The 493,148-nt window shown below is 37.2% G+C and overlaps 2 protein-coding genes across 16 annotated transcripts; both read right to left on the bottom strand.

The window, feature by feature from the left end:
• Positions 1-8,472: 8,472 nt before the first annotated feature.
• ARL6 (ARF like GTPase 6) lies at positions 8,473-25,749 on the bottom strand. 7 transcript variants are annotated; one of them, XM_085526592.1, is made up of 9 exons: positions 25,674-25,749; positions 23,396-23,546; positions 20,983-21,044; positions 18,989-19,057; positions 16,581-16,675; positions 12,939-13,068; positions 11,703-11,758; positions 11,574-11,586; positions 8,473-9,153 (listed from the first exon to the last, which is right to left on the bottom strand). In XM_085526592.1, the coding sequence occupies exons 2-9, from the start codon at positions 23,516-23,518 to the stop codon at positions 9,117-9,119; spliced, it is 585 nt and encodes a 194-aa protein (XP_085382718.1). In that variant the 5' UTR covers positions 23,519-23,546; positions 25,674-25,749; the 3' UTR covers positions 8,473-9,116. The 7 variants fall into 7 exon arrangements, with proteins under 7 accessions (XP_085382718.1, XP_015734403.1, XP_085382728.1 ...); XM_015878917.3 differs by lacking the exon at positions 11,574-11,586; XM_085526602.1 differs by lacking the exon at positions 12,939-13,068.
• Positions 25,750-32,995: 7,246 nt separating this feature from the next.
• On the bottom strand, positions 32,996-471,239 carry LOC107321707 (ephrin type-A receptor 6). 9 transcript variants are annotated; one of them, XM_015878874.3, is made up of 19 exons: positions 470,505-471,239; positions 436,451-436,515; positions 360,100-360,763; positions 247,879-248,034; positions 240,226-240,561; positions 167,463-167,587; positions 143,134-143,181; positions 142,547-142,709; positions 133,359-133,467; positions 129,987-130,057; positions 126,657-126,782; positions 122,974-123,159; positions 99,004-99,126; positions 87,142-87,203; positions 75,134-75,343; positions 49,053-49,202; positions 41,455-41,648; positions 39,606-39,755; positions 32,996-36,289 (listed from the first exon to the last, which is right to left on the bottom strand). In XM_015878874.3, exons 1-19 carry the CDS (start codon positions 470,605-470,607, stop codon positions 36,175-36,177), a joined length of 3,156 nt encoding a protein of 1,051 aa, XP_015734360.2. In that variant the 5' UTR covers positions 470,608-471,239; the 3' UTR covers positions 32,996-36,174. The 9 variants fall into 9 exon arrangements, 7 of the variants coding, with proteins under 7 accessions (XP_015734360.2, XP_015734379.2, XP_015734370.2 ...); XM_015878893.3 differs by lacking the exon at positions 99,004-99,126; XM_015878884.3 differs by lacking the exon at positions 143,134-143,181.
• Positions 471,240-493,148: the final 21,909 nt, after the last annotated feature.

The following is a 493,148-nucleotide window of genomic DNA, read 5'->3' as shown; positions in this document are numbered from 1 at the left end:
ACTGCATCAAAGCAAGGTGTACAGCACTGCGGCCATGTAATGCCCACCTCTCTCGGCCACATGAAGGTGGCTAACATAGAGGAAGGGTGTTCTCTTGCCTGTTGAAGGGATTTTTTATTCAGTGACATCTTCATTTAATGGCTGGACTCCATGACTTTATGGGTCTTTTTCAACCAGAAGGAATCTCTGATGATTTCTCTCCCACTATGAGGCCTGTGTCCTTCCTCAAGTTAACATCAAACTATTCCTACCACTAGGGACAACCTCGCCCTTATAACAGCTCAGAGACGAACAGAAATATTGGTTTTACAGATAGAAGGGTGGCAAATCTTAACAACTCACTGTCTGCAAATCACTTGTAAAACCAACTGACCTCAACATCAGAATTTTCAATACAGAGCCATGCTTCCCTCCTGCTCATCTTTGTGACTGCCTCCCTGCCTTTTCATGCACTGCTTTTTGCATCAGTGGCTAAGACAAGGGGCAAATAATTTTCTATGCATCGCTCCAAAGCCAGTACAAGCCTATGAAATGTGTCATGACAGAAAATTATAGAGAAAAACCCACCACATTCTGAGAGTACTTACACACAGCTGCCCGGTCTTGGGAAAACAGCAATCAGGGCCACAACCATAAAAATGTAAGAGGCTCTTATGGAACCTTAGAGAGGATATACTCCCTTTACACTCAGAAGTAATCAAAGACCCAAAATTGAACTAAAAGAGAGGCAATTTACTAAAAGCAATTAAGTGGAACTGCACAAACAGGCTGCAGTGGGGCTTCAGCTCACAGTGACTCTGCTACTTGGGATTCTTCCTCACCATGGATGTCTCACATCTTCCTCACCTATTCCCTCAGTAAGACTTAATCCTTAGCTGTAGTAAACCTGAATACAGTAATTAGCACTTACAAAGCATCCGGTATCTTCAAATAATTTCAGCATTAATTGATCCTCACAACCACCTCAGGATGTAGTTAAGCACAGCAGGACACATGGTTTGCACACACCCAGAAGCAGCCAAAGCACTTAGCAGCACCCATACTATGTTGGTGGAAGGAAACTGCTCTCCTGCTCTGCAGCACTCACGTGCAGGTAATGCTGCATTGCCCAGGCAAGGAACCACTAAAACACAGTTGAAACATGGGTGCAGAGAAGAAGCAGCCCAGCTGAGGCTGTCTGGCTCTATCTGTCTGATAGAATGAAGTGAAAACTAAGGGAAAGATGTAGTCTGAACATCACTGAGCCATACATTTTCCCTGCAAGCACATTTTAGCACAACATATCAAATGAAAGAAAAAAGAAACAAAGTGTTTTAGTTCATCTTGGCAGCTACTTCTTATTAGTGGGCAACCCCATTTTCCAGGTTCTTAGAAAAAAATCTGTGTTGGACAAATTGCAATAATGAGCTCTTCCTGTACTTTTTTTTCCCTTTCTGGTTATAATATATTGTGGCAAGGCTTCTAATAGGTAGCATGACACCTATTATATTACACTAATAATAAATTAATACAGAGAGTGGAGTCACAGCATGTAATATTTCCTTGCAATTTCAGAAGATGCTAGGCTGAACAAAGTAGTAACACAAAGCATGTTAGCAAGCATTTATAGGCTATATTGCCTGTCTAGCTATGACCTTTCATTGCAAAGCACACACTCGCTGTCCAGCTTCCAGCAGTCTGGATCCTTTAACTACAAACACACTGTTCCTCCATTTGATTTGCTGAAAATTGTTTGAAAGAGCGACATATGGGCAGCTGCTATTGCTGAATCGCCTCGGTGTCTGCAGAAGACAGCTGGAAATGGCTCATGGTATTAACTGTAGTTACTGAAAGCTGTAACTGTACTCTTCATTACTTTGGAGAATGCCTGCACACCGTGCCACTTATGGCCAAAGTTTAACATGCTAATTCAAATTCTTCAACCAGCTTTTCAGAAGCCTTCTTCTGTTTGTTCTCCGTACAATCCTTTGTGAAGTTTACATGTACTATGCAGCAGAAGAACTAAAATGGAAAATTAATTGTAAAGATCAAAACAAAAATTAACCAAGACCTACAGAAGCTCTTTTAGAGTAAACTTTCACTGTGCCTGGGCTCCTCTGCCCAAGGAGGTTGTGGATGCCCCATCCCAGGCTGGATGTGGCTCTGGGCAGCGTGGTCTGCTGGTTGGTGACCCTGCACATAGCAGGGGGGTTGAAACAGGATGATCATTGTAGTCTTTCTTAACCCAGGCCATTCTATGAAGCAAAAAGGATTAAATAACCTTGTATTTCATTGAATCTCTTTCAACCGAACTCCACTAGAAGATAACCAAAGTCATTTTCTGTCAATTCCAACAGAACTTAGAACTTTCGTCTAATTAACACAGCTCATCTGGAAGGGTTTCCAGACATTCAAGAAATGTCTCAAGAAATGAATTTGAGAAATAACCACGCTTCCTCCTACTGGTTGGAAGGAGAATTTAACTAACTAGAAATGCATACATCTCTACTGCCATATTTAAGGATGTATTAAAATCATAACAAGGTTATGTCTGATGTTTCTGTTCCATACCCAAGCAAAATAACACATTCATTAAAAAGATGAGAACGGCAAGAGAGAAGAAGCTGAGATTATGTAATAAAACTGTCACTTCTAAAATCAACAGTTCTAACTTTGTTACTGGTTTACTTAACTAGCACAACAGAGAGGTAAGCCCTCTGGTTCTGACCAAGGACATTACAGATACATCACGGGATTCCCTGCAAAACAGTTTCCAAAATAAGTTTCATAAATTTTGTCATAAGAGCTTCACTTTCAGTCCTTTGAATTATGCAACTTCCTCCCTAAAGACAGGAATCTTTGAGGCAGAAAAGTATTAACTATCTGCAAAACAACCCACTATATACATTTACACAGGCTGGAATGAAGCTCAACTGTTACCTGTTTATACACAGTCAAAGATTTTTGGAGTGTGATAAATAATATTTGATTATTCTTTCTTCCAGTAGCTATTTATTTGTTTACAATTCCTTGTGCTGACCTAAGTCTCAGCAAATCTGATTCAAATCAAAGTGAAAGACCTGTACACGGGCTGCTATCATTAAGTCAGTCCCGAAGTGGCTGTTATGAAGTTGTTTTAGGCTTTGTTCTTATTTTTTAATGATATTGATTACTGAAATACTAAAGCTGAAATGTCAATTGCAATATGCAGTAATACTGTCTAATCACTAGATTGAATTAATTTTCAGATCTATTGAACCTCCTTTGAAACTGCTTCCAAAAATGTTTTGAGCATTTACTCTTAATTACCAACAGAAGACCTCAGAAACAGGTAAAAAATTACACATGGGTTCTAGGCATCTCAGAACAGAGTTCCCCTCTGAAACAGAACTACTCTAAGAATATAAATTATTCCTTCACAAAAGAAGATAAAAATTATTACAAAGGAAAAATATCATCTTTACCAGCAGGAATATGCTATCCTGGATAATAAACCCTATATGCATCCTTGGTCCACTCAACCAAGAACCAAGAAATCAGCCAGCATAATCACGTCATATACAATGATGTCAAACTGGGACCAAGCTGCTTTCATGTAATCCATTTATATTACAGTTAATGATGAATAAGAAATGATGAAAACAATATACACTTAACGGTTTATTCCATCCACCTGTTGCTTGTTACATCCTTATTTAGACATTTTTGTTCCTGCTTGGCTTATGCTAATATGTTATAATCTTATTCACAAGCATTTAAAGAGATTTCCTTACATAGTGAGTACTTAGAAACAAAAGCATTGCTAAGCTTTCTTAGTGACATCATTCAATGTGTGTTATGACCAATTCAGACAATGCTGGAAAAGCTAAAAACTCCTGACAGCCACTAATAATTCTTCTTACTCATGACTGCACATTTTTCACAACTCATGTTATGTCATTTCCTCTAAAATGGAAGCATTATACACCACTTAGCTTATCCAGTGGCTGTATTCTTCATACTTGGAATGAATTTTCCCAGTTCTGACTGTACCATACTACAAGCTATTGCATTATTCTCTATAATACATACATACATATATATACATACACACATACATTTCACTAGAATTATTATGGGGGTAACATGGCCTCTGCAGAACTCTGGCTGAGCTCTATTCTTTTATGTGATTTCAGCTCCAAGCTTTAAACAGCTTTAAAACCTTCCTTTATCTTTTGAGTCCAGGTAGATGTACCCATACTAGTGCTTTAGTTCAGATCACTGAAGATACTCTGAAGGCTGTCCCCACTAACAGTGCTTTTGTTTACAATGCAACATAGGCTCGGACTACATAATCAATCATTTTTAAAATTAAACTAAACTGTAAAACAGACTTTATTTTATCTGAGCCAGTAACTCAGAGGCACTCATTCTGAAGGGCCAGAAAAGAGCCAGGCTTGAAGAAATCTTAGAGAGGAATGGATTGTGCACATCAGGTCTTCAGCACCAACTATCCTGGTCTGCAAAACCAGTTTTGTAATAGGGCCATTCTCTTTACTGAAGAGCTTGTACTGCCAAGTATCCACTTCAATTAACATGGCTGCTTCACTGAGCCTCAAGAGGCCTGGGTTTCATAAATATTCTTTAGCATTAGCTCGACTACTCCAGCCCACACAAGCTCCTTCCACATGCCCAAGTTTCCTCCATCCTTTTCTTACTACCTTTTCATCCCTTTAATGAGAACAGAGAGGCAACTCTTCAGAGATCTCCATTTGGTCCAAAAAACATCTTGCCAAATCTACAGTTTAGTTGCTATCTCCAAAGGTATTTTTTAAAAACACTGCCTAATATGAAGTTTCTAAGTTTCATTTACTAAATGAGTTCACCTGATTTTCAAAGGTGTCCACTGCATCACAGAGAAATTACACTCTCTTGTGAGTTGATATCCAAGTAATATGATTGCAGTATAGCTTCTTCTTCTAAGTATTTTGTAGAATGTAAGATCATTTAATGGTTCAAAAATGTTAACAATCTTTCATTTTAAAGATAATTTTGAAAGAGGGTAGTAGGAGTGAGTTTCATGCAATCATTCGGAAGCGGAAGAAGTAAACACAGCAGATAGAGAGATCCTGACATCCACTGGAACAGAACATCTTAGTACCGTACTCTTGAAAACAAGCAGAACTGCATGTGGATAGAAATATCTGGCCAATTAAGCATCAATCCAACCGACTGAACATTAGTAAATTAATTATAGAATGCTTGTTCACATCAACACAGTTGCTTTCATGATGTAACTTACTGCTACAGAGCCTCAGAACTGAAATATGGTTATGGAATATAACTAAAAGCACTTGGCACTTTTACTTGTTAAAAGACTGCACTGTAAATCCCTAATTCTGATTAAACAGTACCCAGTACATTGCCTTGGCACAGTAACAGCACATTTTACAACTTAGGCAGTCAAGCATAGACTGTACAGCAGCGATAATAAAAGGTCAGGACATACCAAAGTGTATGGGAAACTGTTGATCACAGCCTGAACCTCTGATTAACCATCTGAGGCAAGTGACGAGTCAGCTGTGGGAGCACAGGTGAAAGTAATTCAGCTCTGCTCCCAGAAGGGGTGGAGCCCCTTGACTCCGCCTCTCCTAGATCCTATTTAAAGGCTGACCACCACTAAGGTAGCATCTCTCTCTGGAGATTGCTCCTGTGTGGAGTTTTGTGGTGGATATCTTGACTGAAAGCCTCAGCACTGGTGAGTCAAGTCTTTTCTTAGATACCCTCTGGCTATCTATTTACTCTGTAATTACAACTATACACCAAAGTAACCTTCCAAAACAATTTTTCCCTGACCTTTCCAAAAGAGAACAGTTGAAGTCTTTTCTCAGTAATTTCCTCTCTTGCTTTTCCATTCCAATCTCCTGTGATCTTCTCTCATTATGTATTTTGTTTCTCAAAAGAAACAACAGGGAAGGAGCTGCAGAGTGTCTCTAGCATAGTACTTGAATAACTTAAGAAAAAAAGAAAACAAGGCAAGTCCTCTGACAAAGTCAGAAGGAGCACAATGGAAAGTTTAGGAGCACAATTTATAAGGATTTTTGTGCAACAGAAATGAGGTAAGCCAGAGAGATTTAAAGAAACAAATGGCAAATGATAAGGAGAGCTATCTGTTGGAAGTTCTATTTTTTTGATCCAACTTTACATAAGTTATCTGTAAGACAAATATATTGAATCAGCATTATTATGACTTACTGTTAATAAAAAGTTATTTCATAGTTACAGCTTCAAAGCTATGACCTGTTTTCTGAGAGCAACAGTAAGGCATTTGGACAGCTGTTTTAAGGAAGCACTGAAATACAATGCTACTGTTCCTTGTATTATCACACCAGAATACCTTTCTGTAGACAACCAAGTGACACCACTGTTTGGCTATGTCTAATCTTTCGTAGCAAACTATCTTTCTCATTAGTACATAAAAAACAAGGTGCCTATAATTACAGTTTGCAAGAATAAAAGATGGATCCATTACATTTACAACCTAACCTTAGAAATTCACTTTTTCAGCAGAAAAATTGTCCAGGAGTCATCAGACCATGCTGAACCTCAGTAAACCTTCATGTAGCTACAGGTTTAAACACACAAAATTCCCAGGGACTCGTGTCCCGAGTACCAGAGGCAAAGCTAGAAAGAACTCAGATCCACACATTACCTTTATTATCCCTTGCTTGTAAAGAGGAGATAAGAGGCAGTGCTTTGCATGTATAAGTGACTTCTTCGTATTTCAATTAAATATGTTATACAGTCCTATAGGTGATCAGGCATGTTTTTAAGAAAATTCATAAATATGTAGCAAAGAAGCAACCACGCATCACACTGTGTGGGTTGTCAAGATCAAAGTGTCTCACAGAGTCTTTCTGTCACTTTATTACCTTTCAGCTGTGTGTTTAACCTGTCATGTATGGTAACACTGAGGAAAAAATGCAGTTTTATATTCCTTACAATGATCATAAATGCTCTAGGAGACACATGATGGCTGAATCAATAATGGAAAAAGGAAACACTGGAATATCCTCATCCACACTTCTTCAAAGAAATCTCTATTCAACACAAAGATCTCTGAGGTGCCAAAAATAAAAAAAAAAAAAAAGGAAGGAGGAACAGTAATCATCATAGCCAACATAACTGCTGTTTTCAAAGAGCTTACTAATTGCATTGGAAAGCAAAAAGCAGAAGGTAATAAGGTACTTCCCTCAGATTTGTGGGTGAAAGAACAAAGCACTAAGTTCAAACAGCTTCCCATGAAAATAAAGGCAATCCATAAGAAAAACACAGTACTTCGTGTGGTCCAGCATAAACAAGAAGTCATCAGGCAAGCCATTAAGATCCATGTTGCAGTAACACTTTTATTCAATATAAGTTGAAATGGAGATAGGTTTTACTTAAGAATTTAAATCTTGCCTTAGTAAGGGGAAAAAAAATAATGCCATCTTAAAATAAATATCTCATTTAAATAAGTCATCTCAGTGAACCAGAATAATTACAAAATATTTACACCATGAAAAAATGCTCCAAATACTGTTACCATAATATCCAATGCAAAGTAAACCAGAAGTTATTTGCCACAAAATTCTGAGTTAATAAAGTTATATGTAGCTTTTCCTCTTCCATATTTAATTATATACCTTTTAGATGCAGAGTTGACAGAAAGCCAAAAGTAGCAGAGAAACGGGCTTCAAGAGCAAATATTTTCATGACAAACAACTGTCAGAAAAATAGTATCCTGTAGGAAAGGCTCTTTTACAGTAAGAATTCCCTTGAGCAAAGCAGATGACTTAGAATTAGCCATTTAATAAAGCTCAAAATACATTTGCTCCAAATATTCTTCTATTAACTAAGTGAGCTATTATAGGCATTGCTTACAGAACATTTTTGTGTTTTACATGTTAACGTAGGGAAAAAGATTTTGCAAAACCTCCATACTGCATCTTCCACACAAATCAGCTGTTAGTGGGAGCAAAATACAGTGAAGAATCACCTTCATCACTCCCAGTGCAAGTCTTCCTGTTAATCAGCCATGGGAAGAGGCATTAAAAAGGGAAGAGGTGGTATGACAGTGCTTAGCGCTGTCTTGATTTGTTACCCAGAGTGCATCTTTGAAGTTGGAAAGTTTATTAAAGTCATTCTTGAAAGTAAAGTAGTTTTTATGCGCAAGACAAGTATAATACATATTAAATTCTAGTGATCTAGTAGACTGGTGCTCCTTAGCTATATTTCCAAAATATAATTTTCATATAATTCCATAAATGCCTGGAACTGCAGTCTAGCTTATCAGAAAGTTGAACTATATGCAATTTAAAGAAAAGATTAAGAGGTAACTGTTTTATTATAAAATCCAATTTGCATTTAAAAAAAATGGACGAAAACTCCAAATGAGATTAACTGAAAATCTCTATCATGTAGAGGCCATCAATGAACACATTTCTGTTTAAAGAAAACAAAAAACATGACACGTTGTATATCTGAAGTTTTATTGATGGGAATGCAAACGTAACTGTGACAGAGCACAAAAAATGTTTGTAACATCTAATAATGTGAAATTCTTTAAAACATCTGCAGTCATTTGTAAAAGCTGCAATTAACATTTTAACCGATGTTAACCTCAAAATATTCTTCCAGTAGTCTATTGCAGATGGTTACTTGAAAAAAAAAATCCCAGTGTCAAAACTTACAGTTAAAAAACCCTATTGTAGGAACTCTATTTTAGGTATTTCATAGAGTTTCATTTCAGAAAGTGCTGACTACTCTTCCTCAGGAATATAAATACTCCCATTTGTTCAAAAGTTGTTTTCCTCCAAGAAGTGGTGTACAGCCCCATGGCTTATTATCACCAAAAACTCAAATGAATGCAGATGCTTATTACTTACATGTTTTTGGTTTAAAATACACTCCCCAGTCACACAGTTCAATTTAATTCATGGATGTGCATTCCTGAGATAGAGATAACATAGTATTTATTTTTCTGGAAGAGATACTAAAAGGAAACAAATCATAACAGAATATTTAGCTGAAGTGTTCCATTTTCTTTAGGCTTTTCTTCCTTTCAAAGAACTTTTCACCTGCTAATGAAGTTTGGAAGAAAGAACGCCATACATCTTTTATTTATCTCTCATGTCTTCATTGCTTGCATCTGATCTGTCAAGAAAAAGATAAATCTACTATTAACTACAAGTAAGCTGAATTAATATTCCATTTCACTTTTTGAATACATAAACCCAGTATGTCCATTTTACAGAACACCACCAGTATGTCTTTGGTGTAGTTAAAATGGAGGAAACAATGAAGTTTGTGTTGTTTTTAGCTTGCTCTGTTATCCACTACTGATATTCCTCTGTAGCAAAGCAGTTTTCCCCAAATACAGGTTACCATAGAGGAATAATCTTCCACGTAATTCATCTTTTAACATTTACAAGCTGCAACTCTGAGACTGAAGTCTGAAAACAATGAAAAACACATTTCAATTCTTTGTGCGTATGTCAGTTTCCACATAACTAAACTAGAACTAAGTCCCTAAAAGCCATGAACACCAAAGTTTGTTTTTGCATAATTCACATGGAAACATCCTTGCTCTCAGTAACCATGCTTCTCTACACAGAGAGCCTGATTGCCACTTCCAAATTTACTTCAAACGTTCTCTTCGTTAGCATAAATGTATTGCATTCCCATTATAAAATGTTGTTGTCAGCACAGTTTAATTACAAGCAGTACTAGGGAATGAGAGCTATGTTTAGACCAGCGTGAGACAGGCTAGTTTTACCTTACTGATGATATGGTGTTGCAATAAAAATCCCCATTGTAAAACATGGAAATGAGCAACATCAGCATTTGCTTAGGGGGGAAAAAAAAAGAGCAAGACCTGTCCCTTCTGAAATCAGCAAACCTATGAAGAGCTGCAAAAAAACTATAAATGGGTCTGGAGAAAGGAACTGAGAAAAGTATTGTTGCTAACAAAACGTACTGTATATTTTCATTAAATAGGTGTCTGTTCCTTCACTTAAGTTTATGACACCCAAAAAATCCAGGACTTAAGTTTTTCCTCTTCAGTGCTCCAGGAATGGGTAGGAGAATTATAGTAGAAACTGATTCTTGGAATTGAAGTTTATTCTTCATCCAATGAAGGTATAACCACCAAGCTGTTCAGACTTAGGAACAATCCACTTCAAAAATCAATCCCACTTAAGCTTTTAGGTAGGACTGAGATGGGAGCTAGTGGTTATTCTTTTAGGTAAAATCTGTGCCAGAAGAATTTCAGCTCAGAAAATTAGTAAGTTCTGCTATTCGTGAGAAATGAATAGCCACAAAGAGCTTTATTAATAAGCAACAGTACAATTACCTACTTGCAGAGCTTAGAAATCTACACATACAACTTAAAAGGACCTCAAATGCTTGTGTAAATATTCTGTGGCAATATATTTAAGTAGCTTGATGCAATGTACAAAATTACCAGCTCCAAATTTGGACTGAATCTTAGAATTTCAATCAAAGACAAGCAGAGGACCAGGAATCAACAAGAAGAGACCACAAAATGAGAACTATGCCTACAAGTAGGAAATACTTGATTTGGAATCTATTCTCTGTGATATAAAGCAACAGTGAAGGAGGTTCTATAGTAAGATGTTGCTTATTCACTACAAAATTCTTTTTAATGTTAGAGGATGCAAACTTTCCCTCAGCTAGGCAACAAATCTCTTTGGGGACATGATTTCCAGATAGCATCCCTTCCTTTGAAAAGATTATCAAACGTTTTTATTCCTTAAAAATATAATAGAAATTTTCATTTTAACTGTATCCATGAACAAGTGGGGACAATCAGGTACAATGCTAGATATTTAGTTACACCCTTTAAGGAAATTAATGGCACTGATTCTGGTACATTGCTGACATCTAGTGGCTACCACAGCACAGAACACTTATCCAGGCAAACCATCTCACACATTTTCTTCTCAGATTATACTACACTACCTAATGCATGTACAGTATAAGCGACATACATTAGATAGGGGGAGCTAAAATTAGAACAATACCACACATCACCGTTCTATACATTTAACTGTACACGGGAGGACAAGAGACCAGATCCTTACCAATACGCAACATAAGGAGATACAGAGCAAACAAACCAGGTTCGCAATTGAGAGTGCATATGTAAAATATTGTCTATGCCAGACCCCTTATTTTCTATGTAATTATGAGTCTACCTACACTAGAATCCTTATAACCTGAGCTGGTTAAAGAACTGAAGTTGAACGATTGAAAGCAGTGTACTTATTTTTCTAGGCTGCTTATTCACTGTTTCCAAATACACAACTATAAGATACGGAAAACAGGGACAGGAAAGTAAGAATAAATTGAAGTATAAACTGAGTTACTGCTATACGAATAGAAGTTCAAGAGCACCAGGAATCATTATTTCTACAAGAAATTGTTCTGCTCTGTCTGTAAGAGTATACATAACATTTCATAGTGTATTTTTGGCAGAGGATCTGATACGATCTTTGCATGTGTATTAAGGGTATAAATGAGAGGTAAGTATGAGATAGAGCATCAGTACTCACTGTGTGATTTGATCTGACAGCAGAATTGGACAGAAAGAAAACAAAGGAAATAAAGAAAAAACTTAAAAATAAAATATCAGAGTTTAACTGAATGAAAATAGAGCAGTAATTATGTATAGAACAGTATACCTTGAAGCCAGTCCACACCTTCCTGTAAGCCGTCTCCTTTAAGAGCATCACTGGCACTGAAAGAAACAAACCAAACAGTGAAAATATTGCAATAATACCAGTTTCATCACTAAACCTGTAGTCTTCAGAATTGCCAAGCAGCATAAACTACACTTCAGTTTTCTTCACCTGGAGAAGACTGCTTCTCATGTTATGCATTCCCAAGGTAGGAACACCATTTTAAGATGTGGCCTATTTTATTTTGAGAAACTACTCTAGTTTCAGGCTGAGGAATCATTCCTAGAACATGAGGGCCTCTGGAAAAGCACCTACACAAGGGAGAGCCACAGTATTCTGCTGCAGATACACTTAAGCAACACCCTCTGCAGGCAATACTGTTAGAAGATACATCAGTGCTACTTTAGACAGTAAATGAAGTAGCTCTGACCCTCTTCCCATGCAATTTCTATACACTGTGAAGCTGTCAGACTATTATACACCCTAGAACTGTCTATATATAAAGTCAAGCTGCCATGAGAACAGTGAGAATCTAAAAGAGTGCAACAGCCTAAGGCTCCTTATTCCGCAACTTAAGAAATTTAGCACAGTAGCAAATCTCTGCTGTTATTGTGGTTATCTATAAAATTATTTTTCAAGTAGCTTGAGAATCCATCAATGTAAAGCTGGGACCATAATAAAACACCCAGAGAAATAAAATTTAATAGTAAAGGGCGTAAATGAACATTTTATTTCTAAGCATCACTTAGCTGCTGATTTTACTTTTAATTCATAATACCTGAGAACTTCAGTAAAACAAAAATCTAATGCCTATAAAGCAATTAAGAAACACTTCTTTTTTTCCCTCTCCCCTCCTGTGTGAATACAATTTTTTTTTTTTTTTTCCTATAGGAAATCTTTATATCCTCCCAGAAAGGAGAGACAACAGTTCTACTTTCCAGCAAAAACAGTTGCAGCTACTCTTCTGATAAGGGCATTTTGAGCTTGGTTAAGTTTTCTGTTTCAATATTTGGCTAACAGATCTCTTGCGAAAATTTTCAAGTCATGGTCTACATGAAAGCATTGTGTGTTTAAAATAAATTTCACAGCGAGTATTGTAATGTTTCTACTCCTTCCACATATAGCAGCACAGCATTTTATCTGGCTTATTTAGTTTGTATTACATAATGAGTGGCATGAGAGTGCTAGAATATGAATGTACAAATTAACACCAAAAAAAGAGGAAGAAAGAAAATTTACCAGATATGCCAAGGCTTGTCTTTGATGTTTTCTAATGATAATAACTGAGATACTTTCACAGATGATATTGCATCCCTGAGGTCCATCTTGTTAGCAAAGAAAAGAATAGGCATTCGACGGTGCTTAATATCTAGGAGTGAGTAGAAGCAGAACTACTATGATAATATGCAACACTATCTCTGCAAGCATGAAACTGCAAATAATAAAAGATACTTTGCTCACCTGTAAATGCAACTCTTTGAAGATTGTATCCTACCAAGATGCTTGCTGTTGCATCACTTGGCCTCTGATGCATGCTTCAAGAATGCCCACAAACTTTCTGGGAAGCTTTGGGATCTTCCACCCACCTGTCCCCCTACCTTATATAAAGCTGTATCTATAATTTGCTGGTGAAGAAGAGCAGGATTTCAAACAGCTCCCTAAAAATACTACACATCTCTGCTTAGTGAAGACTGGATATGTAAAACGGATGTTTAAAAAATGATTCGCATTCATTCATATCATCCCAAAAGCAGAATCATACAATTAGTCTGTGTTATCTTATAACATCTTGGAGAGCATCCTTGGCTTTCTTTAAAAAAATCATGAAGCAGGAAAAAAATATGCATGTCCAGACACCTCTTATCCTACTTTCACATGAACTAAGGCTTCACTTCCAGAAGCTTGCCTCAGTCAGCAATGGGAACCACAGAGCAAACCAATGACCTTGGTACGATGCCAATCTCTAGCATACTCGTGCATGCAAAAGCATAAGCCTCTCTGATTACCACAAAAGGTAAAAGAGCCATCACAAGGAAATGAAGTATACATATGTCAGGTTAAAGAGAACAAAATAGAAAATAAATAAATAAATAAATAAATTACTTCTATCATTGCTAAGAATTTTTCACATTATTAATAAATAAATCAACCAAGGATTATCAATCCAGCAGGGTTATCAAAAATGTAGTTAAGTCAATGAATTCTTGATAGGAAAAGATCTTTAAAAAAAAACCAAAAAAACAACACTATTTCTTAGAACAGTATAAGGAAAAGGATGCTTCACACAGGAAACAAGTGAAGGATTTATTTGGAGCTTTAAATGTAAGTGAGCTGACCTCGTGAGGGAAGATGGCAGACACCTACCCCCATTCCCTAGGTATCTGCTAAATAAACTGATAGCCACAGGTATTTACATTTTTCCTGCCTTATTACATTATTTCCAACTATGCCATGTTCTCGCCTCCTTCCTCTCCTCCAACTTTTGCTATTAATGGAAAGCTAACATTTTCTTGTTGCAAACAGTTATGAGCTAACACATTAAGAAAACTCAAACACCACAAATGTGTGATGGGCAACTTTGAAATAACATGAAATTTCTATACATTCAATATTCTTTATAAAGAAGCATGTGTTGGAGGACAAGTGACCCAAGAGTCAACATCTAAACAGGTAATCTAAAGACTGTGACTCTGCAAAATGCTCAAATTTGATAAACAAAATAATATAACAGTGGTCATTAAACAAGATGTTATGTGTTTGTGGACAGTACCCTCTACAAGTAAAAAAGAAATGGTTCTGATCCATGAAACAGTCCCAGGTAGTACAACTTCTAACATCGTTAACACTTCACATTACACATTCCCTTTCACTTGACCGCTTCAGACTAAACCCGGCAAAAAGAGATGGAACTTCCTACTACACTAAAGGACTGCCTAAAATTTTCAGGGATTGGAATCTACACAAGGTTGTTAACCAGCATGCATTTAAACCTTAAAAAAAACCAAAAACATGTACATTTATTTGAACCAAGGTTTGCAGAGGCTGAAGCAAAGAAGAGCAATAAGTAAGGTATGCAGAGGAAGAATAGAACAAATGGCTTTAAACTGGAAGAGGGTAGATTTAGACTATATATTAGGAAGATCTTTACTGTGAGGGTGGTGAGACACTGGAACAGGTTGCCCAGAGAAGTTGCAAATGCCCCCTCCCTGGAAGCATCCAGGCTGGATGTGGCTTTGAGTAACCTGGTCTAGTGGGAGGCATCCCTATCTACGGTAGGGGGAGTGAAATGAGATCATCTTAAAGGCCCCTTCCAACACTTCCATTCTATGATTACTGTAGTAAAACAGCTGTAGGTTGATTCAGTTAGAATCCACTTTTACCAAACTTTACATGCTTTGCTTCTCTGAAGGTCTATTAAAATCCAAAACAATAAAACAAGAACACTACTACTGCACTTGACCTAAGCTGCTCCTAGGCAAAAACACAGAACTGTCTGTTCTAGGTTCCAGGGAATATTCTAGGTAGCCACAGCCATGACCTTTCAAAACTAGATGACACAAAATTTATCAAAAACTGAACAGTTCTGGCATGCGAGATCAGGGTTAGAAACATGCTAATTCGTAAACAAAACACCTAAGCTTGCATCTCCCCAGCCTTAATATTTTCACAACACACTATAGCAGTCTTGACCTCTCATCCTTGGTTTTCCATGGTTTCCATTTTATCTACAGAATCACCTTTTTACCAATGTGGTTAATACCTGCTTTGTTACAAAATTCCTTAATCCATAGGTAATCCACCTTCAGCCCTTGGTTCACCTCTACCCTCCCCCTGAACTCTGCAAGGCTGCCATTTCTGTGTGTGCATTTGAAGTAACCCATACTTCTGAATGTGAAACAAATTGAGCTCAGACAGTTCACACACAGTTAGCTACCACATCTTTGCTGATCCATTCATGTATCAGATGCAGTCTGCGTGGAAAAAAACTGTAACAATACAATTGTTCCTACCACATATCACTATCCCTGGTTAGAAATACAGAAGCCAGCTTCTCCTTTCTTAGTGTCAGCAAAGTAAATCCACAAGTTAAGGCTCTACTAGCTAAATAGACATGAAAATACAGTACAATTTCACTTTACATTTCCCACATGTAGTTTTACATTCTAGCTGCTTGAAGCAACTACCTATTATCACAAAACCCAGATAAAATTGCATATTGCTTAGAAATACATAAGTTTGATTCCATGTATGGAAAAGTGAATAATGGAAGAATTGACCTCAAAACTTAAAAGAATACAGACTTGGAGTAAACAAACAAACCCTTAAAAACAAGTTCCTTATCGTGAATCCTCACATATCTTCTTCTATCCAATTTGTCCTTTTATAAGCAACTGAAAATGTCTAGTACAATTATATATGTGATAGCCAGAAACGAGGATAATTAAAATAAAATTAAAAAAAAAACACAATGAGATTTAAAAATGGAAAGTTACATTAAAGGAATTGGCCATCTTCACAGAAAAAAATCAGAAAAGCAAATTTTTGTGCGTGTATGTTGGTCACTACATACAGACAGCATTCTAGCTTCCAAGAGTTCAAAATCTGTTCTTCATCAAACCAGTTCTGTTTTTGTTATGTACAGATTAACAAGAGATGAGTCCAACTCAATGTACCCAACTTAGGTATGACCAGTTTGTAATAGTAAGTATACAAGAAAAAAGAAAAAAACAACCCAAAACTTACCCATGATTATCATTCTCATTTCAGTATTCATGTACACATAAAATATTTGTAATATATTCAGAACGTGTCAGGTAAGAAGGGCTGTTCTTACTGCAATGTAACAAATATGGAGACAGAAGGGGAAAGAGGTCTCCTCACCTGGATGGTTCAGAAGAGCGTCAAGTTCTTCTTTGGCCACAACCATTCTTAATTTGTCACTGCTATCAATGACAAAAATAATGGCTTGGCCTTCTCTGCATAACATAAAAAGAGCAAAGAGGCAAATTATAGGTTCTCTTAGACTGCGATTAAGGCTTCAGAAGAAATACCAGAAAAGGCAAACAAACCCAAGTTTTTCCTCTCATTTTCTCATTACCATTAACATTTGATTCCAGCCCTATTTCTGAAATTCAACCTTTTGATAACTTGCATAAATTCTTCTGAGACATGAGATTGTTAGCTGTGTGGCTTGTGCAGGGTTCAGGCTACAGAACAGCAGCTTTGGAAATACTGATTTCACCACCATCAAGGTGAAAAATGAACTCTGAAAATGTAATCAAAACTGCTACACTCAAGAAGGATTTTCACTAAAAACCTTTTGTTTCCTACACTAAAAGAAGTCTGTTTAAAGAATAAACAACATAAAAGTGAGCATTCACCAAAGATAAAATGCACGTCCGTGTGTTTAACAACTAAGGCACATTTGGATTATTTAACTTCTACAACAGTCTGCATTAATATTGTTTTGCTTTTGAACAAGAAGTGAACATTCTCAACTATTTCAAATCATTAAGACAACTTGCTGGCAATGTGACTATAGACAAAACATACCCATGTGCTATTCAACTCATGATTTCAGCATTTTACCGATATTGTATGACATTGTTTTTCATTTACTGAGACTTCAAAGCAAAAGAAAGATCCAACAATTCAGTGAGTTCATCATCATAGTATCACAGTCTTGTGCAGGTTGGGAGGGACCTTAGAGATCATCGAGTCCAACCCCCGGGATTCGAGCCTCTGTGTAGCCAAGCGGCACTTCTACCACTTGCGCCACAGGGGGGATTCGAACCTGGGCCTACCGGTGTTGCAACATGGCATTCCTACCACTGCGCCACCCGGGCACACTAAGAGTTGCTACAGGAGACTCGCAAAAAATATTTGTAATTTCAATTTTAATGCAATACTTATTTCTCTTTTGTTTTCCTGGCATTTTAGGAGTCTAATTTAAGTCTAAGGGCATCACAGAAATCCAAAATTTCTGGGAAAAACAATTAATTCATGAACAACAATGAAAAATCTCTTGCCCGTGCAAATTTCTGAATTGCTAATGCATTTTTTTTTTTTCTTTGCGTGAAAAGGAGACGAAACATTAATCCTTAATTAAAGAATACCTCAAGTTCTATCAAACTAAACATTATAATCTCCAGAACTGAAAATACAACCAGTATGCATGACTTAATAATGTTCACCTCATGGAAGTCAGCAGCAGATATCACAGAACACTGAAACAACAGAAATGAACCTTCACATTTCTAAACTAAAAAAAAACAAAAACAAGAAACAGAAAAGACAACAGTGTCTTTTACCAATACGGCAATTCTCTGAGTACTGCATCAAGCTCCCAAGCCCCTAATATGAGACATAGACATCACGAGAAGATTTTGAGGGGAGGCCTTACAGTGACCTGCCAGTACTTAAAGGAGGCCTACAGGAAAGATGAGGAGAAAATCTTTACAAGGGTATGTGGTGGTAGGATAACGGATGACAGTTTTAAACCAGAACACTAGTTAAACTGGACTTAGATCAGATATTATGAAGATATTCTTCACTATGAGAGTGGTGAATCGCTTCAACAGGCTGTCCTGAGAAGTTGTGGATGCCCTATCCCTGGATGTGTTCAAGGATGGGGCTTTCTTTGGGAAGCCTGATCTGGCAGTAAATATTCCCACCCACGGCAGGAGGGTTGGAACAAAAAGACTAAGGTCCCTTCCAAACCAATCCATTCCATGAATATCAGTCCACAAATAACATACCATTGTATAACGTATGGCAAGTACCCTGCTTAATAGATAACATGTATTTTGGTGAAGTAAGAAAGAATACTTGGTTTATATGTACTACCTCATTCTCTGAGGCTCCTAAGATTAAAAAAAAAAACCAACAACACAATCACTATCACCAAAAACACCATCAGCCAATGTTTTTTGAGCCTTAAAGTCTCTTACCCACAGAGGAACACAAAAGCAAAAAAAACCTAATTTACCTTGGTGCTTTGTTACAGGACTGAAATTGTACAGAAGAAAGAGCAATCTCATCTATAGCATTATCTCCTAATCTCTGTGGTAATGAGAAGTTCCCATGAGTGCATTAGTTAACAACGTACAAAAGACCCCAGTTTTGTGGGTTTTTTTAGGAATTGCTTTTATCTACAACAACCTCCTGCCAAACCCCATAAGTCTTCTCTGAATTATTTCTGAACACTAAATGTAATTAGACTTCTGTCTAAACAATGTACATGCCAGCTAATATGAACTGTAAGGTTTTAAAACAAATAATAGACTTACTTGTAGTAATGCTCCCAGAGGTTTCTGTATCTGCCTTGGCCTGACATATCAAATACTGTGAAAGACAAACTGCAAAGGAAAGAAGAAAGGCAGACACAAAGAACAAAATCAAGCCATTTTCTTTGCTGCTCTGACAAAAATAAAATAAACAATTAAAAATCCCAACCATCTGCAAAAGATTCAAAACTGTACTTGTCTTCGATCTACCCTACTTAGCTATGTGGTATTACCATATTTCACAACAGAAAATGTGTTTATTACCTGTTTAAAAAGCAAAATCGTTTATGGAAAGTTGCACTGAATACAAAATAAGCTCTCATTCAGCCTTTCCTTTTACCACATTACTACTGACCATTGTTTATAATACTGAGTAAATAAAATTCATAGAATCTGTGAATCTTTAAGGTTGTAAGAGACCATGAAGATCATCCAATCCAACCATCAGCCCATCACCACCATGCCCACTAACCATTTCTCTCCGTGCCACATCTACATGGTTCTTCAACACACTCTACCACCTCCTCGGGCAGCCTGTTCCAATACCTCACCACTCTTTCTGAGATGAATTTTTTTCCTAATATCCATCCAACCCGGATCTCCCTTGGCACAGCATATGGCTGTTACCTCTCGTCCTATTGCTGTTATCTGGGAGAAAAGGTGAACCCCCACCTTGGCACAACTTCCTTTCAGGCAGTTGTAGAGGTCCCCCCTGAGCCTCCTCTTCTTCAGACTGAACAACCCCAGCTCCCTCAGCTGCTCCTCATAAGACTTGTATTCTAGACCCCTCACCAGCTTTGTTGCCCTTCTCTGGGCCTCGACATCTTTATTGGAGCGAAGTGTCCAAAACAGAACACAGTACTTGAGGTATGGCCTCACCAGAGCCAAATAATGACTATTTCTGTGGAAACAGTCCTGCTGGCTATTTCTGTAGAAGCCAGGATGTCACTGGCCTTCTTGGCTACACCACTGGCTCATGTTCAGCTGGCTGTCAACTAACACTCCCAGAACCTTTCCTGACATGCTGCTTTCCAGCCACTCTGCCCTAAGCCTGCAGCCTTGCATGGGGTTGTTATGGCCATAGTGCAGCACCTGCCACCTGGTCTTGTAGAACCTCATACAATTGGTTTCACTCTATTAATTCAGCTGATCCAGATAATTTCCTCCTAATTCGGCTTTAGAAGGAGATGAGGTCTGCAAAATTACAGATTATTTCTCCTATTACAGGACCAGACAGGGAAAGTAATATAGAGGTTAAGATTTAAACTCACACACAGCCAAACCCAAAGCCTGTCTTATGTGCTTTACTGAGAAAGAACCCAGCTGTGAGTCTCCTGTAGAAACAGGAAACCCATCAATCCCACACGTCAGGTCAAAGAAGAAATAACTTTCTTGCAGACTGACGGCACCAGTTAAAAAAATAGCGTGAAGGTTACAATATAATAAAATCATATCTAACGTTACCTCCTTGAAATATCTTTGTCTCGCCAAATCACTTTCGCAAATCCTGACTTTCCTAATAGCTTGGCCTTCAACTCAGTCAGTACCTTCTTCCTTTCCTGACCTTTGCCCCTGCCATCTTTACATTGCTACGGCTGTGACCACCATTTTTCATTTAATGAGATTAGTCTGCAAGCTCTTCAGAGCCTCTTCAGTGAGAACACTTAATGGAATACAAGTTACCATCTAAGCAACTGCCTCTCTTGAAGATTGTAAGAGTGCTCCACTCTCAAACTCTTGAGAGAAATCAAATGCTTACATACACTGCTTGTTTATATTCACTATTTTTACAGCAGCAGAAAATATAGAATATATTCTATCACTGCCAGTGCTGAATTGTGGTTATGACTTCTGGATACTACAACATGACAGCACACTGCAGTGTTTTGTCACACCATCACCAATTACATTCAATTACATCATATTGACAGAGTGATGCAAGTCCAACTAATGTGTATAATTACAGTTAAAAGGGAGAAAATTAAAGGATCCATTACCTGGATGTCTTGAATTTCTCTATACTGAATCCTATAGTTGGAACAATGTCCTGAGTTTGAGCCTTGAAAGGAAAAGTATAGATTTTAGAATCAGGTTAGGAAACATGTAAATATTGATTTCTACTGGAAACATCAATACATCACGCATCTGTTTTTCCCAATACAGAATATACAATGCTAACCACAACATTTTTATAAATCCAGATACCGTATATTCAAGGATTTACCTTTGCTTGCAAAAGGAGTGGATGCAACTGGACAAAGGCTTTGCAGAAGGAAGACGTTTTTACCTTAGAAGTGAGATCACACTCTTTTATGTTACGCTGTGTATGTACGTTTGGACATTAACATATCTTTATTTCTTTAATAAATGGAAGATAACAGTGTAAAGACTGCAACTGAGGTCAAAACTCAAAATACTTGGTTAACACGAACAAGTCTGCACAATACCCCATGTCTACTTGATAAATGAGGGTACACTTCTATCAAAATACCAGATGAGCAGTACTCAGTGTGTAGCACTAGACCGGAGGGGTTGGTTTGACACTGATAAGAATTCAGCAGGCATTACACTACTGCCCAATTGTAGTTCTGCTCAAACTACCAGATCACTGAAAGAAATCATCATTTGTCACAGAGGAATGGGGAAAATGTAAAGCATTATCAGTTGATCTGACTGGCAACCAGGTTCACCGCTGAGCTACCAAAGTTAATTTATCAGCTGAGTTGGTACAACAGAATAGCTCCTTCAAGAAGCAGTAATATTGAGCAGGAAGAAAGATCACATTTAGATTACAGAAAGATCCTTATGTTATAGAACTGAGAAAGCAATGCACAATCCTTTCACAAACCTCCTAGAGCCCCTTATTAAAAACAGTTGACTCCTCACATACAAGGGAAACAGCTTAGTTTATTCATCTACCTGCAGCTTTATTATGACAGAGGTATTTCACCATCACGAACAGATAAGCTGACAGTTCCTTTCAACAAGAGAAAAATCTGTTACAGAAATAACACCTCTAGTATTTCAAATGTATTTACTGGGCTCAGCAGAAACAACTGCAGACAGGCAGAGAAACACTTCTAATTGCCAGACAATATAAAGATTGCTCCTACAGCAAGGTAGCAGCCGTTCTTAAGAAGTGTGCTGATCCAGAGCTCAAAATCATCAGTCATCTGAACTTCCTAAAACCAATCTCATAAATTCTGATCCAATAATGTCTCTTGAGAATTTGCCCCGTCCTGTAACGAGAGGACTTCTACAAGTTGTATGCAAAGCCACCTTCCTAAAGCATCTCATTAGATGAAAACATTCAGAAACAAATTCCCACTACATGACTTACAGTAAAGCAAAGAAGAAATAAGTTCTATTTACTTGAGTATTCCCTCAGACCCTTCTCTTATACTGACTGCTGAAATAAATCTTGAAGTCAGTTCTCTAGTCTGGTTAGGAAATCTTCAGCACTTAATACATGACATAAAATCCTGCTAAAATGAAGATCTCAAAAAATGATGTACAAAAATGATATAAACTGTAGCAGTTCCCTCAAACAATTAGCAACAGCCAGTAAGCAGTTTCATAGTCCGAAGAGTAGCAGACTCTTTATGAAGTTACATATTTAAACAAGGCCCAAGGTATTCTTCAAGAGAAGTTCCATGGAAGTTAAAAAATAAAAGCCGTGTAAAGCAATAAAAATAAAAATAAAATAAAATAGAATTCACAGCATCCCAAACTCCCATAGCCAGGATACACGAACCTCCACCTCTGAGCACGCCCATCAATACCGATCTATTTCTCTACCATAAACACATCTGAAACCAAGGGAAATCTCCTTTAAATTTTGCCCACGATGCTGGACACACCAACTGGCCCAGCAAAAGCTTTTCACTGGATGAACTGCAAGTATTGATGTTATTTGTTTTGGAAGCTACTTTGCTTCAAACATGCTGAAATCACCTGCTAGTGTTCATCTTCCCACTATTTATTATTCCATTATTTGTCATATATTTATTATTTCTCAAAAACACATTAAATGAAACATGATAAATGCAAGCAACTACAAGTCGTGAAGCAACTGTTTTAATCCACATTTGGCAAATCAATCCTAAGTGAAGTTCTCTAACATTGAAGTGACTTAAGAAAGGTGTTTCAGATCCTCAGTAATCACAAACCTTTTTTTACTGATGGGTTTCTGACCATTAACAATGTTGGTTCCTTGGTAAACATTTTCATAACATGCATGTGGTTGCTTACACTTAGTTTTAGTTAGTTTGGAACTCTTAAGATATGATTGTTACACAGTACTAAATCAAAGCAACACTTTGCACGTTTTTCACAATCACATTCAGTATAACAGCTCGCATCATCAGCTCCTCAGTAAAACATTAACAGTAAACAAAACAGCCTACTTACATTTGAAGGCTTAAGTTTATTGATGATGGTTGTTTTGCCGCTGTTGTCCAAACCAAGGCACAAAACATGAACCTCCTTTTTCTTCAGCCCAAGCCACCCTGCTAGCTTGTCAAACAGTCCCATAGTTCTGGGTCAAACACACACGGATCACCTGTTGTTCAGAAAATACAAGGAGGGAATAGCTGTTGGAAAAGGGCAACGCAGACAGCAGCACTGGCACAGCAAGTGGGCATGTGGTTAAGAAGCCCTTAAACTTTTCAAAGGACAGCAGGAATAAGACTCTGCACAAACACCGTCGCAGCAGGTTCCCTCGCTATGCTAAGCAAATGGAGCATAAGCTGATTACAGCCAAGAAGCCCTTGCACGAACGAGATTGGCTGCTTATAGCTCTGTCTATGTAAAGGAGCCGTCCTCAATTCACTGGACAACAACTCTGTGGTGGTTCCAAGCAGCCCCAGTAAGGGCATCACTCCAACACCTCCTTACCTGCCACTCAACCCACAGAAAGGGAGTAAAGCACATTTTACTTCAAACTGCCCATAGTCCCTCAGTCATCGCAACTTACACAACAAAGTAAAACAATATTTACCTTCCTCAGCACCTGCTAATGTGAGCTGCTGAACCTGGAAGCAAACTGAGCATACTGCCAGTTCAATTCAAACTCTAATTGTAATGGGCTTTGCAGACATTAGCACGTGTCAACTGAGATCCCATGCGCCACAAATAGAAACCCTGATTATATCAGGTTCAGCACACAGCAAGCCAGACAATGCAGCATTCATTTGTGTGCCACCTGGAAGCCAAAGCCCAGCTCCTGCCAACAACACTGTCCTAAGTCAGCGGGCAGCTGCACTCCCAGGAGCTTCCATCACACCTCCCACAGGGTGCCCGGCTGTGCACACTTTGCTAAGAGGATAAGCCTCGTCTACCCCGCATCAAATCCTCCGAGAACAACTTCCCCTATGAGCTGCAATCAAACAACCGTGACACATTCGCTAACAAGGCATTTAATTAATACCAGAGGAAACTGGTATGGCAGTAACCTAGAGCAGCTTTGTGCGCAACAGATTTAACAATCCTGACATTACCTACAGCTATTCCCTCAAAGAAAAAAAGTAATCAGGAGTTTTCTTCTAACTCCACTTACTTTATGCCTAACTCCTTATTTTATCATGCACTGGAAGCAGATTAAAGCTTCCTGTTTATTATCAAGTAAACTTCACAAACCCCTGCTCCAGAACACATTACTCTCTAGTCCAACCAGGAGTCTCATTTATAAACTCTAAAGGTGAGGTCTGCAGAATAAAACCACACGGTTTCCTATAGGAAACATTCCCCAACAGTTTTACATTTTTGAGCTGACTCGCTACAGGCTGTAATGCAGAGATCAGCCCAGTGTTAATCACGGGGTAAAGCAGCAGCTCTCCAAAACACATCACCTTAAGCGTAGAAGGTCCAGTAAAGTATTTAAGTACAAAGCTCTGCTAACTAACCACAACCTGAAGACTGCAGAACAGTGTGGAAGATGTTGAAGGACTAATGTAAGAGGAATTACCTATATGTTTTTCATTGCTAAATATTTCTGTCTGTTCAAAACTTGCTGTCAGTCCCATTGAGACAAGATAACTCAGGAGTACCTCACACCTCTGAGGCCTGGGAGGGCAACAGATATTGGAGCTGGAAAGGAGAGAAGCTCATAGGCACTTTTAGAACAAAAAAAGGAGAGAATGCAAGAACTCAAAACACACTTCTATGGCTTACAGCCTGCAAGGCTGCATACTGCATCAGATACACCCTAAAATTAGTTAAGTCAGCGTGCAGCCCAGGAACTTCTCAAACTCCAGTAACCTTCTCTACCTGAAAACCTAAGTCCGTCCGAGGCATCAGCGACAGTCACAAGGCACTCAGTGCAGCAACGGCTACACGGCTCTGGAGAGATGCTGTGCTACAGCCACCTCCCCCCGCACACAGCACTTACACATCACGACGGCACAGCCAGTGCTACAATCGTGGGCTGCGCTCTGGAGCTCCCTACATGGAGAGCCCAGAGTGACCAGCACTCAGCGCCGGAGCCGAGAAGCCGCTGCCAGGCCCGCAGCTCAACACAGCTTTCGGTCTGAGACTCACACAGCAACAGGCAGCGAGTGCAAACCGCTGCGCCTCCAGGGCAGCCCTGAAGCAGGAGATCCGAGCTCCCTGCCCACGTTTCCTTGCAGAAAACTGACCCATCCGACCCGACGGAACACACAACCCCCAAGCCCCCATCCGCAACACACACCTCGGCCTACGAAATGTCGGCCGGGCTGAGCCCCGCCGCCGCCTGAGCCGTTGCCGTGGCAGCCAACGCCGCTTCCGGGGAACTCCTGCCGTTAGCGCCGACTCAACGCCTCAGAGCTCGGCCCCTGTGGGCGGTGCCTCGAGGTGCTTTCGGTTTTGCAGGGCTACGTTGGGCAGATATGGGATCGGGTTGTATGTGTGCTATGCAGGTTTAAGGTGGCTTAAAAAACGTGGTAGATTGAAGCTGAATTGCAGTCTTTTTCCCGTCACGTACCTGCGTTTAAATGCCACAGCTGACGGGGTGTCCAATCTATTATTTCTGTGCTGCCAGATCTAAAACATCTCTTTGAGTTTGTATTTTACTTTTAAACAGAAGCCATGAGTGAAGGGTGGACAGCACCTGCTTCCCAAAGTATCTGGGCTGTTCCTTGGTTTGAAAAGGCAGTTTTCCTTCAGAGGGGGGTTGTTTGGAGCTCTTAAGGTGTATAGTTATCACAGAATCGTAGGGGTTGGAAGGTACCTCTAGAGATGATCGAGTCCAACCCCCCTGCCAAAGCAGGCTCCCTACACCATGTCACACAGGTAGGCGTCCAGGTGGGTCTTGAATATCTCCAGAGAAGGAGACTCCACCACCTCCCTGGGCAGCCTGTTCCTTTCCCTAACATCATTAACTGTATGTGCATTTGGAAAAAGTGGACATGAGAGCACAAGTGCTCAGTGGTAAGCACAGGAGAGGTCACTATAATTAAGCATTCTTTTGCTGCAGAAAAAAACACAACACCCTGAAGCATCTCAAGTGTTAGAACATATTGCTGGTCCATCTTTATTAGTACACCACCCTGTGTTAAGCAGCAGTTTTGTTTTTTTTTTCCCTTTTTTTTTTCTTTTGCATGATCATGTATGACAGGCTTCACTGTGTATCATTATATTAGTAACCAAAGGCAAAACAAACACCATTAACTCAAAAATAACCACCAGTACCGTAACTTTTATTTGCTAATAAATATCTTAATAAACAGGCTTACCCCATCTGTAAGACCTGATAATGCCTCTTAGGAAATCATAGAAAAATAAAATACAATAATAATCAGTAACTTGTACTTTGTACAAAAATCTTATTATGTTGCTCAGCAGGTAGCTTTGCCAAACCCCATATTCGTTCTGCAAAGAGATGGCATATGTAATGCAATTCACCTTAAAAACACTCTAATGTTGAGAGCTGAGCATTCTATAACACTATTAACTCGTAGGCATGCCAGCACATGAGAATTTACATGGAACATCGTATTTTAATAGGAGTAGAATTAAAAAATGATAACGCCACTTTTTAGAAAATAACAACTTCACTTCTAATGTAAGTTCCCCTTGGGTCTGCGAAATCAGTATCTTAAGGTTTTTATTTCATGGCTATTCCTGCAATATTGTTATAAACTGGTTAAGAGATGGAAAGAAAACTGTGGTTGGAGCACGTGTGGGAGATAAACTGCATGAAAAAAGGCTGTTCTGAACAGCGGGGCAGTCACAGCTCCAGCTATGGAATGTTCAGTCTCTCAGAATTAGTAGACCTCACCTGCTGTGTGCATTGTGACACAGGTTCAGTCTGATGAATGAAGACACAACTCAGAGGCACAGTGCCAAGGCTGCTCTTCTGTGAGATGGATGGTGAAAGTTCAGTTACAGGTAGTCATCATTATGTGAATATATCTTGGTGAGAAGAAAAAATAGCAGCTGAAAGTCAACTGTGATCTGGGGTCTTTAAAGAAAGAGTGGTTACCAGAGTACTGATAAGAGGTCTGGGCTGAGGCCATGGTTTGTCTGTAAAATGGGTTGCAAGTATGGATTATACTGTTAATTTTGAAGCTATCTACCTCTAAAGTTTTGACATGGCTGCTTAAATATACAACGTGTCTGTCATCAAATAGTTATTCATATATACAAATACATTGATACATTTTATGGCTATGCTAGAACAGCAGACTATGAGAAGCAGTCATATTCAATTGTGTACAATCTAATTTCACAGAAGAGATCAAAACTTCTTTAATTGATATATGTTTAAAACCAACACAGAGAAATTGAAGATATCCTGAGGAAACGTACTGACCACATTGTGTCCCAAGAGAAAACAAAAGCTAATTTTTGGAAGATAAACAAATATTTTTCTCATGACGAGAAAGTGAAAACAATTGACACCGACTTGATAGATGAAGTTTGATTTGCTAGAAAGTAAACAATTGCCTTTCAGTAAATATGGTTTCCTGTCTTCATTTTAAGCCTTTTTTTTCCCCTTGTTAAACTGCAGAAGCAATCCTGAGGAGTGCAGAGTATCTGCTGTTGTTACTGAAGTCTACAGGAGTTGTACCGCACCAAATAAGAGCAAGCCTCTTTTGTTACTCTTTGGGTTTTCCATCACAACTTCACCATGGATGATGTAACTGATAACATAAGGGAATTTTGACAATGGAACCATAGCTCTAGGTAAGAATAACATATATTGAAATACTGTCTGAGTTCAATTCCTTCACCAGATAACCAAGAAACAACTTTCTCTGCTCCTATCCGAAATAGCTTTCTTCCTCATGGCGAAAAGTCAGAATAAATTGTTGATACATGACATTAAAAATACATATGACCAATTGAAACCGAACGATTTCTTGGGGAGAGGCTGATACAGAATCATGGCTGCAAGTTTTAAAATGTTTGTGTTCATGTGTTGGGTATTTTAGAGAAGCATGGTTTTCTTGAACTATGGAATTAATGAAAGAGTCTAGTAAGTAGTGTAACTAGGATGGTATTATTTATTTTATTTGCTGCTGTGCTATTAATTAACTGGCAAATCTCAAACCTTACACTGTATTGCACTAGGAGTATGAGACAGAGTTTGTTCAAAGTGAAAAACAGAGAGAACTGCTGTTATGAAGGAGATCATATTGTATAATGCTGTGTGTTAAAGAAGAAAAGAGAGACAAATCCTACAGATAAATGTTGCATTCTTTGTTGATGGGGAAGGTTGTTTTATCCTGGATTTAAATCCAGGACATCGGGAAAATATCTAAGAAATAAAACCATTTCTATTACATACTGTAGAAATTCTGTTAGATTAATAGGTTTGTTTTCTTGAGCCAAAACTCAGTGATGGTAACCCACTGCATATAAAACAACAGTGCAACAACTGTGTTTTGTGCCTTGCTTGTGCCACACTGAAGGTAACCATTATCTTTTTTGACACATTCTTGAGGTAGAAGCATTGTCTTCTATGATCAGTGCACTCTCTTTCCCATTATTAAAGTAGAACATCCATTCCATACAACTCCTGGGAAACCCCTGGTCCCAAACCTTGTTTCAATCCATTGATAGTTACTTACGGATTTAAATGATTTTGGATAATGCCTCAAATGATCAAGCTAATCTCAGCCTGGAACCCTCAAGAAAGAAATGAAAACTCTCATAAAGTAATTTTTAGTAATACATTTGAATGACAAGACAGCATGCATACTAATAAATGCTGGTTCTCCAACAGCAAACCAACTGTGACAGTAGTAAAATGCAGAAAGGGAGAATTTATTAGGAAAGCTGAACGCTACAACTGTTCAGTAGGATGATAGGGCTTCATCCTACTGCACTGAAGTCAGTATCAGACTCTTAAGCCACAACCAAACAGTGCCTGTTGATATCGAAACTTATTCCTCACACAATCACGTAATTGTTGCTGGAATTAATAATAATAATAAAAAAATATTAAAATCCTTCAACAGAATGTGAAAATAGTAGGTGATTAAGAGTTGAACCCTCCCAAGACAAAAATGAAATTGCAAAGTTGGCATTCAGTAACTAAAAGAATCTGTAGATTTGAAACACTGGCTGCATTTTTTGCCTTTTTCATCTAATCTTATATGGTGCTTAGTGAGTTGTAAGAATCAAACCATTCAGCTTGCTAAAAGAAATTCTTGCTTTGCTTCTCCTCTTTTTTTTTTTCTTTTTTTTTTTTTTCTTCTCATTATCACATGGAACTCAGTCTGGATGAAACTGAAAATGTGGTGTGTAAGCCACTCTTGACTAGTCAGCTCTCCTTTTTACTGTTCGTTTAGGTTCCTCTCAAAAAAGCCAATATGCAACAAGAAGAGAAATTAGTCCTTCAGTTATATGTCTAGAAAATAAAACTGTGTCTACTGGAAGTTCTGATCTAAATTATGACAACTGTACCTTTTTTCTTTGTCAATGGCTGGGCCCTGGAAAACCAGCAAATAGATTTTCTTTTCTATCACTGCTCTAGGGGACACTCAGAGAATTATACTGTGCTGATACTATAAAGATATTCCCCTCAATGATTCAGTGGGCAGTTTTTCACAATCAGAAATAAATAATTGGATTCCAATGCAGACGTTCCCTGATTTTGGTTTTGCAGATCCTAGCAGTAAGGTTACCCTCCAAACAAGGCTCCAGCCATCACAAAGTTCACAATAAAGACAGGTAGATTTCTTTGAGATTTTGAGTTATCATTCCCAGGGCTTTGCCTAATCTATGTGCTGCTTAGTAGTTCTTCACTGAGTTGTCAATACTGAGAAGTATCAGTATTTATGAAATTGTAATCAGCTTGCGTCTTAGAGATGAATATTCTCCAAAACTTGTATGAAACAGGAGGTTTTCTCATAATAACAATGAATGTGGTGGACACTCAAGGGAACCATATGTTGAACTGAATTTACTGAACTGAATTCTGCCTTACAAATATACTGTAAGGGTTTGGATTTGCAAGCATTTAGTGCCTAACTCTACTCATGTAAATAGTTCCATTTCTAGCCAGCCTCTTTGTCTGAATTAAGCCACAAAAGCACTGAACTGTTTGCATATTCAGATGTTTCTGAACATGGTACAGTACATACATTATTTCTGGGACATACGTATAGTTACCAAATAGTCAAGTACTTGGATATTTAGACATAGTTGAAAATGTGGGACATGAACAAAGCAGAACAGGTGAAAGCTTGAAATGCTTTTGAGAGTGATCTTATTAATATGCTTTTCCACATCTTCAGTGCCATGACTTAGCCTTATTAATTTCAGTTTAATTAGACAGGTATGAAAAATCAGATAATATATTAACCCTTTGCGGAACAGAGATGTACTTGTGAAATCTCCTGTGTGAAAGTAAGAAATACTGATGTAGAATATTCGAAGAAACGTGCACACAAACAGATTTCACCATGTGGAGTGATGTTGTTTCACATTTAAATATGGAAATTTATTTTAACCTACTCGTTTTTTAGCCTTCTGTTCTTACATTCATCATTTTTTGTTTTTCCCTTCTAAAATATAACGTACCTTTTTATAATATATACTGGCAAATCATTACTCACATTCCCTTGAATTTGTCCCACATTTTAACCTCGAAAGAGTCTATAAATGACAACTTAAAAGAAAATCATATATATACTGTTCATCTTTGGTGACTCCAGCAGAGGTACTCAAACTTTTTATAGCATGGAATACATCAAACTAAAAAAGCTATTTTTTTTTCCTTTTTTCTTTTTCTTTTTCTTTTTCTTTTTCTTTTTCTTTTTCTTTTTCTTTTTCTTTTTCTTTTTATATTTTGTCTGCCTGTGAAGGGAGGAAGAGAGAGGCTGTCATCCATTTCTAGACAACAAGCCAAGGAAGCTTGGGAAGCTTAAAATTTTAAGGGCCAGTGGAGAAGATCAACCCCATTACCATTATGGAGAACCAGATAATTAATTTATGTATGCTTGAAAAATCTCAGGCATTATGATATACATCGTATTTACAATTCTTTATATACACATCCATATATTTCTTATATCTATTCTGTACTCAGTATCTCCTAGTCCATAATCTGAGGATCTATGTACAACCATAGCATTCACAGATGAGCAGTGCACAGTATATGATGGGAGAAGATCTTTGTGGACTCTAAAAACATGGAACTGTTTTTGTGCCGTTTCTTTTGTTTTTGTTAGAACTCCTTGGCGCAATACGGACAGCTTTTTTTTTTCTCTCACCTTATTCTAATCCTTTGAGATTTTTCCCGTCTCTTTTCAGTCCTGATTCATTGGTCTCTGAGAGATTTCAAGATCACTGCAGTACTTGGAGTTATCCCAACCTAACAGCTCTCTCTCTTACTCTTAAAAAATAAAATAAAATAGTACTGTTAATAAAGAAAAAAAATATTATCTTTGCAATTTACTCAGGAAAGATCAATTACAATTAGGGAGCAAGGGCATTCCTAAAGAAATCTGTTTAACAGAATACAGTACTCTTCAACCATGCACAAATGCCATGATAAATGAAGTATCTCAATTTTTAATACTTTTCCTAGGAGATGCAATAGACCAAAACCTTTTTATTAATACTATTTTGTTTCTATAAAAGATGTATTAGACTAGATTAGAAGTGAGCCCTCCTTCCCAATCTGTGCAGTATATATGCCAAGATAGACTGAGCCTGTGAAGGGGTAGTTACAGGCATTGTGTGTTCACAGGAGAAATTCTCAGCTGCCAGGATGAGTCTTGCAGAACCATTCATTCAATCAACTGAGTTACAATAACTGAAAACATGCTTGAATTTGCAATGCTGCTACCTGAAGTGCAGTAACTGGCCTTCAGTGCATGTTAAACGACATTATACACTTCCTTATTTTGGTGGCTGACATAGTTCCACAGGGTCATTCTCACATGGGAATTGCTGTGGTAAATACCCTCTTACTAGGTACCTCCACAGTCTCAGCTGTTCCACATAATCTCTACTGCACCTGAATAAAGGGCATCTTCTTGATATTTATGACCCATGTTTGAACTCTCTATGAATCTGTATTGAAGAAGAACTTCATGGAGCTGAGGATTAGGCTCAGTATATCTATAAACATGGAAAATTGATAGTGAGTCTTACAAGTCTTAAAGTGGTACAGTATAAATCCTGTGTCAGAAGAAACCATCTTCTATCTGGGGGAAAAATTTCCCCCAAATAGGTCTCAGGGTTCTGGGTTTCCATCACATGGGGATGGCTTGAGTTTCCATGTTAAACTGATGACTGCCCCGCTTGGTTGCATGAACATTTAAACTGCTTGTCAGTCAACTTGGGAAGCACTGTGGTCAGCATAAGATGGACAACTAGGTAGTACACTTGTTGACCAAGAGATGCTAACCCAATTTTCTTGCCCAGCAAAGGCCCTCACTAAAGCTATCTTCTGAAGACTTAACTTGTGCAAAGGCAGTGATAACAGTACAGATGGATTTGTTCTAGATGCATGACTGCCAGGTCTCTTAGAAAAGCCTGCACATGAATATGACTTGTAAATAACAAGCTTGGAACTGTTTCCTTATGTCCATATTTTAATCATTTTTTTAGGGGGCTTGCATATCATGCGGTCTTTATTTCATCAGCTTCTGGTGAGTTCTTTTAGTCATTAAACACTGTGCAATGTTTTTAGATTTACTTGAATATGTTAAATTTAATCAGTAACTGCACACTATGATATGCAGGTTAACTAAACGAAGTAATTTTCACCTGAAGAAAGTATTCCCTGCAATAAGTAAAGTTAGCTGAATTTCACATTTATACTTGTGCCTTGCAAAAAACACCATGTTTGTTTGTTCTTGTTTTTAAATGAACAAAAAGATAAACAGCCATAAATAACACTAGCACTTTCCTTTGTGTTGAATAAAATGGAAGAGTAGGGTTAGAAACATAATAAGAGCAAATCCAATGTTTCCAAAATGGAATTAAAGTAAATTTGATCAGAACAACTATTATAAAAGTGTCACATTGCACCACCAAAACAAAAAACTCAAACCATATAAACCCAAAAAAGCCTGGATTTATAATGTTTTTAATAAATATTCTCACTTAAATCCCTTCTTCTTTTCTTTCTGGTTACCCAAATTCTTATTCATATAAAAAATAGATCTGATTACTACATGTTTTTCTACTGTTTTTATATATTATTTGAAAATACATTTTCAGTAGTGTGATAAATTTGGAAATTAATTTCCATGAAATATATCCAGGTTGTGTGCATGTAACACACTGCTTTGTGTGCACACTACCAAGAATGAATAAACGTGCAAAGCAGAATTTAAAAGTGAACACTTACGGCCTGGTCTAGTTATGAGACATTTTGAAACTCCATTAACAAATAAAAGACTCATATCTCCTCAGTAATAAATTTAAACGTGAGAGGCTCCTTTCACAGATATCACATTGATGGCCATAAAAGCAATGACTGGCATAATAGAAAATGAAATAATAAAGGAAAATCAGGTCTTGAATTACTCTGTGATGTTGGTTTATTTTAAAGGTTTCAGGTAAGTATGATTTTATTTCTCTAGGGGAACTCTTCCAAAAAAAAAAGAAAACAAAAAACCAACCTCTAAAAACTCAGATTTGGAACTGGGGGAGAACTGATCTGATCAAACTGAGGTTAGTGGGACTACCTACGCTGATAAAATTATCTTTGTAGCTAAGAAACAAGACTGGCACTGCCCTTCTTTAAGCATGCTTATCAATTTGATATCTCAAAAAACTGGTGAATCCTTATCTTCTGAAAACTCTTCATTTAAATCTGTTGTTTTGCTTTTTAACAGAAGAAAGAAAATTTTCTGCAGTTCACTACTGGTATTCCATTTAAACTAATGAAGTTATTCCAACATAAGGTAACAACAGTGAATCAGGCCTAGCATGTCTTACTCTGTGAACCATTTGGAAGCCTAATCTTTTCTGACTTGCTTTCTGCTTTTTCTTCTTTGCCACCAGTATACGACGGTAGCCTTTTTGAGAGTCAGGAAATACAATTTGATTTACAAGCTGTAAATAAAGCACTAAATATCATTATGATTACATAACGTAGTTAATTCATTTTGATATACACATATATTATAGTAATTACCCAAACGCACAATTTAACTGAAGATTAGTAATGTTTAAGTATATCGAACTGCCATGTAACTTAAGAATGTCCTCCAAACTATGTATAAATTAACAAAAGCATCTGCACCCAGTTTACATGTGACATGCATGTAGATCTGCGTGAGACTTCTCCAGCTCACAGACACGTGCTTGTGTCCCTGTTCCTAGCAGCACATGTCTCATGCAATAGTTTGGAAATGTAGCCCAGCACATCTGTGTAAGCTGTCTGAATAAAACATGAAAGCTGTAAATCTTACAGAGGTACAAATATTATGTTAGGCCTTTGCAGCCATTTTTCTTGCATGTAAATATGGCTATTGAAGAGTTCTAAAAGTAATGATCTTTGATGTTGTTTAGGAATTTGTACTAAATGAAGATCTGGCCCCCACAGAAACCAGAACTCCATTTCAGCAGAGTCTGCTTTTCACTTCTAAAAGCAGTCAGAAGTAGACTCAAGGCAACATATTATTACACTGCTGTCCTATGTCTCCTTTTCTGCCTATGCACAATAAAACTGAACACCACAGAGTGTAACTTCCAGCATTAGTGTGTGGCTATACCACTACCTTCAATTAGATGATGCTACGGCTGATCTGCTCCAGCACCGCACTGATGGTTGGCCCTCTAAGTCTACTACCACTGGTGAAAATGACACTTAGTTCAAGCTGTGGAGGCCTACATTTTTGGAACAGAAAACTTTCTGAAGTCTATGTGACCACAGTATAGCTGACAACCATGTTTTACATGTAGTTATGGAAACATTACAATCAGCTTTCTGGTGACAGTTTGCCACGGAGTAGAGGCAAATGCTGACTATTCAAAAAGAAAGACAAAAAAAGAAAGAAAAATATCTAGTGCTGAATAAATATTCTGACCTTGTCTAAAATTTAAAGCATAAAAAGTGTCGAGTGCTAAAGTAATTCAGAATCAAAGACCTGAAGATTACAGCCAGATTTCTCTCACTGTCCTCCCAATTCCAATACAATGAAAACTCACTACATAAAATCACCTGTCATTTTTGCAAACAATGCTCCCATTTTGAGGCACCGGCTTACCAGCATTTAAACTATTATAAAGTAATATAACTATAGGACCCATACATTTTAATTTAATTAGAAGATAAAATAAATATTTATGTGAAACTTCTTGATTGCACATTTGGTATTGGAAAGTTACATGGTCACAGAACATGAAAGAAGTCAAATACGTTTTGATCTACCAGCAAACTCTAAATACATCGATAAAGAAGCCACACCAGGCCAAATGGAATACTACTTTCAAGTAAGTTTGTGAAAGTTTCCCAAATACTGTTATACAAAGTTACACATCCATGCTGAGTTGCTGAGTTATTATCCATCAATGTGTAGCAAGTCTCGTAGTAGGTCAGGATTTAATTGGCAGATAACTGACGGAGGAACTATGCAGTGTGATTAAAAATTCCAGTTTGGAAGCATTAACATAGAAGTACTTTTGGAGTCTAACCAGAAGACTGCAGTTCTTGAAGTCGAGAAGAGCAGAAGGGAAGAATGAGAATATATTCCGTTTTAGAAATGCTGAGGCACAAAACACAGTTGATTCTAGTACTTTCATACATGAAATCCTTTCTCCTGTATGTGCATCATGTGTAACCGCAAAGTCTGTAAACTGCTGACTATTCGTCTCTGGTGTCCAATGAGTACAACTCCAATTCTTCTAATGTCACTGCAAGATAAAAAGTTTCATCATGGATGCAAGTATAGTAAGAACTCTATCACACAAAAGCATGTAAATATACGTTGAATTGCTCTGCTTAAGGACAGTTTACTTTCACAAGTGGAACATTATAACATACATTAGAACATACATTAACAGCAAATGTTTCTCACTCATACTTGCACAGGATCAAGGCTGCTATACTCTTAAAGTCCTGAGGTTGAAGGAACTGAAGCTGTGCTTCTGATTATTTGGGGAATGGTGGTGTTTGGCAGTTCTCTAAACACCACTAACTGCAATTCACTGAGAAAGATCAAAGAGGTGGCGAAGGCAGGAAACTTTGGTATCATCTTGTCAATTGTACAGACCCCACAATGGGACATGGTATTGACACTGTATGTCTAGACAGCCTTAAAAATTGTTTTAAGATATAGGTGGCAAAGGAGCCCATAGCTGGAGGCATGACCCTCTTGAGCTTCTAATTTGCAGGTGAAGATACCTCACTCCATATCCAGCAGATGAAGAGCAACTAGATAGCAGCAACTGCTGCTAGGATTAACATTCTCCTGGGGAATAATACACAACACTTAAGATCAGCAGGGACTATGTAAAAGATACTGAACATCTTGGAAACTAAAAAGAAGCAGCTAGAAGAATAAACTTTTACAGGTGGAGTAGTGATAGAAATGCAGGAACAGTGCACAGCACGTATCAAGTACAGACAGATTGATACAACTAAGAAGCCAATAGCCCAAGAAAGGTTACATGAAGAAAAAGAATCTTTCAGAAAGCTGAAGTTATCTGAGGAAAGGAAAAGAAAGTAGAAAGGATGATAACCTTAGGAAGATCATCTGTAAGAACGCTGTAAGGCAGACAAACCCACTTGAGGAACAATCAGCCAAAGCCCCTTAATAATAGAGCTTGTAATAAACCCTTTTCTGTTGGGTTTTTTTTTTGGTAAGCTCACAGGATACAAGAAGCCAGCCAGCGCATCTGTAGAGTCTAATTTTGATTGGTATATAAAAGAGCACTGAGAGACTGATCGCTGTAGGAATGCTAAACCAATTATTAGAGTTGACATTCACTGCAGATGATACCGAGTGACTCACAGGCCAGAACTCTTATGGGGAATTGTCAGGGGAGCCATCTGAAGTTGAAGTGACCGCAAGAGAAGCTACAGGACAAACTGAAAAAAGCCAAACAAACAGCAATACATCTCCAGGACAAGAAAGTATTTAATCAAAGCTTTTAAAAGAGATCGAGGATGAAATAGTGACAGCAATGTGAGAAAGGGATGTATCAGCTCTGTTGCACTTAAAATTTTCTTGGTGACTGAGACATGGAGAGTGGTGTCAAAATTATTTTGGAGACAAAGTTTCCAGAAGACGTCTGGGAAATGCAGACCTGTGGGCCTAAAATCACTGCAAGGCATGGTAGAAAATACAATAAAGAATAAAATTATTGAATGCCTGGATAAATGATCTACTTCAGAAGCAGCACTATGGCTTCTGCAGAGAGAAGTCTTGTTTTATAAAGTTGTTTCCTATCGAGGAATCACCAAGCACACATGGTGAAGTCACCACGTGCTTGGATGAAGATGACCCATTTGACACTCTCTACTTGGACTTCCAAAAGACTTTAGAGAAGGCATGTAAGGAAAATGAACTGTTATAAGAAGCTCTTTCCATAACGAAATAATCAGGTAGAAGACAGGAGGTTAGGAGTAGGTTGTCAGATTTTACAATGGGGTCATCAATGGAAATCTGCAGGGACCAATGCTAGGATAATGATGAACATTACTGTTCAACAAGTTGGTAAATGGTCAGGAAAAACAGATGAGCAAAGAGGTGAAAGTGTCAGATAGTGAGACTGAATTATTCAGGTACCAAGGGAAAGGGCCAGCTGTAAAGAGCTCTATAAGGGTCTTATAAGACTATGCCATAAAAAAGTAGGTGAAATTAAGTAAATATAAAATGGTACATATGGGAGAAAACCAGTTCTAGCTTCACGTGTAAAATTCCTGAATATATACTGACCATTAGTACTAATAGTACAGATAACCTTAGCATCAGAAATCAGTTGAAGCCGATATTTGCATATTCACCAGCATCGGGACTATCATCCATGGGAGTGCCTAAGGAAATCTTAGTTCTTGTATGTGAATCTGAGTCTCATCATAAGTATTTAGAAGGTGTTTCAGTTTCTTCTCTTTACTAAGAAACCTCAATATTCTTGTAAATGGCTGCAGTCATTGACATTTTTGCTTTCACTTTGATATTTAGAGTTGATACATACCAAAGAATCCCATGATCCGGTGCCAGGGGATATTTCCCTATTTAAGGTGGATAATGCCATACTAGATGGACTTTTTTTTTTCCCATTGGTGGCCAGACAATGGTATTGAGTGCACTCCCACCAAGCTGAGTGGTGCTGTTGTTACACTGGAGAGAAGGGAAGCCATCCAGACAGACCTGGACAGGCTGGAGAAGTGGGCCCGTGAGAACCTATTGAGATTCAACAAGGCCAGGTGCAAGGTGCTGCACTTGGGCCGGGGCAATCCCAGGTATTTATACAGGCTAGGAGAAGAACCCCTTGAGAGCAGCCCTGCGGAGAAGGACTTGAGGGTCCTGGTAGACAAGAAACTAACTTTCACTTAACACTTTCAGACAGAGTTTGGATTTTGGATGGTGCTGTGTGGGGCCAGGAATTGGACTCAGTGGTCATAGAATCATAGTCTCGTTCGGGTTGGCATTCCTACCACTGCGCCACCGGGGCACACACCGGGTCCTTGTGTTCTTTTCCAAATCAGGATATTATGTGACTCTATGATTGAGTAGATGATTAGGAATGAATGGGAATGGAATCAAGAGCAAAAGAGGTACTATCAGTATGCTACCATACTAACCCATTGTTTCTCCAAACCCTTATGTTCTACAGTGTTTTCAGTGCAAAAATGGAGTGAAACTGAGGATGGCTGAAGAAAGGCAGCAAGGTATGGAACAACTTCCACCTGAAGAATCGCTTCGACTTGATGATACTCATGGCAAAATAAAATTCTACCACTGATTTCAGCAGCCTGAATAAAAACTGATATCCCAACATTTAAGGACACTCACTGCCTGAGCTTTACTAGTGTGTGGTATGGTTACAAATGAAACTATCACTCCTAAGTTTCCTGATTGCTACTTTCTCCTGCATTATTTTGGTAAAAACTGTATTAATCTTCTATTAGCTTAGATAGGAAAAGCACACATCACAGTCAATCACTGCAGTATGCAAACAAATTCAGATTAGCCACTACAGAAATAATAGATTGCATACTTACTCAATACTCATTCTTGAAACCATATCCAGAGTTGTGAAACCTGCTGCCATGAAGTTACTTTTATATTGACCCATTTTTATGGAGTCCAGCCAGTCACTAACTGAAACAAACAAAGGAAATTCTGGAACTTCACCAGGTGAATCTGGCATTCTGAAGAAATAAAAAGCAAAGGTCATCTGAGCAGTATAAAATGATGCTTGATTCATTCTGGGAGACATTATTTTTAATAAAAGGCAGAAGGAATGAATGGGGACCCTGAAATATAAAGGTCAGGTCTTAGCTGAGGTTCTCTTTAACCCATTGTCTAAAGCTTATGAATTATATTCATCTACAAATTCGTACTTCTTAAACAACATATTTTTAAAAAGCAATGCAACTCAACAACAAACAGGAACAGGCTACTCCTGGTGTTCCTACTGTGACCGCGCAGAGTCCATTTGAGGATCTTTCATGTTTCAGGGTGATAATTGTTTGTACATACAGCAGTCAAATTAGAGAGCATACAAAATCTAACCTGAGATTCCATTTAAAAATAACAACATACTACAAGATAATTGTTCTGAGAAGTAATATCAATAGCTCCTTTTTGCTATGCCATTATGCAGTGGGAACACTTGATTATAGCAGCTAGAAATCGAAACCTACAAAAGCAAGAACATTTTGTACCTTTTCTTTTTATACAGAATTATACAGAATAGTAAATAAAAACAAATAATTTAGTTTCATTTCTATTTCATTTCTTTTCCCTAATATTGTGCCACTGAAATGGAAATAAAAAAAAATAAAACAATAAGGGACATATATTTCCAGTCTTCCATTGTCTACCATGCTGATGAGGTCTCACAGCTTGCAGAGACTTCATATTTTGTGTAGAGAAAATGTAAGGAATAGGATGCAGAAAGAACATACAGCTGTGTATAAAAGCTTTATGACAGCCTTTAAAAAGAAGATAGAAATTATTTTAAAGAGTTTTTTTTTCAGCAAAAGCCGGCTAATGTTGTCAGATGGGATATAGCTTGCTTACAACACACCTTGGTACATTAAGATGCTGAGTTTCAAGCATATGTATTTGAATACATTAAACACGTGTATTTTCATTTATATAATCAGAATTATAGAGAGATACACAAACATATACATAAAGCAAGAGACTACTAAATCTAGCACATGGATGGTGAGGCCTACAAGGCACAGTAGTTTGTGGTGGATAAAACAGCTGTAGCCTACTTTAGGCTTTCCTCATAAACACACCCTTCAGCCTTTCAACACAGCAAGATCCTTAATCTTTTCCCTGTTGCTTATCCAAGCCGTATCAAGAACTTTTTATCCTCTTGAGGTTCTTAGCAAGACCAGGCTGGGTAATGAGAATCCATTACAAGCCAGGGGATCTCTAAGAAAGTGTCTTCATAATAAGGTGAATTTCAACTAATGAAGACAGTGAGGACAGCTGTGGCTTCACCGACTTCAGCTGCTACACATACACAGCTTAGATCACTCACCACATGGAAACTGACAACGTGTTTGACTACAGCTTCATGTCTCTTGTGGCTGCATATATTTCTGTAATATCATTAACTAATAAAACTTTGGACAATACTATCAAGAATTTGATAGTGCAATATATTAGTTGGGCACCAGTGCCATTCTTCTGCAGATAATACAGATTATTATTATAATACAAAAACCTTTTGCAACAGTGTATGAGTAAAACAAACCTCCAAAGGAGGTCAAAAGTACCCCCATATCACGACATGTTTAGCAGATTGTCACTCTCCTCCACTCCCACCTGAAACCACCTGATGACAGCCACTATAGAATATGCAAAAGAGGGTATTAAAAAGGGTCTTACACAAGTACGTCCTCCACTAAGGTATGAAGGGTGCTTGGATTGCGGATCAGTTTGTCCAGGAAGCTGACAATATCACTAAATTTTGGGCGGTGGTTCCTCTCTTTTTGCCAGCAGTGAAGCATGAGCTGGTGAAGAGAAGCTGGGCAGCCCATGGGAGCTGGTAGCCTGTAACCTTCTTCAATAGACAGTATGACCTGAAGCAATACAATACATATGATTACTGAGCATTAAACATTAAAAGGACAGTGTAAAACTGAACATTAGAAACCAGTGATAACAATGATACAGACACTTTCACTCCATGCACTGCCAGAACTTCACTCAGAAAAACAGGATTCTCAGTGAGACTGATATTCTCCACAGATGGACTCAAGGGGAACATCAACCACAAAAGTGCACCCCACGATGTATGGTGTACATGAAGCATTTTGTTGGCATATGAAACAGTGGGCTTTTCTTTAGGCTCTCTGAGCATCCAAGAAAGAGGGAGGAAAGATTAAGTGCATTTTCTTCTTCCACCTGCAGGTTGATGTGACAGAGAATGCATTCATAGAGCCACAAACTAACTCTTCATCTCCACTGCATAGTGGGGCAATCTACTATTTGTATCCTGACAACAAATTAATTTCTGGCAGTGTTGCAATACAACACAATACAACACTAGAAATGTAGACTGGAGCACCTGGCTAATCTACTTAACATAAGATTCTGCTCATCTTTGGAATTCAACTAATTCAGTCAATGTCCCACACAGAATTTCAGCAAAGCACACCATTATTTTGTGCAGCTTTTCTCAAAACAAAGTAACAAACAAAAAAACCAACCAAAACAGCAACCATCCAACCAAAAAACTAAATAAAAACCCCAAACCAAATCAAACCCTGAATATTCAAGTTGCTAGTGATAAAATATATGTATATGTATTTTGTTACCGTATATACTCCAAAGTGAATAAAACTCTGAGATACAGCAGATATGAAAGAACATGTCTTTGCTCATGATTAGGAAAGAAACAGATTTATGTCATACATAAAGCACATGCATGAAAAATTACATTTGATCAAAGGCTTGTTTTCAGTTATGTTGGTAATAAATAACATTGTGTGACAGGACAGTAGCAGTATGATATCAAGCAGCAAAACAAAGTAAGGCCCCTGAAAACCTGGCAGGATTAATTCTGTGTAAGTTTTAAAAAGCAAGAGGAAACATTATTAGGTTCTGAAATGAATGATGGCAGCCGTGGGGATGTTGACAGAAATGACAGTCTTGCCTTCCTGTTTGTAAAAGAATGGAAAAATTATATGCATTTGATCAAAAACAAAGTGAAGAAAAAAGCAACCCAACCCCATACACGTTACCCTTCCACATAAGAATCCAGCTAATGCTAAACATTCTCTAAAATACAAATGATTCAATGCAATATTTATAATAATACAGTGCACTTATGAGAAACATACCTACTGCATTTATACCTTCAATGCTTTAAAGAGACATTTATCACTTTCACACAGATGTATGTACGTGCTGCAGCCATATTCATGCAGCTGGAAGGGGGTACATTAAGCTACTTACAGCAAATCAGTGTTTTATAGCACTAGCTGTAGCTTCAATATATTCAGTCTCATTATCCCAGAATATATCCTTGTTCTTTTTGAATTCTAAATTAATGTTCTTGGCTCTATTTAGCAATGCCTAGTGCTTATGCTGAAAACATTATGCAAATAAATAACAGTAATGAAGCCACATTAGGACCTCAGCTCCCCTTTATGCTATGGCAGAGAAAGGTACATGAATTCTGTAACTGTACACAGCGGGGTGCTCGTATTTTGCAAAATGAGGTGACTTGATCCTACAGTATACAGCCCCATGTGCATGGGCAGAAACTTGTACACATGATAAATGTGTCTCAACACCATAGAAAAATGGGTTTCTATGGGGTAAGCTTCAAAGCCATCAGTGTCAGTGCTAGGAATGGAATTTGCCCCAGAGATCTCTGCATTCTGTGCACCTGTGAGTGCTGACAGATTGCATGCACACAGATGGGACTTGCCATGCACAAACAGAGGTGATATCTAGCAGTAAATTATAGGGCTATATGGCGATGCTTCCACCTGCCTTCCTGGATACTTCTTTATTTCCCCAGGATTTGCTTCAACACTCCAAAATTTGGGTTCCCAAAATGGATGCTCTTGGAAAATCCCCACCAGATTGCTGGAGAAATGTTTCCTCAAAGCCCTCCTACCACTGAACGTGCTCCCAGATCGCTTCTGTTACAGACTCAGGATGGGTGAAATTCAGTCCCACATGCACAAAACGTTATTTGCAAAACTGTCAGAAACGCAGTATCTCAGGCAGACTGCCAGAAGTGGCATCATAAAACCCAGGTGCTTATTACATTATGGGGTATACAGCATAGGTGATACTTGTCATTGCTGCAGGAAATGCAGATATCATAGTCCTTATGTTTAATTCTACTCATTGCAATTGATGCATTTCTGAAATGTCTTCTGTTTTTAAGGCAGAAGAATAGATTCTCTGCTTCTCCTGTTCATATGGCATTTGTTTGACACGACTATGAAGAGTGGCAGAGGAATTTCTTCTGAAATAAATTATTCATGAGGAAAGCAAATGCAACCACAGTTCTGCCGACATTATATTTTCTCTGACACACTCTATTTCACGGTATCTTTGAAAAAAGCAGGTACAGCCCATTTTGTTTCCTCTCCTGTTCAAAAGGAACATTTTTATATAAAGGGAAATGCCAGCTGTTACTAGAATAATTATAACTTCTCATTAATACAAGCATATTTTAAAAATAATCTACAAATATTGCCTTATTAGTATCCCAGTGAGGCAAGTATTATTTTTAGAGCCAAGGAAGTAGAGTGGATGTGGAGAGAGGTGTTGAACACTGCAGTGGGAGTCAGGTGTCAGAGGAAGAACTGGAACTGTTTAATTCAGTACTCTCTATACTCTGCTACTTGCACAGCTCCTATTTCTGAACAGAGGAATTAGATACCCAAAAACATGAGAGGAGAAGTATGACATTTTTGTGCATAACATATGATTGTCAAGATTATATATTTTAATATCCTTTAAAAGGTATTTTTCCTCGCCAGCTTGAAGGTTGAAGAAGCCCCACATGACAGGGGCTCAGTGTCTGTACCTACAAGAAGGATACAGCAAAAGCTCTAGCGGTCAATGCTAAGCCTCTCCATTGTTGGCAAACCAACGTCCCATTAATTTCAGCCAGAAAGTAGAAGAACATCAGCTTTGTTTTAGTACATACCAAGCCTAACATAAAGGCTTTTGGTGAATGTGTGTTGGGCATGAAGAGAAGTAAAACATTCCATACTGCAATTGGTTTCTTTTCAGTGATGAGCATGCTTAAAACTCACAAGAACGTCTTGTGGGTCAGCACTGAGGTGAGAAAAACAAACAGGGTGTGTTTATACATGTAGATCTTTTTTGTCAGGTGAGGATATAAACTCTAAGGGAAAGGGAGCTTTTTTAAAGTTAACATAACTTATTATGTATGTGCTCTTTAATGCTTAGGCTTTTAGGTTTATAAAGGGGAACAGTCTTTTTATATACACCAATGACATTAACCATCAGAGTTTGTTAAACACGTTTTATCATTTTTTGTTTGATGCTGGAATCAGCTGTGAAGGTCAAACTCAATTTAATACAAAAGTGGTCTGAAAAATGCCTACGGACTTCTACGCAAAACTGCATTCTTAAGTTTCAAATTAATTTCCAATTGGAAAAAAAAAAAATGGCATGTGAAAATAAAGCTAATAAAGCCATAATCATTACGATAGTTTCATTATTATCAGTAATAAAGTCTTTGCTTTTGAAAGTTAACTGGCAGGCTTTCTAATGGCACAGAGACAGAAGGAGGCCCTGGGGGACACTGCCCCTCTGTCCCTCTGACATCTGAAAAATCTGCCGGAGAGAGAGGCAGCTGCTTGTGCCTCATGGTACTAAGCCAATCCCAGGTGCTGCCAAGTGTATTGAAATCTGTGGATTCAGGGAAATACTTTAAGGTAAGTTATTATTACTATTGCAAGAAACTACCATTAACTGTAAGGGCTTTTATTCTGTTTGGTACAGTAGTTTTCTTGCCTATTGATTGCAATCCATTGAATATTCTTCATTTTTTATTTATTTTTTTCTTTTTTTTTTTGAATGCCATAGTTCTGCAACATGCAATAATTTATACAGAGGCCTCTAACAGGTGTCCCAGTAGACTTTACTCACAGCTGTTCTACAAACCAAGAGCATGGAATATAAATCTTCCATTCCTCACACAAGCATTATCAAGGCAGGCTCTCAGCACAATCTGTTCATCAGTACACTAGTTTCCTTGGAAAGTTCAATATCTTAGCTAATGTTTATTAATTAAGCAATAAGACATGACAGACTGTGCAGCAGCCCTAATTAATAGACATCTCTGGTGCCTGCCACCTACCTAAGAAGTGCATTAATCAGTACCAACACAGGTCTGAAGTGACTTACCACAATAATAAAATGGTTATTTACTTAAACAAGAACATTTCTCAAAGTTAATAACATTTCGAGCCTCTACATTATACTGTGTACAGTATTAAAAAATGTATGAGAGACATTTTCAAACTCTGTTGCCTAAAGTTCAGCTTCTAAATCCCTGCTTAGGAATATAAATAGAGGATGCAAAGGTGTTGAGCCTCACCGCCTTGCAGCAACCTGATGGGTACTTGTGAACTACTGCAGTCTCTGAAAATCAGCTTGGGCTCTTTTAGGTGACAGCTATCAGCTTTATACTTCTCTTTGCTACCTGTGCTTTCATTTTTGTGATGGAAGGGCTACACAAGAGTCCCTTGGCAGAAGCAGTTTGGCCCCTCTCTACTCATCTGCTCATTTCCCCTCTAAAAGGGGAAATATAGGTTAGATGTTAGGAAGTTCTTTACTCAGAGGGCAGTGCAGCACTGACACAGGCTGCCAAGAGAAGCTGTGGATGCCCCATCCCAGGAGGCACTCAAGGCTGGGTTGACTGGGCTGTGGGTAGCCTGAGCTAGATGGGATGCTGGGTGAACTTTAAGGTCTCTTGCAACCCAAGCCATTCTACGACTCCTTGTGATTCTATGATCTGATGGAAGGTGTACACACGTGGCAAGGAGGTGCAGCATCACACAACACTGAGAGACCTGCTGCGGCTGTTTCTCCCTTTGGGTAGGGATGGGCATATAATTTGACATCATGTTATGCATATGAGAAACGTGTATTTAACTAGCAGCTGCTGCCACTTAAAACACGACTTAGCTGTAGTCCAAAAAGTGAACTCATTTCCCAAATTTGTTTAGTGAGAAAAGCAATTTACAAGGCAGCATGAGAAAAAATAGCTGAGACCTGAGGATTTTGTAGTGTGAAAACTTCTGGTGCTCTACAAAATCCTGCCCAATTCAATAAATAAAGAAGATTTTTATCAAAACACAGTTCTCAGAAAATAAAGTCTTGTACTCTTAGTGTTGCCAGGTATTTTGCAGAACGTTGACGATATGTATGCAAGCCCATACCAACAATTGTTTGTATAATAAATCTTACACAAATCTATTTAACGCATGCCTTTTCCTGTTACTTTTCCTGCCATCTATACAGTATCAGTAACCTTTGGGAAAGTCCTATTATTTCTTCAAAATAAGCTCATACGGATTCAGGAAAACTTACTGTACTGAAGCATATCCCCCCCATCCAGTGAAATAAGCTTTACAATATATCTAATAACCTGAAATTTCCCAATGGCACTTAGAGTCACTAAATGTATTTAGTGAGTCACAGGTACTTGCTGTTAACATTTCAGCATCCAAAGCCTGTGGGCAGGGCTCCAGAGTTAAGGAGCCTTTTTCACTGTGCATGGGTGAACAGCAGGGAGAGCTCTCAGGAGTCTGCACTGTTAGCATAAGCAGCATCCATAGGGTCCACATCATTATTCTGTGCTAACAGATATTTTGGATGTATGAGTGATTAAATGTTGTTATCCTCCTTCTGTAGCAGAGTATTTAATATGCTCTAAATAGATGGGTCACTAATGAATCATCGTGGTTGGCACAGTCTTGAATAAATTGCAGGTTCTGAAAGAAGGAAGAGAACAGGCCTGAGGCCTGATTTAAAGACAGGGAAAGATGAGTAAAAGAATTTGTGTTGTGTATGACTCTAACCTGGCCACTTGAGTTCTTTGTAAGTGCCCTACAAATCATTTGAAACCTTCTCCAAGGAGGTCAATAGCAGGGCCATATGGACTTGGGAAAATTTCCCTCTCCCACTCTTTTCATATCCAGTTGGGAAGAGTTGGGATATTGTCATGGTTTTGTAATTTTTGCTATTGGTATCTCACATCATGACATCACGTGGAGCACAGAGAAGAACTAAATGTCCCAGAGGACCTCATGGTCAGAGAAGGAAATACATCACGGAAGTGATGCTGGCTCTCTCTCTCTCTCACACTGCCTGGCAGCGGGTGTGGGTGTGCTTCCAAGCTGTGCGCCTACCATTGCAAAGTAGGCTTCTCGGTCTTTGGAAAGCTCTCTCTCTCTGATTTTACTTGATTTATTAGCCTCAATTTCATTTAGATTGTATTATATTGTGTTATCTTGCATTCCAATATCATAGTAAAATAAGATTTTCCTCCATAGATCGTTGCTGCTGCTCTGTTTCCTTGAGCCCATCTCCCTACCCCTTCCCCCTTTTCCCTTCCTGTTTTTGAGGTCAGGGGACCCATGGGCCTACTGCCCCCCCCCCCTTGTCATGGACATAGATCAATCTAGATAACTCCATGATGGGTAGTTACTGCATCAGGTAACAAAATCACTAATAATTTAAACTGTGGTGGATAAAAAGGCATTCTTCCTTTTCAACATTTACTAGAATAAGTGTTCAGTGTTATTAAAGTAAACATGTTTTAATTGGGAAAGTTCATTTAGCTGTGAGTTTTGCAAACATTTCAGAGGAAGGTATTACTTTGTTAAGAGAAAGGACTGTTGGCCTTTGAACAGTCTTTAAGGACTTATAATACATTTAATTATTTAAATTCTTAAAACTTTATAATGCATTTAATTTATAAAATGGAGAATTTGCAAATACATTTTTTCATGGCAGCTTAACCTTTACTTCTTCAGCATTTATCCATGAGCGCCTACTGAAGGTTACCATCAGAGTGTAATGGAGATAATGGGCCAAATTTATCATCAGAATAGTTCCGGTATTCCCTCAAATTTTGATTTATAGCTTAGCTGAGAACTGCATCAAATTGCATATCTGATGCAGATTCACAGGGGTTTGGATGAAAGCCATATGTATCTTGCATCAGAATCTGGCAAGCTGCCTATGACTCTGTAATATGTCTTTAATCCTTTGGATGAAACTCATCAAGGTATTAGTAATAGTGGGTCAAGTCCTCAGGTTTTATAAATTAACTATTCCATTGATGGAGTTAGTTATACTGATTTAAATAAATCCAGGTTCCAGCCTAGAAAGTGAATGAGAAAGCAAAGGAAGGCAGAGAGAGACAATATTCAAGGAGCATTTCAGCAACGTTCAGATTAGTCCTGTACAGTACTCACATCCTGATTGGACATCTCCCAGTATGGTCTCTCACCATAGGACATCACTTCCCACATTACAATCCCATAGCTCCACGCATCGCTTGCTGAAGAGAACTTGCGGTAAGCTATAGCTTCAGGAGCAGTCCACCTAATGGGAATTTTTCCACCCTGGAAAATATGATGACCACATATGAATATGACTAAACTATTGAATAGCACAATTTTTGAAGGAAATAAAAAGAGAAAAAAAGACGTATCCTGGATGCAGAGTTCCTACTGGCTTTTGTCAATTTGCCATGTTAATTTGCTGCAGGGGGTAAGGAAGAAATAGGCCTTTTTCAGAATTTGATAGAAATTTGGTTTCCTCTGTTGTCTAATTCACCAAAACCAGCACCTCTTGAAAGAAAAGTCTCTGTTCAAAGAATAAAAAGGATTTTAGATGATTCATGCTTGTTCAGAGCCATATAATTAGTCAGAACCTGCCTTTTGATTGAAAACCCCCCAAATTGTGATTTCACTGATGTATAATCTCTTTTCTAACATGAAACAGAAACATTTATTACAAAACAGAACACCCAAAACACTTTATAAAATTGTAGAACTAAAAAGGAAACCATGATCTCATTTTATTTTTTAATGACTTCATTTAATTTTTGTTTGGGCTGTTTAAATATCTACATATGCAGCAAACCAAATATGTTTCTAATAGGCATTTCCTTAGAGTAAATAGTCTTCTTCTGCAGTTTTCAACATAAAATTGAAGTGCTTCCACAAAAATAGGAGTAAGAACTCAATCAACAAACCTGACTCACTCTTTTGGGAACCGCCATGTGCAGAGTTTTTCCTCTGACATTATTAATTTAGATCCCTAAATCTGTTCTAGGCTCCCAAAACATGATTATATATTAATACTATTTCTCATTTTCACAGCATTGTTTCTTCTCCACTCAAAAGTATGTTTTTATTATCATTGTCTGCATAACTCTTCTAATCAGTTGTTCCAATTGAGTGAGCAGTGTGCAGAAGGCGCCACTAGATGGTAGGAGGCAGCCAGTGGAGCTGAGTTGCTTTCAAGCAGCAGTGATAGATTCTGCTCAGCGTTACGATGCCATTTCTGACAGAAACAATAGAAGAAATGAACTAGAACATCGGTTTGGCAGCCAAAGAAAAGCCACAGTTAAAAACAAGTATGCAAATCTTGGTTAATTTGCTTTGAATACACAAAAAATGAGTTGTCTTGGAACTCTTGAGGCCTGACTCTACACTGACTCAGAGGACGCTTGTTCTATTAGAAAGTGTTCAGAACCAAACCTTGATGGCTGTGGTGATGTGCCTGTGAGCTAAATTCTTGTTGCTGAGTGTCACTGTCAGATGAAAGATGTGCAGTTATCATTTATGGGGTATGACAGTTGTGAGGGTAGTCAAGACCTCCACTGTATGAGGTTGTAAGGTTTCTCCTGGTTGACAACGGTGTCAAACTGCCTACTGATTTTAACAGCAGTAAGATAAAGGAAATAGTTTTGTATTTTTGCCCAAGATCCACCACTGCTCTTTTTACTTTCCATACTCAAACAATTGGGTGGTCGGGACAGATGCGTGAGGTGCAAAGACCTTTGTGCCACCTCTGTTTCTACCTCAGAGTGGGCCCTGCCCATAATCACAAGAGACAATGTTCTGAAAGCCCTACATGGCCATCTTCATCATATCATCCTCATCGTGTCATATTAATCCTGGCTGCCAAATGATACAGGACAGTAATGTGAGGTTATTCTCTGAACCCAAGCTCAGCACACAGCCTCCATTGCTGCCTTTTGCTTTATGCCCATTCAAGAGTCTTTCTGGAGTGCCACAGCAGCATTTGAGGGAGGATGCAAAAGGAAAATCTCATGTTTTCTTTCCTCATCACAGTCTCAGGAGATGTAATACTAGTTTAAATGACTATGTTATTGCCAGACTTTCACACTGATTATCATGACAAATTTACAACAAGCCTACATTTCTACTTTGTGGAGTTTTATTAATCCTTCACCAACATCTGAACTGCTACATTTAGGAAAAACATAAATCTACTCATGCAAATAAAAAGCTTTTGGATGTTAACAAATTTTAATACTTATAAAGTCATACAGATAACAGGATAAGAATTATATTTTTTAAGTTCCTCTCTCCCCCCAACCCCCCCTCCCCCCCTCCCCCCCAACGAATCTGATTACATATTCCCAAATTACACTCAAAAAAAGCAGTCATTGCTGTATTCCTGAGCAGCATTTGCAGCTCAGTCTGACACTGCTGGCTAAATATCAATGAGTTTTAAAGAATCTGACTAGACACTGCAACTAGTTTCATCATGCAGCTTTACTGACTGATCCCTTTTGGACTGAAACAGAAGTGGCTCATTGAGTGTGAAAATGAGAATGGAGAACAGAACCTTAACAAAATTCACAGCAGTTCATTTTCAAGGGCATAAGATGTGCTCAGTGTTGCAATGTAAAAGAAGTCTTTTGTGCTACTCCTAATGACAAAAGGAAGCAAAACCTCTTAGATTTTTACAGTGGATTCATCTTATATACGAAGACATTATATTCATAAAAATGCAAATTTTAACACTTAATTATGTTCGTAGTATATCTATTTTATGTGAAAAAAAGTTTTATTTATTTGTGAGGCACTCAAAATGCGGAGATTGCAATACAATGACTTTAAGAGATATATAACTGAACAGTAGTAAAAGCTGCTCATCAGTAATAAAAGGACGCTTTAGGTTTAGAGTAGCTGAAAATATAATTCCTGCACCTGGTTAGAAAAAAGCATTGTTACTGATAATGAACATTTTGTTTTATATGTTAACCTAAAGAGGAATGTAATAAATACCATTTACAAAATGTCTTTCTCTCAATTTAAGATAATTTATAGATTGTCTACATTTTGTTTCTGTAGTGATGCAACATGTATCAGAAACGTATCAGAAGGCCCTTGTGCATACTCCTTATGCTTTTTATAGCAAAGGTAGAAAGGGGCAAAGTACTGTTAGGGCCCATGCTATATTTCTGCCTTATCTCATACATGAATAATGACATCAGTGGCCAGCTAATTTTATTTTCACATAATAAAGGAACACTAAACTCCAATTATTAGAATTTAGCCTTCTTATCTGTATGCTGTCTGCTCAATGCTGCCTAGCTTCTGATTTTTTCTTGATTGCATTTAATAAGTAATTTTACTATGCAACGTCAAGAAACCCCTTGGAATAAGAGCATTAGGCTGACACTGCTTTGTGAGTGGAACTGTGTAGAGATTGGCTCTTGGAATGGAATTTGCCCCTCGCCCACCCACACCTACACACACACTTTCCCTGCAGAGCTGGCAACAGCACTGTTCACCGTATGTTCAGCAACATAATTGAAATTACATGCTATGGAATGCCTTTCTTTGCCTACAGCCATGCATGGGAGAGACAAACCTTTTCAACATGCTGTCTCTTTTTCAAGCTTACATTAAGAAAGTGTTTATGATCTGCACTGTGAAAAGACCCCAGAGAGTAACTGACACTGACACTGCGTACTGCCCAGCAGGCAACCAAATCTATTCCTTACTCTGCATTTTTGCTGTCTCCAATTTGATATTTTTATTTTTTATGGTTGACATCTTAAGGAAAAAAAAAAAAAAAACAACAAAAAACAAGAGGCACAAACAGTTTCTTTAAATATTTCAAAATGTTTTAACACTTGAGCAGAACAACATAAGCAGCAGCTACAGCCCATTATTCCACCAAGATGAAGGTCAAGGTACATCAGCTCAAAATCCTTGATGTGAAAAGTGACACAAAGGGCACAGAAGGAAAGAAGGAAGTCTGTTAGATGCTCAGAACTCTCAGCATGCCCTGCTAGCTAATTAAAGTCAGAAGCCACTCTCAGTACACTGAAACTTTCAATGCACTGAAAACCTTAGGTACAAAACTGGAGCTAAGATTTATGAGCTCTCAATGGATGTGCAAAGATGAGTTAGCTGTCAGTATCAAACACAATGCGTCAGGCCCGTGATGTCCTCAGAGCTAACAGTGATGTGAAACAGTACCTATTTCTGTCAAAAAAATCTGTTCCTTGTTTTCCCTGAACAACAGGCCATGCAGAGGGGCTGTCACAGAGCTGATGGAGGTTTTGTGAAATGCTGAGGTGCAAACCCATCAGTTCCAGATCCACAGACACCTAGAACTGTCTCTCTGCAGGACAAGAGGCACTGAACTATGTGCAACATTAGCCTAATCCAGCACAACAATTCCTATCTGTCACTTACTATTTCTTTATGTATGATGTTGCTGAATCATGCAATAATTGTCCATGACAAAAGTGCGTTGTCTTTTTCTCCACCCAACAATACATAAACGGAGACAAAAGTAACAATAGATTAGTTTTAAATATTGGTCAGCCTTCTGTATAAAAGCCACAGCCCATTTTACTAGAGCAATGCTTTTATTTGAACTTACAAATAAAGTTTTTTCATGTACAAAGTTACAAATAGTCAGAATTCACCACTGTCAAATCATAATTTAGAACTCTGCAATATTACCAACATTATTCTCTGAAGACTACTGGAATATCAGAGAAAGTTCACATCAGGACAGTGAAACAGTTCTGAAAGGGCATTTCAGAATTTGCCTTTGTTATGCCACAACCCAGACAGTTCTGCCAGCCTTTCATTTTCTGAACTGAAATGAACAAAACCCCTGATTTTCACAAAGACAGCATTTTCTTTTCATCTCTGGGGAAAAAAAAAATATTTTTCCTTCCAAATATCCTGATTAAAAATGGGAACATTAATTACACGGAACATAATTTTTTTCCCCCTAAGTTAGCTATCAGATTTTTCATAGAATCACAGAATCACTCAGGTAGGAAAAGACCTTGAAGATCATCGAGTCCAACCACAACCTGACCATAGTACCCTAACTACCAACCCTCTGCTAAATCATGTCCCTGTAGCACTGGCAGTAGTTCCTTCCAAAAAGAACCCTTACCTGTTCTGTAGCACTAATCTTCACTTGGGTTGGAAGATAGGTCTGATAAAAATGCATAGCTTTGATGCTCAAAATCCACATAAGTGAAACAGTTGTGAATATTCTGGACCACTTAGAACTCACCTGCAATCATGTTTTCCAGACAGTTCAATTTAAAGAATTTTACATAATGACAAAAGTACAGTAAGGGACCAAACGTAAGTGGTTGATACTATTGGATCTTGTTTGTGTGAGTTACAGGATTATATAATTTTTTTATTATTAGCCATGATATCTTTATCCATAGGATGCTCATTAAAAGATAAAATGGTTTTTACCCATTTACTTTAAGAATGAACATTCTCTAGTACTCAATTTAAGTAGTTCACTACAGAGTAAGGCCACTCCCTAATGAAAGCAGAGCCAGAAGTGGCTATGATGAAGCCTGGGCAGTGTCCTCATGGACAGAGTGCATCCATGGTGCCTGGCAGCATGAACAGAGCAGGGTGGTGATGGCAGTGGGTGCTACTGGCAGTTTCGTGAGTTGAAGACTAACTAGGAACACAATGTTAATTCAGCAAATCTGAATACCTCCAGTTCTACCAGCCCGGGGGCTGGCCAGCTAAAATGGAAGCCTGGGCCCATGGGCAACACTGGGGAGGCCTGATGGTGTTTTCAGAACCCTGTTATAAACCAGGAAACTGTACCCAAATATATGAACACAAGTACTCTGCAAACCTCTTTGAGATGGGTTTTTTTGAAAGGTAATACTGAGTCTGGTGGGGCCAGAGGAACTCTAAAAGTTATAGGAGGTGGGCCTTGGCATTTCCCTAGCACTAAAAATACCTCAGTGAAATGTACAGTATCGGGTGCTTGGCCATCAATAACAGAAATTATTTCTTTTTCTAAAATTAAATATCATAGCCATACTCCTCTACAAATCCAGTTTAGAAACCATAGCGCTACTTGATGGCAAAGATAGGAAAAAGGTCACTTTTCTTGAAACTAATATTTCTGACTAAGATCTATCTCCTTTTGAGAGCATCAATTTCAAGCTACCTGCCAGCTGTGTCAGCACAGCTCGCATTACAGCCGTAACCAATTTCTTGAAAGTTACTCCTACAGAGTCCTTCAATCTGAACACCCAGAGCCTATTCACTTTGATTACATGAGTAGTCCTGAAATAAATGGAAAAGGTGAAGAGGATTTGTACTGAGATGCTTATTTGAAAGATGCCTTACGTTGCACAACTCAGTAACAAAGAAGCCTGCCACAAGGTCCATTTTCACAGCAGAACTGAGTTACTGAATACAAACATTTCTCTAAAAATAAGGAAGTTAAACAGAAAAAAAAAACCAAACCAAAACATGAAAACCACCTTCAAACAAAACCCAAAAATATTCCTAGACACTATGCTTTTTTAAAGGCATCAGTCAAAATTTGCCTCTGAAATGATGCCCCTGACTTCTCCAGGGCTCCATGAAGTGTTTATTATTGGATCAAAAGTAACTCTTACTATGAGCTGCTTGAACAGTTTGTGTGATTAATTAACACTAATGATTTCACAGCTAGTGATGTCAGCTAGATATTCATGTTGATATACACAACAGACAGTTCCCATGTTTCAATAATCTAGTGGCCTCTCCCTGTGCTGTCATAATGACCAGATCAGACTTGACTGCCTTGTTCCTGAACCCCCGCCATACTTCCCCCCATGCTATGCAATTAGAAGCAGCCAATAAAAAAGAAGAAAGTTGAAACTTGAAAATAGAGAATAAAATGGATCTAAATGCAAAATGAACACCATATAGGCTGCAGTACTGTCTCCAGGATATGTTTTCATATTCAATTAACAAAAACCAAGTATGCTTTCTTCAAAGAGAGGCTGCAGAATTTTTGAGATATTGTATGAGAGAGAGCCTATGAACCCAGATATTTAGTTCACATATGGCTTGCTGTGGGGTACATAGGATTTTATTTAATAAGGGCTTCTTGAAAACTTAGTGCTAGAAATACATCAGAAACATCACAGAAAGCAGGCTTTTCTTTTGAGAGTTGCAGTGTCATATGCAGCTGATGATGATCAGAATTAGTATGAAGCTAAGCTACCCCACAAGTATCATTGCTTTAGTCCTCATCCCACCCCAGCTGGGCCAGGAAGCACAGAGAAGAATTAGCATCTTAGTAACTCATGAATTAAACCTTCTGCTCACATTCTTGTGAGGTCACTTCTCAGTTTATACTGAAGGACTTTGCTGCTTCTTTTAAGTTTCAGTCAATTCACAGATTAGTAGTTGGTTTAAAGATAAAAAACAAACAGTCAGATGGAAAAGGTCAGGTTTTAGAGTGGCATCCCCCAGGAAGCCATTCTAAAGTCCAGCTGGCAGCGCACATATAAAGAACTTGCAAAAAAGACTAGATAGTGAACAGGTAAAACTGTGCTAACAACACAAAGTTATTGATGGTGCATAGTTGTAATTACAGAGTAAGCAACCAGAGAGTATCTAAGAAAAGACTCACCAGTACCGAGGCTTTCAGTCAAGATGGAGGCTTGCCAACATTGAGGCTCACCACAAGAACTCCACAAAGACACAATCACCAGAAAGAGAAGCTACCTTAGTGGTGGTCAGCCCTTAAATGGGATCTAGGAGAGGTGGAGTTGATCTCCATCCCCTTCCGGGAGCATAGCTGAATTACCTTCACCTGTGCTTCCACAGGTGACTTGTTGCTTGCCTCAAATGGTTAATCAGAGCTTCAGGCTGTGAAAGGCTAGCAAGCTGGGCAAATTTGGGGATAATAGGGAGACCATATGAGGAAATGGAAAGGGCTTATGAGTAGTTTGATATTGTACAAGGGTGCGGGGACATCGGAGGGATCTAAGCTTCAGCAGTGAAGTCAAACTGCTGGAGCACACCAAGGAAATGCAAGTTCCATGAAGATACCATTTGAAGACTCTGAGATGATCAGAAATTATACTGCTGAAGTCGCAGAAGATAGCCTGAGAACTAAGATAACTGCAGCGTGAAAACGGGATTACTCATCACTGATCAATTAGGTTGGAAGAAATCCTTAAAGACTATCTAGTCCAACCTTCCCTATGTATATAATGAAACTCATTTAGAATGGAAGGCTTCATTAACTTGATGCTCATTGAATATTTTTTCCCTATCTTTTGACCAAAGAATCCTGTAGTGGAAGCTACAACACAGTGCTAAATCATAACTACACAAATATAGATGAAACATACCAGCAAAGAATTACTAAGAAATGAACATGAGAGGATATTTTTCAGTCTCAAGGACTGCTTCACAACAAAGATCTCTGATATTTCTGTTTAGTCTAGTGACAGACTGGTACTGTCTATAGCTCAATACAGCATGTCAGCATGCAAATTGCTAAATAACATGATAACCACCTGTTTGATAAACAATACAGCACAAAAATATGGTTTAAACTCCCTGCAAATATCCACATTGAACTAAATCTCTATCAAATGAGTAAAGGGCACTGAATGTCAAGTTGGTTTCTATTTCATTATCTTCACTAGCTTACCAGGACAAAACATTGATTGGGGCTTACATGGAAGCTTCAGTCATATTAATGGTGTTGTTAATATAATATACAATGGCTATACTAGTGTGATGTTGGTTTACAGGTACTGATATTCTGCCCCTGACCTCTGCAATAGCAACATTTCTTAGTATTTTACTTCTTAGATATGTTTTATAGTTATTTTCTACATCTTGATGTATTTTAATTTAGGCTGTACATGAATTGTGGGACTAGGATAACTTTTGTCCAATAAGTCAGTTGAATTAACTCACTGTATTCCCCAGATGGCATAAAGTTTTGAGTAATACACAATTAGATTATCTTTTTCAGATGATGCATCATACTAAATCATCATCTGACTGATTATAATATAATGGGAATAACATATTAACATAATTTATCATCCCTGTACCTTGCTCAGGGGATATTTTACTTTATCATATAATATATTAGTTGTCACTTCCACGATATATTACAGTAAGACATCATCAGAAAGAAACATTTTGATGAAGTAGTGCTTAAAAGTAGAGATTATTATCTAGGGATAAACAGCCTTCAGGGGTACATTGTTTAACAGATGATTGGAATACAAAGGTAAGAAGATACATGGCATAATGAGAGATGCAATTATTCTCTGACATCAGAGTTGCCACTGCTGCTAAACCAGTTATGGTTTATATAAATTGCTGTACACCCTCTAAACAATGGCAAATTTGCTTTTCCTTAATAAGTTCACCTAAAAGCTTCATCAAATTAGATGAAACTTATTTTGACCTTTAAGACTATCTTTGCTGATCAATATAACAACAATCCAAAAAACCCAGCCCAAAACCACAACTGCATTTCACTGAGAAATCTACCTAGTTCAGAATAATGCAAAATAAGCTGGGTTTCCCCTCCTCTCTAAATTTATGAACTTTAATTTAGCAGAGGTAGATTAGCAAACAAGAAAACGTTTTTATCCACCAGTTCACAGAGAAACGATCACTCAAATATTTTTTAACATTTGAGTTTCATGCAAATTAATTGCATGCATCTGTCCAACATACGTCAAAGTTGGTTTAGCTCCTGCCTTAAGACACAAACGTATGGCAGTGATGCATTCACATGGCCATACTGCATAATCACAGAATCATATAATGTACAGGTGCGACTTCTGCAGGAAGTCTCTTGCGCTACAAAAAAAAGCACACCCTCTGTTCTCTTCCCCCCCCCCCCCCAAAAATATATTTAATATATGCACAAAAAGAAAATGGATTTCCAAAGCTCTTTGGGAGAGCAGCAAAACAATGCACATTCCAACAGGCAGCTCTCAGCACAGCTCTGTCTGCAGCAGCATTAAAAGTACTTGCAGGTGAACTCTTCCAGGTAATAGCACTGGGAAAAGGAGTAAATAACAGACACAGCAGAAACTGATGATGTTCTAAGAAGAAACATTTTTCTCTTTTGACTGAAAATGGCAACTCTTTGGTTTACAGATTTGCTCCCCTTGATTTCTGGATTATGACCTTGTACTATTAAGAAAATTAAGGGAAACTAATTTTGGTAACAATGAATGGAGAAATTGTAGAATACTAATACATGATTCCCAGTTCTTATTTTCAAGATCTTGCATAAAATGTAAGTCTACTTTAAAGCCAGAAATGTATATAACTTCAAGATCTGCAATGCCAATCAAAATACCAACTACTTCCATGCTCAAGACAAAGTGGAGTATATGCTCTAGAACTTGCAGCTCTTCACTGCTTGTTTCATTGTTGACTAGAATATTTCTAGATTAAACAGGTTATTTTCATCTGTAGTTTCTAAAAACCCACAGGGCTCCTTTAGTTCTAAAGGAAGAGCTGAAGAAAGAACTTGAATTTTGCAAAGAAAGGTTATCATTATGCCTGGTAAAAACAGCGATATGAAGCTAATGCTGATGAAAACCTTTACAGGTATATTCAGTGTCCAGTGATTCAATTATATCAAAAACAGCACCAAAAAGAAGCCATCATTGCTTGTCAGTGGTTTCCAGAATGGTGCTTGATTTATTTCAGGCATGAGAGTTCACTAATTACAACTTCAAGAGCATGTGCTGGGAAATTGCTCTAGATGAGCCATCTATCCTCTTTAACAATTTTCCACACCTTCTGGCATACTCTGTGAAACTTCTCCCATGGCATTAATATCTTTATGACATGCACTCTTATGCTTAATGAAAGGTAGATTAAGCTGTGTTTTTGGCATAACTCAGCCTCCAAATAAAAAGCAATGCAACCACCCCCTACCCTCAACCTATAATGTAAAAAACAGTTCTGAAGAAAAGTCAGGCTTTGATTCAGTTTTGTTCCTAGGATGAGATGTAACACTGAAAAAGGAAGCTCTTCATTGCTCTTTCTGTCTTGCATCCCATAGAATGTGCACATTCCCACCCATGCATTCAGCCTTTAGCTCATCTCTTAAATTGAATCCATTTACTTGAGCTGTGCAGAGGACCATCACATTTCAGTGCCTGGATTAAGTGCTTTTAACTTCACATCCAGTCCTCTGTTTTGCACTGATATGCTGTAAGTGATCCTCAGCTAGGAAACTTTTGCTGCTTCTGAAATACAAGTGGGTGCTAGACATCTTTGGCTTACAAATGAATCTGCTATAGCTTCTGCTGATCTATCTCAGCTGAAAAAAGTATGCTTAGGATTCAACCTAGCTTCTTTATCTCTTGTTCTATGGTTTCAGGCATTATTCTTAGTGGTAGTATTCCACCCATTTCTTACTCTTTTTGCTAAGCAAGGTAGTAGAAAAGTTTTACCTACATTTTTCTAATCTCCAGTTGGTTCTGTACAGAGCTTTTGCTTTCAGTGTGTTTCTTACAGAAAGCCAGCATCCCATCATGTTATGTTTGTGCATGCCACTTCCTTCCCACCGCACGTCTGTCTTTCCACCATCCTCACTTTGTGCTTACAGATCTCATTCAATTACTGCAACTGTGTTTGCTGCAGCACATGAACAGATTTTAATGCAAAAAGCCTCACACTTTTCAACACTAATTCAACTGTTTACACTGGAGATCCAGTTGTGGGCTAGTTTTCTCACCACACACATATTGGCCTCTTCTCTCGTGTAATCAGTAATAGAACTAGAGGGAATGGTTTTAAGCTGTGCCAGGGGATATTCAGGCTGGACATTAGGAAGTATTACTTCTCAGAAAGGGTAGTCAGGCACTGGAATGCACTGCCCAGGGAGGTGGTGGAGTCACTGACCATGGGAGTGTTCAAGAAACGTTTGGATGTTGTGTTGATGAATATGATTTAGCTGGGAAGTATTGGTAATGGTTGGACTAGATTATATTCTAGGTCTTTTCCAACCTTGATAATTCTGTGATTCTGTGACTCTGTGATATGAATTGGGGTCCCTTGCTTTCCCCAAACTTTTCTTTTTCTTTTTCTGAAGCTTTAGTTTTCCCCTTCAGGTTCCCTTTGTGTTGCTGAAGTGATCACAATCACATTTGTCTAAATAAAGGTATTTATGGCATACTTTTGGTCTTTCCAGACCTCCGTCTGAAATTCATTGAAAGGATGGAACTTGGATAAACAAAAAAAAAACCAACCAACCAAAAAAAAAAAAAAAAAACAAACAAAAAACAAATCCAACAATGAAATGGTAAACGTAGTCTTCAGTTTCTCATATCTACACAGAAGTAATGGAAACAGGATTTTCCATGTGTATTGCTTTTTGCAACATACACCAACAGTGTGATCATGGACAAAAGCCATGATATCTTATTGCACATTTTGTATTTTTAAAGTGTTTCAAAATATAACAGTTGCAAAAAGATTTTGGCAATAGGATATGGGACAAAAAATGTGTATTAGAAATGAATGTGAGGATATTTAAGGGTTAAAAAACTCAGAGCTGAAACTACCTTGTTTAGATTCAGGGTAATCACAGCAAATGTACCATGCACAACCCTTAATCAGAAAAACAAGCTTGTTTTTGTATTGTTCCTCAATTGTCTTCGCAATTATGCGCAAGCCTATAAAGCCTTTGTTTGAGGTACACTGACCAATAATGATTTTTCCAAGCGCTGTAACCAAATTAGGAGAAGTTGTTTTTCACACTTTCTATTTCATAAGTATTCCCCAAAACAAGAGGCCGTTTTGCTGAAATTTGTTCAACATTAAAAGGGTGCCATAACACTGCTTTGTCATTTTGCTCTTCAGAGTACTTCACGGTTCCTAACTAATTACTCTCATAGCAGTCCTTTGAAGAAGCTACCCTCCATTTAACAGCAGGAGGAACAGAGATAGAGGTCAAGAATTGTCAAATATGCTGAATACCTGCAACTCGCACTGGCAATAACTGGATTTCTGGATGCTCACTATTACTGAAAAGAGGCTGTAAATGACATTTTTTTCCTTTGTCTAAAATGACAATTATTTGGCAAAAAAATAAAACCTCTGAGACAAAGCCCCGGCTTATGCAGCTGGTTTCCTGGGCTGCGCCTTCATCTCACAGCAGAAAGAGCTTTACAGTGGACTTTGTATTTATAAAAATAGAAGAACAAATTAACAGTCAACTGCTATGAATATTTATATAGACCCCTTTTTCCTTTGCAGTCCGTTCACTTAAGCAAAAGTCAACACACAGGTTTGTAAGAATGAAATAATTATAGAGAAAAATGAAAACTATTCTCACAGTACACACCTCACTCGGAAAGGATGAAATGGGGGTGTTATCTCTAACAACTCCTTGAAGCAATCTTTATAATACCTACCAGACCTAGCATTACATCCCACCTACAAGTGAGGAAATGTTGCTGAAGTTATTAACCACCAGTAACACATATAAATCTCTAGACTTAAAAAAAATACTCGCACTTGCTTTGAGATTAAATCAAACCTTTTCCTCAGTGCAACACTGTGATGCACCTCTCAAAGTAAAGCTGTGTTGATATCTTATCTCTGATCTTTGTAAACACTACAAAAACAGCAGAAAGATGTCTAACCTCCAAGAACACACAGTCTGTTCAACTTCATTTTGCCTGTTTAGCTTAAAAGATCAGAGAGCAAGATAATAACTTCTCTCTTTTGGCATTTTATCTGCATGCTAACTTCCAGAAGGAAAATTGAGTTTCGTACTTATTGCTTTGCATTTTATTATTATTTTTAATTTAGTACCTCTAATCATTACTTTGATTGAACACACTTCACCACTCCTGCAAGAAAAAAGCGTTGGCTTCACTGTGTTGCTCTGGGACTTGTCATCAAGCCAAATTCACAGATGTTCCAATGAACACACAGCGTTTGGTCCATTTCAAGTATAAACATCACAGTTTACTTTATCTACAGTGTCATGATCTTGTACAAGCAATCAGTAAGATCTGTTAACACCTTTCACCTGCTCTGTCTATAGCTCTATACTTTTGATAAAGTTATGCAAAGCAGGAAGGAAAGAGGAAAAGCAAGATTGGAGAATAAGCCCATGAGATGATGGTGACGGCTTATGTGTGAATAACCTTCTGAAACCTCATGAAGCAATGCTGGTCAACAGTCAGCTGAACATGAGCCAGAGACACATCCAGGTGGCCAATAAGGCCAATGGCATCCTGGCTTGTATCAGAAATAATGTGGCAAGAATAACCAGGGAAGTGGTAATGTAAGGTTGCAGTCAAAAATTAATACAAGAAAGAGATAGCTCAATGATACTAATAAGAAATGGTCTAAGAAGGTTTCTTGATGTTCCCAGATGCTCTGAAGGATTGCCTGTTGATTCCTTCCCATTTCAGTAGGATTCAATTGTTCCTTGTCTTTCTGCTTGCTCCCTTCTTCTCTGCCCTTATGACTGACCAAAGTAGAGAATGTCCAACGTACTTATGTCTGGTCAAGAAAGAAGGAAGATGAGAGAAGAGAGAATCCCAAAAATCTAATTTATTTTGTTAAAAATAAATTCTGAAGAGGACAAATGTCTTGTGAGAGCATAGATCTTAGTTCTTGAGCTATCTTAATCGTACAGGCACTCAATGACACAACCAGTGGAAAGAACTGGAGCTGTTTATTCCAGTTACCTATGCATTTTCAGTTATTGTATTTATGGTACATTTGCTAGTTTTGTGCTTTAGAATTACTGATCTGTATTATCTTCACAACAGCCTAGTACACTTTTATACTATTACCAGTTATTTCTAATATCTGGTAGCATTTCTAGAGCACAGTGCAGTTCTTGCACAAAATATAGAGTTGGAAAACTGCTTTTATGAGGTTAGGAAGATTTCTGCTTATCTGAACAGGAAATATGAAATATTTCCCTTTTAATTCTTCTGGTTGCCAAGTACTTGGAGGTTACCTGTCCAGCTATGTCAAGTGGGAATGTACCAAATGAATGAGGCATAGAAATAGGTATAACAAGTGTTTAAGTCAGTGTGCCTTAACTGCGAGAACACAGCAGAATTACTACTTTTGGATGTAACCAGCAATGTTATACCACAGCTTGTTACTGTGATCATTATGTATAAAAAAAAAGAAAAAAAAAACAAAAAAAACCCAAACAACAATATAAATTTTGAGCTCAAACTGCACTGATGACAGAAACTGGCCTATTTGGACACTCTCACTTTTGCTTAATGCAATTTCTAATGAATTAAAGGAAACTATTGAAGAAACCAGCCACTCAGAAAATGCATGCATTGAGGAAAAGGAGAACAATGCGTGTCTGATTTGCATACCAAGTCAAGAATAGAAAGTTATAGAGACACTCTAGCAAACAAGACTGAGAAACGAAGGTAGCAAAACTTCACTTCCAGACTCTGAAAGGTTACAAGCCAGATGAATCTATCACATGTTACTAATAGCTATTGATTCTTTGATTGAATGAATCAAAATTGTAGTTTAAAGACTTTCCAAAGAGAATCTCTCCCATAGGTGACTTGCAGCAGATGTGATGCTGCAGTTCATCCAGCCACAGGGTGATTCCTCTTGTGATAGGCTTCACAGAAAAAAAACCCCAACAAAACGCAACATCCAAAAGTCTTGGTAAAACCAAGTAGGCCAGCATATGATATTTCCTTTTCATTAAAAAAAAGTTAGTCAACACAAATTAACAAGGTCAGGCTTTCTGAACTACTGGGAATATCTTTCCACACATAATCAGCATATGAACATTTGATAAGTGTCCTGAGTAAACCCCAGTCCAGCACAGGAGCTGCTTACTTTTAAAACACAACTGAATTATTTGTATTCCTGTGGTAAAGTCCTATACCTACAAGAAAAATAATTAGGCAGACAGCTATTCCTGAAAAAGTTATGTAAAATATTCAAGCAAGGGACAGAAGACAGAATTCAACTTTATATAAGGACATCTCAAAGATGTACTTGCATTTATTATTTAGCAGCTAGAATTAATTATTCCTGTTAGATTCAAGGTTGAAGGGTATCTATTCAGGTTGGGAAATTTTATGATGTTAATGATATCTTTAAGAATTTACTGAGAAATTAAATGGTCAGTTCAGAGCAATGTGCCTTAATTAAGTTCATTAACCACAATATACAAATGCAATAACAATGATTGGGCAATATTCATTTACTGACACACAACTTAAAAAGGACTGGGCTGCTGGATGCCACAGTTCTATGGAAGAAAATGAATGTAAACAGAGAAAGTCAGCCTAAGGGTTTAATCAATAGCACTACTTCTCTAAGCTTGGGAGGATGCCTACATTATTTTAAAACAGCCTCTCCATTTTAAAATAAATTAAGACATTGCTAAAGAGGCTGAAATATGAGAAATAGTTCAGTGTAGTGGCTGAGTTGCAGAGTTTGGGCACAGAAGTATCAGAGATCAGATGACTGATGATTGAATATGAATGAAAAGCAAAGAAATATCTCTTAATTGCAACCATACTGTTACTGGCTTCCTCACTTCAGATAAATGGATGCAGTACATTTTCCTCAGGCTACATCTGACTGTTTACCATATATACTTCTGTGCTGTTATTGAGTGCTACAGAGGGAGAAAGGGTCTACTTGATACTTAGGATAATTGCTCATATTGAATACCAGCTTACCCACAATTAGAACTATTTATTTCAGCAGAAACTCTGCAGATTTGGGAGCTATTCATCCTCGATAAGAAAAGTTCTAAAGAAATGAGAAATGCATTACGAGATTTTGCCTTAAGATTTTTTTAAAGTAAAGAGTAGAGTGATTGCATGTTTATTCAAAAGGGTTTTCAATAAAAACTCAGGTGCTGATCTTCAAGAGGGAATTTAAAGGAAAAGCAGAGTGCCTGGTTGGAAAAAAATGTGATAGTTCCAGTGACGTTTGCTATAAATGAAGATACAATGAAAAGGGAGAAGAGAAGGCGAAATGACAGTAATACACTGAGAATAAAAACAGAGGTAGTTTCAGTAAAAATATAAGCAGTTTGTGGTGCCGTGTTATGGGAGAGGACTGTACTCATCTCAAAGTGCACTACAACTCAGTTTGTTTAGAAAAAATATTAAAAAAAAAACAAGGCAATAAGCAAAACCATATTCACAGAATCATAGAGTGGTTTGGGTTGGAAAGGACCTTTAAAGATCATCAACTCCAACCCCTATAACAGTAAGATGTAAACCAGTTCTGTATGGTTTCATGTTTTCATATGCCCTTCTTTATTTCCAAGTACGGCACATTTCTTGAACACGTTCAATTGGCCTCATACTGTAATGCCTTCTTCAAAAATGGAAAAATATTTATATATATATATCAGGTGGAACTAAATTTTCTTCACCTCATTGAATGGCTTTCTGTATTCAAACTGTGAACCTAAAACCTCCTAAGGCATAATGAGTGACATGAATCTGTGAAACATTTTACAGGATAAAAAAAAAAAGAAGACTTCTTAAGAGAAAAAGTTCTTCTCTCCCACCCACTCAAAAAACCCACGGCAAATCTAGAGTCCTAGAGTAGAAGGAAGAGGAGAAAGGAATCCAAAATAAGTATAAAAAACAGATCTCTTTTTGTGCAGCAATGTATAGAATTAATGCACAGAGATCTTGCAATTATTTTAAATAACAAATGCATAGGACTTTCGATTTTCTTCCACCTCTCTCTTTTTCAAACTCTCACAGGCTAAATGTGGAGACAAGATTCTGCCACCTTTTTAATCAAATATGATACAGCCACAGTGGGGCAGTCAAGGACAACACATGCGATGCATTTCTCAAATGCTTCCAAAGTGCAAAGAACAGATCAAATATTTTAGATACTAAGGGCAAAATCCCACAGTGCTTCATCAGGCAAAACTCTTGTTAAAGCCAATGGGAGTTTTGCCTGAATAAGTACTGAGCAAAGACTATACTGTTTGACCTAGATTTATCAGAGTCGTACAAATCTAGGTCTAATGCATTTTTTCCCCTCCACCATAACAACCCACTGTGCTGCAGTATTCTTGTGGCACTCTGCTCAAAGGAAAATGCAACAACAGTAAGCTAAAAATCAACTCCCATGAATATAATGAAGGAACTCACGGCATGGCAGGGAACTGACAGGTTGAAAACCTGCCAAAGAGAGCAACACTTAAAAAAAAATATATATATAATTTTAAATTTTGGGAAGCCTGCTAAGTACAAGAAAGTGAGAAAGTACAGTTCCCAAGGGCTTCTGTGTAGTTGAAAATAATTTGGCTTTCCTATGTGTAAGCAAACCAATTCATAAGCAAATAGGCAACAGTGAATAATTTCTTTCTGTAGTTATTCTTCTGACTTAAGATAGACTGCAAATTCTATGAGTACAGCGGAAATTCCTCTATTTCACTGGGGATTAATTTAGGTGAATAACTAGGTCAGTCTTATTTCCAAGTTAACATTTTTTATCACAAAACTATGAAAGCAGACTAAGTTAAACGTGTATACCTTGTCTCAGAAACTTCCTTCCATAATTGCAGAATCCTATTTACATCAAATTTGATATTATGTTCATGAGGTTATGCAGAACTGCATGAAGTATCAGAAATAGTACCAACTATCTGGCTTCCTTGTTTTAGATGAAGTGAACATCAAAGCACTGACACAAATGACAGCAGAATCAGAGATTTTACCTGAAGAGCGATGGGGAAGAGGTAGAACAGAAGTACTCCCAATCACAATACAGAAGTCAAAATCACTCCAAGCTAAAAGCCTTCTGTTCCATATTTAGCTGGATCTCTCCCTTGCAAGATTCTTTTATTTTAAGAGCAGTAGTTAAACAGTGCAAAATTTCTTTTTTTTTTTTCTTTTTTTTTTTCTTCTTAAATCTGAGATCTCTTTCATAACCAAAACCCAGAGCTACTTTGCATCATTACCCAGAGAAGCAAATGGCTGCAGTATTGAGTCAGACAGTAGCTTGAAAACGTCTTCGTGAAATGAAACTGAAGATTTTTAAAAGGAGGTCCTTGAAGGTAAAAAACTTTCAGCTTCTTTCAAGGGTTTGTATAAAACCTTGCAGTCTTAGAAAGTAAATGCTAGAACCCACAATTAGTGGGTTCAGTCAGCTCCTTGTTCCACCAGCAGTATCACAAACTTTGGTCCCTTTTGCAAGCATCTCTTAAATTTTCATATGAGAAATGAGTACCATAGGGAAGAGAACATATAACTGATTACCTTTGATGAACACAGCTGCAGAGAAGGTAGCTCATATTCCAGAAGACCACAGCTCAGAAAGCTACTACACTTCCAGTTTTCCAGAATGTTCTGTATCCAAACCTATTCTACTCCTCTGTTTTAATAAAACTGTAGAAATTGGACTTCAGCATTTGTGCATTTCCTAGAAAAGCCTTTGCTGAAGAAAGTCAAAACAGAAATAATACCAACTCTCCTTGCTTTCAAAATTACATTTTCTTTCCTCCTTTGTATTCCTGTAAGAGCTTTGAAACCTCAATTTCTTAACTGGTTCCTTTTGGTGACATTATTAGTGTTACACTATTCCTCAACAAACAAACTCACAATGAAACAAATAAGCACTACCACCCCAATACCCACAGACCTTCTAATGGAAAAGGAACAAGAGGACTCTATGTTCCCTAGATCTGTGTCATCAATACGGGACGTCAGAAATCTATGCTAAAAAAATAGTGTTAAGCCCTTGCAAAATTATCAGAGTCTCTGGTCTCTACAGTACCATTTAATTACACATGAAATAAGTATATAATCTCTGAAATTTTATTGCCTCTTCCTAATGCGATAATTAAAGGTCACTAGAAATGCAGGATTTGCCAGTCACATACAAATACAGCGTAGAATAATCTCTTAGGAACAGACTAAAAACAGCAAAAAACAGGAAAGACCGAAGTCTCTGTGTTTTGGGTTTTGGCACATAGGAATCCCCAGTTGAAAAAGAAAAAAAAACAAAACACACAAAACAATGAAAAAAGACTACATCATGGTCTAGCAGTACTATTTTTGGTCTCCTTAAGCATCACAATTGTTTGTTCTTCAGTTGACAGGGTGTGCTCAGTGCAACGCAATGGAATCAGAAAAAATACAGGACAGAATTAAGACAGAAACACAGATGATCTCTTATAGCATCTGAAGTCACAATAAGAGACTGCTCTCAAGCTTTCTTCCCTGTGAGCTCTGAAACATGCAATTGTTTCAAGCCAGTGTTCATTCACTTAATTAGCAATAAAATAAGAACTTTGGTTTTATGTTAGTATGCCTGCACTTCCAACATCAAGTGTTGATATTACAGTTCTAAGTGAATGTAGTATTGCTGAAACTGCAATGTTCAGCATTTCTACATTAATTTCTTAAATTATAGTTTGGAAAAGGCAATTCTGTTAAATAAATTAAAATTAAACAATTATAATTTTGCATGCAAAGGCTCATACGCATGCTAAAACAATACTCTTTGAAGTCAAGATTAATATTCTGGTAACTGTTAGTTAAAAATATATCTGTCAGCAGTAAACTATTATGATTGCTCATAGCATAGGTATATAGCGCATGTTGCATGTTATGTATTACTGCACTTCTGGCATGGCTGCCAGATACAAACAAGGCAAGCAGAATGAATGAATAGTTCTCCATGGTCCAAATCAGAGGTCAATAGCTTAGAAGCCCTGGACAATTCCTTTCTGAAAAGACTATCTGTAGCTTTTTGAGATTCGTAGTCTTAAATACTATTTCAGAAATCACTTTCAGGTGCACTGACTTTCCTTACTCAAATATTTAAGATTTGCTTAGAGATGTGGCATCGCCCAGCTCCATGGGCTTAACTGTAAATTTTGCATCTTAAACAGAAGGCAGTCTTACTGCTTAGGACTGTGAGATAACACTGGAAAAAGTGAGCTCGTTTTTGACAAGTTAAACAGCCACTAGTAAGGAACATACATTCTCCCTGAATAGTCTTCTAAGCATTCTACCAGTTAATTATACAACACCAGCCCCATTGATGTTAAAACTATTCAGTGCTATGACACAGTTGATGAATAAATCCTGCACTTTAGGCTAGAGGAAAAGTAAAATATAATTTTCTTCTTCAGCAATGAAAAGTATTATTTAAGTGTTACAGGGAAGCTGACTCAGTCTCTTCCTTTCCCTAAGTACTGATCAGCGTACGAGGTCACCAGAGGCAATGGCAGTTATAGTTCTAAAAACATAAGAATTTGTGTTACATTTACAAATTCCAAAGTAAAAGTTCTCTGGAGAAAAAGAGCACTTTGCAGCTTTATGCAAAGATTTACTCAAGACTATTCTTTTGAAGGAGGGAAACTCCACAGGCTCCCCACCTGATCCTTTTTTCTTTCTACACAGGAATGTCTTTATATTCCCACCTCTTTTACATTCCCTACCACTGGTGGATGGACTGTGCTGTAAACAGTGATGCAGAAGGAAGATTTACAGTATAATCTGTCCATTACAGCCTCTTCCTTTTTGCACAAATAACATACTGTAGAAACAAGTACTCTCCAAACCCACTAAGTAAACCAGTACCTCCTGGCAATGAGACCTGCATTTCCCAAACAAGAGACAACTGTATATTATTCAGTTAAGCTAATACATTTTAATTAAAAACATCAATTGTAGCACTGTACGCTGAGATCAGGTGACAAAACATGAATTATTATTTCTTTTTTGCCTGGTATTTTCCATTTGCTTTTACCATTGTTTGCTTTAGATTATAACCAAACTACAGTAAAATGTCAGATGCATTTTTATAGGTTACTATTTGACTAGTTCACGATCTTCTGTTTTATTAGCTGGTATTTAAGCTGATCATCTGTGTCCACTGAGGCATCCTGTCCTTCTGATCTTTTTCTTTAAACAAAAGTTATTGTACCAGTCATTTTTTTTCTATAGAAGTTACTTTCGTTAATTTTTGTCACCGTTTTCACTGTTAGCTGGGCCAGGATGATTTATTTTGCATTTAAGTGATACTTAGAATTTCACTGCACGAATCCTTCACAGTCCCGTCTGTACATGTTAGAGCATATCTTTAAGAAAAATGCCATCCTGATTCAAAGACTTTTACAAAACAAAAATCCCCTCCATGGCCATGAATGGGTTCTTTTTACTGGTTAGAGTTACTTTCACTGTTTGAATCAAGAGCTGCAATAGTGAATCAAACATAGAGTGCTCTAATTCTGCAGCCTGCTACAGAGAAAGCTTGAAAATAATACATACCCTGCTAGTTTGTTACTTGTTTTCTTCCTACAGATGACAGAACATTCCGAGTTGGAAGGGATCCCTTTTTACTACCAAGATATTAGGATGCATTTATGCTGAGTTCATGAACAGTGATTTTGAGCATGGAAAAATGAAACACAAAGCTTCGAATTGTATTAATCTGCTTCATGCACATATGGAGTTCCTAAATTTATAGAATGGTTTGAGTAGGAAGAGACCTTAAAGCACATCTAGTCCCAGTCCCCCTGCAATGGGCTCGATGCCACTCATCTGATCAGGATGCTTGGGGCCCCATCCAACCTGGCCTTGAACACTTTCAGAGATGGGGTGAAAAACTGAGGTAGTTGGGTGAAGGAAGATCAGGGACGCTCTTTTATATATAATAGCTGTTATATCATGTTTTACAATTAAATTCAACAACATGATTTAAAGACCTTTCTGAATTAGGCTCCTTTTGACTCTTAGCACCTAAATGCAAACTTTTGTGCTCTCCTTCAATCCCATACATTTGTAGATCAAGTGACAACTATTAAAGAGAATACGCACAGAAGTAACAAATCAGACAAAACTAGGAGAGATAATGTAGACTTCTATCTATTTCTTTCTTGTCTAAGAGAGCTTCCTCTAAGGGTCTGTTGTTGTGATCTGTGGTACATTCTGTTGGCAGTCCTGCATTGAACCCTCCTGAAAGCTGATAATAAAACCAGAAAACCTCTAAGATGAACCTGTGATCAAAGCTGGAAAAAAGCTGAACAGAAAATCTAAGACAGTAGATGTATTAGAAGTACTTATGTTTTGAGAAAGACATTCTCATCTTCAGGGGTTTCTGTAAATACCAAGTAAGCAAACCAACAAGTGCCATTCTTTGTACTAGAAGAGTAAATGAGAGACTTTGAAACATGGAGCTACGCATCAAGAGTAGTTGCACTTTCTTTTGTGACAGCTCAAATAACATTAAGTCTTTAGGCTACTTCTTCATCCTTCAGTTATCTGTCATTGAATGTAACCTGTACATGTGTTATGTTTGACTAGTCTAACACAACAAAAGGCAGATTTTCTACATTGCACATGTGGGTCTCCACCTCCACTTATCATCTGAGTGGGGAAGAGATCTAGCAGCTCATGGGAAGGCAATTAAGCTGACTACCACTTGACAGAAATCTCATCCCATGCTTCAACTAGTTGTTACATCTCCCATGCCCTGGAGCAGACCGAGCACATCAGCGTAACTCTTACTAACTTGCTTCTCTCTACCTCTCACACATACTTGAAGAAACGACTACTTGAAAATGTTTGCTTTATATGTTAGCACCAAAGTCATGCTACAGTCTTTTCTGATGCTGTTAAAGTTAGAAACCAGAATCATGGTGTCTGGAAATGTCTATTGGCTGCCAGCAGCTGGATTCCTGCACAGGAGCTCAGTAACCCTGGTAAAGAAATTGGTATCGTCTTGCCTCATCAAAAGACAACCCCTTCAGGATCCCATCGAATTTTATACCTCTGATTTGGCAAGACCTTTTGACAGTCCCTCTGTCTTGTTTTTCTGAACAGCTGCCAATAAACTGTACTTCATTGTCCACAGCTAATTATTTGTCATGGTTTTGTAAAACAAGACATTCTTAAAGTAAATGACTATGTAATATGCTTGCCATAGGAATGAGACCATTCAGAAACAATTACTTCACACCCCCAAATCAATCTAAGGAATCTGAAATCTTCCTGGATGTGGTATTTTAGCCAACTGGCTTGAGAAGAATTAAACCCACACATTTCAAGTCACCCTGTAAACAGCATCCAATAATTTAACTCTCTAGTAAGTATTATGGAGAGAACATGTTTTACATATTAAGGCAAAATTCAGAAATACACCTGATGATAAAAGCCTACAATTATAATTCTTTGTGAGTCATTCAGTTCAGTTTTTAAGCAGACTTTTATCCAACTGCGGAATACCCAAATGCAGAATATCGAGGTGTCACATGAACAGATACCAGTTTAGCCCTTTGTGCAGGAGTGACACAGATCTTCATCTATTTATACGTATGTACATATTTTGCTATACACAAGTTTTCCTGGAGACCCACTGCTTTTTTTCTTAGTATTGTGAGCCCTAAATACATTTCAAATTCAAAAGAATTCACATCATATAAAATAATGTACCTAAAAGAGGGAGGGATGCAAGAGCCTGGATGTCCACTGTATTGACAGGAACGCTTTTTAAATACTAGAAATGTCTTTTCATGAGCTGCTGTTGCTTTGGAAACCAACACTAAATATGAAAATTTAGTCTCTATAGGGCAAAAGCCCACCATACTTTTTAGTACATCTCATAAATTCCCTTATGCCTTCCTATCAGATCTTAAAAACAAAGACTGGAAGTTGGGTATTACTAACTCTTAATTCATACTTCCTATTCAGAAATTATACTTCATTGAAAATCCTCTAGGTAAGAGGGTCATTTTGCTTAGTTTTGTGAGAAGGCAACTTTACCATAGAGCATGACAGCTTTATAAAATCTGATTTGTTTTTTACTTCAGTGAATTTATCAGAACACATTTATTTTAGCCTTAAACAAAGAGACACTGCAATGCCATTACTATAGTGATACTGAATGCAACAAATAAAACAGTACTTACTACAATTGCAGTTAAATTAGATGAGTTTCTCATTTTGGCCTAAATCACTTTTCAAAATGAAAGTACTTATGGAGAAATTACTTAATGCTAGTTTACTATCTCTACTAGCATTCTGTCATGTTGCCCTATCACAGAAACATATGTAGGTCTCTCTGAAAGTAATACCTCCTATTTATTTTCATGTAAGCTATACCAGATAAAAAGAGCATGGTTTGATAGAACAAATTCTCAGCTACAAAACACTCTTTTTCAACATAGTCACCATCACTAGCTATGCATTTTTCACCGTAATGAACAAGGGCTTATATGTTGTACTAGCCAAAATCTGCCCCAGCAGAGGTGACCCACTGCCTCTGATGCCACTGCCTAAATGCACCACCCACTGCCTCACTGTGCTCACATTCACTGTTTGGTCTCCATAAATGTTCATCAAGTGCAGATGAACATCAGTGGGTGCCATTTTTTTCTGAATGGAGAAATTCAGTGACACACCTTTGCTTCTGTCAGGGTGACCCTCTGCTGCCATCTGTTGCATGGCAAAAGAATGTAACCAAATTTTGGTGGGAAGGTCCAACCTCTACTGCCATACCACCAACATCTGCTTCTTACACTGTGGGTTAGCATCATAAAATAGGAGGCATTACTTCTGGAGCAGCCTTGTACAAATTCGTGCACTTAGCTCTGAAATAATTTTAGTTTCACTGATAGAAATTTAAGTTACTTGAAATCAGTTTACTGAGATCCTTAATGTTGTGATAATCTCAAGAGGAATGTTGAATATTTTGCTGTGATGAAAAAGTGCTGCATTTGAGCTTGAAATTTTCCTGGCATCAGAGTGATCCTTTCCCTACCTACTCCATACTGCAGATGGAGTTTAATTTTTCTTTTAAGTCAAATTTGAACAAGCTCCTCCAGATTTTACTTCACTGAAGAAAAAAATCCAATCAATCAACCAACAAACCCACAAATATTCACTGTTATAAAAACAAGTTTCCTTGTACTGCATGATGAATTCTTTAGTATTAATGACACGAGACTTAAACCCTGACAAAAAGGAACCTACTTACTGCAATAGAAGGTAAGTTCAATTATAATAAAATTAAAATTTGAGATGCAAGACTTCCATCAGATGAAGCAGAGAGAGGTCCTCCTCCCCTTTTACATGTGCATATCTTTGTAACTGAAGATAAATGAACAAAGTCAGACAGTTCAACCCATTATTCCTAGGGCATAGACAAGTCTGAAACAAGAGGGGCACAAGGCAACAGGCTGTTCAAAATAGATAAGATGAACTTACACTTGTTGTGTAAGCAGCTTCAGGATCATCCTCCAACACCCGCGACAAACCAAAGTCGGAGACTTTACACATGAGGTTGCTGTTGACCAAAATGTTACGGGCTGCCAGATCCCGGTGTACATAGCCCATGTCTGAGAGGTACTTCATGCCAGATGCAATTCCCCGCAGCATGCCCACCAGCTGGATGACTGTGAAGTGGCCATCGTGTTTCTGCAAGTAAAGATGCAGGTTCAAGGAACACATCTAATTTTCATGAATTTTGTACTAGCGACATTAGACAGAGATTGTATTTAAGATGTATTTGTAGCCCTGCCAGACAACCCAACCAATGCTGACATGTTTTTTCACTTAACTTTCTCAGCAGCACAAGCCACCCCATCTCTCCTTGTGCAGTTCATCCCCTCCCCTCCTTTCTTTTTTTTAACATTTCCACACTCTGCATTATCATTCCAATGACCATGTCTAATGTACTTTACCCTCAGTTACTATGAATGCTTTCCCGTATTTCTCAAAGCAAGAATGAAAATGTACAGAAAAATCTGTTCTGCACATAATGCCATACAACCTCTACACACTATGGAAAAAGAAGGTGGGGCTGTAATGTACAGAATAATTAGTGGTTTCTCCAGTCTTCCTAGCTGACTGAGAAGTTACTTAAGCCCAGACCCATTGAAGTATTAGACTCTTTAATTCCTGGTGTTGAACTTCAAAATATGAATTATGTCACTAATTGAACTCGTCTATGTGGTCTGTCTTGGTGGGCCTTACTTTTCCATCTCCAAACTGAAAATGAATGCTTCTGTACCTCCTAAATCAGAAGTCTGCTCTATCTGTCCTATATAAGGCAGACTGCTGACAGCGCTATTTTTGTGACCTCAGCTAACAGACATTTAGCTTCTCATGGATTATTCAGTAAGCCAAGCTTTTATGTTAGCAAGAAGAGCCAAACAAAAACAAATGACTCTTCCTGCAAGAAAGTTAACTTTCCATTTTCTCTTTTAACACTTTAAGCATTAGGCTACATACAATTAGCACTCAGGACATTTCTATTGCTTAATATGTCTAGGTAAAATAAATTTGCAGGGAAGAACTTTAATTTAAAGCCCAGTAAACGTATTAGATTTGAGAAAGCAATAAACTGAACTGCACAAATATGCTCATCCCTGAGCAGTAAATTATTTTGGAATATCTACTAGGAATCAGTGGGTTTGGGCTTCCACCAAGCTAGTCAGGGACAGAAATGTTTAAAGAAAAAATGAATGATTACTCAGCTTTACTTAGCGTAAACAGTGTAAAATTAATGTAACAAACAAACACACACACACACACACAAAACCCCACTATTAAAAAAACCCAGTAAAAATGTCTGATGTTAATTTTTCCTTATATTAATAATCCATCTATCTCAGGATTTAGCAACACCCAATGAAGATCTACCTGAAATATATATTATACTCAACTAAATAATTTATACATTCCTGAAGAAAAGATTAAAAAGAATAGTGCACATAGCAGGCTACTAAATTGAAAAAGCTGCTTGCCTATAAAGATTTTTGAAGAAGTAGTTCTTAAATATCACTGCTGTTGGATTAAACTCCACTGGATACAGAGAGACAAACTTTGCAAACAAAAGAGGTAGAGATGATGTGGATGATACAGTTTGTAGAACACCCTGAAACTCAATTTCTTTCATAAAATCAATTGGAAGAAAAGATCAAATGCAGTAGTACACGACATCCTAGATTAGAGAAAACATCCAGCAGGTAACAACTAACAACACTGCATCCAGCTGCAACAAAACAAGACAAAAGTACTGAAAAAGCAGTAAATTTAAGATATGCACAGCTGCATTTCAAAGTTGCTATTCTGAGCTAATATATCAGTATGCCAAAGTTCAGACACTAATGCTCCTTGCCAGCTGGAATACCTCACAGTCTCATGCTACCCTGAACACTTGTTATTTAATGAGCCATTTATGAACAACACAGTGATCTCACAGCCTTCTCCAAGCAAAGCACACTTACTGACATAATAAATAAAGCAAAATAAATGCTACTTATGACAAACTCAGCATCTTTTCCCCTTAAACGTTCTCATCATTCTTACTGATGTTAGTGCTTTGAAACACTGTAAACTCAAGTACTGTCCAAACATGAGCTGATTGTTCTAATGATATAACACCTGTAAACCCTACCCTGCTTTGTTGTCTCCACCAAAGCCACTAGTAATTAGCTAGCTCGGCAGACAACATTCAGCTGAGTCAAGACACAAGCATGACAATGATACATTTTACATAAGAGAATCCCTTGCTACAGGTCTCTTAGATTTTCCTTCCACAGGCCCCTACCAAAAGAGTATTGAACCTTTTAGGGTCCCAAGACATGTCAGTGTCAGATAATTTAAATAAAAGTTGCCATTACAGATTAAGCAAGGAAAGACAAAATACAAGATTCTTAAAAGACTTTAAGCCTGTTCAAATAAAATAAAGACATGAACCCTATCTGATATTGCATCTATTGAATCCACGCTGGATTTGATTTTTGCTTTTTATTTCATAATACAAACTCTTCAACTCGCTAAAATTTATTGAGCTGGGTTGCATTTCATTCTCTTTGCACTTATTCTGTATGAATAACTCTTATTTATTTGTTTATTTTTAGCTTACAGTAGAAACAGGATTTGGAACAAGGCAGCCAGGGCTTGCTTTTGCAAAACAAACATCTCCCTAACAAACCACCAAACAAAACCAACCCTCCCCCTTTGCGACCTCTAGATCCTACCTTTCCTTATCATCATTCACAGTTCTTTCAGCCTCACAGTCATCTGCAACACTTCCCTTAACCTTTTGTCCCTTTAAATCACACGCATTCATTCCTTTCTTTTTTAATTTGTTCCCTTTCAAATCTAGGCCACGCTTGACTGATTTTTTTCATAAAACATAACCTTTTTTCTGCTCCTTCCAAATTTTCCTTACAAGTACAGCAGAAATGTTTTTCGCAATTCTCTCTCTCCTTTTACATTTCTTTGAGCTTCTGCCTTGACATTAAAAGTTCAGGCTTCTTATCTTCACCTTTAAAGAAATGACAGACCTGCTAACGGACCAGTTACAATTTTATTACATTCTCTTCCTTTCTCCAAACATTTATTTTTTTTTTTCTGAATCTTCACTCACATCTGTTCCTCTCTGTCACTTCTCATTCTTGGTTTTACATTGTTTAATACCACCCTCATATCTGGAAAAACTGCATTCTTATTGTTGTGAATCTCTCTGTAATCACTTCTTCAGCATTGGTTTCCTTGCCAGATGTATTCCCTTACCATCTACAAGCTGTTATCTTCAAATATATCAAAATATTTGTCTGATTTAACGTGACCAGGACAGAGGCCCGGGCCACATCTAACCCTTGGGAAATTCAACTAGGCTGGTGAATGCTATGTACAAATCTGGACTCATATCTTCAGAATTTGTAAATTCCCACGTACACTTGTAAGTCAAATCAATCCTTTAGCAACTTCCCATTATCTCGTTTCATTTGCTTGTCCTGTAGGGACACAAAATGCTCATCTAAATGATATGGCAGCTGTTATCTGGGGCTTTATTCTGATTCCCGTGACTTATATTTGAAATACGCTTTTGACAGGATTCCCATTGGGGTGTTAAAGGTATTAATCAATACTGGCAGCAATTCAGACCCCCGTGGACTTACCACATTTATCCTATCATCCCATCAAATTTTAATCAGGCTTTAATGGCTTTGCTAAATAAACTTTTATTATCAGCTGAATATAAATGCAATATCTGTGTGATTCTCATTGCATTTATGCAGGTCTATGAAAAATGATGTTTTCTGCTGTTGCAGTTTGCCTTCAAAAACCTTACATGTGAGAAGTATTCTCATTATATTACAGAACCTTCAATAGCACTGATGTATAATGAGGCAGTAAAGGGAGTTGGTTATTGTGGGGAAAGCAGGAAGGTATTTTAAGTTTCTATAATTGTTTTTCTCTTTGTATTTCCAACTCCAGTCTACACAATTTCGGCGCTTTTCTACAAGACCACAGATTTTTTCTTATTCAGAAGGCTTTTTCTGTTTTTATACTTGAATAACTTTTTGGCAGAGTGGTGAGTAAAGCTTACTGCATTGTTTGTGGACTATTACAGAATCAAAGAATTATCAAGGTTGGAAAAGACCTAGAAGATCATCTAGTCCAACCATTACCAATACTTCCAGGCTAAATCATATTCCTCAGCACCACATCCAAGCATTTCTTGAACACTCCCATGTTCGGTGACTCCACCACCTCCCTGGGCAGTGCATTCCAATGCCTGACTACTATTGTTTCTGGAGTAGATAAATCTACATCAGAATCCACTTCTAGACACAAAGTAAGATCTCAAGACTTTTATGATCATACATTCTGAGAAGTGCAGATTATTTAGAACTTGCTGTTGAAGGAGAATGGCACTGAGAATTGCGTTTCTAGGTCCAACTTGGATTCATAGAATCATAGAATTAACCAGGTTGGAACAGACCTTGAAGATCATCAAGTCCAACCGCAGCCTAACCATAGTACCCTGATTATCTTCACCACTGATGGTTGCTATGGGTCACTATATGAAAGATCTAGTTTATACTAGTTATTTATTACTGTTTGACAGTGCAAAGTAAACGGTACCTTTTTAATGGGAAAAATCTTCCTACCTTCAATTTGAAACTTGGTACTAACAGGAAGTGTAATTCATGCTTTATACTACCGTGTGGATTGCAATCAGATTGGAACTGAATTAGATCAACAACCAATTTAATCTTGAACGAATAGCTACTAGGATTCCATGCAAATATTTACAAATAATTTCATGATCCATGTAAGACTGAATATATATGGCTGAAATTAATTTAGTTTATTTTAAATGGTACTGAAGATCCTACTCCACAAGAATCTAACTACCTCACAGAGTACTAAAAATATAGAATCATAAGATTAGGTAGGAAGGAACCTTAAAAGCCCACCCAGGTCAAATCCCCTGCTATGGGCAGGGTTGCCACCCACCAGCTCAGGCTGCCCTGGGCCCCATCCAACCTGACCTCAAATGCCTCCAGGGACATCCACAGCTTCTCTGGGCAGCCTGTGTCAGTGTTTTACTGTCCTCTGAGTAAGGAATTTCCTTCTAACATCTAACACAATTCTCCCCTCTTGTAGTTTAAAGCTGTTCTCCCTTGTCCTATCATTTTCAGACCATCTAAACAGTCAGGCACAGAGGTGAGGCTCACCAGCCTCTACTTCCCTGGTTCTTCCTTTCTTAAAAATGGGACCAAAGCTTCCCTTTTATCCATTCACTGAGGACAATTAATAATTATTCTGCCATCAGAAAGCACTATAGATGCATATCTTCCTCCCATTAGTGGGAAATTTATTATTATTAAAAAAAACCAAAACAAAACAAAACACACTGCAAGACTTGGCTGTTCTGAAGCTTAGTTTAGGATGCTAACACTCAAATTTGGTCAGACCAGTGACAGTGGCCTTGTAGCCTGTTACCTTGCCTTCCTTTCCCATCCGATAGCCAGAAAGGGCTGTCCTGTCATAACCACCTGTCCCTGCCGACTTGAGTGCACTGGAGCACCACTGTTAGAGCTGAAAGGGAATCTGAATGGGATCTAGGTCACCTCCTTGCCCTGTGTCATTCACACAGAATCACAGATTCCTGGGATGCTTTTCTAATCTGCACTTAAAGACAGTTAGGACCAATATTTCTTATTCCACCCACTCCGTAATAGGACCATCTTAAGTTAGATCCCTACATTTTACTAGCATAGAGAACAGACTTCAATCCTTTTCACAACTGCTTTATAAATACGTGATATCTCTCTTGCCTTTCCTTTGGCTTAAAACCAAGTTCAGAGCACAGACTTGTTTTCCTCAGTATCTATCCCTTTTTAATTTATTTTTATTTTGTTGTGTACTCTGCCCAGAGAATTCATACAGTTCCTGAAGGATCTGAAGGGTTATGGCCCAAGGGGGATGTAGTACCTTGAGCCCTCTCTACAGTCAAGTGAAGAGGGAGGGCCACCTCACACACCCTGCAGGGGATGCTTCTGTTTCTTGACTGCATTGTGATATCCCTGACTTAATGCAACGTTTGGATTCATTCTTAGCAGTAATACTCTGTTCCCTACTCTGTACTTGATCATTCCAGTCTCAGTGGAGTATCTTGACCTTGTCCTCGCTTATTTCCAATTAGTTTCTAAAATCAAGTAGTTAATAAACTATGCCTTAAACTTGTTGTAATGATTTTAAACTCTGCCATTCTCTTCCTGTCTGACTGCCTTCCCATCAGCTGTGCACTGTCTGAAAACTTTTTAAATTTAATCCCAGTTTCAGGATCCAGAAACTCATTGAAAGTATGTGGAAATAGACTACAGAATAATAATTCCTCATATAACTTTCCATCTGAAACCCATCATCTCTGTACTGTACTGCATCCACAGATAGAAATTTTGTCTAGACCACGTTTCTCTAGCAACTCAGAAGGACTCACAAGATAGAATTTTAAAGCCTTAATAACGGCAAGATTTTTGATATTGACCGCTTTTCCTATATCCACAGAGCCTGTACCCCATTACAAAGGGGAAACAGACTGTTTGAAATAATTAGTTCTTGGTAAATCCATGTTGGCTCATACTTATCACACTGTTATCTTTAAGGTGCTTATAAATACTTTATTGATAATTTGTTCTAAAAATGTTAGAGCAGTTTGACATTAAGCTGACTGTCCTGTAATTTCTTGGCTTCTCTTTTCCCTTCTTTTTAATACACAGCCGATACAGGCCCTGTTATAATCCCCTAGTTTCTTCTGTATTTTCCACAAATTCTCTAAGAAACAGCACACTGAAACTTCTGTATTCCACCAATTTCTTTTGGCTTCATATACACGACTTGTAATAAATTCATTGCTACTCAGTAGGAAGAATATCCATGGGGTTTAAAAAAATACAGTATTTGTAAATGAACTTGTTACAGCAGTATCAGAAATACTGCTTTTTTTTTGCCTCTCTTTAACAGGACGAAACAGTGGTTGAGAATATTAACTCTCTAGCATCACTGACTACTTCTTAGATCATGTACATATTCACTGCTTCCCATTTCACCATTATCACAGTCACACAAACTCACTTTCTAATTGCTCTTTTTTTTTGCTTTATTAATTATTATTATTATTATTATTATTATTATTATTAGCATATCAGCAGTCTCCAGTGCAGGCTTTCTTCTTCCCAGAGTAATTTTTGAAAGCAAAATAAATGAAAATGCTGCCTTTACCCCAGCAGGAAAGAAACATGTCTCCAGTAAATAAAAGTGCACGTGGATGTTGTGTGTGAAAGCAAAATAGGGAGCGTTAGTTATGAGCTGTGACGTTGTTATCTCTCTGGATATAGATAAATAAAAAGAGAACCACTAAACTTAGAAATAGTCATCTGACCTTTGTTCCTCAAAGCTGACTCTGCCTAGTGAGGCCACGTTAGATGGATTTAAAACACATACCGTACAGCATTGTTTTATAGCACTTTCTACCAAGCTTCATTTTCTCCTTTCTCCCTTAGCTTCACTAAGGAAAGGAGTCTGCTGCTAAACTCTAGTTAGAAAAGGGTGGGCCTGATAGCAAAGCTGCTCTGAGAATAGCTTCATAACGATTACTGCATAAAAGAGCAATATATTATAATATTATCTCCTTCTAGTAACATAATTTTTCACGTTTTTACACTAATCTTAGCCACTGCTAGACATGCCTCAAGGGATTAAAATTTGGTGATGAATTTCTGGGTCTCATTTGCTGTACAGTCTGCTGCTATTAACGTTTTCAAATAGTTAAGCACTTCCTATTTTTGAATGGAAACTTTCTTTAGAAGAAGAAAATATATGTTACAGATTTTAACGTACGATGCATGCCTGTAAATAAATTTAGGCTTTTAAAGAGTATTTTCATTTTCTTAAGTGAAAGGAAATGTGCCAGTTTTCAAATAGGAAGAGGAACATTACTATTGCAAATAGTAATGGAGAAGGCAGGAAAACCCTGTGATTACTCAATGTAAATGAACCTTTTCTGCCTACAACTCAGAGATTCAGAAAACTGGCCAAGAGCGGAGCGTTGTTCTTCGAAACCTAAACATTCATGCCTTTGGGGAGCAGCTAAGGGAAAATGCTGCACAATCTCTAGAGCTTCTTAATCCCCATATTCACTTCTCCAAGTGAAAACGTGGGGAGGGATGAAGAGAATGAATGCCCAAGAAGGGCAGTGAGGCACTGGCACAGCTGCTCAGAGAAGCTGTGGTGCCCCATCCCTGGAGGTGCTCAAGGCTGGGTTGGATGAGCCCTGGGCAGCTGAGTTGGTGGGGGGTAGCCCTGCCCATGGCAGGGGGTTGGGGCTGGGTGGGCTTTGAGTTTCCTTCCCACCTGAGCCATTGTATGATTCCATGATTCTATTATTCTATAAAAGCACACTGCTTATTAAAAAGGTTCTGAAATCTTAAGGCTTTTAGTTATTTATTTATGCACTTCTTGACTGTCTTTTCTGTCATTTTTATACACTGCATCAACAAGAATGAGAAAACTTGTCTGACTACAAATATCCTATCTAACTACCAAGTACATCTTTCTATGAGTTCTGATACCTCTGCCCTCTTAAGTTTCCACAAGTTTCTTATTTTCCTCAGGTGCTTGGAGGATAAGTGATTGCTAAGAACTCTATTATGCAGGTGGGTGACAGAAACATAAAGACATTTGTTCTAGCCAAAGTATAGTGTATGTGAAGTTGGTAACAGAAGAGGAAATTGCTGAAATTTCAGACCATTTTTTGCCACACACAGAATATTTGTACCTGACAATGGGATGATTAACTTCTGATACACAGAAGAGTATCTTACATGAGAAAAAAAAAATGATACTGAGGTTCATCTTACAATAATGAGTTTTTATATAACTGCAAAAATATCTCTTTTTTTTTTTGAGGGAAATTAGGTGCCATGCGTCTCCAGCAATTTAGGATGTCTGGCGGTGCACAATCTGCTGTAGTTAACTGCCATCATCTTACAGAATTGGTTCTAAGGAGCTGATGTCTTCCCACAATGAAAATATCAACAGCATCTTTGTATTGCAAATGCATGCCAACTTTTTTTACCCCAAAGCTCAAAGTTAACAGCTTAGAATATGGGATATTCTGTAGAGTGAGGAAGGCATAATTTAGCTGAGCTTGCAGTTTAACTCATACTAAGATCAGCAGTCAAGGCAGTAGTTTTGGAGAGTTGGCCACATAAACAAACCAAAGCACAGCACTAAAAAAGCTGAAAGATGGGTGTACCCTGGCCTACTATTCTGGGAATCTAATTTCATAGTTTCATAGTTTCGTGCGGGTTGGAAGGGACCTTAGAGATCATCGAGTCCAGCCCCCAGGATTCGAGCCTCTGTGTAGCAGAGCGGCACTTCTACCACTTGCGCCACAGGGGGGATTCGAACTCCGGGCCCCAGTGTTGCAAGGCGGCGTCTTTAACCACTGCGCCACCGGGGCACACTAGTGCCCCACATTTAATTTCTCATCTCTGCCATACATTTCCTGCAGAATACTGTGAGGATCACTTAACATTTTGGTGCATTATTTCCTTACGTGTAAAGCAAGGAAATGAGGACTATAAAGAACTTAGGTTTAAGGTCCAAGGGGACTTCTACTTAAGAGCTTAGGATTCCTGGCACAACTTGTTTGCCAAATCTCTTCTGCAATGAGTCTTCTGGACTGCATTCACACTGCTCACCACATCACAGGGTTTCCCTTTAAGAAACTGTAATCGATCCATTTTTGCTTGCTTTTGGAGAATGACAAGTTGGAGGGCTGTGCTGGTTAATGTCTGCAGGTTGAGGAATGGAGTAAGTCTTTTTTAGAGCAAGAAATTATTTTTTTCCACACTGTCTCTCTGTAAAAAGACTTTGCACTATAACAAGTAATTATTTTAAACAATAAGGAAGATAGATAATATCATAAGCCTTTCCAAATCTCAGAACTTAAAAACCGTTACACTCACCTAGTATCTTTCACTAGGATTGTTAAGGATAAAACCTCTCCACTTATTTCTATTTTCACAAAAGCTTTTAAAAGTGTAGACTTAGGTCTGCAGGAAACAACTGTTGTTAATGAATCAGCTGGGTTTTCTTCTTAAAGAGGTTACTTTGAAGCCACTTGCACTGCTAATTATTAACAGAAACACTGATGATATATCTACAGTGCTTTGGGACACTGAATATTATCTAAAAAGGTTTTAAAAAGGATTTTAGCAGAATAAACCATACCAGAAGTGTGAATTAAAACCATACAATAATACACATGGAAACCAGCTGTAGAAATGATTAGCTCACTTTTCCCCCCAGCAGTTTTGCCTGCAATCTCTTAGGCAATGTGAGAATTGCTTCACAACATCATAATTTTGCTAATGTCAGTTGATATTAAAGTAAATCTTCCTGGGTCACCACTATAACGCCACAGAACACGGAAGCCCCAGGTCCTCAAATGAGAAGCAGTCTGTCTGCAGGAGGCAGACAGATCATGAGATGAGTCAGAAAGGCAACGGGATTGATTTTTTAAACCAAATCAGTTTCTAGATGATGCTGACGATACTACACTGCATCCAGAAAATAACTTCATTTTGACAGACTGTCAAAATCTCACCAGAAACTGTTGTTGGTACGTTTCTGGTAACAAACTAAATGTCTGTCAGATGTCTTGACAGTGGAAAACAAAATGTTCTTCAGGATAGTAGGTGAAGTGGACAGCAAGGGATGCTAAGAGTGAAAAATACAATGGAATAACCAAAAGCAAAAGGAATGGAAAAACAATGTCTAGCAGTATCTGAAATAATGGGTCTGATGTGCTTTCAAAATAGTATCCTCTGTTCCAGATGCTGTTCTTTTCTTGTGGCTAGCACTTTTCCTAAACTGCTGTCAAATAAGTGCTCCCTGCAGGACCTTCTCTCACTTCTTTGTATCAGTTTTCTTTCAAAGGTGTCGGTATTCTTTCCCTCCTGCTTATTCACTCTTTTCCCTTATCAGTTCCTTCTTCCTGCTACCATAGCATTGTTCATTATCATCATCTAGATTTCTCTTTGTTGAACACCTCTGCTTGGCATTTTGGGACACCCTTTCAAACATGTTCACAAAACCACAGTCCTCATCTATCCCTAGTCCTTGTCTGCACTCCCATCTTGCAAGATGGAAGTGGCAAGGCACTAGGTTGGTAAGGACTGACATTTACTTTCTAATACAAATTTGAAATACTCGCCAGTCAAACCACTTAGAGAGGTTATGTCATTAGGCCTCCAGAGCATTTCCAGTAGTTGACTGATCAAGGAGAATATTTTATGGTAAATTTAGGTTAGGGGGTCATCCCTTCCTACTTTTCTAAGAAAAGATAAATACAAATGTAACAACATATTTTCATGCTTTCTATAGCTCTTCTTTAATGTTTGTGGAGTGACCTTTTGGGGTTAATTAGTACTTCAATACTTCACCCATGAACTGTTTTCTAATTCGATTTGTTAAATGCAAGTAACCATAAATAATTACAAATCAATTACCAAGTCTATTCTACACTTCACCAACCAAAAGAATCAAAGCAAAGTGTGTTTGAAGGTGATTGAGCAAAGTGAACAGCTTCCACAAGCCCAGGTATTTGTACTTCAATTTATAATTTCCTTCACAAAAACACTAATCAAAATACATTTTGCTAAATATGGGAGCTACTCCTGTAAAAGAAATCAATTATATTCTTACATTTAAATCTTTTTTTTCCAGCTATGTTCTAATGTATCATCGTACCTTTAGAAATGTACCCTGGGGAAAATGCTTCTGTTCTTCACTAAAATTCCATGAATAACATTATGTAGGAGTTAATTTATGATAAATGATTTAAAATCTTAACCTAGGATGACTTCTTATTCAAATGCCATTGCAAAATGGTACCTCACCCGCAGAAAGGAGTCAAGGGATCCATTCTCCATGTATTCAACTACAATCATAACTGGTCTGCCTGCAAAACAGCAAAGAAACAGATTAGGATTACAGACATATTATGGTTTTTTTTTTAATATTTCCAGCTGTTATGCACAGATGAGTTACATTATTTAAATATGTTACCCATTTTCAAAATCCTCATTTATATTACAAACACAATTACTTGTGTTATTCTCTAAGAATTATTATTATTTTTGATTAATAATAGTGAATTAGCAGACTGTGTATCATTTGGTCTGGTGCATTCGCATGTTAAAGAGAACAAAAAATGTTTCTGTTACTTCCAAACAAGATGCTGTATGTCTCACTAAGAACAGCTCTATCTAACTTTAATATACTCTGGATATAAATGCATCCTTCAACAATACTTTGGAATACATTTGAGGCGAGGAAAAAGAAGCATAAGCTATCTCCAAGAAATTGCATACTCAGTGCCATGATTTTCATTCTCAAAGAAAAATACCTTAGCAATTCAGGGGCATACAGATAGACATAAAAATAGAGCTAATGCAGAAAAGCCCTCCTAGATTTGGTGTGTATACACGCACATATGAGGGTATGCTTCCTTAATCCAGTAAAATTCTGAGTTCATATGTTCTTGTATACACATTATGATACCCAAGTACAAGTTTTGCTTAACCAGAATAGCTTTCCTATTTGGTTCCAGGATGACATCATATCCAAATTCAGCCTTCTTTAAAACTGAATTACAAGTTACTTTAATTTCTTAAGAACACACACAAATACAAAGATGATCTTTTAACCTTGACACTTTACTAAATACTGCTTCACTGTTTCTATCCAAGACTAAGCCACCACTCTGAAGCTGCCTAATAGAAGTTCAACAGGCATAACCAGGCGGCACTGTGAGGTCTTTTTTAGAACTGTTAGTATTGCACATGAGCTGTTCTACTCTATGCAATGTATGTTAATAAGATAGGGAAGGAAGTAGTAACTCTGTCTCAAATTGGCAGACTTTTCCTGACAATGCCTGTCCCTTTTGGGGTTAATGTGAAATTAGTGCCACTCGAAGTGGTGAAGACACAAGTTCCCCCTTTCCACTTCGTGTTAATTTCAGCTGTTCCAGTGTTTTTCAAAACCAAAAGAAACCTCTTTCAGGACTTTCCCCCACCTTTGAAATTACCACTATGTTTTATTTGGACAAGGTGATGACAAACAAACACAATATTCAAGGCGAGAAAGTACAGAATGACATTACAAAGATTCCAGTGCAATTTTCCATTGCTGTAAATGCCAGCATTCTCTTCACTTTGATTAATAGTGGAGGTGTTAATTAAACTGTCTACAATATACAATAAGGCACAGCTAGTTATCTTTCCTATGCTGTTACAGCTCACCTTGTATTTAAAAAATGGAATAAGCAGTTTCTCTATTCACAGAATCACAGAACTGTAGGGGTTGGAAAGGACCTCTGGAGATCATCCAGTCTAACCCACTGCTAAAGCCTTGAGGCTCCTTTCCCCAAGCGTCAACACTGAATTCCACATGCACTGATGATGCTTGTGGATGTGGCTTATTTATGTCTTTCTGGAACCCCTCACAATATTTCATTCCTGCTAATAAAACTTGGTGTTCTCATTTTATTCACTCACATGCTTAGGTCTTCATTGAATAAAGCAGTGCTTAATAATGTTCAGACAGTAGACATGTTTGAGTGTGTGTGCGGAAGTTCTTAGCTGCATTCTTGATCTTTATCAACCGCCTTTCTGAAACTGAAGAATTACCAAATTATCTTTTTTTTAAAAAAAAATATTCTAAATTATTATTTTTAAATTATCTCATCTGAAAGTGTACATCTACTACCTATTCAGTTCATTTATTTTCATCTGCATCTGTTGACTACACTCTGGTTTTGTGCTTTTAAGCTTGTAGAGATCAGAGCATTTTAAAAATTAATGCTTTCTTCATTTTGCTTACGCTGACTAGTAGTATAGCCTACTCTTTCTGGTTTCAAGCACATGAATGATCCAGATTCCCGTACATTTACAATTTGCTTATTGTCAAGGGATTGAAATCTCCATATGAAAAGAATATTCTATAGTCTAGAGAAAAACAAATGGCAGCCTAATGCGAGAAGATCTTATATGCGGAACTTGCCTTTACATGCAAGTTTTCTCAAGCAAGTAGTAACTTAAGTGTTACAAACTGCAGCATCTTGCAATAAATAGGGGTGTAAAGCTGCCTTTCAGATGCTATATTTGTTCAGGCTTCACTTAATCAGAAATTTCTCTTTTTGGGTAAATCAACAAATACAACATTTTAATGAAAAATTTACATTTGAAGGGAATGACAAATGGAGCTATTGAACTTGGAAACAATGCTCCTAGCTTTCTGTTAGTAATTCCTTGGCACCCTACACTTGAGAGAAGTTATTTTGTAATTTTCCCTAGGGGCTCATTGGCTCTCATTAGACCTTTTTATGCACACAAGATGCATAACTTCTAATATAAATTATTCTCATACTTGTTTTGCAAAATCAATTTTTAATTCTTCTATGTTGTCTCACAAAGACGCCTCTCCTCCTCCCCAAAATAAAACCCCCAAACCACTCAAGAAACTGCCCTTCATTTTGCTCAGACCAACAGTATACACTTCAAGGCTGAAAGAAATATGAAATGTATAAAATATATATATGCACTTATCTGGAGATTATAAAAAAAGATGTCAGTTTTTTTTCTGAACTACTTTCTGAAATACTACTAAATGGCAATGATTCATTTCAAGAACACAAACACAACATCAGCTCTTTCATATGATATCACAGGAATGGTACGATTTGGCAAATGCCAATATAAATTGCATTTTGTCTTCAAGCTAAGATTCTGTATTGGAAGATAAAAATATCAAACAAAGATACTGTATTGGAAGATCTGCATATTATTAAGCATTCAGTGATGCTGATGACCAATAAATCTAGTCACAGAGGTGCGGGTTAACTTCCCACATGCTGAATTTGAATCCTTTTCCACACTACCTGAATCTCAGACTCAGTGGGAGATTCTGTAGACTTTCACGAAAGCAAAAATTGAAACTATCCCTTGATTGCTTTGAGCAAAAGTCTTAAGTCTGGATCCTAATACTTACTACTAAATCTTTTAACACACCAGTATTTGATAAAAGCTATTGTAATTTGGCTGCAGTATTCAACAAAGATATTTACGTGCCTGTAGATGAACTCTGACAGTATACAGTCCACACAATAACACTTACAGACAGTGCGATATTTATCTTTGGAGTATATGTAGATCAAAACTGTTTCAGCTAGTGTTCTGATTCCTTAAATATATGGTAATATAAAACTTCTATATAGCAGATTCTAGTGGATACATTTATCATCAAAACGGTAATACATAGGCTATTTTCACAGTAAACAATTCTTTTTTCTACAGGTTTGCAATTTCTATACAAAGATTTCCAAATATTTTACAAATACAATGACATCAAGTGTCAGAAAATGTAAGCTAAGGTACAACCTGATTTCAAAGGGGCAGAAAAACAGGTACAGAAAATCAAGTGGCCTTCTCCATCCATAAAGCACGGTTCCCTCTGTCAGGCTGCATTTGGTTACCAACACACAATGCTGTACTTTGTTCCAGCTTGTGGAACAAAGTGCCTTGTAGAGGCACTTCAGTGACTGCACCATGCACTTGTGCGAACAGGCTCTCCCATTCACAGATGAAGGAAGGGGACTAGTAATCAGCATTGGAGAAGGTGGCTGAGGTGTGAGGACATACAGCACTGGTAAATCCAAGGAGAGAACACTGGATATCTCTATCCGGAGACAGAGCCACTGGTCTCAAGGGCAGGCTCAGTGTACAGATGGCACTGAACTCTGCGAAAAACAGAGATCCTGATATGAACAGCCACTGGAGTCTATCAGTTCCAGATCTGGGAAGCAAACTGAAAACACAGCTCTACTTCTGGTGACCTAAACATGATAAAGCACAATCTGGGATGCCTTATCTTTAGCAAGTCAGGGTGGTGACCAGCACAGGACTACCATAAAATGAAGTCCCCAGTTAGTTGATGTTAGTTTCATGTTTTAGCAGCAAAGTGCAGATGTTATCCTTTAATACTTAGGTATAATCTGAGTACTGAAAAGATTAAGGTCTGTGCTGAATCTTGTACAACACAGAATACTGCTTTTGGTTTAAAATGTAGCACAAGAATGACTCAGAAAAATAATACCAGCAAACTATCCAGCAAAAAAAAACCAAACCAAAACAACAAAACAAAACCAACCAAAACTAACAAAAAGAAGAATGAGAAGAAGATGATATAAATATCACTTAGATTATGAAAATCTATGTTGTTTTCATGATAATGAGAAAGATGAATTCTTCATCGTCAGAACAAGGACTGGAATCAATGTTGATAGGATGGGGTAGAGAAGTCTGAGAGAGAAAAGATATCTGAGTATTTTATCATGGGGTCATTCAATTCTGGAAGGCACTGAATTATTTTCCTATATTTATCATTGCTTTCACAGATTAAACATAGACAACCTTACTTGAAGGAACAGGTTGAAATTCAAACAGAAGTGGAAGGCAGTACAAGATGATGGGAGTTGGGGAAGCTCTCTAGTTTAAAGAGCTGACTAACTCAGGTGAGTGTTTTTACATAGAAATAAGCATGGGCACTAGACAGTACCTGAATAAGAACCAGGTTCATTTTACAGCCAAGGTCTATATAAAAGAGGGCATGGAATAAGGACACTGAAAATGATGCCAGTTTTTTTTTTTTTTTTTTTCCGCCCCCCCAGAATAAAAGTTGAGCACCTGGGAGTTAAAAGCTGCAGATGCTGCCAAAAGAGAGCGTTCAACTCCATTGACTGGGGGAACAAAATATAAGATGGTTTGAAAGCAGATTCAAGGATCAAGTCAGCAAAACAAGTCACTCATGAAGCAGTTTCAGATACCCAGAAGTACCTGAGTGGGAACTAGTGAAAAGATTCTTCAAGTATGCATACTATGTATTAAATACACCAATATGAAACTACAACCCCTATTTATATATGGCATATTGACAGCATACCCACTTTAACTATTTCTGTAATTCCTGCATAACTCTGTTTCTGTCTCTCTCATCCCCCCTACCAGACACCTGCCTGGGCTACTGGCAAAAGCAGCATCCTCTGCTTGCACAGTGCAAAAGGAGCAACAATGACAGACCTGTCAGACTCCCTGCATCTTGGGAAGCTGGATTGAACATATGAGAGCAGTATCAGTGCTTTACATGGTCCAGAAAAAAGAACATGGATTCCATTACTCAAAACTTTGATGAATTTGCAGGAGGTTCTGGGGTTATCAGTGATTTTGATGCAAACATCACCTGGTGACAGGCGGCTGACTGGTTCTGACAAAGTATTCATTTTTCCCTGAGAAACTTTGCCATTAGAATTCTCCCACATGGCTCTACTGTAAGGCCAAGGAAACAAAAACAGCATAAATTACAAACATCCTGTATTGGTGTCATGTTGCCTCAGAATTCACATTTCAGTTTTGTGTTTTTCCATTGATCAATCTGCTTGATGTTACCTTTTTTATAAGAAGAAAAGGAAAAAAGGAAGCTGTGCAATACAGAATGATCTGAAATAGCAACTGCATTTAAAATTCACAGTGCATATGTTTTTAATTCTCTTCTTTTTTTCCACAGGATTTTGATAGCATGTAATCTATTTGAGTGGTAGAGTGATGAATAAGAAGAATCTGAAGTGACATACCAATGACAGAATATTCAGCTTGTTGCCTCCTGCTATCATTTTGAATAATGCAGCAAAGTCCACTTTAACTAATGTCTTATGTAAGATCAATCCACCAAAAAGAACACAGTTAGTACACACTCATTTCTACAGTCTTCACTTTTAACTATATCTTTTGTTTCCAGTATGGAAATAGAACTTTTAACATAAATATAATCATCATAGAATAAGAATGGCCTGGGTTGAAAAGGACCACAATGTCCAACCAGTTTCAACCCCACTGCTATGTGCAGGGTCACCAACCACTAGACCAGGCTGCCCAGAGCGACATAAAGCCAGTTTTGAATGCCTTTATAAAGAGGATAATTATTCTTCCATTTAAAGAGCAAAATCTTTGTATTTGCTCTCTAGTTCTTCCAAGAAAATACTGTGCCATCATTTCTGCATGTCAAAATTCATGCATCCATTGTATCATCACAATTTGAAAATACTGTCCTTTGAGCTGTATTTCCTTTAATTTTATTATTGTGTATATGATATATAATGTGTAAAATATAATGTATATGTAATATATTTTCATATTTTATATTTTACACTCACTACAGAAAAACCCACTGGTGTGGTTGTTTACACTCACTACCTGAAGTGCTACAAACAATTCTTCCAGCTCTCACACAACAACAGGAGAATGTGCTGTGGACAAAAGAAGTTTTAGCAGCCTCCATCTTTGGCAGCCCCTGATTCCTCCTAATTCACTCCTCTTGTGTACCTACAGAAGAGATACTGGAAAGTTTTGAGGAAAGAAAGTGGAACTGTAAAAAGAAAGCAGCCGCATTGTTTCCATTATTTGTTTTCTTGTCCTTGTCTTCCTGTGAGAGAAACAGGGAATGCAGCAGATGGTAAAAACAGAACAAATAGTAGTATTTCATAAGTTGGAGATAGGTATGTAATGGAGAAATAGTGGTTAAGGAAATAACTGGATCAAAGTTTGATTTTTTTTTTTTTTGTTTTCCTGCATTTATACTTTGCAGCTGGCTCCACAAAGCCATACATTTAAAGAACAGCTCTAAAAGATTCCACATGAACTACTGAAGTATATACGAGCACCTTACTGAAGAGTCTTACACTATTTTTCAAAACCTTCATATACCCTTGAACCATTTGACATCTCCAGGTTTTTTAAGGACCACTTTATACTGACTTAGAAGAGGTTTCAGTAATATTGTCCTGACCTTCTTCTAGGACTAAAACACTTGGACCTGCTTATGATGATGTCTGGGCATGAAATGAGCTATTTAGCAAGAGTGAAGAACAGAGACTTCCTTTTTCATGTCCTACACTCAGAACTTAATCCCTGTTCCACAGTTCAAGTTAAATGCCAATAAACCAAAACATTATCTATCTACTTATGTTACTCACTGATCATCCATATTTTGGCTGTGAAGTAATTTTTGCTTGCCTAATGGAAAAGTCCACATACATCCTCATCTTGAGCATCTGTACTCAGAAAATGCATGCCATTATGTATAGGGTTTATAGGCTAGTCATGCCAGTGAAACAGCACTGATGCTGGAAAGAAAAAACTAGAAGAGCCATTTGGCTCAGATATTCTAGAGAATGCAATAAAAGAATCAATTTGTTAGTCAGCAAGAAAGCTTTAGCAATTTTTGTTCAACAAAAAATACAGCCACTTTTAGGTACTGGAATCCAGAGTAGGGAAAAATGCATTAACTGAAAAAAATAAAATAAAATTAATGGTTACTTTTCTCATTATTGGAGTACCATAAAATTATAGTTGAGTTTCAATATGCATAATTGCTCCTTGATGGTTCTTGTTGAGCAATTTTGTTCAATAACGGTCTGTCAATACAACTTGCTTTCAATTGTCACCTTCTATAATATCAGGAATAATGGGCTCACTCAGGTGCACTTGGAAATTGTAGGAAAATATTAATTTTAGGGGAAAGAAAACTGATAATCACTTGCTTTAGTATTCTACAGTTGTCTGAGGTTTTTGAGAAGCTCCATATAAAAAAACTTGAATATTACCACATACGTGTTTCACTGATGTAGTCTGAATACTGAATGTTACAGAGGGAGGTGGGGAGATTTGCTTAACAGGGACTCTTCCATAGTTACTCATAGCCTGACACTTATTTATAGTTGTTCTTGTTAACAACAACAACAAGAACCCAATAGAGCTTGAAAGAAACAACAGTAAAGATATTACATTTCCCTCCCTCTTTCCAATCAAGCAGGTTTACAATCTCTCAAACACCTTTCAATGACAGCAGCAAACCATAACATCTAACATATCTAACTTCTGCCAGGTAATATGGGCATACATTCACATTACAAACTTTATGCATGACTGAAATCAAGAACTACAAATACAAAGCTGAAAAAGGAAACAGAGTTCTCCCAAAACGGAGCAAACACAACTAGTTTGGGAAGGCAAGAACTGGAAAAAATAGAAGCAGTTCTGCAATTTAGCTATCTATATGCCTCTGTAAATATGAAGAAAGGGGTAAGCTTCTTTGTTCAGGCCAACATATGTTGGATGAGGACTGCAAATTGTTACATACTTTAAAATTTCTACTCAATTTTTGCAAGGATATAAAATATATGTTACATAAATATCAAATATAAATAGTACTGCATTCATATATTCATGACTAGGTTTAATAAAAAACAAACACATATACATTTGCAGCAGTTGTTTTATGAAGAAAGATGAAGCCCCAACCCTGCAACACAAATTCATCTTTAGCTTTAAGTTGGCTATGTGCATATACCCTTTACATATATGAACCTCTGCACAATGTAAAACCGAACCCCAGATGAACATTGGCTGTCAATGCAATAGTACAAATCAACCCACCTCCTCCTCCCCTTGCCTTAAATGGAAAAAGGAAAAAGGAAAGCAAGTGCTACTCTGCTCTGCCAACACATTTTCCAGGTGCTTCTTTGGGACGCTTCTCTGTTTAGTTTTGTATTTAACTTCAACAACATATCTAGGGAATTCTGTAGAAAAATTACTTTAAATGCCTATATTTTTTTCTTTAGTAAGAATCTTTTTTTTTTTTTTTTTTTTTTTTTTTTTTTTTTCTTTTCCCCGACTATTTTGGAGTAAATCTAGCACTTAGTCTGAGTTAAAGGTTTTAGTAAATAAAGCCATCTCATTATCTTTGTTACCCATGACCCTTATAGCAGAATAATGCAGGCATTTTAAGCTTTCCACATGCTTAATTCACTGAAAGCTTACGCAAATGCTATGTGTGAAGCAATTAGGGTATAATGCAGCAAAGTTATTAAATGTTAAGTACTTTTGTTAGGCTTATGACAGGTACTGTCCAGTTTGAGCACAACAATCTGAGATAATGGAGGTGAGGTCACAGCACTACCAAAGGCAGCAGTCAAGCACGCTTCCCTCTAGTACAACAAAAAACTAGCAATTCTCTCACTTTTAGCGAGAGAGGGAAAATGTTGGGGATGGGAAGCATCAAGACTACAACAGACAGATGATTCTGCCCACATATTGCTGAGCAAAGAGCCAGAAACTGCCATGACAGCATGGATTTTAGTCCTTAAAACCTAATGGATGGAGTTCATAGAATCATAGCGTACGGTTGAAATAATACAAGTGTATAGTTGTAAATACAGAGTAAATGGATAGCCAGAGAGCATCTAACAGAAGACTCACCAGTGCTGAGGCCTTCAGTCAAGATGGATGCTCACCAATGTTGAGGCTCACCACAGGAACTCCACGAAAGAGCAATCTCCAGACAGAGATGCTACCTTAGTGGTGGTCAGCCCTTAAATGAGATCTAGGAGAGGTGGAGTCAAGCTTCACCCCTCCAGGAGCACAGCTGAATTACCTTCACCTGTGCTCCTGCAGCTGACTAAGATGGTCAATCAGAGTTTCAGGCTGCAATTAACAGTTTCCCTTACACAGAGAATGGTTTGGGTTGGGTGGAACCATAACGATCATTTAGTTCCAAACCCCTTGCTGCAGGCAGTGTTGCCCTGGATATCTGTTTCTTGGTAATGCGGTATTCAGTAAAAAGTTCAGGTACTGAGTGCAATGTTTTTCGACAAGAAGGGACAAAGGGTACATTCCTTCTCTTTTTGTGCTCAAGTGAATATGATTCAAGGATGAACTTTTTCACTGAATCATAAAGATTAAAAGATTCAGTTCTGAGTCTTTCACATCTCAGATCAGTTCTCCTTTGAACAAGAGATTTTTTTTTCCTTAAAAAAAAAATACAACAAATGTATTGGATTTTGGTTCACATGTATAGCAAAGCTGATTTTAGTAATTTAGAAAGTCAGTGTGCACTGAAAATGGCATCTTCTGGTCATCGCTGAAACAAAGAGACAATTCAGAACTAAGATTAAGCTTAACTGTACCACAGGAGAGGAACAAATGAAGAGTTAAAGAGAAGCACTATGAATAAGAGTGTTAGGATACGTACGTTAACAGCAATTTCTGACTTTTAATTTAAAGTTTCTTGCCACTCGCCCACACCTACAATCTCAAACACATATCTTCCATTGGATTTCTCTGAGTTCCTTATTGGCTTTCAACTACCTGATATTCTTTGTTTTGCAAAAGATGGGCAGCATCTGTTTCTATGGGGTTGGTTCTGGGCTCTTTTTTGTTAGTGACATGACCAAACAACATTTATTTTCATTACTACCTAACACTACAACACTAGCTAAGTTTCTTTTTTTTCCTGCTTTGAATATTTCATCAGATTGAATTCTTAGTAAAAGACGCTTAATAGCAAGAGATTATGAAAAGCTTTTACTAAGTAATCACACTAAAAGTAATGACTTAAGTCCAAAACATGGACAAGAAAGACTTGTAGGCAGCTAATCAAGAAGACAATTTATTAATGCAGCCAAGGCATATTTCATCTAATAGAATCAGTGATATGGTACACTTAACATAATATTCAAAACAGAATTCAGGGGTGGGAGGGTGCTGCGAGTATTTCTTCTTCCACATTGCTGTTTGGTGTCAGATACGATTCTCACTGTGATGCTGACTGCCCAAAATTGCCCAACAATTATTGAAAAATGAAATATCCTTAGGAAAAAAAATTAGAAAAGCATTTTAGAGAATGTTGACAAAAGAAACCCAAAGAGTCAATGAAAAGACATGAAAGTTGCTCAGAAGCTTCTATCCAAAGAAAAAAAGCAAAGAAATAGTAGCACCTCAAAAACAAACAACACAACTCCACACCAAGTAACTCATACTGATGAGGCTTGTAACTATCACATTATTAGCTTTGGTGACAGATAGTTTTTAATGGCTTCACAGAAGAATGAAGAAAAAAAAAAAAAAAATCTTCCTGGGAATGCTTCTAGCCAATCTACCTGACACTGTGCTCTTATTCTTAGCCTAAATTCAACCATAAGCCAATCCTCCAAGTCCTCTGTGCCACCACAGACCCACAGTGCTGCTGGAGACCTAGCAAGTGACAGTGCAGAGTACTGTGCTGACAACAGGGACCACGGGATTTTCTCATTTACTGTAAATGAGAATTAAAATAGTTCAAATTATTACAAAAGTTATTTTTAAAAAATTAAGTCAATTTTCATGAGATAGAAGTCACTACTGTGGAAGCATACAACAGATTCAAACACCACTACAACGCTTAATTAAATCTTGCTTTTCCCATTTTTATTTTACTTCCGTGTTTTAGCAAGGAAATGCAAGTTTTTAGAGAAAACTCATAGATTCACATGAAGATGGGATTTTACGGAGGCATTTTTAAAGTGTTGTTTCCCTGGTGTACCCAGGTATACTTCATGAAGCATTTGATTAAGGTTTACCAGGCTTTCTTCTGCAGTATTTATTTTGACTACTTGCCCTCATGCTTTTTCCTATGCACTGACTCAAGGAAATAGCCAGTCCTTGAAGAGTAACTTCTCTTTCCCATTTCCTTCCAGTTTGACTTTTTATCGGAAGGGACATCTGATCTTCGTGTGTAAACAGTATCAAATTCTGTTTCCCTGAGAGCTGTGGAGAGATGGTTCAGAGGGTGAAGAGAAAAACCAACGTGGGGAAAAAGGCTGGAATACCTACCAGAGGAAATGCTGGGGGGTAAAGATCCACCCCCTGAGACTGGATGTGAGGTCAGGATGCTATTTAAAAATCCCGCCCTCAGGAATCTTGAAAGAGACTTCACCCCAATGGTCGGAAAGGATCCTTTCAAAGAGATAAAAATGATCATTAATCAAGTGACTTGTTCTTTGGCTGATAAAAGAAGCTGTCTTTTTAAGGAAAAAAACACAACCAAAAACAACCAACAAAAAACCAACTCGGCAAAATTAACAGTGGTTTCACTGGAACAGATCTGACAAAATGAAATTAAATGTTTTTGATTGCTTTTTATCCAAGCCATACAATACACAGCTGTAACCAGAAGGAAGTTGTTTTCTGCATACTTTGCAAATGAAGCATCCCAGCATTTCTAGGAGGAATGGAAAAAAAAAAAAAGATTTTAAATAATAAAAAAAACCCTCTTGGATATTCATAATGTATTCCCAATGGCCTTAATGTAATGGCAATTTACAGTTTTGTATGCAAATCAAAGACAGACTAATAGAGATGAAGGTGTATCAGTAGAGCTGAGTTTTATGGCAGTACTTCGAAGATAAGCCACATGAAAGCACTCATGTCAGGCTAGGGCAATAGGGGAACCAGAATTAATGTTAGGACAGTGAACAGAGCTAAGCCAGAGTTTCTATCAGATCTCCAAACACCTGCCAATATACAGATGCCAGCAAAAACCAGAATGCTTTGCTACTATCAGAAGCTTTGCACGTTTCACCCTTCCAATTGAAAAAGTCCATGCTTTCATTGCTTAAGTGCATAGATTCATCTCAGATTATTTCATCTATCCATTTTAAATTGTGATATATCTAAGATAGCACTGATAAACAAGTGTTCTATCATTCAATCAATTTTTCCAGCTTCCAGCATAAGCACAGAGATTGAGAGACATCACTACATCTGGCTCATGTCAGCGCTCAGTGAGTGCCAGCATTGAAGCTGCTGCATCTTGCAGAAAAATACAGTCAAGATTTCCCAAACTAAAATAAATTTAAGCTGACAATCAGAATAATTTGTTTGTTTTTGCAAGCACATCAAGCATGGATCTATTCAATAATTAAGGCAGTGATAAGTTTGTTTTCATCCCCTTACAGTATTTCACAGCTGATTCTGCAGAGATAGAAAGCATCCCTCTTAAAATTCATGTAACTGTGTGTTTGTTTGCTTTTTAAACTAATACAAACAAGTGAGGATTATTTAGGTTTAAAATGTATATATGCATTTTCTGAGCTTAAAGTCTAAGTGAGCTTTGAATTCTGACTTTCTAGCAAGAGACCTATTATATCTTCTCAATATATTCTATGCTTGCCATTTAAATGTGTCAGACCAACCATAGTCTGGAAAAAAAAAAAAAAATCCTTTAATTAGTGTTCCAAGCACAACATTTGCATATCTGATAGGCAAAGATACATAACAAAAGCATTCACTCAGGCTATCCCAGAAAAGCCTACATTCGGCAGTCTAGTCAAACTATTTCTAAACTCCGTGGCTTTAGTCTTAAAATGTTTTCAGAAGTGACCATATGTAAAGTCCAGAATGCAGTGCATAGAAATTCAATTTTTAACAACAAAAATTGTTCCATAATCTCACATATAAACGTTACAGCTAAATGAACATATGAAGACTTCCTAAATAAAACTTTGCTCCTTTTTTTCTTTTTTAACATGAATTATACCAACCATAAAGTACTCTCATGAGTGAATCATGTGCCATATATACATATATATAAATTAAAAATATATATATATATATAAATTGTATATATATAAAAGTTAAAAAAATATATAAAAGATATATATATCTTCAGAAAAGCCTAACAGGTTGAGGTTCACCACTGATACTTTCCTTCACTTAAATTGAGCTACATGGAAAATAACTCAAGTTGCATACCATCATTGCCATAAGTTACTTTGTTATAGAATGTAACAAATACAAAAAAAAAAAAAAGTATACTTGATTTATTGTGCATATTTGGGAATAAGGAACAAATGAATTTTGGAGCAAATCAATCTGAATACTAAGAGAGGAGAAGGGCTAAAATTACTGAGGTATTTAATTGTTTGACACTTGAAGGAATATATACCAATAATACTTTTCTTCACTTACTAAAAAAGGTACAGTTCAGTTCCTTAAGCATAGATGCTTTATGTCATTTGAGATGTTGCAGAAAATCTCAGACAGTCATATTTGAGCGGTAGAAGTGGTAGACACAACAAGATCTGCAGGAGATCTGCACTCTTTGAAAGTGACAGTAAGAGGCAAAGCAGCAGTTGGGTACATTAGCGGAAGCATTCAATTGCGTTTTAGACAACTGAATCCCAGACACATACTCTGCTGTCACCTCAAAAATGTCTCCTATTAAGCAGAACGTGTATTTACAATAACAAGGTCTTGTCTCCTCCAGAGGTCCACAAATAAGTTCTGAAAAGGACCAGGTTGATAACAATCAGCTTTGACCAGTATCCAGCAACATAGAAATCCAAAGGGCATAGTGAAATTTGGTTCATTCCATGGCATGTGTGATCCTAGACAGAAACACAACATATGTCCCAGAATGAACATATGTTGTGTGGTTGGTATGAATATCACCTACACACTGTGATAAGGGTTTGAGACTATTGCACATCTATAGACCTGAAAGTTGTTTATCGTTGCAGGAAGTGAGGAAAGAAAGTTAATTTTCATAGCTCCCATCAATCACCATCAAAAAGACAGAGGTCTATTAAAAGCTTTGGATATTTGCAATAGATAGAAGTGTTTCACAGTTTTTTTTATTTGTTTGCATAAACAATCAGACAATTCTGAAAAGAATAACTGCAACAAAGAATTGTGTTTGTATAGTTAGAATAATACAAGCATACAGTTGCAATTACAGAGTAAATGGATAGCCAGAGGGTATCTAAGAAAAGACTTACCAACACTGAGGCTTTCAGTTGAGATGGATGCTCACCAATGTTGAGGCTTGACACAAGAACTCCATGAAAGAGCAATCTCCAGAAAGAGATGCTACCTTACTGGTGGTCAGCCCTTAAATGGGATCTAGGAGAGATGGAGTCAAGCTCCACCTCTTCCAGGAGCACAGCTGAATTACCTTCTCCTGTGCCCCCACAGCTGACTAGTTGCTTGCCTCAGATGTTTAATCAGAGTTTCAGGCTGTGATCAACAGTTTCCCTTACAGTGTTCATGACAGAAAGGGAGAAAGCTCTCTGCTAATGCAACAGAGGAAGAAGGCAGGCGGGAATATTACATTAAGCAGAAAACATCAGCTCTATAGAAATATATAATTTCTGTGTGGAAATCAATGAAAAGAAATGCTTTTCCTTCTATCTGAATATGTAATTTTTCTTACTGGGTAATGAGATCATAGTACTTCCTCTTTTTCCAAATTGGAATTGTGCTTAGCTGAACAAGAAATAAACGAAAAATGTGCTGCATCCTGCTGCTTCACACAAATGGCAAAAGTAATATTCATTTTTTTAGAGGTATATGCTTGATACAGGAATATAGCTATGGATATAGGCAAGTAGATACAGAAATCTTGATGCTTATTTAAAGAAAAATCCCTTTAAAGCAACATATTGGGCACTTTCAAAATAGCAGGATATTACTTTAGCTTGAGAAACACAATTCTGCCAGCATATATCATGCAGAGACAAGGTTGGTATAACTGTTCTCTTGTTTAGTACAAAAATTATCACCATTTTTGCAGTGGGTGGAATTATGCTAATGGAAAGAGCTCTTAGTATCTGGTCCTAAACAGGGAAAAGGAATATTTATGCATATTAGTCCACAGTTCCTGAGTGCATCGAAATACCTCTGTTCTTTAGAAACTTGCGGGCATGATTTTATTATGGGGGCAAATAAAACAAAACAAACCCCTTCTCCCACTCCATAGTTATCCACTGCGAACATTATGCCGCTGAAACATGTGAAACTACATTAGTTACAGATATTAGTTGGAAAAATGCACTGAAAGAGTAAAAATATATGTCAGTACTCTGAATAGCTGGCAGTTTGTGGAGCACACACCATTTACTGAGTTCTGTGTCACCACTTTATAGCTCAGAGTCAATTCTTCTCTTTAACAATTATTACAGCTAAGTGCTAAGTGCTTGTGCTGAGAAGCAATGGGGGAGCACTGAATCAATTAGCCTGCCTTTGTTGTTCCAGGGGGAATATCAGCCCACAAATGATAGAATTTGATAGGGAAGTCACTTGTACAGCATCCTACACTGGCATGGTTTTAGCAGCGTATTATCCACATAGAACAGAAGAGTAAGAAAAGATAGATGGGTAAGGAAATGCACATGCTTAGTTTAGTTCCAGAGCACATAACATTAATTCACACTCATTTATTAACACTTGCATAGCAATAATACGGCCTGCCAGGAGGAATAGCCACTTCTCCCTGCAGCAAAGGCAGATCCCATTACCTAGGTCTAGCAACAACATGATTTTGCTGCAAAACCCTACATCATTTTTCACAGAAACTAAACACAGTTTTATTCTGATAATGGCAGCACATACCCACTCACACCTACTGACCTGAGCACAAATATAGCCATCAGTTTTGCTCCCACACGTGCTACAAAACCAGTGCAGCACCAGTACGTCTGAATGGCCTGCAGCCCAGCTTTCCTCCTCCTCAGCTGCTGCTTCTTTAACCCGGTACCAGAGCACTTTGGCCAACATCCTGGCAGCCTCTGGGTTGATTTGTTATATTTTCCTGTAGTGACTGTATCTGTATAAACTTAGTGCAGTTTATAGAGGTTTGCTTTTAGAAAGGAGAACAGTTCTAAAGTCTCGGCATTGTGTCTAACAACTTGACTGAAGTAGCCTATTAGAAAACCTCACGAAGATGCAAGAATGGCGTTAAATGCTGTAATATATCATTCAAGGAAAGGAAGCAACATAAAAGCCCCAAGTGGTCATCAAACTAGATCATGAATTTATTTAATAACAAAAAGCTTATTTTCCCTTTATTTTTGGAATACTTGATTTTTCTCATTACGGTATTTAGCAAATACATATGCAAACAAAACAGGTCTCTTTTCACCATGCTCCTGGCATAGGCTGCCCAGGGAGGTGGTGCAGTCACCATCCCTGCAGGCATTCAATAAATGTTTAGATATGGTACTAAGGAACCTGGTTTAGTGGGCAAATATTGTTAGTATGTGGATGGTTGGACTGGATGATCTTGGAGGTCTTTTCCAACCTTGGTGATTCTATGATTCTTCAACTAATTCAAAAGGAGCAATTTGGCAATGTAATGTAATAAAATGGAAGGATATTTTTTAGAGAGGTCACAATTACCGTCAGTTATTTCTGTTTACTAGTAACATAAAAAGGAGATCTTAGCTTGTTATCTTTTCCCACAGATTTTGTTTAAAATTTTAAAAAAGGAAAAATATACAGCTAGCGCATTTAATGTAAAAAATGATGTTTACTTCTATATAGTAAATTGCCTTGATGCTTTTTGTACAGGGGTTGTAAAATATAGCTAAGATAAATTGTTAAGAGCTCTGCATATGAATGCTTGAGGAAGTGAGCTGAAAGGCTATAATGAGCTTATGTGTTCAGCTTGACAGGAAGCAACAGAATGACTTCAGGACATTTTTACTCATAACTGCACTTTTATTAAGATGGTAGTGTAACATTTAGTCATGACATACTGGAGAATGGAAAGCAGAAAGAGTTTTCTTGCTTTTGAACAGGGGAATTATCCAGTGTAATCGCTCAATGTCTAGGCCAAGGCTGGCTTACGGTATGAACACCTTCCATTCTCAGCTATAACCTACTTTTTATTCTTTTTAGTGTTTCATAATGGAAGCCAGGTTTGAGCATCTTTCCAAAACGATCTGCGATACATACATTATGGAAAGTACTGAAAACCTACAGTCTGTTCTCCCATGTGATCTTACAGATTTACCCTTTATCCACCAAGAATTGCACATTACATTATAGTTTTTCTTTTCAATGCAGGACATATGGAAGGTTTTATAACATTTTGAAATTATGATGTCAGATTTTCTAGCACACTCAAAATGCTGACTTTGAATGGGGGGGAGGGAGGCAAGAGGGAAAAAAAAATAAAGATCAGAAGCAGGACTAAAATTTATCCATAATGTATTTTTTTAATCCTATTTTCATTCATACAGAAAGTGCAGGTCTACAAAAATTAGCTGAAGTATTTTTTGAATGCATTTATCTGGAGACTTAGAATACAGCGGTAAGTAAGTATTATAGTAAAAGGGGCATAGTACATGGTGGTGTGCCCTAATTTTTACCCACATAACTACCATGTCTCAGGCAAATCTGAAATTTAAGATCACAAAACTATACTATGGTAAAATACTGTGAAACCACAACAGTTAACAGAAATGAGTGTGCTTACCCATACTGAAATCACAGAATGAGAGAACTGCAGAATGGTTGAGGTTGGAAGGGAGCTCTGGGGGTAATCTGGTTCCACAAAGTTACAGGGATAATTCCATTACCTTGCAAATAACACAGTGAAAACATTCTAAGGCTAAATTCTGATCTCAGGTACCTAAGCTAGTACAAACAAACCCTGCATAAAATGTATGCTGCTGTGCAGAGGGAAATTCGCACTCTCATATTCAGCAATAAATTTTCAGAGGATGGCCTAATTTTATTTCCTCAGATTCTACTAGAAGTGAATTATATCAAATCAGATCCTTCACAAATAATTTTGTTATTCCCGAATGCACTTCCAAGAACTCTTTGTAGATCTTTAACAACCTACATCTGGGCAACATCTAAGGCAGCCTGAGCTTTTAACCTCGCTGTAGTAAAATACAGAACTTGGAATATTAACGCAAACTAGAAAGTACTAGAAGAATTAAAAATCCTGGATACACAGCCAATGTAAAACTTCATTTACCAGGCAGACTTTGAATAATGAAGAAGTTATAAATATGTATTCCCTGAAACATTTCCAAGGGAAAAACTGCAATTGAAATTATATCGTTTACAAGAATTACTTATGAAAACTAGAAGCTTATTCTGAGCATTGGTGAGCCAGTTGGTTAGCTTAAATGAAAATATGATTTATGAAAATCTCTCTAAGAAATTTAACAAGTGACATAATTTAATTCTCTTGGATCATCTTAAAAATGGACCAAGAGCTGCTCAAAATTTCACGTTTTCGCTGTATCTTAGTGAGACTGAATATTTACTAAGATAGATACAATGCATTTGAAAATTGTATTTTGAAACAAAAGCTACTCCCTGCCCCCAGGCCCGTTATATTCCATAAAAAAAGCTTCTCCACAAGAAAGCTCTTTTCCCAAAACCAGCTGAAGAGTAACATGGTACTGGACAACATCCCATGCAGAACTGCCCTTTTTCAGTCAGCTGCCATTATTTCAAATGGGACTGACACTGTATGTAGCCTACAATTAGGTGACTATACTCAGAAGGGCAGCAGACTTCCAAAGTTTTAAACAAGCCTACAATGACAAATTGCTCTTAAAGAGAGCTACTATATCATCAGAACAACAGGATGTATTATCCCCTTGTGGCAAAATGTTGTAAGCAAAATGGCTGAGGCACAAATGTGCCCTAAGAGCAACAGAAAATAACACATGTTTAAAGAAGACAAAAAATAGGGAGCAGATTGCACATTTGCTGCCAAACTGGTCTCACTTACAAACAAATAATGGCAAAACATCCTAGAAACTCGCAAAAAACTCTTAAAAAGCTTTGAATCAGGAACACTCATTAGAAAAAATAGGAGAAAATGTAGTAGGAATTGTGCCTAGCTGTGACAAACACCCGTATACAGATAGATTGGCCAGTTATGGCTTGTTTGGTACAGCTTTAGTAATTTCAGCAAAAATGCAGGGAAATACAAAGTAGACGTACTTACTTATGATATTGACAACTAAAAAAAAAAAAAAAAAAAAGAAGATTGGAAAACCTAAAATTGTTTCCATAGCATTTGATTATTTCAGGATAGTGGTATGAGTCCAAAGGGAATGAGAACCTGAGAATTTTAGTATTCAGCTGCAACTTGCTTCTAAGATTTTTTTTTAACCCTTGTTTAGTCATCACATGTAGTATTTTAAATAAGAATGGAAATTTCCATCAAAAAACAGACTTAAGGTTTATCTACCCAGGTAATCAACACTGATGTACCTGGCATGTAAGTTACGCAACCTATGAAGCCCTTTTTCATTTCCTGCCTTCTTCAGTGGGCTGATGGAAACATACTGTTGGCTCTGACCAAATGTGGGGTCAGAGACATTGCCCTGATACGAGTTCTGCTGAGGTTCTGATGGCTCAGTGGGAATGTTATACACACCCAGAGGTTTGTCCACTATAGAATCCAACCAATATCCTTACAAAGAGCAGGGAAATTTTCAGGTGACCAAACTCAACAACATAATCTGAAGAAGGGTTTGTTTGCCTGGAAACATTTATGTTTTCTTCTCCAGTAACAACTAATAATAATAATAGCAAAGGACTCAGTTTCTACAAAAGCTGCTTTGCTTATTTTCATCCTAAAATTTCTGAAAGATTGCACAATGACTAATTTAGGTGTCTGGAAAATGCCTTTCCATGCTTTGCTGGGCTTATATCTCAGTCTGATTTTAATTCTGATTTTTCTTAATGTTACTTATCTGGAATAGCAAATCATTCACGTTTTGGTATCATTTCTGAAAGAAGACCACTTTGACCTAGTACTTGTTGGAAAATATTTTAAAAGGCTCAATCTTCTACATCAGTTCCATGCATCTCTGCTGCAGACTCAATTTTATGAGATCTCTCTGGAAATGAGCAAAATGCACAGATGACAAACATCTTGCAGGGCAAAGATGCTGATCAGGTCTCCAGTCCTCACAAGGTTGACCTTTCTCTTATTTCTTGATTGGCAGCTTGAAAGTAATTGGAAATAACGTGCTTCTCTTATGGGATAAAACAATCTATCTTTAAATTGTCTATTTAATAAATATTTATAGTCAGTGCTTAAAGTGAAAAGAGCTTTCGTACAATCCTGAACAAGAGCACTGAAACCCTTACGTATCTATAGATATGTACAGACTCAGAACGCTGTCCTACACACTGCATGCTGTGCATACGGATTTCACAGCCATGCATGTATCACCAAATTAGCTGGAAGCAGAATACTTCAGAACTGTATTTTTCAAGAAGTAGAAAACATAGCCTGCAATTTCAGCCCAAACCTTTGTGAATCATTTTGTATGTAACATTCTGTATTTTGATTTTCAGTCATCTTTTACAACACTGTTTCCATGACTTCAGAAAAAAAAAAAAAAGATCCTCAGTAAAATCTGGGGGTTCCTATGCTATGGAATTCTCCAGCCTTCAAGACAGGAACCTCCTGTGGGATATGTTGAGGAGATCTCATAAATAGGATGGTTAAAAAGTTTTAGATTTTCACTTCTTTTTAATGGCATTTCCATGAAAAGAAAGACTATAGAGGTTATTATTTTTAGCTTAATGCAGTGAGTTTTAATGCAATGAATAAAATAGCTTCTCATGCATAATATGTGAGGATAGATACATTGATTCAACTTTCTGAACATTCTGCAATTAAAATTCTGATTATCTACTTTTTTGCTTTTCTAGGCTGTAAGTGTGAACAAGGAGTAGGAGAAAAACACTCTTCACTTTTAAAAAGCAATTGGGGATGCGCTGCTTTCAGTTATGAAATAACACTTGGGGCTGAATTTCCAAAGAATCAACTGACAAAAAAAAAAGTATAAATTTTCTGTTACAAAAACACAGATTATAAAATTAACGTGATGAAAATCATGTCAATTTACAATGCCATTCACTATTCATAATCACACGATTCCGTAATTCATATTTCACTAATACTAATTAAGTACCACAGTTTGATTTTTTTTCTTTACATCACAAACACTGACTTATTTAAACCAGTGACACCAAGATGTTCATTGTTGTTAGGGAACTCTTGGTCTAGAAGCGTACTATATACTATTATAAGTACAACATTTACAAACCTATATGCTACATTAAAAAAATCTCAGAAAAACCTTCCAAGGCTGAAAGAAGTTATCCCAGCACATGCCTGATAAACTGTAACAGAAGCCAGGCTGCTTCTCTCTCTGTCTGATGGACTTTGGCATATGCACAGGCAGTTCTGGTTGCCTTTTTGGAAAATGTTAGTCACCAAAGATAATTTGTGCTTGTTGATGATCTCTTTGTGGATATCACGTATTCAGAAAATAACTCAATCTCAGTGCTCACTTGGTGTAGAAGGATGAATGCCGTTAAGTAGAACCTCTGTAATCTAGTCTATTTTGTGCTAGTTTTGGCAACAGTGATTCTGGCAGGATGAACTCTGGGCAGTCAGCATTTAAATAGGCAAAAAGGTCATATTCTTCCTTACTTCTAAAGACATTCACTGCAAGTTGAATGTAAACTGTAAACGTTATCTAAAAATGCAAAAAACAATGTTTGGATGTTAAAGAATGTACTCACCTACAATTGAGAGAATAAAGCAGAAAAAGGAAAAAGTGGAGACTCTTTTCCAAAGTGGGCAAGTTATTCTAGGAAGAATAATAAGTTTCTGTTGTTTCAGGAAGAAGGGAAGTCAATTATGTGAATTCTAGCAACTGCACGGCAGTTTGTTTCAGATTCCTACTCCGTTATCAGCTTAACTTACTTACTTTCAAATTTTATTTGGTAGAAATTACCTTGTTAAAGTTTAGTAGAAAAATGACAGTATCTACCAGCTGATGTAGTCATGAATCAATTTGGGAATGTCAGAATATATTTCCATTTTAAAATGTGTTTGCAGGATTGCTATTATTGTTTTGTGCTTATATTAAGAGAACATACTAAAACTGAATATTCTGCAAACTCACAGCAACTAATTATGGTGTTTAAAAAATATGAGTTGTTTTCCACATGGCATCTCTCTTTCATTTAAGTCCCTCCTCAACAATCTTATCTCCCACTTGTGATTTATAAACAGTGACAAGACTGTATCTATCTGTGAAGAACTGTAAAGTTTAAGAAGCAGTATTTCATGCAAACTGCATTTCCAACCCGAACATCAAGAATCTGGAATGGATCCCAGGCAGTTTGCATCTAAATTATTTATTCATCTGGAACCTGAATCGCATACGTGTTAAGAATCAGAAAGATAATGATTCAGAAATGGATACAGCAAGATTCACTGCAAAGGAAAGGAATTTGGGGGTCAGGAATATACAAAGAACATAGTGATGGGCTGAGTGAATAGATTCTGAATAAGAAGCTTGCAGATTAACATTCTATTAAAATGATGGTATTATTTGTGGAGATGTTGTTAATGGTGCTAGAAGAATCATGAATGCAAAAAGCAATGTATCTGCTTTGGCTAGAGCTGCAAAGCTGAGCAACATGAGGAAGTAAAACATGGATGTGTTCTTCACTGCAAACCTCTGTCATTAAAGTTTTGCTTGCTCTCCAGAGCACAACACAGACAACACATGACAGATCTCAGCAGCATATAAATCAAATGAGTCTGAACAGATTTTCATTGCATAACACGACTGTTCCACTTCTAAATCTCAAAGATTTCCTGCTAATTACTGAAAACTGCCACTTTGAGCAGTTTTTAGCTCTGTACACTGCAAAATTAATTGGCGCTTGGGAAGCATGTCTCAACTGGAGATAGACAGATATTCCACGCAAGTGCTTAGATTGTTGTGTTTGGATGTGTCTGGTTTAAGATACATAGACAGATCTACCTACCAGATCTCTAGTTTGCTATAAGCTGGTATTTCTCAAGAATTTCATCTTCTATTCTGGCTCCTTACTGCATCAGTTTAAGTACAACTTAATAGATGTTTATAGCAATCCTTGCATTAGAAACGCGATCATACTGTAAATAACCAATTTATTTTCCTCAGGTTTATGTTAAATTTAATGTCAGGTGTTTTATATGAGACTATCTATCTATATTTTATTTCTCCTTCTTCATATGAAACTGCTATTAAAGATCTTTCACTCTTGTTCCCTTCCATTAGAAATATGGACACGAGTCTTTAAGCCATTGTAAAGACTACAACACAAATTGAGCCACAGGTTTACGTGACAAAATGTGCCTGAGACCTGGACATCCTCTATCATAGCTACCAGTTCTCTAGATATGATACTGTCTCTATTTTAGCGTGATGAGATCACTAGGCTCTTTCTTACTCTAGTTCAGGTAAATGTAAGGACCTTATATTTGTGTGCCCGGGTGGCACAGTGGTAGGAATGCCGCGTTGCAACACTGGAGGGCCCGGGTTCAAATACCCCCTGTGGCGCAAGTGGTAGAAGTGCTGCTTGGCTACACAGAGGCTCGAATCCCAGGGGTTGGATTTGATGATATCTAAGGTCCCTTCCAACCTGCATGAGACTATTACCTATTATTACCTTGTCCTTATTCAGTAGCCTGTCCTGCATAACTGATCACTTATGTTGTTCATGCATGTCTTGTCTCATCACAGTTTGGACAAAGTCAATTTATAGGTCCAAGCAACAAACGAACAATTGTATCATTCCATTCCTTATTCATGTACTCACAAATGGATGTAATTTTTAAAGATATGTGAACCATAGAAGGGGTACAGCTTTTCTGAAAGAGTGCTAAAGGCTCAAACAAACATTAATTCAGTCAATCTGTACAGTGATGTATAGTGACAATAATGCAAAGACAGTACAAGAGAGGTGGTAATAAGTATCCAAAACATTATTTAAAGACTCACCAAATAGAAGCCTTCGGTCTGCTGGAAAACGCTGAAGCAATCTCCACCAAGGAGCAATCTCAAAGAGATGCTACTTCAGTGGTGGTCAGCCCTTAAATGAGGTCTAGAGGAGGTGGAGTCAGGCTCCAGCCCATCCGGGAGCACAGCTGAATTACTCTCACCTGTGCTCCCACAGCTGACCCAACACTTGCCCCAGCTGATTAATCAGAGGTTCAGGCTGTGATTACCAATTTCCCATACACAATCCAAGCTCAAGCGTACAAAATGACCTACTGAACTTTGTGTATTAGGTGAATTATGGAATATTTCCAAAATGTGTCCTTTTGTTTCTTCCGTGAAGGCTTTAACTCAGACAGCTGATGACAAGAACATAGCGGCATAACATGGTTGAAAGTACAAAGACCGATCCCAGAATGACCATAAAGATTGTCAGCCTTTGCCATATGAGGAAGAAAAGATAAATTTGGTCTGCTTTCAGCCGTGACAAAGGTATTTACATCATTTTTTTAAAGTCACTTAAGCATCTCAATTTAAAAAAGAATAAACTAGTTGCCACCTTGTACCTATTCACTTTAAGAAGACTTACAAGGTATAAGTATATGCATACTTCTACAGCATGCAGAAATACTACAATACATATCCATCCTTTGATACCTAAATACTCCTTACAACATTCACTACATTTGAAAGCTCCACCATAAAAAAGTTAGAGCCTTATTAAATTATTTACTTGTAATCATGGCTTCAACAACCTTCTGTATTCTGTATTGAATTTCCAAGCAGGTATCTTGCAAGTGTCTTGCAAGTCCTACAGTATTCTCTCTACACATTTAAGGCTGTGTGCTTACCCAAAGAATCAAAGAAAAGTAAACTGAGATGGTGAAGAACTCTTCAGTACTAGGAAAACTCTGGAATAAGATAATACACTGAGAATAATATATCAAATCAAAAGCAGCAGGGTTATATTATTAGTTCTATACACTCAAATAAGTCTGAATTTAGCAAAGACAATGAGAGAGGTAACTGTATCTATTTTAAACAGTAACAATATGGACCTAACAATTACCATGACTATGTCTTTCATCTTTCATTTTTCATCTTGTCACTTCAAGGGAAAGCCGTCCTCTTGGCTATTAGACATGATCTAGATCCAGCACTCCCCATTGAACAGAGACATCAAATTATCTCTACTATTTTGATATCTAATCTAGATTTCTGCCATAAAAATTCAGTCATAGTGTAAGGATCTTAACATAAAAGATCATGGAACAACATGATGACAAAACTTGCTATGATAAAATTTATACCCTGAACCAAACACATTTCTTAGCTTATTTCACAAAAATGCAGAAATATATTTCCCTTTGACAGTCTATCTGGTAGAAAATCTTGTCTTACATCACTGCAGTCTGCAACAGCTTTATTGTGACTTCCATTCTTCAACTGACAGCTGTAAACTAAGAGACTAGTGGTAGAACAAAAGAATAGAAGCATAGTCTGATGCATCAACGCATTAGTCCTGACTACATTACACCATGGGCACATTACAGCATTTAACATACAAGTTAAACATTCTATACAGTATTGTATTTAGAATATCTTCTTCTTCCCTGGTACTCTGCTCAAGTTCCCCCAGACAGTATACCATAGCTTTATATAAGGACTACCATATTTGAATTTCTGATGATAAAATCAGTCTTACTATTTAAATTAGGCAGGCACATAGTAGATAGATATTCTTCTACAATTATGTGTTTAATTTAACAATCTTATGCTACACTGTAGTAGGAAAATTCTGATCCATATTTCTGTGTCAAGAAGAAAGAAGTAGGGATGAGGTCAGAAAAACTGAGGCTCAACTTGAACTAAACTTGGCAAGGAGTGCCAAGAAGAATAAGAAAGGCTTATACAGATACCTCAACCAGAAAACGAAAATCCAAGAGGGTGTACCCCCCTAATGAGTGACACAGGTATGTTGGTAACAACACACAGGAGAACACTGAGATACTCAACAACTTTTATGCCCTGGCCTTCTCTGATAACTGCATCATGCAGCTATCTGCATGCTATCTGGACTTCACTAATGCCTCTGACACGGTACCTCACAACATCTCTCTCTCCAAACTGGAAAGATATACATTTAATGGATGGACTGTTCAACAGATGAAGAACTGACTACAGCATTGAGTCCAGAGAGCGGTGGTCAATGGCTCAGTGTATGGATGGAGATGTGTGACAAGTGGTGTCCTGCTGGGGTTGGTATTGGGATCAATACAACATGTTCAACAATGACACTGACAGTAGGGTTGAGTGAACTATCAGCAAGTTTGTGGATCACACCAAGCCATGGAGTGCAGTCAACATGCTTAAGGGATGGAATGCCATTCAGAGGAACCTAGACAGGCTTGGCCAGATGTCCAGAGATAAGTGGAAGGTCTTGTACCTTGGTCAAGGTAACCCTCACTACCAATACAAGCTGGGGGATGAAAGGACTGATCACAGCCCTACCAAAAAGGACTTGGGGGTACTTGTGGATGGGAAGCTGGACACGAGCCAACAATGTGCCCTCACAGCCCAGAAAGTCAACCATATTCTGGGCTGCATTAAAAGAACTGTGGCCAACAGATTAAGGGAGGTGATCCTGCCCCTCTACTCTGTGCTGGTGAGGTCTCACCTGGAGTGCTTCATCTAGATGTGGAGTCTTTGGTACAGTAGAGATGTAGACCTGTTGGAGCACATCCAGAGAAGGGTCACAAAATGATCCAAGAAATGGAACACCCGTCCTACGAGGACAGGCTGAGAGAGCTGGGGCTGTTCAGCCTGGAGAAGATAAGGCTCCAAGATGACATGATAGTGGTCTTTGAGTATCTAAAGGAGAGCTACAGGAAAGAAGGGGACAACCTTTTTACCAGGCTCTGTGGTGCTAGGACAAGGATAAATGATTACAAACTTAAACAGGGTAGATTTAGATTAGCTATAAGAGAAAAATCTTTTACAGTGAAGGTAGTAAGGAACAGGCTACACAGAGATGTGGTAGAAGCCTTGTTTTTGGAGACATTCAAGGCCGAGCTACAACAGACTCTGAGCAACTTGATCCAGCTGTGGATGTTCCTGTTCATTGCAGGGCAGTTGAAATAGATGACCTTTAATGATTCCTTTCAACACCAAGAATCTGTTGATTTTATAACTTATTTTAAGTGTTTGTAGTGACAAGGGGAAATGGCTGTAAACTAGATATGTTAAATTAGATATTAGGAAGAAATTCTTTACTACAAAGGTGTTGAGACACTGGAACAGGTTGCTCAGAGAAGTTGTGGATGCCCCCTCCCTGGAAGCATTCAAGGTTAGCCTGGATGTGGCTTTGAGCAACCTGGTCTAGTGGAAGGCGTCCCTGCCTATAGCAGTGGGTTGGAACTAGATGATCCCTTCCAACCCGAATCATTCTTTGATTCCATGATTCTCTGAAAATAAAATTATTTTTTCTTGGCAGTGAATAGCACAGAGGTTCTAATGTTGATTTGGTTTTGATTGCTACAGTCTGCACTAATTTAACTGCCTTATCATCCACACTCTGTAGTTAATGTGCCCCAAATTAAAATCAACTACTAAATTCCAAGTGTTTCTACAGTAATTCATTGTTTTGCTATTTTCTGATTTTCTCAGTATTCTCTCCAATCATTCCACTTAGTCTGTTCAGTCTCTCTTGGCAATTCAAGAACATTATCCATTTTGTTATTTAGTATTCTTACCGATCGTGCCTGATTTTACACAGTTTGCAGCCTCACAGTCAACAGCTCCATTCTGGAACACAGACCTATTGTATAGCCTTAACACTGACAGGTTTTTATTATGCTACACAGTGTAAGACAGTGCTTGAATTTGCACATAGAAAAACATCAGTGAACAATTAACAAGAGCTTAAACAAAACTATACAGAAAATAGCTGAAAAATGAGACAAAACCCAGAATGTTTCAGGACACTCCTGAAGTCTTTAAGAAAAATACCTTTTAGGCTGCGATAATGAGAATGTAGTCTCTGAGGCTGGCATCTCCACTTAATATATGTATAGTGAGGTGGAGACCACTTTTCATTTCCTGGTTGATAGACAAAGGAAGGAGGAAAAAACATATCCATCTTTTAAAACTAGCTAAAAGCTCAGTGTGTGCTTCTTTGTCACTGGTTTTAAAACCAATGTAGCTCCAATTATTTCAGCAGTATCAGTTTAGATTCAGTAGAGCATGAAAGAGCTCTACTGAGCTCTTGACTCTGAGACAAGGGAGAAACTGCTGCCTGCTTTTCTGTCCCTTTCAAAAAACACATGATTGAGCAGGGCAGAAGATTTTGCAATTGTAACTTCCAACTTGCTGGCACCTTCAAGGAAGCTGTATTTGAGAGGAATTTTTATCAGCATTCAGAGGTATTGGTTGTATTTGCAAAGCTGAAGTTGTAAGAAATAAGGGTTTTTGTAGGTCAATTTTAATCAGACACTGCAAATAATATAGGTATATGTCTTTGAAGTGTTTTAGAATTTCTGTTTTTCTAATCAAGTAGACCTGGTAACAACTGAATTAAGTATCCTCCACTTGCATACAGCTAAGCTATGACTATCTCTGAAGGATAGAACAAAGTCCTGTCTGCATTCTTTAGACAGAATGAACTGAAAAGATGAAACAGATCATACCTACAACATTTGCATGTGGTAATAACAATTTGATTTCTAACTTATTGCATTACTGTTGGTCTGCATAAGTTTTCATAATAAGACAGCTGTAAGAGTTTTAAGTTTCAAGACTTACACCAGTCTCAATTTTACTTGATCAAGTGATGCCTCATGAAGTTTATGACAACGCAATGCTTTAAAAAGGAGATACGGAAGACTCAGTCAGACTAACTTTACTTCTAAGAACTGAAAATAAATAAATAAATAATCAAAATGATTGCAAATACTTGGAAAGTGACAATGTAGTAAATAACAACCTGCATGCATTTGTCAAGAACAAACACCACACCAGCATAATTTCTGCTTGTATCAAATAGGTCTCTCAGATAAAAGAGTTTCAGTAATGTCATGAATGCATATCCCAGATCGATCATAGTTGGGACAGAGTATTTTGATTTCCTCTTTTGATTAAATGACTGCACAGATAGGTTAACAGCTGGGAAGCTGCTCTCAGTTTACTATCACCCTGAAAAGATACAAACAGCATGGCCCAGGACTTTCATTGCTATTCTGTTTTTCCCTTAATGACTTGTGATGCTGGAACTGAACCTATGTTTTAAATTCTGAGAAAGACAGTGAAATGTAAGGAGCTTTTGGAGATTAGGCTCAAAATGCATTGTGACTTGCTAGACCAGGCAAAGCAAATTCTGTAAAGATAAAGCAGATCAATGCAGACGGCATTAAATGACTAGAGAAGTATATCTGAGAGGGTAACAATAAATCAAAATAAAACCCCAAAATCGTTTATACTGAATATCCCAAATACTTAAACTTGAGTTACACATTTAATTATTTCCTGCTTCCTTAAGCTTGCAGAAGGTTAAGGATCACCAAAATCACAATGTTAATCATGTACACTGATGATTGTGCGATTCCTTAAACAGACAAAAAAAATCTGGCCATTTCTTATCTGCAAGACTTTTTCTTTTTAAGCATGTTGGTCAGAATGATTTCTATAACCTCTTTTTCTGCTAGAACAACATATCACATCAAAACCTCTAAATATCCTTGAAAGACAGGTACTACATGACTGAACATACACATATGAAAGTAAAAGGTCCCGAAGAAAGTAAAATCTTGTTTCTCAGACATAACCTATAAAAGTAGAATTGTGAAAGTTTAATTGTGTTAGATACCATATCACGGCCAGATTAAGCTGCTACTAACAACATGTTAGCTGTGTGACCATTTGGCAACATGCTTTTTCTTCATTGCTTATCATCCTGTGAAAGACTTAACAGCAGAATTGTCAGCTATAATATAAAGCTTGCTTGCTGCAAAAGAGAAAAGTAGAACACAGAAAAGCGGCTGATTTCTACTACAGGAAATCATAACGACCCTGTAATTCCTGTGAAAAAATTCTCAGACTGCAATAAGAAAAGTTTAATTTTCCATAGAATTAAGGGCTAATTTCCCATAAGTATGCACTAAGAGGATCAAGTACTGCATATTCTTGGTAGCAACCTTCATCAGATGGTCTAATATTCAACACTCTATTCTGGATTATATTTTAATAAATTGATGTGGTAAGTATGGTTAATAGTGATGGTGGTGGTTATGGCTTTTGTGTTTATTCACCGGCCATAGAGGTACTGAACTCAGTAATGTGCTGTATTAATTATCTATGGAACAGGAGAGAAAGAAAAATAAGGGCAATGAGTCAAATTTAAATATGCAGCTCCACTTGCAGAATGATTTACAACACAACTGAAATTCTGCTGTTTTGAGCATCACTGTGGGCACAGATATGATATGCTTGATCAGACAACTGTAAGTATAATGCCATACAAAGCTCACTGGCTAATATTATACAGTTACGCTCTCACTATCACTCTGCATGGTCCACATGCACAATGGAAGATATTCAGGGGTGAATAAAGCCTTGACATCCTGCTGGGCTTATTTGTTGTACAAGGCAAGTGCAAGTGCCTGCCAGTGCAAGACCTGGTTCCAAGGATCTAAAGCTGTTTTGACCTCCAACACATACATCCATGCATGGAGATGCCAGTGATGCCTCAGTGATGTACCAAGAATAGTAACAGTGGCAAATGTCAACATCTGAAATAGCTTACATTGTAGTTTAATAACCAAAGCAATAATGTCAATGTGGAACTTTCTAACATTGAATATTTTCTGCTCATTCTGAAGTTCAGACTTTACACAAGTGAATGATATTCACTTGAATAATCTTGATCAAACTTTTCAAGCTAACATGATACAGCCAACTTCAAATAATCTCAACTTAAAGGTTAAATTCTCAACAAACTGAACACAGTAATGCTTCCTGGATGTACAAATTCATGACCAGTGGAAGAAGGTTACAAACACTGTCATGAATTTTCCTCAATCCTTTTGCACAGTAGTCAAATGTACAATGCTTTGTATAATAAACACATGCACTACAAAATATGTCATCTTTCAAAATGAATTTTAAGTTCTACTTAAGAGTCTCAGACAGCGAATAGACTGGAGAAAGGAGTAACATTAGATTTATCACACTAAGGGAAAAAAAAGACTAAAAAGTTGTTTAAAAGATTCCTTGATTTCTCTTGCTCTTTTAAAATATGAAGAACAGGTCAGATATGAAGAGTTACAAACTGCAGTGAAATAGGATCATGCTGCACTTTGCCTTTCTCGCCGTCAAGAACAAGGTACATTGACCTCAAGACCCTTCTCCCACTAAACACATTATACACAATAATTTAAAAAGAAGCTCTATGATTATGACTTTGAATTTAATCTGTCAGATGACCAACTTAAGATTTCAGAACTGCAACAGCAATCACAATTTAAACATCACTGAAGCAAGACAGTCAGAAGATAACTAAGGAGATGAAGATACCCTTCCAAAGCCAGACTCAATATTATGGGGATGTGAGCTTACTCAGAACCAAGAATCTAGGTGATATCTCCAGTCCTCCTCCTTTTGTGAAAGGCTAATTTTGAGAACTCTTCTGAAGAATAATAATATACATAATGATATCAGAGAAAATTAGTGCCTTAGAAAGATTCTGCTTGTCAATGCAATGAGTATAAGTTCTTCATTATGTAAAGTTTGAAAACCAAAGCAATTACTTAGAAATGAATTTTAACAAATGCGAGTTATTTGGGGCAAAATCTGGGGTGGAGAGGATAATGATTACAATAAAGAACTTGCTTGAATTTATACTTCGTTCTGACACAGAATTACACAGTACTGACAAGGCCATGCTGTGAACTATTATGTAGGATAAAATCAAGGTCAACTCTCCACAGATTCCTGTTTGGCTGGCTCTATCTGCTATGAAAGTGCAGCAGTATTGGACAGTGATGCGCAGCTTGGTGGAACATACCATGGTTCTCTCGAGAAGAGTTCCTAGAATTATCAGTGCACTGATATGATTTGAAAGGGAAACATGAATGCTTTTGTAATGTTCACAAGCATCTCCAATCAATCTGTGAGGCAATTAGTGGCCTTTTTTTGGCAAACCATGAAAAGAGCAGAGTTGGTAAAACAAAGTAAAGAGGAATAAAGATTTCTTTGTGGTTTCTTATTAGTAAAAACAAGTGAAATACATGATCCAGATTCTGTACTACAGAGTATTTGCCTTGGCCTGGCAAATTGTCCTTGAAATTAACTCTATTAGCCAAGAGCTTGCACTACAGCAATGTTTCTCTGCAATTAGGGATCTCAGTCAGGACAAATGAAATTAGAAATGAGGATTAAAATTCTGTTGAAGATCTACTTCTGAGAAAGCTTAGTTTAGCATTCTTCACTGTATACAGTACATATTCCATAGCAATTTTGGAAACGGTATCTTTTAAAAGTTCACATTTGCTGAGCTGGTAGCGCTGGAGAAGAGATCATGTTTGCGATGAACAGACAAATTCGTTATTGCCCTAGTCAATAGCTATTGATTTGGTAGAGCATTTCTGTTTATCACAATCAAATCCTTTTCCTTTTTGTTCAATAGTCAATGACACTGTAATGGAAGGTACTGCTTACAAACTGATGCAATATATATTAGCAGCAGCTAGAAGTTAATGACTAACAGTTATTAAGAGGAAAGCATGTGCTAAGAACAGCATTACACTTCTATTAATCAAAGTTACTGCATCCAATATGACTTTATAGGTTAGTGGAACTGTAATGCACATCACTTAAAGAGTTTTTGCTATTATTAATCTAAGTTTTAACACAAAACAACTTTTAATCATGCTGTTGTTGCATAAATAATTTGGCTAGGACAAGGTTCTGTCTGACTTTTACAGCATCCCTTTTAGTCACTGGAAACTTCTGTCCCTAGTTTGCTTTTACAGTCTTACATTCAACATTTAGGGAGATACTTCTTTGCTCCCAGCTAAGGAAATGTTATTCTCTAAATACCAGAAGTAGAGCAGTGTAAAAGCAAAAGAGAAGCATACTATAGTGCACATGCCCACTGCACAGCTTGCCTCCTAACTTGTCCTCTGCAGCAAAGCAGTACTGTACAACTCAGTACTTCACAACTTTATATAATTTGCACTTTCCAGCTCTTAGGGTGAAATTTGATAACTCGTGTATTCTTTTCACTCTATAATTATTGCTGATTAATTGTTCATTTAATCCTGCTCTACCTAAACCACATTTGTTTTCAAAGTTTTTCTTTTATAGCTGAGAGGGGTACAAATATTATAGTTCAGTAAGATTACAACAGTTACATCTATAAGTGTTATGTTACACCTAAGCAAACATTCTCAAAAAAATAATAGAGAATGCTGACCCCTGAGAGAAAGGCACAACTACTAATGACGACTTCTTGACTTAAGGTTGTCTATAACCATTTTTCCTGTGGAAAAGGAACAAACAGGCTAACACTGGAGCATTGATTTATCTGTTTGTTTCTGTTGTCTTAATGTAATTTGCATTTCTCTCTGGACTGATGATAAAGCATTACAGAAAGAAAATTTATAATTGTGGCAGAGATTAAACAACCATGCCATTGCCAAGTACATTATTCTGTAGTCTGTGTGCACCGACTAATTGCATTTAAACAATGTTCATAAATTAAGGCCTTTAGAATTTTTCAGAGATGAGATACATTTCTGCATTCACCATACAGATTCTGATCATACGTGTGAAACTAGTGATGGTGAAATTCTAATTGATGCTGTATTTCTCATTATGAATCAAGGAGCTAAATTCAGTTCATCTCCTATATATTTGCGCATCTCAACAAAGACATCCAATGCTGCTCAGTCAGCATTAACTCGTGTTCTTGTTTGCTGTCAGCAGAACAGCTACTGACAGGAGAGCAATGGAAACTAAGCCATATCTTTCCAGAAGCGAGCAATGTAATGGATTCCGTTAGTCTAATAACCACGCATTCCTAAACAATAATGAATTTATTCTTGCAATACTGTGTGAAGAACAAATTGATCTTCTTCATCTTAATTTAGAACCAGAGAGAGACGGATTTTCACAAGGTCATCCCTTAAATCTACTGAATTTCCATTCCAGTGACATGAGTTCAGGAGGTACAATTTCCTTTGTGCTTCACTATGCTGTGTTATTCAAACATAAGTTTAGATACTGTAACAAGGTGAAAATAAGAAATATTTGTATTCATAGTATCTACTGCGAATGTAAGAGGGCATCATTGTCTTACACAAAAACTTCCTCTTGCAAGTTCTGCAATGTTTTAAAAGAGAAATACAAGAAAGCATTTCAAATCAGTGAACAATATAGCTGGGTTAAGGCAATGATTAATTACAAGAAGAAAATAACTTCTGAGCTTTAGCATAAAATACAACAAAAAGTCATCATTAAATAAATTACTTGCATGTTAATAAGACTTTCACATAATACTTAAGTTATGCTTTTCAGTATTTCATAAAAAAATTAAAACCCAGATAGAAATGCTAGGCATCAGAGAAAAGAGATTGTTAGCCTCTTGGCAACTGCAGTGTAAGACATTTTCTTAGATCATTCGGGAATTTTAGTAAATCATTTGAAAGTGTGCACTAAGTTTAAAATAGTTTACATGTTTATTTCTTTAAAATAGAGATTTGATCTCCTGTGGGACCAAAGTCAGCAAAACTCAACTGAATAAATTTGAGTGTTTGTGGGAAAGGAAAAATACAGCTGTTAGCCATCTTACAAACACTGCAGGCTGAACTGACCTCATTGTCAACTCAGTTACATCTATGGTTTTCTCTACTGAATTCCATTTGTCCATAGGCAAACTCTGCAATGATGTTTCATATAAAACTGGAGGATTTTTAGTTAAAAAAAAAATCAAACCAAGCCAAAACAAATAACACATTTCTAATTGAAAACAGATAGGCTGTGTATTTCTCACTGTGCTTTCAAACTATGAAGTACTTGACGTCCTAGAATTTCCATATTTTCTCAATACCGCAACCTGTATCAAATGTAGAATTCTTAATATTGATACTAAAAGACACAGAATAGAAAAAACAAGGAAAAGTTATTAATAATAACTTACTTTTTGTAACAACTCCTTCAAGACGAATTATATTTGGGTGATCAAACTGACCCATTATACTAGCTTCTCTCAGGAAATCTCTTCTTTGCCTGTCCATATAACCGCCTTTTAGAGTTTTAATTGCAACAGGTATCTCTCTTTTTCCTGGTGTCTTCAGGCGTCCGCTGCATACTTCCCCAAATTCACCTTAAGTAGAAAAAACATTAGATCATTCACAGTGCCTAAGGAACAGTTTGCAGCAATGAGCATAAGCAACTTATTTTTCAAATTAACCTTCATTAGTCGCCTTAAAAATTGTCCTTTTTAATAGCTCCATGTTATCTGTAGTGATCAGTAAAACCAGAACATGAAAATACTCAAGACTTGCACAGCCCATAGAACTAGACAGTATTCTTATCAGTGAAAAATAATGGATAGCATATTCAAGTTCATGAGCGACAACACTCATTGCTACCACTACCTCGAGATCGGGGGGACTGCAGCAGCCAAATCATCTGTCCTATACTGCATAGTTTGACCTGCTTAACTGACACTTTGAATCTGAACTTTGATATCGAAGTCTTTGTTGTCTACGTGAGCATGCTATGAGGAAGTAACATAATGAAGCTTAGATTTTAATTCTAATGATGGCAGAATACCTTTCTGTAGTTACTTGAGAGGGATATGGCATTAATACATACATGAATAGAAATGCCATAAGAATATCAGAATATCTGTCTGTCTTTCAATTTAGAAAGCATTTAAAAGTGTACTTACTGCTATTATGCCCAGAATATCACTTCACACGATTTATTTAAATGGCTTTATTGCTTACATGAAACTAATCACATGTCATCGTTTGGACAGTCAAAGGACAATAGTTTGAGCAAATCAGGACTCTTGTGCAGTGAGAGGAACCCCCAAGCCTGCTTCAGTTGATGCTGTGTGTAAGAAAGGGCCTTTGAAGAAAGCACATCTTCTTTTATTCCCTTTGCACATGTACTAGTTAAGTTTGTATGGAAGTCACAACTTTACTTTGATCTTGGAGCTACTAAGAACTTATTTAAATCCCATACCAAATATTCTCTGGATGTCTGCAGGTCAGGTTTCAATCCGATATTTTGCAAAATAAAAGTTTCTAGTTCTTAAATGGAAAAAGTTTTGGTTTCAAAAAGTTGCAGAAATTCATAAGGAAAATTGTTAATAAAAATAAGCAGATCAAACAGTGCTTCATTAACTTAATTATTAATTTAAAGGGTTTTATCACTAATGATTCATTTAGCAAAATATTTTAGTTTTTGTTTCACTAATCTGAAAATTATAAAAATATTTTAGAAGTAACTCTGCTGGGATGAGAAGCCTATTTTACATACGGTTACAAAGTTTGGTGCAGAATCAGAGAAGGCATAAAGGAAGCTTCCTGACTGCTATGAATTACAACAGAATGCTATGTCCCCTAGCAGTTATTCATGAACTCAGTGAGAATTTGTAGTGCCTCAGAAACAATACTTAATCTGTATCTTGTCTGCATGAAACTGGGTTTAACTTTCATTTGAAATAGTTTGCAAGTCCTACTAGGCAAATACCTTTGAAGATGGCAGATTATCCAGTAATTTTATAAGATTAATAATATAAAAAGAAAATATGTCAACGCAGACAAAAATTCACTCCTGGACATACAAGAAGAGGGAGAGAGAAGCTGAATAAGGAATTTTCATAAATGAGTTAAGATGAGAATAAGGACACAATTTTCATCTGAGCGAAAATCAATAAGCCCAACCCTCCTCTGTCATATTCTTTGAAATCAGCAGCCATTTCAATGCTGAAGGTACTTCAATATGCTTTGTAATCAATACCTATAGTATGTCTGAAGGTAGAATTAAAAGAAATCAAACAGAATGTTTTCTGCAAAAGTCAGCCCTCTAAGGGATCTCTCAAGCTAATAACTCACATGGTGTACTGTGCCAGCTACACATTATCTTACTTAAGCAATCATGTATACTCTGTAGTACTTTTGCTATATGGAATTCAGGGTGAAACAAATTTTTCTCTCTTACTTTCAAGTCAATACGTTCTCTTCACTGCTTGTTAACAGACCAGATTTTATGTCTATTATTTGTGTTTATTTTCATGACATTTCCTACAGCACAAAACACCTTTAGAAGCTTGTAACAAGTGTAGCAATGTGTCACTACATGAGGGATCTCAACTGAAAAATACCTCTCTTAAGTGACTAAGGTATATGAAGCCATGATAAAAAAAGAAGAGTCATAGTGCATTATGTATTTTGATTATAATTTTCCTGACAATACCAGTTAACAGTCCTCTGGCAGGCTCACTGTGAATAAATTACAGAATTACAGTCTTTACAAAACTTGGTCATTCCTAACCATGTCCTAGTGATGGTTCATTAATTGTAGACATGCATAGGGTTAATCAGAGCTGGAACTAGAGCTCAGAATTTTAGTCTGTTGCTGTGCACATCAAAATCAGTGATACAGATCCTTAGCTCTTCCACCTTCCCTTCCTGTTGTGGCTCAGTATAGATTGATGTTTCTCAGCCACTGACAGTGAGCAGGAAACAACACTGGGGATATAAGCATGACAAAGAACTCCAGATTCTCCCTGTCAATCTCTTTTGTTTTGATTTGTTCTAACAGTGAGAAATGGTGGTGGACATTTTAAATAACAACCTGTTAGTCAAAAGGCACACATTGAGATATACTAGTTTTATAACCTCTTGAGATTCTACCTGAGTCTATACTCTCTAGGTCTTCAATAAGCAACAGAGATAAACAGACAGTAAACAATCTCAGCACTTGGTCAATATTGACATGCCATAAGTCCTAGAGTTTTAGAACACAAGTTAAAAGAAATGAAATGATTTTGCAAGACTGTGCTCTTTAAGAGTTTTTCTTCTCTGTATGGAAATCTAGTATCTGTGTCAAACATTCCATTAGGGAGAAAGGAGAACCCAGTGGGCCTATTACACAGCAAATTCAAATCAAGTAAGAATTACTACATTTTCATATTGCATAAAACTCAATCATGTAACACTATAGAGACAGAACAACAAAGGGTCAGAAGGAGTGTAACAGCTCTTAGAAGATAGCTACATTAGGTGCTTTCAAGAAGCCCAAAACAACTGACTACTGAACTCAGAATATATATGGATAACATTTGGTTACACGCGTCTTCTTAGTGCTTCTTTTCTAAACAGAAAAGCATAGTAGTACTTACGTACTTTTTTTTACTTTATTTAAAGATAAATATTTTATCTTTCACGTTGGGTTTCCATTCTCACAGTCTCACAGTCTCGTGCAGGTTGGAAGGGACCTTAGAGATCATCGAGTCCAACCCCCGGGATTCGAGCCTCCTGTGTAGCAGAGTGGCACTTCTACCACTTGCACCACAGGGGGGAATTCGAACCCGGATTCTGCTTGGAAAGTCTGTCTGTACCAAAACTCTACAAGCTTGTTGAAATATCTGAGCTGTGTGGGAAAATAGGCACACAGAGATCCTTAGCAGCAGCAATGCAGGAAAACTGCTGATATAACTTCAGATCTGAGGCTGAGCAATGCTTGAGAGTAAACTGGTCTATTAGTGAAGTATGCCCACATACTACACTTGACTACTTGCATAATCATGGTATCTTCAGAAAAACAGTCCTTTCATGCATAGCTTTTGAGTGTATATGATTTTACCTGCCCCAATAACTCTCTCAATGCGAATTCTTGAAGGATCTATCTCCTTTGCAAATTCATGGACAGCAAGAGATGGGTCTTCATATGTATCTGGATCAATGTATGTTTTGATTCCTGGGAAATGTACTGCAAAACAGATAAAATGCTAAGAGTCAACAATTCTTTGATACTCGCATACTATAACAATATATTTTACTCTTAAAAAAATAAATTATTAATATCTATCATTTTTAAATTGTCAGAATCTAACAAAGGATGACTCCAAAACCCGCTACTGATTTCACAAACTGTAGAATACACAAGAGTTATTCCCATTTGCTGGAAGACTGTAAGTTCTACATCTTCAAAGACTAAGAACAGACTTACTTATTTCTATTTATCCTGATTTATCCTTCAAGTGTTTTTTTTTTTTTTTTTTTTCCCCAAGTGATTCTTGGAAGACATAGTTTATCCTTCTGAGTTAGGGGACAAACATCTGCCAACTTGACATAATGAAAAGCATTCAAAATTAGTGCCTGAAAATGTGAGTAACATTCAGCTGGACTCCATTGTAGTGCCCTGATATATTCTAGGTGAGTGAAAGCATGGAATTGTCTTCAGGACTGTTGCAATGCATTGTTCTATCATTCTTCATCTCAGCTTTCAGTGGTATTGGATAATCAGTGTTAGAGTAAAATCCAGAGACAATATAGGTATTAGGTTCTCTGAATGTTCTGAATGCCATACATCATTGTTTGCTTGTTACTGTCATGTTTGCTGGTTACACAGGTACCACAGGAACAAAAAGTCAAAGGCCTTTAGAAAACTCTATTTTTGGATTTCAACTGATAAGATAATGTTAAACTGGTGCAATTTTGTCTCTGCTGCCACTGAACAAAAGCACCTCCCAAGAAAAAAAAGTTCAATAATAGCCCTGTTTTGAGGAAAATACTATTTTAGGTAAGACAAAGTGAATTTTTCTTTATCCTTCTTTTCATTTTTAATTGTAAATATTCCCTTTCAAATTGACATTTAATATCTTTGTCTGAATAAACTCTTTGTTGTCTTTGCACTTAGCTCACATCCTGAAGGAATTTTTCAAGTACAGTTGGTAAACTGTTAAACTATAACCTTAGAGAATGCAGACAACTGCTTACTTGGAAGGGTATCTACAGAGACACCAAGCGAAGGCTCAAAGATATGGGGAAAAGCAGATCCTCAAGACTGATAGTGATTATAGCCAAGTAGCTTAGATTACTGTTTGTTACTCCTTGGATAATTCAGACTCTCTGTTCTTTACTTGGAAAACACAGATTGCTAATTTACTTCTGTCTTTTACTGGTCGACAGATAAACATTCCTTTTGTCAAACTGGACTAGTCTTTGAGATCCTCTCCTCTCAGAATGGCTCCTGGAGGACTGTGCTGCTTTGTTCTATGCTGACCAGTTTGCACAACCAACGAGCCTGGTGTGAGACGAGAACAAAAATACCCAGATCTATTAACAAAGCTTTAATAATTTCTGTCTGCTTCCTAGGAGATGGCTGCAGCAACAGTGGGTTAGTGCCAGATTGCTTTGGCAGGTTCCAGCAACCCATCATTTTCTGGCATGTCTAATATCCCTTGTGCTCCTGAGTGTAGCATGTCCAAGAACTTTTGTTGTTTCTTTTGGACTATCTGGATGGGAAATTTTTTAGGCTCCTGCCATGTGGTGATTAAGTTCTGGAAAACTTTCAATTCATTAACAGACATTGATGTAGATGGTGCATCAACTTCACAGGTTATTGCAGCTGGGTCCAGAGAACCTCTTGAAAAAGAATTAAGTACTTGGTAATCTTTTTCCTCTTATCACTCAGTAGATGAGTCCAAAGCACTTCATTATCTGATGAGCATAAATGCATTAGGTGACACCTAGTTTAGGGCATACAAATGTGAATGGGCTTCAATTAAATCACCTGTGATACTCATTTGAGCCAATGCTGATAAGAGGACACATACCACATTCAATGGTGAAGCACACCAGACATCATGGGATTTCAGCTGAATCATGGACACTTTTCTAACTCCCTTCAAAGAGCACATTTCCTGAAATCTTCCACTAAGTCACAAAGAACTCCCAAGGGAGAGAGGATGGATAAACACATGGTGGTTCTCCTCTGTGCACAACAGAGCAGACAAAGCATGGATATGACTAAGCTGGTAGTAGGAACAGGCAATTTTAACCAGTGTAAGTTTTACAGCAGAATTTCTTTTAAAAAGCTTCTGCCCGTTTAGGAGAGGTCATACTTATACTGATCCAAGTAGAAACTGTAAAGCTGCCTAAATTGTTTCAGGTTAAGATGCTGGATACCAAATCAATAAATAGCCTGCAGTCAGTCAAGAATTGCTACTAGCATGAAAACGGCACTTCTGGTGGAAGCACTAATTGCCCCCATTGTAAAAGAAGGAACACTGTTGGCTACACAGTTTTAGCTACTGGAGTAACTTACAATAGTTCCTTTTTGTCCTTTATTCTATGGAGCATATGATCTGATGCTTTGATAACTGCAAAGAAATGAGAGGCCTCGTAGGAAGAAATTTTGTGTCAATATGAAATAAGGTCATCATTTGTCCTGGCATGAAAGACACTGAGTGAGGCTTTTCTCAAATTCAGTCATGGCCTCCAGAGGGATATATCAAATTTCGCAGCAAGAAGGTTTTTGCTTGCTGCTCCTTCTGATCAGATTTGGAGACAAATGACAAACAAATCTAAGAAGTATCTTTCATAGTACAATGTGCCCTTTCTCAATATAGAAGGATTAATAAAAGTATAATGCCCTTTCTACAAGCTAACTTTTTTTTTTTTTTTTAAAATCAACTCCAGCATAAAACAATGTGACTATTAAATTAAACTAAGTAGTATTAAATTAAACTAAACTAAGCTAAATAAATTAACACTCTGCCCATGAGAGTTTTTCTTTCACAGTACTGATCAGTAAGAAAGAAAGTGAGAGATGTGGCTGGAAAAGTAGATCCCAATAAACACTAATAGGGAGCTAGATACAAATAAGGGACATGGTCACTAGGAATAGAATTTTGAGACAGATAATCATCATAGCCCTGTCCAGTGGTGAATCCACAGAAATTCACCTGGAAAACTGATAAATTTAATTAATAGAACATAAAATATTCCTTCTGTGAATTCAGCGTGAACTGCTCTAGAGAACTTACTAACATGAACAGCCTTGATGGTGCAGACAACAAGGAACTATGCAAATGGCCAGATTAAAATATCAAGGGCAAAAGAAATCCATGAATGCTTTTCATTTAAAATATAATACATATTTTATGTAATACAGTGTTAAACTACTTACAATTTCCATTTTGCAAATGAGCCCTTCTTTTCTCTTCAGATTTCATTTTGGCCTTTATGTACCACTGGCATCTTTTAAGAAAAGCAAGTGAGGTTTTAATTAAAATGAATGTAATGCATAAAATAAATGTACGCTAACTTTTCTCTGCAGTTTTATGAAAGCCAAAGTCTTTGCTTTCTGAATCCACAGAAATTTAGTTTTTACACAAAGAGAGAAACAAACCTGAAGAACTACAAGCAGACTGATTATCAGTGAAAATTAATCACAGGTGGATGATTAGTAGTGAAAAAGTCTACCAAAGTTTGATGCAATACTTCTGTGCTTGAAAGAATGTTGATACTTTTGTATTATTTTTCTGCTCTCTTGTTTGCATGCATTGATTCACACAAACCAAATCTTATCCTAATACCTTTTACACCCAGTGGGTCAAAAAAGCTTACAATTTTTTCATAAGACAGGTTCTTTGACTTCAGCAGGGTTCACAAGAAAATAATTGTTTTGTATCCATTATGACCAGTACTTTTTTCCTCTGTGTAGCTCTGTTCAGCCTGTCAAACACAGACTGGCTTTTCTGTGTTCATAATTAACCTTATAAAATAAACTACAATTATATATAGTGTTCTAGTAAAATAGTAACCACGGAGATAGGACAAATAAGCAAACACATTCACCACATATCAATGGTTCATTCAAAGTACTGAATAAGACTAGGATCACTCACAAATGCATTAGTTGCTGTAGAGATGATGATGAACACTTGAAGGGTAGAAACTTCTAAAGCTATCATACCTGGCAATGAGTTGTTTTCACAATTACACATGTATCCTAATTTATGGAAACAGTAACCACAGTATTTTCAGCTTCTGTGAAAATCCCTGCATTGTACAAGAGTCACTGAGACCATTACTTTCCAATTACCAAGAACAATGAACACAAAGTGTTAAACTTGGAATGTCTGCCCAGAGGAACATTCAAAGAAATAGCTCTCTAAACCCTTAAAATTCTCCCTAGTGCCCAAAGCCCCAAAATTTGACTACAAATGCCAGTGAGAACCAGCAGTGGCCTCTTCCAGCTCCAGCTCCCCATTTCCTACTGCTTTTAGCTAGAAAATCACTTGAAACGAATAATTTGTGTAATGATAAGAATCACAGAGCTTTACAACTGTGTTTTCCAGAATTTAGGCCAGACCCCAGTCTCACTGCCTTCTCCCTTCAAGTCACTATTGCTTTAATTTTTTTACCTGTAATGGAGAGCCATGTTTCTTGCTTGCTCTTGGTGGATAATCACTCAGTGGAGTGCAGAGGCAGGTGCTCATTTAACCCAGCCTCTCCACTATGAATAGATTCATCAGCAGCCTTGTGACTCAATAGCTCATCAAATTGCTAATTCTAAACAGCAAAGCAGAGCACATCTGTAGGGTACCCATCCAATTCTTCATGCTGAAATTTGCCTCCAGTCCTACAGCAAATAGTTTATTTATTCAAAATTGTCTTACTCTGTCTTCTATGTAGTACATTCTTATCATTGCATTTAAGCAGTACCCCAAAACGAAAAAAAACGAATTCACGTCTTGCATAACTAAAATAGTTTGATTGAGGAAGATGTTAGAAAGCTAAGAGAATCCCTGATATCTTTAACATTAGCAAACAAAAACAATAAACCCAGAAAGATACTCATTTCTATTTTTTTTTTCTTTTTTAAATTTCCAAATTTACTGAGTGTTTTATCAAGGAGAAGTTCGGCTTAGGATTTTAGGAGTTGCTCTCAAGGATTCCTGAGAATCATTTTCTCTGCAAGTCTGTCTTTGTCTGAATAACAATTTTCTCTGAAAGAAACTAATGTTTGTCAGTGTTTCTAGTAATTGTACAAATATTTTATAATCTTCCAAGACTGAGATTACAATGCATTCCAATGTGAGCAGCCTCAGTGAAATCAAATGTTAGACTTAACCAGAATTATTATTATTCACATAATGCCTGCACTGATACATCACTTTCTTTCCTAATCAGAGGCAAGGGTATACAAACAAAACAGAAAAATATTTACAAATCTGAATGCACAGAACTGTCTATTAATATCAACTGAATCTGTAATAACCATTAGCACATTCAGAGAAGTAACTTTAACATCTTTCCTCCAAAGAACAGACTATAAAACAGGTCCAAGAATGGTGCAAAACCCCATGCAAACCCCAACTTTATCTGTCCCAAACCTGAGTAAGAGGAAAACTCCATGGAGAATCCCCCTCACATGGATGCTCTTCCTTCTGTTTTATGCATACAAAGAAAGGAGAGGCATAAAGAGTATGAATGGCGCAAAGTGCACACAGTTCCTCCTACAGAACTTACTGCAGGAGATATGAACCCAAATCCCTCTGCTTGGCCCCGTATCTCTAGAGAATATTAGGAATTTCTGAGGCTTTTTTGACCCAAGGTGGTGCTGTGGTGCCGCTAATGTCTTACAGAGGGGGTGGGGACATACTGTCTCTATCCTTTTAAATTCTTCTTTGCTTCCTGGTAGAAAGGAACAAAATCCTAGTCAAACACACACACACAAAAACAGATGCTCTGTGACACATGTGAACTTGATCTCCAGCAAGGACTGGGATTCTGATCACTACCTGCATTTTTAGCAAGTCCATTAAGAATTTGTGCATTCCCTTGAACTTTGAGTGTGTATTTGAGCAGAGCATCCAGTCACTCAAACAAAAATGCTTCCCAAACCAATTAGCATGGAGTCTTTATTTGATCCTGACCAACATACCAACTGAGGAAAGACAGAAAATTAGCACTGTACTAAAAGGAAGGAAATGGACTTGTAAGTATAAAAATTATCAACATTATAAAAAAATAATTGTCCAAGTCCTTCAGGAAGATAAATCATCCCAATATCCTAGAGTAAGGTTTTCCTCAGTTTAATTTCATTTCATAATTCCTCTAATAAATAATTTTCTCTTAATAAATGCACAAGTGTATGTATCACACACAGATATGTAAGATATTTTTGCCTAGATACTTAATGTAGCAAAAAGAAACAAAAACTGTCCACCCAGTGTCTTTACCAAACTATATTGCCAGCCCCAAGACATCAGAAATCCTAAGGTTACATTCTCCAAAGCTTTGCAATTTACAGTTAAGAAATTTCCTAATTAACACTGTGTTTTGTGTTCTTTGTCTTCTAATGTCAGAGATTTTCAGTTGCATTGTATTTTAAATTTTGGTCTCCTCCTGCCCATATAATCGGGAAAGATGATCAGAAACTTACTTAAAAAAAAAAACACACTGAAAATAAGTGGCTTAGCTACTCTTTACAAATTCTTAGGCTTGGATAACACAGACCCCGAGCAAACGAGAACAGCATAGCTTTAATTACCTCCCAGTGATCAGGAAGAACAAAGTGAGGATGACCAGGAGAGTGAATCCACCAACAGCAGCAGTGGCAATCACGAGAATCTGTCCCTGCTCTGCAGCCATATCAGAAGCTGAAAGAGAAGAAGCACAAAGAAAGAGGTTAAAGTTCCAGCACCTGGGGTTCATTAAGAATGGGTGACAACATTTAACTAGCCAAAAGTTGAAATTACTCTGTAGTAATTTTCTTGGTGCTTAGACCAGACGTTATGTGAGAATGTATCTGTGAAGCGAAAAACCTTTAGCTGTGTACCAGCTATGAATAAGTGAGGAATACTTTTATAGGTTTCTAAAATGAGGAACCAGCACCATCAGGCATTTGCAGATTACCAAGACCTGAGTACGACTGGATTTTGGACATAAAACTAGAACAAACGTATTGCTTTTTTCTCTTAACCTTGCATGTTATTAAAAAAACATCCGTGCATCTAACTATCCAAAATGAAGTCAGCAACAGTGTTATGTATATAGGAAATATTAAACTGGGTTCAGTAGAATCCTAAGCAGAAAAAGCATATGTAACATGTAGCCTGACACACTCTTCTGTGTTTCTAGTATTTAGCTTTATTGCTACAGACTTATAGTTCTATCTTTAATATTCTTTGAGGATTGGCATCAATTCAGTAGATTAAAAAGATTATTTTATGCTTCATGTTTTTCTCTCTGTTATTTCTTGAAGGACATTTAGCAGGTAAAACAGATCACTTGAAATTGTCTGTAGAGGCTTGAGCTTTTCATTATATTTATAATATTAAATATTTACTTTGATGAAGTACCTGCTCATGGTCAGGCTGGTTCTCATAGTGCAAGTAATATTCAATAAGAGAACCACATCTCTTGTTTTTTGACTTCAGAGCTTTTCTTTTTAAAGTAGACAAGTTACATTTTTATTTTTTTTTCATTGTATGACATTCACCTAATGCTTCCTTTCTTTTTTCTCTAAAAAACACAATATTGTTCTACAAAAATACATATTTCACAGGATCACAGTATCACAGTTACCTATGAGAACAGCAGAAAAAGTAGAAAAGAAAATAAATTTCAGATTTACTAATAAAACAACTTTGACTTTGTAAACTTGCCAACAAAATCTTCAGTTTTCTTTGGGCATCAGATGATTACAGCTCCTAGACTGCTGCAAAAAGAAAGTTCAGCAGGTGGTGTTCACTCACTTTCCAGTTGATGAAGCCCAACACTATGCACACACCACTGCCTAAAGCCTCATAAAAAGCCAGTTTCAGGAAAAGCAATTGTCTTCTAAATAATATTTGTGAATGGTTTAGAAACTAGCATTGTAAACTGGCTTTGTAGTAAGAGTGAAACAAATAAAAGCAATAGTAATTCACGTCTAGTTTTCAGCAAAACCAACTTGTTCAATTTCTGACATTAGATTTTTGCCCATATAATTTAATGGAGATATGCAGAGGCAGTAAATGATAAGGCATTCAGTATCTGTGGTCATAAACTCTCCTTAGACAAGTTAAATGCACATATCTTCCAATAAATGATGTATCAAAACCCTTTACAAAATACTCACTAATTAGCTCATCTCCAAAACAGAATCTAGTGATACCGCAGGAATGGATTGTAGCTGTGCATTATCTTATGCTCCACACTGTCAGGTTTAGTTAAAAAGAATTCAACATATAATATACTGCCACACAAATAAACATGCAAATAGAATAGGCTGTCCATCTCAAGCACCATATATCATTTCAGACTAGCAAAGGTTATGCTAAATGTTATAAAGACTGACAGGTTCAGACTGAAGTTGTAACAGGTAAGGGAGGTTTTCAATGACAATATCTTGTCCAGTTTCCATTTCTACAATGGAAGTGAGAGAAAAAACTACAAGCAAAATATATACACACACACAGTTAATAGGAAAAGGAGTGCAAAAATAGTGACTTCAGCAAGAGATACTTTCATATAAATTAGTAATGTGTTAGGAAACTCAGGGCCTTCGAGATAATTTGAGTTCAGGGTAGAAATGTAGGAACTGATCCTATTGTCTAAAAAGGCCCTGTGCTAGATACTGAAATGAAAAATGCTGTTGTCCCTGGTTGATCCTGCTGGATGAACCTGCTTGGAGTTTTAGTTAAAATTGACTACAAGCTATCAGTTTCATAATGTACACACTTTCTATCAGGAACCACAGTCAAGTTCATGAATGGGAAAAAGTTCTCCACTCAGTTCTTTTTGTGTCTATCCGATACACTTTTAAGTTGAGACTGTATAGTTTCAAAAACATTCATTCTGTTTCTAGCATGTGTATTTCACTGTGTTGGCAGAGATGCCAGAGTCCACATGATTATAAAGAACCTTTCAAACCTGAAACTTCTCGATGACCTTAATTTACTTGTCAGATAAAAAATGTCAAATGACAGACAAGTATAATTGGAAAATGTGGATTTGTTAAAAACTGTCAAAGAAGCAGGTAAGGTAAAATGATTGAAATACTTATTTTTGCTTCTAGAAATCAGTGAAGGCACAGTGCAGTGAACAAGAGATGGATAACTACAAAGGCACATGTACATGCATACAGCATCCTTGCACACAGGTTCCACAAAACACTCCCCAGGCAAGGAGAATACATTAATAGTAGAAACTCAATAATGACAATTTTTGAACAATTTTTGCTGTCCTAAACAAAATTCTGCATGTCCTTTGATCTTTCTTTCTCATTTTTCAGTTTCTCTAATAATTAAGGTAACATCCAAGTTGCAAATAATACAGGTTTTAGCAGGAATTGTTTTTGTTGTGTCTGTTCTTTACTCTTTTTTTGGTCACTTTCTGTTTTTTTATGTCATTTTTTTCTCTCTCTCAGCTGTGCACGTTTTTAAATGTCCCCATGTTTCCCCTTAAGAATATTCTTGTTTACACAACAGAAAAACTAAATTTAAGAGACACTGGTGACTGTAAAGTCAAGCAAGTTTCCGCAACTAATTTTATCTTTTTGTGCGTACATGCTATAGTGCTGCATTAAATCATAGGATCACACAATCATTTTCCCAGAATATAATTCATTAGGCATCAGAGCTAATGTTTGTGCAACTAAAATCATTTTGTTTTCTTTACACTTTGCTGTACGTTATCTCAGTCAACACCTGCTGGCTGCACACACGGATTCTTAGTTCCATGATTGCTGGAATGAACACAGCCGTATGATCTATGGGGACATACTCTACTTGACAGTTGTCATGAACAGGCAAGGAGCTGAAAAAGCTCACATGGAACAGGAATGCAAGACCCACCAGCAGATCCAATGGGAAAATGACTGCCAACTGACTGCCCTCTTCCTTATTCTCCTGTTCCCATTTGTGATATTACACATGTCTGCAGTGACATTCCTGCTGCAGCGTAAGCTGGGAGGTTGGTTCTGTCCGTCTCCAGCAGCTCACAGCAATCCTGGAAAGAAAAAGGTTAGCATTTGCTAACCTTGGTTGGTGTTCCAAGATGCAAAAGGTGGATTGGTCTCCTAGGCTTCTGTTTCAGAGATGTCTCATGAGGGAGCTTAGTACCTATCTAAGTGGCTGTAATATCTGGCATTTTGTTTCATTCCTTCTGCCCATCTGCTTCTGGTGGGCATTTTGACATCGCTCAACAATGTGTCCAGTTTCCTTACTCAAGAAGAAAATTCCTTCTGAGATCAGTTCTGACCCCACCAACCACTCTTTATATTCAAGCTCTGTCCCAATTACAACTTCTCACTGGGTTCTTCACCTGAACTTGTAGAGGAGGACCTGCACTTCCCCTTCTCTCTGAGATGACAGGAAATATCTGAGACTTTTTCACTTGGAAGACAGTGAGAAACTGCAAAAAATTTAACTCATAGCATGAGATGATAAGAGAGAATCTTCCAGTTCTGTTTTCCACTTTTCTTTGAGCAGATGTCTTCAAAATCTTTTAGAAGGTTGCATATTCAGTATAAAAGGTCTGGACTCCCTAATGATAGCTCTCTTCTGTCTCTCAGCTACGTGCTTTAGTTACTTCAGTTTGACATCTATCAGGCAGCAGACCTTCGCAGCGTGAGGGATAAAGTAGTGACAGAAAGACAGGTAGATAGAGATTAGCGAGTAGCTGTGAGATAGATAAGTATGGATGGTGAGAACTGGAGCTCTAGTAGACAGTAACTGACTGTCAGATGGATTTACAAGGCACTGTAAGAGCTAAAGAACAATAGGAAAGAAAAATGTCTAACAAGGGTTACCTTTACCTTTTCAGAAGTGCTGCAGTTCCTGGAAGCTGATGGTCTCCAGTCTCAGAGGGGATGTGGGAAAAGGAGCAGGCAATGGAACGGCAATCTTAAAAAGGGCTTTTAAAAGTGAAATGAAATACTATTACCAGCATAAGTTTGTATTAATTCTTTGCATGTATTGACTTGAAAAGCTTCTTTACAAAGTGTTGCCAATAATATTAACTTCCTGACCAGTAGGTGAATGGAATGCCTGTGATAAAAACTTAAGATCTGAGCATGGAATTGCTCTTGTTTAGGAAATTAAGACAAAAAGTAAAGACTCCAGAACTTCTGGAACCAGAGAGGATAAGCTAGTATTAGAGGACCAAATGGTTGAAAATATAAAACACGGTAAGGAAACATTTCAAGATTAAAATGAGGTACCCTGAACGCTAGCCACTATTGAATGAACACCAGGACTAAGCAGACATGGGGTTGGATACAGCAAGGCAGTTTTTAAACAGAGATAAGTGCAGTCTCATTTGTTTTACTGGTTTCATTTGGAAATTGGAATTACTATTGTGAAAACACTAAACATTCTGCCAAAACAAAACAAAAACTGAGTTTTACACTGGCAACTATTTCTAAAAATCCTAGAGACAGATTGTCTAAAATGGCATGAATCAGGGCAAGCGCTTGAAACAATATTGGACAGACTTCTGTCAGAAACAATGATCAAGACTCTACTCTGGAGTTCTGGAAGAATGGATCTCAAAGTCTCACTCACATCTGACTACAAATCCAAAATATCCTGATTTGAGGTTGAAAAATTACAGTGGATTTTATGGATGTGGGAATAGAAGAAAGAATGTGAAGATTAACAGATACAGTAGTATAAGAAAATCACCATTTGTGATTATGTTAAAGAAACTGAAGTTGCTCTTTCCACAAAACCAGAGTTTTTTGGACCAATTAATTTATTACAGTCCTCATATCCAGATATTCTATTATTACTTTTTTTTTTTCTTTTAAAATTATTAATCTAAGTTATTTGAGCCATCTAAATGTTTACATTGCTTCTGGATTAAAAAATAAATAAATCACAGTGTGGTTACTTTTGCCACACTCTGTTCAGCTAAAGCAGCAGCCCTCACTTTACACAGGCAAGTCTGCCCCCTAGATCTCTTCTGGGACAAGCCAAGTTCTCTGTCACATACAAATTTCTTTCCTGATGATGGGAGGACTGGCATGGAAACCACCCTGAGATTTAGAACAAACCTTGCAAAAGAAGAGAGTCACAGCATGGAAATACTTCACTACCTAACAGCAGAAAATTGTTCAGTCCCTTACACTCTCCTGTGGGCACCTTCATTCCTCCAGAAAGAGAAAAAAAAGAAAGCTTTAAATCATTACATTAAAAACAAACAAACAAACAAAAAAAATCAACCAATCAAAAAACCCCACCCTGCTTAAAAAGGGCAACTGCTAAAAATGGCAATCAGGAACACGGCCACAAGCTGTAGTTACTATGCTTTGCAAAGGGGGTATGTGGAAATCTCCCAGCAGCAGCCTCTTAGTTATAATAGTGGAAGAAATACTTCACAGCATCCATTCAACCATCCCTACTTCCTTGAAAAGACATTTTTTTTCTGACTTTTCTGGATAATTACATTTTTCTGTGTGAAGCAAAAAAGTTACTCTGTGTGAGCACAAAAGTGTCTCTGCAGCTGGGAGAGGAGTTCTTTCTCCATTATCATGCTCTCCAAGCAATGACTGCCAGTTTGTTGGTCAGGAGGTTGGAGGGCTTCCTAAAAATCTAACCAGCACTACATGACTGCCTTTTCATGGCTGCTACAGAGCTGGACTTCTGGCATCACACACCACCTTTAATAATTATACTAAAACTCCCTGGTTTTCATAGTAATGAAGTACCTTATTTTATCCTAGAGAGCTGAAGCAGCATAGATAGTGTTTCAGCCAGTAAACTGGAGAAGGCACGATAGCACCATCCTGCCCAAGACATTGACAGACACATGACACAACTGAAGACTCAACAGTTGTTGCACTACTTTAAAGAAAAGCCTACAAGAGTGTCCACAGAAATATTGCTTTGCTAATCAGCTTTGTAAGACAATGCTCTATTTGAACAGCAAGTGTTTGGATCTATAAATGAAACTAATCCAGAAGGAAGTAAGTGGTGGTATGACTGTTTATTGTATCATAAACAGGTTTCCTTTTCGTGCTCAGTCCAATATTAGGTTCAATTTTGATGCTATAGTTTAGAAAGGATGGTAAATCTTGGAGAGATACAAATTCTATGTTTGGACAAACTGACTTTTAGAGGGACAGAACACACACTGTACTTATGGGAAAGACGAGAGTATCCTTAAAAAGGCCTATTCACATTTAGATGAGAAAGACATGTTTTTATAATATTAGACTTTTTGATTTGTCAGAAGAGGATCATGAAATCCAAGCTATAAAAACAAAATCAGGTCATGAATGCAGGACAAATTTTAAATTATAAGGGCTAAATGATAGAACCACCTGCCTCTAAATATGCTAAGCTACCCATTTGGAAGTCTTCAAGTCCAGACTGTTTATTGGAGATGTTACATTTCAACCTGCTTTCATAAGCTGACTGGAAAAGCTTTGGTTACAGAGGTTCTCTTGATGTTATGAAAGGAGTTCAAATGAATAACCATAATAATCTGATACTGCATTAGAGCTTACAATAGGTCTGCTTCCAAAATACTGCTTTAAGAAAGTAAGATATTTTGAGAGTATAAAGGTATAATTTGACTGGTCATTGAGCACTGCTTCCATTTGAAATAAGCAATATTTACCACCATGAACTCTTCTTATTATTTTTTTACCTTTAAATTTAAAGTAATACTTACAGTCTTAACAGGCCTTTGAACGACCCTTTCAATTAAACTGAGGTATTCATCTAGCACCATTTCAAACTGAGCTATAGAATTTCCCTCTACCCCAGCTCTGTTGATCATAAACAAAGCCTACATTTGCTCTGCTCACATTTCCTTTCAATCACACATTCATTTTGTTTTGTAACAAATTAAATGCTTTTAATAAGGAATAAGCCTAAGCAATAAATGTTGGTAAACAGCAAATATAAGGTATACGTTTTTACTATCAATATTCGCAGTAAATGCTTATAAGTTATGAAGGCATTCAATGTTTAAGTAGAAATCTGAAATGTATTTTTTACAATACAGACCTTTTTCTATAGAAAACTTGTCTGTCTTCCTATTGTGTGGGAGCACATCTAAAATCAGACAATGTATCATTTATGATATCATGTTATCATGCAAAATCCAATGTTTCTTCAAAATGAGATTAAAATTAAAAAATACGTTGACACATAAAGTAATCAACCATTTCTTTTTTTTTTTTTAAAAAAAAGCACAGAATAGCAGAATAGCTCATATTAATATTGGTGTGGCAAAAGTATTTTGCAGAGAGAGAAAACTATACTTTTTTTTTTTTTTTCTGAGAAAAATTCATAATAGCATTGTGTAAACTACTTTAATCTATGACATATTCTTCTGCCTCAAAATGACGGACAGAACCATGTGGCCCAACTTGTCATCCTCTGCATCCAGTGTGCTTGGAACAAAACACAACCTTCTAAATGACCTTTTATGCTTTTCTCAGCACCATCTTTAGTCCTTTTTGTCCTTTCTCTCATGATTTTAGAGTTGAAGGAGCTTCAATACAAGCCCCTGGGCTCTATGACATTATGGAAGACTATAGGGAATCAAACTTCTTCAGACATCTGATACTCGCAAGGTAAATTAAGAACACTGTAACATCTACAATGATAACACTGGCTTAGCTGGATCCAAGTATTTCTACCAATAGTGCTCATGACAGAAATCAGGCAATAGTCTTCCTAATTTAGATGAGTAACTCCCATTTGTCCACATATAACATTGGCTCATGGAGGTTTAAATACCATTTACTTCTCATAACAGTTACAACCCATTGCGCCTAAAGGCTAGTATTTTTTGCATCATGAGATGCAAACAGATACTATTAGTATTCTTTAAAGTACCCAAGTGCTTAATTCCTTATCAATCCAACTGGCTTAACAACTTAAAAAAAAAAATTAAAAGTCCAATTAGGCATTAAGTACTTGGAAATCTGTCCCTAACTTCTATTTCAAAAGTGTTTTTAGAAGCAATGAAAATGGAACACAAACCCATGGGTGCTCTTGAAAATACTTGTATAGTTTTGGGTCTGTACTTTAGCCTAAGTAACTTGAATTCCAGAACTCTAATGAAAAACACAGTATACATAATTGGTTAATTAAAGCAATTTCATTAATGAGTGTTTTAGTGCTGTATCTACCACACTCATTTTATCTCAAATGCTTGTAAATATCGTGTTCATGGTCTCTTCGAAGGTGCAAGTCAATATGTAACATACAAAATTGTTCAGAGTAAGAGCCTTTTTTCATATTCTTCAAGAACTTGTGGGATTTTTGCTTCTCACTGACAAATTAAGTAAACTTATAGGTTGAAATACATATGAAGTTTTTCTTTTTGTCTTATTCTGAGAGAATTAAAAACTACAGAGAAATGACTCCATTAGTGTGTTCTAAGAACCTGCTGGTCTTCAGTAACATGGAAACCTCACACAGGATAATTCCAGAGGTTAAAAGGATGGCCTTCTTTAAATGAAGAATGGATCTATGGCAAACCAGGGGATCTTACAGAAGCAAACATTCATTCAGCTGCAGTTGTGGGCAAAACAAACATCTTTGTTTGTTACTTGAGAAAAATAAATAAATCCAAAAGTGTGAGGCTAGGGCTTAGTTTTTGTAATACAGCAGTGGTCACTCTGTGATAAATATATGGAATGGATTCAGCCATTTAAACTCTCAGTGTCTGACTATTCTGGAATTAAATGCTACTTCTATTGTATTTGATGTTTTTCCTTTCAGTAAAACTTACTTTCATCTCCAGTTTCAAATTCAAACTTCTGGCTATAGCCGCTGTATCCTGCTGCCGTCCTGACTCTGATATGAAATATATACTTGGTGGCTGGCTTGAGACCTGTGATGATAACACTTGGAGCCTTGGACCTTGTGGAGGAATAGCTGAGCTGCTCATGCTCCTGAGGGACAAAAGAGGGGAGAAATGATATCAAGTTGAGTTGTACAAACTTAAAAATGATACAGCAAAACTGAAGCTCCAAATTCTTCTTATGAATGTAAAATGTGTTTATAAAAGAAGGTGCAGGTATGGATTTCAGTACTTTGATTTTTGTGCTACAGTCACAATGTATGATATGGCCTTGACTTAGATATCATTTTTTCCTGTCCTTAGTCTTGCATATAGACACATCACATCTCTATGACTTAGGTTAGTAATTACACCGTAGTCAAAACAATATGGAATTAGTACAAGACTACATTCACAGAAAATGACAGCTAGAATGGCAGCTAACTATTTTTGCATGATAGACATACTAGGAGGTCAGTAAGCACTAGTAAGCTTTAAAGTAAAGATGTGGGAGTATTCAAATACCCGCTACTCACTTCTACCCGCAGGTAGTGCCAAAATGCCGGCGCTATCCGTGGGTAGACCTGTGGGTAAAAGAAAATAAAAATTAACCTTTTCTTTAAAGTCTGTAAACTTTCAGCACGGCTCAGCTGAATCACTGATGTTGAACTTTATTTCTCTTTCCAGGTTGCAGTAAAGTAACTGTACATGAAATTCACTTTTATACTCTGTTAGGAGAGACACTGTGAAATTCTCCATCTAATTTCCTACCAGTTGATTTTGGGCATCTGCTGAGAATTCCTGATTCTCACATAGCCAGGGAACTGCCACTGCTGACCAGCTGCTGTAACACAGAGATCAGCCACACTGCTCACTGCACAAAAAGGAGGTGCTGGACACATTGTTGATGATACATTTAAAGGAGAAATGTCTTAAGAGAGAGTCTATTTCCTGTCATTAGTTACAGGCACACGATAAATCTGTAAGCTGTAATATTCTCTACGGTGCCTTAAGGCTATCTTTCCTGTCTTATGGTAGGAGTCATACACAAACTGATAACATGAACACAACTGTCCTTGGCATATGCTTAATAACCCAACTGTAGTACCCATAGGGCACCATATAAATTTATTATAACATGCAGTATTATTGGAGTACGTATATTATTCAAAGGATGCTTCCAGCCTATTCAGAAGGAAACAAACTTGTTCACAGAAGATATCTAGCAAGGAAAGAATAGTTATCAATTAGATTGTTGAACTTCAAGCCTGTTCTGAACATATGTTTTTGTTTTTTTGCATAAAACAAACAATCACAATGAGTCAATTGGAGCCACAGCATAACAAAGCTACATCAGCATAGGGCAAGAGGTACATCAGTATTCCTCCAGTAGACATACAAGGAGATGGATAAGAAGATCAAATTAAAAACCAATCAAATGCACAAACACAACTTAGCAGTTCTGTTAAGGAGAAGGAAGGTATACAGTAATTACTAATATTTAAAATAATCATATTTAATGCTTAATTAAAGTGGTCGAAATAATCTGAGAAACTAGAATAAAAGGGAGTGTTGATTTGTTCCAAAGTCTATCAACAAATTTTGAAATCTCAAAAAATTTATATTTAAATTGAAATGTTAGGGCATTATGTAAGTAATCTTATGAATGGCAATTACAATTAACATACAAATAAATTTAATAACTGGTTTCAGCAACAGACTTCCCCAATTAACTGAAATGATATAAATTCAATTTGAGCAAGTTAGTGGTCTTTAAGCTTTCATTTTCTGAGAAATTTCAGAAAAAATCCATTTTATTCTGACAGAAAATTAAGTTGTTAAGGTGAGGGATTTCTATTCCACTGCCTCGTTACGTGTACAATTTCCATCAACTTTCACGTGTAGAACTGTAATGTAACAAACAGGACTCGACGAAATGGCCACAAGTTGTACCAGAGGAGATTTATATTAATAAGAAAAAACTTGTTCTCTCAGAGTGGTCAGGCACTGGAATGGCTACCCAGGGAAGTGGTGGAGTTGCCATCCCTGGCAGTGTTCAAGAAGCATCTGGATGAGGAACTAAGAGATCTGGGTTTAGTGGCTTGACGTAGCAGTGGTAATGGGAGGACGGTTGGTCTAGAGGATCTTGTAGGTCCTTTCCAGCCTTGTGATTCTATGATACTTGCCCAAAAGCTCTATGTAAGAAAGAAGATTTTTGCACAGATTTCAAGAAAATACCACTCAGAAGTGAACAAATGCCCTATCAACACATTTGAGCTCTCCTTTTTCTTCTTTTTGGTTTGTTTGTTTTTCAAATGTTTCGTAAACTTATTGTATTCTCTGCTTCTTAATTTCAGCAGTAGAAAGAACATTTTACCTTAAAAAAGATAGATGTTAAGTCTCAAAATAAACTTAGATTAAGTCTGCAAGGATTTGGAACTGATTTTAAGAGACTCCAAAATGCATCCAATACCAAACAATATTTTAAATAGTATGACATTAGAAACAATGGATTTATCCAATGCTAAAATGAGAAGTACGTGAAAGAAAAAAACCACAGTGTGTTAAGTAGTTATTAGTACCCCGATTTGTAAGCATGATTCCACGTTACAAGCCCTTCAACTTCCATTCTTTCCTTTCCACCACTTCTTATATCATTCATCATATGGCCCAAAAAACAATGTTTAGAGATATGGGTATATGATTTGTTATAGCAAGTGAAATGGGAGAAAGCAAACCTTGCCACCTTAGTGTATTTGTGGAAAAAAAAGTTTCAGAAACACGTACACAAAGAGAAATTTGCTCTTATTAAAGACAGAAAGATTAATAGATGGAAACTTCGCATCATTTTACACAAAGAAATCAAGCATTTTGACCTACATTCATATAAGATGATTCTCCAAAGAGTGGATGATTGAACTCTCCAAAGAAAGGAGAGTGTATTTTCCAACTCTGATGTTTTTATCTCTCAAAGAAATTACTTTGAAGTACTATCTAATAACACAATGTAGGTAAAGACAGTTTGTTCCTACTTCATAACAAAATTTAGTGACAGACAAAAAACACTTCCATGGTATTTGTCTGGATAACATTATTTCTGTCTATTTTAGGTTTATTTTAGAGTTTTTCATTTTTGTGTAAGGTTATTTCAGTGAAACAAGATGAGATAGAAAAAAATAATAAGAATGCAACATAAAATAACAGCAATACTACTGTTCATGAAAAACTACTCAGTTTAGATGTTGTAAGTACTAAATCATACTTCAACATGAGCTGTGGAAAATGGAGTACTAAGAACAAAATTAACTACTGAGAGTAGTGTATAGAGATTCATTGTACTCAACTAACTAGCAGTCATTTATGCCAATGACAGATTTGTCTGTTTGTAATTGAAAGGAGGCTGTGGCCTTCTTCTAAAATGAGGTTTACAGAATGAAGTCACAAGAACCCCATATATATTTGGAACTAGCCAAATGACCTTAAGACATTGCTGATAGTACACTGGACATTATCTAACATTCTGTAGAGAAGAAAGGTGGATGAATTTATTAACCACGAGATGTTTTGGCCAGGACAATGTGGATTATTATTTTGCATCAGTCACAAATAGATGAAGTAAAAATATACCTGAGATATCAACAATACCTGCTACATTTTTGTGTGTGTGTGTGTGTGTTTGGGGGTGGGGGCACATTCACCCCTTTCTTTCAATGCAGTTATTGGTATTTAGAAGTTTAAGTTTACCAGAAGAACATTTTACTTACTGGAAAAGATAATAAAATGCTCCATTATCATAACATGATCAGTAAGAATACACAGGACTTTTGCTTCTTAAAAGAAACATTAGGTAGTGGACAAGGAGTGACCTAGCAAAATTTATACTCATGTTAATTCACTATTTCAGTTTGACCCATTGAAATAACAGTACTATCAACTTTGTTTTTCAGTCATTTAGAAAATTTTAGCTTCCATCACTTGCTGAAAATAATACTGTCTAATACATTATTATGTAATTCTACCTACAATTTGTGACAGATCTACAGCTGGACATGTGGAGACAGAAGTTATCAAGGATCAAGGATTACTTTACGACTATTCCCTTCTCACGACAATGACAAAATCTGTAGCCTACCTTGAAAGCCAGAGCTTTCCACACAGAGAGATTTAGGAGTAGACAGAAAGGACTCAGAAAAGAATCACTCAATTCCATTGTGCAGAGAAGTATGAGATGCTATGTCTTATTCACGTAACCAGTAATACGCACTTACTCTAGTAAGTGTTCTTGGTTCTTAAACTGAATTTTAAACCGACAGAGTTGCATGTACTTCCCAGACATCAGTGCATACGTTTACCAGAGCCTGATTTTATGCTGGGGCAAAATGTAGACATTTATCAGCCATACTGTCATGCACTCCATTTTCCACAGAAGGGAATCATAGTTTCCTAGTCTGGGAGACACAGTGTTCTCTGTTACAGATAGACAGTAAAAGGAATAGGATCAATGGAAATGTAAAGGACTGCACCTGTTCTATATTTACTGATAACTGCAGAGGAACTGTATAAAATCTGCAGAATGGAAGAGTTCACTGACATAGTTGTATTTCCCACTGAACACAGGCAGGGAGCAAACCTTTGGCCATTATATATAGCTCAGGGTTCATATAAAAAGAGAAGAAAAAGAAATGTGCTCATTCTTCATATTAGCATCAAAGCAACATTGTGATCTTTAGATGGCGTAAGGCTCACAATAAGTAGTTATGAGAACACAGGGGCTGAAGTTACAAACATAAGTTAAACTGATCTATTAAAATATATCCATACAATTAGTAGTCAGAATCTGATAATAATCTTCCATAAATTACTGTACATCAATCTTGAAAAAAATGTGTAATTAGAACAAATATAACGCACACAAGTGATGCCAATATTATCACACAATGTATTCTAAGACTACCTGTATAAGTTAAAAATAGAAATTCTAATTTTTCTACATATTTCTCTTCTATTTCTAAAGAAACTGCATTTTTCTTCTTGTTTGTGCAGTTCTTATCAATGGGTTCCACTCTCATTCTGAGTGAGTGTTCATAAAGCCATGACAGTTCAGTCTGTGCATGAATGAAAGCACTTTACAGAATCAAATACTTTTCTGTAGTAACCACTGCACAAGTATCTGAACCCTACCTACTTGAAATTTATACTTGTCTTTATAATCAAGACATATTTTCATATCAAAATAAAATGACAGACTGACTGGAAGTTACAGTGGTACTAATGGCCTAAGATTAGGGAAACTGATTTAATGGTGTTGCAAAGTTAGAGCTTAAAAAAAAATAATGAAAAATTCCTGCTTTTGCAGTGCATCAGAATAGCTGAATCTGTCAACATGTGCTCTAATAAACACTTTGACTGTATAATATCATCAGATTAAATTATAGTTCTTCATTACTTGTGACTGAAGGGAACCACCTTATTAATGAATGTTATAACAATCCATCACCCAGATGCTATACTATCATGACATTAGTATTCTTTTCATAAGCTCAAAAAAAAAAAGTGAATTCTCTCTGATGGCACTTAAAACTTACAGATAGATAAACCTCCACTTATAACCCCCTGTGAAAAGACTGCTCTTTCATTTCTCCCCATCTCATTTCAAAGGAAAAAGCTTAGAAATGAAGACTACAAAATAAAAGCTGAAATGCTGAAATTTGCTTATTGTGCTCAACAAACCTTTAACCAACAGTAAAATGCTGATGAAAATTCAGGCACTTTCAGTCATACAAGATTTGACACCAGTAATATTAGACCAGGGATGAGAGCCATGGCTCTCATTAAAATAATATCAGTACTTATTCTAAAAAGATAATCAAATATAATTTCCTATCCTTAAATACATATAGTCAGATCTCCAGGAATTACCAATCTCATGCAGTTTACTTTGCGCCTAGCTAACTTTATGAATGACAATCAAGGCATCCAGTTCATTAAATGCAATGAGTAACCAAGAAGCCTCTTAAACCAACATTGGGGAAAGTGTTTTTAAAGGCGTCTGCTAGCTGAAACCATATTTTTTTGTGTATCTACAACTACCAAATGCATGTGTGCTGAAAACATCCAAGGAGACAAGTTTTTCTATCAAATGTTTACAAAAAGAGAAAAACTATTTGGCTTACATCCACTGTCCTCCAACATGAAGATTCTCTACTTACATCATAGAATCCTGATCATCCTTTTTGGAGAACTATTATCTAACAAGAGGAAATACTAATAGAGATTCAATCTTTATGCCAAAGAGAACTGGTCTTTCTCCTGTGCATTAAAGCACGTCAAAGCTGAGTAAGTACCACATTAAAGCAAGGAAGATTCAGAGTTCTGTGATTCAGACATTATCAATGTTTAAATAAAAGCTTGAATAATAAAAAAGAATCTTTTATGAGAACATTTGTTCACATTTTCCCACTTTTCTTGATACATCACTTTGAAGGATATACACAATGTGACCCACAGAGGAAGCATCATTATTTTAAAGGAACGGCCATAATTCTGGAGGCCAGGAACTTTTATTAATTGTAGCTCTGGGCCATCATGAAAGGAAATGTCGAGATGTCCTACCCCTTCTTTAGTTTTCCCTTGGAAAAGCCATGATAGCACTTAATTTCCTCCAGGGTCAACTGAACTTTAAAGTTGCAATATACATTAGAATGAAACAGTAGGTAATTACTAGGTATAGTCAATCTATGATTAATCAGTTCAAAGAGAATCTGTTACAGTCAAATAACAGTGAGCTATGGAATTGGTTACATCTCTTTGTGTTTTCACAGAAAAATACAGCACTCATCATTTTAACTTATGAAAATTGCCTCTGATATATGCTGCCTGCCCTTGTTTCTCAATGAGCTTGTCCCCAGTAGTGTCAAAAAAGCATGTTTTTTCTTTTCAATTATTCCTATAACATGATTTCAAAATTCTTATTGCCCCTAATCATAAGTCATGTCTCATAACTCTTAGTTGGCTGTAGTTGAGGAGCAATCACATTGAAATCAGGAAAATTAACTATGCCTTAGAAACTCAGAATTTGTCTTTGAAAGTTCATCTTTACAATATTGTGCATGGTTTTATCCATTGATGATAGCTTTCTGGTTCAGGTATTGGACAGACCGACCAGAGGTGAAGCGTTGCTGGACATGCTGCTCACCAACGCTGAGGAGATCAAACGCGTCAAGGTTGGAGGCTGCCTGGGCTCCAGCGACCATGCCCTGGTTGAGTTTGTGATCTCAAGCCATGTGTGCCTGGCAAAGAGCAGGACAAGGACGCTGAACTTTAGAAGAGCAGACTTCAAGCTACTCAATGGATTGCTGACCAAGATTCCCTGGCGTGCTGTCCTCAAAGACAAGGATGTTGAGGAGAGCTGGCTGCTCTTCAAGGATGCCCTCCTGGAAGCACAAGAGGTCTCAACAGAGACCTCAACAGGCTGGAAAGCTGGGCTCGGGTGAACCTACTGAGGTTCAACACGGCAAAGTGCAAGGTTTTGCACTTGGGCCGGAAGAACCCAAGGCACCTGTACAGGCTGGGAGGAGTGGTCCTTGAGAGCAGCTCGGCAGAGAAGGACCTGAGGGTCCTGATAGACGAAAGAATCAACATGAGCCAGCAGTGCGCTCTGGCAGCCTGGAAAGCAAATGGGATACTGGGCTCCATCAGGAGAGGGGTGGTCAGCAGGGATAGGGAGGTGATTGTTCCTCTCTACTCAGCTCTTGTGAGACCCCATCTGGAGTACTGTGTCCAGGTGTGGAGCCCTCAGTACAAAAAAGACATGGAGACTTTGGAAAGGGTCCAGAGGAGGGCCACGAAAATGATCAGGGGGCTGGAGCACCTCCCCTATGAGGACAGGCTGTGGGAGTTGGGTTTGTTCAGCCTAGAGAAGAGAAGGTTGCGGGGTGACCTCATTGCAGCCTTTCAATACCTGAAGGGAACTTACTCCCAGGAGGGGAGTAAACTCTTCGAAAGGGCTGACAATAGCAGGAAAGAGGGAAATGGTTTTAAGTTGAAAGAGGGAAGATTTAGGTTGGATGTTAGGGGGAAGTTCTTCACTAGGAGAGTGGTTAGGCCCTGGAACAGGCTGCCCAGGGAGGTTGTGGATGCCCCGTCCTTGGAGGTGTTCAAGACCAGGTTGGATGGGGCCCTGGGCAACCTGATCTAGTAAATGTGTATGTTTGGTGGCCCTACTAGGCATGGGGGTTGGAACTACATGATCCTTGAGGTCCCTTCCAACCTGGGTGATTCTGTGATTCTGTTTTCAGTTATAAGACTATTTTGACCTATAGCATACCTGTTAAGATGAACATCAACAGCAATTTTTGAAAGTTATTAGGGAAGAGACTCAAAGGTTTAAAAATGTGCTTCTAACATTAATTACTGTCTGATTACAGCACGATCAGCAGGATTAGGTCAAGCCTCATAGAATCATAGAATCACAGAATAGTTTGGGTTGATAGGGACCTTTAATATCACCTAGTTCCAACATCCCTACTATAAGCAGGGATACCTCCCTCTAGACCAGGTTGCTCAAAGCCTCATCCAAAATAACCTTGAATGTCTCCAGGAAGGGTGCATTCACAGCCTTACTAGGCAACCTGTTCCCATGTACCACCACCCTCAGTGGTGAAATACTGTGATCAGAAAAATCACAATAGAAGGAATAAGAATAAAATTACAATAATAAGAATATGAAAAGTAACAATAATAGGAATAACAGTGAAAGATACCATAAATCTTCTTAATAAAATCCTTTCTGGAAATGTTGTACCTTATGGTTCCAGCTGCATAGAAAATTAGGATAAATTTTATAAAGTGATTATAAAGTTCCAAGAATCAGTCTGAATTCAGAAGGTCAGGAACAAGAAAAGGAGAATCATAAAGAAGGGCAAAAAGGATGATCCTGAGAACTACTGTCTTATCAGGCTAACCTCTGTGCTGGGAGAGGTAATGGAGCAGATCCTCCTGGAAGCTATGCTAAGGCACATGGAAGAGATGGAGGCGATATGGAGGAACAAGCATGGCTTCACCAAGGGCAAATCCTGCTTGACCAACCTAGCAACCTTTTATGATAGTGTCACTGCATCAATGGACAAGGGAAGAACCACTGAAGTCAGCTATCTGGACTTCAGTAAGGCCTTTCATGTGGTATCTCACAACATTCTTATTTCCAAATTGGAAAGATATACATTTGATCAACGAAGGTGGACTATTGAATGGATGAAGAAATGGCTTCTGGATCAAGTCCTGATAGCAGTTTTTGAATATCTAAAGGGGGAGCTACAGGAAAGAAGGGGACAAACTCTTTAGGAGAGTCTGTGGTGATAGAACAAGGGTAAATGGCTTCAAGCTTAAAGAGGGTAGATTCAGTTGCAAGGGAGTTGGACTAGATGACCTTTAAAGGTCCCTTTCAACTCTAAGAGTGCTATGACTCTATGATTCTAAGAGTAAAACTGACAGGAAAAGGTGGGGACAAACAGAAAATTACAGATGACTGCAGTATTTGCTTCAGAGAGGGAACCTGCAGAATTTTCAGGCATCTGCCTTCATTTTCTTCCTTCCATTCTCAACCTCCCTTATCATTAATCTGAGATGTAACAGTCCAGAGAGCTGAAATACTAAAGAGTGCTTTACCTGTTTGGCCTTTCAATATTTTATATTCTGATTGCCTGTCAGTCAGCTCAGCTTTCTCTATACATAAAGTGAAGCTGTCAACAAGAAAAGGAGAAGAGTAGATAACCAATCATAAAGAGAATGTACAAGTTAGAATACAACCAAACCTCATTTTAATAGCTTATATACCAGGAAAGGCAGGAATGAGTTGATGTGAAGTAGACTATGAAAAAGAGCAAGTTAAATGAGGAGAGATGAGGAAAGAGTGAGTCTATAACAGTGTTAACACTCCCACCAGAACAGTAAGGTGAGAGGTGGGGGGAGCAAAGCTGGTTGGTTAACATGGAGGGACATGCAGGAAAAGCAGATGGGAAGGAAGCAGATAGGACACTGCTGATCATACTGACACAGAGATTAAATTGAGAGGAATAAAACATGTCTGTGCCTTAAGTTGATGGCTGAACAGAGTGCAGTCAGAATACAATACAGACAGCTGAGGTAGATAACTTGAATTGTTGGATAAGCTCAGGTATTAAATTCCATCTTTCCAGTACTTACAAGCTACTCGGACAACATTTATTTTCTAATAAAAAATGTTTACCAGTGAAAATTTTTACACCACTGTCTCCAGGAGTATTTCTAACTTAAACATATAAAAAATTTCAACCTCTCCAGCTGTTCCTGAAGACCTTTTACTCATCTCTCATTCAAATTTTCTTACTACTTCAGCTCCCAAAGATAGGAGCTACTTTGGATTGTTCTGTATATTATTCAGGTTTGCAAGACTTCACATGAAAATCTTAACTGTTTTGTGTAGCGTGTATGTTTATACAGGTGCCCATAGGAAACCAAACAAACAATCTTAAAAACCTTTTGGAGCAAGAAGTCTTTGCAACTCCTTTTTAAGCAGATTTCATCCCTTAAGGGTGAGAGGACAAGGAGGGTGAAAAGGCTGATTTAAAGATTGGTTCATGTCTAAGATGAACCATACACATAAATAAAATAATTTGTTCCTAGTACAGCAGATGAATGTACACTTTCCTTGTGCCCTTTACAATCAAATACATTCCTACCTAGGCTGTAGAGCTGCCTCTCCTACAGCCTCCTGCCTCCCCCCCTCAGCGTGCCTCGCCCTGCTGCTGACATGGCCACATCACAACCTGTCAACCTGTATGCCATTCTTCCAGAGTTACACCATGAGATCCAGCAGTTAAATCACTTTCTATGTAGTTCAACATACATTATGAAGGACACAGCAAGCAGTCTTATATGTTAGCAGTGTAAAGTTGTAATTAAAGAGTAAATAGATAGCCAGAAGGTACCTAAGAAAAGACTCACCAGTGCTAAGGCTCTCAGTTGAGGCTCACCACAAAAACTTCACACAGGAGCAGTCTCCAGAAAGAGAGGCTGCCTAGGTCAGCCTTTAAATAGGATCTAGGAGAGGTGGAGTCAAGCTCCACCCCTTCTGGGAGCACAGCTGAATTACCTTCACTTGTGCTCCCACAGCTGACTTGTTGCTTGTCTCAGATGGTTAATCAGAGGTTCAGGCTGTGATTAACAGTTTACCTTACATAGGAGAAATTATTATTTTGCACTTTGAAAGCAAATTCTGATTTTATTTTCTATCATATACATTTCTATTTCCAATTTAACCAGCTTAGCTTAAAGAAATGCATTTTCAGTTATTAAAAACCTTAACTTCTTCTTCTGAAAAAAAAAAAAAAAGGAAATTTAGAAGCATGTGACAGTATTTTTTTTAAAAAGAACAGTCTCATCCACAAAACAATTGTTATTGTGATAGCATAATAAGCTAGACCTTTAGGCAATATATGGAAGAATAACATATCGTTCTAGCAAGGTCACTACAAACGGAACATGTATCAACCAGCTCAGTTCCTACAGTAACATAACTGTTTTTATAAGCAGCAGGTGAATTCCTGGAAAAGATTCTAAAGCTATTAACAGCTCAGTAAGGAGTACATAATAATAAGTTGTTAACTCAGCCTCCCTGGCAAGAACATTAAGAAAGGGCACTTTGAAAGTATTAATGCTAATATATGTGTATGTATAAGTAGCATTATATATATTTTTATATGTATATATATTTGTATATATAACTTTTCTTTATGTCAACAAAATAAAAGTTATTGTAGTGGAGTACCAAAAAACTACATAGGAATTAATAAATAACATACCCTTTCTACAATTTTGAGTTGGCTAATGAAATCATGCTTTAAAATGAAAGGCTTGTCTCATCTCCATTTTTGACTCTATCAAAAAGAATGTAACACAACTCTTATTCAGTATAAAAGGCCTATAATAAGGCTTATAGTAATATTAAACATGGAAAATTTGGTTTATTGCATTAAAATAGAATAGCTGTTCTTAAAACACCTTCCCTTCCTTTTTCCTTGTGTGTTTTCCTCTCTTCTATTAGCATAACTGCTTTGGGGACATAATAACGTGAAACAAAAGAGTTTGCCTACATTATGCAGTCAGTGGTTTTATTTCTATTCTTGTGTGTAAAAAAAATTAAAAGTGGAATCTATTCTTCTGAATGATTACTGTGTGTTTGATATGCAGTCTTAGAAGAAAAAAGAAAAAGGAGGAAAAGAAAGAACATTCTCTATTACCCTAGAAAGGAATACATGTATATTCACCTCTATTTGTTCAAATATATCCTAAACGTATCCTGTATATCCAAATATATCTAAATATATCCTGTATTAAGGAGTGCAGAAAAAGTGTAAGTGAAATAATATTTTGTACTGGCACATTCCTTCATTTAGACAAAGTTATAACCTTGCTCATGTCTCAAAGTACATATATTCCTGATTTATTCTGTGAACTCATCTTTATGGTTGGGAAGGAGTAATCCTTGAAAAGAGCTTATGTATTATTAAAACACTGAGCAAGCTACTGTTTTTAAAACAGTTTGGGCTCACAGATGAAGGCTTTTGGGAACTAAATACTTTTTTTATGAAACTGTAAAGGAAATACCTGACAGGTTTTAGAGTAATGATTATGTGGACATTGTATTTAACTTGCAAATAAGGAAATTATTCTTGCATAGATGGTCAGTTAGCAGCCATACTAGTTACGCACTGATCCAGAATGCTGCTCGTGAAATTCACTGTTATTTTTCTGGAAATATGTCAAACTTTCAAAATTAAAGTCTAACACTTGACTGCATGTTATGGTACCTGAGAGAGTTAAAAGTTTCATTAGATTCAGATGTTACTAAAACTTAGTGGTCTCTATACTCGAATGTGACTACAATAAAAATATTTTAAGTTTAGAGTGCATTCTCTTATTTGCCAATTCAAGATTAAGCAAAGTTAACATTTCCTTCTGTGCAATTATATACTGACTCTGAAAAGACAGCATTTCTTTTTTACTGTGCACTCATCAAGATCATATCTGGTTTGATCTCAGGAGTGAGCTGAACTTTAATGCCTTGTAAAATATGACGTTCTTCTGATTTTTCAGCTCACCGAATCACACGCTCATACTTAATAGTAGATTCCCGTGGCTTACATTACCTTTCTTGCTGTGTCAATAAATTATAAATATAATTTTTTTGAAGTTAAATTGCTCAATAGCTAGAAAAAAATAAAGATATTTTCTTAGAAATTAACCCAACTACTGGTGGATTTAGCTTCCTTCAATTTCTCTGAGGTATGGAACTAGCTGTGTGATGTTAAGTTCGTAGTCCTATAAATAGTTTGCATTCCCATGCATACATCTTTTGAAAGATTTCTTTGAAAACAAGTCATTCAAAACCATTAATGCACTTCTACATTTGTGCAGCTCTTCTTGCAGTTTCTACAATATGGATTGTGCACACAGTTCTCCTTGGGGGAAAGCGTATTTTCTACAGACAAGTAAACAAGATCAGCAGAGAATGAATTATGGTTTTGTTTGTTTGTTTGTTTTTTAATCAAATCCACTAGAGCCACCTAAACAGCACTGTGTTTCTCAGCAAGATTTATTTTTTTATTCAGCAAGAATGACCACAGTAACAGTTCCAAAGGCCCCTTTATTATAAAATACAAAAGCTTAGAAATTAGCTCTATACAGCTGAAGAAAGCTATTAGAAGACAGGCCAAACCAGGTGTCTCATGAAGCTGATCTAGCACCGAACTTCCTTGATAAACTCTTTATTACATGCAGTTGATATTTAGAAGTAAGATCTCTATTTCTCCTAATAGTAATTATATCAGTGTCATTAATAATGGCTGCTGTAAGGTCTTTAAGTTCTTTTCCACAGGCAAAAACTGTATCTGGTCAGTCTCATAATCATTCACTCTCATTTTCAACATTTCAGAGACCTATTTTCTTCTCTTTTTTAGAATTTCAGCCTTTCACAGTCCTTCCCTTGGGAAACTAGATTAATAACAGCAGAATAGCAAAACTGAGAAGCTTGTTTAACATCACTTACGATGCTAAAATAAGCTAGGAGATTTCATTTTAATGATTATCTCCCAAAGTGCATCTGTAGTGATTATTTTTTAAAAACATTTCCCAGACATGGTTCATTTCCCAGGAGCTCTGGATGGCCAGGAAAGCTGTAAGTGCTCTGTGGAGCCATGAGCTTGAAGTGACATGCCAATATGCTCCTGTTGCATTGGTCAAACACCAGTGTTTGTGTTCAGTGCAGCTGGCCAAAAGATCTTACACATTCAAACCTCTCAGTGCTCTTATTATATAAGAACATGCTGTATTTCTTCTAGTCATGACTGAAACACTTCATTCATTTGTAGGCAGCAGATTATTTATTTCTAGGAAGTAGATTTCTACTTATGCCACAATCAATTCATTAAAAAAAAAAGTGGTAAGCATGAGGCTAAGGATTGTCCTTTTCCTCCAAGGGCACCAAACATGCTATGGTACATCTAGAAAGAGCAGAAGAATATACCTGGAGAAGGAAGCAGCGCATGCTAGCTATCCAGCCTCAGCAACACCAGCTGATATGTGCCTGCTCCTGAAGAATGCAACACACCAGCAGCTCTATTCAGCTTCATGTGGATTGGAGCTGGTGCATATATTACTATTCATGATTTAAAAATCCAAGATAAAGTCAACATCTGATCCAAGGAAGAAATAGCTGGCATGTGAAGGAAATAAAGAAGTTGCACCATAGTTGCATCTGATCAGTTACGATCCTTCTAACTCTGTTAAACACTACTGAAATTAGTAACTAATGATCTGGAAAGACCGGAGTGATTGATTAACACAGAGGTCAAGAGTCAACAAATCTGACACATCTCACAGTCCTCACAGAAAGGCACAGGTCTAAAGTAGAGAAGAAGCTAATTTTGATTTAATTTCCGAAAATGCCACACAGAAATTCAGGGGACTGTCTTATCTACATGACGTAAATTCTTATCATAACTGTCTGTGTTTTGACCAACAAATATACATGGCTCTTCTTCCTTGACACTAAGATTCAGGTTGATACTTGAGTAGGACTGAGTATTTTGGCAGAGAGAAAAAAGGTGAGAAAAGCAACAATATGTGCATATTGCCTGAGAAGAGATGAATTCATCTTTACAAAAACAGATGATGAAACGCTTTCTTCACTAAACTCACACAGCAACATCTGTTGTCCTAAAAAGTGATGAGTCACACACCCTAAACTGGCAATTCATGTGGGAAAAAAGGCTGGAATGAAACATTCTGAGCACACAGGCAAAAGCCAACATGATGTGTCTCCAGGGCTCCAAGCAGCATGCTGCTGCTGCGCTAGTTTTCAGCGTGGAACTGAGCATAACATTAGATGCTCTATTCCTCAGAAAATGTGGGAAAAATAGCAATAATATCAGTTCATATCTTTGTACGTGCACCTAGTGACAAATCTTTTTTTGCTGTCAAAGTACATTGTATGTAATATATTGTACATACACACTTCCATGACTTTGAAATAATATAGAGTGTGTGTATCTACACAGAGAGATTTGCTTTGAACTACAGAATAGTATTGTAGGCATACAATTCAGCAAGAGAAAATTACTTTCTTGTTTTACATTTTCCTCATTAATCTCACTAAGAATAATTCTGTCATTCAAAATTTGTTACACACTGATGTTCTTAAATCTTCATGTTACTCCTATCAAGGCATTTTCCACAAACTCTCCTATGTATTTTCCTACCCAAAACGCTTCATTTTAATTCATGCTAATGAATATTCAAAGAAATAGCAGTGTTTGTTTTATATTAGAGTTTAAGAAAGAGCATCACTCCCCATGTTAAGATAATTCAGCTGTAAACTGATAGAAAAATTAACAAGGTCATACAGCTTTCTAATTCTTTAAATCTGGTGCTTTCATCTATCTATCTGCTTAATCAGTGTTTCATCTCTTTTTAGAATCTCATTGGGAAACTAATTTCCCCTTTACCTCTACTGCCTGGCTATTTTCTCTCTTTTACTTATTAATTCAACTCCAATTAATACTGGAGTGGAGGAGCAGTCATATCTGACATCCCACATATCTTGCCCACTTGGGGTCATTTAGAGGTGCATTAAAATTTTTATGTGAAAACTACCTGTAAGCTGCAAACTGAATCTGCTAGATATGAAGTATTTTGTCAAAGGGATTTGACTCTGGTGCAAATTTCATCAAAGGACATGGAAGTGAAATATCAACCAGTCTTTCCTCATCCTGCTCTAGAAGATAGGCTGTTTCAAGATATCATTGCAATGCCTTGGGATATTGCTAGGGTGCATTCTATAAAATCTCCTCCCTATAGACCAGATTTGTCTGCTACTTATATATTATCTTGTAGCAGAAAACATACAGCTGGTGTATTTGGGCCATGTGGGAGAACTTAATACAGTTACTGATATGTATACAGCTTGGTATGCTTAACACTGCTCTCAGGGAGTGCTAATTATTGATAATTAACTTCGAGGGTTTGGGTGGGAGGAGAGGAAAAATTATTTCCCAGTTTAACTACACCGCCTCAAATGCAGCTGGTATAGTTTATATCCACTGTGTACCCTGCTTTATTTCCCATGAGAGAATTCCTAGAGAAGGACTAAGCTTCATTACGGAGCTGTGACAAGGTCATATCCTTTATCTGATTTTAGAATTCAGTCTTTTTGTATGTGAATAAATTAGGAAACCCAGGAATCTTTAAAAAAATTAAAAGCTTTAGTCAGAGTCTGAGACAGTTTTAAAGGGTGAAGGAAAAAATTGACTTCTATTAGCAATAAAACTGAGGTTATATTGAAATTTGGAGTTTGGCTTCTGAAGAGAAAGCCAATAATGCCTATGAAAGAATTTTTTTTCTCTAAAAGTACTTTGCTATTTGTGGAAGATATTAAAGGACTGTAAAATAGAATGAATAGACAACAGACGGTAGAATACAGTAGAGATCCTTTATCAGTGGAGATAACTTGCAAATGTTTAGTATATATGAAGACTACAAAGAAGATCTATGAAGAAATGCTTTTCAGAGTACATCTTAGATCTGTAAGGTCAAACGCTTAATGTGCTGCAATAGGGACTCACTTGTTGTCTAGTGCGATAAAAGTTGCAAACAGCAAATTCTTCAGAATGATTCAAAATCTACAAGAAATAAGACATCTCAACTACCAAGACTCAACATACATGATTAGTTCAGGATCATAATACTCTGATTATAGCACACAAAATATTTATGCAATTGAAAACTTTCTGTCTTCACTACAACAGGAACCCAGAGCATCTTAGACTGACTATATTCACTGCACTTTTGACTGAAAAGCTGCAGAAAAGAGTGAACCTATGTAAGCCAACTACACAAATATACACGAGCACATTCCTAAATAAGAAATAAAGAATAATAATCCATAGGACACATACAGTACTGGATTACAACTGATGTTTCTTTTCCAAAATTTTCTCAAGATTTTCATTTTTAGAGACTGATAGAAAGGCAAACAATATTTTGTTAAAATTATGGGTCCGCACATTTTTCAGTAATTCACTGAAGAAATGAAGGTCATGTGGAAAAAAGTGCATTAAAGCAGTCAAATTACTCAGCCACTTCATTATATTTTTTTAAAATTTATGTATGGCTTCCATATTTGCAGTATATTAATAGCCTCATATAACTTTCCTTCTCTACTTCTCAATTACATGGTACTGTTTTTCTCAGAATACACGAGTCTGTTTTTCAGAGAGATTATGGGTTTGATTTTTCTATGGTTCCCTGTGTGCAACTGTTTGCTTGAGACTAAAAATACATTTGTCACGCATACCTTGCACAGGCTAGCCTTTTTCCCTTGTTCTGCTCTGTATGGGAACTGCTGAATCACAGCCTAAACCTCCAACAAACCACCTGAGGAGAGCAGTAAGTCAGGCCTGAAAGCACAGGTGAAAGCAATTCTGTGCTATCAGGAGTGGAGCTTGGCTCCACCTTTCCTAGATCCCATTTAAGAGCTGACTACCACTCTGGAAGGATCTCTTTTGGAGATATAACATCTTCTTAGCCTAACTCTTCTGTATATTTCCTAATTGTACTATCAGTGTATTCATTAATTACACATGCTCATTCTGGGTATGTATGGAAGAATGCTCCTGTGTCTTTTGGGTTCACCATCACTAATTTATGCTACTCATAAAATTACTGGAAATAGCCTCATTCTGTGGTGAGTTCACTGTCTTTTGTTACAGGAGGAGGCAGGGTTCTTGCACCTCGTGACTTCCTGTTTCAGTTCTGGTAAGTATTCTGCTCGACATGGTTGCTCCCTGGCGGAAGGTTGCTGCCAGAAATACTGAGGAGGCCAAGACAAGGGTCCCAAGCTCTCAGAAATGGGAGGCAGCAACCAAGAAGAATGCAGAGACCCAGACTGAGGTCCTGCATATGCCTTATAGGAAGGCTGCTGCCAAAAAGTCTGAGGAGACTCAGACTGAGCCCCCAACCTGAGATGCTGGTGTGCAGGTTTCTGGCTGTTGCAGTGCTGGGGGAGGGAGGCAGTGATTGTGTTTGCTGCAACCAGGTTAACTACTTGCTCAGCCTCGTAGTTGACCTGAAGGAGGAAGTGGAGAGGCTGAGTACTATAAAAGAGTGTGAGAGGGAGATTGACTGGTGGTGTCAGTCCCTCTCAGCCTCAGGTTCTGAGCATACAGCCGAGGCTCCTAATGGAGCATGTCAGCCCCTGCCACCTCACAAACAGGTGGTAAAGGGGAACCAGCAAGCTGACAGCACTGCAGTGAGCCCCCTGTCCTCTCTTCCCCCCAGCAGCAGTTTGAGAAGGGAGGAGGAGTGGAAACAGGTACCTGCTCAGCGGAGGGGGCATCCCCCATCCCGACCATCCCCAGCTCCCCAGGTGCCTCTGCGAAACAGGTTTGAGGCCCTAGAACTTGAGGGGGGGGGACTAGTGAGAGTGTGGAGACAGGTTCACCCATGAGGTTTCCTCAGGCGAAGTGGTCGCCCCCAAGCCTCAAGACTGCTTCTACCCATAGGACAGAAGGGTGATTGTCGTAGGTGACTCCCTTCTGCAAGGAACAAAAAGCCCTATATGCCGTCCCGACCATACCCGCAGAGAGGTGTGCTGCCTTCCTGGGGCACGAGTCAGGGACATTTCAAAGATAATTCCTAGGTTGATTCAGCCTTCAGATTACTACCCACTTTTAATAATTCAGGCTGGCGGCGAGGAAGTTGATAAGGAAAGCCTGAGGTCTATCATGAAAGACTTCAGGGGAATGGGGCGAATACTTGAAGGAGCTGGGGTGCAGGTGGTCTTTTCTTCTACGCCTGTGGTGTCAGGAAAAGGTATAGGGAGGATCCGAAAAACCCAACTCTTAAATAGATGGCTTAAGAGCTGGTGCAGACACAAGAATTTTGGCTTTTTTGACCATGGGGCAATCTACACTGCACCTGGCATAATAGCTGCTGATGCAAGCAGCCTGTCCCTGAGGGGTAAGAGGGTATTAGCTGAAGAATTAGCGGGACTCACTGACAGGTCTTTAAACTAGGAACGAAGGGGGAAGGGGACAAAATAAGGGCTACTGGGGTTGAACGGGTCATTCGAGGAATTGTACCAAACTCCGTGGGCAATGACAGCAGAGTGCAAAGGGAGGGGGTAGGACAGGGGGATACTGGGGATGGTGCTGTTCTAGTGGATCCTGGATCCCTTATAAAGGTGGCGAGATGGACAGCCCGGCTGAAGTGCCTTTATACTAATGCACGCAGCCTGAGTAACAAGCAGGAAGAAGTGGAAACTGTGATGCACTCTGAAAGTTATGACATTGTTGCTATCACAGAAACGTGGTGGGATGATTCCCACAATTGGGATACTGCCATCAACGGCTATAGACTTTAGGAGAGATAGGTGAGGTAGGAAGGGTGGGGGAGTTGCTCTCTATGTCAGAGATTGGATAAACTGTGAGGAGCTCCCTATGAGAAACAGTCAGGAACAGGTTGAGAGCCTGTGGGTTAGGATTAGAGATGGGACTAATAATGGTTAGCTGGTATTAGGGGTATACTACAGGCCACCTGATCAAGGGGAGGCTGTTGACGAGGCTTTCTTGCTCCAGATGCGTGAGGCGTCTGGCTCACGTGCTCTTGTCCTGGTGGGGGACTTCAACCATCCGGACATTTGTTGGAAAAAACACACAGCGAGCTGCAAGAGCTCCAGAAGGCTCTTGGAATACATTGATGATAGCTTTCTGGTTCAGGTATTGGACAGACCGACTAGAGGTGAAGCGTTGCTGGACATGCTGCTCACCAATGCTGAGGAGATCATCAAAGGCATCAAGGTTGGAGGCTGCCTGGGCTCCAGCAACCATGCCCTGGTTGAGTTTGTGATCTCAAGCCATGTGGGCCTGACAAAGAGCAGGACCAGGATGCTCAACTTTAGAAAAGCAGACTTCAAGCTACTCAATGGAATGCTGGCCAAGATCACCTGGCGCACTGCCCTCAAAGACAAGGATGTTGAGGAGAGCTGGCTGCTCTTCAAGGATGCCCTCCTGGAAGCACAAGAGGTCTCCATTCCTCTGAATAAAAAAGTGGGCAGGCGAGGTAGAAAACTGGCATGGCTCAGCAAGGACCTGCTGAGAGAACTGAGGGTGAAGAAAGGGGTGTACAAGCTCTGGAAACAAGGCTGTGTCACCTGGGAAGAATACAGGGATGCCATCCAGACTTGCAGACATGGGATCAGGAAAGCCAATGCACAAGCAGAACTGAACTTGACAAGGGACGTGAAAAACAATAAGAAAACCTTCTACAGGTACATTGGCCAGAAGAGACAGGTCAAAACGGGCGTACCTTCTTTGGTAGGTTTAAAAGGAGAACTTGCTTCAACAGATGAAGAGAAAGCTGAGGTGCTGAATGAGTTCTTCACCTTGGTCTTCACTGGTAGCCAGGATTCTAATCTTTTTCATGTCCCTAAGCCCTGCACCCCCATACCTCTATGTGGGAACCAAGGAGGTAAATCCCTCCCCACTGTAAGGGTAGAGCAAGTCCGAGAGTGCCTCCTTAGACTGAATGAGTACAAGTCTATGGGGCCAGATGGCGTGCATCCCAGGGTCCTGAAGGAGCTGGCTGAGGTGGTTGCCGAGCCGCTCTCTATCATATTTGAGAAGTCGTGGCTGTCAGGTGAGGTCCCGGATGATTGGAGGAAGGGTCACGTCACTCCCATTTACAAGAAGGGGAGCAGGGAGGACCTGGGGAACTACAGGCCGGTGAGTCTCACCTCCGTGCCTGGGAAGATTATGGAACAGATCCTCCTGGACAACATGCTTGATCACATAAAGAACAAGCACGTGATCCAAGACAGCCAGCACAGCTTCACCAAGGGAAGGTCATGCTTAACTAATCTTGTGGCCTTCTATGATGGAGTGACGGCGTTGGTGGATGAAGGGAAGGCGACCAATGTCATTTACCTGGACCTGAGCAAGGCCTCTGACATGGTCCCCCATCACATCCTCATCTCCAAATTGGAGGGAAGTGGATTTGATGGGTGGACAACTAGATAGATAAGCAATTGGCTGAAAGGCCACAGACAGAGGGTGGTGGTCAATGGCTCTATGTCCAGGTAGAGGCCAGTAACGAGCAGTGTCCCTCAAGGGTCTGTCTTGGGACCAGTGCTCTTTAACATCTTTATTAATGACATCGATGAGGGAATTGAGTGCACCCTCAGCAAGTTTGCTGACAACACCAAGCTGAGTGGTGCAGTCGATACGGTGGAGGGAACGGATGCCATTCAGAGGGACCTCGACAGGCTGGAAAGCTGGGCTCGGGTGAACCTAATGAAGTTCAACACGGCAAAGTGCAAGGTTTTGCACTTGGGCCGGAAGAACCCAAGGCACCTGTACAGGCTGCGGGGAGTGGTCCTTGAGAGCAGCTCGGCAGAGAAGGACCTGGGGGAGACCATGGAGAAGAGAAGATTGTGGGGTGACCTCATTGCAGCCTTTCAGTACCTGAAGGGAACTTACTCCCAGGAGGGGAGTAAACTCTTCGAAAGGACTGACAATAGCAGGACAGAGGGAAATGGTTTTAAGTTGAAAGAGGGAAGATTTAGGTTGGGTGTTAGGGGGAAGTTCTTTACTAGGAGAGTGGTTAGGCCCTGAAACAGGCTGCCCAGGGAGGTTGTGGATGCCCCGTCCTTGGAGGTGTTCAAGACCAGGTTGGACGGGGCCCTGGGCAACCTGATCTAGTAAAGGCATATGTTTGGTGGCCCTGCCAGGCAGGGGGGTTGGAACTACATGATCCTTGAGGTCCCTTCCAACCTGGGTCATTCTGTGATTCTGTGTTACATGGCTCCTGGATTTCTGAAAGCTGACATATCTTTCATGAAACCCTGGGGGCACATGACCAGAAGTCACTTTCGCTTATGAGCTGTAGAATTCCCTCTGGTTGTAACTAGAAGACAGCATGATGCCCTAAAGTCCCTAGTGTCTTCTTGATAATTTTGCAAATATCACTCAGGAATCTTATAGATATTTGTGCTTATAAAACTTAATCTTGCAGAGTTCCTTAAAGTTAAGAAACTGGTGCAATCTGTTGAGATTTTAATATTGTTTATATTTTATGAAAATATTCAATTTCTTATGTTGTAGGAACAACACCTCTTTTAGTTTTGGATACAGGCGACAGGTAAAAAGGGATATGGACGGGACTACAAAATCTGTTCCTTTTTACTAACTCATGTATTTAACAGCACCTAAGGCAAATTGATACTGTGTTTTGCATTTGTAATATCTCCTTAAGACATTAAGAACATTTCTGGACTTTTCATACTTATATTGTTATTGAGCTTCAGCTGCATTTTTTTTTTTTAACTCTCCAAGAGAGGGATATCTTTATGTTAGATTCCTCTCATTTATCACATTTCTTGTAGTTCTGCAGCATCATCCCTATTTTGTCCCTAGTCCTGATAAAACAAATACTGATATTTTCCTTTTCTGGGGTCACTGGGAAGCCTGAAAGGTGACACTTGCTGTACACACACCTGACATACACAGACTGTGCTATTTTGTATATAGAGTTTTGAGGTGAAGAAAGAATTTGTTAAAGCCCATGTGATTATTTTCTGGCTTGGAGGTAGACACTGTCCATCTATTCTTTTTTTCAGTATACTAATCTTCTTCACATCTGGCCACTATACTTACCAGGTAGTGTAATTGTAATCTATGCTTTGTCAGCAATATTTAAATATAAACAAAGTGGATCAAAGTTGTATAAAATCACATTTTGTAACTTGACACTGCAAATCAGCAGAGTATTTTGCAGGACTAGATTATTCAACTCTCTGCTCTTGAACCTGGTCTTGCAAATCAGTCACATAGCTATTTCTCAGCTCAAATAAGTGACCTGCTTACTGTGGGAGCTGAATTGTGTATCTCATTCTACCTATTACATAGCCTTGACAGAGGAAAGCACACCTGATCTAACTTCCTAATAAAAGGTGTACTCAAGAGCTGTATATGCAGGCCAGTTAGTGACTTAACGAGAAAATAATTCTTGTACAAGAGTACTGGAAAATGCCAGTGGTGCATTTATCTCCCCACACCTAAGGGCAAAGAAAATAGTTTAAAAAAAAATTAAAAAAAATACTCCATAGGCTTTAAAAAAGATCATTTTCTGTTCTTTTAGCTGTAGAAACAGACTAAAGTGGTGTAAAGTACATATTTTCATTCACTTGATTGTTACTGTAATATTGATAAAAAGTGGTCAGTGCAAGTCACAGTGTGGTTTACTATGGTAATGGATCAAAACTTGAAAGAGCTCCACTAGTGCATGAAAATAAGTTTATCTTGCTTTGGCTACCAAATATTCTATGCAATTGCTCTGTTTCCTCTCTCTAGCTATACTATTTAAAGTGTTGAATTTTTTTCAAGTTTACTCTTTTTTTTTTTTTTCCTGTACCATTAAAGCTGCATAATCTCAATAGAGAAGGGCAGCCAAGGAAGGAAATTCTGATATTTACGGAGCCTAAAATCATTAAATCTGTTGTTCATGTCTTGGCTTACGTTACTGCTCATTGCGATCTTCTCACTTATCCATTAGCTCCATTGTGACTTTCAGATGTGAACAGAGAATCAGCAAGAACGGCAGTGCTTGTTACTGCTTAAGTTACTGCTTAAGACACAGACACTAAGATTTTCCTTCCTATATCTCTAGGAATAAAGTCACTGATTAACATTACATTTTATGCTTGTGCAAGGTCCTGTAGCCAAGTGGAAATGATGAAATGTGTTTTCTGCTTTGGGAGAAGCAGGCTTCAGATTGTGCTTTCCTAAGACATGCTGTATCTTTTCTTGTAATGCATGTGACTATCCAGTTTGATGTGAAACCACACAACTTTGTCAAAACACCAGAAATCTGATAAAATGCATTGCAGTTTCTATCTCTTGTAACCCCCCTAAACAAGGCTGATGCAATCCATCATTAAATCAAATTTTCACATTCACTTCCACCATATTGTTTCAGTGTCATTCCAACATAAAGTTCAAATACCAAAATATGTTTGAGTCTCTGATCTGTTATGTTCATAATTGTTGCTGCTATGAGTGTATCCACTACCTGCTTGTTCTACTTGGTTCTGACATGAAACAAGACAGTCATTAACAAGTCAGAAGTACAGCAACAAAAACTTAATACAAAACGTCTACTTAAAAAGCATCGTATGTGGCATCAAGTGAAAAGTTTTAACTATTTTTTAAATATAAAAAAGTATGAAACATATTAGTCTTTAGGATCTGAGTTTGGGTGATGCTGTGAGACCTACTTTCTCATAGTACTTGATCTCGTAGTCCAGAATGGCTCCATGGGGAAAGTCCGGCTCTTGCCAGGAGAGGGCAATGCTGTTTTGGGAAGCCCAGTCCTTCCTTACCATACCTATCAAGGAGGGTGCTGAAAGGGAAAAGGATAACTACGGGTTAAAGACAAAGTACACTGTTTATCCTTTTAACTTACTGTCTTAGGATACCAACCTGAGGTAACTTTGAGTGACCTCCAGGCAGAAAAGCATGCCAGATGGCAATTCTCAGGAAACCACATAACCTGGAATTAATGTTTCAAGTGCACACCAGTAACTCCTTTATTAAAGTGCAGACCAGCTTCTGAGAAATGGCTATATACAAAAATTCTCACCCAGAAAAAAGTGCCCAAGTCAGTCTCCGCTACTGTCTGTGCATGAACAGGATGTGCTGCTCACTCTGAGGACATGATATCCAGAGCACTGCTGTGTTTCAGAGACAGTAAATTCTAAACTCAGGTTACCCTATGATAAGCATCATAGTTTAGCCAGAGTAGAACAAACATTTGGCCTGCTGCTTGGGGTAAAACAATGTTACACAACCTAAAACAGCATAACATACTCCATTTCTGCCACCTGGGCTGGCAGAAGCAAGAGAATTCCAGTCCAACAGGGCAGTGGTTGTATGTATTCAACAGCTGGTTTGTTAGGGGAGGGCAGTGGCAGGGTTAGGGCAAGCCATAAAAACAGAGGTGCCCCAATTTACCTGCAGAAACTGATGCCACAGGGCTGCACCTGTGTGGTGAGCAGGAACTGCTTCCAGTGGCTTTCGAAAGGGGCTAAACATGGGCGGATGAATCCAAGATCTCACTGTGGGTTTAACTGATTTGGGGAGTTGGATTTACTGCCCTTTTGGAAAAGAAGGACATAGAAGGACATTCTATGCAACAATGTCAAATGGGCCAAAATTCAATTACAAGAAACCTGATATGCTTATTTTATTATGCTGGTCAAGTAAGTAAGTCTAATACTCTCCAGATGCTAAAGCTGCTTTAAAAGTATTGACACAAATCTTTCCTAAATGTAACAACAAAACCAGTCACATCTTTCAACAGTCTGGAAGAAAAGAGGAAAAGCTTCCTGAGACTGCCTCATATATTAAAAAAAAAAAAAAAAAAAAGGTTCCTTCCTTTACACCTTTCCCTACTTGTCAATACAATAACATATACCACTTTATTACACACTCTTCCCTATTCCCTTCTATTATGAATCATACTTAACCTCTAAGTTTCTATAGAGCTGCCTCTCAAAATAACATAGTTTTATGACTTCTGTTTCTATCTTTTGAATAAAAGAGTCTCCCTAGTAAAAATAAATAGGAATATGCTTCTAGTCACAAAATTCCTCACCTTTGTTTACTTCCCTGTAAACATTTCAGAAAGTTTAAGAAATGAAATCAGTAAATAAACTCTAGAAACAAACACTAAAGAAAACAACAGCTTGTCTTTCCTTTGAAAGAAGGGAAGTTCTGCATACACAGACACACATATAACAATCTCAGTTTCTCTGTGTCAGCAAGACAGAAAATAAACCTCTAACCACCTACAGTCCTCCCTGTGGATAACTATTCTGTGGTACAACAGACCAGTCCCTGTGATGGGATAAAAAGCTAACAGCCCAACAGAAAATAACCAGAGGAAGAAAAAACTACCAGAAGTCATATGAAGTGGACAGAACAGAGCTCACATGGGAAACATTCCCTCATCCATACTTACACCATTTTAACCATAGGTCTGATGCAAGGAAAAGAGAAAAAAAGAATCCTGTCTTGCTGAATAAAGGATTAGTCTACTTTTCAGGAAGACCTCAAACTTAACTTAAGCATCACATAACTGAGCATAGCAAAATAAACAAACAAAACACATTTGGGCCAAAATGTTACCCCTGGGTATGTATAAGTACTCCCTCAATTAAAATGAATTTTTTATTCTTGAAAGTTGAGGGTGAAGCTGTGTTCTAGTAATATTACTATAGGGTAAAATCAGCTACTCCAAGTAGGGAACAAAGACAGAGTTACTGAAAGTAAAACACAAGGCCGCAAAAATGGATTTGTATTTGTGAAACACTAATCACAGGCCTATGAAGACAGCTTCTCTCATATGTATTTGTTTACTACTTGTAGTTTTGAGTTATTCACTGGCATGAAGCAGGTGAGGGGTCTGGAGCACAGACCTTATGAGGAGCGGCTGGAGAAGCTAGGATTGTTCAGTCCGGAAAAGAGAAGGCTCAGGGGAATCCTTATTGCTCTCTATAACTACCTGAAAGGTGGTTGTAGTGAGCTGGAGGTCAGCCTCTTCTCTTGTGTAACTGGTGACAGGATGAGAGGGAATGGCTGTGTCATGGGAGGTTCAGGCTGGACATTAGGAAATACTAATTCTCTGAAAGAGTGGTCAGGCAGTGCAATGGGCTGCCCAGGGAGGTGATTGTGTCACCGGCCCTGGAGGCATTCAAGGAATGTTTGGACATTGGGCTGAGGGATGCAGTTTAGTGAGAACTATTAGTGATACATGGATGGTTGGACTGGATGATCTTGTAGGTCTTTTCCAACCTTGCTGATTCTGTGATTTACAGGTGGGGGCTAAGGGAGCTCTGCAGATTAGTCTGATCCACCCTGTGTGCGCCTGTTCATACCTGAGGTACGAACAGTATGAAAATGCTGAGGCATTTTCACTAGAAGAATGTGGCTTCACCTCTCTGCAGTGTGCGCTCATTAATCTAATAGCCAAATCCTTGCAAAATGATTGAGCATGACTGTAGAAAACACTCCGATCCTTCTAGGCTTTTTAAAATATAGATTACTGGTATTATACTTCTTCAAATTATGACCTAGCATTGGTAAACTTTCCATATGAACCACATGTGGTGCATTCCTCTTCAGGTTCCGATTTCCAAATTTCTACAACAATTTCAGTGTATATTCTGTCTGAGTTCACTGCAGTAATTTTTCCATTTGAGGAAGCAGCCAATGCTTTCTCCCTGGGCAACAACTCCAGAGCAAAATAATGGAAGATAATTACTTCAGCCCACTTGTAAAACAGCTGTGCTTGACCTGCACTTGAAACTGAAGGTCCCATGTTCACATCATACATGTACCACAGAACCAGCACTGAATCCTATAAATCAAAATGTGAAGGTGTGTGTGTGTGTGTGTAAGGCTCTGGATATTGTGTATTCATGATGTTTTTATAAAAGCAGCAACAACAACAAAACCTATGCACCACACATAATACAGTAAAACAAAAACAAAAGCCTAAAGAGTAAACATTAACCATTTCTTATCATTCAGAAGGATACTATTTGTAAATAGAATTTACCTGTTGAAAAGATGAAATAATTACTTAAAGAAATGGCTACTAGTCAGAAACTTACTGTACAAAGAGACTAAATAAGACTAAGTAATAAAAAGTTGCAGCTAGCCAAGTTTCTATTTTTGCAGTTACTGTCATTTTAAAAACAATGCTTTCACTGGAAAAAAATCAGCTTCCTATAAGATTTGATCAGTAGAACAGAAATTATTTAGACCCTAAAGATGTTATCCATTCATCCTTAGAGCTCCCTTTAATTGGAAATTTGTAAGACGGGTGAATCCTATTTGCTTGTATATTAAGACTGCTAAAACGTTCCTATGATGACTCAATGGGAAGTTCTTTCAGTTTCTCCAAATCCAGTAACTGCAGGAGAGCTCTAATTTGGTTATCCACTGAAACCATTTAAGGGGAAAAAAACAAAGCTTGAAACCCAGCATGACTTTTAATCACTTTAATGGCAGCATCTTCTTGACACTGGTACTAGGATGAGGGATGGTTTCTGGCTCCTGATCTCAGTGTTGATCTCAGTTTTGTACTGAGGATTCTTTGCACCATCTGCTCTCTATGTTTTCTTCTACACTGTTATAAAATTCTTGAATTACAATGAGTTATCTACAGTGCTGTCAGCTCCTGTTAATTTAGTCTGATAACTTTCTTTGTCTTTTCAAATTTGAATTGAATAATGAATGCTCATTCCTCAATTCAGAGTGAGATTTTATTCTAAATGTCATTGGTTTCTTTTTTTAACTGAATGTCTTTCCTCATACACTATATAGAACGCAGAAAATGCATATTTTAAACGATTGTTAAAATCCAGTGTCAAACTTATACAAACTTTCTCTTCCTCTGAGACTGACTTCCATTATCTGTAGTCTCCGATTTCAAAACAGGTGATTTATAGGACTTCTGAAGCTTTTCCCCCATAGCTTATTTTGTAATTTTCCAGTTTCTTGTTTCATATTGTTAAAAGCCAACAAAGAATCTCCAACATTTCTCCCAAGTTTTCCAGACTAAACAACATGGATATGTTGCCCGCTGAGTATGAAGAATCTTCAAACATAGCAGCAGCTGATGACAAACACTTGATGCCTGTTTCTGGTCCACTCTATCCCTCTAGTATTGTATTTCAAAGCAGAACAGGCCCTGCTAGAAATCCATGAAGTTTCTTGTTAAAAAAAACTACCAAGTGCCAAACAAGATAAGCTACACGATTGTTGTCCCCTTTCCTTCTTTCCCTTCTGTTTTGGCCAAAGTCTATGAAGTGCCAGCAGTCATTTGGACACCACCCTCATTAGAAGGCTGTGGACCTCCATGTATAAAATACTGCCAGTGGGGATGATATGGTTTAATTTAGATGCACATTTCTATACCATCACCAGTATGAATCTGAACTGCAATAGTTACATGCTGTTTTTCTCAAGAGCTCTGCCAGCTTCAAGACATAGGAAAGACCATCCTCACCCAAATATGGGGCTTTATTAATATTTTTGGAGTAAGGCTTTTCCAACAAAGGAGAGAATCCAGCCTGCTCCCTTCCTCTTTCTCTCCTACCTCAGCCACTCTCCAAATTAAATAGAGGGAAAACACTAAGGACCACTCAGCAGATTGCTTCTCGCTGAACTCATTAATCAAGAGCGTTTTATTTCCTATGGTACAGTTAGAAGACGAAACATGCTTCAACACCTTGCAAAGACCCTGCGTCCCTTTTTGTTTCATTAAGAAAAGGACTGTTGCAAGCAAAAGAAATAGCAATATAATGGGGAGTAATACAAGCTGACTTCAGTTTCATGTCTTTTTTCGTCAGAATACAAAATAAGATAGATTTACTGTTTTTAAAAAGAAAGACACATTTACAAGCTTATGTCACATGTCAGTTGTATGAATTAATCTAGGTAGGAAACTATGTGTGCAAAAATGAGAGCTATGGTTACCTAATTATCTAATAACATTTTACAGAAATTTTAGTAAATTAATGAAACAGAGTATGGAATAAGTACATTAACTTTCCAGTGATTCCTGCTTTTGCTTAACTATAATACTAGAAAGTTCTTTTGTAAACTACTGATACTAGATTTTAAAGCAAAATGTGGTCTAGATTTGTGTTTCTCATTATAAATACAGCTATAGTTTATAAAGGTGTCATTTTTTTAATAAAACCACATGTATACAGTGTTTAGAACTGTTTATACTGATGTACCAAGGTTTTTTTCATACAGCATTCTCCCAGCCTAGATTCTGTAATTGCATTAGAATTTCTATACTATTTGACACCAAGCATTATTTTAAATAATACACAGCAATAAATGAAGTCTGAGTTTTTATTCATGATCCACACTTAAAAGCACTTTTCCAGACTTCAGAGAACCTGTTATTTCAGTGTACTGTAGGAAAAAAAAAATATTGATTTTACTTCTAATTCTAGAAAGTCTGTAAGGTAGGTAATAAGCAATAACAAGATGTTTTCTTAGAGGTGACATTTTACTCCAGTAACAGAACTGGAAGTGATGAAATAACATTTCCTGATCAATGATAATGTCTTCAGTATTATTGGCATTTGAGCTACTTAAGAAGGAAGGATTTACCAGAGAAGCTAAGAGGTCAAAACTCTTCAGCCTTCATTAGTAATACCATGTGTGAAAAGTATTCTTGGTCAACAGACAAAGATACAGTTGTGCTGCCTATCATCTCCAGCAGCCTTTGTTCCTATGTTTATTAGATCCCCAGCAAAGATACATTTTTTTCTTTCTTTTATGTTTACTTGCTAATCCTGTATGGTGAGAATAAATTAAAGATGGTAATGGTATAAGAAAGGTGGTGATAAATATCCAAAGGTACAGGAAAAACTTACCCACAGAGAAGCCTTCAAAATGCTGGGAAACACTGAGGCAATCTCCACCAAGGAGCAATCTCCAAGAGATGCTGCCTTAGTGGTGGTCAGCCCTTAAATGAGGTCTAGAGGAGGTGGAGTCAAGCTCCACCCCTTCCAGGAGCACAGCGGAATTACTCTCACCTGTGCTCCCACAGCTGACCCAACACTTGCCTCAGATGGTTAATCAGAGGTTCAGGCTGTGATTACCAATTTCCCATACAATCCTTCTGTCTTTGTAGGACAAGGGAAGAAACACTATTTCACGTGTACTGAATGTGATGGGAATTCAGGAGATTTTACATTTGTATTCTTTTCTGGCCATGCTCTGGAGATTTTCTTTAATATTTGTGACTGAGCTATCATAACCTGAAATGTAAGTGTTATTACCTCCCAATATTTCCGGTACGTAAGCACTTCCATGATTAGAAATGTGTACATGAGGGGTTGTATATAAACCTAAGAATATATAAAATAAACATAAGTTCACACAGAAAAGAAATATGAACATAAACTTCTGGTAAAAAATTAAACTTCTAACAGAGATGTGTCTGTACATAGCTGAAACATCTTTGGGTGTATGCTTAGTTCAGTACGAATTATTTTTCTTATCATGTAAGGCTGCTTCCAGTTAGTATAGGGACTAGATAAGATACTTGATTCTTCACATAATAGAGTCTCTTATCTTCCTAATCATTTCAGTGCTAATTTACAGTCATAATGGTCAGAAGGCTTATTATTACTGGTTCTAACCTTGGAGTTCAAAGTTGAATATGTACTTCTCCTGACAATGCATTAGAGCTAGAAAATTAACAACTCTGGGTGTAAAATAATGTTTTTACTTTATACACTTTCACTAGCTCCCTAAAGGCTTGTATTCAAAAGACAGCATACTAGTACACTTCCTTTGAAGCACTCCATTTATTGAAGAATATGCCTCCAGCAAGCAATAATTACAATCTTTCCCTCCATTTTAAATTCTTTCCCCTTGCAGATTTTCTTTCCTTGCTCAGAAATGGTGGATAGAAATCAAGTGAACTTAATCCCATTAGTAAAAAACAGATTCTGCTACAGTGTTCTGTGCTAAAGGTCACGATAGATGCAACCTCAAAATCTCCTCCAGGCTAAATGCAGCTCCAACAGCATATTTTATCTACAACATTCTAAAATGCAATTCTTTTTTCCTTGCTGCTTAATTTCTTTCCCATCTATTGTTGGACTTATGTATGAAGACAATTATTATTCACCCATGTAATTTTGCAACACTACTGATTTTCTTTCGCTTGCAGAATGCGCTGCTGTTCATTATTTCACAAGCCTGAGACAGAAGCATTGCTAGATCTTTACTTCTAACAGGATTTATTCAGTCCCTGTTTCTTCAAAATGGATTATATTAAAAGATATTCAAAATAAATTCTATAAAATATAGTCTTTTCGCCTGCCAGTCTGCGTGAGCGTTTTGTTTCTCTACCTCAAAGTTGTAAGTATAGTGAGGTACACTGCATGATAACCAATACCGTGAACAATTTGAAGTACCTTAATAATGTGTTTTTGTAAATCACAACAGTTACAATAATCACACAAACCTTTTCCATAAATGTATGTTTTAAGGAGCTGTTTTATTTATGCTCCGTATTTCTGAAGCAAGTGGAATAAATTCATTTCAGAACAGCTTGGTGAAAACTTTCAGGAATTACAGACAAACCAAACAAGTCTGTAAAACTGAAAAGGGCCACGTGTCATATGCATGGAAAGCACTATTTTGGCTGTTTTAGCAAAGATCTCACATAGATCAACTGCATAGCAGTAGCTTACACCCAGGGAGCCTTCACAGAAAGGTAAATCTTCTGCAACGTACTGTGGGGAAAAATAACCAGTGGGAACTGTAGGAGCAGCCCTGATGTGTGACAGTGCTGATGCGGGGAGGGTGGAGCTGGGGGAGGACAGCAGCCAAATGCCCTGTGTGTATCTAACCTGTCCTTTGGGAGCGGGGTCACCCAGGAGTGGACGAAGGCCCATCTGAAGGTGCTAACAGCCCATTCAGCCTAGATATGATACCAAGGCTACTTCCCTGAGGAAGAGGAGATGGGTATTGGTTGTAGGTGATTTCTCTCTACAGGGAACTGAGCATCCAATATGCAGAGAAGACCTTCTTAGAGATGTCTGCTGTTTCCCTGGTGCACAGGTGAGAGATGTCGCTGTGAAACTACCTAGCTTGGTATGGCCAAGAGACCACAAGCCCCTACTGCTTTTCCATGCAGGAGGAGATGAAGAATCTATGTGTGGGTCAAGGGCTATTGGGTCCTTGGGATGACAGCTAAAGGAACTGAACGTACAGACCATCTTCTCTGCCTCCTGTATTAGGTAAGGACATAGAAAGAAACCAAAGGATCATATCTTTAAATACCTGGCTTTGTGGCTGGTTACGGATGAACTGGCTTGTCACTCCAGAGTGACAGCTGGAGAGTAAAATTAGGAAGCTAAACTTTAAGAAAGATAACTTTCAGCTCCTCAAGAGTTAGTCAACAAAGCACCCTGGGAAACTGTTCTCGTGGGCAAGGGTGAGCAGCAGAGCTGGCAGATCTTTAAGGAAGCTTTCTTCAGGGTGCAAGAGCTCTCCATCTCCGCATGTAGCAAGTCAGGAAAGAAAGGCAAGAGACCAGTGTGGCTGAACTGGGATCTGCTGGTCAAACTGAGGAACAAGAAGAAAATGCACAAGCAGTGGAAACAGGGACAAGTAGGGTGGGGGTCAGGAAAGCCAAGGCCCAGCTTGAACTGAAGTTGGCTAAGAATGCCAAAAAGAAGAAAGGCTTCTACAGGTACCTCAGCCAGAAAAGGAACATCCAGTCCCATGAGTGTTGAGTGAGTGCTCAACTTCTCCTGACCCAGACAGTGCCATTAAATGTTGTATACCATTTCAAATTGGTGTGCTTGCTTCTGAGGAATCATGCCCGACATGTAGGATCCCTCCCAGAAACAACACCAGGGTGACTTAAAGCATTTCCTTTCTAGAAACCCTGTCCTAGAAGAGAAGGAGGTGAGAGAAATTGGTTTATCAGCAGAATCACGTTGCAACTATAACGATGTTAATCAGCATGAAAAAAGATGTGTTGTGGCTAATGTGTTACGTGAGTTATAAGCATCATGCCAGCTCTGCTAGGTACCCTGTGATATGGTGACAACCTGTGGTGACACATTTCTCTGAAGAACCTTGTTTTCAGCCTCCTAAATAACCTGGGAATTGGTATAAATGTATTGGAAATAAAACTTGAGGTTAAGAAGGTGTCACTTCTTGCAGCAAGGTGTCATTATGGCAACAGAAGTTTAAGTAAGTCTCATTCAGCAACAACCCCTCCAGGGTCAACTGGAACCAAATTGCTACACAGAACTTCCTGCTGCTAAATTGATCACAGAAGTTTGAAAATGAAATAAGCAGAAAATGAAATAAGCAGGTTAAAAAGCACTAGGAAATCTGCCATCTTTTCTCTCCATTAATTGCTAGTCATCCTGGGATGTAGAAGATCAGTCTAAAATATACATTTGAGAAAATCTTTCCTGCTCTTGTTTATATCAAAATATGAGTCTATATGAGATTGTGGGTCATTTTCTGTCTAACAGTACTTTATAGGTCAGAAAGAGGTTTTTCTTTTAGCAAGAAAATCATGAATATTTTATTTGAACATCTTATCTGAACCTCCTGTAAAAGCTGTTTGTTGGTATGTGCAGAGAATGACATAGCTCCTGTACTTTAATATTCTCATGTAATATATGTAAGTGCATGCAGACATCTGATACTTAGAATGTACATCTTCAATCAATTTTTTTCACAAATGTTGATTTCAATACAGCATTTAAGTATCATTGTTGTAAAATAAATATGCCCTCATAAATGAATTCTCCCACTGATGTTACAAAAAAAGTTACATTATATATGTAAATGTTAAAAAGATTCCAAAGGTATGTTGTTAACTGCTCTTTACAGAAAATCATTACGCAATGATAAGGGCTATTTTTAACTCTGCCTTTAAATGCAGTTTTATTTAAAGAGTCACGTATCTCTTCAATGTTTAGCATGTAAACCCGAAAAGCACGTCCTTTTAAGCTCTGGCATACAGACTCAGATGACTGTCAATGAGAAGCACATCCAGAAGGCTGGAATGTTACTCGTTTGTACTTGATGCTGTCCAATGGTCAGTTTACAGTCAAGTAGGGTGCAATTCATTTTACTTGATGTAAGTAATATAAAAGCTGTGCTTTTACTCTGGCAAGTTGTCATGTGTCCCTCTGTAGCTAGAGCGATACAGGCATTTCAGATTGAGGGCAGTTTCTCATAGCTCTCATTCTCAGACACCATCTGAGGAGAGCACAGACTGCACACTAGAACTGCCTTTGTAAAGGTTGAACTTCAAGGTAGCTGCCAGTAGAGGAAAGCTATCCCCACAGTTTCAGCTGTCTGATATATGCATCACTACAAGTAGCACTGAAGCTTTGGACAAAATCAGCCATGGCTGTTATTTAAAGCTGATCTCTAGAGTGATGCAATAGTTATTTTAGATATGTCAATATCCTAAACAAAATGCTTTTTCAGTTGGGTAGAGCTATAGATCCACTGTGAGCTTAAGAGTTCACTAAAACACCATCAAAACAAAGAAGCCTAGAAATGAGATTACACAATGGACAGTAAAAAATCTTTCAGCGAAAGTTCTATGGAATCCTGGGAAACTATACAATAGCTTTTCAAAAGAGAAGCTTCTTCACCTATTGTCTGCTAGTTTGCCAGGATCTTTATACTTACTGCTTATATCCATGCTCACATACTGATAGACAATCACCTACTGACAGATCTAAGTGACAAGGAAACCTAGGTACGCATACTTTCAGATCAGTGCATCACTAATTTTCATGAGCCTGACCTTTATTTTCAAGAAATTAATTATCTGATCACTGCTCTCTTAACAAGAATCTATGAATCAGCACGGTTCTTCCATTTTGCTCTTTTGGTAGTTCTATTATATTTTTTTTTCCTCCCTGTGTTCATCAGCCTTGGTGTTCTATTTTGTGCTGAACTGTGTTCTTATAGATTTTTTCCAAGTCTACTATTCATCTCCCATCTTTTTGCCAAAACAGCTCTATGGAGCTGTCTTCTATAGAAAGGGAAAGTAGGAGGATCTGTGGAGGGAAGCCGAGCATTACAGTCCTTACTTTCTCTACTTCTTGCCCAAGAGACAATGTCTAGCTCACCTGCTGACACACAGACAGTTTACACTGGTATTTTTTAGAGGGTACCATAAAAACCTATGTATGTCCTCTCAGAAGTTAGGAAGTTGAGAGACATTCAGACAGGAAATAGAGAAAACATATCTTATTATGTAACATGCTACCAAACACTGACAGAAGCTAGAAAAGTACACGAAGGGAAGTATTGTCTGATTTTCTTTCCATCAGTGTACCTCCCTGCCTACTGTCAGAGACAAAATAAAGGGCCAGATTAACTGATTAGAGAAACTTCTGCCTATCTCAGTAAGGAATGTTTGTTGCATAATTCTATCCTATAAATTGTTTCCTGCATCGTGTTTTATATCCTTCTTATGTTGCAGCACTCAAATCCACACCCAGTGCAGGAGGTAACACTGCACAACGCAGAGCAGAGGAGGACAACCCCTCCCCCCTGACCCAGTGGCAGTGCTGGACCTGATGCACCCCAGGGTATGGTTGGCCCTTTGGGCTGCCAGAGCATGCTGCTGGCTTACATTCAATTTAAAGCAGACTCCCAGCATTACACTGCTTTATTTGCATCTCCGTTCGTACTTACCTAGAGGGTCTTAATCCTACCAACACCAACTGCTAGCTCTGTACAGTCCAGCCCCTCCCCCACACATAATGTCACCACTCTCAGCATCTCCTGCCCTGTCTTTGCACTAGTTCTTTGTTTACTGTTTGAAAAATAGTTGTTAGTAAAATGTGTTCTTGAAAAAAAGTTTAAAAATAACAGATAAATTATACAGTGTAACTTCATTACATCTTTCTAATAATATTCTGCTAGCACAGAAACCTTCTGTTACAATACACCTATGGAAATGAATTAATAACAAATGGACCATTTACCTATTGCAGCTGCTTACCCCAAGATATACTTGTTATCATTTTCAGGAACTTACATCAGTAGTATTAATTTGCCAAGACATCATGCTATCTGTGTGTTAAATCAGAATTTTCTATGCTTCACTAATGATCGCGATCAGAGTCTATTAGTAGTGTTGATTTAGCATCTCACACCATGGGTGGCCAGACAGGCTGTTATTGGGTTTGTAACTGCTCATGTAATGCAAGCTGATCTTCCCTTGAAATGTCTTTCCACTTTGAATGAATGCATGAAGAGCTGGGGAAGAAAATCTGTTGGATAGCTAAACCAACAAGAGAGGATTTGGTTGCCCTAAGAATGAACTCCTCTACTCACAACTTTGAGTTTGCTGGTGTTTCATTATCAGTCTTCTCTTGTTAGTCAGTTCTCATCATGCTTACACCAGGGGATTCAGATCACTTAAAATAATTTCAGTAACATTAAGTTACTTCTGGCATCAAAAAGGACTCCTAAAGTTAAGAGCACTTTAAGGAGGTATAAACACTGCTGAGAAATAAGGCCTCCAGATGGAGAAGAAGAGCACTCAATGTAGATGTCAAAAATTAATGAGCACCCCAAATGTTCTTTTGTGCCCCACTGAGCAATTGAGGCTCACAAACACACCTCCATCAGCTATTTTGTCTTTCATTGCAGCTTGTCTAGACACAGACAATTTTTATTTCCTCCAACAACAAAAAATCCTGCACCATTAACTTCTCAAGTATTCAAACAAATAATCTGCAGAAGCCTACTGAAGAAAGTTAGTAGCTAAATTCCTTGTGAAGATTATAAAATGATCCATCTTAAAAGTATTATGATTTCAGTGTGTGTTGTCCATGCCCTTGCATCTCTTCTCTGTGTCTGGACTTGGAAGACAGAGCTGAAACACAGGGTGCCTCCTGGTTTTTCCTGCAGAGATCAGAATAAGGGAGGCAAATGTTACTCTTCTCCCATCTAGGATTTGCTTATTGCTGTGTGCTTTCTCAAACATACTCTCTGTCTTTAGTAATGCACTAGAAGCATCTTATATGCTGCATGGTGAGCAAAGATACAAGTAAGATTAGCAAGGAAGACAGAGCTGTTGAGAGGTTCCAGAGGAGGGCCACAAAGATGATCAGAGGGCTGGAGTACCTCCCCTACAAAGACAGGCTGAGGGAGCTGGGCTTGTTCAGCCTGGAAGAGAGAAGGCCGCGACCTCGCTGCAGCCTATCAGCACCTAAAGGGAGCCTATAAATAGGAAGGGAGTCAACTCTTCAAAAGGATGGATAACAGCAGTACAAGGGGAAATGATATTAAGTTGAAGGAGGGAAGATTTAGATTGGATGTCAGGGGGAAGTTCTTTAGTATGAGAGTGGTGAGGTGCTGGAACAGGCTGCCCAGAGAGGTTGTGAAAGCCCTGTCCCTGGAGGTGTTCAAGGCCAGGCTGAATGGGACCCTGGGCAGCCTGGTCTAGTATTATGGTATGGAGGTTGGTGTCCCTGCCTGTGGCACAGGGGTTGGAGATTCATCATCGTTGAGGTCCCTTCCAACATAGGCCATTCTACGATTCTATGGTCCTAATTCCTCTCTCCAGCTCAATAAGCACAACAGGACACTGAAAGGAATTTATCCGTGATGTGTGTAACTGTATATTTAAAAGGTACTATCTAACTCTATATTCATGCATGCATTTTATCTTTAAGCTATGTCTTCTTCAAAAGCATATCCACACTCAAAGAAACGCACTGGCATAAAAGCTAATGAATTTTGCTCATAAAAATATGCAAATATGGAATGACTTCTAAAATACCAAATTATCTGTCTTCAGTCAGTATAAACTTTTCATATTTAATCCACCTTCACAAAACCACCTTACAGCTTTACTTTTTTTAAGATAAAAATCACAGTAGTCCCATGGTGGTCAGTTTGACATCTACATGTAAAATCTTTAAAAAAGATGCATTAAACATTTCATAATGTGATCTTTTGTATCAAATCTTGCCATCAGCTATTGGAGAATATTCTGTTACATATATCCCTGTTTACTTCCGTTTAAAACTGGTAGAAAAGTGTGCTCACTGGTATCTGGTACTACAGATTCCAAGATAACAATAGTCACGATTACCTGACATTTTTGTAAGCAGGCAATCCTGAATACAAAACTGCAATAGAATAACGAATATGACACATTCATTGGCAACCTCAAGTAATTTAAAGTAGAGAATCTTATGACAAGGAAGACAACAGCTGATACAGTTCAAAGCTTACACAGCTTGATGAAATAATTTAACTTTTATATTCTTAAGAATGATTTGTATGTAGTATTCATGATAACCATTTGTAAACATATTTGTTTTGATAAATATATAATTGAAACATTCAGCTTTCATAATTCCAGTTCAAGTGCCACAGAAGCACTGTTCTCAGTGTCTGAAACATTCATATTCCACACAATCAATTCAAATGCTTAAAGAGGACTTATATGTGTGCTGTCAGCAAGCTCTCAACACTTGTTTTGTCATGCTGAGCACAGTGGGACTGTTTCTGTCTCCCTAATCCCCCAGCTGACTTCCAGACCTGCAGGACAGCAGGGTGCACCCCCAGGGCTCCAGTCTCACAGATTCACACAATCCTGCCTCTGCTGATAGGCAGTCTAGCAAACAAGCAGGGCTTTAGTTGTAGTTAACCCTAACTGCTATAACTGCCCAGCCCTGGGGGTGACCCAGAATTGGGGATATCCCTGCTTGGAGTACCTTTGACCCAAGTTCTAATCATCATTCCTTGCTTTGGCTCTGATGTTCTCATCTTTTCTCCCTGCAGATACGTAAGCGCTGCTATTGAGTTGATTCGTGTTTGGGTTACTGTTCCCAGACACCTGGGATCTACCAAGCATGAATAAATAATGTTTTTTACAAAGGTAAGGCATGGTTCATAAACTACTGGAGTCATCTAAAAGAGTCAATAAGCATGTAGTTTAGGGCGATGTATTTACTCATATAATCATAAAGTCATTAAGGTTGGAAAAGACCTCTAAGATCATCTAGTTCAACTGTCCACCTACTATTGATACTGCCCACTAGACTATGTCCCTAAGTACTACACTGACCCTTTTCTTAACACCTCAAGGTATTGTAATTCCACCTCCCTGGGCATCCAATGCCTCACCACTCTTTCTGGGGAGGAATTCTTTCTAATATCCAACCTGGACTTCCCCTGGCTCAACTTGAGGACATTCCCTCTTATCCTCACTGTTACCCAGGAGAAGAGGTCAAACGTCAACCCCCACCTAATCACTACCTCTTTTCAGGCAGCTGTAGAGAGCAATAAGGTCTCCCCTGAGCCTCCTCTTCTCCAGAATGAACAATCCCAGTTCCCTCAGCTGCTCCTCTATAGACCTGCACTCCAGACCTTTCACCAGCTTAGTAGAACTTCTCTGGACACACTCCAGGGCTCTCATGATCCAGAGGCTCTCAAAAGAAGATAGGTCTTTGTATGGATAGATTATGATAGAAAACAATGGGTAAGAATAAATGGCCTTTTTTGTTTAGAGTGGGAAAAGTTTGCCAGCCTAGAGCAGTATGTTTGGCTTACTCTTTGTGGTTCAAGATGTTCATAAATCATGAAAGTCTTCTAAACTAATCAGAGTATTAAGAAAGAATGTGAAAAACTACTAAAATACATCATGAGAATGACTTACTGGATGGTGAAATGGCATATGAAATCTGAAACACTAATGCACAAGGGAAAAGAAACCCTAATTCCATAAGTAAAATAAGCTCTGAACTGACCATTCCTACCCAGGAGCAAGATTTTCAAGTTGCAAGAAACAGATGTTGGAAAATGCCAGCTCTGTGCTCACCTGTGATGAAAAGATTTAATGGAATGCTAGGGATTACAAAGAAAAGAAAAGAGAAGAAAACAGAACTTTATACTTCCGTAGTGAAAGTCTTTAAACCTATGTTGAATGTAATTGTGTTACTGTGTAATTTTTGTTACCTCATCTCAAAAATGATACAACAGACCAGGACAGGGTTCAGAAAATAGCTACAATAGTTATCACATCAAAGATGTGGAGAAAATTACACACATATGACTCCAGAAAAAAAAAAAAAAATAGGTCTTGTGAATTTAAAAAGGAGGAAACAACAACAGAAGGTTAAATCATGAATGACATGGAGAATGTAAGGAGTGATTGAACACTGCTTCTTTCAGCACATAAAACAACATCAAATGAAGTTGAAAGGAAGTGATTTTCAATAAAGTATGAAATTAAGCTGCAGAATTCCTAAACAATAACTGTTACATGTTCCTTTTTAACATGTATTTAATAATAAAGTATTAAGTTGCTACTGGGCAAGGAAGTCCTAAAGGTACAACTTTTCAGAGACTTCGTGAATAGTCAGGGAGTGGCTCTTGCAAACTTTTTCTTTGCCTTACACGTCTCTAATCTTGCAGTTTTGTTGCTTTTCTCAGAGACAGAATATGAGGCCAGATGGATCAACAGTGTGATCTGGGACAGACGTTCTTGTGTATAATCAACAGGAATGGAAAATGAATGAATGTGGATGAGAGGGTTACTGCATAGCTTGTTTTTCTACTTGATAGCTTGATGGAGAATCTTATTCTGCTTTTGTTTTTTTTCAATAATGTGTGTCCAGAGTGGTGGTGGTGACAGGTCTAACGTTTTTACTGCATCTACTGCATATGCATGGAGAAACTGCTTGCATCTTTCATACTGTAAAATATGTAGAGTAGTATGTAGTACAGTATAAGGCATGATCTGTGGGACTACTGGCATATCTCAGATGCATTAGATTCATTTAGTGTGGAGTATGCTGGCATAATGAGTGAGCTAGTTTATTGTAAACCATGCATGGAGCCTCCACAGTGAGATGTGGAATATAATTACATATATAATTACACAGATCCAAAGTACATGCTGAAATTGATATACTGCTGAATTGATTTTTATTATTATCTTTAATAATTCTCCCAGTGGCTGAGATATTATATTATTTAAAGGATAGACTCGACATGACTTATTTGGATAAGGAACTCAGCATTGTTGTAGGTATCATCACTGTCAAACAGGAAGCATTTCATTGAATAAAGATGCGACCGAGTTTAAAAACTCATGTGAAAAGATTTATTACTTAATAAAGTTTGCACAGCACATTTAGTCTGGATGGGAATCATAAACCCTAGAATGTTCACTGCTTATATCCTGCACTACATAAAATAAGGACAATTTATTCTCCTTCCACAGGTCAAAGCATAATAAGCACATTTTTACTACTAGTCAAACAGAAAATGTGTAGAGAATGAAACTGCCCTATCTGTGTTCTGGCAGCAAAGTGTTGGAAGCATCTTGCAACTGAATAAGAGACATGAGCTTAAGCTCTGTCCTCCTCCTGCATGGAAAGCCGCCCATGATCATTTTTTGCTGCAGGTAGGTAAGCATCTGCAGGCTTAGAGACAGAGGTGGCATGCCAGGCTGTCAGCCACGATGCTGGTTGGTGTGTCACAGGCAGTGATGGCCATTTTTAGGCTTTACGCACACTCATCCAATGGGTCACCTACATAGGAACTGACTTTTTGCCTAAATTGTCTAGAAAGCAAGGTTTTGTACTGATTGCTTTTAGTCTGCCTGGCATGTTTACAGAATGATGCATAAGGACAGCTTCTTGGTGACTTTACAACACACTACATGTTCTGTCTTCACATCCACACATAACTAATTTGCAAACTGTTTTTATAATGGAGAGATGATTGTTATCATGCAAACAAAAAAAACAAAAAACTATTAGTACTTTCAAAACAAGATTACACTACTGTCCTGCAATGGAAAAGGAAGAGAGGCATTTTTTGCAAATTTAAACTGACTTCTCTTTTCCTATTTCAAAAATAACTGTATGAATACAGAGATATACCAGGCAGCTTCGGTCAGGTTTTACCAATTTACTTGTTTAGACAGAGAACATGCAAGGTCTCAAGGTGAAGTCCAGTGTGCACTTGTCTGTACGCATTATTTAAGAGGTGTGAAGCAACCATGATGATACCAGAAAAAAAGAACACGAAGTGAAAAACAGGTTTTTAAAACTACAGCTCTTTAGAGAGAACATTTCTGTTCTTCAAGGATGCGATTCCTCTCCTGTATATAACCAGAATACATCTCAGTTACTTTCTATCTTATAAAGTCCCTCAAGAAATTAGTATTTTCCCATCCAGTGAAAATTTCAGTAATAAACTAAGTTTGTTTTCTTTTGTTTCAATTGCAATTATCCATTGCAATTTTTGGTTAAAAACATTACACAAAACAGTCATATAACTTAGCCCATAACTTTAAACGTTTAGTTTCGGAATGCCTCTGGTCTTTCATACAAGTGTTAATTCACATGACTTATGATTCTGTTCCATTCTAAATGTCAGATTTCCTAGCTCTCACATGCACTAATAATCTCCTCCTCTATTTTCAAAGGAAACAGCTAATTCTGGACATTAGGCAATTATAATGTGAGACACTAACTCATGGAGACAAAATAACATGGAGATAGATATGAAAAAATTGCAACATTTAGGATAGCAAAACTTTAATTTTCCAACTTTTGATTCTCAAATGGAAAGCAAAAGCTTTCCAAGGGAAACTGATATTGGATAGAAATCAATTAACAGTAACTATAGTTATAATGTAAAATCTTTAACCATCTTGGCCGATTCACAGAAGTAAATACACAGCTTTTTTCTGTTTTGCTCCTGTAAGATATACTTCTTAAAGACAAAAGATTTCAATGTTAGTGGACATGTGGGTTCATCCTAGAGCACGCAAGGTTTTTTTTCCTCAGTATTTATAAGACACGAGCAGAATACGGTTTCAAAAGAATTAAAAAACAAAGAAGCAAAGAAACACACACACACACACACACAAAAGAAAGCAAAAAACCCCTTCTGATCAAAATGATTTCCCAAGATCCTACAGAACTCACATGCCTCAATGAGCAGGGATAGCTGATTACTGCAAGCCTGCTGAATTCAAATTAATTTCAGAACTCCATGTGTTAGCTTCATCACACGCATTACAGATGAGAAATACAATGAGAGAGAGGAATTTTCAAAATCAGACGATGACTAAGAATCTTATCCCTGAGACAGAATAAATCTAATGTGATGCTGTTTATGACGGGCTGAAAGAAAGCTTTTAAGAGATGACAGTAGGAAAAACTGGTATTGTGCATTTGAACTCTTTGTCAATGTGATCATAAAGATTAAACTGTTACAGGGCCTGAGTTTCAGATCTAATGCATTTGGAAACACTGATATAAAGTAAAGTCAAGATAAATAGTGGAGATAATGCTAGCAGCCAATATGAGTACATTGAACTCCTCAATTATGTTTCATTATTTATGATTTAGCTTGAAAAGCATGGCAAGGAGGACAGAATCCCTTTCTCAAAGGTTTGTATCCAAGAGATAAGGAAAAGAAATGAACAGATTCCTGAGAGAGGGCATAAATTGCATTTCCCTTTCACTCCTAGCAAGATATCCCAACTTTTGGACTACATGAGATTATAAAAATTGCTTGAAATGATCTGAGATAATTTATATCCTAAATAATGTATAAACAGTACTGGTAATTGTTGGGATTATTTTGGATTAACTCTGTTTCTGAATCATTACTCTAACAAGAATCGTCATGACATTGGACTTTCTGCAAATTAGAGTGAAGCTGCCTTTCAGATAGATTGGTTTGGGTTCAGAAGTTTACAAAGCAGGCGTAGAGCCTTATAACTGAAGGAACAATCTATTGCAACAGATTTAATGTAAATTAATAACAATTTTAAAATTTATGCATTTGCATTAGGAAGTATTACTTTTCAGAAAGGGTAGTCAGGCACTGGAATGCACTGCCCAGGGAGGTGGTGGAGTCACCGACCGTGGGAGTGTTCAAGAAATGTTTGGATGTTGTGTTGATGAATATGATTTAGCTGGGAAGTATTGGTAATGGTTGGACTAGATGATCTTCTAGGTCATTTCCAACCTTGATAATTCTGTGATTCTGTGACCCCGCATCCTGGATTTCCAAGTGTATTAAGTTCTCACAGCATCCAGATGGAGTTACAGCTGCCCAGCTTTGTTGCAGTCCAGGTCACTGGCACTAATTTAGAACAATGACAGGAGACTCTGTATGTTTACAGTGACTACACTCTAAGGGTAAGTTTTCACTGAAGCTACCCACAGAAAAAATAATAATAATAATTTAATCTTTAAATTTCTAGAGCATCTTATTAAATTCTACGGAGATTCCAAGAATGCTGTTACTAATGTGGGAAATTTAGTTTCCACAGCCATTTTTTTTTCTGAAAGATGATGATGTCAAATACATCCTCCTAGAGTACCTGAAATATTCATGTTTTTATCTCAAAATTAAGAAAATAATATAAATACTTAGAAATTAGTTTTATGCTTTGACTAAATATGAAAGTAAAAAAAAATAAATTCCTGCAAAATAGTAATTTCAAAGACATAAAAGCACATTAAAATGTAGAAAAAAGGGCAGTTATTTAAAGGACCTTTAAACACAGTTAATCAGTTCTTCACAGTACATTGCAATTAGCAGAAATATTTTACTCAGTTACATTTGTTTACCATATCCAAAATAATATGATACAAAATAAAACTGCTACATTGATACTATGCAGAATTCGTCCCTAATGCAACCATAGTCAGCTACTATGCATTTAAATACTTTCTAAGACAGATTTTGGGCAGAAAACCACAACCAAATTGAAGATGAATTGTAATAAATACTTCAGTGGAGGCAATTCACACTGCTCTTTTATTTGCCTCTACAAAATGCTGAGACTGACCCTAAACTAAATACTTAAAAAATATGAAGAATAACTTCGTAATCACCAACATCCATGTCTTTCACATCTGCTCAGTGACAGTTCCAAAATCAGTACGTTTTCCTTATCTAAAGCTAATGGTCTAAAACTCCAAATTTCTCGGTAAATGCTGCACCAATTATGATCTGTTTTTCTCCTTTTATTTTGCTTACCATTTTAAATAGGAGTACAGCTTTCTAAACTAAGCTGTTAATTGCTCCATTGTGTGGATGTATTACCTATTCTCCTTTGCTATCAAAACCCAGACCTTGCAAGAATGCAGGTAGGTGAATTTTACAGTTTTCAAAGCATGGCTGTAGCAAGGACAGGGAGTGTGAGACAGGATCAAGAGGACATGGATTCTTGGTCCTCTACTGTGGACAAATCACTGTTGGTAATATGATGCGAGCTGACAGTAAGCTGGGAAGTGCCTCCAGGAAGAACAAACAGCACCTCAGCCAACAAAGTGTCTTTCTGCATTTATGCGTAGCAGCACCAGCAAACTTTCTCCAGGTAATTCTGCGGCGTGAAACACCATTCCTCATAGATCCTCAAGAAGGAGGGTATTGTCCACTTTTGCTTTGAGAGGATTTAAGCTTTGTTTTTTTTTTTTTGGTTTTTTTTTTTTTTTTTTTCTCATGTGTGCCACATTATAAATGTGCATAACCAAAAGGCTCTGGATTTATTAGAACCCATCTGAAAATCTGTCCAAAATACTCTTTTTTTGATATCATTATTCTGACAAAACAGTTATTTTTTATTCATGCTACGCTGTAAAGGATTTTAAATTGCTGAGGATGGGGAAGTGGGGAGGGGCAGTTTGTTCTTCACGCCACCAACCAGGTGGCCTCTTTAGCAGCAAGTTGGCTCAAGCACACATTCCCGTCCTAAATTGTTGCGTCTGTGCTTCTGTGGCATGCTAAGCAAATCCTGCCATCATCTTCCAGCTCTATCAGCTAGCACCTTTCAATCAACAAATTGCACCTTGGCATGAGCAGTAGATTTAACATGGACTTCTGCCACCTTCCCAATCCCAGGCTAAATTGCTATGAACATATGCAGAGTGTGTTTTGTTCATTTTTAGAGCTTTATGATGGCATATTTAATTGTACTGGAAGTGCAATTGATAGAAAGAGAGTTACAGATTGAACAGGCAATGCAGCAGATGTACAAGGTCATTCAACAAGGACTGCTCATTACTTCAAATTACCACCCTTGAGGAGAAACCGTAGTATATGCCAGGATGGAGCTCGTGCTCTGACACCTCATCTTTCAGTTTCATCCCAAAGGCCATCTTTGTTTTCCTATCGATAACATTTCCCAATTACAGCGTGTTACCTTAAATTACAATGGCTCGGTGATTTCTAATATATTTCACGTATGTGAAGTTTGCTACTATTGATGCTATTCATTTTAAGAAAGATGATTCCAAGAAATTGTATTCAGTGTGTTTGTCTGCTTGCAGACGTGTGTTTCTGATCCATTTAACAGCAAGAAAAGATAAATACCCTATTTAATTTTAAACCACATTATTGCTATTTACATTTATCTTTTACTTTCATAACTCACTGAATTACAGACTGACAAAATTTGTCAGAAAAGAACTTAACTTGCTCAGCAGTTTTTAGGGTTTCAAAACTTTGGCATTTTTGCTGCTTCTTATTCATGAACAAAGACAGGTATTACCTCGATAAATTCTTCTGCAAATCAGCAGGATTTTACACAAAACAATTCTTAACTGTTTTTCAACAACTGCCACTTTCCAAAGAGCAGCAGTCTCATCATCCTTCATACTTTCCAAGTGATTCCTCAGTGAGTTGGAAGGAAGCACTGCCCTCCCCACACTGGCGGGACATCCATCTAGGTGGAGTCAATGAGGCATTATTTAAAGAAAGCTCTTTCTAGGAATAATTCAAATTATATTTAGCAGAAAGTCAAACTTCCTATTAAAGTAATAAATAGTTATGTTCCTCTATATCAACCATTTCACTCACTAATATGTGGAAAAAAAGTACTGTATCTGACTTTTGTGATGGGAGGGAGATTACTGTCAGTTTTACTTCCTGAATATCTAGACATCTGGGTTTACTGACCAGTGGCAGCAAAGCCATCTCACAGAGCATATCCTCACAGTCACTTGAGGGATTTAGTCCTGATTTTCCTCTAAATACTTATGTTTCTAGGTTAAACAAAAAGATGCCTTAAATTCCAGGTGATTGTTGCTTTTCTGGCACTTTCGAACCCCCCTTCAAAATCCATCTTTCTTCTAAAGAGGACCTTTAAAGAAAAGCCATTTTTCAACCTGCTGTCACTGGCATTTCACACTGTTGTCTTCTGCAGAGCAAGGTTTTTTGTTTAAGAAATGTATGCTGCGATTGTGTCTGTCATGGAATTAAGAAACTTTCTACTGATTATTTCTGAAGCCCCAGCAGAGATGTCTCCAAGGCAGAATGCAAAAAGTCTTTCACCTTTCTCAGAAGAACTACACATTAAACAGAAAATTTTAAAAGCAAAAGAGAAAGGTGAAAGCCCAGGCTGTAACTTAAGATTTATACCTAACTACTTGCATCGACTGAGATGAATCTCAGTAAGTAGATAAGTCAGGGTCCTCAACCTTGTATTACCGTGCTAAAATTTAGTGTAGCGATTTTGACAAAGGAATACAGTAAATGCCATATTTACTTATAGGAAAATGATGGTTCTTGTTCATATTCCCTTTAATCCACAGTCTTAGAACAGCTGATCTAACAAATGAAAAAGAGAGCAGAAGCAACGTTTCACTTGCAAACATTATTTTCTGCAGAAAAATGTCAAGCTTCTTGTCAAGAATAATTCAAGATAACTGATTCAAGTTGCTGTATTTTGAAATGTTGTCTAATTGCTTCCAAAATGCTCATTAGTTGTTCTGAAACCTATGAAGAAATATAGGGTTGTTTTTTTTTTTTGTTTTTTTGTTTTTTTGTCTTAAAATGCAAAAGTGTAGGAAAATGATTGACCAGGTATATTTAATAATATAACTGATAAGACTTATCTTACATGGTTGCTGAATACCCAGCCATTACGAAGAGTAGAGTACATTTTTCTTACTTATTTTCTTGTTTTCTAGTTTCTTCGAGATCTGGTATCAGATACAAGTATTTGTCAGCAGTCGCCTATAAATCTCATGATATGAATTGTTTCTTACAACTTAAAGGGCTGACATAACAAGATCATTTAACAAACTATTTTTATTGCTGCACTGTGCACATCACTGTGCTGACTCACTTTTACTGTGTTCAGGTACTACGTGGCCTTCAAGAGTATCCATCAGTCAGCAGATAAGCTCAATTAAGGCTTTGTTATTTTTTTTACATGGCACACAATGCTTACTTCTGGAAAACATGGCTGGAACAACTGATAAGAGCCCAATCCACAGCTGGACACATCCAACCTTATTTTGTTTTTCTTCTCTCACTCTTTGTCACTGTTTATCTTTGTTTTGCATTATTATGTTTTGTAATGATCAAATACAGTTCCTAATCTTAACATGATTTTCTGCAAAATGTTAGAGTGCCAAAGTAATTCCTTTTTTTGTTCATTTTCCCCATATATCTGACTGAAGAACTACTCAAAAGACATCCTATCCTGTGTACCTCACTGTAGTGCCATGCCTTTTGGTTTGCTAGATGCATTGTGCTGAAGGTAGTATTGGCTGTACTGGAATACTGCAAGAAGAAACCACGTGCTTGAAAGAAAAACTTTTGGAATATATGAGCATTGCTAGGGATCCTTCAAAAGCAAGCTTTCAAATAATTTATTTAGACACAAAAACTCTTGTTGTGTTCTACTTTTTTAGGAGATGTTCCCTGTGGAACATCCTTTGTTGAGAGAAAGTAATGAAACTGCTGCAAACATAAAAATTATCATAGAGGTTGGTGGTGTCATTTCATTTCTTGATAAATAGCTAGACGCTCTGATTAGGTGCTATTAGAAAAGTAGCATTTCTGACATAAGTGCTGTGGATGAGGACAAAACATTTTCTGAAATAGTCCATTTACATTGGAGTCAAATTATACTGATCAGCCACAGCCAGTACTGAAAGCACTGCTGCTTGCACCATTTTCCAGACTAACTTGTGTTCGTTTTCAAATTATACTCTCTGTGATATTACAAAAGCACTACAGTCACTAAAACAATTTTTACAGAGCACACTTTCTTGGCAAGTGAGTAAATCAGACATTATTTGTACCTGTCATCGATCAGATTCCAGTGCTCTTGTATTTCCAGTTTGCTATGCCAACTCCAAGTTATGAAGAAACCAATACTTTATGAAAGCATAAATCGTATTCAAAGTTTCATTTTGAATGGACCACTTGCTGGACCCTCATCCAAAATTCAAGAATGTAGAACCAGGGAATATTTTTCCAAGTTTTGCAAAGAAACTTCTACTACTGCAATGGTATTACTACCATTTGGTTACTCTTGAAGAAAAAAATATTAAAAATTGGTTATAAATTGTATGCAGGTTATTCATCTGGCTACAACACAAAATACTGCAAATATTAATGGAACAACGTGACAGCAAATTCTGTATGGATAATCATTAAATAAATGTATATTTGGCTTGATAAAACATGATGCAACTATGACTCCAATTAATGTATTTTGACAAAGACTAAAGAAACTCATCCCTGTATACCTACGAAACCTCAAGGAAAGAAAAGGAATAATCTCATCAAAGGAATTAATGTTAGGTGTTCTGGAACCAGCAGTTCATAAAATCTTGTATTTCAAATTTAGATTAACTTCTTTTACTGAATATTAAATTCATATTTGCTTAGGGGCATCACTTTAATGTCATGAGAATGTTAGTAGGAGTTAATAGAAGAAATTTTGAATCACCAACACTGAAGAAAATTGAATTCTAGCAAGTGCATTGAATAATAATATGATGATGAGGACTCAGGAACTGGTCAAGTCTTTATGCAGCAACCACCATGCCAGATAATGCTAGATGTATAATAGAAAAGGAACAGAGCAGCCTTTCAAAAAATTAATTAATCAACCTTCAGTCCACTGCGGTAATACCTTCTTTGAAATGCATTTCAGAGGGTTCTTTTGACAACTTCTCCTGTATAAATCACCACCTTAATTGCAGTTTTTGTACAGCAAAGGTAAACCACAAGTACCTTTTATTTCCAGACATTTCCCATACCTTGTTTATGATTTCACCTACATACTTTCAACCAAAGCACTTAAACCACTTAAATCTTCTGCCTGGCAGTGGATCACAGCTGCTACCATCCCGCTAGATAATATGAACTCACAACAATTCAAGATAAAGTGAGATGGCAACAAGCAGTCTCCCTGGGATGTCCTGCAAGCCAGATGTCTTCAAATTCTGATTCTGTGTTAAAATGAAATTTAAAGCTGTAGGGAGCTTCTGTAATTTTCCTAGTTGGCTCTCTGCTCTCTGATGCATGGTGACACCTTAGCTCTCTTAGGGCACACGATCTGGTGTGTAGCTCTGAGGGTTTCTTGGGAGACTGATGTAATAAACAAGCATTTTAAGTTTTATTTTCAGCAGTCATTCAGCACTTCAAACGTCTGTTGGAGCACCCCTTAGAAGGACGCTGAAGGCTGCTTCAAGTTTCAGAAGCTCTTTGGCTTTCGGTTAGATGACACAGCCAGACAATGAATAGAAATGAAGTTGCACTAGAAGGTTGCACCAGCTCTCTAATAAGTTCATGGTGCTGCTGACATCCTCCTATTCAGCTCAGACATCCGACTTCCACTTGAGATCCTATTCCTCCTGTGTCCCACACATTTGTTGACTATAATTCTAATTATTAGGTGCTGTACAATTGTTGAGAAATTCTATCTGCTATTTTTGTAATATATACTGCACCCATTAGTGCGGTCTGTGCTTGCTTCCCATTGCTTTTCCATCACATACTGTGAAGCTGCATAAAGGCTTTTATCCCTAGAGAGCTTTTTTTCATGAAACGTGCTGAGATGTTGGAAATCTATTCAAAACACTGCTGCTATCTTTGACTTTGATACAATTAGCTACCCAGTAACAAAGCACGCTGGAATGCACTATGAAAGAAATAAAAAATACACTTGAGTCAATACCGAGTTGATTCAGTGCTGATGTGTTTAGCCAACTGTCTCAAAAAAAGATAAGTAGCAAACCATTTCGAAGATAATTCTTTCCAAACAATAAAAAAAACTACCTTAAACTTGACATTTCCAAAGTGATGAATCTTGGATTAAATCATGTGAAATGTCAAAATGAAGAGAAAAAGAAAAATCAATAGCTGTGCAGATGAAGCAATGTGAGGTCAACTGCTTTGCATCACCAGTGCCAGACCACCCGTGCCTTTTTAATAGCAGCATATTTTTAAATGCACAATATCTACAAGACACCAGAGATTAATTTTTAAGACTCAATTTCTTCTGGAAAACAAAATTAAGTGTTTTGTTTTTAGAGACTGAGGCAGAGGCATAATAAAATGGTGTGTTTCCAAAAAGGTTCTTACTGAATCCTTGAGATTAGCTCACCTACTTTACCCTCAGCATTTCACATTACATATTTTTTCTATGAATTTTACATATTTTTCCTGATGGGTGACTGAAAGTTTCATTCAGAGAAGAAACAAAGGGCTTAGAAAATGTTCCTGAAATGCATCCTGAGCTTGCAAACTTTACTGTGGCAAAACCAGGATTTTCATGTCACAGCCATAGGTGTGGTGTAAGCACAGTGGAGAACAGTACAGGGGCTCTTCTGCCATCACCTGGGCACCTCTCAACAGAGCACATGCCTCTCATTCCCAGGCTATGGACGTTGACGCTGTGGACATCCAAGCCGACTGTCCTGGGCCTATAATGGAGATGTCCAAGTGCAGACAATATGAATATTCCCAATATTGTACTTTAGTGTCCATGGTAAAGAAGTAGATGTGAGGCATTTAGTTTTCTTTAATGTATTAAAAAAAAAATAAAATCTAACTTCATTTTTAAAGGTGTGCACTGGTTATTTTTGACAGGTCTGAGTCTCAGTGCAGTGATCTGCAGTGAGATGAAAAGGTACTATGCATAGGCAGCTTTCATGGCATTGCAGTGGGGTTTCATAGGCCAAAACACCACAAATCTGATGATCGTATCATCAGAAAAATTGTATTGCTTATACACTGCAAAAGATGGCTGAGAAGCTGAGTTAGCTGGTAATACCCTTGGAATAGCCCTTGGATTAGGAGTTGCTGAATACAGCAATTTAAGTACTGGAAAAGAATCACCAAGTTGCAAAAAATCTTCATTTTTCCAGAGCAGGGGACCGTAACGATTTTCCAGTTCCCCGCAATCATTGTTTTTAGTCAGGTTTAAGAGGCTTCTCAATGAAAATGCAGCCCAGATATGGAATATTAGCATAACTTTTAAATGCATTGTTATTTACATTTGAGGTACAAACAGAAGTGGAGAGGAGATGGATAATTTGTGGATAATTCCTTAGGGGGGTATGAGCAGAGTGAGAGGCCTTTTCTTCATTTTTATCTGATCAGTGGGACAGAATGTTTACTTGGAGAGAAAGAGAAAACAATAAAAGAAAATTCAGAGTGAAGAGGATGTTTGAAATGATATCAGGGATTGCACTCATAATATTGTAAACTAGATATCAACTCCTAAAGCTAAACTTTTCTCACTCTAAAGATAAATGTCATTAATCCACAATACCATCCCTAAATCTCCTAAGAGTTTCTGCATAAAAGATAATAAAAGATAATTCTTTACAAAAAGCTTTACAACTTTTTAGATGGAGACAGGAATGGAAACTACAGTATTTTATAAAATACAGTCAGCATGAGTAAAAGAAAACTGTCTGTGGAGTTTTTAAGTTTTTCTACAATAGTCATTACTGATATTTTTTTATGCTGTTTACAGAGGGAAAAAACCCTCAGTTGGAAGGATATGAGTGCACTATATCAAAAATAGCTTTCATTTTAAGACTCTTTTACGGTTAGAAAAAAAATCAACCAGCTTTTGAAATGAGATTTTTCACTCAACCACGCACTGTAGAGCATTTAACATAATTATGGTGTTGAACCACAGCAGACTGTGTCAGTTCTCTCTGTAATTACTGAGCAGACAAGGGCATTACGAAGTATGACTGAAGGATTGTTGTTTCCCAAATCTGGCAGGAATCTTTTTGAACTGCAAGTCATCAATAAACATAAAATATTTATCATCTTCCATGAGCTGGTGGTTAAATGGCTTCTTAAAATCTCCTGGATTTTGTCAAGCAGTATATCCAGAAACGCACCTTTGAAAAAAAGGGGAAAAACAGCTCCAGTTTCTCTTTCATTAGTTATAAAATAGAGATGCAAATATGAACTATTTTATTCCAAAAAGTTTAGATTAGGGAATGTGGCTCTGATGTATGATGTCTATGTGACAGAAAACTGCAGACAGTGCAGTGCAGAAGATAATGTGTAATTTAGCTCAGCACTCACACCAACACTGGTGACCAGAAATCACAAAGTGACTAAGGAGGGGAAATGCTGCTTCTGAACATTATTTCTGAGAATCTTAAAAGTCATTTCATGCTTGCATGGAATTTTTATTTTATTTTTTTTGCTCGTAAACAAGAAATTCTTTCCACCAACCAAATTCTGACAAGAACACTATGGGAAACACAGTGTAGTCAAAGAAAATTTTGTAAATCAAGGGAAGGGCTCTCAGTCTTGCCAGTGACGTTCTTGGGCCATGTGACAGAGCTCCCTCTTTGGAAAAACAACCACTGCATCTCTTCCACAACAGGAAATGTATAAAACCATTCTGGCAAAGTTTTACTGCTGTTTGATATTACAGAGCATCCCTTAGGTAGTCCCTATTCACTTTTTCATCAAATAAGAACTTGGTACTTAATTACAGCTGATGACAAACCATGTAAGAGAGAGACGTGAAAAATCAAAACATCAAAACAACTGCATGGTCCTATGGGTGAACTCAAAAGCAATCCTGGAAAAGTAATGTTTTCAACAGTCCCAGCTATAAATTACTTTTGCTTACAGTCTCTTCCTTTCTACATAAAAGATACAAAAGTACATAAGGGTTTTATAATTACTGCGGCAAGTTTTTTATTTCAGGTCTGCAGCTCAGAAAACTTAACTTTCCCTGTCTAAACTCATTTAAACAAAGATCTGAAAGTTAAAAAAAAAAAAAAAAGAAAAAAGAAATAATAAAAAAAAAAAGAAAGAAAGAATTATTGTTGCAAAGGATTATTCATTTCTTTTTTTATTTATAGACGTGTGTCTTTTGGGATCCTGCCATTCCTGTAGTATGAGTATGTACCAGGTGTTTGTGAAAAAAGATGCTGCCTCTTCATCAGTTTAATTAAAGCAATAGATTTTATCGTATATTTTTGCATTTCATCAGTATTTTGTAAAATCAAACTGTAAATGCTATTATTTTTTTTTTCAGTATTAAGATGTATCTTGCAAAGGCTTGATACATCTCCATAAACTGAAGAACACTTGTTTATCAATTTATGCCTGTTTAAAGAATTTATTGTTAGCTTAGGACTGCAGAAAAAGGAGAGCTCCATGACCTTTCATATATATGCTTGTGAGCATTTCCTTAAAGGCCTTTGAGCTGCTAGTCATTCCCAGTCAAACTAGACATGGAATTGGAGAAGAACTCATTTTGGAAGGGACTTCCAGTAATGGTCTGAACTTCTGCTCAAAACAGGACCCAGCTAGGTTGAGGTTTCCAAGGTTTTACTCAATAAAGAATTGAATATCTCCAAAGATTTAACAGGAATCTTCAAGGTGTCAGATTTCCAGACCTACTAAGTAGTAGATAGCTTCTATTAATATCCTTCACTGAACAAAATGCTGGACTATCTACTCAAGAGCGCCTGAGACTTTAAACCAGAGCACATGTGGTTTCACTGAGCTCATTGCTTGCAGTATGAGGTGTTCTGCCTTCAAAACAAAGCTTCTCAAAATACTGATGAAGATTTCTAAAAATCTTTCTATCTATATTGCAGTCAATGATAATAATACATTAGCACCATTGCATCAGTTTAATCCTGAACTCTAAGTTATGTTACCTTAATACGTAAACAATATGTAAACCGATCATTAATTAAAGTAAGATATAGATTTTACCTGGAAAATACATGTAATGAACCTATGTTTTTCATCACATATAAAGGTAAAGCAAATAGCTATGTAGTTCAAAATATGAGGATTGGTTCTTGCAAATCTCCTGGAACTGTACTCTTTACCCATGACTTTTCTATTCTATTTCTCAGGGTAAATGAAACTATTTAACTAACTGGCATTCTCAGAGATCTCAGTCTCAGTAAAAAAACAAATATATTCAAGGACCATTTCTCCTGAGATCTGCCACCCAAGAACTTACTGCTCCATCTTAAAGTTTGTGAAGACCCTGAGAGCCCAAATGAATAAGGGAGTTAAGCATTTCAAATGTTTTCTAACAAAAGGTCAATTAATAGTTCAGCAACTTTACAAAAACCAAACCCAACCCTTTTAGATGGCACCGGTAGTATTTAAGTAAAACTGTGGGCACTGATGAAGGTAGTTTATTTCCACTGCCTTTGATCTCCAGAACTTTTGGCTGTTTTCTCATGCCAACAACACTGCCCTTATTCAGTCTGAGAGCTGAGATAATCCAGACACGTAGGCACAGCCTGGGAGAGCCTGAGTTTCTCATTATGTGTCATCCTAAACAACACAGAGTTGCCTCAAACCTTTTCCCTATGATGCATAAAATGCATTCCTCACCAGACAGAAATAGCAGCAGAAGAAAGATATCTTCTGGCTGATTAACTAGATGTGATTAAAAACCTCTTCTGATTTGAATACCTAATTGGGTATACTTTGGAGAAAAAAATAAAAATAAAAAGTAGTGTATATATAGTGTCTAAGTCCAAGCACTACTAGCAAATCTACTACTGTGTGTAGACTTCAGTACACATGGTGCTGCTTTAGCTTGCAACAGGCCAGACTTCATGTTAATCTAACAAAGAAGGCCTTTGGGTATAACTTGGCCTGCCTGAAGCTGTGATTCAGTTTGGTTAGCTGTAACTAATACAGCTAATTACAACAGCTATCTCAGGACTGGGTAACTGGTCCTAATCCAATTTATTTTTTTCTTAAGTCTCTGTGATTAGGTGGCATAGTGCCTTGTGTCATATCTATTTATGAATATACATACGCTCTTACAGAATCACAGAACGGCCTGGGTTGGAAGGGACCTCAAGGATCATGAACCTCCAACTTCCTGCCATAGGCAGTGTAGTGTCACAATTTCCTTTGTGAGGTGAATTGCTACTCCTTTCTATATTCTACAGAAAAAAGAAGTAAGGCAAAATTTAAAAGCAAAGTTTCTTGAAATGTGAATATGCTGTCTTTGACATAGCAGAATCTTCATTGTAATAGGGTATAGTTTAAGTTCCGTTATGAACTATACCAGAAAAAAAAATATAACTCAAGAGCTTAATTTTACACTGAGAACTAACTAACCAGTTGTGTACATTGTACATTCTTTTTAAGTTCTGGAACTGCCAGTTCAATAATCAGAGTTCAGTTCTTAAATTAAAGTTCAGAACTTTAATTCATGTGTGGTATGACTTATGAAACTGGTGAAACGAGATAGGAATATTTGATACTGGGAATTACAGCAGAATATCCTGCTTTCACATACTAACATGTATGCCTCAATATCCCATTTCCATTTTCAGAATCACATATACTATCCAGAAACACAGATCTAGGAGAAGCCCAAAGAGAATTTCAAGCACAGAACAGGATATGTATTCCTCAATGATTTAGCTACTACATGTGAAGAGATGGTGCTTTTGGGCGAAAGGATGAAATGCTGACGCACCTGAGATGATAAAGCATGCTGAGATGAAAAAGGAACAGGAGGAATAGACACTCCAGACAAAGAGAAAATACGCAGAATACAACAAGCAGAGACAACACACAGCAGTAGATCTAGCTGACGGGAAGGATGTGTTGTAGGCTAATTTGAAAGAAAGAAGCTCGAAGGCATCTGAAGAAAGCAATCCTTTATTTGTTGAAAACTATGGGACGTAAGAATAAGACCTAGATTTAAAAATCTCTTAGTAATTTTCTGTTTGTTTGTTTTAAATGGTATAAGAATTAAAGAAAGATTAAGATTTTGTAATTCACTAAAGCAAACCATATTCTTCAGATAGTACAAGTTCCAAAGATAAAGGAAAATGAATTGCAAGCCAGGGAGGATACGCTTCTACACAATTATCACCTTTACATGGCATTTGGTATGTATCTAATTAAGAGCATCTCAGGAATGAGAAGACCTCTTCAAGAAAACAGTCTCCAGATACCAAAGCTTTCCTGACTCATGCAATGTGGACATAAAGCTGGGAATTTGCCTTTCTGTTTTTCATCTAAAATTTGCTTCAGTTAGTGACATTCACACACTACCAGCTCAATGAAAAACTTAAACAAAATGTTAGTAAATGCCACTGCACAGCCTGTAGAGAATAAAGGGCTTATTGACATGCCAGCTTCCAATGTAAAATGTCATGATTGCAGTATTGACTAAGAGCATATCAAAATAAACATCTGAAAGTTAAGGTAATGCCTGGAGTTGCAGAAGACAATCTTTTTGAACTACCAAATCCACACTTAAATATATATATACGTATATCTATCTCCAAAAGCATTTTAAGATATAAACTAGTGATTGTGTCTAAGTAGTTGAGGCATAATATTTAAAATCTGTTCTTTTTTAAACCATACAAACAAGCAAAATGCCTGCTTTAGGCTTCTCTTGTCTTTTGCCATATTATTTTTGCTCTATATCTTCACTGAGTATCATCCCATAGGCATAGTAGCAATGACTATTTTATATTTAACTTGATCAAACTTACTTGAGAAATTGCCTTGGAAACAACATTAATAGCAAAAAAATATCCAGAAAAATGGCCTCTGCCACCCATTAAAAACCAAAATAGTGCTGAAATGTTTACAAATGTAGAGGGCACTCATTCATTGTCAGCAAAATCCAACCAACTTACCTGATTCGTATTGTACACCACATGTGAAATAAATTCAAGAAACCATATTATAATAATTATCACGTGTCTTCTCATATGACAGACTGAAAATTCACCAGTGCTGTTGGCTAGTCACACTTTCTACTGGCATATGTATATATATATATATATGCTGTCACTGTATAATTTACCAGCTTTTATTTCTTTAATGTGGTATCATACAGTCAGTCCAGTCTATGATGCATACACATATGCAACTATTTTCTATTCTCTGTTTCTAAGTTCCTCTTATTACTTTAGTCCTAAAATGCATCTACACAGGCTGCTCCAAAGTCATGCCTCCTATTTTAATCTCAGTTATCAGGTATCAGAGGCAGATATTGGTGGTAAGGAAGTAGAAGTTGATCCTTAACACAAATATTCCATTACATTTTGTTGCTGTGTGACAGATGGCAGCAAAGGGGCAGTCTAACAGAATGGAAGAGCATTTGAAACAAAGGTATGCCATGCAATTCCTCCATGCAATAAAACTGACACACACTGACTTTTATTGATGTTTGTTGAATGTTTATGGAGACCAAACAGTGGATGTGAGCACAATGAGGTGGTGGGTGGTGCACATCAACAGTGGCAACAGTGACAGCGGTCACCACCACTGGTACAGATTTTTATGAACGCAACATGCAGGCTCTTGTTCATCACTGGCAAAAATGCACAACTAACTGTTGAAAAATATTGTTTTGTAGCTGACAATTTGCTCTAATAAACAGTGTCACTTTGCTCTTCATATCTGTTGTAGTTTCCATAGAAATAAATAGGTGGCAACCCACACATATAATACAAGGGAGCTCATCAGGGAGCTGATTTTACAGTGGTTTCCTGACATACAAATAATCAAATGTAAATGGAACATGGGGACAGAGCAACCACATGCCATTTGCTGTATGTAAATTCTCACAGGAGCTGGGCAAAATAAATAAATAAATGAATAAATAAATAAATAAAAAGAGTGTAGAATCCCATGTTTTGGTAATTGGATTCACAGTTTTGCAAACAGTCTGTGTATTTTTACACTAACTATTTTATTATTTTAAATCTTAAGAGCTTAAGCTTTCCTTTAAATAAATATTTTATCCTAAGTGCTGGGCACTCTCAGGTACCTGGACATTTACACAGGTTAGATGCAAACAGATCTTTGTGAAGTCTGCAAAACCAGGAGCTCACAGCACCTGCGGTTCTCTCTCCTTCTGATAGAGAAAAAATTATTCAAGGTCAAGTAACATAAAATTGCTCTCAGCTGCTTGTGACAGACTTCAGCTGCAGCCCAGCAGTATTCACCTTTTGCAAGTGAAATTATTTCCATACTTACACAGACTTTTTAATATAGCATGAGCAACCTGATGTGAAGTAATAACTTTAAACTTTATCAGACATGATTGGGTATCGCTGCCATACAAATCTTCCTTTCTGGACTGCGACTGGCCTTTGTTTGTGGTGCCACTTTGTAGTGCACCTGAAGTTAACAGCAGCTGCACTTCTCAGTTTATTTAGTGAAGCACTGTGGAAGTGTCCCTATTTCTTAAGATCTCTAGCCTTCTTTCGCAGCAGATATATGCATGCTGAGTTGGGTCAAACAGTCAAGTGTGAATTAAATTACTTCCTTTTTTTCGCTGACATAAGTAGCTAACCCAGTTTTAATCTGAACAGAGATATCAGCAATTATTCAGCTAGTATGCTGAAGAAACATGAAATGCTAATTTACCTTTTTTTTTTTTCTGATTTTTTTTTGAATGAGAGACATATTACACTGCTTCACTGTCTGAAAGAAGACTCTTCAGTGTGAAAAAACAAGGCATTTTCAGTTCTAATTTAATCTTAAATCAACCTGGATACTTCCTTTTAGAAGATTACAGGAAACAAACCTGATTACATATGAAGTAAGAAGAATCATAGAATCATAGAACCGCAAGGTTGGAAGGGATCTACAAGACCAACTAGTACAACTGTCCTCCCATTATCGTTGCTACCATAAGCTACTAAACCATATCTCACAGCTCCTCATCCAGACGCCTCTTAAACTCTGCGAGGGTAGAATCTCAAACAAGGCTAAATCCTACTAAATTTTTCCATCCTTCTATGGCCTTAAAGTGGATAGATAAAGATACATCTCAAAGAGAAAAATGGAAAAAATTGCTGTTTTACTTTTGCAAATTCTGGCTATATAGCAATCTGCTGTTTTATGAAAACTAATTTATAAATCTGAGACCTGCCAGATACTAGCAATTATTCCTGCATGCTACACTTTCTGTCATCACTGAAAACAGGCACCCAAAGAAATCCTCTCTCAATTGTTATTTTCCCTCAGTATCCTTAGATGATTTGTCTGCCTGCCTGTATCTCCATCTTCTTCTTCTGAAAGATAGTGCTGGCACATGTGCAATATGTTGGAATCTGAATTAATAGTATTACATGCTAAAGGCAACCCTCTACAAGGGTTCATCTATTAGATCATATGCAATACAGAGGAGCAACAGGTGAGTACAGTCCTCCATCTCTCTGAATATATCCTCTGGCTTAAAAGATCAGTAGTACCTGCCCATCCAGCTTACTAGGTCTGTTAAATTCGCTGTGAGCCACTGAAAAGAGCCTGACTCCCTCATCTTTACATCCTCCCTTCTGGTACTATTAATCTGCATTTATTTTTCATTTTCTGTTCCTACAGAACAACCTGTGTTAATTTAGCATATGGAGATAATAACTTAAACATGATCATACTGCATCCTGAAGAGAACAGACTACTGAAAGAAAGCGAGAACGAGTTTTGATGACTCATTTGGCCCCAATTCATTTCCCAAATGTGCGTATTTAAGGCCTTACATTTTAATTCATATGCGACAAAGAAGTTCAAACGCAGTACTATTAAACTTGAAAGAATTCTGCTTGCAAGAAATCTGTTTAATTAGTATGAATAGAAAAGAAGCAGAGACATGGATTTTGAACTAAAGTACTAATAAATGATAAACATAGAGTAAATGGACAGTAAACCTGGGGCAAGCAAAATTCTGTCTCCGCTACACAATGCAGCCCAATTAACTCCATCAGCATTACCTGTGCTTATTAATACCGCATTTTACTAGATGAGTATAGTATAGTATGTTCGTTGCACAACTGGTGGCAAAAGGGAAACATTTTACTTCACTTGGAACAGTGGTGAGAAGCTGTCTTTAAAGATCAGCTCACAAAAATTATTATTACAGGATTTGATATTCAGCTCAATGTGTGGCCATCCTATGTTAGAAATTAATCTTTCTTTGAATGATTAGCAAATGCAATAAATATTTTCCCATAGCGTATGTGTACACACAGCTACTGTGGAATAATTTACTCTGCAACAGTAAATACATGTTGTTCCTTTCGGGTGGACAGAGACACATCCCACTTCTTCCCCAGACTTTCTTGAGTCACTCACAAGAGGAAATCCAAAGAATCTCCTAACTGGGAAACCATGAAAGCAAGAGACAGAATGGATGCTAAGGACCTTCCCGGATGTATTGGTTTCATGTATTTTGTATTCTGCTATTTTCTTACTGATTGAAAGCAAAGCTAAGGGAAAAGGACACAGTGAAAAAACAAATAAAACACTCAACATAAAGGAAAAGGTGCCATCTGTACTTTTTATATTTACCACCAGTTCTCTTTCTTTTTTTGTTTAATTTAAAGCCAGGTTTGGGAACAACCTCCAAGGTAGATGTCTATTTCTATAAGCAGATGTGTGTATTTATGTAATTTACATCTTGTGAGGGAGACGAGGAAGGGAGTACCCCTGTAAGCACTGCAGGGAGTTGCCTCATGCTCTGTCATTTTACTTCCTGTGAACCACTCCTTTGTTCCTTTACCTGAGAAGTATTTGTCAGTCTAAAGAGTCTCTTGTAATGTCAATTCTCTCAGCTCTCAGAAGCATGTCACTACCTGTGGCTGTTCTTTTCCTGGCAGATTTTTTCTCAAATTCTGGACTACTCATTGCATTGCAGGCTCAGAAGACAGAATGCACTTCCTTAACTCTGATCATGCCCTGCTACATCACCAGATTTGTTGTCCAGCACTCACAATCTACTAGACCAGGAGATACACCAAAAGGATTTCAGAATAGGAGAAATGCCAGCTGGACTGCTGTCAAACAAAGGTAGATTTTCCCTGCCTTAACTCCTCTGCAAAGATTATAAACGTTCACTCCTGAAATGTAAGATAATTTCAGCTTAGATAAAAGGATAGATTGTGCTGCTTTCAGTAGTTACAAAGGTACAAGTTATTACTGTCATTTTCCTTTTACACAAGCAGACCCTCTTCACTTGGTAAAGTGAACCATGGACATTTGTAATACACGAACACACTGAGATAAGTAAAAATATTGATCTGAACTACAGGCTTCCTTGAGCTAAGCCTACATGAGTACATGTATTGAAATTGAAGGGAAATATTTATTATTTCTAATACTGGAAGAGTTCTGTACTTGTGATTAGATCCTACTGTTAGAGTCACATTGAGTGAAACCCCTACGTCATACACCCACAAGTTTTATGGATTTTCTGCCTTTTTTTTATGTTTCAAAGGAAGTATAACAAAGTAATAGGTTGGACATCCATGCCTTAATTCGTATAATAGAGAGATTATTTAAGAATGAACTTAGAGCAACAATTCAGCCCTCTGAAACTGAATCTGAAGTGCAAATATGCAAAAGTTAATACACTTTTTGTCTGCAGCTTTGTAAAATTTACGAATTTCAGACACGTCACTGTCATACAGGAAACAAAAACCTGAGAAATTTCCCCAGCAATGGCTACACAGACAGCTAAGCCTAATGACCACTGCAAAGTGCACGCGAAACCTCTTACCAACAAAATATCTCCCACTTCTGTCTCTTCACTCTCATCGTACAGTAGGGTCCCCTATATTCTTCTCTGTTCTCCAGCACTTAAACAGATCATTTTCATTTTTTTCCTTAACATCCTCTAATCTGTCATGCTCTGTTCATAACCTGCATGTATTAGTTCCTGCATAAATATAACCTGTCATTTTACAGGTAGGGAAGGTCTGAAGGTTGTAATCATCACCAGCTAGAGAGAGAGGGATAGGAAAAGGGAGAGAAGATGAAAGATACTGCAGTACCCTAAGACTATAGTCTTCACGATTTGGCTACCCTCAAAGGAAATGTGTAATCCATTGACCAGAAATGGCAGGATGCTGGGTGAAGGAAGCCTGTCCTCCCTCTATGGAAGCCTTCAGAATACTTTTTAGAAGTCAGAGTTAATTTACAAGCAAATGAAGTAGAATATGCAAAAATATTCTTATAAGATCTGAATAAGGCAACACACAGTTACAAACCACTCTACAAATCTGAGAAGACCTGTATCTTTCTTATCAAAGTCTAACTTGTCTGCTGCACAGGAAGCCTTCAGCAAAATGTCCTGTTGATGCTGTACTTCATCCTCTTTCTTAATACCTTCTTGGCAATGGTTTCAGGGTTTCTCAGCCTCCTGTGCCTTTCTTCATTTCTATGTCTCTTTTTGATGCCTTTGCTATGGCAGACTTCCCTTAGTTTCTCACAACTGAAAGGTTGTTTGTCAGTGACTGTATTTTTTTTAGCTTCTTTTCAGCCTCTCTCTAGTTTTGGAACAGTTGTCTGTTCCAAGGACACACACATTACATTTTGCTCTGTTCACACTGAGAAAGTCACTCTTGCTAACAGCTGTGGTAGAAACTTTGTTCTAGTGACAGCTTAGAGTCTGTGCATGAGCACAGGACTTGCTTTGAAAGCCTTTTACTTGTAATTGCAGTTTTAAAGCCCTGAAATACACCTTTCTCAGGAGACATCCACCCTTTCAGTTTCCAATGAATGCTTCCAGATGTAAAGGCTCAGATATCACTTCTTCAAAAGGTGATGAATTTATCCAAAGTTTATAGCATACGTATTGTTAAATAGAAGACTACCCTTTTACAATAAGCGGTGAGATAAAACTTAGCTCTTTTCAGAAACCGAAATAAAATGGTTCTGATCTGACAGGAATAGTTTTTCCAAATTAGGCTTTTCAGCACTGATCTGGGTGACAGCTTCACAGGGGAAACAATACAGCATTACTTTTTAAAGATTCACTTAGTTTAATTTTGAATCCTGAAGGAATCACGAGACATTTCACAAAAATAACTCAGTAGTGATCTTTCAATCTTCTGTTCTCTTTTCACTACTTAATACTGCGTTAAAATGAGTAACTATTTGCAAGATAGGTGCCACTTCAGCAATGGATTAAGAATTTGGAATTTTAGAATAAAATAATGTACACATTACAAGGAAAATGAAAACATGTGCAAAGACCATTCAGCTGAACAAATTCCTTGTTGTTCCCCTATTCAAATAAAAGACAGCAAGTCACTCTCTGTACTGTAGCTAGAGGGATCTCAAGATCTGCCATGTGGAAACAAAAGACGTCACTCGGGTAGTCAGTCTGGATGTGTTTGTCCTCTGCACAGCAAAAGCAATCAAAATCTGTTCAGACTTAGCATGGCCTCTAGTATCCTCTGTCTGCTCCATATTTCTGGCTGGCTGGGTGACAGTGTGGTCACAGGGCTTCTGAGATGAACTGCCTTAGTGAAAAGAAGGTTCTCAAAGGAATTGTTCTGTCTGCACTATACTGCAACATACAGGAGAACAGGAATGATAGGGATCAGACCTGCTAGACTTATATTTAACAGAAAAATGCCACTTGTGCTGGCCATTTAAGATTTAAACCTTACAACTAAATCATCAAAGTCATTGCTTTTGTGGGAACAAATAAGAGTTACTAAAACAGCATCTGCTTTGGTTGTACAGGCAGGGAATGCTTTGAACTACAATGGTACGATACACAGAGTATCAATCATATCCCACACAATTACTCTTAAAAATATCTATTTACTTTGTACTTCTCAGCATTAGTTCATTTGAAGGAAAGCTATAAGCAAGGATGGCTTGGAGAAATGTGCATGACTTGTTAGAGTCTGTATCAGGTATCTGTATCATTTTTTTAAAGAATGGCATATTAGCAAGGCTTTTGCTTGAGGAAATGTTGGATCTTATTCATTATAGCAATGTATCTTCTTTAAGTACTTGCAGTCTTGCAGTATGAGACACCAGCTCAGAATAACAATATTTCCTTTCACTCTATAAAACCATACATATCTACACAAGATGAAAAGCAGTCAAGGATCTGGTCCTAATTTCCATATACTTTATTGCTAGTATTCCTTCAGGCTGAAACCAAATGCAGCAGAATGTACAGAACCTGAATTATTCCCTATCACTCGGGAATACCCTGCAGTAACATTAGAGACTGACTAAAATATCCAAAATGACTTTTTCAGCAGTATTGCTCCATCTTATACCCAGAGAAAAGTGGTATGAGTACAGCAAGAACACACATTTTTGTCTTATAGACTACATTCCTCCTTTAGTTTTAAGGAACTTGCAGTTCAGAACTTTTCAATTCTGTCTACTACCTACAGGGCTAAAATGTCATGAGAACTCTTGCTGTCTTATCTAAGATTAAACAATTAATTCTGATGACTGTGGTATACTGCATTAATCACGGATGTTTCATTTTTCTGACACTCTTATTGATGAGATGCTGAATTAGGATTCCCACCTTCAGCTTTTGCTCTTCTCTCCCTGCTTTCAGACCTTCAGCATTATCCCTCGGGCTATCATCCTGTCATACAAGGCCAGTAAGAATCTAAGACACCTCTGTAATGAATTCTGTAACAAACTGGAGTAGTAGTTACTACTACTGTCTTGTCAGTACTGAGGTTCGTATCTAAGCTTCTGATCACTAAGGGCTGCTCGGTTCACATTAATATTTTCCATGTGTGCAAGAACTTGTTTACAGTGAGGGTGACGGAGCACTGGAACAGGCTGCCCAGGAGGGTTGTGGAGTCTCCTTCTCTGGAGATATTCAAGACCCGCCTGGATGCCTACCTGTGCGACGTGGTGTAGGGAACCTGCTTTGGCAGGGGGGTTGGACTCAGTGATCTCTGGAGGTCCCTTCCAACCCCTACAATTCTGTGATTCTGTGATTTGTGCTGTTGGAAATGCACTTCATTTGAGAATGTCTGCTCTTCCCATTTCTGCCTCTTTATCTCTCCTTTCCTTTTCAAAGAATGGTATGACAGTTACTTCCTGGACCCTGCTGCATTAATTTTGACTTTGTGATATTTCTTATGAGAACCTGTGGTAAAAACACTATTTCGCAGTATTGAAAGCAATACAGTGTGGCGTAGGCAATGTACACTGATAAGGCATCTCTTGAACTATATATGAATAGTCTTAAAATCTGTTTTCCCCAGTCGGCCCAGTGTACTTCTCCATTTTACTTCTTCACATCTGATTTTTCAACTCTGCTATGTGACTCTGAGAAACACTGGGGAGTTAGGTTATGAAAAATTAAGGTCTGAGTTGCAAAACATGCATACAGAAAATGATATCTCTCATGAAAGGCAGCAAACTAATGAATTAGCCTACAATACCTTCTAATTTAGTAACAATTTTCACGTGTCTGCAAAGGCCATCAGTTGCAGTACTATTTGCAGTCTTCGCATGGGCATTATCAACATTCCTTTATTAGCTTCTATTTTAATTAAGTGAGAAGTTTTTTCCTAACAAAACGCAATTTCTCAAAAAGGATGAGTAGCGTTTGTTACCTATGGAATATTCACCCTTTTTCTCTATGGAGAGGAGTATGTACTACTCTTCATTTCAATATTCTATTAATGTCATCTTACATGAAAAACACCCTCAAAGGCCTTAAGCTCAAAATCCAACCCCAGCCTGATAGCATCTTAATGTGCTCTTGTAATGGATTCTGGAACAGGTGGCTAATAAATTAACCAGAGGTATGCAATCTATTATTGGCTGGCATCATTCCAAACACATACCTCTCAAATGACAGCTTTTTTCATGTATTGAAAGTTCAATTTGTTATCAAGAGAATTCCTTGTAAATAGAAAGAAAATGCAAATGTTTCCTGCTTTACACAGAGCAATGCTAAAAATAAAGACAAGCAAACTATATTTTGCTCTAGATCTTTTCATCTGTACTATGTTTACTAGCAAATTAAATATATTTTGAATGAAAGAGTTTGTAACCAAACAGAGAAAAAATTAATGTAAAAAGCTAGCAGTTACCACTTTCGGTGCTTTTCCACACTACTAAATAAAACAGCTCTGTCTGAAACAGATTCCATAGCTCTGCATAACTCAATACCACAACATTATCTTAATTTTGTCACTTGATACTTCATAGACTACTAAGTTCCTTCTAAATCCCCTTTTATTGTGTGCAAAATGGCTTCTTACAGATCTCTGATATTTTCTTAGTCACTGACTGACACCCATCCCTGAACAAGTCAGGCGAAGGCACCTACTGCACGCCTTTTGATTTCCAAGCGGGTATGAAATGATGCGCAGAGTATTATTAGGAAAGTTATTCTAGAAAAAGAGATTTTTATTCATGAAGGACAGCCAAACTCCCTTCCTCAAATTCCTGCAGCAATATGCAAGATATTTTCTTGCAGAAATTGCTGCAGGACTGTATAGAAGGGGCATGAAATAGACCACATTAGCTGTGCATGTCCATATCTTCCATATGAACTCAAGCCACAGAGTATGGACTGAAGGATAAAAATTAAAAGGAACCTAGGGCTTAGTATAACAGGTACTCAGAAAATCTGCATATCTTCGTGAGTAACAGGAAATCGAGTTTTACTTCCAAAATGATAGTAGAAGTGATTTAATTTTGTCTGCAGAAAAAAATGAGTCAAGGTTAGTATTTCAAGCATTTATCATGGCACTTCTATATTGATGGTATGGCTGTTGTGGTTTTTTTTTTTTTAATGTGCTACCATTGACATGTATGTATGTCAATATTCTTACCTTAATGTCAAAGTAAGGGACTAAGGGACTGATACTTCCTGTAATACAGCTGGATAAATAGACACTTTTGAATAGATTGTTGTCTTTCTTAACCGTTTCTACCTAATAACCCTACCTCAACAAATCTGATGGTTACTATACTTCAGAAAATATCAGTAGATATAGTTTGTTCTTTACCTGTCATTTTGTTAATTCATCAGGTAACAGATGTTATTCTATTACTTCACTGGGGATTTGGGAAATGCTTAATGCATTTATTTATTTATTTTTTAATTCTGATACCCTATGTCATTTAGGATTGATATATATAGGATATATATTAGGAGCTATATTTTTCATCACAAGTATAGCCTGTGAAATGTAATATTCAGACTTTTGTAGAAGAGGCAGTGGACAACATAGCAGCCTAATTCTTTTTCCTTGTAAGCAGTGAGAAGTATACAAGCAAAATAAAAATAATACGTGCCGATATTTGTATGCTATTTATTAAATGAAAAATCAAGATCAAGTTTTCCTTCCTCGTTTTTGTGAGTACATTCTCAAAGTGAACGTCAGACACTGCTGTGAGAGACTTGAGAGACTGCTTCTGTAGCCAGTGTAAGCTTTATAGCTATTCGTCTTGAGAGTTGCTATACATAAGGGTTTGTCAGTTTGATGTTTTGTAGAAATTTTTCCTCTCCAGTGCTGTCAGGCATGGAAGAGCTAATACTGATATTGATTGGATAAGCCACATTCCAGCCATGCTAACATAAACATCAAAAAAACTCCTGCCCAACAACTACTCTGGCCTTTTGGCAACTGAGGAAGTTTTCCATATTTTCGGGTTAGTCTGGTATTTACCTTTTATAAACACAGAGAGAATGACAAAAGCTGCCCTGTAATCATTTGTTCTCTTTCTGTGCTGCCCCCTGGGAGGTTCACAGATGAAATGAGAGAGGCGATGACTGAAGAGTGCTTTGGTCACATGCGCCAAGGAAATCACCTGGGGAAATTTTCACTGAGGTGTAATGCTGAAACCTCAACCTGTCAAATAATTGTTTGAGCTTCAATAAGAAAATATGTTGACTGTAGATATAAAAATGAGGGAAAAAATATTAAAAAACATCTGAAGTCAATAATAAAATTTGCCAGTGCACTGGCATTAAATATAAGAGAGAATTCTGTAGCACATATGATAACTTTAGATTATCTTTTCCTAAGACATCACACTGATTCTTAGAAATGTTTTATATTCCATGAGTCTGAAATCTGTGAGAAAAGGGGACATTAATTCCTACACATCAGTCTTTCAGTTTTGAGTTCTTTTCATCTGCTCCCTACTATCATCGCTTTCGTTCTTCTGTTCATTTTGAATGGCAATTGGATAAGCATGATAATTCTCTATGATTTTTACTTTTACAGATAAAAATACAGACCAATCAAATGGTCTGGCTTGACATTTAAAGAAAATGAAAAATTAAAGCCCAGATAATGACTCTGTACATAGGGGACCTGTAAAGAGATACTAAGTATAACTGACTGTGCTTCCAATCCCAGTTAGAAAGCCAGCTACACACACTGGAAACAACCTCCATGTTAGAGTCCTAACTTATGAAGTAGAACATCTGCTTTCTAATTAGCTCTCAAAAGCTTTGAGTCATGTGCCAGTACATCCTTTTCTGTCCACTTCTGGAATAACCTGTCTTCAGAGGTGATGATGTTTGCTTAGCATACACTAGAGGGGAGAGCACTGAAAAAAAATAACAAAACTCCCAGCAACTAATCCATTCCTCCTCAAAAGACATACTGCATTTGGGATATCATGCAATGGCCACACCGCTTTCTCTCCACAAGCACAGCGTCTGTCTCAGAGCTGTGGGAAATTAATTCTGTTCATTTTTTACCCCTCCACCCTGCGCCCTTGGCCACTTTCCTTTACTCCTTCCTAAAGAACATATTCCTCTTCCTGCAGCCTCCTAGTGGAGGACAGCATTTTCTCTGAGGCAACAGAAACAGGACAGGTGCAGTTTTCTTCCTTTCTGTGATGACTAGATCCATTAAGCAGATTTATATTTACATGCTGATTGGTGTAAAACTATTACATAGCCTCTCTAAGTCTTCTCTACCTTGAATCTCTGAAAATCAGATTTACTTTCTGTTTAATTTATAACAGAATTTATCCTTTCTAAGGCTGATATTTATCATATGATACTGCCTGAATAGGATCAGAGTCCTGTCACACAGAGGAATTTTGCATGAGGAGACAGGGCTCCATCATAACCCTCATATATAATTTAGAGAAAACTTCAGCCAAATCTTTTTCACTTTCTTGACTTCCCTCACTTCTGTTCTTATTCTTTTGAGTTCCTTTACATTCTAACCACATATTAGTTTTGCATTAAGTTGAGGTGCAGTGCGTTCCTTGCCATCTTCCCAGTCATTTACTTGCTGGGTGGCAATATCAAGTCAGGTATTAGTAATGATCAACTTATGACAGAGATGTTAATGCTGCCAGTTTCACCTGTGTTGCTTATGAATGCTTTTGGAGTACTATGCTTTGGTTAAGCCAACTGCAGAATTCTTGATAATGTCACCTTGCTTCAGAACCCCTTTTATTTTACATAGGCGAGATTAACTATAAATCTCAAATTTCACGAAGGCATTTCATTTGAGACTTTATTTCTAATTTCAGCTTAGAGAATGCATCATGTTTTCTGATTTCTAGGTCACTCCACATTTACGAAATCTTTTATGATATGTCCTTTTGGCAAGGAAAGTATAATACTAAATACTGTCAAACAAATATTTTGATGTACTGATCAAATGAGAGTATGATTTACTGACCAATGGGTAATTAACTCAAAAGGTCTCTATCCCAGCAAATGAGTCTCTATGTTGTTGTTGTTCTTACATCCTGAAGAAAGATAAAAGGTCAATTATCACCAATCTGATTATTCTGATATTTCTTTGGAGCTAAAAATTCCAGACCTTCTTGCTACAAGGAAAAACACCAAAACTGAAGTTAGGACAAACTGTAGGTTGGTAGCATTATTTTTTTTTAGGGGCTCATGCGATTATAATTGTCTTCTTTCCCTTTTCGTTCTTGTAATTCCTTATTCTGTTGTTCTTCATTATTCTGACACTAAATTGTGGTTTTATGAACTCTTGCTCTGTCAAGGACTCTCTTCATTAGCTGATGGTGTGCCTTCCATACAAGAACTTTTATTCTTATTCTGGGTCACCAGGTGCTAACACAGTACGAATAGATATTCATAAATGTTACATAAAACACTTGGTACATCTCATAGATTGCATTATTTTTACATTTATCAGGTTGACATTTAAATTATCTTAGCCATTTTCTGTACAATGTCATCAGAAAATTTCTAACTGCAAAGAGTCCAGCTGAAAATGCATAAAGCAGAAGAGCATATATTTAAGAAATATTTAATAGGAAGAAGTAAACATATTTTCCATTATTTTTATGCAAGTAAAGAATTTTTTATTCTCAAGACATTTTGAGGGGAAAAAAAAACCAACAAACAGTGATGGACTACTTGTCTCATAACCTGATAAATCACTTGCAAAATAAAGCAATTTTGAGATTTTCTACTATTTTTCTTGTCACAGCAAACTACCCTACCAGTATGGTCTATTTCTACCCCACTGTGATGAATTAATACCTCAGGCAGCCGTGTTCCTTCTACTTTGTAACACCAGCAGTCAGACGAATACAAGAAACAAAGCAAAAAAAGTGCCTTTTCAGCTGCTCACGTAGATATGCTCCAATAGCATATAATTAAAGAGTAAAATTAAAAAAAAATAAATAAGAAGAACAGTATGTTATAAGTAAAGTGGTAGTGATGGAGCTGAAAAGAGCAAATAAACAGGAAATAGATTCAAAAGTGTAGCGCAGTAGCCTGGGTAAAAGGCTAGACAAAACAGTCCTGCAACCTTATGCACAACTTTGTGATTTACTGTGTCATCCTGCGGTAGTTTCAACTGCAATCCCTTGGGTATGAACTGTTGAAGACAGAGAGCAAGACTTTCTCAGAGCACCATTTCCAACTCTGGAAGTCATTCACACTTTTGGTCTCTGAAGGTCCAAAGTATACTATGAATTTTTATGACATGGAACAGATTTCTGGTTAAGCCTTTGAGAATTAGGCTTTTATGTTATGGCTTTTTTTCTAATGTGCACTGCAAATAATAGATGACGATGAGAAGCCTTTTACTGAATAAAGGAATATTTATCTTTCTAGAAGGAAAGTCTAAAATTTTATTTCAGCAGCAGTGAAGATATCACAGTGTCTCCAACTGATACTTGCATATACACATTATCTCAATTAACTTCCAAAGGGATCTAAAAACCTCCCAAATCCCCACAGAAAGACAAACATTAAACTGGAAGGTTGCTGTGGGCAACCATGCCATGCAGCTCTGTGTATAAATTTGTAGAAAGCAATCTGGAAACTGGCAGATATTTTCTCCCTACTTATTCCTACAGTAAGTTACGCAACTTAATCTTTGAGGTTAAGGAAATCCTTCACAAAACCCTTAAGTTAAAGAAGTGATTCAGAGGTTTTTTTTTTATGTTTATAATCATTACATGGTCACATGAAGTAACACAATTCAATTCCATCTGTCATAAATTATCAGTATGAGGATGAATGCTTATCAAATACAACAAAACTGGAACTATGATGTCGATAAATAAACAAGAAGTTGCAGACAATAAACATTATGGAAGGGATTACATCTGACAAATATTGGATATGAAAGGGGATATAACACTCCACATGATGATCTTGTAACTGGTAAACACAAAAGTTCCTGAACTTTCCTCTGATTCATCTGCTGCTGCTAACTGTCAGAGAAAAGTTACCAGTTGAAGTGGATAACTGATTTGATCTTTTATACTACATTTTCTATTTTAAATTGAAAAGAAAAAAAAAAAGTTTAAAAGATTAAATATTAATAGAATGATCTACAAAGTCAGTCAAAAACATCCTTGAAATCACGAAATTCAGAACTTTCAGAAGAGTAACATTACTTCATAAATAAAATTATTCCTGTCCAGCTCATATAATGTCACAACAAATCTACTTTTGTGATCATATAGAAACAGCAAATTTATCACAATAAATGTCCAGAAGGCAAGATGGATTCCTTCACTTCTCAATGTAGGTACAACCTTACATCACTGGAGCTTCTGAAAAAGAAATTCTGGGACACACCTTCAGGGGAAGCAAAAGGGAAAACCTCTTTGGCATCAGCTATGACTGGAACCTCGGAGTCTGCTGTCAATTATACATTTCTCCCATATTTCTAAAAACATTTTCAAAGTAACTCTTTGACAATCAGCCCCTACTACTAAAAACAAACAAACAAATAAATAAATAAAGCTAGCATAAGTCAATCAACTTGTATCTTCTTGGTTAATGACTGACACTAAAAGGTTTTATAATTGTGAGAACTGGGAATGATGTAAAATCTTTTTAAACAAAGAACAGAACCATGATTGGGTATCTGTTGCAGCTAATGTCACAGTAGTTTTTAATGGCAAATATGTTTAGCAATTTATTTATCGGACAGAAATTTGAGTCCTAATTATTGGCATTTGACAGAAATCACTAGCTATACTACACAGAGCTTCTCAGGCTCGTCATTTGCAAAAGCTGCATTATTAAATGGACCCTCCATCATGTCTAACACCCAATTATCTTGTCTGAGTGATATGGGCAGGCAAGAAAGAAAAATAATTAGCATGAAGGGTGGAGAACTTCCAAAGTTCAAAAATTGGTTGGATTTGAACAAAGAATAATGATTTGATTCCTGCTTGCATGCTCAAGTTAAACCTATTTTTAGATTATTTTTTTTAATACTCAATTAGGATAATCTTTTCAATATTTATTACGGCCAGTGAAATGAAAAATCAATTAGTTACACAGCTTTGCTCAAGAGACTAAATAGTGAAGCCCTGAGTAACCATGAAAACCCATGCAAATGCTGTAGTTTCTATGGGCAGAAACTTTGAAGGCTTTCTGTATTTACTTGAGCTGCATAACCTGAACTTGTACCCTCTGGAAATTAAATCACTGCCTTTGAACGCAAAGCTTGAATACTTTCCTATTTCATAAAACTACCCACTTCTTCTACTATATAATTCCACTGTTTAAGATATTGCTGCCTTTCTTAGACCCTCATATTTTACATTTTCCAAAGTGGGTATTTTGGCACATGGATTTGTTACAGCTGTTTATAAACTGTAGAAAAGAACATGTAAACTTATAAAGCTTAAGGAAAATCAATTGTACCACTCGCTTCGTTGTGGAAGATCATAACTAATACACAGGAGAGAGAATATTTTCACTGAAAATTTCTTCAGCAGTGCATTTGTCTAAATCAATCATGCTTCAGAGTGTATTTCTGATTAGCTATGTTGCAAATGTTAAAAGAAGTACAGGTTTCCAGTCACTCCACTTCATCCCTCAAGTTTGAATTCTTTTTGCCTCTAGGTACACTGTACCTTAATTAAATACAATCCAGTGAAAGTGATGAAGCCTATACAGCTGTGGTGATTTACAAGCCAGACATCCGACCACTTTACATTTACAATTTAAGTGTTGCATTCACATTATCTTATATGTCCTCAATTTACAAGAAACTCTCAGCTCACCAGAGAATCAAATAACTGGACTCCAGTCTTTAGTGCAGTATTTTACTGAAAGCAGGAAAGTGATTTCTTAGGACAAGAACTACTTTTTATTATTTCAAATATCTCTCAAATTATTTCAATTCTGAAGTAAATCCTTGACCCTCGCTGCAGATGTGAACACAACGTCTAAAGGAATCTGGCTGTTACAGTGTGATCATTCAAACAATCATGGAACCATCTGGGTTGGAAAAGACTTTCAGAATCACCAACCATCAGCCTGAGCTACCAAGTCTCACCATTAAACTGTGTCCTTTATTGCCGCATCCACTTGTCTCTTAAATATCTTCAGGGATGGGGACTTCAGCACTTTGCTGGGCAGACCATGCTGACACCAGACCAGACTATATATTATGAATTTCTTTCTCATACCGAATCTCAACCTCCTCTGGTGCAACTTGAGACCATTCCCTCATGCCCTATCACTTATCATCTAGATTTGATGGTTAGAAAGTGCTCACTTAGAAAGGATATTAAGAATAAACCTGCTCCCACATACCCAAATTTTGTTCCGCCCAGTTCCAAATGCACTGGCAAAGGCACAGGAACACTGTCTACAGAAGTTACAGAGTGCTGCTGCTCCACATTCAGAAGAAAGACCTTCTCATAAGCCCTGCAAACCAGAAAACACTGAGACACTGTTGGAGATTTTCAGAAAACAATACGTTTTCAGTTGGCAGAAGGATAAACCAGTAAATGCTTCATCTGAGACAGTACATCCAAAAGGAAATGCTGCTTCATCACAAGGTTCTTACAGAAAAATATATATCTTTTGCCTTTGGGCATGTTGTGGAAACATAATAAGGCATTTCTTAAGAATTTCAAATGTAGTCACCTGTACAAAATTATTCCTCTTATCCCCAGTTGCTCTTTCATCATTTCATTGGTGAGGCAATTAAAATCTTAAATAAAAACTAAATGAATGCTAATGATCATTAATAGAGAACATATGTGGAAAGAAACTCATAACAGTGTGTTCTAGCAACCAACATCGCTTACAGGCCAGCAAATGCTTTTGTTTCTGAAGCAACCAATCCTTTGAAAGAATATGGGCTGGTATAGGTATACTACATAAATTCCTTCATAACAGCTCTCAAAACTAGATTAGTAAGCATAATAAAAATACTTTTGTAAAACAATGATTTGAAATGAAAACTGGATTTCTGACCTTAATTGAAGAATTTAATCAAAAATAAAGTTAGAGTCTTGCAGCCGGTCAGAAAATACACACCCCAACTAAGAATTTTCCTTTAATGACTGATCGTAAGGATGGTGATACTGAAATTAATAGCACCAGCAGCAGTATCACTAGTATAGTATTAATAATAATAATTAACAACCAATGACAATGTACTGCATTCTGATTATTGAGGGCTTTGTTATCAAGCCACAAATTAGAGAGATTATACAAAATTAACCGCATCACACTGATCTGGAAATCAACTTGATAAATACCAAGATGATCATTGATGTCACAATCTCTACTCTATATTATCCCACTCCTCCCCACCCCCCCAAAAAAGGCTTCAGCTTTTTCCTGTTTGGATGGTTTCTATTTCTGTTCTGTATTTAGAAATATAAAGATGCAATTCACTGTTTTCCCTGGCTGCATTCATTCTTGCAGTGTTGTTTCCAGAGCTCCGAAAAGCCTAACAAATGACTCCTGCTTAATTCAAGAGTACAGAAAATGGTCTGTGATAATTTCCAAGCTTCCAGCTTTTGGCTCTAATAACCTAATTTACATATTCACACATAACTTGCATATGCAGAAAGCTTCAGAATTTAACAAAGGCACAGATTTTGTGGTGGAAAAGGAACTGCTTCATGAAATTCTGTTTATCTGCAGAGTAGCAATAAGGTTTCTCTATTTGCATAGGTGTGCATTAGCTCTGACCTGGGGACTTGTTTTCAGGGCATATGTAGTTGTGGGATTTCACCTTGTTTCTCAACTGGTGACCAGCCTAAGAATATGCTGGGAGCAGAAACTGGGACCCCTGCTGAGAGAAAAATGTATCCTGGTTTAATGTGAACCACTTTTAAAAAGGGGTTTCTGGAAAGAAAGCAAATATAACGTAGAAGCGCTTTTTTCACAGAATACAAATAACTTAGTTCAACAGAATTTTAAACAATTCTTAATTAACTTTAGTCCAAAGCAAGTTGATTTGCACGTTAAGATGTGGATGATTATAGGATAAAATCTTAAGAATGATAATGTCGAATTTTTCAGGTGACTTCAGAGTAAAATAATAGTTCTTGACAGAGCAGAGAAGCAAGACTTTGAATGACAAAAGTCAGAGTGTGTGCAGAAATCCTGGCTTTCAGATCATCCTCCCCAGCAGAGTGGCTGTGTGAGGGAAGGTTTCTCTCCCTTCCCATTCTCCCTGAGGCCTGACATGACATGACAGATCTGTCAGGTACATAGCTGTGAGGTGTGACATCCGGCAGGCTTAGGTGATGCTGATTTAACAGTGATCGACAAGCAAAACTCAATTTGTAAATGGTTTCAGGATTCCTCTCTATCCATCAGCATGAGACAAAAATCTATGCCACAATCATTCTGCCCTAGGAAGGAAGTGAGAGCTGGCACTGACCTTGCTTGGGAGGATGCAGAGGAAAGGCACTGCTGGCAGCTAGCAGCAGGCTCTGGGAGCCAGGCCTGTGCAAAGTGCCTGGGCACACTAACCTAGTGAGCTGTGAAAGAGGCTGGAGCTCTGCTCCTCCACCCCTTATCTGCCCCACAGTGGGGCAAGATACTACTCCTACTAGGGACAGCAGGGGTCACAGTTTTTCTTCGACACTGATGTTCCGAGATTGCTTTGCTGGTGTGCAATATAATGAAGCTCATTCTTCATGACTGCAGAGATGTCTCCATTTTATAAGCTGGTCTTAAAATAGGCAAGGTGCAGAGAGGAGATGTGGAATGGCATCTTGTCACAGTGCAGAAAGCAAAGCAGATATTAGCCAAGTGTTGCCAGTCATCAAAAAACAAGTTGAAATGCCTTTGTCGAACTTGTTTTTGACTTTTCTTTTTCTGCACATATGTGTGCATTTAGGCATAGAAAATACAGGACTATCCCAGGAGAAAAATGTAATGAACTAACTCACTGTGGTTTTGTCTCTGTCTGTGTCCTAAGCAAATCATAATTCTAGGTAATATGAAATACTGTCTTTTAAAATGAAACAGAATTTATCTTCCTCAAAACCACCTTATGTGAGCATGCTTATCATCGTCTCCACTCTGCTAGTTTTTCACAAGCAAATTCAGATACAAACAGCCAATTACAAGAACTTGAGAGAAGTCCAGAATACATATTCCTACAACTTTCATGAGAATCAATACATGCATAAAAACAGAGCTACCAATAAATGTGTAACTCTGAACCACCTGCAGCAATTATTTTCAGTGGTCCAGACAACTCACTAGGAAATAGAGGAAAGAGCCCCAAGCACAGATTCAAAGGAAATGAAGTTTACCAGCCCTACTGCTCATACTATGATTCTATATTAAATAAATAAATAAATAAAACTATTTTTATGAGAACAAGGGATAACACCTACTAAGAAGCAAAAGGTTGAAATTAGGTAGATCTGACTTTGCTTAAAGACTTAATAAGCACAAGTCTTTATTCATTGCTTTCCTGTATCCATCTGATGATATCACTGGAGAAAAGTGATTTTTAAAAATTACTGCAAAAGAAAACTAGAAATTATTTATTTAATCAAACTCAAATTGAAGGCCTGTACTTCTGAGGGGATAATACAAAGATAATTAAAGTTGCCATTGATAAATTAGATGGAGTCAATTCTATTAAGCAGCATCATTTTTTTATAGCTGACAAGAGAGTTTGGTCACCAGTAGTGAAAGAAAATATTTTGATTCTGACATCAGCACGGAGTAAAAGAAGTGACATGCAGCTTATGCCTCAGTTAAATCTCTTTGCTGAAGAGCATGCCTTTAGTCACAAGCAAATCTTCACTGAAAAAGCCACAGCAGAATCTATGATGGCTGCAGAGTGTGTAAGGAGAATATATTTCTAAACACTCTTCTTCTAGAAAATTGTTTATACTGAGCTACTCGGGCATATCAAGAGGGAAAAAATGAGAAGGAATCAAACTCCTGAAACTAATGCATTTAGAGGACAATTATCTTTAAATTGCAAGACACGCTGATTACAAACATATCACATTCTCCAGAGTTTCCAGGATAAAAATAAATTAATTGCTAACTGAGATGAGTATTTGACAGGAGATTTTATATTCCCATACTCACGCATATGATAATGTACTGCTAGATCAGTAACTCTGCAGGTCAAACCAGGGGTCTCCAATACACTATATTAACATGGGAGTGAAAAGCTGTTACTTAGTTGGATCACCTAAGTGAACTTGCAGAGTACATTTCTAATGTTCAGTGCAATATTTTTGACTCACTCAAAAAGCGCAAGAAGCACTAACTAAACTAGACTCATTTTCACATAATCTCCTTGAATGCTGGAGTATCTTGGGTTTGATACATTGAAAATATTACGCTCTTTCCATTACAGAGATTTTAAGAAATGTAAAGTACATGCTTAGTACATTACTGTTTAGAAACAGTTTACTGACCCTTGGTCTGAATCTCTACAAGATAAGAGTCCCAAACAATTCTGAAAATGCAAAGGATGGAATGGATTGAAAGGCTATTAACTGCATAAGCACAACTACAGCAACAAATCTGGAAAAAAACTGATCTCTCCAGAAGTACTAGGTTTTACCTTAGTGACAGTATAAGCCAACTATTTCACTTCATGAAGAGCTAACTGGTGAAAGATTTAAAACTGCAGAGAATACCAGAATTATTCTTACAATTCATGTCAGTGATGTGCTAATCCAGTTTTGTTTTTTTTTACTTCATGTCTACCCTCTATAGGAATAAATAACGTGTGGTAACATTTGCATAGTGGCTGATTATATATATACGTGTAGGTGCATATAAACCATGGCATGAAATTTTAACAGGGAAAGAAATCAAGCATAAGACCAGAGGGAAGTGCAATATTTGAAAGGGAGGTGCAAAGCAAGCTGCTAAAAGTGCTACATAGATGAAAGGCAAAGACAGAGCTGTAGCTGCAGGAGACTGAAAATACGATGCCAGTGAGACTGGGATAAAAAACTAGGAAAGGAAGGGCTGGAGATGCTACAGAAGAAGGAATATTACGTAGAAATCCTGAGCTGGTGATGTGAAAGGAATGGTTCAGCTGAGGACTGTGGGAGACCAGTGAAGAAAGGCAGCATGAGCTATTGAAAAACAATGTTAAGAAGAAGGACAGGAAAGATGGAGTAAAAAGTGAATCATCGGTTTAGGAGGCAGAATCAATGTGGCAAAGTAGTGAAGCAAATAGATGTGTTGAACATAACATTAGAAAATGAAGCAAGGAAACTGCAACAAGTAAAATGTGTGTAGCCTCATATGTTGATATGGAAAGGAAGGTGGTTCACTGAAAATCAGAGGCTGAAGAAGGCACCAAACATGATGGTGATTGACCATCATATTAACAAGTCAAGCTTGTTAATAACAAGGAAAACAAAAAGCTCAGTACCCTGTCCTTAATGCTGTTATCATTGCACTGAGAGCTTTATACCAACTCATCTTATGCACACTGCTCAAAAATTAATGCCTCCTGTTTATTTCCACAGAAGCTACAACAAATGCAGAGTACAATAATACTATTTCTCAACATAGGCACCACCATTAGCTGTCCGGTTTCACCAATGATGAACAAGAACCTGCATGCTGCACTTTTAAAAACCTATACCACTGCTGCTGTTGCCACTGCTGAAATGTACCACTCATTGAGGTCACTCAATGGTGACCTCACTGTGCTAACATTCACTATTTGGTCTACATAAACATTCAGCAGGCATCAGTGACTGTTGATAGGCGCCATTTTTTCCACATGGAGGAATTCCATGACATACTTTTGCTCCATGCACACTTCCATGTCAGACACCATTCTATCAGACTGCCCCTTCTACTGCTTCTATTGCACAACAACAACACGGAAAGGTCCAAGCTCTACTGCCACACCACCAACATCTGCTTCTGATATCATGGTTTAACATAATAAAATAGAGGGCACTACTTTTGGAGCAGCCCTTGCAAACTGCATTGTTTGGGCTGCAATACAGAAGACAGAGAAAACTATATATCCAATATCTGTTTCCTCAATTTAGAATGCAAAGACTCATTCATGCTGACCACCTCTTGCAATTTATTTTTAAATACTTCTTTCACCTGAGGCAACTGAGAAAACACTTCACCAACTTCTATACTACCAAGTGTCTTTTCAAACCATCAAAATGGTTACAAATCTGTAACAAATGTGCTGGTAGAAAGAACAAAATTATCAGTTGTGAAAAAGTCCCAATGATAACAAAACTAACATTAAATCTGAAACTTTAGGAAAGGGAAACTGTGTTCCACTAAGTTCCTGAATATTGTTGTGTTCACTTTCATGTCAGTGTATAGTGGGCATAAAGTAAAATAAATGAGAGACTATTTAGGGAGACACATGATTTACGGCTCTGCTTGGTCTTTAAGGTCACACTCTCTTAAAGAGAGTAATTGTTCATCCTGGCACTTGCTGCCACTAAAACAGTTGACAGCAACACTAATATCTAGTCAGTAGTGATAAAGATATATGTACCTGATCCCCAACAACCTACAACCTAGGTACAAGGATGTCTCATGCATCTTTCAATTTACTCCTACATTTTTAAGCGGACAAACATTCTCAAAGGAAAGTCACCTTCAGAGACACACAGGCACTGCCAGAAATATACACATCCACAGCAAATGCATATAATACTATATATTAGTTTCTTTATTTTTAATATGTCAGATGCTACAGCTGCAAAGGAAAAACTAAATCATGCCTTTTTTCTGTCAGCACTGATGTATTTATTTCAAACTAGCAATCAACTTCCTCCCTAATTTGTCACACTTAATTTAAATTCAGGAGACCGGTGATGGTTAAAGTTATAGTCATAGCATTTGTGTTTGGCTGAGAAGTGTTCACTAGCAGTCTCAATTTATCACTTTGAATTTAAACTCCCATGCCAATGATTTGGTTCTTAAAGCTATGACTGGCACATATGGATTTCAAAATCAAAGGGAAAGTAAACTACAGTTAAGAATTCAGCTGCTCAGATCAATGAAAAAAAAAACCTACTTTATAAATGTGTGCTACACTTAAATCCCAGCTGCCTGACAGAAAGTATTTAATGTTTCAAGCAGTCCTTTTCCCATTTAAACACTCAGAACACCTTTTTATTGCAGCAGTACGCCACTGCTAGTTGGACAGAAGTGGACAGTTAATGTTATATCCTCAGGAAATGCAGCAAAGCAAGTAAAGGTGAGAGCATCAACCTAATAGGGCATGCGCTAATACCCAAATGGCAAAATGTGGACTGTTCGAAAGTTACTACTGTAAGTCTTTCTCCTTTAACACTGTTGATATTATGCATTATTTCATTATTATAAGAAAATATCAGAAGCATAAGAGTATTAGTAAAGTGAAGAACATCATTAAAACCATTATTGTCAGAAACTGTGTAAATTATGTTTCTAGATAACCATGGTGGTGTATAATCTGGATAATTTGGTCCAATATCTCACAGTTAGCAGTTAAGATGGAGTTAATTAACATCCTTTCAAAATAACATATCTTCTAACATATCTTCTAAAATAAATTAATTCATGATGGATTTAATGAAGGAAAGACTGTATCTATGTGTCTGCATACAATGTTGGTATACACGTGCATATTCACGTAAATATTCACAAATTGCACAAGAGAAACAGAGAGAAGGAGAGAAACAGGAGTCCATATATTGTTCCATGTAACAGAATATGAAATATCCTACCATTCTTGTTCCGTAGAACCCAAGAAGTCATTTAAAATTGTTAGAAAAGACAGCATGTGGATATTCTGGGAGGATGTTTTCATTTTTGTCACTTCTTTTTTCTCTTTTTTTTTTCCTAATCAGTCTTTCCTCAATCATATTTTTCCATCCAGAAAAAGGCTAACAATTTTTAATGAGTTTAAAATATTTAATAATCTTTTGGTACATTCATATATATATACATATATTGTGTATATATGTATATATATATATATATGTTTGCTTGTTTTAAGATCATTAAGTCATCAAATACTGGAGATTTATCCACATCTTGGCTGTAAAAGCCAAAAATCATTCAAGGGCAAGTTTCTCTTTCATTAGAATCACTGTAGCTCATTGAATTTACAGGATCATCAACATCTAATCTGCTAATTTGAGTTGCTTATCTTCCAAAATTTCATTCATTAAAATGGCCAAAAGTAGCATGCCCCATTTTGTAGAAAAATGCCCATGCAGGAAATACACTCCAATAAAAAAAGAAATAAGCAAAGCAAAGCAGTACTAATTTTGAGATGAACAAAAAAGTTTTTCCTAGTAGAAAATCATTACTTTTTAAAATCAACAAACTGTTTAAGTATTCACTATTACTGAGCTAGTTGAAAGCATTATTTCTTTGTTTTCTGGACAGTTTATGCATGCAGATTGCTGAGTGTGCACAACTGCCAGTGAAGGCTACAGAAATGTCCCAACTCTAAGTCTAAACAGCAGGGTTTCTGCATCTCAATGGAGCCATACTAATTTCATGGGTGGTTATGTCCTACATGGTTTTACATACAAAATCGTATCCTTTACCTTTTAAAACGTGAGCAATTCTACTTGCCTTCAGGGATCCCTGATGAAATGTTAGCAATGTGCATAAAAGCAATCAAATTCTAGAGAATATGACCACAGCAGCAAACCTACCACAGAGTGTATGGCACACAGAGGCTAACCCATGGGGAACTGGGGCTAACAAGGGACAAAGGACAGATGAGGGTGATACGGAATAGCACTGTTCCATTATCAGAGAGATCTGACAGCAAAACATGCAGGCAGTTTATATAATTAAAAATAGCACAGTAAAATGTAAAGCATGATTCTTAATTAAAGTTACTTGAGAAACTTTACAGTGACCTAGAAACCTTAACTTTTTTTTTTTTTAATAAGAAAATAACAGTAGCAATTTAAGTATATTTGCTTAATATTCTAAGTTTATAGCTACTTAGAAATAATTTCCAAAGGAAATGAATACATTATGTTGCATAAAATTGGCCATGAAAGTCACAATAAGTAATACAATCACCCTGATTAAGATCTGGAGTATTTGCATTACTGCTAATAAATCTGTGATACTATTATTTGGTGTTGCAAATATTGCAGCTCTTACAAGGACTATTTCACATTGCCTTAACTCAGAGTAATGGAATTCCTTCATGCTTTAAAGTCCAACCAGTATAGCCAATACATTATTATTCATTATTGTAGTGGTATCCAAATAATTTTGTAGTTAAGAAGAAATTTCCAAATTAAAAAAGAACAAAATAGTAAAAGAAAAAATCAAGACTCTATAAGTAGATTTTTAGGAAACTTTTAGAAAAGTCTGGCTGATCATAATACTGGCCACCTGGTACTAGGGATGAGTGTACTGGATTCAGATTATAACAGGAGATTGGAAATGCTCATTTAACATACCTTGTTTAAACCATTTACTTTTAAAGTTACTCCACACATCAGTCAGTGCAAGAGATAATATGTTATCCCCATCCTTGTGATGTAAACGTTACGCTTCCAGTGCATTTTATCGATTGAGATGGGACTAATGGCCTGATTTGTAAAAGAAGCCAGTTTCCATTAAGTGTCTCAGTGACCGAGCAACATTTTCAGAAGCTCAGTGAACTGCAGGTCTTGGTGCTTTGCTTTCACTGAGGTGCTTAATGAGACTTGAATTCCCTTGAAAACCAGTGACTCACCTGTCACTCCTGCAGAAAACAAGCATGGAATTTCCCTACTCTGTGAGCTTTCTCTCAGTAGGTTGAATAGCCACAGCATGTATCAGTAGTATCACATCTTTTGGTTAAGGTCTTTATTTTGTATCCCTCATAACAACTTTTAAATGCTGGCCATATCACTACTGAATTCACAATACTCTCCTGAGGAGGCAGATTATACAGTGATGTTATTTAAAACGTTACCTGTCACTCCAATGCATGAACAGGAAGACAGGGCAGATAGTTTAAATATAGAGTAATGCAGACAGTAAAGAATGGAGTGCACTGAATTGATGAACTTTTGGAAGTACTGGGTAGTTTCTAAATGGTTTTAAGGAAAATGTGATTTTAGTGCTACATGGAAGCGTACCTGAAATATCACTCCAATAAAGACATAAATAGTGCAAAATTCAGATATTTCCACAAAGTAAAATGGTATTTTCTTGTCACCAAATGGAAAGACCTTAATGTATCGCACATTTTGTACTACTTAGATTACAAAAAACCCACAGTGGTGAATCATTACTTACATACTATTTTTATATATGCTGAAATACATGTTTGTGTAAACTACAATGCATATAAAAATAAAGTTCTATACATTAAATGTTGTTTTTTTAACCCTTTACATGATATTCAATTATAGAATAAGTTCCAGACTGAGACTGAATTATTTTAAATCTCCATCAACTCAGAGATTGAATAATACCGACTTGCTCATAAAATCTGACAAAATCTGACACATATTCCACCCACTCAAATTATTTGTGAAGATGTTAGTCTTATTCTCTCTAAAATTGCATGAGAAAATCATATTTTCAATGTCTGACATTATGATCGTCATCTTAGAATGCAAAAAGAGGAAAATGAAGAACATTTTATTTCCACTGGCATTAAAAAGAGTTTAGATTTATTATGTTTATGAGAATGTAAATATTATCTAGGAATTACACCCAGAATGTAACCATGAATAGGAACATGGGAAAGCAAGATCTGTATTTATTTTCCATGTGGCAGCCTGGCTTCTGGATCTGTTCAACATCAAATATTGCAGCTACCTAAAAATCACTTACATTAAAATGTCAGGCCATCATTGTGAACCATTTGTGTCACAGATTAATGACTGTAACAGAAAAGCTAGAATTTTAAAGGGGAAGATAATGAAGCAAATGTGATAGATAATTAAAGAGAAAATATGTCCCTGCAGTATTTCTCTGTAGCGACACAGAAACAAATAGATACGTACTTTCAGATATGATAAAAAACACTACAGTGTCATGTCAGTGTTATTAGCAGCTGGGTACAGGTGGTTAAATGGCACACCAAAGCTGTATGTTTCATGGGGTGGAGGTTTCAGGATGCTATCTCCTTCTACATCAGTTCTTGTGTACTGCAACATGAGAAGCTATTCACAGTGATGTTTTGCTTCAATTATCTTTCAACAACATATTTTGTGTATAGTGAAAGCTGCTACTGAAACCGGCACCTTTGAAATTGATTAATTCAGGGACAGGTTGGGGAGATAAATGCAGATAAGGCTCTGCTCTTCTCTTAATCAGCTGGCATCAAAATATAAAATACCAGGGAACTAAGCTAATACAGTTCCATAGCCACACGTTACATGAAAAGCTACAGACTTCAGTCTTCCATGGTGTCAGCGTGAATCCTTGACCACACAAAATTCACTTCCAAATCCAAGCAAGCATTTTCAACACAAATAAACTTTCTCATATTAGAAAAACATCATGTATTTTTTCTATTTCCTCTCTTCAAAGATTCTAATCAGAGTTGCATTATTTATAAACTGAAATTAATCTTTAATTTGGTATAGAAGGATACTAAATATCAGCTTAAATATTTTCTTGTTATTAAAATAAATCAGTATTATAACATGCATACGGCAATTATATATCAGCAAGTCACTTCGTGACTAATTACTAAATTACATCTCTAGCTTGACAGAAACATGGCAATCCCATATCGTTTCTTTATACATTGAAGCCATTGTCCAGGCTGGACAGGGCTCTGAGCACCTGATGGAGCCGCAGGTGTCCCTCTTCACTGCAGGAGAGTTAGACTAGATGACCTCTAAGGGTCCCTTCCAACTTAAACAGTTCTATGATACTACAATTGATCTATAGGCAGAAACTCTGATTCCCATTACTCTATTAAATCTACACACTAAATTTTTTTTTATTATTTTTTAAAATCTTCATTGATCCTCAATTACAGGATAAAAGAAAGTGCTAGATGGTTTTAGGAGGACAATCTAATTTTGAAAAATGGAACCTAGACTTCAGTATTTTATGAATCTGAGCCAGACACTAGAATCAGACAATTTGTTTCCCAGACCAACTTGAGTTAATACAATAAAATGATCATTTACTTCAGAACTATAAAATATAGTGTTGGAAACTGGCTGAACAACTTGTCAGAAACTCGCAGGATCATATATCAGCTGTTTGCAATGCATAACAAGTTAGAATTTATGAGTTACTCGGATAATGCACATTAATTTCTAAACCCTTCAATGCAATTATGGATCAAGCACATGATTTAGATGCTGCTGCGTGTATTATTTTAAATTATTTGGAGAAGTCAAGTTTAAAAAATATTATTTATTTTTGAAGAGAATGAATGCAATGGAAATCCTTGCAAATATAGATTAATTCAATGGTGAATGGGATTTTACTAATACTGGAGCAATTTACAGGGTTTTGAAATTAACTTCAGCAGAAAAGTTGTGCTTCATTATCCAAGTGCTATGAATGAAAGAGCTAAGAGAGACTAGAGGAGAAAGCAGTTCACAAAACTTGAGCTGAACCACGCGTCCCTTTAAATTCAGCCAACAGGACATCTGTACTTGACATCCAGTGCAATAGTTTTGAGACGTTAGCTCCAATTTTGCAATTATATGATTTCTTGTATTTGTCTTACAATTTCCGTTTTCAAGAAGACATTTTTATTTCAAGAAAGCAATTTGGGAACAAATTGGTCTCATTTGCTAAGACGTTTCATAGATATGTTTTACTATTTTATTTTGTTTAGTTCTTGTGTTACAAATTACTTCATTCATTCTTCTTCCTCACATGCATGTACAGAGTTAGATGCAGTCACACTAAAGGAACAATAAGGTACTATTGTTAAACTTAAATAAGTTTAAGTTTGTTCATTGGAAAAATCCACTTTAGAAGCTGTATCCACTTCTTGAATATTTGACAAGATTTCTGCTTAAGTAAAGATTTTAGGGAAGTCTTAAAGAGAGAATAAAAAAATATTCTTATTTAATATGCAAAACCTACTTCTCAGTGGGAACCAGGGATGACATTCTAGATGGAAATAATTTTTAAGAAATTGAGAGTGTCTTATTTTTCCTTCTTTTTCTTCCCTGACATTGGTTGTAGTCCTCTCTTTCCTCTGTCTGTCTAAGTGTCAGACTGGAACATGAAGTCTATCTTATGACAGTGGCAGTGATAAACAACCTAAACTTGTAAATTAAATATTAAATGTGCATATTCTGGCTAACATGATCTTTTCATTGGAGCATACGTTGTGCATTTTTTTGTTGTTTTCTGTGGAGAACCACTATAAACTTTACAACAACAATAAGACATTTAAGTATGTAACATATTTATATGCATATGAAGGTAGCAGATGTCTCTCATTGTTATTTTGGGCAGAAAAAAGTAAAAGGATGCCATTAGAAATACTATCTGGAAGCTAATAGGACAGTAAAATAAATAGATTTCCAAAGTTTTAGAAACAATGTAATTTTGAGTATGTTCTCAATCTCATTCCAATGTGTACAATTTAAAGACATAAACACATATAAATGAAAAATATTTCCAAACTGTGAGCCTAAGGCAAAGGCGTATAGAAGAGTCACAGAAGAGGAAGAAGAAGGGTTGTTGAGTGTAATGAAGAAACTACGTTTTAAGAAGCAAATGAATCGAAGCAACCTGCTGCCAACATAATTGATTTAATGACCTCATAGCAAACATCAGCAGAACAGGTTTGTAATTTACCGTGTCCTTCTTTCTGAACATGCTCTCTAAAGTTTTGTGTCAAAGTCATCTACAAACACAATTTGCTTTAGATTGACTAGTCATGATGAATGTCTTCCTTTACTACCCTTGATTAAAATCACTCCTCTTTCCAAGAAAACATCAGAAGTCCCAGTTTCACCTGTCATGTACTGGGAACACTTGAGATAGATTGCTGTTATTTGTGGGTTTTCTTTTTTAATGAAACAGCTTTCGTAAATATTTAGGAAGATTTTGTAAGCATTAAGTTCCTCAAGTAAGTGTGAATAACTTCAAAAGTTGGTCAATTAACATTTATGGCAGAGGTTTCTCATTACTTAAGTCACCAGTTTATATCTGAAATCTCTTCTAAACTACCCTGCCTAGCATAATCAATAATGACGCTTCTAACTACATAACATTGCTTGTGAGAGGTTACAACTAAATAAAACAGGCTTTGATGATCCTAATATGGCTCATGGCTGAGTGGTGCGCAGATGGCAGGTCAACCAATAAGCTTACAGTTGACAATTTTGCATAAGATTTCCAAAGTTGATGAATAAACATCTTAATCATGGAATGCACTGAGTGTCCTTAGCAGCTGCTGACAACAGAAGGAATAAGCAAAATAAAGACATATTTCTTATTCAGTGCTGTCTGCAATTGTTTTATAGGTAGAGATTATTTCACATTATTCTCCACAAATAGTCCTTTTCACAAATTGAATAAACTATTATTAAACAATTGTTGAAGAAACTGTATGCAGTATTTTAGAGACTGCAACTTAAAATGGAAACTTGGTGAAAAAAGACACACCACAGAAAAACAGCCAATGGTTACAAATAACAGTGCATTATGCAATGAAATAAACTATCATAAAAGTTGAAAGACCACACTATTAAGAAGATTACAGGAAAAATACTTTATGGCATTGATTAACCTCTTTCCCCTCCATCTCTAAACAAGACTTTCATTTTTTCTCCTCAAGGAGAAAGCTATGTATTGTCTGACTAACTTAATAGAAAACATTGGTGAATGAGAAATGAAAGTAAATGGACCTGGGTTGACTTCTGCAGCGTTAAAGAAATGGCTGAACATCAATATTTGCTAGCAGAAAGAGAACACATTCGTCAAAGAAAATATATTAGTATTTTAAAGATAATAATAAACACATATTAAGACTATTTAAAAAGTCAACTTTTAAATTGTGATTATTGTGTAGCAATCAGAAATATCAGCAAAGAGTCATTAGCAATAAGTAGTCAAAACATATAGAAGTCACCAGCAGATAAAAACTTGTGGATAATAACCAACTTAGCTGCACATAACTCTTCCTTGAAAACTTGGTGTTTCAATCAGAGAATGGCTTGAGTTTCAAGGGACCTTAAAACCCACTCAATTTCACCCTTCTTTCTATGGGCAAAGCTTCTGCCTACTAGGGCCACATGCAACCTGGCCTTGTACATCTTCCAGGGATGGAGCATCCACAGCCTCTCTGGAAAGCCTGTACCAGTGCTTCATCACCCTCTGAGTAGAGAAGTTCATCCTAATGCCTAATCTACATCTACCATCAATTAGTTTAAAAGTGTTTCTTCTTGTCCTGTCCCTACACACCCTCTCAGTGTCCCTCCCCAGCATTCCTGAAGGCACCCTTTAGGTACTGGAAAATTGCTCTAAGGTTTCCCTGGAGCCTTCTCTTCCCCAGGAAGAACAAGAGCAGCTCTTTCAAGTTTTCTTCATAGGAGAGGTGCTCAAGCTCCCTTATCATTTTTGTGGTTGAGAATCAAGATTTGGCATTTTCACCTTGTAGTTTTCCAACTGTAAATGCTTAAAGCATACACACACTAAGATAAATATGCATGTATGTACATAGAGTTTCACTGATTTGCATTAATATTCATTTCACACAACTAATTTTTAACAAAATTAGATGTTGAATTGGAAAAGAGAGCATTGCTCAGAAGTGTCTTAAAATAGAGACTGCACATCTCATTTTTTAATTTATTAGTAATCTCTTACTGTCTTCATTCTGCATTCCATATAGGACTTTATGGACTCTCTCTAGCCAGTAACCACTGCGCTAACATTTTTCTTCAAATTTTCCACATAAGCAGCACGGGAAAGTAGTATTTTGCACTGCTTTCATAACAGTACAGGGTTTGATAAAAGTATCAGTACAGCTGTAGGTATCAGGTCAACAGATACCACATATTTCTCATTTACTGCAATCTACAAAAATTTCATGATATTTCTTATTTAATCAATTCACGTGGCTTGTGGTCTGCTGGAGGCTGTTTTGTGACTGTTTCATAAGAGTCTTTTATGTGACCAGCTATTCCACGTTGATAATCAGTTATAACTGTTCCTTCAGATTTCTACACCATTAACATAAGTACTGTGGATGATGGTTTAAAGCTCCTTGACATATCAATATATGAACAGAAACGTTCTTGACTTTGAAGTTACAAAGGAGAATCACATCTATAGACTTTTGAGACCTAATAGGAAAAAAAAAGGAAAGCAGACTGTTGATTAAGGATGAAAGTCTGACGCTACTGTGGGAAGCAATTTTGGAAGAGTGAGCACAGCTCTTCCACCCCTTCCTAATGAGCATCTTGAAACATTACCATGACCAGCCAGAGGGATTAATCCTGAAAACTGTCCTGGTAGAATTAAAGCTATTGAAATGCTTTCCTGATAGCTGGATGATTCGCTTTATAATTTAAAAGTCTGCACTCCTATTACGATGATAGATGTTTACTCCTGGAAGAAGCACAGAAATCCTTCTGTGCATTGTTCAGTCCCCATGGCTCTAAGAGAGTGATAAGAGGCTACTGCTGCTACAGAGAATCCACACTGGAGTACAACTGCATCTCAAAAGACACCTGTACTAGAAGCAATGAACTGGCTGTTAAATTATTTGAAAAGATGAATCAAATGAATGGCAGTAACTTCATGACATTGGCTAGAATTTACCATCAGTTTAGAAAACATCACCTAAAGGATATCTGCCAATGGATATATAATAATGTGAAATAAATAAAGGAATGGTGCCAGATTTTCAGTTTCAGAATCTGCCGTAATACTTCAGCGAGGCATGGGCTGTCTGCATCAGACAGGCATAGAATAACTAGACAGGCCTCTAGCGCAGTGGCAGTGTCTAAGACCAGGTAGAAAAAAGTCTCACATGCCAGCTTGTCCACCAGTAGCAAGTCTTTGATGTCACAGAGGCCAGAGTCACTCAAGAACTGAAGGACTGAGGGGGGATAAAATAAGTTTTCTGCGATGCAATGGCAGAAGAAGCACTTCTCCAGTGGTAACTTTCTGCCAAGGCAGGAAAGACATGCAGAAGGAACCCACAAATTGACTGATGCTTGCAAAATGTCCCATAGCTAGAATGTGATTTTAGGGGAGGTCACTGCCTGTAGGAAGCATATGAAAAAGATGAGTTGAGGACTGCAGGCGCAGGGTTCCACAGGCAAGACATGAGGTGAAGAGGCACTCCAGTTACAGAGTGCTACTCTTCAGTTGGGCCACTGAAAACACTTGTCACACTCTGTCCCTACATTCACAACCAGACACTCAGGATATGTCTCACAACTCCACACTCCCAAACAGTAAATTTATAAAAACCCAATGCACTCAAGTAATAGAACATTCGAATGCTTACTGAGTAAATGCATATGTTGATTATTATTTGGAAATAGGAACTGTTGCTTTAAGTTCTGTTTTACTTAATTATTCATTATTTACTACTTAAATTATGCATGAAAAATCTCAAGTACTTCTGAGTTTTCTTTATGCAATGCAGACTCTGAGCTGTGGTAAGAAAGTTATGGAGTGAGGTGTCTCTTTCTTCCATTAGTTGTAAGAAAAAATGAATTACAATTCAGCATATAAACCTCTACCCTGTTACACAATGATTTAAAGTCTATAGAGTACAATTACTTCATACTCAGCATACTTACTGCTGTATAAAACTTCATCAACCCCACAAATAAAAGGCATCATAGCCCTCTGCAGAACAACAGTAGTTGATGAGTTTTTTTGTATGTTTTACCCTTCAGTTGTTCACAAATTACTTTCAGAGCAAATTTCGGAAAGCACTTAATTCATAGCAACTTGTTCCACAGTTCATAGTTATTCCTTGAACAGGGACTTAAGGGCATTTCTGTGAGGAATCTTGTTATATCTGTTCATATATGAATTTAAAGTATGGATTATTTTCATATAACATTTAGAAACAAAACTGCACAAGACTAAGACACATCTTCCTTCATCGCTCCATCTGCAACATCTAAGCTTTCCAAAACATCCTTACCCAGATTTTGCTACACTTGCTGGACAAGAAAGTGTGTTCTGTGGTCATAAACCAACTGTATTTATTCTTTTTTGACTGACTACTGAATAGACAGGCTGCATGGTCAGTCAATTTGTTTTTGACTTAAAGCTCTAATCTGCAACTTTGGGAACACAAAACCCAAGGGCATTTTTCATACTTCCATTAAGATAATCTATCTTCAGAGTGTCCGATAGACAGTATGACTGCATGAACATTGTTTCCTTATAAAAATTAGAAAAATAAGGCTTCTGGATTTATAAATATTTGCACAAAAGTAATAAACAAAAAAGTTATGAATGGTAACAAATTGATTTTGTACACCTTACAGTAGTGTCAGTAAGTTTTCTTTCAGTATTCAATCAGATCTGGAAATGCTTCCATCTTCAAACCATGAAAATGCAGTTTGCAAAACCTTTTCAAAATGAGTGTTACTTTCTTTCAGTTTGCCTCTTGTCATTGTAAGACCTGAGCACCGTACTCAATCTTGTGGATGGTTGTGATTCCGTGTGGAGGCAGTTAAGATTTTAATATTAGCTCCTAAAGATGAGTCTTAATCACTTTTTAATTAGTTCACTTCTCCTGTCAGCAAATATTCTCCCTTTGATGCTCTCAGACTGTACTCACTGTGTTATAAAGCAGCTTTTCAGTATCTGTGTATGCCCAAGGTACATATACTTTACAGTATTAATCCTGAATGAATAGTACTATCCTATCCAAAAAGCAAGAAGAAAACCCCAAACTATTTTGTATGTTTAAAGAAGAATCTAATTCCAAATAAACTCTCTCTGTTGAAAAAAGGGAGGGGCCTCTAAGGGGAAGTAAATCCAATACACTCAAAGAAAATAAAATGCCACCTCCTCAGCTAATGTCAATCATTGCACCTAACAAAATGATTTGGATTTAGAACAGCTAAGATAGGATTCTACATTCTTGAAAAAGCTATAACAATTTCTATTTTAAGAAAGAGATTTGGCACTATATAATGTGTACAGCAAATAAATAAATAAATAAATAAATAAAATAACGTATAAAATACATACAAAAATAAGACATGAACAGAAAATAAACATGTTGTCTAAGAAAAAGTTATTATAAATACAGATTTTTTTTATTATTTTTATTTTTTTTTAAATTAGACACATCAGAAAGGAAAAATTGTTCTAAATTTGGACTTTCGGCAATTCAGTCCTTGCCCACATTAGGATGTTTTTGACTTGCTATCACTCCATATCTTTAACCTTGGATCTTTTGCTTATATCAACATATGCATGATTAAACAGCATCTGGCAATAAGTAGTGCCCATTTCAGGATTATTAAGGTTACAAGGAAAGACTGCAACAGTGAGACAACTGTTTGATGTTACAGATGGAAAATATTTTATATATAAGGACCGTTTAGTAAATTTGGTAAATAAAGCGAGAATAAAATTCTAAGTTGTTTACTAATTCTGGCTTCCAAGAGAAACCAAAAAGGTCAAAAATCCTTTTATCAAAGAACATTAGCATGATTTAAAAAACATTAATAAAATGTTTGCAATGCTATGAAGCTTTAGATCTACAGTTTAGTTTCCTTAGGTCAGATACCCCAACTTTCTCCATACTACCACTTCTTATTCACAATGAACTAAACTCACAAAAGATGTCTCTCAATTTCCACAAACCAAACCTATATTAATTTTCTTCCAAAGTCTCTTTTATCATGACAGTACCTTCCTCTCTTTTCCATCTAAATACGTACTTGACAGTTTTATGATTTAATGCAGTAAGAGAGTTTCTAAGCCTACCAAAATGATTTTATCTTATAACTACATTTTATAGATGCCTCTATATCATTTATTACAGCGCTTCCTCCTGCAAAGCTGTCTTTTTATATCCAAATAAACCAACTGATATTTTGGAAATCTAGTCTTAAATTCTCTGAAGCACTTTCAACAGCTTTTTTTTTTCGCATTGTAAGAATTATTGAAGGGCATGCAAGCAGCTTACACTCTAGTGTTTACTGTCAGTGTGTCACATATTATCAACACATTGGTCTTATTTCTTTTTTAAGAACACTGCAGTGAAAATCTATATCCTTAAACCAGAAACAGACATCAGCAAAAAGCCCACTGCTTAAATATAATTCACAAAGTACGTTCATATGGCTGTTATCCACTTTAAAAATAAACCGTATCTCTGGTGACCTCCAGCTGTGCATGCTTAGTGACTTGTGTTTATTATCATGTAACAAAACTTCCAAAATAGGGGGATTTTCTCGCATCACGTTTTTTTATCTAATAAAAAAGGAAACAAAGTTTCATAATGTGATACGTAGTCTAAGAGCTTAAGACAATTCTCACTGCCAGGCACATATCATTAAGCTTCTTATTTAATCGGCTGTTCTGTTACTATCATCACATTAAGGGTGAGTGAGTAGTTTTCATGGCTTTCCCAATCCATTTTCCAGAATATTATTAGAATTACCATCGTTGTGATTATCATCATCACCATCGTCACAGCAAGCTGTTAATTTTGGTATGCCCAAAGGCAAAGAAGTCATTACTTACTCATCAACAAAACTACTTGTTCCAGATACAAAGGTAAGCAGATTTTTGCTAGGCTGATCAATCAATGAAAGAACACAAGGCCTTCCTACAAAACAGGATCCTCCTCAACATCAGCAGTTTTTGTAAATACTTTTCTATTTCCAAAGGCCTGACACTCCAATCCCCCATTTGGCCAATTCAATTCCTGTCCTACATTTAACACTTCAGCTACAGTTGCAATGTCACTGCACAGTAGGTAAAAAATATTTCTGGAACAAATGTCAGCAAGAGATAATTCTGAAATAACCTTCTGATCTATAGTAGCACAAGACAGAAGATAACACTGTCATATAGAACTCTTTGATGGTAACCTAACACTGCTTTTTGCTTGCATAGAAATTTTTTCTATAGATGGAAGAGGAAATAGTTGTAGAAATTAACTACAGAACTCTTGTTACTTCACAGGTTTTTCATAAAGGACTGTCTTCAACATGAATTTGAACTGAAATGGAGGGGGAGGGAAGCTCAGAAACAATAAATACAAAAGGGATAATTAAAGGAACACAAATTTTTTTAGGTTACTTCAACTAAGAAAACGTCTCATACAGATGTCTGAGTATCTTACAGTGAAGCACACTGTACCTGTACTATGAAACGTGGATCCTAAGGGAAGTTTGCTTTCATTTTACCTACAAATTGTAAGTTGATGGATAAAGTGGTGCTTTAGTCTTTCAAAACTGGTATCGTATGGAAAGACTTTGAAAAGCATCAGACACAGACTCCAGTTGTGACAAACCACTAGAAGATTCAGGTAAAACATGCACTCAGTTTATACAGAAAGATGCTTTAAACAAGAAGATGTGATTTTATGTTCTGTGTAATGGGGTCAAGGGCCAACTGACAAAAAGATTTAGTACCCTCATCAACATAAACTGAAACCTGTCACACATTAAAGCATGTTGCAACCTGCAAAGCATCAAACTCGCTGACCCAGACTTGGAAAAATCAGAATGATATCCCTAATATATGCATGGTTGACAGGGACAGAGTCGCAGACATGCAACATAGCAACTTACCATCTTGGTCTGTGGTGACTGTGATAGCTGTGAACTGCTTGGGAGAGAAACTCAGCTCCGAGACACCATTTGTGGCCTCGATTTCAAAGGTGTAGTTTGCATGTGACACAAAGTCCAGCACTGTCACGGAGGAGTTGATGAGACCTGTGTGCCTGGGGATGAAGCGGATTCCTCCCCCACATATTTCACACTGGCTGGCATCTGACCCACATTTCTTACAGATGACACTGTAAGTGAGATCTTTTCTTCCTCCGGTATCACTTGGTGGGCTCCATTCCAACATGAGAGCTGTTTCATTGATGTTAAATATCACATTCCTGGGAGCAGAAGGTGGCCCTGCACAGAAGGCAAAGAAAAGTCTAAGTGACAACTGCTCATTTTGGGGAGGGAAGAGGAGGGATGGGGGGCTGGGGATGGAAAGACAAAAAGAATTACATTAATTTTGAGGCAATTATTTACAAACGTATGTTAAAATACTGATGTCTGAATGGTGAATTCAAAGGAAAATTTAGAAATTGTCTAGACAATTAAATTCCTTGAACATTAATCAGAAAGAATAAACAAGCAAGATTCTAAGAAATTGAAAAATCTGAATGATTTAGAATTGATTTCAGAAATAATTTAAGGCAACATATAAATTAGTTGGGAGTATTCAAGTTAGGCTTCATAACACAAATCCGCACTAAATATCAGCTGATCTTGTGGGATACTGAGGTTGAGCTTTAACCAGAAAAATTACTTCCTTATTTTATATCTAGTAAGGTAGGCTTTTCTAATACTTATGTTCTTTGATGTTCTATAAGAGTTGAGTAAGCAAATAAATAACAGCTTTGGAATAAGAACAAGAAGAAAAATTATTTGTATTAATCCTGCAGTGTCAGATTTGTATTTTATTTTCCTATTCTTTCCTGCTATTATCTTCTGGGTTTCTTTGCTGCTGTTCATTAACAGAGATAGGTGGTCACAGGTTAAGAGTATTGGGCACAAACGATAGGCACCTAGTTTTCAAAGACAGTTTCTAAATGTCCATAAAACTTATGCACAAAACAAAACTTAAGGCTTTATGCTGCAGGTTTTGACATAAGCCAACTGTGGTAAACCCAACTGGCAGTTTCTGGATTTTGTTTGAGTTAAATGAGCACTGCATCTTCAGATCTCAAGATTAAGTCAGAGTACATGAGGACAGTTTAGACAATAGTTAGTGGAGCTTTCAAAACTTCAAGCTTGCTTTACAAATGTTCATCGTTTATATAACCTGCCATTAAGACATAGCTATGAGACAATGGTTAAACTTGCAAGTGAGCTTTTCATTATACCAAGAACTCTCAAGCAGCCCGGAAGACTATACAGAACACCTGAAAATGATCTAAGCCAATTGTTGCAGAGTAGATTTCACCCCAGAAATTGAGCAGTAAAGTCAGTCAAATCTGAGAAAGTCAGATAAATGAAATATCATAATGGTATTTTACAGAAACTTTGAGACAATCAGAGAACTAAAGAAACAAACGTAACAACTGCTCCCAAATAATTAATCAAAACTTTCATAAGTTCTATCAAGCTTATGAGTAGCTCTTAAATATGTACTTATAACTGAAGTAAATTCACTTATTCCATTTCTCATTTCTTGAAGATGGCTTAAACTACAGAAACAGATCATACCTTAAATGAAAACATTATTCATCTTATATTTTAGTTAAATACTATACAATGGTAAAGATCCATACTATTATATCTACATATTTCAGTGAGAATCAATACTAAAGAAGGAAAGAGGCAACAAAAGTTGCAGAACAAAATGTCACCATTCCTTAAAATTTATAATTTTAAAGTGATGTTACCTGTTTTATTTATGTGGCGAAAGTATAAAAGCGGGAATGCTTATAAAAGGAAAATGTGTTTATAGGGCATGGGAGGGATGATTGGAACTAAGAAATACTGGGGTTTCCTGTGAATTGTAGCTGTACGTTTTAGTTGCTTTTTGACAGGAGCTATGGTTTTATTAAAATGATTTTTGCCCTAAAGTAAATGAAAGTTAAGTATTAGATTACAAGCATTTGATAATTAAAATACTTGGAGCTGCTATATAACTTTTTCTTTTTTTTCCAGTGGATAACAAGATTTAAAATATTTTGAATTATGTACTCATTTTTAAATCTACCTGTACAGAGTTTACGGTAGGAAGACAGAAAGCCCCTGATAGTAAACAGCAGTTATTATTCATAGTAGAGAGGAATTATTAGCTGAATGGTATGCACCTCATTTGTGCTGAAGATCAATATTTCTGGAACCCGACAGATGAAAATTATTTTTGTAGTTTGCAGTTTCTATGGTCACAAACCATTTTGACTACTTCCTTCCAGGCCTTTGACTGTGATAAATCTAATAGTGAAACATGAAGTAATGTAATATGGAAGTATATTTAAATGTAATTTGTTAACAGCAAATATTTATATTGTTGCTTCATTTTCCACTGATGTGGAAAGCAGAGGCAAGGCAGAGCCTTGAAGATGCTGATGTAGTAAACAAGGCTCTACAATCTGAGAATGTCTCAGATTTACAAATCTCTTAACTTCTCATAAAATTACTTTGACGTTGGCAGTTGAAGCTACTCTGGAAAACAGTTCTTTGACCAGAATAAACTAAAACCAGAATAGATAAATTCAGCTTCAGTTCTTAGTATTTAAGTGCAGAAGAGAGCATAATTATGCTTCCTCTGAAGACATTGCTATAATTAAATAATGACCGGTCTTAACAAATTCCCATTGTTAAAACCAGCGAGGAGTTTCAGGAATACGGAGGATGAGCCCTAATCACATTCATGTGTGTGCATGAGTTTAAGCTGATCAATAACCCCCACAAAATAATTGATAGTACTCATGCACTCAAAATTAAGCATGTGTGTAATCACTCACAGGGTCAGAGCCAATGTTTTGAAACTGGTTTAAATTTTATCTTACATAAACAGCAGCTACAATAATAGGCCAGCTCAGTTTTTATATTACTTCAGAAGCTCCAGTATGCCAAAACATATGATTTAATGCATATCTGGGCATTTCCCCCCCCCCCCCCTTTTAAAGTAATTTTAATTTGTTTAATTAGTAGTTCTGTGTAGATGGTATTTGTGGAAGAATCAATATAGTAGATTATCTTTTTCTTATGTGTGCTGTAGAGTGAAGGTTGCTATATTCATAACTTGGGATTTAATTCTCAGTTATAAGAGGAAACATGAATTATTGTACATTCACAATACAATGAAATAGAAGAACATTATCAATTACATTAGGGGTGTCTGAAAGTAATGGCTGTCCGTCTGCAAAAAACTTCAGACACCCTTCATACTGAAGGCCCCTCATGCCAATTTGCATGACGATTAAATAGCTTTTTAATTGCTGTTAAATTATGCCAGTTAAACTGTGATTTCATGCAAATATTAAGCCGTAATGACATGCAGTGAATCATTTACTAAGATTTAGAACTTGGAACAAAGAGAAACAATTAATTCTAGCCCTCAGATTCAGCTAAATTATGTGTCACTGGGCTTTTATGAATGTGGCCCGATTGCTTTGTTACCATTTATAAATTATACAAAGATTATTCAACACATCAAAAATCTTGGCAGCAATAACCCTTCTGCAGACGTTTGTGTGCAAAGCTCTGGGGGATTTCCTTATAATGGTTTTTAAGGAAACCATGCATATTGGTAAAAATGATGGGTCCTATTCTCAACAGCAAATTTTGTGGCTTAAGATTTTATGCAGAAGAGTAAAACAGACTTCAGATGGTTGAGCACTGGAAAAAAAGGCAGCTCTTCTACTTTTTGGATAAAACACAGTCTGGGTGTGAGCAATGTCTTTTGCTTCATTTACAAATTATAATGAAAAAAGTATCTCTATACTCTCTGTGGAGCAGACTGGAACTGATGTCTTACAGAAAAGCTACAGAGATGAGTTTATGCCTCATGCAGTGCTTTGCAACTCATCTAGCTGCTTTGTGCATGCTCTCCTTCTATGACAGTGAAGTGTATCCTGCCCTTTCTGGAAGGAAGGAGGAGCAATGAAAATGCTGCAGGAGTCTAGTGAAGGCAATGCAGTATTTAAACACTGGGCAGTGCTAGTCCACGAAACACCTTCTGCTTTTTTGAGTAGAAACTGTCCATTACCAACCACTGACCTCTAATAATTGGGTGTTACTTGACTACTAAATTTATAGCAGATGGGGAAGAAATTAATAATTTACTGAGAATACCCAGAATCAGCATCCAGCTGTGTCCCTTGTGCTCATAGTAGCTTTTTTACATACACACATATATGCAATGTAGATGAGTATTGCCACTTGGTTTGGAATGCCGTATGACAGTTTTGCCTTTTCAGAATTCTTTCATTCTCAGTGAGGCAGGCAGGAAGGATTTCCTCATGATACGAACTGGTGACAGCAAACAAATATTCCAAGTCTGAGCATAATGATAAATTGTTCCCAAATACATGCATATAAGTAACAATAGCAGCAGCAGAGTCAAAGGCTTCAAGCATGTTGCCTGATTTTACTGCTGGAAAACAGAGGTGGATCTCAAAGAGCTTCAATATAGAGGATACAGTTCGCAGCAGTGGTTACTGAACAGAACGTAAGAGGTATTGGTGCAAAACTGTTTAAGCATAACATGAAAAAAGACATATGTTGGGTCTCTGGGTCTGAATAAGTCTGCCTGTCTTCGACCTTGGAAAGATGGATCAATCTATCCAATTATGTTATAGTGGGAAATGTTAGAGTTTATGTATACAGTAATCAGATTGGGAATTAGATAATGCTGCTATTTGTTGTTCATTGTATGTACAGAGAGATCACTGATAGAGTACATTCACACATGGCAAAGAAATACAATAAAAATAAAGAATAGCAGCAAGAGATTGATAAAAAGTGCCAATCAAATGGAAAAAGGCTAGGAGAAAGTAATTAACAATATACCCTAATGTCCTTTTCTTTTTCCCTTTTATTACGCTTTTCTACAAAGTACATGCTCTTATAAAATACTCTACAATTTAGGAAAAACATACAATATGCACTTTTGCAGAATTAATAAAATTAAATTCAAAGCTCAGCTTGAAAGAAACAGACGCCTGAAGCTAGACTCTTAAATGCATGGTATCTTAAATCAAGGTCCTTAATCTCCATACTGCTGCTTATGCAAGTTTTCCAGTACCAAGGAAAAAATACTGGAGTGTGGAATAATGTCTAACTCTACAAAGGAATGCAGAGAGAAGAAAAAAAAATCTGGGCATCTGATCTAGTGGGTGACAACCTTGCACATGACAGTGCATTGGAACTGGGTGCTCCCTAAGGTCCCTTCCAACCCAAGCCTGTCTATAATGCTGTGATCGACCTACTTTAGACGTACTGATTTGCACAACCTAGGGAGCAAACTAAGAAAAAAGGTATTAATGTACTTGGTTCAAAACTCTTGAAGATGAAGCAGTTTTCAAAGAGGATTCAGTTAGTTCTGTGTTTGACTCGAGAATGACTCTCGACTGAAAAGTCGTAAGAAAAATGTGACTAACATGTCAGAATACAAATTTGCAGGATGACATAAAAAAAACCAAACAAACAAACATGCAGATTTTGCCCAGAAAGAGTTATGTACAAAATGCATTTTCTTACTGCACAGCCCTTTCTCTTCATGAATTTTAGTTGGCTTATTTTTTTCTTAACTTTTCAGCTCCTCTTATTAGAGCCAAGCATGACAGTTTGGAAGAAACAAGCTAAATTCTATGCTGTCTCAATACATCACTAGTATCCTTGTTTATTAAATTTAAATTAGTCACATCTGTACAGACCCTCCAAAAGCAGTGAGGTTGTATTTATGACAGAAACATAATTTTAATAGCTGAGAGCATAATTTGAAAGCAGTGGGGCTAAAGATACCACTTAGGGAATAATTTGGCCTGCAGACTCTTCATTACTGATGATGTGAAAGAAGATAAGAGCACAATCTGCCTGTCAGAAGCTTACAGTCATTTGCAGAGCTGACAATTAGTGAAATAATCATCACTGTAGTTATGAGATGAATATATCTGCTGTTACAGTCAATAAAGTACTGACACCTTGCAATCTAGGTTGAATAAGAGGTAATGCATGGTGGCACTGAACAAGAAACAAGGCAGAAACTTGAATGTGGTTCACTGTTCCCTTTATTATTTCTCTGAGGCTGAAGTAAAATGAGACACTGGCACAACCACTTGGTGGTTGTTTTCTTTGCCTCAGTTTACTTGGTTGTTTTGCCTGGCATCATCAGAGAAACAGAGTGTTCTGGCAGAAAGTCTTTCCTGGAAGTCTTCAGCCAAGGCAGCTCTCTGCGTCTTTTTTTTTTGGGGGGGAGAAGAGGGAGCCCATTTGGGGTGCTGTAAGTACCCACTCCCTGATGCCACATGGATCCCATACACCTGGCCTGCCTTACCAACAGTAGTGATTAGCTGAGCTTAAAACTGAGCCCTTATAGACAATGAGGGAAACTTTATGGCATGTATGAGTAATTTTTCAGAGAACTACCCTTTGTAAATAAAAAAATTAATGACATAAACAAGATGGAACTGCATGTGCAGATGGTATGAGTGAAACCACTGTCATAAACATGAAACTGCCGAGAGTGTCTGGAATGTGTTAGATATGAGGTAAGTTTTCAAGGTCTGTGCTTAGGGCACTCATTTGAGTGGAATTATTTGTAAGCCCATTTTCCTGTGGGAAAGTCTGGAAAGAACACTGCTTTTCCCCATCACATACTCTGTGAAAAATGACAGGCCTATATGCTTTGCTCTAGAGTGATCTGACAGCAGATTGTGTTAGTTGGGTTGAAGTCCTTCTTTGAACCTTATGTCTCTTAAGCAGCTGGAGGCTGGGACTTACCCTTCACCTCTGAATGCTCAAAGGTTAGATTAGACAACTTTCTGCTAAGCTCCGTGGATCTGTAAAATGTCCTTTTTTATAGTAAAAATCACTTCCATTCAATGGATGGACAACAACTTTGTGTATGTAATGATTTCAGGACTACGGAACGCCTAAAACTTCATGAATCCAAATTGTGTGGTATATTCCCAATTTACCCAATACAGTGCCATGTGGTGACAATACCGTCTGTATGGGAAAAGGTTCAACTCTATTTCTGTCAGTACGGTTACTCTTACATGATTTAGACACACAAAAAAATTGACTATGCACTGCTTGTTATTGCAACAGTACTTTTAAATTGTTATTTTTGGTCTGAGCAGACAGAAATTTATGCCATATCAGGTTTTTTTTGTTGTTGTTGTTTATGAGCCTCCTCATTATTTTCGACCTTGTTGCACATATTTCAGGTCTTTAAAATATATTCTGATAATTAAAATTCAACATTGCTATCTGTATGACAATGATTTCAAACTTCGTATTACTTCTCAGAACTACAAGTTAATAAATCATTTAAGTATAAACCATGTCAGTATTTTTAGGGGTACCAGTATTAAATAGAAATTTGCTGCTCAAAATACGATTTAAAAATCTCTTTTGGTAATTTTTAGCAGGTTTCTTCATAAAATGGACAATCTTGTGTCCTTTTTTAAAATACAAAAATATAAAATAAATAAAGCACACAACAGAACTGCAGACACCGGTACTGATCAGACTTACGGGTACATGCCATAGTTGGTGGATCCTTCTCAGCTCTGAAGTAGCCTTTCTCACACTGACAGACTGAAGTTGCTTCAACATAGGTCGAACTGTGTGGAGGGCACTTGGAGCACTTTACGTTTCCAGCAAATGCTTTATAGAATCCAGGCCTGCAAGCTGCACAGCAAGAAAATAATATTTCATTAATAGCAGCAAATTTTGGCCACGGGTAAAATCTGCTTCATGCAGTTATAATGCATTCTCTTTCCAACCTAGATAAATGTTATTCTCACCACTTAATCCCTCAAAGTTTTTATTTTGGTCTGTAAACAACAACAAAAATGCTTTTCATGGTATTTGATGGGGAAATATTAAAAGAGACAGATTCTTAATTTATTGACAGCCTTCGCCGCTCCTTGAAATCTTCTAGAAAACTCCACTAATATCAGTAAATACAAGCATACTGTCTATGATCCATGCATGTTCTGTATATTAATAAACAGAAATAATCAGATACTTTCTCATCTGTCAGCGCTATTTACATGGCTTCCTTATTTAAGTAATGGAGACTTCCAAGGCTCAAAATGCTGATCCTCACAATGCCTTGACAAGGCAAGGTTGACATCCCTGTACTTACAGGAGGGTTTGACCTGTCTACAGTCCCCTGAGATAACACTTGAAAAAGGGTTGCATTAGCTGGGTCCTTTGCACCTTGTTGGAATGAAGGCTGTGTGGTGCTGCTGTAACAATCTTTGGAGACTAAGAAAGAGGTGCCAATAAATATAGTACAAACTACAGCAAGCCTCAGGCTACTCTTCACTGTCTCAAAAAACAACTGGGATAGCATCTGCCCAGGGGACAGATGTTGCAATGATCAAAGCCCACTGCCCACCCAATTGGAGATGGAGTCCCAGATGTTGCTGGTCACAGCACAACTCCAGATGCCCTTTTGTCAGCCTTTAAAGCAGAAACAGTTGGTTAAAATATACGTTTTCATAAAAATGTCTAATTAGCATTCTGAAATATTTTTTAAACAGTCCTCAGAAACTGTCACACATGTTTAAACAGATTTCTTCTTTTCTCCTTCTAGCTACCATATTTATGCTCATGCCACTATATATTGTAGTTAATGTCTTTTGACTTCCCAATCAGCAAACGAAACAATTGGAAGTGCAACTCTAGCCTGTACAGACAGCACAGGCTCAAATTCCTCCTGATTTTCACCAGCACAATAAAAGTTATTGTTCTAATTATTATTTTTAAGACCCATGTGGCATTTTCTTGTTTTGGCATATTCAGGGCTGTGCTAAGGAACCAGGCTGCATTTCCTTCTCTTGCAAAAAGATAAAATAACAATAATAAAATTAAGTGCTCTATAAATAAACACCAAGAATTATGAATTTTAAAGATTAACTGTCAATTCCAATTAGGTTTGTCATTAAAAGGTACTCACTTTTAGATAACATATGCACAGATCAGTTTTGCTTCTGATTCCAAAGCACCTGTTTGATACCAAATTGGTCTCATTAAGTGTCTGGGGGGAAAGGAGTGAGAGGAACTGAAAAAAGTAACTGCTGATTCTTTAAGAGAATCCACAGCCAGTTTTTCAAATGTAAGCGTAAGAGCTTAATTATGACTCAACTATTTCAACAGTTCTCCCAGTGTGCTCTTCTGACTACTGAATAGATATGAGGAAGGAATTCTGCCCTGCCATCATTAAAGAAACAAAATACGTATTTATAGTGCTACAGATAAGAGAGGTGAGAACAGCAGGGATTTCCCCTTTAAATGGCTGCAGGTCTGATACTTCCGTGATTACAGTCAGCAGCAATTTTCCACTGATTGGAACGACAGTGGATTTGGTGTAAAGAAGACAGCAGTACTGGAGATGCTGACTCCTTCCTACCTTTGCTGGAACAAAGGAAGAGATGAAGTAAAGAAAAATGTGGGAAGGGTGGTATGAACGTTTGTTCCTTTTTTTCCTCATGCCCATTCCTTAACATGTCTTATCTGGAGATGGGTACTAATTGCTTTTAATAGCTACCTTTCATATATGAGTTGCCACACAAAGAAGTTTGTGATTAAAGAGTCAGCTATTCAGGTTATCTTTGCTGTCAAATGAGGGCTTTTTAAAGTTCTTATCACTTCCAAAATCTTTTCTATCAGCCACTAAATAACTCCATCGTCCATTCCACAAATGATAGGCCACTCTGGACTGGAAGAAATGCAGCTTTCCCTTTCAAGATAAGTTTAAACTTTAAGCTTTTCACTATTTAAAATAAAACTCAAAGAAAAAAATAGTTCCTATTTAAAAATGCAATTTTTTTATTTTATTTTATTTTTTTTCTAAAATGGTTTTCTGGAGTGTATTTAAAGCAGATACGGTTTTAATATGGTTTGATTTGTTTTTGTCTTAAAAGAAAGCATGTATATATTCACGGAAACAGAGTAAAAAAATGGGTAAATATGTAGATATTTTACTATGTTTTTTGAAGCCAAACCAAAGACAATGCACTATTATATCAGATACATCCTACACATTCTAAAGAAGAAAACAGCAGGGAAGCTTTTGTATGGTTAAGTTTATGAAGCTGTTGAGAATCCTCCACACATCCAAATGTAGAGTAAGACAATCACAATTACTGGATACTTTCAAATAAAATCCAGCCCTTCATAAACAAGTTGAAAGCTCCCAGATATTCACAAGCCTGGGAGGACTCATCCCTTGGTGTAACTCAGTGCTCACTGCCAAGATTCAAGGTAAAATAGAACAGTCTAATATGGTCACTGAATATGCTGCACAGAACTGAAATACAAAAGATCATGCCATACACATCAAAGCTTAGAATCCGCTAACAAATATTATGCTTCAACAGCAGAATTTCAACTTCAAGAAGACTAAATTGTTTATCATTTCCCATGGAAAATTTGCAAAAATTAGTTTTACTACCCAAGTTTTTAAAAGCTTATTTAACAGGAAACGTGTACAATGTCACATTTAAGGACTATGATTTCTTCTGACTTGTTAAGAATTACATTTTGGAAGGCTGCTTATGGCCTGCTACTAAACAGGCACAAGCTGAGTATATCTTTACACAGCTCATGGTCTGTAAACCCTGGTCCTCTCAAAGAAAAGAAGAATCTCTCCAATTCTTCTTTGGCATATTTTACAAGACTGACTACGGTTTGACTTAAGGCTATATAAGACCACTTCCAGCTCAGAGCAATTCCAATCAGAACTTAGAAAAATAAGTCAGTGGTATTTGTGTTCCATTTCCAATTTGTATAAAACATTTTACAAAACTGAAGTCTGTAAATGATCTGTTATAAGATCACAGACTGCATCACTGCAAGTCACTGATCTCAAACCATGCAGAAGTGCTTCAGGCGTTCAACTCCAGAGTCCTAAAATCACATGGTACCTAAAATAAAGACATGACTCTCTAAAAAGCATAACCAATAGTGCTACCTACATGCTTAATGTTAACCAAACTCTTTTATGAAGCAGGATCTTAGCTTTTGACCATCTTCCTTTCATTTCTATTTTGCATTCTTCAGGATTCACACAGTGCACAAACTGCCTGATGGGCAAATCAGAAACTCAGGGACTTAATTATGAATGGGTTGTGGTTTTGTACTTAGGAAAAAAGAAGCCATCTTTTCCATGCAAAATGACAGCCTATGTAAAATACATTACATGTAAGTTGAAAGTTTGTACTAGATGCTTAGGTATGCAGGAAATTTCATTTTGTACATGTTGAAAAAAATCAGCACTTTCAAAGGTTTTCTCATAGCACCTCCCTCATTCAGCTAATAGCCAAGTAAATCATTTGCACATATAATTTCTGCATTGAAAATTATAAGTTCCCCCCCACAAAAAAAGTTTGTTTTTATGTTTGTTACCACACAGCACTGTTTATTTCTAACCTCTAAATCACTGCTGACGCATTTTGTCTCCTATACCCTTATCAAACAGATGTGTCTTTCTGAGCTACTAATTATATGAACTGTATAAAATGTGACTTTTGTAAAGCCTGAAAGTTGATAATAAAATATTGCTTTAATGAGTAATTAGCTGTCTGAATTCTGAATTTTCTGAATAAACAATTCAAAGACACTAAAGTTTTCTCCAGTGAAATACCAGGGGTTATACAGAGAAGTACTGGTAATTTAATTGGCATCACAAACAATAACACACCTACATATGTGTTACTACTACAGCTTTATCAGGATTTGATTATGGTGCTTTTAAGTTGTAAAAACTTTGTAATGAGTATCATTTTCCTTATTTAATGTTTAATGTATAGCATTTCATTTTTGATTGCAATATGCATACAAAGAGAGCACTTAGCAAAGCCTGGGTGAACTCTTCAAGAAAGTCGTTTATGACTTGCTAGTTTCTCAGCTTGGGGTGACAGTAGGAGAAGGGCAGAACAGTTTTAGTGCTGTTGGTGCTATGTGAGGGGGTGCTGACTGAGACTGTAAAAAATATTTGAGGTGCACTGTGCACCAGAGCCCCGAGACATTATTTGCAATAAGATACAACCTTCATGGTTCCCAAGTGTGAGTGTATGGCATTTTCCAAAGGGTCTTGTGGTTTTCCCCATGCATGGCAACACAGCCTATGTCTATAACCACTGCAGAGGACCCCCTAGCACCTCTCCCCACTTAATGTTCAGCTATGGAGGCCCTGCCTGGCCCTACTCAGGGAGCCCCAGACACTGCAGACCCTGTGGTAGCTCAATAACTCAAACCAAATAGTTGGATATATATATTGTAGAAAGCGCGAAGAAAGCTATGCTACACTGAGGTACCTCTGGGAATTCAGATAAAAAAAAAACAACTAAGGAGCAACTTCTATGCATATCTGACAATTGCCAGTCTGTGTGTGGGAAACATTTCTCACAAAAATGGGATTTTTATAGATGGTTGAGAGACCATCAATTAAATTAAAAAAAAAGAGAAGACTGCTGTCATTACAATGAATAGTAACTATCAGTAGCTCTGTGGAAGAGCTGGCTTAATCTCCCTGAAACATATAATTTGCTATGCTTTTCCACACCTCATACATTTTCTTAAATTGCTTACTGAAACCCACTATTGTACTATGAGACTGATGTCTTCTATATTTGTTATGTTCTGTTAGTATATAAATATTACAAGTTTAATATCCTCTTAATCTTTTGATATCTGATCACTTTACAGAAAGAGCAATCTAGGAAAACCCATTTGACTCTACCTCTGTGCTGATATAAGGCACTATAACACTATTTTAATCTGTTTATATTCTATTAAAATGTAGGTAGAAATGGATAAAGAAGTACATAGAAAAGAACAAGAGAAAATATGAGAGATACACATAGCATTTTACCAACAAAAGAACACAATCACCAAAAATTAGGATATTAAAGATTTGGGACAACAGAAGCTCTGATAACAGTCTTCAAATGTGAGTACAATCTGATAGTAAGTAATCTCATGTCATTTCTTTCTTCACGTAATCCTTGCTGTGTTCAAGTCACAAATAGACTGGAAGAAAGAAGAGATGCTCTTTGGGCAATGCTAAAACTGATAGTGAGACTATGCAGGAAGAGCTGCCAAAAATATGAGGCATGATGAACTTACTGGAGGATGACCAGCTATGACAGATTACATAATAAGGAACATGACACATAGTTGAAGCCATGTGAATAAAAGACATCATATGTAAAAAAAGAAAAATAAAAAAAAATATTAAAAATCTTGTTTGTCTCCTTTCCTTCAGATGGTAAGGAGACACCCGCAGACAACTTAGTGACAGAACGGCCCAACCACTTTAGAAAAATGGACTTATTTTCTTCCTTATCTGCAGTAAATCTGTTGAGATGATACAACTGTGTGCTGGAGTATGCACCTAAATGCATCTGCATTTGTATTGCCCAGTCAGACTCTTTGCTTGCCAATACCTTCTGATTTTTAATATTTCTACTGTTTGAGGTGAAGAATAGAGGAAAATGTTACTCACATCTTTTGACTCTGTAAAGCAACGGGGAGAAGAAAGAACAACAGGCTGGCTTTTTCAAATTGAACTACATGATGAAGACAGGTAAATTAAAATTAATTACTCTTTCCTTTTGTGATAAACCTTTTTTTTCATGACTTATTTTCTGTCATTCTCATATTTCCCAGTATTCTACTGTGGCTGTTATTAAAATGATTACAAACAAGGACAAAAGAGATAATTGGTGTATATCAAACAGTATTTTCAGTTCACATCAATAGTTTTTTTTCCGGTATAAAGCATCAGCTGCAACACAATAACTGGAGCAGAGATTCAGGTCACATACCATGTTTTTAAGGAATCTGAGTTTTACCCCAAAGCTCATACAGACAAGGAGAACAGTCAATGATATTAATTTTATCACTGCCTGTCATACTAGATGCAATTCAATAGCTCATCAAAGAGCTAGGATCCACACAGCACAGTGCAGGTGAATACTGTTCTGAACTTCTTAAGCTGCTTTGTCAGCTACTTCTAAAATCTTTTTAAGTTGGCAACTAAAGGCTTCTGATAACAACAAAGAAAAACATCTTGTTTGTCACCGAGGTGACTCAAATTGCTTTTGCAGTATGAAAATGAACTATATTATTAAACTTTGTTTCTGCATACAGACCAACAATTACTTGGTGATGTAAGCAGTTGCTCCTGTTGCTCCGGAGTCTACCTAAATCCATTCTTTGTCACTGGGTAGTAAGGGAAGGATTAAGTTTTAGAGGAAGACTGGCTGTCAGCACTATGGCCTCCCCTAAACCTTCAGTCAAGGGGATCACTGGAGTTCAGAAGAAGCATTAGGGTAGGAATGACACCTCTGAGAGTGCTCTTTTCGTTGTTAACTACATGCAGAATGACAGTGTCACACTGCCTATGTATCATATTTATTACCATATTCATATGTTTTTCCTGAAGGTCTGTGTAAACTAGACACACTTGTTTTGTTTTCATACATTGCCTTCATAGACTTAAATACACTGTTAATTAATATATTTCTTCTGTTTGTTTGGTTTTGTTTTTTTTTTTAACATTATGCTCATGGCAGTTTTTAATAGTAGGAAAGCTTCAGTACTACATATATTAAAGCAATCTCTAAGAGCCTTTGAGAACATAACATCCACCACCTGTCTGCCACCATCATTCTCTCTCTGATAAAAGTGTGTATTTTGTTTTGAATGTTTGTGTACGTGTACATACACACATCTATACATGTTACATACACAAACACGGCTTTTTGCATATAAAAATATGTACAGGAAACAAAATCAAGGGGGTAATGGGATATGCAATAATTCATAAGTCTTTTTGCATTACATCACAGGAAATCCAGATACTGGGACATCATGAGCTTAAGATCCAAGCAACCCACATCACATGCAATTTATCAAAATTATAAAGAGCCAAGCAAAACATTTCTACTGTATATCAAGAAGTGTGTCTGATGCTAAGCAGCATATTAATAATAATGAAGTTTATATGTAAAATGGCTCTTGGTAGCTTAAAAGAATAATAAAAATGTTTTCTAATTCATTTTTGTTATTTTTTCCATCCTAGGAAGAGTGAAAGAAATCTAAAGTGACTAACAGAAAAAATTGGCTACATTAGAAAAAAAAAGTAGAGGCGATCCCAAGACTCAGGAGATGCAGAGTGCAATTAAAATATTGGTTATTTTGTAGTGTAATAACATATTTAGCAGATATGCTTCGTTTTCAGGTTATTCTACAGGATCATACTCATGGAGATCATTAGGCTAAGCACAGAACAATGCTCAATTTTCAAAATCAAATGTATAAGTATTAAATGTCACATAGTTCTCTGCGGAAAGAGAGAACAGGTAGCTGTGCACGTAATTGCTACCATGTACTTTAAGGTCCTTTTTTCCTAAACAACTATTTAGACTTTGTTTTCTAGTTGTACCTTCTTGAACTTAAAGTAACAACAACAAAACTAAAGAATATTTACAATATAGCATTGCAGGAGAAAGGTTAATGCCCAAGACCTTGTAATTCATCAGGGAGAAACAACAAAACCCACACACAAACAGGAATCTCATTTATGTGTAATAGATTTCCCAAATAGTGGACTAAATTATTCAGTTGTTTGGATAAGCTAGATGAGCTACCTTCTTCAGGTACTAATGCTATGTTTCTCAATGCAGCGTAGATTGTTTACCTCTTTAAAAAAAAAGTCTTGAATAAGGACTTTTTTTTTTTCAAAATATTTTAAAAACAGTATTGAAATACTTTCTTAAATTTAAGAATATGATACTGGAAGCTTAGATACTATTCAAAGAAAGACACTGAAAATTGTATCAGCACTCCAAATTTTTACTTAATTCTCAGGTCTACATCTACAACACCTACATGGCAGGTAACGGTGGTTTAGCATAAATAAACTGAAAAGTGAGAGAAATGCAAGCAGTTGAAAAGAGGCTCATTTGATGGGAAATATCAAGCACCAAAACGATAGGTCAAGATCATGTCTTGCAAAATAAATAGGAATGATAAAATAGGCCACACTGCTTTGAACAGGGTCTACAAGCTTTTAAAACTCATCTTTAAATGAATTTTATAATCTGATGAATCAACACAGCTAATTTTTCAGAGCAAGTTATAATATTGCAACTCACGTTACATTTAGCTCAAATACACCTGCCTAAAGGGGCTCCACAGATGACTGTACAGTTTCATTTTGCATGAGATTCATTTAAGCATCAGTATAAGCTCCAACACTGAAAAACAAGTTTGAACTAAAATCAAAACAAAAGCAGCTTTTATGCTGCTTAGATGTTCCTGAAAGAGATTAGTGATTGTCCTTTGTCAATAGAATGTTGAGAGTCAATAAAGAGGCTGCAGCTATTAGACATTAAAGTATTCCAGTTTTTAGCCATACAGAGACTTGCACAACTACATCACTGCAGCACTGTGTTACCGCATTACCATAAGGAACCATCACCATCATTAATAAAAACATGATCTTCAAAGATTTCAGTTCATAATTTCCAGGCAGGAGCACCAAATCTGGTTTAGTATTTTTAGTGGAAATAATCTGCTATTTCAGCATGTGAAGACAATGATGAACTCTGTACTAAATATACTGTAAATGTAGTGCACATGGCCCTTGTTATTTGGTAAAGGCAGAAACTCCTCCTAGAAAGATGTGGAAGATGTTTCTGGAAGATCCTCATCCAGACACCACCTTGAAGTTGTCTCAGCAATACTCAATGCACTGATAATAGATAGGCAGGCTGTGCTCAGTCACAAAATAAAAATATAGTGCTGCTATTTTTACATACTTGAGAAGAACAAAAGGTCAAGACATCTCACCAAAATTGCAAGTGACAAAAATGGTTGGAAAACTGGGGTTTTAGGAAAACTATGTTTTAGGAAGATAGTTTAAAAAAAAAAAAAAAAGTAAATTGGTCAGAATAATTAGGGTTTACAACAGAAATGTTAATCGAGGAATGTGAGAGCAACTGAAAAGTAGGGAAGAGATTTCCAGCAATATATCCAGTGTGCACTCCCAGGTATTGGGATGGCCTGCAGGAAAAGTATGGAAGAAAAAGCCCACTGCATCTCCAAGTAGTCACCTCCAGTATCTCCACTACTCACCTTGTCTAAACAAGCCAGAGCAATATAACCCTAATAATGCAATGGGGCAATGCAGTGCTGGAGTGAATTGAACATATTTATCAAGTCCTCCAACTCACCAATAGCAGCCATAAAAAAACAAAACTTCATTTTAGAAGTATAATCTTAATAATGCATTTATTTGCTTTTTATGCAATAAAAATAATGCATTATTATGTTTCATTCTTAAGAAAATGTTTTTGAGATGCTTTCTTCATTCAGTCAGTCCAGTAAAGCTGATCTCTGAGTTGTCTGGAAAAAGAGTAATACCAAGAAACATTCTGCACCTATGCAAATCTTTAGAACTGAAACAGCACTTAGCCAGCTGCAGTAGTAATTACTCAGCATGTTCCCTGCTGGGTATAAGGGCATAAGATCTGTTCTACTCAGGTGCCCTGATGGATGTGGAAATTGGTAACACAAAAAAAAAAGGAGCACTCTAGTCAGGAAAGCTCACTGCCACATGTCAGAAAACTGGAGAGAATGCTTTAATCTCCCTGTGAACTTAAGCATTTTGTATTTAACACATCTAGCTTCTTGTCAATGCACAAGCCATGGCAAAATGGAATAGTTTTTGTGTCTGAGCAGAGCACATCCCTACAATGAGCACTGCAGTGGAAAGTATATCCGGAGATTGTTCTGAAGGTTTGTTTGCCACTTAAAAAAACAAATAACACCACTACCACACAAGAAAAAAGGGAACCATTGCTGCTATCGTCAGACTAAAGCAATGATGAAATAAGATATCAAGAAAATCTGTTAGGCCAAGAGTATCATGCTTTAGGATGGCACAGTTCAACATCACAGGGAACTACTCAGTGCTGCTTTTCATAAAGGAAAGCTGAAATAGTGGCCTGTGCTATACTTGTTTCTGGAGGGGCTTTTAGTGTGGAGTGAAAAGGCAGAAGTGTGCTAAGTTTTTTAGAACAGCAATAACTATATGACTGTTCTGCAAGTCTGGTGCTAGCACAGGGGTTGAAAAAATAATCCACCCCATTTAAGTCCCGGCCTCATCCTTTTCTACACTTTCCCACTGTTGTTACAGCACTTGTAAAGAGACAAATTTCCTAATCCGAAGTTATGTTGCTAGCTTTGTTTTTAGTTCAATTATGTCATGTTCTATGCAAGATCTACTCCAGTATCATAAATATGTTCATATAGTGGCTAATGTGGTGTTGGTTTCCAAACAGTTCTTCTAATGTTTTATGTTACAGGTTTTATAGATGGTAGTGGCAGTTATAAAATTGTTCCTCCTTCATCCAAGCTAGAAAAACACTTCCTATATTAAAAAGATAGAAAATATATCAGTAAGAAAGCACTGATAGATATGTACAAGCTGTTCTCTATATATCAGTTTTTGATCTTACAGTATCCTTTCACAACCCCTATACAGATGTGATATTCCCTCTGTCTCCCTTTTACCGATGCTGTAAACTGATTTATCTCTCTAATACTTCTCTTTTCCCCCTCTCACTTTCTCCCGCAGTATGAGAAAGTATGTTTTTATTTTCAATTCTACTTATGTTAAATAGTTCATGATTCATTTCTCTAGTCCTTGTGCAAGAATAGACCATTTGAATTTGCAGTGCACATTTGTTCATAACAAGTGAATCTGCTAGCCTGGGTTAATTAATTCTTATGACATCAATTATTTCATCTATTTTGCGGATGCTTTTTTTAGAAGTTATTTTTCTGAAGGTTTCAACCTGTGACAAGTATCAAAACTTCCTGCTGAGCAGCAGCAACATCTTCCGTCTGCTTAACCCATTATTGCCAGGTTGACTTACTGTGTAAGAGCAATAAGTTACCAGCACACTACTCAAATAATTAATGACACTTGGCTTCATGCCTCAGCACACACTCAAGGTGTAAACTGAAAGCCTACTGAAGCTCTCCTTGACATGACTTATTACTTTATTACAGAACTGTAGACCAGCTTACTGTAGAAGGCATACCTTGAGTGAACATAATATTCCTACAGGCAGTTACAATAAAAAACTGAAGAATAGCGCAGTCACTATTTACAAGGATACTATTTCTTGTTACGGCCTTATTATAAGACTATAGTTTTTAATAATTTAAGATCTCAACACTCATTTTCTTGGATTCACAATGTTCACAAGATCAATTGCTTTTGAAATAGACCAGACAAAGCCATACAATTCCTTTTGTTCCTCCTCTGTGTAAGTGCCTTTCTTACACTATAACAATTAGCAAGGAATCATAGAAATAAGAGAACAATCTAACGCACTGCAAGAAATATTTTATACCATCCAACCTTTAAAAGGATAAACTTGATTTTTTTTTTTTGTTTTTATTTTTTTAAACATGCTTACATCTTTGACTATGGCTGTGCATTCAAGTCTGGATTTGTAAGTGCAATCTATTTAAGCATCTGCTTTATTTGCACATACAATTCAGGAGTTTGTGTACATAAGCAAAATTGCTATAATCATGGAGAATATAAAAACGCCCAGAAGTAAACAGGTGAATGAATGTGTGTGCGATTTCTAAAGCAAAAAACACTGAAATGTTCATCTAAAAACAGGTCTCCAGTCTTTAAAACATAATTCTCTTTGACATGTTTGTAGAAAAATAATCACAAGCTTGATTATTAAAGACACTGAATATGATTAGTGACTCCCACATAATTTCAACTCTGATTTTGCATATTCAATAACACTCTAAGCTTTCATAATTCTTTGGGATTCAATTAGCATTTTCTTTTGTATTATCTCTGAATGGTTCCAGGTTTGCAATATAATAATGCTCTTAATAAATAAAGAATATTTCAAACATAACCTCATATCTGCTACACGACTGCACTAAATACCATGTAATTTTATTCTATTCTATTCTGACATCATTATGGAATCACAGAATCATTAATGCTAGAAAAGGCCTCTAAGATCATCTAGTCCAACCTTCAACCCATCCCCATCGTGCCCACTAACCATGGCCCCTAGTACCACATCCACATGATTCTTGACTACATTATCTGTCTAAGAGCCTGTTCCAATACCTCACCACTCTTTCTGAGAATAAATTACCCAACCTGAACCTTCCATAGTGCAAAGTCATTTTCTCTCTTCATATAATACAAGTATAGCCGTAAATAGATAGCCAGAGTGTACCTAAGAAAAGACTCACCAACTCTAAGACCTTCAGTCAAGATGGATGCTCACCAGTGTTGAGGCTTAACACAAGAACTCCACACAGGAGCAACCTCCAGAAAGAGATGCTGCCTTAGTGGTGGTCAGACCTTAAACGGGATCTAGGAGAGTTGGATGGTATTTTTCAGGCTTGATAGTTAGAAAGATTATCATAATGGAAAGAGACAATCCAAAATAAATGAAATGCTCACCCATATCCTAGGCTCATAGGAGAGGGAGACTGGGTGGAAAATAAAAACACCAAAGGCAGCAATCCTCCAAAAGAGATCCTTCCCCAGTGGCAGTCAGCCCTTAGATGGGGTCTAAGAGGTGAAACCAGGCTCCACCACTTCCAGTCACACAGCTGAATGGCCTTCACCTGTGCTCTCAGCACTCGCCCAGTGCTTGCCTCAGGTGATCAATCAGTGGTTCAGGCCATGACTCAACAGTTCCCATACACAGTGTCTAACCGCAAATGATAATAATTATCAATTTGTATTTGCATACATGCAGACATTTATGGCTTCCTACTGTATATGTTTCATATTGTTTTATTTACAGCAAAAATAGTGACTGCAGAATAATGAAAAGCTATGTTTCTGTTTAAATGTGAAGCCTCAGATTTATGTAAGAACTGCAACCTTGTCCTTCCAATGAATTACAAGCAAGAAAAATAGATTGAGTATAGAATCAATTTGAAAAACACGTTTTGAAGTTTTATGTGTATATAAAACATAGATAAAACTTACAAATTAGTATTATATATAGTGGCAGAGAGTAGCGTAGATAGACGAATAGTAAGAGTAACAATAGAAGAGATGACAAAATACAGAATTTAATTCAATAAACCTTTGTCAGCTAAACAGTCAGATATTTGAGTGATCTGTACAAAAAGTTACATGCATTTATGTTTTGTTATTCCTGTTAACAGATAAATGAAGTGAAATGCACAAATGTCAGCAAAATAAATTGCCTATTTATCTTGCCATTAACATTCCTATCGTTTTTTATTTTATAACGAAACATTGCCAACTTCTCCAAACCCATCACCACTGCTATCCTTGAATGTATATGGATTTAAATATATAAGCAATGCCTTGGAAACCTAGTGAAAATCTCTGAAGGCTGGATAAAAGGTTCTACTAGTTATAAGACAGCAATAGGTAAATCAATTTGTGATGCAAATTGAAACCCATGTAATAAAACAAAAATCCTCCTGGTGTCCTTTAGCAGATGAGTGTTTCTAATTGGTATTTCACTGAAGTTATGTGGGATACCTCTTCAGTCCTTGAGTCTAGAATGTTTCACATTGATGACTGATGACAAGCATTAGAGATAGGTATTTCTACTGAATATATTAAAATATTTCACAGGAACGTCATAAAGATGATCCATGAATTTAATATGAGTTCTCAAATTACCACTTTGACATGACAAACACTTTCCAATAAGACTCCTGTTATGGGAAGGGAGGTTTGAGCATCAAGTAACAAGGATACATATTACTGTAAAAACATTTTCATTATTCATAAAATCTCAATGTCTTTCACAGAGTTTAAGAAGTCCCAGAAAAGGTTATCTCTAGATTTCAGCTGAATTAGATGTCATGGTTTTTCACTACTTCTCTCATTTATGTCATCTACTTCTATGGTGTTAAGTGCTTTCCAAAGGAAATAAAAATAATTATTCAAACAAAAACAAAACCAACCAACAAAAAGTCAGAGGAAGAGGAAGGAAGTTTAGAGAGGTCAGGTGGGCTTGTTCAAGGTCTTCTGGCAAACTCAAAGCAAAGGCAAGGTCACCCAGCTGATTCCTCTCACAATTCATAATCTAGGTAGGGCTGTGGCTAATGGAACAAGGAACCAAACACCCTGGAACAGTAATTAGCATGAACAGTTCAATCTACAACCAAATTTACTTTTTTTTTAAAGACAGACACTTCCCTACAGCTGCAAACATGCAGTCAGATATTTGGCATACAAATGATCATTTCACCACAGATTCTTTAGCTTAAAGGTATGTATTTTTTAAAGTTACTGACAGCAGTTAAGTAGGATTGATGTCCATCCAAACCAAAAATCCTGATTTTTAAGTATGCACGTTTAATGTGACATCACTTTTAATTCTGAAAACAAAATGTACCAATTTTGTAATGTGCATATATGCCATTAGTTATTACACTGTATGCCTATTTCTCATCAGGTAGTGAATTTAATTCCACTGGATTTTAACTCAATTTCAGCTTCTAAATATTCATTAAGAAGTGTTCAAGGCAGATGGGCTTGGTTTTCATAAATATCCACAACTTCAAATAGGGTGTAGACACACAACAGTAGAGTTCTCACTCACTGTGGAGACTGATTGTATCTTAGCTATGCAGAAGTTAAAATGACATTTATTGCACAACTGAAGACTGCAGAATGCTTGTAAGCAGTCAGTTTTCACATTTATTTCACTTAAATTCACGTTTATCATACTGTGAAAAAAAAAAAAGCTGGGAGCAAAAGGTCAGCATCTGCGTGTCTGACAGTAAATGTGGTTGTACTGCTATCACTGTACAGTATTTTGAACTGTGAAACTCAGTGATCTGCATTTGTCAAAAGAATGACAACAGGCAGTGCACCATTTGGCACTTTTGTTGCATATTATATTGCTTTAATATACTAGATTTATTTTTTTATTAAGAATCTGGTGAGAAGCAAGCAGCCAGCTCTTTTAACAAACTCAGCCCCAGTACTATAACTTACACTACTCAGCTACTTCTTCACAGTGTAACACAACAAATAGGTGCATGTCATATAACATTAAATCTTAGGAAAAAAACAACAGTATTTTTCACTCTTTTGACAGCATTTATAGGGTATTCTAATTATAATGTAGCTATTCTAATTTCACTACATGGTCACTGGTAACTGTCACTGTGATCATCTACTCTGTATTGCTACATAATAGATGAACTTCAGCTTAGCAATTTCTAGATCCGTTTCTAACAAGATGTATTTTACAGTGACACCATGGAGCACTTGTTTTGTACCCTCCCTACTGGTTTCTGTCTCAGAATTTCCATTTTTTCTTGTGTACCGTGTTGATCTTTCTGCCCTCCCAAGCTGCTTTTCCTGACCTTTCTTTCTGTAATTATTCCAGAATCTGCTTTCCTCCTTTACTCTGCCTCTTTGAATATGAGCATAATATTCCATATATGCCCTGTACTGAAATTCTATGATTACACACACACAAACCCAACACATTATAGAATTAAAAAAAAAAAAGTTCTTTTTATTTTTTATTCTTTTTTTCCTCAAATTATTGTCTGTGCCTTTTCTATCTTCCTCTTCAATTTCGTCTAGCTCTGCTCTGTATCAGTGTGAAATATTACCAGTGCTGTTTAAGACTAGGACCATAGATAAAAAGAATCTGAGCTCCCAATTTGAAAAGGTCCTAAAAGACAGCAGCTGATCTCTGTACTTTTTATGAGCATAAATAAATAAATAAAAGGATTAGTCAGTGAAAGCCCCTTGGTCATACGCTGCTGAAGTTAGAAGTCATAATACTTTGTTGCCTGGGAAGTATTAAGTAGACAATACTGATTCCACTGCATCACAGACTGAATCTGTACCATACAGTATCTGGAGCCTTCAGATAGTGTTTGCTCCTGCTCCTCACAGTTTGCCCAAGTGTTTGAAATACAGTTCATCTGGAAACATAAGGAAATCAATAACCAAAATGTCCTCGTATATCATGCTGCATAATGCCATTGATGTGATAGGATTCTTTCTTAGAAAATGTAAACATTGAGAGAATTTACCTAAATAACCAAAGATAGGAAATAACAGTAATTCTCTTCACATTAGATTTGTATTTCTTAACATAAGAAAGGGATTAAAGGAAGCAGCAGCTTAGGTAAAAAATGGAAATGAATCTCAGCAGTCCCATCACAGCAATAAACTTGCATGTATGCAACTCCCATCTATGACAGCTGACAAAGAAGAAGTTGACTGGCAGTGTGATTAAGAAAGGCACACGACTGGAATTTACAGGACACATTTGTATAGGAAAGCACACATAACTTCTCTGAAATTATTCTTGGTATCGGGTCATGCTATGAATCCATTATTTCTAGGATTACCAATAGGAATTAATTACAAGCTCTCTCATTTCTCTTCCCCTTTTCTTCCATCAAATATCATAGGTACTGCACTTTCAGATTGGATCCTAATCAGTCTCTTTTATGTCGTGCAGCTAAGCTTTCAAGGCATACAAATATCACACAAAGAAGCCTGCCAGTTACACTCCCAGACACCTTTAATAATATTTGGAAGAGAACAATGAACTTGGACCCTGCATGAATACAGAGAGAAAAAGGACTTAACATAGCAATCACAAAGGATAAGAACAGAAAAGAGCCAACAAAACAGAGATGTCTGCAAGTTATTAAGTTTGTAATATTGCTGAAATAGAAAACTGGAAACAGTCTGTGTTCAGTAGTATGCAATACGTTAGGTTTCATAATGCCTCTAGCATCTCCTTCATGATCCAAATTAAGTCTTTAAAATTTCACCCACAGTAATACAGCTGCTTCTTTATAGACTCCTTTTTAATGCAAAAAGGACATACACCCTGTTTTAACAATGTTTGTGGAATAATGAAATTTGAATTAACTATGAGATTCTTAATCTTTATTGGCAAGAGGTGTAGGAAGATGAAAAATCTCCGTTCCACGTAATCTAATCAAAACCGGCAATATCAGCTTCCAGAATGCAATGTCAGCTTTTCCACTGAATGGCAGATAAGAGATCAGGACAAAATTAACTGTAAATATTAATGTAAATACCAAAATCCACTGGTTCCATTAGATAAGCTGTGTCAGCTACACCTTTGGTTCCTCTCCTGCTCTCTTACTAACGTGACACTGCGTTGCTGGCAGTGCCTTCAGGGACCCTCACTAACAGGATGAAGCAAAACCTTCTTTCAAAGTTTTTCCCAGTGGGTTCCTGGAAAACTCAAACTCTGTGTTTTTATGAGAATTCCCCAAGAACTCAGAAATCAGGAGCACTTCCAACTCATCTGGTCAAAGCTGGGATGAACTTTAAACTTCAGTTCTTAGAAAAGAGTCCATATTAGCTGCCACTGTCACAGCCAGGCAGAGGAAAAGACTCCTTTGATATCTGTGACAAAATGGAGTTTCATCCTCTGCTGATACTGCATTATGGCTGCAGCCACTTTGCTATTTTTGATGCTGATGCACATTAGGTGCATTAACATTTGTGACACTGGGGAAAGACAGACATATTTCCTGAGTCCTGGCAATAGTTTGCCTCCATCACACAGGAGAACTTGTCTGTCTGGATTTCTAGGAGCATCTGACATCAATATAACACTATGGCCACAAAGATGAGAGAAACTTTCATGACAACGTGACTTAGCCACCTAATAGGCTTGGGAGAAGTGAAAGATGAAGGCACTTCCCTTTCCATTCTTCAACAACTGTCAGAAAGCCTGGGTAGGGCTGGGGAAACACCATATCACAGGGAAATCTGAGGAACCCTCAAGATTCCTGCCCTATACACCTATACATTTTCATAGGTGTCAGCAAATAGCAGAATCTGAAGAACACCTTTTTCACCATAAGGAACAACATACCTTGTATGGTGCTTTGAGTCTATGTAAACAAGTTTTCCCAGATTTCTAAAGCCATCCCTAAACCATAAAGATTAAAATGACTTTTTTTTTTTATTTTTTAAATCATCTGCATAGATGAGGAAAGATTCTGAAATGTGACTTTGACAGTCCCCAAAGTAGGGATGTCTGTTTGCCTATGAAAATATTTCAGTGACCACCAACAGCATCATCTGTCTCTTCTACTTTGTTTAAAACGAACAGAAGTAAAGGTGAGGTTTTTGATACACAGTGGAGCAAGGAAGCATCTGGAATGACTACAATTTATGCACAGCCAGTCAGGCAAGCTGTTGCTGTTGATGGTAATGCATTTTAGCACATCCTGCAGTTGGCACATTGTTTAAATAAAGAATACAGTGACCACACATTCAAGCAATGGTGGGGAGCTAATGATCAGCTTATAAGGAGTAGGCTGGGACTTCCTGATTTTTTTGGACTCGCTTTTGCTAAGTTAGTGCTGGGTTTTGTTTTATTAAATATTATACTTTATTAATTACATCCTTAATTATGTAACACCAAGCAATTCACTGTCGTAATGACTGACTTCAGATAAACTGCAGAATTGCCATTTTACTGTGCAGGCTTTTTTGTTCACTCACCAGAAACGTGGAATGAAACTGATACTGCTCGCATAAAGTGGCATCCTCCTAATGATGGGTAAGCCTAGCAAGTATGCCATCAGGTTCAGTGCTAGTAGTGCAGTGGCCAGGATTTAATATCCTATAATAAACGGAACAGTTTTTCAAATGCAATGTGCTGTATCATCTATGCTACCTTTACTCATCTCAGTTCAGTGCACTTTTTTTTCCACTTCTGTGCCATTTTAAGCTCATGCAGAGCATACAGAAATAGAAATAAAAGGAAATGTAGGGGTCTCTCCTGTGCATCACTATCAGGAAGGTACTATGGGAAAAAAGCAGCATTACCATAAAAAAGAGATAATTTATGGTTTCCCATACCGGCAAAGAGCTGGACACTTCATACAAGCACTGCCACAGAATATGAACTATGCTCTGCTAAGGAAACAGCCAATCAAAACTTGCTAAGTGAAATTAGCAGCTAATCTCATTTATTATTATTATTATTATTCATGGCATGCCACATACAAATGTATACAAGTGTAGGTTTTCTGTTTTGGTTTGTTTTTTGAGTATTACACACCAATTTGGTTCATCTCAACTAGATAGGCAGTGGTATAGCAGAGCTCCCTATGACTGAATTCAGCACATGAACCCTTACACCTTAATAAGTGTTCTCTTGCCTAAGAAAGCTTCTTATGAGATCTGCCCACACATAATGCAGGACCAACCAGCTCCTTGTGGTCAAATTGATGGCCTGGGAAGTCACAAGGCAGTGAGTTTGTTCTGTCAGCCTCCAAGATGTGCAAAACTGTCAGCAAAAGCAACCTAGGGTAGTGGTACACAGAATAGACAACTGAAGTAAATGTAATGCAGGCATGAGCAGCACTGGACATCCTTGTTACCATCCCAAAATGCTCTGCTGGTAACAGAGAGCACATTGTATAGTTGAATTAATACAAGCGTATAATTGTAATTACAGAGTAAATGGATAGCCAGAGGATATCTAAGAAAAGATTCACCACTTCTGAGGCTTCCAGTTTAGATAGAGGCTCACCAATGTTGAGGCTCACCACAAGAACTCCACACAAGAGCAAACTCCAGAAAGAAACACTACCTTAGTGGTGGTCAGTCCTTAAATGGGATCTAGGAGACGTGGAGTCAAGATCCACCCCTTCTGGGAGCACAGCTGAATTCCCTTCACCTGTGCTCCTGCAGCTGACTCATTGCTTGCCTCAGATGGTTAATCAGAGGTTCAGGCTGTGATCAGCAGTTTCCCTTACACGCATACATCCCTATTTCATCAGTCAATGTCTCACTGCAACTAATTTTCCACTTGCAATGAGGAAGCCCAGAGCAAGCTTTTATCAACATTCCAGGAACTGAACTAGATCCTGATGCAGAACACTTTGCCCTTTTGGTAATGTAGTTTGTGTTTTAGATTTTCTTAGTGACAACTTTTGCATTTTGCTTGAGTTTAACATGGCATTACAGCTGATAGGTGTTTCTCTTTGTTACTGCCAGGTCCAGAGATACACAACAGCCAAGGAAAGGAAACTAATGCCTGCAACAACTGATTGACAGGTCTAAAACACCTGGGAGAGGACCATCACACAAGAAATAATAGCTTAGAGAAAAACAAATTAGGAGCTGATTTATATTCCAGGAGACATTTTATTGCCTGCCAGTCTCCATCCCACTGAAGTATTGTGATGGATTGGGGTGAGTGAAGAGAATTGCTAGGTGCTGGTAATGACTATTTGAACAGTGAGGTGAAGGAAATAAGCCATACTCTGCCTCTCCCCAGAACACTGTTAGCTTGTGGAGGGAATAAAAGAAGGGAAATGAACCCACCACCCACTGGAGGCACCTCAGGAAGTGTTTGTTGATCATATACACATTCACACTGAGGGCACCACTAACACCAGCTTCTAGTGAGTTTTAAAGTCTGTACTCTAAGGTCAAGCTACTAAAGGGTAAAGAAAGACTGAAAGTGAATTAAATGGAGCTCTACAGACATTCTACAGAGCTGCCAGCCAGCCAGCAGTTACCTGTCAAACAATGGGAAGAGATCTCGCCTGTTCCACCTACTAAAACATTTGTACTAGATGAAGGAGTGGGAATACACATTCTTAAAATGTTAATAAACTAAATCATATTGGAACTCTATCTATGAAAAAAATAAAAATAAAAATGTAATAATAATGTTATGTGCATGCTGGGCCACTTCTGAAATGATGCTGTTGAAATTACTGCCCTTGTCATGAATCTGCAAATGCAGAATTCAGCCTTCTGAAGTGTCAATCTTACATTGCTAGTAGCAAGAGGAAATAATCATGGTAATATTTCCTTCCTCTGATAAAACAAACAAACAAACAAACTTCTTGATGATATCCAGAGCCAGTAAAGTAGGGTTTTTCAGCAAAAGGAAAGTAGTAGCTGAACAGGGACGTGAAGATTGAGTTCAGTAGGTTGCATGGATGTAAAAAGGATCACAACTCTCTTCAGTATCAGTGGCCAGGATCCAGGTGGCATGACACGTTACCATGGCAATGCATCAAAAATAACAATAAAATAAAAAGGAGTAGAGGGAAACAAAGAAGATCAGAGGATCACTGTTTTTCAGCACACTATCATGAAGGGAGATTGTTAGAAGTGGATCTAAATCCCTGAAAGCAGTCGTGCTCCTAGCATAGAGAAGAACAAGCTGTGAGCTGACCTGATAGCAGCCTTTCTAAATCGAAAGGGAAGCTACAGGAAAGAAGGGGACAGACTCTAGCAGGGCCTGTGGTGACAGAACAAAGGGAAATGGCTTCAAGCTTAAAGAGAGTAGATTTAGGTTGAATATAAGGAAAAAGTCTTTTACAGTTAAGGTGGTAAGGCATTGGAACAGGCTGCCTAGAGATGTGGCTGATGCCCCATCCCTGGAGACTATTAAGGTGAGACTGAACAAAACCCTGGGAAACCTGATCTAGCTGTGGTGTCCCTGTTCACTGCAGAGGAGTTGGACTAGATGACCTTTAAAGGTTCCTTTCAACTCTAAGGATTCTATGACTCTATGATTTTGTGTTTCTGTGACCTCTGGAATCTACCACAAAAAACTCTCATGGAAGGGCAGTTGTTTCTCCCCTGTGAAGTCTTGGAGATTTTTAAATCTTTTTTTTTTTTTTTTTTTTTTTTTTTAATTTTTAAATCCTTTGGATGCCTTTACATTCTTTAAAACTGTCTGTGAAATCCACCTCTTTCTTTGCTACCACATGACTGGAAATATTTGGGGAATATGATACAAGTGTAAAGGTGAAAACTTCTGAGAGCTTTTCCTTTTAAGTCCAGCACTAACTCTGGAAAGATGTCCATGCCTGCATGGGCAGGAAAGTGAATAATAGAAAGGCCATTCTCTAAATTCCCTCTTGCAGGGACCAGATGGCCAGCACTGACATAGCCGTATCTTTCTTAATCTTTCTGTGATCTTGTTCTTTGTTGAAGAATTTTTGAGCAACAATATTATCTCTCAGAAGGACCAGAGTATACCAGTTGAGGAATGAGGCCCTGGGAACAGCCATATGGATGGAGGATGACTTTATTTTCTGTCTGTTGTGATTTTGTTTTGTTTTGTTTGGTTTGGTTTGTTTTTTTAATGACCTGAACTAGATAGCAAAGCACTGTCTCAGAAGGAGAAATGTCTGGATCAGATGATGGCAGAGGTACCATCCTAACCATGATGATTTTCATAACCTTTCCAGGTTAAACAGTTTGAAATACTTAATAGAAAAGCAACAAAGGGAATTTATTTTGCTGCATAAACTAAATGAGACTGAAGTAGCTAAGCATGAGAAGCAAACTAATCGGTAAACCACGGAAGAATGGAGCAATACTGTAAATATTTGCAGACCATATAAACACACAGAAGTAATCAGTGAGAACAAGGTGGGTGATAGTTTAGTGGAAAACAGTACAAAGTTTTTTAAGAAAAAAAAGTACAGTCCAGGAGATAAGAAAAAGAAATTTAGAAAGCAATACCAACATCTATCCAGACATGAAGGTTTCTCCCAGAGAATACAGAAGTTCTACAATCTATGACATTTAAATCGCACTGCAAATGACTTGATAACATCACATAAATAATATAGAAAATTTTTGGCTCTGGAGCAGATGACTGAGTTCACTTCTCTATCTGAAAACCTCCAAAATTCAATGAACAGGTTTATATTTTCCATTTCTCCAAACACTGACTTCACTAACAAGTGAAATTTCTAATGTTTTGTGCCTACCTAAATCACAGTTTTACGTATGGCACTTATGCATGTTCACTATTTAGCATCAACAGCAGAATTCTCATTATGTCATACTGATAAAGTTACTTAATTTATACAAAAGATGAAGATCTGAAAATATATTATCTGAGTTGTGGGTGTGCTGTGAGGTGAGAGAGCAATTATTAGAATCATTATTATAGTTCATTAGTGTCTAATGGTGTGTGATAAGGACTGTAAAATGCCTACTATGTACTTAGTTATCTTTCATTTGGCATTCAGTGGAAATAAAGAAAATGATCTGTATCGTATGCACACACAGAATGACTAAGAAAATTGAAAGCAGTATGAAATACTTAGAGATTCAGAATAGAAACCAACACAAATAGGAAAAAAGACCCATACAAAACCTTTTCTTTTTTATAAGCAGGAGCATTAACTTAGGAAAAAAAAACCCACACCTTTAAAAAGGTTCAGAGATGGTGTCTCAGAAGAGAAATTTCTATTTCCTAGGGTTTTCTAAAAAAGAGGTTGTAGAGTGTGTGTGTGTGTTTTCCATGCATATACATGCACGAAGGATCACCAATTGTACATATGATTTTTAAACAAAATGCTTTACTTTCACCACAATTGAGTTTTTTGAGCAAAAGATGTCTGGCTGAATCAATTTAAACAGCAACATGGAATTTGGCAGCAATCCATTTCTGCTGAGATGAAACCAGCTGCTACCTAATCCATTGATCCTTTTAGCTATTGATTCGTTAATTTAATGAAAAATGAAGTTTTAGAATGTGAGCAAATTCACGGTGCTGAGGAGACAGGATTTTGATAGGTTCTGCTGCCAGATAAAGCTGGTAAATCACACATGATTTAAAATATTAAAGATTTTCAATATGGCAGGATGCTTAAAGTATGAAACCAAATAGAGAAGTGAAAAGGAAAAACCTCTCAGGATTAAAAAGTACAATCTTGAAACAATCAACCTGCCCCCTTTGTCTACTGTTTACTAATGTTGTTGATTAAAACAATTTTGCCACATTTTATGTTCCTATTCACTTTGAAGTGCTGAATTTAGGAGAAAATAACAGATATGATTGTTATGACAGTGAAAATTAATGCAGACTCTATCTAAACTGAGAGCTCCATGCCATAACAGACCTTTCATGTACATCTCCCCACTTTTCTTCTTTATCAAAAGAGTATATTGCAAAACAGATAGAGACTTCACAGGTGAAACATGCTATGCTCTTAGCAGATACCCAATCTGTGTATCACTAGACCTCAGCATCTGCTGTCTTGTTCCCTACTTGAGGAATTATACTCATTAGGCTGTACTTGTTTTCTCATGAATTCAGTTCACATAAGTGATAGTTTGTGACTCAGAGGGCCACAGCTATATATGTAATGAGACTGCCAAACTGACAGAGTGACCTCTCCTTCTGCCAGTGTTTAAAGCAGATCAACAATTTATTACCAATAGTATTTTTCCCTGGAAAATCCTAGTTGCAGAAAACTGATATTTTGGAGAAGTTGTAATGAATCTATAAAACCTGCCTGTTTTCCTATCAGCTATCTTGAAGAGCTGTTGGGCATCCTAGGCTGTGAACAACTTCAGCTCTATCAGTCTGATGGAGGACAGAGCTACCTTATAACAACTTCAAGCAGGCCAGGGGCGAATGCTGTGTGAGGAAGGACATAAAAGTTTTTCAGTGTTTCTGTCTCCATCAAAGGGGCTGAGAGTCTGTATTCCCAGTATAAAATGTAAAATAAACTGTACAGAAAAAAGTCGATAATACTGTTGAGGAAACAAGTCGTCCGTTTGAAAATTTCCTTGAGTGAGAGTTAGCCGTGAGATCAGAGTTCACCTGATTGTGCCAGTCATACAGCTCGCAAGTAAGTTTTGTAAGCTGCATCAACAGTTAAAAGCAAGTGAACAATTCCAGCTTTAACCTGGCTTCCTGAGACAAGAAAAGCCAGGACACTGCCAAGCTTTAGCTACTCAAACTATTACCCAACAAAGTGGCTGCAATAACTGAAAAGAGCTTCCCAAACACATGCACTTCTATCTGCATAAGCAGAGAGTTTTATACATACAATTATACATCTAAACATCTATTGTCTATGTTTTGTAAGTAAAAAAGTAGAGTCTCAGTGCTAAGCACTGGAAATAAAATTCACTGTACAATAATTAATGACTTATAAACTAACTAATAAATAGATAAGTTTAATGAATTCACTGTAGTTCTTCCTTTTTATTTTTTTTTCCTACTGGAACAAAGAGGACACGTGGAAATAGAATTTGCACAAAATGTTCTAGGAGAATACTGACAAGGATAAATATATATTTTTCCCCTCCAAAAATTGAACTAGAAAGTGTGAAATTGAAATACAATGGAACAAAACCATGACAACTTCCACCCACAAGAAGTTGTTTCATTCAGTTCTTAATTACTTTTTAGTTACTTTATTATTTTTTATTACTTGTCTTTATTATGTCTATTATATGCATTCTCTATATAATATCTACTTATACATGAAGGCTGCTCAAAAAATAAAGCCTTCTATTTTATAATGATGGCCCAAGGCACCAGAGGTGGATCATGGTACTATGGCAGTAAAGGCTGAACCTTCCAAAAAATATTACCTAACATTTTATTGAATTGTGACAGATGGCAGCAGAGAGGAAGTCTGACACCGGCGTGTCTGATATAGAAGTGTTTATGAAGCAAAGAGGTGGAACTGAATTGCTCCATGAAGAAAAAAATGCACCCACTGGCATTCGGTAATGCTTGCTGATTTCTTATGGAGACCAGTGGATGTGTGCACAGTGAGGCAGTGGGTAGTGTGTTTCAGCAGTGGCAACAATAACATGAAGGACAAGTCACATTCTAGATGGCCGTGCAGATTTTTATGAGCACAGAATCACAGAATCACAGAATCACAGAATTACCCGGGTTGGAAGGGGCATGCAGGCTTTTCTTCTCTGCTGGTGAAAAAGCACAGCTAATGGTGGTGACTATGCAGAAGTAGAGTGTTTGGTAGCTGAGAACTCACACTCCACTAAATAGTGCTTCTGTGCTCTTTATCTCTGTTGTATTTTTCAAGGAAATAAACAGGAGGCATTACTTTAGGTGTGAGCTACATATTAGAAATACAAAAGTAGTATCACATTATTCTACAACATGGTACTAAGTGCCAGAATTCAAAGAGCAGTCTCTGAATCTCTGAGTATCCAACTGAACTGTTCAGTCATTTTGTCAGCAGCTGAGAACAGTATTTAATGCAAGGACAGAAAAACAAAGGATTAATATATCACTGTTGAGATAAGTGCCTCAGTAAGTTTGAAGGAAAGCATAAGCTTTGAACATCTCACATTTTTCATTCTTTACAGGTCTACTCTATTATTGAAAACATGAACACAGGTAAGGAACACACAAGTCTAATAAAACTAGAGGAAAAAATATGTTTGAAGAGGTACATGAGGTGAAGTAATGGAAAACAACAAAGCCCAGGAAAGCCAGCTTAGCATTAATATGAGTCTTGAGGAAATCCTTATATCTACGGGGTTTAATAGGACAAGAAGTTCCAGTCTGACCAGAAGTAATCCAGGGTCAAAACTATTTATTGTATGTACCTTGTGTGCAATAAAAATATAAAGATCCTATGAAACCATGAATGCTTTAAGTTGCACAACACAATTGATCATCAGTGCAGCAAGAAAGTGATAAGTCTATCCTTCATAGACAGCCAGCTCAGCTCTGATAATGATAAACAGAACTGTGGAAAGCGCTGCTCTTTCCATTATGATGTCACCCCTACATATACACACATGACATACAGATATAAATATATCTGTATATATAAGAATTAAAATGAAAAGCCAATATATATGTATTTCCCACAAACATCAGCAGTGATTAGAAGGTAAACAAAATACTCGAAATAATTTTGAAACAAATAAAAAATAGTGAAGAACTACATGCTATTTTCCTATCTTCAGTTATTCATTATTTTTACATTGGAATACCTACACGTTGGAACTGTGACATAATTAAACCAGCTTTCAGCAGGGCTTAGGCAATTTCCCTTACTAGTCCAGATTCAATTTAAGATACCTTGTCCCTTGAGTGGAAATCTCCTGTAATAGGAATGTAGTTGAAGTGATAATGATGCCAAATTCTAAGTATTTCCAATAAATGTTTACATTTCAGACTTTGGTATTCAGTGGCTGCTATTTCTGGGTCTTTTAAAGGGATCTTAAATGAAAAACACTTGATGTTGGATTGAGCCTTTTGCATATCTGCCACAGCAACTTAGAATTTCGTAGCACTCAAACAAAAAACAGCCATTAATCATCCAGAAAATTTAACTGACATTATGTTATGAGACAAAATTTGTCTTTTATTTAGGACCCTCAAAATTTGATACATCACAGAACCGTCAGCAAGTACATAAACACTGCGACTGTGCAATGAAATAGAAAATGATATATAAATAGTGTATACTTCTATGTCACTTTAAACATTAAATATTAGAGTAGGTCATTGACATAAGAAAATCCAATACTTTCTATATTCTTTCAAAAACACCTACCCACATTTTGCATTTGAAATAGATTTAATGTTATCTTATTTGCTAAAGAATGTTGATTCAAGTCATGTCTTATCTTTTAATGTTTCATCAGCATAACATCTGACTCCTGGTATTATCATAGATATCTGGGATAGGATAAAGCCTGTACCACTTTTATTCTTCTATTACCAGGAAAGAAGTTGTCTATGAACTAATCCCGAAACATAATGAAGAATTAAAATTTAAGATATTTAAAATTAATACACAATTTGCCATAGAAAGGGATAACAAAATTTCTTCCAATAAAAATTCATAATTTCAATACATAGTTTTTGGAATCAGTCTGGGTAGTTTTGTTGTATTAGCTGATGCAATTAAAATAATAGGTTTTAAATGGATTTATATTTCAAGTATGATTATGCTAAATTGAATTATTCCCTACTTATTATGAAAATAGTGGATGAACATTCCTCATTTTCAACCCACTCTTCTAAATTGATTTCTGTCCACTTCGGTGGGACTGAATTTTTAAAATAAAGTAGGCAGATACATTACACTCTCAAGTACTGTCTCAAGTAGCAAATCTGGTCTAGAATGCAAAAACAACTGAACTAGGTCCAGAACTAAATACTGAAATATGCAAATGGACACACCCCTAAGGGAGTTTACATATTGTCATCTGTTCTGTAGCCCCAAATTGGACTAACTCAGAATGATCCAATATTTTTTTAAAGTTTTCAATTTATAGGTACTTAATTGTTGAAGAAATGTTGAAGAAGTTCAAGATGACATGAAAGGAAAAGAATGGGATGGTGCAAAGCAAAACACAATAGGCTGGATAATTACTCTTTTCCTCAAACAGTATGCAACAATCAGTTCAATCCTGATGATCCTAAGAAAACTCTTCCTATTCTACACTGCATTCACTGCTGCAAAGACCAGCTTCAAGACAGGTAAGACTGCACTGGGTAAATCACCTAAAGCAAAAAGGCTGACCCAAAAGCTCTTTTTAGGGCTTTTTTGAAGCCAGCAAAAGCACTGTGCTGGTGCAGGGGGCTGGTAGCTTATGGGCAGGCTGCTGAGCCAGCAGGGTAGAGCTGGCACTGCCCATCCATATCTCTTGAGCTTGACCTTGACCCTTTTCTGCAAGGCTGAAAGCAGCCCTCAAGAGGGCCTATACATTACTGCAGCAGCAGGTGTGGGAGGTATATCTTGTGGTAGGATGCTTCAGTGTTACTCTTTCCTCAGGAGACCAACTCTCCTGACAGACCCTGAGGCCGTATCTTCAAACATGGTCTCTACCAGATGGTGGGCTTGCCTCAATAAGACTGTGACAACCCAGACAGAGAGCCCACCCAGTAATGTGGCAGTTTGGGTCTCTGGCTGCAGGGAGTGCCAGAGCCTGCTGCTGCTGGGGGAGGATGGGAAGGATGCCACCTATGTGAGGTGCAAGCAGGTCGATGAGCTGCTCGATATAGTGGTGGAGCTTTGGGAGGAGGTAGAGATTAAGAAACCATCAGAGAGTACAACAGGTAGATTGACTGGTGGTGTAACTTTGTGAGAAAGACACAGAGACTGCAACCCCAAAACTGTGGTGGACCCTCTCCCTTGCCATAGTCAAACTGAGAGATTACACCCATACAAAAGAACCACATCCATGGCCTTAAGTAAAACTAAGAAATACTGTTACATTAGCTGATCTGATGATATAAACCTAATTAGCGCTGTCTGAACTTAAGTTTCCCTTAAAGTGGTGCAACTTAAAGCCATTCTCTCTCGTCCCATTGCTGCTACCTATTGCTGTGAGAAGTGGTTGACCCCCACCTCTCTACAGCCTCCTTTCAAGGAGCTGTAGAGAGATAACGTTTCCCCTGAGCCTCCTCTTCTCCGTGCTTAACAATCCCAGCTCCCTCAGCTGCTTAAGACTTGTGCTCCAGACCCTTCACCAGTTTTGCTTCCCTTCTCTAGACACACTCCAGGGTTTTGATGTCTTTCCTGTATCGAGGGGCCCAAAACTGAACGCAGGACTCAAGGTGTGGCCTCACCAGATCTGAGTACAGGGAGACAATTACCCCCCTGCTCCTGTTGGCTATGCTGATTGTGATACAAGCCAGGATGCAGCTGGCCTTCTTGATCATCTGGACACACTGTTGCCTTGTGTTCAGCTGAGCACTGTCCAGCACCTCAGATCATTCTCCTCCACGCAGCTCTCCAGCTACTCTGCCCCAATCCTATAGCAATGTACTGAGTTGCTGTGACCAAAGTGCAGAACCTGGCACTTACTCTTGTTGAACTTCATCTCACTGGCCTCAGCCCATTGATCCAGCAAATGGATCAAAAATTGTAGACAAAAATATTTTAAGACAGGTACAATTTAAATATGTCATAAGAGAAGTGTAAAGCTCTCTTGCCCTCATTTATGAACCTTTTGGCAAGTATCTAATATTAAGAAGCAAAGTTAGATATCATTGGCTGTCATTGTCATTGTTTCCATAAGAAACAGACATTTCTTAAGAATAAGTCAGATGCTGAAGAAGAATCCTACCCTTGACAAAAGCACTAAAAATATCAGAGGACCATCAAACACTTTATCAATTTGCTGCTCATCAGTTTGATGTTAGTATTTCATTCTATTCCATTTCTATTCACATTTTAAAGTTTATGTGTTCGAATGGGACAAGAAGATCATCTACAGCTTTCCTACTCATATTCAACAAGATAAAAGACCCACAAAACTACAGTGAGCACTAACAGTATCCTAAATAAATTTAGTTTAAATTAAGAAAACAAGTTAACTCAGGATTCAGGTGTAATATAAACATTTGCTTTTCATCTTCATTTTAAAGCTAGGAAATATTTTTGGCAGTAGGTAGAACATTTAAAAATTACAACACCTGATCAACTTAACCAAACCACCTACTTCTGAAAGTGCTGAGAATTTTTCTAACTCAAGGCATTAAATAAAACTTTCAGAGGAATTAGTCTGGATCTGAGAAAGAAGTTTCTGGTGCCATTTAAGAAGGCCTAGCTTATCCAGGGCTAACAAATAGAAGGCAGGAGTTGCAAGATACCTATGACCTTCCAGAGATGTAGCTGAAGTTGAAAGATAAACATCAGGATGTTTAAAATGGCACTAGACCCCACATTTAGGCAACTGAATTTCACCATTATTAACTCACAGGATAAAATGCATTTTTAAAATGTTCTGCATATACAATTATCATAACAGTTCTTTCTAAAAATTCTGAATTGGACTATGCAAACATATCCTACAATAGAAAGTAATACTTGATTAGATATTGAGAAAGGTCTACGAAGTATGTCTTTTTTTACCGTGCCCTGCAACTTCCTAATGAGAATAAAAAAATCCAAATAGTAAGTCAATACGACTTTTTATTACATGCCAGAAACCAAAGCAGGGATCATTCCTAATTCTGTTTCTGAATAGCAGGAAGCAGTGCTGTTCATTATATCTACCTTGTTTTTCACAGTTAGCTGCTTGAGGTTATAGTTTTTCAATATAACTATTGACTGTAATAAAAGAATGAACATAAGGCCAGAGGAAAGAGTAGCTGCAATGATGTTCTTTGAAAAGAGCATATATATTCCAGATCTCAGAGCTGATTATTTATATGGACAGAAGAGTGGAAGAAATTAAGCTAAGACACCACAACCCCAGAGTTGAATACTGTTATAACTTCATTAGTTCTGTGCTCTCCAGAAACTCATTATCTGAAATAACATTTGATATTTCACCAGATTCAAAGGGAACATAAAAGCCTCTCTTATTACCTGTCCTTTTGAATTTTCTAGGAGTCTAAGAGTCTAACTATATTCAGATTGAGTAAGAAATATTTGTTTAGTTTTGTCTGAGAAAGTTGGTTTGGGTCAGCATTAACTGGCAATGACTAACAAAAAATTCATATAAAACTATTCTTAATACAAAGAAATACAAAATAATTCAGGTTGAAAAGATGGTAGGTAGACATCTGGCCCACCCCTGACGTGAAGCAAGTCTCAGGTAGATCAGTTACTCAGGAATTAATCCAGTCATCTTTTTCTCCTGCCTCTCCTGAAGCGTGGTGTACCAGCTCCTTTCTTCCACTCACCAGTAACCTCAGTTAGTAACCATGACCTTACCTGGTATGTTTGATTTCCAGATGCCCTTGTGATTAATACTTATCAGTTAGCTTAAACTGTGTATCACTGTTGCATGTTTTTCATTCAGCATTGGATGGGGCAAATAAGACGGTCAACCATATAAATATACATACTGTCTACCATATAAATGTATTCAGAGTTCAAATAACATCTTCATCAATGACCTTGACAAGGGCATAGTGGCCACCCTCAGCAATTTTGCTGATGATACCAAGTTGGGAGGATTGGCTGACACATCTGAAGGCTGTGCTGCCATTCAGCGAGACCTGGACAGGCTGGAGAGCTGGGCAGTAAGAAACCAGACGAGGTTTAACAAAAGCAAGTGTAGAGTATTGCACCTAGGGAGGAATAATTGCATGCTCCAGTACAGGTTGGGGGAAGACCTGCTGGAGGGGAGCTCTGCTGAGAGGGACCTGGGTGTCTTGGTGTACAACAGGTTGATCATGAGCTAGCAGTGTGCCCTCATGGTCAAAAAGGCCAATGGCATACTGGGGTGCATTAAAAAGAGCGAGGCCAGCAGGTCGAGGGAGGTGATCCTCCCCCTCTACTCTGCCCTGGTAAGTGCTGGAGTACTCTGTCCAGTTCTGGGCTCCCCAGTACAAAAAAGTCAGGAATCTCTTGGAAAAGAGTCCAGCGGAAGGCCACAAAGATGGGCCGGGAGCGTCTCCCCTGTGAAGAAAGGCTAAGTGAACTGGGTCTGGTTAGCCTTGAGAAAAGAAGACTGAGAGGGGACTTGATCCAGGTCTATAAATATATGAGATGTGGGGGGCAAAGTGGCGAGGCCAGACTCTTTTCAGCATCGTGTGGAGACAGGACAAGGGGAAACGGCCAGAAACTGGAGCATATGAAGTTCCGCACGAATGTGCACAAGAACTTCTTTACGGTGAGGGTTATGGAGCACTGGAACAGGCTGCCCAGGGGGGTTGTGGAGTCTCCTCTGGAGATATTGAGGACCCACCTGGACACCTACCTGTGTGACCTGGTGTAGGGAACCTGCTTAGGAAGGGGGGTTGGACTCCATGATCTCTGGAGGTCCCTTCCAACCCCTACAATTCTGTGATTCTGTGAAGCCTTCTGATACAATGTTTGTGCTTACAGCAAACAGTGATAGAAAAAAAGTCCTAGAGTCTCTACAGGGACATTAACAAATGCTGCAAAACACAGTTTAATATCAGGAACCAGCATGTTTTCTTGAAAACTTATGTTTTTCCAGACAGCATTTACTATGAATGTTTTAGTCACATCCCACCATCAGTGACAATAGAAAGCCCTTTTCTCATCGATCTCAATGCTCAGGACAAAACTTATTGATAGATGGCTTTTATAAACTCTTGCCACACATCAAGCTTAAGAATCCCAGATTCATTTTTCTTAATGATTTGATTCACTCCAACCAGAAGAGAGGCCAGAGAAATCCCTTTATTCAATCTGTTAATTTTCCACTTCTGTATTTTCAGTAAGGAAATATATTATTTTCTATGCTTGAGTTTGTCTAATCATACTGAAAATCATGGTCCTCTGTCCGCTATATATTGAATTGACTACCTCTCTGTTGAATGTGAGCAATCTTCTGTACGATGCAAAGCATAATTTTTTTTAATCCAATTTTCTCTATGCCCATGCAGTTCCACACTGATATCAAGAGACTGCAACAGTTTCATTCTTCTCTTTAATTATTTGTGGCCACATTCTCAGAGATTAACAGCTGCCACTTCAGTTCTTCTCCTCTAAATCATACAAGTCTTCTGTTAATCCATCGTGAAATTGTGTACTAATTAGAGAATGATGGTCCACTTGGGCTTATACTGCAAAGTAAAATCAGGAGACTCTGAAGTTAGATTATTATCAGTACTTTTTTCTGTTATTTGTTACAAAAATAAAAGGTGAAATGATACTGTTGGCAGTGAAAACTCTAGGAAAGACTTATTTTCTTGAAGAAAAATTATATTAACCCCATTTTTCATTAAAAATTTTGTTTCTAATGACACTGTTCACCTATTTATTGGAAAAATTTATTTCTATGTTTGTTTTATATTCTGCTATGGTAAGTGAGAGTATGTGCTAAAGGAATTATCAAAGTCTCAAACTCATTTTGCAGCACATGGGGAAAAGTTTGGAATTCAAATAAGCAACTATGAAATAAGTTAAATACACTTATTTCATATTTATAGCATTTTAAAATTTATAGTATGTTATAAAATGACAAGTCAGATGATAATAGATCTCTTCTGTTAGTGTCCTGCCATGAAATTTCACACTGTACAAATTCTAAAAGGAAATCTATAAAGCGTATTTCTTGTCATTCTATCAAAGTAATGATCGCTGGGAACATTAGCAATAAGCTGGACAATAATTCTTTTTGTTCTGATTCAGAATGAAAAACAATGTCAAGCTATTATTTACAGCAGAAATCCTAAACTTTATCACCATTGTAGGACATGGAGCATCTTCATGTCTTTGGTCTGCTGATAAGAGATAGCTCCCGCTGTGAACAAGGACTGCAAGAAAGGGGTTGTTCTTCTCCCCAAGGCAAGCTCTGATCTTTTGGTCCCATGTATTTACAAAATCACTAAGTGCCTCTGGGGGGTCTTGGTAATAGAAGCAACCAGAGTTATTTACCTTGAAAAAGAATGAGAAACCTCCTCAGTGGGAATATATTTCAGTCAGCTTCCAAAGACTAGATGCTAAGGTCATTCTTTTATTCTGCAGGAGGCACTAAAACCTTTCCACTGGTAACAAGTGGCAGAACAGTATTTCTTATATACAGATAACAGAGAAGTCCATCCCTGTCCATTTATTTTCAGTGAGCTCAAATTTCATTCTAAGGCAGTTTCCAAGCCTAGAAGCAGTGGAAAAAAACACCGACAAACATCATTTAACTCCTAATAATGAAAGTAAGTGTATTTTATAGCTGCTCAGCACCTCAGGAGTGGTGATAACATTGCTTCTATTTTTGTTCATACTAAAGGGTGGAGAGTTCATCCTTGCTGCACCAAAAGCAGAGGGTTTAGATAAAAATCTCTTTTTCTGTCCCAAAGAAGATGGGGCTCCAAACTATTGCCAAATCAAAAATCTCAAAAGCTGTCTATAATTTTCTGCCAGCTTTCTCCTTTATTTACGCCACCTGCTGCTGTCCTGTCACAGCACAGCACAGCAGGGAACAGGAATGAAAGGAAGAGCCACAAACACACACGGCTGGATTGTGTTTTCCCAGTGGAGCAGCATGAGGTAAAAATGATAGGGATTACACTGCCACTTGCCCTGAGGCAAAATGTTAATAATGTAGGAAACAGCCTTATACTTTCTTCTCCCAAGGGGGAAAAAAAAGGATCTTTGATATTGGGAAATTGAGTTTTTATGCCCCTAAAGGTTGCTCACTGGCTTAGAAATGTATATTACTGCATGGGGTCATTAAAGTAGCAACATGATATTATAAGGGCTGGATTTTGTCCAAGAAATCAGGTGCTCATTGCTTCCAAACTAGTATCAAACAGTTTTTTTTTTTTTTTCAGATAGTCTTTAAAATACTTTTTATTCCAGCATGGCCTTACTACCACAGCAAATTCTTTTTTTGTTTGATTGTTTCCCTTGATGTTTCAGAATTTTCACATTAGGCAAGTCCATAGAAAAACAGATGCTATGTTCTGTTGACAGCAATATTAATCTAGACAAACATTTCATTGGAAAGTAGGAATAAAACCTCTTTTGTAGCTCACTAGACCATACAAATTTAAGTTTAGATACTGAGAAAGCAAATAGATTTTAGGTTATCCTGATCTCTTTCTCTGCGGGCATATCTAAACACTGTAGCATTCTTTCCAGTTGTCAATTCAGCTCTCCAAATGTGGTACTGAGCTTATGATTATGAATCTAAAGAGGCATAATTAAGTACTAAGTTCTCTTCTGTTGATTAAAAACAGTAGAAGTGAAGCAGAAATCTGGTATTTTTTCTGAAGAAAGAATCCAATTTCGGGATTTCAGATTTCTTATGTTCACACTGGAAAAATTCTTCCTGATCTCATCCCAGATCAAATAAAAATCTCCTGTTTTACACCAATAAATCACTGACAAATATCACTCCCAAAATCATAAATCATAAGAAAATGAATTACATTTGATTAGAAAGGATGTCCTCTCCGTGAGACATTTAGAGTAGCTGGCAGTGCACAGAGAACGAAGTACAATCATTGCTGTCGCCCTTAAATATGTTGATAGGAAGCTACCACTTTCTGATGCTCAGCAAGCACTCCTGAAATTACAGGTATAAGAGGGACCCTTAGCAATTTTGCCTTAGGATCAATGCAGTTGATTGGATTTTTCATTTCCTTAGCATGGCTTTGGATTGTAGCAACTTCTCATACATGACTTATACTTCCAGTCTCTATGAGTATAAAACATGTATTAGGAGATTATTTATCAGTGTAAACTGGAATTATAGATACTTTTTGCTGAGGGAACAATTCCTTAACTGCATTAATCCGAGCAAGAAAATGTCCTGATTCATGTCTAGAAAGATATGTTAAAGCAGACCAAGTATAGGTGTTCACTAAAGGCTGCTATTCTTCTGCCCTTTTACATTTTATGTTGTTAATGTCTCCTAGTAGAGGCAGTTTCATTTAGCTGTGTTAAGCTTTTCCTAGGGAGAAGAACGGAGAAGCATGACCTGCCAGTCTGGAGTAGCTTTTTCAGTCCACATCAGAACACATTCCAAATTGAAAATGCTTATTTGAAGGGATACACTGACATGCAATGTTTATATAAAATTTGCTTTTCTGACGTTGATAATTTTTCATGAGTGTTATCTTCTCATAACACAAATGACTTTAGAGCCTGTGAAAAACTGGAAATGCAGACCTTTGGTCAAAAGATGTTGCAGGATGCCTGCCTTGTTAGCTTCACCAAACTGCAAGGAAAAAACACTGTACTCCTGTATCTAAAAGCCAAAGGACAGCAGCACTGAACAGGGAAATGCAGATGTTGCATTATCCTTAGTGCTACCATCAAAGTTCGGCTCCAGAAGAAGGAGTAAGGATGGATGCACTGTGTCATGCCCACTAAGCCCCGAACAGAAACTCCTCATATGATCACCATTTTTCATAAGAGTTGTGCATCAGCACGTGGATCACAAACAATAAAGCTTTCACCATATTCATATTGCAGTCTCAGGAGAACACATACTGAAGATGTTATCTTTGGTAGTGATCTGTTTGTTCCCTGCTGGTCTTTCAATTTTTGTTTTTATGAGCTTCTGATGTTTAGCAGATGTTTCAACCTGATTTTTTCTTTACAGTTGATATAAAGCCTGGTAGCCCATTCTCTCATGATGGCTGTTCAAGTCATCGAGGTAAAATTCTTAGTAAAATTACTTTAGGGAATGAGACAAATCTCACAAGAGGCAGTCATTTTTCTTTCCACTGCACCCCAAATACAAAGCACAAGCATAAAATGGTGGATGCCACAGGTAGCATTTGTCTGAACAAAAGCCAGTGTTTATATATTTGCATCTAACTTGAACCAGACCCTTTTGCAATCTTTTCTAGGCAGAGGAGGAAAGCTCTTTCAGGCTGTCATTTTGATATACATTTATATGTATTTTGATATATGTATCATCTTAAAGTGAATCACTAAAATACAATGTATTGATCTTGCTCCTATTTTTCCATTTACTAGAAATAAAGCCTCAGCTGTCTGTTTACACATAGAAATCTAAAGCTGAATATGACAAATCTCACCTTGTTAGACTGTCAATCAATTTATCCTACTGACAAATGACTATTACAGAATCACAGATACACAGCACTCATGATCCAAATAATTGGTTACTATAAGCTCACATCTGTGGTTTCAGGGACAGAATAATTTACTGCAGCGTCTCTGCATGAGCATCAGATCCTTACACTGAAAACAACAACTTAATCTGATTTCCCTGATAGTAGCACTGTATTTTCTAATTTTGTTATAAAACAGGTGGAGCAATGTGATGTCCTCAGTTCCTGCTCTGTGCAAGGCAGGTGCTGCCCCAGGCTGTGACTATATGCCTGCCCAGCTGCTACCCATCCTATGGAACCATGACAGCCCTGAACATCTGAACATTTGCAGCTGCAAAAATCCTCTCTTGCTCTTTTGTCTGTTCCTGCATTACATACTCTGGCATAAATCCTGTCAGCAGAGAAGTTTCTTTGCTCATCCTTACACACCTGCTTAAATAAATGTATGTCCTTCAATGCTCGGCACTATCCATTTCACAGCAGGAAAATCGTACAGCTGAGAGTACTCGATTAAATTTGTCAAAAAGTTTGCACTGTGAAGTTTATCATTTTCCTCGTTTCTTTGGGAAAAAAAGATGTCAGAACTACTTGCTCCATTTATCCTTGTATACAAGTCAGAAGAGGAACTGATGAAAAAGTGTATTTTGGAATGTTAGAAACTGTAGTTTGAAAACCATTTTTTTGATCTATAGTTCATAATGAAGTGCGCAGAATTATGATAAGGTCGAGCTACCCTGAATAAGTATTAATTTCATTCCTACTTATCTGTCTCTTTTCCATGTCATGGCTTCAATTTCAGGTTATGATTACTAGATAAAAAATCCTTCTCTTAAGATACTTTAGCATTGTGTGTGTGTGTGCAAAGCAATTATGGAAAAGATCATTTGTTTTCTTTTGAGTGCAATCTCCATACTCAATGTACTGAACTAATAAATGAGGTCATAAGTTCAAATAGTGAAATGTGCAATATCCCTTGTTGATGACTTGACTATAAAAGAAAAAAGAGAAGGAAAAAGTATTGGAAAGTACAGAAGTGACAGAAGGAATTAAGCCTATGTTGTAAGAGATCTTAACGAAGTACCTCAGTTCTTCTCCCTTGCATAAGATTTTACTGACCTTTCAAATACGCAGTGAGTTGGATCAGCCTAACCAGTTAAGAGAAAATGGTTGTTCTGACTAGTTTACTTTGTGTTAGTAAGTGGTAGAGCTGATTCCACTCACTGTGTGGTTACTGAAGTACTAGCACAGATGACTGGGAATCAGGGACCAGAAGATGTGGCTGAGAACACAGGCCATGGCTTTCAACAGACACAGCTGGACAGGAATAAGGGCCCTGTAAAACGTAAGCTACATTTTTTTCTGACCTACTTAGTTTCTGTGCAGGAGTCATAGAAGGTACCATCTCCAGAGAATACAAAAACACAAACAAGGCCAGGGTAAGATGATGAAGGCAGAGCCTCCTCGTCCTGGCAGTACACAGCTGCACTGTGTCAAATACTTGAAATAAAATAAGGAGGAAGGTAATTCTATCCTGTGATTTTGCGGAGGTGGGAGGATTCAGAGCAGCTGGGGTACAAAGGAAACAGTTATAATTTAGAAACAAGACAAATTACCATAGAATCACAGAGTGGCTTGGGTTGGAAGGGACTTCAAAGTGCACCCAGTTCCAGCCTTCAACTGTGGTCAGGGCTGCCCCCAGCAGCTCAGGCTGCTCGGATACCCACCCAACCCGACCTTGAGCACCTCCAGGAGATGGGGCATCCACAGCTTCTCTCAGCAGCTGTGCCAGTGTCTCACCACCTTCTGAGTAAAGAATGTGCTCCTAAAATCTAAACTAATCTCCCCTCTTTTAGTTTAAATCCATTCCCCCTTGTTCTATCACTATCCAACTGCCTAAAGTCACTGCTTCTGCATTTAAGCTGCCCTCAAGTACTGGAAGCCTGCAGTGAGGTCTCCCTGAAGCCTTCTCTTCTCCAAACTGAACAAGCTCAGTTCCCTCAGCCTGTCCTGACAGCAAAGGTGCTTCAGCCCTCTGAGCATCCTTGTGGCCTCCTCTGGACCCACTACAACTGCTCCATATCCTTCCTGTGCTGGAGAGCCCAGGCCTGGAGGCACTACTCCAAATAGGGCCTCACAAGGGCAGAGAACGTGACTGAAATATTTTGAGGAAAAAAAAGCCTATGGCTGGGAGTCAGTGAGAAAGGAGTGCAGAAATGAAGAGTTTTGTATAAGGGAAAGGACTGTGAAAGGAATGGAAGAGAACTGCTACAGTGCTTGAAGACCAACCTGTAATCAAACAGTGCAACCTGAGATGGGAGACAGATGCTGAAACCTGAGAAATGCATTTGGAAATGAAAGGAGATGAGGTCTGTAACAAGGTGTCAGCTGAAAAAGGGCAAGATAGTGGTACACTAGAATATGCTGAAGAGATTGAGTTATCATCAGAGGATGAGGGGGAAAATGGAACATGTTCCCACGTGACCACAAGAACATTACAGTGTGACACAGAAACCCTGATCCCTTTTAGAACCCGGCAGCTTGGAAACCCAAAGGGGTATTTTCCTCTCATGAGTTTTGCTTTCAGCTAGAATCAGCCTCACCCAGAGCGTACATGGAAATCAGTAAGGAATGTATTTAAAATAGCAGCAAGACTATAATCTGGTGAAACTCACTGGGAATTAATAGAAAAAGAAAGAAAATTATTTTTTTTTAATGTTCTTAATTGCATTAAGAATAACTGGCTGGTGAAACAATCAGATAGAGACTGCTTAGAATTCATTTCTAATTGTACCCTCTATCTCCATCTGAGGGTAGATAATGAGCTTCACAGTGAGTTTTTGTCTGATATAAAATGAACTTCAATTAACTAAACACCTTCATTTTTAAATCAAATAATAAATACGGTTAACGTCTTATCTGTTAGTAGGAGCTTGCATTATGATAAAAATGAATATAATTAAAGATTATAAAATCAGCGAGAAAAAAAATAGTCTCGCGTAAAATATAGCCATATTTCTTTCATTCTCAGATGGAATCACCACAACCAGACAGAATAAAGTATTTCTTTCAGCAAGTCATGCACATCAGTAAGAAAGCTGACATAAATGGAAGAGTTCGCATTTATTTTACATACTCTCTGAAACACCATCAAACAAACTGTGACTGCCAGAGTAATAAACCTAAGTATCCAGAACATGTTGTACACATAATATTTCTAGTTATGCAAACCTAACTGCACACTAAGTGAGCTGATTAGTCTCCACTGTATATATTAGGGTGGTAAATATGCTGTACCCCATTGATTCACTCTCTGTGAAATGGTAAATGAGTTGCAATTACCAAGTGATGCAATGCACAAAACAATAATCATTCATATATGCATACACATGGATTCACACAAACATGTACCCAAACGCATTCAGAAAGTAATAGGAAAAGTTCATCCAGCCTTTGCCAGCTGTTTGAATCATTTACATGCAGCAACATTTCCAGTTACCCAAGGGGTACATCCTGCAAGCAGGAGGGATGTTTGCTACCTGCAAGTCCTTCACCTCCCCTGGAGCTCTCTAAGCAGCAGGAAGACCCACAGCCAGCATCTGCAGTGGATACCCAACCTCTCTCCAGCTGATAAACTCCCATAAAATCAGGCTTCTGGGGCTGGAAGCATGGGTTTTGTAACAATACCATGTATATAAGATTGATCTAAAGACTGTGGAAGTCAAAGAAAGCCCTTCGGCTATTTTATATTTCCTTTGGCAAGTCCCTGAAGTTAATTCATGGGATAAGGGAGCTGGACAAAAGAGGCCAAGAACATGAAAAGGAGTTAGATAGAGACTTAGAACAGATAGTTTTGGGCTCAGTACAGGTTCTGGATGCAACAGAATGGTTAAGAAAAAAGATCTTTTTAATGAAATATGAAACAGATTCTCACTTTTATTCATTTAAAAACTTAGCTGTGATGACGCTGTAGTTATAAGCTCCCATATCTGTGTAATGTTTTGCAGTTCATGTAGTAAATACTGTAGAAAAACAAGCAGTAGGAAAAAACTATTTACTATTGGTTTTGCTTAGAAACACTTATTCCAAAATCCACAATATTGAGAGGAATCTAAAATGAAGAGACTTGTTTTACAGTTCATGCTAGCATAGGCACTGTGTTGATTCTTTGCTACAGCTGGGAATTTCACCAGCACGATTCCTGGTTTACAAAACTCCAGAGAAGACTGGTTATATTAAAAATGTGCTAAGAAGAGATCTTATGAATGCTTCTTATTATCTCTTCTGAATTCAAATCTTGATTAAAAATGATCAGGTTCATGCTATGTTTATTCATACTCATTTATTAAACAGTCAAATCTTAATTTGTTATGCATGCATTCTTAAAGAATGTTATGAAGAAAAATAGTTTTCTGTAGCAAGCCTCTTGCTCCAAAATAATGGAAAACCCATGTTGGCCATTATGTCCGCCTCTGACCTTGTGGGGCTACTGGCTTAGAGCCTCCTTGCTGCAGGTGGCTTGGGCTAAATGACCTTGTAGTCTTAACTAAAACATCTCCAAAGTGTTTCATAAACATCTTGTAATTATCTCAATAATGGGATTTGATAGCTGTTACAGATATGTGGGTTTTTGGTTTGTTTTTTGTAAATAATCCACAGTCTTGATCTTTTCAGCTGCTCTGAGGTAAACACACAGATGGGAAGAAAAAATAGGCTGGTGTAGTAATTAGCCTTGAAAATCCTGAGAATGGAAAATAAACTGGGAGCACAAACTGAAAACTTCCTGGTTTCAGACAAAGTTAGGCTCCTTCTGGTGCTCCTGAGAATTGTGTTAAGTATCCATCTGCATCCCTATCTGAAAGATAATTGCTTTTTGAAGGCTTTTAGCAAGAAACATAAACACGTAAAATTGACTTCTAATACTTATTCCGATATGCTTTTGACAATTCTACTCTGATCCCAATTTTCACACTCTGGAAATTCCATAACCTGTTCCCACTGCCAACTCACTTCACAGTTAATACAGATTTGCTGTGTTTCTTTCTGCATATGTACACAAATTTACATGACGATATGTACCATGCAATTGCAAAAACAGCAATTACATTTTAAGAAATGAATTTAGTTTGACAATGTGAATTCTAAATGCTAAGGGATCTGAAATTCAAAGTGACTATCTAAAAATGAAACTACCTGGTAAACTTTAGGCAACCCATCAAAGTTAACCATTGTCATGGACGATTTTACATCCACAGTGTGCTAAAGGAAAGACATCATTTACATGCAACAATAGGATTTACCTCTACTCTTTATCAAAATACACAATGAGCTGTGCCAAAATTTGTGAAAATCAAGTGCTTTATGGCTTAGAATAATGACAGAGGTATACAAAACTATATATTGCATTTGGATTTAAACTTGAATCTAGATAGTCACAGAATATAAATTCTAAATACCATGGTATAAGATTATTGAAGACACCGTTTGTTCCCTCAGAGAACCTGTAACCATTTGTTCAGATACTCCAGCTCTTCCCCATGGATAAATGACCCTGTATTTGGCTATTACTCACACACATCCTGTTAGCTGTAGTACAACATTTACCAACCATCACAAGTCAGCGAGTGGCCTGCAAACTCCTCAGCTTACCATTCTCTTCCTCACAAGAACTGAATAAGGTCTCAGCAGAAACTTGCAGTAGCCACTTGGATTCCCAAAATACACTGTGATGCTGCCTGATGCTGTAAGAACAACCTGAAATGATCTATTTTTTCATTGTTTTGAAGAAGATACTTTTAATATCAAGAATTTTTATAATTCATAGAATTATAGAATTACCCAGGTTGGAAAAGACCTTGAAGATCATCAAGTCCAACCGCAGCCTAACCATAGTACCCTAACTCTAACAACCCTCTGCTAAATCATGTCCCTGAGCACCACATCCGAATGGCTCTTAAACACAACCAGGGATGGTGATTCAACCACCTCCCTGGGGAGCCTATTCCAGTACTTAACTACCCTTTCTATAAAGAAGTGCTTCCTAATATCCAACCTAAACTTGCCCTGGCACAACTCTTGGCAAAAAAATATTTGGATACATAATTTCATACTTTAAAGTTTAAAGTGGTCTAATTATTAGATATCAGGAGAAAAGCTAATGTGTGGCAGATGATGCCACAGCTGTGGAGATCTTTAACTTCCCTCTGAAGTATTTGATTATGACTTTTATGAAAGAAAGGAAGTTGGAATTGGTCTGAGTCAGCATGACAGCTTCTATTTTCTTATTTAATGGAATGTTGTAGCCCAGCTGCTAAGAAAAGTCTTACGCTGCAATATAAATATGAAAGTAAAATATTTTAAAAAAAAAGCCAAAGGAAGTTTTTCATTAAACTTTATAGGTGTTTTAGGCATCGGTGAATGTGTAGTAAAGATTAGAGTTTCTCACAAATAATTCTAAGAAATGTCACTGATTTCCTTACACAACAGCTGAAGCTGTCACCCACTGGAAGACTGAAGCAATTTTAGGCTGTGATTCCTCCTGCAAACATATTCAGTACTTTTTGGTGACGCCCCCCACATATCCATTATTTTCTAGTTAAAGACACCTTTTTGTTAATCAATTGTAACGTTAGCAAATGTTAATTGTAGCATTTCCCATATAACTCTTCCCCCCTCCCCTTTAAGCTTTACAGTATTGATTTTCACAATGCAAACGACTCAAAATGCTTTTTATTCTTTCACATGTTTTAAAAGATTCCTCACTCTAGTTCCTCACAGAATGCCTTGAGGTGATATTTTTTCCCCTCTTATTCAGAAACTTCTTATTCTTTATATAGAAAAAAAAAAATCATGTCCAACTCATCCATAGATTTTATTTATCCTCCTCCAACTTATTTAATAACCTCCAACTCATTTAATAACAAAATATGTTGATCCCTGACAGATTAGTAGGAGTCAATATGTTCCCCATGCACAACCAGATCATTTTACCTAAAGCTCAGGCAGAAAGGCTGCAGTGCTGTCAGTGCTTTGGTTTATGCACGCTGTCAGCTGCGTCGAGCAGTGAATGTACATGGCACCAGGGCTTGCAAAGACCAAACAAGGGTAATTTCCTGAAGTCTATGAAGGAGGCAGCAGTGCCAAAAGCTTAACACATCACCCATATTTCACAGCTTCACCATTTAGTTCAATGAGGCCATCAACAATTAAAGCTATTCTTTGGCCTGAATGACAATTCTTTAAGGCTGGTAACTCTCTGAATTTTATTTCTTTTTAACCTATCTGGCAGGCAGGAGCCGTAACTTCTTGCAAACAGACATGCCATTCTCTGAGTTATCTAAAAACTGCTGAAATGGGAATGTTAGGAGCATGATTAGTAAATATAATTGTTTTGGTGCATGGGAAGCCTCCCTGAGGCTGTCACTTAATTATCAGGAGGAGAAACACCTGTTAGGGGACTTGTGCATCAGGCTGACCATTGGCGGGATTCAAGCGGACCCTACACGTGTAGTGAAATTTGCTGCTGCAGTCTGTGATGTGACTGTTAATCTCTGTAAATTCAGAGCTATCGTTCATGGCCATTCATGATTAGAAGAAAGTCTATTGGGTAGAAGTAAGCAAATTTACAACACAATAAATAATCAAAATAATTTTCTGCCACTCAGGATGATCTCCTTGCCTTCAAACCTCATGACAGAACACAGTTTTCTTTGTACTACAGAAAAAAAACCAAAAGCTTCTGAGTATCCTGGGAGTCAGCCCCGCATTTGATTTTACTCTAGCGGTGATTTCATTTGCTAGCATCCTTCAATATGTGGATGAATATTTTCACCACACTGTATCTCAGTTTCGAAGCACAGTTTATCAGCCTATCTAAAGAGAAAACAAATCAGAGGTAGGTGGCATGGATTTACTTCAGCAGGGACAAGAAAGGAGCTGAAAACACTCAAAAGTCAGATTATTTATTGCTCGCATGTAAAAAGTTTAGTTTAATCCCTGCAATGCAATGAGAAAAGGGGTGATGAATATCATGGCTATGATCTGATTAACACTGATTGCAAGAGAGCACAAAAAAAACCATCCCAGTAATGTCCAGCATAAAACAAGTACATTGCTACTACTACAGAATACTTCAATCTCATAAATAAAAAAGCAGGAAAATATTTTGCAATCTGGCTACAAGATCATCGCTCTTTAATCAAAAAGTTATTATTAGGCCACAGGATATAAATGAGTTTGGGGATTCTCATTTATTTTTGACCTAGAGACTTTTTATTGTAATACACAGAGAAATTCAAATGACACTGTACACGTCAAGCTGATGCAAACTGATAAGTCTGAAAGAAAATCAGTGGGGGAAAGTATGCAAGCAAAATAGTATAGAATCATCAGTGGTATTCTGACACTTTAATCATGCATATGGTACAAACTAAATTTTAGTTTCTTGACTATAAACATTAAAACAACACAGTATTGAAAACTGATATAGGAAAATGTACTGTAGATTTAGTGTGAGGAATATACATATTTTTTCCCCTAAAGGTGCAAATATTTAAGGTACTGTTTACTATATGTTACTATATTTTTGATGGTTTTATTTGTGCATTAAATTTCTTCACAAAGAAACTGCTAGGTAATGTGCTCCAACATGGCTGAGTGACACCTTTTCTTCTGGGCCTTGGCTCTGACTCACAGTTCTCACCTACATCTGAAAGGCCAGAAGGGTGATAATGCCTGTGAGAAAGCTGAAATAAATGGCAAGGAAAAAGCGTGGCACAGAGCTACCCTCAGCAACTACAGTGTTTCCATCACACGGCTTATGGAAACTGTGCTTTGGTCAGACACCTCTCTGAACTGTGAATATAGACATCACTTATGGGTTCATGCGCCTCCCATACAGTGCTCCAAAGAAAGGCATGTTGAGCTTACAAATATGATGAAGGATGAACAGTAGATAAGAACTTCTGGAGTGACAGACGGAGGTTGGACAAGATATTTGACCCGTGCCTATGTTTGATTTTGTACTACATAGAGACAAAATCCCAATTTATACTTAGAATAAAATTTGATTCAATTTGGATTAATTGCTGATATTGAAACAGCCTCTTAATTCTTACTGTCTTGTACTGAGAAAGAAATAAGGTAAATTAAGCTTAAGTCTTCTTTACTGTTCGGTACTAAAACATGTGTCAAGTCATGATTATGAAATAAGATCAGCTCTCAATAAATGATCTTCAAAATATGTTAACACACACCGCAAAGGCACATCTGCAATTTCCAGGATGTAAATTTCACTTGCTTAATGAAGGCATTTAGATGACTTTAACAAGTATTTTCATGCTTAATATTCATCAGCAATTGTAAAATCTCAAAGAACTATAATAATACAAGTCAAGACTTACAAAGCATAAAACTTGAAGACTCAATGCAAATTTGTGTGTGCATCTTCATGTCTGCATTTACAAGGGCAATAAGCATGCCTACACCACATAAAGATATATATGTGTATAAATATATACACTCAGATAATATTTGAAAAAGGAAATTTTGAATCTCTGTATGTCAGTCTTAGAATAACAGTTAAAGTCTTAGGGAGTCCAGTCAAAATTATTTAGTAATACAAAAACTTCAGTGAAAAGTTAGAATTTATCAGAGTTATATAAGCTGTGTAGAAACAATTCAATAAGTAATTCTTGTCTGACATTTTTCTGTGTTTTTCTATGCAGCAGCAAAGTGGATTTCTGCCTTTTGCTTCAGCTCTCAGCATGTTAAAGAAATACTTGCTATATCCATCATCTTAAAAAAATTCATATATCATTCCCTACCTAGCAGATTACAGTAATGCAGTGGCATCACAGCATATCACAGTTAACCATGAGATACTTAATTCCACATCTACTATCATAATTAAGAAAATATCCTGTCCCACAGGAAACTTCTACGGTCACCATAAGTAAAGGATACATCTGCAAGAGTTTAAAAGCTGGTACCCCTAAGTAATTGAAGGTTTGTTACAGTTTTTTCCATATGATGCATCTATTAATTGTTCAGATGTAATAGTCCAGGAGGTACCCATTTACCTACAAATGTGACTGTACATTATTTCTCACTTTTCATTACGATGACCTCCTTAGAGTTTCTTCCAATTGGAGAAGAGTCCTTGCTTAGATGAGTAAAAGAAGTAGATGAGGCCTTTCTTGATTGTTTTCAGTTTATTTTGGCAGGAGGTTTTGCAACCAAAGCAAAATATGATTAGTGACAAAATGTAAGCAGTTGACTTGTTCTCATTTCTACTGATCTTAAGCATTCCCTTTCTATTACAATATGATGAAGTTTCTGGGGAATGTTTGACTGCTCCAGATAAACTGCTGCCAATTTAAAATAAAGCTGCCTTGAGGACTAGCATCATTCCAAGTCATACAAGTGCTTATTATACCTTCTGTCTTGTTTAGTAAGCAAGATCTGGGCAGCTAGCAAATACAGAGGAATCCACAGAAGGTGCATCAAATCTTCAAATAAGTGAGAAAGAAAACAGCAAGGGAAGAAAAAAGACAATTATACAGCAAGCAGACCAATCTATTGATATTGTCAGAGCTTCACCCATCAAAGGCATGGTCATCATCTGCAGTGACTTATAGTTTTGCCTCCTAGAAGGCAGGATTTAAAAATAAACTATACATTTTCAAGAGACGTGGTCGGACAAGGTGAAACTGTTGTGTTTTTGTTATACTTAGCAAAAGTCTACCCAGGCATTAGATGACTAAACTTGAATAGCCTTGCCAACACAGTGAAATCTGGATGCCCTGCAGAGTTCAGTGATATGGACTTCTGCATAGAGAAAGGCAGGACTGACAATATGCAGGTGAGAAGCCCAAAAGAATGCATGCAATTCAGGAGCCTCTGCACTTGTGGGGGGACAAGAGAGCAGAGGAAAGGACCACCATGAAAAAACATTTCACATTCTTATGGGAGGCACACACAGACACACTGCAGTGGATTTCACTTGTGGACAACAGAAACAAAAGATGGAAAGAAAGGAATACAGACTGAAAGTCATTTGCTAAACTTCTTCTCGTGTCTCACACTACTTTGAGAAAAAAATAAGGCCCTATTTTATTGAGGCAGGAATCAATCTCCAAGTGAATCAAAGCGTTCAGCAGCTAACAGACACAGATGGTTTCCTATTCATACATTTTTTATTCATGAATTCAATTCTGGATTCAGAAACCAGTATAATTATTGGGAAAAAAATGTTCAAATTTCATCCTTCTGTCAGTTGTAACCCAGTAATATATTATGTATTTCTTACCAGAAGGAGCTAATATGTACACAGCAAATTTAAATTATCAGGGACAAACTAGGAGAAGTAAAGAACTGGAATAGTCTCACATGCTTAGCAGAGGGGTTGATTTAGACTAAATTCAAATTACCCTAATCTAAATGATTATCAGAATCAACTTCATGACCTAGACTAAACTGTGCCTTATTTCAGCTTGCCATCCAAAGTAAACTCTACTGCACAATGCAAAGACCACATAACTTTAAAACTCTTTACATTCAAATTTAATGAAGTGGTTTGTATTAACTTTTATATCAAAATGAGTTAAGGAGTGACAACTAAAGGACAGTCTCTCTTCCTTGATTATATAGTCATAACTTTAGAGAAATGTATTCTAATAGATAGAATCAAATCCAAATCAGTTCCTTTTCTCAATGACTTTTTAATGCAATTAATAATAAACGAAGGAAGAAATCAGTGATGAACTGACACTGCAGAATGCTAAGTATTCACCAAAAAATGACACTGTTCAGGATCAAGACTAAAACACCTGCAGTTGGCACTTACTAGACAACACCATTTTTATAAAAGAAATGAGTGTGATTTATCAGCTAAGTATTAATATGGCACAAAAATGCCATAATCTCCACAAACTGGCATAATAAAGGCAATGAAATAAAGTATACCAGTGTTAGGGTTGTACTACACCAGTAGATCCAGCTTCATGAAGGCAATTCAACTGTTAATCCAATGTACCTAATTGTAAAGTGCACAGGAAAACAAAATTTCATTATTATTTAAAAAGGAAATGTTTGAGTTTTATCATTTTATAGGAAGAAATTTAGTTGCTTACTGCTTTTATGATGGCTGTTGTGAAATACATGATAAAAATACAAGCACATACAGAAGAGATTTAATTTGAAATGTGGGAGTGTAGGAAAACAGATTGTTCAGTGATAGAAAGTGATAGAAAAAACTGATAACTGAATGAGACTGCAAATCAAGTTGAAAGACATTGGGAAGCATATGGTTGTTCGAAGCAGCAGAGAGCTAACTGCTTCTTAAAAAGCAGAGATAAAAGATGCCTATCTATAGAAAGGAAGAGATTAACCTGTTATGAAGGAAAGTGTAGTAAACATCCCAAAACCAAAGATAATGAACACTGAATGGCAAGATGTGTGTAGCCGATTTTGCCAATCATGTGGATGAAAACCCTCAATGTAGTCTGTAACAGACCATAAAACAGATGTATGAAGCAATGGGTGGGGAAGAGAATTCTCATCATTGTGAGGATGATTTATTCAGAATTGAGTGCCATAAAAAGTACTAAACAGGCCAAAGATTTAAATAAAAGAGAAACAGAATTGAAGACAAGAAATGATTCTGTGGATAGCGTTTGGCAGATATTAACAAGAGAATCCTAATTACCTGCTCACCTCTCCATCAGATATGCTGCTACAAAGACAACTTAGCAAGATGAGAAACCATTTACTAGGAGATTTTACTTTGCTGTTATACAGTATTGGGAATGTGCTACTGCAAAGTAGCATATACGGTAAGCAGGAGAAGGGCACCACAGCATTCCCATAGCTCCTCATTACTGCAGTCCTCTCATTGTGCTACACATGGGCCTTGGGTTCTTCCTGCCTCTGAACAATGGGACTTGTCTCTTCTGATCAAGAATTCTCTCTCACATCCGTGTAGCTCGAAAATGCCCCAAAGCATGACCATCAAGTGAAAAAAAACATCCTGACCTTGCATCATTTTACGTAAATAAAACAAGGACAACATTAGATAAGGCCTCATTTCTGTTTTGTACCAGCGTGAGGTATGGATGTCACTCTTGCCTGAGTTCTTGCCTCAAAACCAGGTCACACACACAAGGGTGGAACTATCCATACAAACTCCCCAGTCCCTCCACACCTCAGTTAGGACACACTGCTGGCATTTTGAACACTTGATGTAATGATCTTGTATGATCCACTCTTGAGGAATGTTTCTAAAGCCTGCTAGTTGCACACACTTTGTGTAAAAACAGTCCAGAGACAGAGAGAATAGGAAGAAGGGAAAGTTACAGTGCAGCAGTTACTGACCGCAGGTTTTTTGTTGTTTGTCACATTTCCTATGTAGACATATTCTACCTCCTACCTTACTGTCTGAGCAGTTTGGGTTTGTGTGTGTGCATGTGTGATATGCTGAACCTTGCTAACATGTTATGCTTGGCTTGGTCCTTTAAGAAAAGTACTCTTGCACATCAGAACAGCCTGCTGTTTTTCTCATGCCATCATCCTCACTGGCCTAACCAAATCAGCCTGTATCAGTAAGACAGGAGGTGCCCCACTTTCCAAAGATCCGTGTTTTAATTCTATATCACCCACAATCATACTGTAGGATCGAAACGTACCTAGGAGGAATTTGTCTTGACACCAGAAATACGATTGCGTATTACAGTATAACACTAAATATATATTCATACATCAAGGCACAATGTATTACATTTTCTTCCATAAAGCAACCCATCTCACCACACAAGATAAGAACATGAATATCTTAGCCTTTTCCTTTTGCACACAATATCCTAAATGAAAATGGAAATTGCCTTGGGTAGCTATATATATATATACACACACACACACACATATATATATATATATATACACACATACAAATTTTAATATGACACTGATTTTTTCATCCCCTGGAAATGTATTTTTATATGTTCTCTTTACCTTCAACCCATCTAAGAATTTGTTTATTGCAATTCGTCACTAAATTTAAAATAAGTTACAGCAGAATCACGTGGTACATACATACCATATAAAAACATGCATATATAATATAAAAATAAGTTAATATTCAGCTAAGGTGGGTGTGCAGCACACAGGAAGAGAATTTAATTCAAACGTTATATAAGATATGTACTTCTGCATTTATATTTATAAAATATGTATAAGTGTTTACATAAATTAAATGGAAAATTTCAGACTTAAAAAGAAGCAGTGCACCCTTAAGAAATAGCTCTTTGAAGTTAATCTTCTGCCTTAGTAGTTTGACTTTCAAGAGTGCTTAACATCCAACAGTACTCAGTAAAAGTGATGAGGGAATGCTGGTTCTCAGCATTACAGAAAAAAAGATTTTGTAAACAGACTCCATGGGAGAAGTGAAGGGATCACTGCCTGTGAGGGAGATCGGCAGAGCTTAATGGCCATTGGTATCCCATTTTGCAGTCTGCCCAGTGCCACTGAGGTGCAGTGTCCTGAATCCATGCTATAACAGCTCACATTTAAAACCTCATTTGACTCCAGTTCAGTGATTTACTAGATGTCCTTTGGCTGGTTTCTTTATGATCCTGCTAAGGAACAGAGGATTTGACGCTGGGTAACAGCAACAGCCAATATATTTTAAGCTGAGAATCTGTGCTGTCAGTCAGGCTATTACATTTTTGAATGATGAAGAAAATGTACCTTCTCTGAGTGATACATTGACTAATTCAGTTAAGCAGTGTATGAATGGCCAATCAATTCTTCCCGTTTGCGAAGCAGTAGGTTTGGGGCAGGCAGACCTCAGTCACCAACTCTGGGAGCACAAATGGGCAAAGAGAGGCACCATCAAATCACAGTTTTCTATCTCGTTGCAAAGTTCTTCATTGCTGTTCTCAGAAAAAGAGGCTGCTAACCATTTCTTTGTGCTTGTTGATCACTTTTTTTGCAGTTAAACCTATCAATGCTGATAACATTTTGCTGTTGTGGCTATCTCCTTCAAACAGAATTTAGCTTACAGGATTGCTAGGATTGGGAGCCTGGCTTTCGAGGGTGTGCAACAACCAGCAGCTTTTCAAAGGCAAACTGCCAGTAGTAAAAAAAAACTAAACTAACCAAAAAGGCCACAGGCTTAAATCTCTGCTAATTGCCCTATGCACTTGCTGCTGGAAAGTTGTTCGGGCACTGAGTGCCCTTCTGACTGCTCAAAGCTCTCCCCAAAAAAAAAGGATGTTTTTAATGACCAAAGTGATCAGCTCTTTATAAAGCTTTATAAAATGCAGATAAAACTGCATTTTAGATGTTGAATGTAAGAGGCAGAATAATTTTTTTGTACTTGGAAGAAAGCCTGGAATCCTGAATCTAAAGAACAACTTCATGCAAAGACTTTACCTCTGGTCAAGGTATACCACAGCAACCAATAACTGGCTGGAAGATCATCCTAAAAACTCAGGTGTTCACAACTCATTTGAGAATAAGAAAATGCCCATCAGTCAGCATTCTCTTCAGGAGATGGAAAATGAATTGTCCGCATGATAGCTGCTGCTAGTGGAATGAAGAAAAAATTAGTTGACCAATACCATGACAGATTGTTCTGCTTGTTTTCCATGTGAATAGGAAAATATTTTAATAATCCAAGATCATTCAATTCCTTCAGGATTTACATTTCAAATTATGACTCATTTATTTTATAACTGTAACGCACCAGTGATTTATAATTTTGATAGCAAAATCCTCTCAGGGCTGGAATCCAGCATATGAGAAAAAAAAGATGTGATTTATTTTTTCCTTTATTGTTTCAAAGGTTATTGCTTTTGGCTATGTGTGCGTATTTAAAAATTCATATACGTGTCTAAACAAAACACTGACATAATGTTTAAAAGTCAGTGTTTTACAGACAATTAGTTCATAGTGTTGTTTATCTCCACCTCAGCATTCAGTTCTGATTCCTGTATTCAGCTCCTACTTTAAACTAGGCCTTGCTGTCCTGATGGTAAAGACATGGTGGGGAAGTACCTGAAAAAAGGTGTTGTCTTACAGTGTTTGTCTTCCATAATTCTATGAAGTTATTTATTAAATCCCTGCGATGAGAATGTTACAGCATTACAGAGAAATTATTTTTGTACTTAAAGACAAGAAAAAAATATATATATACATCTAGGGAAAAATATTTCTATCAATAATTTAGATTGCTGTGACCCAGATGCCCAAAAGCTGCCTTTGCCTCTTACTGCCTTGTAGTTTAGCAGTAGATGATAACATGCCTGGTGCATTGCTTCCCTGCTGTCATCATCCATTTGGCATAAAAATGGATACTTTGATAGCACATAACGCTTAATAGGCTAAAAGCTGAGTATGGATCTTAAACTGGGATAATAAGAATGACTGGTTTGGGGATTATAGATTTAATACTGCAAGCACTTTTTAAAAAATAACTCTGCATCAATTTAAAATGGAAGTACTTTACAAGTTGTTCGTGTAATATGATATACACACTGTTTTTGTAAATACTCTTTTAATTAATCTGACTCATTAAATCGCTTGATTTTTGGAAGCTATTCTTGTAATTACAATTCAGTAGCATGTACATGGCATAACCTCCTAGATACTGAAGATCTTTTTAGCTTCAGAAACCGAAGAGCTGGGCTTCCCCAGAACAACTGAATCTCAGTCATGTTAAGCCAATCTGAACTAAGAGCACCTGAGTACCAGTTTTCCAGGCTGCTGTGTATTGCAAGTCAAGCGCCCCAAAGAAATGAGAATCCTCACAGTTTCTAAATCAACTACACTTCCCTGATGCTCCCTCAGTATTTTTGTACATAAAGTCTTTTTCCACTACAGACTGGACTACGGCATCACCTGAGGGCACAATGACGCTGCACTATGCAGGCCACATGTGATCAGAAGCTATACCAGAGTTAGTCTTGTCTTGTTCTGCTTGTACCAACTGGTAGCAACAATCTCCCTGTGTGACATGGTAGTATTTTATTATTTTAAGCTTTAATCCAGAAGGGCAGCCACGGAAAATGAGCATTGCAGGTCACTGGTTGTGTACTGGGGAGGTTCCTGAACACAGGGGAATCAGGGAGCGTCTGAAGATATTTTACTAGCAAAATACACGGCATATATTGTAAAGTTGCTACTGTTCTTAACTTCAAAAGTAGATGCAAATTATTCCTAAATTAGTCAATTAAAAAAAAAAAAAAAACAAACAAAAAAGGAAGCTATTCTTCAAAAAGGAATAGTTAGAATGACTCATGTTGCTAATCAGATTTTATCAGCCTTTGCCATTTCTAAACCTTTTCTTAATGAACACACTGTTTAGATGAAGGATGCCAACATGTCCTCTGAGAAAGATTTTCAGAAATCTAAAGTAGAGATATAGAGAAACAAAAACAAAACCAAGCAGTGTGTTTGGCAGCTGATATATACCATTATCCATCTGCCTCTTAGGTCCTTCCCAGTGAAATAATGCTGCTAGTGAGGGCTCTGCCAACTGCATTTGCAATTTTCTTTCTGTTTTAAATAGCAGGCAGTTTTAGATCCTACTTGCATTACTCATATGATTTTCTCCAACTGAAAATCCTTCTGTTACTATTTTCCACTGACAGAGAAAATATTGTTTGATATGCAATCTGTTCCTTGCCTTACACATTTCAAATTTCAGCTTGTCTCAGCAATCAGCTCACTATTTTCTCTTGACAAACAAACCCTCACCTCAGCACTAACAGCTCAGAAACTGCACGAAGAAAGTTACAATGCTACTGCCATTCCAAGGCACGCCTTTCTATTGAACATCAAACAAATTCCAACCAAGAGAGAAATCTGCAGAGGGATTCAATCATGCAGTATATTATTCCAGATAGCTCTTTTTAAAATGGAGGTATCTTGAGATACGTGGTAGTAATATCACTACTGCAGTAAGCATAGGTTAATATAATATACAAGCATGCAGAAGAAAAAGCTAATCTCTGCCTTCCTAACTGGTCTTGTACTGAAATGGTAAGTTTCCATACAGTAGGCAGCAGAAACACGAAGAAGGTACAACAGCATTTTGATCCCTGTGCACAAATAACATGCAGAGTACACTCCCCTCCATCCATCTTTTCAGCCCAGCAGACTGTGAGAGATGTGTAACATGAAATGCTCCTCCCCAGGAAGTCCAGGATGCAGAAATCTTCCCCATATCTCCAGCACTGTCCTTGTTCCCAGAAATAAAACAAGTTAGGCAATACACATAGCATGTAGCCTACACTAAGCATATCCCTGCTAGGTAACACCAGAATGGTAAGGAGTTGAAGTGTCATGCAGCTGTTGATATGATTAGACTGAAAGGTCCTTCTCAGTCTGTTCACATCTGAGCAAGGCACATAAACATCAAAAACCAAACATACTACTAGCATCCTCAGAAAATACATTAAAGCAGATAGATACTAAGCCAAATGTTGACTGTCCATCACTGTTATCACTTCCTTGCTTGCAGATTAAGCAACAGTTCTACCTTTATTTGTGTCTTCATATTAATTTTGTCTCTTTCTGATGGTTTTGTGGACCACTACAGAATGTATGAATTCCTGGAGGCATTCAAGGCCAGGCAGGATGTGGCTCTGGGCAGCCTGCTCTGCTCGTTATCAACCCTGCACATAGCAGGCAGGTTGAAACTGGATGATCATTGTGGTCCTTTTCAACCCAGGCCATTCTATTATTCTATTTATAACAGTTTATAGGCAAACAAATTGCTAGAGGAGATTTGTCTGCCTCAGAGCAGCAAAGAGGCAGCAGAGCCCCATTTTTCATCACCAGGAAAAGGGATGGCTACTGCTTTCTGCCCCCGAGACTCCTACTTCTTTAAGTAAAATGGTTGAGTAAGTACATAAATCAAAGACAAATAAAATTTGTTAATTATTCTTAATCTACTGAGTTTCTCACGAAGCTAGAACAGGAAACAGATATACTCCTGTATGAAGCTTTAATATTCTTAGTTTCATCTAGTAAACCTCTAATAAAATGTCTGCCTAATATCTCTGCCACTGAGAGATGGCTCTTGTGAATTTTGTTAACACAAATGGTTATGCTTCCTGAAAATGGCTTTCTTGTTGAACGAAAAAATCATATTCTTTTCCATATTAAAACAAGAGAAGTTGAGCTGCCAAGACGCAGTTCAAAATATAGTTAAAAAGTCACTAGCTAATTATATTTTCCCACTTTCCTATATCAGTTCCATCTGTTTGTGTTTTTGTTTTATTTTTTATTTTTATAGTATTTGTTGTTAAGATAATATTAGTTACCCAGATGGAATATACTGTTACTTTCTGACTAAAGCAGAAATATTCAGGATAAAAAGGGCTGACAGAATCTGAAAGCTACTTTGATACTTTTGACAGGAGATAAGACATATTTCAGGTGCTTGATTTCAGGCTGCAGGATCTTCAAGTTCATGAATTCCATCTGCAGTGACAGCACTCAAAAGCCACTAAGGAACACAAAACGAGCAGCCAGCACTGTTGAACAGCGTCAGCCCAATGCAACTGTTTGCATTTTTTCACTGGAAAAGAATTTTGTGCAAACACACATAAACCTGTTGCCTCAAGTGTACCATACAGTGCTCAGCATGATGCTGAAAGAGCTTCTCTGGCATTCCTCTCTGTGCATGGCATGTAGAGGGAAATGCTGGGAGCAAGTGGTACCAAAGCTGGTGCAAAATGGATAGCTGGATTCACTGGACTGGCAGCTAACTCGCTGAGTCACCATGGGGAGCCTGTGTATGCAGCAACTGCAGCATTTCCCTTCTCTATCAATTAAACCAAGGTGCAGCTCAGCTTGTGGCCTGAGGAGAAATCCATGTTATTGTCAGTGCGATGGAAAACGTGCACTGTCAGGGCTGCTCCTCATTCTACCCACCTGGTGCTACTCATCCCAATGGGAGATTAACAAAAATTAATCTAACGCCAGTGATAGACTGAAGAAGAGTAAATCTACAGTTCAAATGAAATCCATCACCCACTGGTGAAAAATCCTGTATGTTTTAAACAATTAAAGAACAGGCTTGGCCTAATATGGGGAAATAACATCCAGTTCTCTTGTAAATTTAAGAAAATTGGAACGGCTTTTTAACCAGACACCGTATTTCAGAAATCTATTTTACATTTCAGCTTCTAATCTGCTTGGGAACATTAAATTTATTAGAAATATGCTATTTTATCAGTAAATGCAAATGACAGTTCAGTCTGTGAACCTTTAACATAAACGATTAATCCTAATGAGAAATTACATTTGTTCTGGTTTCTCACATGCACATCTGAATTACATCTCAGCTGAAGGCACAACTTTGATTTTGGAATTCCTGTTGACATCTCATTAACAATGAAACTGAAGGAAAACTTGTCACAAACAAATGTAAAGGAAACACTGATTTGAAGAAGAATGCCATTTTTTTGGTAGTCCAACTCTTGCTGCACACAGAATTAGGCAGGAAACAGATTTATAAAGAAAAAACATATTTTACCTTCACAATAATTTTAAAACATTGTGAACTATTTTGTTTGTCTCTTCTGTTGCAGCTTTGGTTGCACTGAGTGCAATGACTTCTTTTTCAAACAGAAACAAATGTAACATAACTATCCTTTAGCATTCTTAAATCAAAAAGCTTTACAAAATTATTTCTTTAGAGAAAACCCTTCCGCTGGGAATCCTAATATTAATGTTATTAAAAGAAAGGTCATTCTCTGAAACATTCTTAAAGATGCTGTCACTGTTATTTTGGCAAAGTGATATAGGGAAGCTTCAGTTCTGTGCTCTGGAAATAGATGTCAGCAATGAGGAAGCTTATCCTGAATTAATAAATATACATGTTGACTTTCAGCTTCATTTCACTGGAATAATTACTGCACATCATCACATCAACAAGCCAGCAATCAGCAGTCTCAGTCTCAGGTCACTGACTGCCTTATGAAACGTCTGTCTCCTCACCACGTGCTATCTTCCTTTATGCAAAATTCTTGATCTTATTAGGCTGTTAACTGTTAAATATTCCAGCAGCTGAGAACTCAAACTTTTTGTGTATCAGTTTTTAAATGTATGAGTGGCACAATTAAAAAAAAATAAACAAACAAAAAAACCCTCAAACTGCTAAGGGAAACTTTAAGATAGCATCACCATGAACTGGCTGAGCAATGATTACCATTAACCATCAGAAACAGAGTGAGCATATAACAAGATGTGGTGCTGCACAATTCTGAAAATGATTTTTCTTCGTAGACTTCACTTACTTTATTTCTGCTGATCTTTATTGTCTTTTTGTTTTGTTGTGTTCTTCTGCTTTGGATTAATTTAATGGTAAAGATCAAGAAGATATAAAGCCATTTCAAGCAGTGGCTCTAAGGAGACATTCAATGAGAGGACATCAGGTCTCATCATTCAGAGCCACTAGAACAAAATTCAAAATTTGAACAATTCTCACTTCCCATATGAAACAGGGACCGTTTTTCATTATGTTGATTGTTGGTTCCTGTAAATCCCCTGCACAGATGTAGGACTCATCTGCCTCAAAATAAGTACAGAGAAGGAAGTACGTGCTTGCTCCTAAGAGGGCTGAAATACAGGTGATGAAAATAATAACATTTTACTCTTTAAAAACCACAACAGATCCTCTGTCTTTTACCTGAGTTGGCAGAAAAGACCCTTTGTTACCTTACTATAAGGACCCTAATCACTTCACGTCACTCCTTCAGGACCAAGAGGACAGAGCCTGGCATCTCTTGAGTCTGAAGGACTGTGAAATCCTTCTGAGAACCAGCCTACTGAAACAAGCTGAAAAAACAAGCTGCAGCTTAACAAGCAGCACAGCTCATTATATTTTGATCTCATTCTTCAGTTTTTTCATATTATTCAATGCAGTTCTTCCAAAAAAAAACCCCTTAAAATAAACATAACTACTTTTTTTCCCCCAAGAGGGCTCTTTTGTTTAAATGTGTTTAGTGGTGATAATAACGACAGAAGAAAACAGAACAGAACAAAAACAAACAAAAAACAAGGAAAAACAAGGAAAGTGTGTGGATAGAAATAAGTGTTATCACCTGCTATTTTGCCTTCTGTGAATCTTTCTCTCAGCTTGAGGTGTTTATTCTCTACTAGATCACCAAAGATAAAGAGGTTCTCTAACTTGCTTATGTCTGAAACTATTTCAGTTCCACTGCACGTAAGCTTTGCATCACAGTATTGCTACTATGAAGAGCATTTTCTAAAGTGCAAAAAGCCCAGTTCACAATATAATACAGACAAAAGAAAAACATAACACAATCAAAAGAAGCAGCATTTCTCAGTACTCTACTGTTATTATACATGGCCAGATATGTAGACATTGTGAAAATGCAGTTTTTTAAATCTAAAAAAAAAAACAAAAAAAAAAACAGAGAGATAATTAATTTGAAATTACTTTTCACAAAAACCCAAACCCACAAACCCAACCAACCAACCAAACAAGAAATCTCAACCTAAACCACTCAAAAACTTAAAATGAGAAAAGTACATAACACGGTGGATATAATCAAACATACTTAAAACTCTTATGTTTGGAATACTGCTGTTAGAACTGCTGTTAATGCTAGCAGTAATGATCATTGCGGGCTAAGTTTTATGGAGATAAATGGTAGTATGAAAATTGAAGCTTGGTCTTTTGAATTGCAGAGGATCATTTTCCTTCGTGAGCATGACCACAGTGGGATAATTACTCTGACATTTAAACATTTCCTTCCTTTTAAATTGTTTATGCCCTTTAAGCAAAACAGCTGATTATGAATTTCAATGTTTTTCATCAGCCTAGCTCTGAGACAAGAGTCCTAACTTGCAAATGTTGAGATAATTCACCAAAAGACATCCAACTATGCTTAATTTTCATTAAACCTAATAAAATTTAAGTACTAGCAGATTTCATTTCTTTTTTATTTTTTTCTTTTTTAATACATTGTCAAAGCAAGTCTTTACAGCTCCAAGACTGTCTTAATCAAAATGTTATAATGGATAGTTAGGGAACACAGCCTCAGTGAACACTGAATGAATAAAGCAACCTTAATTTAAATTAGTCTCCCTAGTTTAAGTTGTGTGAATTGCATTTTTTATTCTGGCCATAAGTTATGAAATGCTGAGATACAGCAAAAAATGTCCAAAAAAAAAAAAAAAAAAAAAAAGATTTATTTATTTTTTTTGAATATTGGTGATTGTGAGGAATGTTTTTTCTGCTGCTTTGCCGAAAGGGTCACATTAACTCAAGCAGGCAATTCCTGGCTTGTACTCCTACTGTAGGAAGTGGTGGCCAGACAACAGGATATGATCCCCTCTTTGGGCAGATAGGGATAGAATTTCTTCATGAGGACTATGAACTAACAACACACAGTCTCATTGTGTCTTCTCCTTTGTCCACTCCTACCACTCTCCATCACTTGTTAGCTACACAGGGGTCCCGCAAAGTTGGCAACAAGAAAGGAGGTCACTTCATAAAAGCAGTTTGTTCTCCAACTGCTCTGTGAAGGCCACAGGTACTTGCAGATATTTTCGAAAGAAACCCAAGGCAATCCTCTAGGATCTGTCTAGCATCTGGCAGGGATGCAGGTGCTTCAACTTGACCTGCACCAGCTGGGCTCATTTGGAGTCAGCACAGCTGTCAGCATATTACTGCCAAATTCTTGCTTCTTGAGAGGCTGCACTCAATGTTATTTTTTGATGCTGGCAACTCAGAAGTCAGTCATGTGCTGTTTGACCTATTCTAAACCCAGATTTTGCAAGCACAGAAAGCAACAAGGGTTTCAGCCAGCAGTATGCAAGAGGATGTAATTAATAGCACTTTTTTGTCTCTGACTTCCATTATTTACATACAGCCCGAGGTAAAATTACCATCGTCCTAGGAGGTTCTGCATACTTTTACTGTAAAAAGCCTTCCTTAAAATGAATGACCTTAAAAACAGAAATAAATAAATAAATCTCTTTCTTAGTATTATTTTCCTATTCAGAATGAGTTTTGCAATAGGGAGGATGTGCAGACACTTCTCCTAACTTTCACTCAGTAGTACAAAACAGTTGTCACTATTTAGAGACTACATCACCAGCCTGCTCCCAGATCAGATTAAAACTGCTTCTAATACCTGGTACTGGAGTAGGCTGCCAAGAGAGGTGGTGGATGCCCCATTCCTGGAGACATTAAAGGTCAGGCTGGACAGGGCTCTGAGCACCTGATGGAGCTGTGGGTGTCCCTTCCCTGTTCACTGCAGGGGAGTTGGACTAGATAACCTTTAAAGTTCCATTCAAACTTGAACAATTCTATAATTCTATGATAATATCCAAAATAGTACAAGCCCTTGGTACAAAAAAGTAATGTCAGTGAGAATTTTTGAAATCTCTTCCTTCCTCCCTTCCATTTTCCCTCCTCAACTGTTCCCCCGAGTGTTCTGTGGAAGAAAAGTGGGACACGTATCTAGAGGAACAGGCTGCATCCTTGAAAACACCCTACAAAATGTGCAAGGCCAACAGGTGCTCTCTTCTTCCCATGAAGTGGCACTAGGGAAGCCCAGAACAGCCCTTGGTAAACCACTCAGGCTCCCCCATCTCTGCTGAAAAATGCATTTTGAAAGGTATCTGAAAAGCTTAGGAGAGGGCAGAAAAAAAGCCACAAATTCTATCTGAAGTCTAAAGAAAATGCTTTATGGTCAGGGTTCTAATGAGCTCAATCTACTTATTTATCACAAACAACATTTTGTGGTTACTTAATTACAGTATATGAAGGTTTCAAAGGGAAGAAACAGCAGATACTGAAGAGCTCTTAGGTGCACAGGAGGAACAGAAAAACCTTCCAACAGCCAGAAAGAAGGTGAGTAGAATCACATCAGAGAAGGCAACACATTTTGACAGTGGGGATTCCCTTTCCCTTCATGTCCCCAAGTGCAGACCAGATGCAATCCAAGATTTACAATAGCAAAACACAGCTTTTACTTTAAATCACCCATGAATTGCCTTTAAGCAGGGCTAGCTATATGCTATGCAATGCACTGAAAAGCACAAGGGTACAAGTGGTCAATGTTCACAAAGGGTGGATGCAGCTCAAGCTCTCTTGAGAAGCAGCATAAGCTAAGGATCTTTTTCCAGAAAGGAACCAACTTCTTCTGAAGTTGATTCAGAATAAGAAACAGTACTTACATGTTCTAAATTCATTTCATTCAGCTTTCTTAGTTGAAGTCACTTCAACAATATGAAGAACATAATGAATAACAAATGAATAGCATAACAGAAATGATTTTGCAACATCCTTTGTCTCTTCTTGCACCAAAACTGGTAAAAATATGGAAGCCACAGAAGTGGCTCTCCGGCATTTTCTTGAATCTGTGCTGCTTACTTTGGCAGGACACTGATTTAAGCATCACCTTGGGCAGACCTCCTTAAACCAGTAAAATACAGCTGAATTGCAGGTTGTCCTTAACACAGATACATGAACATCTGGGAGTTGCTTGGGTTAATGGGTATGTGACACAGCAAGGTGGATTCACTCACACATCCCTTAATTAACACATTTATAAATATTCATAGGTTAACTAGCTCTCTAATTATTCCCAGAGACTTAGGGAGGCCTAATCTTCTACTAAAACCTTGCCCTTTTATCTTTTTACCTACTAGCTTCTTTTTGACCAAATGTTAAATCTGGCATTTGAAAAACTGAATCAGAGAGCTCTCATTAGAATGTGGAGGACTCATTTCAATGCAAAGTTAATTTAATTAAAACAAAGGGCAATATAAACAGCATGGTGCATCAAGCTAAGCAAGGAACACTAAAGATGTGTACTACGCTGTATTACTTCAGGTGTAATACCATTTCGCATTGGTATTCTTCCCACAACTGTAAAGCTTGAGGCAAAAACTGGAAGAGCACTCACTATTTCATTGTACAGGTAAATGAATATGTCTCATGAGTACGCATACGTTTCAGCACACTGTGCATTGCATACAGATTACTGGCATCTTACTTTCTTCCTTTGTAATGGTTGGATTACGCTGTCCCTCTACTCCACAAACATCTTCAGGTCACCATGGGACCTACCTGATCCATTAGAATAAGCCACAAAAGACGTTTTGAAGACACCTAGACAATTAGCAGATCAACCCAAATGGCAAAGAGGATGTAGATGCCCAACAGATTCCTGCACTGGTGTGCATGGTGTATCCACAATAGGCTGGCCAGGCATCTGAGCTTCTTTGCTGGCTAAATACTGCCCTCTCCCAGCTAATCTACAGCTCACTCATTCCTGATTTCTACTTGCGGCGAAAAATAATGTAAGAAGATTAACTGACATAGAAAAGAAAAACATTTGCAATTTCACCAAAAGAACTGCCTGGAATCATTTCTTCAGGACTGCTCATCTCTCGAGTAATCTCATGTCTACCTCTAACAATAACTGAATGCTTAGAAAATAAAACCTATAGTATTTAGAAACTTACTATCAGCCTCATTAGGTTCATCTCTTTCTTCTTTCAGATCTTCCCTTGCTTGAGGCAGAAGTGGCTTTGCAGAATCACAGCTGAAATATCACCTACAATGCAACCCCCTGCCTGTGAGAAATAAAACATCTGTAATAGCTGAAATATGAGACCAACAACCCTTCTTGCGAGAACTGCAACCCCAAGATCTTGGTGTAAGTTTGGCCCTACCTGAGAGCCCAGAACCCAAAGACAGGAAGGGCTGAAGCTTCACTGCATCAGCAAGACCAGAGGATACATCACAAGCCAGTACAGGTGATGCCTAGATATGAATGTCCAGACACACTTGCTCAAAGGCTAGAAAATAGACAAGAAATAGGTAGAAAGGTGGCACAAAACGCAGCTATTTCACAAAAAGAAGAAAAAAAAAATAATATCCCATGATTTGTTTTGTTTTTGTGGAATCAGGAAAATAAATCTGATTTGTAGGTAATTTGAACTAAAAGAAACAGTGCTGAATGAGGTGGATATTTCATAAATCTTATGCTGACTACAGGGGATGCACTCGTAGTCACATATCACAAGTTATCAGGAGTGTGACTAAAGGGTTCGGGTGTCAGAAATCACAAACATAATCAAGAGATAAAGTATTCTGTCAGCTTATAAGTATTTTATCAGAAATATGTATCCTAAAGACTCCCTGATTTGAACACTTCAGGAATTACATTCATATTACAATGACAGATAAATACAAAGTAGTGGAGAGCAATTATAGCTGCTGCAAAACGTAGCAATTAATTCTTTGCAAAAAAGCTTAATCTCAGTTCCTACACTGAAGAGCACAAATTAGTACTGACTGCTATATGTCATTTTATGCATTAAAAATATAAATTAGATTTTGATACTAAACAAACTCTGTCTGAACGTTTTTGAAGTTCACTAAAAATATTGTAAACACAATTATGAAACCTGAAATGATATCCACTCCTCCCCTGCCACTGCTAAGCATACCATGTTCAAGGAAACTTGTGCAGAATGGCACTTTAAGTAATCTGCATTGCTCATGGCTAGTGCCCAGGTTACATACTGGCCATGCTCACATTACACAGCATTTGATGCAGTGGCTTTAAAGCTTCTCAACCACATGGAAGTAACTACTAATCTTTCGTGAAAGAAAGTGCTGAGGAGCATTACACTTTTCATGGCACAACTGTGTGACAGTGCTGTGAAAATGATGAATTTCCTTTGGAGAGAGGCAATACAAAAGAAATAACGAATTTGAAAAGAAAGACAAGGTATTGTTATACAATACAAAATTTCTATAGAACAGTAATGATTGATATGTGCTGCTTGAGGTTCAGATGTGAGCAAAGAGTAAAATAAAAGAGTTAAATTACCCCATGAGAAAGTAAATTAAGGAAAAGACAGTAACATTTAAAATGTAACAAGATTTCACATGGTGAATGAAACATTGGATACAGAGAAGTACAGCAGGAAGCCAGAAATCTTCCTGAAGGTTTATATTTACAAATACAAGTTGGCCAAGTATAATGTAATTCTTTTCAGAAATATCTTTAAGCACATCATTTCAATATGGCCCCACTTGTAGTCCCTGATATGGGGCCCTCAACACAGAAAAGAGGTGTTAACTGTTGTAGTGGTTCCAGAGGAAGTTCACTAAGATGATCGGAGAGCTGAAGCACCTCTCCTATGAAGAAAGACCACATCAATGTGGCCTTCCAATACTTGAAGTGAGCTCATTATCAGGAGAAATAGTTTTAAACTGAAAAAAGGGAGATTTAGGTTAGATGTCAGGAGGAAATTTTTCTCTCAGAGGGCAGTGAGGCAGTGGCACAAGCTGCACAGAGAAGCTGTGGATGCCCCGTCCCTGGAGGTGGTAAAGGCCGCCTAAGCTGGTGGGGGGCAGCCCTGCCCATGGCTGGGGATTGGAGCTAGGCAGTCCTTTCCAACCCAAGCCATTCTATGATTCTATGAATTATGCAGGATAATCAAATGCTGATGGTAAAAAACTATGTCACTAAAAACTAAGTTCAGAACCAAAGAAAAAGTTGAAAACATCCCACAAGCATTTTCATCCCTTTTTAAGGGAATAAAAATGTGAGCTATCAATAAAAAAAAAAAAAAGCACAAGAAGGAAAATAAAAAGAATTCATTTAACAAGCAAGAAATTTCACTACAGAACATTTCTTCTCATCAGAATTCAGTCACTTTTGGTATAGGTGAAAAAGAGAAGTCAAAAGTTGTAAGTGGGATGCAGAGAAGATGTATGGGAAAGCATTCCTCAGTCACGGCACTTCAGGCACCACCTGGTTTGTGACTATGTAGAGAACCAGTATCATCTCATCTGATGCAAAAGCAATTAGAATGCCTGTGTTTACAAATATTTTGCTTTTAGCTTTTAATATAATGGACATCTCTATTGTATATCTGAAAAATCAATAAGTACAGATCAGCAGAAAAGCAAATATCAGCAGGTTTTGGCCAGTACTGTCTATGTAGGAATTTTGAAACACTTTCATAACATCAAATAACGTGGGAACACACTCTGACAAATGCAGGCTATGCAGGCACTGTCATTTCAGCAGTTTACCACCTTTTTCTCTCTAGCTGTCTGTTCTGCAGGCCATTGTACCTTGCATGCTGGAAAAAGAAACATTTGAAGCCATCTTTCCTGATCCAGAACTGGTTGTTAAAGAAAAAAAGACTTCAGATTCTCCGTGTTAGACCTGGTGTTCTACATATAGTATTCAAATCCCGTAAGCAGATATTCCCAGTACTGCTGTTGAAGAACCTGCTTGAAAAGAGATCTAAAAGGCTTGCAGAGAACAGCCTAAGGAGATGCATTTCTGCAAGCAAGATGCTATAATATTTAGTGCAACCTGCAATAAATTAGAAGTCTATCAACATATAGAAAGTATTTTGTAGACATTATCAGTCATGATGTTACTGTCAGATCAGAAATCAACCAGCCATTCGATACACCCCTACATGTGAGATACATCAGAAGCACAGTGAAGCACCAGCTCTAGTCTGGCCAAAAGAGGAGCTGTATGTGTGCTGTCTTATTTCAGCATAACAGATTTCCTTTTATCATCCAGATATACACACTTTTCCCCACTGGATTTATTTTAAAGTTTTTTGAAGTTTTAATGATATGTTTTCAAACAAGGCTATTCATGTCAATAACCACTTGATTTTACAGCTTTCTGTCTTTCCATAATAGATCTTGATCTCCTCTGAAGAACACTTCTACACCTGCTATTTAGCTGTCACGAAGATCGAAGTACTTCTAACCTAAGACTGCAATTGATGACCCAGAGCTAAATTTCAGGTGCACCAAGCACCAAGCACCATGACCTTCTGCTAAAACTAACTGCATGGGAGGAAATAATTCAGCTACGCCTCAAGCTAGGCAAGCAAAAATTCAGAGACTACTTCTGAGACGGCTGTTACTGCTTGTTAAAAAATACCGCCTTTATACATTCATTCCAATATAGAATATCACAGAGTATCACAGAGATACATCACACTCACAGATTTTATGCTAAAACATGAAATATCTGCATTCATGCCATAAATACTGAACTGAATTTTAAGCTGCACACGGTGTGATACTGATTTAACAAAAATCTTTGTTAATGTTACAAATCAATAAGCACAGTTCATGGTGAGCATAACCACTGCTATGATTGCAATCAGAGGCGTAATTGCTGATTCTCGTTTGAAATGCTGAAGGGGTATATTTTAGTATAAAACCGAGGACCAGAATGGGAATATCTGCTCTCTGCTCCTGGTTTTTGGATTGCCATTTACATGAGCTCTGTGGGTGGAGTTCTGAAAAGCCATCACAGTGCGTTGGACACCCACTTCAAACTGCAGCCCCAAAAGACACAGTCACTAGAATAGTTTGCTTCAAAAACTCCAGTACAGACCCTATTCAGTTTTGCCCTGCATGATGGGAACATAACAGCTCTGTGAATAAGGCCCTTAACATCTCTCTATTAGGACAGGAGATATGAGTAGCAATTATGATAATTAAACGTAATTACATTAAAAATAATTAGCACTTTAGCTATCAATTGCTATGTGCTGGCGCAGCAATTAAAAGGAGACCAAATTCCACTATAATTTTTATTACTATGTTCTTCATTCAAAACAGTAAAAGGTAGAGAATATTTTCTTTTCATGTGTGCTGTGTTCTCATTTTAATGAATAATATCATCATCTGAGCAGAATAAGTACTACCAGAGGTGACATAATTGTCAAAACATTACAATTTGGACTTTTTCCCAGTAGATTATAGTAACTCACATATACTTGTAAGAAAGTGAACAAAAGATGTCTGCCATCTAACTTTCTGGTTTAGCAGACCTCTCCTCATTAAAGATATTTAAACACAATTAAAATGGATAATTGGATCAAATTCAGTAAACAAACTTCCAATAGACTTTACTGAATGAATAGAGCATTAAAAATACTTGAGCTCACAAGTGGGGATGTTTGCACACGTATAACAGCAAAACATATGTTGGCATTTATAGCCAAATCAAAGCCACCTATCTTTCCAGATCTATAAAGTTGGACTGACAACTGAGACAAAACATATGATTTTCATCACTGATAATCTTTTGAGCAAATGAGCATTGCCTAAAGTGTTCAGAATGGGAACACATGAGAGAGGAGGTCATGCAGGTGGAGCAGGAGGAGCCCTGGAAGCAGCTCCAGAGACTGACATGTCTCCAACCTGATCACGTGGAGACTGCTGAGCAATGCCTTCTTTTCTGACCTAAAATCTGAGACTATTGAAAAATATTGCAGTCTCTGGAAGGAGACTAACCTTTGAGGCTTGTTTTTTGTTATCCACCAACAGATATAATCACCAGAAGAAAATCTGGAAAAAAAAAAAAGTTTCTTATAATATAGACTGCATATAATTGCATAATTCGCCTGGCACTATAAGCCAATGTGGACACACAAATTTAAACAAAATTATATTCAATGAAGCCAAGGAATAAACAGTGCCAATCAGTACTGTCTAGTATCTACTATTATCAAGGTAGCTTAAGACAGAGCACTTAATAACATTTCTAAGCTAGTTGTAAGACTGTCCTCCTCCCATCCTATGCTTGCACTTAGATCACTGTCAATGAAGGACAAGAACTACGAAGTATTTACTTCAATGTATTTCTGCAGCACACAATAATGTATATCTATCTTCCATTTTTGACAATGGATGCTACAATTATAAACATAATTAATATGTAACCACTGGGGGATATTTTTGACTAGTTCACAAGATACCTACCATCAGCATCGTGAATTGTACAGGTCATTCCTAATGTACTCATTAATCATTAATAGAGCAAATATTTGCTGGTCTAGCAAGGTAAAGAGGAATGCAATCTTTATCTGTGTTGTGAAAATCCATTATTTAAATATTGCCTAAATATTGGTGTTATCCATAAGCTTGTCTCAAAGATTTAACTCTTCCCACACCTGGCACTCTTCACAAAGACCTTCTGAGGCCAAACTGTTGGCCGCTCACACCCCATGTCTCCTTAAAAGACTTCAGCAGCATTAGGTACAAGGCTTCTTCAAGCTGATTTAGAGCCCATGTTCCATTTCTAAGACTTAACAGAACTGTGCTTTTAGGGATTGGAGACACTGAAGGCATTTTAAGGAATTTTAAACTTTTCTCTGTCATTTCTTCTATGTGACACATTCAACTTCTGTCCTTTACTGCCACAATCTTTCACAATCTCTGAGGAATTTTGGATGATTGGCATAACTAAGGTACACATACAGGATAATGCCACTGGCCTCACTCTTAGAAAAATCCAAGAGGTCAAGAGAATAAATCCTATGGGAAACAGGGACCCTGGAAGGATAACAGGGTGGGAAGAGAAAGAGAAGTAAGGGAGAAGAAATATCACTCAGATTCGTCTCAGATTTGCAAAAAATGCATTCTGGCAGTTTATAACCTGAAAGCTGCTGGGAGAATACATCTTTGGTTAAATAAGCAAGTAAAAATATTTGATTTTCAGCTGATTTCAATAGATTTTAGGGTTTTTTGTTTGTTTTTTGTTTTTGTTTGTTTAATATAAGGTCAAAAAGCTTCATTAAGGTCAAACTACTCTTACTTTTGCAATTTCTTCTATATTTTTTCATTAGACCAGTTCTCCAAATGATGTATCATTTTGAAATAAATTCTTATACAACTCGACTCTTCTTTTCCTCACCTTTTTACTTAGAATAGTATTATGAACAAAATGTAAGTTCATGAAAAATGAAAGGCCAGCCTGAACTGCACTTATGGGAGAAAAGATGTCTTAGATAAATCTTTAGTCCCTTAACCTAAGTCAGTCTGTATAGCATCTTCTCAGTAACATGCATATTTTTTTTTCATTCTTATCTACCACAGCCAGGTGAAATTTAAATATTTTTATACATGCATGCACACACAGAAATACTTGAGATAAACAGTACTGTGTATCAGATATCATTAACTTGCCAAGCTCTATTTTCACATGGTCCATGACTAAAGATATTTATGAATGATACATTTGTAAACTGTGCAATTAAACAAACCCTTTACCCCTCTGTTTAAAATTAATCAACCTGTTAATGAATTAGAATTTAATATCTCCTGAACATGGGTATCTTTCAGTTCATTTTCATTCAAGTTCATTTAAAAATAAGAAAAAGCATCTATCTGGGAGTTTATTGTTGGGTAATGCTTGTTGTCAACATTTATTACTCATCTCTACTGTAAGATCTTGATTTGTCTGTGAAATATGTTCACCAGAGGCAGTGGGGCCTTGGAACAGGCTCTCCAGGGAAGTGGGCACAGCACCAAGCTGATGGAGTTCAAGGAGTGCTCGGACAATACTCTTAGACATGGGTTTTGGATTTTGGGTGGTGCTGTGTGAGGCCTGGAGATGGACATGATGACCCCTGTAGCCTCCTTCCAGATTGGGATATTCAGTGATTCTGTGAACAGGGAAATTGTAGCCTCCTTCGTGGAACTTATAAAACGTCCTTGCTAAAACCTCTTTCAGGGTTGTTCTAGGTATCATATACCTTGCACCAGTGAATTAAATGATCTCTAGGGGTCCCTTCCAGCCTCACATTTCAATGAGTGCTATTATCTCCACAGGTAACAAACACATTATGATATGCGATTAATTTCACTTTTCAGTTTTTCAGTTAAATTTCTCCCTGCATGCCATGACAGAAGTAAATCCTGGATTTAACTCATAGTCAGTATCTGTAATACTCATGTACGCAGTTTAAAGGTGAAAAAATAGTAATAGAAACATGAACTATGTGAACTACACTTGCATCATAGTAACACTGATTTATGTGTCAGTAAGATCTCATCAGTGGCACTTCCGACAGGTTGGATCTGGGTCCAATCTTGTTCAACATCTTCATATGTGATCTGGATGAAGAGACAGAATGCACCCTCAGCAAGTTTGCTGTGGATAAGAAGCTAGAAGAAGTGGCTGACACACCAGAAGGCTGTGCTGTCATTCATTAAGGCCTGGACAGACTGGAGAGTTGGGCAAAGAGGAACCTGATGAGGTTCCACAAGGGCAAGTATAGAGTGCTATACATTGAGAGATATAACTGCATGCATCAGTACAGGATAGGGGATGACCTGATAGAGAGAAGCTCTGCGAAGGACCTGAGTATCCTGGTGGACAACAGGCTGGCCATGAGAAAGTAGTGTGCCCTTGTGGCCAAAGCCGATGGTATCCTGGGGTGCATTAAGAAGAGCATGGCCAGGTGTGGGAAGTTCTCCTCCCCACTCTACTCTGCCCAGGTAAGACCACATCTGGGGTCCTATGTCCAGTTCTGAGCTCCTCAGTTCAAGGAAGACAGGTAATTTCTAGAGAGAGTCCAGCAGAGAGTCACAAAGATGACGAGAGGCCTGGAGTATCTCCTGTACAAGGAAAGGCTGACTGACCTGGGACTGTTCCACTTGGAGAAGATTGTGAGGGTATCTCATCACTGTTTATAAACATCTAAAGTTTGGAAGTTAAGTGGGGAGGGCTGGGCTCTTTTCAATGGAACCCAGCAACAGGACAAGAGGACAGTGAGCACAAACTGGAACACAGGAAGTTCTGTACAAACATGAGGGAAAACTTCTTTGAGGGTGACAAAGCTCTGGCATAGGCTGCCCAAAAAGGTGGTAGAGCCTCCCTCTCTGGAGATATTCAAGTGCTGTCTGAAGTTCTTCTTGTGCTACCTGGTGCAGCGAGTTGCTTTAACAGGGAATTTAATTCTATGATCTCCAGGTCTCCAAGCCCTGTGATTCAGTGATTTCATATGGTATTCATGGAGGCATTCACGAAGATTTACAGGCTGTCTTTTAGATGTGGAGAACACAAGTTAGTTTCATATAAAGCCCCACAGCCTGAGGGCAGCCACAGGACACAGACCATCAGGCATTTATCAGGTTGTGCTGCTGAATGAGCACAGCGTTTTCACACACAGCTGCATATATTTATCAAGTCCTCTTTATGCACAACCAGTAATAGCTACTGGTTCAGAAATCAATAGTTCTGTCGTGTATTTGTTACAAGGAGTGATTATAATGCCCATTTTTCAATCAGAAAAAAAAAATAAAAATCAATGCAGTAGGCCCGTTTACTGCAGATAAAGGAGATTGAAAAGCTTATGGTAATAGCTGAGGCCAGAAAGCCTTTAAGAGAAAGAAAGGCATATGAGGCTCCATCTTACACAGCTGGAGTGTTCATGCAGATGAATATAATTGAACAGAAACTTGCTTGCTTCTCAACTATATTAAGTAAAAAGTATGGAATAAATTAAAGCAAGTAATGCATGCCCAAAACTTTCAGCTTAGTGTGGACATGACATTATTCACTCAGCTTTTTAAGTGATCACTAAAATTAAAATTAAATCATAAATTCATACTGAAATGAAGGAAAAACATAAGTGTAATGGCCTAGGACTTCTGCATTTCTCATTTTATTAAAATCTACATAATAGGAAGCCATTCTAGCACCATATTTATTAACAATCCAATAAATAAACCAGAAAGAATGTTCCAACTGCTTTCCAACTGTTGTCTTGATAATAGAAGATATTATTCAGATAGCTATTTCATGCTGAAGAACTCCTTATTATAGCCATTCCCGCAACCTGAAAGTGTGAATGAGCATACTTAGATATGAAATTTCAGTTACAGTGTCTATATTTATCTACATGAGAAAAACTCCTTCAGTTTTTCTGATATTGATAATCCACAATGCAAACATCAGTTAATAAATCCTCAAGCAAAAAATCTGTGATGAAAATAAACTATTATAAAATTTCCAAATGACAGCAGATGGGGAAAGAGGACAAGACTAAATTCCATATTTGATTGAAAACACCTTCAAAAATGCAAGTGAAAAAATCACTTAGTATGAGATAGAATGCCCAGAATTCATGTGGAAGAAATAATTGCCTAAAGCAGAATTGGTAAATCAGTGGCAAAATAAGCAGTCCTTCCATTTATTTTTGTTAAGGCATCAGATTTTGTTCACTTCAATTTGGCCTCTTGAAGTAACCATGTTTCAGGAAGGATATGAACCTGATCATGGAAACGAAGCAGAAAGCAATCAGGTTATTTCAGCATCCAGAAAAGAACTATTTTAAATAAAACTTATGTTATGGACTCTTTTCATACCGTGAAGTGAAAACTGAGATCATGATGAGATTTCTGCTGTATTTCATATAAATTAGAAAACAGAGCAAAGAAGAGATTTAGGTTGGAAGGACACAATGGTAAGGGGAGTGAAGCACAAGAAATTATTTTCTCTATCCATCAATGAATTATGTGCATAAACTGTTATTAGGAATGCTACAGATATTATAATCTATTTACATCAGAGACTTGGTATAGATGACTTCCAGAGTTCATTGCACTCTTATAAATCCACAGTGGTAATCAACAGTGGTTCTCTTCTACCGACTAGAAAGCACGTACATCTGTTTCCAAAGAGGAATGTACACACAATTAATTTTGTTCTTTGGAGACACTTCACTTTGTGTCTCTTAGACAGAGCAATCATTTTGTGTGAAAGTAAGAAAGCATTCTGTGGGTTTAAAAAAAGGGAAGCGAATTTGTAAAATGCATTCTTATTTTTTCCTAAATAGTTTTTACAAAAGATAAAACTTTAAGCTAAAACATTAAAATTCAGGCAGAATTATCAAAACAAATATTACTGAAACAGAGCTAGGAGGCTTTGCATAGCTCCGGACACACAGCATGAGAAGTCTCTATTGGAAAAATAGTCATTAAGGTTGAAAAATAAGGAAAATGAAACTCTTCATTTATTGTAATTAATTACATCTGTTCAGTAAACAGTGCAGACATACCAGTATGAAAAGATCTTTTGAACCAATTACATGATGTGGATGTTTATTTTTAAATAATGTAATGAAGAGATAACTCTAAATTGGAGTTGAGTAATGGGAACTAGAATGAAGAAAAATTATGTCCTGAGATGTGCTCGACCAAGAAAGGAAAGGAGCACGACAAGTTAAATGTCTGCCAATATCTTATAGTCATTCAGTAAAGAGGAGGTGGATTATTTGCATTAGGTTTGTAGGAAAAAGAAGTGGGCTCAAGCGGCATCACCAGAGATGTAAGCCAGTTACTGGGAGAGCAGTACTCTAGAAAAACATAAGTGAGTGAAAAAAAGTTAAGTAAAACTCAATAAATCATTTTAAGCTGTCTTTAAAGCCTGAATTGATTCAACTGAAGTGAATGGATTTGACAAAATAAGACCAATCCTTCACTTTTCAATCACCAAAAATGTCTATTTTTCTGAAACTGCACTGAATTGAAAAAAAAAATAATATTTTGTGTTCATTGCACAGACTTCTATTCTTTGTAGTTAAAGCAAATGTAGGATCAAATTCACAATCTGAACATACTAGCCATGCTATTTTGGATCTAATTAAATGTTAACAAGGAAAAATGGAAGTTGTAAAATATTTCACATTAGCATTTCTTAACCTTTTCAAGTAAAAAGTTTAAGAATCTACTACATTTGAATAAATATGTGACCATTTATCAATTATGGGGCAATATACTACTGTTTGATAGATAAATTTATCATCTATTACTTTGCCCATGTTTACAGATTACTTAATGCCAGTTTGCATTCTGGCATGAAGTTAACATATTTATCACGAAGGAGCAAAACTGAAATAAAACTCTAGGCAATGGTTCTCGGAGTCAGTTCATCTATGTATTATAAAGAGCAAATTCTAGATCCCCCTGGCAAGTGAAATTTCCATTCACTTCATAAAAGCTTCTACTGTAAGCCAAACAGAAGTTTCACCTGTATTTTGTCTGGCACATGAATACAAATGCTGGATACTTTTTAAATAAATAAGGGATTGACAAACAATCTTTAAGATAACCAAAATCTGGACAAGTGTATCACTAATTGTTTTATATGAAAAGTAACTGATGCTATCAAAAGTACGACAGTATCTTCTGACTCAGATATATAAAAATTCATCCATCTGAAATTATGCCTTTGTGAGTATATGAGAAGATGGAGAGGAACAGCCATCTTACTGCATACAAACATTCTCTCTATATAGCAATGTTCACATATGGACATACAGCAAGTCTATTTGTATTTTAAAGTTTTGTGCAAATATCTGTGAAGTAACATAACATTAAATATACGTGCTGACATAGAACACAAATCAAGTATATCACACACCAGACCATGCACCACTGGGTTAATGCTCTTACTATTGGAGCTATTATCATATCATATTTGAATTGTAAAATAGTGTAGAAAAAACATGCCTATATTTATATGTATTTGTTAAAATCCTATTATGGTGCTATTGATGTTTATTTTGAAACGACTTTCTCCATTTTTAATTGTCATCATCTTACAAAGCAAACCCCTAATCTCAGGTGTTTTACAAGCTACGCCCCCAGCAAGCTAATGCCACATTCCTCTGATGCAAGGCATACATCATAAGAGCCATGCAGTATTTTTCAGCACTTACTCAAGAAGCAGCTTGCCTAAAGCAAGGTCATATTCGGTCCTTACATTGCAGAACCTTCCTGCGCAAACACACTAGCTGTGTGGTGTGTCACCTCATGTTTATAGCAGCATTACTCCAAGTCTGATGCAAATTTTAAGACCCAGAAGGTTCTATCATTTAGGCACTCTGTCAGATATATTCAAACATATCAGTCAAGCTGTCTTCTGACAGAAGGCAGTAAAGCCTGCACACAGTAGGAAGACCAAAGGGTCTATACGGCCTCTTTGTGGGGTTTGCCCCCAAAGGCTGAAGCATTCTGGCTGGCTGAGTCAAATGTGCACTGGAGCACTTGGTGACCTTATTTTAAAAATCACTTCCCAAGGTTAAAGCACATTTGAAAAGAAGTGCACCGTAGTAGCTACAGTCTAAAATAACATTAAATGACAAGTGTGCATCCTTTCTGCCGCATCATTTCACAAGTCAGCTGTTGGAGAAACATGAATCATTTCTGTCGCACTGGGACACAGCCAGAAGCGCTGCCTTTCTAGTTCTCTCTGCCAAAGGAGGAGAGAAAATAAACACATACATACCTACACACTCAGGCAGCTTTTCCCAGTGTACTACTGCCAAAACTGGTAAATAGGCAGATGTCAAGATAAATTCAATACAGAATTGGAAAGAAAAATTATCCCACGGCTTATAACAAACAACTGATCAAAAAGAACATTAGCGTACTATGAAAGCATTTAACGTGTCTTTTGCTTCATCTTGTGTTCATGTTTGTATCATTAGACATCAGTTCTGCATTTCTCCTAATTCATTCACCAGCAGCCACTCGATATTTAGGTGTAACTGAGGAAACCCCATTTCCATTAGCCTCAGTCCTGTGCACGCTAACAGAAACAACATGTGCAGAAGTGAGTTAGCAGTTGGTAACAGCGGCGAAAAAAAAGAGCTCCTCATTCTGACCAGAATCTGCTACACTGCAAAACTCTCAAGACATCTGTAAGATGAAGAAGGGTTTGAAGCACTTCAGGCAAACGTGCATAAAGCATTCACACAGCTTTTCTTTCCGGATGGATTTTTGATGTATTTTCAGGCCTGCATGACCAACTACCCTGAAGACTTCACTAGCACATGCTAAATAAAATTAATAGCATGTGGTTGGGCTTTTGACGCAGCATGAGAGACCACAAATGGTACAGATGATGCACTAAACATCAGAGAGCACAGATAAAAGACAGTATTTCTGGGTAAAGAATTTCACTTCAGAGACACTGAATGCATGACCACTTGTCCTGAAATCTATCTGATTTAAACAAAGTAGCAGGAGAAGACAGAATCAAAGCCAAAAGCTATAACTGCTGTTCTGATGTAACAATAAATTCTGTAAAGGAAGAGATTTGTCCCACGAAGCAGGAGTTAGTGGTCCTGCACATGCGATAAGCCATTCTAACCAGTTCTGAGTCCAAAAAAAACCAACAAATCTGAGCGGAAGAAAATACAGATAACCTACTGGAAAGAAAACTGGAATGCACACAAACACAACTTTGTAGTACTACGTTTTTCTCAGCATAGTGGGACTGTAAGAATGTTAGGGATGACTATAGTTCCATCCATTTTAAAATAAGAAAATCTTATGAACATCTCAGTCTTGTGCATTGATTGAAACTCCAGATACATTCACATCCCCACAGCTATAAAAATATATCTACTTTTTAATAGAGAAAAATTCCAGAAAAGTCTTAACAATTCCCTGACCCTTGATAGAGTGGCCAACTTACAGAAGTTTCAAGTTATTTCTCATGTGCCTGGAGCATCTCCCCTATGAAGAAAGGCTAAGTGAACTGGGTCTGTTTAGCCTTGTGAAAAGAAGACTGAGAGGGGACCTGATCCAGGTCTATAAATATATGAGATGTGGGGGGCAAAGTGGCTAGGCCAGACTCTTTTCAGCATCGTGTGGAGACAGGACAAGGGGAAACGGCCAGAAAATGGAGCATAGGAAGTTCCGCATGAATGTGCGGAAGAACTTCTTTACAGTGAGGGTGACGGAGCACTGGAACAGGCTGCCCAGGGGGGTTGTGGAGTCTCCTTCTCTGGAGATATTCAAGACCTGCCTGGACACCTACCTGTGTGACCTGGTATAGGGAACCTGCTTGGGCAGGGGGGTCGGAATCGATGATCTCTGGAGGTCCCTTCCAACCCCTACGATTCTGTGACTGTGACTTATCAGAGAAATACCAGCATCACAGAACTGTATTTGCTACACTGTTTATTTAGATGATAAATTCAGCATCACAGCATGAACATTTTTTCATATGAATCATTATATGAAAATATAGGTAAGCCATTTTGCAAAATTCTGTTAATCTATCCTGCTCACTGTTCCCTCCTTTTCAAAGATTCCTCTTCTTTTTGAACTATTATCCTTTCACTTCATGAGCAAGAAAAGCAGCAGAAGACTCAAAATACCTTTTGCATGTTACTGCTCAGCAGATTCATTTCCGTGCATATTCATATTTAATCAGGATTCTGTCTTTTGCAGGATTGGTATTAACCATTGCCCTTTTCCTTTTTGAGTGCAATTATGAATGATTAACAAGACATATAGTTCATTACAGACTTGTAATACAAGCTATTTTTCCTGAGATCTGTTTTGTACATTCAGCATTCTGCAGTGCTGGCACGGCACTTCACAGCAAAGCACGATCAGTACTCCAACTTTGCTACTCTCGCAATGTCATCGATTACTGGAAAAATGTGTCTCTGATGAACAGTTATGATGAAGGAAGTGTCAGGACGGAGAAGAGACTCCAAAGACCATGGTATGGAGGAACTGTACAGTGGAAGACACATACCACCCTATAGCTGATGCTGGGGACTTCTTTTTAGAAATCAGAAACTACACAGCTATACTATACTATAATTACTATACTATGAATGCAGAAGGCCTAACATAATCTTGATTATGCACCACTTGTATAATCACTCTTTACCTCCCAACATCTTCCGCCTTAAGAACAATGGGAAGATGCATGAGTAATCATTACAAGGAGAAATATCACAGGTCAGAGCTTTGTATATTTTAACCTTTGATATTTTTGTTGTTGTTCTTCTAAGAGTGCTTTGCAATATTTGAAACTGATTTCAGTTCTTTAAGATTTAACACCTTGAAAGTCTGTGAGGTAAGATTATAGCAGTGTAGTAACTCTACAGTACTTGAACTTAAAAGCCTCTTCCTTTTAAAAAGTCAGTTTTGCTCAGCTTAAGTGAACTGTTGTGAAATGTACTACCTCTTTACTGGCTTCAGAGTAGGACTGGTAATAAAAATATGGCATCATTCAAAGCATTTGAGGAGTTGTCAGAAATGTGCTTGTCTCCAGCTATTCCTTGTGGAATCGCTAATAAGCAAAAGAGTAAGGAAAAAGCGAAACTCTAGCAATATGCTTAAAATTGATGTGTGAGAAGCAGCTGAGTCTTGCTTGCCATTGCCATGCAGAATAGACATGGAAAGGCCCATTCAAAGAGGTGAATTAAATTTTAACTTCAGAAAAAAATAAAAAGAAAACTTAGGTGACTTTGATTACAAAACAGTTGTTGAATTTATCTTCTCCAAGAAGAGGAAGCATTGGTGAAGTATTCGTACCTCCTCGACATAGCTCTGGAAGAGAAAGATCAAGTAATATCAACACTGCCAGGAACACCTTCAGGGTTGCTAAAATACCAATGACTTAATGGCATAGGATACTGATACTTTCTTGGAAACAGTGGCAAGGACCAGGAGGGATGAGGCACTACAAACTGCAGAGAGAGAGAAATAGGAGTGGAAACAAATACTGATCTGTCAGGCAGACAAACTTTCCTTCAGAAACCTGTCAATAACTCAGGATTGAGACTATGCTTATCAAATACCACTTTCTGGTTTCTCTTACAAGCTCCATTAGTTGCTGTATTCTTCAGAAATGTCAACGTTACAATTTCCTTTCCATTATATCTAAAGTGAATGGTTGATGTAGAGATTATGCAAGCACAGCATGACTCACTCAGACACTGTCATATTCCAGTTACAGCTCCCACTGTGTAAATGACCACTAGCACCTGGGGAAAAACAAACAAATGCACACACACACACACACACAAACCCACTTCTTTTTCTACTTAAAAGACATGAAATTTGGTATTGAATGATTTTACTAATATCAAGATGAAGATTTGCAAGAAGTATTTCATATCCTTAAAGAATTGTTCAGTAAAACTCTTATGAAAATGAAGAAACAAAAAATACATACCTTGTCAAATAAAATTAATACTGCCTTTCTGGCTGACAGAATTGCCTCCTAAGACTTCTGATGTAACTCCTGAACATGATTTAGCTACTATTTTCTTACAAACAGCCTAATCTACAATAATCTGCTAAACTGCTAAACATCTGCTAACATCTTCTAAACATCTGCTAAACTTTATGAGCCCTCTAGTCCCCTGATCATTTCATAGCTCTGTCACAGCTCTGACAATCTGCTTCAACAGATTGCTCTCTCTATAAACCAAAGTCTTGCATAGGTCCGGGAAAGCACTTCAGTCACCAGTCACTGAGGCTGAGGTAGTCTGGGCATGCACCTTCATTATCCACATAACTATACTCAGAAAGAAGTTGGCAAGTACTGAACGTAGTTTCTGACAGCGAACTGTTGGACTGTCCTAATACTATGGTGATTTGATGCTTTTGACATTGAATATGCCTACAGCTGCGGTTTTTAAGCCTTCCTTTGGTTTTTAGTACGTACAAATAAAAAAGAACTGAGAAAAGAGTGTCAGAGAAAGCACAACATGTATGCAGCTGTCAGCAAATTGCTGATGCAATTCAAAATAGAACATTCTCATTATGTATTCTCTCACACCCAGCATTAATTGTATTTATTTATAGTGATTTTTTAAATTGCTCCATATATATACATATATATATAATTACTCACAAATAAAGATGAAAAAAAAAGTGAGAATCCTGTGATTTTTATCTGACTTTAAGATAAGTGCTTTAAGATAACTGCTTTCCAAAAAGAACTACATCTTGTACACCAGATCTAATGCACTGTCATTCGAACACAAACATATTCACTTTGTGTCCATGATTACTAACAAAAGAGAAAATTGCTATATTGTGAAAAGATGTACAGTATACATACATATGTACATACACTATAACTTATGAGAGTTATATTATTTTTTCGGTTGGAAATTTTGGACATTCTTGCATTACTTACACTTGGCTTGCATCAACTCTGCAAGATAAGGAGCTATTGCAGAGCTGAAGTTAAGTAAAAAGTACAGGAACTGAAATATATTTCTGTTGGGATTAATTCTCAGATTCTAGCAGTAGCTGTAATTTATGGTTTTTTTTTTCCATTCTAGCTTTTATTTAAGTTTATACCTTACAATAAATATTAGAATAAAGATTAAGCAAAGTGAAATTTAACTTTCAGCTCTTTTTGCCATGTTTCATTCCTTGATGGCTGCACAAAGAATCCTGTGAATGACATGAAGTCTCTGTATTTTAAGCGTGTTCTTCTGAAGCTGTTCTCATTTGCAATCTCACTTCGTGCTCACAGTGACACTAGCATTTATTTATTCTTTTGTTCTCTCTGATTGCACAAACCTACAGCATCATAAAAATAAATATCCACAAAACATTTTAATGAATAGGAAGTACTTAAATTTAAACAGTGAGAAAAATTGGTAAACATAATTTAAATTGAAGCCACTGAACCAAAATCCCTGGCAAATTGTCCTACAGATCCAGATTAAGGCTTCAGGCTTTATAATGAGGCTAAATTAACCTGGAATATGGATCTGACTCCTACACTGGATGATATCTATCTATGATCAGCTGCTTGGACATTGACTTTTTCATTAGCATTTGTTCTCTATTACATAATTTACAGACATACACGCTTTTTCTACTACCTCAATAGCTTGAGAACATTCTCATTATATGTCACTGCCCTCTCAGTGAATAGCAAATTGCTCTGCACCCATTACTACAAACTCTTCAATACTCTTTCAAAACTAGTTTTGCGTGTGTTGTGGCCTTTGATATGATCCCACATCACATCCTTCTCTGTAGATTTGAGAGATACTGATTTGAAAGCTAGACTATTTAGTGGATAAAGACTCGGTTAGTTGATTGCAGCCAGAGGGTTGTGGTCAATGGCTCTATGTCCATGTGAAGGCCAAAAATGAGTATCATCCCCTACGGTTTTGTCTGGTATTTTTCAGCATCTTTACTGATCACACAGACAGTGGGATTGAGTGCATCCTCAGCAAGTCTGCCAATGACACCAAGCAGTACAAATGACACAACAGAAGGATGCCATCCAGAGGATGCCATCTCTCTATGAGGATCACTGAAAGGAATGATCCCACTCCAATTCCTTTGCAGTCATCTCAACTTTATTATTTTTGTAATTGACGCCACAGTAGAAATAATGGTAAAATCAAACAACTAAGAAAACATTCTCTGTGAGTTCATTTGGGAGAATGTTACTCGATGAGTTTTGCTACCACGTCGGGAAACTGCTTGCAAAATTTCTCCATCATGATTTAAAAATGAAAACTTGAAAACTCATTGAGTTACTTATGTAGGCAACCCAACCGCAACTAGCATGCATTCAGCCTTGCATTTTACAGCTGTCAACTTATTTGTAAATGATGTATTTTCCTGCTTTTCTGATTCTAAATAACCAGTCTGCAAACACCTACTGCTTACCTAGAAGGTTACCCATGAAATCCTTTGCTAGAGGAAGTATTACAGAAGATTAAATGGATATGACGTTTTCTGTCTAAACTACCATAATGAGGAAATCTCTCATCACCTTAGAAAATCATTGCTTGATTCTTCACAGAAGACAAAAGAAGTTGGTTTAAGTTTAATGTCCCTCACATTCAATTAAATATTATCAGAATATTTTGTTTTATCAGAAATACTGAATTATAAATATTATATGTCCTTTTTAAAACAAACAAACAAACAAACAACAACAACAACATGAAAACACCCAGCTTCTTGAGGCTTACTTTATTTGGAGGAGTATTCTGTTACAGAAGAAAACAAAGTAATCTAGGTGTATCTTTCTGTGCTTCTATACCTTGACTCATTTAATGGGCAGAGGCTTACTAAAGAAATTCTTTAACTCTCTCTTAGGGCAGTTTATTTTCAGTGACTTTCCACTTACTCTTCTAAGAATTACCATATATGTTTATAAGGAAATCTCTTACTTGAACCATAGCAATATACTGTTACCTTAATTAACAGCATCAAACATAGGGATAAGTGAAGCGTAACTTAGAGTTACTGATGTGACTGTGAAAGGATTACCTGCACATTCCCAAAGAAGAAAGCAGCTTTGAAACCATCAATCTTTTGTGAAAATCCTGGGGGTGGATTAGTATCTGTGATTCTGACATAAAACTAAAAGAATAAACACACAAAAACGGGCAGATGATCAGAATCAGCAACCACCAGTTTCCGTACCAGTGTTTCAGCTGCTGAGAGCAGAAACCTCAAGGCAATATCTGCCGCAATGTGGTACTTGAGCCAACAATACAATCATCTTATCTTCACTTCCTGCCATCATACTCAAGTATAGTCAAGTAGGAGTGAGTAGTCCCCTGGTGATTATCAGAGGAATCGAATTCCTGAAAGATTACAAATCTTCCTAAAGCTTAATGACCCAGTCGAAAAGTCTTTCTATAAACAAGATACTTGAGCTTGTGGATATTAATTGGCATACACTATCAAATTCAAATGCATTAGCTGTTTCTAAAAGCATCATATCTGTATCTACTGCAAAATCAGTAATTAGTCGCGTCTGTTAAGTCTTCTGCAGGACCTGTAGCAGCAACTTTCTGGTAGAAATTGAATGAAAAGGCTTCTAAAGCCTAATTGTTGTTGAAATCATTATAAACGCTGATTGTTTATTGTTTGATAGAAAAGATAATGAAAAAAAAAACCACATTCAAATTAAGTCAGTAAGTTCCTCTATCTGCTCTTTCAGTGAAAGTCACAGAAGTAAGCTACTAAAATAAGCTGTGAGGTCCTAATTTTACAAGAACATTAAAAAAAATAATCAAGTCTGCTGTGTCAATCAGCTTCAGATATTGGGGAGGTTGTAAAGGCCAACAGCAGCTTTGTGAACTGTAAATCCTGCTTACTGATTTTGGTATTAATAAAGTAATCACAGAGTGCTGGTAACATAAAAAAAAAAAAAAAAAAAAGTAATCTTTGGATTTATAGAATACAGAGCAACCTAATCAGACAGATAATACAGCTCTGACCCTGAATTCATGGGCCTCAGCAGATTTTGCTCCAAGGAATTGCTCAGGGACATGATTTAGCAGAGGGTTGTTAGAGTACAATGGTTAGGCTGTGGTTGGACTTGATGATCTTCGAGGTCTTTTCCAACCTGGGTAATTCTATGATTCTATGTATTCTATCTCAGTTCTTCTCCTATAGGTGCATTATTTGCTGAAGTAGTCTGTTTATCTGGAGCTTACTGCTTCCATTATTATTATTACCAGCTATACTGGAATAGTGTTTAAGGGTCCCAGTCACGGGCCAGGACATGCTGCACCAGGCAGTGAACACCAAGAGAACAAAAATACCACACTTTCCTTAGAGATCTTGATTCAAAAGCTGTGAGAAAAACGTGCACAGAATAAGAAAAGTTTGAGATAAAGATGTTGATCAGATTGAAGAGCAGACTGATGATAAAAATACACAAAGATAGGAAAAAAAGAAAAAAAAAAAGAGAACAATTAGGTACTGATCCACAGGAAATAGTGATGCTGAATTTAACTTACTGAGAAATGTCAGAAAGATGCCATTATCCTTTAGTGCAAAATGAGATAAAAGAGATATTCAGTAAATAGTCTTCACTGCCTTCTTGTCCTTCCCAGTTGCTAGACAGGACTGAATTTACACAGGTATGCTTTACACAAACTGTTTCATGTTTGGCAAAGTTAAGAAGAGAGAACATACTTTATAAGAGGAACCAATACTCAGCATTATTTGCATTTTAATTATTATATAGCTGCAGGAAGGGAATTTAACAAAAATAGCTCCTATGAAATAATTAGGTATTAACATCTAACTGATAAAAAAATATATATACAACTCTCAATGTCGCCAGAGACTGGTGCACTTTCACTGAAGTCATAAAGTAATAAGATTGTAAAAGTTGTTCCTCAGAAGGATTATAATACCATTTGTCTCAGGCAATATTAAAATTAAACAAAAGAGAAGAGATAATGAAAGCTATGCTCTCTTCTGCTGTAGTAACTCAGAAATAGAACTTTAGAACTGAATTAAAGTGGTTAATAAGCAATGCAATCTTAATGGTAATTTTTCAATAACTAAGGCAGCAGATTTGTACTAAAATGTTCAGTGAAGCATCCTTCTAACAAGATTTTGATAAGAAAATATACTCTCTTTCTAGCACACCATCTCAGAGACAATGATTGAGAATTAATTAAAGCTTTCAGAGCACTGAAGTTTCAGAAAGATATGTAAGATTTTTTTAAGAGGGAAAACTCATTTAATTGTGAGGCAGACAATCTGTTTTCTCCTAAGCATTTCCTCTGCTATTTCTTGTAATCTGGAAGTTCAGAAGCTTGGAAAGAGTAGAAAATTTAGAATCCACTTTATTTTAGATATTAGAAATTATTACTTTTATTTTTTCTACCATGAGGGTGGTAAAACCCTGGGACAGTTTTGTTGGCAAGGCAGTTGATGCCTTGGGCCTGCCGGTATTCAAGAGGCATTTGGAAAACATTCTCATTAATGTGCTTTAACTTTTGCTTAGCCCTAAAGTGGTCAGGCAGTTGAAATCCATGATCTTTGTAGGTCCCTTCCAACAGAATTAGACTATCCTATTCTGTCCTACTTTGGGCAGCCAGAAATTCAGTGTGTAAAACTAGCTAACTGGTGCTAATTTTTGAGCAGTACGAACAGAAACAATGGGAATTAAGGTAATTTTGATGTTGAAGAAATTCTTCATAAAATCTGTGAGATATTCAGATCACACGTGCCTGACAAACATTCAGCTGCATAAAGTGCAACAAAAGTTTAACTGCTACTTTGAAATATTTTGTTTGCAATAGCCAAAAGACACTGTAGAAAATACCTACAAAAGAAAGAGAAGCAGAATATGGTAACCAGACTGTATTTTAGATGTTGCACAGTAACCAGAAGATAGACTTTAGAAGCTACACTGCATTCAGTTGAAAAGGTGTTTGGAAATAGGGGCTGGTCAGCCTTTACAGGAAGTTTTACAGAAGGGACAGAGAAGGCTGTCTATTCTCAACCTGCTTCTGTCTGCCAAACCTAACTACCCTCTCCAACTGTTTGCTTATCTATTTCAGTGCTCTGGATGCAGCTTGGTATGCAGTCCTCTTTATCACCTGTAAAGTGGGATTTGTACAGGTAGTAAGCAAGAAATGTTCTAACCAGACACTGCAGAAGGGCCACAGGCTCTTGGAAACACTACTATGCATCACTGTTCTGCCCCCATTGGTCACATTTCTTACTTGAGGTTGGCCTGCCCAATGGGTAGATGAATGGATGGATGGATCTCACAGTATGATGAAAAATGAAGACAGCCGGCCTGAAAGAACATCACAATGGCTCAAGGAAAAAGGCTGGCATTCACATTTCTGAAGTACATGAAATATTAACATGAAGTATTTCCTGGGGCATTTTTGCACAGTTTTGAGCTTTAACTCAAATCACTTTCTTACAGCTCTCTTCTATAATACACTGGGAAATCAAGTGACATAAGGATCAGCCTATACATATCCTGTAGTTTGATCAGGAAGCTTCATGAAACAACAAAATGAATATTATGCAGGTAAGTACATACATGTTATGCAATCTATATACTATGCAACAGTGAACAGGAACTGTTTAACGAAACATAGACCTGAAACATGAAGCAGAAGGTTGTGTTTAAAAAATATCAAAAGGTGAAGAAGAGAAATAGTAGCTTTGGCATTTTATTATAGCCCCAGAAGACCTATGTCCCTCTGTGCCATAAAGTACAGTACTATTCTCCCAATGCTACAAATAGATAATGGAACTTCCCTTGTGAGGATGATATATTACAATGTAATCAAGGGTTTTATTTGACACAAGTTTCAAAACTAAACTGTCAAAAATACTGTCAAAAGCGTGCTTCTCTTGTTTTAAAGGCAGCAGTATGAATAGACAAAAAATCCAAACCAGTAAAAATAATAAAAAAAATATTACTGCATGTATCATAAACTTTGAAATGAATAAAGCCTCTGGAATACATCTGATAAAAACCCACTGATGTAAAATTTTTGGTTCAATACAATAAAAGTACTTCAAGCCTAGAAAGGAGCTGAAGATTATTGCTTGAAATACAGCTCTTATATACTTATTCCCAAGAAGTTTGGAGTAATGCACACATGAATCGCAAATGTAAATGCTATTCATACATACATATGTATGTGTAAATCTAGATGCAAATGTATACAGACGAATAGAGACATTATATACATACCAATGTTCTTGATTAATTAGTTTTTCATATTCAGAATGTCCATATTAAAAATGATAGATGAAACTATCATAAATAAATGAGTTGCAATGAAAACTTTATCATATTGTCATACATTCCACTACGCCTATTCTTAGTGCAATGATGTTCATGCTGTTGTCTTAGTAAGTTCCTAAATTTCACAAGTGAAGATGATTCTGTAATCCTAAACATGCAGTGTCGTGGCTTTTATGGGTTATGTTCTGTAGAATTTAAATGAAAGAAAATGCTGGCTACGAAATTTAACTTTCTGGAGTTACTAGGGTAGTTTCTCCTTGGGAAGCAGTAGGAGACACTGTAAATACAAGGGCAATTTTTTTTTTTTTTCTCTTACACTAAGGCATTTCCTTAAGTAAATATTCTCTAAGCAATTTTTATGTTTTTAATAATGGCCTTTTTGTATTTCTCCACTAAATTACAAGCCTATACTCCCAGCCTTCATTTCACTGTAGCTTTTAGTGTACATTTTCTAATCGATTTCTGAAAAGGGGATTAATTTATGTAGGAATAATTCAAAAGTCCCGAAAGAAAATAATAAAAGAACTAGGAAACAATTGAGAGGCATCTTCACCACCCACAAGTGGTAGCCACAGTACAGTAAATAAGTTCGGTTCATAGCCCCTTTCTGTCATTAAAAGGATACTAATCAACTTAAGTACATTGAAAAATGGAGCACTTCATTTGTAATCATATAGTGGTTCTGTATTTTTCAGCTGTCTTGAAGCACAAGTGGAAACTAGGCCAAGCAAAATGCAGTCTTGAATCTCAATGTCCTTTATTTTCATGATAAAAATACAAGTAAAAGTATGTCAAACTAAGAGCTGCACAGTTCACAGAAAATGTACATTTTGTGTTTCCTCATATCACGCTGGCTGTTTAGGAATCAAACTCATGACAGCTGATAACTATTTAGAAAGTAAAATTGTTCAGTGAATTAAACGCTTGGCACAATGAATGTAAATAGCTCAAAAGTTAAGATGGAGGTGATGTCACCACAGCAAAACAATGTGAATCTTCTCAACCCTGTATAAAATAGAAGCATAACAGAACCGAAAGATCCTGGTACATTTTACATTTCCATGCATCTATCTCGCTAGCAGAAATTTTATTTTTTCCCCCTCCTCCTCCTCCTATTTTAACCCTAATAATTTCTCCTTTAGGCTAACAGAATAGAGATAGCAATGCTGGGAAGTGTAAAACTAGTGAGAAACAAAACATTTGCAAGATGTTCAAAAACAGTTAATTCAATTATACTTTCTTGTTCTTCAGAGTAAACAATTACATTACTCTTCTTATATTAAGTGAGAAAGTATCATATTGTCTTATTACAAGATCCAACTAATAAGGATTAATCTTTCTTACTCCAGCAGCAGCTCAACAAAGAATATTACATGTAGCTGGATCGCTACAGCCAGGCTAAAATAAATTAGAACTGAATATAATTCTCAAAATTATCAAAGGAAAAATCTGCACTATGTACATGTTTCCAACACCAAGAATATTCTGTCCAGTCTTACTGATCCTATGAATTCAAACCAGTAAGTATCTCTTCAGTTCACTGTCTGATTTCACTGTATTGCTTTTTGTATGCTTTATGGATGAGTCAAGTGACCAAAGATGCCTTTGTGGATGCTGAAACCAAAGGAAAATTTTGGCAGCCTTTGCTACCCTTTTTCTGGTTCTATTGAATAAATGTTGCGTCCTCCTTTGGGATACTGAAAAATACTTGGATGATACTCTGCATTAGCTTTGATAGCCAACGAAAAAAAGCAGGAGGTGCCAGGATCCCAGTGCCCTGAGTCCTTTGGGTCAGTACTACGGATGGCACCAATACGTTAGGTAAGCTCAGGAAGACCAAAGGTTGTAATTTAACAAGTACTGTCATAAGACCAAGGCACAGTGCTGTGTGAACCACACCTGTGCTGGCACTAAGTAACTGTATTAAGCAGACTCATTCCATTTCCATTTCCATGAAAATCATCAGGAATTTGTCTTTATAACGATTGAAGAAAGCAATGTACCGGATGATTGCTAGCAGTACAAATTGCCTAGACAATTTTTAGCTTTGTTGTTTAGTTTTGTTTTTAAATCTTATTGTTATGTACAGTATCACTATCTTCAAATACTGATCTTTGTATATTAACCAAGACTTATAATATAATTTTATATATTAAGTGTTCTTGACTAGGATACTCTACACTCAGTAGCATCACTTACACTTAAACCGTAAATGTAAGGCACTCTCTTAGGTAGCTCAACAGTTTTCTCTCCAGGGATCAGATTTATGTCATCACAGATTGTTCTGAGAAAAATGAAGGACATCATGCAGAAATTCTCTGTTAGAAAGGAATGTGTGTGCACTCTTTCAGGCCCCAGCAGCGCTAAGCCTGACTGTGAGAGCACAGATCCCATTGGATTTCAGCAGTACACAGACTAGGCACCCAAGATACATTGCAGAAGGGTTATCCATACTAAGAATGTGTTGACTAAATTCATTGCTGCACAGGGGCAAGATGAAAAATTAATGCTCAAGGTCATGAAAGCAAAGTGCACCACAAAATAGTGCATTACATGAAAAAAAAATTCCTATTGAGATTTAATATCAACCAATAAAACCAGGATCAAAATTTTCTTACCACATGGAGATAGAAGCAGACTACAAATCATAATCAGATCCCTAAAAGTCTGCAAATTAACCCTGGAAGAATGTATCGTCCCATATAAAAGGTCAAGTGTTACATGGCAAAGCTGAAATTCTTGTTGCTAGGTCATTATTTTTAAGTAACATCTGTGACCACTGAGCTCCTCTTTGTATTCACTACATTAAAGTTTTCTGCTCTCTACTTAATCTTATTAATTAGCACTTAACAATCACCATTATTAGGGTGTTTGGGGGAAGAATTTATTGATAGGTAGTCCTTAAGACCAGGAAGTATTTTTTGTCAAACAAACTTTGATTTTTCAAACAAACTTATTTTCATTTTCCTACTGTTTCCCCAAGACGTCTGCTCAATCATGTTCATTTATTAAAATCAAAGTACTGCAACACTTTCTCTTTTGTTTTAGCAAACATTTTGCTATCTGATTTGCAGTCTGCTCACGATTGCTTAGAATACTGCTGCAAAGATCACTCTGAATACTTCTGCATCCCCATTTTTCCTTCTATTCTCCTCCTTGCCCACCCCTATTATAACATCAAGGGTAAGCACCTTATCTCTGTGAAAGCTGTGCCTGGCCCACCCAAGCATACTTACCTCAGCTTACTGCCAAGTCTGCCATCTTTGGTCAGCTTCAGATGCCAACCCTCATTAAGAACCTGTCACCATCCCACTTGGGAGCTTCTCTGCTTCTCTCCTTTCAGTAAACATCTGAGAAGTTATTTCATTATTCCCAATGAAAAACTCCATTACACTTATTCTAGAAAGCCTGCAATTTTTATTATTATTATTTTTAAAGATAATTCTCTGTAAGACCATAGACTGCATTGCCCAACAACATACCCTTGTTTCCTTGCATTTGCACGTGTGTTTGTACTAAAGCTAATTGTATTTTTATGTAAGCACCTTGCCAATATTTTTTGGCAACTTTCGCCCAGCACATCAAAAATCAGGTTTCTGTTCTATGACCAGAGCACTTGATCAATATAAATAACAGAAAAACAAAATATGGCAATAGGTGTAAATTCTTGAAACATCTATTTTCTTAGACTTCATACATCTCTAAAGAATATCACTATTTTGCTCCCAAAGATGGAAACCATCTGACTTCTCAACTTTTGTTCTCATTCCTCCATCATGCTATTCAGGTTCATTCCTCCAATAGTGAACTGTTTGCACTATGTGTCTTTCTTTTCAAACAAACCTCTTGTTAAATTAGAAATTCTCAATCCTCTTTTCCTTCAGCTTCTGGCTAAATCAATATCGTAATTGATGTACTCTCAGCAGAAAGCCTTCTCACTTCTGACACTGCAACTGCCCAAACAAATTCAAGCAGCTTAGGTTCCTTCTTTTCAAGCCCAATTTCACAACACTGTTGACCTTGTAAAGTCCTACATTCCTGGAGCTGTTGTATGATCTTCCTCCATTAACCTCTGGGCTAACAATTTACCTTAAAAAAAATCAACTACAGTGGTTAAGATCAGTTTGAACTGTTACAGCAATTCAGACAGACCCTTTGTACTCATTGTACAGTGCTATTTCAATATCATAGAGGTGGTAAGACTGCTAAAGACTTTTTAATGTAAAAATAGATGCATTTCTTTTAATTAGGATTCCAGTCTTGTTGGAGTCTCAGTGGGGTACCCTTCTGAAACAGAGGTGCATACAGAAATGTTTTTGTAAAATCTCACCTTGCACTTTTACTCTAGGAATGCTACATTTTAATCCAATCCATGATGGAATTGAAAACATATTTTGAATTTTCCATGACCAAATGGCATTTGAGAAGATTCATTTAAACTTTAACAAATAAACAAAATATAACCCAACATTCCCACTTGGAGACCATATTTTAAATATACTGCCAATCTTGTCAGTATCTATTTATATGCTATTGGGTGTTACTGAAATGTGCTTTATTTTTCACAGTTCTGAAAAGATTTTATGCAGAGACTGAAATAAAAATTAGCAAGCTAGCACTTAAAACCAGTTTTTTATCTATTGTAAGGAATAAAAGAATATTGATACTTGAGACCATGGCTCTGTTTGCATAATGTTTCTTGGCTTTGCTGCCACCTGCAGCAAAACGAAGGATAAAAGCCCAGGTTAGACATTTCTGTCCTACTTTGCATTGCTGCTTTTCAGTCATTATGATTTTCTGATCACGAGGATGTTTGAAATTTAGGTGAAATGGACAGCTGCTTTCAAACTAATCTGAACTCTTCCAGATGTTTTGTGAAAAAAACGTATCAAATCTTAAATGCTTGTTCTATTTCACTAAATCAAATATATATACATACATATACATACATACATACATACATATATATACACAAGTATACACATTTTATTATTTTTTTTAGACTTTTCAAAGTATTTCCCATTTAAAATCTCTTCCATTTTACCAAGGTAGTCTTTTTATAACAACCAAACTTGCCATAGTTACGTTTGAATATATGGTTCAGAATTCAAAATACCTGCTTAGTTGAATTTGAATCTCTTATTCTAATGTTGCTAAAGTATATACATTTTAAAAATACTGACGAATCATGCACATCTTTTTATGCTGAAGTCACGGGTAGTATCTATTCTATGTTCTTTATTACATCACAAACCCCACTGGACAAAAATAATTATCACTATAAAGCATAAGCAGATGGCTAAGCATCAGAATTAGTTTGCTCATTCTCAGCACTAATTGCAAAGTAGGATTTGTCATATTTCCTGTTTCCCAAAAACCATCTTTTGCGGCTTCCAAGAAGAAAAGCAGCTCAAGAAACAAAAACAATACACGCACAAGTTACCCCTGAAAAGGGCGACTGCCCTGAGTAAGCCAAGCTTTCTTCTCCACCTACTGTCAAAAGGCTACTACACCCATTTTTCATGGTAAAAGCACAGGGGCTTTGATTTATTTTTTACTCCACTTGAATATTCACGGAACATCAGTGTCCCAAATGGCCTTTTATTTTTTTATTTATTTATTTTCCTATCTCCTGCTTCTTAGGAAACTTTCCTTGCAGACGAAAACTTGGGTCATAAATCACTCCATACGTTGTCACCTTCAGCGTAGGTCACTGGAATTCACAGTATCTGAATATTAACAAGATATTATAATGTGTAAGTTGTGGTTTGTAGGGAGTTTATCTGCCTGCCTTCTGTTCATGCTTAAGATCATGCTGACACCATCAGATGACACTTCAAAACTTCTACCAACTTCTAGCCAGAAGCCATTTTATATTGCTGCCCTAATTTATAAAGCTATGTACATATAAAGCATGATACTGGATTACCTATGTGCCTTTAAAGCAATACACAATTTATGGCCTCCAGAATTTAAATTTGATTATGAAAGAAGTTTCACTCTTAGGAGGTTCAGGAAGTTACTCTTTGAAACCTTTCCCTCAAAACTTGCTCTATTTCAAACTCTTATCACAGACTCCACAGGCCCACAAGAAGACAGCTCTACAAAACAATCCCTGATAGAGACAGTTTAGTGCCAGGAATTGCAGACATTGCCCTGACTATTTCAGTATTGCCCCCGGTACAGGTAAAAATAGCATTAAGTTAAATAACGAAGAAAAGGAGCAAAGTGTCTTACAGTATGTAGATAATGTTCTTGCGATACTAGTGGCTTATTTCTGGCATTTCTGTTCTAGAACTAAAAAGCTGATATAACAAAGTTTGCTGGATTGCATCCCATCCCACATGGCACTGGAGAATTTACTCAGCAACACCTGTTAGATGACTGAGGCTATGCAATCACACAGTGTTTCTCGTGGCCTTAATTTAACCTATGAAATCTTTATTAAGGGCGAAAGGAGAACTCCAGCTTCTTACACACATCTGTAACAGAGAATTTGTTTTCCTTTTCTTGTGTGTAGGTTTCTTGTTGTTTTAGTGGCCTGGACATAAGAGCTGAAGACATTCTGTTGATAATTTTTCTTCCTCACTAACCTTTGTCAAAGGGATGACTTTAAGGACAACAGAGCATGCTTTATGACTGTGCCTAGTATCGTTAGCCACTGAGAAGGTATCTTAGAAGTTTATTGCTTTAAAATACTGCTCAAGGAACCCAGCTGAGATTAGTCACCCTGCTGGGTTCAGTGTAGTACAAACACAAGTGAAAACATAATAGAGCCCTCTTCCAAAGAGTCTGAGAGCTTATCTTCTCTATCGAAGGTGATTTAACTGTTTGGTAGCAAATTTAGATTTAGTTTCAAACTACAGTAAAAGGAAAGCACAGCTGATCTTCTGTTTGGTCACAACACATTGAGCTCCTGCCAACTTAGAAACAGCAAAGTTTCAGAAATAATGAAAAGGGGAAAAAGAGCAGAAACTCGGCACTGAATCCGTATTTTCATCCTGGAAATTGTATCACACAAGCTGAAGGGGAGAAATGTTGCTTCCATGGAAACAGATGCTGAAATGGGAGAAGGCAGACGGCCAGTACATTTCTTCCCTGCTGAGCCTGTAGAGACCATCTCAGTAGTTGTTAATACCTAGAGGAACAGTCGTTTCTTTGCAGTCCTTGTGGTGCTGCTGCTCAGCCCTGTGAGATCCTGCTAGCACCAGGGCATTGCCTGTTTAAATTGTGTAACAAGAAAAAACACGAAGAGGCTTGGGACGCTGGGAATAACTTTTTTCTCCTGCCTACTGGAGTTGTGTTTTGCAGTCCCAGATCTCTCATCTATTGGAAGAAAGTCTGTCTAAAAGCTCCACACAAACTCAGCATCCTTATTACGTTTTCTCCATAGTGATCTAATATCTGTCTTCAAATATATAAATTGATGAAAGTAGATATAAACCATGAGACAAACAATATTGTTATTTCTGTCCATGAATCACCAGCAAGGGGCTTTTTGATTAGCTTACTCAAAGTTATTCAAAAGCAAGTCCATAATAGAAAGTCTATACATTTCTCATAGGCAGCACATTGCTGGTGGTTAAATTTAGGGATCAGAGTTGTTTGTGGCAGCCACAGAGGTAGGCTGCATACCTGTTCTCATTTCTGTTCTCTAAATAAAAGAGTTTAGCTTTCAAAATAAAAAAGAGCACGTACACCAAGACTAATGGTAACCCAGTTTCTGCTTGCAGTCTCTAATACGTGCTTAATAACAGCTTCTGGGACAACTCATTTCTTGAAATTAAAAGAAAATATTGTACTAACAAAAAGTAAGAGATGAAAAATAAAACCTATCATTTAGGTAGATATCAAGAAGTTACACCCATTATTTTAGAAGTATCAAATTTGTAATTGAGTTTCATTAAAGAAGAAAGACTGAGGACATTCTTAAATTATTGCTTTTGTTCCTTTAGACATTACAAAATACGGAGATAGGTAATGAGAAAGGAAGGTGCTCTTTTGTCTCAGAAGAACCACTTCTTTGAACAGCAGTGATTTTATTTTTAGGAGAGTTACAGTCAAAAGACCTTAATACAAAGAAACAGCTAGAGAAAACTACCTACACATCCTTCATAATTCAAAGCAAAATGGTATAGAATTAGAGGATGAAAAATGAACCTCTTGCTTGCTACGCTGTTCTTATTTTGTGTCTCAATGGGAAGAGAATGACAGATGGAAGTATAAAGTATGTTTACTCATATCAGGCCTTTGATATGCAAATGCTTGTTCTGAAAGAATGAGAAATACACTGACCAGCAGACATCCCCTCAGAAGAGAAGCATCGCAACCTGAGGGAGAAGAGAGATAAACACTCCTTGGCAGATGCATTATGAATACTGACTAGGGCAAGTTCTGCCACAACACTTTCCTGAGGGAAGTATTATGTTTTCAAATGTAACATCTTGACAATATTTAAACGCCAAGTGTGAAAGAAGAATGAAGTATCTTAGGGATACTGCTAATTAATAAAATACATTCACTCCATCACTCCACTCTATTTTTATTTTTTTTTAATTAATAATTTATTTATTTCAGCACACTGGTAATTACATTATATAACCCCAGAAACAACACAGACAAATGCAAAGTTCAGCCTCAGAGGGTTTGCTTTGAGAATCACCTTTAAGTCAAAGCAGACGTCAGTTGAGTCACAGAGCATTACGTTCAATTCCTGCTCTGAACCTCTAGATCTACCAGCTGAACTGCCTCCACTAACCATACAGCAAATCAGCAGAGACCAGCGTCTCCCACACTGCAATACTGTGCATTTCTGACAAGGTGGCTACAAACATTAACATTACTTTAAAACCTGACCCAAACTGCTTTAAAAGTTTGTGACCGTAAAAACAATAAAGCTAACAAAGCCTCATAAATAGCTACTAATATGAAAGTGCTTGCACTAACCCCACAGGGAAGCAAGCAAGAATGATTTTCAAATACATCTAATCTAATTTCTTCTGCACATTTGAAAACAGCATTTCCTCTCTTCCCCCACCCTGCCACAGTACAGAGTTTAGTTGCTCAGTGTATAAAGCTCAGTGCACATCAGTAAGGTAACATTTCAGAAACAGTATTACTATAAGAAATGTGGCAACGATTAAACAATTTTATTTCTTGGTTGAAGACTCTGATGAGGCATGAAACAAGGTAATTGGACAAAGCTGGTAAAGATCAGAATAGTACCGCTAACTTCCATTATGTTAAACATACTCAGTGAATTACACATTGTATTGAATTATTGTATATATCGAGTTCTCCATCCATCACCAGCATGAAAAAAAAAAGATTTTTCTTAAGTTTTCCCTTTTTCAGGGTCCCTGCCACATCTAGTTATTCATAGTGGAAATGAGGGCATGGATTTCTCTGTTGCTAGCTGCTTTGGATACAGGGAGCTACTATTACTTTGATAGTTTTATCATGGAGTTTTCTCAGTAATTACAGCTACTGCAACAATTTATTTGCTGCTTAAGGCCAATCTTTCTCATCCCTATTTTGTTCTTTTAAGTTAAAAACATATGAAACAAACAACAATCCAGAAAATATTCTTCACAAAGGTAAAGCAGAATAATTGTAAGAAGATCTTAGAGAATATATAAGGAAATGTAGAGCTTGCATTCTTGAAGTTGAAGCCAAGAGTAAACTCTACAGGAACATCATCAATATTACTGCTACTCATTCCTAAAGTAAAAGAGAAGTTTCATTGCTCTCCTGTCCTTGAGCAAGCTGATTTTCAGGTTAAGCTGTTCTGCTGATGCTGTTACCATTTAAGTAAAGACAATGTGGTCCAACCAAGTAACAATTACCAACACTGCTTCTCTAGCAACGACACTGTGGGTTTTTTTGCATGCAGGCAACTGTAAAAATTACCACAGACAGCGATTTGGTCAAAAATCAATAGGTTGTTTTAGAGCTACTGCACCTTCACTTTTTTCAGGTTGACCTAATTTATTCCCAAGCATTAGGAAAGTCCATAAATCAGGAACATGGATAACAGTTTCACAGACTTCCCTTGAAAGCAAATCCTTTCAGTTGTTACCTATAATTCCTTTTCTAACTGTAAATATCCAGTAGATTGTGTCATTATTTGCTACGTCTTAAAAATTGTATTTTTACTTCTACAAGGCTGGGAGTTACTTAAGTTAAAAAACAAAACAAAACAAAACAAAACAACCCCAAAACTTCAAACATTTTGAATTTCAGCTTTGACACTGTTGATATAATACTTCTTTCAGCACAGGAAATGACTGTTTTTATGATATGTTTACAATGCAGCTGTTTCTAGCTACAGTAAAATAACAGCACGTTGATTTCAGAACAAGTTCTACAAACTCAGCCATTGGGGAGCAGCTATGTTAACCAACGATGTCTACAATGTCACTGACATTTGCAGAACTAGCTTGAACACTGCAACACCAATAAAGAGGTGACACTAATATGACTGATAAATAAGTAAAAGGTGTGCGAACACTAAAACAACATCCCCACCGCCATCTCACTTTCATGCCCTTGGCTTCTTGGCCATTTGGCCATTCATGCTGTCTGCCCTCTTAATACTTGACTAGCACTCTGACTGCCCCCTGGATTCAACAACAAAAAGAAGCAATGTAGCCTAATCAGCAGAAAGGATTCAGCCACACTACTCTCATTCCATGCAAACTAAATTCTAAAAAAAACCCCACAAACCAACAGTTTTATTAAAGATGGCACATATGTCAGTACTCAGCTTCTCTCTTGAATATGCATGTGTGGGTGCATTTGCACTGCCATAGCAAACTAACCCTACAGCTAGATAATGTCTACTTCCTATTCATCTCAGCTATGAAGTCACACTGCATTTTGCTATTTTCATTAGCTAAACCACACTCTTAACTGTCTCTACCTTATAATAACTGTCCACTGGTTTTGTTCCAAAAACACTCTGGAGGATGGAATTTGCCTTGTTTTTAGTTTACCACTGAAATTTATGAACAATCCCTAAAAATCCACAGGGCAGAACAGTAAGAATACAAACATTAAAATAACCTATTTTCAAACTTAGGCCAAATTTTATTTTAAAGAAATACAATGCTTGATCCTGCTATGCGATTAAAGTTGTTAACATATCCGTAAGTCACTTTCATATTATAATTATGTACTGTACACCCTTTAAGGGTTCAGTGGCTACAAGCAATCACCATGTAGAGTAGGCAGGAGAGCAAACATTTCCATTGTCCAAGATCACCTTTCAAAGTGTTTCTTGAAACATCTTCAGTCACAATCAAAAATATGATTTCCACCTCATCCCGTCATTCCATTCCACATTCACCACTCATTTACCATATTCTGTAATACCACTAACAAGGACTTAAATAGCCTTCTTTTTCCTCTCCTGTCCCTGCTTAAGTTTTTTTCTGCTGTTTTTTTGTTTGTTTGTTTGTTTTCTACCTCACAGTCACTTAAAAAAATTTTACAACATAATCACCACTATAATTCATTATATTTAAGGAGGACATCGTAAAATGAATAGCACAAAGGAAAAAAGCCAAAACATTTTCATCAATACAAATTTCATTCTTAGAAAAGAATCCAAACTTACAGAGAATTGAAAAAGAGATTTTACAGATTCAGTCCTTCACAACACAGAATTTTTCTTACTACCATTGTTTTTTATGAACTGTTAATTACAGCAATAATGCATATAATTCAAAACAACTAAGATAAACTATGCAATGTAAAGAGGCAAAATGAAGTGCAAGCAGATGTAATCACATACATTATTAATTTACTGTTGAAGAATCCTTATTGTGATTTAGAAAAGGAAGCAAACATTCTCCTACTTCTGGATTTCCCTTTACGGGCACCCTAAATGTTACTGTCCAAACACAACTCTAAGCATTTCCCCAGCTCTCTCCTCCCTGTCTTGGCTGCCTCCTGACTTGGTGCAACTGTGCAACGTTTGTGTTTTCTTTCAAAAGTGGTGATACATCTATTTTGATTTAGAAAAATAAGAAAAAAATACTTTGACAACTGTTATACAACACTGATATCCCAGTGAGCAACACCAACATTTTTGCAATTAAAACAGCATTTTAAAAAGTGGGTTTTGTCTTTCCAGTTTCCTACACTAACTGCCAATACAGACAGTTGAATGTGAAAAAACCATTTCCAGTCCTGACTACTCAGTTTTTCCATGATGACCAGTTTATACTAAAATTGAAATCTGTATTTTGGCCCTGCAGAAAAGAAAGACTGCTATTAAATTTATTGTTCCACAGGGACTTTATTAAGGCTGCTACTGAACTGTGTATCATTTTAATTAGAATTAACACTTTCATCTTGTTTATGAATATATGTAAGATAAGCTTTGAAATATTTAACAACTGGGAATACAGTCAAGCTGTCACAGCAAAATTAAGACGTTTCACATACATATCTATTATTATATAATAACCAGATACCAAATAACTGAACATTCATTGTTAGCATTTGGAGTATAATCTCTCTATGCTCTATGCATAGATTTCCATGTCCTTTGGGAATTTATTCATGCTTTGATCATCATCCCTTTGAAGCAATGCTTCTTTAAAGAGACACATTTCAAGTGCAGTCCTTGGCTCTGTTAGATGTTTCGCTAGTAGGTATGAGACCTGCTTTACATAATTTATTCTACCTTTAGCAGACATATGCCTAGAACACAAGCTTTGCTGCAGTAAGTTGGATCCCCAGGACCACCTTCCTTTACTGAGATATTTACTTCACAGGCTAGAGTGATTATTCATAGGCATTAGTGCTTAAAAGACCACCACCGGCAGGTTGATCACCTCTTGCCAATGCAAGATTCTGCAGAATATTCTCCTGTGATGTGATGGAACTGCTAAAAATAACATGAAGAAAAAACAGTCTTCAAGAAAAGGACTTCCAGCATGTGAACTAAAATACTGCTAGACTATGTTAGTGTTGAGATTCATCAGAAAGTAAATATGTTTTTAAATTTAAATTCTTAGATGCCTTTTAATTACAAAAACAAAACAAAACACCAGTGTATTGCCTCTTTAATTATAAGAACTGAACTGCACACACAACAGTTGAATGTCAAGTAACAAACAGGACATCACAACTGAGCCCAACACCCTGGGAGCTGCTGGAGTAGAAGCTCTGGGAGTAGCAAACAGCAGCCAGTGCCTGAAGGAAGAAGCTTTGGGAGATGAGATACCACCCTAAGAGGGACTACAGGGGCTGCGGCAGCAATAGGCTGGGCTGGCTGTGAAGGCAAAAAGAGAGCTGTCATTTGTCACAGCCACCAATTTCAATGTCAATGTATATGCAAGTAATGGTTAAAAAACTGATATGAGCTACCGCCTGTAACAGCACTAATTACAATCCATATTATAACAGCTTCCTAACTTCACAATATTTAGCAACCAATAAGTATAAGGTCTAGTTTCATTAGACAATTTTTCCCAAATTCTTATTGCAAGCACTTGAAACAGCAACACTTCTTTAAGACTCCACAGACCTCCTTCACAACTGGAATTCAACATTTATCATAGAATCTCAGAACGGCCTGAAAAGAAAAGGACCACAATGATCACCTAGTTCCCACCCCCCTGCTATGTGCAGGGTCGCCAACCACCAGACCAGGCTGCCCAGAGCCACACCCAGTCCAGCCTTGAATGCCTCCAGGGATGGGGCATCCACAGCCTGCTTGGGCAACCTGTTACAGTGCATCACCATTCTCTGAGTGAAAAACAGTATAATAGATTAATCTTATTTTTACAAGTCAAACAGTTCTGAAGACCAAAGTATTTTCTTAAAAGTATAAACTAGCATGATCTGCAAGCAACAGATTAAGTATTTCCCATTCACAAACTGAAGTCCTTGTCAAATCAACTACTTAGATGCACATCACTTTTTCTGTATCAAAGTAGAAGTGCACATGGTGAGCTTTTTCTGACTTGAAGTCAGCCTTTACACCCGGAAAAAGATTTATGATATTGTACAGAACTGTACAAAATATCTTGCATGTGTCTTTTGAATACCTAAACAAGGTTTGAGTGCATTGAAATTATGGAAGATGAGAGCTTGGATAAACACAAGGATTTGAGATATGCATAAGCTTAAAAATATTTACATAAATACCAGCAAGACTGATGCTGGAAAGCTAAGACCGACAGTGCATATCAGAAGTATCAGTAACAGCAGGATCATTCTTGTTAAGAGAATGCAGATATGGGATGCAGCACAGACCGGCAAGTAGAATATTCTATAAAGTAGATCAACGATAAAAATAATGCCAATTAGAAAACACACCCCACTAATCTAGAGTTTTTGTTGTTGATTTTATTTCTTACTTTAACTTAATTTAGCAAAAGCTAATCTTTTAAATACTATCTGCCTTCGAAAACTAAATTAGTCTTTGACAGGGAATGAATTTTGAGTCTACATCAATAGTTCTGTACAAAACAAACACTTTTCTTATTATTTTCAAACTTATATTGGGGAGGAATTTAATTAGCTAAAGTCAGTCTCATCTCACTTGTATGCCCTGAGTCATAAAGAGCAAGTATAGTTTGTATACATTTACAAGTGTATGCATTTAAGTGTGTGTGTGTGTGTGTGTGTTCAAGACCAACTTTCCATCAGAAGTCATTGTGTGCAGTTACTTTACTCCCACTTGTGACTCTGTCTAAATCATGCAAGAGAAAACTTCTTACCGATTGCTTTTCAAGTTACATTTCTCAGTATGAGAATGCTTTAATAACTGAGTGAATAAAATGATAAATGGGTAACCTCAATGGGAACAGCTCCATTACAGAATGTGTTTCATGGTTTACTTGTGAATATTTTACTCATTAATTGCCTGCTTCAGAGGAAGTAGAGGTGATAACCTTCAAATTTCAGAACTCAACTTCCTGAGTTCTCACTGGTACGTGATATACATAATAACAACAATACTCTCAAATGTTGTATTTCTTTCTTATAAGTTTTAAGAATCTGCTCAGCAACAACATTAGAACATTCCTTATTCTAAAACTTCATTTAGTTTTATGATAATTTTTGTAAGGATTCTCTCTACACATAATGTAAATCTTTAGTCTATGTACATTTAAGTGAAACTTATAATTTTTTAGGTTTAAAAATATCCAAGCTTGTTGTAGAGTGAAAGCACTGGTCTTTTGGTCTCCGGTTTTTTTCTCAGCCTATCTTTATTTTAACTACTCAGAACACCACCACAAAAGTCAATGGTCAATAAAAATTCTAGGAACACTACTTCCACGGAGACAGACAAATACAACAAACCCTTATTATGCTGTAACCGTTACGTCTCTACAGTGTATTCCTACAGAAAGCCTGAATAATTATTACATTGCAGCACACGAAGTGTTCATCTGCCTGATTAGTGACCAAGATTACAAATCACAGCCTCCTCAAAAGGCATTTCTCTTCTACAGCTTCTGGTGCTTAAATTCAATGAATAACACAAGGCAATATCAGCAATTTTTTATTAAAGATATTTTTAGTAACTAAATAATTATACTTTATACTTTCTTTAACGGACTTGTCAGAGAAGATCTCTTCAGAACTTATTCAGATGTAAATTTTTAAGCAATTGAGGTAAGCAAAGTAACATCCTCAGCCATAAGACAACTCCCATCATACTTCCTACAGCTGTAACAGGATAGCAACCAACACTGAACATTCAGAGACATTAAATCCATCACGCTGTGGTTTCCATTCAAGCAAAACCTACCAACATTCAGAGTATTTGACTGTTGAAACAGTTGAAGTCAATCATGTGTAAAGTGCAGTGAACATTTTCCAAGTCAAATTATCCTTAGATGGTTGAGCTCAAGCTTAAGGTAGTGACTCTCAGAAGAAAGAAAATATGTGGCAAGGAAGAAGAGTTTCTATAACCCAACGACTAAGAGGTACTGGTATTTTTAGTCTCTTGTAAACAACATGCATCTCAATAGCAAATCCTATCGCAGTAAGAATAATTGGACAGAACTTCAGAGTTAGTGCCTACCTCCTTCACCTTTAGCCACAACACAGCCTCCAACTTTTCTGTCTACCTGCTTCGCACACTTTGCTTGCACACTGGCATACCCATCTGTTGGCTTCTGATGAATAAACCTTCTGGAGCTTCTTAATACTAAATGTCATGCAATAGCTATTTTAGCACAGGCGAGTCCACTATAATGTTAGACTGACCATTCTATTAAGACTGGACAGTTACCACTGGAAGACTATACTAGGGAACTTCATTTACACACAGACGTAAAAAAATTCATGAACGACACATACAAACACTGCCCTTGTTTCCTGCTCTGGAACCCTGACTGCTCACACTGCCCATTTGAACCTACAAACAAGAGCCTGGGGGCCTAAACTGAGATCATCTCTTGTGTCACCATCCCAAGTCACAACCCTACATTCATCCTGTGCCGTGCAATCAGGAGAGCTGCCACACAGGCTTGATAAAGAGGGGAAAAAACTGCATCAAAGACACTTGAGAAATCTTCACTTTAAAAGCTTTAAAAAAATGTCAGGAAACAACTTCAAAATGTGTATGTTCTATACACAGTTGAAAAAAATATACAAATTGAATTGTATACATTTATAAATGCATTTTACAAAACTGAAGTAAAACAATTTGTCTCCAATGCTATTACAGTTTTGTGCACAATCATCACTACTATACAAATTTCAGCACAGCAAATACAAGTAATCACAGCACACTATATCACACTAATTATATATACCAGAAAGTGGACCACTGCTAGTGTCATGTATTACAGAATGGCTTGGGTTGCAAGGGACCTCAAAGGCAATCTAGTTCTGGCCCTGCTGCTGTGAGCAGAGTGGACAGCCACTAGGATCAGACTGCCCAGGAAACCATCAAGCCTGGCCTTGAACACTTCCAGGAATGAGGCATCTACAACTTCTCTGGGCAGCCTGTCTCGGTGTCTCACTTTCTGTCTAACACCTAGCTTAAACCTCCCATTTCTTAGTTTAAATCCATTTCTCCTTGTCCCATCAATATCTACTTGCACAAAACATCAGTCTCCCCCCTGGCTATAAGCTTCTTTCAAGACTGCAATGAGGTCTCCAAGGAACCTTCCCGTCTGTAAGCTAAATAAGCCCAGTTCCCTCAACCTTTCCTCATAAAAGAGGTGCTCCAACCCTTTGATCATCTTCACGGTTCTCCTCTGGATCTGTTCCTACAGCTCCACATACTTCTTGTGCTGGGGTCCACAAGCTCAGACGCAGTACTCCAGATGGGTCCTCACTAGAGCAGAGTAAAGGGGACAATCACCTCCCTCTTACTGCTGGACACTCCTCTTCTTATGCAGCCCAGTATACAGTTGTCTTCTGGGCTGCAAGCACACACTGCTGGCTCACATTCAGCTTTTCATCGATCAGGACCCCCAAGTCCTTCTCTACAGGGCTATACTCAAGGGGTTCTTCTTCCAGCCTGTACTCATACCTGGGATTGCCCTGACCCAAGCATGATACCTTACACTTGGCCTTGCTGAGCTCTCATTAGGTTCTTATAAGTCCACATTTTAAGCCTGTCCAGGTCCCTCTGAATGGCATTCCTTCCTTCTACTGTGTTGACTGCACCACTCAAGTTACTGTCATTAGCAAACTTCCTGAGGATACATTCAATCCCATAGTCAAAATCACTATGATTAAAATGCTGAAGAACTACCACAAATATGTGACCCTTTTCCTAATGTATATGGCTCGAGTTTAGATCAAACATGGTTTTTGGCAGTATACTAGCAGTCATTTGTGGTTAAACATATACAAAAGCTTTGAACAAATAATTATCAACTACTTTTCTGTACTGTTGCCTATAGTGTTGCTATTATCCACAAGTCCTAGGGTTTTTTGTTGTTTTTTTTTTTGTTTGTTTGGTTGGTTTTTTTTCTTTTTGCAAACACACTCTATTATATTAAAATCTCTGTATTGAGTGGCTCAGCCTAAAAACTCTATTTTACATTTTCTAATACCAAAGACATTTATCCACATTCAGAATTCAAGTTAAAATATGTAGCCTAGTACAGCACATTTTACAGTGGAAAACATGTACCTCTGATAATCACTAGGGTCTAAAGTACTGTCACTGTTTTCAGTTAAGTCAAGTCATTGAGACTCGCATGAATTATGTAAAGTAACACATTATTTCTTAAGGGTAATAAAAACCCCCTAAAATATGACCTCATTTTAGAGCACTTGCGTATTCAAGAATTTGCTAAAAATTCCAACAAATGTTGCCTTTAAAAAACAATCCAACTGCTTAGAAAGTTTTGGAAATGCACAGTAAGTCACCAGTACTGCTAAAACAACAACAATGTTTATGTTTATTATAGAGAAGATACCAGTGTGGTATCTGCAATATGAAATGGTCATCCTTGACACCAAGAATAGGGAAGAATTCCATGAATTTGGCAGTGCCTCCCCTTCCGTTCTCAGGGATGCCACTGGAGACATCTGCTAAACAAAACATGTTGTGTAATGTGTTGTGTAACACTGCAGAGGGAAAAGAAAAAAGAGAGCAAAGGATAACCACTGAGTTAACGCTGGAGCGATCACCAAACTTGGTCACTCATTCTAATACTTTACATGTCACCTCTGCCATTACCTCTCCACATGCTCCCACCTACCTCCCCTAGTGCACCTTCATAAACTGCCACTGGCTTTCTGCACCATTTGCAGCACAAGCAGACTGCAGCAAAAGTAGGTTTCAATCAGAATATATCTGTAGTCTTGCATTATCAGTATCTTCTCTTGTCTATCCTCTATTTTAAAAGGAAAAAGGCACTTAATGCTCGAAGCAAATACATCTGCAAGTAAATCTGCAGCAGTGTGAGACGTGTCAGATCACTTCACACAGCCACCTAGAGGCAGGGAGTCCCCAGACATTCTGCAGCTGTCCCACTTCTTGACAAGGAAGAACAACCACAGCCCTCCACACATTTCAGCCTCCCTGACAAACTCTTAGCCATGGCTATTGAAAACAGCTGGCAGTGAGTTGCACTCTTTGCTGTCAGGAATTTCTGGTGTGCCGGAGCAGATAGTCTCCCACTTCTGCTGCAGAAAGAACTTTGACTACTACAACTGAAGGATTCTCTCTTAAAAAGACACTGTGAACTCTTCCAATTTAAGGTTTAATCTTATTATGTCCCTCTTTTGTAGTCCAAGAGTTTGTTTTTCCTTCAGTTTCACTCTACTGCAGTGCCCAAGGGCTGGCAGAGATATAAATCTCAATAATAATAATAATAAAATCAGAATAAAAAACACTGCATTAAATCTCTTTAACTACCAGGAAACCTGTAATTTCACTGCCCTCGTGTTTTGTTCCTCACAACATTAGCTAAGTACATAAAACATGACCATATAGGGAACTGATATGGTTTTAATTACCAGATTTCCATACAATAGGTCACTTGGGTTTATAAAGCAACTTCCTGATCGGTACAACACTCACCAGCAACAAAGACATATCTTAGTTTCATGGAGGATAGGGCTGGTTCATACTTGCTAAATGAAAGTGCCTTCTAATCGAATCAGACTAAAGAGTGAAGAAAGGCTGCCAAGACAGAAACTCAAACACAGAAACATTACCACAATCTGGAGTGATGAATAAAAGGAAGAAGTATTTGTTCAATCAAACGTTCCATGTATTTGTGCATTAGCGTCCCTACGAAGTATTGGGGAAAGGGGAACACGTGACACAGAACAGTTCCTGAAAATACTCCAAGAAAAATCAACTTTTGGAAGTTAAAATACTCTTCCAGATTGCATTTGATTGGTTGAAGAGTCTAAAATTATATTAATCATAATTAGCATTTGCTATTTATATTCTTGAATTTTTATCTGTAACTAATTACAAGCCCCAATTAATACAGATAATTTTTGGTAAATCATTGAAGAGTCAATAGTTAACCAACTGTTATTATATTATGCCAAAGAGAACTGTTTTGAGAAGTTCATATGGTTTAACTAATGCAAGCAGAACTCACATAAGCAGCAAATACTCTAACACAGCATACTTCACAGAGATCAAAATAATTTGTTTTGAGGATTGTCTCGTAATTTATTTCATTAAAACTACTTTAAATGACATGCTTGCTTTGTTTTCCAGATCATCCAGTTATCTTTCTTGCACTGCAGCTTCCTGTCAAGTTCATTCTTCCTCCTATATCGATCAACAAAATCCACTGTAATTTTATTTTTCTTTAGCACACAATCTAAAAGTAACCCTTTGTTCCTTGTCAGGATTTCTATTTTATTGTACCTAAAGCCAAACAAAAATAACAGCAAAAACAAAACCACTATGTCTGACACTGCCTGTGTATATTCTGCGTTTGTTAAATTCAGGATGACCTTTGTCTTGAATTGAAATTCAGAGCAGATATCACATCACTACTTTTAATTATGTTTATGAGAAGCCTGTGCAGCATCTCCTCCTTTAATGCAATGACCACCTCTCTACTAGTGAGCGAGGCTGATATCAATGATTAGCAAAGCATATTGGAGCTGTTTGTGATTACTATTGCCAAATTACTGGAGCCAACTCATTTATTAATGCTTAATGAAATACAAGAATATTTTACTGCTATTTCACTTACATGATTTGAAGAAGAATAATCTTGAAAGCAGATTCAGATCGAAGAGGGATAGTTTGTTCACACAATCAGTTCATTAAAGATATGCTTTTTCAAGGTGATACCAGTAAGAAATGCACGCAACTTGTGAATAACTATGAGTCTATTGCAGTCAATGGGATTTTTTTCCCCATCAACTTCAGCAAAGCAAGACAGCACCTAAATCCACAAAAAATTCTCCACTGTCTCTGAATTCTGTAACTATTCAGGTAGCATTTAATAAATTCAGATATTTTAATCAAATTATCAGCCTTCTCAAGACGCTGCCACACTAGAACTGTGCTTTGAAAGCAAACAAAGGATTGGGAGTACCAAGAGCTTCATAGGCAAAGAGGGATGTGTACAAAACCAAAATACACTGAAACAACTGAAGTTGTCACATCTTGTAGTAATTCGTGAATACACAGTGTTTATCTCCACGAGTATCAAAGCAGATACATATTTTAAATTCTGTGACTAATAAGCCATACTTGTCATAAATAACTTACTGTTCCTCACAGAGCCTTTTAATAATAAATAACTGAAAGTTTGACTCAAATCAAAAATAGGAAGAATATTCAAATATCAACCTGTATTCTGCCCACCACCCAATTACTCGCCAGAAAACATTTCAAAATATTTATTTTGCACGTTATTGTCATGCAGAAGAATAACAGTGGCCATCACTTTAGATTAGTTCTAATCTGAAGGCTGTAACTCTCTCTTTCATATCCAATACACTCAGTATGTCACAGCGAATGCCTACGAGAAGCACTGACAGAATGGCATCAAGAACTTCCAAGTCTCAGATTTGTAACTGCAGTGGGAGGGATAAAAGGGTTCAGGGAGACTTCAAATATATGATGATTGTGTGAATGCATTTTATAAATAAATATATGCAGTGTTTGGGGTTTTGCCCATTCTTTATGTTTCCATGGAAACAAGTGTAAATTCCACATATTTTTTTCCCCTGCAGAAAGTTAGTAACATCCAAGTGCTTTAAGTTGTTATTTAGGGTCTTTAACTTGCAATTAGGAATTATTGATTGGTGATGTATCTTTTTAACTCTAAGATCTGATTCTTGCCTCAGCACAGAAGCAAGAGTCTCAAAGTGGGCCATTAGAGCTGGATGGAAGACTGCTGTCAGCTTAACTGGTGAGCTCAGTTCACCTCACTATATTCATTCACATGGTGAAAAAAACATTCCAAGCCACTCAAGCATACATCTCCACTGTTAGCTTTGGCACAAGGGGAAACATGGTCATCTTGACAGCAACCTTGCTAAGATTTTGTTTGCATAACAAAACTATAGAATTGGCACTAATAAAATTAAATTGCTGCTCATTTTGAAAGTAGGGCTTGTCCTACTATTTTGCCTTTAGCATGACATTTATCAAGAGATAAGTCAAACATACTTTGAGAAGCTGTCAGGAAAAGTAGTACTAAAATTAAAATACTACGAAGATAACTGAGAGAAAAGTATCAGACAGCTGTGAAAATGATTTTGGAACACATATGGAAGCTCTGTTAGATTATGATCTTCTAAAACATTTATCTATTGCTCCTGGGACGAAAAGCTAAGAATATATGAACACTCAAGGCTTCAAACATTCCATTTAATTTAAAAGGTATCCATTCAGTAGCAGACTGAGCTGTCAATTGAATAAATAATTTGAGCCAATGCACAGAAGAATCATTTCCTAGCATTTTGCGTGGGTTTTGGTTGTTGGTTTTATTGTTTCTGTAAAGTTTTAGAGTGATGATTGAGTACAAGTGTATTGGAGAAAATCCTTATCCCATTAAAAGGAAAACCTCTTGACCTTATGTAGGAAATTATATTTGCTTCCAGTAATGGCAAAAGTATATCTTCACAATGAGTATATTTTGATAATTAATGTCAGCAGGATCAGACAACAAAAAGTAAGCAGAGCTCATTTTCTCATTTCAATGTACAATATGATTTTCATACTCTTTATCACTCAAGGTTGCCATACAGCTTGCCAAATACTAATATGAGTACCTCACCATCAAACTATTTGGACAACAGCAACCTCACCTGTGTAATTTATGGACCTTTTTTCTTCCATTTTGCTATGAAGCAAAATTGAACCAAAGCAGATGAGCATTTCAGTGGTTACTGAGGTACCCTCTAGAAGTCAGCAGCAGACTTACTCTGCAGTCTATGTGAAAATTACATAAAGTGTAAAAAAACAAACATTTAGAAAAACAAGATGTTCTTTAGTGTGCTGTTTCTGAAGCTGACAAAGCAACTAGCTGCCACACAGATCCACTGTATGAAAAGACACATGCCTTTAACAATTAATTAAGTTAATACTTCCTCCTTGGTTAGCACTTATCTAGAAGGTGGAAATGCACACACTCTATAGATATCAGTCTCAAAATAACTACACAAAAGCTCACAGTCTTTGGCTATTTAAGCATAGCATAAGACATAGAAAATTTCAGAAACTCTCAATATAAACAGCACAGCGGTCAAGTCATCTGAATTTTCCATTTGCGTATGAAGTCCAGTTATCAGATTTTGACAACCACAATAGTTCAAGAGCAGAAAAGAAGAGTTTAATGAACCATAACATTTGGGTTCTGTGGAAGACGTGCATTTTGTTTCTGCACATGCTCTCTGTCCAATTTATGAATATAAGGGGCTGATAAGAAAATACATTCCCTTCCGCAGTAACTTTCAAATTGCTACCTTGATTTGAAATATCCTTAGTTCTCTGTCATACTGACAAGGTGCAGTGTTACGCTATTCTACATACACCAGCACTTGGTGTGGTCTCCAACATTTTTGAAGAGAGTGCATTTATTCTAATACAAGCAGCTTGTAAGATACAAGAAAGTGACAAAAATTATTTGCAACTAACTCCAATGCACTGTCACTTCTAAACAGTTTGGCTTATAGTATTTTTAAACTAGCTGTTGTGTAACATGAGCACTAGATACAAAGCACAACATAATACAATGAAATAGTTCTGACCATTTTAAAACTTTTTGCTTTCATTTTGAATAGGGACTAAAATGTTTCTCATTGAACTCAAGTTATGGACTCTCTATTACTAATTATTCACGGAAGCATTAAAATCTTCCTTTTTAGAAAAGGACAGGTTGTCATGTTATCTTTTCAGGTGAATACTTCTCTGTCTTTGTGCAACTACAGGAAATACCTAAGTCCAAGTTACCTGACTAGACTTCCCTTCTTAGGAATATAGAGAAAAAGGGGATGATTTTCATCACTGCTCATCTCATCTTGAGATATGCATCTCAAGCAGGTCAGAGGATTCTGCTCCAATGCGCTCACTTATGTAATGAATGGAGATTCATCATGAAAGGAGTCAAGCTGTTCTACACATATTCACATCATAGGTATCAAAACTTCAAAATGAAAATCAGCCTCAGTAACTAAATGCTTTCTTAGAAACCTACAGTGGCATGACTTATTCAGAATTATCAAAGTCATTTAGAGATATTCCTTGAAAACACAATGAAATATTTTCAATACGGTATGGGCTATTTAGCGTTCATATAATATCATAAGACTACTTTTAGTTTTCTTACCATGACAGGAACCTTCCAGTTCTTCATATCCTACACTGCAGATACATCGTCCAAGAGGCACAAGCCAATCCCCATCTGCTCCACAATACAATTTTGGAGTATCACGTTCCTCAGCACTCTTCACACAGGAGCCCCGCACCTCCACCAAAGAGGAAGAATCAACCCTTGGTATAGTATCAGGAAACACGGCCAAGTTACGGACTGTGAAAGGGCACTTCTTGTAATAAACACGGACTGAGACCAAAGCAATACATGCTCCGATGTCCTGAAATGCAAGATAAAATCCTTTCTTGTTTATGGGCCCAACCTCACGAACTTCTGTGTTGAGTTTAAGAATGCGATCACCCAAGTCCATCTGAGTAAAGCTCTCATCAGCCGCAATAGTATCAATTTTAGTGTACTGGTTTGGCTTGAATTTTAATCCATGAGACTCATCTGATTCCATGTAGTAGAGATTAAAAGTTTCCTTGCAGGTTCCCACTACCCATGGAATACTGTTGCAGTCCCTCAGGGTAAACTTCATTTCCACATAAATTTTCTGTGCAGCATCACGGGAAATCCAGTTTGTTCGAAGCCAGTTGTTTTGGTTTGGTTCCATCACATTACAGACCTGATAGGTATGAATGGGATGATTGTGTTCATCCATTTCAGTTATGGCATCCCACTGAAAAGAAAACAGACTGTTTGAAAACCAAGAAAAATACAAATTTTGCTATATATAGAGCCAATCTAGACACACATAAATGTGAATATATGGAATCATGGCTGAATTAAAAATAATAGTTTGTGTAGAGATTAGAGGAATATCAGTAGTTAGAAGCAGATACCATCTACCTAAGAGCAGAACAGTTTTCAGAAATTCTACAATACATTTCTGTGAACTAAAAAGAGTCTCTAAACAACATGGCTTCAATAGAAGACTGGCCATTGTGCTATTTAATACATTCCTGTGCATGCAATTCAATTGCTTATGTTGAAAAATTGCCAAGAACAGTCCCATTTGGGAGGCTGGTAGGCTGCCTCAGAAATATTCCCATTACTCAGATGCACAGCACAGACAAAGTACCTGCAGTATCAATAGATGGGACAAAGCCACTCTGGTTTGGTGGGTCTCAGGTACATGTACAGGCTGTACTGGCATACACAACTATTGCATACACAGTTAAATGTATCGATAAGAAATATTTCTGGCTCCACAGACACTGTATTATACTCATTTCTTCTTAAATAAAAAATAATAAAGAACTATCATAGGCATCACATCATTTATTTACCCTTATAAATTCTCTTTCTTATAAATTGAAGATGAAATAGGAATTATTATTTTCATTTATGTTGCATCAACATCACTAAATTGTTCTCAAATGCTGGTGGGAACCCATGCCCTGAGGCTATTGAAAACATGCATCTGTGAAAAGCCATCCATGTACTAAATATGAAAGGATTATCGAACATCTAACATTACATAATCAGCTACACTAAGGGACTGCCAACAACTCCAAATTAGTTTGAATAAAATTGAGTGAGCTTTCAATAAGCACTCACAATATCAGTATAGCATTAAATATTGATTTCTTTCTTACAAAAACACAGAACCAGTTGCATTTCTGTACCCAAAACTATTGCAACCCACCAGATAATTTTAGCGTAGCCTTCCGAATATGCTGTTCTCTTATGGCATTCTAGATATTACCTGGTATAGTCAATAAGCCAAAAGCTTGTTATTAAATATTACTAAAAACACCAAACTACCATGTTTTAATACTAGGAAACATGAAAATACGCACTATTTGTGTTCACAGTTTAGCATACTTGGAACAGATTATTCATGAATACACATTTAGTTCAAATAATTTGCCTGCTAAAAGGAAACTTAAGGTTAAAATTGAGACAGCAGTTCAAAGTTGAAAAGCTTATGCAGTATTTTTGCTCTTACCAACTTCCTCATCTTTGTAGTTAGTTTGGTTAAATCCAGAGTACAACATTTAAAAAATGTTATATTAATTATATTCAGCTGTACATATGTAATATGTCAAATATGCAATTTTGAGTCCAATAGCAAGATAAGAAACTTTCATAGTGTTATTTAAATATGAATTTAAATATCTTTAGCTTAGTTTCACTTCAAAGCCACAAAGTTTTCTGCTTTAATACAAGCAATATCAATATGTCTTACTTCAAAGTTGCTTCTAAAAAGACTTCTAATAATGCATTTTGGCTACATAAGCAGTACAATTTTCATAATGTTTACTTAGATCAGCATTACTAGGAAGGCTGGCCCTTGGCCTCTCAGATTGAAAGAAAAAGTAGGAAATGAGTTCAGTTTAAAATTTTTAAGAAAAAAAAATAAAATAGGAAAGTTATATTCTAGAAACATGGTAAAAAATAAATAAATAAATATATATATTTGATCATCTTATTCTGGGAAAAAGCAACGTATTATTAAGAGGTAAGGTCCTGGTTTTCAGAAATACCCCCAGCCATCAGATGAATTATAAGACACATGTGAAACTGTAAATATGAAGCAAATAGGCTGGCTTTATTTTCTGAGTTTCAGAAACATCGCTTGTTCCTATAAGGAAGTCTGGGGATATGTCCCCATCTTCAGTATCTTTCACAGAAACAAAGCATGCATGTGGGTGGAGAATTTACACCTTCTGCCGGAGCAAACTGATCCATCATGGTGGAGGTAGCAATAAAGTAGTAAATACTCTGTGGTTTCATTAGACTGAAAACTTGGTAGCTGGAATTCAAGTGGAAATGGACTTCCAAATGGAGCCTGATATGACCTGAAAAGTTAGATTTCTGATCACTGCAGCGCCTATTTGGGAGCTATCCAAAACAGTAAGCCCCCAAGAAAAGTCAAGGTCTTTACAGGCTATAACATTTGAGATTTTCTTTTTCTCTATCTATCACAACACAAGAAATAACCTAGCCTCAAGGTCGTATTTTAAAAGCCATGAAACATACTTTTAAAAATGATTGCTGGACAGGTACTAGCCATTAGCTGCCTGTTACCTCTTATATTGCTAGGTCTTATGACCTCTTTGAGTCTAAAACGCGTCCAGGAAAGCCAAATTAGATCACAATTCATTCCAACACCAGAACAAATTCAGACCTGGTCAAAATTGCACAATGGGGGACTAATTACTAGAGTACTCATCTCTGAACCATTGCTTATAAATTGAATTTTGAAATATGATCAAAATATACCCTTTATCAAGTAATACATAATATACCATGGTAAAGTAAGTCTTGGCTTAGAGAAATGAAAAATGGACTTGCATACTCTGACAGGCCTGGCCTCTCCTTTTTTGCCAAGTATGTGGCACACAGTTTGAACTAAGATTCCATAGTCAGAAAGATTAATTAAAGTTATTTAATTAAAACACATACTCCAAGCCTTAAAATCTTGACAGTAAAGATACTTCAAAAACACTAAGAAGTTTCTACCACTATCTCCTTGTGAGGAGCTGCAGCTGTCATGAGGCCTCCCCTCAGCTCCTCTGCTCTGCCCTGAACAAACCACAGACCTCTGCCTCTCCTCTCTCGCCTTGCCCTCCGGACCCTGCCCCATCTTCGCAGCCCTCCTCTAGACACTGGATAGTTTTCTGTCCCTACACTGTGGTACCCAAAGATACATCCAGTGCTCAAAGGGAAGCCATGCAGTGCTGAGGGCCACTTAGGTCCAAACTCTTGGTCAATAGAGTAATGAATAGAAGAGTCAGTCTACCTTTAGGGTGTCTGCTCCATTTTTTTCCTAGGCTAGAAAGTTCTCTCACCTTTCTCCTTACCCTTTCAGTCAAAGGATAGACCTTAGAAAGAAAGAAACAAATGGTTCTGCATTTACATATACCTAAATAGTCTATCTTAGCTCAGTCCTGAGGAAGGAAAGGTTGCGATAAAATGACCATGCAGTATCAGTATGAATACTCAAATGACCCTTGAGTAAAATATTTTAAATTAATCCTTTGTTGTTGAGCAAAGTAATTATGGATAAATGCTACCTTCTTATTCAAATGGAGAAGCAAAGTAAAAAGCACTGCCTGAAAACAAAACAGGATTAGAGATTAGTGAACAAAACCTGTATACCTCAGCCACATTACCTATGTGTCTTAGTCAAAGGCAAGTCCTCAAAAGTCATAAATCTTACCACTTATCTCACAAGAGATGGAAGTTTTCCTTTTTAAAAGCAAGGGACAAAATAAGAAATGATCATGCTAAAAATACCTCTTTAATCATTTCAGCGAGATAAATAATTCAGGAAATGTAACTGTCAATTAATTTTTACACAAAAATGGAGGCTGGCATTTGAAAACTCTGAATCTGAACTAAGTGATAGGAACTTCTGACATACATCCCTCATGACTCACAGATGCCCATTTGGAACAGGTCAGGATCTTAATAACAAACTATAATTGTTATACAAGATTGTTGCTATCCAAATATCCAAAGAAAATTCCTGTAGCAAAGGGGAGTTCAATAACTGAGTAATAGGTCTGAAGAGAGGGGAAAAAAGAAAGCAAATGGTACTTTTCACTAATATTTGTTTGGTCCTCCTATCATTATTTTTATGAAAGATTTTATTACTTGTTTGGGGTGTCAGTCTTTTCCCTCTGGGAGCCCAGTGAAATCTACAGTTCTCACTTTCAACTGTTAGATGCTGACAATCTTCTTGATCCTATTTCAATGAAAACAAGCTGAATTGTTTAAAAAAAAAAAACTCCAAAAAAAAAACAACAAAAAAAACCTTTTAAAACTCCTTTATTTTTAAATTCTCTTATGCTGTCTTCAGTGAGATGATCTCCACAGAAATGGGATCAGAGAGGCCTAAGCTAGACAGCAATAGAGAAGAACCTGTACTTGACATGCACAGTTTCTCACTGCCATCTGCAAATGCAGATTTAAACTTCTAGCCGCTCTAGTCACATTCAAATAGAAACAGCTATTCTAGATAACAGGTTTGGTCAATGGAAATGAACATTCTAAAGCATAGTTGACAATTAAAACACAACAGTGAAAACTAGAAAGTTAATCTAAGTTAGATTTTCCCTGCTCCTTCTGACTCATTTTTCTTCACCTAAACGTTTTTCCATGTGAGACCTACAAATCCCCCAGTAGGCAGACCACTAAATTACTTGTTACAATAGGAATTATAGTTTGCAGAGCTTTCCAGCTCTCAAAAGAACTGTTATTCTGCAGCTATGTGTGAAAAAACATACCTCTGAAGGCCATTAAGACAAGTGACAATTTATGAAATGTAACCATTAAATAAAAAAGAAAAAAGAAAAAGGCAGATAAAACATCACAGTTATCCCTGTGCTTCCAACCCAATACAAGTTTGCTTAACTAGCAAAAGAGGGCAATGATTAAACTAGTTTTAATCTTACACTTAAATCATGCTGATCTGAAGTTGCTTATGGAATGCAAAAAATACATGGCATGCATTAGATTAACTCTGTAGAACATCGACTGTAACTCAGCCTTAGGGTAGAAACTTTACATTTGTTTTCTACATGGGCAGTAGCACCTAGGCTCTGACTGTGACAAAGTCAATGGCAAATGTCTTAAAAGGTAAAGAAGTAAATGTAATTAGAATTCCTCTTTCCCGGGGAGACCTCATGGTGGTCTTCCAGTACTTGAAAGGAGCATTTAAACAGCAGGGGGAACAGCTGTTTACAAGGGTAGATAATTAATAGGACAAGGGGGAATGGCTTTAAGCAGAGATGGGAGGTTTAGTTTAGAGATCAGGAGAAAGTTTTTTACACAGAGGGTGGTGAAGCACTGGAACAGGTTGCCCAAGGAGGTTGTATATGCCCCATCCCTGGAGGCATTCAAGGCCAGGCTGGATGTGGCTCTGGGCAGCCTGGTCTAGTGGTTGGCAGCCCTGCATATGGTAGGGGGGTTGAAACTGGATGATCATTATGGTTCTTTTCAATTCAGGCCATTCTAAGATTCTATAATTCTATGAAGAGAAAAAATCAGAATTTTAAAAAAAAAAATAAATTAAGAAAGTTAAACAGGATATATAGGAAAGTGGCAGATTATTTAGATCTCAAAATGCAAGGATTGCAAGGCCCTGGACTGTAGAACAGCTGCTCTAAGCCTGAGGTGGCCAGGATGATTCAGAAAGATATCAGTACACTCAAAAATGCAAAATCCACAATGGTGAGTCACTTTCTGGTTATTTATAGGAAGCACGGAACAAATGCAAGAATGAGCTTCTACCGATGATCCAGCTTTCCTTTATTCTGTACATTATTATGGTATGTGTGAATGCTTTCTTCAGGAAAACAAGGGTATAATCTAGTGAGATTTGAGGGATAAACCTTGGCTAAGGCCAACTTCAGAAATAATACTTCTCATCACCTGCTTGTGGATTCGACAGCGAGATCAGATGTTAAAAAGGACAGCCCTGCTCCAGCTTTATAGAGGACATCATAGTCTCTTGAGAAGGAAAGGGAATCATGGGTCCTGGACCATTATACACACACTAGAAGAGATCAAAACTCTAAGAAAAATGTTTACATTCCAGAATACCTTAACTGATATGGGGCTCAAACTACTGTGGCAAGCAGTCCACGTGGCCACCATCTAGCATCATTAGGCATCAAAGGAAAAGATATTCATGGAGTAATGTTCTTGCTGTCTGGATACCACAGAGAAACTATCAAACAGAAGAAGAAAGTAATGACACAGTCTTTTCCATTCTAGACCAAAAGGTAGCAAAGCACATTTGGAAAAGGGTTACATTGAAAAATTTCACACATGGACAGACATGCATCTATCTGGGGAGCCCAGCTATTGTAGCAATAGGGGAGGACACTTCATAGCAGTTACTCAGCCTCCCTTTCTCTATCTTCCTTATCTCTCTATCTCTCCAGAACTAGTCACTCTGGCCTTCATGATGAGTCCTGTGATTGCTCCTACTACAGGTCCTGAGGCTGCTCCAAGTACCGTGATTAAAATAATGGCCCCTGGGGGCACCATGTCCAGAGGTACAGTCCTGTGGTCACTCCACAAAGACGAGCCCCGTAGTTTCTCCAAACCCTGCAATGAACATTAGAACTTGTTCCACAGATACAGCTCCCAACACTCTCCACTGGCAGTGAGTACAAGTCCATACAAGCTAGAACTAAGACACACTTCCATGTCACAAGTCATAGAATCATAGAATAGCTTGGGTTGAAAAGTACCTCAAAGATCCTCTGGTTTCAAAATCCCTGCCAAGGGCAGGGTCACCAACCACTAGACCAGGCTGCCCAGAGTCACATCCAGCCTGGCCTTGAATGCATCGAGGGACAGGAGTCATTTTCCTTATACTTCCCCACTTTTATCATCGATCACATGGTCACTAAATGTAGGGTAACACTGGTCTGTAGTTTCAACCTCTACTGTCATACCTCCAACGTCTGCCTCCAACATCACAGGCAGACATAATGACATAGGACACACTACTTTCAGAGCAGCTCACATATATGTATATGCATGTGAATGTATGCAATATATAAATATACATACAGAAAACAAGTGATACACAAGCAATTACCACCTACCAAATGATGCCCAGCCAGCCCCGAAGTCATGACTGCCCTCTTGATGAAATCTCCACTGTTTTTCAAGTTTGTTTCACATGGTATGGAATACTCCTTTGGCCATTTTAGGTCAGCTGTCCTAGTTCTGCCCCCTCCTAGGGCCTTCCTTATGGCCCAAAGCCCTCTTGCTGGCAGAACAGCAAAATAAGCTGAGAAACTGTCCTTGGCTCCTTACAGCACTGCTCAGCAACAATGAAAACATCCACGCACTATCAATATTGTTTCATTCCCCAAAGCCAAAACATTACATCATATCAGACACTATGAAGAAAATCAACTTTGTCCAAGCTGAAATCAAGACAGCTGAGAATCCCAGCTATCATAAGGATAGAGATACCTGATAGAAAAAAAAAAGTCTTCAGTCCAAGAGCCGACCTTGCCTGCTTTATGATTTAGTGCATGCAATACTACCCCTTAAATGACTTATTGCTTTTACAAGTCAACACGTTTTAAAGCCATGAAGAACATAAAGCCAAGAAAGTGAGTTAAATGCATTCATTTTGAAGTGGTAGTTCCCTTGACACTATACTGAAAGGAAATAATTAAGAAAATGATCATACAAAGCAGTTACATAAAGCACTCAGAAGATGAAAATGTTACAAACACTAACAAATCACACTAAGACATAAAACTGAAAGCAAAACTAAAGGTACTTGGAGGAAAATTAAGTGACAGATCACTTACTCTCACCAGCATACACTACAGGTTACAGCAGTGAAGAGCTTGCTGTAACAGTGTAGATGCCTTTTATCTAACACTACACTCACCTGCATGAACTGAAGCAATGACACTTCTAAACTTCACTGCATCACAGCTATATTCCTTTAAGCACATTGTCAAACCAACAGGCTCCTTCAAAACTGCCATTGGGCCACTCCAACTGTTGTTCTACCAAGTGAAATGTAGCCCTCCCCCATTGTGTACAGCAGGCTGAAATACCTGCTGCCAACTTACTGATGAACAACTGAAGGTGTGCATTGATTGCTTCATGTGATTATCATCATACTAGCAAGTATTATCACTATGCACCAACAACACAATTCATTACTTCATTTTATTATCAAGCTACTTATCCTTTTCAAATGTTCAGTATCAAAAGAGGAATGACCACAGCTGGAGGAATTATTAAAGGGATAACAATTTGCTATTACTAGAATTGCAGGGGATCACATTGATAAACTAAAATCAAAGCCAAAAGCAATATTGTCCTACCCTGCTGTTAAGTGAACCCCAGATGTTCTAGAAGGAAAATCTGAGAGGTGAGCAGGAAAACTAATTATTGTAAGCTGAATAACATAAGCCGCAGCTCTATTTATTTTCATCTAAGTTCCTTAGTTTATTCAAACTTTCTACATATGTGCATTAAAGCTTTATATATTTTCCTGGTTTAATTAGTATGGAACATTAACGTTCAGCTGAATAACTTCAATTACAGGTTGGAAATATACTTAATCAATACACATAGAGACAAATACGTGAAACAAAATTACAAAAGTTAGCAATATGAATAAGATTTTCAGATATGCCTACCAGCTGCATCCATAAAATCTAAAGCAAAACCAGAAGAAAACAGAAAAAAGACAACAACACCCAACCAGTCACTAGTGTTTTCCAGCAAATTAATTTCTTCATGCTTCCCATGTAATTGTGTATATACTGATAGCATTGTCTAGCATTGTCTTCTGTAGGAATCCAGGCTCAATCATATTTGTTTAAAATTACTGGAAGAAAACATCCTGCTACCCTTCCTGGGTGCCCATCCCACTTCCAACTGCACAAAAGGAAGAAGCATTTATATTTTCATTCAGTATATATAAACTGCTATTGGTAACAGTCCATTCACTACAATCAAGGACAGTATCAGAGCAACATGCTTAGATATTCTCTCTCCTCTACATGGCAGTCCCTTCTCCAGCGGTATCTGAGTAAGTTATACAAACTACAGTAATGAAAAATTCATATGCATTTTCAGCCTCCCCCCATTACCCACATTTTTAATTAGATAAAAACCAAAGATAATTTGTAGCTCAGTTTGTGGCAAATCTAAGTAGTAAAAGAGAAAAATAATACTTCAGTGGTTTGAGTAGACAGAATAGTCTTTCATATAGCTTTGTTCATAAACTCAGTGTAAAGTGTATCCTGTCTTTTCCTTGTTGCGTATACAACTTCAATTAATACGGGTACATACTGAGTACTGGATTGTTCATTACTGTGTATTTGGTGGAGTAGGTTGGTATATCTACTTACATAAGTTTGCAATCTCTTTAGATTCACATAAATTAAGGAAGATTTAGAAGGTATTGATTTAATGCATAACTTCCTCTGATGAGTTATTGTAAAGGACACAGCAGAAAACACTTTCTGTGGTACGCTAGGTAAGTCTCTAACACTTTTAAGACAATGGTCATCTTGAAAGTTCATGGGTGGGATGCAGCAGGTATGTACAGACGTCAAGTAACTGGATTTCCCTTAAATCTACTGTTCCAGTTTCTAAAGGGAAAAATAAGCATCATGTACAGAGTGAGTTCAAGAGATTTATCTTCTATTTGCTCTACTGCTAGTTCACTAAGCACTGTTTTCTTAGAAGAACAAATAATTCACACTAAGATACAGCTAACAAACTTCAATTGTCCAAAAGGGCCTTGTTTGTAAGATGAGTCATCACTCACTGGGTACTCTCTGTTAAGAGTGTGTCCTAAGAAAGTCAGCTGCAGTTTCAAGGAAACCATTTCTCACTGATGGATGAAGGCACAAACATCATCTATCTTTTATCACTTTGAAGGGATGGATTGAACACAGTTGTAAAAATAAAGTGTAGTGACATTCCACCATATCAAAAAGTTTACTTCCAATGAATGTGATGTCTAATGAAAGCATCTTCTCTGCAACTCTTATGGAAAAGATTTTGAAGCTTCTTCAGGCTCACAGTCCAATAAGAACAGCTCCCTTCTAGTTGCAACAATGTCAGCTGTCACAGACTTTAGCTGTTAAGTATTTTCTACAGTTATAGAATCATAGTACCAGTAAGATTGGAAAAGACTGCTAAGATCAGCTATTGCAACTGCCCACCTATTACCAACATTGTCCAATAAACCATGATCCATAGCACTACATCTACAGGTTTCTTGAACACTTCCGGGGACAGTGACTCAGTCACCTCCCTGAGCAACTCGTTCCAGTGACCCAACTCCAGGCCCAGGGCATCCATTACCATCACCAGTCTCAAAGTCATATGGGTTGAGGATTCCTCCTTCAGCTCAATCTAGTGATTCAGACCTCCTTAGGTCTTTCCCTAAGAAATGAATTTCATCTGCCCCAGAAGACCAGATTTCTCAAAATTAGTAACCAAATTCCTGTTCATGACACAGCTCTCTTAACTGTTCATTAATTTTCTTAATTCTGTCAGCCCTTTCACTCCCCTCTAACTGGAAGGACTGATGAGAATACTACTAGAGAGCTCCTAATTCTTTCACTGCTGCTTCCATCTTTCCATTGTTCTTCTTGATAGTCTTCAGGTTGTTGTGTCACTGGTGCCTACTTGAAACAGCAGCAGTGGGTAGCTGTCTGTGGGATACAAGGTCGGGTAGCCTCTCTGTCACATCTTTGTTGTAGGCCCCTGGCAAGCAGCAGACCTCTCTAGATTGCTGGTGCCTCTGTACAGCTATCTAGACTTATCTATGTACCCATCCAGCACAAAATTCAAAGAAATTTATAAAGCTGAAAACTACAGGTCAGAGAGAGAAGAAAGCAAAAAACAACATGTAGCAAGGGCAAACTTTTCCCCAATAACCAAAACAGCAGAGTATTAACTACAACTCTTGGACAATTCAGTGAAAATTTGAACACTTGCATTTTTCTACAAAAGCAACACCACATATTACAAAGGATATCAAGCCTGAGCCATACAGTTTCCATTTTAAAAATACACTACTTATTAAAAATATATTTGAACTTGATACTTTCATTTGCTTTCAAATTTAGCTTAAACCCAGTTTTTCCTGTGTCATGACCAATAATGATCTTTATGTCTTCCAGATTTTCCAGTCCAGTTGGTGCAATAACAGCAACTGACTTCAAGTACAATGAGACATCTTCCACCTGAGCCACATTTGGCTGTAAATAAGCTGATTTGCAGACATGCTGAGCAGGAACAAGCTAATGACAATTCATAAAAGCAGTGGTGTTCAAGGACTGTCAACTGGAGGTCAAGTTAGACATGAGGATTCTTTAATCATTCACTGAAATAAAGATTACACTTCCTAGCATGCTGTGCTTCAAGAATGTTGTAGCTCAGCTGTCATCACTATCATTCTCCTAAGAGAACTATATTTCATTACAGTACAACTGAACACAGTTGTAGAGATATTAGCCCAGTGTACCTGCTTAACATATCACCTGCCAGCAGGATTTCATTTCAACACAAAAATGAGACTCATTTAGGCATACATTTCCTGAGTATCCAAAACAAGGAACAGATTTTGGTATAAGCCCTCATGTGGTAATGTCATTTTTTTATGTTGATTTTTTTAAATTATTTTTTTTATTTTATTTTTTTAATTTTATTTATTTTTTAATCAAGAGCATTAGCAAGATTTAGATTTTTATTTGGAACTTCTACACAAGTCCAGGTCTTCACATAATGAATTTAAGATAGTTCAACAATTATTTAATCTAATTAAGAAGCAACGGGAGAAGCTCTAATAAGAAGATTAATGCAGTTGAACACATGCACACAAAGAAATAGAAAATTTTCATAGAGAATTAAAAAATTCTTTTCATTGGACTGAGCAAAGTTTGCAGCATGAGAGTCATCAGGAGGTTTTCACAACATGGGCTCTTCATAGCATAGTTAAATAGAAGACTTCAGAATGAAAGTCTGCCTCATCATTAAAAACAAACAAACAAAACCCTATTCCATTGTTGAATATATAAACTATTGCCATCAAATGATTGAATATGATCATTGTTTAGTTTTAGTAGCTCTGATGTTCAGACATTACTTTTTGTGATTGCAGAATGACAACTATACAATGCTTCTAGTTCCCTGCAGAATTACTTATTAACAAATGATCAAACTGGAAAGCTGAATTCTGCAATTCCTTCAAAGCGAGGATGCAAAATAAATCATAAAACAGTAATTCTTCCTTTTTAAAGAAATGACCTAGCAGCCTTCAGAACTTCCTCCTTCAGTGACCTTTGTGTATTTGGGACAAGACCTGGGAACAAAGATCTCCCCACAAACCTCGGTCATTTAATTGACAAAAAACAGGAGTCTTTAAGAAGGGAATCACAGAATTGTAGAATCAGCAAGGTTGGAAAAGACAAGCCAGGACAAGCCAGGATGCCATTGGCTTTCTTGGCCACTTGGCTCATGTTCAGCTGAGCATCAATCAATCAGGTTCATTTCCTCTACACAGTTTTCCAGCCACTCTGCCCCAATCCTGCAGTGCTGCCTGGAGTTGTTGCGGTCAAAGTGCAGGACCTGTCATTTGGTCTTGCTGAACCTCATCCCACTTCAGCCCATCTCTCCAGACTGTCCAGATCTTTCTGAAGGGCCTTGCTACTCCCAGGCAGAACGACAGTGATGGAGCTTTTTCAAGAGCACAGAGACAACCCATAGGAGATGGAAAAGAAGCATATAACCCCAGACACCAGATCAATTTGTCAGTCCTTTAGCACATTCTCCTCTCTGTCATCAATCACAGTCATGTAGACAGGAGTAAACAGACAATGACTGTATTTGATTGATTGTAATAGATTCAACTCCTCTTAAAAATGAGGATATTATTTTTACTGCATATTGTTTGTTTTACATAGCCACACAAATTGCATGATACTTTTATGTACCCTGCCTACAGTACTAGGTTCTGAGATAAACCTGGAATTACCAGCTTGATGATTTCCAACTAGAAATTACGCAGAGGTACTTAAAGTTGTTACTTGCATACTGCAATATGCTGTTCTTTTGCTCAAAGTTGAGATGGAAGATGTTCAAAATGAAAGCTGGTTTTGTACATGCAATGACACATGTAGATTATTTCCTTACAATTCCTTCTCAAATTTGTTGTCATCTCTTGAAGCAGATACATTAAAACAATTATTGTCAGAAAACTATATGTATGTTTTCTGATGAGCTCTGACAATAATTAGCATGCAGCAAGCTAGAATATTTTAGTACACTTCTGCCACTGTTTCCATCCAACCTTATACATTTTTAGTGATCTTTACCACCACCAAGAAATCCATACAATATGCATAATAAAGTATATGGCACTTAATTATTATCTACACTTCCATTTCAGTTCTGGTATTAAGTATCAGTTTCTGAAAAATAGCCATACTGCTTTTCAGAAAAGCTAATTATCTGATTGTTCAGATGTTTCAAGTAAAATATGCACTCTCAAATTCACCTTTCAGAATTGCTACTGATAAGAAGAATTCACTGAAGTGGTGGAGAAAGCAGGAATTTGATGTGGGACAGACCAGAAACATAGTTGACCTTATTTTTATATTCAGTTGCTGTACTGCTCATTGTTTTGAACTCACAGAAAATGTCAGCATAGCTACTAAAATATCCGTGTTATGTAAATAGAAACAAAGGAATCTGTACTGAAGCCTCAGCTAGCAAAAATACAATATCTATGAATGGACTAAAGACTCAAGAGTTGGTTCATAGAAAAAAAAATGATTCCCCCCCCCCCCTCCCCGCATAAAATGGGATTTCTATATCTGACCATACAGAACATATTTCTTTGAAATATGGTACAGACAATCCTTTGCATTGTATGTTTGTTCTTATATAAACTTCGTATTTGCAAAACAGACAACTGGTCCAGGATTAAGATAGGAAAGAAAAACACTGAAAAATTTCAGATGGAAGTGCCTTTAAGCAGCTTCTGTCCAATAGGGTGACCTATTTGTTACAGAGACTGAATTATAACCTTCTACTCATATGTTTTCCACCACTAAGAAAACCATAATGCTCTATAAAGTTCACAGAGTGACTAGGGAATGTAATATTTCTATGTCAACTCAAGTAGTATACCAGTAATTCTGACCCTCTGAAAACTGATAGGAATCCCTATTTTGACTTCAGTTTTCCCAAATGAATTTCAGAATGCTTAGTCTCTGGGCAGCCTGGTCTGGTGGTTGGCAACCCAGCCCATGGTGAAGGGTTGAAACTAGGTGATCATTATGGTACTTTTCAACCCCTGCCATTCTATGATTCTATGATAATTGTCAGCTATGTCTATAAATATAGCTCCATCATACATCTAGAGAGACAAAATCTTAAGTGCATAACTTTCTTGACTTACACTTACCCTTTCCTGGCTTCCTATGTAGTCAAAAGAGGTTTATTTACCTAAACTTACAGCCAAGCTACTTTTTTGACTTGAAAATAAAACAATAATGAGTTGAAGGGTATAGAAAAGTCACTGTCTAAATACAGCAAAATACCCAGCTTCCTAACAAGAAGTCCCAGAATTGATCAGAAGTGTCTGGGTCAGGTATTCAGGGCTCACTACTACTCCATTCTTCCCAAGAGTTTTTTTATTCTAGGTGACTACCTGCTTCACACCTCTACAACTTCTCTTTCTTCCAAGTTGCGAAAGCTATACTTGAAGCCAACTTCAAGCTACTGTTAAGTGAGAGTACTGCATGTGCCCAAGACTTGCAAATCTTGTTCCTACCCACACAATACACACAATCTGTATCACTACTTGCTCCTGCTGCTGCACTGTAGTTCACAGCAATTTAGCTGTTTGAAGCTGGAACATTGGCTGCGTCAGAGACTACTCCACAAAACAGCTTCGTAACACTGGCTACTTCTCTGAGTCCACTCCTCAGAAAGTTATTTTTAATTATCTCAGCAATATGAGTCACAATAAACTGTTAATAGTAAAACTGAGAATGGTGTGTTAGTAGTGCAGCAGAGTAGCTTGGCACACTATCTTTGCTGCCAAGGTATCAAGAAATAATTCAGTCCGTTGCTAAGAGTTTCATCCCTATCTTATTGATGAATGTTATCTTCTAGAATGCTGAATTCATGAAACTATTTATACATACGGTTCCTAATCTTATGAACATGGACACATCAGGAAATGACAATGACAGTTTTTCTAATACATCACTCAGGCAGGTTCAGTCATTTATTTCAATTTTTTGAATTTTATTTTTTGGGATCTCATGTTCTATCCATCTGCTCCTACCAGAAAATCCAGCTGCTTTAATACTAGTGTTGTTTTTCCTTTTTTTATACAGAAACTTCACAGGGTACACCTTTAACATTCATTAACATGCATAGTTTGCCCAGAAACAAAGTGATTCGCTCTTGCTCCCGAGGTTGCTGAATGCAACCCGAAGCCTCCCATAAAAGCTGCCATAGACGCTATGGATGAATGGCAAATATCACCAGCACCATTAAGTTAATTGCTGGTAAGATTCTGAAGAAAATCCAGCTTCACAAGCCCTTCAGGGCATGTGCAGTCACCTCTCCAGCTGCTTCATGCCAATGTTTGCTTGCATCTTCTGGATCTGACATAACCCCCAACAGCCTAGTGCAATGTTTAGAAAATAACCTGAATGGCATAGCTACTGAAAGCTACAGTATTTTTAATACTGCTTCCAAATAAAGTTTTATTGGAAAGACAGATGAGCTCCCCCACCCCCCAACTTGCTAACATAAATTATCTCACAAAATATTGGCATGTTAAAACGTTATTCTGCTGAAATGCTCTACAAGAGTACCAACAATGCTATAAAATGTCATTAATCAGTAGTACTGCATGCAATATCTAATAAATGCTAAACCCCATGAGTCAGGTAGTTTAGTTTTAAGTCAGTTATCTCTTGCTTTCAACATAAAACATAATAACCATTCCAGCAAAATAAACTGACCACAAAAGCATTTCAGCAATCTTTGGTAATATAGTCTTTCCCCGTCCTTTAACACAAAGTCTGTTAGAGAAATCACAGGAGGAAGAGACAACTCCAATTTTAACATTTTTCATCAGCTCATGCCATTTAAGTTGGTTTTGTTGTTTTTGCTTCTTTTACCTCTTACTTTAAATATAAGGAATAATGTACTGTTCTATTTTAATCTCAGTTTGAGATATTTTAACCTTTGTGGCAGATAAGATCACAAGCCTTAAAAATTTTCTGATAGATAAAAATTGTTGCAAAGAAATAGTTTAGAATAATGTCACATTAGATATGAAAGCATCTCATGTTAAAACATCTCAGAGGAAAAAAGACAGTGACTACAGGAACCAAAGTATTATAAGCACGCTAGAGTATAATTCAAAAGTTGAAAGTATGATTTCTTCAGTACATACTCCAAAACATCATTTTTATTTTTCTATATGAATGAATTAATGGCATTGTGCCACATGACTTCTGCGTGACAGCACCTATTCAAAAATAAATTTTAACCACTTTTATTTCAACCATTTCCTTTCCATGGATTCAAGTAAAAGTATTTTGTGTAGCTTATTTTTTGTTTTTAAAATTAGGCAGAACATATTTCACACATTATCATTTGAATTATAGAATCATTTGCATTGGAAGGGACTCTTCCAATGGAGCTGGAAGATGCCTTTCCTAATATTTAGTGCCTTGTTTTTTTTACTGATTTGACATAGTCAGGATATAACAAAAAGCACTGGAAAGTTCGAATTGATTTAGACCTACATGCCTTTGAACACTTGAAAAGCTCAGCGTAGACCACATTAAATCAATCTCTGAATCTCCAAAGGTACTTCCAGGAAATGCATCACCTGGTTAGTAACCCAAATGAAAGGCTCCTGTGTCACATGTTCTAACAGAAGTATCAATGCAGGGATTGTGGTTGCCTAAGGGTAGGTATGTGCCAAAAACATCAAAATGCTCACAATATTCTTGGACCAGTTTCTTCAATTTTCATAGACATTCTCAAATCTAAAATGACAACACTCCTTTCCTCTAATTTGTTTCTCATCTACAGAATAAAAGCCTGTTCTTTTCATTCAAACTTAGATTACTAAATTAAAAACAAAACCAAAAATCACATTTCAGTAACCCAAGTCAAGTAAACGTGAGATATAATTCCAAGTTCAGTCTTGGTACAAGCCAAGACAGCAGAAACATGTTTGTTTGTTTTGAGTTTGCTTGCTTACTGTTAGGTTTCTTTCCCAAACATAACGTGGTTCATCACCTACTCACATTATTTAATTATAATATTCCATGTATTCCATGTACCTAAAACACTACTTACAAATACGAGCGTTTATGGCTGCAAATCATCAGATGTCTCAATATCCCTAACAAATCTTTAGTGGGAAGGAACAAGTATAGATGTAGGATTATGTTCTAACCTGCCTGATAGACTTATTTTCCCCACATTAGCTCACACAGTACTCCATTTCAGATTTATGACTAAGGCAGTCGAAAACACTGCTGTGCTATCAACACTGTTACTGAGCAATTCCTGTATGGCTCCCTGTTCAAATCTACTTTCACAGCAAGTAGGGTAGGCTGAGTACAAACCTGGGAGAAGACACGGCTACAGGTGCTGACCACGGGGATAATATTCCCTGCCATGTAACATCACACTCAGTTAAACAGCAAAACCTCAGGAGAGGGGCCTTTTGGACTCAGTGGGCATCAGCCAATTTCTGGGAAGTGGTGTGTGATTACTTGTTCTGTGTTCTCCCTCCTTCCTGCTAACAAACTCTCTTTAGACCCATGTGCTGCTTCATTTTTGCTTCTCCTGTTCTGCTGCAGTCAGGCACTGTGCAGCTGCTGGCTGAAGCCATCCGACAACAGATTCAAATAGATTGCTGTTGGGGGCTTCTTTGTTTCTATCAAGTAAGTTTTTACAGCTAGTTTTTAATGTGCAACACTAGAATTGAGATAATGCAAATATATAAAACCTAATATTTTCTTCAAAAAATTATCTAAAAATGATAAGTAAAATCAAAATTAATACTGCATTATGCAACAAGTATTATGCAACTCAAAGCAGTGCCTCAACTTCCAGACAATATCATTAGTACAGGGGGAGAGAGCTATCAGCACAAATGCTACAGAGCAAATACAAGACATTGTAAGAGGCTTTTGTACTATTGCCTCAAAGTTTGCTGAGGATGGACAAGTCCAGAAGAGTAATGGGCAAGGGTTGAGAAATCCTTTGTCTGAGGGACACAGATGGACAAGGCCAGGAGCAACCAGAGAGAGAGATAAGCTGCAGCTGAATGGCCGTGAAGTGCTCTTTTGTGTGGGCTTAAGTCGAGGAAGATGGCCATCTCAGGGGTGCTGTGCGTGACTCTTACCCACGCAACCAATGTAGGCAGGAAAAAGGAGGATAAAAGAGGGATCAGCAACCATGAAGTTAGGGTTTCTGACATCAGATTCCTCAAGACCCGACACCTGCATGCTGAAGAAGATACCTGCATGTTGAAGAACAAGAAGGTACCTGGCTTCAGATCCCTCGCTGCTGCTCTGCTGCTGCCAACCGACTCTCCTGGTCCTGCTCCGTGAGACCCTGCTGCTTCCTCCACCACCTGCTCTGCACTGACCAGCTGCTGCTTGTGGCCAGACACTCTGCTGCTCCCTTCTGATGCTGCTCTCCCCTGCGCTTTGCTTCGGACCACCGGACAAGGGCACTGCTTCATCCAGGTGGTGACTATCCCCGCTTTACACATTTCTTGCTTTCTTCCTACCTTTCCTATCGCCCGCTTTCCCCTCCCCATCACCCTAATTCTCAGTAGTCGCTGCTCTCCCTTCCCCATCTTCTCGGTTGATTATTATTTGTAATAAACTGGTCGGACCAACATTTAAACCATTGTTTCTTAATCTCACACCGTGTGTAATATATCAAAGAACCCTGCCTACCTCCTATAAATTGGAGTGAGGCAGACATTAAAATAACTTTTTTATTAAGAGAGAAGCAAGGATGAATTTATTTGAACACTAAGGCTGGTTTGTTTACTCCTAGCAGTGGCAAATAATGATCACACAGAGGGATTTAGGAGCAGGGTACTATTATGTATGTTGTGTGCTCCAGCAGTCTCCCAGTCTTACTGAGTTGGAACCTCCAGGAGCCACCTTCCAAACCAGAATTTCCATCTACACATTAGAACAAAAGTGAGGGATGATGGAATGCAAGAGCCTTCCTTTGGCTGGATGGAAGACATGGTTACAATTCACAGAATCACAGAATTGTAGGGGTTGGAAGGGACCTCTAGAGATCATGGAGTCCAGCGCCCCTGCCAAAGCAGGTTCCCGTCGCACAGGCAGGCATCCAGAGTCTTGAATATCTCCAGAGAAGGAGACTCCACCACCTCCCTGGGCAGCCTGTTCCAGTGCTCCGTCACCCTCACTGTAAAGAAGTTCTTGCTCACATTCGTGCGGAACTTCCTATGCTGAAATACTTATAGTAGAGCCTTGCAGCTTTCATACTTAGAAAAGAAGTATTGCTCATATTCTACCTCTACTGTTGAAAAGCTCAGGGATTTATGTCACTGACAGACTTACTGCAGTAGCTGATATTAGTAAAAATCAAGTAAAAATAAATAGATGAGAGTGCTTCCTTAAAGATAGGAGGAATCATCTCTGTCTGGCCATGCTGGCTTAGTATATGCACAGGTAGCGGTACCCACACCAGCATCTCAGTGTAGCGAGCCAAGAGGCAAGCTGGTGGCTTTAATTAAAATGCAGTCAGCTGAAAAATCATTAATATTGCAGAGAAAGAAAAACAACCATTATCCTACTGGGCATGGCTAATAAACTTTTGTTTTTTTAACTCACTGAGCTCCATCTGTGAAGGTTAAGAGGAAGGTTAGCTCTGGGAAGACTGCAACTCTGTCATGTGTGCTCTATGGTTGCATATCATTCAACAATCACCTCTGCAAGCAGAGATAGATTTTCTTACAATATTATTATTATTTTTAGAAATTAGCATTAATTACAAAATAAAAATGTAAATTAGAAGCAAGGCACAAAAATAGATCATACTTAACTCGTATTCTAGAATACAACCTGGTTGTATTCTACAACCAATATGTCAGGTCTCTGGTAACTTAAATTTCAACAACCTTAAAAGAAACCTGCAATTGATATTCTAAATAATGAAAGTAAATGGAGGAATGAGTACTCGATGTCTAAGAGCAACAAGCAGTTGAAGTTTGAAATACAAAAGACAGACTAACATTAGGTCTCAAGGCAGTCTTACCCTCTAAGCTTTTCATTATTAAAAAAAAAAAACCAAAAAAACAACAACACTACTTATTTGCTAAAGTTATGTAGAAGTGGGAGAGAAACACAGAGAGCACCAGCAATGATGGTTTCGAGTAACAGAAATAAAGGAAAATCACACTAAAGGATAAATTGTGTTAGATCCTCTCATTCTCCACTTTGGTAATGTGGCAACCTGCTGAAAGGTGGAAGAATTGCTTAGGACTGAACATTTCAACTGCTGGCTAGGAAATATAGACAACACTGCCTGTGCTACTGAATTTCTTTAGAACAACATAAACAACATGGGCAACATATTTGACCCCTTCATGCTCTAGTTCTCAGTTTACTGCAAACAAAATAATGATTCAGATGATCAAGCATACAGATGCATGATTTTGACTACAAATCCACAAACAGAAGCAGCAAGAAAAAAACACAACACATACATTTAGTTGAGCTTTTCAAAGTAAAAGTCCAGGAATTACAAGTTACTAACTATCTCTAGGAGCTGGACCCCATGGTCCTTGTGGATCCCTCCTGTAACACGATGGAAAGGGCAACAGGACAGCAGAGCAGCTACAGCAAGTGTTCACTCAGACACAACAGCAGTGGGTACAGAAATAAGGGAAACAAGCTTCCTACCATCAGAAGACCTATAAAGCCCCAAGGTATACAGGGATCTCCAGAAGAGATGCCCTCACCTCCACTGCCAACCCTTAAGTGAGGTCTGGGAGGGGTGGCTCTACCCCTTCCAGTCACTCAGGCGCACTGCATGCACCTGAGCTCCCCTGGGTTGGCCCTGCCTTCCCACCAGGTACTCAATAACTGCTTCATACTGTGACTCAGATTTTCCACTACACCTTCTAACTCACACTATTCTATGATTTAATAGAGTTTAATTTTCTCTTAGAACGCATGTTCTACAAAAATAAAAGTAACAAATCAGAAAATTGATAGAGATTTACATGTGCTTCTGGACCTAGTCTTTTCTATACATTCATTGCCTATTATAGCATGTATGCCTCCCCTGAAAATAAAGTCCCTACAATCCCAATTCTGACACCATCTCAATATGACTTTCATTTTTACAAATCTGTTTCTTTTTTTAAAATTGAGAAATGATTCAATTCTGCTTTTTTTTTCACTAATAAAAAAATTCTATAGATGGTGATAAACAGATTATGTTAATCTATTTCCAATTCAAACTCTTGATCTTCTTTTATTACCCTTGGTGAAGAATATTTGGAATTTCTCACATCTTCAAGGATAGGGCTGCTTTGAAGAACAGGCTAATATCCCACAATCTAACAATTCAATTAATTTGGAATGTGTCTTACTGATTAATAAGTTTTCACCAAATTGGGTGTTTCATCTGTATTCATATCCTGACATTAATGACTGTCTTCAAACAGCAACACAGATAAAATATTTATATTAAGATACTGTAATTTTAATTTTGTTATTAAAATTTGATAGTATTATCAAACCATTCTCTCATATCCTGGCACATAGTACAATACAGTTTTGTAATGAAATTCTACACACCTGCAGCCCAAATCATCTGCTTCTTTTGCCTAGCTCACGTTTAGTTTTCTGACCTCTGCAGAAAAAGGGGACCATGTTTTCTTGTTGGAAAAGAACAGCATTTGCAGTACTCAGATGGAATTGCTGTGACAGAAGCTAACACCAACATATACTGGATGTGATTTAAAAGACACTTAGTTCTGAGGACACGTCACCTTTCTGAAACATGCATTTGTATCCATTTGTGTATAATTTTTTAAGTATAGTAACTTCAGTGCTTATTAGCGTAGAATAGTAGTACATAACAGTCATACTCATAGAAGGATGCCCAGAAGAGTCTGAGGTAAATTCTCAAAAGAGCCATAAAGTTCAACTCTAAAATTTCAAGAAACTCCCTCAAGTCAGAAGGTTTCAGTTTCCACTGCAAAATGAACCCTTGTTTCTTTGATAAAACAAGACAAAATTGTTCTTCTCAATACTCTGCCGTTTGACTTTGACCTACAACAAAAGAAAACCCATATTCAAAGCAGACTTCAGACTGACAAATGTGCTCAGAAGATAGAAGAAATTCTGGGCCTATTTCTACCAGTATAGTGAAAGGAGGAAAAACCCATACAGAGAGAAAACGCACATTTCCTTATATAAGAGTGACGGTTACCTAACATCCATCAAGAGACACTTGTCCCACAGTGCTGTCTTCTTTTCCTTCTTGCAGTTCCTGATATTAGGAATACTCAATCCAGTACAGATTGCACATTAATTATTTTGAACAGAAATATACTTTAATTTCTCAACTACATTTTTAGTTCTAGTTCATGCAGGTGGATCTTACAATTGGCAACACAAAACAGCACTTGCAAGGTACACATAATGTAGGCAATGCAAAGAAGAAGCCATGGCCCTGAGGAATGATAGAAATCTGCTCCACACCTTTATTAACAATAGTCACAAGCAGAAACAACAGCTGATAAAGTAACACAGTCGAAGATAAGAAAATGATCTTTCCCTAATTCTAAGGTTATAGTCGTATCATCTTGTTACTCAAAGCCTAAAATGAGTACCCCAAACTAAAAACTCCCACACTGTATTGCTCTTCACTTCAATTTCACTTTAAAGTACTAGGATCCAGCTCTGAATGCATGCACAGGTCTTCACTCCAGCACAGAGTATATATATAATGCTATCTGATTTTAAACGATTATTCAAACTGTATGGCTGCTCCTACTTTGCTTGCTTAAAAGACTTTACTAATAATGAGTTCAGTGAGTTTCAGGTAGGTTACATACCACACAGAGTGCTGCTTTTCAATATGAACAGCTTACACCCCTCCTAACAACCCACCAGTAGCATACTGAGTAATAGCTTCCACACTGTCCTTAGAAAGTTTACCTTATCACATCAGGTGATGCAGCAGAAGTTTGCACAACAGGAGAAAAAATCAGAAGTGACAACTGGAGGCCTCCCAGCAAAGCAAGCAGTAAATGGTCATGAGAGAGTATGGGGTCTCATGCAGCTCACCCCTGGGAATAGGGTTAGAACTAGAACACAACCGAACTATTAATTTCAATTAATAGTTTTGTGTTATATGCTATTAAACATACAATGATACAGTAGTAAGAAATTTCTGTAACGGTCCATCTCATTATTTGTCACGTCTGCACTCCCATAGATCACTAACAGGCACAGTTTCCAGGGTGAGAATCAAAGCCCTCCACAGGCCATTCTTAATAGGCAGTGTGCACACATTGACCCTCTCCTGGAAGCCAGACAACTCCAAAATAGCTGCAAGTTATTGCAATGCACATCCCTAAGCATCTTTAATTTACTGATACTGATGTTGCCTACGCTTCCATTATCTTATCACAAGGATGAGACCAGAGGCAGTGCTTATCTTTTTTTACACTAACATTAGAAAAAAAATACACATTTGTAGCTGATGTTTTGTGATAAGCAAGAATAAAAATACTCCTCTTCATCAACTGTGTAATGATCATATCAATTCATATCTGCTTCCAGTTAAATTACACCAGAATGGAGAATCGTACTCAAATCACTCAGTGCCCCCCATGCCCTTTGCACCAGGGAAAGCACTTCCACTGCAGAGAAACAACAGTTGATCCTCAATACAGTAATATCAAAATCCTGTCTTTCACTTAACTCCCCTCCCTCCTGTCTGTGTTTTCCAAGCTTTACAGGGGAAATAAGACTGTTCTACTAGCAGTACATGCATAGTCTGGACAGTAAATATGCAAGTAGAATGCAATCAAATGACAGAAGGTACCAGTTAAAAACCCTGTTCCCAAATTACGCACGGCAGAAGTTTGCTTTTCTTTTTCATCACGGCAAACATAAAAACGCAAGTAATCCAAAATAGAGTACAATTAAAAGGAAAATTGAGAGAAATTTGGATGGCATGTTTTCCACCTTAAAGAGCGCCTATGGCTTTTATTAGCAACAAAACAACGTTCATGTCCCATAAACTCTCTAGCTGAGACTGTGTTCAGAACTATTTTTTCCACATAACTGTTAAGCTTGTAACACCGCTCTTCCAAGGAACTACAATGAAAACATTGTCTAAAATTGAAGAGCTTTCCTTTCAGTCCACAAAATTAAGTAGAAGAAGAAAATCTCAAAACTTCAGATTTTTCATCACTTTACAGTTATTTTCCTTTAAATATTGATTATCTTATTTTATTAAGTGAAAAAAAAAAAAAAAAAAGAAAAAAAAAAGCTTAGTTTCCCTGAAATATGTACAGTGGAATCCATTAGTACTTGAAGTACCAACAATGAGCACTGAAAGAGCAAGGTCATAAAGAGCTTTGTTCCTTCATATTAAATTTAAATTTAATTGTATATTATATTTAATCTTTTATTTTACTACTGATAGTTGCACATGAGGATACAAAACATCTTGAACCGTTCTTTTAAGACTACTTCCATTTCAATTATTTAAAAGTAAAATTGTATTTTAAAAAGTTATCCAAAATTAATCTCATTCCACTTGAACACTTTCCTTTTATTATACCATCCACTGTTTTCCTCCTTCTTAATTGAAACACTCTTCTGAACATTAATTATTGTATTTGATGAGTACATTAATTTTAAAAAGGCAAAGAAGAAGGGAAATATGCACTGGTTCATTTGGAAAAATGCAAACAATAACAAAACCTGACAAGTCAAATAGACAGCTTTCCTGTCGTCTTTAAAAATGAAGTTGATAGAAAGCCATAGCATCCAAACAGACAAAACTGACAGCTGTTCTTAATCGAAATACAAATGAGTTGAAAAATACTGCATACAAGAGACAGATATTTCTGGTAACAGAACATTACTGTTTACCTTCAGGGTTTTCTTTCCTCTCCAGGAACATCTTGATAATGCAAAGGTATCTATTCCTTAATCTCTATTTTCACATATTACTTTTAAGAGGATGTTGATCCCTCCATGAATAGCAGCACTTCGAACCTTTGAAACAACAGTGTGCATAATAAAAACAAGATCAGAAAGTTGCCAATCTGTGGTATACTGATGGTTCAGCCATAACCAAAATGAGGAGCCATTAGCTGCTTGCTCAGATCTGCACTTTTAGTTGTAGACAATAGCTGAAATCAATAGAAAGCCCTGCAAGAGCCATAAAAACAAATGCTCTGTGGCATCTCTCAAATCCCAACACAACTTTCTGTATGTGTCCCTAGTGACATAGGCTGGTTTGTTTAACAGTAGGGATCAGTATATGAGTTTAAGGACCAATAGATTAGTTTAGCAAGAGGAATAAATGAGTGCTAGTTCTAAAACTTTCCATTTCAGTTTTGCTCAGTTTGTGAACAGTGTTGTCTTTCCTCAAAGATTTTGCTTCACAAGAAATGCTGGGGTCACAATAGACTACTTTTATCTTTGCATCCACCAGGTGAAAGGACTTTTTCCTTGAATTTCATATATATTGTTTTGAAAATTGCTAGTTATGGCCTAACAATCAATGGAAGTATGCCAAATGAGAGAAAAACAGCCAAAAGTCTCAGTGATGAAGATGATAATGGAAAAAAAAGGGGAGAAATGGGCATCGCACATGCCCAGAGGGACATTACCATATACTAATGAGTTACTGGAAAATGATGAATATGTATACAAATATACTGCATATGTATGTCTTAAGTGTTTAAATGTAGAATCTGAACTCTGAGAGTAAGGTGCTTGATGTATCTAGTTTCCCAGTACGTATCATGAGGAATAAAGGAATGCTGCTTTCTAACACCACCACATTGGAGTTAGAGAGTTTTCTTCCTGGATTATGGATGACACTAGAATACAAAAGATTCTCTGATATTGGCTTTCTGGGAACAAGGGATTGATATTTTGAGCCCCTCTTCCCTAGTTTATTTCTTCTTTTCTGAAGAAGTGTCCCAGAGGGTTCGCCAGCTCTTCAAGTATCTTTAGAAATCATTAAATTTATTTAAACCACTTATTTTAGGCATCAAATACACAGCAAATGAAATGATTAAGGCTTATGACCAATATGACAAAAATTACACAAAAGCGTTGGAATCCCTTAAGAAAATATGTACCCTTGAAACAGTACAGTTGCTCTGATAGTCTAAATATTGATCATTTGCACACAAAACAACAGAAAAGCAAATTAAAGTTTATCAGGTGGTAGGAAACTGACATTCAGGATCAATGAATCACTCTGTTATATTTAATCCCAATTGATTTGAGAAGTTCAGTACATTTTCCAAGCTTGTCTTTATGTCACATCATAAAACGTAAGGCAAATGGAAATTTATTAAGCTATGAATCCTTTATTACTTAAATTCAATAAGCTCAAAGAGGCTTGTTCATAAATGGCAGCTCAGGTTCTCAGTGTTTAAATTTTTTAATACAATAAAAAGCTTTAGCAAAATTGACGCAGTGGTCTAGCGGCAGCACACAGTACTGCAGCAGTCAGTACTGAAGCTCAACCCACTGCTGGCAGCCTAGCAGAGGGTGACAGGACTGCAGGGAATGCAGGCCCAATCAGACAGGGAGGTGGTGAAGTTTCTGTCCCTGGCATTGTTCAAGAGGCATCTGGATGAGGAGCTACAAGATCTGGTTTAGTGGCTTGCGGTAGCAATGGCAATAGGAGGACAGTTAGACTAGATGACCTTGTAGGTCCTTTGCAACCTTGTGATTCTATGATTCTAAGTATGAAATAACACAGTATTTCCTGTTTAGGAAGCTACTGGTTACAGATTAAAACTTTAGCACTTTGATGAAGCCAAAGGACGTGACCTGGATGTTCCTTTTAGACAGCAAAAACTGACCTAAGCAGAGCACTGAATACACTATACTGCAATCTGACATAAAATCCCTGCCCCCTCCCTTCCACACCTCCAAAATTACTACTTGTTGCTGGCGTCTGTCAATTCATATGAACTCAGCTTATAGTACAATTGAGCATGCTAAAACATTGTCTACTTTCATTCAATCCCACTCTCATAGTTAGTGATAACCAATAACGTGCCACAGCTGCTTCTGCTGGTGCTGCTTTTTTCCCTTTTCCTTTGGTCTTCTCCCTCTTCCCTCTGGTCTTTGCAGCATCCAAATCTGGACTTTCAGGGAAGCCACAACAAGCAGAGCGTGCAAGTCTACTGCAATGTTACAGAACTTGGCACCTAGCAGGAATCCCCATCACAGTTCTTAACTAGAGAAGGGGTTAAGTCCTAGTAATTAGACAGGGTAACTATGGCTATGTAGATCTAAGTGCAGATATAGAAAACACAAAGTTGTTCAAGAGATAATAAGCAACAAGAGACCATAGAAATGTGCATCAGAGACATTTATAGCCAGTACTGAATTGCTGCATCTGAAAAACAAGCACCGTTTATATTTAGCTCCTGGACTGAGATTAAGCTCTTGCAATTCATCCAAATGGAAACACTGAAATGCAACATGCCAATTATAAAACTTACTGCCTTTTGGGATCCTATACTTAATTAGTTTTCATATTCTGAACAACTAATAAACAGTAAGTCCTACATGGAATGTTATAATACTTGGAAACATGGTGTGAATCTGCAGTAAAATAGTACAGTACAGTATATGGAGAAGCATCCTACACAGCTTTCTTTAATGTTCTTCTCTAGGTTGTCTTGTTTTTCCTCTTTAGAGCTCTGTTAAGTGGGTCTGGAAAAACACAGGAAAGCTATATCAAGTATTCCTCATGGGGCTTGTCTGCTGGTGCTAGCAACTTTGCAGCAGTGTGTACCAGGTTTAAATCCTGATACATGCTAAACGTCAAATAAATTACAGAACACTTCTACCACACAGTACCCAGGTCATGTTTGTCAGCAGAAAAAATATTTGGACTGCTGACTGGGAAGACACAGTTTTCAACTGAACGCTGAGCTGGTTTTCACAGTCAAACATTGGGAAATTATTTACGTTAAGGATCTGGGGATATTGGTTGACACTTGGCTGAACATGAGCAAGCAGTGTGCCCAGGTGGCCAAGAAGGCCAGCAGCCTCCTGTCTTGTAACAGAAATAGCACAGACAGTCAGACAAGGGAGGAGATTATTCCTTGGCTCTGGTGAGGCTGCACATCGAGTACTGCATTCAGTTTTGGGCCCCTCACTACAAGAAAGACATTGAGGCCCCAGAGTGTGTCCAGAGAAGGGCAGCCGTGAGGGATCTGGAGCACAACTCTTACAAGGAGTGGCTAAAGGAAATGGGATTATTCAGTGTCAAAAAGAGGATCGGGGGAATCCTTACTGCTCTGTACAACTGTTTGAAAGGAGGTTATGGTGAGGTGGGGGTCTGCTTCTCCTCTCAGGTAAAAAACAAGAGGGAATGCAAGGATGAAGCATGGGAATGGGTTGCCCAGCGAGGTGATGGAGTCACCATCCCTGAAGGTGTTTAAGGAAAGGGTAGATGCAAGTACATGGTTTAGTGGATATTAGTGAGGGGTAGGTCTTAGAGGTCTTTTCCAATCTCTGTGATTCTGTATTGTTATTAATCTGATACGAAATCCACTTGTTGATGAATATTTAAAATACAAGTGTACGTAAGATGCAGGTTTCTAAAATTTGATGAAATAAAAAACTCGTCAAATGAAGGAAATGCAAATTTTATCATAACTTCAATAAGCATTAGAAGTGCATGAAAATGTGTTATGCAGATTGGACGTAAGCCTTCAGAGAGTACTACTTAAGATGGGCCACGTGTGTAATTCTAGACTAGAAAATCTGTGAGGCTTTTAGTAATTTCTTCAAGAATTCCTCAAATGAGAACATAAGGCTTTGCCTGTTTTTCCAACAGAATTAGTCTTGCCTGATTATTATGGCAATGCGCCCCAGGGCCATGTAATTATTGTTCTATTTCGTAGCAAAATGAGGAAGAAAACTGGATTGAAGTAAAGCAAGATTTTCTCTCTTTGTTGGCAAATTACCAACCAAAAAACCAAAATAGATATGTTGGAATGTGCAAAAAATACTCCATTACCTTTGTAATGAAGAATGTATTAAAACAGCCCACCCTGTTTCTCTTCCCATGTTTTAAAATCTAGTTTCCTTTTATACTATACATTCTCTAAATATGCAGAAAGTAAGTCCTACTGAGGAAGTGGCCAAGGAAAACCTATGGGAGTTTTCTCACATTGACTAGCACTTGCCAGAATTGAACAAATTTTCAAACTTAAGTGATTCCTTTCTGGAATATGTTTAATGACATCATTAAACAAGAAGTAAATCTACAGCATCCAGCTGCATTTTCTGTATGAGAAAGGAATGGTTCCTCTTCAAGGTACCATCTTTTAGAAGCTGGACCCCACTTGCCACACTTAGTCAGGAAGCTATCTCCTTTAGTATTAGAGCAAACAAAAATAAACTGCTTTGAATGCATTTGTTTTGCATATTAACATTTGTCTTGACCTGTGTTTTATTATTATTGTTGTTGTTTTTAAACATTTAAGAAAAAAACACAAAAGGAATAGTAATTTTGTGAGAAGGACATTAATTGTAACATTGAATCTGTTAAGGTATAAATGCAATTGCAGCCAGCCACAGTATTCAATACACAGTGCACTTAAATATTAAAAGGATTCAAAAAGCAAAGAATTCTGAAGGTTCTCCCCCTCCTTGATTTTATTCCTTTTTAAAAATCTTAGCAAACTTCCCCAAATCCATTTAGTTTGCATCATGTATTAAAAAAAAGATGATTATTCACATTTCACGTAAAAGATCACAATATACCAGAAAAATGACCTTGACTAATATTAATTTACTGAAATTTACAACTGAGCCTCGTTGTCACATGGTGTAATTTTCAGTTTGATAAGTTTTATATTTCATCTAAAAACAACATATACAAGAACATCTATAAGAAAAATATTGTGCTACATCTACAAGGTGAATTATATTTCAGGTGAACAATATATCTTCCAGGCTGCTTTTCTTTATCTCTTCCCTAAGAAAGAAGGAGATTTGAAAATAACAGATGGACAAACTGATACGCATTTAAACACAACTCAGCATGGAATAGACCTTGATCAAAATACAGCGTTCTTATCAAAAGATCCAAAGAACTGCAAATGTGAAAGAGAAATAAATACTGTTATAAGATACACTGCTGGTGTGGTATCTAATCTAACACTGCAAAGACAATACTGCTATTCTATTCCACGTGAAGCTCTCTGAACATGAATGAAATGCTTAATGCTGTGGGAATATCTGTATTTTTATGAGTCAATTAAGAACTTAACTAATCAAAATGATACTTCTTCCTCCTGACTTACAAACAACCTCATTACATAGGAGCATCCATATGAGTGAACATACTGAGACTCAGATATCTTCCCAGATACTGCTCGAGTAAATTTACTCATACTAATTCTAAAATCTAAACTATCTCGGCTGTTTGTTAGTTTCTTGCACAGTTCTGTCTTGTGTATCACACAAACACACTGCAGCCTTCTGCATAACTAGCATCATTATGCAATATAGGAACATGGGTACAAGACAGATGTATACACATTTACTCACTATTAAAACAAAAATCATAATTTTAAGCTACATGCCTACCCCTCCAAAAGGACATAACAAATATGACTTCAGATAAGCCAAGACAACTCTGACAGTAGCTTATTTCTCCACCATTTTGTGTGAAGAGTTTGTTGTGCTGGTTTTTCTTCCGGTCATTGCTTGTTTTTAAATACCTTCACAAGTTTTACACAGAAGCATAACATATAGTGACCCAGATGTTACCAGAAGAAACTACTGACAGTGAAGGTGTTAATTAAAGACAGAAAGTGGACAAAACAAAATTCTTAATCAGAAATAAAAATTTCGTTCCAAAAGTATCATTTAATTCGAAACCACTCATTTAGACTGGTTGATTCAGACACGTTTATATTCTCTTTCTCACTTTGGAAAAGCTATTTTCAATATGGAAAATTACATTAATATGCTGAATCACATAAATACTTAAAACCTTTAAAATAGTTGCATCATTCCTTCTCCGCTACACAGTTCCAGAAACATTTTGTTATTCGTTGTTTTGCCCTTTAATTCTCTATAGGATTTTAATATATTCTGTAGTTTAAATATTTGGATTTCCCACTGTCCATATATTCTACTTCTTAAAATATATCTACGGATAGACTTGGAAATGAGAACGAGATTCAAACTACCTGCATCACTTTCTGCCAATTACCCACACATTGCTTATTCACTTGAGCTATCCGGTGTTACAACAATACATCAATAGTTTCTAGATAAATTCCTACGCATTATTTTTCAGTTGTCTCAGTGACAAATAAATGCATCATCACCTCTGTCAGAACTTTTAATCAGCAGATTTCAAAGGTTTTTGGAGAGAGGAATTTGGAAGTTCTTCACTTTTCCACAAAGAATCAGCTTGTTGACATAACCAATTCATAACACTCGACTTCATTTTCCTGGATTTCTTAATTTGGGCTACTTCAGGATGAAGGGAAAAGAGGCAGTCCAGTATAACATGGTGTGAGTTCTAGGCACAGCATTTGTTGTTTTGATGTCTCAAAATTCTCAAGTATTCTAAAGCTCAGAAAGTTCTCAGAAAACAGAAGAATCTAAATTAAATGTTTTGAGTAATGCCATCTCATTAGTGCTTTGTTCCACAAGTAGGTATTTAAAAGTATGATACTTTTTCATTCTGATAGGAAAGATTCATCTTGGCAGTCTTCCTTGTATGCAACTGCAGTTTGCCATTTATCACTAGTATGCTGCCTTGGGCTGCAGATGAGAGGACGGAAACAGCGAGAACCCAGCTCAAAAGCAGAGACTGGAGAAGTGAGATGTGGTCTTTCACCCTCTCTGCCAGGTCACATCACCTCTTGGAACCTTACAAAAGCATAGAGATGAAAAACAAGCCTACAAATTTTATGTAAAAAAAAAAACAAACAAGACACAGTCATGCATCTGTGAAAACACACAGAAGAATTTTTTGCAAGTGCACTGAAAGACATGCCCCTAGTTGCTTTTTTCTGCATGTCACGGTATAACTCCTTAAGAAAGGTCACCAGAGCTCTCTTGCTCTGAATGCACTTCTCCCAAAAGACCCTAGTGGGGACATAGGGCCTGCAAGGCCTCTGCCAAGGTGTCCCATCCTAAGTGTTCCACTCACAGCTGTTCAGCGCAGCAGCATCTTTTCTCCAAAGAGGCAAATCAAATGCCATAACACTGCCAAGCCATCAGAACTGATATCACAGTAGTGAACCATTGAAACATACAGAAGTAGCCATCTGGGGAAGGTTTTACAAATCCTTTTCACAGAATCACAGAATCACAGAATTGTAGGGGTTGGAAGGGACCTCTAGAGATCATCGAGTCCAACCCCCCTGCCAAAGCAGGTTCCCTACACCATGTCACACAGGTAGGCGTCCAGGCGGGTCTTAAATATCTCCAGAGAAGGAGACTCCACCACCTCCCTGGGCAGCCTGTTCCAGTGCTCCGTCACCCTCACTGTAAAGAAGTTCTTCCGCACATTTGTGCGGAACTTCCTATGCTGTACATTCATCCCATTACCCCTAGTCCTGTCCCCACGCACTACTGAAAAGAGACCAGACTCACCACTATGACTCCCACACCTCAGGTACTTATAAACCTGGATCAAGTCCCCTCTCAGCCTTCTTTTCTCAAGGCTAAACAGACCCAGTTCCCTAACTTTTATTTTGTATCTAAAGTCTACTGATGTTGCAGGGCAGAAAAGGAAGTGAAAGCCCGAAGCCATACACTTCAAAACACAGGAGGAACTAGACAGTGTAGTATGTCATCAGCAGCACCAACAAATCTTTCTTCATTTACGAAATGAAAGGGGTAGGATCAAGAGCAGCTGAGAACCAAGGAAAGCAACTACTGCTATCTGCCACATGGAGCAGAGCTGATATAAATAGTGCAAAAAGAATTATTTTTTCCAAAATTTTCACTGCAGCTAAAAGCCTTATGACAATAGTTAAAGTGAAGGGAAAACATGTTATAAAAGCAAAACTATCAGAGGGCAGCAATTGAAGATGGGTTTTTATTGCACAAACTTCACAAGCACAAGCACTTCCTGCTTATATTCATATAAGGCAGATTAACTGTTCCTACCTGAACTTCACAGTCTACAAGCTAACTGAACCTGACAGAAGTTCATTCAGGAGGGGTCCAGGCTCTGCTGTCTACTGAACTGCAGTCTGTAAAAACATGTTTTTGCTGTCTACTGAACTGCAGACATAAAAACAGTTGGCAAAGCAATTCTGAAGGAAGCTGACCTTCAGCTATATTAACAACAGAATGTCTAAGTGTCTCATAAATGACTTACTTAGCTAAATTTAAATTAAAATTCATTAAAGCATCTTGAAAAAAAAAGGGGAGAAGCTGCTTAGGAAAACTGTAACACAGAATTGTAACTGGAAGAAAAAAGCCTACAATCACATCGCGTTCTTTACAACACATACTGAACTTAGCCAGATTGAAGAAATTCTTCATCCACAATGGGAGGTGAGTCTTTTTTTGTTGTCAGTTTTTCTTTGCTGTGTTGTTGGTTTATTTTTTGTTTGTCTACTTCTTTTTAATGTAATTATGTCCTACATTCATCTACATAGCAAAAACTCCCCACCTAACTCATGGCACCTATTCTTCCCTCTTCTAATTCCTTTTTTGTCTTTCTACTGGGGTCCGATGCAAACACTACTCCTGTTTGAGCACTGTAGCCAAATAATCAGCACAACACACAGCAGCTGATATCCTATGGTCAATAACTTGCACCTCTCTCCCCTCTGCCACCTTCAATTTTCAGGAGATGCATAGGAATTGTAATTCCTGTAGATTTTTTTTTATTCCCTTGTCATGGAAATGTAGCTCTGTACTTATATATGTTTCTGTTTCTCTCCTTACAGTAGCAAAATCAGCATGGTGTTAATGTTAAAACAACCAGAAAGTAATGAAAAAACAAATTCCTTTTCATCCTTTTCAGATTTAGCTATGGATTGCTGCATGGTATTGTGCTGCAGGAAATATATATTCAAAGCTTTCATGCCTGCATGGGTAAAAATACTGCCTAATTCCTTGTACTTCTTGCAGCAGGACTATTTCCTGGATGTCTGTAACAGCAGAGATGACAGTACATTTGGGGTGCAAGAAAACAAGACCAAGAAGTACATGGTGGTCATCTTTGATGAACCCACTTATGCTCAGATGTAACAGGGCAAGGGCACTGAAAACCAACAGAGGAGAAAAATACTGAAATATTATTAGAATATTATGTAGTAGTCTATAAAAATATAAAATATTAAAGCATTCAGAAGAGAAAAAGTAAACATAATTTGCATTGCCACCTGATTCACTCTCCTAAAGCAGAAATGAGTAAATATTTTTAGAAATACAGTGTCTGCAATTGATATCGAAAGTAAAAAATTGAAAGCGGCATTCTTATGATTCCATCAGCTTGAGAGAGTAATTGACATTTCTGATTCATTTTTTAACAGAACAGGTGACAAAGTTCCCTTCAAAAGAGCCTTGAGTCTGACCATTTCTTTATTGACCAAGCTTTAAAGACTAATTTGTAGCAAGACCATGCTGAATAATAGGGCTCTCATGAGCTACAAAACTGGACAAATAATGCAGTATAAGAATGGGAAACAATTGTTCTGAAAATCTGTAAACCTGTACCTCTGCCATAGCTTGTCTCATAGGCTTTTGTTTTAATGCACTTAAAGTGGGCAGACGATTCCCCTGAAGTATAATCAGCATTCAGAAATCACTACAACAAATGCAATCAGAAAATACTTAACAAAGTCTAGTGGTTGCAAGCTGCTCTCTAACCTCTGAGACTCAAACATAAAACAAGGAGAGAAAAGAAGTTCAGAAAAACATGAGCAAGATGACCAAGCTGGTCAGGCAGGAAAAAAGGCAAACTGTACATGTGAAAATAAAAACTGCTGCATGAAGCAGGTTTCTGAAAGCAAAGTGAAGAAAGCTTGTAAATATGAAAACCCAGACTGAATCTGGGTCACTGAAAAAAATCACAGTTACATAAAAATTTAAGTTGTTTGGTTACTAATGTTCTGCGGCCCGTTGTATTAAGCAGGCAGAGAGAAGGAAGAGAGCAGTAGAACAGAAATACAAAAGGCATGAGAAAAGCTAAGTTTTTGTTTCAAAAAAAGCAAACATTGAGCTAAAGAGGCCTCCATGTGCCTGGTACCTCAGGGCATTGCCAAACAATCTTGCAGCAGAATTTGCCTTTACAGCATAGATCTCCAGAATGGAAGTTTGCAGAGCCACCCATGAACAAAAAGGCCATCGTGTTTGTTAAATGAAAGCAGTTAGACATGCTCTGAAGCAAAGACATCTCCAAGCATCTGCAGTACACAGCTGAGCCTTTCTCTCCTACTTCTGTCAGGAAGATCATTGCTGCATCCTAGCCCAGAAGACAGATCAGTTACACTTCTGCATGGAAAACTGAAGCACACAGATCTAACGAAATCTCAAAGATAATGTGGCTTCTGGGCCTAAAACATTACATATTTCATCCCGTTTTTTATCTTTAAAGTTTGCAGGAGCTGTGATATCCTTATGGTTATTTGAAGTTTAATTAATAATTTTATTGTGGCCTGAAGAGTATAATTTAGCTTCTAGAATAAGACAAGTTTCATGCTTGTAAAATAGTCTAGAAAATGATTTGAAAGACAAAGCGGTAGGAGCAGAGTGAAACAAAGACAGGCAGACCAGCTAAGATGATCAGCACAACATATTAATGTTTTACTAATAAGATTAATAGGTAGAATAAATATTTCGACATAATATCATCATCTCATATACACGGTATTCTAATTGATCTTAATTATACATTAGTAAGTCTGTCAGTCACTGAGTCTGTCTGTCACTGAGCTTGCATAGCATGCAGGCTCTAGACACGAGATCAGAACAGGCTAGAAAACTTCTCCATCATATACAGTTCGCATTTCATATCTGAAAAAAAAATAAATAATAATCCAGAAAGATTCTCAAGACTATTCTAAAAAGACTCAAAATGAACCATGTTGAAAATGCACTGGCTTCTCTTCCTATATCAGCTCCATGAGAACTGTTCTATAGTTTGCATAGTTGCCTAAGTCATAAATACTGACCAGTGAGTTTGAGAGATGACATCTCTGAGTCCTGAGAAAATACTGAAATCAAATAGAAGTTCTAAACATACAATAATGTAGTGACTGGCAACAAAATTGTGAGTATGAACAGTAAAAGATTACTCAGGGTTATCAGTTCTCTTATTTTAATGCAAAATATTATCTGTCTTCATGAAAGTAATCTGCTTCCCTACACATTACACATTTTACTAACAAAAATCATGTTTAGACAGACAGTCAACACTGGTAATTTCAATTCTTCTTCCTAGACTGATGAATAACAAAATTAATGCAGGTCCATGCTATGAATTCAGAACTACTTCAGAGATTTATTATACTACTATGCAGCAACTTCAGGCAACTGATGTATTCTTTTCATCTTCACAACGATAACAACATAAGGAAGAAAATATTTAATACGAATAGCAGAGTGCAGGCAGTGCTGTTTAGCAGTATCTCTTGCCTATAGCCATCTAAATATTTGTTTTCACTCTTCAAAATCTTTTTTTTTCTTAAAGCAAAAAAACAAAAAACATGTAGGGAACACAAGAATAATCAATTTTATTGCAACCCAAACGAAAGACAGTCAACCATAAGTCAAAAGGAAAGGATACCACAGTAATAAAGCTGGCACATGCTTATATCTAGAGATAATGGAGCATGTTATAAAACTGAATGAACAAGTGAAAAAGATGACCAACTTTCAGCCAGTGAAAATAACTACTTTTCAGTAGGAGTTCTTACTGCAGTGGCTCTTCTTTAAATCCAGATACCTGATAACAAACTCCCTGCCCCGCTGCAAAATAGCTTTACCACGTACCCTCAATCTTTTCCCTTTCTTTTTTAATATGCAATTTACTTTTAAAGCAGGCAGAAAATTTAACCACCGACATCAGTGGGAGTTGCTCACTTCTTCCACTGACAATCTGAGCCTTATCTTCATTGCTAGTGATTAAATTAGCAAGTCAAACAAGATAAATGCAGGAGGAGGAACCAGAAACATATTTGCTGCACCTTTTATGCCAAACTGATAATGCCGATGGACAGTGTTTGCTTTCAGATCACTAATTTGGGAACCTAGAAGACAGGGGAAGGTAATCAAGTTTCCGCTCTAGGCAGCAGGTGAATCGCCTGCTTCCCTCCTTGGCTGCCTCATCTTCCCAGGTACCCTTGGATAGCTGGCATGAATGGCATGAAGCCCTAGAGCTTTAGAGTAGAGGCAAAAAAAAAAAAAAAAAAAAAAAAAAAAAGACAGAAGAAATGGATTCCAGCTAAGAGGAGGTGAGGAGGTACTACTGTATATTGCTAGCACTGGAGAAATAATAGCATTTCTAAAGATTAGAAAGAAATATGTGTACCAGAAATATCCAGGGATTAAAAAGAGAAGAAATGTGGACAAATAATTTCAAAAAGAAATCTTCGTAAACGTAGCAGGAAAATCAGCTGCAAGGGAATGGGCTGGAAGCGGGTGAAACTACAGAATATATGTGAACTGCATTCACTAAACTGTACAACAGAAAAATCAGAGAAAATAATACATACATATACATCAGATTATAAAGAGATATAGTCAGGACTTTAAAAGAACACTTTCTGAGTAAAAAATGCATACGGTAGCTTCTATGTGTGATACGGGTTTGTTAGAAAAATAAGAAACAGAAACTATATCCATTTTGCTTAGTCGGGCAATATGGAAATTTAGAGAAACTCTAGGGTCTGTGAAACAACAATGCAATACACTTTAATGTACTTATTTTCCTTTGAACCTCTTGTGAATATAGGAAGGATAAGATTAGAGCTTAAGGAGTGGGAAGCATTTTATCACAGTGTGCCTGTTGATTTAAAGGTTGAAATTTATTTAAATAGGACTCTGCCCATACTCATCCCAAAAGGATATGAAGAAGTATTTGCTCTGCCACCCTTTTGGGGTCAAATGCTTATACAAAGAAACAAGTTCCCTGAGAGAGCAGTCTTACAGAACTTGCTTTATTGTAACTCTTTGCAAAGTTTTCAGGAATTTGCAACGCCAGCTGCATTGTTGCTCTAAAGTAGCTAATGCTATATCTGTTCTGAATGAAAAGACATATGCATCCTAGTAGGATGTTTTCATCAGATATATTTTTTATCATGTGGATTGACACAAAATTGAAAGCCAAGCCACTGGAGGGCACTTCAACCCAATGGACAAATGATAACAAAATGGGGAAGGAAGAGGGAAGCAATTAGCTGTTATGCAAAGAATTCTTAGCTGTGCCATCAGGTGCCACCAATGGTTTATGGAGAAGCATTTGCATCTTCAAAGCAATGAAATGCTGCTTGAAGTAAGGTAGAGACATGCTAAGACTGGAAAGTGCTATCTCCTGAAAAAACTCAAATGAAATGCATTTCAAGGGGAAGAACAGCTTCTCTCTTAAACCTCCTAAAGGATACTGGAAAGAGAATGAGCTATAAAGGCTTACACATTACACTAAGACAGAGCCTACAGTTGATGCAGGAAGATAAAGGTGTATTGTGGGAGAGCATCAATGATGAGTTTTTTTCTGAGACACTGTTTAGTCTTAATCCAGAGTAAATACAACAGGCATTTGCAAACAGAAAAAAATATTACTACGGGTTTTCATTTTTTATGCATCACATATATATGATGTGCTGTCCAGTTTGGATATTGAACATAAATAATTTGCAAGCCATTTTCTTGAAAGGTAAACTCGAATCAATGGTGAGTAAGTAGCTAACTGGCTAAAAGCAAAGTATTCCTCATCTAAAGTCCAAAGAGCAAGGTGTTAGGAAACGCCTAGGTTTGAAATAAGAGCTGGTTTAGCAGCAGCGACAGGAGGAGGGATGTTCATTTGTGGTGACAAAGACAACCCTACAAAGCTGTGATATAACAGGAGTCTGTTGTAAACTCTGTTTTAAAGCTAGTTTCATTCAGAATATATCCAAACAATTACATGGAGAGAACTGTAAATGTTTTGTTCTGCTCTGTCACCACTGATGCTACAGTCCATGTATTTATACTGGAAGGGTTTTGAAACCTGTTGAGAGCGTATTCTCAGAAAAACCCATAGTAACATTTTCACAACCAAGCAGGTATACTTTCCAAGAAGGATTTAGAAAACAAAGAGGATTATTGTGTTTGACATCTCTGGGGGAGTTTGTTAGGACACCCCAAACTCTCATTTATACTAGAATTACAGTGAGTATTGTCTTTAAACATTAGATTACATAAGTATGTTTGTCTAAAAGTAGATACACTAAGGGAAAAGGAGAGAAATTTTACAAAAGTTAAAACAGACTCAAGGACTGCAGAGTACTGATCTCCAAATTTCCAGTAAGCAGCATTCAACTTCATGCTCTCTTTGTAAGCATGTTTCTAAAATAATATCTGGTTCTGCAGCACTCTGTCTATGCCCCAATCACTTAAACCAGTGGCATCTTTGTTACTACATTTAATTCTCTTGTCCTTTTGTTAGGTGAAAGTATGTGGCCAGTACTGCGAAAATAGAAAACTAAAACAACTGCATATAAAATAATTCACATTGTGCTATTTAGCAAAACCTGCTATTTTATAGTTATTTAAGCATGACACCCACTATTTCATCTCAGTGACCAATGACTTAGTATTGTGTACCATGTCATTCCCTATCACCACACACAATGTAGTATCAGTATATACAGAAAAGAAAAAAACATAGAATGGCCTGGGTTGAAAAGGACCACAGTGATCATCCAGTTTCAACCCCCTGCTATGTGTACGGTTGACAACCATCAGACCAGGCTGCTCAGAGCCACATCCAGCCTGGCCTTGAAGGCCTCCAGGGATTCTTTCCCATTCAAGTTTTCCAGTAGGATTTATTGGATAACCTTCCAATATAAGGATTAAAAATCATTTCTTACTGGTGTAGATCTTCGGTCTTCAAGCTGGTAAAAATCCAGTGTTTTGTTTAGGATGCTGTACAGTGTATCACTGAAAGTGACTATCTTTTTATTACATTAAGGATAATGTCCAAAAAAACAAAACAAAAAAAGTCTTCTGATAATTAAAACTTAAATGTAGTGCTCACAAGATTCATTTGACAGAAAATGTATTTGTACGTATCAACTACAACTTTCAGACAAATCTATTTCCTCGTTCAAGCATTTATTTTTTTTTCCTAATGCTACTAATCAGCAAGTAGTTTATGAAGGAATCTATAACAGTCCTTCTCTGAGGTATCATGGAGTGAAAAATCCGCTAAAGCATTCTTTTAAATCAAGCTGCATTTTGAATTTCATTGGACTTGTCCCAGATGTTAAAGTTACAGAAAAAAAAAAAAAAAGGAACTACAAAGTTAACAAAGGAGACATTGAGTAATTTGCATATGGCAAACTACTAAAGTAAGTGCTGTTTAAAATAGATGCTGTGATCGCTATTTCTAATTACAGCATTTGCAAACAGATTACCATTTGTCTAACCTTCTTTTAAGTATATATTTGAAGATGAATTGCCAATATACAAATCTATTTAAATGTGAAAGCAGATGGAATCTCTTGAAGGTAATAGAAATTCTAGCTATTGGAAACAGCAATAAAGGAAACTAATACTGGCTTCTCTGACCTGGTACATTCTGTAAAAACATTGGCAGAGGAAATACAACTGTATGAGGATGAGCTGCTTCAAAATGTTGAACAATCTAAAATAATTTGCCAGAGATACAAAGACTCATCAATATGGAATTGTACCAAAGAACAGAATAAACAGGCATATTCTAAGAGGGGTGAAAAGACTTTCTGAATTGGATATTGCTTACTACAGGGAAAAAATACCACCTAGCTATGGAGAGAGAGACGCAAGCCCATTCATTATGTATAGAATTGTTGAAATATGCGCTTACTGTTTTACTTTATTTGCTTTCATGCTGTCTATATAGCTGACAGAAAAGATAAGAAAACAAATCTCACATATGCAAACATCTGGAGGACTAAATGATTACCCCCACTTCCACTTGTGTTGCACTGTCACGTGGTGCTTTTTTTAACTGTACTTCCATGTATCTTTTACTCTTTATTGTCCAAAGCATTCTTTGTGTCTCACTACCTGTGTTTCACTATACTACGTGCTATTAACTTTTTGGATAGTTCTGCATTTCACAGGTACTGAAATGACTTCAACCAAGTATTTTAATTGCAGTGTCTCACCCATCTTTTATTGAAAAGAGCAGCAGATCTTAAGAAAGGAATAAATAAATAAATAAATAAATAAATAAATAAATAAAGCCAACTAACACAGAAAAGAAGATAGCTACTACAGATATAAGGTCCCTGTGATTGCTGGTTGCCTGTCCATGATTCCTTTCATTAATACCTTTTCAATCTCTTATCTTAACCTGCAGAAAATCTCAATGCTACAAATACTCTAAAAATTTCCTGAAAATCAGAGCATGAAAACAGTTACCCAAATGGAGGAAAGCTCAAGGGCTGGCCTCTTCTGTTTGTTATCTCCTTTATACTGACCAGAGAGTGCCCATGGAACCAAGGAGTCCTGACAGATGAGAAGCTGAACATGAGCCAGCAGTATGCTCTTGCATCCTGGAAGGCCAACAATGTTCTACACTGCATTAAAAGAGGAGCGGCCAGCAGGGAGAAAGAAGTGATTGCCCCCTCTACTCAGCTCTTATGAGGCCCCATCTGGAGAATTGCATCCAAGTCTGGGGACCCCACTACAGGAAGGATGTGGAGCTCTTAGAGCTAATCTAGAACAGAGCCACTAAGATGATCAGAGGGCTGGAGCACTTCTCCTATGAGGAAAGGTTGACAGAACTGGGCTTGTTTAGCTTGGAGAAGAGAAGGCTCCAGGGAGACCTCACCATGGTCTTCCAGTACTTGAAGGCAGCATATGAACAGGAAGGAGAACAACAGTTTGGATGGGTTGACTGTGACAGGACAAGTGCGAATGGTTTTAAACTAAGAAGGGGGAGGTTTAAGAGCAAGTTTCTCACTCAGAGGGTGATGATGCATTGGAACAGGTTGCCCAGGGAGGTTGTGGATGCCCCATCCCTGGAGGCATTTAAGGCCAGGCTGGATGTGATTCTGGGCAGCCTGATCTGGTGGTTGGTGACCCTGTCAACAGTAGTGGGGTTGAAACTAGGTTATCTTTGAGGTCCTTTTCAACCCAGACCATTCTATGATTCCATGAATCAGCTATATATAGCACATCCTGCTGCTTGCCTTTACTGGAGGCGTAACTACATCACAAAGCTCTTATGACACAAAGTATAGGCAATGAGATAAAATAGTTTCAGGGTACACATCTATAGAAAACCCAGCTCTGCTCTTAATGTGTCTCACAAAACAACTTACTCTAGAGAAGGTACTTTTTTAATTATTGTGTTCTTGTCTTTCTGTCAGTATGCAATACATTTTATAGATTCTATGATTGCATATCTAGATAAAAAAAAAGATCACGTTCATTAAGAATAACATGAGTAAATGACTGCATTTGCCATACTACATAAAAGGCGTTTGAATCTAAGTGTCCACTAATGTATCACATACCTCAAGAAGCTGCAGACACTTGAAGAACACTTGACAGGCACTCAAAGCTTGATTTACTCATTGTGTTAAATGATAGTTTTATCTTCTTATTATTCACACTTTTTTTTTTCCTATTTTGTTTGAAAATGATGTATAGATGGCCCTTTTACACATTTCTGTATTTGAAAGAAAGTTCATCCTATCAAGCATATGCTGAAGACTGTTTCTTTAAAAGCTTAACCTAGAATCATAGCATCTAAGACAAAAAAATAAATCAAACAGCTTACTACTGCACACAAAAGAAACGTTCTTCATTTAGGAGATAAATACGTATTCATAATCAGCTGTCTCAGTTTTTCTCTGGACTTTAGTTCTTTCAAAGAAGGTCTGTGCTAGGTAGTGCTGTTAAGGTTTGTAAATAGACCAATTGAACTTATTAATAATGAAACTGCCCAGACTGCCATTAGGAACCTGGATGGCAACAAACAATCTCTTTATTCTTCAAACTTAACATTAATAATAATAATTTTATAAATGTTTAAGATTGAAAATTCAGTAAATTACTAAGAAAAATCCCATTCAGCTATTAATTCTTCTGAAGAACTATTTCTCCCTGTTAGTTAATAACTCTGATCTGAGATGATCCCATGTGTTGAGACCTGCTAATGTCCCGATCTTTCCAAAAGCTTCCAGCTATACCCTCCCATTCAATACCAGCTACCAATTGCAAACTTCAATTTCCTTTCTAATTTGAATTTCTAAGTGAGTAAGAAGAGATGTTAAGCACAATAAGCATGCTCTCAGTAAGCTGAGATGTTTTGATGGATCAGATCTAGTTGGTCTTTTTTCACCATCTTGTGCTTTATAATCACAAATGTACTGGTCTTCAAAATACCTTTCTGAGATGGGGAAGGATCACTTCCTGTAATTGAGGTGCTGAAACAGGAAAAATAAGTAACCTGTGTGAACAATACTCTCCTTTAGCCAGCCTCCCTGTGAACCGCTGATGAAATGGTGGAATCTCCAAGACAAAGTGCAATCTGTCATTTCCATTCATGACAAAGGTAAACAGCACCACTTTGTATTTCTTGTGACATTTATTCAATCTGAACAAAGACAATATCAATAGCAGTTACAAGCCACCTGTCTTAGAAACAGGCCTCTGTACTGACAAAGTGTCCATCTTCTATGAGTAATGGCATGTAACGCTCACATATGTCAATAAAGATACCATGTATCTTAAGTCTTTTGACACCCTATCAACATATTCAACCATTTTCAATGCATTAACATTTTGAAAACCAGGCTTGGTATTCTATCCACTGAGAAAAAAACACAAAGCAGAAGCAATAGGACTGGAACCAAAGCACTACGAATTACCACTTCAAAATTTCTAATCTCTTTTAGGACTCAAAACAGAATTGAAACTCCAAAGTTATCCTACAAAGAAATAAATAGCATTTGTACCTGCTGGCTCAATTGTGTATGAAATACAAACTAAGAGCAGAGGGCAGGGGAGGGAACGGGCTGGCAGATGGCATTCCTACCATATTCTGCTCATCAGGATATTTGGGATGCACTGTATTGCAATAATACAAAAATAACTTCTCTTGTCCTCACAACATACACTTTACTGTTATCTATTATTTTGCACTAGAAGTCTTAAGCCAGTAAAATCACAGGCTTAATGTATAGTAGCAGAAGCAAATTATTTGCATAACTTTTCATAATATTGTCTGCTCTTTGCCCTGTGATTGACTACAAGGAGAAAGTTTATTTACAGAACTTACATTGTTCTTTGCATACGCTAGCCTCCATCCTATTCTGTTTTCATGGTTTATTTTTCCCCACTAACTTAAATAGGAGCAGGATTAGATCTCTGATGAAAGCTTTACTGTGTAGGAAACATTGATTTTAGAGATTAGCAAAAGATATTCTCTATCACAGTTAAGAACACGTTACAGGTCTGTTGAGATGCCCTATGTATTATCATCAGCCTGTGTCATTTTCTTCCAAAATATAATTGATTACATAGCCTCATTAAATAACTATTCTGTGCCACAAATTATTCCAAGGGCAACTAAGAAAGGTGCTTTTCCGTATTTGGAAGAGAAGACAGTATTTTCAGAACCTCGTTCTCCTGATTTAGTGCACGCAAGGACGGAAACATAGTAGTGGCATAAAGAAGACTGAAATCCTGCTTCAGGCTTCCATTGTTTAGCATTTAACTTGGCATGCTGCTTGAGATAAATTTTGGGCATTAAAGAGAAAAATACAGTCAGGAACTACACATTTCCTTTTCAGAGCATCTGAAAAAGAAACGCTGTGGCTGCGGGTGAATTAACTCATTTCCAAACTATTGAGCAGGTATACTCTATAAGCTTAGCAGCTGATTATATATTCTAGCTTCATAAACTGACTCAAATTTTGGAAATCCAGAGACTAAATAGCAATCCTATTCTTTACATGTGCTTCTTTTTGTTTGTCCTATTCTGAGCTTACATTTCCTTCACACTGACTACCAAATTGAGAACTGAGATCATTCTATAGAGCACTCACAGAGGGCAGAGATTTGGGGAGTGAAAGCAATCTTTTTCTTAATCTTTTTCTACTAAATAACCTCAGAAATTGCAGTTAGACTGCTGCAATTTTGTTAAGACTGGTAGAGGTGCTTACCTTTATAAAACTGAGCCACAGAAGTCTGTATTTATAAGTAAAGAGTTCTTAAACTGCTGTCTAGAAAATAGGGGGAAAGGAACAATAACACTGGAAATGCCAAAGGTTCTTGAACTTCCTTAATACTACTGTGTTACAAGTCTGAAGAATTGTTTTAAGGCAGTTCAGTTTTAATTTATTATAGAGATTGTAGTACTCCACTCAGCTGACATGTCAGAAATACATACCATTTATTTGTGACCATTGAGAGGATTTAAGGGCTATCCCCTATACTGAGATGTGGTCAGCATTAGTAAAACACAACAGAAATATTGCTGCAAGAAGTATATACATTTAAATTAAACTTTGCTTACTATTAAAGGCTGTCTTTACCCCCAAAAAAATAGCCTGCTTTCACCTGCTCAGGTCCTTCCTCAATTTGTTTTAAGCTGTGCGTCTTCAGGGTTTACATAAGTCAATGCAGCTATCTGTTAAATTACATCTGACTGGCTATTTCATTTTCTTCCAAGCTCCCTTAATAGAATTACTGAACTAATATCATTTCTACACTAAGCAGAGGAAAATAGTAGGATAATTGTTCAAAATTGATTTTTCATGTGGTCCTCGTGTTCCCACACAGTGCATTTTACGGTCTCATTTTAGACTGACTTTGCCTTGACAGACTTGGAGACTAGAGTTCTGTAGCTACAAGAAAATTACATGTTCATTGTCCATCAGGCCACCCTGCTCACATACCAGAACTCCCAGAGAAACTTTTCTACCTACAACGTAACTTCAGTCGCCACTACAGAGTTCTAAACTTGCATTATAAATGCATATTTTATGCAAATTATTCCACATTGTACATGTTGATAGTTGCATTTCTATTTAGCCTGAACAAAGTATGCACATTTGAAAAGTTCCATTTAATTCTGAACAAAATAAACCCAAAACCTGTTGGAACAAATACTCCTAATTTACATTTAATTGTGCTTACCTAATTCCACCAGACAACTGACATTTTAGTAGCATTTGTAATTCAAAGATTTTCAATAATTGTTTTATGAGATTTAAAATTTGTGCAGTTTGCATACAGTTTATGTTATTGTTTAAGCTGCTTGCATTTTTACATGCTGAAGCAAATATTTTTAATTTCAAGGGCAACATACAGTTTTGAGTTTATAGCTCTTAAGAGGCCAACTGAAATCCTGGCAATAGCAGTCAAAATTTCTGCACAGCCTAAGGCAGAACAAAAGAAGGGCTTTTCTATAGTAACAGTCAGGTTCTGGGATAGTCTAATGAATGAAATCACCCCCACCTGTAGACCTGTTCTAATTTATGTTCACAGTCTACTATTACCTTAATAACATTGCTACTAATATTTTATATGGATTGATAATGGTGTCTCCTACCAGCTGCTTCATCTACATCACTGTCACAATAGCTATCCTGTAACCCAGCTTCAGAATTGGACAGCAAAATTCCATACTTAGCAATGATACCTGAAAGCAGAAGCAGCCACACTAAGTGCTGTGGCCTGTTATGTTACATTTGGGAAGTTTCCAGTGAAATCTATATTTCAAATGAGTGCAATTTTAGTCTCCTACTTATTATCTTAACATTTATTCAAATTATACCTTCTGGGACCAAATACATACAATTTGTTCTCAACTAAATAAATTAACACTGTCTAAGAAGAGACACAACACACTGAATTATCACAGTGAAATAAATGTTTATTATTTCATCTCCAGTGTATATAGGACATCTCAATTTTTAAATGCCTCTCATTATTCTTTAATGTCAATCATTTTCTTTTTTTTATTATGGAAAAGGGGCATTCTGTGAGAGGACAAATGCAGTGCAATCCCTCACTTCAATGGGATAGGAAACAGCAAAATCCAGTGTTGCAGAGATCCGGTACTCCATTTAAGTTGTGATAGGTCTTTAAGTAATCATCAGCCTCTTTGCCCTTTATTGATATAATATTATATCCTAATACATATATTATATTATATAGTTGCAGGATATATCTTATTATCCTTATATCCTTATATCTATATATCTTATATCCTGCAACTATAAGAAAGTCTAAACTGAGAAGACATGGTCCACTACCTACAAAAGAGGTTTTTAGTAGTCTACTCTTTGTAGAAGAGTAAATTTTATATAAAGTCTTTTTCCATTCACATGTGTATCTCATTTCTTATTCTTTTACTCTCTCTAGAAATATTAAAAAAGAAAGAAAGCCAAAAGATTAAAATATTACCAGACATTACATTTCTAATCCATCTATTCAACCCAAAAGCAATGAATCAGCTAAAAAATAAATAAATAAATACATTAAAATGTGGTACCCAGCCATGCTGAATCACCATACCTCATAAATTTTAACATTTTTATTAGAATTCTCTGAAGCAATTTGAAAGCTGCATTTCTTTAAATAAGACAAACTTCCTTTCTGTCAGAAATATTTATGTGAAACATTCGTTTTGAAAAGGCCCACTGGAAAACAATCACATTTTTGATCATCTACCTCTACTGAATACATGTGGACTTGCAATACATTCCAAATCAGACAAAGGGGGTAAATCTTCATCTGAACAAATTTAAGTTAATTTAGCACTTTGCATTGGCAATTTCTGTTTCTTCACCAGTATACAAGTGATTGCTGTTTACCATGGTTGAAGAAAGTCTGAAGGCAGCCATAGTAATTTAAAGACTGTTTGATACACACATTAAGCAATATGGTACCAGGAACAAAAAGTCTACATCTGAATGCTGCAGTTCTGAGCTACAACAGAGGTGCACTTTGCAACCTTTGCTGAATTGCCTGTGGTCACTTCTGGCATGAATTTGCAGCTCTTCATTCCATTTCCCGTGGCATCACTGAGCCTCTGATGAAACAAAATGGTTGTTGATAGCTGTCTGAAACAGTATGTCAAGCTTTGTACTTGAAAGCATGTTTCAGCTGAAGTAGAGGGGGAAAAAAATCACATTTGTGATCCTCTGACACAGAGAACTATTCGTGTGTCATAGATCAAATGGATTAAACTACACTGTGGAAAAGCTCTATTGTGATATATCAGATGCTTTGATTAAATTTTCAGAATGCAGTAAAACCAATTTTCCCACAAAACCATCTAGTGATATTCTTTGAAGAAATGTTCCCCATGTAAATTCTCACTACAATAAATACTGTTTTTAGGATGTTGAATTAAAAACTGAAGTATGCTATCAGTAACTGCAGAAATGACTTACTACAGAGAAGCAGATCATTATACACGGCATAATGCTGTGAGGATGGAAGAGAAAGAAAAAGCCTTTTTAAGCTTTCAAGCTTTCTTAATTCCAGTTGTGGGTCCAAACCTGGCCAACCCAGAGGTAGCTTGAGTGAGACAAGACACTTCTTTTTCACTGCATTTCCCAGGTATGATTTGATCATTTCAGTGGAAGAATGCAGCATTATTTCATCAGCATTACCTTGGATTTAACAAGCTTAAAAGGTTAAAAATTGTTAGCTTTACAGAAACATGAAGTATGCTGAGCTCTCTGGAGTGTCAGCGTGGAAATCCATGGCACACAGGAGCAATCATGTCCCCTGGGATACTGAGCTCTGCTGGACCACCTAAAGCTGGACCCATTCCCTTGTTCCTGCTGGAAGGCTGCTCCAGTGCAGTGACTGTGAGGTTACTAAGTTAATGAAGCAAATAATAATACTAGAATATTAGTAAAACTTTGTAACTGATGTTCTACCACACAAAACATTTTAGTTTTGGCCTACTTAACCTAGAGCTTCTGTACTTTTTAGAACCATAAAAAATGCTACCTCTGGTTATAAACTACAAAGTCTTTATTTCTATCTTACTAAAACTCCAACAGAAAAAGCATTTATGTCTGTGAAAGTGTACACGTTACTATATAAATAAAGATGTATCCCTCTTCACACATAGTTCAGAAATCCACATGCTAGCAATAACGTACCTGTGTCTCACTAAATACAAGAGACTGAAAATCCCATGAAGAGAGAGAATGGGAAAATTATCAACCTACTGACATCACCAACATAAATAAATAAATAAATAAATAAATATCAGATTAACTGAAATTGAACATTCTAGCTCCTACATCATACATTGTCATATTTCATATGAGACTTTTATTCCTGTTTTGAAAAAGAAACAAACAAACATAGTACCTCCAAGTATCCCAAAAGGAGCTTTCATGCAATGTATTACATACATCATTTGGTAAAATGAAATTTCATTATCCAAGTCCCAAAACTATGAAATATAATTACATAATTTATATTCCTTGACCATAGAACTTGAAATGGTTCATGTTTGCTTCTGTGAATTGTTCTTAATATCAGCTTCATATCACTGTTTTGATACAGGTAAATATTAAGTTTACTAGTAGAAATCACACTTCTTAAATAAAGATAATTACTTTTTTGATAGAGTTACATTTCTTTCCAAAAGGCAGTACAGAAAAAATATTGCTTCTTTGGATGATAATACAATCAAGAAACAAATGATACTTCCTCCCCACCTCCACCCAAAGCACCCAGCTACCCAGCATTCATCCCCAAAATAACCTGCTTTTTCTCAAGACCGTATTTCTAGAGGACCTGTGAATACCTTACTATGTTTGCTATCATTTCTTAACCTCTACTGCCATGCTACCAACATCTGCCTCATGGGCCAACATCATAAAACAGCAGGCATTACTTTCAGAGCAGCCTTTGTACTATTCTAATTAAAATTGGCAATCTTCTTTTTCAAGACTCAGAAATAAATGCTACCATCCTTGCAATAATACCTCTTTACATATTTACAGTAATTACCGTATACAGAATATTTTCCATAAATAATTTGTTTTCCTACTGGCTTGATTATTACTGCCAACAATAAAACTGATAATACCAATGCATTAAAGACCTCATAAACCTTCTATTTGAAAACATGATTTTGATAAATTTTGACACAGCACGAAATGTGTAATTCATTCAATGATCAGACTGATATTTTGGGGCAGATCTTGTCATTCCCAAATATCTATGTCCATAGCTTTCCCCATTCCTGTTCACACAGCAGTAGCTTCATGCAACTTCAGCAATAGGGTTCTATTTAAACCATCAGTAGAAAGCGACAAAACTGTTTTGTCATTTTAACAAGGGCTCTAAACTAATTTTTCTCATAGCAATAAAAGCATCTTTCTCTGGAAAATAAATAAATTACGCCAGTAATTCTGGTAGCAAAAGATATACTCTTGAATGAAACCTAAAAGTGTAAAATTCAAATTGATGTCATGGTATCTATTGATCCTAAACAGCACAATGCTGATCTGATGCTCAAAAATTCCTGATACAAAAACTTAAAGATCTTTGTTTGTGACTTATTAAATCTGTTGATATATTTCACAGAAAGAATGGACAATAAAATTCTCTGAAGCAAAGAAAGGAATGATTTACATTAGGAAGGTCATGTTTCTCTGTCAAGCTGTCCTATTTCTAACACATGATACCAGCAATTTGTGAGACTGAAGTGCTTGGAGAGAGTTTATGTATTGACAACTTCTTTCCTATGAATTCATACTTGTCTAAAGTGTGAATTTAAAGAAGAAAGTCAAGGGGACAACATTTGAGAACATTCAAACCCAGGAAGGAAAGCAAAAAAGGCTATTGCATGTCTACGTGTGCTTTTACTTACAGAATTTTAAAATAAAAAAGATTACTTATTTAAAAAAGCATATTCGGTCTTTAACTTCAACAACAAACAATAAGGGAGATTTCCAAAGACTGAAAATATTTCTCTCTCACAAGCTCTAATCCAGTAGTTCAGTAGTAGCTGAAAACAAGAGGTAGGATCTGCTTTTTGTGTGATCAAAAACAACGCATTCCTATACAATCAACAAATATACAGTGATGTGGTTAGGCTGGTGTCTACTGATCGTATAACCAGAATGATTATCACCCTGGAAAGGAATAATCCAAAATGCTCACCCATGTTGTAGGCTCAGAGGAAAACCTCCAAAAGAAGCAATCTCCAGAAAGAAACCCCTCCCCAGTAGACATCAGCCCTTGAATGGGGTCTAGGAGAGGTGCAGCCAGGCTCTACCCCTTCCAGTCACAGCTGAATTGCCTTCACCTGGGCTACCAGTGTTGACTCAGAACAGAATTAGGAAATCTAAAGCCCAGCTGAACTTGGAGAGGTATATCAGGAAAAACAACAAAGGCTTCTAAATGTACATCAGCAAATAGAGAAAGACCAGGGAAAATGTGTGGCTTCTCCAATGAGGGAGAAGTCTTGAAGACAGATAGTATGGAAAAGAACAAAGTAGTTCCTGATGTTTCTTCCTCTGAGTTTATGGTAAATGTGAAAAAGCTAATGCTACACTCATCTTGAGAAAGGGCATAAAGGAAAACTACAAACTTCCTTTCTTCTCAACCTAAATTGTTGCACAGTTTTATGATTCTGCTCACTCAAATTTAGCACTGTTATGATAGAGCCTGTGATTTCCTAACAGTGACAGGAACAGTAATTCAGAAATCATGTGATCCCATTCAAATATCTTTTCCCCAAGGAGTACACATGTCTTCTGACCTTCAGAATTTACCTCTTAGAAAGGAATATTCTCCCTTCTACCTGGTTATTCCAGTATATGCAAAACATAACTGCCATTGTCATTTTTTAATTGCCTGTTGCTCTGACCACGTCAGTCCTGTATAAACATCTTTACTGCCTGATTTCTCCCTTTAAATCATATAGCAACTCTGCACTTCCTTCTCTATTACTATGTCTACTGTTGTGTGCCTATACAAATAATTAGCCTCTTTGGCCTTTAGAACATTTCTCATGACAATTTTGCCATTCTGCTTCCAAGAGATTAGGTGACTAATAATAGATAGAGTAAAAATAGATAGCAAAAATGAGTTAACTGGCATCTGTGAAATCAAATAAAACCTTGTTTCAGCTTAGCTTCCTGTTCGCTTACATCTCTTCAGCATAGTGAATTAATTTTCCTGGATAATGGCAGGCACACAGTATCAAGAGAGAAAACTGAATAGAGCTAAATCCTAGTGATCAAAATATACCCAAACACTGTAACTTTCTACGCTTACGGTAGACTTAAGAGACCATTATCTGCTTTTAAGTCTACATTTCCCTAAAAGATCTGTGGCCATAAAGGCGGAGATCATGCATGAATATGATTTTTCTAGTGATACTCAATGTCAAATTTCTAGTTTTGGCCATTGGAGCTGCTTATAACTACAAGAACTATAAGGGAGTATAAATGTAGTTTACTTTTATTTAATAAGTTATGCCCTTTAAGCACACTTTTTGTGATATAAATGTCTTGTTCTCCTATAACAAAAAATACACAGATGGTATGTTGTTTATAAAGCAACTTCAGCATTTTTGCTTGTTTACGGTAAGTGACCACTCATCATTTAATGTGATAGCTTTTCCTGATCTCCATCAACCACTTACAGTAAAACCTTATTAAAACTCTTGTGTTTGTCATCTGTTGCAGGCACTGTATGAGGCCATAGAGAAGCAGTGAGAGCAAATTCTGCCAAAGGTGAAAGCAGAGCTAATGTGAACGCTGGGAACTTTCAGCAGCTTTTAAATTAAGTGGAGTGTGCCTAAAATAATTGTAAATGATTTCTCTTCTGTCTCATGACTGTTCATAACTGCATCAGAAATGTTTGCAGGCTGAATATAAAGAACTCATTTTGTGTGGGAACACGAGCGATTGCAACTTAAAGGAAAGGAACACCCTGCAACATGTCTAAATGCTGTAACAGAACATTTATAATTTTAGAATATATATACATTTGGGACTTACTGCATACCAGAGGCATCAGAACTGTAGTTTGTAGAGCTATCATTTTGAGAATTTATAGGTACAACAATGGTTTAGTATAATGATACTTGCAAAGCCAATAGTGCCAATAGTAAGGTAAGGTTTATATCACCAGAGTGACTACTTGTGCTGGTGCATATAAATGACCCTCTTTAACAATTTGGGTTACTACATAAAAGTAAATTTTTTTTTCTATGCTTTTGAGCATAAATCTGCAACTCCATATAAGTGGGATTTTTTTAAGTGCTTAAGATAGTTATCTAATATATAGTTTGTTTGTTTGTTTACAAAAACAATCATTCTCCTCTTCTTTCATGTGCTATTACTGAACAGATCAAATGTAAAGTTTGATCATTCTTGATTCCACACATCGCTCCATTTTTTTTTTTTATATTTTGAGGAATATTTTTGTATCTGAAGGAATGTTCTGTGACAGCGAAAGGCAGCTCAGAATCAGTTCATATACTTAGACGAAATAAAAAAAGAAACACAACTGTAGGGATAATTTGATACAACTACTCAGTAATGTGATCTTCCTCATCAGCTTGTATTGCTTTTTTTGCTCCTTCAATTGTATAAATAAATATAGCCTCAATAAATGTTGACAGAAAATGGAAACAGAAATATTTTCTTTTTTTAACTTTGTCTGATTTCTCTTAACAGACAAGTCCAGTGACAGTAACAGCTCTGATTCGGTTTAATCTTAAATTAATCGATTAAACTTATAAACATTTACTTGTGTTTTGCCAAAATCAATTGGAGTTACATGTCAAATGATCTATTTTACTGATCTGAAATATTTCTACTGAGTATTATATTCTCTAGTCTAGCTGAACTACATTACACCAAACCTCACTCGATTCTTCATTGCTTGGGTTTTTTTTGATGCAAGACTCCCAAAAAACAACCATTCTGTCAAGTTTATATTGCAAAGATACTGAGCTGCTAAAGCTTTATTGAAAATCATATTGTATTGAAACATCATTGTAGATTTTTCGAACTAATATATTCCACTGCAAGATAATATACTATGACATTTTGAAATGCTGATAAAACGCATGTCTAATCTATATTGCATCAATTTTACCAATTGTCCTATGCCACTTTCCCACACTTTCAGATTACTCGCACTGATTATCTTCACTTGCTTTTCTGGCAATTTAGTTATGTTATAGATGCAATTGTTCTAAAGCACTTAAGGCATCTGGTGGACATTTGACATGATGTGTTTTATCTGATTTTACCCATCAGATTGAATGAAAAATGGAATTCTATTGCAGGTCTATATTTGGTGATGATGCTGTACTTGCTACAAAAAAAGAACAGTAATATGAACCAAGAGGAAATGACCTCATCGTTCCCAAACTTTAAGAAGTGATCATGCCATCATGTGTCAGGAAAACATCTTTTATGGTATCTTTTTTTTTTTAAGTTCATGTTTGTATCTCCAAAATCACTTATTGGCTCTTCCTCTCAGTGTAGATTTCATCATTCAAACCAGAGTAATACTAACTCTTTATTCTTGTTCCTTGCACATTCGTCTAAATCCAGTTATTCAGAATAACTTAAGAATAACTAAGTCCAGAATGCAACAAGTTCAATATTACATAGTTAATATGATTTTAAAAGGTCTAAAATGCTGTGTTCTTTTATCAGTTCTTATTAAAGTGGTTAGTGTAATGTACATTTCTAGTGCAGTTTTTACGCAAAAAGCTTTGACATCCAGCAATCTCAGAACATCTTTCAACCAAAAATTTCCTAGACATCATTTCTGTATTCATTTGCTGGCACAACCTTAACATAAATGCACAGTTGTAATAAAGAATCATGTGTGATTGTAAAAGTAGATTGTAGCATACACTGCTAGTATGTTAAGCAGACAAATATTTCTGTTTTCAAATTGTTAGCTGGAAAACAGTAAAAAATTCTTTAACATATACATACACATAGGAAGGTCAAAGAGTTGTGTTTCCAGGGAGTTGCTGAGTTTTGTGTTGCTTTGAAAGCAGAATTATTTTTTATTCTGCTTTTTAATTACAGATAGTGCTCTGAAGATGTGAACCGACACACTTTACAAGTTCAGGATCTTCCTCAGTAATCGTGCACTAAGATAATACAATGATGAGAGGATGCACACAGCTGGCATCCAAGCTCCAAACTATTATCAACTGATATAGCAGTATAAACATAAATGGGCAACAAAGAAAAAATCCCCAGTAAAATAGTTTAAATTACTTGGATGTGGAAGACTAGCACAAATCCTCAGTCTAAATGAGATTTGGAACTGGTATCATGACATGTCAAAAGTCAGCTGTAGTTGGGGATACTTTTCAGATGGTGGAGAAAGATAAGAAATTGAGACAATGTATTTGCATTACAGAGTATTAACGTTTCCTAAAGGGGCAAATTTTCACTTGATTTGGAAAACACTGCTGTCATAAATGAAGCACTTTGTTATTAAATTATCCTATATATGACCTGTCATTTTTGTTTTAAGTACGTTAAACTAATGTCATCACAATTTCTTACTTGCCCCATTTTCCTACTGACCAACTGTCAGTTACTATTTCTAGACATAATTACAAATTCAGCACAGTACATGGCAAAATGAATGCAGAACAGATTGATCACTGAGGGGAATCTAACTGATGTAGCTAGCAGAAATGAAAATGTTGCAAGCCTGCTGACAGATTGGAAAGAAGCAAGCCAAATGAACAGACAAATGCAGCCAGAAAACTTGTGAGACAGCAGGGTTTGAAAAAGCTAAACTTACAACAATTGGGATATAATAGTAATTCCAAACGTGGCACATCACAAGACAAGCATAATTGTAAAGACTCATCTAGAGATATTTATATCTTCTGATGATACCACTGCTGCTAGCAAGCCAGCAAGTAATTAATTAAACAAATGCTCTCTGTACTTAATGCAGTATTTTAATTAATTTAAACTGAAAGTGACAAAACTGAGAATTGTCAGGGCTACCTAAAACGCTGTGAATGTTCGGATGCAAAATACATTTCATTATCTGCCTATATAGGAAATCAGAGGAAAAATGTATCATGCATTGATTGCTCCTTTATTCTCGACTATTGCCAGGATTTGTACAGCAAAATTCCTTCACTGATTTTGTGTAGTGTTAATTTTTTTCACCTTTGGTAGATGAAGTCAAAATTCTACATATTCTTAACAATATAAGACAGCAGAAACACAACATATCTTGAAGAATAAAAAAATGTATCTAATTATGCCATTTCTGTATAGAGTCTTTAAAATTAGGTTGGGCTTCCTTTTCAGAAGACATATTAATCTCTCAATTTACCTAAGAAGAAAAAGAAATCATTATTTATTATTCTTATGGATATCAAAATACATTTCCAGCTAAAACTTTTTCCTAACATCCTTTTCCCTAAAATGCTGGTCTTTCAGCTGCACTCTAAGCAATACTTTTGTAACTATTGTATGCTGCTTGAGACTTCTGAAAAAAAAATAATATTCCCTGCCTGCACAGAGTCCACCCAAGGGAAATGGAAATTTGCACCCAAAGATGCTTACAGTAAAGTACCCAGTCCAGCCCAGCTGAGTAGATATTTGGACACCAAACACAGGCCCGAATATTTATGCTTTGCTTCCAGAGTAAACTGTAAATCTCTTTGATTTTGTTCCTAGCCATTGGTTCACGTTTTATGTAAATAAGTTTATGCTTGGTAAGAAACATTTAATACATGCTATTTCCATACAAAATGCAGTTGGTATTATGCTATTAGTATGCACTGGATGGGAATGCTCTGAGAAGTTTGTTACTGTAACTTCTGTAGGGTTTCACACATTATGGATGGAATGTACTATCAATATCAACCATGTCTCTACCTTTAACAGGTACAGAAGACACAGCCGTTAGCTTGTATTGCACAAATTTTAAGATTATAGAATCACAGAATCATACAATGGCCTGGGTTTAAAAGGACTACATCACGTTTCAACCCCCTGCTATGGGCACAGTTGCCTACCAGACCAGGCTGCCCAGAGCCACATCCAGCCTGGCCTTGAATGCCTCCAGGGATGGGGCATCCACAACCTCCTTGGGCAACCTGTTCCAGTGCATCAGCACCCTCTGAGTGAAAAACTTCCTCCTAATATCTAACCTAAACCTCTCCTGTCTCATTTTAAAACCATTCCCCCTTGTCCTATCACTATCCACCCTTGTAAACAGCCATTCCCCTTCCTATTTATATGCTCCCTTCAAGTACTGGAAGGCCACAGTGAGGTCTCCACAGAGCCTTCCCTTCTACAATCTAGCCAAGCCCAGTTCCCTCTACCTTTTCTTATAGTAGAGGTCCTCCAGCCCTCTTATCATCTTAATGGTCCTCCTCTTGACCGCTCTAAGAGCTCCATGTCCTTCCTGCGCCGGGGGCCCCAGGCCTGGATATAGTACTGCAGATGGGGCCTCACAAGAGCTGAGTAGAGGGAGACAATCACCCCCTTCCCCTGCTGGCCTGTTAAGATCTGCTCTCCTCTGTTAAGACCAAGGAGTTCCACTAAGTGTGTCGTGTGCCAGCTGCATTGATGCCAGTCTAGATGTGAAACTACTCTGCTTTCAGACAGTGGCCAAGGCAGCTGCTGTTTCTTCTGCATTCACTCAAATAAGGCAGAATTTAGTCCCCTATTTTCTTTAATAAATGGAAAAGAGCAAGGAAATCCATGAATAGTAAGAACTTTACACTAGATTTTAAGGGACAGACTCCAAATGTACTTTACTATTTAGAAGGATTGTTAAAAAACCCTGGGATTTAAGAAAGTTGCTCTCTCAAATGTCAGTCAGCATTAGCTGTGGCGTTATTTTAGACAAACTAGGAATTTCAATAGAAGTGTTTTTCTTCTACTGTCATATTCCCAAGGGTATTGAAAGTAATTACATATGGTATCATGCAAAGCCATGAACTTTACAAGGCTGGGTTTCCTCTGCTATATGAGTCACAGAGGACCTAAGAAGAGTTGAATTCCACTTCCAAGGAGTCTAACATGATGAAGTCCATGCATAACTGTTTTTACCATGCTGCTTAGCATTACTGTGCCCACAGGGATTACATATAATCGATCCTACAGTTCAGATAATTCAGCTTTTGGTGCAAATACAAGCAAACCAAAAATAAGTAATTAATGTTCAACTCCCATGAAAGAGTAAAATTTGAGGAAATCTGAGGAACTTAGGAAAAAAAAAAAAAACTGAAAAACTATATAAAATTGCACAGAATCAATTTTCCACTAATGTTCAGAAACAAAGACAGGAAATAGTGACTTGAATCTAAGATAATGCTTCTTAACATGAATTTTAACACTTTCTACCCCTTTCTTTGATAACATTTCTGTACTTGGTCCTACCTGTAACAGCTACATTTAAAATTAAAACTCTAAAAAACAGATAAATAAGTAAATAAATAAAAGAATTAGAAAAGTCATTTCAAATGCAACTATTTCTTTTAGGTAGAACTTAGGATACTTTTAGTAGCATCTCCCACTTGAAACATTAAAATGGTAGAAAATTTTGGACCACCGTTCTTTGAAATATTAAGTCAATCTATTACTACTATTGCATACTGACTCTGTACAATATAATGCTGTCAACTATAATAATGAATTATAGTTACTACTGTTATCCTATTTGTGACATTAAAGCAAACAAAGAAAGAAAAAAATTGTGCAGATCATTACTTAGCAAACCTTCCTACACCTACATTTGTCTTCACTGAAGTTCTTTTTCTCTGACTACCACCAAACACACATGATGAAAATTTTGGTAAGTTCTACTATATGCAATGGCATTGCACAGAAAAGACACATGACAGTATTGGAAAAACTTGTCTTCATATAGATTCCATGGATTCACAAAATGATCTACTTGACTGTGATTAATCTGCTGTCAGAAAATACCATATTTTATTATATATTCATAACTTTGAAGTACATGCAGTCACGTTACCCAAGGTAGTCAATAAATAAAAAAATAATAATAATCATAGATTATTAAATTAAAGCCAAATTTTCATAGAATTGCCACCTCAAATTCATTAGAGAGAATTTCATTTTTTACTGAGGTGGTTTGTGGTATGTTTGGCATACCAAAACTGAGTGTTTCTGCACTCAGGAGAGAAAGGCTGAGGTAAGAGCAAGTATTCAAAACAGTTTTGTGGAGATGTGCACCTCTGAATTCAAGGCCAGTGCACAGATCTTGATTTATTTAACAGTATAGACATAAATTATTCAGCTGCACTTGAAGTACCTATTTTGAATTTACATACAGACATCTCCCTTGCTTCTATGTTTGGAAATATTAATTTGTGCTAGCTGCACAGTGCAGAGCTCAGAGCTGGTTTAACTGGAAGTGATATATTCACAAAAACAATGCTGTGCAAGAAACTTAAGGAGAGCTTCTGATAGCACTTGAGTCTACATTTCTGCTCTCCAAGTAAAAAATCATAGCATTTCAGAGTGTCAGCTGTATTGGATTTGGTGCTTGGCCATTTGTGACTCAGTTGATACCTTTACTGGATTTGCTCCAGCATCTCTGCTGCAGTTGCACTCGAACAGGTAGTGGAGTAAAACTCATGGTTGTGTTCATTGTCAGATATCAGATAGTACACTAGATGAACCACCAATGTGACTGGTTATGACAATTCCTAAACTTGGTTTTATCTGAAGAAACAGAGATCAAAAACACATGGAATTTCATTGCTTCTCATTAACTTAATATTATTGATAAATGTTCACTATAGGCTACATGCTTGCTAACTGCAGGGCAGAAAGCTTGAACAAAGTAAAATAACTTCGAGTAGTATGAACACACAGAAAGAAACTGAAATAAGAACAGCAATGGTAAGAAAATTCTTGATGCAACCACATGAGCAACAAAAGCAACTGTCCCAAGTTATTGTGTCAGAGAATGAAAAGCTAAAGCTAATCCCCTTAGCTCTCCTACGTGAAAGTGCAATCCAAAACTAATCCTTTTAGAGTAGCTATACAACATGAAATGAGGTGTTTAAAAAAATTCCCTTAATCATCATGGCAAGAATCAGAGAGCTGAAGTCAATCCCCTTAGCTATCCTACATTAAACGGGGAACCAAGCAATCCCCTTGGTTATGCTGGTATAAATGAACTCCCTCAGCCTTTTAAACTACTTCGATGTAAAATTATTCATGTCATGCTTCTAACATGCCAAGAACCAATGTCAGTATACACTGCTACAGTAAGTTGAACATTAATAGTAAAATTTTATGGTGTAAATTACACATCCAGAGCTCAGCACTGTATCACTTACTAGTTGGAAGCATAATGCAAAGAACATATATTGTTAGCTGAGAGGCAAAATATCTGAGCTTTTCATGAAATAAAATGAAAAATTTAAGAGTATCCTTGATCGTATAGAAAGCTGATAAAAAGTACAAGCAGAGGATGAGAAATTATTGAACAAGGTGATGATACATTGCATATCATCACATTACCTAACTGTTGTGCTCAATAACATCCATTCATTTTCAACGCAATGTTGCCATCATTTAACACTGCAAATCAAATTCCAAGAACTTTCAAAATAACTGCTATAAGTTGAAGTTACATGTATTTGCTCCATTTGGTGATAGTCTTGTTTAAGAGCCTTTGTTTGTATGTTTTAAACAGATGGGTTAATAAGATCCTTCCCCAGTAGTAAGATACCCAGAAGCAGGTCATCTATACCTCCATCTTGTCTCAGTGAGTCCAGTGGAAAAGATTTGGTCATTTCTAAAATAAACAAAATTCTAAAGCCTCCGGAAATATAAAATGAAAAGAAGTACCATTTTGCCAAGTGAGACCATCCACTTCTGTTTATTTCAAGGTTATACGCTTGTCTTAACAACACAAGAAGCCAGATAGAACATCTGCATTCTACATCTGGAATGTTGTTCCACATCTCAAAGTAGTTGTGACCTTTCAATTTATTCTTGCAGGTCACATATCACATTTTAAATTCCTCCAAAGGGTTTATTTTCATTAAATACAATAGAGGAGTATTATTCTCTTAAATCTGCAATGTAGTTATAATTAATATTCATAAATGCCAGTTTTTTTTTCTCTGCATAATTGTAATTCCTAAGAAGAATTCAATTTCCTTATTAGCAGTCAATAAACATATCTACAAACTGCCTATTTTACACTTTGTGAAGTAGCTTATTAGGACTACATGAACAATTTCCAATTCTGCTATGACTGTTTGCATAAATGCATAATCCATGTGGTAAAGGGCTCCATACTTGGTTGAATCCCTTTGCAAGAAAAAATGTAGTAAGTCATGTGTGTAGAGCACTACATAAAGTATATCTGCTTGAATCTGTAATATTAATTCTTTACATTTTGGACTGACAATTGCTGTACACTTTAAATTGTTATCTGCTCCTCAAGGAGGAGGTTTCAAGCTAAAGCATTACACTAGAAATTTAGAAATAGACACATAAAGGCAGGCAGAGCAAAACTGAGAAAAATTTTTACAGCATCAAGTTTTCAGTTCAGCTGGATAATGTTTTCAGCATTCTCAGCCTAAGGTTTACTACTCCGGTGTTCACCGCCAAGAACAGGAGGGCCAGACTCTCACCCCCAAATCTGAATTTATAGAAGATTTGTCTTAGGGACAGCAAGTGGGACCATTGCAAAGCAGCAAGGAAGCCAAGGAGTATGCACAACACTATTACTGCTTCTTGACCCTCTTTTAGCTTGCAATATGGTCATAGCTTATATGCTGACTTGAGTTTTTGGCATGACTTTATGGACAGAGAAGCACATATCACTCAGGAAGCTGGTAAAACATGGATTTTTTGACAGGAGATAAAATGCAGATAGATCAAAATAAATGGACCCAGGCAAATCAGGAAGAGAAATCTGTAACTACAAACGTGTTAAGACCTTAGGGACTGCAACTAACATGAAGATTTCAGAAAATGTCAGTAGAGTCCTTCCTGGCCAATGTCAAAAATGAATCAGAGAATGACAGAATGACAGAATTATGGAATGATAGAATCACAGAATCATAGAATGGCTTGGGTTGGAACTTCCAACCCCACTGCCACATGCAGAGTTGCCAACCACTGGATGAAGTACTGGATGAAGAGGAACCATTCTGGGAAGTAGAGCCCCACAATTTTATTTAATTACGCCCCAAACAAGCTGGTCCTAACTACTGTATCAAGATCCACTTAGTGAGAACTGCTGCAGAGAAGAAAACTATATAGTGTTTTCATCCTTACAAATGTGAAATCCAGTGCAAAGTCCTATACTTTAAAGTGCCATCAGAATGTAAATGATTTACTGCAATTTGCAAAGAGTATGATGTCTGTGCTTAAGTATTTAAAAGAGGCTTAGAAGATGACTCAAACTTGAAGATTTCTTGATAAATATTTTGCTTTCCTGTAACTTCAAAAATTAAGTCAATGTACCAAAACATCAGTAAAATGTTCAAAAGTACTGTTCAATTTTTTGTTTTAACTCCTTCTAGTTCTAAGTAAAGGCTTCTAATACAAGGCCAGACTACTGCAAACCCTTAAGAGCATATTAATTATTTTAATATAAAATTATTTTAATTTTATTACACATAGAATATCCACTTTTAGTATATAATTGCCACAGTCACTAAAGATGATAAAAGCAGGAGTTTGTCAAGAATTTCACTTAATTACTGAACATATCATACAAGAAAAAGCAACAAGAGTAAAGCATGTTTTGCTGCTGCCACTTTCATCTTTCTCTCTAGTAAATAAAAGAGCAACAACAACATATTTTGTGCCTTTTGTACAGTTCAGAGAGAATGCTTTTCAGAATACCTTGATATTTATCAACTCCTTAAGCATTTATGAGAACATTTCCTGTGCACATAGGAATTCCAAGGAGCAGTTCTCATGAGGTCAGTATAGTCTCTAAAAATACACTGGCTCAAATAGATTTTCAGTATGCAGCTGATATTTCCATAAATATTGCTTTTTTCCCATTTTCTTTTTTCCTTTCTTTTTCACGATTTTGCAATGAAGGCAATATTCAGTTTGCTATGCTTTATAGCTACATTCTTGTGCACAGTGAATGTTGAATTGTATCAGAAACAATATTATATTTAATTGTGAATGGATATGAATTAATTTTTGAATTTTAGTCTTTACATGCTGGCAGAAACAGTAAAAATTCTGTAACTCAACACAGCTTGAAATGCATCCTATGCAATTTTTAAGTGAGCTATACTTGTTTTCCAAGTCAAGTACTTTTTCTCTCACAAATTATCCCCTTTTCCATACAGGAAAAAAAAATGCAAGAATGTGTTAATTTTCATTAAATTATACTCTTTTTTTCTTACTCCTTTTTGTTAAGGCATGATATGAAGGTGAAATTTGCAGTGACTTAAAAGCTACTTTCTATGTGCACCAAACATAGATGTGCAGCCCCTATGTAGTATTCTTATCTATTTTAACTTCCAACCAATGCACTTTAGAAAAAAAACAGTATCAAGTTTAGCATACATTTTGTGGGGTTGTGGCACAGAAAATATAGATGTTTACAGTGCTCCACTACCTATGCTGTTTCTCATACTTAGAGTGGGAAACACAACAGAAAATCTACATGCTGCTACTGTTGTTCTATGACTTTTTTTGCAACAAAAGATGAAACATGCACTGAAAAATAATCAAGTTGATTTGTGTGTAATGGTTAAACTACATGTGACAGACAAGATACATTACAAAGCAGCATAGTAAGAAAACAAAATGAACAGTTTTACATTTGCTATTTGGTAGTTTCTGGGCACCAACCGCATGAACTAATTCTAACCAAGATACAAAACAAATATGATTAAGGAGAAAAAAAAAAGAAAAAAAAAAAAAGACATTTTAAGTAGCACTTTTGCTGCACTGAACATTTCAAGACTGCCTGCTTGTTTCCTTAATTGTAATCCTGATCCTAGTAAAAAGGGGGGTCTCAACAGTACAAAGTCCTTAATAGTCATGAGAGTACACAGACAAGTAAGAAAGAAAATATTTGGTGTGTGAAGGCAGTGGGGAAGATTTAATCATGGACAAGAAATAGAAACAGTCTCGCTAATTGCAGAATCACAGAATAGCTTGGCTTAAGTTGGAAGGAAATTATCACTTCATTCCAACTCCTCTGTACTTGATCCCAATGTCTGCGTCACTGATAAAGACACTGAAGAGCACCAGTCCCAAGGCAGACACCCAGGGGACACCACTTACATCTGGCCTGCACCTGGATGAAGAAACATCCCCAACACCACTCTGGCTACAACCATCCAACTTATTATTTATTCACCTAATTGTCCAACCTTCAAATCCAAATCTCTTCAATTTAGAGAACAGGGTGTTACATGGGACCATGTTAAAGGCCTTGCACACATCCAGATAGACAACATCAATTATCCTCCATTTGTCCACCAATGCTGTCAGTCCATTATTATGATAGACCTGAATTTCAGATACGTGGATTCAGCATGGATTTTAACACTCTGCTCTGTTTTATGTTAAAATTCAGAGAGGATGAAATGGAGATCACAGAATCATAGAATAACTGGGGTTGGAAGGAGCCTCAAGAGAACATCGAGTCCAACCCCCTGTAAAGCAGGTACCATACAATGAGATGATAAACTCTCAGCTTGACATCCTAGTTAAGAGGTCATCCTGCTACAAACACAGTAATAATTATGGTTTTGCTTAGCAGATATCCTATAGTAATGATTTCAGTTATAGACAAAATTTTGCTTTATTAGAAACATATTTGTATACAACATCATCTAAACTAAATAGGAATGGAAAAATAATTCAAACAGTATATACAGCAATATTATCATGAAGTTCAGGCTTACTACATAGTAGATTAAAAACAAAACAAATTGCCTTCCGTTAAGCAGTTTAGAGTCTACTTCTACAGCTTTATTTTAACAGATGACTATTTAAACATATAACTGTTCTGTACTGAACCATATTGTATGCATTTTCTTACAAGTGGGTGATGTGTTGTTTTGGATTTTTTTAATTATTTGTTTGTTTCTTTTTTTAATTTGCAGATAATTATATCTCATTGTTTAGGGTATGAATGCTTTAGATCTATGACCGCACAGAGGCAAGCACAAATTGGCCCCAATGAGTTTGCAATATCTAAATAAGAACATGACTATGTTTTACCAATAGCTTTCCTCTATGGAATCTATAATCAGATGTTTCACACAAAACCAAATGAATACTAACTACAATACTGCACAAAAAGGAGGACATGATAATAGATGGAACAAGCACTGGTAACCCTGCATCCATACCATGGGAACTCAATCACAGATAGTATTTTAAGATCATATACAAATAAAAATTGAGATTTTTGCCTCTTTGATAGGAAATACCAAGAAAAACAAAAACTTATGTACGTGACAAACTTGCACAGAGCTGTATAGACATATATACTTTTCAAGAAAACTTTTAATGTTCTAAGAAGTGTTCTTAAATGAAACATGGGAGTGGAATCTCAAAGGTAAATCACCTCAAATTAACAACAGTAATTCCTCTAGAAAAGCTTTCTTTGACAGTTGCATGTACCTAATCATCAAAACCCTTCTGATCAATATTCATCTCAAGAAAAACAACCTTCTATTTACCTTTTTCCTCATACAGCCCGCCTTAAACGTCAAAAAGGGTTCTAAATATGGCACTGCAGAGCACAGTGTCTGATTATGTTCAAATTACTGTTCTACTATGTGATTTAAAATATTTTGCTTAATGTCATCTCTCAATTCCCCAGACTGTGTGAAAATCTGATTAGCCTTACTTTTCCTTCATCTCTGTTAAATGTTCTGACAGCTAAATCCCTACCTTCTACTAAACTTATTATTAAAACCATATTCTTGGTGACACCTTTGAAATCTGGCTGCTGAGCTTTCACAGACACAACTTTATATCTTTACTGCCGCAGAATTGTTGTAACAGAGGATTTTACACCTTCAGATGCTTTTTCTCAGAAATGTTCCCAAGCGTTTAAAGAGTTTATTTCTTGCTACTTTTGCAACATCTGAATGAATGGGTGCAATGTTCTGTTTCATAGACTATTCAAAGATACTTTTCTGGAATAGAAGTGAAAGACTTAAAAGAGTATGTGTCTTCTGTGATCCTGACATTTTTTCATATTGACTTCAAATTTGTGTACTGGGTCTGGCAGGAATGGAGTTAATTTTCTTCATAGCACCTGCGTGGTGCTGAGTTTTATATTTGTGACCAAAATACACTAATGTTTTAGCTATTGCTGAACAGAGCTTATGCAGTATCAAGGCCTTTTCTATTTCTTACTCTGCCCCCTCAAGGAGTACACGAGAGGTTGGAAAGAGATTGGAGAGCTGTCCCAAGTGACCAAAGGAAAATCCTATCCCATATAAATGCAATGCTCAGCAATACAGCTGGTGAGTATTCTTCAGAGTATTTGTTGCTCAGAGTCTGGCTGGGCATCAGTTTGCTGGTGGGAGGTCACGAGTGATGGCTCTTTTCCTCATATAACTATCAAGACTTAGGATTTTCCCTCACATTTGCCTTTCTATGCTTCTTTCCCACTCTACTGGTTGGAAGTAAGCAAGCAACTGTGGGGACTCAGCAGGCAACTGGTCCACTCACCAAAATATGGCATTAAGGAAGCAGAGATGTCTTTGAACTATGATGCCTTTTTCACTGTGTCACATTTCTCAAACTACAGGGCTCTTATCAGACTAAAAACTGATAAATACTTTCAGATTTCATAATTAAGATTCTAAATGCCCTAAAGCATCTTGTTTACCCCACAAATTACCTCCCCAAAAGCTATTAGATCATGTGATACTTGCGTGCCATGTCACACAAGTATTTTACAATATTCAAACATAGACTACATAAGTGAAAAATTATGATTACATATCATATAGATATACAGCATCATATTAGAAACAATAAAAATGAAATATAATTACAATTTTTTTGAAATAAGACTATTCAAAGGTAAGTTATTTAGAAAAATTTTAAAACACAGGATGAGATGAATATTTTGGTCAGGAAAATTCATCCAAGGATGTTGTCTGTTTACATATCTAAGAGCAGGAATCTCAATTATATCTAATGAGTAGATTACTATGAGTTATAAAACAGCAGTTCTGGAAGACAACCATTGAAGATGGTTGAGAATCAGCTGAACATGAGCTCCTAATATTATTACTACAGTGAAGAAGCCTAGTGGGAACTCTTTGATGTTTAAACAGGAGAATAGTAAAGAAAAGTGGCATGATGATTTGCAACTGCAGAAAACCATAAAACTGGCTATAAAATACTGCTTACTTCTGTCAATATTCTTGAAAAAGAAGAGACACATAATGACTTGAACTTTGGAGAAGTAGAAGAAGAAGCAATAAAGGTTTTCATCTACTTAGATACAACATGAGACTGAGAAGGAAGAACAGTAGGAAACAGAAGGAAACTGAAAAACAGTGATCTAATTAATTAATGGAACAAATTATGAAAAGAAATTACAGTTACTTGATGTCTTTTAAAAAGACAGACTTTAGTGAAATGCTTCTTACTGAATTAATGTAATGACAATGCTTGAATCAGCCTCTGATGTAAGGGCATTCTGATGAATTCTTCTTTCTGGTCATGAATAATTTAAATATCTACTGAGGTCTAATGGTTACAATATTAAATGTGAAGATTAGAAGTACTGTTGATATTGTAATTCTCATTGCAACATGACATTTTCAAATCAACTTGTCCTTAATATTAATATGACCAAGCGGATATGCAAATTTAGAAGTTTACAAATACATATAACCTATCCAATTTTCTTTTCATAGACAAATCTAAGCAACTATAGTTAAGAGAATTTGCATTTTTTCATGCTATACTCTGTACTATTATTTCTATGTTGTTATATTTTTGTACAATGTAGTTCTACTCTGCTTGTAGATAACAAGATAATATAAAAAGCAGAACTCAATTGTGGAAGAGTAATGCTATATTTACAATGCACTATCTATCTTTTTCTTACGATGTCATATTCCCACCTAAGCATGCTTAATGCACTAACCTCACTTACTTAATGTTTGTGTTAGTGTCTTCACCATATATTACTTAGTTTTATGTCTCAGATACTGGGTCATCTCTTTTGTTACTATTTTCTTACTAATTCAATATCTCTCATTTATTACTTCCCCACATTATATCCACTTCTTTAACCACTAAATCTGTGCTTAATCCCATAGAAAAAAAACTGGCCTTGTAACAACCACAGCACCACAGACTGTAGTGGGAAAATTTTAAAAGTATCATATTTTCCCAAGTTCACTAAATTGACTTCAGCTGGAACTCTGGCTAATGGTTCATATGAACTCAACTGGACTGCCCACTTGCTTATACTTAACACACTCTTTTTAAATTGATGAGAGGGTTCTTTCCCATTTTTTTTATTTTTTTTTAATCGATCCAGGCAAAACTTCTGCGTTTTCAAGGTTACAGAGTGAGAGTTTGTTGAGTAAATAACTATTTTCATTCCATGGCACATACTTTTTCATAAATCAATCAGACATTATGAAGACATTTTGCCCAAAGAACAGAGAAAGTATTAGGTGTGTCCATTACTAAAGACGAAACTTTAGGCAGCCCATCATTGAAAAGCTAACCCGGAACTCAGTCAACAAAAACTGATTCTGCTGACCTCAAGAATATTAATTACACTGCATTTAGTTCTAATACTTAATTTACTATCATTTCAAAATGCAAGGAAAAAACTGTCAAGCAAATAAGAAACAACTGTAAGAAACAGCACTGTATACACAAGCTTCAGGAAGGCTGTACAAACAATGGGGAAGAAAAGGAAAAATAAATCACATATTACAAAATAATGGATAATGCAGTTGTGCATGACTCATTGCAGCTAAATGGTTATACTGCATATAAATGCTAAATAGAAATCCACTGTGTTGTATACTCACTTGGGAATGTACCAAGCAAGTACCTGTTTGGGAGGTTACCAAAACTGATAAAAGCTGGCTTTCTGTTTATTTTTTCTTTTTCTTTTTTTTTCTTTTTTTTTTTTTCTTTTTTAATATACTATAAATAGAAACACTAGGAGATGAATGTTAAACAATGTTAAAGATCCTCAAATTTCAGAAGAATAACTCCTACAAGTTTTTTATTCTACTTCAACCTAGCCTTATAGTTTGTTTGTATATATTAAGCATGATGTAGTGATGTAGAATAAGGGGTGGAATGTCATGGTTTGATTATTTTTGGTTACTGGTATTCCATATCATAACTGGGAGTTAATGCCCCATCCCTGGAGGTGTTCAAGGCCAGGTAGGTTGGGACCCTGGGCAACCTGATCTAGTAAACATGGAAGTTTGGTGGCCTAGCCAGGCAGGGGGGTTGGAGCTTCGTGATCCTTGAGGTCCCTTCCAGCCCGGGTCATTCTGTGATTCTGTGAGGTTGCCTCTCAGCCTTTTTGCTCCAGGTGTCCAATGCAACTGTCTTCATCCTCTTCTCACAGGATGTCTTCCAGCCCTACTACCAGTTTTCTTGCTGTTTGGGCAATGTCATGGACTTTAATATCTTTTTTATATCATGGAGACCAGAACTGCATGCAATTATTTAGGTGAGACTGCACCAATGATAAATATGGCAGGAGAATAATTTCTTTTGACTGAGTAGCTATGCTATGTGTAATGCATCCCAAAATGTGGTTTGCCCTCTTGGCTGCCTGAGTACACTACAGACTCATGTTGAACCTGCTGTCAACCAATACATTCAGATGCCCTTCTGCTAAGCTACTCTCCAGACACTAAACTCAGTATTTGTATTTGATCAATTGCTAATTGTCCAGTGTTCCAATGTATCTGGATTCTTTTGCAAGGCCTTTCATCCCTGCAGGATTCAGCAGCACCTCCCAGTTTTTCATCATCAGCAAACCTGATGAAAATGCAATCTCCTCCTACATGCAGATCACTGATAAAAATACTAAACAGGAATGGCTGTAGAATTAAGCCCTGGAGAACACTGCTGGCACCATCCACCATTCAGATTCACTGTATTCACTACGACACTTTCAGCTCTACCATCAAGCCATTTGATCACCTAGTGTAGCATGAAGCTATTTATTTCACAGTTGGACAATTTGTTCAGAAGGATGCCATGAGGATCTATATCAAAGGCCTTACTGAAATACAGAAAGATTCCATCCACTGCTGTCCCTTCATCCACTGAGCAGTAACCTTGTAATAGAAGGAAATCAAATTACTAAGGCAAGACTTTCCATACGCAAGCCCATGCTGACTATGCCTGATAATAACTTTGTTCAAATATCTCTTTCAGTAGACTCCAGGACAATCTACTTTGTAAATTATCCATGGACTGAGGTTACTCCAATAAGTTTGTCGTTTCTTTTGTCTTCTCTCATGTAGATGGATGTGACACTGGCTAGATTCCGGTCAGCAGGGACCTGCCCAGACTCACACGAGCTTTGGTAAATTGTTGAGAGGGGCATATCTACAACATCTGCTAATTACTTCAGCACTCCAGTGTGCATCCCAACCAGCTCCATGAATGCTGAGCTAATACAACTGTCCCCTTACAAACTTAAGTAACCACAGATGACAAATCACTATTCCCTTAATTATGAATCTCACACTCTAGGTAGCTCAAGATCTGTAGTTACTGTTAAATACTGAGGGAAAAAAAAAGAAAAAGAAAAAAGAAAAAAAAGAAAAAAAAACCAAAAAACAAAAAACAAAAAACAAAACAACATAAGGCATTAAATGCCTTTTCTTTTTCCCCCATCCTACTTGATATGTGACCATCCACTGCAAGTACTGACCTGCTGCTGACATACCTGAAAGAGCTATTTTTGTTGTGTGACACCACAGTGGCCAGTGCTAAGTCAAGCTGGGCTTTGTCTTTTCTTGTTTTCTCCCTGCAGATGTGTGCTGCCACTTTGCATTCTCCCTGTGAAGCCAAACCTTGCTTCCAGAGTGTCACAGATGATATTATATACTTCACTTGTGAGAAGAGACAGTTATATTTTACTGCTAGAAGGTAGTGATTTAACAAATCTTACATGACTTGACAAGGTTCATGATGGTAAGGTCACTTGATTATGTACTGAATAGACAACAGGGTCAGCCAAAACTGTTAAGGAGACCCTCTCATTTAGTCATGAGGTTTAGAATGGATCCTCTGGACTTTATGTCTAAGGAATTATAAGTGCAATCAATCCTTTATGTCGCTCAATACCATACAGCAAGTTAGAAAGCTATTAGCAGATAAGAAGTCTCTCAATCTTATAAGAAGTTTCAAGAAGCTATCAGATAGTCACTTAGTGAAAATATGTTGCAAGTAAGGAATTTCTCAGCTTTGATGAATAACGTTGAGACTTGAAATTTCCTACTCAAGGAGAAGATTCTGGCATTGCCTGAGGTCATGCAATGACAGCTCAGAAGTCCCTGGGCTGTCCATTATTTGTGGGGTAAGACGAATGACTACTAGTAGTAACTGCATACCAGCCATATTTGATTCATACATGCTATTTCCTCGATGTCCACCTTGATCCCAGTTCATTTATCATGACCAAATGTATCCATCAGACCCAACAGTGATAGCTATTGCCTGAGAAGGGATATAGGTGAAAGGCCAGGTTAGGGAGACAGTGCATCACCACACAGAGGTCATATATTTTCTTTTTCTACTCTAGTTGCAAAACAAAGTTTCCTGTTCAGTCAGGTAAGTCTTCTGCCCTACCTATTTATTGACTTGCAGCACAATGGGATTTTAAAAGATGGTTCTTGAAAAGCAACTAGCTCTCATAGACTCCTGAACTCTTCAAAGCAAATTGCCAGAGGTTACTGCTAAACAACTTCCTCAGAAGCTTAAAGTATACACCCTTAAAGTGCTGGCTGGCAACTTTAATGAGCAACCTAAAGGTTTTCAACCTAAATGTCCTTGTCAAACTCCCATCAAGCTCTTCCAGCACCTGGTGCAGAAGCCAGCTACACTCGCATGGGTGCTGTGTGAGTTCAAGGAGCTCTGTGATTGGCTCATGAGAGAGCTCACCTTAGAAGAGACCTCCACTGACATTGAGAGAGGTTGTTTCACACAAAGCTGCATGTATAGGATTCACATGGTGGCAGATGATGACTCTCTATCTGAAGGAAGAAGTCAGGATGCAGAGAGAAAGGAGAGGGAAGGCCCTGCACAGCAGCATGCTGCGAGGAGAAGCGGTACATAGCATACCTCCTCACAGTCACAGTTGCAAAGGACTGAAACCAGAGGCACTGTGAATGGGCTTCATTGTGCTCACTGAGGGCAGAGTGAAGAACCAGCCTATCCCAAACAACCTCTGGGTGCTGGTGCCTCAAGAGTGAGCACACTGGACAGGCAGAAGACATGTCTCAGTATACATATTCTCAGGATAATTTAAATGAAAATACTACAGTAATACATTCCAGTTCAGTTTTCATCTTTAGCGTCTTTAATATTTTATAAGCTTAAGTAATGCAGTTTTCCGTATTTTAATAGTTCTATGCAGTTCTTCAGTATGATCGATTATCAAAAACATTATGTACATTTGCTGTATTTTAATGAAGTTTGTCAGAATGAGACTAACCCAGAAAAACCAGCAAACATTAATTTTAATCAGCACTTCTGCTTATCCTTTTAAGAGAACTCTCATTTTTTATGTTGTTCATCTCCACTATTTATTTTGCTTTGTTGGCTGTTTCTTTTTCCTGCACTGTTTCAGATGTCCAGCATTACCACTAGCTGTTGGTGCTCACAACAGACTTTACAGGACCAGTACACTAACTAAGCTATTTTCTTTCATGGCACTGTGAAACACAGAGGACCTTTTTTTCCCTCAATCATCTCCTGCTGTATATGACCAGTGACTCAGTCTCCTTCCTAAACTGATCATGCTTCTTGCACCCTCAGTAAGTTTGTAGATAACACCAAGTTGGGAGAGAGTGTTGAGGGAGGAGACAAGGGCACAACAGAGGGACCTGGATAGAATGGATCGATGGGCCAAGGTTAAGGGCATGAGTTTCAATAGGGTCAAGTGTTGGGTCCTGCATTTTGGTCACAACAACCCCAGGCAACCCTACAGGCTTGGGGAGATGTGGCTGGAAAGCTGCCTGATGGAAAGGGACCTTGGTTTGCTGATGGACAGTCGGCTGAATATGAGCCAGCAGCGTGCCCAGGTGTCCAAGAGGGCCAATGGCATCCTGGCTTGTATCAGGAATGGTGTAGTGAGCAGGACTAGGGAAGTCATCCTGCCCTTGTGCTCAGTATTGGTGAGACCTCACCCCAAGTACTGTGTTCAGTTTTGGGCACCTCAGTACAGAAAGGACATTGAGGTGCTGACACAGGTCCAGAGAAGGGCAACGAGGCTTGTGAAGGGCTTGAAAAATCAACCCTTTGAGGAGAGGCTGAGGGAGCTGGGGCAGTAAGCCGTATTTCTTATTTTATATATCCTCTTTTCCCTATTCTAATAACCTCTTTACTCCCACATACTTACACTAAGAATTAAAATACAACAACAACACAACACATTTTACTTATTGGTAAATTTTCTAATAAAATTCCAAGCACTACTTTAAAGGTAAACTCTCTCTATGCCAATAAGTGCTCCTTACTCTTAGGACATGGCAAAGCCATTTTCCTAAAAACAACAATATGCTGCAAAATGAATGTTAAGGGTAGGAATGATCAACCAAAATAAATATTTTATAATAGCTACATTTTATATCAACTTTAAGTGCATTTTTGTGCTTGTATACCGCAGCTGTTGTTACCGGATTAACTAAAACTTTTCAGAATTTACAGAATATCTGAAATTATATCTAATTTAATTTCCAAATGCCAGCCTCCCTGTTTAATTGGATGGAATTCATCACAAAACTAGAACAATATATATATATATTTACTTTCTCAGCACAATGTACAGCAGAATTTGCTTTTTTTAGAGCAAATAATAACGTGAAAATACAGTGACAAATTTAATATACAAGACTATTTGTTTCATCTAGGTTTTCTGGAGGAAAAGAAAAATTGCAGAATTATATCAGACTACATGAGACTGAATATAAAATGAGAAACATGGAAGTATCTACAACAGAATAAAATGATGTCTAGGAATACAACGGACTGGAAAAAAAAAAAAAGGAAAGAAAAAAAAAAAAGAAAAGAAAAAAAAAAGTAATTTGTGAAGCTTAAAATAGCCTGAGATTAAGAAATGTCACATTGCTTGAAATCCCTGGGGGTAGAGGCACAGAAGGCATTTCACAAACATGAATTATTAAGGATAGACAATTTCTACTTCCTTCAGGAATGGATTACAAGAAGTAAAATATATTAAAGTGGAACAAGATTTTTCACTCAGCAAAATAATACTTTCTGAGCTAACTTCAGAGAATCTGGAAACTCTGTTACATACACGAGAAATAAGAGAGAACACCAGCTAATATAAAAGCAGGTGATACATAATCAAGAGCTGCACGTACAATGATATCAGGACTAGAAGCCAATGTGATAAGCGTTAAATGCTCCAGGACACTGTATCTTAGTTCAACAGTTATCATACAAATGTCTCTTAAGATCTGTAAAGTGCATCAACCAGGTAGAAAGAGATCACAACCTCTGAAATGTAGCCACTGGCAAAGATCTGACAACTGTTCTTCAAATAACACCACCTCCAAATATACCATATACCTGCAATGCTCTACAGCCCTGAACAGAATGTCAAGTGCCTGTCCATTTGTACTAACAATGCTGTAAAACTGCAACTTTAAACATGAATAGTGAACCTTAATCTAGAACAGTGCATTGAGGCAACAAGCCCAAGTGAAGTTTTCTTTCCAAAATGTTCACACTAGTTTTATGGCATTACCACATTTTTTAATGTTTTCCCGATTTAGCAAACCTGATGCCATCTTACTAAATCCTCATTTCAATCAAGTTATAAAATCAAAACTCGAATTTCCTTCTAATTTACAAAAAAAAGTGTATTCATAAACACAGCCACAAACGTAAGAATTTTTGATGTGTAACTTCATGATGCATAACAGTTAGAATGAGATTTTAAAATGTGATGGATTCTTAAACAAGAAAAAGCATAACAATGTGCACAATGTGATCATTATTACATCTGTTATTCCCTTTTACAATACAGTCTGGTCTAGAGCTGAGAACCAAAATCTTTCCATCAAGTCCATACTGCAATCCACTCAGGTATAATGGCCATTCACTTCAGTAGTGACAGAATTCAAACTCAAGACAATAAAACCAAAATAGTGACTGACTTACCCCATTTAAAGGAAATGTTTTCCATCCTAATTCTCCAAGGACAGCTGTAGTATCAAGCAGCACAACTGAAAATGGAAAAAGAAATGGTATGTTTGTGGTGGTGTTTGGATTAGACATATAAAAGACAGTAAAATATAAACTACTATGAACGAAACAAGTTATATCAGCCAGGTACATCTGCTTAATGCTATTAAAGCAATGAAATTATAGAATCATAGAATGGCTTGGGTTGGAAGGGACACCAAAGATCAATAAAGCTCCAACCCCACTGCTGCATGCAGGGCCACCAACCTCCTCATTTAATACTAGACCAGGCTGCCCAGGGCCTCATCCAATCTGGCCTTGAACACCTCCAGGGGCAGGGCATCCACAACTTCTCTGGGCAGCCTGTGCCAGCAGCTCACCACCCTCACAGTAAAGAACTTCCCCCTGATATCCAACCTAAATCTTTCCCCCCTCAACTTAAAATTATTTCACCTTGTACTACCGTTATCTATGCTTTCAAAGAGTTGACACCCCTCCTGTTTATAGGCTTCCTTTAGGTACTGGAAAGCTTCAGTGAGGTCACCCTGCAGCCTTCTTTTCTCCAGGCTGAACAAGCCCAGCTCCTTCAGCCTGCCTTCACAGGGGAGGTACTCCAGCCTTCTGATCATCTTTGTGGCCCTCCTCTGGACCCTCTCCAACAGCTCACTGTCTTTCTTGTACTGGGGGCTCTGGACCTGGACGCAGCACTCCAGATGGAGCCTCACAAGAGCATAGCAGAGAGGCACAATCCCTGTCCCTGCTGGTCACCCCAATTCTGATGGAGCCCAGGATACCATTTGCTTTCCAAGCTGCAACAGTGCACTGCTGGCCCACATAAAGTTTTTCATCCACCAAGACCCTCAGGTTCTTCTCTGCAGCGCTACACTCAAGAACTGTTCCTCCCAGTCTGTATATATGCCTGGGATTCCCCTTGCCCAAGTGCAGTGTTGGAGTAGAAATAAAAACACAGCCAAAATATTTGAGTTTTTGAGGCTTATATCTCATTATTAAATGTCTCAGAACATAAACTCTACAAAAACTAAACTTTTTGCAGAAATTGTTGCTAATTTACCATATACTACCAATGTTGCTTCATCATTAAAAGGCTTCTGAATACGTGTGCACGATTTTGCAAATCTAGAAATTCTGTATGTGAATTTACACATTAAAGGATAGGCAGAAAAACAACAGTTTCAAAAGAAAGATGTTTTAAAAAAAGCCGCAAGTTTTCAAGAAGTAAATGGAAGATACACAACACACAAACTGTACAGTTCTGAACTCAGAAAGACAAACAACTTATGGTTGGTACTTTAGCTCGAATATCACAACGCAGAAAGCTGTTACAATTATTTTGTATAGCTTCTGCAATATTTATTTTTTTAATATATGACAGGATGCACATTATTGTATATTGCAAAATCCTTCTGCACTATTTTAATATGTTAAATTACATTAGCAACATTTTTTCTCTTCTTTTCACTACTAATGTGAAAATTATACAGAATACAGATCGTAGCAATAAAGAAGCTGACTATAAACTAAATATTTAGTATTAGAGATTTCATACCTACAGGTACTACTGCCCTCTAATGGAATTGTTTAATCTGACCTAATTTAATTTTTAAAATGTAAATTACAATTTAATATGAAATTAAGTACTGAATAGTGCATTTGATTTCAATTGTCAAGCTACTATGTTTTGAAAGCTCAGTTCCTCCTCACGGCCCACAAATTCCCATTCTTCTTCTGACTGCTATATGATGGAGAAAAATAAGCTATTATCATTTCATAGAATCACAGAATCATAGAATGAATTAGGTTGGAGTGGATCTTAAAGATCATCTCATTTCAACTTCACTGCCAAGGGCAACGTTGACAGCAATTAGATCAGGCTGTCCAGGATCCCATCCAACCCAGCCTTGAATGCCTCTAGTGATGAGGCATCCACAACCTTGCTGGGTAGCCTGTGACAATACCTCACTACACTCTTCCTAACATGCGTCCTAAATCTCCGCTCTTTTAGTTTAAAGCCATTCCCCCTTGTCCTGTCACTGTCAGATCATATAAAAAGTTGGGCTCTGGACTGCTTATAAGCTGCCCTCAAGTACTGGAAGGCCACAATGAAGTATCCCCAGAGCCTTCTCCAACCTAAACAAGCCAACTGCCTCAGCCTTTCTTTGCAGGATAGGTGTCCCTAGCATTTTGATCATCATATGAGTTTGATACCATTTTGCATACAATTGGGGGGTTTATGCTGTTGCACATTATCTTCCATCTCTTATATGTGCATTGATTGTTTGGACAATAAAAGCAACAGCTACATATAGTTATATGTATAGATAGATAATGTGTGACTATAAAACATTACATCATCACTGATATACATCAGATCATGGCTTTCTTGCCTTATGGAAAAGAAAAAAAAATGACATACAAACTACTAGGACATATCCGCTGATTAGAGGGAACCTGGCCTAAAATCTTCCTTAGTCTTCTGTACTAGTGGCAATTAGAGCTTTTCTGTATTTGACTGTATGTTGACTTCTAACCTCAAATTCAAATAGTCTTAACAGTGAATTTACAGCCAGGTAGCAAACTCAACATTATTAAATGTTTAATCATTAGTCTGAAAAAACTAATGACATTTTTAAAAAATATTCCACAAAGAGGGTGATGCTTTTACTCACCATTTCTTCACCTTTTCACCAGTTTACAGATCTTTATTAATAATTCAAAGGTAAATTCAACCTGTTATTTTACATGCCTCGTTTTGTTTCCAAAAATGGAATCCCTATCCCCTAGGGATCACTGCTGCCTTCTCATCTGTTTGCATCAGGTTCCCAAACTCCTGTTCAAGAGTCAGAAAAGCCTCCTCCCATTTGATTTGTGAAGCATCAGTTTCCTCTGTCACCCCTCTAGTGATAATGTACCAAGGATCTGTCACCTCCAGAAAACTGAAGTCAGTAGGTTTAAACTTCATCTTTTCATTAAGAAGACCAAATGCACTGTTGAATTCTGAGAACATTTCAGTTCATCTTAGGTACTTCTTTTCTTCTCTCCATCTCTCCTCCTTGCTTCTCAAGCAAACCAAACCTACCTGGGTTATTTATAAACTTGCTTCTCAGCTGAGATTATGTCTTGCTACTGATCAAGTATTATCATTATATTTTTAGTATTTAATATGCAATTAAATAACTAACTTTTGCTATTGACAACGTCAAAGTTTAACATGTTGGTTCACTTTTATGATTTCTGTGGTAGCAGAGCTATGACTTAATAGACATCATCAAGGTATTCAGAACTAATAAATGAAAGGAACAGGGATCTAAATATGAGAATGAAAAAGAAATTCATTTCTTCAGTGAATGTTGAATTTATTTATTCCCTGAATTAATCAAGTACTACCCAAAAGCTCAAAGCTATACAGTAAAACAATTAAAAACTAAGTGTGAGTTCACCAATAGTATGCTACATTTAAGTACAATCTAATATTTCCTGTATATATTCACAAAGTAATTCCCAAAAAAAAAAAAAGAGTTTTGTTTATATACAACTCTTGATACATTTCACCTGATAAGCATATTCATAATTACGTATGTTCACCCATAGTCACTGAATCTGATACATCCTCAAACTGGGGAATTCAAACAACTACTAGCCAGAATTAGAAAAGCAGCATTTTCAAAGTCAGAAATGAAAATCATAAAATGAAAGGACTTTGCAATAGTACTTCTACCAAAAAAACATAATTACCAATCAAAAATGTGCAAATAATGGCAGATCTAGTAAACAGAAAATTTATGGTAATGTAATACAAATCCCTGTAAAGCAATGAAGTCGACAGAAGCAGCTTTACAAATGAGGACATGGATGAAGTAATAAAGTTCTCACACACTTCAGTGATTTTGAGATATCTACACAATAGACTTCAGCGTGGGACAGTGACACTCAAGCTAGCTTTAAATGAGGTAATTAAGAATCAGTATATCCCCAGCAGTACAGACCTAATGGCAGACAAATCTGCACTGCCAAGAAACTTCCAACTAAGAGCTCCTTGGCAGAAAATTTACTCTGCCAAAAAAGTTCCAGACTAAGAGAAATGCTCCCATATATATACATCTGAGTTACATACAGGAATGGATGCTTCTCTGGCTTTAGAACAGTGTCTGTTTCCAAGGAACTGAAAATTCAAACTCACAGAGACTACAGACAGTGGATACTACGTGTGATGATTAAAATGAGAAAACTCCCTAGAAAGCTGTATTTATTCACCCATGTCCCTACACTCACACATTTACTCTCCTTTCTCTGCCATAAAATGTTCCATTCCTCATAAATGAGACTTCATGCAAAGAGGTCACTCTGGAGAAGCCATTAGCTGCTACCGTAAGTGAAGTGCGTACCTGGAGCTACTGAAGTTGATACTTATGAAAAAGCTATAAATAAATTGCTTGCAGCAAAAGCATGTTATTGTCATTTCTGACACCAGCCTCCACCTGTGGGAGTCCAATCTTTGAGGGGCACAGACTATAAAACTTGCAGGGTGAACAAGACCGAAAGAGTTCTGCTATTACAAAGTAATGCCACAGTTCAAAATGAAGAACCATTACAAATCCATTTAGATGAAATAAAAGCTGAGATTATACAGTTGCATGCCACTCTTTAAGTAACCAAGCCAGAATTGATGTCATTTGGACAACAGTAATACACAGATTTAAACATACACCTATAAACCTATTCCTAACTTCATACTTCATAATTTAAAAGTGTTTGGCTTTGTTTTCCACTATATTCTTTAATAGACAATACACAATTATCTCTCGTTATGCCACATAAAGCTCCATTTTCCCATTTTTCCTTTGAACATATCTTACACTGCTATTATTAGACTTTACAATTGAAATTAATCTTTTTGGAGGTTTCGCCAAGTCCAGAGGGAGCCGGTTTATTTAAAATTATGATGAACATAGCTCTGAGGACTGGCAGTGTGCAATTTTAATTTTGATTGTGCTCTGAAGATGAACTCTGCAATTGGTACAACGCAGCTCCAGACAGTCTGACCTAACAGTTTTAAAAGCATACAGGATTTCAGCCAAACTAGTTCACGGATTCATTGCCTGACATCAGAATAGGCCATCAGATCACCTAGACTGACCTCCCACTCACTGTAGACTAATGTACCTCACTGTTACATCTCTACTAGGCTCAGTGGCCATGGGCAGCACACTCTCCCCAGCTATCATCTGCTTGGTGGGGTGGCCAATGCCAGGTTCACGAATATGGAATGTCTCTACCAGGCAGGGTAAAACATTAACAAATAGCAGATGGAAAGTTTCACTCACTTCTAGAAGGGCAGTCGTGACTGCTTATCACAGAATCACAGAATGACCCGGGTTGGAAGGGACCTCAAGGATCATGTAGTTCCAACCCCCCTGCCTGGCAGGGCCACCAAACATACGCCTTTACTAGATCAGGTTTCCCAGGGCCCCGTCCAACCTGGTCTTGAACACCTCCAAGGATGGGGCATCCACAACCTCCCTGGGCAGCCTGTTCCAGGGCCTAACCACTCTCCTAGTGAAGAACTTCCCCCTAACATCCAACCTAAATCTTCCCTCTTTTAACTTAAAACCATTTCCCCGTGTCCTGCTATTGTCAGCCCTTTAGAAGAGTTTACTCCCCTCCTGGGAGTAAGTTCCCTTCAGGTACTGAAAGGCTGCAATGAGGTCACCCTGCAACCTTCTCTTCTCTAGGCTGAACAAACCCAACTCCCTCAGCCTGTCCTCATAGGGGAGGTGCTCCAGCCCCCTGATCATCTTCGTATGTCCTTATGTCTCTTATGTCCAGAGACAGGCAAATCTGGCAAAAAAAAAATTTCTCTGAAAACTTACATATCAATTGTAATCAGTTTCCATTTATAAGATGAACACTCTGAGTGACTCAAGTCTCTCACTTCCAGCCTCAATACACTTGCAATAGCTCTCTTCTGAAGTGACAGCATTTTCTTTTTCCCAGTTTTTATGGCCTTTCTTTCTTCCTTTTCCTTTTTCTTTTTCTTTTTTTTTTTTTTTTTTTTTTGAGAGAGAGAGAGAAGTATCACCTGAACCGTTCTGAAATCATTCCTTCTAACATTCTACTCATTAAGATAAAGAACCTTCCCAATTTTTACAACCTGTTTATATAACTGTGGTGACATCAGACCACTTTTTAGTGCAGCACAGCACAAGTAGGCAGTTATTAATCTATCAAGATCACTATCCTTTACTGAATCACTCCTTTTCACTGTTATTTTTCAGTTTAGTTTGCATTTTTCTTCTTGAATCCACTTGTTTCTATTAAAGCAAGTCTCGCTTTTAAGGACTGACCTTTAATAAGCGTTACAGGCTGCTTTATGTCTACATGTCCATTTGTTCACTTGCTACTCTACTCTTCTTTCTGCCAGCTGTTGACTCAATATTTATTTGCACATTACTAGTGAATTATGTTCATCAGTCAGAATTTTGAGCTGTGTATAAGGGATGACTAAAATTCTATGATTTACCAATCACTGAAAACTACCTTAAGGTTTCTTAGATGCCCATGTACAGAATTCACTTACTAGAACCTTTAATAAAGTTTATACTGCCAGAATACTTCATGATATTTTGTCACAGTTTATAAAATCTAAACATATGTTGGTGTCTGCCTGAGGTGGAAGGAGAGAAGAGATATGTAATATTCAAGTTATCTTGGCAATTAACATGTAATCAGCTGGAAAAATATTGTTAATGCTTTTGTTTCTGACTAGGCCTCTTTTCTTTAAAACAAATGAACTGCCGTTCATTCCATCTATATCAATTGAGACCTTTTCCAACATTTCCATTATTTCACATATATTTCCACAGCCCTTTTAGGCAAGATTAATGAGCTATGGTAATAAAGGCCTGGGAGCCCCCATCTAGATAGCAGTTCTTCAGAAGAAGGATACAGGGTCACTGCAAATCACATAGCAAAAAATCAGCAATGTTGTGTGACTGAGATAAATAAACAGGTTTACAGCAATGAAAAACATAAACTAATCCTTCCTACTCTTCAACGTTTGTAAGGAAGTTCTGTGTCAGATTTTCAGTGCCTGACTTCAAGAAATATGGAGTTAAGTGCCAAGAGAGTGCAAGAGAGCACCAGCACCAGGAACAATGAGAGCTCTAGAAAGGCTCTGCTCTGGAAAGCTCTAACTACACTGGACTCATGCACTTTGAAGGTTAAAATAGAGGGGCTTCCCAATCATGATCCCCAAGAGTATCAAAGTTAGTTGAAGCCAAATAGAATGATCTGATCTCTTTACCAATAGTCAGTAAGGAATAAGGGATTTTAATTACAGTAAATAGAGTTTTATGTTAGACTTTAGGAAAATCCCGACTACATTGCTTTCCACATAAACTCATACTGCCTTAGGGCAGAGGGAAAAAGCTGAATGACTTCTCAAATCCTCTCCAGCACTGATTTTTATAAAAATCTAGTTTCCTGGTTAATGGAGCTTCTCTTTTCTTTTCAAACTAGTACTCTAACACATACGCTCTTCCAATACTCTTAAATTCCCCTTGTCCCTAAACTCATTAAATTTACCATTAGTTGCCCAGAGATCTCCTCAGACAATTCTGCCAGGACTTTTGGAAGAGAATTTTCAATGCTATGTGGTGGGGAATGCTTGTTATTTTTTCACATAATGTGAAGAAAATGCTAATTTCTAAATTTCTGAATTCTGAGCACCTTATTTTCTTCATTTCTTTCCAATTCATTTCTTTCCAATTCATTTCAATACCATTCAAACAATATTTTTTCTTCACAATAGAGAAATTCTCTTTATATTGAGTATTTTGTTATGTGAGCTTTTACCTAACATAATTTCTTTTGTTTTAAATTTCCTTCTTATTTACCCTCTTAAGTTTCATTTGAAGTCACTTTCTAATGGATTTCTATACATTTCACAACTGTTCTTTACTTGGCGGCATTTTGCTCCTAGTTACACAAAGTCTCCAGTGAGCACCTTTAAAAACTAATTCCCTCATAGCATCATTTTTCTTTCCATATATTCCATACAGACATTTGGGGAATAATTGTTTTCTAAACTGATTCAGTTAACGGTTTAAGTGTCAGCGTTCCCCGCTATTACCTGAATACATGTAATTTCAAACCCTGTGGCTCTGTGCTAACAACATTAAAACAAACAGTAGTTCTTCTGCCCAGAAGCCTACTATCCACCTTTTTTATTCATCCATATATTCATAAGAGACCTGTATAACCTAGTAAGATCATTTTTAATGAACTTAAAATGTATTCCCTTTGTTAAATATTTTTATGTTTTTCTACACGTTCATAGTGCTCCTGCTACTTCAGAGCTAAAATAATTACCTTTTCTGCACCTTATATGCAAACATACAGATACTCCCAAGACTAGAAAGCTGCTCCATCTCTCGCCAGAATGTAAGCACACTTTTTTCATACCAAAAGCTTCAGTTTTACTTAATCCTTTTTTCACATTGCCTTTCTTCTGTTCACCATGAATTTCTTTTTTTTCCAACGTTGTATTCTAATTAGTTTGCCAATCATTACAGACCCCTCCCTAACATAGCTGCTCTGACAGCAATGCCTCCTATTTATTTTCATGAAAACCACAAGAGATACAAAAAGTACAATAACACCAGTATTTAATAGTGCAAATTCTCTGCTACAAAACACTGTTTTTCAGCACAGTCACCACCATTAGCCATGAATTTTTGCCAGTGATGAACAAGAGCCTGTACACTGTGCTTGTAAAAACCTGCACTCGCATAGGTTTCAGCCACTGCTGAAACGTATCACCCACTGCCTCACAGTGCTCAAACCCACTGGTTGGTTTCCAGAAGCATTCAGCAAGCACTGATGAATGTCAATGGATGCCATTTTTTCTGCATTGAGAAATTCAGTTTCACCCCTTTGCTTCATATGAACTTCCATGACAGATTCCATTCTGTCACACTGCCCCTCTGCTGCTGTCTGTCATACAGCAACAAAACGTAACAGAATACTGGTGGGCGGTTTCAGCCTTTACTGCTATAGAACCAACATCCAAAACCAAAATAATAACATAGGAGGCATAATTTCAGAGAAGCCCCTGTACAGCAATGTAACCTCACTGGATTAAGTGCTAAATAGAAAAAGCAAGAAGAAACTCTGATTTAGCCTCTTTTTGTCCTTTTTTTTTTTTTTTTTTTTTTTTGGTGGAAAATGGTGCTGAATTATATACAATCTGGATTATAGATTGTAGATTTTTATATGACAGTACTATATAAATAAGCAAGATAAATAAACCAAATTCTTTACTTCATTCCTGATACCTAAAATTGCAAGATACCATGCTGAGAGATGTAATTTATGTAATTTTTTAAAATGAAATAGTGTCTTGTACCTACTGAGAGAACTGATGGAGGCAGAGGCAATTGATTCCGGCTGTATCTTCAGTACTATTACTCTACATACTGTCAAACCCCTGAAGCTAGTGAAATGGAAGCAGCAACTAACCTTGGAATGACACAGTATTTCATTTGAACAATTAAGTGGATGAGACATATTTAAGACCAAAGCTGATTACTGTTACTCACTGTATATAATTCTTGCAAGCCTGCGTGTTCCCTTCCATTTACAACTCATTTGCCAAATACTTACTTTTTCAACTCCATCCGCTTTTCAGTATTAGAAAGAAATAAGCAACTTCTATCACAAACCATGCAGATTTTTCAGTTTACTATTCATGCTATGTAACTAATCTCTGAATGCATCATCACATTACTTTACAAGAATAAAACACAACCATAGTGTATGATTATATTTGGAAGGGGGAGCTGCAAGAACATGCACACAACTTTTGTTCAACTGTGTGAACAAAAATGCAACTTTACGAGTATTTCCATGTAACAACTTATAGGTCATAATGGGATGGAAAAAAATCTGAATTAGTCTGGATGAGTCTGAATGAATAAAGTTCAATCAGAGTTAAAATCCTGACGCTCAAAATTCTACAAGAATGCCTTATTTATTTAATAAATTCTACGGCACCAACTAATTTAGATAATTATTCTTTTACCGCTGTCTTCTCTGACTTTGTAAATGCTCCATATCCAACATACCTATATCTTGCCATACCTCTACTTAAAAGGACATAATTAATGATTGTGTTTTATTTATGCTTTTATTTTAGGATCAGCAAACATTATAAATGCTGGACAAATTTAAAAACTTTTTTATAAAGTTGGAGTTAAGACTCTGTAAGATAAAAACTGAAATAGATGGAATTATTTTCAGGAAACAAGAAACCTTACACTCAAACCAAATATTAATATAATTTTATGTTACCTTTTTCCATCATTTTTCCAGACTGTTTTACACATCATTAAAATTATGTAGAATATGTCTCAAATGCTTGAGTTTAAAAACAAACAAATAAAAAACTAGAAACAATATATTCATTCTGAACACTAGTCCATTACGCCTAATTGCTTTTGTTTAACTGAGAGTTGTTTCTGCTGAGACATCATATACCAGGTAGAGTTCATTCCTGAAGTAGTCTCAGTCCAATTAAAGTAGAGAATATTTTACCATTTACATTTACAGTTATTTGAGTCAAGGAAAGGTATGAAATCTATACAGCAGCTCTCTACAAAGCATCTTGTGAGACTTCTTTGACATATGTGTGAAACACACAACAATTTCTGCACTGAAATTTTTCTGGCATAATAGCTATAATCCCAAATTATCCAAAGCTATTTCTTAACTATGTATTTTACTACTTCACAAGTTGTTCTGCCCTAAGACAGTGTCTGTTTTGAGGTCTAACACAGATTCTTGCTTCCCCGAACCAAGTCCTGTCCACGGGTACGAGAAAAGAAATATTACTGAAGTAAAGAGAAAGCATATTCATGTTTAGGAAAAAAAATGATTTTACCTCAGAAACAGATAAACCCCTGACTTTTCCTCAGGTAACAGTGAAATGAAGACCAAATAAGTAATATTCTACTTCTTCTAGACTATAATACAGATTTTCTCAAGAGCACTGCGTCAAAGTGATTTCAAAGTGATTTAGTTGAACACTGCACTGCCTAACAGGGGAATAAGACAGGAGGAGGTTCTCAAATCCATAGCTCAGCCAGAAGGAACAAACTTCTACATTTGTAATGCAACAGAAGAGGCTGGGTGCTGCATTGTCAGCCCTGCAGGACAGGCAGCAAAAACAGAACTGAAGAATATGTTTTGGCTGGTAGAAATGTTCATATGGGAAAAAAAAAAAAGTCTTCAGATTCCAGGGAAATGGTGTGATGTTAACCACTAAGCTTTTATTTCTAAGGCATTTATTCTCAGTGGAGATTCCTGCTAAAATGAAGTGAGATAAATATGTTTCGCAGACCCAGAAAATAACACCAAAGCTGGTTTATGTCACATATATGTATTACTTTCCTAAGCTTTTGATTTTATAGGTGAGATGCAAGGAAGTCAAGGACCAGCCCTGATAAAAACAGGACACACACAATTATGATAACAACCCAGCTGCCCTATGTAGTAATTTCCATTCTGACTTGAAAAAGCTAGTTGATATGCAATTCACCGTCATGTTCGTGTCAACAGTATTACTGGGCAGACTTTTCTAAATGAACATGAACACCTGACAGTTTTATCAGCTATATTTATTAACCTAAGTGTACCTTCATTAGGGAAATTAGAAACAAGTGAAATTCAGACAAATGGATTTCTCTTTCCTTGCAGTGGCTAAGTACCCATGACTTGTGTGCTGAAGTCAGTCCAATTAGGCTGAGACTTCATTTGTGGTGTCATGACACTGGGCTCAATGTTCTCCACTTTACTGTTAACCTTTTTTTGTTCTGCATTCTTACAACCACTTGCTTTTATATCTTTTACTATAGTAATGTTTTTAGAGTGATGGAAAAAAGCAGCAATAACAAACAAAAGAGTTACATGGCAACAATCTATTAGTGGGAAGAAAAAAAGAAAAAAACACACAAAAGATTTTGGAAAGTATAGGTATGCAAAACTGTCACTCAGGCTAGTAATGAAATTAATACTCCCATAGTTATTGTTTCCATACTCCTCACTTCTCACAGGAGATCATGAGGATTATCAAATTCAGCTTATTCACCTGCTTTTTCCGACACTGCAGTGATCTAAGGACTCAGCCCCCTCTATTAGTAAAGTAAGGAATGGTATTGCACAGGTTCCCCTTGCCCCATGCAAAACTGGGAAGACTGATACAGAGGTACTTTCATAAAGATGACCCGTCTTTTTGAGTGGAATGAGAACCAAAACCAACACAGATCCCTTCATTTTTAAATAGATATGGTTGTAGAACAGCTGATGAAGTGACAGACAGGAACTGGGAAGATAAATGGCCACTGCTTACTCAAATCGTTACTTACTAACAGTGATGAAAAATCAGCTATTTGATACTCTGAAGAAAAAACAGGCAGATGTTAGGAGAGGTACAAAGTCTGAAGCAACTAATGAGAGCTCATGCTTGACTCATAGCATGGGAGGTGGCAAATCAGATGTGAAAAGAGAAGCTGTGAAGCATGCAAGCAAGCATTTCTGTGGCCAAGAGATGTAGAACTGGCCTCAGGTGAAAGCGAGGAGGAACAGTTCTGCCTTCAGAAGCCAAAGGCTCTTTACTACTCTGTCTTCTACTACTTCTGTATTTCAGCATAACTTCTTAACTGCAAGCTGTTAAATAAGAGTTTACCTACATGCAGTCAGCATTTTTGTGTCACAAATAGGGGTCGTTCCTATTTTGCAGACAGAAAAGTTATGATACAGAAAGCTAAGACCTCATATAGCCGATAAATGGCAGATCTCTGAGGTACTTAAGACATCCAAATGGGATACATAGGGACATGGGTTACTGGTAGACCTAGCAATATGAGGTTAACTGTTGGACTTGATCTTAGTAGACTTTTCCAACATAAATGATTCTGCGATTCCATTTGTTTCAGTACTTGAGTACCTTCTTTTGCAAGCAAACAGTCATTGCATGAAGTGGTGCTGACAGTGGAAAAGCATATGTGCCCATGTGGGGTTTAATCACCATTAGTTTCACTGGTGCAATTTGAATTACCAACACAAATTTATTCACACGTTACATAAACAAACCTCCAGAAGTGACAGGATATTATAATGATCCTTTGCAAGCATACAACAACACCCCCAGCATGATGAATATGATCAAATACAATGACTAGCACCCCGACCTAAGTAAACAAGAGACATACAAAGGATAGGGAAGGGCTATCACGTCTATATTTGTATTTTTATTTCTTGTTAAAAGTGATGTAGTTAGTAATGGTTTTAACTGTCAGCAGACAAGGCAAGTCATCAGTAGAGACACCAGCTCTGGGAATAACAATGCAGAAGCACTCATGACTTCCCAGTTGTCAGTTATCTCAAGTAAAACAACCAAATTGCCTCCCCTGATTTCTGACTGGCATCTCATTTGCTTAGTAAGTCACCCACTTTAAAAGTGAAAGGTTTAATACAGCTGGTCTTATGGTTGTTCTGCATGATATATATAGAAGAAGAGTCTAGAAGTTTAGAGCTGTGAAACACACCATCCAGAAAGGAACTCAAAAAGGCAACCTGGAAAACATTGTTAACATTTGGCTATATTAAATAGCCTCTTTTAATGCAGAGCCTCAAAAATATACCAAAGTAAATACAGCTTCTTTGAAAGAAGAGTTGTGAGTTGTTCCACTTATGACAAATATTCCCAGAGATATCCCCAGCTTAAATTCACGATGATAAAATCTTTCCTCTCTCCTTTGATTAAATATCCACACAGCCAGTCAGTTTAATGTTTTTCAGCTTTGTAATTCTCTCTTTCACTGAATCAGTCTGTCACTTTTTCCACTAGCTCTTCATTTATAATTTATGGTGTCAAGCACCAAGCTTTCACAGCATGAACATCTTACAGGTGCTAGGTCAGGCTGTCAAACTAAAGCACATGCTAATAACTGCTAGCTTTGAAAGTCTTGGTCTCTTTTCTTACAGTGGAACATCAGTATGAAGGCTCAATTGTTTTTACAAAATAATCAGGTTTGCAATTCTCCTAATGCTATCAACAAATAAATATACACCATCCTGTTATTTACTTGACAGGAAATAACTTTTGACTATCTAACCAAAAATCAAATTGCTTTAAAAGATTGCACGGCATGGAAGTGTTCATCTCTACTACAGTCAGACTTTAAGCTTTGAGTGATATACTTTTAATGCACGTACATAGACATTAAGATTTCAAAGATAATTGAAGAGCATAAAATAGATCTGAGAATGCCATCATTCACGTAATAAGCTTTTATGCCTGACCTGTTGAATAAGTGGTTTCATACTCAACAGTATATAGTTACAGTCTTCTTTTTCTTTCGTGACTATATGATCGTCAAAATGGAGAAATTAAATGTTTTTTTGTTGGTTTTTTTTTCTGATTTCACATTAAGAATAAGAAATAAAAAGATTGTAAAAAGACTGCTTTTCCATATTACTTTAGGAATTCTCTTGAATTTTCTAGAGTGCAAAAAATGAATTGAGGATGATGCAGGGAATATTTTTCAGTATGTCTTCTCCTAGTCCGCTGCTCCTAGAACTTAGAAAGTGTTGTAAACCAACATTGTAATACTTTTATAAAAATAATTAAAGCAAACGAACTGCTAGAATAGTGTCAAGCAAAACCAGTCATTTCTGCTATGGCTGAAAACAGTCTGTTTTGTAACAAGAGGTAGTCATGTGTAACACACATAAACGTGGAAAGAATTTGTGAGACTTCCAGTGACCTGAAATGAACACATCTGGGGCACAATGATTTGGCAGGTACAGCATAACATTGCTGCTGGAAATGCAGTAGCATTCTTCAGCTGACTTAGTTCAAAGCACTGCTTTGAAGGGCTGCTTGAGACTTAAGTGTCTGTTAGATATCCCAAGGATGCAAGGGGAATGTCATTGAAGATAGCTGGAGCGCTGCCAGGGGACTTTGAAGGCAATGCCAAATATAGACTATATAATACTACATCCATAGTTACTTCAGAATGTGGGAACCTTTATATTTGAATGAGCATCACAAACGTAAAGTTTGAAATATGCTTTATCCTGTTTTTTTAAAAAAGTTTTTTTCCTTCTCTTTTGCTATTCTGTCTGAAATGTTTGAATCTAGAAAATGAGAGAAGGGTACAAACAGCATCACAACTGTGGAGATGCATTACTAATAAAGGCAAAATAGGGAATAATTTTTAGAATCTTCTTTGCTCCTAAATGAAGACTAAAACAAAATGAAAGTGCTCCCAGGTTTTTTGGGAGGGATAGCCAGTATATCTGTGTATCTAGTTTATGTATGATCTCGTGTGAACTGACTGGCAGAGCTCAGAGGATTATGATCAGTTGTACAGAATCCAGTTGGAGGTCTGAATTTAGCAGTGTTCCCCAGGGATCAGTACCGAGTCCAGTCTTGTTCAATATCTTCATCAATGATCAGGATGAAGGGATAGAGTCCACCTGGGAGATGTGGCTGACACATCAGAAGGCTGTGCTACCATTCAGAAAGACCTGGACAGACTAGTGAGCTGGGTGGAAAGGAACTTGATGAACTTCAATGAGAAAGACTGCAGGATGCTGCACCTGGAGAGGTATAACCATATGTACTAGTACAGATTAGGGACTGACTTGCTGGAGAGGAGCTCTGCAGAGAAGGATCTGCATGTCCTGGTAGACAATGGACTGGTCATGAGCCAGCAGCATGCCCTTGTGGTCAAGAAGTCCAGGGTATGGAGGAGTGCATTAAAAAGAGTGTGATCAGCTGGTCAACAGAGGTGATCCTCCCCCTCTTCTCTGCCCTGGAGTGGCCACAACTGGAGCACTGTGTCATTCTAGGTTTCCCAGTTCAAAAAGACATGGAACTTCCAAAGAGAGTCCAGCAGAGAGTCACAAAGATGACTGGAGGCATGGAAAACATCCTGTATGAAGAAAGGCTGAGAAACCTAGGATTCTTCACTCTGGAGAAGACTGAGTGGGTATCTCATCAGTTTATCAATACTTAAAGTGTGGGACTCAAGCTGACGGCGCCAGACTCCTTTCAGTGGCATGCAGCAACAGGACAAGGAGTAACACACAGAAACTGGAACACAAGAAGTTCTATACAAACATGAAGAACTTATTCACTGTGAGAGTAACAGAGAACTGGCACACGCTGCCCAGAGAGGTTATGGAGTCACCTTCTCTGGAGATATTTAAGATACATCTTCAAGCCTACCTGTGCAACTTCCTGTAGGGATGCTGCTTTAGCAAGAGGGATGAACTTGATGATGTCCAGAAATCCTTTCAGACCCCTACAATTCTGTGATTATATGAAGTTTTTTTTACCAACACAACAAAGATTCAGGACTGACAAATTACTACTGCACCTGAACTTTTTTCACAGTAAACTTCTTTATACGTAAATACTTTGAAAAACACACAAAGAATGCAGTTTATGCTACTCCTTTATGAAACTTCTGCTCTTGCAAACCTATCATCTAAAGCTCCAACATATGCAGTTTCATAGAAGTTTTTTGTTTTCACCTTTGTCTGAAGATTTTACCAGATATAATTAAAACACCATGAAATCTTGCAGGGAAGATCATCAACATAGCATTTTAAGTTCTACTCATCAAGCCTTTCAAAACTGCATGTTTTACTATTCTCATTTTCTAAAAAGGAAATGCACTATAATGTGATTACATGCTTGTTTGAAGGTCACAAAAAAAGAATGACAGAAAAAGAATGAGCCAGTTGTGACTCTGCCACCTAGACCCAGAATTAATGTACTTTTCTAGGTGTCACAGAAATCTTACAGAGCAGACAATCTGATGGTTCTCCCTTGCCCACAAAGGTCCCTGATTTTTAAGGGTCTCTACTTGTATCATCAGTCAAAACCTAACTGGAACTCCAGTGGATTTGGAAGTAAAGCTGGAGAAATGGAGTACAGTGTCATCTGCAAAAGATACAAATAGAAAACAAAAGCTAAGAGGAACAAGCACTGGAGAAAGACAGAAAACAGTTGTCTGTGGAAGACAGAACCAGAAACTCTAAATACTGAATGTAAGATTGTGAAGGACGGGTACTCTTACCCAAAGGCACAGTGAGCAAATTTGAGTGATTTCCCTGAGTACTGTAGGGACCACAGTTTGATGAAAGTGATTAAGGCCCATAAGATTAACGGCATATACGAAGGAGAGAATGGAGTGAGTGGGTGGACTAGAATAGTAAGACAATGAATTCTCTAGGAGCATAATGTGAACTCATGTAGCTAAAAGGACATATAGCCTTACGGAGTTGGTGGTAGAGCTTAAGAGGGTCCAAAGATACACTGAGTATCTGAGGGAGAAATGACTAGCCCGAAGGCAAATGTTTCAGTGGGAAGATGTGGTGGAAAGGAAGCCTGGGGTTGTAGGAAAATGTGGATTGGAGACTATCATACAATCAGGATATGCACTGAAAAGCGCCAATGGATAGCTGCGCTGTGTGAGAAGATGACAAACATTGACTTCATTAAAAGACACATGCACATTAGAAATAACATACGAGTTGGAAAGAGGAGGCAGCTAATAGGTTTTGCACATATTTGCTCTCATTAAAACTACGCCATCAGAATAGTATCTAAATTCCAAAATATATCATCAATAGCTGATTTTTCCAAAATTCTAAATAATAATCTTTCTAAATATGGCAATTTTCAGCACATATTAAAACTAAGACAACTAAACTGTCTTCATTTCTATTTCAGACTGTATGATAAATGTCTATCTGCAAAAAAGAAGCTTTCATTTTCAATAATGATAGAATATTTGTGAAGTAAACATAGTGTCCTCAACAGATTTAACATAGAGTAATTTAAGCAGTTGAATCTATGAACTGTTTTTGTCCAAATAATTTTCACTACGTGTATTTTTTCTCTACATACATTAAAGATGAGTGAGTTTCTAACAAAATTAAATAAGGAATGAGATGGAGAGAATCGGTGTTCAAAGGAAGGGTGTTATAATAATATTGGGGTTTAACCCCAGCAGGCAGCTCAGCACCACACACAATTCCTCACTTACTCTCTTCAGTTGAGATGAAGGAGAGCACCAAGAAGGTAAAAGTGTAAGTTGTCATGGGCTGAAATGAAAATATTTTACTAGGTAAAACAAAAGCCATATTTACAAGCAAAGCATTTATTTGTTGCTTCCCATGGGCTGGCATGCGTACAGCCACTCCCAAGAAAGCAAGGCTCAGCATGCACAACAGTTTCTTGAGAGGACAAACATCATCACTCCAAACATCTCCCTCACTGTTTCTGCTTTTGCTGCTGAGCAGGATGACATGTAGTGGAGGACATCCCTTTGGCCAGTCTGGGTAACTGTCTGGGCTGCATTCGTCCCCAGCTCTAAGTGCACCCTCGTCTCCTGACTGACAGGGCAGTACAAGGAGCAGGAGAGCCTCTGGCTCTCTGCAAACACTGCTCTGCCTTTGGTGTGTCATCAGCATTATTTTCATCAAAACACAGTATCATACAAGCCTATATGAAGAAAATTAACCCAGTCAAAAGACTGACAGATGAAAATTAAGAATACATCCACAAGTCTAGTTTAAAAAAAAAAAAAAGAAGAGATAATACCTACAATAGAACACAAACTTATTACACATATTTCATAAACCTACATTTACCTAAGGCCTTTTTTTCTCTTGCAAGAGCTAGCTACCACAGTATCTAAGCAATTTGAAAATACTCTGCAAGCTGCTTTCCCTTGTTCACCTGTCCCAAGTCATTCTCAGACTATGAATATAATACTGTCTTGTGGCAGGTTTTTCTACCCTCTATGTGAATGCAACCAATTATTGTTTAGTGTTGTTCCCCACCAACAATAATGAATGCCTTGATGAGAATCTCAGTATGCTTTTTTGATTGTCCACAGTCCCTTCATTTCCTGTGCTTGCTCTCAATCAGAACAAGTGATTTAAATCTCATACTTAATTTAAAACAGATGAAGGGGGAATTTAAGATGTTTCATTCATGTAAACGCCAAATTTATAACAATGAATATTATCTTTTATATTGCTGCACAGCTTAATTTATTTAATCTAAGCGCAATAAAGCAGAGTAAGTACTGAGTGATCCTAATAGCCAAGAGGAATCAAATTAGGGAAGAAAAACCTGACATCTGAATTACAATGCATTAAGGTAAAATTATAGCTGAATTTGAGCATAATTTCATTCAATTTGACTTTGAGAATGCGGTATGTTTTCCAGGCTTAATTCAGAATTATACAGACAGAAAAGTATTTTGAAAGTACAGAAGTCATGAAAGATGATTTGTGTTTTTATAGCTAAGGTATTATTAAATTAATATTTGTGTGACAACATTGCGTAAACAGTGAATATTCTAGCATATCATGTACGTTTTATTGTATAAATGCCAGAAATAAATCTCAGTTAGGAAACTGAAACAAGCTGTAAAAGCATTTTAGCTGCTTTAAATAGAGAGCAGAAGAGGTGAGGAAGTACATAAGAGGCATGATTTGAGACAGAAAGTGTATAACTGTGCAATTTCCATTAAATTTCTCAAAGACTACTCATGAGACATATCTTATACGGTGTTTAAGTAATGTCCTTGGTCAAAATAGGTTTGACCCAATAGGACTTTTTAACAGGAAAGGCACTGTGAACACAACTGAAGGCTGGAACAGTTTGTAGGGAGCTATAGGGAGAGAAGGAATTATTCTTTGTGTCTGGTAAAATAAAAAAAGGGAGGACATCAAATAGAAATAGTAAGGTGATCCAAAAGGAGCTAAATACACACATATGCACACAGACGCACATAAGCTGCTCTAAAAGTAATGTCTCCTATTCATTTCAATGGAAACTACAACAAAGAGCGCAATAACACTTTAGATAGAGCACATTCTCAGCTACAAAAGCACTATTTTTCATCATAATCACCATTAGGTGTGCACTTTCACCAGCAATGAAAAAGAGCCTGCATGCTGTACTCATAAAAATCTGCACCAGTGGAGGTGGCCCGCTGTTTTACAGCTGCTATGATGGCATCATTGCTATGGAAATGTTGCCCATGCAGTACATCTTTCACTATTCCAACATCTACTCTTTGTTCTCCATAGATATTCAGCAACCACTGATGAATGTCAGTGGGTGCAATTTTTTCCATGAGGAATTCAGTGACATACCTTTGCTTCATACTCACTTCCATGTGATCTCATTGAGTCAGACTGCCTCTCTGCTGCCATCTGTCACACAGCTATAAAAGGTAATGGAATACTGGTGGGAAGTTTCATTGTCTACTGCCATACCACCAATTTCCATCTCTGACATAGTGAGTGTGTCAACATAACAACATAGGAGGCATTAATTTCAGTGCAGATCCCATATATTTATATGTATGCATATATAAAATTTAGCAGCAAACAGAGAAGATTAAGACCCAAACATATTAGCTTATGACAAGACAAGCATGGCCCAGTCAAATGACACAGAAACAAAGGAGACAAATTCCACTACAGAAAGCAGCAGATATTTCCAAAAGAAGTATTAGTAGGAACAAATAGGTGCTATCTACTACCCTCCAATGGAGATAATGAAGGAACATCATTTAACTAGACTTAAAATGAAAAGTAATCAATTCTTCATATAGAGCTTCATACATACAAAGCATTTGCTTGTTATAACAAACCTCCTTTCTAATCCTGTGCTCCTGTTACAGACACTCCATGCTGAGTGTAAGCAGTCCTAGCACATATCACTAATAGAAATACAATTTTCTCTGTCGAGAACAACAGAAAAACAAAGCAAACCAGCTTTCGATGACAGTAACATTAAGGCAAATTTCTTTTCCTCTCCCCCATGGAAATTAAGCCAGTTGCTAAAGGATAAACAGACTCTTCCAGTGTTGATTTACTTTCCTAACTTCAAAGCTGTTGGCAACTCTCCTTGCCCCACTTCCTTTTGGAACACAGTCATGAGAACTTAAATAATTCTTGAACTTCCTCCAGAAAGCTACAACATAGATCTTTCTGAACTACTCCATTTATCTTTAACATAAGTCTCCAAAGGACATAACCCACATTATAGACTAATAGTCTGTAAAACTGAATTTTATGAACTGTAGCAGTTTTGAGCAATAAAAATTGAATCAATGAACTCAAGTTCATGACATTTCTTCCCCATCCTATGCTGTAGTAAAACCTTTTATTTTCTCTAATAACATACTTATAAAAACACCTAGAACTTACTTGGAGTCTACAAACCAATACACTTACATGTTTTGTTTTTTTTCTCCGAAACTAAACCCAAAATTTTGTAAACTGGAATATTCATGTAAGAGAGTCAGAAGAATCTGGTTTTTAATCTTCTCTTTCTCCTTCCTATTTTCTTCTCTTCTTCCTTTCCAGAAACGTATTGTTCCATCTCAAAATTAGGAAAAAAAAGGGTAGCCCACTGAGCCCACTGCTATTTCAGGAGCTTTAGTATCATGTTTTATCATTTTACTTTAACGAATCACAAAATCATAGAATTGTAGGTGTTGGAAGGGACCTCTGAAACCAACCCCTGCTAAATCAAGTTCCCTATGGTAGCTGGCAATGTAAATCATCCTTACAACTGCATAAATATGTTTACCTTTGCTCAGAGAACACTGCTTCCATTAAGCTCACCAACAACAATATTACTTTATTCATAAAATATGTAATATCAACAGAGTGTCTTAAACACTTTCTATACTTTTCACTTAGTTTAAATCAGATCAAAACCCTTTCAACATGTTCTATATGGTAGTGACCCTGAAGCTCATACACTGAAAGCAATGTTTTTCTGAATAACTATGACATCAGCTTGAACTAGTACCAAGCAGTTCAAAGAATCAGGTTATTTGGGCAACACATTCATTGAATCTGGAGTAACCGTATCTCATTTGGACATGAGATCACTGGATATTAGAAAAGAAATAATCTCTTAGGTCAAAGAGTGAAGTATTTGCATTGCTAACTGTTAAAAACAAAACAAACAAACAAACAACAACAACAACAACAAAAAACAACATTTCTTTGCAAAGCCCTTATCTGAGTGGGCCTTTAATAGATGATTATTATGAACAATTTGCCAATAGCAGGACATTTTAATTCTTTTTTAGATTAAGTTCTTTAAAGTATATAGAATCACAGAATCATGAAGTTTGGAAAAGACCACAAAAATTGCCTTGTTCAATCATCAACACATCCCCACCATGCCCACTAACCACCATGTCACAGGGCCACATATACTTGTTTCCTGAGCACCTCCAGGGATGGTGACTCCATCACCTCCCTGGGCAGCCTGTGCCAATACCTCACCGCCCTTCCTGAGAAGAATTTCTTCCTAATATTACATGCTACAGCTAAGTAAAAAAATTCCAACCATAAACTGCTTTGGCAATCCTATCTGATTTGGAGAGGGAGAAAATTCTCATCTTCTCAGGTGGCTGCAATTGCTCTTACTCTGAGAATATGAGCAAGACACACAAACTTGTAATCCTGCAGGGAGGTTTCTCATTATAAAGCTTATGAGAACACCTCACCAGACTTCGGTATTAACTTCAACATTTTTTAGCATTAAAAAGGTGAAAGAAATTCCAAAAATTGAAAGGGGAAGAAAAAAATAAATACAGATCCACTTAAATGCAATAACCCAGTAGAAATACAACTGCTCCCCTAACTTTTTCTTCCATTCCTGGCCTCTAATATAGTTTTATACACTTTGATATTGGTACTATTCACATCCCATAATGCCTGGTAGATGTCTGGAACTTAGACCTGGGGTCTGTAACGAGGCAAATCAGGTTCCACCGTTTTCCTTTATCCCTTTTATGTAAACCAAACATTTCACATTCTAACTACAAGGTAAATAAAATTAAGGACTGAATGCAGCTCCAGATAAACTTATTTCAACCATTCTCATTAAGAACTTTCCTGAGCCTTTTCTTCTCCATGCTGAACCATCCCAGCTCTCTCAGCCTCTCCTTACAGGGGTGTCCAGTCCTTCCATCCTCTCCATGGCCCTTCACTCAATTCTTTCTTGTACTGAGAGGCTCATAACTTGACTCAGCACTCTAGGTGCAGCCTCACCAGTGCTGAGGGGGGGGAAAATCCACCTCTCTTCACCCACTTTCAATACTTGCTTAATGCAGCCTCGGAAACTGTCAGTTGCCTTTGCTGCAAATGTTTGTCTCTGGCTCCCATTCAATTTGATGTCTACCAGGACTCCCAAGACATTTTCAACAATGTTGCTTTTCAGCTGGTTGGCCCCCAGCATGTCATGGTTCCTGGAGGTAGTTCCTCCCCAGATGCAAGATTCTGCACTTCTCCTTGTAGAATTTCATGAGATTTCTGTCAGCCCATCTCTCTAGACATTTAAGAGACCTCTGGATGGCAGCACAGCCCTTTGGCCTATCAGCCATTCCTGCTGGTTTTTGTGTCATCTACATTTTGCTGAAGATGTTCTCTACTGGCGTAGAAGTCATCTTCTCAAATGGTAAAAGTGAGTTTTCAAACAACATACTTGCTCTTCCAATCCTGCATTGCATCAAAAGCTCTACTCTGTACGTGTGACACCTCACCTAGAGTACTGTGTTCAGATGTGGAGTTCTCAGTACAGGAGAGATGTGGACTTGTTAAAGCATATCCAGAGAACAGCCACAAAAATGATCCTAGGGATGGAACCCCCTTCCTATGAGGACAGGTTGAGAAAACTGGAGCTGTTCTGCCTGGAGAAGGCTCCGAGGAGGCCTGATGGCAGCTTTTCAGTATCTAAAGTGCGGGTGAAGGTGTAAGAAAGAAGAGGACAGATTCTTTCACAGGGTCTGTTGTGACAGGACAAGGGTAAATGGTTTGAAACTGTAAGACAGGACATTTAGATGGGATATAAGGAAAAGTAAAATTACAATAAGAATGGTGAGGCATTGGAACAGGTTGCCCTGACAGGTGGTAGAAGCCTCTTTCCTTGGACACATTCAAGTTCAGGCTGGAAGGGGCTCTGAGTACCCTGATCTAGCTGTAGATGTCCCTGTTCATCACAGGGGAGTTGGACTACTTTTAAGGGACCTTCCAATTTAATCAATTCTATGATCTATACGGTAATTTTTTCATCATTTATACCTTTATAACATACATATCATAATACATCTGAAAAAAAGAACAGAGGTAGAAATGCAAATCAAGAAGACTGTTGTCAGTAAATTTTAACATTCTCTGTGTGTAGTTCTAAATGTCAACATCTAATCAAGTCTAATCTATTATTAATTTTCTTTCCTGTTTTGAAAATGTCCATCTGTGTCACCAGTTTAAATCATCTTTTATTTCTTGAGGCACACCTCTCCAATATAAGATAAATCTATCAGACTATAGCTATTAAAAATAATTTGCTAATTTTTTCAAATATGATGGAAATTTACTAGTGAAAGGCTTCAGGACATTATTTGAAACTACTTGTTACTAGATTAGTAAGGAAAATGACTATTAGTAAAATGGACAAGCTAACCATTATTATAACTTTTGATATACTCTGTCAAAAACAAGTATTTAATGAAAATATAAAAAAGGGCAAAACTAGCTATGAGAGTGATCTCCATTCTAACTATGACTATAACTCAGATTACCTAAGTAATATCTTAAAACATGCTTTCTGACCTTAGAAATATTTTGCATATTAAAACATTCTCTCTGAAATATCCTGTGTTGAATTCTATTTTTGAAATGCATTACTTAGAAAATATTTACTGGAACAGGCTGCCCAGGGGGGTGGTGGAGTCTCCTCTGGAGATATTCAAGACCCGCCTGGATGCCTACCTGTGTGATATGGTATAAGGAACCTGCTTTGGCAGGGGGGGTTGGACTTGATGATCTCTAGAGGTCCCTTCCAACCCCTACAATTCTGTGATTCTGTGATTTCATATAAAGCTGCTCAAATATTTCCAAAAAGCAAGACAAGGGAAAATATGTTTTACGCTTTTAATTTATCAACACTAGCAGTTCTGTCATTTGGAGTATCTTGATAGTAGTTCGCTAATGTCCTTTGCTACAAGTTCACATTTACCCAAGCTGAACTTGCTCACTGTACAGAAATTTTGTCACTGCCAAAGCTTATGTATTCTTAGAGCATTCCAAGCTTAACAGATTCTACATACCAATTTGACTGTGCTGATACTTTTACCAAAGAGCAAACAGGCATTCTCCAAACTAAGACAGAGAAGGCGCACAAGAGGTTGTCTCTTTGTATCTCCTGATTGCCAAATCAATAAGTGCAGCAAGCTTTCAGCAGACCTCAGAACAACCCAGGTCAAATGCCCCAAAGTGAGAAATGGAACAATGAAATGAAGGGAAATGGCGGGACATAAACCATATGGAAGAATGGAGAATAAAAAGAGAAGAACAAGATATTAGGAGCTAAAATCATTGGGGCTCTTAAGCAACCTAGTGAGGACAACTTTGTTGTGTAACCCCTAAATGAATATAATTGTCTTCAAAATTCCTTTGATGCTTAACACAATTTACTGGCAGAGTGTATGCCTTCATGACTTATGCCTATGCTGTGTAAAATGGAATCTCTCTTGCCTTAATTCAGATCATTTAGCAGAGAATTATTCTGTCAGTCTAAATAAACCAACATTCTATGTGAATGATCGGTGAAGAAGAAGAGAATAAAGATCTTCTGAAAATGTAAAAAAATGAGGTCAGAAAGGAAATTCATATTAATTATATTTTTACATTAATGGGATTAGCAATTCCCACATTAAAAAGTTAGGAAAAGCCAGCAGAGAAGTCTCTATGACTCATGGTCTATATAAAAGATAGCTGGACCCTAAGACTGTAGGGGGCTAGAAATAATTAATGTTATGATGTCTTTATTGTATATTATCATACACCAAATTCAGAAGAAAAAGATTCTTGCTGCTGAGACAACATTAATTGGTTTTTTTCACTGCATCTGACAACAATCTGAGATCAAGTTTGGTTTGGAAGTTCACGTTTCTTCATTTCTAAATGTTAGCAGTACTCAATAAAATGTTCCTCCAATAACTAAGGTCCACTAAACTGAATGACTAAAACTAACATAATCCTCCTAGTGGTTATTCCTGCTGTATCATTCTTACATTTAACAGCTTCAGCAATATAAACAGACTGGAAACACTACAAAAAGAATGTCTAGATCTCCTTTTATTTTATTTTTTTTTTCTAATGTGTCCAAAATAAATTTGGATAACATAATTTTCAATTTTAGCCAAAACTCTTCTATAGAATTTTATTTTAAACCAGCAGTTGGAATGCATTGGGAAAATTAGCTTGGTACATTTCAAAGAGTTAATCACTTGTACCACGATTAAAATGCTAGTGCATTATTTTACAGAATGCTTTCTAATTCACTCTTTTATTCCTTTATTTTAAGCTAAGAAGTATCCAGCAGCCAGAAAACGGAAATTACAGCAGCAAGTGCACTCTAACCAAGGGCCCCTAGCCAAGACAAATCACTCATTACATGCATCAGTTATACTGTTTGCTATATGTGACTTTTCCCCTTTTGTCCTAGGTGCAGAAGCCATTAAGTGGATTGAAGCTGTGAAACTCTCAGTAAATATACCTTTTGCTATGTCCTCATTCTGTGTATGTACCTACACAGGAGCTTGTTACAAATGGTGCTTCTGCCCATCTTTCATTCTGCATAGAATCGACACAGCTGTGATTTTATTCAGTGAAGGAATGCTGTATTGCAAATATTATTAACATGTCTGCATATTAAAACACTAGATTGCTTTGGTTGCATTAGTACTTTTCACATAAGCATCACCTATGGTATCCAATGAAGAGTAGCAATGACCCTTGAGGAGCACGCGTGCATACAGTCATCATTAATTTGGTAACAGACTTCTTGCAGAACCCAGCAGCAAACAGTAGACACCTTCAAAGACTGTCTGGAATTCAGTCAACTCAGAATAAATAAAACTACTTCTCTTAAGGGGGAAAAAATCCTCAATCAACTCCTAATAAATCTGCCTAAACAAAGACTAATAATTTTTAGTAAAGATTCTTGTTTCTTCAATGACTTGAAATTAGAATCTCTCCCAGAACACTGTATAACCTGGTTTTCTGACTAAAAGAATAGTAGGTATACTTGCTAATAACCAATTATATTTGTATTTTCTTACTTCTCTTACTGCACTGCATCCATAAGGTGGAAGGAATAGGGAAAAGCAAGAAATGGAAAACAGATAGATATAATTTTAATAGTTAGCTGTCAAATGTGCAAACATAAAACCATTACTAAACTTGACTAAATATGTATTGTTCACAAAATATGAGTTTATAATCAGAGATTTTAAAGTAACCATCAAAGCCGAAATGAGTACAAATGCTAAGCATTCTACTATTAGCAAACTGATTAGAGAATTAAGGAGCCTGATAAATACAATTAGAATGTATTACCTAACATTTCTAGTGAGAAACCTTAACACGTGTTGTTTGACTCACATAATTAGTGAGCCCACTATAATCCCCTTGCAACAGTGAAGGCACACTTCAAGTTCATCAGATCCAGATTCAGTTTAGAAGTACAAGTGCACACAGCTACCCTGACAAGGGAGACAGTCAGAGAGGCTGCTGGAAAGAGTGTGAAAGGAGAGAAGAAAACTGTTATGTTTCCAATCCTGGAACTGTTTTGGGCCAGACGGCAAAATGAGCACATGGGAAGAGACCAGTCCTGATCATGCATTACTATGGCAGCATATGACCAGGTGAGTGAACAAAGCACAGCCTTCTCTTGCACAGACCAATATTTAATTTTTCATTAAAATTTCAGTTTGGCTTCTTCTTTACATAAAAATCCCAGTAACACAGAACTTTCAAATACAGTCCATCATCCTGGGAGAGAAGCACTTGGGGAGGGGGGGGGGGGGGTATATATCTGTATATCTGAAGACCTTGGGTTTGTTTAGAAACAGATGTTGTAATATAGAATTCTTTACAGGTTTTCAGAGAACAGGGAAACATTCAGACCTGAAGCACCTTAGCTCACCAAATTTCAAGCCTGTGCTTGACGTTCATACAGTGTATTCTACATTGTGTTTCATGATCACTTTTCAAAAAATGAAATGTTTCTACGGCTTTGAATCAAGATTTCAGAACTGAGAAATGTGAATTTCACCTTTTTATACCTGGAGACAAAATTACTTTCAAAGTCTTTAGATCCTTCTACAGAAAGGATCTGTTTTGTTTTCTTATGGGATGATAGAATTTAGACCAAATCCAGAGATACTAGTAAGTGCTGGAAATGCTAGCATACCGATGTTTTACATCGTGTGAGTGAGACAATTCAGTATAATTTTCCTATTGAGTAGGAAAGTTTTTGTTAACATGACTGATGAGCTTCAGATACCCAAATAAAATAGACGATTTATTTAAAGCAAACTTTGGCCTCAAAGCTGTGTTCTCCGGCATATAGTACTTAGTATGGATGCTGCATTAATTGAAGAGAGTCCTTCTTAATGCCTTTATTTTAAATTGACTTATTCTTAGACATGGGAAAGCACAACTCTACCTATAAAGATTCACACACACACAAGAAGAGGTCTCACAAAAGCAATAATGAAAGCATAACTAAAACTAGTATAAGGATTGATGGACATAGACTGGAAAACTATCTAGAGAGGTTAAGTGAGAGACGTGCAAGCTGAAGGTAATTTTTGTGGAAAAAGAAACACTGCAAAAAACCTGTATTTTTATTATGCAAGAGAAACCTTCACTAGGAGTTCTTGGTTCTAACACTCCACTATAAAACTGGTGTATCATTTACAAGCTCAGAAACAGTTTCTGAAGATGCGTTTTTCACAACTGGTATCTTTCTTTGACCTCTTCCACATGACACATGGTTTCCTGATATCAGAACAGATTTGGCATAAATAATTTCTTTTCCTGCTTCTCTATTTCTGTGTTGTTCACCTTTCTATCTCCGTATCACTGATTTCAGCATTAAAGGGTATGACAAACAAATGGCCAGCCTCTTTTTTATGTCAGTGTCAAGGCAGAGTAAGCCAGTGATCCTAATGGAGACATTCCATTTTACACACCGAGCTGAAATAAGGAACCAAACTGTGCTATATTTGGATCCAAGAATAATACAGTATTCCTTATACTGCATATGCATATCAGCTTCTAAATATAGGTGATTAGTTAAAGGAGACTGTAATCAAATTAGGCTTCTAATTTTACAAAACATAGCTAACAAATTGAATATTAATGTATTGTACCTCTTACTGACAAAACATCTACTTAACTGACTTCTCTAAAGTTCACAGTTGAGAAGTCTGACAACAGATACCCAGGAGGGCCCTCGAATAGAGTTTGTAACTAATTATTTACATCTAAAATATGTACCTTATGTACCTAGAAACCCAGAAAGAGTTTTCCGTAAGAATATAACTGAATTTCTTACACACTCCTTCCTTCTTTCATTTGAAAACTATTTGATTTGCCAAAAATAAGGCTTTATGTTGAAACACTAACCGCTAAATTCATAGGAAGGTAAGAATGGTCATCCTGGATCAAACTTAAAGTAAAGCGAATCTGATTTTGAAGTCCAGATGGAGAGCAGCCAGCAACAGATCCTTTGGAAAGGAACGTAAAATGGGAGGCAGATACCGGACAGTCACCATCTCCATGCTAGTGTTAGACTGGTTTCTAGGAACTGCACTGGTTTGTTTCCTAACATAAGCGTGACACCTGCTGAAACTGAAAACGCTGATCTCCCTGAATAAAACATTAGAGATGGAGAAAACACTGCTCGCTAACCATCAGCTGTTCTCTCCAGCTTATATTTCCATAATTCCTTCCAGCACTCAGCCTCCTTTCTCAACAAGGCCAAGCTGTGTAATTCTGGAAATATTTCACTTCCTCTGAGGTGTTTTCACACCCCAAATTACACGAGAATTACAGAACAGAATTAGAGAAGAAAATGAGATATTACTTAACTGACAGTTGAGCTATACATTTTCTTTTATCTTTATTTCCATACTAATCGTTCTAATCTGCCCAAAATAAGAAAATATCCAAACAGCAGTTAATACTGCTAAATACAAAACTATGAATATATCATGAAGCATTAACTTCAAGTCTGTTCACTTCAGATATCTCACATATGTATAGTATTCCAGTCTAGAAAAAAAGTCATTTCATGCATATCTACGCCTGTGGAGGTTCCATAGTCATCCTTACCACTGAAAGACAAATAGGGTAGAAATATTTTTTTAAAAGATCTTAATCAATTAGGTCAAGTTTTGTGTTTTCCATACATGCTTAGAAGAGAATTAAACCTTTACTGCAATAGCAGTAAAACATCAGCATCCATGTCATTCAGAGAAAAGTTCAGCCTCTACACTCAGTCCTGGTTTCTTTAATACTACAGGAAAATGATGAGTGCTGTATTCAAAAAGAGTACTTCTCTGTGATAGACTGTACTTACGTAAAAATAAATATGCGGATAAATACAAGCCAACATCTTTGAACTGATGAAGAACTCAAGGTCACCAGTAATCTGTCTCAGATTTTAATATGTGAATCACAAGGCTCTATTACATACTTTGAGCTACCCAATTTACATCAGGTATAATCACTGTGAAAATAGATGCTATATCAATTTTGGAATTGATGCTTGACATTATCTCTTAACTTAAAACTTTTTTTTTTTTTTTTTTTTTTTTTCAGGAGGAAATGAATATGTTTGCATTTTAGAAGGAAGCATATGAAACAAACCTTGCATAACCTAGCAAGGTATAGTGACACCTGCTAACTGAAAAAGCATACAACTTTCTTTTATAGTTCACCGGTAGACATGATGAAGTATTCAAGCCCTATAGTTTACTTCAGAAATCAGTTGTCTGTTGAAAGATAACAGCAACTACAGTTTGCAAGAATCCGGTAAGCAAAAATTCTTTCCGGTTAATACATATGTGAAAATTGACGTGCATGCTTAGCAAAGGATAGCATCATACTGTTAATATGCTATCATACTATTAACATGCTATATCTATCTTAATAGCTCGTTTTTTACACAAAGATCACATTTCAGATGCTCTAATTTGTATCTCTAGGTCTGAGTAGTTGCTCAATCCAACATGTTCTAGCAATCAAACCAACAAACAACTCAGGCTGAAATCTTGCACTGGTGACTGATTTGCTACTAGATGTAACTAGATGTCACACTCAATCAAAATTTAGATGAACGCTCAGGCACCCAACCCACGCTATTAATTGAGGTTTTTGTTTTGAGCAGTTCAGTTTCAGACCATAGTAATAGAGGTTCCTACACAGCTCCATGGCCTTGCTTACCTACAGGATTTTTCTTAACAGTAAAATCTAGTTCTTGGCATGGTCATTATTTGTTTCTTGAACTTAGCACTCCATTAAGATGAATGAGTAAGCTCACTTCTCTGTCAATAGTATTGTTTCTGTCTGCCTCGCTGCAGATACTGTAAGACACCATGAATTGATTCACTGGTTGAAAGAAAGACAACCTGAGAGTCTTGGAACTATATCAAAACAGATATCTTTTTGTTCGCAGAAAGCAAACAAAAAGATAAACTCTAGCATGGTTATTTATAAGACTGAAGTGCATTAATTCTCCGAAAATCCCTCTTTAGTAACAGAAAATAAATCATTAAGAATGAAGAGGAAGGGCTTTCTGTTTACCAGATAGGACTAATAAGCTTATTCCCCTTCCACATTTTTCCCCCATCAAACAATTCAAGCAAAATCCTCCTTCACAAGTTTGTATTAATGCTGATATGCCCGCAAATACAAAACAGAAGGCCAAACATTTTGGATAGTGTAGCTAAGCTAAGTTACAAAGACTATAACTATTAGTGAAAAACCAACACCCATTAGTGCAAACATGTTTCCAAGATGTATAGTCTGAAATATCACCTTATGACAGTTGATTTTTTTTTTCCCTCAGCCAGCAGCACAATATTCTTCCTAGCAGGGATTCTAAACATTATAGCTGGCATTTTAAACTTATCCACATAAGTGTTACATAACGTGTACCTGCTTCACTGTATTTATTTTCTTTTATTCAATTTCTGGTTTTAGTTTATTAATAGCATCTTCAAATGGGTGACAATCCAGTAAATCTTCAGTTCATGTGTTTGGTTTAGACTGATTCCATGGTAAAATGGCAAAACCAAAGAAAAGAGATCTCTCTTTTTATTAGAGGTTTCAAAATGAAGAGCAGAAAGGGAAGTTATTCAGAAGTTAAGATATTTATCAGTACTCTGTGCAGCCACTTCCCTCAGTACCTGAACTTGTAGATGAAAAGTTACGTCAACATCAGAAACCCACTCCAACCGTGACAGACTTTTCCTTAGGCTAATGGACAGCCATTTTCCTCCATTTTAACTGCTTTTTAGAAATTATTACCATCTTAATCCTGGGAATCCAACTTGCACTACTCAATAAAAATCCTTTACTTTCGATGTGTAGGAAGTCTCAGTTATTCTATGACACACGTGAATTACTTTAAAGAGCATTCCTGTGTCTTGTTAGGTCTTAAGGTAACGTGGCAGACGTTAGTATGCACTAATGAGAATGACATAAAAGAAGAACTGTGCTGTACAACTATGAGAACCTGATGTTGTCTAAAACACTATGAAGGACAAAATGCAATACAGCATTAATATGACTATATGTTATCCATTTGCAGACTGAAATTATCCATCACATCCAGTGCAGAAGAGGTGAAGGAACAGTATACCTCAGAATATCCATATCACATCTGACCCTGATTACTGAAGGGTTTTGTGCCTGAACTATCATATCTTCCTGTTTTCCCAGTGATTTATTCTCTATTCTTACTGTTACCCAAGTAAATATAATAAACACTGACTGAAATAATGTAAAAACACAGTGTGAAAATAAATGAACTACAAATTCAGTAGTACTCCACAAGTAAAAAGCTGTTTGCTCATTACTTTCCAACAGTCATATTCAGCACTTCTTTCAACAATAAAGGGCAACATAATTTCCACTAGAAGCAGCATTCAGAGCCGCCCTACAGCTCCTGTATTTTCACTCGCATCCCAATAAAACCCCCGAGTGGGAAAGATAAATTGTACAAAAGCAAATTGTACAAAAATTCAAATAAAAAACCCCCAAAAGTATGAAGGACTCTGAATGTTGGAATAGCTGCATCCTGCCTCCTCCACAACTAAGTAGAGAGATGTATAATAAATAAACAGTTATGGAAATGCCTTGCTCTATCCAGATGTTCAATAACGTACAACACAGTGTTTCACAATCAGTGACTTTTTTTTTTTTCCAGTTCTTCCTAACAACATTTGACACCATCTGAGTGTGCCGTGCATTTTAATCTTCATTTCTCTAAGTAGGGTGATTCCCTTTCCAACCCAGAGGCATTTTGATTCCGCACGTACATTAGAACCTAAGCAATTCAACACCCGTCGTCAGCTGGACCTGATGAGCACGCACCTGTGACAAAGACTCTAGATGAGGATATTTTCGAGCAGTCAAACCAGGTGTTAAGGGCAACGATGCCTCTTAACGCGCGTGACGCACCCTAAAGCCAGGGTTAGAGCCAGCTGTCCCTCAGCAACCCTATTTCACGTAGCGGGATGCCGCCGCTCTCTCAGCGGGGATAACTTCCAGTCCGCTGCAAGTTCGGCCGCACCGGAGGGCAGCGCACAGCCGCAGCCCCGCTCAGCTCCGCGCTCCCATTTCACCCGCACCCAACTTTCACGGGGCCGCCCCCAGCGGATGCCGCCGGACAAACCCAGCCGGGCGGCTCCCGGTCGCAGCGCCCGCCCCGCTCGGCCGAGACTCCGATCCCGCCGCCCGGCCGGGTGCGGAGCCCCCTCCCCATCGCCCCGCGCCCGCCGGAAAGTTGCGGCCCCGCGGCCGCCCTCACCTTGGTTGGAGGCGCCGTGTCCGCCGGCCGCGGGGCGCGCCGTCAGCAGGGGGAGGAAGAGGCCGAATCTCCAGAGCAGACCCCTCGCGTCGCAACACCCCATGGCTGGGGCCCGCCGAGCGCCCCGCGTCCTCCTTCAGGCCGGCGGGGAACGCCGCGGCGCGACTGCATCCACCGGCGGCGTCCCGGGGCACGGCGGCGGCCAAGGAGGAGAGAGGGAAGGCGGCGAGGGGCGGCGGCGCTGACGAGCGGGAGAGCTTCGGCAACTTCGGGCTGAGCCCCGCTCCTGGGCGGCCCTTCAGCCCCGTAGAGGCGCCGCCGGCAGCTCCGGCAGCCTCCTCCGCCGTCCGCGCCGCATCCCCGGCCGGAGGCAGCGCCGAGGGGCTTCAGTATCCCATAGCGGAGGACGGTCCTGCCCCGCCGCCGGGCTGTTCGGCTGCAGGCAGGTTGAGGAGCGGGGCTGGGCGCCTCCTCACGCTCCCCGTGGCATCAACAAAACTTGCGGGGCGGCATCCCCGGCCCCGCCGCCGCCTCTCGCCCCGCTCTGTCTCTGCCTCTCCCTCTCAGCCGCGGCGACTCCGCCGCTCGCTCCCGATCTGCGCGTCGCGCTCCCGGCCGCGGCTTTTGGTGCCGCCGCTCCCCCGCCGAGCGGCACGGCCCCAGCCCGGCGGGTGCCGGTCCGCCGGGAGGGCGGCGCGGCCCCGCGCCGGGGGCGCTGGGGCACAGGCGGCCCGCCGGCCAAACGGGCGGCCGGGAGCGCGCGGGGAGCGGCGCGGGGGCGAGAGCCTTTGGGCGGCGGCGGCGGCCCCTCCTCAGCCGCCCTCAGAGGGGAGTGCGGGCGTGAGGTGCGCGGCGCGACTCGGCGAGGGGAGGGGAGGGATGGAGGGAGGAGAGGCGCCCCCTCGGCTCGCAGCCCGCGGGTCAGATGCGGCCGGCTGGGCGCTAGAGGGGGTTAGTTGACAAGGCAAAGCTCCCGGCCGCGGCGGCGGGGCCTGGAAGGAGCCTGGCGGGAGGCGAGCGGCGAACTTGGCGCAGCGAGCACAGGTGAGTGAGGTGGAGGTACGGGATCTGCCTGTTAGCCGGCATGCAGCACGCCAACACCGCGGGCAGTGCGAGCTTTGGGCACGGATGCGCTGCGTGGGGGCTGCAGTTGGAGCTGTCCTAGGTGCTGGGACAGATGGAGTTTTTTACTTCTGTTACTTTTCTTTCCTTCTGTTTCTTTTCGTTGAGTATTTCAATTCCCGGACTTGTTCGGGAATTGAACATTGAAGACAAGAAAACAACAACAAAACAGGAATCACACCGTCACAGAGCTGTAAGGTGGTTAAAAGGCACCTCTGGAAATCGTTGAGTCCAACCCCCTGCTAAAGCAGTTTCCTGCGGCAGGTAGTGTGGTTAGATGTCAAACAGGTCTTGAGTATCTCCAGAGAAGACCACCTCTATAGCAGCCTGCTCCAGGGCTCTGTCACTCTCACAGTAAAAAAAGTTCTTCCTCATTTTTGTGTGGATCCACATATCTGTATATGAGTTCCTAAGATCAAGTGTCCAAATGCAGGTGCAGAAGAAAAGCTGTCTGATTCACAAGGCTTCTGTGTGCCCACAGATCCCATGCAGTCAGCAATAATGCTGCCACAGTGTCCTAAACCAGAGTACAGCACAGCTCCTCCTGAGATGCCTGAGCAGACACTCAGAAAAGGTGTATATGGAAAGAATCACTTTGTAATGCAAGAAAAAAGAATACATTCAAAACTTAGACTTAAGAATCAGGATTTAGATCACTTTCAAAGGAGTTTTTTCAATGAACAAAGCCAACAAGGAAATACACATTTGATTAATTTGTTATTTTTTTTAATGTGAATGCTTCCAGCTCATAGCTGTTCTATAGCATTGCAAAATTTCCCACATTTAACTGAATTAACAACCTCACATAAGGAAATGAAATCTTATTCAAAAAGAAAGCTTAACGAAAAAAAAAGTGTAAGAAAAAAAATACAATTTGCCAAATAGTGATTACCATTTTGTCTTAGTTTCATGGTGAACATATTAAAGGAGAAAGTTCAATGTTTTGAGTTTCACCTGAAATACATTACAAAGCGTTGCAATCTACAGTGCCACAACAGTGTTCTACTTTGGAAACAACAAAGTCAAAAGAAAGTAACCAAGCATATCGTGTGCCTTTTGGGGGTTATGGATGAGAATTCAGATTCTTTGTCTGCTATTCTTATCTTTGGTTTAGTAGTAAGGTGCTTTCCAACTATACTGCCAGAAGAAATTAGGGCAGGAAATCTTATGCGAAGTCTCCTTATTTAAAATGGGACAATTGGGCCATGCGTATAATCGACACAACTGCTTGTCCTCAGCCTCTGAAAAAGTCTTGCCACGTAATGCAAAAGTGCAGTATGCACAGAGAATGTAAACCGAGATTCTCTCCCTCTCATCTGCTACTGCATGACACACTTTTCAGCTTTTTGTAGTAGGTTTTCCTCAAACAGCCCTAGTAACACACTTGCATATATGTGGATGCGCTCTCCGTGTACTACATACTCTCCCTAGGTACACTTGTGTATCCCCATATACATCAGCATAAACATGGTGTGGGCACACTGTACATTATTTCGCTGTCAATAGTAAAATAAAATCAGATTTTTTTAAGGCAGCTTAGTAGGTCTGATTTACCACTTATTTTGTTTCTACATGTCACATCAGAATACACCTGAATACAAAAAAAAAGGAGGTAGTGAAAAATGTGATGGGAACACAGATAAAACCTTTTTATGTGTTTGGGGTTTTTTTGTTTGTTTGTTTGTTGTTGTTTTTAAACATCATTTAGCATGCTGGTAACCGTGAACTTCTCAATCTAAAGGAAACAGTTGTGTAACAAAAGAGCATTTACTGTAGAGTCTATTCTCCAACATCTAACTAGCCACAGAATTTCTAGGGGAACAACTTTGAGAGAGCATTGCTCATTCGTTTAATAGACAAATCTTATTTGTTGTGCTTTTGCATCTCAGGTATGTAAACATGTTAAATATAACTGAAGAAAGTAAAAATATAAAATATAAAAAGAGAATCCTGCTTGCGTACATGTATTTTCCAAAATATAAAATTCCTTAGTAGTATGTAAGTAGTGTAGCTTTAGACTTATTCATAACACATAACTGTACCAGCTCAACAAAACTAAATGGATTTATTACTTTTACATTCAGATTTCTAAAGACTATAGTTTTTTATAAGCAAGGAAATCGAAATACTCCCACTCTTAAAATGAAAGATAATTTAATCTGTCCTGGAAACAGGAAAATACCCGTTCTACCTTCACTGCTATTACCTTTCTCTTAAAAACAAATGAACAACAACAACAAAACAAGAAAGGAAATATGACATTGACGCAGAATTATATGTAATGTGCCATCCTTGTTTTTTTAGTTAAGTATATATAATTTGTCTTTACTGTGTCATAGCTGTGTTAATTATAATAAAACAACCTGTAACTTCCTGTGGGGGAAGAAAAACTATTCCTTTTATTTTAATAACATTTGTCCATAATATAATAGAGTGTTTTATTGTGTGTTAGTCCTTTGAGCCACTATTCGCAACTGTGTGTGAGCTAGTGTGATCAAAGTAAATATTTTAATTAAGACACTGACTGAACAGATTTAAACCAAATATTAAGTTAGTTTTCCATGAAGCAGTCAATAGGATTCTATGATTTTAAAATTACTGTAATATTTGGACCAACACATCTTCATGAATATGTTTTAGAAGAGCATCACTCACGCGCTAATCTGAACTATAGCATATGTACTATTAAGAATATAGTATAATATTGATCTCTTGTGGTCTGAGCCAACCATGAACAAAACTCACTGCTGATTCGACAGTGTAACCAGAAGTCAACCTTTTAATAGCATATCTCCTACTCAGGATTACGAATTACTCTTTCTCATCAAACTGAATGTATACTCTGTTTGTTTGTTTGTTTGTTTTTAAACAAAATATTCATATTTCTATTGAATTAGAACCATACCATTTTCACCTGAATGAGTATTCCTCTTAGTTTACTACTACTTCTACCTTTTAGCAATCTAAATGGCAGGCTGACACTGGAAAATTACTGATACTTTTGTGTATGTGAGTGTGTGTGTGTGACTACCATAGCACCAAATATTCTTATGGTATGTGCAGTGATTTGCATGAAGTATTTACAGGTTGTGACAGTTTTCTGTGTCCAAAAAAAAAAAAAAAAATACCCTCTCCATCACCAAGGGGAGAAAAAGAAGGTTCTTAAAGTTTCAGGCTTATTTTCTTCTCTGTTGATAATGCAGAAAAAGACAATGAAAAAGAAAGGGAGCATAGTCAAAAAGAAAGTTGTGTATTCAAAGAAATCTGTCAGAATATAATTGTACTAAAACTAAGGTAAATAAGTATTTGAATTCTGACATTAAAAACGCTTCTTGAAATACAGAAGTAACATCAACACTTCAGTAGTAAACTGAATAAGATGCAGAAAATTTAGTCAAAGATAACAATTACGATACAAAGAGGATCCTGAAAAGTCATTTGCCAAGTCTTACCAGTTAATTGTAGTTTTGTTGCTTGATTATATTTTTCTTTTCACTTGACTTTTGTATGGACCTATTTCTGAACACACTAGTCCCAATGCTCTGCACTGTGTGAGAAGGTACAATTTAATTAAATGAGAATGAACCAATTATACCAAACAACGTTTTAGGGAAATTACTGACAAAATGTGAAGTATCAGGGTTTCATCTCTGTCTTTTTACTCTCATGTGTTTTGAATTGCCTCAAATTATTTCTACACTAAAACTGTTGAATTATAAGATTATATGATGTACAAGGTTTGTAAGTTGTTTATAATTTTCTAAGTTTCCTTTACAGTTAAAAAGTTATATCTGTATGACTATGCTTTCTTCATCTTCAGTATTTGCTTTTCATTTCCACATTAATTTATGAAGTAAACAAAATAACCTTTTGAAGGGGTAATACAAGCAAATCTATTATCATATTTCTTGCTTAGTTTCCATATTTATATAGAATCTAGAATAAAATACAGATCTCTATATAGATCTTTATTTTTTTGATCAGTAGACAAAAAAAGTTAAAAATCTAACAAGTTTATGTTTTGCAGAAAAATCTGATAATAATAGAATAGTCCTGGGATCCTACCAAGAGTAGCAAATTGTTTGGCAGTGAGCGTTCTCAATATTTCAGGTTAGTGAGTGGAATTGTGCTGCAGCAAGGCAAAGGAATTCCAGATAAAGGCAGTAGAATGAGTTAAGTCAAGGATGTGAAGGAGAGGAATGGGTGATCTAGACCACAAAGATAAATCATGACCTCACTTATGATGAAGGAGAGAAAATTTTCCTAATATTGTTAGCAAAGATATATCAAAGATGTAGGTATGACTGTGGTTTAGTAGACTATTCAAATTAAAATGCGAGAGAGGCAGAATTATGTACTAATCAAGCTTGGAAGTGCAAGAAATGTAGGCTTTTGTATAAGGGCTCTCTTTATCAATCTCCGTCAGTTCAACAATTCCAGCTATTTAATTGCAAACTGAGTTGGTTCTGAAAATGATAACAGAGTCTTTTTCATGAACAAAATGCTTTGGGGGAAAAAAAAATAAAAAAGAAAAACTGTATTTACTGGAGAATGAGATTCTATTCAAACTATCCAAATAGTCCCCTTGACATAACTGAGAGTGATTAGTGAGGGCATACTTCAGGACTGTGTCTGAGCTGTTTATCTCCTGGAAGTTAAAAGACTAACATAGCACTCTAAAAGCATATAAAGCTTCTTAGTTTCTTTTCTAAGGATATTTAGAACCAATTAATGATTGCAGGAAGATATTTATTTAGTAGTCAGAAGAAGTAATAAATATAGCCATAATTGAATGTATAATAATACCACTGTAAATATTCTGGGTTACAGTTACAAGATTAAATTCCCAGTTTTAAGTACCTAAATTTCAAATTTAAACACATACATCTTTAAAAGACGCTTTCATTTATATTTGGACCCCTTTTTATTATGGAGAGGCAAGAACTCAAATTTCACACCATTCTCACAAAAAAGATGAAACCAAAAGTGAGATTGGATTTATTCACATTGTAGATAGTGATAAAACTATACAGTTTTACTTTTGAATTGTTTGATCTGTGGACAAGTTGGAGCTGCCTGTGTCTGACTACTCTATTTGAGTTTTATAACACCTCAGAAAAAATAGAAAAAATCACACACTTTAGTATATACTTCTGAAATCAAGCCCTGTGGCTACACACTAACTTACTTGAACTAAAACCATATCAACTTAAAGATTTGATCTTCCTGATTGTTTTTCTGTTTTTGGTACTGCTGCCTTGTAGCTGAAAATGAGAGAATACTGAGGTTGGTTCAGTACAAATAACAGCAAAGGCAAATAACCAGGCTTATTATAAAGACATATATTTTTGCCCTTATCCAACTATGGCTTAGTGCAGAAATTGCTTCAGGCACTGGAGCAGACATGTTTATCATTACCACAGATTAATGTTCTATTTGAACAGTAACTCTTACTTGTGCTTGCATTATCTTAGCAACTGGTATGATGTGGCATATACATTTCTGCACACCAAGTTGAGCTAATCTCCTGTAAAAGAAAGCAATTGCTCCCATGAAAAACTAGCAATAGTCTGCAACAACCATATTATGTGTGGCAATTACGTCAGTATAGCTGATCTAATCTGTAACTACTTCTGGAAATGGTGAGTCAAATGTTTTCAGTTATATGTAATGGTTCTTCACACCACCACGGAGTTAATCTGGTGCAATCACTGAGCCATTCTACACAGAATATTCTAAATGTAACTAATTCTGGAGAGAAAAAAAAAGAAAAAAAAAAGAAAAAAAAAAGAAAAAAAAAGTTAGCATTGAGCATAGTATTACAAGTCTGAAAACATCTGTTCTTGGCACACACTCACATTGGCAGACAGGAAGTAGCCATTCACAATCATTTCTGCAAATGCAGTCCTCTCAGGAAACCTTTACTTGAACCTTAAAACATGAAAAAGAAATCTTTGAATGCTCCCACAATTATACTAGTTGAACTCCACAGGATACTAATATGTCATTGAGTTTATTCACTTAAAATTGTCATCAAATATCCCACAGTTAGCATTTCTTAGTGTCAGAAGCCCTAAAATCACAATTTTGCTTGGACACCACCTTCCTTTCCATCAGCACTGACAATTCAAATACTTGATGTTTGAAAGATGCATTTGGATGTCCTGGATAATTTTGCATGTCACTCTAATGCGACATGGGATTATGTCTTCCTATCTGCCTTTAAATATTTATGTGTGTGTGTGTGTAAATATGAATATGCACATGAACAAATGATGATGTTATATTTGATGATACAAATATGTGCTCTAACACCACAGTTCTAATGGTTGCTCTGGATTTTACATGTTACAAGAAATTATGTGTTTTGTGAAAGTCTCAAGCAGCTTGTGTATCCTAACTATGCATTTGGCAAATTAGCATTTATAGTTGCTTAATTTTTAAGGATGTGATCAAATGGATAACAAATTTCAGACTCGTGTTAACTATTATTTGGGAAGCTGTCCTCTAAGCCTGGGTATCTTCAGAATTCTCACATGTGAATTTCCCAGCTTTTTACATTCTCAGGAGTTTATTAAACTGTGTATTTACAATATGAGATGCTGATTGTGTCATTATGATCAGCAGATATTTTTCAATACCTTCAGAGATGTCTGTATTCCCAGAGCCATCTACCCTTCAGCTTTATTTTGATAGAAGATATGTGTCTAGAGACAAAGTGCAGAAAGCGAGACTGAGCTAGATGGTTCTGTCCAAGGCTGGTTCTTAGGCTTCATGCTTTGAGTGAACAGCCATGACACCTTGAAAATTCTTATAAGGTCTGTGAAATTTTATTTTTTACGCTTTTCTATCTCACTTTCACTACACTGGCCCAAGGTTCTTAGGAGAAGGAATAGAGGTAGCTGGGTAAGTGTCCAAATGTTACTCATTATAAATACTTAAGAGTACTGTTAAAGAAGACTGTTGATGTGCCAACAAGCCTTACTTATAAAACTTGAAATTTAAGTTCTGTTAAAATATATACATATATTGAAAAGACGAGGACTCAATTCTTAAAAACACAATTCTAGGTACCTTTTTAACACATTACTTCTGTCTTTGGCTCCTTTCAATGCACAGAATCAGTAGCATTCAGGACTTTAAAATCAAGTGAGACAGCAACGAATTACAAGCGTCACTTGTTGTCAGCGTTAAAATGTAGCCTACAGGAAGACAAACTTGATTCTATCCTGACTTTTGCTACAGTCTTTTTCTATAACATGGAAGATGCTAAAAGCAATGTAAATCTCAGGTAGGTGGATTGATCATGTTTGCAGTTGTTGTCAGTTACAGATAAAACAGTTGGTGACTGAAATCACCGAAGTTTAAAAAACAATCTCATCCCTTCATCCTGATTCTGAATGCATTTCTCCCTTCCTGGTTCCCTATATATTCCCACTCCAATTTCAACTCACATTTCTCCTACAGACATAAAGGTTTTGAATGTATTTCTTGGTTGCTTGAGCAGATACAACATTAAGGAAACCTGGAACACATTACTGATGGAAAGGAAAAAGGATAAAGGAAAGACTTTCCTGTGTTTTGTAAAATTAATATGTTTTTATCTAAAACTTTGGTAAATGAGAAAAAAATTGATACACATTTTCTGATTTCATCCAAATTTAGCAACTAGTCTGTGGTACAGTGCAGTCAGACTGCAGTTTTACATCATTCAATTTTCACCAAATTAAAAGGACAAGTGAAAATGGAGTCTTTCTAACAAGAGGTCTGCTTAAAAGGAGGTGTTGCTTTCCTTTGTATTACATTCTAGATTAAGTCTCTTTAGGTAGGTGTGACAGCTTCAGCCAAACTATAGCAGAAATAACAAAAGGAAGCTGTTACACTGCTGTTAACAGCTGGCACAAATTAAATGAGATTTTTATTCCACAGTAGATCGCCACAGAGGGAAAAAATACCAACAAAATTTCTAAATGGGGGATATTTTTATGTTATAATTTCAAAAGAAAATCAATCAAGGAAATGCACATTTTGTCAAATCTCTATGGGAAAGGATTTATATTTATTTTAGAAAAAAAAATACTTAAATCAAGTAATAATATTTGGAAAAAGTAAAAATACAAAGTGTGTATGTGTGATGAATATGCTTGTACCAGCAAACCCTGGGAGGGATTACTTTGAACTTTTATGCTTCTCTGCTTACAGTGATCATCTCTACACAAATATCTGTTGCTTTCTCTTTGCTACAGTTAATTATTTCCTAAGAACCTCTAGCTGCCTTTACTAATAAAGCTTCTTTGCTGCCAGATCTTCAGCTGGCTGACTCTCACTAATCCATGCGGTGTTTTCTAATAATGTGGAACAGGATTTTAACACCTACTTTCTGAATGCATGGTTGCTCCTATTTGCTAGTGTGTAATTCACGATATAATTGACTATGGTATTGTGTGAATTATATAAAAAACACCTATGCATATTGACTGTGTAAAGAGTTCCAATGTAGGCTTAGACTTACTAAGAGAAAACAATTTTCTTTAAAGGCTTTGAGGAAGAAGTATTATCAATATTTTATTCCATACTTGTTATCTTTAGCAACACACAAAACTCATTTTGGGACGATCCTGACCACTGAAATTACTTGAAACTGGTAGTTTTTCAGTAAGGCTGTGCTTTAAAAATTTTAAACAACAACATTGCATCACATAAAGCAGAAAATATTCCACTTTGGATCCTGAAATCTATTCATTTGGATCAGTTTAAGCATTTGCCAGCTTTGCTAGCAGTTATTACATAGTATAAAAAAGGAACACAAATAATGCCCTCAAAAGCTTCAGAACAATTACCCCATATAGTACTGTTGTTTTTGTGAGAAATGAAATATTTCTATAAATACACATAACTGAATATATTTGTTATAGTCATCAATTGCTGATGCAATAGAGGAAAACTATATGAAACTATAATAAAGGCTATGTTATATATCTTGGCAGCTAACAACACTGATCTATTAGCTTAACTATTATAAATTACTTAGCATTATACAGTATAAAACGTTATCTTTTGACCTATGATATTTATTTAATCCCAGAATCTGACAGATGCAAGTACTAGGTATGCAATAAACTGGAATTAGGTATGTACCAAGCTGCTTCTACCCAACATGATTTTTTTTGAAGTCTGTTGGAACTATTGGTTCAAGGAGGCATTTGAAATATTTTGGTACAAATGCTCTTAATAATCTAAACCTGCCTTTCCAAAGCATTTTTTCAATGTGGTCTGTTGGTACTCCTGAAATGTTTACTTAATGCTATATTGAAAGTAAACAGTAAACAGAAATTGATTTTTTTTTCTCTATGAATTATCAAGCTAAATAATGTTTTCATAGAGATAAGAAAGATGAAATAAATTTGTGTCACTGCCGCTGCTTCTATACTACATCACTTCTAAATACTTTACACAAGAAGAGCATTTTCAAACTCAGAATATAAAAATACTTCACAGTATTTGATTATCAAAACCCAGAAAAGTTTTCTAATGCTCAAGAACTGACGAACAACCTAATATGTCTTACACAAATTACTGCCTTTTAAGACTGAGCTGCTAGTGATTCAAACGATTCCAGTTTGTTAAGAAATTAGTCTTCTAAGGTCTGGTAATGTAAAAAACATAAACACAATTTGAACAGAAAATATGAAAGGAGTTTTAAACCATGACAGGTTTTACACTGTGTCTGGATAAAAAACAAGAGTTAGAACTAAGTTTGCTGGTTATCTGTTACACACAAGATGCCACTAGAGGGACTTGTACAGCCAAGAGTAATTTACAGGAGCTTCAAAAAGAATTGCGTATGAATTATTAAAAAAAAAATTGAAATATGAATAAGCAGTGGTTATAGTTATATTTTTAAATCACACCTGAAAAGAACTGTGCCTTTCCAATTCTGTCTTTTATTGACAGCATTACAATTATTTTTTTGCAGTTTTCACAATTTAAATTACAACATTAGGTGCCCACTTTCTATGTTATCTGTATCTTTAGTTTGACTTCTGAATATGGAATAAATACCTTTAAAATTATTCACACTCCCTTTGATTAAAATTCAATTTGTTCAACTCTAACAGTTCATTTGTTTCTGTGCAAGCAAGGGAATGTAAAACAGTGTGCATAGTTTAGAAAGAAACCTCATATATGAGGACAATGAATATTCCATGAGGTGAAACAATGGAATAATTTTCAATTGAATGTTAAGCAAATGTCTTTAAAGTGATCAAGCTGCACCAAATAAGTAACCTGCTAAAATGGGGTGAGGAATCCACCACCCTGCATTTATAAAATGAGCACTTGAAGTGCAGAAGAAAAGATATTGCTGTTCTTTCAAAATTTTCTAAGCATCTGTTTCATGTAGTAAAATATTCAAATGTAGTCCAAGAAGAGAAACATTGGATTACTACATGTAGGAAACAAACAGACAGTAAAATAAGAAGCCAAACTATCACACACAGAGAAAAAAAAAAAAAAAGAAAAAAAAAAAGAAAGAAAAAAAAGAAAAAAGAAAAAAGAGAGATTTGTATGATTGTCTGCTATAAAGCTGGAAGTGGGGTTAAAATGCATTGGTAGCTGGCTTCATACTTATTCCAGGCAATGCTCAAATTTATATTAATATAGAAAATGAAATGGATAACTGTTTATTTATACTAATGAGAAACACGCTACGTGACTATTTTGTCCACTGAAGCCAATCCAAGTCCCACTATAATTCTATGTCTTTTAAAAATGCACTTTTAAGATCTTAATAATCAGTGTTCTAGAATTCCTGATGAAAATGGCAATTAAGGCAAGGACAATTTTGTTTTACTGACATGGTTGGATCTATTTCAAAGCAGAAACCATGAGCTTTATCATTAACCTTTCAAGTTGTTGTAAGCTTCTTTATTGTAACTGAGAATATTTTTTACAGAAAAGTAAATATTTTTAAGCTTTCCATTTCAAATGCAAAAATAATTTTATATTGCACAAAAATTGTATGTTAAATAATGCCTTTAAAATCATGCTCTTATTTTCAGATTCAATCAAATGTGTGGAGAAATTTTGGGGATTACTGAGAAAGTAAAATATTGCAGCACAGAAAGTATTAGAACTGGTATACAAAACATTAGTAGTTTAAGAAAAATGAACTAAAAAATAACATGTTACTAATATTAAACAAAAGAACTGAAAACCTAGTGCTAATTTCATTAGAATTTTGGCAGTATATAATTCTGTCATTTTGAGACATTTATAACAATTTTGTTTTTATATTTACTCATAAATTCCCTAACAACAGAAAAGTATTGACAATGAAAACCAGTTAAATCAGTACAGTTTTTGATTAAATCAACAAGGTAAGATTCTCCCACAAGAAGTTTCCAGTCATATGTCCTAATATGCACTGAGCATACAGTGCAGCAACTCCTATTACTATGGTGATAATGTAGTATGTATGGATGATTATGTGACTGCAGAGAGATGGCGGAGTTGCTATCCCTGGCAGTGTTCAAGAGATGTCTGTATAGGGAGCCAGGAGATATGATTTAGTGGTTTTCTGTAGGTATGGTAAAGGGAGGACGGTTGGACTAGATGATCTTGGAGGTCCTTTCCAATGCTGTGATTCTATGATAAAAGCAAACCTTACGCAAAACAGAACTCTTACAATTAGTAGTAAAAATTACTACTGTTTTACTAGCAGGGCGATTACTTCTGGGGAAGAAGATGTTTCTAACTTTCCTTGCCAGTAAAACTGCAGGCAAACCTTGCGCATCTCCAAATGAGAACCTCTGAATGAAAATAGAAGCACAAAGGAAAGCAGTTATGGTACAAATAGATACATTTAAAAAAACAAAAAAAAAAAACAAAAAAAACCCTTAATTTATGTAATTAAACTGGATGTGACTGTATCATTGTAACCTAATCTAAATACAACAATATATATTCATCAACCATTGGGCACTCCAGTGGATTCTTTTAACTTTTGGTCCATGAAGTCATCATCCCTCTTTATCTCACATCTCATATGCTTCCTGAGCATGTAACATCCTCTTAGCCTGTAAAGATAAGTTGACTTTTGCTGCCTGTAACAGCTACTCACATGTACTAAACTGCTAAATTGTCCCTGATGGTTATCGTGTATTTTTCTGTGTATTATCTTATTCTAACAACTAATACCTAGATTTACTAGAAGAGGATTAAGTGACAGGTCTACACCACTCTGACAAATCCAGATTATTTTTTTGAGATTAAAAGGGCAGGGTTGCAAAGTGGCAGGGCTGTAGCTCCTGCAGAGACCAAGCATGAGGGCTTCAGCCAAAAGCAGCTTCCAAGATGGGGGTTGGCCCGGACTGCAGCCTCCCTGCTGTGCATTGCTGTTGGAGAGCCTCCCTCTGTAGCCAGCAGCAGCTCCAGCTGCATAGACTCCAGGTTCAGCACCCCGTCACCCCAACAGTTCCTCCCATTCAGAGAGATGCTCTCAGAGCCCCAAAGAGCTGTTCTGAGCCTTAGACTTAAACTACCTTCTAAAGTGCTAGTTTAATCTTTTCCAAAAATCTCTTAGATTAACCAAAATCGTTAGCTGCTTATTTTGAAGCATTGAAGACACATTTCTGAAGTGAATTATGGGAAATATTATTCTTCATAGTGCTAAGCACTCCAGGTAGGAGCAGTCACTGCTTGTGTGCAGCCTGTATGCAGGAAAAAAAATATGTGATTTTGTGTAGTGCTGAGTGGCCTTAATGATTAGCACCTGTGCACTGTAAATTCAAAATCCATATTGAGAAATGTTGTTGCCAAGATCTACAAGCATCGAAAGTATGCAGTCCTTGCTATTTAAGTATATGCTTAGTAAAGCCATGCTCATGTTCCAGGAAAATCCAAATCAAACAGCAAATAGATCCCCGTTTTCTGCTCACAAGACCTAATATATTAACGTTCTCATCTGCTGCAATGTATGTCACGATGTGCACTTTTTTCCTCACTCATTTCCAACATAGGCAGAAAAATAACCCTAGGAAAAGTATATGGCTACACTAGACATCCTCAACTATATCTATTTCAATTTTATTTCATTATTTATAGAATAAAGAGCTCATTTGTGATTTGATACAGCTGCACTTGTCAGAGTATGTGATTGGGAAGGAATTTAAGCGCACCTAAACCTTTTTGGACATCCAAAGTACATTTGGACCCCATCAGGCAACCAGGGAAACTAGAAGAAAACATTGGACATGTGAACTTTTAGGGAGCTGCAGAAACCTTTGCTTTGAAAATATTCATCTAAATTATGTTGCTACAAATATCTGAAAATACAGGTAGAGAGCACATGTAAGCAGAGTTTGTGATGGAAAACTATAATTTTGTGATATAATTTTCATCTTCTTAATGTGGATTCTGACATTATCTAAAATGGGGTTGTTACTATAGGAGTGGAAAATAAGAAAAGTGAGAAAATGTGAGCCAAGTATTTCAACTTATCCCCTATTCATTATTTTAAAAACCTCTTTAGAGATTAAAGTTCAGACAAATACAGAAAGTACAGAAACAAAACAGAAATATTGTCTCAACTAGATACTGGTCTTTGAATTTAGCTATGTCTTTTATATACCAAAATTAATAGTATAGTAGCAGCATTTACTTTTACAAGCATAAATATTTAGAAGGGATTGGAACATCAGAAAATCTTTTTTTCTTACACTGGAAATTTCAGAATGCATGTTAAGACAAAACACTTCCTCCACTGGAGAATGTAAATGCTCTCATTTTGTCTCTTTCTTTGGCCCTCTCTCCTTCTCCTGTTGGCTTCACGGAGAAGTCTGTTAGAGTTGGATTTCCTGTAGCTGTCTCTGCTCAAAAGCAATGGATAGAAATGACCAAATACTCCAGAAGGAGTAATTTAGTATTTTAAAGAAAACAACAACAACAACAACAACAACAACAACAACAACAAAACAACAAAACAACACTATTCTAATAAAGGTAGCAGGTGTAATGCAAACAAATTAGTTTTGCACCGTCTTCATCATTCTATTCAGCATTTTACCCTCAGTATTTCTGAAACCAGAACAATGACAGCAAATGACTAAATACTTCCCTGAAAGATTTTACCTTAGATTTCACATCTAATCTTGCCAAAGGCAGTGTATAGATGGATCAGATTTCAGAAGGTGATACTGGAAGAGTCCTGTTGAGAAAACAATAAAAATTCTTGTTTTAATAATGTAAGGTGGCTGTTACATAACCCACTTTCAGAAACAGAATTATCTTTCCTAAGTCATTTCTTTTAATAAAGTCATGAAATCTGAAACAGGTAATTGTCTGGAGAACTCTCTCTCTTTCTTTCTCTCTGATTTTATTATTGCTATCATTGTTGTTGTTACTACTACTACAGTTGGGCACCCACCAAAACTAGTAACATCAGAAGAGTATGCATGGAATTGTGTTTGTAGCCATGTCCAGTTTCTTTTAAGGCTTTTCGATAAGGCCAAGACTTATTCCAATATTCTCCATGTTTTCCTGTGTCTTCTCATCTTCTGAACCCAGATTCTTACATTTTGAGTAATTCATTGCTTTGCATTTACAAATGTCAGTTTTGGATTCCTAGCAACAAATACAGCACATAGGGTCCCTGAACTATTAAATACTCTGATTTTTGACAGAAAACTTCCTTACTTATGCTTTATTCTATTTGGGAACCAATACACTCACCACGCCCTCTGGTTAGAGGAGTCTATTGTAACGCTTATCAAGACATTCTCCATCAAGTCAGTTGCTGACAGAGACACAGTACAATCATTAATCCTCCATGGGATACATAGTGACACAAGACGCTGCTTTACAAGCCACAGGGGATCACTTGCCTAGCAGACTGCTGAGCTGTTCCTTTTGAGGAAGCATACAGTAATTCACGACTCCTGCGCATAACAGGGTTTCAACTATGACCTCCTCAGAGTCTCTTGTGCATATCCCCATTTGTTTTGTTCTGTGAGATCAGAGAGATGAATTCCTGTTGACACCATGTCCCCTAGCCAGCTTTTATTCTGAATACAGAACATGAATGTACGTAGAAGCCTGAGCACTGAGTTATGAGTTTGGTATTTTAGCAGAATACTTTTGAGACTGCATCCTGTGCTACAGTCTTGATTGAAGAACATATGTTATCTAAAATGCATATAGGAACAACGAGACCCTGGAATTGAATTCATGGCAAGTAACAAATCAGAAAGTGGAAATGTGTGAATTAGCAAGAGGAGACAATCAAATTCTGGACTGCTAAAGTGAATTATTATTATTATTATTATTGTTGTTGTTGTTATTGTTGTTGTTGTTGTTATTATTTTAGCTCAGAGTTTATGAATTTTGAGGCCACAAAACTATGGGGTGGGGTGGAATAGGGGGCAGATTGTTTTGCCTTGCAGATATGATAACTGCAACCTACATCTGTAACTGAACAGAAAATGTTCCTAGGCATTTGTATCACAGGCTGATTCCTGAGGATGGCATCTAAGATGATGTGGGGGAATTTGGGAAAATATTTTGCTTCCTCTTTTAGCTATTCTCAACATCCACATTAGATTTTATCCTTATAAAACTTCCAGGTGCCCTTGAGGTTGCAAACAAAATCAGAAGGAAAATAAGTGTTTATTGAAACTTTTACACAACACACTGGAGAAAGTCTTTTCCACTACAGACAACAGCTACAAGAACTATGTCAAATGCTGACATTTTCTAAAATTTCAGAACTCTGCAAACATAAACCACAGTACCAATAGTGTGGCAATAGTGAAAAGCCATGTAAGACCTTCAGAAGCTACTTTGAGGCTCAAAGGTAATGAAAATACGCAGTCATTTATTCTCATTTGTATAGTTTTCACGTGGACTTTTATGACTTCAGTTTTAAGTTAAAAGTTTCAGTTTCATTCTGTAAGGTGTGGTACATTTTCTCAAGTTATACAGTAATTTCAGTAATTATATTTCACTATCTTTTAAAAAACAAAACCAACTACTGAAAGGCTAACGTGCATGAATATAGTTTGATACCAGGCTTTGATTTCTTAAGTACACCAAGGATTCCAGATATACTGCAATATTTTATTTTTAATTTTTTTTTTCCATTCAAATTTTACTATAATGCAACTTTTTAAAGTCAGTCAAACATTCTGCTTTGAGTAATTTATTTATGGTGAAACTGGAAACTGCAAAATCCTGTCAAATTTCATGTAATCTGCTGAAAATAATAAAACACATTTAGGGCTGACATTACAGGTTACATGAACCTCCCCCAGTGATTGATAGGTAACACTAAATAAACTTATTTACTTGGTTATTATAGTGTAAGAAAGAAAACTAGAAGAGTAAACAAAAATTCAGAAAGTAAACAAGTCTTTTTAAATTTATTTTATTTTATTTTTTTTAATTGAGACAAGGAAATTATTGGCACTCTTAGAATTTGAAACATTGTGATTTGTTTCTTAATCTGCTATAATGACTCAGAGATTTGGCTTATACTTGATGACAGTTGTCTTTTCTTTTTTTCTGATTAATTTACATGGCAGTAACTGTTGGTCATTTTTGACTTTCTTATGAAAATTACTGTACAATATGTGTAAACTAATAAAAAACTTATAATCCAAAATGAAAATTTTACTTACATTTCAAGTAAAGCAAAGACATGTTGTAAAAATAACCTTAATCCTTCTTTCCTTCTGCGTCTTCTTGAAGCCATGGCATTTATAGTCTGGTTTCCAATTAAACACAGAAGAGTTAAGTATAGTTAAGGATGGTTCTAATATTCTTAATGGAAGGAAAAAAAAAAATTAATAGGGTAAATGAGATTTGGCCAAGGAAGCAACAATTATGTAACCTTTGGAAAAATAAAATAACAGACTGTTTGCCACAACAGGATGGTTAAATCTGTTGACCTGTATGGGCTGTTCAATAGTAATCAGAAATAATGCTCTGCCATAACAGCTCATTCCTTCATTAAAATAAATAAATAAATAAAGTGAATATGTTGTTCTAGCATGAGATTAATACTTTATTTAAGACCCAATTTAGCCACTACAGAGTCCATCTAGTAATAGACTATTTATTTGAATAAGTAGACAGTTTACAGACATTATTCGTTTTATGCTTTTTAGAATGTCTGTAACTATGCTATTCACAGTCTTATGTTTATTTGAGATGTGTTTGACGTGCCCTAATTCTCCTTTTAATCTAGACCAATGAAGAGAAACCATTTCAAAAGTTGATGGATAGCACTAGGGCAATAAGCAGAAATGAGCATAGATGTTCACAGGTCCTGCCCTGATATACATAGATTAGATATCAAGAAGACAAATTATTTCCATAAATGCAGGACTAGCGTTCCTGAAATGGCTTTCCATTAATACTATATTATTTTATTTATTAACTAATTTAGTTTTAAATGGATGATAAATTTACATCAGGCAGGATCAGATTTTCCTTACTAATTGCAAAGTATATTATACTATCCATGAAATTATGACTGTATTCTGCCTTTCCAGAATAAAAAATTTACATAAGTAGAACTGCTGCACATTACGTCAAGATATCCATATATAGCTCTTCCTATTATTTAAATGTCTGCTAATGTAATCAACTTCATTTTGTTCTAAAGGCTCATTTCCATTCACTTTCAAGTTCTGTATCAACACCTTTTTTCTTCCCACAAAAAAAGGAATTCAAATATCAAGTGATTTAGTGGTTGTCATTCTTGCAGATCTGAAGCTGAGGAAAACTTCAGTTATTTAAACCAACTAATTTATTCAAGCTACAAGCAAATATGAACTGGATACCAATTAGTGAAAATAGGATTTATGCCTGGTTCCTAGTTTTCCAACCACTAGAGGGCAAGGCTTTTCTGCATCTTTCTCCATTTAAGAAACTGTTTGACTCCAAACGCGTACACTTGCATTTCCTGCAAAGCCATTGTGTGCTTGAACATGTCATTCTACCAGATATATCTGAACTTGAATCCTTTCTCCTCTATTGAAAAATGTTCAAGGAATGAATAAAGTCACAAGGTGTAATTTTTCTTACGGCTATCAGGATTTTGTTGTCAGTAGTCATGGTAGACAAGAGAAAAGATAAACCATCTTTTGATGTCAACTTACATTAACTCAAGTCCCTGCTTACTTTAAGTGTGCAAACTGCATTTTTGTGTTCATTATTTTATGAAGCTACTAGATGCATCAATGTAAATTGGCATAGAGATGTCAAGTACTTCCTTCAAATTTCAGAAATTTGAAAGGCAGTGATTATTAGAAAAAGGTCAGCTCTTTTTTATTAAAGAGAGTATCCAATCCTTTTGTTCTGTTTCTTGCTTTTGAATCAGTCTTTATTCTTCTTAGGAGAACACATTTCCCCTTCTTCCAAAGATATATAGCTCAACTCTTCTTACAATGGCAATCTCACCAACCTAACCCTTTTGTATTGTATTTCAACACTGATTTTTAATATATTCTGTGGGTTTTTTTGTTTTGCTTTGTTGGTTTTTTTTGATTTGTTTCATTTTGCTGAAATCTTTGCTAATGAATTCCAGAAATTTTACTTAATCTTTTGGTTCATTACTTCTGAATGGGCTGGATATTACAAAGTCCAATTCTGAATGTCTAAGTTTTGGGATCAGTCATAATCTGAGATCTTGTCTATAAAGGATATCTTGAATCCAGTTGTCATTGCTCTTTTCTCCATAATCTTTTTTTCAGGTCCTATTGCTAGCATAAGCTTGTCTATTAAAGTATCATTGAACTGAGTAAATCTCTCAAATTATTATCACCTTTGGGAGCTGCTCCAGCTTTTTTGACTGTACTGTTTTTCTCTAGTTATTTCCAACTGTTAGCTTTTACTTTTTTGTCCTTCATTTTATACAGTTCTCTTCCTGCTTTGTTTCTCATTTCTTCTTTTCTAAGTGGTGTCTTTGAGGAGGAAATATTGCATTCATGTCTTTTATTAAGATTCTTTCATCTTAACAATAGATTTGCTCATCAAAAAATCATCCTCATGGCTGTGATATGACTCATACACTGAATAAAGGAATGTGGCATTTGACTGATAAGCTTATAATGATAAATCTAAGTCTTCTAAAACATAGAATGTTCGTTTCAGTTCAGTTTGAAAGACTTAAAAGTGCCAACTGAACATCCTTTTAGCTTCAGGTGTTGCATTTTTCTCATAACGATCTGCAGTTGCTTGTGATGTCATTTCCTCCTGCATTTGACATTCATCTCAATTCTCACTCAAAACACAGATGACTTGTGCTTCTGGTGATACCAAAGTGCTGATAGGCAGTTTTCTGGAATGGTTAGCTTGTGGAAGCTGTGTTTGTTCACCTATTTATGAGAACAGGTGGTGGTGCTAGGTAAACTTTTCTCACAGACTTCAGTCCCATGTCTGTGATGTCTTTCATGTCAATTTCTGCCTCATCTCAGTTCTTTTATTGTGGGATATCAACTGATCATGTTTTGCCTCATTGCTACTCTTCGATCTGCTCCATGTGGACCAATTATTTGAAGGAGAAATTTTCGTTTGCACAGCTCCCCAAGAGCCATGGATTTCAAGATGAGGTCCTCAAGAAAGCCACTGAACAAATACAGGAAATTAAAACAGCATTAATTTAAGTGGGAAAGAATGCAGAAACAGATTGTGTTGACCTGCAAAAAAAAATCTGTGTATGTAAGTACTGGAAGAAAAAGGCTTTCAAGTATGTCTTATGCCAGAAATAGCTGCCAGATGTTATCTTGTTATGTTAATACATTATCTTTCTTGACATATCTTCCTTCGTGGAAAAGACAGCAAAAGGACCTGAAGCCCTTCTGAGCAGCTGAAACTCCACCCTGGAGAGGTATTTGTGCTATGAGTGAAGAAGTAATGTGCCTGCAGTCAGATGTTCTGACTGACTTCACACTCAGCAGCTCTGCCACCTCAGTGGAGTTGGGCAGTGCTACTAATGAAACCACTGCAAGTGGAAAGATTGTTATATCATTTACAACTACCTGACAGTTTGGAATATATTGCCTACAACTGTTCTGAATAGTTGGCACTGCCAGAAGTGCAGCTCTCCAATTAGAGAGAAATTTTATTTAAGATTTTCAAATAATTAGGATTTTAAATATGATTTTGAAATCAAAATGTACCACTTTCTGAGTAAATCTTAGTATTATGTATAAAAATAGGAAAATAAATATAAATAAAAATTAAGTGCTGTACATTAGTTCTGAGGTCTGCTCCCTAATATAACTGAAGTCAGCAGTCCCTTTCAGTAAAGGATTGAGTTCCTTTAAATTCAGTCCATAGGCAGAATTTTCTGGGTGTGGGTGTTGAGTAGAGCAATCATTACCATTCAACCATTAATAACTGTATGCATCTCAGGAATTAAATCAAGGACATGAATTAGCAGAGTAAGAAACAGTAATCACTAGTGAAGTATTTGTGTCAGAAAACCCTCCTCCTGGCACATTTTGCTAAATAAGAGTATAAGTACTATTTTAGTGGGAGAGTGAGTGTTCAGTATCACTTGACAGCTGCTTGTTGTTGATTTTGCACCATCAGTTCACCATGCACCACAAGAATGATCATGACAGCATGAAATATGCAATTTGGAGTGACTGAGGTGAGTTTTCACAATAGTCACTGAAGTTCTACAAATTACTAAATCTACATAAAATTCTTAGCAAGAAAGAACGTAAATGCTTAGCAGGAGATTCCCACAAATGTAAGAATATCAACACTGGACTTACTAGCAGGCAGTTTCAAATGGGGGAGTGAGAAGGAGAAGATGTATAGCTCTACTCCAACCATTTTAAACAGAAATCCTATTTAGCCCTCTCATTTCCTTTGATGGCATCATGATTTCTGTTCCTTCCTTCCTATAGAAGAACCCGTTTTTGGAAAAACTACTTTTTTTCCTTCCATCCATTCGTCTAATTATCCAATTATTGCAAGAAACCGGTTATTATTTTTGCTCATATAAAAAGCATGTTTTAGTTATCAGACCTTCTAAATCTGCAGCATTTTAGGAAAAATTTGCTTGTAGTTTTGTATATTAAATAACATACAAAGAGCAATATTCATTACAACTATTGTACTATCTACTGTATAAAACAGTCTTGAACTATACTATCCTTCAGTGTGCAGTTAATATATTCTACATGAACAACCAGATTAATTGTGTGTCTAGTACAAGTTACAAGTATAATTGCATTAGTTTCCTCATAGCATTTTGATTTACTATTTGAATCCCTTAAGGAAAGAATTATGACAGCGTTCTCTTTCTAAATAAAAAGAAAATAACAAGATAGCTTGTTTAAAATAATTCTTACATTCAATTCTTTCATTTTTCATTTTGTCTTTAGCAGAAATTAAGTTGCTATTTTTTATTCCGAAAAGTCTTTATTGGGTCTTTTTAGAGATGCTTCTGCTTCTCCCAGGGCAAAAAAAAAAAAAAAAAAAAAAAAAGAAGTCTGGAAACTTAATGCT

The sequence above is a fragment of the Coturnix japonica genome, chromosome 1 (assembly GCF_054131305.1).
Source record: "Coturnix japonica strain WE chromosome 1, WE-NBRP24, whole genome shotgun sequence".
Taxonomy (NCBI): Eukaryota; Metazoa; Chordata; class Aves; order Galliformes; family Phasianidae; genus Coturnix; species Coturnix japonica.
The sequence above is the reverse complement of the archived record's forward strand: the minus strand, read 5'-3'. Positions and strand labels throughout refer to the sequence as shown.

What these genes read in the sequence shown, in the direction of transcription:
- LOC107321707 (XM_015878874.3), bottom strand. Translation starts at nt 470,607, where the DNA reads ATGGGGTGTTGCGACGCGAGGGGTCTGCTCTGGAGATTCGGCCTCTTC. An exon ending in AAACATTTCCTTTAAATGGG is followed by an intron (nt 360,764 to 436,450) that starts GTAAGTCAGTCA and finishes TTTTCTTTTCAG; the next exon opens with TGGGATGCCATAACTGAAAT. An exon ending in ACCAACTATGGCATGTACCC is followed by an intron (nt 240,562 to 247,878) that starts GTAAGTCTGATC and finishes CCTTCTGTGCAG; the next exon opens with GGCCACCTTCTGCTCCCAGG.
- ARL6 (XM_085526592.1), bottom strand. Translation starts at nt 23,518, where the DNA reads ATGGGACTGTTTGACAAGCTAGCAGGGTGGCTTGGGCTGAAGAAAAAG. An exon ending in ATAAACTTAAGCCTTCAAAT is followed by an intron (nt 21,045 to 23,395) that starts GTAAGTAGGCTG and finishes TTTCCTTTCAAG; the next exon opens with GCTCAAACTCAGGACATTGT. An exon ending in CGCTCTTCTGAACCATCCAG is followed by an intron (nt 13,069 to 16,580) that starts GTGAGGAGACCT and finishes ACTCACTCCTAG; the next exon opens with ATATTAAGCACCGTCGAATG.